This window comes from Leguminivora glycinivorella, chromosome 4, assembly GCF_023078275.1.
Source record: "Leguminivora glycinivorella isolate SPB_JAAS2020 chromosome 4, LegGlyc_1.1, whole genome shotgun sequence".
NCBI classification, from domain to species: Eukaryota; Metazoa; Arthropoda; class Insecta; order Lepidoptera; family Tortricidae; genus Leguminivora; species Leguminivora glycinivorella.
This window is the reverse complement of record NC_062974.1, coordinates 9,094,342-9,594,612: the sequence shown is the minus strand read 5'-3', so window position 1 is coordinate 9,594,612 and position 500,271 is coordinate 9,094,342. Positions and strand designations below refer to the sequence as shown.

Genomic DNA, 500,271 nt, shown 5'->3' with positions numbered 1-500,271 from the left:
TGCTTTAAAATTGATAAAAGTAGGTGAATCTAGTAATAAAGATGATTTACCACCCGTGGAACTACTGGAAGCAGTGATAAACGCATTTTTTGCGTTGTAGTTTCCTCGCTATAGTGAGGGGAAAAGTTTTGTGTTACACTCGGGTGCAAATGTATTTTACTTCTCGTGTGTTAAAAAACTCGCAAGTTCAGGATTCTATTCTCGAACCACTCGCTCCGCTCGTGGTTCAACTATAGAATCCTTCCACTTGCTCGTTTTTCAATTCCACACTCGGCGTTAAAATACAATTTTGCCCCCTTGTATAACAAATAACTATTAAAAGTGGTAATAATCTGACCAATAATTCCTATAAACTGTAAAGTATAATCTCAAGTATCTCTAAGCACATTAAAACTGTGATAAGTGTATTGAAAATTGTTCTCGTAATTTATAAAGCTTGTCTAAAAACCTTCCTGTTATTGTAAATTTAAGTATTTATTAAAACATTTGACTTAATAATTGTAAATAAAAAAAAATTAGATAATGTTCATAGTTTCCATAATTGATGCTTTGTTCATAGCTGTACTGACTACTTAATATATTATGTAGAGGAAATCGTAATAAAAATGTTTTCTTACTTTTCCACATTCAGCAATCATTCCCCAACCACAGATGAAGTAATGAAATTAAAATCGTGTTAGGTTCATATTTTATTGATGATGGATGGTGTGATACCCATTGTCCATAATTTAAATCCAGGGGTGAACATGGTATTGTTTCTGCATTTGCGCTGATTGATGACAGCCCTGCCGCGCTGACTGCACGGTTAATAATATACGAACCTCCATTTCCGGTTCCACACCCGGATCAAACTATCGTGATGGACCAGCCATGTTGAAATAGTTTATAATTTATAACTCTTTGATATAACGATATGGATATAGTACTAAACAATGAAAGACTTAATTATTGGTTTGCAATGTTTCAAGATCACGCAGACTAGGTAATTAATTAAGTCCTATGAATTGATAAAATCGCTTTTAAAGCTCGGCCACACAATACACATGCGCGTTTTGAGAGCGTAGGCGCCGTAAGTGCGTTTTCACATTATTCGATCTGATATCGGATGTCGGACCGATATCCCATACATTACAGGCACCATGTTGGATTTTTTCTCTTGAAATCCTTCCGACATCCGATATCGGATCGGATTGCGAGCGGAATGTGCGCAGATTGCGAGCGGATCGCCAGCGTTCCTCCGGCGCACCGCTATAAATGCGCTCCGCTAAAGCTACGCTATCAAAACGCTTTATGTGTGGCGGAGCGGAGGCTAGTAAGACTTACAAAATTTCACAGGGACCATTTAAGAATAGGGCAAAGTCAAATTAGGTATAGGAAGTACTACCGGCCTGATGGGTAGGGATAGGGACAGACAACGAATACTTACACTTGTAAGTTTTACTTGGTTTAACAATTTTAAGGATTTTGTTACGTCTTTTTGACAATAGGCATCTGGAAAATTATTAGAGTAGTAGGTAAGTATTATGTGAATTATAACAATCGCTGGAATTATGTCAGATCCCGAAATCAAACTACCGACTTATTTAGGTAGTTTCTTAAACTGTCCATGATTGGGTCCGTTACTGTATATAATTAGGATTTACAATTTTACATACTTCATACTAAGAATCATACCTCGATTTTTTAGCGCCAACTATTAAATACTATCATAACTAATTAAATACGGGGAAAATATGATTTTAGCGACTTCCAGGCTGCGTACAGCGCCATCTAGTTTTAAGCCTAAAAGGCCCTTACATTTCAGGGGTAGGTACGCTTTTTTATGCGCTTTGTCAGTCCAGCTGGTATTAAATGGTTCTTGGTACTTTGATCATTTCCATAAATTTTATATTTTTAATAAACTTAGCAGACAATAAGAATCAACTTTAAACCTCATGAAACTTCTGTTGTCTTTACCATGTTTACACGCACGGCATAACAATGTTACGCCATCTGACAGGCTGTTTGAGCAAGCCGTTAAAAAAGCCCCTCCCTCCAATTAGGGAGGCGCCGGTCCTGATTGGCCGTAATCCGGTTAGTATCGGAGACAAACTTCTGTTTGTAGTGTTTAGTTGCACCTGTTTTCAAATATCTGTGTTTTATTGTAGTTGGTAAGCAAAGTACCTACTTATTTCAAAATGATTGCATGTTGAGAGATTAATATTGTAGGTAATAAAATTGATGAATAGAATTTTAGTACCTAAATCAGTGGTGGGCAAACTTTCTTTCATTGGGGGCCAAAATATATTAAGGAATTTTTAAAGACGGGCCAGATTTACACCAAAAATGCATAATTTGTTTACTACAGTGCTGGCCATATCACACACTATTTTGAAGGACCGGTGGCGGGCCAGATATAATCCTTTCCGTATACACTTGCCCACACACTATTCAAATTATTCTCCCAACTGTTATGGTGGTAGCCGTGGTAGCACTTAGTCTTAGTCTTCTACTAATATCTAATAAAACTTAAATAATCTAAACATATTATTTATTGCACTAAGACTTAATATTTATTAATTACACTGAATTCCGTGTTCGAATCGGATCGAATAAACAGCGATGCGCTGGCAACATTCGGCAACGGTAATGGCGTCTGAAGACTGCTTGATAATAACAAGTGTTTTACCTATTCATAAATAATAGGAGTTCACGGGTCGTTAAATATGTAAATTAGTAAACTACACACTATTGATTACTGAAATGCATAATACAAACTGTAGCAACGGTCATTGAAGGTATTTCAATGACATTGATCAGGATAGCTTCCCTGAGGAAAAGTGTGGGTAAGTGAAAGGTGTCGTGCTATTTAATCTGGCTAAAGTTCTATCTGTGAAATAAATTAGCAATTTGGAGATCTATGTAAACTTTCGTGTGAAACGTGTAGTGTATACGTGTGTAATTGTGTGCGCGGAAATTTATGTTTGGTTATTTCTATTAGGTACCTAGTGAAATCTTTAAATAAGGTGGCAGATTATAACGCTCGGTGCTTCGGTGTATATCTCCATGTGTAAAATATGTGTTTATAAATAATAAAATAAGAAAACATAAATAATATGCCTTATATTTCATTACACCAAAAACAAAAGTCAACTCAAATAATGTTTATGGATAAAATTACTACCCACAACCGCTAAACCGGTTGTTGTCAATTTTAGTTCCATTAATGTCCGTTGGAATTTGTGTGAGACCGCCACTAGTTTAAACGTATAAAGGTTTTGTAAGTGTGTGTGTGATGGGAAGGGGGCATTTTTAGGGTTCCGTACCAAAAAGGTACAACAGGAACCCTTATGGTGCGACTCTGTCCGTCTGTCTGTCCGTCTGTCACATTCCTAAATATCTCGAGGACTACTAATGCTATCAACTTGAAATTTGGAATAGTTGTGAACGTTGTAAACCTCTACAAATAGAAAGTATAATTTTTTTAAATATATTAATTTTAATTGTAGAAAATGGCCAAAATGAAAGGGGGGCAAACTGTAAATTTCAAGTTACTAGGTCAAGTGGGGTATCGTTGGAAAGAGCTCAAATTGAACGTAAATAAGCTATTTTTTATAATTTTTTTGTTGTGGAAAAAAAGAATTTTGAAGAAAAATGTAAAAAAAATACCGTTCCCCCCACCTTATCTCCGAAGTTTACCAACGAAAAATTATGAAAATTTTAGTAAACATTGGTTTTATGCTATATATTACAGGAAAAATATAATCGTGTTTGTATTTTGAATACTTTTTTTTTAATTCACAAAAAACTTTTCAGATTTTTACTTTCAATTTACCCACCCTTGCGGATGTATATCGTACTTCAAATTAATACGAGGTGTTACGTAAACCATCTTCTGTCCAATAAAGTAAAAACTGTTTAAATCGGTTAACATTATAAAGAATTATCCCTGAAAAACCAGGTCGCGCAAATTAGTTAGCAAATTGACCGGGAGATGGCGCTATACACAATAATACTCATTAGTGCCTATACTTTTGTCTTCTAGTCAAGTCATTAGAGTTATATGAAAATATGAGATTATTTTTACTAGGTAGTTTGAAAGAAAGTTTGTACGGAACCCTCGGTGGGCGAGTCCGACTCGCACTTGGCCGGTTTTTTTTTGTATGGAGTTGGCGTTCTTCTCCTAGTAAGTATTATATTCTTTGGTGTGCCTCCTCATCTCCAAATCTCCTCATTACATTGGACTTCACAAAATCTCAGGAAAATACAACTCACAAATGTCTACATGACACATGTGACATTGACATTTCCATTTGAACTATTTTGTTGATATGTATTTGTATAGGTTCTAGGATGAAGGAGTGTTCATTCGATTTATTGAAATTTTATAAATTAACTTTATTATTAATATACATATTTTAGGTACAAAATGAAGTAGGTTATTGCAACAGTGATAAACCAATGATCTGAAGAAAAGTGTTAATGATTTATGTAGTGTTAGCTTGTGTTTGAAATGCACAATGTCTATGAATTATGTTTTCGGTTTCGCTCTATTTCTACTATTACTTGTAGCATTAAATATATACTTTTTCTATACTCTAATGCCGATAGGTAAAAAATCTCTAAGCTTTAACGTTCCCAGTATTAAACTAGATCAATCGCCTAGCGTATTTAAAGATATCTATGATTACCTCAACTATCTTCCTAATCAATATAGAAATCGTAACTCCAAGTTCTTTCCACTTCAAAAATATTTGCTGACTTCATTTAGTCCGTCAGATAATATTGAAAATTATTGGCCAACTCAAAAAGAGGTATGTAGTGTTATGTGTATGATTTTTATTGTAATAGAATCATCTGAATAAAGATTCCTTGAAACAGATATAAATTATATTATTTTAACCATATTTATTTATTTAAATAAAGACCAGAAAATTAAATTGATAAATAAGTTCTATACCTTTAGGTTGGTACTGGAAGTTCTCTTTACCCTCACAAGAATGGAGTCGCGGGACAAATGCTAAGTGCTATGAAGGCAGGACAGATAGTCATTGTTGACAATGCAGTCAAAGGAACTCAACTTAAGTTACTCCTGCTTTTGGAGGTAAGAACTAACAATGTTACAGATTTCACTTAAGATGGTTTATGGTCTGTGCGCACATTATTATGTAGTAATAGTGTGTAATGCCTTAATAAAACACAATTGTTTTTTATATGGAAAGTCTACCTTAAGTAACTTCATTAAACATTACACATAATATAACCTAACCACAAAATTAAAATTATGAAAAAAACCCAGACTGCAACAAAGTGGACCGATTTTCATGAAACATGGCTAAGAACACTCCCGACTAACTCAGCTTTCAGACAAAAAAAGCTAATTCTAAATCGGTTCATCCATTCGGGAGCTACGATGCCACAGACACACTAACACACACAGACAGACAGACACGTCAAACTTATAACACCCTGTCGTTTTTGCGTCGGGGGTTAAAAAGGCACCGTAAGACGATTCAACAATATAATTCCTGTACCACAACTATGGGTTATGTACTTTACGGATCTGTCTTGATTTTTTTTTATGAATATTCTGCCATAAAAACACGAAATGACTTATTGGAACTAAATTAAGTTAATTTTGGAAGTGGATCTAAACTATGGTAGTTTTACCGGACACATTTTTACTCCAAACCTTAATCACAGTTTTAGATTGTATTAAAACAATTTTTTTAGACACATCAGAAGCTGTACTTCAAACCAAAGCGATATGAGAGAGATCACATAATTCATGGCAGTATTGTGGCTGGGTTCGACAGGCACAACGCCGAAGTGTTTGCTTACTACCTCGCCATGACACTGAACTTCACTTGGATACCTCCCTCTGTGATCAGGAAACTTCATGTGGACAGAGAAATATTTTCCATCGCCACAATGGGATTGAGAAAAACAATGATAAAAAATGGTGATTCATAGAATATTTTGTTTTGCATAAACCTATTTTAATTTAACATATTCAGTGAAAAGTGCCACATTTTCAATACAAAATGAGACTGATGGACTAGTTTTCAGTGAATGTGCTATAATTATTACTGTAATTACTGTAATACAGAGCTCAACGAGGGTGCGGTGTGCTGATGACGGGAGGACTTACGGAACTAACTTGTTCCGTTTATTGTCCTTTGAGTCGTCGGCAACCCGAACCCTCCTTGGAACTTGTACACTCCTTTTTGCTGTGTACTTAACACAGCAAAAGGGAATGTACAAGTTTCTAATGGGGTGGCAACGCGCATGTGACACTGTTTGAGTTGCAGGCGTCCATAGGTTACGGTGACCGCTTTACATCAGGCGGGCCGTATACTTGTTTGCCACCGACGTAGTATAAAAAAAAAAAATTATTTTTTTAACCAACTTCAAAAAAAGGAAGAGGTTCTCAATTCGTGGGGATCTTTTTTTTTTAATTAAATTGTTTATTAATCAGTGTAGTACAAATTAATTTATACTCTTACCCCCTTATTCATAAACGTTCACTAAAGTTATCAAGCCGATAAAGTTCGTTTGTCCCTTTCTATCACACCAATACGTCGGAAAGGGACAAAAGAACTTTATCGGCTTGATAACTTTAGTGACGTTTATGAATAAGGGGGATAGAGAATAATTTAATTTGTATTTTTAGTAGACACACTACTATTTTAACTATAAACTGAAATAAATGTCATATACAAAATGTCAATGTTGTATAATTGCCTTTATACAACTTTTCTTTCTTAAGATGTGTTCCTTTAATTCGTTAAATAATTATCTTACCCGATTACGGGTTTGAAGCCAGTTTTTTTTTTATTAATATTACTTGTTGACAAATCTGAAATAGACACAGAGTAAAATGTACATTAAATATTGCTCTGCTAGTGCACTCAGCACTGCCAAATTTATATTCAATCAGTAATTAGATGTAGGTCAAAGTCAATGCAGAGTTAAATATTAGACTTGGCAAAAGGCCTATAATTCTTGTAGAATTCTCAGCATTGTGCAATGAATGATTATTTACTATTGTATAAGATTGTATTATTTTGTAACCTTTGTTGTTTTATCTACATATACAAATTTTCGAGCGAGACAATATTTTTTGTGTCTCACGGTAGATGTAGCTAGGGGCACCTCCCTAAGTTGCGTTCCGCGGAAATATTTGCTGACCTCCAGTGAAGTCTTGGTAGCTCAGTTGGCAGAGGGTAGGCTAGTGACCCAATGTCTCAAGTTCGTATTTAGCTAGGGACGTCAATTTAGAGAGAATTTAAAAAAATTAAATTTATTTCTAAGACTATTTCGTCATGTACCTAATTTTGTATTCCAGGCAATGGTGAATATTGTATCTATGGAAAATGCTTTTATTGTAAGATAAACGAGACTGTATGCCCTGACAATAACGGCGAGATTGAAGGAGCAGCAATTTTATACTTAGACAGACCATTTCAATTTCAAGTGTACAAGTCGCCATGGCGCCGCAACTATAGAGATTCTAAACTAATGGAATGGCAAAGAGAAAATGATTTTTGCAAGTAAGTAATTTTTGAATTAACATTACATTAGAAATCTAAATCTATATAAAATGAGTTGGCTCGTGAGGAAATCACAGTGCACATAAGTTCAAAAATATTTGGGGAAAATATGATTATGGCCACTTCCAGGCTGCAAAACAGCACCATCTAGTTTGAAGCTTAAAAACCCATACATTTCAGGGGTACGCTTTTTTGTATGGACTTTGTCAGTCCCGTATTAAGTATATCGTTCTTGGTGGTACAGTTTGGTCAGTTTGATCTGTGTAGATATACCTGAGACAGGTAAACGCACCATAATGCCTCATGGTGCTCCTATCCTGGGCTGTTATAAATGTCGCGATGGCTGTCCCTCTCACAAGTCTCACAGCGTGTTATATAACATTTATAACAGCCAGTGTAGAAGCACCACTAGGGAAGGCAATGTCTCCAGTCCACCAAACATTATGCTTCATGCAAGCGTGCGGCTTTTTTCTCTCGAAGCGGCTCGTTTTGTATGAGGATCAGATTCACCCTATTGAAATGTCACATGAATACACAATGGTAACAATATTTGAACACTATTAACTAGCCGGGCACTAATTTGAGACTTATCGAAATGATTAGTTTGAGAACCTTTGTCCTAACGAGCACGCGTGACAATCACAGAAAACCTTAGTGGTAGACAAAGACTATTTACCTTTACGTTTCTAAATGTTTAATTTTATGTTTCAGAAAAGTTATGGGAACTTTGAGCACAAAGAGAATTTTAGACTTAGTCGATATTTCAATATTCGACTTTCTGATCCAAAATGGAGATAGACACCGCTATGAAATGTACAAAGACAGAATTCTACTTCTGGACAACGGAAAAGGACTTGGAAATCCATCTGTCGACGAATTGGATATATTAGCTCCACTTTACCAATGCTGCATGTAAGTAGTAAGTTGTTGCAACAAATAAAAAACAGTGCGTGGAGTCCCTCGCGCGAAAGAAGTGAAACTTCCTAACATAACCTCAAAAACATTTTGTCAAGTGACCATCACGTTTTTGTGTTTACTGTTTAGTTACGTCCATCTTTTTACTGTTTTAAATATTTTACATTGCTGTTTGCTCAAATTATTGAAAAACAAACATTCCACCATTCTGTTCTGTCACTGGCTGAGTGAATAAGTGAATGAATTGAATGAGTGAGTTGCGTTGAGACAGAATGTTACGCGCTGACAGAATTTTACGCGCTGAGTGAGCGGGATTCCACGAAAAGTAACAATGACTGAGTGTTACGCGCTGTCAGTTGGAAGCCGCATTAGAAGTTTCACTTCAAAAATGTTGTTTAAGTCTGTCAGTAAGTAAATAAGAACAAAGATGAAAGAAAACTATATGCATCCTTTTCTTTAGGGTGCTAGAGAAAAGGATACCTCCTATAGTTTTCCTTGTTCTTATTTACTGGCAGACTTGTTTGACCAGACAGAGTATATAAGCTCTTAATCGTCACTTTTCTGTCCAAAGACTACTATTACTCATAGAGGCATTATTAGTGTTGTTTTATCAGATAACCATGTCTATGGTCCATGGACAACATCGTTACATCAGCTCCATGTCATCATGATATTGCATTACCTTCCGATGAACAGTCACGCTTCGTGATTGTTGAGCCATTTAGGGTTCCAGGTAAATTAGATATTCCACAGTGTAACGATCTACCCATTTTGTCGTAGCCAGAACCTTTAATTTCGCAACCAACCCGCCTGGTAGGCACTCGTGAACTTTGCTCAGATATGTGGTTAATAGATAACGTCCGCTTTCTGATGTAGTGCGTCATTTTTCGTCTATGAATGTGTTAATAGCACACATTCGCGGACTGTAATAGTTACATATTTGTACCTACACTTAGTTTACACCAAAAGTTGGCAAACATTTATACGTGACTTCGCTCGCGTTAAAAGTTAGCATATCACTCCCCATTTATACAGATATTTCGTCGCTCCGTTTTGCCGTGAAAGACGGACAAACAAACAGACACACACACTTTCCCATTTGCATTTGCATACGTATTTAACCCCTTCAATGCATTAATATCTGTTTCCTTTTCAGTCTAAGATTAACGACATGGAAATATCTAGAGCTGTTATCTGGTGGCAGCCTGACTGAAACAATCAAACTAATGTCCTCATTTCAAGACGAAAACTTGGCTACAGAGGACCACTTTAAAGCCGTGGAGCGCAGGCTTCTCAAAGTGTATGCTACTGTCCAGTATTGTATAGGAAGATATGGTAGTGCCAAAGTATTTAAAAGTCATTGGTAATACTAAAGATGATTTATAAAGGATTGAAAATCTCCACACTAAGCATCGTACCTATATTCGTTAGCGCCATCTATTAAATACTATCATAACTACACTGATGAGGGCAAAAAAAAATTCAAAATGTATATTGAAGTGATATCATGACATCAAAATGAAGAAATATGTCGTTTGTTCTCAAAGTAAATTAAAAAGACGCTGAAGTATTATTAAAAATATGATTTTTGCCACTTGCAGGCTGTGGAACAGCACCATCTAGTTTTATCCATGAATTGTGGGCCGTTTCAGAGGTACATGTTTGTATGAGATTGTCAGTCCCAGTATATATCGTCCTTGGTAATACTTAGGTAGTGATAAGGGTGCGCGCCCACGGGAGACAAAGTTGCTCGGCAACTTTCGTATTTGTACTTATATGAAAAGTTGCGTCGCTTCGTGAGCGCACTTTCATACTAGGCCATGGCCGCGACAAAAAAGTCGCTGCGAAAAGTTGCCCGTGTGCGCGCTCTCTAAGTGATAACTGATAAAGTACAAGATTAAGGACTGTACAGACGAAATTTTGTACATTGACCCGTCAGCTCTCACTGATATGTGTATGTGTAATGTGTTTATTACCCCTGGCGCAGCGTAATGGCTGAGAACCTTGGACATCAATTTGTGACATATTTGTTGTGATATATATTGTATACCTGTGAATCTATTTAATGCCATGCAATTAACTAAATAAATTACCCCTGTGCGAATGGGATACCGATATATTTAGTTATGCGCGTGCGATAGAGATAGGACCCTAACAACAACGCGGATATTTGACTGCATTTACAATGAATTATTTCATACTTAGCACGAAATAAAGCACCAGAAGATGGATATAAAATGTAGACAGCAATTATTTTTGTATACAATAGGCTAATTTCCTACTAGTCATATCAGCTTCTTTTTAAGAACTGTCAAAACGATTTGCTAGTATGGTAGGTATTACTATGAAATACTGAGGAGTGACGTCACGGTCAATTCATTTACTTTATATCTTTCTCTTTGATTTATTAAATAGAAATTATGTTTAAACATAACTACTGTCCATGTTTTTCTTCTAATTATGTGGTGCTTTATTTCGTGCACTGCATAAAATATTTTATTTTAAGTATAGGCAACTAGCCTAATTCTATTTTATAAATCGAAGAGTAGGTAACTCGACGCGTGCTACCGTGACATCATTGTATTATGTTATAGTGTGGCTGTGGTTATAGTAAATACAAATTCTATAGTAAAGTTACTTTACTTGCTAACATACGACCGCATCGTACGGCGACCTTGGAATTTTTCACGTAAATGAGAGCGAGAAAGAGTTATTTCTTTCCCTCTTACAGGACAGTATGCGGTGCGGGCGTATGTTAGCAGTGTTAACACTGTAACAAATAGTTCGAAAGAGATTAATAGTCAAAAACAGCATGGTTAATAAAAAGAGAAGAAATGGAACTTTTTTTTTTTGCTTAGTAACACTTGCTGTTCTCGACTTCGTACAAAAGTGGCTCAATTGTTGCCACATGCAAATTTACATAGACAGTGGCGCCCCTACTATTTTCTACTCTTTTTTGCCAAGGTGTACCATACGTAGTATCTTCTTAGTAGTTTGTGGGTGTACCCTAATGATTGCCTTTTTTAAATTTTTGAACCTTATTTCAACCAGGTAGAACCTAAGAACCTATCATGCGTACCTAACGCATTGCCATGAACCTTAGCAGAATGCACTAAAGTGGATATTTGGGCTACAACCAAATTTACGTATTTGGCAGTCAAAGGGTTGGATGTTGATTGTTAAAAATAGATTTGTAAGGAAACTCAAAGATAATGGATAAGAATAATTGTTTTTGATGTTTATGTGTGCAATAGTGTATGGAACACTTGAATGTTTTAGAATGAATATACTGATCTTATAATCTTAATCTTTTGGTTTAGTTTTTCAAAACTGTTAATTCCTGATTAGGTATTTAAATAATGGCTATCATTACTATTTTAGGTATGATGGTTGAAACCCAGCCACATGTCAATAAGATTTTTGGGACCCATGTATGAAAAACTATACTATATGATATTGACCAATTATTTGCTGTGGCCAAAAAAACTGGGTTAATCCTATCCCCTTCTAGGTTGAAAGGACATGTACAACAGTTGTACCAGGATCCTTTACACTCCCCCCCGAGGGTGCCCACCTTGCCGTGGCGGGGGGGCTTAGTAACCGTGGACTGGTCACCCACGGTGAAGCTAAGAGGTACCCAGGGCCGGCCTGTTTTGGGCACTGGCTGGCCCGAGGCGGTCGCTCTAAGCGGGCTTGTAAAGCCCACTTAAGACGCGTCTGGGAGGACTGCCGTGGGAGGGAAGATCCGGCAGTATGGGATGCCGCTCTGTGCCCTCCCACGGTAGCCGAGGTGGGATCGCAGGGGGAGAGGCGTGATGGTATAGCGGTGCGCCACTCTCCCTACCCCCTGCGACCTGGGCGGGGCCGCTCCACTGTAGCGGCATCGGTGGGGCCGCAAGGGAAGAGGAGTGCCGGTATTACGGTGCGCCGTTCTCCCTATCCTTTGCGGCCGGTGGTTAGCGGTGGAACCAAAGACCATTTCCACCGCTGGGCGCCTGAACAATTCCGGCGCCCATGGAACCTGCGGGTGATGGATCGGGAGTCCCATCACCCGCCTAAACGAGGTTCTGAGCTGGCAGGCCCTCCCGTGTTCCGAGGGCCTTCAGTGGAGTAAGCTGCCTAAGCAGCCTTCGAGAAGGGCCCGCAAGGGCAACGCTGACGGGGTATCGGAGGCCTACAACCGAGTGCCCGAAACCCCGTCCAAACAGCGAGCGGCGGAACGCCCCAGGGGGTTTAGTCCGTGCGAGTCGGACATACTGGCTTGGCTTCTCCCGGGCCAGTGGGATCCATAATGGATTCCCCTGGGTCATAAAAAAAAAAGGGGTCCTTTACACTGGTCCCACCGCGAGCTAGTAAGCTATGAGCTATCTATACTAATGTTATAAATGGGAAAGTGTGTGTCTCTTTTTGTTTGTCCGTCTTTCACGGCAAAACGGAGCGACGAATTGACGTGATTTTTTAAGTGGAGATAGTTGAAGGAATGGAAAGTGACATAGGCTACATTTTCTCTCTTTCTAATGCGAGCGAAGCTGCGGGCAAAAGCTAGTCGGCTATAAAAACGAACAAAAGATAATCACTCCCGTGTAAATAAAAGAGACACGGCGATGTTTATAGTTACTCGCCCAGCGGTGAGCTATCAAAATAGCTGTGTCTCTTTTATTTGCACGGGAGTGCTTGTCTTTTGTTCGTTTTTATAGCCGATAGCTCATAGCTTACTAGCTCGCGGTGGGACCAGTGCCTTAAGATGTTGATTATGAGATGATGGTCCCACAGTTCCACCCATGTTCCACCAAAATACAGGGTTAAAAAAATGGGTTGGGTTTTTAATGTCACTGGAAACGTCAAACCGCATCGCATCGTGATCGCATCGATGTAGTTAGCCCCTATTACGTCGGCCATCTGACAGTGACAGCTAGTGTTGGCTAGTATTCATATTGTCTTCTTCCGTGGGCATTACCTATATCAGTTAAATATAATCTGTATTATAACCCAATAAGACATTTTGACGTGATAACGTCTAATAACTCGTTACTACGGGCAGCATGCACGAAAAAGATGACGTCATTGTCCCGTTTCGCAATATAGTTTTTGCGCCATCTATTAGCGCGCGTTGGAACTAAGCGGCTGATCGATGCGCTCGGTATGGTTATAGCGTGTGGCCTAAGTAAAGCACCACAGCTGGGACAGATGGCGCGCCCGTGTGTTGTTCTCGTTAAGCTGAGTTTAGACCAGCAAGTTATTGCTGCAAGTTTTGAGACGCAACTATAGGTAAGAGTGAGTGGCAAATATCTGCATCTCTTTCTAGCATATACTTCTGTCTCAAAACTTGCAGCAGCGCCGCAGAGATGGGCAAATCGTAATCGATTCCGGATTACACGATTACTTGATTTTACTTTGTAATCCACTACTGGGTGTCAGATTACTTGTAATGTAATCAAGTGAAACGGTAAATTACCATTACATATAAAGGAATCACTAATCATCTATACAATAATTACTATTACCAATAATTCGGAATCATAGTCGATTCAAAATAACTGAAATTATTGACTTGATTACTTTCAGATTACAAATATGTAGTACCTCAGATTGCTCACTGTCACTTTGACACAAAAGTCATCATGGGTGTCGTAAAATAGGTTTTAGGGGGTGCTGATTCCAAAATTAATGACCAATTTGGAATCTGACATTGCTGACTGTCACTTTGACACAAAAGTCGTCATGGGTGTCGTAAAATAGGTTTTAGGGGGTGCTGATTCCAAAATGAATGACCAATGTGGAATCTGACATTGCTGAATGCTTAATGGTCTCACCGGAAGACCAGCGCTGGAAGTCGCCAGCAATATGCTGAGGTGAGGCCGTTTCGTGGCACTTTATTCTCCTATGTCATTCATAAATATTGTTTACTGTCTGTGTGTGTTTACGAATAAAACTTTTCTATTCTATTCTATTTATTCTAATTCCAAAATTAATGAACAATGTGGAATCTGACATTGCTGACTGTCACTTTGACACAAAAGTCGTCATGGGTGTCGTAAAATAGGTTTTAGGGGGTGCTGATTCCAAAATTAATGACCAATTTGGAATCTGACATTGCTGACTGTCACTTTGACACAAAAGTCGTCATGGGTGTCGTAAAATAGGTTTTAGGGGGTGCTGATTACAAAATTAATGACCAATGTGGAATCTGACATTGCTGACTGTCACTTTGACACAAAAGTCGTCATGGGTGTCGTAAAATAGGTTTTAGGGAGTGCTGATTCCAAAATTAATGAACAATGTGGAATCTGATATTGCTGACTGTCACTTTGACACAAAAGTCGTCATGGGTGTCGTAAAATAGGTTTTAGGGGGTGCTGATTCCAAAATTAATAACCAATTTGGAATCTGACATTGCTGACTGTCACTTTGACACAAAAGTCGTCACGGGTGTCGTAAAATGGGTTTTAGAGGGTGCTGATTCCAAAATTAATGAACAATGTGGAATCTGACATTGCTGACTGTCACTTTGACACAAAATTCATCATGGGTGTCGTAAAATAGGTTTTAGGGGGTGCTGATTCCAAAATTAATGACCAATGTGGAATCTGACATTGCTGACTGTCATTTTGACACAAAAGTCGGTATGGTTGTAGCGTGTGGCCTGAGTAAAGCACCACAGCTGCGAATATTAGGGTTCTAAGATTAGTAAATGGCACTAGCACTTTAATAAAATTAACGCGTGTCTCGCAAACGGTCTAGGATACAAAATGACGACTTTTATATAGGTATAAGTTAGGTTCGTTAGGTATCTTCAAACGGCCGAAGGCTCCTATTCTGTGCAGTTTCTGTAATAAGCGGGGCTCCGTCGATATCGCTTTCTGTCTCTGGCGCCTTAGTAATGCTACGGGAAAATTTTGCAACTTTGCACCACTCTAACTCCTAAATTAGTAGGTTTTAAAAAACTTTAATTTATAAAAGATGCTTATTTTAATGCATTCTTTCTAATAAGAACAAAACACTATGCTAGAAAGAGTGCAGAGGAAGTTCTGTAGGCACATTTACAAACGACTGTACGGATATTACCCATATATGTATCCATCTCTATTCGTAACAGGAATGGTTGGTCTTCAAACTCTAGAAACCAGACGGAAACTGCTGCATATTATGCATTACCGCCAACTGTTTCACCATAGAGTAGATGACGCATCCGTGCTTGAGAGAATGGGGCTGCAAGTGCCAAGAGCGAATGTGGTGGTTGGCATGCCGGGCGCGGTGCCGGCGCGGCGGCGGCGGCGCCTGTTCGCGGCGGCCGGCGCACCGCTCGAGCCCGAGCTGCTCTTAACCGCATCATGTTGGAGACAGACGATATTGACATATTTGCTGATAGTGTTGGTGTGTTTTACAGAAAACTCTTAAGGTTCATAGACTCTACACTCCTTAGGTGATTAATGTAATAACCATAGTTTAACTTTTAAGTGTGTTTGCTTTTATTTATGTCAATTTAACATGTACATAATTATATTACCACATAAGTGCTTTGGTGAAATACTGTTAACTTTTGTGTATTTTTAATAAATAAATAAATAAATAAAAAACGTGAAAAAAGTCCCAGAATCGGGCCCCTTTTGCTATACTCTGACCGCCCCTGTCTATACTACTGTAATGTTTGACGTTATCACGTTAAACTACCGTCCGTAAACCGACTTTACAGACAACCAATTTTTTTCAATTGGAGATTCTTTTGAACAAGAAAATAATTACGAGCACATGTCATAATAATCATAGTTTTTCATCAAAACAATGTGTGATAAATCGTGTTGATACTGATAAAGGAAGATTTTTCTGGTGAACAGAGTCGTTAATGCTGAAAATGATAGCTCAAGTTAAAGATCATTTTCTGTATTTTGCATACGGAAGCAATTTACTGAAAAAACGAATTCGTATCAACAACCCTACAGCAGAATTCCTGGGCATCGGCCGGCTTGATGTAAGTACTTGCTGATGAGAATGTATGCTAGTCCAGTTCAGATTCTTTTTAAATAAAACCATTGTACTCTTTAAGAATTAAGAATAAAATCATTCTTCAAGTAAACAAACCGTATCTAGTCAACTAACAAACAAACGCCCACAAAACCTTGGAGTAGTTTCACTCAGACTAGTGTTTTATAAGAACGTGTATGTGCGTATAGATAAAATCATAAATTCGTTTATTCATGTGCATATATCATTATGCGCCTAAAAATATGCTAATCCTCGGTCAGCATGTTACTTATTGTGTACCCCTTACCCAAAACTACTTTTTAATTTTACTTGATATTTGTAGTACCTGGGCAACCGAGTTTTGCTCGGAATTCGAAAACTCGAAAATTCGCGTTTTTTGGGACCTAAGACTAAGCTAGATCGATTTCTCACACCCGAAAACCCTCAGCAAAATTGTTAGAGCGGTTTCCGAGATCGCCTGTATATATAAATAAATAAATATACAAGAATTGCTCGGATAAAGGCATAAATATAAGATAAGATTTAAGGCCCATTTAGACGGTACGAGAACTCGCATACGAGTTTTATTACATTGCGGTATTTGAAGGTTGTGCAAAATTATATGTACCCTCAACAGCCCGTAATGTATCTAAAATCGCATGCGAGTTCGCACGCCGTCTAAATCAGGCCTTAAACTATCATCATAAAATCTAGTTATGATAGATGATGTATAAATAGTAATATTAAAAAACAAGAATCAAAAAGATTACAAATCCTACATACAGCCACCCAATTCTACAAAGAACTATATAGCGACAGCCAAGTAACAATAGAAAATCATCATAACAGTAGTAAAAATGATAAAGTTCCAAACTTCTTAATGAGAGAAGTAGAGCATGCAGTAATTACACAAAAAAATTACAAATCCCCGGGAGAAGATAACATTAGCAATGAAATTTTAAAAGCAGCCCTCAGCAACATATTAAAACCATTAACCGATTTTTTCAACGAAATCTTGAAAAAAGAAACCATACCAGAACAATGGAAAAAAAAACTACAATCACTCTCCTTCATAAAAAAGGAGATAAAGGTGAAATAAACAACTATAGACCAATTAGCTTAATGAGTAATCTTTACAAGATATTTTCAAAACTAATTTTGGGACGAATGACGAAAACCTTGGAAGAAAACCAACCAAGAGAGCAAGCGGGATTCCGTAAAAATTTGTCAACAATTGATCATATACTAGTAATTAAACAAATAACAGAAAAATGTCAGGAATACCGATTGAAATACTACATAGCATTTGTCGACTATAATAAGGCATTCGACTCTTTAAAACATACGGAAATATGGAAAACACTCAAAGAACAAGGAATTTCACAAAAATATATTAGAATAATACAAGAAATGTACTCTAACAATACAGCAAAAATTAAACTGGAACGTTTAGGTGAAGAATTTCCATTAAGAAAGGGTGTCCGCCAAGGTGACCCGTTATCCCCAAAAATATTTATTGCCGTTCTTGAGAGTATTTTTAGAAGAATGAACTGGGATAACTACGGACTCAATATTCTAGGAAGAAAACTAAATCACTTAAGGTTCGCGGACGATCTTATATTAGTATCAGATAACCCAACAGACCTGAAATGTATGCTAGAAGAATTAGACAGACAGAGCAAAATAGTTGGCCTATCTATGAACATGACAAAAACAAAACTAATGACGAACAGTAATAAGGAACAAATAGATGTTAACGGAAGGGTAATAGAATATGTCAGTGAATACGTATACCTAGGACAAATAATATCACCGGAAGACCAGATGGACAAAGAGCTTCAGAGGAGAACCACAAATGCCTGGAAAAAGTTTTGGTCATTGAAAGACGTCCTGAAAGCAAAAGAAATACCTACAGAACAAAGATTTAAAGTTTACAAAAGCTGTATTATACCAGTATTATCATATGCCTGTCAAACATGGGGACTTACCAAACAACAGGGACAAAAACTAAATGTTTGCCAGAACAACATGGAAAGATCAATTTTAGACATAAAGCTAAGAGATAGGGTGAAAATAAGTACCATAAGAGCAAAAGCCAAGACCAAAGCCCTAACAGAAGTGATTAAGCAACAGAAATGGAGATGGGCTGGCCACATAATGAGAGAGGGCAGAGACAAGTGGACTCGAGAGCTTGTAGAGTGGTGCCCTAGGTACAGCACAAGAAAAAGCGGGCCTCAAAAATGTAGATGGTCCAGGGACCTGAGAAGGACGGGTGGAAGGGCTTGGATGACTGTGGCAAGAGACAGGAACCAGTGGAGGACTTTGGAGGAGGCCTTCGTCAAAGGACGAGTTGGAGTTGCCGATGTAAATGAGTAAAAAAATTGTAGTTAAATGAAACTTCAATAATAAAGGCTATTTTTATTTTTATTTTATTTTATAATATTTCTTTGCAATATAGTAAGTTGTTTATTGATTCATTGTATTATTTATGTTACAAACAAAAATGAATGATACCATTTTTCAGGATCATATACTTGATTTTATGAAGTATTCGGATCACTGGCGAGGAACTTCAGCTACTATAGTACCTAAACCAGGTTCCACTATATGGGGGGCCATCTGGAGGTTGCATAACAATGATATGCCAGCATTAGACTGGTTAGTATCAGTTCATAGTTGGTATCTAACAACAAATTGTATCACCTTCCTTCCTGAAATTATGATTTATGTTTACATGTTCCAGGCAAGAAGGTGTAGAAACAAACTGGTATTTTCCTAAAACAGTGGAAATTACTACACCAGAAGGGCAAAAGGTGGAATGCCGTACTTATCAACAGACCATAAACCCGCCAGCCCGAGAGGAGACTGATGAAATACCAGAAGAGCGGAGACCATCTATGACCTACTTAAATGTTATCTTAAAAGGAGCAGCTGAATGTCAACTGCCTCCAGATTATATTGCAAACCTAAATAAGTTACCTCATAATGGACAAGAGGCCTCCCCCAGTATGATTGCAAAATTGGATTTATAATATTATGCATTTTAAATTTTATGACTTGATAATGAAATGAATATATTATATACAAATATTTTATTATACTGTTTGAGATGTTTTACTTCATAAAGTTGTAGAAAATAGCACTAGCTTGTTTGCATGAGAATTAGTGAGAACATGACATATGGAAAATAATGTGAGTAGTTACGTAATGTCTGGAGCCATACACAACACAATTCCATCTTGTTTAGTCCATTATTCCAAGAAATATCTTATGTTTTTGGTTGGATGGAAGATAACATTTACTACTTTCACTAGGTAAAGTAAATAAATGGTATGAAATAAAAAGCAGAATTAAACCTAAATATATCTTTATTTCAAATAATGTGTATTTTACACATGGAAGATATAAACGGTCAAAGTTAAGGGTCTCATGATTATTTAACAACAAAGTGAACGTGACAATGAATCAGATTCAATCCTCTCAAAATAAAAAATATGTTGGACATTTTTTTCCTATTTTTCAGTTACCATCAATGTGCAAAGAGACTTTCTTTTACATGAGAACCTTCCATTTGAGACTTGCACCTATTACTTTAGTGTAAAATAGCATTGAATGTGAACAAAATACTGGACTTAACAAATTACTCATACATAGTCAGAAAGATTCATTACACTGATTTATAAAAACACAAATGCTGTAGGAGTTGAAACAATCGTGTAGATTTCATCTACTTCACTCTAGATTTGTGTCGACGCATATAAAAAGTTGCCTCGAAATTTGAAAGTTTACTGCATTAAAGTTTATATTGATCTTATTCTTTCGGATTATAGCGAGTTTGATATACGTCGACACATTTGATTTAAATTAATTACCAACTAGTGCATTAGTACAATCTATATTTACTCCCACCGATGTATAACTGCGTTTCCGTGTTGGCGTTAATCTAAATGCACGCGACTTATTGTATACTTTTGTTTTACCTATATTAAAAATATTACGTGATTCAGTTAGTCACTTCTGGAAAGATACAACAGTCATTTGCAGACTAGTGACAAAATTTGTAAAAAAAGGCATTGATTTTTTAAGACTAGCGTGACAACTCTTGTATCTCCCCTCTTAATAAAATCATTAATGATTATAATATATTATCTAAGTAATGAAAATCTATTCTCCTACACGAGAAGACAATTTCTTAAAAATAAAAAAAAAGAACTTTAAGAAACTAAATTTTATAATTCTTGACATTAAAATGAGCATCGAATGTTTTCAAAGTAGGTTTTGGATTTATGGCAAACACAAACAAATCATATTAATCTACAAAATTCTTGCTTAATAAAAGTATAATTAGAAGCGCAACTGGGAAGGAAATACGTTGAGTGGGGATTTCTGATACTCAACTTCTAATGGTTTGTTATTAAATCAAATTACCATCTATATTCAACATTGCGTTTTTTTAAAGAAAATTATAGTTGGGAAATACATAGTAGGCAGTTGGATCATGTTTTTGGCTGAAACACTTTGTTTCAATTCTCGGACAAAAATATAATATCTATATGTATTTACTAGAAATCCCCAGTCAACGTAGCACCGGACAGGCGGATGTCGACGCACAACTATTATAATTATAATAATAACATTTTATGCGAGCGGTATTATAGATGAAATGAAATAATTCAATGCTCATTAAAGTTGTCGCTATACTTACCAATAATGTGAACCACAATGTTTGTACTCTGTTCACGGGTGCCATTACACTAAAACGGCAGTGGTCAGCTACTCAACTAACAGGCCATTTCAGACTAGCCGTTCATTTCTATTACAAAATCGAAGATATAAGGCTGTATTTTAGTGCTATTACTCGCACTTGATTTCAGTCAATCTAACACATGACTATCTGGTAAATTTAATCAGTGCTCAAAGCTTCATTAGCTTAAGTAGAGAGAAGGAACGTAACTTTATTTTTAAAGCACCAACAACATACCAAAAGCCTGTACTTTAACATTAAATTATTTACTCATAAAAACATGTCATTTGACATCATAATATTGATCGTTTTCAACAAAAAAAACCCTAAGGTCACACATTATTAATTCAAGCCAGTCAAGTTCTAGCAATCGTCCCGTGAACATTATTGAAATACTTTGGCCGTGGTCTAAGCTGTGCTCCCGTTTATACCGGTACGGGGGTGAGCCGTGGGTAAGGTGGCTGCTCAACGTTTAGCACTGGAAGCTCAAGTTAGGCCACGGCCACGTGTCGGGCTGCAAGGAATCCTATTGCGTAACTGGTGGGGAGGCACCTGGCGGCGTCGAGTCCTTACATGATGCGGCAGTTCTCGTCACCTTCGCGGATCTCGCCCAGCTGTTGACAAATTTACAATTTATTGATATCGTCTTAACTTAAAACACACTCGTATCTACCAATAATTCTTATGTAAAGCTTAAAATAATAAAAAAAAAATAATGCGTGTCCTCCGCAACCGTGTTATCCCCAACCAGAACAAAAATACAAAAAGTTTTGCATTTGCTGGGGCCGAACCTTAGAACTATGGCTAGCGTGGCCAAAATGTACCATGAATGCCACTGGATCACCGTGGTTTATACGAATGAGTGCAAATTTAAGTGTTATGTGCTGCCAATGTTCAATCAAGCAGATTGAATGAGTGAGTTGGCGTTGCGCACCGTAAGACTGACTGAGTATTACGCGCTGTCAGTTGGAAGTCGCATTAGAAATTTCACTTCAAAAAGTACTAGAGATATTAACAATATAATAGCACAGTATAATAAAGAGTACTATCCGCCCACCCCCTCTCGGTTACCTCACAGTTACCGCCTGTCAAAAACGCGAATAGTCGACCTGTCATATTTTACTCATACAGGCATATTACGCGTTCACCTACACGAGCTTAGACTGTGCTGAGAACGCGCCTCTTTCATATTATATTTGATTGCCAGTGTCCGAGATGTGATAATATTATTGGTTATGATGGTACCTGCTCGCGACGGGGGAACTTGTGTGCGAGTTCGCGGTGTCGCTGCGCGCTCGTGCTGACCTGTCTCCGTTGGCGCTCGGAAATGGCGACCTCCTGTAAATGAAAAATGTGTCACAAATGTGCTTTAAGGTTTAATGGTAGGGGAAAGTGGTTTACGGATGTTGGCATCAATGGGTGAAATGAATAAGTATATTCAATGTGTAGTGCAATAGGCAGAAATTAAAAAGTGACAACATCATACTGTTGTCCCGTTTTCTCTAAAGGGATGAAATTACATTGTTGCCATTTTTAATTTTACTCCTTTTGGTCAGACTGTACATCGCTATAGAAAATTTAAAGACAGCTGCCATATGACCGGTCTGGCTCAGTCGGTAGTGACCCTGCCTGCTGAGCCGCGGTCCTGGGTTCGAATCCCGGTAAGGGCATTTATTTGTGTGATGAGCACAGATATTTGTTCCTGAGTCATGTATGTTGTCATTGTATATAAGTATTTGTATATTATATATATCGTTGTCTGAGTACCTTCAACACAAGCCTTCTTGAGCTTACCGTGGGACTCAGTCAATCTGTGTAAGAATGTCCTGTAAGTAATATTTATAGGCTGACAGGAAGAAGTGGACAATGAATCATGATTCAGTTATATTTTACTTCACTGCAGTGGAACTTGGGAGTTGATCTGGTCCGCAGCCTTGCGGACTGTGGGAGTAACTAACCTCTTGGTCGTTGTTGAGCAGCGCGGTGGTGAAGTTGTCGGCGACGAACCACTTCTGTCCCTTCATGACGATGTCGCGCGGCGGGTCGTGCTCGGCGCCGGTGTCGGCCGACCACACGGTGGCCACGGCGCCCGGCTCAAGCTTCACCGTGCGGTGGAACTTGAAGATGGTCTCCTGGTCGCCGGCTTTGCGGACCACTTGGTAGCCGCTCAGGCTGTGCTCCTGTGGAGGTAAACGTTGGGTTACATTTTTGGACGAACGAAGACTGATGTGTAAAAAAAAATTTAACTAAAGAGGGAGAGGACACATTTTTTTAGAGTGATTATATCCGAACTAGGTTTGCAAAAAAACGGTTTTTTTTCTGGCTTGAAAAAAAAACCCGTGAAAAAAAAAACAGTTTTTTTTTTCTGGAGTATGTTTTTTTTTCTAATGTACGAAATCTCAAAATTTGCAAAGCAGTTAATACTTTTATACGGTTTTTTAGACTTAATAACTATTAAACGAATTTATGATTAACTTTAATTTCTGGTCTTATAAAAGTAACATTTACAAATTTGTAGTTGGTAGTTATCACTATTTTCTGTCGGCAACACCACCGCCTCTCCACGCTGCACGCCGCATCGGGGATTCCCCAATAAACGTTTGTATACTGAATGTTAATCGAATTAAAATGTACTATAAGTTATTGAAACACGTTACAATTCACGAAAAACCGTTATTGTCGTTATTGGTTTTTTAGGGTTCCGTAGCCAAAATGGCAAAAACGGAACCCTTATAGTTTCGTCATGTCCGTCTGTCCGTCTGTCCGTCTGTCCGTCTGTCACAGCCGATTTACTCGGAAACTATAAGTACTACAGTGATGAAATTTGATGGGAATATGTGTTGTATGAACCGCTACAAAATTATGACACTAAATAGTAAAAAAAAGAATTGGGGGTGGGGCCCCCCATACATGTAACTGAGGGATGAAAATTTTTTTTTCGATGTACATACCCGTGTGGGGTATCAATGGAAAGGTCTTTTAAAATGATATAAAGTTTTCTAAAAAACATTTTTCTTAAAGTGAACGGTTTTTGAGATATCAGCTCTCAAAGTCGTAAAAAGTATGTCCCCCCCCCTCTATTTTTATAACTACGGGGTATAAAATTCTAAAAAAAATAGAGGTGATGCATGCTAATTAACTCTTTCAACGATTTTTGGTTTGATCAAAGTATCTCTTATAGTTTTTGAGATAGGTTGATTTAACTGTAATTTTGGTTTGCTGCTACGGAACCCTTTGTGCGCGAGCCCGACTCGCACTTGGCCGGTTTTTTCTATTTGCAACCCTAATCCGAACATATTCTTTATTCAAAAGCGGTTGTGGCATTTTTGCTATTTTTGTAACGGAACATATTATGTTCAAAAATATTATACTCGGACAGATGGACCGAGAGAAACTAAAAGAATTCCTAATAGACCTATTTCACTGTTGAACGTTCGGGAGTCTGTCACTCACCTTCTTCCCCTTGTTGCGGATCTTGACGAACTTGCCATCGGGACAGGCCTCGGCGACCTCCAGGTCTCCCTTGGCGCTGGAGGTGACGCTGTAGTCGGAGAGGCTGCGCTCCTCGCTCTCGTCGAGCAGCGTGCGCTTGCGCGCGGCGCGCAGCGGCGTGGCGCGGCGGCCGGGCGTGCCGCGCCCGCTCACGCTGGCGCCCGACGCGGACGCGCGCGACTCGCTGCGTCCTGGCGACTGCGAGGTCAGGTTCAGCCTGGATAGTGAAAAAACCTTTTAGTTTAAGAACTTTCGAGATCCCGAGTGATTTAAGAAAAAACAAGGGTAGAAAATCTGAGATATCTGTCACATCTTTAATTACAGATTAAGTCAATTCAGATTTTATTCGGAAAACCAACAGCTTAACATCTAAGACTAAGTTAGCAAAAATGTGTATCTGAAAAGCCAATTGCAGGTTTCCACAAATAGGATGCGAAGGTAATTTACAGGCTAGCACAAAACAATCAGAAATTAATGAGACAGCATTGATTTAATACATATTAAACTTTTTAAAAAACGAGACCTATCTTAATCTTCTGCTGGCAGGGTAGCAAAGAAACTAGATACTAATAATGCGGGTTTCATTAGATGCAAATCCAATTGATCATTGTTATGACACAGCTCATTTGATCATCGACCTCGCTGCTCGGACAAAATATGAATTTTTACGATAGTTTTAAGCTATCATTAAACTTGAACACTTTGCACCAACCTGTCTTCTTCGCCTTCCAGCAGCGTCCTGTATGTGGCGATCTCGAGGTCGAGCGAGATCTTGATGTCCATGAGCGTGGCGTACTCGCGCAGCTGAGCGGCCATCTCGTCCCGCAGACGAGCCAGCTCCTGCTCAAGTGAAGCCAAGTCTTCGGCGTGGCGAGCGCGCTCCGACTCGAGTTGACGCTCCAGCTCGCGGCAGCGGTTCTACAAATATTTCGTAAATTAATACACAATGTTAAATAAAATGCACAAAAACTTCCATTGACATATTATTGGCATATTATGTAATAATTATGTAATGCTAGCCTAATAAAATTCACAAACATTTTTTATAAACAAACTATGGATATAAAGCTGAATATATCACAAGTCAATGTTCAAATTCTCAGTAATTTTAAATTACAATTTGTAATCACACCCGATCTATCTGGTGACTATCGCTGTTGCACCGGTTGCACATGATGTGTTATTTGAATTCGAGAGCAGACAGGCAATCATGGTCGCGCGATAAATGATATAACATTAGACCATCCCTTTCGCACTATTTGTAAGTGCGATAGGGACGGCCTGATGTTTTATCGTTTATCACGCGACCATGCTATCCATGCAGATGTGCATGCGAGCGAAGACGCAAATACGCGAACGGGTCACAATCATATAAAATTACATACATAGATGCTGTAAAAATGCCGCTTATGAGTTATAAATATGCATTGCAATATATATATATTGCAATGTATTTGATAAGACAATGTTGTCCTGGCAAATGCTTTAGTTCCTACGGAAAACTTTTATAAACAAAAATATACTTACGCTGAGCGCCGCGTTCTTGTTCTCCAGGTCGTTGAGCGTGGAGTTGAGCGAGTCGATGCGCGTGCGCATGGTGCGCAGCTCCTCCACGGCCACGGTGGCCGCGTTGCTGTTGCGGTTGGCCGCCGCGTGCAGGTTCTTCATCTGAATATAGAAATAACTTGTTAGATATTTATACATTATGTATTGAATATTAGTGCAAGTGTGATTGGAGGTACGTAGTGCTAAAGGATATGCTTGACTGCAATGTATGCAACGTCAAGGACAGGGCGAAGTGGAGGCGAAAGAAAGACACGGAAAGCTGACTCAACCACCATGTGGGATAAATAGCTTGCAATATACAGAGAGTGCGAGTGTGCTGGTCTTATATTTGCAGTCTAACGCTAATGATAGTTATGTGTTTTCTATCACTGATATATGCATCTCTCTGATATTAATCAGATAATAATTGTTGTGCGTAATAGTTGCGCGACTAGTCTTGTGATAGACATTGTAAAATTACTCGAATAGATAAAATAAAATTACAAGGATAAGGAAGAACACTAAGATTATATAAAAAAAAAAACTGACAATAGAGGTGACTAGTGAATTTATAACCGACTAGCTTTTGCCCGCGGCTTCGCTCGCGTTAGAAAGAGACAAAAAGTAGCCTATGTCACTCCCCATCCCTTCAACTATCTCCACCCATAAAATCACGTCAATTCGTCGCTCCGTTTTGCCGTGAAAGACGGACAAACAAACAGGCACACACTTTCCCATTTATAATATTAGTATGGAAGTATGGATAATGCATAATATACTATTAAATATTTAATACAAATCACACTCGGTTTACTATTGTTACTATGAGAGATGATCTTTGATGACACAATTTGGAAAAAATATTCTAGGATATAATCCTGACTTTCCAATGCGTTGGAGCTAAACCACGTCGTTAATTCGTCATAGGACATTAGTTGATTAATTGCATTGAGAATAATAGCGTATGATCAGGATTTTCATATATAAAACACACAAAAAATTACAAGAAAAGCTTTGAAAATATAGAATTATATTTATAGAATTAAGTACAAGTACATACCTTGTTCTCATACATGGCCTCGATGTCCTCGCGGTTGGCCTTGATGTTGGCCTCCTGCTGCTCACGCAGCTCTTGAAGGCTCTGCTGCAGCTTGGCCTCATACTGCTGAGCCAGGCGTCCATCTGCAGAAAAAAAGTTTAAACATTTTACACTAATATAGTTATTTATGTTTGTAATTACCTAAAATAAATAAATAATAAATAAATAAATTTGAACTCTAATGCGCGACTCCATACTTGATGTCGAGCTTAAGGGCCCATTTAGACGGTACGAGAACTCGCATACGAGTTTTATTACATTGCGGTATTTGATGGCTGTGCAAAATTGTATGTAACCTCAACAGCCCGCAAAGTAACTAAAATCGCATGCGAGTTCTCGCACCGTCTAAATCAGGCCTAAGGAATGGAGTCGCGAGCGAGAACGCAACTTATGCTAGTAGGTCAGGGAAGTTAAATGCTTGTAGGTAACACGTCAGAGGCTCTAGTGTAAATTTCATCCAAAATCTAGTCCACTTTTGGTAGGCCTTAGGTATTTTGTATACGATTAATGAACAACACGTCAAGCAAAACTAACGATCAGTGATCACGCTGAAATTTTAAAATATAATTTACACTCGGGACTCTGAATTCCCATTTAGTTTAATGCTTTTAAGTGAAAGAAAATAAAACACAAAAATCACTATGAACTTACATAGACCTATGAAGACCATTGTGAACTAATTTACACACAAAAACTCTTTAAAACAAAGATGTTTATGTACGTAAGGTTACTAGAGATGTACTCGCATTGAAGGACGAAAACAAATAAAATTAATTATTTATGACACTCCAATTTATACTTTGAAGTTGCAATCCACACTTATTACTTTATGATTTTGTCCTTATAAAGAGAAATTGTATCAATTACATATTTTAATGGCCAACACAAATGGGAAAAGGATTTTATGTAATTAATTAATGATTCCCATCTCATTAATTATTTGTGGCTAATTGTGTAATTTCTGTACAAGCTATGTGAGAATTTAATTGAACTAATAATACTACTACTACTACCACCAGTATTACTGACAGATTGGGTCTCCCTGTTGTTGGGTCCCCATTCCCCAAGAATACATAAATGAAAATGCGGGTCTCCTGCAGCTCCTGCTGGAAGACCTGGTCCTTGAAGGACAGCTCCTCGCGCAGACTGCACGGTGTCTGTATATCTCCAGAGTCAAGTACTCACCGATCTCGGAGATCTCGACCTGGCGGCGAGTGCGGGTTCCTGCAGCTCCTGCTGGAAGACCTGGTCCTTGAAGGACAGCTCCTCGCGGAGGCTCTGCACGGTGTTCTCCATGTCGATGCGGCACAGCATCTCCTCTTCCAGGGTCTTGCGGGTGTCCGCGTACACTTTGCGGAGTTTTTCCAGCTCTTTGGCGAGTTCCTATAAGAAAGTACACGGAAATTAGATAAAGTGTTAGCTAAAATCGCAGAAGGAATTTACAGGAGTTGGATAATGTTTGTAAAGTTTGAATTACTATTTAATTTACGCATGATACCCATAACTTATTCCACAGATGTCATATAAACCATAGATCAAGCAAACGTATCTACTTAGCGTGTCAAATGAACTCAGTGAAATCCACTGAGTTGTCCGTCTTTAATCGCAGCTTGCAGCTTTCGGGCGTCAAGTTTTGTAAGTTGAAGTCAACAAAAACATTAAAAATGCCTCGTTACATGATATTTAATTGCAACAACATAAAACTTATCAACACTCAAGGGCCTGAGACATATTTAAAATCACAGGCAAGTAACAACTTCAGTACAAAATCTGACACGCTCGGCCGCCATACAAATAAATGAACTCGTTTCTTCTATCTAAATCTAATTCTGTGACTTATTCACTTACATAGCTCAGCAAGTCATTATTAGATCGCGAGCTGAAAACCAGCTTGATATATTTTTTCTACTTTTCGTTTGAAATTCATTTAGCCTGTTTGTAATAATTAGTTCTTATGAATTTCGTCAAATATGCAAAGAGAGCATTAGCACATTAGAGGGAATACATAAACAAGCAATTTAACTGAAGATGAGCGCTAAGTGGTTAGTCATTCCCTTCGTACGGTCGGAACAACAACATGCCTACAATATCAAATACCTCCAGTCCTCCATGCGGTTTAAGATGTGTATGAAATATAGTTATTTGTTATACAAGGGGGCAAAGTTGTATTTTAACGCCGAGTGTAGAATCCTGAACTTGCGAGTTTTTTAACACACGAGAAGTAAAATACATTTGCACCCGAGTGTAACACAAAACTTTTCCCCTCACTATAGCGAGGAAACTACAACGCAAAAGAATGCGTTTATCACTGCTTCCAGTAGTTCCACAGGTAAATCATCTTTATTACTAGATTCACCTACTTTTATCTATTTTAAAGCAGTTAATTTGACTTTATTCAAGGTCAAATTACTTTACCCACTAGTGGATAAAATGCGTTTTTACCCGCTGGTATTAAAGGACAAAACACGTGTTTCCGAGCTAGTGAGGGGAAAATACATTTATTAAAAAGTACCTAATTATTGCACACCTACATTAGTATTACCTACTCCCAAGTAGGTAATATGTGTGGTTTATAATGCTTACCAAGAAAAATTTTTGGCCTTTTCTAAACATATTCGCAATTAAAATCTAAATAAGGTTGTGAAACTGAGTATGGGTTGTGTAAAAATGTTTGTAGACAGTTACAAACAGTGAACACCGCAAAATTAGCAAAGTAGACGGGGCTATTTCTACCTAAGTAGAAGATTGAAGAGGGGACTCTGATTGATTTGTTAGCAAATGGCCGGAACAAGTAACAAACGTCATTTGTAGTCGTTAAGAATATGATACTAATAGCAACATTTATTTTGCCATCGTGAATGTTTCTTATGTTTTACATTTAGGTTTATGTATGAAGTTAACACTCGTGGCAGAGGCAGAGCGGGATGACTTAGGGCCACTTGCACCAACGAAAATGGAGGGTTAACCCACCATTTTATATGGAATTTGACAGTTGACAGCCCACTTGGTTGGTGCAAGTGGGCCCTATATGTGTATCAGCGGGATTTTCGGGACCTGTCTCAACACAAGGAGGTTTGGAAAAGGGAGAAGGGACGCCTTTGCCTAGTAGGACACAGAATTACGCTAATAAAAAAATGTAATGACGTCAGAAGTACATACCCTGGCTTCATCTTGGGCCTTCTTCTTGTCAGCGAGGGCCGAGTTATATTTGTTGCTCTCCTCAGTAAAGCGGGTCTCGTAATGACGAGCCAAGTTCTCCGCCTGGGTGCAGTCTTTGGTCTTCTTGTCCAAGCTGCCAAAAGAAAAACGACATTGTTAATTTTAGAGACATGATTAGTTTTAGAACTTCGGTTTTAGTTACGGCTACAGCGCAGCGAGTTCCTACTTTGAATCTGGGGGCCGATTTTTGAGTCTCACTGTCACTAAAATACCGGTTGAAAACGGTGAATTGCCTACTATTTTCAGTGACAATTTTCTGAATTCGAACGCGGTGAGATCCAGCTCATCCAACAGGGGGTTGGATGAGCTGGATCACCAAAATGTCAGATGCAAAAAAACTAATCTTGTAATGACTAACCAATTATTACTTCTGTAACTTTGTAACAATTAAATTAGGTTAGCATGTCGTGTTTCAAACGAGAATGATTACTGAATAAAAACTGAAATGATGTCATAGATACAAATGTCAAGAAAACAATGTAAGGAAGGACAGTCTGATAAAGGTATTTCATGTTTAATCATATGAACAATAACTAAGATAATACCAAACAAATTGCCCGCTGCTCTTTGATACGCAATTAAGACATGAAAAATGTTAACAAGCTATTGCTGATAGTGATAAGTGATAGCGTTTTGGCGGCCAGCATCAAATTCAACGACGAAAAAGTTGTTATACTCGTATGTAGAAATGAGGTCATTTCCAGACTGCATTCCGATAGCGTCAACTTGACCCGAGTTCGAAGACGAGTCGTAGTCATACGGTACACGCAGGGTTGCGCAATTGTTACACGGAACGAACTCCAGTAAACACGCTATCCGGTTCCCTTACATTCACATAAACGTATAGCGTTATAGTGTGGGCGGACCAGTAGAACTCTGGTCTTAGCTTCAAAGTGATTGTAACCAGTTACTGGTCAAGTAGGAGCTGGCTGTGTCCGCTAACCGGTTAGCTAAGTGAATGCGGCAGCCATTCAATACTCGTTTGAGTCAAGTTTTCCCGCGCTTTGCGAATCAACGGCGACGTCGCGGGAGACGCGCACCGAACCTTGGCCGATTTTTATTCCGGGCGATATTAAAGCGTGATCACTGATCGTTAGCTTCCCTGTAGACAGATGTATCTATAATGCTGGACAAACACGCATATTTAGTTTCATAAATCAATTCCGATTTCTTTTCTGGTAACTTTAACATTTGAATCACCAAGACGAAAGTAACAGGAAATTAAAATTATCCCGAAGGAGAATCGGCGCAGATTGTAGAAAGCTATAAAAACCTCTAGAATACATTGAATCTATTCCAGGTTTTACAATAGATTTTATAGTAGACATTATTGTAGGCGTCTCAGGATTATCGCTATTATCATTAATCACATTACACTTCAATTATAAGCTAACAATGTGGTCCCTTGGGTGTTATAAATACAGGGAGGGTGGGGCTGGGGCCCTCTTTTGAACTTTATAAAAACGCAGGAAGTTTCGAATACCCAATAACAGTAAAGAAAAGGGGTCAATATAATTATGCATGCATTTAGTTTTACGTGCAGTCTTGTGAGTAAGCTACCGCGTTGTTTACTTCACGTGTATTTTGATATGATGTTCAAACGAACGCGTGAAAATATCGGCCTTATTGTGTACGCTAGAAGAATCTAATTATAACGACCATATTTGTAAACTATGATAATCTTAGATAATTTTAACTTTATGTAAACAGTGACGGAATTTGATAAATAAATAGCTAGATACGTACCTGTCGTGGTCATCTTTATATCATAACTGTCAAATCCCATGGTTGCTATTCAAGGTCAAATACCTAAGCTATGAGAGATATTTATAGAGCTTACGTCAGTGCTTCAAATTGTCCACGAAGAGGAGCTACGTTTTGATACCTATACCTAAGCGGCACGCGCGCGTGTTAAAAAGATATCGGATTCAATGAACTGTATACTGTATTGTATTTTTTATAGTTGTCCAATTAAACGGTAGATTATGCTTAGGTATAGACTTATCGATTAATGCAAATTTCGGGGATGTCTGTTGTTAGTTGTACATAAATATGTACACTTGTACGGTCAACCAATCGGAACCCTAGGCCACTGTAGAACTTGTAAGAAATCTCTTTCCGCTTGTCAATTTGACATGGTTGTAGAGTGGCCTAGGCACAGAATTATAATTAAACCAGAATGAGTAGTTAGGCCAAAAAGTGTGTCCACATGAGAGGTTAAAGTTGGGGCTGGTGTCCCTCTCGCACTTATTACCACTATCAAAATCATTTGAATGACGTCATCACTGTCATCATTTGGGGATACCAGTCAATATTCAAAGTTACTACCAAATCTACTAATACCCAATTAAAGGTTTTTAATAATTGCGCAATTTTTTGGTTTTATGGCTTCATAATAATGACTTACCAATTCGTTACAGGGTATTAATACCCTTGCCTCGATATAATACGAAAATAATTTAAGTAGTTTATAAACTTAGTTATCATACAGGTAAAAATACTACTACTATAGTAATTTTTTAACACTGGTCACACGTGCGAGAGGGACACCAGCCCCAACTTTGACCCTCTCATGTGGACACACTGTTGCTAGTCTGTCAAGAACGCCTTTATGCGCCGGTGATAAGGTTCAATTTAGTATGGCAAAAAAAGTGTGAGCTCAGTCCCTATTGTAGGTCGATGGGCCTAGGGCTCCAGTTGGTTGACTGTACTTGCTAATGTGAAGTGATCGTCAGATTGTAAATTTTCGAATATTGCACTTTCTAATACACCAGGAATCCAAATGTTTCTATAATAAATTACTTCTGGGTATGAATATATCATTTTAATGAATTTAGCGTTCCGATTATCCGTTGGTAATGAGCTAATTATAATAACATACATACAAAAAAAAAATAAAAAAAAAAATAAAAAAAAAACATTCAGTCGAATTGAGAACCTCCTCCTTTTTTGAAGTCGGTTAATAAAGTAGGTTTCTAATAGCAAATTTAATCAGAACATGTGTGCGACAATTCCATTTCTAAGCTAAAACAATGACGAGAAATTATCCCCCACAATGACTCTATTGATTCAATTGTGACAAAATTAGTTGGTTATAATATAACTCTATACCTAACTAGAACACATTCGACAAGTTTATTTAGAAGCAATTTTACAGTATTTTTGAATATCTGAGCTATTATTTAAAAACTAAGTGTTACTCCATTTATGCTTTCGTACATGACTTTGAGTTCGTTTCGTCATTCATTTTTAATTTTTGCCGATGTGACTATGGAACCCTAAAAATTGAATAAAATCAGTGGTGAGTGGAGTCTGAAGATTCATAAGACTGTAACAGAAACAAAAAATCTGCAATTACTTTTTAGGAAGCTATTTCGAAGGAGCATTGAAGAACTCATTCGCTTCTAAGATTTTTTTAGTCCATTATTCACATTATTGTCATTTATGTGAAGTGTACCTACAATTTTATAGGCCCAAGTCCACCATTAATACGGCGAGAAACAAGCGCGGATCCAGCTTCGTGCCCAGGGGGGGGGGGGGGGGGGTCACGTGGTAAAGGCCCAGGCCCCAGAGGGGGGGGTCACGTGGTCTATTTGTATGGCCAACCTAGGCTCCAGGGGGGGGGGTCATGACCCCCATGACACCCCCTGGATCCGCGCATGGCGAGAAAGCTTAGCTTAGAAAACCGAACAAGCTATCTATATTCTATACTAATCATTAACTTTTATTGCGATGCGGTAAATAACTGGTGCGATTAAACCTGAGAAAAGTTTCTATAAGAAAGCTTAATTTCACCTTGAGTAAATATTTGACTAGGTACCAACTTGAGCTTTCGGCTGCTCTATTAAAAGGAGGCAAACACTTCGATCCACAGAGCGTGAAGGACAAGGATCGATAGATGGTTCGTGCGACCTCAATGACATGAGAATGCGCTGCTACTTTATAATTGGGAGATTGGAGAGCTTATGCGGGTAAAAATAAGCCCTGTTGTGGGGCAAACGGGGCGATTAGACCTACGATTGGGGGCAATAAACATTAAATAAATGTTTTAATAAGGGAACCCAATATGTTTTCTAGACAGGAATACTGTTATTTTTTAATAATAGCGCGTTACGCCCGCCATCACCTATCCTTTTTAACCCCCGACGCAAAAACGACGGGGTGTTATAAGTTTGACGTGTCTGTCTGTGTGTCTGTTTGTCTGTCTGTCTGTGTGTGTGTGTCTGTCTGTGGCATCGTAGCTCCCGAACGGATGAACCGATTTAGATTTAGTTTTTTTTTTGTCTGAAAGCTGAGTTAGTCGGGAGTGTTCTTAGCCATGTTTCATGAAAATTGGTCCACTACGTCGCGGTCGGGGGTTTTTTCAAAATTTCAATTTTGTGGTTAGGTTATAAAGTTACTAAAGTCGAATAGGTATGATAATAATAAGGCCTCCGAGTTCGTAAAAACTATGAGTAATCGGAGTTCAGAGTTCTATTTACTGTCGCTAAGCGTTATGAACAAGTGTTTCTCTTTCGTCATTGCATAGGCCAAGTTCGCAAAATATAAATAATGATTACGTATACACCGTGCATTTAGATTCTTTTTATCGAGACATTCTCGGTATTTGTATGCATCACCTCACCGCTAAATACGCGTCTTACGTCACCGGTGGTGGGGGCGTGACGTCATCACGGTCAACAGTCGCCAAGGCCCGGTGACCACATGGAACATCGTGGAATTTAAAATTTAAAAAATTGGATTTTGGTAGCGTACGTCATTCTGCGTGTTTTATTTATTTAATTCTTAGGTTAGTTGGTGATACTTCCTGAATCCTGATAGTCGCTTTGCATAGTCTATAGTTACAGATTATTATAACCACATTTTTATTTATATTTAGTTAGAAGCTGACGAGGAATCTGACTAAGACAATTTTAGTATCTAAATGTTTTCATTTCTTATTATTTCCTTATTAAGAATTCCAAGGTAATTGAATAGTGTAGGAAATGATCTTGCATAACATTATGAATCAACAAACCTACTGAATAATTGGATATTGATGAGAATTAGTGAAACTGTTTTGGCTTCTTTTGGACTTGGCGGTTGTTTTCCAATCATGCAGAAAATATTTTCAAAATGATTCTCTCTATATGTACAAATATTATGTAACATAAAAATATAGTTAGCATGATTCTGAGAGAAGGCATCTGAAAAACATCCAGCTTGTTGAGAAAGGCGCGAAATTCAAATATGGAGTCATATACTTATTGTTTGACTATATTTTCAAAAAATGCTGCATATCTGACAAGGTTGGCATGCCAGAGTATAGGTAGGTGTGTCATTATAGTTATCCTAAGTAGCAATCCATGAATAAATGCACCTAACGGAGCTTTGTTTACGACACGATGACGCGACATAAACAATAGGCGATGACATGACTAATGCTTCGCAGGCACTTAGTATGCATTGCATTTATAGATAAGATAATGTGTGATAGAGATTTCTTGTTATTATTTATTTATCGTATGGCAACTTTACAATCTTACATGTAAATTACAACTTAAATTTAGCATTCCGTAAATAGTTGATGTGATAACTTACTTCAAATGCAAATAAAACATGGTCAGTTAAAATAATCTGTTTGTTAAAAAACTGTACTAACTAAGCTCAGTTGAAACCTATGGCTTTTAAATCCATCCTTGGTCACATTTCATTCAGTAATTTTAGTATGATTGTAGTATTTACTTAAATAAATGTTGCAGGGTGCCTTTTAATAGAATTATAAAGCATAGCAAGCAAATTAAAATAGAATTATAATCTTTTAATAGAATTTGCTAAAGCCTAGTAAAGCTATATACATAAATATCGACCACATCACAGGAACAAATAGGTTTCTGTGTTTATCACACAAATTAATACCCTTATCGGAATTGTTTCTCAGGACCATCACCTCACATAGGTTTTTTTTTTCAATTATGTTTGCTCTGTTTGTGTACATAAAATAAAAGGTCTACACGCGCGTCTCTCGAGTCTCGGCCTGTCACGGCATCCATCGATCTTTACGAAAATGGCGAACTGTGTCAAGGTCAGGCACAAAGTTAGCATTCACATGGCTAAAGTAGTTTTCCTCATGACTCTTTTAAGGAAAGAAGGATATTAATACTTATTTGGAGCTAGTGATGCTAGAATAAGGTAACTAAACATATTTTAAGCAACCAACTTTTGAATATTGCAGCTCTTAGTGGCTTCTTATAGACATGCTTTATAATAATTATAATCTTTTTGAACTTATGTAGCAAGTATGGTTACATATATGTACATTTTTAGACAAGCTGAAGTTTTTTTAGCTGACTATAGTCAGATTTAAACATAAGATATTTCAATGATTTTTACATGTATCTTCATGCAGAAAAGTCATTGAAGAGTATTGGATGGTAGGTAATTAGGTATAATATAAACTTTGGATACCAGAAACCAAAGCCTGAAAATAAAATTCTACAATACACAAGTTCCAAAAACTTTTAATAAACAGTCTTCTTGTGTGTGAATGTATGTATTGTAATTTATAGCAGAGAAATAAATAATATACATAGTGTAGTAAAGGACTTGTAATCAGAAGTGTCTTCACCCTGAGCATAATGACCACACACCATGTGCAGATGAAGCATAACAAGGAATTAAGGACCATTCTCTGCTTATTACACTTTTCTGATTTTCGGAACTGAAACCCGCCAGTTTAAAAGCAGTGCTTTATATTCAAATCCATATACCTAACTAAACCATTAGATGATTAGAGAAATGAATCCCCATAAAGTAAGTTTGTTTCTTTTAACCTAATTGGAATCCTTAAAAACAGTTTTGCCTTGACACACTTCTTTGGCAAACTAGGTCTCCGAAATATCTAACCACCTACATATTTCTTTTGGCTAGGAAACCATAATGATTTGTATACAAACAAATATTGCTGCAATCAACACTTCAACAAAATGCTTTATGTAATTAGTGAAGCAGATTTGTTTACAAATAAATCCATGTCAGCAGGTGAGTAACAGGTACAATAGTATGGACTTAATAGTAAGTGGCGTAATCATAGTGCATTTTACGATTCATATTAGGAGAGAACATACTGGCGCCGCAAATACGAAATAACATTGACGTTGGTGTATTATACTAAGGTCTAAGTCATAGAGCAACTTTTGCGAGGTTAGAGCAGTGTTAGTGCAATGTGCAGACTTCCGATAGCCCTGAAGGAAGAATAACTTAAGCGAATAGGAAGTAAGATTATTTTTTAGCGTAGCGATAGTTATATCGAGGTATGATGTCACGATGTCGTAAAACCGAGGCCGCGCGCTCGTCACAGCGCGCCCGCGCAGAAATGCCGCCGATGACGTAAACTTTAAGCTAACCTTAGACTCAGTCCCTCAACATAACCCTCACTTGAATAAAAATGATGCTATCACTTACATCCATTACCGCCCGCACCCAAAATAGCTATGTCAATGCTTACCGCTTCTTTAGGTCGTCGTTCTCTTCGTACAGGCGCTTCAAATCAATCTCTAACTTAGCTTTTTCTCTGGATGTATCGTCTAACAACTTTCTAGCATCTTGTAGTTCATGCTCGTACATCCCCTTGATGTTTGAAACTTCACGTGTGACCACCTCCTGTGTGGTTTGGATCTCTCGCCGTAAACCCGAATTTTCGCTTTCAAGCTGGCGGACCTTATCAATATAGGCCGCCAGACGATCGTTCAAGTTTTGTAGCGCATCTTTTTCTTGTAAGCGGGTGTGTCTTGTAGGACTTAGCGGGCTGCTGGGCCGGCCGGCAGAGCTAGAAGGGCGGCTTCCAACAGGAGTGCTCGATTGTTGTGGGCTCTGAACGGATGACACAACACTTATATTTGAGGAAGATGTCACAGTCTTTTTTGTTTTGGACGACATTGTCGAATAGTTTTTAAGTCACGACACTCAGTATTAGCACAAAAATACAATCCACGCGAGCTCGACTCGGAAAGGCAAGCGTAACTCCGAGAAACTCACAGCGAACCGACCAACCAAACCCAAGCTTTGCTGGTCACGTGACCGTTGAGTCATGACAATAGTTACCAGTGCAAAATTTATAAAGTCAATGTTCCGTTTGCGGGAAATTTATACTATTTCGATCAAAATTTCGATGGTAATTCAAGAACTTGCTTAATAATGCAGTGATCAAAAATACAAACTTTCATGAAACATATGTTCGTTTAATTTTTTGTACACGACTTTCCTAGAACAGTTTGTTTTCTTCCTAGTGGCAGTATTGTAATTAGCATCATTTACTTGGTTGTCATATGGAAATAGTACCACCTATCTGTCAAGTAAAGTAAAAAGTAAAGTAAAAAATCGTTTATTGTTGCACATAAACACAAAGTCATTTGTTACAAAAGATAGGTAAAATTTACATCCATTTGTGCATATCCTAATTATTGTTAACACAAGTTTCCAGGGGTCCCCGCACTAGGCTAGGCCTGTACCGCGGGAGACCTGTATTGCATTTAAAATATGTCAAATATTTTTATTATCTGTATTTCTCTTCGGGTACTGTTTGGTGTTTGCGTTTTGTAATTAACTCGTATTAAATGGTTTTAAACGCTAAATATGGCTGATATAAACAGTTTGTTTGATTGCTTTGACGAGCCAGCTCAAAATGCAGCCTCAATTCAATTGCCGAACGTTAAAAATGAAGAAGATATTTCGTAAGTACTGTGTAACCTCAAATCCTGTTTTCCTCACATGTTACAGTACAAAAACATACTGTTCTTGTGTTTATTAATCTATAACATTACTCGTAATATTTCCTTTTTCACATTTTAGGGAGACAACCGAAGAAAAGAGTGTAATCAATAATAAACGAGCTCATGAACAAGTTGAATATGCCGATACGTCAAAGAGGCTCAAAACAGACGAAGACGAGGCTGATTTAATATCAGATTTAAAGTAAGTAAAACTCCGTATAACATACTAAATCAAGTATACTAACTGTGCAACAATTATGTTGGTAAATATAACTACTTTACTTTTTTCAGCTTAGAGGCTCTCCACTCTCGTATAGTCATTCATACGCTAGAAACTCACGAAGGTTGCACACATGAAGTGGCAGTGCCACCAAATCAGGAGTTTGTGCCACTTGCACAACCCACTTCTGAGCCAGCTAAGCAGTACTCTTTCATACTGGACCCCTTCCAGAAAGAAGCTATTTTGTGTATAGATAATTTAGAATCAGTGCTTGTGTCTGCTCACACTTCTGCAGGAAAAACTGTTGTGGCTGAGTAAGTGAAATTCTTATTAGGATTAAATTACTTTAAATTGGTAAATTCAGCTTTCATATAAATCCCAAGTCATACTTGTTTCACAAGATTATTAATCATACAAATTAACTAATTTCAATTTATTGTAATCAAAAATTGCTTTCATGACACAGATCCAACTGTGTAGTCAATCTAGTCTTGCAGATTATGGTACATTTGCAGATATATTTTGAAGAATGCTACATATTATTTCAATTCTATAATATCCTCTTGGCGCCCAATGTACTTTTGAAGTACATTTGGTTTCAATGGAATTTTAACTTTCATGTAAACAAATAAAATTTAATTTATTTTGTTTGTAAATTTTTCGAACAAATGAGATTGCATTCAATATCAAGTATAATAAGAATCAAAATTCCCTAGCAACAATTTTGTATGGTGGGTGCTACGAGGTTATGTTAAGTTCCAGCCTTCCAGCTAACAAAATTTCTATTTGAAATTCAATGGATGTTAAGTTAAAATTCTTGCTCTGGGAGTGTTTGGTTAACACATTCACTGCCAAACTAAAAAAACCGGCCAAGAGCGTGTCGGACCACGCTCAGTGTAGGGTTCCGTAGTTTTCCGTATTTTTCTCAAAAACTACTGAACCTATGAAGTTCAAAAAAATTTTCCTAGAAAGTCTTTATAAAGTTTTACTTTTGTGATTTTTTTCATATTTTTTAACCATATGGTTCAAAAGTTAGAGGGGGGGGGACGCACTTTTTTTTCCTTTAGGAGCGATTATTTTCGAAAATATTAATATTATCAAAAAACGATCTTAGTAAACCCTTATTCATTTTTAAATACCTATCCAACAATATATCACACGTTGGGGTTGGAATGAAAAAAAATATCAGCCCCCACTTTACATGTAGGGGGGGTACCCTAATAAAACATTTTTTTCCATTTTTTATTTTTGCACTTTATCGGCGTGATTAATATACATATTGGTACCAAATTTCAGCTTTCTAGTGCTAACGGTTACTGAGATTATCCGCGGACGGACGGACGGACGGACGGACGGACGGACGGACGGACGGACAGACAGACAGACATGGCGAAACTATAAGGGTTCCTAGTGACTACGGAACCCTAAAAAGGCACACTACTCCAGAAACTAATAGTTATCTGTAACTGTTATCTTGTATAGCAACCACTTGTCTAGAGGGTTGTTTGGCATCTGAGCAAAGTCCATGAGCACCCACCAGGGGGGTTTCTGGCAGTTGAGACTAAGTCAATTCTATGTTTTATATTGAGTCAGTCAACTGATGACTATATTTTTTGTTCAGGTATGCCATAGCTCTATCACTAAAGAATAAGCAGAGGGTAATCTACACAACTCCCATTAAGGCCCTCTCCAATCAGAAATACCGGGAGTTCTCTGAAGAATTCCATGATGTGGGCTTAATTACTGGTGATGTTACTATCAACCCTTCAGCTTCTTGCTTGATTATGACTACTGAGGTAAGATAACATTACACACTATATCATCACTACTTTGAAAAAATCTAGTATCTCACGCTGCTCCTCAAAGTTAAAACGCAGTAAGTCTATATGCATTCCATACATACTTACTACAATTTTCTTTTCATTGACAGACGAAGATACAAGTTTTTTTCAAAGTAGTGGCGATATGTATAAAGGTCAGGTCTTTTACCAATCTTTACTGTATGCTCCATATCAATTAGTGCATAGAAAGTTTCTATTAGAAACACAATTTATATTATTGGTTTTCCTGACAAAAGTCAGGTAGGGAACAGTGGCTCAAGCCATATTTGTGTCTATAAGTCATCAACAGCATAGAACAAGATTACTCAATTCTCAAGAAGGAAATGAGAAAGCTAATATTAGACAACATGTAGCACTAGTGGCACTTATAAATTAATTATGTAAAAATCGCCGTCAATAGAAATTGTCAACAATGTAAACAAACTATTCTATAAAATATCAATATTCTAGCACAATTTTATTATTTTAAAGGTTGAGGATCATAATGTGATATGAATTGATTAAATAACACATGGATTTAGCCAGCCTGATGAGTTAGAATGGAAATTAAAGACATTTTGACTACAAGGTTTGTTTACATTGTTCACAAATTCTATTGATAGCGACTTTATATCCAGAATTATTTATAGTCTGTATTGAGAAATATTTATTTTGTTTTAGATTCTCAGAAACATGTTATACAGAGGATCAGAGATCATGCGTGAAGTTGGTTGGGTTGTATTTGATGAAATCCATTACATGAGAGACAAGGAAAGAGGTGTTGTGTGGGAAGGTAAGATATTATTTTGTTTAATTTTTATCAGATTTTAATAATGTTACAAACACTACTATTAAAGAGCAGGTGCATTGTGGCCAAGCCAGAAAAACAACTTTGATATAATTTAGGTGCTTTTAGTGGTGCCACTAAGCATGCTAATATGTCAATTTGCTTCCTCATTATGTTGAATTTGAATTAATTGTGCATGGTTTTTCTTAAAAACATAAAAGTATATGTTTGTTTTAGAAACACTAATATTGCTGCCGGACAATGTCCACTACGTATTCCTATCGGCCACAATTCCGAATGCGCGACAGTTCGCGGAGTGGGTCTGCCGCCTGCACTCGCAGCCGTGCCACGTGGTGTACACGGAGTACCGGCCCACGCCGCTTCAGCACTATATCTTCCCTGCGGGCGGGGACGGGATACACCTGGTGGTGGACGAGAAGGTTCTATTCTAGTTTATTCTATTTGTGACCTACCGCCTAATAAGGGTCGGCTCACACCGGAATGGCAGCAGCTGGCGCCGGCCGGCAGCGGCGAGCAGTGGGTGTTTAAGCTAGTTATGAAGTGATACTGGTCTTTTTCAATGTAGATAAAATTTAAAAATATTCACACTAAAAGTGCTCGGCGCGTCGCTGCCGGCCGCTGCCATTCCGGTGTGAGCCGACGCGATAGGATTGATTTCTACAAAGTTGCATTACTCGGCAACCTTCAAATCAAGAGTGAACAGGCATTTTCTGGGCGAGCTCACTCCGTCGTAGGCCACGTCTTTGCCTTTGGCTAGTCTGTGCAAGAGCAAGCCCATTTATAAAAAAAATATTTAGAATAAAATAGAAAGAAATATATCTAAGATGCAATTATGCGGAGTTCATAAGTTGTATTAACTCTGTGATTACGGTAAACTAGATGAAGATGATTTGATGATGAGCTGCTTTGTTTGAAAACTGTGTATTTCTGGAATGTTTATTGTTTGTTGAAACGTAATACTTTCTTAAAGACTGCTAACAAGTTCAAAAACCACTAGTTTCATTTAGCTTACTAATATTTCTAAATATAACAGGGTCAATTCAAAGAAGACAACTTCAACACAGCGATGACGGTCCTCGGAAACGCGGGCGACGCAGGCAAGGGCGACCAGAAGGGGCGGCGCGGCGGCCCGCGAGGCGGCCCCAACACTAACATATTCAATATAGTCAAGATGATCATGGAACGCAACTTCGCGCCGGTTATTGTGTTCAGTTTCAGCAAGAAAGATTGCGAGGCGTATGCCATGCAGATGGCCAAGTTGGATTTTAATACACGTAAGTTTTAATAGCTTAGAAACAAAAAAAAAATCAGTACTTTTTATTTTTACTCCACAATCTCCACATCTGTCAATAGCTGAACTTGCATGCTTGAATATTCTTCTTCTTCTTTATTAGGGGCTAAGTAAGGCTTCTTAGCGCCTTATGTGTCAGTGCGACCATTTCTGATCTATTGTGATCGCCACCTACTACAACTCTCGATCAAGCCGATCTCGATTCTTGAATATTAAATTTATTAACAAATTTTGAAGTTAACATTTTTTTTTTAATGTTATATCTAATCTATGACATATTTATCCATGAAAATGAATCTTCAGCAGTTAAATACTGTTGGCTGACACTATTAGTTCTCTTTAAATAATTACATTAATTATATTTCTTCTTATAGCAATTTCATTAGTTTATGTTTTTTTTCCTATTTTAAACAGTTGAAGAAAAGAAACTAGTAGACGAAGTGTTCAACAACGCGATGGACGTGTTATCCGAAGAGGACCGCAAACTGCCGCAAGTGGAAAACGTGATCCCACTTCTGAGACGCGGCATTGGCATCCATCATGGTGGACTTCTGCCCATACTTAAGGAGACTATTGAGATATTGTTCGGCTTGGGACTTATTAAGGTAAGCAAAAAGGAACAATCGAATCGGACTTTTATACTTTGTCAGATGATACATGCTATTATGAATAAAAAGAAACGTCAGTCGATTATACCGCGGTAGCAAAATCGTCAACTGGGGGCCGGTTTTTGAGTGTCGACCATTCGATTTCGTGAAATTCGTTCAATAATATTTCCACTACTAACGATTTAAATTCTACTAACAGAATCGAAAACGAGTGGTCATTACCACTAGTTTTAAAATTACTAGCCGTCCTTTTTCAAAAATAGCATTACGTCGTTTTCCACAGACTTTCGAACGGTGAATTAGTGCGTTCGATCCCCTGGTTGAATTAATATGTAAAAAAATACTTTGAAAAACCTTGTTTAGTAATTTTCTCGAAATTTCCAGTTTCCTGAGACTGATCTTGAACCAGTCCCGGAAAATTTAAAACCTTTCCCGGAACTGATTTTGTGTGCCCTTATTTGCAAAAGGCCATTGAGATATTTCAGCATGGAATCAACTTGTTTCAAGCTGAATTGTAAGATAATTATTCTGTATTAGGCAAGTATTAGATCCCACTTCTGATGCCGTACGTATGTTCAACAGGCGCTCTTTGCTACTGAAACCTTCGCCATGGGACTCAACATGCCCGCGAGAACTGTTGTCTTCACCTCATGCCAGAAATTTGACGGCAAAGAAATGAGATTCGTAAGTTTTATTATACAACCTCAATAGTTTAACAACCACATAACAAGATAATATGTAATTCATTATGCAAGTATGTATTTTAGTTAAAAGTACTACACAAAAATAATTGGTACTTTTATGCGTTGTATTCTGTGCGTTGCGTTGCTTCAATAAGATTACTTTGATATAATGAAGTATTCTTTGAGCAAGGACTAAGGACACACAGTCACACACTTTAAAAATGTTTTATGTCTATAAAAACCAGACATGGCTTTCCATCAGAGAAGAACCTAATGCACATGAAGCATAAATGTGTCGCTCAACTTCAAACTTGGGTAAATCCATTCTGCTTTAAGGTTGAATATATAAAAAATGTAATATGATCTTAAAGATAATCAACCTTATAGCAGAATGGATTAACCCAAGTTTGAAGTTGAGCTACAAACATATCTTTTAAGCATAGAACTCGATAAGATACAGCGGGGAAAATCTCGACTGGGGGGCAATTGTAACTAATCCATTATTACATTATGATGTTGAGTTCTACATGTATCCACTGAACACGCCTACCATATATAACCGGTGGACACTTTATTTAATAATGCAAACATTGTAAAACATGGAAAAAATAGACCAGTTACATTTGCCCCCCAGTCGAGATTTGCCCCGCTGTACCTTATTTAAAACATTTTAATTTTTTAGCTGACATCAGGCGAATACATTCAAATGTCCGGAAGAGCCGGTCGCCGAGGCTTGGACGACAAGGGTATCGTGATCCTCATGATCGACCAGAAGGTCACGCCTAGTGTGGTTAAGGACATGGTGCAGGGTAAAGCTGATCCTATCAACTCGGCTTTCCACCTCACCTATAATATGGTAAGCGAAGTTCATCCTCACTTTCTGGACACGTGGCAAACCAAGAACAAACGGGCCTCGCTCGTTTTTGCCCAGAACATGCAAGTTGTGGAATGGGCTACCTTCTGAGGTGTTCCCCTTGCGCTATAACATGGGGTTCTTCAACAAGCAGGTATTTAGGGTTCTCAAAGGTCGGCAACGCATAAGTGACCCCTGATGTTGCTTATGTCCATGGGCGTAGATGACTGCTTCCCATCAGGCGGCTCGTCTGCTCGTTTTCTGCCTATTTCATAGAAAAAAAGCAAATAATTCATCTTTTTGTATTTAGTAATATTTAATTTCGAGGTAAACTGTATCCAACCAACTGCGCCAGTTATGCCAGTCAAACAAGTTTGTCACTAGAAAAATTGCGTAATTCTAATTGTCTATGGGACGGTATAACATTTATACAGATGTAGTTCGAAAAGATTTTCCTTCGTATTTTTCCGGAAACGTTCGTATTTGTCATGCTAGTTCAGACAGTGTCAGTACGTCTTGTAATGAGACTGACTGAAATAGCATGACACGTTTTTATTTTCAGGTACTGAACTTGTTGAGAGTTGAGGAAATCAATCCGGAATACATGTTGGAGAGAAGTTTCTTCCAATTCCAAAACCAAGCTGCTATACCAGATTTAATTGACAGTAAGCAATATTTTATCATTTGCAATTAGATTATTGAATAGAATAGAATAGAAAAACGTTTATTGCAGAAACCATCATACAGCATCACATACATTTAAAAAAAAATTGTTCAATACATTTACTTTCATTTATGATGCTTACGATCATTTTATATGTTCTACAAATGCCTCAGAAAATCTCGTAATAAATTGCTAGATTAATAAGCCACCTAAAAACATCTTGAATTTTCAAACTTGGAAATGAATAAGCCAGTTAGTTACTCCCATCTCTTTCGTCAACAGAGGTAAAAATGAAACAGAAAGAGTACAACTCTGTCACTGTGGAGCAAGAACACTCCATAGCATCATATTGCAACATCAGATCGCAGTTGGACATGCTCGGCTCGCAGTTCCGGTCCGTCATCACGCGGCCAGAATATTTGAAGCCTTTTCTACAGCCTGGGAGACTTGTTAAGGTATGTACTATTACCCCATCTCTTTCTGCTAACAGAGTTTAAGTGAAACAGAAAGAGTACAACTCTGTCACTGTAGAGCAGGAACACTCGATAGCACCGTGCGATCGCAATTGAACATGCTTGAGTCTCAGTTCCGATCGGTCGTCACGCGGCTAGAATATTTATTTGAAGCCTTTTCTACAGCCTGGGAGACTAAGGTATGTATAGCACCATCTCTTTCTGCGAGCAAAGGTCAAAATGAAACAGAAAGAGTACAACACTTTTGGTGGAGCAGAATCACTGGATAGCAACTTACTGCAACATAGCGTCAGCGTGACGCGACCAGAAGCGCTTTGTCTGAAATATATTTGTTTTGCTTCTTAAGCAAAAATTGTTAGTACATGTAGAACTCAACATCACCACAGTATAATAAAGAGTACTATCGTACAGTATGGCCACTCCTGCTCCCCGCTGAAAGTGCCGCCCACCTCCTCTCGGTTACCTCACAGTTACCGCCTGTCAAAAACGCGAACAGTCGACCTGTCATATCTCACTCATACAAGCATGGTACGCGTTCACCTACACTGTTTACAATGTGTGCTGGGAACGCGCCTCTTTCATATATTTGATCGCCAGTGTCCGAGATGTAACATCACAGTGTAATAATGGAAAAAATAGATCAGTTACAATTGTCCCCCAGTCGAGATTTGCCCCGCTGACCCCGCTGTACCTTATACATGTTATCCTTCTCAGGTGAAAACCGAGAAATACGAGTACGACTGGGGCATCATAGTGAACTTCAGGCATAAAACGCAAGGCAAAGGCAAGAAGGGCAAGGGAGACGATAACCCGCTATCCTCAGAGGCAGTTATAGTTGTCGACATATTGCTTCACGTGAAAAAGTCGAGTGGCGATGACGCAGAGACTAATGTACCCTGTCCTCCCGGCGAGGTAAGCGTAACTTTCCAAAGAATTATCATTCTAGATAAGTTAATGGAGATTTTTTCTTTTTTTTCTGTTTTGAGATATTGTTCAGCTTAGAAACAAAATTGTTTCATGTTTGGAGCATAATACATATATGTGACATTATCTGAGTAAAGGGACCTTATTCTCGATGGCGCGTGGCGCTTATGTCCCGCGGCGTCGTATTTGTACACCAACATCGCTCATAACGCCATAAGCGCCATCGACAATAAGGTCCCTTTACCCAGATAATGTCACATATGAATAGAAACAAGACAGTTTCAATTTTTTTTTATCATGCAGAAACGTCTGCGAGCGATATTACAAATTTTTCCTTTAATTTAAAAATATGTAAGGCAGTTCCAAGACAATCATATATTATAAGTATTGTATATCGGATCCCACTTCTGAGGCCATATTTTGACACCTTTTTTCATCATGTAACTTTAACCATTTCTGATGATTGATTTATTGCAACTACTTTGCTACTTCTACGACCCAGATTTAAACAAAAACTATTATTTTTATTTGCATATTCCCAATACAGACAGGAGACATCGAAGTGGTCCCAGTACTTCACACACTCATTCACCAAATTAGTTCCCTCCGCGTATACTACCCAAAGGACCTACGGCCCGCTGACAGCCGGAAATCCGTACTGAAGACTATTGGAGAAGTGAAGAAACGGTTCCCCGAGGGCCCACCGCTGCTTAACCCTATTAAAGATATGAAGATTGATGATCCTGTGTTCAAAGAATGCGTGGAGAGAATCAAGCAGTTGGAAGAAAGGTAAGTTTTGTTGAAGGGTATACCGAAACCCCTAAGCGTATTTTCTTGTATTCGTATCCATTTGGTTTCATGCAAAGAGGATCGAGTATTATATTACTGTCGAAGTTAAATGTGTAATCAATCACAGTGCATAGACTGCCATCTCAATTTGGTCCATATTCTTAGCTTGATATGTGTTAAAATGTCAAATATTAATATTAGCGCCATGTAGCTGAGCGTAACCCAAAGGTGTAAAGCCATCTAGGCCTCTGTACATTTTTCTGTATGGTACTGAGGTACGTTTTATTCTTAAACTTTATCTGTCTATACGGAGTTATATATGTCTTTGGTATCATGTTACGGGTATAAGCTCCATACGGGTAAGTGTGTCATAATCATAAGGTGAAGTGTGTTTGGCCTTTGCGAGTTCTTTTTTTTTTTGTTTGTTTTTTTTTTTTTTTGCTACTTGCTACTCACGATTATTGGTAAACGCTCAATAAACAATGATCATTGTTTAAACATGCGAAATGTGATGGCCAGACATACTTCTCCTTATGAGTTTGACGACCGGTCTGGCGCAGTCGGTAGTGACTCTCTGCCTGCTACGCCGCGGTCCCGGGTTCGAATCCCGGTAAGGGCATTTATTAGTGTGATGAGCACAGATATTTGTTCCTGGGTCATGGATGTTTTCTATGTATATAAGTATAACTATATATATTATATATGGGTTAAATTGTGGCGTAGGCGAGAGGCTGGCAACCTGTCACTGCAAAGTCACAGTTTCGTTTTCTTTCAACCCCTTATTTGCCAAGAGTGGCACTGAAACTTTAGTAGTTTCATGTGGTTTGCCTACCCCTATATGGGATACGGGCGTGATTGTATGTATGTATGTATATTATATATACCGTTGTCTGAGTCACAGCCACAACACAAGCCTTCTTGAGCTTACCGTGGGCCTCAGTCAATCTGTGTAAGAATGTCCTATAATATTATTATTTATTTATTTATTATGAGTCTTACGATACACTTACCCGTATTGACTTTACATCAAGCTACAGCCTATGTTTAGTTCATGTTTGCTATAGGGAACTTAACTGTAGTAAAAATGAAATATTTTATACCATGTTACCATGCACGAAATAAAGCATCAGATAATTATATAAGAAAAACATGGACAGAAGTTATTTTTAAATTCAATTTCTATTTAATAAGTCAGGTAGAAATATATAATAGTTATTTGTTATACAAGGGGGCAAAGTTGTATTTTAACGCCGAGTGTGGAATTGAAAAACGAGCAAGTGAAAGGATTCTATAGTTGAACCACGAGCGAAGCGAGTGGTTCGAGAATAGAATCCTGAACTTACGAGTTTTTAAACACACGAGAAGTAAAATACATTTGCACCCGAGTGTAACACAAAACTTTTCCCCTCACTATAGCGAGGAAACTACAACGCAAAAAATGCGTTTATCACTGCTTCCAGTAGTTCCACAGGTGGTAAATCATCTTTATTACTAGATTCACCTACTTTTATCAATTTTAAAGCAGTTCATTTGACTTTATTCAAGGTCAAGTTACTTTACCCACTAGTGGATAAAATGCGTTTTTACCCGCTGGTATTAAAGGACAAAACACGTGTTTCCGAGCTAGTGAGGGGAAAAATAACTGAGTTGACCGTGACGTTACTCAATTCGATTTCATATAAATTCTATATTAGCAAGTCGTTTAAATTCGTTTTGACAGTTCTTAAAAAGAAACTGATTTGACTAGGAGGCAAGTAGCCTAATTGATATGCTTATGCCTCTGTCATATGTCTATTGTTTTCACCAAACAATCTCGGTGCCTAACTTGTTTTCTTGGGTGTAGCTTCCGGTATTACCACTTGAAATGTGGTCTGGTAAAAACAACAGAAGACGTCTACAAAAATCTAGTCCAATCCTTCATAAATTAAATCCTATAGGTACAGATGAATAATATTTTCTGATTCCTTCATATTTATCACACAGACTATACGCTCACCCCCTCCACGCGGACAAGAATCGCGCTGCGATGCAAGCGGCCCACGAACGCAAGCTAGAAATATACGACGAACTCACCCAGGCCAAGGCCGAGCTGCGGAAAGCCAAGAGCATTTTGCAAATGGACGAGCTGAAGAAGAGAAAACGAGTGCTGAGACGACTTGGGTATTGTACGGCGGCTGATGTTATCGAACTGAAAGGGAGGATCGCCTGTGAATTGAGCAGGTAAGTGAACATTTAGACGCTACAATGCAATGATGTGAGTGTGCACGGGAAAACGTCCCACTATGTCGATTGCTATAAAGCCGCTTCATCAGTTTATTCATGTAAAAATGAATCTCGCCTTAATGGTAATCGACAAAGTGGGTCGTTTTATTAAACATACTCACATATATTGGTTGGTCATGTGCGACTTGCATAGTAGACAAGCGACCACAACTCATGTGTTGAGAAGAAAATGAACTTTAACGACATTTTCATTAGACAGAAGTGACTTCCTTCATGTCATAAATATTTCTTTTACCACAGTCGCAGTTTATTAGCTCATGATCCCGAACGAGTTAAGTAGATTCACTTACTAAGCAGAATAAAATTCTAGATGTAATTTGTTTCTCGTGAAATGTGACTCACAACATTATTTTCCTTTCAGCGCGGACGAACTCCTGCTAACCGAACTGATCTTCAACGGCGTGTTCAACGCGCTGACCTCCTCACAGAGCGCCGCGCTCGTCAGCTGTTTCGTGTGCGACGAGAACAGCACGCAGTCCTCCGCCACCGGCGAGGAGATGCGCGGCGTGCTGCGACAGCTGCAGGTGACCTATACTTTCCTAGTCTATTCGACTGCGCGACGGACACCGCCTAACGGCTCAGCCACGACATTGGTCTAAGCGCGACAGCGGTGAGCGGCAGCCATACGTGCGAATGAAAAGTCCCATCGCTGTGTCTCACTCCAATGTATGGCCGCCGCTCACCGCTGTCGCGCTTAGACCAATGTCGTGGCCGAGCCGTAAGGGTTTCCTCAAACCTATCGACGCAGACATTTACCTATCCAATTCACCCAGATGTAGATAGATACACCAAATTTGAACGCCAGTCTATAGGCACAGGCACAATGTGGAGATCTGTAGAAGTTACATATTGTAAATAGTTTGACCATTTTTGTAAACCCACTATTGACAAATAAATCTATACATTAATTCACCCTTTTTCACTTTTTCCATAATTACGATAATAAACTCCTTCCTTACATTTTTTACCCCAACCTATGTAATTCCCAGGAATACGCCCGGAGGATAGCCAAGGTGTCGATCGAGGCTAAGATGGACCTGGACGAGGACAACTACGTGGGCAAATTCAAGTGCACGCTCATGGACGTCGTGCACTCCTGGTCTAAGGGCGCCAGCTTTCTGGAGATATGCAAGATGACTGATGTTTTTGAAGGTAACATACTTGTCAGCTCCCACACTGGCTGTTATAATTGTCAATGCCATCGAGCTGTCCCTGTCACACAATCTAAATATATAAAAGAAGAAACTGACTGACTGACTGACATATCAACGCACAGCTAAAACCGCTGGTCCTAGAGATTCAAAAGTTGGGATATAAGGTGTATAGGAACACTAAGAAATGATTTTTCAAAATTCTCTTCCCGGGGTGAAATGGGGGTCCAAAGTTTGTATGGGAAAACAAGATTAGAATAGTACGCGGGCGAAGCCGCAGGAAAATGCTAGTTTAATATAAAATGTATAACAGCCAGTGTGGGAGCACCATTAGAATCTTGGGAAAACCACCGCCTATATCGTATACCTTGTCGGAATGCTCGAATATGCCCCGCGATAAAGTAATGAGAGGATTGTTATTATTATTTATTTAAGGAGTACCAACAGCTATTTATACAGATAATACAACAAATATAAAAAATAAAGAGCCTATTACATTACAGGAACTCACAGGTAGTGTTGAAGATGGTTTAGAATAGTTTAAATGTAGAATTTTATGGAGCCCTTGCAAAGTCACGTTGGGTCGCTGGTTGTGGTTACATAACAAAATAGACAATAAACACGGTTTAGGCAACAAATAAGAGTAACATTGCGTTTTCCAGGTTCCATAATCAGGTGCATGAGGCGACTGGAAGAAGTACTCCGTCAACTCTGCCAAGCGGCCAAGAACATTGGCAATACAGATTTGGAGAACAAATTCAGTGAAGCCATAAAACTGCTCAAGAGAGACATTGTATTCGCCGCCAGCTTGTACATGTAACTGGCAACTCCACTAAATATAGACTTTCGTGACACATATTTAAATATACGGATGGACTCACGTTTAATACAATGTTTTGAGTCATTTTGAGACCCTTCATCAGGCGTGACGTGAGTGCTTGGGGCGGCTAGACTCCGTGAAACTTGTCGCCGGACTCGATGTTTTAACGTATATTTAAATACCTGCTAAATAATTATATCTGAATTCAATATGTATTTGTCTCATTTTTTAAACTTTCATAACCAGCCAAGCACATTGGCAATATGGACTTAGAGAACAAATACATCAAGTTACAGTGTTTGTTTATCAATAGTTTGTGGAAAGTTACTGCAAAATCCACTAAATATATCATTATTTAACACATGCTTGTTTAATTTTATACACCATTTTAAAAACCTTATTCTATGTAACCAAGACTACAAAACTAATGGAAAACTAAGTGAAGCCAAACTACTCAAGAGATACATTTATTTTATTTCCTGCCAGCTTGTAAACTTGTTTGCTAGTTGTGTAAAGCCTGACTAGAAATATATGACTATTTTCAGGAGGGCGCTATTATTCTGATGTATGGGGTGACAGTTTAGATTAGTATGAACAAAATAGTTCTAATGAAATTCCGCAACATGGCGCGTAGTCATATATATTTCTGGTCTGGCTTTATCTGGCAAGATTCTTTGCACCACACTATGATCATAGAAGTTGGAAACAAGTAGGTTTCTGCAAATAGGTCTTACCTATCAAAAACCGCTTTCAAAACAAAAAAAATACAAATTTCAGCAACTGTCAAACGTGTCAAGTTACATGATTGAGTTGTGATGTTGTTGTTTAGGTATGGAAACTTATTCCGTGGCGCGATTGCTGAAAACTGTGCAGATGTGTTTAAACGCCTTTAATGGTCATAATTCTGTCCATCTGTACGATAGAACTTGCCTTGGTTCAAAATCGAAATACTTGTTCAATAAGTGCCTAGAATTAGTGTCTTGGGTATGTCTATACGTTAGAACTTTTAAGTTTTTCTTTATACATACAGAGCCGCGTGTGAATTCTAAACTACACGGTGTGTGCAGAACTGCAAAAAGTATCATCATAAATACCTAATTTGAGGTAAGTGTATTTTTATGTACTTATAATTTAAAGATCTGCAGTACCCACTGGAGTTTTAATAGCGAAACTAAATATGATAATATGCTTTATTTTGTAATTTATTGATTAAGAATTTGAATTATGGCGCTTGAGACCATTTGAAGAATCACAGTGCTATTTTTCTGACAAAGAATTAAGTATCAGATATTTTTGGTCCAAACGAACCTAAATATCCCAATGGTTTTTCAATGCCTAATTGACCTGAATCTTAATACTATTTCTATTAAATCCAAATTGTAAAAAAGTAATACATTATAAAATGTTGTACATTTATAATTAAAATCTAAACACATATTTTTTTTTAAGTTTCGGTATTACAATAGAATAAACATGAGAATGAATATTATGAGTAATAAATTCATTTCATGTGTTCGTCTTTTTGCTAGCTAGTTCGTCATTTTACTTATTCGGTTTTTAATCACATTATTTTACGGTTATTTTGGTCACATTGTTATTATTAATTATTACTCATAGCACCCACTAATTCATTCACCCATTCAGTACCACACTTTGGACAGACGACGACAAAATAAATATTTTGAATAGAAAAATACACTTCGCTAATGACAGTCGGTCGGCTCAGTGAATAAAAACACAACTAACCTCTAAAATTGTCTAAAATTTTAATATTTGTATTTTGTAATGGATTTCACTGTGTTTTTCTTCATGATGTTTTAATCCTAATACTTTAAAAAAATACAGTAAGTTTCTTATATTAACTATGTTTAGTTATTTTCTTATATAAAGTAACACGAAATACATCGTTTCAGTTTTATGTTATTTTGTTTCACTATAGTTAAATTGTGTTTGGTTTATGAACTTTTTGACTTAGTATTATACTATTAAACTCAGGTAGGTAGTAGGTAATTATATCTCGTAGGAATCTGTAGCTTCCTACTTACAATGACCCAAAGAGAGTAATTATTGGTTAAGTATAATTACATTATATTTTCTTCGTTTACCGCGATAGTTACTCATGAAATAAAACTATGGAAACGATCAAACATAGTTTTATTTCATATAATTACATTATTTCCTTATCAATACTTAGGCAAAATAATAGTTGAAAGTAAATGAACTGACAATGACAGCAGCATTAATACTTTTCTTAAAAATATTATACACAAAAAAAATTTACTTACAACTCTTAACTTCTTATACAAATAATGTATAGTTCTTTACAACACTTATCAACGGCAAAGTGCCATGAACTCTTAACTAAGTACGAAAACCTAAGTAGTTGGGAGTTCATGGTAGGTACTTCACCGTCGTTATAACTCTAAATTTCTAATCCAAAAAATGTAGACTCTACAATTAGCATTCAAAAGTAGGTATCTGTAGCAGAGTAATTGCTTTTCATACAAAATATTTTTTTTTTCATTTTAGGTATTTCTTTTTGACGCGTAGTGTGATCCGCTACTTACCATGCTGACCATATTTGTTTGAAGATCTGCAATAATTATAGTAATTATTACTTGTCTGAGTAAAATATTCGGAAAAATCAAATACCTTAGTTTCTTATATTCAGTAACTAGGGCTTCACTTACTCACGCAATTGTAAACATGTTAGTACCGTGTCAAAGTTTAAATTGATTTTAAGATCCCTTGCGGATTTCATATAAGTTGCTGCCGTTAGGTATGAAGTAGCCCAAAAATGATAGTACTTGATAGTGTAGGTACTAGATATAGCTATGAATTTAAATTAGGTACTTTAGTTCCGAAATCAGCGCAATCTAAAAACGTAAGAGTTATTTTTGTTATTTCTTGAACCAGAAATGTCATTATTGTATAAAAATTGATTAAAAAGTCGAAATTTTGCGTGACGTAATATGTGGACCGCCTAGTGTTGTTAAAAGCCTAGTCTTGAAGACTTTTGAAGGTTCAAGCTTTGAAGAGTCAAGCGTTAAAGGTTTGAGCTCAAAAACGGTTCAGAACCTTAAAGACTCAACCTTTTTATGAGCTCTTAACTGTGTCTTTAATTAATAGACAGCTTAAGCGCCCGAACCTCGAAGGCCTGGCTCAAGCGTTAAGAGTTCAAACAACGAGCGTTATAGGTAGAAAGTATTATTGTTGACGGTGTCCGATGTGGTAGTTGTAGAGTTCCGTACACATGGTCTAAAAATACGACTCTACTACTAAAATTCCACTGTCCGTCCATCCGGTTGTATCTCAGGCTACTAAAAAGGACGAAATCCTCAGTGGGCGAGTCCGACTCGCACTTGTCCAGTTTTTTATTTCTTTCGACCTCAGGTTTGAATTTGTTAAAAGCTTTTAAGACTTAAATGCTACAAACCTTATAGCCTAGAAGCAAGCCTTCAAAGCTTAGGCGGCTTAAAGTTTGAATATTCGAGTTTTATAGTTTACGCCTTGAAGCTTAAATTCACAACACTATTAGGACCGCCCCTTAAACGACGCAATCGTTAACAATACTGGCGTAATTTTAGCTGGTTGTCACTAAAAAAAGCGCGAAATCCAAATTTACCATTACATTCGGAAACAGCTTGTTAGACTATAAATAAATAAGAAGTTGTTAATATCCCGTCGAATATTACACCACCTTTTAAGAGATCGTATACTCCACTACTAAAATTAAGTCGAAAGATACTGAAAGTTTCTTTCCTCACGAACAGATTTTTTATAAGTTTTTCGTATACTTAATTTGGCAAGAAGATTTAAAGTCTATTGCAGATAACAACTCGTAATATGTACATCTTAACAATCAAGTATCGGATTACTAATACAACCCCATTAAATGGCGACATATACACTTAGTATAGAAGTCCCCGCTTCAAGGGCCACCGGAACATTCAGTCGTGTCCATCGCGGCTTCAACACCTTGACCCAGGTGGGCAACAACGGCGCAATGGGTCACGGGGGAGGGGCGCGGGGTTATGTTTGGGCGGCGTAGTAGCGTAGTGACGTCACGACGCGCAGTATCGACCCCGGGCGCCGTCACAACACCCCCCCGGCCCTCAGAGGGGTACTACGCCTCAGGAACATTCACGGATGTTTCCAAGTAATGCTGCCGATCGACGTAGAAATGCTTGTAGGGCTGCATTTACGATTTAGTCATCAAGAATGTCTATCTTCAAAAGATGGTCACCAACAGTACTTTCATAGTTACACAGAGCAAACTTGGATGTAGAGACTGAACATATGACAAGTCATACAAGTAAGCTTGGTTCTTGACTTAAAATTGCGCGCGAAGATTCCGCTAATAGTACCTATCCACCATACCACCAATAATTGTTCAGACCATGTTCAGAGACGTCTTTTCTTTTCTAACGAGGGTAGAATAGGTACCTACTCGTACTGCTAGACGGATTCAATAGGGGACTAGGGGTATATTGATCATGCTATTCAAGCTAGACTTGTTTCCTAGGTCTTTATGATTTTTACGTTAATCATAAATCATAATCAACTACACTTATTTATTCTTTCTATTGTTTTGATTACCATAAGTTAAGCATATACACCATGTTTTATTTGTTTTCCGTTAAATTCGACACGTAGCTTGGTTCATTATCAGGAACCACCCTGTATATTACTTTTAGTTAAATTTGCCAAAAAAAAATGAATTTATTAGTGTGAGAGACCTTTCTTCTTCTTCTTCAGGTGCCATATCCTCTTCGGATGTCGGCTACCACAGTCCGGAACTCCTCTCTATTTGCAGTTTTTCTGCCTAGCACGGCAGCGTACATTAGGAATTGGTAAAGACTGTCACACACCTGTTCAGCAATTATCTTTATTTTTTTAATAACTCGAGAACCTTAAGAGTTAAAACGCTAGTTTCTTAGAGAAATTAATTGTATTTGATCTAAAGAACCTTCCCTTAAAGTTAACGGAAATCAATAAAAACACGGTGTATAGGTATGTAAATGAATATAAGGTCATAAAATACGTCACAATCTCAAAATCACATTAAGACACAGACAACAAGTTTTGAAACATATTTTTTACCACAATTTCGGAAACTGCTTTTAATTTGACTGATTTGTTCAATTTTACAATCATTTACCTCCTGACTTGACGTAATTGGGCCATTTTTTTCAAAGTTGGCCACCCCACTTTTTGGTGACATGGGTATTTTTTCTTCTGCCTTTCGATCCTGATAGGAGAAAAAAAATGTCCCGAGAATTCCATACATTTTTTAAACCTTCCATTCCGTTACCACTAGGGTATGCAAAAACCGGTTAACTTAAAAAACCGGTTAATAACCGAGACTTTTCCTTCAAAACCGGTTAACCGGTTAACCGGTTTTGAGGATTTTTAGTAAATGGCCGTACCTACTACGCAATAATTACCATTACCTTTAAGAATTCTGATGTTGCACGATGAAGATCATTTTTATCCAGTTTTTGGAAATTTGGTAAATGCGGAAATTGCTAAAAAAGGCTTGTGTGGTTTGAATGTGATTCGTCTGCTTTGCGTTTTCTAGGCATGTCGCGAAGGTCTACAGCTCCCAGAGCCCCTAGTAATACAAGCAATTGATGTAAGAAAACCAAGATCTCCATTTTACCTTTCTTTTAAAAAATATAGTTTGAAATATACGGTAGACTCCGGTTCGACGCTCAAGGGACCGCTGATATTATGTCGTACTAACCGGATGTCGTACAAAACGAATTTCATTTCTTTTAATTAAAAGTAATATCTACATCTCTATTACTAAAACATTTCAATCAATAGGTTTATTTACAGGGTATTATTATCCTAGTATTAATACCTTATTTTATTGTGACTTGTTTAGTTAGAAAAGTCCTTTTTAGCATGCGTGCTTGCTCATCATTTGTAAGTAAAGCTAGTTTATACGCAATCGAAAAATACAAATTGGGTTCTATTTAGCTTATAAGATTAGACCCGAGGCGAACAAATTGTTAAAATTTTAAAAGCAATACTCCAAAAAGTTACATGGCCACAATGTAATCTTGCTACTTGTTGTAGGCAAGACAGGGGGCCGTGCTCGGGTGGAAGTAGCTTTGTTTCCTCAATTTATTAGTAAAACTAAAAACTTTGTCGCTCGTCGTTGCAACTTGCAACCGGACTTGACGGACGGATTCTGTGTAAAATGTGTCGTAAAAAGCGGCTGGTCGTTAAAATCGGAGTCGTAATAAACGGATGTACTTTCATAATTCATACTATCACATACGAAAACCAAATAAATACCTGTGCTTATGTCGTTGTAAGAGGTTGGACGTTAGGTCTATGCGGAGTCGTAATATACCAACCGGACTCTACTGTATTGTATAAAATGTATAATTGAGTAGACTCGGGACTAATTTTTAAAATAAAATCATTACAGATAATAATGTGGTCAATGAAAAGTAATGAATAAATCTTTATTATTACAAAACATTAAATAATTACGTATTTTTGTCCAAATCTCCAAATTTTGAGAAATAAATACAGTTTCGGTTATTAACCGGTTAGAGACTATAAAAACCGGTTTTTAACAGGGGCCACAAAGTCTCGGTTAACCGGTTTTTCGGTTAACCGGTTAACCGGTTTGCACACCCTAGTTACCACCATACAAATGTATGAAAAAATGGTAACGGAATGGGAAAAAAATTTTGGGACACTTTTTCTCCTATTAGGATTGAAAGAGCTCGCGATTCTGAGTGGAAACCACGTAAAAAATTCCAAAACAAAAAAAAAAGTGGGGTGGACATTTCGACAACTTTGAAAAAATGGCCCAATTATAGTGAAGCTGATGGTTTACGCTAGATTAGATTCATACATATGCAAGGGGGTCTACTTTTCTCTGCAGCTGACTGTATTTGCATAAACTATGCGAATCATAAGGGGTCATATTGAGAGCTAAGTTTTATGAGGCACTGACTGACACTGTCTTATACTTTATATTTATTGGCCAGGCACTTAAAGTGGTTGACGGAGATGGAAAATTCCCAACGGCACAAGTCTTTAATGCGCTCAATAATATAAATGCAATTGGCTTGTTGCAATGATAAAATATGTTTGGACTTCTGTAGATTTAATATAAGCGCTACTTTACAATTAGCTTAACTCGATTAAAATGTTTCTAGAAGAACTAAAAGCTTATTACTGCACCGTCTTAGGTATATAACCTAAGAGATTTTATCTATCTTGGTACTTAGAGCATAATAATTCAAGCAGCCTGATGGTTAACCCAAACTACCTTTGGTCTAATAGCTGTTTTCCATATTTGCTCCATAGCAACGCAAAAATCTAACACGTATAGGCTGTTTGTTTTGTTTTCGAAGTCTCTTTGTATTTGTTAGCAAAGTGGTTCTCCCTTGTATATTTTGCGGGGCGGCGCCTTGACCCAAATTTCGACCCGCAGATCAGACAGTGTAGGCGAGCAAAAACGAGCTTTGTTGACTTAGTCAAGGACCAACTGTTGAGACAGATCATATTATAGATTATTTTGCCGGAAAACTCAGTGACATTAAATATATGCAGGAATTAGAATATTTACCTATACTACGATTCCTAGATAGCTTCGGTATGTCTTGAGGTTGAGATATGATGAAGTTGGAGGGTTGAATGGAGGTTAAGTAAAACTGGTCATTATGGTGTGTTGTATTGTCAATAATCAATACAGAAGAGAGACAAGTAAAACTAAACATACCTTATATAGTAAATTATTGCTTACATGCTATTTTATTCACATACGTGCGTCACATGTATGTTGCAGACAGCGCCGGCCCTTGCACTCGATTAGGGTAGAGCGAGTTTGAGTTTCGGCGCCCTTGGGACGAAGTTTCACTATGTAGGAAAATGAATCGCGAGCGTAGCGAGCGCGAAATTTTTTTTTTCATAGTAATGCCATGCCGAAAACGCTGGTGGCCTAGCGGTAAGAGCGTGCGACTTTCGATCCGGAGGTCGCGGGTTCGAACCCGGCTCGTACCAATGAGTTTTTCTGAACTTATTTGATATTTGCCAGTCACTTTTCGGTGAAGGAAAACATCGTGAGGAAACCGGACTAATTCCAATAAGGCCTAGTTACCCTTCGGGTTGGAAGGTCAGATGGCAGTCGCTTTCGTATAAAACTAGTGCCTACGCCAAATCTTGGGATTAGTTGCCAATGCGGACCCCAGGCTTCCATGAGTCGTGGCAAATGCCGGGATAACGTAAGGAGGATGATGATGCCGTAATTTGAAGATTAACGCAATACAGAATTTATGGATTTTATCATACAGAGTACGAAAGGGACAAATGGTTGAACAGGTTGAACTTTCGTAGTCGCTCCCTAGTATAGTTACGTGTGGCTGAACGTGGATATCATAATTATTCATAAAATAACAAACAAAATGGAGCACTATAGTGGCCAAGTCAGGAAAGCAGATTCGGAATTTGTCCAAACTAAAAAAGAAGAAAATTATGAATTATAAGCGCGAGCGAAGCGAGCGCGAATTTTTTTCCTATTGACCTGATTTATTAAGACAACCCGCCAGCGGGGAATCCGCGACCTTTCAAGCTTTCATCGTCTGCAGAGCTGCGGTCTTTGACATATTTTGGGGCATTTTGACTTCACAGGGCGCCTAATATGTTCGGGAACATACTTTTAGGCCTTATATTTCGCCATCACTATTATTTTTATAATACTAAGAGTTAATTAAGAGATTAACTGCGGTCTCAATCGTCACCGTCGGGATGCCCATTTCGGTATTTTGCCACTAAGTGATCTGAGTGCTTTGAAGTTCGCTCACCATCTGCTGTGACTCACAAAATTGCGCCTCTCTGAGACGTTTTGCGCCTTTGGCTTTATGCTATCTAACTCTGCTTTAGACTATCGGGTAGACTCATATTTTTAACCGTCGCCTCATATCTCAAGAAGGACGGTTATCAAGTCGTCTGTATGTTTTTTTTTTATTTTTTTATTTTTTATGTTTGTTCCTCGATATCTCCGTCGTTACTGGACCGATTTTGAAAAATTTTTTTTGATTGAATGTATATGCATACAGATTGGTCCCATTTTTCTCAGAACCCAGTTCTGATGATGGGATCCTGGAGAAATTGAGGGAACTCCTCGAATCTGAAAGGCATACATATGGTGATTTTTATGTTTTTAAAGGAACAGCATGCATTTAGGTACGGAACAGTGACATTTGGTGCAGTGGAACTGCTGATGATGGCCAGAACGGAACTCTTCAAATCTGAACGGCACGCTTATAGTGACTTTGGTATTTTTATACGAACAGCATGCACTTTCGTCCAGAACAGTGACATTTGGTGCAGTGGAATTTCTGATGATGGTCAGAACCGAACTCCTCAAATCTGAACGGCACGCTTATAGTGACTTTGATATTTTTATAAGAACAGCATGCACTTTCGTCCAGAACAGTGACATTTGGTGCAGTGGAACTGCTGATGATGGCCAGAACCAAACTCCTCAAATCTGAACGGCACGCTTATAGTGACTTTGCCATTTTTATAAGAACAGCATGCACTTTCGTCCAGAACAGTGACATTTGGTGCAGTGGAATTTCTGATGATGGTCAGAACCGAACTCCTCAAATCTGAACGGCACGCTTATAGTGACTTTGGTATTTTTATAAGAACAGCATGCACTTTCGTCCAGAACAGTGACATTTGGTGCAGTGGAACTGCTGATGATGGCCAGAACCAAACTCCTCAAACCTGAATGGCACACTCATAGTGACTTTGGTATTTTTGTAAGAAAAGCATGCATTTAAGTTCAGAACAGTGACATTTATTTAGTTATGCTTGTTAAGCATAAGTTTTGAAGTCAAAGTTTGTCAAGCTTCGAAATTATTTTAGTTATACGTATAATCATTTATGTTGCCATCTAAAAATTAAAGCATTAAAAGCAGTTTTAAAAAATACTTACACATTTCTACATAATCCAACATTCGCAAGTAGCTTTCACCAGAACCCGAAAGGCGACGGTTTTTTTTTTCTTAAAAATTATTGCATTTGGATAGCGACGTAACTTTGCCGTTCCCCGCACTACAATGTGGTTCGTCAAGGGCTAGAATCCTCCTTTTACGGCGCCCTAGCAACAGCGCCCTTATGAATGGCAATGTGGTGCAACTTTCCACTTAATCTGAATTACAAATCTAGATTTTCAATAGGTGGATTCATTTTCGACTCCTCTAGCCATTTTGTGATATGTGCGCCCCCACGCAACGTATATTTTTTTGTATGAATTTTCTACATTCTCGATTTTGGCGCCCCTTTACCATGTGGCGCCTAGAGCGGCCGCTCCACTCGCTCTACCCTTAATCCGGCCCTGGTTGCAGACAGTAACGTTAAGTTACTGTTAAAGTGTTAATTAGGGATATACTACAGTCTAAAGTTACCTGATGTCTAGAACGTTTTGTAAGATTTCTTCTAATATTTTATTTATGTCACACTTCTCATTACCTTTCTTTCCTCAAGTTAGATCGTAATATACATTTTGTATTAGGTACCCTTTTATCTCTAATGGTAGGCGTCATATAAATTCAAAGATAAGCTGAAGCTAAATCGTTTTACTTTTTCTTCAAGATCACGTAAAGCAAAGTGCCCTTGTAATAATGTAATGTAAGGAATCATAATAATGTTTCAGATATTTTGATAAGGGTTCTTTTTGCTAAATCGAAACTGGGAAGATTCTGGGAACTGGAGCGTAATGGCGGGAAATGGCGAGAAACGAAGCGAGCCGCCCTTGAAGCGCTTCAAAAAAATGCCGGTTTATGTAGTGGAGGAACACAACGATGCATTAAAGTTTGTTTATTCTGCCATCGGAGGGAAAAAATTACCATTGGAAGGAACGACGCTACTTCACTTTGACGCTCATCCTGACATGCTTATAGATCGTAAATTGAAGGGTGCCGAGGCTCGCGCTGGCCGAGAACTTTTGCCTTTGTTACAAATAGAGAACTGGATAGTTCCTGCAGCAGCGGCCGGACATATAGACCGTGTATTGTGGCTGCGGCCGCCTTGGGCTAAACAATTCAAAGATGGCTCTCGCGTCATAGAAGTCGGCGACCACCCGGTTAACGGCTCCCTGCGCGTTAATAGCAAAGAACCATATTACATGTCTGATGCCCTCTACTCTAATAAACTCGACAACAAACGAACCTTCACCTTAACCGTAGCAGAAGTCCCCGACCCGAACAATACTGAAGATGACACCCATATGCAAAAACTGGCTAAAGAACTAGCAATATCGCACCCTTATGTTCTCGATATCGATTTAGACTTCTTTAGTACGGGAAATCCCTTTTTATCCCTTTATGAAAATATACAGCTGTACGATCGCTTGGAGCCAATCTTCGGATTTAAACTTCCCGATAGCGACGATAACGAAACTGTAGAGAAATTTGTGGGTTTACGTGAAAGGCAATTGAACGAACTCGAAAAGTTATTCCAGCACCTTGAAGATCATAATAATTTGGAAAATTACGAAGGTGAAAAGACGGAGACTTTTCAGAAAGTAAGTGAATTATATTTGTTTTTGGGACTTACGTATTTTACGATTTGCCAATAGATCATACCTTCGGAATTATGAGTTGAGTAACAGAGTAACATTGTCGCAGCTTGAAATAATTATTGAAGTTCGAAGTAACAAAATAACAGAATTAGATACCTATTTTAAAAATAGAAATACAACGAGATAGTTACCTGTCTACAAAGCTCTGATCTGAATCCCACAGGAAACATGAAAATCAGCGAAAAATCACAAATAAGTATGTTACGTAGGTAATTGACCTATAATTTCGATGTACCTATTTATAAACTTGCCTATTTATATTTTTTACTCGCAGTCATGTAGGACGAGAGTTTAGCCATATTTACTTTACATTAGAAATCACGTGTAACACCCACAGCCTTGTTCATATATCTGCGTAGGTTTCAGATATCGCCTCGGCAGTGTTATCGGAATCTGAGCGGTTGGGCGAGTCACCGAACTGGTGGGCGGTGTACGCGGGCGGATGCACGCGCGACCAGGGCGGGTTACCGCATCATATTAGCACGGAGGAGGAGGTGCGACACAAAATGGATAAGATTATCAAGCCGTTGCTGAAATCTTTGCCGCCGCCTGTGTTGGTGACTGTCGCACGGTCCACTGATGACGGCTATTGCCCTCCGGACCAGGTAATTTAATATGACGATTCTCTTTTGTTTTACGAACAGCAGATCTGAGGAGCTGTGTGTGCTATGAGACTGGTATCTAATGCCTTACATTGGCACTGGAGGTGCTATTTAAAATGTATTACAGTTATGTATATTTTTTCTTTGTTGCAGGTTGATTACATCCAATCACTGGTACTCCATATGCTTAAAGAAATTTATGATACTGATGAACCGGAATATTATTATTTAAAAGTGAACACCGAAGATTAATAACCTGTTTACATGATATATGTACAATAAGTACTATTAATTATTCGTTAGTTTTGCTATCTAAATATTTATTTTTATGGTTACCAAATACAGCATAAACATTATCTACCCTTTGTATTATTTGACCTGATTTTGAATAGGCCCTTATTAGGAAAGGAACCTGTAAATTATTTTATGTCTTTTTGTACAGTACAGCGACCTAATCGCTACTACTGCTATATATTATGTTACATTTAGAATTTCATTAATATAAAATCTCATATTCACTAAAAGTAACTTAAGGGCCTATTTACTATCTTAATTCCTTATTCATAAACGTTCTCTAAAGTTATCGAGCCGATAAAGTTCGTTTGGCCCTTTCCGACGTATTGGTGTGATCGAAATACTGGGGACGCTATTGCTATGTCTTGTATGGGAACCCTGCATTTTATGATTAAGCACTGAGACTTTGCACAGTTGTTCATTGGGTGGCCCTGAGTAGATAAAGATCGGGAGGCATCGAGAGCCCCCCTTAATTTAGGAGGGAGGAGGGGGGGAAGGCTGGCGCCTCCGCGCTTCCTTTGAAACCATATTTCTCTAAAACTATACAAAATAGGGCATGCGATATATCATTTTCGGATAAATGAAGGACGAGGAATTCATTTTTGGAACAAAAAAATGTATTTTAGAACAAAAATACAAAATAAAATGGGAAAATCTGAAAACGAGAATTTTTTTTACACATATTATTGCACATTTTATGAAAACTGTAATGGTTTTTTTCTAAATAAAAAATATTATTTAATAGCTACATTTATCTAGTTTTAGAAAATGTATAATTTGTTATAGAAATATATTATAGGACGAGTGATAAAAAATAATTTACATCGCTCGATAGGGTGATTTGAATGCTCATTTCAATAAGTTTTGTCAACGATTTCATGTATAATCACTATTTTTAACACACGAAAGCCGTAATCATTGTAGTTTATGGCTATTTTAGTGATTAATAAAAAAAAATACAAAATTTTAAAAAAATATTAAAAATGTGATAATTTTTTTTAACATTATCAAATTTTGTTCTTTCTACACAATATATATCTAAAAGCAATAAATATGATTTTTCATTTCGAAGCACCTACTCTTTCTGATTATGTTTTTTATTTCCGCTACCCAAAGGTTGTCTGGTAGAGATCGCTCTTTAGCGATAAGACCGCCTGTTGTCTGCCTCTATTTATAATCATTTGTTTTGTCTCCGCTGTATCTTTTTTCTGTATCTCTTGCTGAGGTGTGCCAATAAAGAGTATTCTATCTATCTATCTATCTATGAATAAAAAGCCACATTTATGTAGTTTATAAGAATATATAGTTTGTTATATAAATATATTACGAAACGCGAGATAAAAAATAATGAAAGTGACGTGGCAGGACTGGCAGGGCGATCTTGATGTACGCTACGGGTCAGCTTGTATGATTCGATGAGGTGAGGTAAAGGTACTCAAAGCTCTCAAAAAGTGTAGTTATTTAGAGTAATTCAAATTAAACAACATAAGTACTCCTATATAGTCTGAATTTAACTATTTATATTACATGAAATGATCGATTGATATGATAGGTCAGATATATACATCTGATCCTAATACATCTTGTGAAATAGTAGTTATGTATATGATTTGCATAATTTATGGATAATTCTTACTTGACATATTTATTATTCCAGATCTGCGTCCTGTTCTTTGGTTAAAGAGTGCCGAAAATACCAAAAAAGACCGCCAAATTAACAGCATTTCACCAACAAAAGCTGCCTTGCACCATTTTTGTAAGGGTTATAGGCTTATAGGTATATCAAGGTGTCCATTTATGGGGTCAACTAAACCCAATTCAAAATTTGCCATTATATGCTACTTGTGGCTGGACGAAAGTCTGTAACAATTGGGATTTGGGAGCATACTTGCCCGCAACGTTGCCTGTTGCTGCAGAAACATGCCTCGAAATTGTCGGATGCAGGTGTAATAAAAAACAGTGCCGCGTAAGGTGCAACCGTAAAAAAAGACATTTTAAATTAAATGTTCGGAGCTGATGTGATTATGCAGTGGATGTTGTGATATATACATAATTAAATTCAGACTATTCATGTTGTTTTATTTGAATAACTCAAAATAGCTACACTTTTTGAGAGCCTTGAGTACTAGCCCCGATACATATGTTTTCGTCTAGTCAGACCATTTTTTGAGGTTCTCCTTTGTACAAAAGCAATGTCTTAGTTCAAAAATCATTAATTTTTAATGCTAATACGAATCTAGTTTATTTTTTATGGCACTATTTAAGGGTGCCCAAAGGAAGTAACTAAATTCTGCTAGTAAACTAAAAAATCTTCAAGCCTATGCATGCAGAACTGCTTTAGGAGAGGAGAACGTGATTAAGACATTTTTTTGCAATATAAGTCACATGCAATTTTATTTTACAATCAAAATAAACTATATTATATGACTTTTACAATTTTCTGTACTGGGTCGTGATATACCTACATGTGTAAACGTTATTAGAATAAGTATATTTCTGTATTACTAGACGAACTCCACTGCATAGCGGGTAGTACCTTTACCTCACCTCATCGAATAATGCAAGCTGACCCGTACATTAAAATTTTCATTTTCATTATTTTTTATCTCGCGTTTCGTAATATATTTATATAACAAACTATATATTTTTATAAACTGTATAAATGTGGCTTTTTATTCATTTTTATTGCTTTTAGATATATATTGTGTAGAAAGAACAAAATTTGATAATGTTAAAAAAAATTATCACATTTTTAATATTTTTTTAAAAATTTGTATTTTTTTTTTATTAATCACTAAAATAGCCATAAACTACAATGATTACGGCTTTCGTGTGTTAAAAATAGTGATTATACCTGAAATCGTTGACAAAACTTATTGAAATGAGCATTCAAATCACCCTATCGGGCGATGTAAATTATTTTTTATCACTCGTCCTATAATATATTTCTATAACAAATTATACATTTTCTAAAACTAGATAAATGTAGCTATTAAATAATATTTTTTATTTAGAAAAAACCATTACAGTTTTCATAAAATGTGCAATAATATGTGTAAAAAAAATTCTCGTTTTCAGATTTTCCCATTTAATTTGTATTTTTGTTCTAAAATACATTTTTTTTGTTCCAAAAATGAATTCTTCGTCCTTCATTTATCCGAAAATGATATATCGCATGCCCTATTTTGTATAGTTTTAGAGAAATATGGTTTCAAAGGAAGCGCGGAGGCGCCAGCCTTCCCCCCCTCCTCCCTCCTAAATTAAGGGGGGCTCTCGATGCCTCCCGATCTTTATCTACTCAGGGCCACCCAAGGAACAACCTGTGCCAAGTCTCAGTGCTTAATCATAAAATGCAGGGTGTTGTGCAATAGCGTCCCCAGTAAAAGGGGCAAATGAACTTTATCGGCTTGATAACTTTAGTGAATTATCTACGTTAGGTTATATTATGTGTATACAATACCATCTACCCTAAATACGAGAAGTGGTAAGGGGCCGTCCATAAATTACGTCATTCTAAATTAGGGGGGGGGGGGTTTGGTCTGCGGATGACGGTAAATGATAGATGGGGGGGGGGGGTTTCGAAATTGACGTCATTCTTATTTATTTATTTATAGTTTATTTTTCACGTACAAAAAGATTATTTCTAAAAAGAAATTTCTTCCAGCACACCTAGTAAGTGAGACTGCAAATGTGAGAGGCGGCTAAGGCGCATACAATACTAAAATAACTCATAATAAACATACATAAGTAATGCAACATAGATGTACACAAATACAGTAATAACTACAGATAAAATACTCTAACAATAATATTACATATAATACTAGCTGCCCGCCCCGGCTTCGCCCGTGGTACTTAAATGTATTATACATATAAACCTTCTTTAGGAATCAGTCTATCTATTTAAAAAAACCGCATCAAAATCCGTTGCGTAGTTTTAAAGATCTAAGCATACATAGGGACAGACAGCGAAAGCGACTTTGTTTTATACTATGTATTTATATTATATTATAAGTAGTTATATTATATCAATGATTATTGCCAAAGTAAAAATAATAAAAGATGATTCTATAACCAAGTGTTTTAATCATATAATACCCTATTTTTGTCAAATCTGCAATGTTTTATTTTGTCAAACTGGTAATGACGTCAATTTTGGGAGAAGGGGGGGGTCATTAAGATATGACGATAGGATGATTATAGGGGGGGGGGTCTAAAATCTGAAAAAATCGATGACGTAATTTATGGACAGCCCCTAAGTGGTAACGCCCTTACCCAATCCCGTCTGGCCCAACACTGAACAGTGAACACATATAGTAGAAGTTGACCCCTTATTTTAGAGTTAACAAGTATTTATTTCGGAGTTGGTGAACGCATTCGTCTGCTAGCTGGGCGGGCGCCGAGACAATCAGTTACCGCCCGCCCTCGGCCGGCGCCAAAAGTAACTCGATATATTGCAATGTAAAGCATATTCATAACGACTTTATACCCTCATTTACATGGCAAAAATGCTATAAAGCTGAGATTTCGGCACGATAAATGGGCCTTTGCAATAATGGGTGTAAAATATTTGGTTGGACATATTTTCGTTATTTGAGTCGTCAACTCATTTTAAAAGCTTGTTAGTTTTGTTACATAATTTAGTAATATGAAGAAAGTAAGGTACCTTCTTATAGAAAACTTATTAGGCTAGGATCTGTATTTTTATTGTTAGTAAAAATTACTTACACTGGTTTAAAAAGCTGCTATTGACGATATTATACATCTGTTGTACCAATAAGTAGGTACAGAACAGAACCCTACTTAACCTTACCTACTTCTGTTTTGTTTGAAAGATTTTCATTACCAATTAAGTAGGTACCATAAATTACGTCACTCCAGGGGTAAATTTTATTGTAATTAAAGTCTGTTGAAATAAGTAGGTATGTTCAAATTATATGTGTATTTACAAATTATAGAATCGTGCCTCATTTATCAATTATTACAATGTAAGTATGTGAAATTGCAACATAAAACTCGTTTGTAAAATCGCGCTAAGGCTGAGCCTGTACCTACCAAGGGTTTTTTTACGTTACTCGATCGAGTAATATTTGGTCCTAGCAAAAAAACATTTGGGCGCTTTGTTATCTTTCTCCATACAATGAATCTCATTTTTCGTGACGTTTACAATATTGATGAACGTATTATAAATCGTTAGAAACCCGTGCTACTGGCTCTCTTAATAACCACCGGACTGCTAAACGCGAGCAGTTAGTGGCGCGACACTTTCGACAGGTCACGTCAATTAGCGGGGCCACGGCTCACTGTCCGGGCCAAAAATATCTAAGCATGTTGCAATGAAGTCGGGTTAAGACGGTTGACGGTGATTTGTATTCTGTTTTAGGAAAGATACCAACATACTCGTACAACGTGCGTGACAGAGTGGCGCCGCGCTGTTTGTCACAAAACACGTCAACGTCATCTTATGGCCATGTCCATGTCCAACATTAATATAATACTAGCGGCGGCCGTTAGAACTAACATGACACCATAAAATTTATAATGGAAACGCTTGCAAATTGAGGGTAGCACACTAGTCATGCACGTGCCAATACCCATAATAGTCTTTCACGTAGAATGATCAAACAATTTAATAAAGCCTGTTCGGAAAGAGAAGAGTCACGGAAATCGTGGAATGTATAAGACCCCATACGTTTCACCACCTATCTTTCCAAACAGACTCTATAAGCGTGAAAGTTCGTCTATTTATTCGTACGTGTACCAAGTTTTGACTGTAAGTATGTAGGTATTATATAACCTGGCCCCGTAGCCGAATGGCATTTCTACAACGCGAAACGAAAACGAAACTCTGTCGCGCCAATACGCAAGATTTCGTTTCGTTTCGTGAGCGTTTGTGCCATTCGGCTACGTACCCTGGTAAGAAAGAAATAGAAACTAAGAGATTGTAATGCCCTTTCAAATAATTTGATCTAAGAGAACAGGACAACACTACAATTTGCCAGGCTGTATAATACTTGTAAATAGAGGTGGACAAACTCATAAACAAACATTGTAATAGGCGAATGACACTAATAACATGGTAATACGCTATAATAGGCTATCATATCACCATACAAGAGTGGAAAAACAGTATGATTAACAGTACAGCATTGGTGTGACCGGGCAAATAATTTAGCCCTTCGATTGGGGTCAATGAGGGTCAACTGTGTCCCGATCTGGGGACATTACATCATGCAAGGCCGGCTCGGCGTAGGTATCAATTAAATGCAATAACATTTTATTAACATTAGCCGCTTAAATATCAGTAGTTGGCAATCTCATGATATGCAAAATAGGCAGCCGACGAGGGTTAGATTTCAGACTATTACCACTTTGTTTTGCTCACGAAAATATACCATAGAGTCCATACATATATCCCACTCTCAATTGTAAAAGCTGCTATAGCCTCCTCAGTTCTCGTGTACAATTTTTGTGCATATTCCAAAATTTATTTTGAACGTATTTGAGTCACAAGTCACAAAAGGTTCCAAATTCAAAAACAAGATAAATGTGGTCCAGCCCCGCCAGGACTCAGGTCTGGGAATAGATATATGGCTTTATAAGGTACTATCATAGACCGAGAAAAACTTAGTAGGTACTTAATCCTGTACTACCTATTAGCTATTAGCTACCTATGGTACCTACCCATTTTTATAAAAAATCGTTTTGCCACCATATGTATTTCTTTTTCTAGTATACCGGGTGGCTATGTGCCTACCGGATGATGTGCCGACAACCTAAGTCTTGTGGTTTACTTTAATTGTAGTTTGTACGCAACTGACATAGGAACCAACCTTCCGGGGCAGTCCCATCTTGGTAATAATAATAACCAACAAAAATGTTACCTTATACCAAAAACACATTTTTATCACTGTTTCCTGGCCCGCGTTTACGGCGCTTCATGATTTATGTATTTGCCAAAATTGTAATTCAAAACATAGAGCACCAAGATTATAAAGCGTTTTATGAGCCCATTATAGACCTATTTATATTTAGGTACCTATATACATTTTATAAGTTTCACCACTTAGCAGTAAATTAAATGGTAATGAGAATAGTGAGTGATGCTACCGGTTGCTTAAAATATTACGTTCCTGGGTAATTAAATCTATTTTTATATAATCATAATCGCAACAATTTTCGTTTTCTGACTGGTGTGACCTCACTTCCGGTGTCCCACAGGGCGGCATACTGTCTCCGCTTCTATTTTCCGCTTTTATTAATATGATTGCGCCGCATATTGCATGCTCTCACCATCTTTACGCTGATGATTTGCAATTGTACACTCACAGTAGCATTGACGATTTGGATTGTGCCATAACGAAAATTAACGAGGACTTGCATCGCATCTGTGTTTGGTCTCGGAGTTTTGGTATTTCGATTAATCCGTCCAAATGCCAGGCCATTATATTAGGAAGCCCCCGTTTACTCTCTACGGCTGACCTTATTCACTTGTCTCCTATTGTGTATGAAAACATACCTGTACCACTGGCATCGCAAGTGAGGAACCTTGGGTTGATTTTTGACAGCGGCCTGACGTGGGAGCCGCAGGTTTCTGACATATGTCATCGGGTCACCAATACACTTAGAGCTTTATACTGGTTTAAAAATTTCCTTCCTATCTGCACTAAGGTTTTACTTGTTCAAGCTCTCGTATTACCTATTGTAGATTATGCTGATGTGTGTTACACGAATATCACAGAAGTGTCTCTAAACAGACTAGATCGGCTTCTTAATAACGGGATACGTTTTATTTTCGGACTTCGTAAATATGACCACATATCTGCATATCGCCGTCGACTGAACTGGCTTCCTGTCCGGGAACGGAGGTCCTTGCGAATTCTCTCCACATTATACTCTGTGTTATTTGACCCGTGTGCGCCAGACTATCTCAGATCTAGATTTAATTTCATAACCGCCCGAACAGGTTGCACTCTTCGCGAATCCCGTAGTCTCAAGCTTGCAGTTCCTTCTCACCGTACTGGATTTGTCTCTAACTCCTTTACCGTTCAGGCGATCCGGCTTTGGAATGATCTTCCGCTTGAGATCAGAAAGGCGCAAACTAAGCTCTCATTTAAGCGCATGTTGCGCAAGCATTTTTTTGACAAGCTCACTGGTTAATTTGTTTATCGTAGGCATAGTATTCTTTGCACTGGGTACATAAAATATGTAGTATATATATGTATATATATATATATATATATATATATATATATATATATATATATATATATATATATATATATATATGTAAGTTTATGTAATTTTATAGATATATATGTGTGTATAGTTTATTATTGACAATATGTATTATTTGCTACATTTATGTTTCATTTTCAGTTACCTTTTTTTTAAAGCCTGCACCCACTACTCTTTCTGTTTAGCCTGTTGGTTGACTGGTAGAGAATGTCATTAGGCATTAAGTCCGCCATTTGTACTTATTGTGCAATAAAGTTTAAATAAATAAAATAAATAAAACAATCGAACAAAGGGGTACTGCGGGTATTTATTAAATTACATCTTAGAGCGGTTTCGTACCTACTGCGTAAAGTCCGTCCGATCCGAATCCGATCCGAGACTTAAAGAATGACGGAAAGAAATCGGATTCGGATCGGCCGTAGTGCGCTCTTTGTGTAAAAATATGGTATTTCTAAGTACTGTAATTTATCTGAAGCTTTCATTTACTTTAAAAATTTGACATATTTTCTATAGATTTCCTATTTATACAGAGTGGGGCCTGTAACAAAGGCGAAGAATTGAACTCTAGGCTATTCTCCTTATACTGATCAACATTTGTTCGGCGACTTTTAAAAATAACTTGTATTTTGATTTTTATCACACTCGAAAGTTTTTTCTAAGAGGTAATGTATTGCGAATTCTGTTAAGTCTAAAGTGTGACAGACAACGTCAATGACAACAATAATGGCGTACATTGAAGCTAATATTTATTTTGTATGAAAAATTAAAAATTTAAAGACTTCATAATTTTTAAAAGTCACTGAACAAATGTTGATCAGTATAAGGAGAATAGTCTACAGTTCAATTCTTCGCCTTTGTTACAGGCCCCACTCTGTATAGGTACGTGTGCCTTAACACTTCATGCATTTTCACTCCCGCGCATTGAAAATAATAACTAACTAAACAACGTCGGTTTCTTGTTTATAATTTGTTATTGTTTATAGAACACGGACACGATTAATTACAATTTACAATCAACATGTCAAATTAAGTTAAGATTGGACGTGATTTGACTAACAGCAAATTATGCTTGGGTATCATGATTATATTCTAATCTAAAGAATATGTAACCTGGTCTGTCAATTCTGTGTCTAAAGGAATAGCAATAGGAGTAAGCACTGGACTTTAGCTCAATACAAAAAAAATTTTAAATAATTACCAAATCAAACTGGCATTCTATTTCACGAACCTGTCTTGTCTCTCTTGATTTTTTTGGACAGTAGATGATGGATAACTCGGGATCATAATATCTTCCGGCCTAGCGCCAGGGTCAGCTTTCCTGCTGTCTTCTACACTTTGCCCGGTCTTCGACATCCTTAGGCGTGAGAATGTTCTCTTGCATGTCCGCTCCCACGACGGCCAGCCAGCGCCTACCGGGGCCGCGTGACTTAGGGCCTTGGACAGTGAGATTAAGGCATCTGTTTCCGATGTAGTCCACAGGTCTGCGGCGTACAGGCTTGCAGCTTATCCGCTACGGAACTGGGGATCATAATATATTGAACTAAGTATAATTTATACTTGTACATGACGAGTTTCAAAGGTTTCAAGAAACTCATTGCTTTGAGCCTATGCCAACAAGACCAAGTTCAAAGTTAATTTGAATACTCACAAGTCTTGGAACCAACGAACGATATAGTAAAGGGAAATCAAGAATTAGTAGAAAATAAAAGAAGGCGCCACGTTAGTACATATATCACGTGCGTAACTATCACATTTCTGACTTAAAATGTTTAATCATGGCAATTTCATTTCTACTTTTTCATTGCACATTGTAGAAAGCCGCACGCTTTACCGCTCAGCTACCGGCGCTTATGTAATTATTCGGTATAATTATTATAAATAAAGTACAATAGTTATTTGTTATACAAGGGGGCGAAGTTGTATTTTAACGCCGAGTGTGGAATTGAAAAACGAGCAAGTGAAAGGACTTGCGAGTTTTTTAACACACGAGAAGTAAAATACATTTGCACCCGAGTGTAACACAAAACTTTTGACAAAACGTCCTACAGAAAGGACACTTCATACAAAACCGAAGTTGACTGTTTTTATTTTATAATGCATTATCCCTTGCTACTCATGGCAAGCAAGGGGTTGGAAAAAAAACCGGCCAAGTGCGAGTCGGGCTCGCGCACAAAGGGTTCCGTAGCAGCAAATATAATAAACCAATAACTTAACCAAAATTACAGTTAAATCAACCTATCTCAAAAACTATAAGAGATACTTTGATCAAACCAAAAATCGTTGAAAGAGTTAATTAGCATGCATCACCTCTATTTTTTTTAGAATTTTATACCCCGTAGTTATAAAAATAGAGGGGGGGGGGGGACATACTTTTTACGACTTTGAGAGCTGATATCTCAAAAACCGTTCACTTTAAGAAAAATGTTTTTTAGAAAACTTTATATCATTTTAAAAGACCTTTCCATTGATACCCCACACGGGTATGTACATCGAAAAAAAATTTTCATCCCTCAGTTACATGTATGGGGGGCCCCACCCCCAATTCTTTTTTTTTACTATTTAGTGTCATAATTTTGTAGCGGTTCATACAACACATATTCCCATCAAATTTCATCACTGTAGTACTTATAGTTTCCGAGTAAATCGGCTGTGACAGACGGACAGACGGACAGACGGACAGACGGACAGACGGACATGACGAAACTATAAGGGTTCCGTTTTTGCCATTTTGGCTACGGAACCCTAAAAAGTGAAATAGTTGTTAAAAACGGCAGTGACAGGTTGCCAGCCTCTCGCCTACGTCACAATTTAACGCATACTTAATCCCACAGTTGACTTCTACTCTACGACACCCACGGGAAGAAAAAGGGGTGGTGAAATTTTTAACCCGTTACGTGTGAAGGCACAAGCATTTGATGCCATGGGAAATAGTAATAGTGAATTCAGTATCATCACGTATATTCAAATAAAAACTATAAATAAATAGAAATACCATAATGTTCTCTGCTTGCCGTTGACGTCTGTCTTTCTACTATTTTCTCAACATTACTAGAGTTCGGGGAATATAGGTTGTACCTACTTAACTACTTACATACATGTTTAAAATCGATACTGAATGGGAAAACAATAAGTAATTATCAGTACTTAGAAAAAAAATGTATTAATAAATATAAACATCTAAAAAATATAGTTATGAGGACCGTAGTAGGTTAAATAAAAACACCCTAACACATCGCAGAACGTTTTATGTGCCACTTTATCTTAATGCTTGCTCTTTTATTATTATTTTTTAATAACTTGAGAAATAATGACCTCATTATTGTAGGTAATATTGCAAATATGTTGTGGAACGTCCAGGGAGGTTCCACCCACGGCTCGCCCACACTAGGCCACGGGGGGCAAGACAACGCCTTTGCAGTTCTTGATAACACTCATCCAAAAATATTAAACTTTGTAAATAACCGAGCTAATGCCAGATGGGCTTTCCTTTGAGAGTAAATGTTAAAGTCAAGCTTATAATAAAAGTATCGCCAACACCCATGGTATTTCAAGACTTTAAAGCTAGGATGCCGTTAAGATTATTAAAACGTCAAAAGGTACAAAGCATAAGACTTTTCCGACGTCTAAAGTCTAAAGTAAGTATAGTATCTAAAACGTAAAAGAATCGTGGTAGGGGATGTGGTTTAAGACTGTACAGTCTGGCAAAAAAATCGTTTCGTCTCGTTTTCTCACACAAGAAAGGGGTGACAAGACGATATTGCCACTGTTAATTCTTTTTTTCTAAGCTGACTAAAGTCTAAAGCTAATATTTTGACAAAAAAAAATCATTATCCTCCTTGCGTTATCCCGGCATTGGGCTCATGGGAGCCTGGCTTTCGTTTTGACAACTAAGTAATCACATAATTTGGCGTAGACACTAAGCAGTTTTTACGGAAGCGACTGCCGTCTGACCTTCCAACCCGAAGGGTAACTAGGCCTCCTGGAATTAGTCCGGTTTCCACACGATGTTTTCCTTCACCGAAAAGCGAAATACTTATATACTTTTGTTTATCGTAACTTGCATTCCTAAGTTAAGTCCCACCTCATAAAATTCTAATAAAAACTTGCTTTCATTGATAAAATATGCTTGCGTAAATGTTGTTTTTGAATGGCGCAGTTGATAAGGCGCTGTGGCGCGCATTTGGTGATATAAGTAGTAATAAGTACTCATGTTAGTTGTTACACAATGCACAACCGTAACTAATGTTAAATAGGTAGATTAGCGTTTACCTTATGTCACATTCAACAGTCATATCAAAACACCCTTGTAAAGAAAAAAAAAACAGTTAGGTACCTATTTATTGAAAAACACAAAAACAATGACTGTAGCGTTACACACGTTTGTGTAGTAAAATTAGTGTAGACTGTGACCATGACCAGATATTATTGAAACTAAGAGTTGTCAGTCGATCCTAATAATGCTGACACTTTCTAAGGCCAAAAAGAGGTGTATTTTTACTATTTTTAGAGTCCCGTACCTCAAAAAGGAAAAACGGAACCTTTATAGAATCACTCGTGCGACTGCCTGTCCGTCTGCCACAGTCAATTTTCTCCTAAACTACTGAACCGAATAACTTGAAATTTGGCACACATATAACCTGAGACCCAAAGACGGACATGTAATTTAAATATAAGAAAATAGGCAAAACGACCATCCCCCCTCCCTTATCTCCGAAACTACTAAGTGTAAAATTAAAAAAAAAATACACGAGGTGGTAGCCTTCAATCTATAGATTCGATTACAGGAAAACCTATTAGAAATCTACAGTCTAACTTTAGTCGGAATTAAAAGAAAAAAACTCAAATTACGAATTTCACTCACTGCCGCTGCAAGGAGTTACCAAACCTGTGTGAGCGCGTTTGAATATTAGTATTAAATTACATATAAAAATTCATTTTTGATCATTGAGGTATAATGTACTAGAGAGGACACGGCGAACAAAAAGTTTGCGCCACGAACATAAGTCCAGTGGACTTATGTTGCCTCAGTCAGTCTCTGCGCGTGGTGGGAGGAGGTTGTCTCTGACTGCACACAAATAAAATGAAAAAATGCCTTCCTGTGCTATAAGATACTGTTGAAGCCATACGAGAAAATCTAATAAAAGTGACGGTGTCACATTTCATCGGTTAGTAGACAAGCTATTTTGATCTAACTTAATTTAAGTAATTATTATAATGAAGGGACGGGCTCCTTAAACGCGATGCTATGGCCGCCATTTTGACAACTGGAATCATAGATGAATCGCGCAGACATGACATGTAGGTAATAAGGTATAATAATTGTGATCATATTCTGTTTTCAATATATAATATAAAAATATTTATTTCAATTTATAGTTTTGAATATTACACGGTTCTAATACGAATTTTAGTCGATAATATTATACAATAAGCATGATTTTGAATTATTTCTGAATTATAATTCTCATTATTGACGAAAAATAGTGACACCAAAACTGAAATAGTATTTAATGCAACCGGTGTTTAAGGGAGGTAAAACAAGGTGAATAGCGCGATTATTATTCTGAGTGACAGAAACTTACAAAACTAATTTTATTCAAAGGAAATTAAAATTTATGAAAAAAAAACAATTACTTATTTTTATTTCACTGAGTAGAAATTAAATATAACACTATGTATAATAGTGCTAAAAGTAAACTACTTAGTATTTCACACACAAAGTATAAAACAAAGGTCTACACTAAAAGTGTCGCGTCTAGGTGGTCAAGTCTTACTCTATGACACGGTTCGCTTCACGCGCATGCGCCTCGCGCTGCCGCCGCTGCCGGTTGGCGCACAGAATATGTTCGAGTTGTCATTTCTAGTACGTAGTACATAGTAGTTCAATGTTTTTGATGCATTATTTTTAGAAATTATTCAAAATATCGATTATTCGCAAAAATTACTTACGTGCCTTCAAAAAAGGAGGCGCTTAAGCCCTTCTTGTGGTGTATGGAACCCTTGCAACAGTTGCAACGCGAGTACAACTCGCACTTCGCCGGTTTTTTAATACATAGTATGTAAAGTATAATTTAGAGATTTTTTCACGACTTACTTTTTTGATAATATTAATATTTTCGGAAATAATCGCTCCTAAAGGAAAAAAAAGTGCGTCCCCCCCTCTAACTTTTGAACCATATGTTTAAAAATTATGAAAAAAATCACAAAAGTAGAACTTTATAAAGACTTTCCAGGAAAATTATTTTGAACTTGATAGGTTCAGTAGTTTTTGAGAAAAATACGCAAATCTACGGAACCCTACACTGAGCGTGGCCCGACACGCTCTTGGCCGGTTTTTATTTCCTCTGCATTTTTCTCTCAAATGTGATGAAAAAATTTGTGTGTAACTCAGGAGGTAAGGATATTAAATACTCGACACTCGTATTTAAAAACCCCCTTTTTTTAATACTACGTCAGTGGCAAACAAGCATACGGTCCGCCTGATGGAAAGCGGTCACCGTAACCTATGGACGCCCGAAACTCAAGGAGTGTCACATGCGCATTGCCAACCCATTAGAAACTTGTACACCCAAACACTACCTAGACAAAATTTAGATGCCTCATTTATAACTTTGCCAATATACTTATGTAGATCTGATGTATTCATTAAGATGACAATTAATTATATGTAGGTACTTTTAGACTCACCCAGATCCCACAGTCAAACTGTGTACCTAAACAGTTTTGGGGGACATATAGTATTTACATTTAAGTTTTTATGTAAGATGTTTTATTAAATAAAAAAATAAAAAAATTGCTGTGTTAAGGACCCAGCCCTTACCTCCCTTTGCACAATGTACCTACGTACTATTCTTTCAAGGTATATCTTTAAAAAAAAACGGCCATGTGCGTGTCGCATTCGTTCATCGCGTAGTACATAATAGGCTAGTTTTCTACTAGTCAAATCAGCTTCTTTTTAAGAACTGTCAAAACGATTTGCTAATATGGAATTATTATGAAATACTGAGGAGTGACGACACGGTCAATTCATTTACTTTATATCTTTCTCTTTGACTTATTAAATAGAAATTACGTTTAAACATAACTACTGTCCATATTTTTCTTCTAATTATGTGGTGCTTTATTTCGTGCATTACATAATATGTAGTACATTATGATACAAGTGCGTAAAAAAGGAAGCCCGAAACGGGTGGCGATAAATTAAAACACGACCGAAGGGAGTGTTTTAAATCGACACGAGTTACGAATTTCCTTTTCGCGTGTCTCGTTAGTCTCGTACGACGTTTTTCGGTAGGTACAGATGGCCATCTGAAGTTTCGACCTGACATATAATGAACCACTTCTCGCACTAGTGCGTAAAAAAACACCATCTGTACTGAAAAATATTTCGACCCTTCGGTCGTGTTTTAATTTATCGCCACTCGTTTCGAACTTCCTTTTTACGCACTTGTATTGTAACGTACTATTATTTTAAGTATCAGGAAACTAGCCTATTATGGTGCTACTGCTACTTATTTGTATCAGTACCAGAAGTGGTACTTCATGTTTATATGCCTACTTATGTCGAAACTTCAGAGGGCCATATGTACTGAAAAACGTTGAACAATACATGTGCGAATGCGAAGAGAAAGTTGGTATCTCGTTGTGTCGATTTAAAATACCCTTCTGTCGTGTTTTCATTTATCGTCACTCGTCGTTCCTAACTTCCTCTTTCTGGAGCTTAATGTACTTACTATGTATCTTACTTCGTTGACTCAGTGCCCCAAAATGAGACTTGGCCTCCGATACAAGACAGCGCCACTTTTCTCGGTCCTGCGCCACCTCTCGCGAATTCTTGACTTGGAGTTCGCACAGATCCGCCTCCACCATATCGCTCCAGCGATACCTAGGGCGTCCAGCAGGTCGCGTCCTCCTGCTTGGCGACCCAGGTATGCTCTTTTCACATTTCGATCCTCATCCATCCTATCGAGATTGAAATTACTATTAATTAATTTATTATTACATACATACATACATACAATCACGCCTGTATCCCATAAAGGGGTAGGCAGAGCACATGAAACTACTAAAGCTTCAGGGCCACTCTTGGCAAATAAGGGGTTAAAAGAAAACGAAACTGTGGCATTGCAGTGACAGGTTGCCAGCCTCTCGCCTACACCACAATTTAACCCATATCCCATAGTCGCCTTCTACGACACCCACGGGAAGAAAGGGGATGGTGAAATTCTTAACCCGTCACCACACAGGCAATTATTAATTTATTATTATTTAGAATGTATTATTTTATCATTTTGATTTTAAAAAGATTTTAGAATGTACTAGTACGCTACGTATAAGAAAGAACATGAACAAGTTATTCGTATAAAATTACGAAGCAAATTTCGTCCATGTAGTAAGCGACAATGTGGCACCATTTTAAAGAACTTCACCTTTAAGAAACTCAGCAGTTGGTTGTATGTTAATTTATAAAAATAACGGTTTTGTGTGCGTACGTGCGTTAGCGCACGTGGCTAGACAGGAACATTTCGGCCCTTCGATTTGCAGTACCCCGATCAAGAGTTTTTAACATTATAATATTTATAACCAACTAGCTTTTGCCCGCGGCTTCGCTCGCGTTAGAAAGAGACAAAAAGTAGCCTATCACTCGGCTACTTTTTGTCTCTTTCTAACCCATCTCTTTCTCTTTCCATCCCTTCAACTATCTCCACCTAAAAAATCACGCCAATTCGTCGCTCCGTTTTGCCATGAAAGACGGACAAACAAACAAACACACACACTTTCCCATTTATAATATTAAGTATGGATGTACAATTTAAATGGATCTAATGAGTAATGACAGTAAGTATTTTTCCTATTAGTTCTAATAGGTATCTAACAGTTAACATATAAAATACGAACATACGAACCTACGAAGAAAAATATGTCGCATTAGATCCATTTTGGATTTATAGCTTTTGCCCGCGGCTTCGTTCGCGTTAGAAAGAGACAAAAAGTAGCCTATGCCACTCGCCATCCCTTCAACTATCTCCACTTAAAAAATCACGTCAATTCGTCGCTCCGTTCAGCCGTGAAAGACGGACAAAGAAACAGACACACACACTTTCCCATTTATAATAGGATGGATCTATCGATTTATTGATATTACTAGTTATATGTAGCCCAAGCTTTCGTTCGCGTGGATACAGAATAGCCTAATTTGAAACCTCGAAGAAATGTTCCTCGTTCAATCTTTCATCCTTTTTAGGGTTCCGTATCAAAAAGGTACAACAGGAACCCTTATGGTGCGACTCTGTCCGTCTGTCTGTCCGTCTGTCACATTGTTAAATATCTCGAGAATTACTTATGCTATCGATATGAAATTTAGAATAATTATAAACATTGTGAACCTCTACAAGTTGAAAGATTTTTTTTTAATTAATTAATATAAATGATAGAAAATGGCCAAAATGAAAGGGAGGCAAACTGAAAATTTCAAGTAACTAGGTCAAGTGGGGTATCGTTAGAAAGAGCTCAAACTGTACATATCAAAACTATTTTTTATAATTTTTTGGTTTTGGAAAAAAAATGTTTTTTGAAGGAAAATGTAAGAAAAAATACCGTTCCCCCCCCCCCCTTATCTCCGAAGTTTACTAACATAAATTTATGAAATTTTCACCAAATATGGCTATTATAATGAACATTACAGGAAAAATAAAATCGTACACGTATCTTGAAAACTTTTTTTTTAATTTATAAAAAACCTTTCAGATTTACATTTTCAATTTCAACACCCTTGCGGGTGTTTATTGTACCTGTATTTTTTAACAAAATAACAATGAAATTATCTGCTTTCAAATAGAGGAAAAATGGTTAAAATCGATTCACGCAATAAACAATTATTCCATAAAAATCATCCTCCATACTAGCTCGCGCGCATTAGTTTACTCAATTTGCCGATAGATGTCGCTGTACGTTGAACGCTCATTTCCTACATCGCGTTCAGGAGCGTCCTTGCGACATGTCGTAAGTCGTAAACTATTGAAGTCGAATAGTCTTGATTTTATTTGGACGTTGTCTAACAATAAAATTGTATATTAAAATATTACTTGTTATGTGGGAAATTGAGTCTTGAGGGATTTAGTCAAATCTGTAGAGTTCTATGAATAACATTTTGATGATTCAACTATTGAAAGTTTGTACGGAACCCTCGGTGAGCGAGTCCGACTCGCACTTGACCGGTTTTTTTTCCTTAGAACTAAGCAATTGCAACTTTGTGTTTATTGAGTTGACTACTGATATCGTAGCCTGAAAATTAAATAGTCTATTCCAGACCCCAAGTTGTGAGTAGAAATTACTGTATACACCCCTAGCTACAAAACGCTTCGACGCATTTAGAATTTGGAATGGGAGAAAAGTTGTCAAACGTGTTGCCACTCATAAAGCGAACTGAATATGACATATTTATCTAACTCACAAATTATGTTGATGTGCACCGTGTTTTTTTATATTCGTTAAATTCGACACATTTTCGTCGCTAAGTACGATTTTTTTTATCGTTTTCATGACTGTGAGAAAACCTTATGAGCAAGGAGCTTATGAGTATCATAAAAGTTATTGCCAAATATCTGGCGGCTAATGTCAAAATAAATGTCGTGTCATACTCATGATACACTTGTTGAGTTATTTTGTCAAATGATTGGCTTTTAATAATTTAGTAACAAAAAGAGTTAAGAGTCTGGCTAATGAAAGAGAACCCAGTAGTTTTAAAAATGGCAACATATTTCTTGTCATCTGTCAGTGTGCCTGTCACTTGGACGAATTTCGGATGAATTTCGGTAAAAGTTAACAGCGTAATCTATAAAGAATAATGAATAAAACCATTAAAGTAGTAAAATAAGTGCCGAAAATAAATTAAAAATAATAAAAATATAAATTAAAAATTTATATTCATGTTATCAATGTGTAGCCTGCTCCAAATTTTTTGAAATTGCCACGTTTTTGCGGGTTCCACTTTCATAAGCCAGACTATGATACTATTGATACTGAAGAAAGAAGGAAGTGCTTAAAGACACGGAAATTTATAAAGAAACACGTTTGTACCTATACTCATAGCTGGGCATTAACTCGTTAATCCGTTAATCGTTAATTAACGAAGTTAACATTTCGGTTAACGGATTAACTTTTAAGTTAACTTTAAAAAATGTTAACGGATTCGTTAACTTCCGTTAAATTTCATCGAGTCCGTTAATCGTTAATCCAGCACCCCAAGCGGCTCGCTGCGTCGCGAATACCACGTCCTGACTGCTACTGTAAAAGCCCGTAGTACTCGTACGGCAAAACCTAGTATTTATCGGTAAAAGCAGATCCGTCGGTTATAAACAGTCTAAAGACCAATTGGCGACTTTGGATCACTTATTCGAGATCTTCTAAATCTTATTAGACGTGCTAGATCGATCACTAACCTGGGAATAGAGTGCAATCATTAGGCATGACAGACAAATCGCGCAACCGACGCATCGAGTCCGGCGGGCCTAAGATTACTCTACCAAGTTATCGTGACCCACAGCATCGAATTGTCGTCTCAAATCTCAATCTGAAGAACCGACGCACCACGATCGCGACCGCATGAATGACCCAATAATTACCAATCCGAAGTAAAACCTAGGATTTAGCCAACCAATGGCGGTAAAAGCCCGAAGAGACCGTAATTATTACATTTCGGTTTTTTACCGATTGGCGTCACAGGTTTTAATGGTTTTTGGTGGATACTAAGTAAATACAAATACATAATACCTACAGTGAAGTCCTATTTTTATGACGTGTTAACGAATTATCGATTAACTTTAACTTCCGTTAAATCTACCGACATGTATCGCTTTAACGATTAACGAAGTTAACTTTTTAAGTAACGGATTAACGATTAACGAAGTTAACTATTTGATTAACGGTGCCCAACTATGCCTATACTTTGCACTTTAGTTTAAATTTATGATATGTATTTCTAACAAAAACTATATGGGCGCCACTGTCTACGAAAGCAGTTTTGCAAGTGGCAACTATTAGGTAAAATTTTGAAACTTTTCAATGAGAACAGTGTTACTATAATAAAACAAATTAGTTCCATTTTTACTTTTCTTTGCCAAATTGCATTTGCAATGGTTGCTAAAAAAATTGACATCCAAATAATTTATTATATTTGTATTAAAAAAAAAGCAAACAAATGACATTTTGATAACTAAAAGTAAAATCCATAATCCTACAGACCAAATTGACAAGTAAGTGTGAACGAATGTTGCCACAGTTTGGCCAGTGTCGTTCTTATCGATATTAAAATTATTATTACATGGTAGATTTAAGGTGCACCCAGACGGGACAATGAAATTGGCAATTTGATCAGCTAATCAATATACCAATTTTTTCTGTGATTTCGACAGATCAAAAGGTCTGTAGACCGCTAATTAGAGATATTTTTTTTATTTCGAAGCAGCAATAATATTATTCGAAAATTATATAGATATTTATGATATACTTGCCATAGCGTGACAGATAATTTATTATTGTCGGACATGGTATTTTATTTTTTACCTACAGGCTCGGAAACCTTTTTATGTTTTAAAACTAGTGGGTAAAAATGCATGGTATTCATCCACTACCTCGAAGATACATAGAACAAACCAAAATGTGTACCTCTTATTTGAAACTAATATACTTATTCTTGATTTAAACTTGTCTGTTGTATGTACTTTACAACTTGTCGATATATTGTTATCGACATATACCCTTCCCTATTTTAATTTTGCTGTTCCTGGTATCATTTTACCTGTCAGTCATTTGTCAATTTAGTCCGTAGGATTATGAATTTTACTTTTAATTTTTTTCTTACTGGAAAATGATTACGATATTAGCAGTATATTTATGTAACTGTATGTGTGTATGTATGTCTACTGTGTTGTATGTTCTGCCGTGGCGTCTAAACGACTGGAAGGGTTCGGTGAATGAGACGTCAATAGAGCCTTGTACTATTTTGTGAGAGTGAGAGCTAAGAAAATCTGGTTTAAGTGGGTTTCAGGTTTTCCAAATTTTCATCATTTCAGGACCATTCATAAGTTTCATAACAGATATCTTGCCTTCTACTGAACTTGTACAGGATCATTTTTGTTCCAGATGGTCTGAGTCAGGGTCTAGAACAAGGTAGGTAAACAAACTGCATTTGGTCGGCTTGGCTGCATAAGATGAGGCGTGAGCTCGGCAGTTCGGGCCAGCAGAAACAAACGCGCCAGCCGCATTCCTCGACTGGGTCTGTCTGTGACTGGGTCGAGCGACTGCGGCGCCCCTCGCGGCGGCCCCGCGCCGCGCTCGCAGCCCCCCGCGCTCGACCCGCCTGTCTCCCCCGGGCCCCGGCTTGCTTCTTTCTACACTTCAGTCGTTCGCGCGCGCCTTTTGCGATAACTCATCTATATGTTCGCTTTTTATCGCGTGCTGTGTTTACAATACTGTGTTGTTATTACGAAGATTAACCAGGCAGTGATCAGTGTCAGTGACGGAGTGTGAAAAATTGTACACGGTTTAGTGAAAGGATTATTTGTGCACCGTTGGCGATCGGCGAGACGGCCACGGCAAGCGCCGAGCTCAGGTAGTATTCCGTTTCATATTAGTTTTCAATCTGATTACTTAAAGCTAGGCTAATCTCGTTCGTTGTGGTCCGCCGAGTGCAGAGCGTTGGTGGTAAACGGCGCAGGTGGAAAAACAGAACCACGTGATCGTGTGTATCCATCGACCGTCGCCCGCTCTCCACGTGGTAGGCTGGGTGTAAACAACTGCCCTTCTCCGCCGAGTTCGGTCGGCGGCAGCGGCACTCCGTGGCGTCCGTGCCCACCGCCGCGGCCCTGCAAGGTAGGCAAGGCCCATTTTGTATTATTTGCTACTGCTAGTACTGCTACGAATCATAACAACAACCGTGCAACAACCGCACCGATGCAGCGATCTCACTATCTATCTTTGCTACGTCGATAAACAATTCATGTTCATGGGAAAATTAAGTTTAATTGCTGTTTATAAATAATAGGTATTATGGGTAATTTACAAATAAAATTGCCCAAGTCAAAATAGAGGTCGTATCTACATCTCCTACGTTGTATGTTGTTTGCTTTTAAACAGATACCTATATTTTAAAATTCTTATAAATAAAAACATTCGATACAATAGGTGTTCCTATGCTACTTTTTTGGCCGTAGAAGATTTATTTATTCGACCTTCCAGTCTCCAGTAAACTAAGCGGACGACCTAGGTCACTTGTGTATTCATTTATTTGAATGAAATCCATTTTAAATGAAAGTAAAATTGAAACAGGAAATCCAGATACTAAGCTGATAGGTAAGTAGGTAGGTAGGTAGGTGGGTGAGAACGAAAACGTGATCAAATATATGCCTATTGCCTACTGCCTAGGTAGGTTTTATAGCGCCCAAGGCTTGTGTCGTAGTACGTAGTAGTAACAGTTTATGATTATGAAATGTATGAACGAAGCGTTGTTAAAATCATAAAAACGATACTACCTATTGTAGGGAATTTGCTTTAATCATAATCATGAACAGAAATGTTCTACGGATCAGGTCTTACTGTAGAGTGGAACACTCAAGGCTGCTATCAAAATACAATGTTTCTATCAACATGCAATAATAACATGAAACTAATCTCGCAACTTTATTACCTCTCCTGCCAATACAGCCTACATCTACACTATCATAGTGACAAGTGCCTGCTTATTACACTCTTAGGTAAAGAATAGGTACGTACCTAATTTTAATCAAAATCAAGAAAGGAGGCCAATAGTTTTGAAGATTGTGGGTTTTAGGTAGTCATATGGTATACTTTCCCATCACGGAAACCATAGAATATTCAGGACCTTTGGGAGGCGTGCGCGGAGCCAAAGCCAACACTTTTGGACACTTTAATGAAATGTAAGGGGTACACCTATATATTCTTATTATATTGCATATTCAGGCGTATTTTAGTCACCTTTTTTATTTATGTCACTGTTCTCATTAGTGAGTTTCATCATGCGAGGTCATATTTATTTACCCCAAAGTTTAACTCATCTCATCTGTGGCGAAAACATTTGGGATTGTCACGCAATGAAAATGCTGATACCTACAACTATTACTATCACACGGATCTGACGGATCTTAAATTGAGAATAAGAATTTATAGGTAGGCTCTTATTGCCCTATGGTCTCTAATTTAATATGTCAATAACAATAGGCAACAATCAAAGCTCAAAGCACATGCATTAACAAGCATTCGATATATCCACTTAGCTGCTAGTTTGTCATTCAGAATTCTTAAGATGAGTATCATCTTTGTGTGCTCACCCTATTAATATTGGTCCAAGAGCTGGCAGGATTTTGGAGTAGGTCCTTGAGGCAACCTGGAAAGGTGCTCAGATGCTTCTCTGATCATAGCCAACATCAGGTCTGCAAGTCTGGCAGCTGGGGAGCGGGGCTTTATCGAGCTATGAATTTTTAAAGATTTAATTTTTTGAGGCCCAAAAAAGGTGTTTGAGGCAACCTGGAATTATTAAAAAGTGAAAATAGAGTTCCTCAGAAGTCGCATAGTATTTATGCCAGATCATTTGGCCGGGTCCTTCACCGTGCCAGAACGGTACAAAGTGGTAAAAAAAAAAAAATTCCAAAAAAGGTTCTTGAGGCAGTCTGTCATTTTTACCAGTGAAAGATGAGGGTCTAAATAGCCATGGAAAAATAATGCCATGACATGAGGTGGGGTCCGTACCCTGCCATTCGATCTTGAAAGTCAATTTTTTAGTTTTTCGTAAATAACTCGTAAACGGTGGCCCACAGCAAAAAAATATGTTAAACAGAAAATATCTACATGAAATTTCCTACAAGAAAGGTTATGTACGTTTTTTCGATAGGATCAATATATAAATGGATAATTTAGTAAGAAAGTTTTTTTTAATCGATTACATGCTCCGTTTTTCGTCAATACCTCGTAAACGGTGGCCCACAGCAAAAAATTATGTTAAACAGAAAATATCTACATAAAATTTCCTATAAGAAAGGTTATATAACTTTTTTCGCTAGGATCAATTTTTTAGTTGGAAAGTATTTTTAAATAGATATTTGGGCCGTTTTTTGTTGATAACTCAAAAACGGTGGCTCACAGCCAAAAATAATGTTAGACAGAATTAATCTACATAATATTTCCTACAAGAAAGGTTCTATACGTTTTTTCGCTAGAATCAATATTTTAGTTGGAAAGTATTTTTAAATACATTTCATGGGCAGTTTTTTGTTAATAACTCGAATTCGGTGGCTCACAGCCAAAAATAATGTTAAACAGAATTAATCTACATAATATTTCCCACAAGAAAGGTTCTATAACATTTTTCGCTAGAATCAATATTTTAGTTGGAAAGTATTTTTAAATAGATTACATGGGCCGTTTTTTGTTAATAACTCGAAATCGGTGGCTCACAGCCAAAACTAATGTTACACAAAATTAATCTACATAATATTTCCTACAAGAAGGGTTCTATAACATTTTTCGCTAGAATCAATATTTTAGTTGGAAATTATTTTTAAATAGATTTCATGGGCCGTTTTTTGTTAATAACTCGAAATCGGTGGCTCACAGCCAAAACTAATGTTACACAGAATTAATCTTCATAATATTTCCTACAAGAAAGGTTCTATAATATTTTTCGCTAGGATCAATATTTTAGTTGGGAAGTATTTTTAAATAGATTTCATGGGCCGTTTTTTGTAAATACCTCGTAAACGGTGGCCTACAGCTAAATAAAATGTTCACGAGAAAAAAATCTACATAAGATTTCCTACAAGAAAGGTTCTATACGTTTTTTCGCTAGAATCAATATTTTAGTTGGAAAGTATTTTTAAATGGGCCGCTTTTTGTTGATAACTCGAAAACGGTAGCTCACAGCAAAAATAATGGTATACAGAAATAATCGTCATAATATTTTCCTACAAGAAAGGTTCTATAACATTTTTCGCTAGGATCAATATTTTAGTTGGAAAATATTTTTAAATAGATTTCATGGGCCGTTTTTTGTAAATACCTCGTAAACGGTGGCCCACAGCTAAATAAAATGTTCACGAGAATAAAATCTACATAAAATTTCCTATAAGAAAGGTTCTATACGTTTTTTCGCTAGGATCAATATTTTAGTTGGAAAGTATTTTGAAATAGATTACATGGGCCGCTTTTTATTAATAACATCAAAAACGGTGCCCCATTACCAGAAATAATATTAAACAGAAATAATCTATATAATATTTGCTACAAGAAACTTTATGTATGATTTTTTGTTAGGATCAATATTTTAGTAGGACAGTATTTTAAATAGATTACACGAGCCGTTTTTTGCAAATAACTCGAAAACGGTGGTCCACAGCTAAATCAATCTTCAACGGGAATAACAAACATAAAATTTGCTACAATAAAAGTTTTGTACGTTTTTTCGCTAGGATCTATCCTAAAATTGATAATGATAACGTTAAAAAATATTATTATATTTAAATAGATTTATTTATTTATTTACACAAAGAAAATTACACAGTATGACAGTATACAAAACTAAAGCACCGTGAATTTTAAATAAACATTACAACAAGTAACACAAAATTAAATATTAAATAAACAGCAAAATCAAAACATTACATACCATAACATAACTAATAAAAGTAATAAATAACAGATGAAGGTCTAGCATCCAATCCCACACAAAACCTCATGCATTCGTCACGTATAAACGCCCATCTGCTCGCAAGAATATCAACATTAGGTGCCACGTCTAAAAACTCATTCACTATTTGCAGTGCACGAACTAGCGGTTACTTGCGGCAAAACACGGTTCGAGCGGCCGGCACCGCCAGTAGGGGTTATATGCTTTTCGTGAATGTAGGCATCACGAAAAGCATATTTCGTCACAGAGGGAACAAATAGACGGACCAGCTGGGATACTAAAACCGGGCAATCTGACTCCCCCTTCAAAATACCACATGCAACAGACATCAGCACGACATTACGCCTAACTTCTAACGAGAAGAAACCCAACGTCCCCAAAAGGAATTTTGTTGGGTACAAGAATCGGTAATACCCGTACATTTTTAGGGTTCCGTAGTCAACTAGGAACCCTTATAGTTTCGCCATGTCTGTCTGTCCGTCCGTCCGTCCGCGGATAATCTCAGTAACCGTTAGCACTAGAAAGCTGAAATTTGGTACCAATATGTATATCAATCACGCCAACAAAGTGCAAAAATAAAAAATGGAAAAAAATGTTTTATTAGGGTACCCCCCCTACATGTAAACTGGGGGCTGATATTTTTTTTTTCATTCCAACCCCAACGTGTGATATATTGTTGGATAGGTATTGAAAAATGAATAAGGGTTTGCTAAGATTGTTTTTTGATAATAATAATATTTTCGGAAATAATCGCTCCGAAAGGAAAAAAAGTGCGTCCCCCCCCCCCTCTAACTTTTGAACCATATGTTTAAAAAATATGAAAAAAATCACAAAAGTAGAACTTTATAAATACTTTCTAGGAAAATTGTTTTGAATTTGATAGGTTCAGTAGTTTTTGAGAAAAATACGGAAAACTACGGAACCCTACACTGAGCGTGGCCCGACACGCTCTTGGCCGGTTTTTTTATAAAAGAAACGCAAAAATGTTTTTTTGGACCTTTTCGAGCAGCAGGATGTAGGGCGCTTCATGGGGATTCCAAACGGCTGAGGCTGTCTCAAGCTTACTTCTCATGAGGGCAGTATAAAGAAGCTTTATGTCCCTGGGATTGTCAAATTCTTTGGCGTTGCGGACAACAAACCCAAGCCTGCGGTAACAGTCTGCAGCAAGCATTGTCATGTGCTCATGAAAGTTAAGGTGGGAATCTAAAACAACCCCCAAGTCCCGTATCAATGTGACACGGGCGATGGGTTTCCACCCCAGGAGATACTGCCTACACAGGGGACTACGCGCTTTACAAAAAGTAATAACCGCACAGTTGTCAACATTGAACTGAAGTTTCAGAAGTTTGTTTACAAGACTCAATTCATAAACCCGATCAATATCACTTTGTAAAGATTGTAAGTCAGAATCTTCCTGGACCCTGTAAATTAGTTTCAGGTCGTCAGCATAGAGTAGGCATTGCGCATGCTTAGGCACCAAGGCCAGATCATTGACCATAACACCAAAGAGCAGAGGACCCAGAATAGAGCCCTGACTGACCCCGGAACGGGTGGGGTAAGCACTCGACACATAGCATCCGTGCTGCACATATTGCCGTCTATCACGTAGATAACTAGCAAAAAGGCAAAACAGTTTAGGCGAGAAACCAATGCTGCATAATTTGCTTAAGAGTACGTCGTTATCTACGCGATCAAAGGCTTTTTTTAAATCAAAGTACAGCACGTCCACCTGCATCCCTCTATCTAAGTAGCGCGAAACGGAATCAAACAAGGTTAAGAGGCCTTATTCCTAAAGAAGAGCGTTTTTTGCAAAATGTAACATTTTTCATTCAAAACTATAAAGAAACTATACTTAAGTGATTATTAAAAAAACTGATAATGTTCCTAAAAGAACATATCTTAAGCTAGTTAATCATAATATAATATTTTAAAATATGTCTTTTTATACTTAAAACAAATCAGTTTTTTCGGTAGACGTTTTCAAATTTCGTAGTGGGATCACTCGTTTAGAATCGTGATTGTGCTGTTAAATATGTTATTTGGGGTAATAAATGATCACAATCCTATTTGTTATATCCAGCACGGGAAGCATGGTCGCGCGATAGACGATAAAATATCAGGCCGTCCGGATATCGCACTTACAAATAGTGCGATAGGGACGGCCTGCTATTTTATCGTCTATCGCGCGACCATGCTCCCCGTGCTGTACGAGGTAATCATAGTTTGACATTTTAAGATTTATTTGAAATGGTGGATTTAATAAATAACCTTCCGTATCTTCCCCATTTTTTCGATAAAAAGAGGTTTACATTATGTATTTTTCCTGGGATTCCTGCATTTATTGTAACTCTTAAATAATATTATCCTAAACTAGAACTTCTTGTTGACATATAAGAAAAAAATTATACATATAGGACCTTTCTGTCGACAGACATTTTTTTAAAGCACCTAAAATTCGAATAAAATACACTGTGTTGATACGGGCCCGCTCAGTCTGCGCCGAGCGCTCGTAGGTCGTAGACAACGGACTTGCGTTCGATCGTCCGGCGCTCCTTGCTTTCGTAAGTAGCTAGATAGTTCCGAGAAATGCTGTATACTGCGACTTAACAAATCTTGATCCCGTGGGTGGCAAACAGGCATACGGTCTTATATATAGCTGCAACCCCACTGATTTCTAACCTCTCCCTATATCTGGAGAACGGCTAAACCGATTTCGACGGTCGAAGTGTCTTTGTATAGAGGGAGCGGGGAGACGTGTGGGAAAAATATGGAATCTGGTCTGCGACTCTTGGGTCAAAAAATGTTGGACGGCCTGGCTAAACGGGGGGAGATATTGGGGGGGTGCTCGACCAAATGTCATAGAGGACCCTAGGCAGTTTTTGAGGCCGCCATTTTTTTTTTTCAAAATAGCCGACTTGTTTTTTGTCGATTTTTCAAGTTTATCCTAGAGTGCTCCAATTTTAGTCATAGAATCTCTCTAGGGTCTAGATTAGAATGATATAAAAAAAATTTGAAAAATGCTACAAATGGGAAAAAAAATTCCACTTTTTTTGTATGGCAACTTTTAAACCGTAAGAGATAGCCGGGGGGTGCTCGATCAAATGTCATACAGGAGCCCGAGTAGAAAAAAGTTGCATCAAAAAAATTCAAAATGGCCGACTTTTTTTTCAAGTTGGTCCGAGCGCGCTGAAATTTTGCATGCGGAGAGGTATGGGCCCCTAGAATACAAATGTCAAAAAAAATTTTTCGAAAATCCAAGATGGCCGCCGTTATGGCAAAATAATTTTTTCAAGTATTTTCGCGAGCCCGAAGGGCGAGCTTCAGGGTGGGAGGCCGAAGGCCGACCCCGCGGAGGGCCGCAAGAACGGGGCTCACCTTTAGGCTCCCACCCGGGCCAAATCAAAGTAATTTCACTGCGGGCATAAAGTGCTCCCATACAATTTCCTTACAAAAGTGTCTTAAACAAGCGTAACCGGCGGGCCGAAGGCCCAACGGTAGAGCTTCGGAGCCGAGCGAAGGCCGAAGGCCGAGCTCCGCGTAGGGCCTAAGGCCCGGAGCGTCCCTGATGGACTCGCCGGCGGTCCGGGAAGTTGGAAATATACTTTCCAACTAAAATATTGATCCTAGCGAAAAATATTAAAGAACCTTTCTTGTAGGAAATATTATGAAGATTAATTCTGTGAAACATTAGTTTTGGCTGTGAGCCACCGATTTCGAGTTATTAACAAAAAACGGCCCATGAAATCTATTCAAAAATACTTTCCAACTAAAATATTGATTCTAGCGAAAAATGTTATAGAACCTTTCTTGTGGGAAATATTATGTAGATTAATTCTGTTTAACATTATTTTTGGCTGTGAGCCACCGAATTCGAGTTATTAACAAAAAACTGCCCATGAAATGTATTTAAAAATACTTTCCAACTAAAATATTGATTCTAGCGAAAAAACGTATAGAACCTTTCTTGTAGGAAATATTATGTAGATTAATTCTGTCTAACATTATTTTTGGCTGTGAGCCACCGTTTTTGAGTTATCAACAAAAAACGGCCCAAATATCTATTTAAAAATACTTTCCAACTAAAAAATTGATCCTAGCGAAAAAAGTTATATAACCTTTCTTATAGGAAATTTTATGTAGATATTTTCTGTTTAACATAATTTTTTGCTGTGGGCCACCGTTTACGAGGTATTGACGAAAAACGGAGCATGTAATCGATTAAAAAAAACTTTCGTACTAAATTATCCATTTATATATTGATCCTATCGAAAAAACGTACATAATCTTTCTTGTAGGAAATTTCATGTAGATATTTTCTGTTTAACATATTTTTTTGCTGTGGGCCACCGTTTACGAGTTATTTACGAAAAACTAAAAAATTGACTTTCAAGATCGAATGGCAGGGTACGGACCCCACCTCATGTCATGGCATTATTTTTCCATGGCTATTTAGACCCTCATCTTTCACTGGTAAAAATGACAGACTGCCTCAAGAACCTTTTTTGGAATTTTTTTTTTTACCACTTTGTACCGTTCTGGCACGGTGAAGGACCCGGCCAAATGATCTGGCATAAATACTATGCGACTTCTGAGGAACTCTATTTTCACTTTTTAATAATTCCAGGTTGCCTCAAACACCTTTTTTGGGCCTCAAAAAATTAAATCTTTAAAAATTCATAGCTCGATAAAGCCCCGCTCCCCAGCTGCCAGACTTGCAGACCTGATGTTGGCTATGATCAGAGAAGCATCTGAGCACCTTTCCAGGTTGCCTCAAGGACCTACTCCAAAATCCTGCCAGCTCTCCGTCTATATATTGTAGTTGATTTTTATATTTGTTTAATTTAACGATGTTTAAGTCAAGTCGTAAATAAACTTAATGCGCAGTAATAAACAGGTAGGTAAGTAAGTAGTACCTATTTTGTGCGTACTTTTATGTCATGGTCATGGTTTATGTAGGATTGTAGCATATTTCAAGCCAGGTGCACGGACTATTATTGTAGGCATGAATTTATTATGAAACATCGTGCTTGTTTAATAAAACCCGCAAGGTCATGGGTTTTGGGTACTTGGTGAGACCTATGGCTGAAACGACCTTTATTATAATGCTTTAGAATCTTTAAATGAACTGATTGTTCTGTTGTATTTATCTTCATCAAATCCTAATCTAATTTAAGGGATCAACTCTGACAAACAATCGACAACAATTGTTTTCTTTTTCACGAGCGCACGCTTTCGTTACTTAAAAAGCCACCGTTAAAAAATGGGACTTATAGAACCAATATTTCAGAGGAATGTATGAGTAGGTATCTAAAAATATGAAAGGACTTTCGAAACACGTTCCCAAAGAATGAAGCATTGAATTTTATGGAAATTCGTCAAAAACATCCCGGTCCCCAGATTTTTGTCGGTGGGAAACGTTGAGTCATTCCAGTAAAAAAAAAGGATTTATACCTGCAGCAGCAGGTAATAACACCCTTGATATTTGGATCTGAGGATCAGTCGGAGTCGGAGTCAAAATTTCGCTGCGAACCAACTATGTATGTATTATAGGAATACGGAGACTGATAAATTGCTCTATACATATTTTTCAATGTTTCTATGTTGTTACGGTGCTCTTACATGGGCAAACACAATTCCAAGCAATTTACATACCATTGCCGTGTTTGCTCCATAGTTAGTTGGTGCGTAATGCATATACTGCGTATTGAACAAACGCGGTAATGGTATGTAGATTGCTGGCAATTGTAATGCCCGTGTAACAGCAACGTTAGAGTAAAAAAAAACAATCTCAGATGATTCGTACTATAGACTATAGGCAAGGCATGTCATGTTTGAATATTTAACAAATTATATAATTTTATTAAACACAGATTTCCCAGACTCAGCACTGATAGAGTTGCTCTTAGGTCATTTTCTGGACAATAATCATAAGTGTTAACCGTAACAAATATTTGTAACACAAAGCCACAAAGCTGCTGAACATTCTGGCTTTTTAAATCGCAAAATGGGGTCGACGGCGACGTTTTTCAAATAACATTTAACTTTTGTCTAGGTATTATTTTTAAATTTAGCTAGGTAGGTACCCTTTCAAATTCATTTTGTAATACGAATGTAGAATACTTATATAATTATCGGACAAGTGTATTTAGAATAATATTTATATGTCTTCCTTTCACAATCGCACACTTGTACCCGCTGTTGCTTCTTTGATCCCGTATTAGATATTTAGATAGAAACATACCAATATTTGATATACCATGTTTGTTTTGTCAATCCAGTGTATTATATATTCGTGTTAGTTAAATGGTACTTGCCAATAAATCATACTAAGAAATTCGGCGTGAAAAATTACAGCGGCATTGAAAATAAAAATGTCGAGAGAACGATAAGCGAACGCGTGCAAGCATACACAGTACACTTACCTACGTACCTACATTAAAGTCTTATCTGGACAATATTCTGAAAATAACACACAATAATAGCTATACATAAATGCTTTGGATGACAACAATGATTATACAATTTTCATTGTAAGTGTATTTATGGTTTGTATGTTAGATATGTCTAATTTCTAAATGTCTGTAATATAGCTATATATTTTTCTCTCATTATTTTATTACATCAATAATTCAATTTGCCTATATAATATTTGAGAATAATAGGTAGTATAAGGACCAACTTCACTTACTTTTACCATTCCATTCCACTTTACAAAACGAATCCAGTAATAGATGAATACATTAGATAGTGCAATGATTTACAAACATTTGACTTGTTTGTTACTCTTGTTACCCTTGTTTCGGCATGTGCGCAATGTGTGCCCAATGTCACAGGATCCTACCTTGAATCACTTCGAAGGACAGTTAAGGAGGTCTTGCAGCCTCATACTCGAAGTTTAACTAGATGATGACTGGAAAAACAAATGCTATGTGATAATCAAACAGCATATATGTATCACAATTTTTATAAAACAAATATCAAATATGTATGTTATCTACGAATAGTGGTTTAGTGTATTAAACAAGGTCGGACTCGATAAAATTACAATATTCGTAATTGTAGACCGTAATAATATTATTTACACCAATTCTCCCAATCCCGAGTAGTCCCGGATGTTCTATATTTAATTTAGGGCATAACTAACCTACCCCAATAACCTTGAATGGAAAATATTTGATAAGGATAGCGGATGCCAATAGTAGATGTATACCTATAATAAAAAACCGGCCAAGAGCGTGTCGCGCCACGCTCAGTGTAGGGTTCCGTAGTTTTCCGTATTTTTCTCAAAAAGTACTGAACCTATCAAGTTCAAAACAATTTTCCTATAAAGTCTTTATAAAGTTCTACTTTTGTGATTTTTTCATATTTTTTAAACTTATGGTTCAAATGTTAGAGGGAGGGGACGCACTTTATTTTCTTTTAGGAGCGATTATTTCCGAGAATATTAATATTATCAAAAAACGATCTTAGTAAACCCTTATTCATTTTTAAATACCTATCCAACAATATATCACACGTTGGGGTTGGAATGAAAAAAAATATCAGCCCCCACTTTACATGTAGGGGGGGTACCCTAATAAAACATTTTTTTCCATTTTTTATTTTTGCACTTTGTTGGCGTGATTGATATACAATATCTGGGCGACCGAGCTTCGCTCGGTTCTATTTTAATATATCACGTCTTTAGATAAAAAAAAAACTCTTATAAATACAAAAACAAAAAAAAAGACAAAAAACAAAAACTTAATTTCTGACCGGGATTCGAAACCCTGACACCTACGATCTATCTGCGTACATTAGACCGACCTCGTGCGACTGAGCTAAGCGGAATCAATGCGCGCGCGGCGAAATTAAGGACCATATTTTACGTTTACAAATGCGAAAGAAAAACTCATGAAAACTCGCGTTTTCCGGGATCTAAGGCTACGCTAGATCGATTTTTCACCCCCGAAAACCCCCACAAAACAAATTTCAGCGAAATCGTTAGAGCGGTTTCCAAGATCGTCGGTATATATAAATAAATAAATAAATAAATACAAGAATTGCTCGTTTAATAGTATAAGATATTGGTACCAAATTTCAGCTTTTTAGTGCTAACGGTTACTGAGATTATCCGCGGACGGACGGACGGACGGACGGACGGACGGACGGACGGACGGACGGACGGACGGACGGACGGACAGACAGACAGAAACATGGCGAAACTATAAGGGTTCCTAGTTGACTACGGAACCCTAAAAATGATACCAATACCTAAATAATATATTATGTCGATGTTAACGATGTTTGCTCCATCGTCTTTTAGTATTACGTACCTATAGGCAAAATCTATAATAATAATTTAGAGAATTACGAGACGCTTCGAACACGATTGAGCCTCCATATTTAACTTGAACACAGGTAAAAAACGTGGGTTCTGGGACCCTTCTGTGTCGCGTCCTACTACGCGCAAAGGCGTCGTCCTAGTGCAGCTCGTGTATTGTCACCGACAGGCAGATGCGAGCTGAATTTTCGGGTCTACCAGTTCAACATGACCTCATGATCCGTAACCAATGCTTAATAGGAGAGCGCCCACATTCTGGTACGTCTGAATGATAAACTCGACATGCCATTACAATGACACCCCAGTGCAACGCGGGTGTAGGGGTGCAATGTTTTGGGAGCGAGGTAGGAGAAGGCAAGACGAAGCTAATCGCGCCGCCGCACTGTACTACGGTCTGATCGATCGTGGTACGCTGCGCTGCTCTATTATTTATTACCAAAATATGGCGGCGTGGTGCGGCGCGCGGTCGTTGAACCCCACGACAGTGCGCGTCGTAAACAACTCAGGGTGCGTAGCCGAATGGCACAAACGCTCACGAAACGAAACGCTAGTAGATATCTATCCCTATCGCTCTTGCGTATTGGCGCGACAGAGCCAGACTACGTTTCGTTTTCGTTTGGCGTCGGAGAAATGCCATTCGGCTACGGGGCCTGGTGTGTGCAGTGCCCATGCCTGCGGTTGCAGAAAAGGCGGGAAACGTTTTGCTACGATCCCGTATGTAGGGTAGTATTCTAGTAGTAGGCTTAATTAAGTAATCTGAAAATGTAATGAATGAGAAATGTTGGGTTCCTAATAAAATAATAATTTTACAAATGCATGCGTGTATCTAACTGCAGTTCTAGAAAACGCGGGAAATTGTTTAGACCTACTACGCTAGCAGTAACTCAGATTTCTTACCTATTTCAGTTTAAAGAGATGTAGTGGTAATTTATTTAGATTAGGTACTTAGAAATAAATAAATATTTATTTACTAAAAACAAATAAGAATTATGAACTCAGGACTGCTTTGTACAAAAAAAACACGACAGTCAAGTAATATCTCGGAGCCCGACATTTCTTTTTGGGTTATTTTGTGGAAAATCTGGAAACCTGTACCTGTGAATTCTTCCTGCAAGTGCTTGCTACTGTGATAACACATTAAAGTGCACCCAGACGGGACAATGAAATTGGCAGTTTGATCGGCTAATCAATATACCAACTTTTTCTGTGATTTCGACAGATCAAAAGGTCTGTAGACCGCTAATTAGAGATATTTTTTTTATTTCGAAGCAGCAATAATATTATTCGAAAATTATATAGATATTTATGATATACTTGCCATAGCGTGACAGATATATAATTTATTATCGTCGGACATGGTATTTTATTTTTTATCTACAGGCTCGGAAACCTTTTTATGTTTTAAAACTAGTGGGTAAAAATGCATGGTATCCATCCACTACCTCGAAGATACATAGAACAAACCAAAATGTGTACCTCTTATTTGAAACTCATATACTTATTCTTGATTTAAACTTGTCTGTTGTATGTACTTTACAACTTGTCGATATATTGTTATCGACATATACCCTTCCCTATTTTAATTTTGCTGTTCCTGGTATCATTTTACCTGTCAGTCATTTGTCAATTTAGTCCGTAGGATTATGAATTTTACTTTAGAATATAATTATGTACTTAATCTTATAGTCTAAGGTTTGCCGGAATAGCTGTAGTAAGAGAACGTGAATCATTCTGCGATCCTTTCATGATGCTCTACATATTTATACACGCTTCCTCTCAGGCTCTCAGTTTTACCAGCGATATACCTTTACTTGTGTAGTGTGTACTTCTTTGTGGCATTTACTTCGGTGTATACTCTTATTAAATACCCTACAGACTAGTCTACACCGTGGAGTATACTCGCTTAATATCTTCTCGCGCGTATCTGCTCCAAACATCAAGGATCCCCAAGGCCAAGGGTCGCTTTCCTGACAGTTATTTTAGTCACCGATACAATACGCCATATGCATTCCACGTGTAGCATCAGCCATTTTTTATTATTATTAGGGCGTTTACCTCCATTAGCTGTCGCCACCGTGAATAGTTAAATTATTTGCTATAACGCCTATCACTTTCAGAAAAAACAAAGTCGCTAATTCATACTCGTGAGTCAAGTTCTTCGATAACGGGTAATAAAAGTACTTAGTTGTTTTCACTCTAAAATTACTGAGCAGGAGTAGTTTGTAGTTGTTTACACTCTGCAAACTAGAGAGAGTACTAGCGTCCACTAAATAGGATGTTAAACTAGTATAACTTGCGGTGGCCAACCAAATCCTCGTCAAATCAAACCATTCATGAATTCATTCAATTGTTGTGAAGAGTCGTTTGGAAACAGGTCTAATGAGAAATCTAAATAATCGAAACACGCTTGATTACTGATCGAAAGCTATAATTTGAAACATTTTAAATATGAATCTATCGGGATTTCTGCCGACCAGGGTTCAGAAGCAAGCTGCTATTAAAATTTGTCAAAACAAAATTGTATTCATAGACGTACCGTCTTCCTAAAAACTATATCGTATAAATATTGTTTATAGTAGGTAGAAACCCTACAGATTTTCATTGTTTTTTTTTTTAAAACTGGAGTGAGTGTTTTGACAAATCATATGTTTATGTTATCAGGCGCGTCCCAAAAATCTCCGATGCAGTGATATCGTTTTCGTCAACGAGGCGCCATCAACGTGGCTGTGACGTAAGTAAGTCTACAAGCAAAAAAATCTGTTTCAATCGCAAAATATACATTTAGCCTTTAACAGTGTAGAGAGAGACACAATTCTGAATGAAGTCCTAGATCAAATTCCACTCCTTTATCCCTTTATCTACCAATGCTACGCCTTGCCGAGTAATCTCTTCTACTCGGGTAACCTCATCCAGTCACAAGTCGGCGCTCAACAAGGCGACCCCTTAGGACCTCTTTTATTCTGTTTGGCCATACACAAAATTATTTCCGCAGTAAGCGCGCCATTGAACGTATGGTACCTTGATGATGGTGTCATCGGGGGCAGCCCAGAAGTTGTAATTGAAAACTTAAAAACTCACATCACACACACACAAGGCGAACAATTCACATTTTGTAGAATTTATTTCTAATCCTATTGTTTTTAAGGCCGGTAATAGGGCCTTAAAAACAATAGGATTAGAAATAAATTCTACAAAATGTGAATTGTTCGCCTGTGGTAATGTAACTCCCGAAACACTCACCAATCTGGAAACAGTTCTGCCGGGATTGAGACAGATTGATAAATCCTCTTTCCAACTCTTAGGTGCTCCCATATTTTCCGAGGGTGTCAGCTCTGTATTACAAAGTAAAAGGCAGGCACTCGCGGGGGTACGTGAGCACCTGAATTACCTATCGAGACACGTCTCTCTCATTCTTCTGCGGAACTGTTTCTCAGTACCTCGCACTACCTACACCCTTCGAACATCCCCAACCTGGCTATATATACAAGACCTACAAGCCTACGACGACACTCTAAAACTCATCCTGGAATCAGTGCTGAACGTAAGCTTGAGCGGAGATCAGTAGCTTCAGGCAAGTTTACCCGTGCGTTACGGTGGTCTAGGTGTCCGTCGAGTCCAGGATATCGGCCTGGTGGCCTTTTTGGCCTCAGTATTCGGTTCAGCTAATCTCGTCTCACGTATACTAGCTATATATAGCACCGATACCTGTATACCATTCGCATCCGATGCTTTAGCCAAATGGGCCACATTATGCCCTTCCAACGACCGGCCGGAAAACCCGGCTGTTCAGAGGGGCCGGGACGATATCCTGTGCAGGCTCCGTCAAACTAACCTACAGGCTGGTGCCTCGGGATACGATCTAGCGCGACTCAAGGCGGTTTCCAAGCCTGAGTCGGGTGCGTGGCTGCATGCCTTGCCTTCTCCTCAACTGGGGACACTGCTGGACAACGATTCCCTAAGAATCGCAGTCGCCTTAAGGCTAGGTAGCAAGGTGTGCAATGTTCACCGATGCATTTGTGGGGCGTCAGTTGAGGAGAACGGCCACCACGGACTCAGCTGCCTACGTTGCGCCGGTCGTTTCCCCAGGCACCACTCGATAAACGAAATAATTCGTCGTGCGATGCTCTCGGTAAGTGTTCCGTGCCTCCTGGAACCGCCAGGTTTGTCTCGAACCGATGGCAAACGTCCCGACGGGCTGACGCTGGTTCCTTGGCAGAGAGGGCGGTGTCTTATATGGGATGCAACGTGTGTGAGTACATTTGCTGCATCCCATATCAGACACACAGTTAAGACGACAGGCTCAGCAGCAGAGACTGCCGTCAAAAACAAACGCCTGAAGTACTCTGCCTTGGAAGCCACTTATGACTTCGTGCCCTTCGCGGTTGAGACAGCCGGGCCCTGGGGAAGGGAGGCGCGTGAACTCTTCCGAGAGATCGGAAAGCGCCTCAGGGAGAAAACAAAAGATCCCCGTTCTGAGTCATGGCTTGTCCAACAGGTCTCCATCGCCATACAGCGGGGTAACGCTGCTAGCGTGATGGGGACCTTTGGACCCGGCATGGCCCAGAACGGGTTCCTTTAGGTATCCTTCCTACCTTTTTTAGGGTTCCGTAGTCAACTAGGAACCCTTATAGTTTCGCCATGTCTGTCTGTCCGTCCGTCCGTCCGTCCGTCCGTCCGTCCGTCCGTCCGTCCGCGGATAATCTCAGTAACCGTTAGCACTAGAAAGCTGAAATTTGGTACCAATATGTATATCAATCACTCCGACAAAGTGCAAAAATAAAAAATGGAAAAAAATGTTTTATTAGGGTACCCCCCCCTACATGTAAAGTGGGGGCTGATATTTTTTTTCATTCCAACCCCAACATGTGATATATTGTTGGATAGGTATTTAAAAATGAATAAGGGTTTACTAAGATCATTTTTTGATAATATTAATAGTTTCGGAAATAATCGCTCTTAAAGGAAAAAAATGCGTCCCCCCCTCTAACTTTTGAACCATATGTTTAAAAAATATGAAAAAAACCGGCCAAGTGCGAGTCGGGCTCGCGCACAAAGGGTTCCGTAGCAGCAAATATAATAAACTTATTATGTCAATTTATACACCTGCCAAAATTACAGTTAAATCAACCTATCTCAAAAACTATAAGAGATACTTTGATCAAACCAAAAATCGTTGAAAGAGTTAATTAGCATGCATCACCTCTTTCTGTTTTTTTAGAATTTTATACCCCGTAGTTATAAAAATAGAGGGGGGGACATACTTTTTACGACTTTGAGAGCTGATATCTCAAAAACCGTTCACTTTAAGAAAAATGTTTTTTAGAAAACTTTATATCATTTTAAAAGACCTTTCCATTGATACCCCACACGGGTATGTACATCGAAAAAAAATTTTCATCCCTCAGTTACATGTATGGGGGCCCCACCCCCAATTCTTTTTACTATTTAGTGTCATAATTTTGTAGCGGTTCATACAACACATATTCCCATCAAATTTCATCACTGTAGTACTTATAGTTTCCGAGTAAATCGGCTGTGACAGACGGACAGACGGACAGACGGACAGACGGACAGACGGACATGACGAAACTATAAGGGTTCCGTTTTTGCCATTTTGGCTACGGAACCCTAAAAATCACCAAAGTAGAACTTTGTAAAGACTTTCTAGGAAAATTGTTTTGAACTTGATAGGTTCAGTAGTTTTTGAGAAAAATACGAAAAACTACGGAACCCTACACTGAGCGTGGCCCGACACGCTCTTGGCCGGTTTTTTTATATATATGTAGTAATAATTGTTTTTTTTTTTTTATAATTGTACGCAAGTTTAATCATAACGAGTATTACTGCTATTATATTTTATGAATAAATGAATATGAATTACATTTAGATAGAATAGTACCCAACTAAGATTACATGATTGTAAATAGTTTTTTCAGTACAGATGGTGTTTTTTTTACGCACTAGTGCGAGAAGTGGTTCATTATATGCCAGGTCGAAACTTCGGAGGCTCATCTGTACTGAAAAACGTCGTACGATACACGTGCGAAAAGGAAATTCGTAACTCGTGTCGATTTAAAACACTCCCTTCGGTCGTGTTTTAATTTATCGCCACTCGTTTCGAACTTCCTTTTTTACGCACTTGTATCGTAATGTACTATTTCAGTACAGATGGTGTTTTTTTTACGCACTAGTGCGAGAAGTGGTTCATTACATATATGCCAGGTCGAAACTTCGGAGGGTCATCTGTACTGAAAAACGTCGTACGATACACGTGCGAAAAGGAAATTCGTAACTCGTGTCGACTTAAAACACTCCCTTCGGTCGTGTTTTAATTTATCGCCACTCGTTTCGAACTTCCTTTTTTACGCACTTGTATCGTAATGTTCTATTTTCCGTCGCTAGCTCGGAAACACGCGTTTTATCCTTCAATGCCAGCGGGAAAAACGCATTTTATTGAATATAGTCAAATTTTCTGTTTCTAAATTGATAAAGGTGGGTGAATCTAGTGATGAAGATGATTTTCTACCTGTGGAACTACTGGACGTAGTGATAAACGCGTTTTTTGCGTTGTACTTTCCTCGCTATAGTGAGGGGAAAAGTTTTGTGTTACACACGGGTGCAAATGTATTTTACTTCACGGGTGTTGAAAAACTCGCCAAGTGCAAGTTTCACTTGCTCGTTTTTCAATTCCGCACTCGGCATTAAAATAACCCTTGTGTAACAATAGTACATTTTGTTATAAGTGCGAGAAGAATGACATTCTCGCACGTGTGACGAACGACGTTTTTTAATACAGTTGAGAAAAAACACTACCACAACGAAATGAAACGATAAACAATCCGAACTCTCAATTTTCGCATTGACATTGACGCATTATTTGACAATTCAAAGGCGTATCTTTGAAGCTTTTAAACTTCCGTGCATATTTCGATTTTGTTATTCATCCAACACAATTTATTTCATTGGGTGCCATAAAACATAAACATTTACGATTTGGGAAGATTCTTTAATATGTATATACTTATATTTTAATTCAATCGACCCATTTATGCCTCGACGTATTGCAAATAACATTAAATAATTATGACAAATCGCGTATCATATTAAGGTTTTTGAACGTGCTTGCATTAAGTTAAAATATGGTACACGCCTCTACTTTGTCAGACGACGCGTTTCGTTCCATTCATGTTCTGTTTACACATTATGACCTATTTTTTCAAAATATAAATCAATTTATAAATTATGTTTAATATTACTACAAGTAAACAGTTACATAGGAAATATCAATGTTTTAAATATTAATCCCTTATTAGTATGTATACACCGTGTTTCACTTAACACTAAAAACCTGAAAACCGTTTGTTCAGAATCGAGAATAGAATCGATTAAGCTATATCTTGATGGGGGTAATATTTTTATTTAAATTAGTATGATTAGTTATTTTTTACGTGCCTATTCTATTGTATTCGTAATACAACATTGTGTATATCGCATTGCTAGAGGTTGTTTACCTTTTTCAGTATTTAGGGGTATTAATACTGGCTGGTTTGACGTTGTTTGTCAGTTTAATCTTAATGTTTATCATAAGTCATAACAAATTGAACTCGTACCTAATTACAACCTTGTCATTCTGAATATTGGGTTTAAATTTGCTTACTGCGATTACCTGCCCAATTTGAAGTTTACTGTGACAAAGCTTTAAAGTGTTCTACAATGACATCTTAGCTGTCTATTGGTAAACCTTATGTCGTTGCAGTAACGTACACAAATAAATAGTTTTATGGTTTATGATGGTAGTTAGCAATTATTTTATTGAGTGTAGTGTAGAGCTAAAAGTCAAGTAGAGCTGTACAGAAATCTAAAAATTCAATTTAAAAAAAAGTAACCGTCAGATTATATGATGAATACTCTAGATGAGTTTAAAAAAATAAAAATCTGTTGGGGTGTCTGAGGTTTTGAGTGATACCGGAAACACGTTGTATAGTTTTATTCTGTCTTAGTAAACTAGACTAATATTAAAACAGCTCGGTAAGTAGTCGTAAAATGGAACGCATACTTTTTACGCACTAGTGCACTAGTGCGTAAAATCCAACTTCTCGCACGCTAAACAGCCAAAAAACGGGCACTTTTTGAGTAACTGTATTAAAAATAACTATTTGCGAATTTTGCGATACTAGTGGGACAAAGTCGGATTTTCTCATTTGTTAAAGTCAAGCGGTGTAAAGTAATAACTATTGGATGTTTACGTAATCAATCAGGATTAGCTTCTAATAATTAGCCAACAATTAAATGGCTAACTTGTTATTTAATTGATATTTTCCTGTGAGTAGTGTCGTGGGAACTACTCCAGCTCCCACGCCAATTATGTACATGATAACTTCATGCACGTTGTCGGTTCTATCAATGAAAATCCCAGTTATCAATGAAACTACAACTCATTGTTGCAGACATAACTTCTTTGATTTTTATTAACTAGCGGTGTGGCTTTATTTCGAAGATGATAATAGGTTAATTTGATATTGGTATTCCTCTATAAAAAGAAAAATAACATTACTGTGATTGCGCTTTGTTTTTTCCGTTTACCTCTGCACAATCTGGTTTAAATTGTTGGTGGATTCTGTCCCATTGAACCCATTTGCTACTATTATGACGCAAGTTTAGTCATAGTGAAAATTTACATATCGATGTTAACATAGGTGTACCGCTAATACTGTTTTATTTAACCTACGTCACATGTTACTACGAGCTCATTACTAAGCCTACGTATTTAGAATAGTTTTACTGTTCAGTTCAAAGACGACGTAGTCTTGTCATTATATTGTTATTTAAACGCGCATAATATCGTATTAATTATTTACCCAGCTTCATGTTGTGCTCCTTTGGGACCAAAATAAACTTTATGTTTAGGCTCTGCATATTTGTTCCTGGAATTCTTTCAGACCGTTACGCAACGCCTTTACGACATCTGACTTTTATGTAACGCCTTTTATCGTGTCTGCCGCTTGAATTATTCTGAGAGTAACTTCTCAGGAGGCTTGACGTACCATCACAGATATTGTTTCAAACTCTTGTCAACAATCTTGGGCGGGCTTTTCCTCCTAAGCTATTACTGTTATGCTTATTTTGAGGCGTTAAGATAGTCGGTGACCAGGCCCCAATTTCATATAGGTGACAGGTGCGACAATTGTCACAAAATATTACATATGTAGAATTATTGGTTTCACCACGCTGACAGGTGCGACAATTGTAGAATACAATTGTCACGACTAACCATAGGGATAAATTGTATCAAATTATGAATAGTAGTTGACTCAAATGGCAATAAGTAAATTTATTTAATGGATATTTTTATGTGACTATAAATATAAATGCCTTTGTTAACTTCGATAAAACTTATTTAAAACTATTCATTACCTAAATCCTCTCCCACCATTATATAATTTTCTTCGGTAACATTATTTATGTGTATCAAGTAGGCATTGGTTATGTGTTAGTATTTTGTTTCAAAAACAATATTGCAGTATGGATATAATAAGAAAGATGACTATCTTAAAATTGATTTCCGACCGCAAATTCGTATTATTTGATAAATTTGATAACAAATTAATATCCGCAATGAAAGTTAATACTTAAATATAAAGGAATAGCTCAACGTTTGATTGACACGGGTGTATGGCAAAGAAATAGAAATATCTAAGATATATACCTAACTTGGCACTATACTAAGTATTTAATAAGTTTGAATTATTAAGATATATAAAATTTATTTCTTATAAACGTGAATAAAAGAAGTAGAAGTAAAAACATTGACCATTAGGTACTACAATAAAAATATACAAATAACAAATTAAAACTATTCTAAACTAATAGTTAAAATGCTTAACTAAACTAAAAATATTTGAATTTGGAATTCGGTGTACCTAAATACGAAGGTAACTCGTTCATTTAAAAAAACGCTCAAATTAATTTGAGGGTATTTGTATAATATTAATGATAACTATTTAGGTACATGGTATGTAGTATTTTTTATGATACATAAGTTTATTGCGAATTAGCAGTTGCATTTTCAAGTAGGTACTTACAGCATCAACCAGTACCGTCCAATGGGGGAACTTGGCATGATTGGCGTACTTAATTCGACGGATAACTCGGAAGTCCATCGGTACTAATATTTACTTATTGTTGCAGCTCGGGACATGTGGTCAGTGCGGTCAAGCGCCGGCGCGGCGTGATGCGCGGGCGCGAGCTAGCGGGCCGGGTGGCGTGCTTGCTGCTGCTGACATGCGCGGCACACGCCACGGCCACCGAAGTGGCGGCCCAAGAAGGTAACTAACTACACTTTACTACTACATTACCAAAACACAACATACTGATTTAAGGTAAGAGGGCTTCTGATGTATGAGCTCTAAAATTTTGGTGCCGTATTACACTTTAATAATCCCGCAGGCGCTCAAGTGCCGTCCTTCGTAACTCGTAACTAGAGATGGGTAGTGAGTAAATACTCAAGAGTAAATATCGAGTAAATACTCAGTATTTACTCAAAATACCCGTATTTACTCGTTTTTACTCAAATTGATGGGTATAAACTATTTCGCGTGCTGAAATGGAAATACAAATTAGAAATATTGGTGTATTCTGTTATCGACTACTAAGTTAAGTAATCAAATTTATATTAATTTTATTTTAAAGACGTGCTCTCCATACATGTAACTATTTTTCACAAAAATAAAATTCAGAAATTACCAGTGTGTTATACATCATCTGATAGGTCTTTAAAAATTAATTGAATGTTTCTAAAAAAGTTTTTTAATAATATGAACAGTTTTGGAATAAAACGATAATTAAGGCCGAAATAATGTTTATACCTTTATAACTTTCGAATTCGTTGTTGGAAAAATATCCAGAAACCGTCAAATTATTGGCCATATAATACAAAACACAAAACTAGTACTTTAAACGTCACCAGCTGAGCCATTTTTGAGTTTTCTTTAGAAAACCCTTAATTTAAGGTCGTAAGTGCCACATTAACAATCACTTCCGAACGTCATGCCGTTATCTAGAACATCAATTTCATTGAAGTCTCATACTTTTACTGTAAATACCTGCTTTCTTAAAACAAAACTGCTAACTAAACATTATCACTATTTTTTTCTCACAAAGATTACCTTTTTTTCGACAAACTAAGACTCCCATAAGCTTCTAATAATATAAATCTCATTTAAACATGTCCACACAGTTAAAATAAACACGACTAAGTACTTAAATCTCATTTTTTAAATTATTTTTAGGTAACAGTTTATACTCACCCAAATGAGTAAATACGAGTATTTACTCGGTGCTTTGAGTAAATTACGGGTAAATACTCAGTATTTACTCACCCCTACCCATCTCTACTCGTAACGATCTGTATTTACAATGCGCACGTATACGTCTTCACACATTCATCATCACGTAGGTACATCTTTAAGACGATACGGTAGGGGTCAATTCTCGATACAAACGCTCTCGACTATTTCCTCCCTGGTTTTTGAAGATCTTTATCTGTGTCGGACCGTTTTGATTTTTTTTGATATTCTGCTTTTTAAACATTCTAGAGCCAATTAAAAAATTCCAAAAACGGCCTTTTTCATTGTGGCGCAAAAAAGGTGTGATACTCAAGATTGGTAACAATTAAATTAACCAAAAAAGCTAAACGGTCCGACATAGATTATTTCATTGTTATTCAGATTCTCAAATTTCGTTCCGATTGATTAAGTTTTCGAAGGGAGATTTGAAAGATTTTTTTGAAATATCTTTTGACTGAGTTGTTTTTATCCGATAAATCTAGTTAACGCATTTTCGCTACCGCCACTCATGCGCGTTTTGAGAGCGTAGGCGGAACGTTAGCGGTGCGCCGGACGAAAATGGCGTTGCGCCCAGCAAACGCGGGCGGGAATTAAAGAGCGCGGACTGCGAGCGGAATGCGCGCGCATTGCGCTTCGCTGACGATGACGCCACGCTATCAAAACGCTTTATGTGTGGCGGAGGCTTTATGCGGCACTTGCAGTAGGTACAAATAGCAAGAAGCTTTAAACACCTACTAGAAAACAGCAAGAGCCTTTGGTACTGATATTTACAGGTTCACCTGCATTAAAATTAGTCTTTTATTTGGCGCTTTTAGCTCCTATTGAACTTTGAGATTGATTAAATCTGCTCTGTTCTTAAAAGGTAAAGCTATTTGCCGAATAAAAAATATGGTTGATATAAATCAATCGAAGTTATCCCAAGTAAAGCATATTTATTATAGTTTCGGTTCAGGGATATTGTTTATAAAAAGCATGATTATTATATTATATCCGTAGTTTCCATTGGGGTTGGGGTAAGAAAATTTTCTGCTATTTTACTGACCGAACAAGGTAATAACTTTGTTCAAGCTAATTGAAAACTATGAGGGAGGGATAGCATAAAGTATTTTTCTCAAACATGCAATGAAATATTGTCTTTACGTTCCTTAAAATGGGCTGGGAAGTATCGCTTTTTGAGCGCAATAACTCGAGAGGACTGTAAAGGGATTTCATATTATTTTTTAGGCCTAGGCCTGCAAAGTAACTTTTTTTTATAAAATATTGTCCTTTAGAGCATTTTTTTTTAATTTCATTGTATGTTTGAGAAAAGCACTATACATGCCTCGGCGTGAAAACGGATTCCCGGCCTCGTATCCCTATCCGGCCTCGCTCGCACGCTCGCTCGGCCGTATATACCCACTTGGCCGGAAATCCTCATTTTCCCGGCCTCTGATGTAATGTACTATTATTATTTCGAACTCCTAAGTACGAGTACTAATTAAGTTAATTAAATAGGTACATGGTTGTTTTGTTAGCATGTCTGCCGACACGAAACTTTGTGCGCTTCGTGCAAAGTGCGTGCTTCTATTCGTAGTCCACCTTGCGTGCCTATATACACGCTAAGTAAGGTTTATATTAAGTCTTTGACGACATTTTGCTTAATATTAATCATTAGTTTAGCTTACCATTAATTATTTAAAGCCATCTATCCAGAAAAAAAAACACCTGTGACCTGATAGCGCGAGTCTAAATTCTTAACATTACAACCGAAACTTACAAGCTCAACTAGGTAGTTTAGGATAACTTTTCAGATTTATGAACTGATTCAAGAATTGCCGTCGATTGTCTATTCAAACAATGATAAATTAGTTCAAATATCACGTCAACCATATTACTAGCTACCCAGGGCATCGTCCGGTGTACTGTACCATTAGAGATCGTGCCCCCGATTACAAGTAGTTTCAATAAATTTCCGGACCACTTTATGCTGGTTAATAGCTCCTAATCGACGGAAAATGTTCCATGAATAATGATAGGGCAGGAATTGTTCGGTTGAGCCTCGTGTAAACAACTCGCGGCCGTTACTTCGGAACGTTCGCAAAAACCGCGGCGGACGTTGAACCATGGCGGCCGTGGGGCCGCGCGGGCGGTTTTATTTTCATTTATGTATTTGCACGGTGCTATTGAGCCCGTGTTTGTATCGTAGCTATCCGTCAGATAACGATTAGTCGATGTGATGGCACAGTTAGGTGAATCAGTATTTTGACTTTGTAATTTGATCCAACGGGTACCCTTGAGACGGCGAATTTAACCATAAAGCTCTGAAGAGCGTTAGTTTAAAATAGCTCAATATTACCAACAAACATACTTTATTATTTTTAGTTGATAGTTGTCAAACTTGAATTTTTTTAATACCATAATTTAATATTTAATTGACGTGCCTGCATGTAAGTCAATGTAGTGCACAATAGTTGTACTGTGACATTGTTTTGAACGTTTTGCTGTGTTTGCTCGAGATGGTACCTACAGTCTGCGGCGACAGCGGCTAAGTATGTCCAGCAGGCCATCCCTATCGCACTATTTGTAAGTGCGATATTGACGGCCACTGTTTTATCATTTATCGCGCGACCATACTTGCCTGCCAGGTTAAAATACGTCTATAGGGTTCTTTTTGTTCTCACAGGTTTGAGAGGACCTATTTTAAGAATCGCATTATTCGTAGTCATACATAAACTAGTTACGCTAAACCGAACGCTTGGCAAGCGAAAAAGCGATGGCTAGCCACGAGGCTGACGAGGCTATTGGACCTCACGCTTTTTAGGCTGACTTTCTTTGTTGCCGTGGTAAAAAAACAGACTCGTGTAAGCTGATATCGATCATTTGAGGTCAAATAAATTGATAAGTTCATAAGCATGTCTATTCAAATCGTAGTTCTTCTTTCGGTATCCTGGCATTCTTCCACGGGTCATGACCAACTAATAGTAGTATTTGGTATAGAAACTAATTTTACGAAAGCGACTGCCATCTGACTCTCCAAAGGTATGCCCTTTTGGGATTAGCCGGTTTCTTCACGATGTTTCCTTCACCGAAACGGAACTGATAAATACCAATGTCATTCGTACCGTCCATATGTAAGGTCCGAAAACTTTTGATTTGAACTTGCGACCTCCGGATTGAAAGTCGCACGCCTTTAACGCTAGGCCACCAGCATAGTTATTGTGGCGTATATTTAAATAACGAACAAAATAGCAAACAGTATTGACGTTTCATAAAGAGTAACTGACTTCGTAGTTAGGAAATTACGAGTATCTAGCCCAGTGGTTCCCAAAGTGGTCCATACCGCCCCCCAGTGGGCGCTGAGGAGTTCCAGGGGGGCGGTAGAGGGCTCGAAAGCAATTGGGGGGCGTTCGTCCCTCACAGGGGGGCGGTCCCATATGTGAGGAAAAAAAACTTAAAATAGTAACTGTAAAGCCTATTGTTAAACACCATCTGGTAGTTTGTCTCGGCGCATTTGTATTATTATGCAATAAGCCGCGCCCGCCGTTAGCAAACATTACTACCTTAGGTTTGTTTTTGTTTTGTCTAATATCTTTTGTCGGGTCCTTATTCTCCTTATCGGCGCGAGAACTCGAAGCCATCTGGGTGACCGTTACACATGGACCGCGTAGTGCACAGCTTTATTTGCAATCAGTACCTAAATCCACGTCTTTCTAGTTGAGCTCATCGTTGGGGATCCTAGATTAATTTTACTGCGCATAAAGTTATTTATCGGGAGTGTTAATGGTGGTTATAGTAATAAGTTTAACTGTCCAGTTTTGCCACAAAGCGACTGAACATTTTGAATAATGTTTTTGTGATTACAAGTGAACTCGAATAACGACTTTTGTTGGTGTTAAATGTGAATACATAATTATATTGTTGGACTTGATTTGCTGCGACAATGTCGGAGGCTAAGAAAAAATGTCGCCAGTATAGTGTTGAATACCTATTTGAAATATGGCTTTATTTCATCTCCCACCAACCAAACTTTACCCATGTGCGTGATCTGCCAGAAAGTATTCTCAAATGAGGCAATGAAGCCCTCTCGGTTACAAGAGCATTTGACTAAAATGCATGCTGACAAAAAAGACAAAGATTTGTCGTATTTTCAAGGGCTAGAAAAAAAAATTCATACGCGGCCTACCATTTCGAACCTCTTCGCGTCGTCTTTAAAACAAGATGATGACGGACTGAGAGCTTCTTACAATATTTCGCTGTTAATTGCAAAAACAGGTAAACCACATACAATTGGCGAAGAATTGATTTTACCGGCAGTCAAAGAAGTTATAAATACTGTGATGCATAAACCAGGTGCAGATATTGGTGCCTACCTGCATCGCCTCTATCGGATGTTAATCTTCAATTACAGGGTGATCACTTGAATTTAATTAAAACCAAAAGTGTTATTGCTGCTTTTATGGGAAAAATCCTTCTGTTCAAGCGTAATTTAGGTAGAGGCGAATATATTGTCAGCATTTACAAATTCTTCATGCTGACTTCAATGAGCGGTTCTAAGATATTCTTGAAATGAACATACCGGATTGGCTTTTAAATCCATTCTCGCAGTTGAATACAGCAGAGTCACCTAACTTAGAAGAAGAACTAATTGAACTGACAACAAATGAAGAACTTAAAGTGAAATTTAAAATGGGATACCAGGAGTTCTGGCTCCAAAAATCAATACCTCAACTGTACCCTGGATTATGGGAAATAGCACAGAAGTTTCTAATCGCGTTTCCATCTTCGTATTTAGCTGAGCGAGGTTTTAGTGCCGTTCTCACATTGCTTACAAAAAAAAAGAAGCAAACTGCAAATTACTGAACGTGGTGACCTTCGGCTATTTTTAACGAAAATTCAACCAGATATAAATAAATTAACAAAATCGCATTCTTCACATTGAAATCTTGATTGTTCAATAAACTCAGTAGATAACTTCATATTTTCAATAAAGACAATAGTGCAAGAAATAAATAAATAGTTTTTAATCATGTATACTTGTTTTATTTTTAAGCGAAAATAAAAGCATCCTCAAAAAGTTGAATATAACTATGTATTTCGTTCTGCTTTAGTTTTGGGTTGTGTGTTGTTGTTGGGTGAGATTAATGTATGATTTTTGAAAGTAATGACTAAATACATCGTTTATTTCAGCTATTTTATGATAGGGGGGCGCTGAAATTTTGTTTAGATACCCAAGTGGGCGGTGGCCCAAAAAAGTTTGGGAACCTATGATCTAGCCCATTGTGACCCAAGAAACCTGAGATATCTAAGTACTATGTAGGAACTTCATTATGTATTATGTTACCGCTGTCCATTAGAGAACACGTAGTATTAAAGCACAAACGGTAATAATATAATATTCGTAGGTAACTCCTTGTAATGACTAATGAGGAAAGGGTTAGTGCGCTAGTTACATTAAATCGATAGTTTGCGTCAATTTTACTACATCTTAAATATATAAAAGAAGAAACTGACTGACTGAGCCGAAACCGCTGGTTCTCTCCAATTTTTAATTAGCCGGAATTATTGTAAACAAAAGTGTGACCAGTGCTATAAAAAATTTGCACCATTCGAGGTATTAAAATTGCCGATATTTTACAGGTTTAATAAAAATCTTTACATATTCCACTACACAAATAATGACTCTTTTTAAACGAAAATAAATTGAAACACTAAACGTTTTGGTATATTTATTGAAATTAAAAAGCCGTTTTTGTCGGGTAGTTTGTATATTGCACTGGTATTACAGTGGAAATGTACCTGGGCGACCAAGTAGCGAGCCGCTAAACATAATTTTTTAGCAACTTTTGAGACTAGGTGGCAGTGATTTTTAATTACTAATTAAAACCGTCTTCTTCAAATGCGATGGTGGTAATAAGGTGGTTATAAATTAAATTATTGGTTTTGTGAGTATCTGATATGACAGCCTGACAGGACATCGTCTATTTTGGACCGATTTCTATATTGACTTGCATGGGATCATAACATAATATAACAGTCATTGTGTTCGATCGCTTCACGATTTTTAAGTATGTAATAGAGTGATCGTTAATAACTGGTTAAAAGTAATTTGATTTTCTCTCGGCCCTTACTTTGAGAACCCCTGACTTGAGCTGCACGTGTTACTTTGACAGTGACAGCAGTTTGTTTACGTTTATTCCGTTCAATTCGTAATGGAACTATAGAGATTCCAAATTTGACACATATTCAAAATTCACCTCCTAAAGGGGTGAAATGGGGGTCCAGAGTTTGTGCGGGAAAACAAGATTAGATTTGTACGCGGGCGAAGCCGCGGGAAAAAGCTAGTTTTAATATAAAGCCTTCTTGTTGCACTAGTTTCAATCCTTATTGTCTAAACAACACTTATTTACCCACAACTGGGGGGCGATTTTTGAATCTCGGCCATTCGATTTCGTGCAATTCATTCAATAATATCTCCACTACTAGCGATTTAAATTCTACTAACAGAATCGAAAACGAGTAGTTAAAAATCACTAGTTTTAAAATTACTAGCCGTCCTTTTTCAAAAATAACATTAAGTCGTTTTCCACAGACTTTCGAACGCGAATTCGTGCGCTTAAATTCAAAAATCGATCCCCTGAACTAGGTACAGTCATCGGCATAAATAAGTGATGATTTCTGTAACTTATCGCTTTTAATCGTTTGTCAATTTCCTATGACATTTCAAACAAGACGTTAAAGTGACAAGGTATAGAAATCATCACATATTTATGCCAGTGACTGTACATGAGTACTTTAGAAAAATAATTGGTTACCATTTTTATTATACATAACCAACCTCTGACTGATTAAAGCGATAAACCTATAAGTATTGGTATGCAAGTAGAATTTAGGTATGCTTTGATAATAAAACTTTATATTTCTACGCCAGTTTGTTAGATGGATTAAAGGGAACGATAATAGCCAAGGCCGATACGAGTAATAGACGACGTCACGTCATTTTCCTATAGATATGGTCGTGCCAATGAATGCGTGTACGTTTCACATTTTTATTGCCACTCCATCATAACTTGTGAACACAACCAATGCAAGAAAAGAATTATGATTGTGATGTGACTAAATTGAGTTTGAATGATTTAGTACGATTCTCGATGATGGCTCTGGTAGGCCTAGCACATGATTGCCGCGAGAGTATGTCGCCGCGAGATAGATGACACGTCTTCTTCTAACTGTATTAACGACATAAGGATGGGTAGTCTATCTCGCGGCGACATACTCTCGCGCCAATCATGTGCTAACCCTGCTGACCTTTATTGACGGAATAAGTATCTAAAAGTTAGCAAATTCTGGCATTTTTTTGGTGAAACATTACCATTCTCAACAATCGATGCTGGTTGTCATGTGGAATTGGAATCATAAACAAGTTACAATATTTAAATTATCACTGTCGCGGAATTTAATCCGCTGCTGATTTTATCTGCGAGTGATAGGCGTAAACAATGCCTAAATTGAATTATTTTCGACATGTTTGTCCCGGCGTCTAAACTTTGTCAAACGGGTCATACCCGTCCGAGATGAGACAGGATATGTATCTGCTACTTCCTCTCTGCATAATACCTGTTGTTTACAATACATGTAGGTACGGCCACCAGCTGTCGGGGGCAATGACCCAGCCGAGACAACCCCTTTTAATTTACGACACTCCCTTCGATACAACATTGTTTAGTGCTCCGGTAGTCAAAATCAACATGCGCGTAGCGTAGTACGTCGTGTCGTGTATTCCATTTCATGACTTTTTTGATGTATTTATGGGGTTTTAAAAGGTAGTAAAACACGAATCATACATATTAATGGAGTTACAGTTATACTTGTTCATGTATGAAATCAAGTTAACCCTTTTAAAGGGGTCTTAGCGTTTTGGCTTATATTAAAGGAGTTTTAGTTTAACTGAATCGGATTATAACGGATGTTTTTCGTGTTTCACATAAATAACGCTGACGAGTGACGACGTTGAATATTAGCGTTATCTATAAAGCATTTCTTCGGCGGCCTCTTTGGTGAGGGCTATATATATTCAGTGGATTATAGTGCCGATGCTAAACGTTATGACATTTTTATTGACACTTCATCATAAATTGCTAACGCACCCACAACGAACCGGAAGTGCGTTATACGATATAGTGAGAAATAGGACTTTCTTGTCAAATGTTGAACTACACATTTGATAGGCTTATACGTTTTTACCTCCTGTTCAAGTATGTAATATTATTCTGTGTACTCCACTTTAATAATACTTGCATAAAGTAAAATGTTCAATATTCACGTAGTTGAAACACTTGAAACACTTCGTTTGATAAATAAAGTAGGAAAATTGGACCGGCAAAAAATCACGTCACACTGACGTTGAATGGAGATTGCCTCATAATTCTAAAAAGCGATAAGATAAGACAAGCAAACAAACACCGCTGATAACCGCTGGCGCCTGCTTGTTTACATTCAGTTTCGTTTTACGTTTGTTAACAGCTAAATTGCCTAATTTGTTTTTTATTTATTTGAACGCCGACAAGTAAAATTGAAATTGTAACCCCTAATACATTGAAATGGTCGAAGGACCACTGCTTACTTTCAAATATGTACTTAATAATAAAAACATCATATGCAAAAGTATTTCTTTTGCGTCGAGAGACGCGGTATAATAAGTAAATGAATAAATTAGATCACAGAAATAAAGTTGCCTACCTTAGTAAATTTAGCCACAATAATATAATAATACAAATTCTTTAAACAGGCGATTACAGGTATATATTATTGTTAATACAATAATACAAATTATATCGTCGAACATAGGTGTTATAGGTAAATTTTGTTTCAGAATTATTGATACTATCAATTATCATCATCATGCAATAAAACAAATATTTACAACATAATGAGATGTCAACAATAAAGTTATTAAATACATTGAATTGAATTAGAACTACCATAGTATACAATAATAATTTCTTAGAATTAATTAATAAACGACAATAATTAGTCAGGGTAATTTCAGTTAGAAATTCATGGCAAGAATGAAAGCCTTACTGACCAAAAATGCCACAATGACAATATATAGAAAACGTATATTAGGTACCTACCTACCTTTGCGTCGTCTATATTGCCTGTATGACCCATTTAGATAGGTTGTTTTTGTGTGCGCTCGGTACTTTTACTGATTCATTTCTTATTTTGGTTTGAGTTTAAAGAAAATCAAAGCTAATATTCGGTCGAAGCCCAAGCGTGAATTGTAATAGTTATTTTGGTGGATATCAACAATATGCTTATATGGACCGCCTAAACCCGGCCTACACACAAGCTAAATTAAACGTGTGGGCAGAGCGTGTGCGACTGTGCGTACTATCAACGATTATTCATACATATGGACATTCAGAACATTTTCACCTATAATTGAATAACATCCAACCCTATTGATGTTACGGGTGTCCATAGGCGGCAGTGATCGCTTATCATTAGGCTATACCTGTCTGCTCGTTTGCCTCCTTTCTGTCTAGCTATTCATAAGCGTCAAATGAACTCACTTTATACTATGTTGATGTAAACTCTTGACGAGTTCTCTAAGAAAACTTTTCCGCGTTTCTCATCGCTTGTCTGAATTCTGCAAATACTTAGGAACATCAGTCAGCAAGACAAAAGCTTTATGCGTAGCGCCTCGTGTAAATTTTCGTGTACTAGGGAGGTTAATGAAAGGTATAGACGCTACGGTATTCCCCGCCAGCACGGATCGTTTCTTGAGGGAAAAGCAGTGTTTTTAAGAGCGCTTTCAAAAAATCTGCTTGCTCGCATTTCGACGCCGGCGGCGCTGGCGTGCGCCTGTGTGCAGACGCACACTATAACCAGAAGCATAACGATTGTAGCCTGCGGTACAGACATAGCGTGCGATCCTCTTCGAACCAACCTTACGTGCGGCTAGAGCGAAAGGGATTTTTCGGTGAAGGAAAACATCGTGAGGAAACCGGACTTATTCCAATAAGGTCTAGTTTACCCTTTGGGTTGAAAGGTCAGATGGCAGTCGCTTTCGTAAAAACTAGTGCCTACGCCAAATCTTGGGATTAGTTGTCAAAGTGGACCGCAGGCTCCCATGAGCCGTGGCAAATGCCGGGATAACGCAAGGAAGATGATGATGTTTTCTAGGTACATATACAGAGTGGGGCCTGTAACAAAGGCGAAGAATTGAACTCTAGGCTATTCTCCTTAAGCCGTTTTCACACTATCCGATCCGATATCGGATGTCGGAAGCATTTCAATAGAAAAAATCCAAGATGGCGCCTGTAATGTATGGGATATCGGTCCGACATCCGATATCGGATCGGATAATGTGAAAACGCACTTATACTGATCAACATTTGTTCGGCGACTTTTAAAAATAACTTGTATTTTGATTTTTATCACCCTTGAAAGTTTTTTCTAAGAGGTAATGTATTGCGAATTCTGTTAAGTCTAAAGTGTGACAAACAACGTCAATGACAACAATAATGGCGTACATTGAAGCTAATATTTATTTTGTATGAAAAATTAAAAATTTAAAGACTTCATAATTTTTAAAAGTCACTGAATAAATGTTGATCAGTATAAGGAGAATAGCCTACAGTTCAATTCTTCGCCTTTGTTATAGGCCCCACTCTGTATATAATGGAACTAATATCGGTTTTCTTTAATTTTAAGTAGTTTTTTTTTATATTTAAAATGTAAGAGTTTTGAATGATTCACGGTTATTTTCATTAGACTTATATTCACGGTCTATATCCCGGTCAATATAAGTTTAATATTTAAAATGTGTTTTTAGGGTTTCGTAGTCAACTAGGAACCCTTATAGTTTCGCCATGTCTGTCTGTCTGTCCCTCCGTCCGTCCGTCCGTCCGCGGATAATCTCAGTGACCGTTAGAACTAGAGAGCTGAAATTTGGTACCAATATGTATATCAGTCACGCCGACAAAGTGCAAAAATAAAAAGCGGAAAAAATGTTTTATTAGGGTACCCCCCTACACGTAAAGTAGGGAGTGATTTTTTTTTTCATTTCAACCCTAACGTATGATTTATTGTTGGATAGGTATTTAAAAATGAATTACTGAAATCGTTTTTAGGGTTCCGTAGTCAACTAGGAACCCTTATAGTTTCGCCATGTCTGTCTGTCCGTCCGTCCGTCCGTCCGTCCGTCCGTCCGCGCATAATCTCAGTAACTGTAAGCACTAGAAAGCTGAAATTTGGTACCAAAAAAAATGTTTTATTAGGGTGCCCCCCCTACATGTAAAGTGGGGGCGGATATTTTTTTTCATTCCAACCCCAACGTGTGATATATTGTTAGATAGGTATTTAAAAATGAAGAAGGGTTTACTAAGATCGTTTTTTGATAATATCAATATTTTCGGAAATAATCGCTTCTAAAGGAAGGCGTAGCTTTATTTGACGTTCATATGCGCATTGTAATATGCCTACTTGAAAAATAAATATTTTATTTTCATTTTCATTTTTTTTTTCAAAAAAAGTGCGTCCCCCCCCCTCTAACTTTTGAACCCTATGTTCAAAAAATATGAAAAAAATCACAATAGTAGATCTTTATAAAAACTTTCTAGGAAAATTGTTTTGAACTTGATAGGTTTAGTAGTTTTTGAGAAAAATACGGAAAACTACGGAACCCTACACTGAGCGTGGCCCGACACGCTCTTGGCCGGTTTTTTTGATAATATTAATATTTTCGCGAATAATCGCTCCTAAAGATAAAAAAAGTGAGCCCCCCCCTCTAACTTTTTAACCATATATTAAAAAAATATTTAAAAATCACAAAAGTAGAACTTTATAAAACTTCTAGGAAAACTGTTTTGACCTTGATAGGTTCTATAGTTTTTGAAAAATATGGAAAACTACGGAAGAGCCGAGCGGCTATTTACCAACGCGGCTTTAAAAACCGGCCGAGAGCGTGTCGGGCCACGCTCAGTGTAGGCACTGAGCGTGACCCGACACGCTCTCGGCCGGTTTTTAAATATTATGTTGTTTTAATTGCATGGAGCACAGGAAGGTCCACATCTATGTATTGGTTTCTTGTAAGGAAATACAACTCTACGCTACGCCTACCTGCTTTAGTTGACTGTTGACACACTGAGACAGTGGATGCGCCAGAGTATAAAAGAGTGATTACCATCTCTTGTCAAAGATCTTGTTGAGACGAATCAAACGAACCCAAACACGAAGTGGTTTCAAGACCTGGTCGTGGAATACTCTTGACTACCTTCCAGCTTCATCATCAGATCCTGGGTACCATCTCTTGTCAAAGATCTTGTTGAGACGAATCAAACGAGCCCAAACACAGAAGAGTTTCAAGACCTGGTTGTTGAATACTCTTGACTACCTTCCGGCTTCACCATCAGATCCTGGGTACCATCTCTTGTCAAAGATCTTGTTGAGACGAACCAAACGAGCCCAAACACGGAGTCGTTTCAAGACCTGGTTGATGAATTCTCTTGACTACCTTCCAGCTTCATCATCAGATCCTGGGTACCATCTCTTGTCAAAGATCTTGTTGAGACGAACCAAACGAGCCCAAACACGAAATGGTTTCAAGACCTGGTTGATGAGAACTCATGACTACCTTCCGGCTTCATCATCAGATCCTGGGTACAATCACCTCTTGTCAAAGATCTTGTTGAGGCAAATCAAACGAGCCCAAACACGAAATGGTTTCAAGACCTGGTTGATGAGAACTCATGACTACCTTCCGGCTTCATCATCAGATCCTGGGTACCATCACCTCTTGTCAAAGATCTTGTTGAGGCGAATCAAACGAGCCCAAACACGAAATGGTTTCAAGACCTGGTTGATGAGAACTCATGACTACCATCTGACTTCATCATCAGATCCTGAGTACCATCTATTGTCAAAGATTTTGTTGAGACGAGTCAGTAACCTCAAATGATATTCAATAATAAATAATACTTACTAAAATATTAGTCAAGTTAATTAGTTAGTTACCAAAGTCGTCAACCCAAGGATCAAAGTTTTCGGTCGCAGTATACATGCAACAGTACAGCCAAACACGCACACAAGTGCGGTTTTGGACACGGCGGGTGCCGCACACAATGACAAAATAACTTCGCGATCGTCGAGCCGCGTGCGGAGCGGACTAACATACGTCCTGCCTCTACAAGCTCCGCCGCGGTACTGACATCGCAAGCGCGCGTAACCGGTAATAAGGAGGCATTTTTAAAAAATCGTCAAAAATATTAAATTGCAATTAATAGAAAACTTTTGCATAAAATCTGTTTGAGTAAGCGTTGCAGATTATTTTTATATTAAAACTACTTCAAAAACACGTAAGTTTTCGAAGAAATTGACACTTATTCTGAGGTGATTTCTGAAACAAATTGGATTCATCATATCCTCATTTACTCTATTCTAAAGCCTTATAACAAAGAAGTAGTCTCAGATGATTGTAGTATTAAACAGCGACCGTGTTACTTGGTTAATAAATTAATAAATAGCTACCAGCTGGCAAATCTAGTCGTGGAAGACGCATATCAAGAAGGAGATGTCGGGATGTTTTGTATGCTGTTGCGGGATTGGCAGGATCTTGCTTACCATAGGGAGGAAAGGGAGCGAATAGGCCCGTTGCTCATCAGTGGGACACACATAATTAAGCTAATAAATAAAAAAAAACAAATAGATTATTTGTAGATTGAAAATTTAAGAATTGTAGATTGCGTAGAACAAATAAGCATATAACTGAGTTTGTTCAGGGTTTTAGCTAGGAATATGAATTAGTCGTGGAGAGGCATAAATGAGATGGCGAAAAGGAAGCGAATAGGCCCGTTTCCCATCAGTGGGACACACAATAATTAAGTTGAATAAATAAAAAACAAATGTATGAAAAATATTTAATTATTTACCTAAATTAGATTGATATCCAACGAAATCTCAATCTTACGTAGCTACTAGTAGAAGAAATGAGCAAATAGTTGAATTTTTGAATTATTTCAGGCAAGAATATGAATCATAGGACTATATTTCTAAGTCAAATATATTGTAAAAAAATCAAGTAACTATATAAGAAAAAGTTTTATCGTAATCGTATCGAGTGAATGAATCCGTGCTCAGTGCTTGTACAAATATGTATTCATACATACTTATGTAAGTAAATATAATGCAAGCACTTGGACGGAAAACATGTAACTCATTGATCACTTGCAACATTGCAACATATCATTATATAAATATTCTACTACTAATTCATTAACATAGTAATTCCTTTGTACTTTTATACTACAGCCTTTTATATACTTATGTTAGTATTTTGTAGTATGATTAAAATTGTCATTTTATTTTCATAAAGTCAAACGCTACATAAATCATTGATACCTACAATCATTGCAATCTGCAAGATAATGTAAACTGTTGAGTGCTCAAAGAGATAACTCAAAATTTGAATCTAAAATATTCTGATACTCTTTTTTTTTTAATTATAAATGGGCTTACTCTTGGCCACAGACTAGCCAAAGGCAAAGACGTGTGTAAAACGTGATTTTACTCATTGCCAAAATACATATAGCGTGAATATAATACCGGACCGTGGCTATCGGTTCTACCTAACCGAACAAAATATCATTTAATCATGAATTCATGGAACAATTAATGGGATTACACAAAAAAAACCGGCCAAGAGCGTGTCGGGCCACGCTCAGTGTAGGGTTCCGTAGTTTTCCGTATTTTTCTTAAAAACTACTGAACCTATCAAGTTCAAAACAATTTTCCTAGAAAGTCTTTATAAAGTTCTACTTTTGTGATTTTTTTTCATATTTTTTAAACATATGGTTCAAAAGTTAGAGGGAGGGGAACGCACTTTTTTTTCCTTTAGGAGCGATTATTTCCGAAAATATTAATATTATCAAAAACGATCTTAGTAAACCCTTATTCATTTTTAAATACCTATCCAACAATATATCAAACGTTGAGGTTGGAATGAAAAAAAATATCAGCCCCCCTTTACATGTAGGGGGGTACCCTAATAAAACATTTTTTTCCATTTTTTATTTTTGCCCTTTGTTGGCGTGATTGATATACATCTTGGTGCCAAATTTCAGCTTTCTAGTGCTAACGGTTACTGAGATTATAGTTGACTACGGAACCCTAAAAATCATCACCATTTTTTTAATATGAAACAACGTAACTAAAAAAAGATGATTTTTAATAGCATATTGAAAAATTCGAATATTGCTTAGTATTATATCGTGAAAAACTGTACTAAATCTACTATTGATTCAATGTTTGTGATGCTTGGAAAAAATCCATCACCAAGTAAAGAAGGGTTAAATATAAACGACACGAAGTTTAATTCGAACACAACAGTTCACAATTGCGAGCAGCGGTGACGCACCGCCAGTTTTGGCGGCGCGGCGACGCGCCGCAAAAATTCTGCGTTGCGGTGCCGCGCCGCGAGTTTTTGCGGTGCGTCGACGCACCGCGAGTTCTTGCGTCGCGGTGCCGCGCCGCAGATTTCCTGCCGCAAAAACTGGCGGCGCGGCAACGCAACGCAGAATTTTTGCGGTGCGTCGCCGCAACGCGCCCATGTGGCCAGGCCCTAAGGCGGCGAGCGGGGCGGCTGGGCTGCGCGGGAAACGCGCGCGGGCGCTAGCCATGCCACGTACTTTTAGAAGCGGCGGCAGGGCCTAGGAGCGGCCAGAACGTTTTCATATTTAAAAACATGTTTTTTAGTGTCGAATATGACTCTAAAGTGCATAGAATGCTTTAATTAGTCAATTACGTCTTGTACAAGAGAATACGTGTGATGACTAAGTACATGGAATTTATTTTATGGCTAGCTAAATGATACTTAATATAAATAAACACAGAAAAAAATTAAGACTAAATACGAATAAATACTATACAAAAATATATTTGAAAACATTATTACATACTACATACGCGAAAGTACAATTCAATTTTCATTAAATAAAGGTTTCGGGTTCAAGACGCTCATAATAAAAACAAAATATTTTGTTTCGCGCGGAATCGCTAGCCCCATCTAGCCGCCTAGGCCGGTCGCGCCGCTGTAATGTCGTGCCACCGCCCGCGCGGCGCGCTACAGTTGTTTGAATCGCGCGCCGCCCCGCGCGCCGCTCCCGCGGGTAGGCCCGTAACGGCCCAGCCACGACATTGGTCTAAGCGCGGCAGCGGCGAGCGGCAGCCATACGTGCGAATGAAAAGTCCCATCGCTGTGTCTCGCTTCAATGTATGGCCGCCGCTCGCCGCTGTCGCGCTTAGACCAAAGTCGTGGCTGAGCCGTTAAAACCCGCGCGCGATTTCGAACAGCGGCAAGGTCGTGGCATGCCTCGCGCGCGCTGCGTTTTTGTTTTTGTGACTTACCGCTTGCCGCTGCCGCAAAACGCCTTAGACCATTGTCGTGGCTAGGCCGTAAGAGATAGAGCAAATAGACTTCAGATTTTGGTTGTCGGTGGCTCAATTTTTTTGTTTTCGTATATATACACCATTTTTTGGACCTATTAGGGCAATATTATGGTCAGTGCAGTTCTAAACAGTCGTAAGCGCCTCTTTTTTAGTAGGAACTTAAGTCATTTTGGCAAATGCTTAAAATTTTTAACAATTTCTAAACAAAAATGAATTTCTTTCTACCTGTCCATGGCGCTCACAAAATTTCAAAACATTTAGTAAGTACTTGCAGCGGCAGTGAGTGAAAAATCTCAATTTGAGTTTTTTCTCTTAAGTCCGACTTACGCTTGACTGTAGATTTCTAATAGGTTTTCCTGTAATCTACAGGTAGAGGGCTATCTCGTGTATTTTTTTGAAAATTTTACGCTAAGTAGTTTCGGAGATAAGGGGGGGGAATGGTCATTTTTTGCTTATTTTCTTAAATTACTTCTAAATTACCAAAATAAAAACTATAAAAAATATATTTGAGATGCTTATAAAATGCTCTTTCATTTGATATGTAACACAATGTAGTTCTAATAACTTTGATTTTTAGTTTTCAATTTTACCCCCTAAAAGTGCCCCCTATGATTAAATTTCGTTTAATTTCATTTAATTATATTACATGTCCGTCTTTGGGCCACAGGTTTACATACGTGTGCCAAATTTCAAGTAAATCGGTCTAGTAGTTTCGGAGAAATCGGCTGTGACAGAGGGACAGACAGACACGCGAGTGATCCTATAAGGGTTCCGTTTTTCCTCTTTGAGGTACGGAACCCTAAAAACACATGTTATTATAAGTAGGTTATTTATTATGCAATAAGCACTACAATAATATAAGAAAAATGAATTTTGCTTCACCTTCGTTCAGATATACGCATACTTACAAGTATTCACTATTTGTTTAATATATTTGCATAATTATGTCTGGGAGTGAAATATACTACTTTACACTGTTACAATGTGATGTTACAACTTTATATAGCAAACTGTTATACTTGTTCTTCAACAGAAGCTATTAATATTTATTGCATTTAAAACAATGCGTGGGGCGCATTGTTTTAAAAGTTAAATAATAAATTAGTATCTATTTAATAAATAAATTATATTATCTTTTAATTTACGTTAATCAAACAAATTTAACTATTGTTATTCATACTTAAAGTAACGGGACATAAGTTAATACGTTACGTCACACATCGAAACCTATTTATGATTTTTATGAACCACTCTCTCTCACTAACAAGATCAAAATTAATCGAGTTTAAAAGAGAACCTTTAATTCTAAATAAACGTCGTGGTCCCATTCGAGTCGTAGCATGTGCGGTGAACATGACCTACCGCACGTTTTATGATTCGCTCGCGGCACCGGATATGAAGATGGCAGTTTGGGCCGTGGTTTGGGCGATGTCAAAAATTAGATACATTTTCATTAGACTTATATTGACCGGGATATAGACCGTGATTACCTTTTTGATTTTTGTCGAGCTCCCGATATTTCGACGCAGTTGCATGCATCATGATCACGGAAAACATATTGGCTACGTGCACGACAATTACGCCTACTATCATGTGAATTTGAAGTGGAAAATGTCAAAAAATGACATGTAAACAAACACTATATTTTAACGATTTTTCGTTAATTTTAAATAAATCGAATAACAAGAGCTACTATTTCAAGTGTAATTTAGGTAGATAGATTATAAAGACAAGGATATAATACCAAAAATCAGTTTCCAAAGCATTACTCACGGTATAAGCTTCCAACCCCAGACTACAGAAAGAGTCAATAAATTGGTGCTGGCAGGGCATATAATGAATCTTGAAGAACATAGGAGTAATGGTACAAGTTCTTCGAGCTAGTGATATGGTATTCGCTAAACCTCCGTCCCGTTAATGCCATATATAAAACAAATCTAAACGTAAGTACCTAGTCATGTCCGCGACCGTAGAAATATCCGACACGGGCCTATTCCCAGGCTAGGCCTGAATCTTTAAGCATAATCTTTTACGGTAGGAAAAATACTAACAGCGTATTGAACAATATTAGGTAAAGAAAGCTTAAATATAATTTATTATCATGTTTTGTTTTGACATGTCACTTACGTTTTCTTTTCACCGTAGCTATCCATTTAGTTCTTTGATCCAATTTCCAGTGTGCTCTAAGAAACGCATAGAACGTGCAACGACTATTTATGCTATTATTTTTACAATTAACAACGAAATAACATTGATACCCCATATCAAACATTACACCACATTGTATTATATTTTATGAGTTTTGATAGATGACAACCACAATCAGTGTCGATTTTGACCACCGCAAGCACTGCGATCGCTTTGCTTACCCCCTCCATGCACTTCGCACGAAGCCAATACATAGATACATTTTGTCATCTGAACAAGTGACGACTGAATAAAACAAACGAGAAAGTATTTCACGTTATTGATACAACTAAAGTTGGCTAAAAAGAAACACGTAAAAACATAGTTCCATGCAAACCTGCATCTCGAAATAAATGTTGGTAAATGAAATTGCTTGCAAATTTAGCTAAATTTCAATTCTAGCTATCATACAGGCACATAAAATACAAAATAGTTACAGCAACCTTATTTATGCACAGTGCTGGCTGACCTGAATGACCGAGTTTCACTTTGTTTACTTTCATTTGGAGTACGCTCACGGATCATATTTGTACGGTTTTTATATCTCCTCATGAAGACTGGTATGTGTATGCACAGAGCCCCTTGTTTGCGACATGACACATATCCATAACCGTAAGAGAGACTCTTCATATCGTAATTACATAGAATACAAGACGCCTTTAAAGGAATACTATAAATAACGAAGTTCAATGATAAAGAAACCTCTCGGTCAGGTTGAATCAGCTATCAAAGGAATCTTAATTATCTACTTATAGGTAATGAAAACAGTCTAGCTCTTTGCAATGATTGTAAATAAACGGCTATATAATAGAATTCGCTCATTGCATGTTTGTTCTGATACAATCTAGTTCTCTTCTGGACAAAGGTAACTGTGCTGAGAAATACTTACCCGAGTATTTGTTGTTGTCATTTCTGACAGACGCGACACAACTGTGGAGTCGAATTTCAAAGAGTGCATGTACGCAGGCCCACCTCAACGATTGACTGCCGAAATATAAGCCTCGGTCATAAAGACAGTGCAAAGCATCGATTCTCCGCTTACTCGTAAACATATTACGTACGAACGTAACTGGAGTGCACTGACTGCGCACTGACCGTTTATTCCCATTTTGTCTGGCTAATCAAATGAAACTTGACCTCGTGGCCTAAAACAACGGAGTTGAAATCAGAGACTGGTATGCTTTTGCAGATTCGCCGGAGCTCTGTTAGCGAGCCCAATGGCACTCTGACTGACCTAGGTCGTGAGTCGCGACTCGATAACTAGGTGACCTCTTGTAGCTAGTTACACGGGTCATCTGTGCGGACCATGCAGTCTTTTGTTTATTTTTAGGTGCAACACTAGGTTTGTCAGTGTAGACTATGGAAATATATTGTTGGCAAAAAACAATCCTACATTATTTACGGAGATAGACGAAATATACTGGATTAGTGTATAGTTTTTGGAAATCTAACGAAATCCACAGAGCGCAAGCAGTTTTTTAGAGTCCACAACTGCAAGTATGGGTTATAAGTGTCAGCGCTAAAGTAAAGTCTCGTCTGCGTGCCGTACCGTCCGTACGATAAAGCGTGACCTACCGCAAGTACTTTCGAGTATTATTAATACTCTCCACATTTTACTGATATCAACTTATTACTTACTGCGCAAGTACAATTTGCGTTGCACTCTGCAAGTGTATTCGGACGATTTATTGACTTACTTATTGATTATTGGTTTAAAATTTGCTTATAAATTCTATAAATAAAATTAATCTGAGGTATATTATATTGAAGATACGGGGGCGTTAATCGGTGTTATTAATATATATTATTATTTGTCTATATATTATTATATATATATAATTTATTTGTCTTCATTTCTAGAACCTTGGACGCGAAACTCTGTTAAGTTGCAAAAACTAAAAGGTTTTAATTATTTTTCAATTCGAGCCTCGAATTTCGAGGAAACACCTTATCCTTTAATAATAATCTTTTAATAAATCGTTGTCTTTATTTTTAATTTGAATTACGTAATAACTTTCTATTTGAGATCGGATGAAAAATCTACGAGCACTAGTGCCTAAGCCGGCGAGGGTTTCGAATTCGGAGTCATTTGCGTAAAATTTTATTGTGAGACAAATCTCCGAAGTTTTCAGGACGTCGTTATTCCCGTGTTCCAGGAGAAAACTAGCTAAAGTTTATATCAACATCTTCAAACCGCACGAGAGTGGCTTCTTGTTTTAAGAGCTTCGATTCTTCTTAATCGTCATCCTACCGGCTGCGCCATATACCCTTGCTTCTTTCCAAAATGTATGTATTATGTTAATTATGTATCAGCATGATAGTTTATTATAGTGTACGTCATGTGTGTCACATAATAATGAACTGTCATGCTGATATTGATTATTATCTGCCTGCGATGAATACTCAGGTTACCTCCTACTCATTCCTATATATTGTAATACAAATAAAAAAAAGAAATCAAACTACCTCCATATATGTTGACTACCACGTTTTTGGCACTTAGTCCATAATAAATGTCTTGTCATGGTTAACATATTATTGTTTATTTTATTAGATATAATCATTAAATTAAAAATAACGAGGCAAAGAAAACGGAGCTCTTGCAGTGTCATCATTATACGTCTGTCTGTCTTTCGGTTTGATTTTATACTGTCTTATACTTATTAAGAATTATCTAATTATTAAAATATTTGTACTACTAATACTTAATAAAAGGTACTAGTATAGTTGACACAACATCCAACACAGTAAATTTAATACATAAAATTACATACATTTGGGCTAGCTCTCTTTATTGTAGGCCACGCCCTCGCCTCGGTTTGTCTGTAGCCATGAGTAACCCCAATTATAGTTTTAATAAATACATATTACCAAGTCTGGCTAAAGGGGGCCACAGATTACCAGTTCGTCGGTCGAAAATGGGCCTTTCAATTATTTGCCACTGTCAGAGCATTTCACATTATCCGACCCGTTACCGAATGTAGCAAGGATTTCAAACGTAATAGGATATCGGTCCTACATCCGATATGGGATCGGATAATGTGAAAAAGTACTCACCATTTGTAATCAATTGATAGCTTTATACTATTTCGCGAACTGTGAACCCCTTAACCCCTCAAACGCCTTGTTCCATATCTGTCACAGACATTTTAAACTGTAAGTAACAAATTGGGTTATTCATTCAGTAGCAAATTTTTGGCACAAGTTACAAGCGGATGTCTCTTTCCAACTTGTCATATTAGACATTGACTACCGCTTGTAAATAGTAACTTGTAGCTGTAGCTTCAAGAAATGGGTAAAATATGAATTGAAATAATATTTGTCACGGCCAAATGTAACACTTTTATAAACAAATATCACGAAGACAGTACTCGCAGACTATTGAACTCTCGTTATAGATAACTGGAGAGCTGCTCGAGGTCACAGGTCGGCTCTATAGCGGCCAAACATTTCGATAGCAGTCCACTTGCTTCGGCAACTGGCAATAGATGAAAACATGTTTTTTAGAATTGATTTAAAAACTAGAATCCAACCACGTGGCCAACTGTTATTCATATATTATGAGTATTATGACGGAAAGGCAAACACACTGAACCATCTGTTTATTCCAATATTTTAAGACAATTTGATTATATTATATTGTGCAACAAGGGAGGTAAGGGGATTTTGTCAACGAGTGTTAATAACTCGCGCAGCCGCAGGAGAGAATATGAGCTTCAAACTTCGTATAAAGACTATAAAGGTAAAATTAAAATGGAAAGAAACTAATTTCAGTGTTTTTGGATTTTTATCCTTTAAGAGTTAAAATGAGGCTGGCTGAAGTTTGTATGGGGAATAAGTTTTATTTGAAGCTACAGGCTTGAAACTTGGTAAAAAGGTACTTCAGAAGGGCAAAAACTAGTAGCTTGATAATTTTTTACAAAATTCTGAAATTAAACCACCAATAAACATATTACTATTTCATTAAGTACTGAGTTATATCGAACTTTAACAAGCTAATGCACGAATATGGTAAGTGCTACAAAAAAATGCATATAACCTTTTTTGTTTAAAATTTAACTAGCTTTTACCCGCGGCTTCGCCCGCGTAATAAAAGTATTCATTAAGATTTTCATTTGGATCCTTAGGTTTCTCTGGTATATTTATCTGCGATTATTTCGATTGCACATAATACTTTTGCTTGCAATGATTGTAGAAATATTACACATCGACCACAGCGTAGGTAATTCTATATACGCTGGGGAAACCTTTATAAACATCCCACATAGCCCGTATTTCGACACTATATGATCGGTGGGTAAAAAGTACTTTTTTCTATTATCCCTTATAATTTTTTACATTTTGCTTATACTTATCGCAAACGTAATCTTCAAGCAAGCAAACAACGATCGTCTTAGAGCACTTTGATTGTAAGAGACCGCCGACCGATTATCCGTATCCCTCTAACACAGACCTAGGTTTAATGGTCTGTGCCCTCTAACGATACCCATATTATCCGTATCCTTATCCGTATCCGTATCCGTATCCGTATCCCTATCTCTATCCCTATCGCTATCGCTAACGCTATGGCTATCGCTATCCCTATCGCTATCCCTATCGCTATCTCTATCCCTTAGGGATCATCCACATATTACGTCACACCAAATTTCAGGTTTTTGGACCCCTCCCCCCTCCTATGTCACGCTTTTTTGTATCCCTTTAACTGGGATTGTCACATTTAGTATGACCCCCCCCCCTTACACTGTGTCGTAATATATGGATGACGCCTTATCAAGATAACACTAAGTTCTCGCGCTTTGTACACATATTTAAAGTCACATACAGGTCGAATGCGATTAATTAACATTATTATTACCTTTTTTCCCAACGTTTCGGCCAGGTTGCACTGGCCGTGGTCGCGGAAGACTGACGTCCCAGCAAAATGTCACCGGAGATGTAAACAACACAAAACTACCCGATATTAATTTATATAAATGTTCGGGGTAGACAAATAAATATAATCTACCCGCATGTAATTATTTACGACATCACATTAGAAACCTCAAAAATAACAGTACTTCCACTATTTAATGGATGTTATTATACATATAAACCGTCCTCTTGAATCACTCTATCTATTAAAAAAAAACCGCATCAAAATCCGTTGCGTAGTTTCAAAGATTTAAGCATACAAAGGGACATTTCTTCATCTACGCGGAGCTCGGCCTTCGGCCTTCGCTGGGTTTCCAAGCTCAGCGTTGGGCCTCCGGCCCGCCGCTTCGCTTTTTAGACACTTTTATTATTGCTCTGTGTGGGAGCACTATCTGTCCGCAGCTCGGCCTGCGGCCTCGCGTACTTGGAAGCACCTCGGGGACGCTCCGGGCCTTCGGCCCTACCCGGAGCTCGGCCTTCGGCCTTCGCTGGGTTTCCAAGCTCAGCGTTTTAGACACTTTTATTATAGCTCTGTGTGGGAGCACTATCTGTCCGCAGCTCGGCCTGCGGCCTCGCGTACTTGGGAGCACCTAGGGGACGCTCCGGGCCTTCGGCCCTACGCGGAGCTCGGCCTTCGGCCTTCGAAGCTCAGCGTTGGGCCTCTGGCCCGCCGCTTCGCTTTTTAGACACTTTTATTATTGCTCTGTGTGGGAGCACTATCTGTCCGCAGCTCGGCCTACGGCCTCGCGTACTTGGGACCGCCACGGGGACGCTCCGGGCCTTCGGCCCTACGCGGAGCTCGGCCTTCGGCCTTCGCTGGGTTTCGAAGCTCAGCGTTGGGCCTCCGGCCCGCCGCTTCGCTTTTTAGACACTTTTATTATTGCTCTGTGTGGGAGCACTATCTGTCCGCAGCTCGGCCTGCGGCCTCGCGTACTTGGAAGCACCTCGGGGACGCTCCGGGCCTTCGGCCCTACCCGGAGCTCGGCCTTCGGCCTTCGCTGGGTTTCCAAGCTCAGCGTTTTAGACACTTTTATTATAGCTCTGTGTGGGAGCACTATCTGTCCGCAGCTCGGCCTGCGGCCTCGCGTACTTGTGAGCGCCACGGGGACGCTCCGGGCCTTCGGCCCTACGCGGAGCTCGGCCTTCGGCCTTCGCTGGGTTTCGAAGCTCAGCGTTGGGCCTCCGGCCCGCCGCTTCGCTTTTTAGACACTTTTATTATTGCTCTATGTGGGAGCACTATCTGTCCGCAGCTCGGCCTGCGGCCTCGCGTACTTGGGAGCGCCACAGGGACGCTCCGGGCCTTCGGCCCTACGCGGAGCTCGGCCTTCGGCCTTCGCTGGGTTTCGAAGCTCAGCGTTGGGCCTCCGGCCCGCCGCTTCGCTTTTTAGACACTTTTATTATTGCTCTGTGTGGGAGCACTATCTGTCCGCAACTCGGCCTGCGGCCTCGCGTACTTGTGAGCGCCACGGGGACGCTCCGGGCCTTCGGCCCTACGCGGAGCTCGGCCTTCGGCCTTCGCTGTGTTTCGAAGCTCAGCGTTGGGCCTCCGGCCCGCCGCTTCGCTTTTTAGACACTTTTATTATTGCTCTGTGTGGGAGCACTATCTGTCCGCAGCTCGGCCTGCGGCCTCGCGTACTTGTGAGCGCCACGGGGATGCTCCGGGCCTTCGGCCCTACGCGGAGCTCGGCCTTCGGCCTTCGCTGTGTTTCGAAGCTCAGCGTTGGGCCTCCGGCCCGCCGCTTCGCTTTTTAGACACTTTTATTATTGCTCTGTGTGGGAGCACTATCTGTCCGCAGCTCGGCCTGCGGCCTCGCGTACTTGTGAGCGCCACGGGGACGCTCCGGGCCTTCAGCCCTACGCGGAGCTCGGCCTTCGGCCTTCGCTGGGTTTCGAAGCTCAGCGTTGGGCCTCCGGCCCGCCGCTTCGCTTTTTAGACACTTATTATTGTTATACCAGAGTGGCTAGCCGAATGGCACAATCGCTCACGAAACGCTCACGAAACGAAGCGCTAGTAGATATCTATCTCTATCGCGCTTGCGTATTGGCGCGACAGAGCCAGCGGCGTATCGCTTTCGTTTGGCGTCGGAGAAATGCCATTCGGCTACGGGGCCTGGGAGCACTGTCTGTCCGCAGCTCGGCCTGCGGCCTTCGCTAGTTAGTTACGTCCCCTCCTCAGTAGCGGTGGTCCACACAACGTTTCACGTTATCCATCGCGGCTGTGTCCCTGACGCAGCCTACCTTAATTTTTGCCCATCGGCCCGCCGCTTCGCTTTTTAGACACTTTTATTATTGCTCTATGTGGGAGCACTATCTGTCCGCAGCTCGGCCTGCGGCCTCGCGTACTTGGGAGCGCCACAGGGACGCTCCGGGCCTTCGGCCCTACGCGGAGCTCGGCCTTCGGCCTTCGCTGGGTTTCGAAGCTCAGCGTTGGGCCTCCGGCCCGCCGCTTCGCTTTTTAGACACTTTTATTATTGCTCTGTGTGGGAGCACTATCTGTCCGCAACTCGGCCTGCGGCCTCGCGTACTTGTGAGCGCCACGGGGACGCTCCGGGCCTTCGGCCCTACGCGGAGCTCGGCCTTCGGCCTTCGCTGTGTTTCGAAGCTCAGCGTTGGGCCTCCGGCCCGCCGCTTCGCTTTTTAGACACTTTTATTATTGCTCTGTGTGGGAGCACTATCTGTCCGCAGCTCGGCCTGCGGCCTCGCGTACTTGTGAGCGCCACGGGGATGCTCCGGGCCTTCGGCCCTACGCGGAGCTCGGCCTTCGGCCTTCGCTGTGTTTCGAAGCTCAGCGTTGGGCCTCCGGCCCGCCGCTTCGCTTTTTAGACACTTTTATTATTGCTCTGTGTGGGAGCACTATCTGTCCGCAGCTCGGCCTGCGGCCTCGCGTACTTGTGAGCGCCACGGGGACGCTCCGGGCCTTCAGCCCTACGCGGAGCTCGGCCTTCGGCCTTCGCTGGGTTTCGAAGCTCAGCGTTGGGCCTCCGGCCCGCCGCTTCGCTTTTTAGACACTTATTATTGTTATACCAGAGTGGCTAGCCGAATGGCACAATCGCTCACGAAACGCTCACGAAACGAAGCGCTAGTAGATATCTATCTCTATCGCGCTTGCGTATTGGCGCGACAGAGCCAGCGGCGTATCGCTTTCGTTTGGCGTCGGAGAAATGCCATTCGGCTACGGGGCCTGGGAGCACTGTCTGTCCGCAGCTCGGCCTGCGGCCTTCGCTAGTTAGTTACGTCCCCTCCTCAGTAGCGGTGGTCCACACAACGTTTCACGTTATCCATCGCGGCTGTGTCCCTGACGCAGCCTACCTTAATTTTTGCCCATCGGAACTATTGTCTTCAACTACAAAATACCAGCGTGACCATAAAGAGAAGAGAGCGATATAAAATAGGAGTTTTTTTAGTCAAAATTTATTACGGAAATGGACCGGTGATAGACAAGACCATAAAACGGTAAAACAATAACCAAAAGGATAAAATATCTTCTACCTTGTTATCCGAAAAAAATATAAGACACCGTAAACCTTGAAGCCACACATGGCAGTAACGGGCACCAAGGCAGGCGTGGGAAAACTCATTGATTCAAGACATGGAATATTACATCCTTCTGAGTGGCTCGACATGGCCGACGACAAAAGCGTATTCATCAAAGCAATAGTAGCAATATATAAACCAGAAGAAAATCATACGACAGCGAGTCAGCGGGACTTCTAATCCTCAAGCAAACAACATCTCAAGAAGATATTGATCCTGCTGGATATCAAATATCAAATATCTTTATTTTGAATAAAATATGGTATACAAGGTGGACTTAATATAATTTAGGACATGCATATTTCACCAGCAGCTGGCATGCAAAAAACACAAACATAATATATACAACTCTAGTTTTCTAAGCGAAATTTTGTAGGTACATGTCAATTCTTATAATTCCCAAGCTAATAAATATTCAATATGTCATACTTAAACTAATTTCAAATTACAATTGTCCTAGTCTTTTAATTATATCTAAAGTAGTCAAAAAATTCATCAATTGAATAAAAACATTCCTGTACCAACCAGCTTTTAAGTTTACGCTTAAATACATTTAATGGCAAGACTTTTAAATCATCTTGAAGACAGTTATAAATTTTTATCGCCATACAATAAGCGCTCTTTCCATACAAGACTATCTTTTTAGCTGGTATGACGAGACGATTTGGATACCTCGTGTTAAACCTACAAATGTCCTTATAAGTAGTAAAGAGTTCGGGATGCATTCTGACAAACAAACAAATTTCATATAAATACATGCACGGCACGGTCAGAAGTTTCATACTTGTAAATACAAGAGATATTTTTTTTTTTTTTTTTTTTTTTATGAAAATAGGCAGCAAACGAGCAGACGAGCCGCCTGATGGTAAGCAGTCATCGCCGCCCATGGACATAAGCAACATCAGGGGAGCCACTTATGCGTTGCCGACCTTTGAGAACCCTAAATACCTGCTTCTTGAAGAACCCCATGTCATAGCGCAAGGGAAACACCTCAGAAGGTAGCTCATTCCACAACTTACACGTTCTGGGCAAAAACGAGCGGGAGGCCCGTTTGTTCTTGGTTTGCCACGTGTCGAGAAAGTGAGGATGAACTTTGTTTCTTTGGCGGGAGGTGCGGTGATAAAAGCGCGACGGTGGCACCAAGTCAAAGAGTTCATCAGAACATTCCCCGTTGTACAGACGGTAGAACAAGCACAGAGAGCCAAAATCTCTCCGAAGGCTAAGAGGATCTAAACCGGCTGTGAGATCGAGATCGCCAACAATACGAATTGCCCGACGTTGGATAGAGTCAAGTGGAAGAAGTTGGTATTTCGGTGCTCCAGACCAGAGATGAGAACAGTACTCCATATGCGGTCGAACCTGTGCTTTGTATAGCAAAAGCCGGTGACCCGATGTGAAGCACTGTTTCGCTCTGTTGAGCACCCCGAGCTTCTTAGAGGCCAGTTTGGCCTTGAGTTCCAAATGACCCCGAAACTGGACCTCCTTCGTAATGTCGACACCGAGTATCCCGATACTCTTAGAGATAGTAAGAGGAATGTTCTGGAATTTAGGCGCTATGTCGAATGGGGTTTTCTTTGCGGAAAACGCGCAAACTTGTGTCTTACTGGGGTTAAACTCAACGAGGTTACGTTACCCCACTCGGATACCTGCTGAAGAGAGGCCTCGATTTCAGACACAAGTTGCATTCTGCATTCCGAAACCTGCTCACGAGAGGCATTTGCACGACCTGTGTATTGGCTATCACCAGTGCTGTCATCCGCATAACAATGGATATTGCTAGCTAGTAGCATATCATTGATATGAAGGATAAATAGGGTCGGCGATAGGACAGATCCTTGGGGTACACCAGCGTTAATGGGCCGGAGGTCCGAGCATTGACCGTCGATGACAACTGAAATGCTCCGCCCAGATAGAAAGCTAGCGACCCACGTGCAAAGCCCTTCTGGGAGCCCGTACGAGGGAAGCTTGGAAAGAAGCGCCTTATGCCAAACTCTATCAAAAGCCTTAGCGATATCTAGGCTAACTGCCAGAGCTTCTCCCTTGCTCTCAATGGCGGTGGCCCAACGATGAGTCAAGTATACCAGAAGATCACCAGCGCCTCGGCCATGGCGGAAGCCGTATTGCCGGTCACTTATAAGCTGGTGGTCTTCAAGGTACGCTAAGAGCTGGCTGTTAACCACGCGCTCCATTACCTTGGAGAGAAGGGAGGTTATCGCAATGGGCCGATAGTTGGATGGGTTTGTGCGATCACCCTTCTTTGGGATTGGATGGACCCAAGCAGTTTTCCAGGATGACGGACATTTGCCTGAGCTGTAGGAAAGAGAGAAAAGGCGCGTTAAGACCGGAGTCAGCTCTGGAGCGCACGTTCTCAGCACAATAGCTGGTATACCGTCAGGCCCATTGGACTTATTGACATCGAGGGCAAGAAGTGCTCGCCTAACTACACCTTGAGTGAAGCGAACCTCGGGCATGGATGCCTCACACCGCGGGATGCTGGGTGGTGTGCTACCCCCGTCGTCAAGAGTAGAGTTTGACGCAAAAAGAGAACACATAAGATCCGCTTTCTCTTTTGTGGAATGTGCCAATGAGTCGTCAGGTTTGTGAAGAGAAGGTAGCGAGACCTTACAAAAGTTCCCCTGAACAGCTTTGGCGAGAGACCAGAAAATACGAGTCCCAGCGGGCTGACTAACCAGTCTCTCGCCAATTCTGCAGGTGTGTTGGAACTTAGCTGCAGCAATACGCTTCTTGCAGGACCTGGAAGCAGCGTTGTAACGCTTCTTCATTTCGGAGGTATTCGGATCGTTGACTCTACTTGCGTCTACCCAGGCCCGGTAGGCTTCGCACTTAGATTTACGGACTTCGGCGCAAGACCTACCGAACCAAGGCTGAGATCGACCACCGACACGAACTGAGGAGCTCGGAATGAAGCATTCCATGCCCTGTAAAATCGTGTCAGCTACGAGTTCAGCACAATCGTCAGGATCATCCGAAGAGAAGCAAAGTTGCTTCCAAGGGTATGATGCGTAAAACTCCCGCAACCCATCCCAGTCTGCTGTCCTATAATGCCACACACGTCTGGACCCAAGGGGTCGGCTTTGCCCAATCTGCTCCGCGGTTGCGGTACAGCGAACCAGGCAATGATCTGACGAACCCAAGGGTGCGAGGCGAGACACCTGTTCAGGATGCGATGATAACACTAAGTCCAATAAGGCGGGAGTATGGCCCTCGATGTCCGGAATTCTAGTAGGACCATCGACTAGTTGGGAAAGGTCGTATGCTGCAGCAAGGTCAAGAACAGCTCTCCCGGCATAGTCCGTGCGTGTAGATCCCAACCACTCAGTGTGGTGGGCGTTAAAATCGCCTAGAATTGTGAACTCTGCCGAGGGAAGCCGTTCGAGAACTTCGTTAAGCCCCTCCTGTACGCGCTCCAAGAGACGGTCGGTCTCGGAGTCTCCGCTGTGAGACCTGTATAGGCATACGTAGATATGGGTGTGGCCACCATAGTCTACACGCGCCCAAATTAGCGACAGGTCTCTGTCTTCAAGGTGGCCAAGACGGCGGCAGCAAATATCATCCCGGATAAACATACACACTCCGGCCTTAGACACGAACTTGTGTTCGAGGCTGTAGCCGGGATACGTGAGGTAAGAAATGTCAGCCGGGGTAGATATTTGCGTCTCCGTCAAGAATAACAAGGCCGGCCTGTCCATCTCAAGGTGGTGGTGGACGGAGTTCAAGTTGGAGTGGAGGCCCCTAATGTTGCAAACGTCCACTGAAAATGTGGAACGTGGAGCCGCTGTAAATCGTTTATTCTTTTTGTGTACAGGCATGATTATTGAGAAGCAGGTAATATAGAGAGATACTGATCAACATGGAATCGACAGCAACGAGGTCACAGGCGTGGCCAAATCTCGCCAAGATACAACAGGTGGAGTGGTTCCCTGGCACGGGGGACGGAAGGGCCCCCGGTCCGACCCCAAGTTGGGCGCTGCGTTCCACTCCGGGATCCCAATCCGGCACAGCGACCAACCCAAGGCTTTTGACACTGGCGGCAGGACAGCCTCCCCAGCTGGGACAAGTTGGGGTTCGGGTCCTCTACGAACCAGCGGGCGGCCAGCGGATAACCGTTTCACCGGGTCTCCCTGGCCCCCGTGCCAAAGAAACACGCCTGAAGCAGCAAAGCAAGGAACGGGCCCACGCAGACCAAGCGCTGTCGAGACTAAGTTGATCGGGGAAGGACCTGGTTTTCGCGCACTCAACCGGAACACATCAGCAAGGAAGGATGCTTTGCGGCCAACTACAACGCGAAGGTGGTCGCCAACCAGACGAGTCCAGAAAAGGGACTCTACCACCAGCAAAAAAATCAGTGATTTGAAATTACGTAGGGCCACTGATCAACCCCACTACCCGAAGGAATTGTTGACCATTTAGCACTACCCAGGGGACACGTGTAGGGTAACTAGAGTCAAGAAGCTCTGCTTCGCCTACGGACGCGGTCAATTTATCCCCCATATAGATATATTGCGAAGACGGAAACTAAAGCGACGAGTAGCATATCATCAACGCTCCCCAACTAGCAAAAGTCGCGCTTACAACGATCTCAAGACTACATTTTTTTGGTTTTATATTGATTCTATATCATCGTATAATCCTGGATTTGGGCACAATTATAAGCGTATTTATTTTAATATCGTTCTAATATCACTTTTATTGCATACTATTTGCTTTTACAGTAATCATGCCAAAACTAATTTAAGCCTCCTTAGGCTAATATCGCTTTCAGGTAAGTATTTTATAAGCCTGCATAGGCTTATTTTGGTCCAACGTTAGACTCTTATGAGCCTAAACAAGCTTATTTTGATTTTTGTACGACAACACGGTACGCTTGGTCTGTAGCGTGATAATATAAAAAAAAATGTTGTGACAAAATAAACACTAAAGGTACGAATTACCATTTAGTAATACTTATAAACTTATAATAGCGTGTTTATTATCCTTGGTGCTTCTTCATATTGGGCAGTAAGTATTTGGAAAATATTATTTATTGTAAAATGGACCCTTATTTACACTTCAAATTTCATGCGCCCACTCAAATAATAGTATTTTGTATCCTCGTTAATTATTTTATTTCTATATTTGCAGTAAAAAGACGCCATTGTTATAGTTGCATTTTCTCAGTGCGCTATTAGACTATTATAAGATCATTTACTTAATATTAGCATTCTTGAATACCAATGATACGGCCATGTTTAATTAATTTAGGGTTCCTTGCTTTACCTATATAAAACCTCATTTTCTTTATCTTGACCTGATTTTATATCACTTGACCCTATAAAAACAAATATACTTATTGTTTTTACTTTTTATTCAAATGGCAATGTTGGTGATGTGAAATGGTTGTATACTTACAATTGTGTTCCCAAAATCGATTTAAGGTCTAATCACTTTATATTGATCTCATCTATTGTTTATTTAAGTATGTTTATTCTATATCACGCTAATATCGAACTAAATTACTGCTATTGATCTCATAATAGCTTTAAATAAGGTCACAAAAAGATGCACTATTGTATTTTTATGTTATGCTGATATTAGTCTGAAGTTCTTACAAAAGCATTTATTAAGGCTATTATAACATCAAATGATCCAATATCGCTCTAATATCTTACTAAACTACTGCTATTGATCTTATAATAGTTTTGAATAAGATGAAAAAGGCATGTACTTATAGTGTTTTTATGTTATGCAGATATTAGCCTGACATTCTTACAAGAGCATTTATTAGGACCATTATAAAATCAAATAAACTTAGAGAAGGGGACTATAAGAACATTTACTCTCAAGAACAATGAATCTACGTAAATGTTATTGTAGGAGTAAGAGGCTTATAATAGTATTATAAAATGCGCTTATATACACATATGAGACTAAGTAATGAGACAGAGAGTTCTAGAGTGCGTACTAACTTGTCTAAGGCTAATATAAGAGCATAACATTTTCTAAAACAAATATTAGAGTGCTATAAGTCCACTACTCTTATACTTAAAGTGCGCAATCCAAGACTATTTTGCTAGTTGGGTCTCCTTCGACGACATTACCTACCCCTCCTACCTTCCAATATTGGCTCAAGGCTGCATAGCCGGTCGATTACTATCCCTACCCCATCCCTGAGCGTGTCACTCCCTACAAAATTACGTCCCCTGGTACGCCGGCTAGTCCGGAGCAGGCATGTCCTGGCTGGGTGTGGCGTCTCTTGTCTTGTCTTGTCTTGTCATTCGAACACAACTTGACCGAATCAAAAATAAATGTAAAACACACTGAAATAATTGCAAAACATAAATAAAATGCAGTTTTCATACCGTTTATTATAGCTTAATAGTATTTTTTTTTTTAGCTTAATAGTAAAATTTTAGTTGTGCACAACGTCTTTGCCTTTAGGCTAGTCTGTGGTCAAGAGTAAGCCCATTTATAATAATAAAAAAAAAAATCCTTGGCTGATTGAAGAATCCTTCGCCTGAAGTATTGTACGGATTGTATTCTTCAGTACACGGTACACGTAGACGCAATGAGACCATTAAACAGCAAATGTGATGAAAAATATCAATTCATGCGGGCAAGTATTGTGGAGTGGTGGTAAGTGGTGCATGTGAGTGAGCATAAACATGTTTCCATATCGTTTAGCAGATTTAGTGCGCGGTAAATCAAAACATATGAGAAAAACTTAGTCTGAACCTTTATTTTATGTAACCATAACATTGAAAATATATTACTTCATGAAAATAGCAATCTGTTCTCATTTCGGGAAGTCATGAAGTGTATGATGTTTATGTTATGAGACATTGACTTTGACAGAATTTAAATTCAAAGAAAAGGAATAACGGAAGAAAAGGAACAGGAACACTCATAATTCTTATAAATTTCAAAAAATGGAGAAAGTAAGTGCATATTTAGCATTTTATTGAGTAATACAATTACAATTACGTCAACCGATCTGACGTTTATGTTTTCCTCAGCTGCTCAGGCATAAATCTCGAAATCTGGGCAGTAGGCTCGAAAAAAATGTACAAGAACTATTTAGATACGAAAACATTGTTTTTTTAGTTTGGTTTTGTATTATTTCAAACATTTTCTTTGGGGTTCAATGGCATACATTAGAAATAAAAACATTGAATATAAAAAAAGCATAAAGAAGTTTCTTCAAAAAAAATAGTTATTTGTTATACAAGGGGGCAAAGAGTGGTTCGAGTATAGAATCCTGAACTCGCGAGTTTTTTAACACACGAGAAGTAAAATACATTTGCACCCGAGTGTGACACAAAACTTTTCCCCTTACTATAGCGAGGAAACTACAACGCAAAAAATGCGTTTATCACTGCTTCCAGTAGTTCCACAGGTGGTAAATCATCTTTATTACTAGATTCACCTACTTTTATCAATTTTAAAGCAGTTAATTTGACTTTAATTAAGGTCAAATTACTTTACCCACTAGTGGATAAAATACGTTTTTACCCGCTGGTATTAAAGGACAAAACACGTGTTTCCGAGCTAGTGAGAGGAAAAAATCTTTGCCTCTACCATACAGGTCAAATATCGGTGTAACCAATACATTACAACCATAACAAACTGAACACACCTGATTTCATATATTTAACGTGACTTTGAGTACATATACTTGCTTTATAGCTATATTGTTGTACATGTATGATAAGTGGTATGTTATGGTCTCATTTTTAACCCCCGGCGCAAAAACGACGGGGTGTTATAAGTTTGACGTGTCTGTCTGTCTGTCTGTGTGTGTGTCTGTCTGTGGCATCGTAGCTCCCGAACGGATGAACCGATTTAGATTTAGTTTTTTTGTTTGAAAGCTGAGTTAGTCGGGCGGGGGAGTGTTCTTAGCCACGTTTCGTGAAAATCGGTCCACTATGTCGGGGGTTTTTCAAAATTTTAATTTTGTGGTTATAACTGAACATAATTCATTCGTCTAACTGCCCTGGTGGCTGGCCGAATGGCACAATCGCTCACGAAACGAAGCGCTAGTAGATATCTATCTCTATCGCGCTTGCGTATTGGCGCGACAGAGCCAGCGGCGTATCGCTTTCGTTTGGCGTCGGAGAAATGCCATTCGGCTACGGGGCCTGGTTGTTTACAACTTTAATTTCTTACAAATAACCTGTGTACCATGCTTGTGTGAACTCGTAATTTAGGAAAAAGGAACCCACACAATCTTCGATTCTAACTAGTTGTTAGCTGATCCAACGCGTGCCAAACAAGATATTCGGAATCACTTTGTTATTTGATTGTCGCCTATGCAGTTTCAAGGTTGTTCGGCGCTGTCGTGTAAAATATTGGTTTTAAAATAGTTTTGTTTGCGCTCTGATAACCGACGATATCATTTCGGGTGATTTCGGCGCAGGCGACGCCGGGGCTCCCCCCACCCTTTCCGCCCCTCCCCCTGCTCTCCGCCCCTCGTCGAGCGCACATGACACCCGTGTGTGATTAATCACTTCATCGTCCCATTCACTTAGTATTACTACGTCGTAGTCTTTGAAACGTGGATTTTTTTGAGACAAATGTACATATGATTAATTATGGTATTTTATGTTTCTATAGTGCACATGTTGTTTACTGTATTTAAATTTGACAAGTAAATAATTTTAGTAACGGTTTTATGTATCATTATTATTAATGTTCGTGTTATGATTTATTGAGTAGGCACCTAAACATTAAACGTTGGTATACCTACCAGATATACCTACGGCCAACATGTAAAAATACCTCAAAACGTCTAATTATTAGAGATTAAATAGATATTTTGATGAAACATTCATTGAATCTCAACCCATTAAATTAAAACAAAATACAATTTAAAACAAAGATGATGTAAGTCCAATAAGTAGCTTAAATATGCTGGTTAAATATTTAAATAAAAATATGTACGTCCGTCGTAATCTAATACTTAACCCAAACGCAGCTAGCGACATTGATAAAATAACAAATAAACACTTGTAGGAAGGCGTCAAATATTTACAAACTCTTTATTAGCACATTTGGTTTTAATTCTTATGTTGTTAATGAAAACACATATGAGTAATTAATAAAAATATCACTTCCTAATAAATGCCTACCTTGCTCTTCAAAATTATACGAACCTCTAGATTCAAAACATGGCATTTGTATTACTAGTAATCTTAAAAAAGTTGCAATTGGCAAAACGTTGTTCGGGGCAGAATGAGTCGTCGTTTGTGAGTACATGCGAATGAAGGCAATACATTGGCAAGCACTGAAAATAAAAGCAAAGCAATGAAAATTTGTTGTGTGTGTGGATTGAGTGAGCACCTTCCGAAAATAAAAAAAAATATGCTGATCATTTAGTAAAAGTTCCAAAACAATTGTAAAACGAATCTCTGAATTTGTAAAAAGATAAATCAAAAGATACAGCCATTAACATGTGCTCACTCAGTTCTCACAAACTACCAACGAAAACAGTGAATATATTCATTTAACATATAATATTTATATACTAACATTTAGTAAAAAATAGGCCAACCTACCTCTATAAATATTAGATCACCTAGTGACGTATTTAATTTTTTACAAATAGTTTCTTATGCTCACTCAATCCTCACACTTTCGAAAAGCCGAATTTTGATGAAAAACATAAGATTTAGACCGCTATTATATGTGTATAGTTTAGTAAAAGTGAAATGGGAATTTGTAAAATACAAAACGAACCACTAACGTGTCAGGTTTTTTTATAATAAATTTTTGTAAGTGCTCACTCAGTCCACACGTTTTGAGAAAGTTAAAAATGTAAATATCTTACGATTTGTAGCACCTAAGACACTCGAAAGTACTTCAACATTTAGTAAAAATTTTTACTAAATATCCACCATCTAATATTTTATATTCGTTGTCTGGTTTAAAGATATTCAGACATAACTTTTCTCATACAAATGTATCAAGTAGGGTGACCACACTATGTCGGCTCCTGATTTTCCCCACCTTCCCATTGTCATATTGAGATTGGGGAGTTTCGTTCAATTTTGATAATAGTTTATATTAAACTAATACCATATTAATTCTCCATCTGCAAACTGTTTTTAGGTTATGTTCTTGGCCTAGTGATGATGTGTATTGTGTAATTTTTATCGACGTCAGGATAATAACCATATCGACATCTCTATCGCTCGTGCGTATTGGCGCGACAGAGCCAGACTAACTGGCACGGCGTTTCGTTTTCGTTTGGCGTCGGAGTAATGCCATTCGGCTACGCACGCTGTAAAGCTGCTAACACATGACCGTACGAGCACCGTACCGCACCAAGGTCATCCATATGGATGCTTGCTAGCTTGTAAATGGGAGCTAGAAATAGTTATTATTTTCTCGCTCCCACTTACAAATTTGGTACGCTCATCTGTTAGCACGATTAGATTACCAGGTTCTGGTTTCTTACTAGTGAAGTATTATATTCTTTGTTTCTTACCAATTATCATTCATGTCCTTTTTAATGCATGAATGTCGATATGGTTATTATCCTGACGTCGATAAAAATTACACAATACACATCATCACTAGGCCAAGAACATAACCTAAAAACAGTTTGCAGATGGAGAATTAATATGGTATTAGTTTAATATAAACTATTATCAAAATTGAACGAAACTCCCCAATCTCAATATGACAATGGGAAGGTGGGGAAAATCACGAGCCGACATAGTGTGGTCACCCTACTTGATACATTTGTATGAGAAAAGTTATGTCTGAATATCTTTAAAACCAGACAACGAATATAAAATATTAGATGGTGGATATTTAGTAAAAATTTTTACTAAATGTTGAAGTACTTTCGAGTGTCTTAGGTGCTACAAATCGTAAGATATTTAAATTTTTAACTTTCTCAAAACGTGTGGACTGAGTGAGCACTTACAAAAATTTATTATAAAAGAACCTGACACGTTAGTGGTTCGTTTTGTATTTTACAAATTCCCATTTCACTTTTACTAAACTATACACATATAATAGCGGTCTAAATCTTATGTTTTTCATCAAAATTCGGCTTTTCAAAAGTGTGAGGATTGAGTGAGCATAAGAACCTATTTGTAAAAAATTAAATACGTCACTAGGTGATCTAATATTTATAGAGGTAGGTTGGCCTATTTTTAACCGTCGCCTCATATCTCAAGAAGGACGGTTATCAAGTCGTCTGTATGTTTTTTTTTTTTTTTTATGTTTGTTCCTCGATATCTCCGTCGTTCCTGGACCGATTTTGAAAATTTTTTTTTGATTGAATGTATATGCATACAGATTGGTCCCATTTTTCTCAGAACCCAGTTCTGATGATGGGATCCTGGAGAAATCGAGGGAACTCCTCAAATCTGAAAGGCATACATATGGTGATTTTTGTGTTTTTAAAGGAACAGCATGCATTTAGGTACGGAACAGTGACATTTGGTGCAGTGGAACTGCTGATGATGGCCAGAACGGAACTCTTCAAATCTGAACGGCACGCTTATAGTGACTTTGGTATTTTTATACGAACAGCATGCACTTTCGTCCAGAACAGTGACATTTGGTGCAGTGGAATTTCTGATGATGGTCAGAACCGAACTCCTCAAATCTGAACGGCACGCTTATAGTGACTTTGGTATTTTTATAAGAACAGCATGCACTTTCGTCCAGAACAGTGACATTTGGTGCAGTGGAACTGCTGATGATGGCCAGAACCAAACTCCTCAAATCTGAACGGCACGCTTATAGTGACTTTGCCATTTTTATAAGAACAGCATGCACTTTCGTCCAGAACAGTGACATTTGGTGCAGTGGAATTTCTGATGATGGTCAGAACCGAACTCCTCAAATCTGAACGGCACGCTTATAGTGACTTTGGTATTTTTATAAGAACAGTATGCACTTTCGTCCAGAACAGTGACATTTGGTGCAGTGGAACTGCTGATGATGGCCAGAACCAAACTCCTCAAACCTGAACGGCACACTCATAGTGACTTTGGTATTTTTGTAAGAAAAGCATGCATTTAAGTTCAGAACAGTGACATTTATTTAGTTATGTTTGTTAAGCATATGTTTTGAAGTCAAAGTTTGTCAAGCTTCGATTTCTTATAATATAATCGGATTCATGAGGAATTGAGGAAACTCCTCAAACCTTAACGTTATACGTATATTCATTTGTGTTGCCATCTAATAATTAAAGCATTAAAAGCAGTTTTAAAAAATACTTACACATTTCTACATAAACCAACATTCGCAAGTAGCTTTCACCAGAACCCGAAAGGCGACGGTTTTTTTTTCTTAAAAATTATTTACTAAATGTTAGTATATAAATATTATATGTTAAATGAATACTTATATTCACTGTTTTCGTTGGTAGTTTGTGAGAACTGAGTGAGCACATGTTAATGGCTGTATCTTTTGATTTATCTTTTTACAAATTCAGAGATTCGTTTTACAATTGTTTTAGAACTTTTACAAAATGATCAGCATATTTTTTTTTTTTCGGAAGGTGCTCACTCAATCCACACACACAAATTTGTTGCTGTACTGACTCCAAAAGGTGCTCACTGTGCTCAGCGATTGCCGATTTCGTGATTCTTTATCGCACGTTCGAATATGAATATAGGCAATACAGCGGCACCTTTTTCTTCAAAATGAATAGAATAGAATATTATTTATTTGCTTAAATATGGTACATTAAGTTGGACAAAATATAAATCAGCAGTCGGTATCACATATTTAGCCAAGGGCGGCATTGTGTTAAATGTGTTTCTCAAACAGTTGAACTGGTTTGCAAAACATCAAGTTCAGAGCTGATACTTAAAGGGACGTTAGTTACAGCGTTATAAATGGTAGTTATAGTTGTTTAATTTATATGGGTTATTTTTTGTTATTAAATAAACTTTGCCAAATGAAGTTAAATGAATGAATAGTAAAACAAGTTTTCTAATTAAATATCAAAACAATATTTACCACATTTGAAGTTCCTATATGCCAACCACAATATTTCTGGACAATACTTAGTTCTTTAGTGAGAACATAAAAGCGACAGAATTATTAGTCGTTAGGCATAATATAAAACTGTAGGTGGTGATGGGACTCTTTAAACAGTACAAATATCATCACCAGTTACCTAACACAGATAATTTATAACTGGTTTCGTCTATATAAGTTTTAGTGACATAAATATTCTAACAATGGCATCACAATACATCTATGACTGCATACTATATGCTCTAAAAAATATAGAAACGTTTCAAAAATTAAACAGTGCTAGAAATAATCACAAAATAGTGATAATTAGGCCTCGTGTAAAGCGATTAAAGAAATCTTTTCTAGGACAATGTGTAGCATTTTACAATAAATTACCAAGGGAAACACTGGATTTACCACTACATTCACTTAAGAAATATGTAAAGTTAGGCCTGTTACGTAAAGCATACTAGACTGTTCAAGAATATATCAATGATAAAAATGCATGGCCTTCTAGGTATAACTAAAACTTAATGAATTAATAATGAATGATAATATTTATAATATATTAAAAGCAAATTTCATAGATTAATTGTTAAGTTATATTGTTTCTTTAATTTGTTATTTATTTTTTAATTTAATTATAATGTAATTTTGACGATTCGAAAGAGGTTGTAAAATCCTACTTGAATAAACGATATCTTATCTTATAAAAAACTCATCGAGTAAATTTCTCGTAACTTAGCCGTTCCCATTCTTAGTCGCGCGGTACTTTATAAAGGTGACTTTACATTTTTGATAATAAATTCTAAAATTACCGCGCGCCGTCTATTTTGGTGCACGGTACTGTTTACTTTCCTAATCACAGGCCGTGCAATAAATAGACGCAGTGCGGCTCGCGAGTAAATATATCTCGACCCACTTTCTAAACAACCACGAGAAATGGGTCTTGGGGTTGTTCAGCTCACCTGACCGGCCCTAGACTAAATTCTCGACTTCACGGCTATAACTGCTGATATATGATTCTAGTCAGATAAGCGGGCTTAAGCTCTTGAGATGTACGTATTTGTACGAGTATGTGACGATATCAGCTTTGGGAAACTCCCAGAAACAGTTGGAATTTAGTGTAGGTAGTTAAAATTAAAAATAAAGTTAAAAATAATAATTCGGACATAAGAAACGGAAAATTTTTTTCTTAAAGAATTAAAAATACAATGTTAACAAATAAAACATTAGAAATGCCATTTAAAAATTAACTTCGTTTTTTGAACATAATAATGTTAGTACCTTAACGAAATGACTGACTGATAGACGATAAATGCTAGACCTATTTATTTAATTTTAATAACGCATGTTAAATTACAAGTTTAAAACACTTAAAACAACACTTGTATAGGTTTACTCTACACGAGTAAATTGATATTGAGGTATTTACAATAACAAGTTATTGTGTTGCATTGCTAATGCTAATCCTGTTGTAATTCCTCAATTACACGGTAAGAGTAATATAGTTCGTAGACTTTCCAAGAAACCATTGTTATTTATTACTTATTTATGCAATGAAATTCAATTGTTATAAACGTAGAAGTTAACTTTTTAAATAGCAATCTAGAACCAATTACGAGTACAGGAATATATTTATGTAATTGTCTTGTTTTTATGATGCAATCAGTTTTTATTTTTATTTTAGAAAAACTCAAGTACTAATAGTAGATACTGATGTACTTTTATTTACATTTTGTTCGTGTTATCTCAAAATAAAAACTCGTGTCCTGTCGCGGATTTCGTAAAAAGATGCCGTTTTTATCCTCATACATTAGAATGTGATAAGAGTTTAGGGGAATATCGACCCGCTTGCACCCTAGTTGGGGAAGGAGATTTCTTAAGGATAAAAGAACTACAATGTGTCAGGGAAATCTTTACAAAACTACAGAGATTAATGGGTCCTACTGATGCAGCGTAACGCTAATGCTACGATAGTAACCTGTAATATTATAATATAAATCAAAGTCCCTCCCGCGTCTGTCTGTCCGTTCGCGATAAATTGAAAAATATTGAACGCATTTTGAAAAATTTTGATGGTTCACAAAACCTCAACAAATTGTTGGTGTAGGACTGTAGATAGGTAATTAAGTAAGCTAAGGTTTTCTGGAATATTTACGTTGCACAATCCGTTTGAGAATTAACACAATGTATGTTGAACATTGAGGTATAATATGTTGAATTTTTCTTTATTGTTAAAGTCAGCGATGGTGTAATCTATCTAATACACCATTTTCATCTCATAGAGTCTATGCAGAAATAGAAGGAAAAGATTCAATTTAGGGCCCCATACATTCTCCAACGCTTCTCAGTCTTCTCTTTCCGAACTGACTGTGATTTTACTAGAGCGGCTAGTTGTTTACGGGCTGTCAAGCCGGGAATATGCGTTGCAGCACGCTTTGGACCACGGAGCCGGAACCATGCCGCCTGCCAAATTATGCCTCGGATATAATTAGCGGTGCCATTAACAAATATCCTACACGTTTCATTTCTTCTGTTCCGATAGGACCAACAGAATTATTAGGATCAACACATTACCTAAAACAAGCTCAATTGGCGTTATTCGGCGATATCAATTGTTACTTTTACCTGACTGACCGATATCGTGCGATTACGGGGATAGAACTCAAAAAAACGCGTACCCTATCTTTTAAATTCCTTACCGGCGAACATTGTTCTTGAACGGAAAAAACAGTGTTCAAGAATAAACTTAAAACACATCTCTTGGATATCCCATAGGAATGGCGATGGCCATTACTTCCTACCGGATTGTCCAATAGATTATTCTGGTTAATATAGCGATATTTTTTGTTTCGTTATATTAGCGAGCTCTGACTCCACAGCCAAACTGTATAAATAGTTTTGTGGAGCAATACAGTGAAAACTGGATAAGTGGAACCTGGGTAAGTGGAAAACCTCTTTAAGTGGACAAAAGTTCTCGGTCCCGGTCCCTTAGCAACGAATTACCTCTATAAGTGGAATTTTGAGACCTCTATAAGCGGAATCCATTTTTTCGTAAATTTCTTATTTTTACCTCTGTAACTGGAAACAGCCGTCTCCGAAACCTCTATGAGTGGAATAACTTGGCGTAATAACATTTGTATTTTTAATAAACCCGCGCAAGGAGGGTATAGTTTGTTTCGTTAACACTATGTATTTTGTATGACATTACGTCCAGTTTGGTTATTTTAGCGGTAGTGTGGTGCCGTGCTGTTATCTAACGCAATGCCTAAGCGCGCAATCAAGTGTTTATCTCTTCGAGATAAATTAAAAATTATAAAAGACTATGAAAGTGGGAAGTCCCGTGCAGATATCAGTGTCCAGTATAGTGTGCCAAAATGACAGATTATTTTCATTAAAGTACAATCAGTACGTTGATTTATTTAACCATACTCTTGCGTAAATAAATGTTGTTGATTTGATTTTGTTTCAATTTAAGTTACTTCATAACATAGGAAAGATATTATTTTTGTGTACGAGTACTGTAGATTATTTACAGTAGGTACCTATTGGTTTTTGAAGTCAAGATTATATTCCTATTTTTTGTTAATTCATATCTACATAGTTACATGTTTGTATGTACATAACATGCATATTAAATAAAACTTGATTATTTAAAACTTGATCTTTTATTTGCGACCTCTATAAGCGAAATTACAAGCATCCACGACCTCTGTTAGCGAGAGCCTCTGTAAGTGAAAAAACGTTTTATTTGAACCTGGTTGAGTGGAAAACTGGATAAATGGAAAACCTGGATAAGCGGAACTAAACAGCCGGTCCCTTGCGATTCCACTTATCCAGTTTTCACTGTATATTTAAAATAATGTTCTTGTATCCACATGTATATTAATTGAATAAATAAAAATAATTAAATTAGTGGGCCTCTTTTCAGATGACAGCAGTTTCACTGACTGACAGAAATGTAAAAATTGTTCTAACCTGTCTGCGTAGAATGAACATAGCAAAATTTCTCTTTACAATTGTTTTAAAATCTTTTGCTTTTTATTTGTTTACTAGCTTTTACCCGCTGCTTCGCCCGCGTACTAAAAGTATTTTTATTCAAACGTATACAAAAATTAAGATTTTCATTTGGATCCGTAGGTTTCTCTGTAGGTACATTTGTCTGCGATTATTTCGATTACACATAATACTATTGTTTTTAAAGAAATGCTTGCAATGATTGTAGAAATGTTACCACATCGACCACAGCGTAGGTAGCAGGTATGAGTAGGTATGTATTCTATATACGCTGGGGAAACCTTTATAAACAACCCACATAGCCCGTATTTCGACACTAATGATCGGTGGGTAAAAAGTACTTTCTTGCATTATCCCTTACAACAACGATCCCTTCCCACTGAGCCGCCTGCTTTTTGCACTGCGTTTTACACTGCCTGCATATCTCTCTAACAATACCAATATTATCCCTATCCCTATCCCTGTCCCTGTCCCTGTCGCTGTCCCTGTCCCTGTCCCTATCCCTATCCTTATCCCTAACCTTATTCCTGTCCCGGCCCGTCCCGTCTCGTCCCGTAGCGACTACATTATATAAGGAACCTACGTGCCAAATTTGGAATCTCTAGGACCAGCGGTTTCGGCTGTGCGTTGATATGTTAGTCAGCCAGTCAGTCAGTCAGTCAGTTTCTTCTTTTATATATTTAGATTTAGAATGTCCGGGAAAGTTCTTATATTTTCTAGAATGTTCTAGAACGTTCCAAAACGTGTAAAACTTAATGTTGTTCATAAGAATGTTCTGGAATGTTCTAAAAATTTCTGAAATGATCTAGAAAAGTCCAGAATGTGTGTAAATGTTTCAATCGATATGGAATGTTCTAGAAAGTTCTGAAAACTTATGGAATAATGTAGAAATTTCATAAATATGTAAAACTTAATTCAGTTTAACACATTTTGGAACGTTCTAGAACATTCTAGAAAATATTAGAATTTTCCAGAGCATTCTATATCAACTGTATTCAGTTTTGCACATTTTGGAACGTTCTAGATCATTCTAGAAAATATCAGAACTTTCCAGAATATTCTATATCAATTACATTCAGTTTTGCACGTTTTGGAACGTTCTAGATCATTCTAGAAAATATTAGAACTTTCCAGAACATTCTATAGCAACTACATTCAGTTTTACACATTTTGGAACGTTTTAGAACATTCTAGAAAATATTAGAACTTTCCAGAACATTATATATCAACTACATTCAGTTTAACACATTTTGGAACGTTCTAGAATATTCTAGAAAATATTAGAATTTTCCAGAGCATTCTATATCAAATACATTCAGTTTTACACATTTTGGAACGTTTTAGATCATTCTAGAAAATATCAGAACTTTCCAGAACATTCTATATCAATTACATTCAGTTTTGCAGATTTTGGAACGTTCTAGATTATTCTAGAAAATATTAGAACTTTCCAGAAGTATCTAGAACTTTCTAGAACATTCCATATCGATTGAAACATTTACACACATTCTGGACTTTTCTAGATCATTTCAGAAATTTTTAGAACTTTCCAGAAGTACAGATATATAAGTACAGATGCACTTACCCACATTTTTTATATTGCGTGACACATTTAAAATTATATTGCGTGATACAGAAGTAGAGATGTACAGTACAGAAGAAGGACAGATATATATTTTTTTAACATTTTCGCCACCCACAGCCACCCACTTCCACCCACCGCGACCAAACTCCCTTACTTTCATCTAGAGACCAAGGGGTATTTACCACCCCAACAGGGGGTTGATTGGAATTGATAGTGATAGAGAAAACCCCGGACATACGTACATTAGCGTTAGCATTTTATATATGTATATAGATTTAAGTACGGAACCAACGATAGGATTATTTATTACAGGGGAACGCAGGTAATATAATCTTAGTACTACCAGACTATTTCTTTCCTATTATCACTTATCCACGTGGATAAAGCATCCGTCACGCTTTAGCAAGTATGTCAGTGTGAGAGTGACAGATGTCTTATCCACGTGAATAAGTGATAAAATTGGCCGCATGATACGCCGGCAGGCTACTAAATCTACGGCAACAATTTTTAATATGTTGTAAATGTTGTATTACACCATAGTCACTTAAGATAATTATTTCGGTATTGATTATTGTATTTTTACCACTTATTATTCTTTTGAGTGATACCTATCTGCTCGCTCTTACTTGGCACAGTATACCGTGCTAAAGAGTATAAGGATTTAAGTCGTGGAAAATCCGTCGGCGCAGGTGTATTTTGATTACACCGCGGGAAGCCGGGAAAACATCAGCAAGATTTGCTCCAATCAACACCGAAATATCACGTTTAACTGTTGCCCGGCTACGATGTGAAGGTCAAATAAACAAACACGCTTTCGCATCGCTATAGTTGATATGAAGTTACTCGTAGTAACTCATACTGAAAAAATAATAGTCGAGCCCAAACAAAATAGACAAAGACATGTAACATGTTATGTTTTGTATTGCAATGTACGCTTGTAAATATCCTATATTCATTTCGTACACAAATTCAAAAAGACCGGTACGCGACGCGACCAACGACCATCACACACGGGTGGGTCCTCTTCCCTTATTATTTTGCTAATGAAATGAGATTACAATCTCTCGTTTCAGTCGCGTCCTCATTTCGACGTGTAGTCACTTAGGTAAATTACAAATAGGGGTACTGGAGGTTTTAGTATGGTGTTTGAAACATTCTATGTATTGAAAATGTTAGTGCGGTGACCATCAGTTCTCGTAAAGGCTACGTGGTCCCACTGCCCCGATTTGTTGTCGCTGTAGAGAGCGGAATAAAACCAGACAATACTGAAGATATATTGGTACACCGAAGTGCGCCAGAATCTTAGATACGTCAATAAAATCGCATAGCCAATTCAAGCCGCGCAATGTGGCGAGGTCTTTGAGCTAGTACGGTATCGGGGGCCAGGCAGGTTGCAGCCTCTCAGGCTCCGAATCTGCCCTCCTAACCAACGCGGTGTCGACGACCGTTCGTCATCTCATTCCAATTAGCCACGATTTCGTAGGGGCCTCTATTGCTTGCAAAAACTGCTTGCACACGGACAATACGTGATGCTGTTGAGTGACAGGTAACTCGCTGGACAATTGGAAAACTTTGAATACTGTAAATTATCTGAACTTTAAGGGCTACTAATGAGCTTGATGAAAATTAATTCTCTTAGAAAATCTAATTTGATTTGTCTAATACGGGCAATGCGAGTGGTAAAATCGCCCCCTACCTGAGCGCATGCGCTGAGCTCGCTCCACTTTGTTTTTGCGTTCAATGTCAGTGTATCGGCTAATTTTATCGCGTCTCGCACACACTACGTAACGATCTTGTTTGATGAGGCCAAAACACGGTTTGTTTTGGTTTCCGACCGCCTAAAATAATTCTTGAGGTTAATGAATTAATCACATAATATATGTATGTATTAATTAACGATGTAAAACGGCTGGATGCGTACTGGGCCACCATCCGGGTATTTATATAATTATATGCCTATAAATTTATTACGTACATTTTGAAAAACCTTTCTTTTTACGAAAAAATATTATTGGCTATAAGATTGGCTTATCTTGCTGAGAACAATTTTCGTGGTTGTTTTGTACACCCAGTTAAAAAGTAAGAAAGACTCATTTTGTGACTTTCGAACTATTTTTTTTTAACTTAATAAACATGATGGTCGGTGAAATAACTTCGTTCGTTCGGTTTTTAAGGTTTCTCCATTTTGTCTATACGGAACCTTAAAAACCGAACGCACTTTAGAATAAAATTAGTCCACTGTGCAGTTTTTATTAATGACACAAAATATTATGCTCTGCATGCTCTCTCCGTTTTATCTTCGATTTATGGGATATAGACAAAGATGCCCAACGATCTATATCAAAGCACTGGGGCCTATTTATATGTTAATAAGATGTCAACCCGTGAGTTAAAATAATTTGCACCTAGCATAAGTGCAATCAGGGGGGTTACCATGACGTGCTAAAGCCGTTCAGTTTAGGTTGAGAGAGAGGGACGGAGCTATGTAACTGCTATAGCTGTGCCCCTTTCTCTCAACCTAAACTGAACGTCTTTAGCACGTCATGGTAACCCCCCTGATTGCACTTATTCTAGGTGCAAATTATTTTAACTCACGGGTTGACATCTTATTAACATATAAATAGGCTACTTGCCTAATTGTCAAATCAGCTTCTTTTTAAGAACTGTTAAAACGAATTTCAATGTCTTGCTAATATGGAATTTGGACTCATCTTTTTTGACCTCCTGTTACATAAAATACTATATATGATGCTTTATTTCGTGCATGGTATAAAATATTTTATTTTAAGTAAGGTCAAAGCCATAAAACACGTGTTGATTATTCTAATGATCCTCAAAATAAAAGCTACAGTCGTATTTCTTTTTAAAATATCAACACAAACTTATGAAAATGACCTAAAATAAATTCAAAAGTAGGTTGATAACACGAAGTCAACAAAGTTGAAAAGGAAATTGAAATATGTATTAACCATTTGTGTCACTTAACCGGTGTGCAGCCAAGTATCGATCCAGGAAAGCATGTCTGTAATGTATCCGGATGAGATGCGATCTCTTACTGCCAAGAAAATGTGCAGTTCGTTGACTTCCTAAGCCCGGACAGTGAAGAGTAAACATAGGCGATAACGACAGACGTAGTTATGTGAGATGCCGCTGATGCTCGGGACACTAATACCTAACTTAAAGACGACATAGATATTTATATTATGAAGTGCCCACATAAGTACGTCATCTTTGAAATTGTATCAAACAATAGAGCTGGCGTATGTCGTCATTGAGGTATTTGGTCATGTGAAATTATTTAGGACGTAAGCACGTGTAGTACGTACGTATAACATTCGGTTATTGGTCGAATACCAGTCAAGGATTGGAGTGTGGGAACCAGTGGGCCGGCGTGCGCGGCGCGGCATTCCAAGTACGGGCGAGTGGAAGATGTCGAGTAGCCAGTATAAGAGTGCTTTTCGATGTCTACGGATCTCGACGTCATGATATACAGGTTTCGGTGTGGGTTGGCTTGCCTTTACGTAAGCAATGCGAATACAGTGTGCACGCGGCGCGGGGCCGGGGTGAACGTGCGCCGGCGCTCGCGTCACGATACGACGAACAACGCTTTTCGTCGCTATTTCCGCAACAAGTGTTGTTTTGCGAGCAGAGGCCCGAGCGGGCGACCCGCCTTTCCACGCGACGTATGAATCGATGCCCGATCATTTGTATCCGTGAACACAATTGCTTCGTTGTTGCAACCATTAATAATAATTGGCCTAATTGTTGGTGACACTAGGCATTCTGTACAGAAAGGGAACTCTAATAGATGGTTATTTAAAGTAAATTTCTTGCATTATGTTTCCTATTAAGGTAATTTGCTGATAGTATACTACGTTATATCTTAAGAAAGTAGCAAGTATATATTTCAATCGGTTTCAATTGCAAGTGTACCATTGAGGTTATCTAGAAAAGTAATAGCGTCATCGTCATATATAAAATTTGTGACACGAATTAGGTACAGCGGAAGTTTACGAGGGATCTTAGACGTCACACGGTGCGCAAACATTACATTCTACGAGCACCTCGCCTCAGGAATCCAGTATAATGAGGAACTCAGTGCAGTGTACACAGAGTTGTTACTCACACTTAAGACGATACGATACAGGTCAATTCTCCATACAAACGCTCTTGACTATTTCCTCCCTGGTGGAGCAATGATTTTTTCAACACAGATTATTATTATTTTCATCTGTGTCGGACCGTTTTGATTTTTTTGCTATTTTTATTTTAAAAGACGCTAGAGCCAATCAAAAATTTCTAAAAACGGCCTTTTTCAATATGGCTCAAAAAAGGTGTGATACTCAAGATCTTTTAAAAATTTTTTCGCAATATCTTTTAACTGAGTAGTTCTTAATGGACATTTTTTTTCGATAAATCTAGTTAATAACACTAGTATATTTAACTGAAATTCCCAAATTGAAAGGGGGATTCCTTTCCATTTTAGCATTTTCGCTCCCTTAGCGTCTTAATACTAGTTTAGTGTGAGGCGATTGCTTAGTAAGCGACTACAATGAGGGCTTTGCACGCATTTGACGCGTCATCGTCATCTTTGCCATTTGAGATGCCCCAGCCCAAGAGATCAATAAAATACATCTCACGCGTTTTTTTGTCTTCTTTCCTTATGTGCGTAATGCCAGGAAATTAGAAGGAAACCAAAATATTACGAGACATGGTCCTCGCGCGGAGTCTTACCTTTTAGTACAAATTTTTATTTTTGTTTATAACATCTACCTTAATAGGTGAAGATTGATTAGTCTCTCTTGCACAAATACCCAATAGCATCCATGTGCATTTTTTATTGTATGTGCCCTTGATTAAAATGAATAAATCGAATATAAAACTACACTCTTCCATTACATGAACTTGGTACTTGTTCGATGCTTTTAAAAGTGGGAGAATAAATCAATTTGTTGTTTCAACATGTTCTACATTCGCGGGAACGGCTACAAGAATGTTTTCAAGATCCTGCTCACCAGCATCCGGCTATTCCGGCTTTATTTGGGTGACCTATAAAACAAAAATTGCTTTTTGTAGGCTACACCAATCAAGCCGAGATGATTGATTGATTGAAATTATGATTTCATTTGGAGTTTGCTTATGGTATTAATCCAATAGATATTCGTAATATTTATTACATTTGGTAAACACAAGATTTCTCACGGACATCATGTGATTAGTCTTGTTTACCTTATTATCAATGATGATGTAGCACTTTTATATCGGTATTTATTACTCCTGTAATCAAATACACGAGTCCGTGTATGAGTTTGCATGGAAAGTGTGAGCTGGCCTGACGAAGTCATATCTTTTGCAAATAAAATTTTTTGGATATTAATAAAAACGTACCTTTTTTGGCTAATCTGAGCCGACTTCACTTTTGAAAACAATCGTGAGATCTATAACTAATTCATAGAGCTAGGTACTAGTTTCTTAAACCCTTTATTACACCTTGGTGCCGTATTTGAAATGTAAGAAAAAAACACTGCGGCGCTAAACATTAATTTGGCATTCACGAGCATTACTAATCTCACGAACCGTAAAAAGTAAACGGTAAACATTAGAAATATAGAAATATAGAAATAATTTATTATGAATAACATAAGTGTACATTGGTTTTTCTTAAAGACTAAGAATTTTATAAGGGATGATTTATACAAATGCCTGAGCTAGGATAGTTCCTGTGTTTCAGGCAAATAACAAGGACTTAATTGGTAAATTATTATTAATTATTCACTATAATAAAGCTAATTATTTTAATTATAAATAAACAAAAAACATATTACAGCAGGTTCTCAACTAGGTAATTAATTAATTTACAACCATAAGCAAAATTTCTGTATCATCGTACCTACGTCATACAATAAACATAGCTACATAGGTGTATATGAGTAATACGTGTTTTTCTTGTGTTAAGTAATTTAGCTTGATACACATTTTTACTAAAGTATAACATGCTATTTCCTATATTAGCAGAATTTTAATAAACAGGGTCAAAGTCAAATTTACGTAAATCATTTTTAAGTTTGTTTATGCTTAATTAGTGACAAATTGCATGCATTACGTGACTTAAGTATGTTAAAATAAGGTTCTGTAGAATTATTTAAATTGCTAAAATTGTCAGTGGGTTCCGGCAGAGCCAGAAATTTGTTTGAGAGCCGCGACATCATATACTTTAGACTCTAACACAGAAAATTGTCTAGGTGGAGCAAGATCATATTATACATAAGAAGGATAATCTAATGGGAATAAAAAGTACTATGAAAATATGTTAAGAGGCGCTCCTAAGCGCCTTCATAGTCTACAGAATTTATGAATCTTTTCTCAGCCATTTGTCTCGCTGGGCAGTCGGGGTCGCCTGTTTGATGGTCGTTCGGTTTCTTGAAGTGCGAACAGGTTGCACACTTCGGAGGTTTGTCCTTTTTTGAACATTCTTTGAAAGTGTGACCCGCTTCCCCGCAATGTCCGCAGATGTTGCACTCCATTTTGCAGGTCTTTGCAGCATGATTGTAGAGCTGGCATTTGAAGCAACGTGTGACTAGGGTGAAATCTCTCACTGGGCACGACGACCAGTTCACAAAAATCCTGTCATTCTTAATTAGGGCCTTGCGGATCACTCCAGGAACCTCAATTATGTAATTACAGGACTCAGCATCCTTTTTCCCGGATTTGTGACTAAGTCTCGTAGCGGTCAAAAATTTCTCGAGCGTCCAGTCCTGTATCTTATCGTCCAAGTTTTGTTTATAAATGCACTTCAGGACATCATTTTCATGCATTTCCGCGGGAACTCCAATTATGACAATTCTGGGCTTGCGTTTTAGTGGCTCGTCAACAGTGAGTCCAGAGGTAGTGAACTGTGATGATTGCTTCAGTTTTACAATGTCCTCTTTAGAATCAGTGCTTATCACTACACCGCCGTTTCTTACTTTGCGTAACCCTCTCACGTGCAGTTTCATTTCGTCGGGCCGAATAATCTTTTGAACGAGGGATTTTGTCTCCTCGCTCGACTTCAATTTGTCCACAGGGTATATTGCGACTGAGCTGATATTAGACGGTTGGACATACCTCGTTCCAGATTTCTTCAGGGCATCGGCAAATGAAACTGGTCCAGGGGCTGGTCGGCTGGATTCCTCAATCGTCCTCTGTAGGTCTTGGATGCGTTGCACTAGGTCAGTTTTTTCCTGGTGAGCTTGATGCGACTGATAAGCTTGGATCGCATGGGATTTTAGCGATTGGTACTCAATAGCCATTTGTGAGGCGTAATGAGTCACGTTGCGACAAAGAGTGCTTATTCTGAGCTTCTGGTCAATGTTAAGTTTACCTTCTGCTGCTGTTTGGCTAATGTCTTGCAAGTTTAGATCTATCTTTTTAAACCAAGCTTTGATGTCACTTGTAGCAATGACCTTCGGGGGCTCTTCATCCTGCTCCATGTTGGCGGGCGCGGGTGCGGGCGCGGGCGGGACGGGCTGCGGCGTGGGCGTCGAGGGCGGGCTGCGGCGCGTTAGGCCACTCCGGTTAAAGGGACTATTCCCGTTTGACATTTCAAACACTTAGTTATCCTATGTCGACATTATACTACAGCCACGAAACGCGATAGCTGAGTAATGACCCAGATTACGCACGAAATGCAGAATTATGCACGCGAATAATTAAATATCTTAATTAACACGTCCGAACTCATTGACGTCTAGAGATGCATGAACATTAACGTTAGTGTATAAAAATCTATAAATTCCTGATTGGATTATGTTCGTTCTTTAGAAGCTTTCAGTACTTAATAATTTTATGATACGTTAACATCCGTACCTGAAAAGTAAAACGCTGTGCTCAATGTTTATTGTTTATCTGTCTCTCAGAAACAGCAATCTCAAGAACCGTAATATATAAACAGTAAACATGAATGTTTGACAGTATAAATTACTGATCCAATTCTTCGGCAAGTTCGATCTTTGAAAGCGCGTGATTCGTTTTTTTACAGTCCTATTCTTTTAGCTTACTTCACTTAAGTTATTTAGCTGTGTTATGGCTCATACGCACATTTAAGCAAGACCGTTTGAAATTTGGCCTGTTTTTTTATTTAAGACGAAATTTGAATGTGATCAAAATTATAATGCTAAACTAACGAGGTACTCCTACAACGGAATCATTTGTGTCAAATTTATGTTGAACCATGTAGGTACTCTTTACAAAAGTTATTCCTCTTACGTTATTTTGAATTATTTGAATATTTTATGAGACATAGTCGGCGAGTGGGAACCGGTTGATGGTTCGCGATGGTGGTAGGGGGGGAGGTATGCAATCCGGCGTGCATTCCGAACGCATTCCGCGGCCGGCCCGGCGGACGACAACGACCTAGTCGAGGCCTCTCGCGAATATGCGCTTCCAATTTCCATGCACTTGCGACCACGTTGGCGGTTTGTACGAGTATGGCGTAACTTGACGTTGCGCTAAGTACTACTTATGACTATAGTATCGAGTATTTGAGAATCATGATACGGCAGTTGTTGAATACACTTGTATCCCACATGTTCAAAGGCAAAGAATGTACGGTAAATTATTGGAAATTAAGATTACAATTGAGTTGTTATATTGAATTGTTGAGTATGTTAGGTATTTTTCGTATAATTTTATTTTACGTAATGAAACTGAAGACTTAGAAGTTTGTGGGCCGGTAGGTAAATTTTTGGTCTCTCTCGGTCAATAGAAGTCTAATCACTAAATAGTTTATTATTATATTGGCAATCAAAGGCTCCGCATACTTATATGTAGGACCTATCACCGGATACGTATTTTCATTGCATCAATCGTCTTAATAATGATGAATGTATCATCATCATTAAGACGATTATTATAACTTATAATAAGTAGCTACAACTGCGGAGTCCTGGCGTAGGTACGTCATGCACGTCAATTGACCAATTACCCAAACGTTCATTCAACTGCAACAACTCTCATTCAATTGCCGAATTAACCCCTCAATTCGCACGTTACCTTAATGCAACGCGTTACTTTACTTGCAGACGGGCAAATGGATGTTGGGTATCACGCGAATGTAATGCGCAATAAAGTGGTCTAGGAATGCCGCATGAGGGGGCACCGTCTCGAGGCGAGGAGGCCTCGCAACACCCCTCTCCGGGGGTCGACGACCGAAGGTTCGCGACCATGGGGATCCCTTTCTATCTTATAGAAATATGAATTGACTTAGGGCTGATCAACTGGGCCTCTAACCAAACGTAAAATCGTTTTACGCTCGTGGCGAACGATACGCTACTGGTTCTTTCGCGAGAGCGATAGAGAGAGATAACTAGGATCCGATAAGGAGCGTCAACGGTTGCAGTCTTGGCTAGAGGGTCCGGTAATGAGTCAGCGGTTCGATGTAAACAACGGCGGACGTCCTCCGAGGCCGCCGCGCAAATAAACGCGCCTCGAATGGGTGTAGCGCTCTCTGCCGCCTCCAGACCATGTGTTGAGCTGCTTAACGAATCGAGGACTCAGATTAACCATTACAGTTGCTTCCCATAACCATCCCTTATGTGAAGTAGTACCTACACAGAAAAAAATGGATATTTTGAGCCAATAATACCAATATTCTCTTCAATATTGTTTAAATACATATATCGATGTAAATATTCCCTATATTATATTCATCATGGGTTCCTTGATTCATTCTTAATCCCGTCATTGAAACAGAATCTACCAAAAAATTGGGCGGTTTCGAGTAGGTACATACCATATTTTAGAAATGAAAAAAAAAACAATCAATTTGCAAAACTCTTGACAATATCTTTGTTCAGACTTTCAGTTTCAGATTTGTACAACGAGTAGGGAACTAAACTAATATGTATGTAATGCAATGCAATGCACCCGTTCGATTCACTTACGCTTACTAGGTAAGTCGTTGGAATCGCTTCAACGGCCGCGCCGGCGCATCCGTCGACGTAAACAAACACGGCCCTACTCCCAATTATTCACACTGGCACTGCCAACAGCCCCTCTAGCACAACTTGCCTTGTCGCGTGCGAGTCCATACTTGAAGTCGCGCTTGATGTATGGACTCGCGCGCGACAAGGCAAGTTGTGCTAAGGGGTCTGGTTCGCGAACTGATATGTTAATCATAATTACGTTGTGTGGAATTCGTTAAGTTAATAAACGCTTCGTTTGTGGGAGTTACTTGCGAAACGACTTTTAATTAGCAATTTCGCGGAAATTTGTTTACCTACACGGTTTTCCTGGTAGATTTTTAATGTTAAAGTGGGCTTGAATAGTGACTTCTTTTGATTTCATGGTTGTAGAAAATGTTACTACTAGACTATGAGTCTCCTATGAGTCAAATCAAGTCACATTTGCATTTCTAGAATCAAGTAGTATTAACAGTAAAACGCACTGAGTCTTGAATTATTAATTTATTTCCACGTAAAATGTATGACAGCACTTAGACCGACGCTGCTACGATCCAGGGCGGCAGCCATCTTCTTTCTCGTCCACCCACTGCCGAGCTGTCAGCTCGGGGACGTTCCGAACTACGCTAACAGATCGGCCATTCGACCTTATCCTTTGCCCACAAAGGAAATCTCCCACGCGTGGGCCACTGAACTTCACCACCAGTCCACTACGCACTTCGCAGCTCAGCTCACCAGTGGCAGTTAGCCCACTAGTCCGCTAACTCTGCGAAACAACCAAATTCATGTGAATGCTTTGCCCGAATGCAAGCCATTGTTTCAAGAGGCTTTTCATCATCCTTCCAGAATACCAAACCCAGATCCGTTCAGGACACTAGTAAGTCTCTCACCAAATTATTGTTTTCGTGAGAATAGATACATTCTAGATTTCTATTCTATCAGTATAAGAAAATACACCCACAAGCCACTTCTACTGTTTCCATAGCTAAACGAGAAAACTTATAAGATATTTTCAATCAAGGCTCAACAGACCTTCAATTATCCAACGTCGAAAATTATATTTAAGAATTACTTGAAATTAATTCAGTCATAAAAATTATGATGCATGACTTGCATGACCTTCAGACCAGAAAAGTTATAGGTGCATATGCACCACGCTGTTATAACAAAAACATGGAACGGGCTCACGTCTGACGTCAGTGATGTAGAAGATGCGTGCTTCACGCAGGGTCAGCACAAGACACTCGCTCGGCTCGGTGGGCCTCGGCTGTACACCAAGCGCCTAGCTCCACGTCTACGGCAGCCTCCAATCCAAAGATGCGTGCTCCACGCAGGGTCAGCACAAGACACTCGCTCGGCTCGGTGGGCCTCGGCTGTACACCAAGCGCCTAACTCCACGTCTACGGCCGCCTCCAATCCGAAGCATAGATTTTAACCAGCCATTATAGTCTCTCCAATTCTGTAATTCATATTATTAATGTTACACGTGTTCCGTTTTATCACAACGAACAATATGATTTCAGAATAACCGTGCATTTCATAGCCCAACCTGAACTGTGAAACATTATTACAATTTACATATTATCAACGGGCTACAGAACATTACACAAACAGATCATAGTAGTCTGTTGTCTTGTCTCAATACCAATTTTGTATTGACCAAAGTTAAAGTAGTCATTGACCCTCAAACATAACTAGAGTACATCTAAACTTTACTCGTAATTAATGTTGTGTTCTGCCTTACCAGCACCATACGTGTTACCGACTATCCTCAATGTTCATCTCAGGCCCATGCCGCAAACTCCATCGAGTTCACAGTCACCGCCACCGCGCAATAGCAGCCGTATCTTGCGACTTCGTCACGAGTGCAGAGACTGCAGAGAATGACGTTATCCACTTCTCTCAGTCTGGCATACACAGTAGGTACAGAACTTCTCCGCCCAAAGCATCATGGGAGGTAACGCCACACATGGCGTCCTGAAAATAGACGTCACCGCAAGAAGCGTCGTGACTACAGACAAGTCATGATTGACGACCCGAAGGCGTCTTGGAAACAAGCATCACCGCAAAAAGCGTAGTGACTACAGACAATACCGCACGAGGCGTTCATGAAACAGGCGTCACCGCGAGAAGCGTAGTGACTACAGGCAACACCGCACACAAGCGTTAATAGAACAGGCTTCACCGCGAAAAGCGTAGTGACTACAGACAACACCGCACACAGGCGTTAATGGAACAGGCGTCACCGCGAGAAGCGTAGTGACTACAGGCAACACCACACACAGGCGTTAATGGAACAGGCGTCACTGCGAGAAGCGTAGTGACTACAGGTACAGGCAACACCACACACAGGCGTTAATGAAACAGGCGTCACCGCGAGAAGCCTAGTGACTACGGGCAACACCACACACAGGCGTTGATGAAACAGGCGTCACCGCGAGAAGCGTAGTGACTACAGGCAACACCGCACACAGGCGTTAATGGAACAGGCGTCACCGCGAGAAGCTTAGTGACTACAGGCAACACCACACACAGGCGTTAATGAAACAGGCGTCACCGCGAGAAGCGTAGTGACTACAGGCAACACCACACACAGGCGTTAATGAAACAGGCGTCACCGCGAGAAACCTAGTGACTACAGGCAACACCGCACACAGCCGTGTGAAAACACATATCACCGCTACAAGCGTCGTGACTACAGACATCACCGCACACAGGCGTGTGAAAACACATGTCACCGCTACAAGCGTCGTGACTACAGACAGACATCACCGCACGCAGGCGTGTGAAAACACATGTCACCGCAACAAGCGTCGTGACTACAGACATCACCGCCAGAGGCGTGTGAAAACACATGTCACCGCAACAAGCGTCGTGACTACAGACATCACCGCCAGAGGCGTGTGAAAACACATGTCACCGCAACAAGCGTCGTGACTACAGACATCACCGCCAGAGGCGTGTGAAAACACATGTCACCGCAACAAGCATCGTGACTACAGACATCACCGCCAGAGGCGTGTGAAAACACATGTCACCGCAACAAGCGTCGTGACTACAGCCATCTCCGCCCAGAGGCGTGTGAAAACACATGTCACCGCAACAAGCGTCGTGACTACAGACATCACCGCCAGAGGCGTGTGAAAACACATGTCACCGCAACAAGCGTCGTGACTACAGACATCACCGCCAGAGGCGTGTGAAAACACATGTCACCGCAACAAGCGTCGTGACTACAGGCATCACCGCCCAGAGGCGTGTGAAAACACATGTCACCGCAACAAGCGTCGTGACTACAGACATCACCGCCAGAGGCGTGTGAAAACACTTGTCACCGCAACAAGCGTCGTGACTACAGGCATCACCGCCCAGAGGCGTGTGAAAACAACTTACTTCATCCTCTTGGGAGTCTCACGCTGACAGCTTACTGTTCAGTACTTCTCATTGGCAACCGCGACCATGCCTTGTCGCGCATCAGCCATGTCAGCATTTCTCACTAGCAGCAATGCCAGCAATACTCCAAACCGAACACATACTTGCATATGTTTCCTCTGAAACCATACTAAAAGCAGTAAATTGTTCCACACAATGTAGCACCATTGGCTTTATGTTGTTTCATATAATACTACCGTGTTCCATTACACTGATATTTTACTCAGCTTTGAAAAGATTCCAAAATCCAGAACCTCAGACTTCAAATTATCCATGTTTACTCAGTTTCAGTTGGACATTAATTCCTTTAGGTACTCATACCAGATGTTATTCATAAAATCAAGCCACCAACAGTGTTAGAGCACTTAACAATACATAACTTACTCCAACATTTAATTGGGAAATAGAAATTATACAGTACGGCCTACAGTGGCAAATTATTACTTGTGCAGTTTAGCAGCTTGTGCAGCATAATTAAATCAATCATACCATACCATTGGTCCAGTAAAGGACCCAACACTTAGTTAACCTTTTGTATAAAGATCACCATGATTAATAATTTTGTCAAAATCAGACTACTGCACACTCACCTGATTAAATTGCAATGGGCAACAACCTTAAGTATCCGTCTCACCATTATTTCCCACTTGAAATACGTTTACAGTCTTTCAACAAGCATATTTATTTTTATCTTGTATGAACTTTACACAACAGCCTCACCAGCTAACACCATGCTTGCTTTAGTTTATGTGCCAATTTTCCATCACAAATACTATCTGTGAACACAATGTAAGAACACACACAGAGACAAATAATACTTTGATAACAGTAATCACCATACCATACTCATTTTGCATGAATAAAACTCTTATACGTTTTTTGTAAGTTGAACATGTGTTATAAACACTTGGCCATAATAATTATGATCAATTCATCCTCTGTTTCTATCTTGTGAAGCAAGCAGTAACTATTAGAGTCACATTTTGCATTGTTCAGGCCTTCATTCCACTTTCACAATGATCAAAGAACATAATGTAAACATACACTAATACAACAACTTTGATAACATTAAATCACCATACCATATCCATTGTGCATGAATAAACCCCTTTTGCTATTATTTTGTACTAGCCATTCATTGATCATGTGTTACAAACACTTGACCACAAGGTTATCAATGTAACCCTTAATCCATTCTTGTGAAACAAGCAGCAACAAGCAGTGACTACTACTGTCACATTTCACATTGCGCAGACCAATATTCTATCACATTTACTATCTGTGAACATAATGTAAAAACACACACAGAAAGACAAGTAGTACTTTGATAACAGTAAATCAGTATACTGTATTAATTGTGCAGGGATACACCCTCATCACTATTATTTTCTGCTGGTAAAACTGTCCACATGTGTTGCAAACACTTGACTACAAAATGCTTAGTAAATCCACACTACTGCTCTTGTGAACCAAGCAGCAATTATTAGTATCACATTTTGCATTTTGCAGGCCAACATTCCACCACAATTGCTATCTGTGAACATTTAAACACAGACATGCTCACAACACAAAACAATACTTTGATAACAATAAATACCCATACTTTACATGTGTACTTTGTTGATATTCTGCATAAATACTTCTTATAGGCACACCTCATCATACCTTTTGCTTTAAGACTAATTTGAGATGTGTTCACATTCCCACAACTGTTCAACAGGTAGCGGTCAGTTTTCTCATGATTCCTCTTGCGGAATCCACAATTCCACACTCATTGCTGAACTTATACTTGTATTTGTTAAACAGGTCAATATTACACCATAAGTAATATCTGTAAACATAATGTGAGCACACACACAGAGTACACAGACACACATCTCAAAACAATCAAACAGTAAGAAATAGTAACAATATTCAAAATCACACCAACAGACTTACTATACTTCCAGCAAAGTACAACATTTCCTTCATGCCAGTCAATAAATGACAATGTAATAAAATCACTCCTTTCACTAAGAGGAACTAAGCTGAATAATTAATCATCAATCAATTAAACTTAAATGGGATCATAATAAAATGACCATTGAATTTTTGTTGTAGTCTCGGGTAGTCACCACTACTGTTGTCATCGGCAACATTACTGTACCGCATTAGGTACTATCAAGTGCCAACCACTTTTATTTTTAACATCATACTTTTTTTTATCATTGAAAGTATTATTAAATGTAATTTTAAATGACTTAAATATCATGCTATAACTTCCTCCGCTGATAGGCGAGAAACTAACTTGTCTAATATGGCTCCGGTAAACTTTCAGCAATATTACACTCACATTCACATTACCTTACCTCAGTGGTTACTAAAACTTTACTGAACACATCATAATCATTATTCAATATTGAAATCAGTCTTCAATACACATCACAGTCATCAAGATAGTCTCATCTTCAAGATACCAATTTCATATATTGTACACTTACTAAGAATACTTATTCTTAGACTTGAAACCATAAACCCTTGCTCCTTGACTTGCAATAATTATTGTGTAGCACAATTTTATTATGATCACTTGTATAATTTCCCAACAGCACAAACTAAACCATGTGCAACCCATAATTAATGAAATATCACACTTTGCGCATTTTAGGTGAATGTTCACCGAGTTCACTGTACACATTTTATATTTATTATTTCTAAACATGTATAAAACATAATATCTTACAGTAGTACCTGCTTTGTTATCCATAAGCAGTTCACTTTGTTACCTTGTAAGCCAACATCAGGCTGGGACGGGATCTCAGTCATGTTGATTATTACATCCAGATATTTTGTTTCACATCATTTTGTCCCAAGGCATTCATATTTGTACCATCATCAAACACCGGTATGCCATGGAGTTGAAGTTATCATTTCTGTTCTGTAAATTAAGCTCAAAACCAGCACAGCCACTCTAAGACTAGAGTGGTATTATAATAAATACCAATGCATGTTGTGCATGCATTTATGTAATCATAATATATAAGTTTCATACCAGAAACACACCAAATGATATACACCAACTTCAAAATGTACATTCCTGTTAGTATTTATCTACTGGACTTCACACAATAAGGATCAAAGTCCATTATCATCTTACGCGTTAGGTTATTGGTGCGTAATTGTTTATTACAATTTCTTGACAGAAAACGTTCACGTATTTGAACAATTGAACATACCTGTATTCAGGGATGGTAATAGCCACATCCAACCAGTGTAACACATTCGTAATCGAGTGTTATTGCCTCGACTCATGCTCGTAACTTACCGCAGTCGCCAGGCGACAATTTTGTTGTACTTGCGTACTTTTTCGTTATGAAAATATCATACATTTATTGAATAACTTTTCAACAAACCATTTAAACACTTCGCGACTCAAAACTTAATGCATTTTACCATTATTTTACCAAAGTGCGTACGCGCCCATTTCGCGCGCAAATGACGCTTCTTCAAACAGTTCGATTATTAACTAATTTGACCGAAATACTACGTAGGCATGAAATTCAGAGATCGCACTTCTGAATTATTAACAGTAAAACGCACTGAGTCTTGAATTATTAATTTATTTCCACGTAAAATGTATGACAGCACTTAGACCGACGCTGCTACGATCCAGGGCGGCAGCCATCTTCTTTCTCGTCCACCCACTGCCGAGCTGTCAGCTCGGGGACGTTCCGAACTACGCTAACAGTAGTTAGGTATGAAACAAATAAATTCAACGTTATGTAAATTTTTCAGTCGTTTGCAATTCAGGACAATGCAACTACATCATGTCGAAATAATAACGAAAAATGTAATTTTTCCGTTTCCAACGACTCCATAAATTGGCACTGTTACGAGTGTTACGTGTTTCTGGCAATAAAACGCAAATTGTAATGCACCGAGAAGTGTAATTGTATGTATTGCCTGCCATACGGCGGTTATATTGATAGGCAATAAATGTAAGTGCCAAGAATGTCTACTACGAATGTCCGAAATTGTCTGGAACCAACGGATTAACCATTACTGGCTAGAACCATGCCATTGGAACGTGCTGTTGTTTTTGTGAGGGTGCCTTAAGTACGAGTAACACGTGAATTTTACATTAAGTACTACTTATTTTTTAGTGTGGTCGCATAAGAGAATTCTGAGGTATCTAATGGGATATTCAGCGGTGCACCAGCAGTAATATAGTATGTTTGTGATTTATAGGAATTATAGGTAGTCAATTAATTTAAATAAATTAGCTAATAGGATTGCTATAGCTGTACTTAATATGTTTGATATCGGAAATGGCTACTGAATTTTTTTTCTTAACTTATAAGTTACTGGCTTTTGCCCGCGGCTTCGCTCGCGTTAGAAAGAGACAAAAAGTAGCATACACTACCGTCAAAAAGTTTAAGACCAAACACGATATATGCAAATAATCAACATTTCATGAAGTTCCTATGAGAATATTACTTTGCAGTACCTACAATCGACAAAATAAAGCGTATAACAATTTTTAAAAAGGGATCATAATAAGAAATAAAAGCTAAACGTTTTTCTCATCGAAAAATCCTCCTCGACGCTTTTTCACTTCCGAGCAGATTCTTGGCATTCTTGCTATAAGTTTGTGTAGCGTTTCTTGGCTAATGGATTTCCACTCGTATTGCAGTATCTCCCATAGAGCTGTTGCAGATGTCGGACATTGTCTTCGGACTCTACGGTCGAGTTCATCCCATAAAAGTTCGATCGGGTTAAGGTCTGGGGATTGCGGTGGCCAAATCATATTTTTTAACACACCTTGGCGTTCTTTATTGACTGTGTAGCTTCTACAGATCTTTGCTGAGTGTTTGGGATCGTTGTCTTCTTGCAGAACAAATGGGTTGCCGATCAATATAATAAGATTACGTTGTTTTCTATTGATTACAAATTTAGTTTGATGATTTTTAGAAGGGTTTATAACAATGACACTGAACATTGTGTTTGGTCTTAAACTTTTTGACGGTAGTGTATGTCACTCTCCGTCCCTTCAAGTATCTCCACTTAAAAATCACGACAATCCGTCGCTCCGTTTTGCCGTGAAAGACGGACAAACAAACAGACAGACACACACACTTTCCCATTTATAATATTAGGTAGTATGGATATCAGCAGTCCTTTAAATCTGAATACAATATTTTATATTATGATTAGGTCGGATATTGTAATTCAATATTATAATCACAGTTAATCACCAATATATTGTTTTGACTTCTCATTAAACTTCTTGATAAGAATATTTCCTTTTTTCCTCTTTGATGAAACCGTGGTCCGTGGTGTTTTGGCATTAACCGCTAAAGCCCACCTACGCTACGTATCTTTTCCCAGAAACTTTTATTGCTTCATAAAACGCTGTTTTGTAAATATTTACCTGTTTCAATCCAGTTGTGCGGTTAAAAGTAAAAGTGAGTTTATAAAATTCCTGAGCTGACCAAGTGACCATTCTGAAAGTAAGCATATATCCTTAATACCTTCTATACGGAATTCTTAACCTTAAGCCGTCGCTTATGTATATAAGCACTTATGGTTATTGTGTTCGTGATAAATAGCGTTCCATATGGGATTTTCTGGCAATTGGTTACCAAGGCAGACGAGCGATCGATTTGCTCAAACCAATATATATCATCTTCGACTACTCAAGATCAGCAATAACTACACACGATTGGAGACACAGTTTTACTGGTTCTTCTCAGGCGAACCCTCGGTAAATATGTTATGTATGTGAATAGCAAACTTGGATTCAATAGAGTAGGTGTGTTTATTCAGAATAAATGGTCGGTATTTCGATGTCGGAGATAGAATTTGGTTGGATTAGGCTGCTATTACAGCGTCATATGGTATCTCGATTAAATACTATAGTGTCTGTGGCATTGACCTGTATATTACTTCGTAAGGACACAACATACGAGCACCAAAAATGGTGACAGCAGACTGGTGTTAGTAACACCGTTTACACGAATGGTAACATCAACCAATCTCGTTAAAGCCAAGCATTTAAAACGAGAATCTTCTTCTACTTAGCGTGACCCCGGCCTTTGCTAAGGTCCATTTCCCTACTCCCTTTCTTCCACTTAGCGCGGTCCTTTGTAAGCTCCTTTATGCCCATGTCCGCTTTTACGACGTCCACCTATCGCATTTTTGGTTTGCCGCGCATTAAACGAGAATGGTCAGTCAAAAGTATTAAACTAGCTTTTATTAGAATCATTATCCCTGTTTTTGAAATCTTTGAAATAAATAGTGTCTGTGGTGTTGATTCCCTAGGCAAGTCACGCGCGGGGTCGGCTCGCCGCGGCGTCGCACACTTTTATTACATTCCCCGAATAAATATCCTTAACGGAAAGCCTCCTTCCTTGCCTACATAACTGCGTGATACACATTTAACTACAATCACATGTAATGTACCTAATGCCTACATTATTATGCACTTATGAAGTTAAAATAAGGCCTAAAAAAACATGAATTTTCTTTTAAAAAATACGAAAAGTTTGGCACGTGAAAGGAATAAGCAAAATTAAACTACAAAATGCGAACGTTGAGCGGAGTTCGCGCAGACATCTAGTGGCTGTGCTCTCATGTCTGCCAGATCTGTCATAAGTTGCAGTCTCAGCGTTAAGTTATCGTACATCAGTATCATAACATAACACGTTCACTGTGTTTCTTCAATTAGATGCATAGCTAAATATGACTTGCACTCTTGCCTTGCAAGTTGTTTTTCATTGCACGAAAGTACCTACTCTACAATCTACAACCATAATTTCACATGCCTGCCGGTTGTTTACTATGCTATAGGTAACTTAAATTGTGATTTGCATGCAAGCTAATTGTATTGTTTCAACGCTGGTTTTTGTTTACCACTACATAATTGATCCTTATAACATGCTTTATTATTATTACACTAGTGATGTACTCATACATATTATGATATTTTATTACAAATACTAATAAAAGGTAGCTAAAATAAGATTTCCTTGATTTTATCTACTGAATTGGCATTGAATACCTAAGCCAGTCCCATTACTTGTGGTTTGTGCTATCATGCCATCAGGTGGTTGCCAGAAGGACGCTAGGTCAGTTGGCAGCCATGCTGCTGTTCTGTGTTCTAGAACCTCCCATATACTTTTATACATGATCAGTGGTTAGCTGTCGTTGCCTAAGGATTCCTTACGATGTATATTGGGGCTTAACAGCCGTTTGCTGGGGGCATGGTAGCGTACACCTGTATTTCCCATGTCCTCTAATACAGCACCGAGGTGGAAGACGGGGGGGTTGTTTAGTGAGTAAACTTGAGTAAAGGAGTCCCACATAATCACTCGGGTTCATCCCCGTACCCGAGTGGTATGCGTAAAAAATAGGATTCCTCCATGTAGTTGGTGCTCACGATTCGCTTATTTCTTTTCTCTTCTTTATTCTTGAGCCTGTCAGCTCTTAGAGTTAAGGTAACGGACCCAATCATGGACAGTCTAAGAAAAATTTTCGACTGTTTTTGATATTTCACTCATAAAATGTAAAAATTCTACCGCTAAGCGTGTTAAATCTTGAATGTCCTATCCTTCTTTTACATTTCAAGCGTATTGCAGAATGGATACTCCTATTAGTTTCTTCATACTTAACAAATTAAAACTAGGTGTTTTTTCTCCAATTATGGACGGCAGTTCTCCAGTAATGGATCCCCCATTATGGACAGTGAAATAAGTTTAAAATTTTACTTTTAAAGCCAACTGTTACTCAGTGAGTCAATTGTATATACCATAAATACAATTAGTTTGAGTTATTTTAACATAGCATTGTTTCTTGTAAATTTTGGTTTTGTAAATTGTTCCTTGTCCATTATAGGAGGTAGGCAGTTTTTCGACTCCAGTAATGGACACTCGCAAAATAACGCCATTTCTTTATATCTTTGGAGCAACAAACTAGTATGTTTTATACCTTATCTCATGGATAACGCAGTAATTAAAACGCATTCAAGTTAACGACGAGTATTATTTTTTTATTATTTTATACATGAACTCAACTCTCTTAGCAACATTACTAAAAATTCGTCTTGATATTTTTTTCAGTAAACTGATGAATTTTATCTTGTCGCCAAATCGTTCAGAAATAACCGAATTAATTGAAACTTCAAAATGAAACAGCTCTACAACTCTAGTTTATGGTACATAGCCGTCAGTTTTTGGAAACTAATTTTAGATACTTATTTTTAAGGATTTGTGTTTTTTTGTCCATAATGGCATCACCGTCCATTATGGGGTATTTCACCTTACTGCGACTTTATTTTCTTTCTAATCCAAGTAAATAGCGGCATAGCTCCTTTTCGTATCTAATTGCTGTTTCGTAAATAGGTACCGTGACGCTATCGCGACATATACGAAATTGGCTTCAAATGCAAGCAGCTTAGGGCTGTACCGCGCCCGCTCCACCCTGCAACCCCTGCGTGACCCGAATCTTGATCGGCCCCTCTTTATTATCAGATTACCATTACTAACACTGTCGTATTATATTTGAGTCCTATTCATTCTGATTTTCATGCTTTAAATTCGATTTCGTAAAATAGCTGTCGCTGAATGATGTATTCAGAGCAGGGATCTCGTTATACGGAATCACAATTAACAATTATACCGAAAACCTTGCAAAGCAATTGTTAATTTGTCCCATTATAAGGAGTCACACGCATTATACTGCACATGTCTATTACGTAATATAAACGAAGAATACACCCGTTTATGTTTTCAACTAACACGCTACGCTAATGCTATAAATACGTATACCTAAGTGATGTTTGTTCCCATTCCCAAGAAAATTCACAAACATATTCCGCACTCAGCGATTTTCCCCGGGAAAACGGACACATCGCTAATTATAAGCAAGTAAGCTTACTTGGTTTATAGTTCCAATATTTTCTGATCTAATCTAGTAATTATCTAAGCTATTTCCCAAATTAACTATTGACTCTTAATATAATCCGATATATTTGCAAATTATTCGACAATTTAGAATCTAAGTGTGATTCAACAACTAACTTGGAAGTGAAAAATATATCAATGAAAATTTAAATTATCTTCGGATGGCCTTTTGTTTTGCCGCCGCCACTATTATTAGTACACTTTTTGCTATCTTAGCACAATCTTAGTACAAGAGTGTATAGTGTATATAAATATGTATTATCCTTCACTCAAGAGCAGACGGATGCAATGCATATTAAAAGGTATGATTGGCTTAACTTTATCAGTACCGGTGATAAACTCCAATTATGGAAAAGTAATAGATGCGGTACTTATTCAGTTGCATAAAAATTCAAGAGCGTTATTACATAATTATATTCAAGTAGAGTTCTATATATACAATGAGTAATACAATTCACTTAACGCATTTGGATACGCCTTACTCGTACCTATTGCCTATTCTCTGTAGCTGACTGTACATATAAGTTATATGTACAACGAATGACGTATTTGCAATTTGTTACCAAATTAGAAGGTATTTATATCATAAATACCTGATTAAAAATGTATTTGTTTTTATTAATTAATTCAGTTATTTTTTGTATTTTGATAACATTAAATTTCAAAATTAACGAGTTAATTTTCTTTTCAGGTAAGCCACATCCATCTTCATGGTATAGCTGTAAAAGGATTACACATCATATCGTAAAGTATATTCTGCCTCTGCCAAATGAACTGATCACCACAGGCAAACATTATAGAAACATCTTAAAACATATTGTAGGTAAATAAGATTAACGAATTATTATGCCTATTAGTTTATATCCGGGAATGTTTAGGGAAAATAATATACTTAGTTTACATCTGTTAAGTCATTTCCGTCACTAGAAAAAAGCGGCAAATAAAATTGCAGACTCTTCCATCCCATATTGTCTATGCCATAGACAATTTGAGTTTTGCTTCCTTTTCTAGTGGCTAAGCAATTATAGCCGGCTATATTACAAAATATTTGTCTTTATTTTATAGTAGCATATCGCCATGGCTCTGCCCTTTCATACCAAGAGGTCGAGCGTAAACAATCACGTATGGTTGAAGATACCTATACACCAAGGCTGGAATATTCCACGCCCTTAGTGGATGCCATGCCGTTTGTTGGTTTATCATTTGTCGACTCTTGACCGTCTCTTACCGTTATCGACACATGTAATATTTGATGTCATACTTTAAATATTTTTTTAGAACTATGATAGATAATAGTTTTAATAGGTTTACTTTTCATATACCTATGGGTCTATGCCGTGCCCTCGATAATATTTATGCCAGTTCAGGAAAGAAACATATATTATTTGCTTACGACTTATGGACTTACTCTCATCTCACACTGTCTGTTAAGACGCTACAGGAGCGAAAATGCTAAAATGGAAAGGAGTCCCCATTCAGTTTGGGAATTTTACTTAAATATACTAGTGTTATTAACTAGATTTATCGAAAAAAAAATCCATTCAGAACAACTCAGTTAAAAGATATTGCGAAAAAATCTTTAAAATCGAGGTTCCGCTCTCGACTGTCTCTGTCTCCTTCTTCATAACTTAAATCAATCGTAACGAAATTTGAGAATCTGAATAACAATGATATTATCTGTGTCGGACCGTTTAGTTTTTTTGGCTAATTGTTACCAATTTTGAATAACACGCCTTTATTTGCGCCATAATCATCTGTTTAAAAATAAGAATATCAAAAAAATCAAAACGGTCCGACACTGATAAAAATATGTAATACATAATAATCTGTGTTGAAAAAAATAGTCTTCAAAAACCGGGGAGGAAATAGTCGAGAGCGTTTGTATGGGGAATTGACCCCTCCTGTATCGTCTTAATAGCTTAGACAGGATTGACCCTCCGCAAAGCCCACACTGCGCTAGTTTATATTTCCATCTCCATTTTAAAGAAACCGTCTATCAGCGAAACGTTCTCGCTTGACGAATTCCTTTGTGGTCGATCTTCCTGTTTGAATGATTAACGAAGCTCACCCGCGTGTTGACTGCACGTTCCCCTTAGATGCGCGAGCGCGAGCGACTAGCGTTTGTACTAAAACCAGTAAAATGTAACCTCAAAATGTATAAGAACTACAAGTAATCGGGGATCACTCTTATACTAGTTTCTATAGAGACAGCACTAGCGCGATTGTAACGGCACCCCGGAAACGGACGAGTCATCGTCCCCGGATCTGCGTTACTTTGTACTTTTATTTTTTATGTCGCTATCTGTTTATCCTGCCTACATATTTATCAACAATAACTAAAAATAATTTGAACATAGTAAATAGTCGTAATATGTTATGTAAATTATAAAACTAATGTTGAAGTAATGAAACTAATGAAATTAGCCCGCAACGGCCACAATACACTTACGCATATAGGTAATATAGATGCATATAAATCTGATCTACTCGTACAATGCAACTAAACTGTTCATGTACCTAGTATATCAATATAAACTATATAACACACGGACATTTGTAATTCCTAGCTGGCTGGGATTTTAGTTATGAAATTTGTGGATTTGTGGTCAAAACTCATTGCGTGTATATGTCACCGTAAAATTGTAAAAACCGTTATAACATTATAATCTAACGAAAAATAATCCGTTAAATTGTGAACGTTACGGTTCACCATAACTCGTCAGTTCATAATCTCACTAGTAAGATTATAAACCAACGGTTTTTTTTTCGAAAACTGAATATTAAATCACAAGAAATATACCAATTAAGCCGCCACATAACAAGCAAAGTAACTGATAATTTTGTTTTCACCACACCAATGGTAAAGGCTTACTTTGCTATTCGAAAACAGATAGCAAAATTGCATTTTATCCACAAGAGTGCAAAGTAATTTCATACAAATTTTAACTTGATGGCTTGAGCTAGCTGGTATAATTTACGTGTAAATGATGATTTTGAATCATAAATATTGATTAGATTGATAGATTTGATTTAGTTTGATGTTTTTATTCGTGTTGGCGTGGTGAAAAATTTTGTGTTTCACTCGGTGGCAAAGTTTGTTTAACCTTTGTGCCTTGGAACCCTCGCAACGCTCAAGATTCCACTTTTTGAACCACTCGCTACGCTCGCGGTTCAATATTGGAATCTTTCGCTTGCTCGGGTATCAATATTGGCACGTGCGGTTAAACAACAACTTTGCCCCCTTGTAAAACAAATAACTATTATTTGGCGAGTTCGACCATTTCCTTAATCGATAATAATATATCGAATTTGGATGATAAGTTTGATGAGGGTTTTGATTGACATCTGTGATTGCAGTGTCTATTTGTGTCAGTCACTCTATGGCCACAGAACGATCTACTATAAAACCGACCAATCAGAGCGCTAGTTTCGTTCCGACGCCGTGACAGTTTACAATTTGACGGTTTCGCTTCGTTAGATTATAATCTAACGCAAAAATAATCCGTCAAATTGTCAACTGTACGTTACGGTTCACAATATTTCGTTAGTTCATAATCTCGCTAGTGAAATTATAAACTAACGGTTTTTACAATTTTACGGTGACATATACATACATACCTACTTAGGTTAATAAAATAAAATTACCATCAGGGCTAGCATGTTTGATGCGATATTATCTCGCCGCGAAAGTTCATACATCTTTTCTAATTTTATTACGGACATAAAGACGTGTAGTCCTTCTCTCTGCGACCAAATCTCATACTAATCATGTGCTAGGCCAACTGAATATGATTAAATTTCGATATCTAAACGTTCTCAGGGTCGCCATTAATGGTGTCATCAACGCGCAGTGCTCAAAATTTATTATGCTTATTTATTGACGTCCGAAGTGTCAGACGATCTTCAAGCGAAATGTAAACACCGATGGGCGAGGCCGTTGGGTACGGTAGGATTTATTTGTCCTGTGATTTAGAGTAGAGGACGATCAATTCTCCTTATAAAGATTGTCCGCGTTTTCCTTCCAGCACGAGAAGCATGGTCGCGCGATAGAAGATAAAATAGCAGGCCGTCCCTATCGCACTATTTGTAAGTGCGATAGAGACGGCCTTCCTTTTCCCGTGCAGGATATTGTAATTGTGGATTTCTTTACACAGTTTGATGTATTTTAACCGAATCAAACGCAGGTGCTTAAATAACGGTGCCGCGTTTGTTCAATACGCGCCAACTAACTATGGAGCAAACGTTATGTGAATTGCTAGCAATTCATTTGCCCGTGTAACAGCACCTTAAAAGTATAAATGGTTAATATACAACAAATTGTGTAAAAAAAATACAATAATGTCAATATCCCAGGAGGAAAATCACGACAAGGTTTGTATGAAAGTCGCTGGCTCTCCTTTAGTCTTAAATGTCTTAATACAGCTTTGTTTATCTGGGCTGGTGAAAGGAGAAATATTTACATCCTTTGTTTCCATTACGACAAAATCAGATTGCAATTACAGCAGTGTGTTCCGATTGCTTTCAGAATTTAGGGTAGCTTTTAGTGAAACTAATAGCTGTAGATCGATACAATAAGCTGAAAATGGACGATTGGATGAACTCTCTTTACTACACATTTTTAACCGACTGCTGCGTAATATTATTGCAATTATTTTTATTTGGAATTTATTATGTAATTTTTGACGATCATGATGAGAAGATAAACATAATTTTGACATGTAGCAAATTTATAGTGTAATTTTTATCATGAAATAAAGAAATCTAATCTAATCTAATCTAATCTATATGGTTGGGTGGGGCAAACAAGCAATAGCAAGACGAAGAACAGGGCTGGTACCGACTACAAAAATAATTGATTTGGTTATAATTTGGATGTTTAGATTATTGCTATCCGATAAGAAATCTGAATTCAAAGGATTATTATTTTTTAATACAGTTGCTCAAAAAGTGCCCGTTTTTTGGCTGTTTAGCGTGCGAGAAGTTGTATTTTACGAACTAGTGCGTAAAAAGTATATACGTTCCATTTTACGACTACTTACCGAGCTGTTTTCATATTAGTCTAGTTTACTAAGACAGAATAATAGTTATTTGTTATACAAGGGGGCAAAGTTGTATTTTAACGCCGAGTGTGGAATTGAAAAACGAGCAAGCGAAAGGATTCTATAGTTGAACCACGAGCGAAGCGAGTGGTTCGAGAATAGAATCCTGAACTTGCGAGTTTTTTAACACACGAGAAGTAATAGTTATTTGTTATACAAGGGGGCAAAGTTGTATTTTAACGCCGAGTGTGGAATTGAAAAACGAGCAAGTGAAAGGATTCTATAGTTGAACCACGAGCGAAGCGAGTGGTTTGAGAATAGAATCCTGAACTTGCGAGTTTTTAACACACGAGAAGTAAAATACATTTGCACCCGAGTGTAACACAAAACTTTTCCCCTCACTATAGCGAGGAAACTACAACGCAAAAAATGCGTTTATCACTGCTTCCAGTAGTTCCACAGGTGGTAAATCATCTTTATTACTAGATTCACCTACTTTTATCAATTTTAAAGCAGTTAATTTGACTTTACTCAAGGTCAAATTACTTTACCCACTAGTGGATAAAATGCGTTTTTACCCGCTGGTATTAAAGGACAAAACACGTGTTTCCGAGCTAGTGAGGGGAAAAATACATTTGCACCCGTGTGTAACACAAAACTTTTCTCCTCACTATAGCAAGGAAACTACAACGCAAAAAATGCGTTTATCACTGCTTCCAGTAGTTGCACAGGTGGTAAATCATCTTCATTACTAGATTCACCTACTTTTATAAATTTTAAAGCACTTAATTTGACTTTATTCAAGGTCAAATTACTTTACCCACTAGTGGATAAAATGCGTTTTTACCCGCTGGTATTAAAGGACAAAACACGTGTTTCCGAGCTAGTGAGGGGAAAAACTATAAACATACTATTAAGTGATTAATATTTAAAACGTTAATATTTCATATGTAATTGTTTACTTTTAGTCATACTAAACATAATTTATAAAATGGTTTATACTTTGAAAAATCGGTCATAATGAGTCGTGTAAACAGAACATGTTTGGAACGAAACGCGTCTTCTACTGTCAAAGTAGAGGCGTCTACCATGTTTTAACTTAATGCACGTTCAAAAAACCTCAATATGTTACGCGATTTGTCATAATTATTTTACGTTATTTGCAATACGTCGGGGCATAAATGGATCGATTAAATTAAAATGTAGTTGTATATTAAACAATCGTCCCAAATCGTAAATGTTTATGTTTTTATGGCACCCAATGAAATAAATTATGTTAGATGAATAGCAAACTCGAAAATATGCACGCAAGTTTAAAAGCTTTAAAAATACGCCTTTGAATTGTCAAATAATCCGTCAATGTCCATGGGAAAATTGATAGTTCGGATTGTTTTATTTCGTTGTAAGTAAGTAGTAGTGTTTTTTCGCAACTGTATTAAAAGACGTCGTTCGTCACACGTGCGAGAATGTCATTCTTCACTCGTCCCGAGATTTACCACTCGCGTGCCGCTCGTGGCAAAATGTCTCGGGACTCGTGAAGTAATGACATACTTCTCGCACTTATAACATTGAGTAATTATTACTTCGTATAGAGGAGCTATAGCAAACAACGAACGTGTCACAGCCTGTAAGCTGAAGGCGGGGCGAGGGGGCGGGGTGTGAACCAATGGCCTGCTTCCGTAACGTCGCAAGCGCTACGATTTTACTCGGCGCTTACGACCTTTCGGTCGCGATGATGAGCCCTGCATAGAGTGCATAGATTAGAAGTCGTAGTATAGAAGTGACATGGGTTTACATGGGCATTTTTTTCATTTATGACTCAATTAGCGTGAGTTGTTAACAAAAAACATAAATCGCTGTTAGTTTTGTAATGATAATCAAGCTTGAAATCTGTATTTAAAACTAAACTTTTTTTCACGTTCTGAATTTAGATTATAGCTTAGTATAATTCACGATGTTTTTATTGAAATTCCATGCTTAATTATCGTTGCAAAACTGACAGAGATTTAACTTTTTTTTAACAACTCTGTGAGTCCCAATTTTTTTAAATGCCCACATTTTTTAAAGCTGCATACGGACAGAGCGTACATGTGTACACGTAGCCGCAACTGGATATTACTTATTTATGTGACATTTGCATAATGGTAGGCAATAAAACATGAATGTTGTTTTTGTTGTGTTAATAAGATAACATGAGTGTTTTAATGCCTAATTATGTATAGTCGCACACATAACTTTATCTACGTCCATGTATATATGGGCGCGGGTTTATCGTCCCATAGAAAATTTGAATTTCGCGCGTTTTTATACTCTCATAATTTGCTTGACCGTCTACCTACCCAAATTCATTCAGGCAGGTTAGGTACTGCACTTACATTTACATACTCACATGAATTTCGACACGCGTATTGAGAATCTGTTATAGACCGATATGTCGGAAAACTGTGCAATTTTGACAATAATAATCAAATAACCTTTTTTGCGTCGATAAATATATATAATTTAATGTATGATAGGAAACTTGAACTAACTTGCGATATTGTCACGTCTGCTTTTGTTGCATTTTTTACTCTTTGGTTTCAACGAAACATGGCCGCCGCAACATGGCGCTTCGGCATGAGTTTATATTGATACATTTTTTTTAAAGTAAGCGTGTTTAAACAAAAATGCAGTAAACCTACGTATGAAAAGTCACTCCTTGGCTTTTGTTAGATTTTCCTGAGCAGTTTGTACAGTACCTCACTACACATGAGGGCATTATTTAGACGAAATATTTTTCATTGCGATACGTCAATCTACCACAGCCGTTCGGCACAGACTAAGCGCGTTTGTGCTGATCAGCTCTAAGTGTTGTTACACAAAATCAAGTTGAGGTGCCCTCTCTAGTTAACATAATTACTCAAAGACTTATAACGAAATGTACTATTTTGCTTTTCAGTTTCTCTGTGTTTTGTAATGCGCTTATTTTTGAAGGCGGTTTTTTTTAAAGTTTTTCATGTTTAAATTCCTTGTTTCTGTGGGCTATCTGTTTGTAGTCGCTTTCTCTACAAATTGAGTTAACGCTAAGGTCGGCTACGAGACGAGGGTATTAGCGCTACGAATACTTTGTACTGAAGGCGTTAATCATCGAACTCACATATCCTGCCGACCTAGCTAAGGACACAATCGCCATCGCTGCGGCATCAAAACACCGCGTTTTTTTATGTCTATTACTGTTTCATATTAGTGCGACTGCGACATTGACAAGTTTTCGTTTCGATTGCTACTAAGCAATAGCAAGTTGTATGTTGTCTACGTCTACGCACTCTGGTTAACGTTGGCTATGCGTTTGCTTAACGTCGGAATAACTCAGGAGGGGCACGGCGGCGACAGAAGCGGCGCTCGCGCCATAAATACTGTTTACGGTCGTTTTATCGACAGTCAATTATCAAAATGGACACAACATAACAGAATCTTCGTAAACATGACGCGCGTGGTCCCGCCGAATCAGCTCGCTTCGGCTTTCTTGAGGTTTATTGGTTGTGACGGCAGGCAGGGAAGTATGGTCGTACCATTTGTAAGTGCGATAGAGACGGCCTGATGTTTTATCATTTATCGCGCGACCATCCTTGTCTGCCGGTGCCAGGTCTGCCTGTGGTGTAGTGGGACCTATTACCCACTACTACACTAGCTACACTACACTAGCTATACTAGGGTGTGTAATGATTGGTATAACTTTTTTTGGTATAGTAACATTTGATATAACAACATTTGGTATATATTTAAAGCATATAATCACTCATTTGACATAATTAACATTTGGTATAACCACAAAATATCTACCTTTATTTTGTATAATCATTATTTTGTATAACACTTATTTATAATAACCGTTATATGGTATAACTATCTATTGATATACGACTATTATAATATAACTAGCAAACAGTATAAAACATTTCAAGAATTAATTTTAATCTTTTTTCAAGGGATCACAGTTCTAACCTAACCTAACCTAACCTACTTTTCTGATAGCAGTACATATGTTTAAGGGTCACAGTTCTAACCTAACCTATTTTTCTGGTAGCAACGCGTTGTGTGTAGGGGTCACAGTTCTAACCTTATCTACTTTTCTGGTAAATGAAGGATCTAATTTATCGTACAATTTTTTTTATTCTAACTGTGCTCTAGAAATAATTAGTGTTATACAATTTATTTATTATCGGAAATGAGCATTATACGCAAAGTATGTTATAATAAATGTTATTCGAAAAAATGATCATTATATTAAGGTCAGTGCGGGCAAGACCGGCATAGTTTATTTGAAATAAAGTTTGAGTGGATAAAACTCTATAATTAATTTAGTCTGGCGTAATGCGCATGGTCCTATGGGATAGCAAATATTATATTTTACAAAGCTTTTACAGTATTTTGGTGAAGTAAGGTAGTTTTAAGTGATAAAAATCACTTTTTTTAAGGCTCGGCGGGTTGACCGTCCTCCCGCGATGAGCACAGAAAGACCGTCTAGTGCTTGTTGTCGCGTAATTTCATATGAGACTAGATTCCAAAATCATGATCATTGTTATTTAACGTAATAATGGGGCAGAATCTGCTAGATAACTATTAAAATAACGTTGAAATTTTGAACATATAAGCATTTTTCTATTTATAAGGCAAGACCGGCATATGTCCCGTAGATGTGGTTCATAACCTTTTCTTTTCAGGTCCAGATATTGCATAATACTGTTTTTCCAACGAACACCTGCGAATACAATTTAGTCACGATATTACAGGCTCATATAAATCCAACTACTTATCTGTTTTTGAAACTATGTTAATTAAGAAAACGTAATAGGATATTAAGATACGTGAATTAGTTTGGTAACATTTCTTAGCAATGCTTGGTTTTGCTATAGTCACTACAGTATGAATGAATGTGTAATTTTTTTTCATCACACTCGCACACTAAATGTTTTACACGCAGGCGGAGCGTGAGTTATAGAAAAATCGTTCTCCCAAGGGAGTTATGAAATTTCTAGTACCGTATTCAATTTTTTTTTCTTTTTACATATTTTTATGTTGCAAGTGTGATGAAAAACATTGTGTGTAACTCGGGGAGTATGAATATTACAAACTCGAGTCTTGGAGGAGCTGAGTGGTTCTTTTCTGTTCAAGGATTTTATGTTGCCAGTATAACATATTAATTTAATGAAAAGAGTTTTGACATTATATTTCATGATCGTTTATAAATTGTTGTAGATTAAGTCCGTACTACTGATTTGCAGTAGGTATATTCATTATTAATATTTTGGTAATTTCCTCATAGGTGACGTGAAAAATTGTATATATCACATGGTAGCAAAATTATTTCCACCTTGAGCGTTAATACTTGAATCCCTCACTACGCTCAGGATTCTAATTTTGAATCCCGAGCGTAGCGAGATTAGAGATTCCTTTACTTCGTTCAGGATTCAATAAACACCCTTTGCCCCATTTTGCTCCATTACGACTTCAAAAACTCAGTAGAGATTCAGATGTCATTAATACATAAATATTTACATAAATATTTGTATACTTAATACATAAATATTTGTTTCAGTTATTAAAAATAGCAAACAATATACAAGTCATGTCTATACATCTTCCGAAGAATGTATTGATAGAATCTTTTTTTGATGTACTTCCTAACGCCAGCGTATACGTATCGACGAGGAAGACGAAATGATTTTGCTTGAGAAGTGCACAGTTTGTGCCACTAGTCATAGTTTCAATATGACCCTCTGTGTCTCCAGGGTTCAGTTTCTGCCGTCTGACGAACAACCTTTATCAAATATGTTTTGTCAAGGGTGCGCAAATATTATGTTATCTGTAAAAATAAAGCTGTGTATAAATAATTGGATTCAAAATGCTTACTTTTATTTCTAAAATACATAACTCTCTTTTGAAATATTTGTCGCCGCATGTTGCACAATCTATACAAACACTACCAACTTAAATATGATGATGAGTAATGCAGTGTAAGTAGGCTTAGTTCTGTTCACCACATAGTGACCGGCCACACCAGAGCGTCGCGTGTCTCGGGGCGCGCAACGGGCGTCCGCGCCACGCCGCTTCAGTGTAATTCAAAAAACGCCTCCTCAGTACATTTTGTATAGGAAAGACGTAAGACGCGCCCCAGGTGGCGTGGCGGCGGCGGGGCGCGCGCCGCGCCGCTTGGCGGCGCGCCTTACGTCCTTCCTATACAAAATGTACTGAGGAGACGCTTTTTGAATTACACTCAGGTGGCGTGGCGCGGACGCCCTTTGCGCGCCCCGAGACACGCGACGCATAAGTGGGAACGCTGCCTTATAATTCTTCACAACTATGTCATTTTTATTTAATACTTTCGAATGATATTAGTAACACCATACGAATCATTACCAAAACTGTATTTCGAAGTTAAAATCAAAAACGGTAAAACTATCATAAGCAAAAAACGTACTTATATATTGATATTGTTTACACTCGACTTATTTCCAATAAAGCCTAAAAAAGGTTGGCAACTCCTTGTTTATCGTATGCCGGTCTTGCCTTTCTCTTTTATGCCGGACTTTCTGAGTAGGCACAATTTCTAAGTTACATATTTTAGAACATAAAACAAGAAATTGAACGCGTTTTGAGTAGATTAATAGTACTAGTCAGAAAGAACGGTTATTAAATGACTACGTTACATACATGATATACAAACATTCCGACTGCTTCTATTTTATTTTAATTTTTTTCGGAACCATGTTGAACTCGATGCTCGAGTTCGAAACACGAATCAAGTTTATTGTTAACTAGTGTTCGTCCTAGGGATATGTATTCAAGACCAATGGCTTAAGGATGAAAAACTGGTATACCTTCGGAGGTGTGAGAGGCGTAGATATATAAACATTAAAGTTATTGTCATTAGACGGTCTTTCCGGGTAGACGGTCTTCCCCACACTGACCTTAAATAAGAATTATACAATTTGTAAGTATATTGTTTGTTGTTATATGATTCAATAATTATATCAAATGATCGTTATAACGACTAAAAATATATCAAGAAAAGTTATATTGATCGATACGCACCCGCTATACTATACTAGCTTTTGCCCGCGGCTTCGCTCGCGTTAAATTCGAAAATTGCAGAATGCTCCATAGAAACTTCCACCCCCCATTTTATGGAAGTGGAGTCAATTCGTGGCTCCGTTTTGCCGTGAAAGACGGACAAACAAACAGACATACACACTTTTCCATTTATAATAATATGGATAGTACAGTCAACAACACAGCTGTGAATACAGACAAAGTGCCAACAATATGTATACACACCTTAAGGTAGGTCTCACTTTGTCTGTATTCATAGCCGTGTTGTTGACTGTACCTGCTGTCTATAAAGTCGATGATCCTGGGCTCAACTCCCGGTAAGGTAATTTATTGGAATCAAGGATGTTTTCTATGCACGCTGTCAAATTTTGTAAGCTGGCCATGAGACTCATGAGCAGGCTGTAGTCGTAAATTCGTTCAGGGGCTTAAAGTTGCAGTTACAGTAGTTCTTTTAAATGTTTGGTTCGCTATCGGATACACACATTTGCCAAAAAAAAAAAAAAAAAATGCAAGTGCCTTTTGTTACGAGCCATTTAATCCGACAATATAAACGTCTTTCGATTCTTTTGTTTTATGATAACGGCTTGTGTTTTTACATTGCAGATAATTGTTTTAAGTATATAATGTACTTAAAATTAAGACACTTATTTTTAACATCATACAGCCGGTTCTAAATCGCAAATACACTCAAACAAATTAAATTGTAAATTCGTTGAGGCAAGTAGGTACTAAGACTAATAAGATATAATTAAATGAAAATATCGGGCTCAATGAGCTCCTTACCTTCATACGATATAAAATATGAATGCCAGAGTCGTACATTTCAGTAATAAAATTACGTATTTAAATACAAAAACAATTTACGTAGCACATAAAACGTACGGACGACAATAAAAAACAGAAAAAAGAAATGTGAATTAATAACGACAACTCATAAGCGTGAGTTGTCGTTATTAATTCATATTTCTTAATTTAACAATGCATATTGCGATTGTATTTACAGGCTTTCAACAGCGGATGCATGTATAAAATTGGCTAGTATGCCACCGAATAAAAACTGACGATTTTTTCTGTTTTTTATTGTCGTCCGTACGTTTTATGTGCTACGTAAATTGTTTTTGTATTTAAATACGTAATTTTATTACTGAAATGTACCATAAATATGAAGTTAATATAAACCTACAATTTGCATTAGTTCTTTTCGTTTAGTATTTTTACCTTTACACATTACCTTGAAGTTACCTCTAATTTATATGTTCAAGAAGTAAAAATGAATTGATAATGCGTTTTCCGCACTTCGTGGACGTAATGTTCAAACTGCTCGCCTGAATTCATACAAATTCCTGAACATCCAGGTAGGTTGACTACCTTTTCGCGTGCTAATATCATGCCTAATTGAGTTTTATTCGCACAAAAATAAACTACTCTATCAAATCTTTTGTTAACAAATGTGAATGAACAGCGACAATGTCTTGCGCGGGCGCACCATGTGAAGCGGCCATTGATACTCGGATCCATTCAGACGCCGGAAACATAAATCAGTGTAGCGCACATCGGCCTTCAAGGCGGTTACGCGACTGGGATTACCACAGAGTGCGAATCCATCTCTCATTGTTGTTACTGCTTTGTAATTGTTTGATACCTTTGATAGACCAAGCCTGTCGCGTGCAAAGATTTCCAGTAGAAGTTCCCTTTAGTTCGTAGCGGCAACATAACATTTAACAAACGCAGGAATTACTGCAATGGTATGCTTACTTATCTTTTGAGCAAAACGTATACGTATACCTTTCCAAGTCTTTACGACCTTTGTCGTGTTGCAGAAATGCAAAACAGGTGACAATTTTATATATCATTGCATGACTCAGACATAGCATAAATAAAGAGGAGTTACATATAGCTTTAGTTTTAAATAAGTTTCACCGGATTTCCTGGTTCTTTCGCCTACGTGTCTGCGTAAGCGACGGAAATAAATATGGCAATATCGAGAAACTTTATCGCGAAACAATTCGGATGTAATACTTGCCCGTTCTGAATGTTCAGCTGAGCATGTTAACGTTTTGCGATGTACGTACAAATCTAGATTAGTGCGAGTATTGGAAATCTAAGCAGGTCTCATGTTAGTTGTAAGCGCTCAGTTGTTTTTTGCTATTAAATGCCGCGTTAACACTATGTATTTGCCGCACATACCCGCTTAAGAGAGAAAGACACTCTTACATACCCGCTTATTAAGAACCCAAAAGAAATTTTCAGTCAACAAAAAAGCGCACACACAAATTTTCCTGTTGCTTTGTAATTCGATTACATTTTATTTATAGTACATTACATCAGAGGCCGGGAAAATGAGGATTTCCGGCCAAGTGGGTATATAGCGGATAGGGATACGAGGCCGGGAATCCGTTTTCACGCCGAGGCATGTATAGTGCTTTTCTCAAACATATAATGAAATAAAAAAAAATGCTCTAAAGGACAATATTTTATAAAAAAAAAGTTACTTTGCAGGCCTAGGCCTAAAAAATAATATGAAATCCCTTTACAGTCCTCTCGAGTTGTTGCGCCCAAAAAGCGATACTTCCCAGCCCATCTTAAGGAACGTAAAGACAATATTTCATTGCATGTTTGAGAAAAAGTAGTTTTAGTATCCCTTCGTCCTTCATTCAAATCGTGATATCAAAGTTCGGGCTTCGAGTAGCAGCCAGCAAAAGTTTATAACAAGCGGCTTTACAAATAGGTGTGATTGTGACGCGAATGTCAATGAACAACGCCTTCACCAGTTCCAACTCAAACTCTTAACCTACTTACGAACTTCTTGTGAAAACGGCCATTTCCAGAAATTAGTTTCTATTATTTCTTATAATGATATACATACTACGTTATGTAGGGTAAAGTACTATTCAGTATTCCATGGTGCTTGTGTATTGGGTCGCAGCATAGCATCACGCTGCGATGGACAGTTATTCACGAAGACTTCTAGCGTATAGCTCCAGAAGAACCAGTTTAAATACGGCCTTCGATAATGCATAGTTTTTATAGTTCGGGAAATAAATAATTTGAAAGTTTACTGTACAGTAAACGTAAATAATAAATGTTCAAATTATATTTCCCGAACTATACTGATGGAAGCGAAGTGTTATTTACTAGACAAGGGGGGGATGGATGAGATGTTTATTGGAGATGAGATGTTTTGTGAACTTTGCCGCCGACGCGCACGCCACTCCGGCGCAGCTCTATTTCCGATCTGGTGACTCACTGCACTTTCACTGCAGTGCTGTCTAATAATCACGTTGCGGTATCAATGTCTTGTTTTGGCTGACTTTTATGGTTCGTGATTGGTTCGTAGGATATGGTAATTCAATTTCTATTTTTTCAATTAGCTGAGAAATTATTCATTTTATTCATTTAGGTATCTGAAAATTAGGAAAAATATTTCATCATCATCATCTTGTCCCGGCCGGTTTCGGCCTCAGCGACTGGGTTTGGTATGGCTATTGAGAGCGACGGTCATGAGCTCTCAGGTGGCTGACGTAGCCTATTTTCGCAGAGAATGTATGACCACACTCACTGCATGTCAACATCCCTCCGATGTAATTATAAAATATTGTAAAATATTTAAGCAAACGAGGTCATACCTACAAGGTAATAATAGTTATTTGTTATACAAGGGGGCAAAGTTGTATTTTAACGCCGAGTGTGGAATTGAAAAACGAGCAAGTGAAAGGATTCTATAGTTGAACCACGAGCGAAGCGAGTGGTTTGAGAATAGAATCCTGAACTTGCGAGTTTATTAACACACGAGAAGTAAAATACATTTGCACCCGAGTGTAACACAAAACTTTTCCCCTCACTGTAGCGAGGAAACTACAACGCAAAAAATGCGTTTATCACTGCTTCCAGTAGTTCCACAGGTGGTAAATCATCTTTATTACTGGATTCATCTGTTTTTATCAATTTTAAAGCAGTTAATTTGACTTTATTCAAGGTCAAATTACTTTACTCACTAGTGGGTAAAATGCGTTTTTACCCGCTGGTATTAAAGGACAAAACACGTGTTTCCGAGCTAGTGAGGGGAAAAATAATATGTTAAACGTATTTGTGATTCTCAATCCACAAAATGTAACGCAAATAGAAAATGAAAGGTATTCTCATTGATTACTTACACGAGGAGTGTTACTTTTTTGTGATATCTGAAAATATACGTAACAATATTTGAGTTTAGGTATTTCAGAAAGGTATTTAAAAGCTGTATAAAACTCAAATATTTATACCAGTTGTTGTGGATGTGGAGCTTATGAAGGAAAAACCTTCCACTGTCACTCAAGCGAAAACTCGTCGACATGTGTATTCTGTCGGTGCCCAAACATGAGTTCACTCACGGAGATTCAGAAGTCCAAACTGAAGGTTTGCCAACGCGCTATGGAGCGCAGCATTCTAGATGTCAAAAGGACCGATCGAGTCCGTAAGTGCGTTTTCACATTATCCGATCCGATATATATATTTTTTTAAATTATAAATGGGCTTAATCTTGGCCACAGACTAGCCGAAGGCAAAGACGTGGCCTACGATGGAGTGAGCTCGCCCAGTTCGCTTCGCCTGTTCACTCTTGATTTGAAGGTTGCCGGGTTATATGAGCTCGCTATATAGCCGCCGGCAAGGAATTCCACTCCTTGGCAGTGCGCATAAGAAAAGAAGAAGCAAAGCGCTTATATATCGGATGTCGGAAGGATTTTAAAGGCAAAAGTCAAAGATGGCGAAGGCAAAGTCAGAGATATAGAGAGTGATTGGATAATGTGAAAACGCACTAATACTGCTGCGCTCCAAAATTTGCATTCGCTTGATGTTGGCAAAAAAACCGTCAGGCTTAAATGGGACTGGGTCGGTCATGTCTATCACATGCATCCGGATAGGTGGGCTAACATAGCCGCCAAGTGGATGCGGACGAAGAAGCGTGGGCCGGGAAGGCCCAAGGATTCTTCTTGAGAACTGGCCGGAGCAAACGGAGGATCGGGAGTCATCATGGAGAGCCATGCAGGGAAGAGGCCAGGCAGTAGGACACTCAAATAGGCTAAGAAAAAAAAACCAGTTGTATGTTTTTAAACTGGGACTGAAAGTTTTTAACGAATACAAATTACAAGAATGATGTCGCATTCGTGGGCTAGGTAATATGTCTGAACGAAATACGAGTACTACTTAATATAATCGTTTCTGTTCGTCTTTAACACCACAGTGCGTCACGGATCAATTTATTATTTATTCCATTCCAAAACGATTCTAACAACATTCGTCTTTCCTTATTCATTATTTACTCGATCCATATACATGATTAATTCATCGTGTAAACCCAAACACGCCTTTTTCACGTCCGTTTGATAAGAACACTTGAGGAAAGGAATTGTTAAATCCATTCATGTACACACTCATATGGTACGGTATTGGGCCTGTAATTGAACAATTACGATTTACTGGCATAGTAGTAGTAGGTATAGGTACTCATTAAATACATAAACAAGGAAAAATGTTTACAAATACTTTGTTGTACACATAATTTTGTCGGCTTCTTTTATAGTTAACGTTTAATGTAGGATAGGACGAAGTTTTTAATGTGGCTTCTTTTCTTACTTAGTTTAAGGAGCATTTTTTTGTTGAAAATTCTTGTACGACTATATGGAGAATATGAAGATGCTCCTAGTATTTAACAATAACATGGTACCTCATTTTTTATCCCATAGACCAGTTTACGATGGTTAGTCCATCACTTTCTTCCAACAGCCTAGTATTGAGATTCCCTGGACTCTCAAATAGTTCTTGCACCTTGACCTGTGTTACCTCTTTGTGTGCGTTCTATGATACGGGCACGAGCAGAATACGCTCGGTTACGGGCATTTTCAGAATTTGGGACGCGCCAGTTAGCGAAAGTCGTTAACAAAAATTAACTCACTGTCAGTTTTGTGACGATAATTAAGCATGAAATTTCAATAAAAATATTGTTTTTGTGTTAATTACATTAACTTTAAACGATAATATACATTCAGAATGTGAAAATAGTAAATTTTTAGACAGATTTTATGCTTAAGAGGGGGTCGTACGAAATCCTCGAAAAGTGCATTCGGCGTTTAACAAATGCTGCTCACATTTCTAAATTAAATGAAATAAAATAAATGTAGTTATTATCTTAAAGAGTGTGTCTACAACTTTTGACTATTCACAATCTCCAATTATTAACGGTGTAATAACTAAACCCACACAAAGTTGACCTAAAATGAGAAAAACGTATGTCGCCGTTTAGTAAACTTTGTTAAAAAAATTCAATACTTTAGTTATAACATTAAGTGATTCTAAAAGCCAGATAAATGGACTAGAAGTTTTGAGGTTTTTTATATTTTTCCTCTCAAAGGCAACAAAGAAATTTTACCTTAAATTTAAACTATCGTAAAATTTCCATACATTCGCCATTGCTGTCAGAATTCTCCTTTCGATTAGACGCCCTGAGCGGCTCATCGGAGGCAGACGTGTCGCCGGTCGCTCCGCGTTGACGTTTAAATTTGACAAATATTCTGACAGAAAATAGTGTACGTACACGAAAAACCATACCAGTGTAAAACTGTGCTCAAAATAAATAGGGTAAATCAATAATGTCAGGTGGAGATCCAATCTCATTTAAAGTTTAAAGGTGCATGGCTTGTGCATAAAAAAAAAATATATATATCACATTATTAAAGAAAATAACGAACACAACCGAATGAGTATAAATGATTTCATTCTAGTTCGGTTAAATTGAAAAAAGTTTCATGTTTTCTTTTACTCATCGGAATACATTTTCATTACGCTGGTATTAACAGTACGTCATTTTAAAAATATATATGACAGCACCTACGTCAAATTTTGTCAACCAAACTTCACAGGTTGTATGTAAACAATTACAATTTAATTTATTCATACATATATTCAGATACTTATTAACTGATTCTTACTTAGAATAGAAAAAAGGGGAATGCGAGCGGGTATAGGTTTAGTGGTTCTAGTTCAAATTTAATTGTATATATAAAAAAATGTCTCAATTTCATTAAAGATTTACTCTGTGCATACCACGAACACGTAACCGTAAGTTGAAAACAATAATAATTATAAAGTACCTAAATATATTGTTGTTTAGAAAGTTAACGCTCGTTTTGAATGGTACTTCTCCACTCAACTAGACTAGACCAAATATTCATGGAACAGTCACCAGCATAATTATATGACTATGAACGGCCGTGCAAAAATATCTAATTTTCTATAAGGGACCATAAGTATATGACGACATATTCCCGGCAAAAATTTGTGATGCTCCGTGACCGGCAAAAACATCGTCTCTCTTTCTAGCGTCTCGCGAGCGTAGCGTCGGGCCAACTGTATGGAAAAAGACGCCGCGTCGGCGCGGCTTAGCCATACAGTTGGCCCGACGCTACGATTGCTAGACGGCAGATGTGGGGAGTGTCCTTATCCGCAGAAATATCTGTATGATCGGGTAGCTTAAAAATATTTGATTCCTTATAATTCTTATAAATAAAAATCTAAATTACACTCTCACTCGCATAAATATCTATCCACTGTTAAAGCAAATATATATCTTACGGGCTAGAAATCATTAATATGTAATAACAAACCCTACCTTAGTTGCCTTAGAGCGGTAAATTGTATGAGGTGATTTGACATCTCACGAAACACGTGAAGTATTGTCAGTGCATATGTCTGTCTCATCTGTTGATAAACTATGACAAGTAAACTTATTACAAATCTGGTATCAGAAGCCTTTTTACAAGCTTTTATTCAACTTGCCTTGTTAGTATGTATTTATCTTAGTTTGGGTCAAAACGTAGAAGCTATGACCCGCTTTCCGATTTGCGATTGAGCTGAAATTTTGCACACTTATGTAAATCACGTGACAATGCAATATTCTGGTATCATGGAGGTGATCTGATGATGGAGCAGAAAGGTGGTCAGAGGAACTCTGTTATGAAACGTCGTATCCCCATTGAGTAAGTGGTATTTAGAGACATCTCGGAGGGCAATAGATGATTTTTGAAAGAAAGGTACAGTCGGCTAAGGTAAAGCCTGTGCCAAAAATGATTTTTTTGCAAAAAAACTTATTATAAATTGGGAGGTGAATTTTTATATTATTTTATATAAGAAAAACCGGCCAAGAGCGCATCGGACCACGGTCAGTGTAGGGTTCCGTTCCGTACTTTCCGACATTTTACATATTGACAATTTAATAAATACCGTAATTTGGGGTGAATAGGGTTCCCGGGGTATATAATGCTATTATATTTAAATAATATATTTTATGATTTATGTGAGCGTGTGTGTGTGTGTGTGTGTGATTTATGTGTGTGTGTGTGTTTATGTTTTGTGAGCTTTAGTAGTTTCGTGTGTTCTGCCTACCCCTTTATGGGATACAGGCGTGATTGTATGTATGTATGTATGTATGTATGATTTATGTAAATAATATATTTACAGACATGAAAATGTCTGTCAAAGTAGGCATTCAAATTTATTGGATTTTTTACTCATTTTAACTTCATTTTTGTGTGAAATTTTGCTAAGAATTTGTTCATTATCCTTTTGAATGTAGTGTATACCTATATTTGTAAAGTTTATGTTTAACAGAAAATCATAAGATATATTTTCATTTTTATAATGGTTTTCATGAAGAAAGCGATGCAACTGTGTTGGGGAACTTTTACGGGATGAACAAATATCCGCGGCCTGAGGGGTGAATAGGATCAATAATGGGGGAAACGGGTCGTAAAGGGGGTGAATAGGTTTACGAAGGGGGTGATTAGGGTCGGAAGAGGGGTGAATTGGGATGTGTAGTCAATGGTTGTCAAATTGTATAAAAGATATATAACTTACCTAAAGTGATGTTTTTATGAATGACCTCTCTGTATATGGACGCAATTTATACGTCAATGTATTGCTTCGTAGTTAGACTAGATACAATAAATTAACATTTAGAAATGTTAATCACACTTCTGTCAACCACAAGTCAACGTTTCTACTTAAGTCCACAAAAATCACCCATGGTTGCTATAATATAAACGGATTACTTTAAAATAAAAATCATAAGTATGAAACTATACATCTAGGGAAGAAATAAAATTATTTTATTGAATAATTTTTGATTTGTTATTTTCAAGTTTATATAAATAATAAATTCTCAATTCGCTCAAAGGTTGGAAGAGATCCCTTATAGGTATAAGTTCGCCTTTGTACACCATAACTATACTGTATTTTTATGTCCTAACTTGTCTTATGTACAATAAAGTGTTCACATACATACATACATAAATTGAAATAGATATCATACACGAAAGAAAAAACGATAAGGCCCACTGGTGGCCGAGCCGGGAATCAAACCCGGGTCTTCAGCTTACGCAGCTAACGTCATTACCACTAGGCCACCCGCCCGCCGTGTGGTACCCGACGAAATTTCTCTAGTGTATGTTATCTCTGATAGGCACATTTTGACCACCTCGTATATGAATCTTTAAGGCCCTTTTGCACCAACCACTTAACTCAGGGTTAGTGGGCTGTCAACTGTCAAATTCCATGTAAAATGGTGGGTTAACCCTCAGGTTAACCCTCCATATTCGTTGGTGCAAGTGGCACTTAGAGGATTAGGGTATAGCGAGAGAGATGGCGGGTTCGATTCCCGGCTCAGCCACCAGGAGGCCTTGTCGTTCTTACTTTCGTGCGTGATATCTATTTCAATGCATAAGTATGAAAACGGTTATGACTTTATTTTTAAGTAAGTAATTTTTGCTGATAAACTTTTTTTTCGGCATTCAATTTTGTAAGGTATGCTCCCAGCCGAAGATCAGCGCTGATGAAGAGGCACCAAAGAAAACACGTCCGTTCCATACAAGATTTATTAGCAGAGAGCGAAAATATAACCTACCCACAATCAGTCGGCGCCTAATTACTACACTACCCACATTTGTCACAAATTTATTTCAAAAATACTTAAGTCATTATCAGTTTGCCGTTAATATTTGTGGGATATTAAATTGGACCAGGAGTGATATTTAAAAAAAACTATACATTTATAACCTTTTGAATTTTGGAATTCGGTTAAAAAATCCGGCCAAATGAGAATCTATTTTCGCACAATTGTAAAACTAAATTATCTTTACTAGTTACCTCCAAAATACTAAATGAAATGACATCTATTGCGACTTAAGTAGTTTGCATAAATTAGTTACCCAATTCACCTAGGATGGCGCTGTACTTTGGGCTACTTAGTACATCATTTTCTGAAGATTTTGGGTTCATGGGGTCGGAACGGGTATGAACTAACTTAATTTGTGAATAGGGCCAAAACCGACTTTTGAACGTCGATAGCAGTTTTTTTATATGTGCCATGATAATTTTTTACACAAAAAATCTTCCAGCGGTGTGAACTCCGGGTTGTCTTTGAAAATATATCGTTTTATTTAGTAATTTTCGCTCACCCTAACGTTGGGGTGAATGGGGTCGGGAAGGGGGTGAATAGGGAAAAGTGCTAGGGTTGACTTTTTTGGATTACGAACAAAACCTGACCTGTCACGAGCATATTATATTTATTTTATCAAAAAATAAGGAACTAATATGTTACGAGTAGTCGGTAATGTATTAATAAAATAAATTTATCGAAATCTAGACATATGATAACCCTAAACCAACCTTTATAGTTATATGGTGCTCTGACGCAGTGAACAAGTAAGTATGGTCGTGGGCAGTGCGGATAACGTGTCAAAATATAAGCATAGTTTGTTGTTATTTTTCATGTTTAAATAACTTCTAAACTAACGTAGTGGGTATTAAAGTAAAAGGTTCACAGTGAACATTAGCTTGCCAGACACGTGTTTAGCTATACCATTGTATTGAGTGTTGTATCATAAAGTCAAACTAGGCATTTATTACTAATTATTTACTATGTGGGGTGTCTTTGATCACTTGCATGGGGTAACATTGACCATAATGACACATAGTTGATTATTGTCTGATTATGTCACGGTACTTGTTGAGACTGATAATTTGATCTCTTCTTGTGATAAATATTGAAACAATTGCAAATAAAGTTGGTTTTTCGAAGATGGTAATTTTTATTTTTAATCAAAGTAACCCCAAAATAGCGTTAAAGAGTTGTAATATTTGACTCTGCGAACCGTTTTTTATCTTTTCTGGAGATAAAATACTTTTGTAAGGGATTACATTCGATTACCATTAAAAAAATACATAGGGTATCAAAGTAACCCCAATGTCAGTTTAAGTTTGATAACATCGTTTTTTTTTGCGTACATTATTTTGTTACCTTTCTATATTTTTAGCAGGAAAAGACTAAAAAAGTTGATGGTCCCATTTTTTCTTTCTTTGTTACGTTACATTGACCAATTATGGAATTTATACTTCTCTAACTTCTACATTTAATGGGTAAAAATACCCATTAAATGTAGAAGCTAGAGAAGTTTAAATTCCCAAATTAGTCAATGTAACCCCAGTTTACGGCAGACACCGTGAACCTTTTCTAATAATTCTCTTTTTATTTGAAAGAAAAATCGTTACGATACTAAAATATGCAATCTGAGATAAAAAAATGCTTTTCATATAGTTACAAACTTAGTTCAGAATTTTTTTCTGTAAAACTTTTATAAATTGTTCTACCTATCAAGTTCAAAATAATTTTCCTAGAAAGTCTTAATAAAGTTCTGCTTTTGAGATTTTTTCATATTTGAGAAAACAGCCCTTATTGCCTGAAATACGGCGACATTGATATTTGCTTTTTTGTATTTTGATGGTATTTTGACTGCACTGTTGTATTTTTTGCCATGCTAATTTGAACCTTATCTCTGAGCGATGTTTTTTAATTTTCAGTCACGTCACAGATGTTTATGACATAACATCTAGGTATTTAGCCATTTAAAAGAAACTACAAGTGGCTTTACAGACGTGGCGACTGCAACTGGTACAGGGCCTAAGCCATAATTTAAAATTATATTGTGATTTTATATGTATTTGTGTTTTATTTAATGCTAAGTATGAGTTTCAACATTTTCAACTCAAGAAACTGAAATTAAGAGAAGAGACTAGGAAATTGGGTAAGATCAAGAGTCTGATGCAGATAGCGATGGCGGTATTGGATATGATAAGATATGCGTCGATATTCCCTGTCTTCCTTTGGGTCTCTGACTTGACTGCTGCTAGCTGTACTCTATTCATTAGGTTTTTATTTTATACACATGCTTTATTTTTGTATAAACTAAATGATAAAAAAACGAAGCTAAAACGACCAAAAAGAATAAAGAAAATATCTGATAGTCTTTAATACAACCCGCATATACGTAATGCACAGCTCAGGCCTCTGAAGACCTGCAGGGCAATCATGGTCGCGCGATAAATGATAAAACATCGGACCGTCCCTATCGCACTTACAAATAAAGCGATAGGGCTGATGTTTTATCATTTAGCACGCGACCATAATTGTTTGCCTGGAGGTATCGGCCTTCACACACGTCTTTGAAAAATGTTTGCGGGGATAGGCAGGCTGACGATTTTTAATCTAAGTATAGAAAAGTAACGCAAAATGAAGTGCAAAGTAATTTGAAATACACCTAGGTAAACAATCAACTGAGTAAGGAACGTTATCTACATATTTAGGTAAATTAAAGTCACATGAGACATGGACAGAGAAGGAAAGCTAGATGACGCGTATTTTTTCTCTGTCTTCTTGTATGCTACCTTTTATACAGTTTTAATTTCTCAAAGGAGGTCAGTAGTTGACTACAAACTCAAAATAACACTCTTGAAAAAAATTAAGGGTCACTGACCTTTCACAGTAAATTGAGGTAGTGTGAGTGAAGGGTGTTTGTGTGTGTAATGGGGTAATTTGACAGATTCTGAAAATTCTCCCTGCTCTACCCCCTCTTAATTGTCGTCACAAAACTGACAGCGAGTTAATTTTTGTTAACAACTTTTGCTAATTGCGGGGACCCAAATTCTGAATATGGCCTTACATTTATTTCAATAAAGCGTCAAAAGGGACTCTACGCGTTGGCTTCGGCTCCGCAGACGTCTCCCAAAGCTCCGGAATATCCAATTGTTTCTGTAATGGGAAATATATACCTAATAACTATATACCTAAACATGTTTTCACATAAAACACGGTGGATTGAGTAAGTCTATAAAAAGTATTTAATTATGAGAAAATACGCAAACAATTACGATTTACGATATACTTTACTACGGTACAATGCCTACGCATTGTAAACATGGAAAATAATTTACAAACACGATGACACATGGAGTCGTTACGGCGCTTCACATAATGCCTGCCTAATATTCACTATCAAAACATTATGTCTCAACCATGAACTAATTACTAATATTATTTGACCCTGCGATCCATGTCACATATTAGGAGTCGAAGTTCAGGTTTATACTAGTCACTCTGAAGCGTTATTGAATCTTAGGTTTCATGCCATTATAAATACCTATCTCGTAAGCGATGGAAAACGACAAACAAAACAACACGTGTGAAAATGATAGCGTCCTAGAAAATGAAAACCAGAAAACAACTTTATCATATCTGCCTACCTTGCCGTATCTACAATTACAATAACAACTTGCTCAAATATTTGTACGTTTGTTTGTTTGGAGGTTTTAGGTGTCATCGAAAAATAAGACTTCTTTTTGTGACATTTACTAAAATGGAGTGAACGGAAAATGATTATGTAGGTACAAATTAAAAAAATAAATCATTGAAATATCTTAGTGCCTATTGTAGATTATGCGTTAGGGTCAGAGAATATGAAGATTTGGGTAATATAATAATATTACCTATTTTTTTTTATTTTGGCTCTACGTCGCCCGATCTTAAAATCACAGTATACATGTTTTCTCAGAGTTTACTTGAAGTTCCTATACTCACATATGAATTGTTCGTATCTTGCACCCTTAGGGAACATCCACACTCATAAGACGCATGTCTTGCGGCGCGCAACGGACGTCTCCGCCACGCCGCCTGAATGTAATTCAAAAAACGTCTCGTCAGTACATTTTGTATAGGAAATAGGAAGGACGTAAGACGCGCCCCCAGGCGGCGCAAGACATGCGTCTTATGAGTGTGGATGGTCCCTTACATTACAAACTTACGGCGTCACAGCATGAATTGGCCAACAGATTAGAAGAAGTTCCCGGGTTCCCGGGACAGAATCAGTCTGCCAGTTAATCTCAAAACGTAACAGTGGCGGATAAACTGACGGGCTGATGATCTGATACCGTCCGGTATCGGCCCCTTTTATTATGAATCCCACCTATATCGAAATGATATTCTGTTTAATGCTTATAATAATATCTAAAATTGTATATCCTCTGAAATTATTCAATGTTAATGAAATTTATAAACCACTGAACAAAACCTGACTAATTTTCTTCTTGCTCTAATTTCATTCTAACATGTAGGTAATAAAATAAACGTAGTAGTTAGTAGTAGGTATGAAACCTCACACGCTTTTACGATATAACACATATAACTTTAGTTACAAACGTTCCACGTAGCCATTCCCGTAATTCTCGAGTGCAAAACGCTCTGACGCGACGTGCATCGTCGCAGCGCGAGTGTTGTGCCCATCGCCAGCTTGTTCGCAGGTGGGTCGAACACTAAAGGAAACTATGCTATACACTGACAGTTGTTAGGACTTCAAGGTTACATTTACACTGGTAAATCTGAGCTTTGGAGTCAGTATGCAGCGGGAAAACACGGTCGGTGCATCGCACGCCGCGATGTGTGGCGGGCAGTGACGTAACCTGTTTACCCGCGCCGCGAGCCGCGCCCGACCTCAATGACTGTAATTTTACAAAATTATCGTAAAACGTAAACGATTCAAATTCCAGCAACCCCGTACTGCGAAACTTTACAATACGGAGGTACAACATGTTCAACGCTTTTCCGTAACTGCGCAGTAGCTTCACAAATAATTCAAGAGGATATTGCCGTGTTTGGATTGCTGTGTTTGTTTAATTTAAGATAATTAAAGGGCCTCAAGGGTGTAACATAATTCATGAGATTCTATTTCAATAACATTCTTATATGGCTGAAAAATAAACCTGAGAGGTCATAATATATCGAGTACTTCCTTGATAATCTGTTTACAATGCTTCAAGTACCTGTAACATAAATCACATTTATATAAACAAAAATACCTATTATCTGAACATTTATTGCAATTTACGGCACGGTTTTGTGCTTGACAGGAAAGTTGTTTGGGGTGGAGCGACTCGACTTTCGAAGCACGCTGAAGTGCATAGTATTGTTTCGCGGAGCGGTGCGGTTTGCCGCGGTCTCGTGGTAGGGGGAGGGGGGCAGGTTGTAGTACTAGTAGCGACGTAGTAAGCGCGTTCGATATAATTATTTTGTTAGTAAATGTAGGTAGACTAGGTAGATAGTGATTTACTTTAGTATTTTTTTTAAATGACCTTTATAAAAATTACATATCGGCCCTGTTACTTTACTATTTGAATGAGATGGTTTGTCGATATCATGAGTCGCTGCTTAGAATACAATACTTATGTAGAGGTAGGTAGTAATGAAAATCTGAAGAATATAAAAAATAAAATAGAAGAAAAAGGTTCAATAAAATAGAAATGCTTGCTCAATTATATGGTAATTCTAGATAACGACCAAACTATAATTAGTATTTCCAAACAAATTAATTATACGGTAGCTAGTTAAGCTAACAATACAACAAGCATTTGAAGATATTAATTATCTCACTCGATCAATTAAGTAGCACTCCGTAGGTACTCGAGATAAAACCGTACATGTGATGTTCATTGCAGCCACTGTTGTTATTGTGCGTGACGCCATGACGCAATGCTTGCGCGGTAATGTGAATGAATGATAGGTTGTAAACCGTGTACTCGTACCTACTTCAACTTGGATTCCGATGAATGGGACCACTGCAATGAATGGTGTGAACACTGTGAACTCATTGTAATTATTTTTAAATACTTATATGTGGACGGACACACATTATTTATCACGCCTGGCTGTTGTATCATGTGAATGTATAGTTTGAGGATGTATTAGAATTTCAGATTTTAACGTTAATTGAAGAAAGAAAAAATTTTACTTTTAACAGAGATGCCTTTTATATATTTATCTAGAGCTAATAAATGTTCATTTATTAAGATATTTCAATAATCAATCAATTCTATATCAATGTTAAGATACTTCATCTATCTTGCCGTTTCAATATATTCTGAATATGATGTACCTTCATACTCGTAGCTAGTAGTTTTGTTCCTACAACAGTAATTTTACATGCATTACTACCTTTACAAGTAGTAGTAGTAGTAGTAGTAGTGGTACAACTACACTCAAATATATGCACTACGTAGTAGTAAAGTTACTACAGCATGTGTACACACAAATAAATACACTCGTAGTTTGTAAACAGCTAGAGCTGCACGCCGCGCAATGTACTCCGAGCTAGCGGCGATAATCATCAATAGACATGGCTAGTCTGCACAGGAGTACAATAACATTCCAGTCTATAAATAACCATTGGGCCGAAGGTTCGCGGGGTGCGGTGCGGGCGCGGCTATGCGGCAGAGTTCATTTGCATTGCATCGTAGGCAATGCACCGAGTGGACCCCCCCTCCCCTCGCGCCCGCTTCAGTGCACTTGCTCTACCCGTACCCCTCTCCGCGTACTCTGTTTATCACAGAATTACTACGGATAGCAGCGGGAAAGAGATGCAACGCGCGTCATGTATTGCTGTCTCCGATTTCTACGGTGTTGATGCAGGATATCGCTTGCGTCTAGATCGCGTCTGTTTGATAAACTAAACTACTACACTATTACTAGTGTTTACTATTACATATCTATCTTGTCATCGTTATCCATTCATGATGCAGAATAGGTATAGGAAGTACTTAACGTGTTAGCTGATTAATTTTATTACTACATATTATTACTTTCCTACATATATATATATTGCATCTAATGGATGAATGAATAATTATTATATAATGATACATTACCTATAGTGAAACGTGACTCATAGTACCTATAATAAATTTAATAGTCTAACTCTAGTACCTACTTCAAAAATGTTATGACTACTGATAAGCCACGGTCCCGGGTTCAAATCCCAGTAAGGGCATTTATTTGGTGAGCACAGATATTTGTTCCTGAGTCATGGATGTTTTCTATGTATATAAGTATTTATATATTATATATAGTGTTGTTTTGAGTACTCACAACACAAGCCTTCTTAGCTTACTGCATGTGAGACTTAGTCAATCTGTGTAAGAATGTCCTATAATAATTATCTATTATTATTTACTGATCAGTAAAGAATCTGTAAAGTGAAATTTAGCTGAAATTATTAATTAACGTTAAAAACCTTACCTGTTACAATACATATTTTCCTTTATAACTGTAACTTGATCACGCTTCCTTGAAATTAGCTGCATGTACTCCGACCAATAGTTTAACCAGTGATACAACTGTTGGTGTCATTTCTAGCAACATACTTAAGGTTTATTATTCTGAAAACATCAAACGAATGACGCCTAGTTGTCCCATTTCTGATTAAAACAACTGAATGTTCGTTATTACTTTAAATTGTGGCCAACGAACAGTGAAAATAGTTTTATCGCGGTGTAAGTTCGTTAGCTAATTCCTAGATCGTGGTCCAACTCCAGCCGTTTGTTTGTTTACTTTGCAATCGCCATTTTGTGGGGCGGTGCGAGCGGTCCTTGCCATTAATAAAGCTTACAGAGTGCAGGCGACGCTGACAGGCCCATTCTAACTTAGGTTTAGGTACCTACAATCATATCATTAGGATATCTGAACGATATCATTCGGATATCGCTCAATTCGGTCGATGCTTGTCCGTCGCTGTATTAACGCACGATGACATCTTTCGAATATCGTTTGGATGTTGGTATCAATTTTAAAAAGGAGCCCACTTCCTGTAAGGCCTCCTTGCATTCGAATTCCATAAGATTGCGTTATTTGTTCGATCGGCTGAATCGATGAAACCTAATGGTCCCCAATATGACTAAAATCGTATGCCGCTCGCGCGCTGTCTAAACGAGCCTTAAAATTTACTGGTTGGTACTGGTAGCTTGCATTTGGTAGTCAAAGAGAACAAGAGTTCTGGGCATGCGCTCTGGACAACCTACTGCGTAGCGAAGAGGATCCGGAACTACGTAGTTATATGACCTTGCACCCATGTCTTCGTCTCGTTATGGATATTTATTGCGCACAACAACGCCTAATAACCCTGATGTGGGTAACGCGGTCCTAGTAATTTTCGTGCCTTACACGCTTTCACGGTTTTATTGGATGTTTACATGGCTTCGCGGGCTTGCTTTGATAGGTATCGACAAAAGTTTGTAGGTATATAAAGCGCTTTCTGAAAAGAGGTGTGCATACTTTGTATCGTAAGTACAGGCTTTTGAAATTATTTAGGTACGATATATTGATAAATTTAATGAATAAAGCTTTAACTCTCACATTTTTATATGTACCTACAAAACATAATATAGTCTCACAAGACTTATATTAAACATTTTTGATTTTATTGAGGTCCCGATATAAACAAGCCGTATAATCTACTTGCCCGCGGCTTCGCTCGCGTTAAATTCGAAAATTGCAGAATGCTCCATACAAACTTTCACCCCCCATTTTAGGGAAGTGGCGGGTTAGAAAGAGACAAAAAATAGCCTATGTCACTCTCCATCCCTTCAACTATCTCCACTTTAAAAAATCACGTCAATTCGTCGCGTCGCTCCGTTTTGCCGTGAAAGACGGACAAACAAAAAGACACACACACTTTCCCATTTATAATATTAGTATGGATATGGATTGGATCCGCACTAACTTCATTTGGAACTGGCAAATGCAATGGCAAGAACAATGGCATAAAATAATAAAATTGGGAACTTTACGTTATCAGAATCAGAATCAGAATATTTATTGGTAAAAACAGTTTTACATGTCAACATCTTAGAACAAGGTAGATATTATTAAATATTTATACATTATATAAGTAGTTATTATGTATCAGAAGGTACAGTGATTTTATTATTATTATTTTATATCTACTTATGTGGATCAATGAATTCCTGATATGTATTCGTCAATCGAGTAGTAAGCCATCTTTATTAAGAAAAGTTTTAATTTATTTTTGAATACTGTGTCACTGGCTGAGTTGACAACATCGACTGGAAGCGCGTTATAAATCCTAGGGCCTAGCACAGTAAGTGACTTACGAGCCTTTGAGAGTCTCCTCGTCGGAACAAGTAACAGGTGCTGGCCTCGCGTGCTCCTCCCGGGGGCGTGGTGATGCGCGCGGGTCGGGAACGCGCTGAGGTTGTGCCTCACGTGCGTTATGTAAAGTTGTTAGCGATTTTGTTAGCACAGTCTGCGTAAGTATTCATTTAAGCGCCTAAGATTTAAGTAATGATTATGGTTACTTGAAAATAGAACTTACTATCAAAATCGCTGCTTGGTCTGACTGTAGAGTCTAGTCTAGACGCTCATTCCTGAATCAGCCATTGGACAATCGAAAGAAAACAAACAACTTGAATCATTGAGAACTGTCACTTCTCCACATAATTGTTATCTAGCCGTGTTCCTATCTCACTCGTCACATTCCTCAATTAGGAGTGATTAATTTGTTATTGTTTTTGCGAAGGAGCCGTTTGGCTCTAATGGCCTCCCACCGGCGGCGGCGGGCTAATGGACGCTGCGGGCGAGGACCACATACTATGTGCTTATTGTACTTGACTCATTTAATTAAGACTTCGCGACACGCTGGAACACGTGCCGAAGGTTAAGGACATATGAATATAGGATTTGAACACGTTAAATATTAGCCTAGATACAATGGGGATTGGAATGATAGTTAAAATAGCAAACGGAACTTAATCGTGTAACTGGAAGACGAGCGCTGGAAGTTGTCAGCAATATGCTGAGGGGGAGGCCATTTTGTGGCACTTAATTGCTTTATGTATGTCTTAAATATACTAAGTTTTGACACTAATCTCCTACGTTTTGTCACGTCGTCAAGGACATCGTTGTCCCCTGTGGGACTATGTGAAACTTATTTATGTGCGATTAAGTCCCGTTTGTAATTTCAAGATGTGTAAAAATCATGATAGGATTATACATATCAATGTAAAAAGTAACGTTTCTTCAAAATAAACGTCATTTTTAGAACTGACATATCCGATCTATATCTAGACTAGAGCTAATATTTGACCTACATATCGTAAAGTTCGTGGCCCTAAGTGATTAATATTTACTTAGCTACAGTCCTACATAAGGTTAAGGTGTCATTTCATTGACTTGTCTACGCGACGTTTTATAAACAACTGTGGAAAAGTTTAGCTTGTTTTCCACATCGAAACATACTTATAGCTTGTCGAGTAAGCGGAGTACTTTCATTCCATGGATAAGTATTGAAAATGCGGATTAATATCCATTATGAGTGTAATGGCATTCGAATAAGGCGGAAAGAATACGCCGCCAAGGGAATAATAGGCCGCCATAAAGGTTACATTCCTTTCTCGGATACAGTATTACTGGGAGCCACAACATCGACAGCTTTATGATATGGTACGCTGAAGACTGTACATAGGTACTTTTGGAACAACTCGGGTTAAAATTAAAACAGACACGATGAAAATTTACAGGCGTAGGGTCTAATCCAAAAAGAAAGTTGTGTTTTATGTACAGTCAACCAATTGGAACCAATTAGAACTATGTCATAGTGACGTTATAAATCATATTGTAAGAAATCTCTTACTGCTTGTCATTTTGACATGGTTGTAAAGTGGCCTAGGGTTCCAATTGGTTGACTGTACTATCATTCCTGAGATTAAGTTGTTAGACTATAATTAGAAAGAACGACACGAGTACCTAATCGATTTGTTAGACTTATTAATTGAGTGATTGACTCGAACACGAGGCGCTTCGTTATATAGAAGGAATGCGATAAAATGCAACAGCTTCGTAAACAGAAACCTGTTTTAGAAGTAGAAAAACAACAAAACATTAACATCAGCAGTACCTAGTAACAAACAACGGTGTACCCGAAACCTACAACTGGCTTTGCACGTGCAGGGCGAGTATTTGTGGAGTTACAAGTATTTTTTGTGATTATGTAGACAGAATTTAATGTTTTTTTTTGTCTGCATGTTATTGTTTTACAAAAATAATAATTATCAAAATTACAAAGTAACTAAATTGTAGGTACTTATAGAATTTGGTGCTTGGCTTTTGAAACCTATGTCGAACAGCATATTGATTGCACAAATTGGCATACCTCTTTATAGTTTACCTATTATGTATTAAGAACTTCATCCGTCACCTATATTAGGTATACATAATTCATGTCTCGGAGCAAACCTGGCCAAGGTTGATATCAACAACTTCGAACTACGCCAGAACTCCGATCACAATTTTAAAGCTTATAGTGGCATATAAGTTTCCAATTCGCGCGGGACTATAATATCGGCCTGTCATTTATTCGTTAATTTTCCCTTTTGTACGCCTATGGGTGAAGTTATATCTATCAGCATCGAGCGGCATTTTATGTATGAGAATTCGCTCGTTAGTATGAAGACGCTAACGCATCGGAAAGCTGCATGCCGCATGTTCATATATCGTCGGGGAAATTGTAATCTGTATGTCTTAAGTACTCGTGATTATTAGAGAAAATAATATTGTGTGATCAGAGATGGGCATTCATGAATTAACTTTTTATTCGACTAATTCATCGATAAAAAAATTAGTCGACGATTAAATTAATCGACCTAACTTAAAATTGAAATTGATATAATCCGTGTCTTAATCGATTGATTTTACTATGAATTCTCGATTGAAAGATGACAGGTAGTCTATTTGTACGTAAAGTCAGGCTATGCTAACTCTGAAGCTCTGCACTTAGGGTTTAAATTAGTCATTATTTTTATAATCATTATCACCTAAAACATATAATAAGAAAAAGATAATGTTTTGATTTGATAACATTATTCGACAAAAATTCATTTATTCCAATAATCAATCGAAACCTGATTAATCGTTCTTTTCAATCAATTGAAATTAATTAATCGTCTAATTTTAATCGTTAGTTAATTACGTTTTGCCTAACTCTGTGTGAGGATAGTGATTATTTGAATCAGCTTACTAATGATATTTTTCTAAGCTATCTTACTAAAAGCTTCCTTTGTTTGTTCCAGTATGTCCATCAATGGACATCCGGAACAACCCGGAGTCCATGCAGAAGCTGAAGGGCTGCCGCATCATCGAGGGCCAGCTCAGCATCGTGCTGATGGAGCACGTCACCGCCAAGTACTACAACATGAGCTTCCCCGAACTCTACGAGGTCACCGGCTACATCCTCATTTATAGGTGAGACTTATTATAGTTTTCGTGCAGTTTTAAGACGATACGGTAGGGGTCAATTCTCCATACAAACGCTCTCGACTATTTCCTCCCTGGTTTTTGAGATCAATGATTTATTCAACACAGATTGTTATTATTTTTATCTGTGTCGGACCGTTTTGATTTTTTTGATATTCTGCTTTTTAAAGACTAGAGCCAATCAAAAATTTCCAAAAACGGCCTTTTTCATTGTGGCGCAAAAATAGGTGTGATATATTCATATTCATATTCATATTCTTTATTAGTATTAATCATACATTGTCATGGTTACATAAGTTCATAGTAGGTATATAAACAATATAAGTATGTCAGAGATGTACAACAATAAATATATAACTAGGTATTATTTTAAACAACAACAAAAAAAAAAAAAGTGAATTGATAATTAACTGATAATTTTATAATAATATATATTTGTTTTCACTACCACCCGTTCCAATACGTTAGGCAAATATCAAAATATAATAAGGAACTACCCCTCCATGAATTCCTTAATTGAATAGAATGCTTTTTCAGTTAGAAAATGCTTGATACTTAAAGTAATATTGGTAACAATTAACCAAAAAAGCTAAACGGTCCGACATAGATTATTTCATTGTTATGCAGATTCTCAGATTTCGTTCCGATTGATTAAGTTCTGAAGGAGGAGAGTTAGGAAGGAGGTCGAGAGCGGAACCTCGATTTTAAAGATTTTTTTGAAATATCTGTTGACTGAGTTGTTCTATAAATCTAGTTAATAACACTTGTATATTTAACTTAAATTCCCAAGTTGAAAGGGGGACTCCTTTCCATTTTAGCATTTTCGCTACCGTATCCTCTTAATCGCAAGTTTAGGCTGATTTTCTTGTTAACAATTGTGTCGCTTAACTTCAAACTTGGGTAAATCCATTCTGCTTTTAGGTTTATTACGTATTAAATATATAAAATCTGAAAAAAAAAAAAACTTTATTGCAGAATGGATTTACTCGAGTTTGAATTTAAGCGACACAATTGATATAAACATAAAATATTACCTACTTAATGTTAATACTAGACGTTTAAACATTCAAAACTTCAATAATCCATGGAATTATTTAATCAAAAATTTATGGCATATAGCAAAGCTGATGAACTTTCCGTTCTGCAAAAATTATAAAATATTATGGTGGATTTTCCAAGAAAAAAAAAAAACAAAAATGACTAATTTGGTTATAATAGTATATATTTGCTGTAATAATATTTGCAGCTTGGACTGAGCAGATGATTTAGTTCGATATTAAATCGCTAAATCTAAAAGTTTTGTTTGAACATTGTTTTTATATTAGTTAATATTAATATCGTTATCTGCGTATTTTGAGTTTTGGTATTGACCCGGGTACATTTTTCCTGACTTTAAAAAATGATGTCTCACTAGTGACACTTAGCAATCGGGACCTTTAGTCCTAGTCGTAGCATTAGCATTGTTTTGGTCTAGGCTACCGGTTTTTACCAACAGCAGAACATCTCAAAAAATGAGGCTTCTTGTCACACTGTGCCTTGTACTTACGGAATCAGAAAAAAAGAGCACCACCCCATATCATCCCGTGGCTGTCGTATAAGGCGACTATGGGATAACTGATGGCGGCAAATATAGCACATGAGTATACCTAGATATTTTCTAGCACAAACGAAGTGACACTAGTGACTTCCTTCAGATATTTAGTTCATCACAACTTACATTATAATATGTCATTACAAATTATAATTGTGTCATTAATTATTGCCGTGGCACTGGATCATGAGTAGTTTCATGTGCTCTGCCTACCCCATTTAGGGAATATAGGCTTGAATTTAGCTGTATATAACATTAATGTTTTATACAAATGTCACATGTCTGAAAATAAATGGACAATAATAGTAAATCGAACCATATTTTAATAGTTTACATAAGTTCTTACATTATTATTCAAGATTTTAGAGGTTATTATTGGGGTGATTATTAACCTTATGTAAGGCTATTTTATCTATAAAAGGATTGTCTATGTCTTTATTTTGTCAAGCACTTACAACTTTACTTGACGTTCGTGCCAGAAAAATTGAGCAAGGCTCGGGCTTGCCCGTATCCTTTACGGGGGGGTCCTTGCGCCAGACACCACAATAAAAATGTCTGCTGTTGCCAATAGGTATCTTTTTTTAACCCCCGACGCAAAAACGACGGGGTGTTATAAGTTTGACGTATCTGTCTGTGTGTGTGTCTGTCTGTGGCATCGTAGCTCCCGAACGGATGAACCGATTTAGATATAGTTTTTTTGTTTGAAAGCTGAGTTTTTGGTTATAATCGATCAATGTAGACAATGATTTACTTGCTGTATTTGACAGTGGTTGGTTATGTTATGTTTTTGAATGATGATTTTTTTTCAGAATGCAACACGTCGGCAACCTCGGCGACTTGTTCCCCAACCTGTCCGTGGTCCGCGGCCTGCAGCTGTACAAAGACTACTCAGTTGTAATCTTTGACAATGAGAACCTAGTGGTAATTATACATGTGTACTATACGGGCAGGAGGCTTGCCGATATCGTCAACGGTTCGTATTGCTTGGACAAGTATGATGGTTTCGACTGTTTTGTTTTTGATTTAGGTGAACTCAAAACGTGCTTAGTGAAAATTGAAATGATATTCGTTAATGGAAAGTAATTTCGGGAGTTCATAATTCAAAGAGATTTGTTTTGAATAATAATTTAAATGATAAAACTCTCGCGCTAACTTTCAACTTCAAACAACAAAAATTTATGCAATTTTGTTATTTTTACCAAATTAATATTAAACAATAGGTACATGACAAAGTTACATACATAACTAAATCAGCGTGTTCACGGTAAGCTCGATATCGATGCAAGTAGTTTATTAGATAAAAACTGTTTGAAAGTACAACTACCTATAAATTCTCTACAAATTCATATAAGTTGGTATTTCAAATGTTTAAAATCCACTAACGGGATCACAAATTCAATAGAAATCCGTCTATCGATATCGATACTGCTAAAAATAATAGAAAAAACGTCACACTATTTCCGTTACTTCGGGAAACCCACATTGCAACTCTTGTTGTTGCCCTTATCTATTTGTTTTCAAATAACGACTAAAATAAATTATCTCTTACTAGGAAGTTAGTGACCCTGTAGGCACCTAATTATACATTTTGAGGTATATATGCTGTTTTTACTTAAACTTTGTTAAATAATACATAGAAGTACAAATGGCGGACAGACCGGACAGTCAACCATTACGTACATTCTTGCAGTTTGGGTTGGTAAGAAAGTAATGAGCGAATCATAACCAATATTTCCAGCCACCTAGCGAGAGTCTCTTAAGATGTTGATCGAGACTCTTCGCTATGAGACCGTTCGCTGAAACGACTATCGGAACAATGATCGTTGAATCAACATCCCACATGGCGGTTATCTCGTGAGCCAAGTCTAGGTACTTACTGGACTTGTCCTTCTCGGCTTTCACAAGATTCTCATCATGGGGGATGGTGATGTCAACGAGCACGGCCCGGCGTTGCGGTCGATCTATTATCACAATGTCAGGCTTATTGGCTACAATAGTCCTGTCAGTGATAATAGATCGATTATTTAATTTATTATTTTAATCATTTATCAAAAATATAACGGCCTTAGTTATCTACTACTTGTCTCCATCGTTCTGGTAAAGAATGAATAGCATCGGCGAAGAAGTTCTTAGGTTTAGATTAAAAAAACTCAGCTATGTACTGTCGTAGATGGGCTTGATCATCGAACTTTTTTTCATTCAAGGCATTGCTTAGCGATCTGAACAATGCGTAATCCGTAGGTGCCAAGTCTGGAGAGTACGGTGGATGAAGTATCACTTTCCAACCTAGCTCCAATAGCTTTAGCCGAGTCACTTTTGCAATGTGTGGGCGAGTATTGTCGTGTAAGAAAAAAACTTTAGCATGCTGTGGACGATTCTGACAGATTTTTTGGTTTAAATTTTCAAGCTGATTACAGTATACTGATGCGGTAACAGTCATTCCACTTGGTAGGAGTTCCCAGTGAATAATACCATGAATATCCCACCAAACGGACAGCATAACTTTTTTCGGGTGAGGCTCTGTTTTTGGTGCCTCTATTCCTTTTTCGTTTGGAGCTAGCCACTGACGTTTGCGTGTGTGATTTATATATAAGACCCATTTTTCATCTCCAGTGATAAGATGGTCCAACCAGTTGAATGTGCGGCGAAAAGACAGAAGTTGTATGCAGTTATCGGCACGGCGGTTTAGTTGATCTCTATCAAGTTCGTGCGGTATTCAAACACTGTATTTGTAGTTTTTTCCCAACTCGTGTAAATGTGTTTCTATGGTAACATGAGAGCAGCCTAACTCGGTAGCAAGAGTACGACTCGTTAGCCTCGGATCTCCTTCAATTAAGGTTTTTAATTTGGCTACATCAATCTTCACCGGTCGACCAGACTTAGGTTGATCTGATAATGAAAAGTCGCCACTACGAAACCGCTGGAACCATCGTTTCGCCATGGCCTCAGACACAACTTCAGGAGCAACACGCTGACATATATTACGCACTGCTTCGGCGGCTGAATGGCCAGACTGAAATTCATATAGTAAGCAATGCCTTACATGCACTTTTAATTCGTCCATTTTCTTCCTTATATTAGCTCGGCGACAGCTAGTGAATGACTGACGAGAAACTGTGCGACTCGCCCTTTATATACTTTCGACCATAGAAGATTCTAGAACTCTCTCAAAAATTTTATGTGGAATTCAATCTATCGCTCATTACTTTCTTACCAATCCAATATTTATCGATATGTTATTGTAAAAGCCGACGAAGTATGGTAAAACCCAGAAAAAAATCGCCATGCTAAAACATAGGATTTACCCAATCAACGTCGGTAAAAGCCCAAAGATAACAGTAATTATATTAATAACATATTTAACATTTCGGGCTTTTACAACAAATATTCGATTAACATAATTATGTCTGATCATGTAGCGGTTCCACAGTTTAAGCGAAATTGGACCCTTATCGATAGCCCACAAAAACTGCCTTATTAGAACTTATGCCTTAAGGGCCCCTCACATCTAGCGTATGGCAAAGCCGTCTTTTTCCATACAGTTGGTCCGACGTTACGCTCGCGAGACGTTAGATGTGAGGGGTCCCTAAGATTCTCTATTTGTAACAATTATTTATAAAACTTGTCTTCCCTTATCGTCAGTTTCTTTCAACCTGGGCTTCTTTTGGGTTCTTCAAAAAAAGAAGTGTACAAGTTTCTAATGGGTCGGCAACGCGCATGTGACACCGCTTGAGTTGCAGGCGTCCATAGATTACAGTGACCGCTTTCCATCAGGTGGACCGTATACACCTGTTTGCCACCGACGTGGTGTAAAAAAACCTAAAATTTATAGAGTTTCACTGACATTTGACCACTTTTATGTGCTAGGTTTTGCCCGCGGCTTCGCTTGCGTTAGAAAAACACAAAAAGTAGCCTACGTCACTTTCCATCCCTTCAACTATCTCCACTTAAAAAATCACGTCAATACGAGTACGTCGCTCCGTTTTGCCGTGAAAGACGGAGAAACAAACAGACACAAACACTTTCCTAGTTATAATATTAAATAATATATAATATATGAGTATATACTTATAGAATGTATGTAGAACTTGTTTATAAAATAATTTATTTGGACAGTCCCTGGGTCTCCGGTCGCTGACTCACATCGAGCGAGGCGCTGTGCGCATTCAGCACAACGACCGGCTCTGCTATGTCAACACCATAGACTGGACCAAGATCATGGGCGAGCGAGCTGAGAACAACGTTATAAAGGTGAGCATTCGATATAATCATCATTTCCTTGACGATTGTTTACCTACTTAGGGTCAGTTGCATCAACCACATTTGACAGACACATCATCGTCATCAAAGAGGATCAAGTATTATAGAGACTTCCACGATTTTATATTCCACGAATCCGCACGAAGCGCTTTGCTTCTTCTTTTCTTATGCGCACTGCCAAGGAGTGGAATTCCTTGCCGGCGGCTATATTTCCGAGCTCATATAACCCGGCAACCTTCAAATCAAAAGTGAACAGGCATCTTCTGGGCGAGCTCACTCCATCGTAGGCCACGTCTTTGCCTTTGGCTAGTCTGTGGTCAAGAGTAAGCCCATTTATATATATATAAAAAAAAAAGAGTTACTATCAAAGTAAAGTATGTAATCACAGTGCATAGACTGCCATCTGTCGACACAAGCTTTAAACTTTTGAACCTCAGTTTTGACAATTTGGCCTATATGCTTTAGTTTGATATGTGTTAAAATGTCAAATATTAATATTAGCGCCATCTAGCCGAGCGTCCCCCAAAGGTGTGACGCCATCTAGGCCATCGTATGATCGTACCTTCTTCTATATGAGGTACGTTTTTTTCTTAGAATGCAGCTGTCTATATACGGAGTTACATATGTCTTTGATACAATTTAACGAACGCTTTAAAGATGACAGACGGTTTGATGCAACCGGCCCTTAATCATCCTCCTTGCGTTATCCCGGCATTTGCCACGGCTCATGGGAGCCTGGAGTCCGCTCTAACAACTAATCCCAAGATTTGGCGTAGGCGCTAGTTTTTACTAAAGCGACTGCCATCTGACCTTCCAACCCGAAGGGTAAACTAGCTTATTGGGATTAGTCCGGTTTCCTCACGATGTTTTCCTTCACTTCCTTCACCGAAAAGCGACTGGCGAAAATCAAATTATTGTTTACTTACTTAATATGCTCGCTTATCTGATGGTAAGGAACGAATCCTTGCTAACACCGGGTCACTGAATATCTACGGATCTAATTTGCGACTATATCGACTCACTTTGTACCAGATAGTTATTTCGACGGTTATCAGGACTACTTAATACTGCCCATTAGCTGGATTTCAAACAACACAGATCAGAGGGGTAATTTGAGAGAGAGGGACACAGCTATAGCAGTTACATAGCTCCGTCCAGACGGCTTTAGCACGTCATGTTTCAACACAAACAACACTGATTTCGCTAAAGCGCATACTCAGAATAATTTCAGTGTAGGAAATTCTAGTAGGTACATATTTCAGTATAGTAAATTCGAAAGTGGCGAGGAGGTCCAGGATTATACGCAGGCTACCTTCCTTTACTCAGCCAGATTTCTATACTTCGAACTTAACTTGCACTAACCAACAGCGCTTACGACCAAAATAAGAATAAGCGATGCAATTCCTCCCGCTGAAATTGCTTTTTGTTCCTTTCTCTTTAGGAATAGGTACCTAATTTATTTACTATTGAAATCAGTTATGAGCTTGTCAAACATAATTACAATCTTAAAAGCAAGCAGGAGTCGGTATGCGTAGGCTGTCTTATGTTTCAATAATACCTTAACAATTTATTACATGAACAAAACAAAGAGAGTTTAGAGAGGGATCCCGAGCGCCGTTCTTAGAAATGGATACCATTTTAAATCAGAATTTGCGCATTCCTTTGTAGGAAATATCTCGCCGATGACGAACTGTGTATTTGTATAAAACTAATTTCTCCGCCTTAAATTTACCCACACACTCACAAGGTTAGCGCTTGAAAGGTTTTTCGGGGGCAAGATACTACGCCTCAACAGGCTCTGACCTTTTAATGCATGACTGGGCTTTTTAATAAACGTCACATACCAAACAATCAACAATTTAACGCAAGCATTCCATCAAACGTTATCAGCGCTGTCATACAAACGAATTTTAAAGACAAACAATGACATGAGCGGATAGGTGAGCAATGCGTGATGTGGTCAATAATGGGTTAATGACAGCTAAGCCGGCACGTTGCTATATAAACGTGTTTCTACCGTGAGATTTTTTCCTCTATTGGCGTTGCAAAAAACATGTCCGTGAATTTTAGATCCCGCCGTCGGTCATTAAGTACTGTTATTAACGCATATGAATGTTTATGCCGACACCTTTTAATAGTAATTCACGTTTACCGTAATTAACTTAAATTAATTCGCTGTATTTTTTGTAGCGTGTCTGGCTTTGTTCGAGGTTAGGTTAGGTTCTTATTGTTCTTAATCTGTTTTGGCTCGTAAGTTGTTTGATTTGTCGAGTAAGGCTCGGGCGGCGGGAATTTTGACTCGTGTATGGCATTGACTGGTTTTAATCTGTAATTCGACCATATTTGGCCTGATCCGCTGTCAATAAGTCCATATCAACAGGCTTGGGTCGGTCGGTACGCGTTTATATTTATTCATAATACTTAAGCATTATCATTTTGATCTTTGATCGTAAATTGCTTACTTTAGATATATGTATGTTTTAATTCGGGTATAGTTAATGTAAACTGTACGTAACATAAATTGTATGTATTTATCTATATGTTGGATCGTGGGCGTATCATACCAGAACCGTTGTCAGGACCTGCCGTAGTTGTTTATGAAGGCTTTTCAATGAAATACCATGTCCAATTGTCCATGTCCATATCACAAATTTACTTCACGAAACCGATTACACATTAAATCACGTTAAAGATTACATTCCGCCTATTATTTCGAGCAAACCGCCGGATTAGACCGAAGAATCTCCAACAACGCCAGCACTCCTCAACCATTTCCCCTGCAGCTCGATTGGCAGCCTCCAATCATCTGTTCATCATCTGTTTTTCGATTCTGTTCTTTTAGACAATAGCGTCCTCTCTGACGTTTTGGCAGAACTCAGTCGAATACCAGCCAGGTTGTACAAAGTTGTAAAACCCTTGTTTGCTCTATTTGTCAAATATAGCGTCATAAAAGGTATCTTAAACCACATTTTGGTCATTCTCCGACATATATAAGTAAGTACCTATTGTTTCTATTGAATTTTCGAGGTTCCTGTTCACGGCACAACAATTCGCCTTCACGGGTCGAGGATACGCCTAGTACTTACAAGTTAACTTGAATAAGTATATAGATTATACCTATTCTATATGCTTACATTCCTTAGTAATATATAATAGTACTAAAGACCCTTTAGTTAGCACACTTGCCTTGTCGCGCGCGAGTCCATAAATCAAGCGCGACTTCAAGTAATTCAAGTATGGACTCGCGCGCGACAAGGCAAGTTGTGCTAGAGGGACAGGAATAGCTGCCGACAGGATTAGATGAGTAGGGAGTAAAGCCCATCGACTTTCAGGCTGGAGAAGTACTTATAAATTGTTTGCGTTGCAGGGAAACTACGACAGCCGACTGTGCGGGCTGTGCCCCGACGCACAGAGCCGGGACCGAGACCCTCGGCACTCCGGCTCCTGCCCCGCCGACGACAGTGGCCGGCTATTGTGTTGGAACGAAAAACATTGTCAGAAAGGTAAGCAGATATCATTTCAGCAGTTATACGCACATGTGACTCAGGGGTGCCTTTAGGGACATCCCCTGAGTCAAAGAGGATCGAATATTATAGAGAGTTACTGTCGAAGTAAAATGTGTAATCACAGTGCATAGACTGCCATCTCTTGACACAGGCTTAAAACTTTTGAACCTCAGTTTTGACAATTTGGACCATATTCTTAGCTTGATATGTTTTAAAATGTCAAATATTATTATTAGCGCCATCTAGCTGAGCGTACCCCAAAGGTGTAATGCCATCTAGGCCACCGTACCTTTTTCTGTATGGTACTGAGGTACGTTTTTTTCTTAGACTTTATCTGTCTATACGGAGTTATATATGTCTTTGTCTGAATGAAGGTGTCTATAGTCAGCTTAATGGAAGTTGGCGTTACTGCGCAGTTGAGCCAATGCTGCGTCAAGCATCAGCAACTTTTGACGGCAATGGTCAGGAGACGTTTGCGGTCCTAAACGACAATTTCTGAGCGGGAAAGTAGGAATTTCTGACTATTCTGGTCCTTATGATGATAGTCCTGGTGAAGAAAAGAACTCATTCTATTCATTTCGTATCCATGTTAGTCAGGGTTGGATAACAATTTATTTTGTAATGTGTTCACGTCTTCAAGCCATCTGCGCGTTTATTTTCGAAACTCTTGTACACCTTTTACAGTCCCATTTATTATCAAAGCATCCGCCTTAAACGTCTTTTGGTCCCATCCGCGTCGGTCAAGGGGTTAATTTGTAAACTGGTCCGGTAACAAATAAAGATAAAGGTTTATTAAGGCTCTCCCCCACGCGCGCTTTATTTATAGCATGTTTGCGAATCCGTGTATGGTCTCCCACGCTTGGTTGCATGGCCTAACAAACTGCACCACATAAATCTTGCACTTAAATTGCGCTGCAACGTTACATTACATGTAAAGCGACGGGTATTGGTATTCATGGGGTCGCCCGAGCGGGGTTAGCTTTTCAAGCTAAAATGAAGTTTATCTTGAATGAGATTTTCTGGATGCATTAACTCGTGAATGTGATTGTTGTGTAAGTAACAAGACTTTATTCGCAGTGGATTTAACACAAATGCAGTAGATTTTTATCATTGAACTTATGACCTGTGTGACACTTTAATTAAAAAAATACTGTTATCACACTAATATCCGTTAATTTTGATGCTGTCCTCAGCGTCTTTTTTCTTTGTTCCTTAATAGGTACATAAATCTTATTTTACTTATTTGATAGATACCTGATATTTCTAATTCCATTCATTAATAATTCTTATTATTAGTTTTTTCTTAAAATGCGAGACAAGTCAAGACAAGCAATATTTTTATGTTTGGTCTACTAAATGTAAATTGTAAACAAACAAATCACATTCTTTCACTCGGGTGATGAAATTCATCGTGTAGTGATCGTCACGCGATAAGAGCGTGCCGGGTGGCACAAATATTATTCATAAGATCACAAAAGTAGTTTTACAACGGTTTCAATACATAATAATTTTACTGAGGCCCTATAAGGTTTGTTTGTTTACATTAATTTACATAAGTATGTAAATCTACATACCAAGCGTTCCCAATCTGTTTTAATCCGCACCGCACTTGTCATTATAAAATGTTAGTACCTGTGCAATTCCCGTTAAGTTTGTACATTTGGATCACGTCTCCGATTTGATAAAAATTGGTAGGCTGATAGAGTCCATGATGCTGAGCAAGATCCACTAGGTTTCCCAAAATGCCCTATGTAGTTTGTATGAAACCATCCTTTTTTGTTACCAGATTTCTATACATTTTCGGTAACAAAAAAGGAAAGTTTCATACAATCAACCTAGGACATTTTGGGAAACCTAGTGGATCTTGCTCAGCATCATGGACTCTATCAGCCTACCAATTTTTATCCAAATCGGAGACGTGATCCAAATGTACAAACTAAACGGGAATTGCTGACCTACGATGCGCTAACCTAGCAGGGTTTTTAGATAGGTACCTAACATGCTTAGGAGGCTTGCCTCACAGCTCCCGTTTGTACTATCTATGGTGCCTATCGCACAGTTTTATAACCTCAGACTAATGATTGGTTGATTAAAATGGTTTCGTTTGCAGTGTGCCCCTCGAGTTGCGGCAACAGCTCTTGCCTCGACGACGGCAAGACGTGTTGCGACTCGCACTGCCTCGGCGGCTGCGACGGCCCCGGCCCCGACCAGTGCCGCGTGTGCAAGGACTACTCGCTTGGCTACGGGAAAAACCGCAAGTGTGTCAGGGACTGCCCCTCCAACATGTACAAGGTAAGACACATCCACAGATAACTTAGTGTAAGGCTGGATTGAACACTCATATTGAGCGTGCAGAAGGGCGGAGCGCAAGGCGTGCATTGAAGCTGATGCGTGTCCTGAGTCGTCGCTGAATACGGCGGATGTACGCTCACCCGCCCCGTTGCAAGCCCTGCCAATCGCTATAAATATAAATGCATCTATTACATCCTCATTACACCCTATCGAACATATGTAACTAAAATTTTTCGTGAAACTATGACAGATAGTAAATCCACCAAGGACAGAAACAGAAGGATTATGTACGGTCTATATACGGATCCTATACTATATTACGTCCGCGCTTTGAAATAATTCTACTTTTGTTTACAGCTGTACCGCCGTTGTGTAAGCGAGTTGGAGTGTCGCGCCATGAAGCCACTGAACGATGACGCCAGCAACCGACAAGAGATCAACATCCTGGCTTACAAAACGCTCAATGACTCGAAAGAGGGCGCCAAATGCGTCTACATCTGTCCGAGCGGATTCCAGGAGGTAAAGAGCCCCTTTTCAGCTGACAGCAGCATTTGATGTTGTTAGTGTCTTTGTTATTGCACTAATTGCTAATTTCATGCACGAGTGGGTATTAGTCTCTACTTTGTTTCCTGGGGATTTTCCGTAAATCAACAATTATCATGTTCATAATTCTAATTTAATTACACTGTGCTCATGCAAAAAACACAGTAAAGTTTGTGCATACGGATACTATACGGAGTCCACAGGTTCTCAGAATTTGTTTACACTCTCATCCGATATCAGTTTGCTAGAGTGTCCTCTACGCTACATCATATTCATGTTATGTATGTACTACGTTTGGTGGTCTCTGTGGAGTTCTGTCTAAAATAACCGTTTTTCACAGTCCGGTGACACTCGGCGTGCGGAGTGCGTGCGGTGCCCGGCGTCGGGCTGCAGCCGGCAGTGCAGCGGCGGCAACATCGACTCTGCTGCCGCGGCCGACCGGTTCAGAGGCTGCACCATCATCAACGGGGACCTCACCATCTCGCTACCGGCCACAGGTCAGAACGCCTTCCTTTACAAGGACATTTGGATGACAATTGCTGTTACAATAAAATATTTTTTGCTACAACTGCTGTGACTGGTAGCTGTTAGAAGTTAGTGACTTAAAATATATTCAATTATCATTATAAATCACGCGGCCCCGGTAGGCCTAAGAAGCGCTGGCCATACGTCGTGAGAGCGGACATGCAAGAGAGCAATCTCACGCCTAAGAATGTCGAAGACTGGGCGAAGTGGAGAAGACTGAGCAGGAAAGCGGACTCTGCGGCGCTAGGCCGGGAAAACGCTAGGCTGAAGAAGAAGAAGATCATTATCACACAACCTTAGTTCGCCTATTGTACATTGTGTTTCTTTGTTCAATAAAGATTAAATAAATAAATAAACCTTCAGAAAGCCGCGTACACTCAACGGGAAAACGGGCACCATCAGGCTTTCCACTTAGAAACGACCACTATTCCATTAAAATATGTTCCAGCTGCGATCACTCAGCCTGGCGATATGCTCCCCTTAGCTCCATTTAAGTTTGGAAAAATATGAAACACTTACTAAATTACTATTTTCCCACAGGAAACATCGTGCGAACGCTGGAGACGGCAATGAGCGACGTCCGCGAGATCCGAGGACGGCTCAAAATCTTCCAATCTATGCCGCTCGTGTCGCTCATGTTCCTCAACAAGATCGAACGCATCATAGCCAATCCTAAAGCTAACAGGTCAGTTGAAAATTAACTAATTGGGCGAAGTCTATTCTCTCAATATTTTTGCTTTTTATTAAACAAACTTATTATCCAAAATCAACAGCAGTAGTAGAAGGTGTAAAGCTAGAGGGTAAGATAAATTATTGATTAAATCTGTTTAGGGGTTTGAACCGGTATTGTGGATGCACATGCTGGTCGCGCATATTACAGCAATGCTGATTATTGCCCTTAGGCAGCCCAGTCTGGTACTCAGCGGCTACTCCAAAGTTCCGAAAACGTCTCACCCATTATCATTTGAACAGTCTCCCAATATTTGCCGTGATGTTCTTTAACAATATCGTCCATATTTCAGGAACTCTTAAGGGTCTCCCCAAACTTATCAACTCAGAGTCGGCTCTAGCCGACTAAAAATCGCTGGTTAGCATGATTTTTGACCGACGAAAACCGACTCCGTCTCGTTAGCTTGGGGAGACCCGAAGGGCTTAGTATACTAATGACTATTTATGTTTTCAGCACCGAAGCGCTAACGATATACAACAACCGTAACTTGGAACTGCTATGGGACTGGGAGAAGAGGAAAGCCGAGAACAAGACGCTGGAGATCAGGGGGAAGGTGGTCATCCAGTTCAACCCTAAGCTGTGCCCCAGCGAGATCAACATGCTCAATAACATCCCCTACAAAAATGAGCCGAATATCGAAAATGATAACGGAGATGAGGCGTTTTGTAAGTTTATCACTATTACATTTTTCCTTTAAAAGTAATTTTGTATTTCTATCCGTATTTGGGTTAGGCAAAAAAGTGAAACATAAAACCCAATCATATTATGTCAGCTTTGTTCTTTACACGATCGGAAAGAGATACATTACTGTGGTTCAGCATACCTGCCCCATAATTTTAATAAAATGGTCACAAAAAATTATGCACCTTGGTTATGGACTGATGGTCATAATCATATGGAATCACATTATATTCATCCATTGTTCGCAAAGACTTTAATGGATGCGACCACAGCCCAATATCAACCGTTCAAAGGTTCAAAGTATTAATAATTAATTCCATTACAGGTAACCAGGAAGTCCTTACGTTAGCGCCGACCCGGTTCGAAACCGATAGGGTTGTCCTCAGCTGGAATCCCTACTGCGTCCCTGACTCCCGCAAGCTTCTCGGTTACTCGCTTTACTACATCATGACTGAACAGAACGTCACGCTTTACGAGCAGCGCGACGCCTGTTCCGACACGTTAGTATTCTTTTGATATCCCACTTCTGATGTCTGACTATACCACTTCTGATGTCTGAACAATGACCTTGGATGGTGACTGGTGGATAGCTGATTTGAAATCGACTGAGTAGTCCTCATCTGAAACCTAAGTATTGCGTCCCTGACTTCTATTATTTTGGCTTGCTATCCCACTTCTGATATATGAATAATGATCTCAACCTGATCTTAGAAGTGAATTAGAGCATCCAGCCTGTTTCTTGGGAAAAAATGTGTTATATTCTACTAACATGCTTAGGGTTTCAACATGTCCATTTCTCGTTCTAATGTGCATTTATAAATATTTTTTATAGATGGAACGTGATCGATTTCGCTATCGAAGACAACCGCACGGCACCCCTGAGTGGCTGTAACCGACAGATGCTATTCAAAGTAGTGGCCAACCTTATCCCGGACACGCAGTATGCGGCCTATGTGAAGACATTCACCACGCGCATGGACAACACCAGGGGGGCGCAGAGCCCTATCATATACTTCAGAACTTTACCTGGACGTAAGTACTCCACGAAATCACCCGTCGCCTCTGAGCGGTTACGATTGGTAGGTGATGTTTAATGTAGAAGCTAACCTCAACCCAATAAGCAATATGTGGCCTACATGAATAGCTTAAACATATGCAAGGGTCTCGGAACCCTTTTACATTTTGCACGAATGTATATACAACACAGAGAACCTCCTATAGAGTGGCAGTCTTGTCATATTTGGTTCGCGATACGAGTCACCAGTGTTTGGGGTGCGAGGAGCGGGCGGGGAATGTGTTAAGCGCGCTGTGATTGGCCGTTTCAAGGACGGCGGGCAGTCGCGCCAGATGAAAAGGGACAGAAGTATGACTGTCCCTCTACTGACGCGTAAGTGGCCAATGTAAGTTGACCTATGCCGGCTCTGAATAAATTATAAATATGACTTATTTGTGGAATGTAATGCCGTCTGTTTTTAAATTTGAGCTTCTTGTTACCTTTCCACACCATTTCACACTACAGGTGAACATCTTTAAGGCATCAAAATACCCTTTTCCAATTTTTTAGTGCGAAAAACACGCGCTGCTTTCGGGTCTGTTACTTGGTCGATACTGATCGGGCACGGCGAGCGCCCGCGCTTATATCAGTGCAAATACTAGGAAGGCTGGCCACAGCGAGTCGTCTTGTAATAGATGTCTATAGGGGTTGGTCTGTGATATACAACTACAATAGGCTACTTGCCTCATAGTCAAATCAGCTTCTTTTTAAGACCTGTCAAAACGAATTTGAACGACTTGCTAATATGGAATTTATATGAAATCGAATTGAGTGACGTCACGGTTAACTCAGTTACTTTATATATTTCTACCTGACTTGTTAAATAGAAATTGAATTTAAAAATAACTTCTGTCCAGGTTTTTTCTTATAATTATCTGATGCTTTATTTCGTGCATGGTATAAAATATTTTAACTACAGTCAAGTTCCCTATTGCCTCTTGTTTTAAAGCTGTACTGTGTGATATACGTTACCATATGTTTTTTTGGGAACTGAAATATCACCGTCACACTATCACAACCGTATTTAGAGCATGATATTATTGCCGTAGACAGAATTCTTGGCTTCATTATCTTATATATAATTGTTATAGGTCCCAGCCCGCCCACAGTGACGGTACGCGAAGACTCACGCGCGCAGCACAACGTGACAGTGGAAGTGACGCCGCCCGTGCGGCCCAACGGCACAATCGTCGAGTACGTGGTCGAAGTGCAAGCCAACAACTACAACCTGCCCAAGATCATGGCCAGCAGCATCGACTACTGCAGCAACCGTGAGTAATGTGACACCATTCATTTCATCAGAATCATAAAAACTTATGTCAGTTAATGCTTCACAATCAACGTTAAAATAAAAATTATAGGACATTCTTACACCGATTGACCGAATCCCACGATTGAGCTTACCGTAGAGAAAACATCCATGACTCAGGAACAAATATTTGTGCTCCTCACAAAAATTCACTACTAGCTAGTCCAGTCCGGTCGTCGGTCGGTGATACTTAATATCATTAATCAAATTCTGTTTTATAAATACTGACATACCTAACGTATATTCATTATGCACCAACCAATGAAAAACGAATATCATAAAATAAATAAATAAATATTATAGGACATTCTTACACAGATTGACTGAGGCTCACGGTAAGCTCAAGAAGGCTTGTGTTGTGGGTACTCAGACAACGATATATATATCATCATCATTCCCTTGCCCTTTTCCCATTATTTGGGGTCGGCGCAGCAGATCATCTTCCTCCATTTCTCTCTATCAGCCGTCATTTCCATACTAATACCTTTCACTCTCATATCGTTGTTCACACATTCCATCCATCTTTTCTTAGGCCTTCCACTACCATTGTATCCATCCACTTTCATATTTACCACTCGTTTTATAACATTGCTTTCATCCCTCCGCATTACATGCCCATACCATGCTAATCTACTTCCTCTCAATTTCTCTGTCACTGGCGCTACTTTCAGGCTTCCTCTTATATACTCATTCCGAATCCTATCCAGTCTTGTCACACCACACATCCATCGCAACATTCTCATTTCATTCACATGCAGTCTTTTCTCATCATTCGTCTTGGTGGCCCAGCACTCACTACCATACAGGACGACAGGTCGAATAACTGATTTATAAACTGAGAGGCATTCGGGGATCGCAGGTTGTGCCTGTAACCTGTCGCCATTTCATCCATCCTGCGTTAATCCTGTGCTGAACTGCTCTGTCGATCTCGCCATCTCCCTGAATGAGGGAACCCAGGTACTTGAAATCCGAGCAGGTAGGCAATATTTCGCCATCTAGTGTCATGGCAACAGGGGCGGAAAGACCGCCGAAGTCACAGTAAAGATACTCTGTTTTGGATCTACTGATCTTCAAGCCAACATTTTCCAGCCTCTGTTGCCACTTCGCTAACCTGCCTTGTACCTCGAGTCCCTCTTCTCCGACAAGCACGATGTCGTCGGCAAAGAGCATGCACCAGGGTGCCTCTTCCTGCATGTCCGACGTCAGAGCGTCCATTATAAGCACGAAGAGGTATGGGCTCAATGCCGAGCCCTGGTGCAAACCCACAGTCACACCGATGCTGTCAGTAGTTCCAGCAGCGGATCGAACACGCGTACAAGACGATCTGTACATAGCACGGATTAGCTCTACATACTTCCCAGGCATACGATCGTAAGCCTTTTCCAGGTCGACAAAAACCATGTGCAGATTTTTATGCGCGCGCCTGTACTTTTCGCACAGTTGGCGTAAGGCGAAAATGGCATCTGTCGTACCTCGACCGGGCATAAATCCGAATTAATTTTGCGTTATTTCACACTCTTCTCTCATTCTTCTCTCAATTATCCTCTCCCAGACCTTCATGGTATGTGACATGAGCTTTATTCCTCGATAATTATTGCAATTTTGGACGTCTCCTTTGTTTTTAAATATTGGTACCAGCGTACTACTGCACCACTCGTCAGGTATGCGTTCCTCATGCAACAACTTACCGAAGAATACACTCAGCCATTTCCATCCATCCGCACTCAACAACTTCCATACTTCAACTGGTATTCCATCTGGGCCCACGGCTTTTCCATTCTTCATATTTCTTACAGCCATTTTCACTTCTTCCACACTAATCTCCCTAACAAGGCCCAGATTCAATGGTGGATTTTCAAGCACACCATTCCATTCATTTTCTTCATTCATCAACTTTTCAAAATATTTCTTCCATCGTGCTATGCTTTCATCATCAGTCAGAATCTTCCCAGAATCATCTTTTATACATTTAACATGCGAAATATCTCTTCCATTCCTTTCTCGAGCCCTTGCAATTTGGTAAAGTCGTTTCTGACCTTCAGGTCTTTCCAAAGACCGGTACAGATTGTCCTGCGCCTCCGCCCTACAAATTGCAACTGTCCTCTTGGCTCTTTTCTTACATTCTTTATACACCTCTTTCTTACTTTCTTTTAATGTTTCATTCTCATCCTCAACCATCTGCCATTCTTTAAACGCCTTTTTCTTTTCTCTTAACACTTCTTGAACACTTTTATTCCACCACCATACTTTTTTATCTATCATACGCTTCCCTTTTGTTTCCCCAAATACATTCTTTGCCACACTTCTAATATCGCCAGCCATTACTAACCAACATTCATTCGCACTCATTCCTTCCATTTCACCCATCTCTAACATTTTGGTCACTACTTGCTCCCTAAATTCACTAGCATACTCATTCTTTTGCAATAGATGCCACTTTATTTTGGGCGGGGGACAAACCTTGTTCTTGTTGGGGCGAACAGGAATACTAACGTCTGCTAGCAGAATTCGGTGCTGGGACACCAAATCTTCGCCTGGCAGCACTTTGCAGTTTTTGACACAGTTGCAATAATCTAAACATCCAAATTATAAACAAATCAATTATTTTTGTAGTCGGTACCAGACCTGTTCGTCGCCTTGCTATTTCCTGTTCCCACCCAACCATACGCAGGCTGGCCCCGACTCCAAAAATAATTGATTTGTTTATAATTTGGATGTTTAGATTATTGCAATCCGATAAGAAATCTGAATTTAAAGGTTTATTATTTTTGGCTTTTTAGTTTCTCCGTGTTTTGTAACACGCTTATTTTTGAAGGCGGTTTTATTTTTTGTTAAAAAGTTTATTTATTTGTTGATTTTTAGTGGTTCCTAGTGATATTATATGTATCAGTCCGAATACATGTACAGTAGTGAAAGAATTATCCTTTAACTCCTAACCATTGAGGAGTTGACCTTCCATCATCAGCTCAGCCACATAAAATTATTACCATCAGGCGTAAATACTGGTGTACCTTTGAAAAATACATACATACATACATACATACAATCACGCCTGTATCCCATAAAGGGGTAGGCAGAGCACGTGAAACTACTAAAGCTTCAGTGCCACTCTTGGCAAATAAGGGGTTGAAAGAAAACGAAACTGTGACATTGCAGTGACAGGTTGCCAGCCTCTCGCCTACGCCACAATTTAACTCATACTCATACTCCTTTGAAAAATACACTAAAAATATTACATGTGCCTATAACATTTGAAGAGTTCCCTCGATTTCTCCAAGATCCCATCATCAGACCCCGACTTGGTGCCAATGGGACCATCTCGGGGTTATACCCGTTCGATCAAAAAAAAAATTTTCGAAAATCGGTCCACGATTCTCGGAGATATACATACAAAAAGAGTCACATACATAAAAAAAAAAAAAATCAGTCGAATTGAGAACCTCCTCCTTTTTTGAAGTCGGTTAAAAAGAAGTGTCTAAGAGCAATATGCAACACCCACTACTTGGAACCGTGCAGACCTTTGTTCCAATCAACAAGAGTCCTGCCATTACCATGCATGTACAATTGTACATCAGGGAGTTGGCACTATTTGTTCATCAACATCCGAATATGTTTCCGACTCACGCTCAGGTTTTCCCAAGGTCAACACGGTATAGATCTCGGTTACACTTACCCCTTGCTACGACTCAAATATATAGGCAGAACGCGTACTGTATGGGGATACAAGTCTATAATAAGTTACCAAGTGGCTTCAAAACCTGTTCACCTAAACAATTTAAGAAATTACTAACAGATTGGCTATTAAATAAATGTTTTTACTCCATAAATGAGTTCTTTAATACTGACGAAAATGATAATGAGTAATAATTTAAAAAATTGTATGCTAGCTTTAGTCAAGAATAATTTATCCAGCCAAAATTATGTAATTAATTATTGTTTTAATGTACCTTAAGTATTGTGTATATATTGTATGTTTAGTTCAAATTTAATTGCATGAAATACTGGATTATTTTGTAATTTTTGCATGCTCAGTTGTGAGTAGAGTACACTGTACCACTGATCGTATGTTACCATCTATGCACCCACTGTATTCTGGCAAATAAATACTTTGTATCTTGTATCTTGTATCATAGAAAACCTCTATGACTCAGGAACAAATATCTGTGCTCATCACACAAAAAAATGTCCTTACCGGGATTCGAACCCGGGACCGCGGCGTAGCAGGCAGGGTCATTACCGACTGCGCCAGACCGGTCATTAAAATCATAATTCATAACACTGTCATTTACCCACATATGTCGTATCGACAAAAAAAATATGTTGGCGTTCGTAAATACCTAGACTAATATTACCTTTTGTCTTTCCAGCGAGTTTGCTATCCAACATCATAGCAGCTAAATCCGAAGTGCCGCAAAAGGACGAAACTTCCATGACTGGTGACGCGAAGAACGGCACATGTCAATGTCGGGAGGAGACCGAACGGTCCACCAAATTTGATTCCCGGGCGGAGCAAGAGCGCACCGATACCATCTCCTTCGAGAATGATCTGCAGAACTTGGTAAGCTAGCACTACATAACTCGACTAAACTACATAATATAGTCACAGTTTGTATAGGATGTAGGTATTAAGTCTCCGACAAATGCGGAGTGCCGCAAAAGGACGAAACCTCCATAACGGGCGACGCGAAAAACGGCACGAACCAATGTCGGGAGGAAACCGAACGGTCCACAAAATTTGATTCTCGGGCGGAGCAAGAGCGCGGATACCATCACCTTCGAGAATGATCTGCAGAACTTGGTATGCTGTTATAAAATAGTACTTTTTGCGTAGTTTGTATAGGGTGAAAATGAAAATGAAATATTTATTTTTCAAGTAGGCATATTACAATGCGCATATGAACGTCAAATAAAGCTACGCCGGCTCTAACCCTACGCCTCAGCCTCGAGAAGATTTCAGTCCCCCCTCAGTTGGGAGGGGGGTATCCACTATGGGACCGGCAAGAAACTCGGCGGGCAACTTCTTTTCAAAACATTACATCTTATAACTAACATGCATTAAATAACAAGATACAATTTAACCTGCAAAAGTATTCATCAAAGAATATGAACAGACTAGGTACTCTATGGAAATTAATTTCAATAAATTATATTATTGCTTAATAATACGTCGTTCTTCTTCAGAGAAAACATATCAAATTGTCACAGAAGAAAAAGATAATATGAATCTCAATGTCATTAAATATGTAATTTACCTACACAACATAAAATATAAAATATTTGATGTGCTTTCTTATCTGAACTGTGTCCTCTATACATAATACAATTATTTTAATTGCTATTCGTTTTTTGTAGTTTCTGGTTCGGGCCATGCATGTTTGTCTGTCAAATAGTCCTCGACTCTGTAATAAGCCTTTAACATCAATGATTTTTTTAAGTAGTTCTTAAGAGCTGGGAGGGTAATCTCAAAGCAGTGTCAGGTAACTTATTATAAAAATGAATGCATTGCCCAACAAATGACTTCTGTACTTTACGGACACGAAACTTCTTTATGGCAAGCTTATTTTTGTTTCTAGTGTTATAATTATGGATATCAGAATTCTTAGTGAAACAGTCTAAATTCTTAACAACATAAATTATACTATCATAAATGTATTGGGAAGCTACAGTTAAGATATTAATTTCTTTGAAGAGTTCTCTTACTGATTCACGTGTTCCTAAGTTGTAAATAGAACGAATGGCTCTCTTTTGTAATACAAAGATAGTCTGTATGTCAGCTGCTTTGCCCCAAACCAGAATACCGTATGACATTACACTGTGAAAATAACTATGATACACTAGGCGAGCTGTCTCAACATTAGTCAGTTGCCTGATTCTCCTAACGGCGTATGCGGCTGAACTTAATTTGCTTGCTAGTTTCCTTATATGAGGACTCCATTGTAGATTTTTGTCCAATGTTAAGCCAAGGAACAGTGTTGTATCTACCATCTCTAAGCATTCATCATTCAAAAGTATTTTTGTATCGATTGGTTTAACATTCGGCAGAGAGAATCGAATACATTTGGTTTTCTTAGAATTAAGAAGTAAATTGTTGACAGTAAACCACTGCAGTACATCAGCTAACGTGCTATTAATTACATTGTAATCCGTAGATTTTCGGTCAACATTAAAAAGCAGTGATGTATCATCAGCAAAAAGTACTATTTCACAAAAGTTTTTTACTATACATGGCAAATCATTTGTGTATTGTGTCTTCGACAAATCCGAAGTACCTCCAAGGAAGAACTCTTCATAATTTGCGACGCAAACGGCGCTTGACAATGTCGGGATAATAACTGTCACTTTCGAGAATGATTCATAGAATTTCCAAAGAATTGTAGAGTAGAATACTGTTGTCGACCATTAATATTATCAGGGGCAAACAAACAGTTCAGTTATATACTGAAATAAATTACTTGAATATTGAAGACGTCCAGGCAGGGAAGTATGGTCGCGCGATAAATGATAAAACATCTGGCCGTCCCTGTCGCACTATTTGTAAGTGCGATAGGGACGGTCAGATGTTTTATCATTTATCGCGCGACCATGCTTGTCTGCCAGGTCTATATTGAATACCTATTGAAGAGTTCCTTATGCGTAATTTGTTTATTCCTAGGTATACATCAAGCAAACGAAAACGACGAAATCCAAGCGAGAGACGCGGATCAGACGGTCGATTGATAGTACCGTCGTCAGCAGCATGCTAGTCATCGTGAAGCCCCCGGAAGGCGGACCCGACACCATCCTTAAATCAAATAACACGGATGTTGAAGGTAATTCTATTCTGCATCGTTCTTAGTTCAACCGTAAATACTAATGGACCAGCTACCTATCTCTTCAAAATGTTCACGCAAGTGGCCATTTTCTGCAATGGACAAAAATTGTTCCTTTTTCGCATGAAAACGAGGTAGTGGTATTCTTCCCCACGAACTGGCTTCTCTACGAAACTTCGCAGTTTGTTAAAGTTGCTTAATAGGCGCTTTAGTATGCTCACAGTCGCTAGCAATTTGTTCCTGTGTACTAATTCTCAGTAGAACCAGGAGCGGCTCACTCCGCGTTTCTTCCGTACATTTCGACGGCCGCGAGTTCGCGGCCCATAAAGTTTGACAACCTTCACGCTGCGCAATAGAACTCAATGTCGCATGCAGTCCGTTGACAGGTTGTTGAGAGTGAGCCTTCTGTACTTTTACTTTTATATATTCTGTGGTAGAACTGTTTACATTCTAGAAAAATATGCAACGTTTACATATATTTATGAATAATACCAGAACCTTTGAGTTCGGTGCGATAACGTGTTCTGATTTAAATATAAGTTTTTTTTCAAAAATGTCATGACTGTTGTGCCTTTCTTTCAACAGTCATCTACTGCTCTCAGAGAAGTTTTAAAAACCCTTTATCCGATGGGGATACTACGTTTCATAACAGAGTGCCTATGATCACCTTTCTGCTCCATCATCAGACCAGCTCCATGATACCATAATATTGCCACACCTCGGACACTGGCGATCAAATATGTGAAAGAGGCGCGTTTCTAGCACACAGTCTAAGCTCGTGTAGGTGAACGCGTATCATGCTTGTATGAGTGAAATATGACAGGTCGACTGTTCGCGTTGTTGACAGGCGGTAACTGTGAGGTAACCGAGAGGGGGTGGGCAACACTTTCAGCGGGGAGCGGGAGTGGCCATACTGTACGATAGTCCTCTTTATTATACTGTGATATTGCATTGTCACGGGATTTACATATGTGTGCAAAATTTCAGCTCAATCGGAAACCGGAAATTGAGTCAAATTTAGCTTCTACGTTTTGACCCAAACTAACATACTAACAAGGCAAGTTAAATAAAAGCTTGTAAAAAACTAGACTTAAATTATTGTTCACAGGCTTCCTAAGCACGCAACACTACTCACTGCCGGGCAATACGCGCGAGCTGACCATCGAAAACCTGCGCCACTTCTCGTGGTACACCGTCAGCCTGTGGGCATGTCGCGGGCGGCATCCCAACGAGACGCTCTCAGAGTTCAAGAAGACGCGGTGCTCTGATCGCGCTTTCTACACGTTCAGGACCACTGAGCTGAGTGAGTATGACATCTATCCTGTAGTATGTCATCCCAACGAGACGCTCGCAGAGTTCAAGAAGACGCGGTGCTCTGATCGCGCTTTCTATTCAGGACCACTGAGCTGAGTGAGTATGACATCTGTTCTGTAGTATGTCAACGAGACGACCGCGGTGCTCTGATCGCGCTTTCTACACGTTCAGGACCACTGAGCTGAGTGAGTATGACATCTGTTCTGTAGTATGTCATCCCAACGAGACGCTTGCAGAGTTCAAGAAGACGAGGTGCTCTGATCTCGCCTTTTAAATGTTTAGGACCACTGAGCTGAGTGAGTACGATCTGGAATGTCTCTAAATAGTTGAAAATATGCGGTTTTCTCGTGGTACCGAACCGCCAACAGCCTGTGGACCAATCGTAATCACCGTGAAGACATCGTTCAGTGGAAATTGACGTGAATACTAAGTACATAAAGATTAAAATTTACAAAATACACGTTACAGAAAAACATAAAATTATCAATATAATTTTGTATAAGTACGTTCAGAAATGTTTCTACCGCACATTTTGGGCCAGACGGATATACCTATTGACCGGGATATAGAGTGTTATTACCTTTTTGATTTTTGTCGAGCTCCCGATATTTCAACGCAGTTACATGTATCATGATCACGGGAAACCGTAATCACTATCTATATCCCGGTCAATGTAAGTCTAATGTGTCTAAATTTTACGCTGAGGCGGGACCATTTCGTGGTAAACATGACATATTTTAGTTTCTTATCTTATTTTTTTTTGTAATTATGAATTACTTATGTAAATAATTTATGTGTTTACCATGAATAAACTATTGAATCTGAATCTAAATAACCGTGAAACTTCTGACCCCTTTTATTCATAAACGTTCACTAATAGTAACAATCAAGAACGTCAATAAGGGGATTTGTTTGCACTTTTCTAACTTCTTCAAACCCTTGCAGGTTCCGTGGATATGGTCAGCAACGTGCGTGCGTACGAGCTGCCGTCTAACAAGACGCTCGCGGACGTGAACGTGACGTGGGACCCGCCTGTCAATCCCAACGGGTTCGTCGTGGCTTACTCCGTGTATCTGGTGCCTGTGGAGGACAACACGAAGGTAAGCCTTGCGGCTATTATTATTGCCCCGGAGCTGTAAGTTCACATTTTTGACACGTGACAGCGTCCACAAAACCTAAACTAAACACAAAATGAAATTTAAAATAAAATCCTGTAATAATATTTAAAAAAATCAAGTATTTAAAAACAATATTTCGCTTACTTTAAACACATGTTACATTTTTAATTTATCACGCAGGATTTACTTATTATGTCATTTATCGTTCATTTTTATTTTTAAACCAGTGCTGTAAGTGTAAGTTGATAGAAATCGTATATTTGTTTAAGTGCCTCCTTGTACATAGGGCCTAATCGATTCAACCAATTCGTAAATACGTTAGATTTGGAAAACGATACGTCTTTGCCACATCGCAACATACTTCAAAACAAATGTGTCAAAAATGTGAACTTGCAGCTCCGGGATAACAACTGTTTGATTAACAATGACGTCAATGGATAGCAGTAACGGACGCTTTACTCACACAGACGTGTCACCTACTTGAGACGAGAGCCATTCGTTTTTTTTTTTTTTTTTTTTTTACCTCTATGGCTACCGGTAAGCCCTGGGAGTTAACGAAATGCTCTTAGGTTCTGGTACAGCAATGGTACATCATTACACAAAATCAATTGATCAAATATTAAACGCCATATCTGTCTTAGTGCGTTTTCACATTATCCGATCCGATATCGGATGTAGGAAGAAATTTGAAGGCTAAATCCAAGATGGCGGCTTAAATATATGGGATATCGACCCTACATCCGATATCGGATCGGATAATGAGTAAACGCACTTTGAGTACCCACAGGTCCCACAACACAAGCCTTTCTTGAGCGTACCGTGGGACTCAGTCAATCTGTTTAAGAAGTCGTATAATATTTATTTATTTTATTTAAATTTATATTTTGTCACAGATGCAGTACGGCGTAAAGAACCAGCGTTGCGTCCCACAAACGGACTACGAGAACAACGGGCGCGGGATAGTGTTCCACTCCATGTCTGCCGGCAACTACAGCATCACGGTCACGCCCATCACCGTCAGCGGCGCCGGGAACGCCTCGCACCCCGTGTACTTGTTCATTGCGGTGAGTGTGTGAGAGATGAGATACTACCTGTCCCTCTCTAATGCTACGAGAACAACGGGGGATAGTGTTCCACTCTATGTCGGCCGGCAACTACAGCATCACGGTCACGCCCATCACCGTCAGCGGCGCCGGGAACGCCTCGCACCCCGTGTACTTGTTCATTGCGGTGAGTGTGTGAGAGATGAGATACTACCTGTCCCTCTCTAATGCTACGAGAACAACGGGGGATAGTGTTCCACTCTATGTCGGCCGGCAACTACAGCATCACGGTCACGCCCATCACCGTCAGCGGCGCCGGGAACGCCTCGCACCCCGTGTACTTGTTCATTGCGGTGAGTGTGTGAAAGATGAGATACTACCTGTCCCTCTCTAATGCTACGAGAACAACGGGGATAGTGTTCCACTCTCAAATCAAATCAAACATCATTAATTGCTAGTGGCCAAGGTCATCAGTGGCCGAACTAATACGGAAAGCTTTTACAATATTAACACCAAGGTGAAATGAAAACCTTCGCTCCACACGGTTAATTAGTGCATCATCTAGAATTCAAGACTAATAAAAATGTTGCCTCCACAGGAGCGTGCTGCGGAATCCGGCTACGAATGGATCTGGGGAGTGGTGGGCGGCATCCTCATAGTAGTGCTAGTGATGGCCTTCGTGGCGTGGTACGCCCGGCGGGGCCTACTCCTGCCCACGGAGGGCAACAAGCTGTTCGCGTCCGTCAACCCGGAGTACGTGTCGACCGTATACGTTCCCGACGAATGGGAAGTGCCGCGCGCCAACATCGAGCTGGTGCGCGAGCTGGGGCAAGGATCGTTCGGCATGGTGAGTGTTGTACTACTGACGCTAGAGGCCTCTGCTGTCTATAGAGAGCAGCAACCCGGAGTACGTGTCGACCGTGTACGTGCCCAACGAGTGGGAGGTGCCGCGCGCCAACATCGAGCTGGTGCGGGAGCTGGGGCAAGGATCGTTCGGCATGGTGAGTGTCGTACTACTGGCGCTAGAGGCCTCTGCTGTCTATAGAGAGCAGCAACCCGGAGTACGTGTCGACCGTGTACGTGCCCAACGAGTGGGAGGTGCCGCGCGCCAACATCGAGCTGGTGCGCGAGCTGGGGCAAGGATCGTTCGGCATGGTGAGGATTGCTCTTTAGAGTTATTGAAGGTCTTTAGAGTTATTGGTGGCCGCTAACAGATGTAAGAAGCGCTTGGCATCCGTTAGCTCGTTGGGTGGACGACATCCGAAAAATTGCGGGTCACAACTGGCTGAGACTAGCTCAGGACCGGGACAAGTGGCGTAGTAGAAGAGAGGCCTATGCTCAGCAGTGGGCGATAAAGGGCTGATATGATGATGATGATGATGATGATGATGAAGGTCTTTAGAGTTATTGAAGGACTACTTTCTATGGCTTGTGTGCTAACTACTACGGCTAGTTATCACGGTGAGAACGGAAAAACTGCAGACTTTTTCGCATAATGTTTGACAAATAATCATCTCATCGAAATCTATACTTAAATATCAAACTGTCCAGTGTTTTGTGATTGAGATTGCGTTTCATAATTTTATTCGATTTTATGTTTACCAGATTGCTAATCTATATTTTGTAATTTTAGGTATATGAAGGCATTGCGAAAGGCATTGAAAAAGGAAAACCGGAAACTCGATGCGCTGTGAAAACTGTCAATGAACACGCCACTGACAGGTAAATACACATTCTGATGTACATTTATTGATGTGGCAATTTTGTAACTCCACAGAGAATTCAAATGGTTATTTCTCAATGCGTGTCTCTTCTGGTATAATTTCTACTAATATTTTTACAGGGAGCGCATCGAGTTCTTAAACGAAGCTTCAGTTATGAAAGCATTCGATACGTTCCACGTGGTGCGACTGTTGGGAGTCGTGTCCCGCGGGCAGCCAACTCTTGTGGTGATGGAGCTGATGGAACACGGGGATTTGAAGACCTACCTGCGGTCACATCGGCCTGACTCCGACAACTCGCTACCCAAGAAGGAGTCAAGCGAACCTCCACCCACGCTGCAGAATATACTGCAGGTGAGTGAGAGAGTACCTACGTACTAACTTTTGTGGGCCATTAATGGCCTACAATGTATTAAGAGTGAAAAGGGTCTGATCACAGTTTCGGTGCACTACATTAAGGTAACAGACGGAAATGGTTTAAAAACGGCTTGCTGTTAAAGATGAGGACAGTCCTATGACAATACTGTCATAATTAATATTAATTTTAACATTCATTATGGCTTAGCAATACCAAGTAGTAAAACCATTCTTGTGCATATTATCGGACTGCCAATGCAGCAGAAATTGATAACTACCAAATCGTTTGCGTCAAGAGAAAAAATCTTCATCTCTTCTTAATCAGAGCACGATACGGAGTAGGCATGTCCTTAAACAGGCAGGCAAGTATGGTCGCGCGATAAATGATAAAACATCTGGCCGTCACTATCGCACTTTCAAATAGTGCAATCGCATTTATCGCGCGACCATAATTGCCTGCCAGGTCTCTATTTGTGACACCTTGTAGTTGTTGATTTCACGAAAACATGTTGGCTTACTTAACTTGGCTTTTTTTGTTCCAGATGGCTATAGAAATAGCCGACGGTATGGCCTACCTATCGGCCAAGAAGTTTGTGCACCGCGACCTCGCGGCGCGCAACTGTATGGTCGCCGGCGACCTCACGGTCAAAGTGGGGGACTTCGGCATGACCAGAGACATTTATGAGACTGATTATTATAGGAAAGGCTCCAAGGGCCTGTTACCCGTTAGGTGGATGAGCCCCGAGAGCTTAAAAGATGGGGTGAGTTAATATAACCTACACAATGTTTTAGTTTTTTTTGTATTTAAATTGTTTATGGCGTTTATTAATATAGTTTGATGACACCATAGTTATAAAAGTGTAAATTCAGTCATATTTGTGTTTCGTTTAGACTTTTAGTCTGACCACGCTAATTTATTTTAATTTATTTATTTATAACAAAAGTTACATGTAGTCTTGGTACTTAATAAGAATGCGTACAGACGTACATAATAAGCTCTATACTTGGCGTAAAACTGAGCGTGAAAATGTATTGTGGTCCGACTTTAGACCCACAACGTTGTTGCTTATGATTTAGGGCCAGTTGCATCAACCACATTTTGACAGACATCGTTACGCAGCAATACTTTTTCTACGAGTCATCATCTTCATCATCAATGGACGGAAATATCATCATTCATGCAAGTTTAAATTAATGTTAATAGTAACCAATTGTTTGTAACAACCGTCTCTGATTGGCCGATAACGCCACAAATAAAAAAAATGGATTTCAGATGCAGAAAAATTTGCCAGGTATCGCAAATTAGTATATAAATTGTATGATGTTCTATTTTTGAAATTATTACAGTTAACTTAAAGTCAACTATAATGAGATTAAGTACATATATTATTATAGTTGAGTCGGAACTGCCATAGAGTATCCAACACTGAAAAGTTAGCACTTATAGTTTAGTCTGTGGTGTCCTAATTGACAGATTACAATCGACGAGTAGAAAAATAATATTTCCCTTACTTTAAACATAATCTAAAACATGTTACATTTTTGCGGATCTTCGTTAGTAAGTATTTTACGATATTATAACGCAAGATTTACTTATTATAAACCATTTATCATTAATTTTTAATCAACCACATTTTGACAGACATCGTTACGCAGCAGATGTCTATGGAACTTCCCATCATACAATAAAATTTAACGAACTCTTTAACGGTGACTAAACGGTTTGATGCAACCGGCCCTTAAACTGAGTAAATGGACGTTTAATATGTAATTCATTTCTGTTTCAGGTGTTTTCAAGTAGTAGTGACATATGGAGTTTCGGAGTCGTCTTGTGGGAGATGGCAACGCTCGCTATGCAGCCATATCAGGTATTTGAAAGATAAATATAACTTTTTTTTTAGAGGTTCACTGCCCTATCATGGTACTCAGGAGGGCGCCAGCAATCTAATCTATTTTAATAGGAACAAAACAAATTTAAATTGGGTTTGTTTTGAAACCATATTCAATCATATCCTATAATTTGTCGTAATGAGGAGTCACACTGAAAGGTTAGGACAGATGACATTAAGACGACTTTTGCACGGATGAAGAAAAATACTGCTTTTTACTTTATTTGTAGGTTTTTGTTTAATAGCAATAAATAACACGGCAATAAATAATGGCATGGTCCGGTAAGACCATGCCAATGTCATTTCATACGTGAGAGTAAGAAGATATATTTTTCTCCCTCTCATATATGAATTAACGTTTACCGGTAATGTGTCCACACATTGCTATGTGACATTCCTTCGCAGTTGCACAGGCGCCGCCTGGCGGGATAAAATGTCAGTGGTGCCTCCTCATTGTTTCGTACGACGGATTCAGTAGAATAACGAATACGGATATTTGCAGGGTCTGTCAAACGAGCAAGTCCTCCGCTACGTGGTGGAGGGCGGCGTGATGGAGCGGCCGGAGCACTGCCCGGACCGGCTGTACGAGCTCATGCGCGCGTGCTGGGCGCACCGCCCGGCGCAGCGGCCCACCTTCCTGCAGCTGGTCAACGACCTCGCCTCCACCGCCGCGCCCTACTTCCGCCCGCGCTCCTTCTTCCACACCCCGCAGGGGCAGGAGCTCTTCGCGCTGCAGCGGACTGCTCAAGGTCAGTACACTAGTGTGGATTACAGCAGAGTAGGTATCTAGTATACTTGAGCGGACTGCTCAAGGTCAGTACTCATCTATGTATTATAGGGTCCGTGCAACGAGCAAGTACTACACGTGCCGGGCGCTTCCTTTTCAAATCATTTATCTGATGCCGAGAGATTGGCATCAAAATGAGAGAACTTCGTATGCACTTCGTCGTCACTTGTGTTAATGACATTGATTGTTCGGTACAGACGAGGAGCAGGAGCTGCCGGGCGTGAACGTGGGCGCCGTGGCGACGGGCTCGGGCTCCAACCTGTTCGGCGTGTCGGGGCGGCTGGCGTCGTGGGTGCGCGAGCTGTCGTCGCTGCGCTCGCACGCGTCGGACGACGCGGCCGCGGAGCCGCTGCAGCCGCAGCCGCCGCTGAAGCTGCAGCCCGGTGGTGGTGGTGGTGGTACCGGGCCCAACGGCGTGCTGCGCGACGAGCGCTACTCGCGCGACCCGGCCGCCACGGGCTGCTAGCGCCGCGAGCCCCGGCCCCAGAGGCCCATACCGAATCTACCTCCGGTCCGTCGGCCGAGCCGACCGACTTCGAATCCTAGCCGTAAGCGTAGTTAGCGAATTACTCGACGAGCCGCCGAACCCGCGAGCGTCGCTATATATTTTGTAAACGATCGTCGACCGTGCGTATTTCGAGCCGAGCTATCATTGTTGTCGCGCGTCGCCGCGCCGCCCGCGCGGACGCTCCCGATTTATTTTTATTTATAGTGTAAATTTATATATTTAAGGGAAAGTTCTTAAATCTTCTCTGCATTTATAACTGTAATTTATTGCATACGGAGTGTGCCGACTTGCAGAGGCGACGTTATCTAGAATTTAAATCTAGTTAATTATTTCGTTAAGGTTTCGTCACTGACGCGACGACGCGTCGACCCGCGTCTGACGACTCGTTTTCATATCAGGAAATTAATATTTTTGGCGATATTTAAGCCGGTCCGTCGACGGACGCGAATCCTATATAGTTTACCTCAATCGATAGTTGTATCGGTGTCATATTTGACATAGCCTATTAATGTTAAGTTTATCGAGTAAGATGTAATTTTTATATTATTGTGTAGGTGTAAGATCGTGTACGAGTTGTGTTATTAATTTCCTGATATCGAGCCCGGCCGCCGGCCGCCGAGCGCTGCGCGACCATAGCGACTCCACTATGTTGACGCTACATATAGGTAAGGAGTGTTTCTCCTTACTATGCATCATTATTTCTGCATCTTGTGCTTTATTTTTTTATAAGTGACATACATTTTCCCGCCCATACTGCTGTAATAGTTATGTTAATTGATAATTAATAAAATTTGTGCAAACAAATGGTCCTAATAATGTAATATTGTAATACTCATTATCTGATCCTTAGTTTTTCATTAAATTAAGGGTATCTATGGAATATGTAATGTTTTCAATCGGATTTACAGTAAAGACTTGAATTATTATTGAATTCTAAATTTAGCCTAATCATTGTTACTTATTATTTGTTAATAATATGTAATAGTTCAAATTATAGCCGTATGTATTGACATAAATAAATGTATCCATGTATAATTCTTTATAATTTCCAGGATCATAATTAATATATACACTTATGTAAATAATTACTATGAAAACAATGTGTTCTATATCAATTATACAATAAACATTACTGTAATTTATAGTCATCTTTAAATAGTGATTGTGTTATTATTGTTGCGTATGAAAATTTACATAATGTACAGTTAAATAAGTCGCATCGTGCAGCACTAATGTATCGTAAACAACTCGCTCTCTGCTCGAAACGTGCCAACTAGACGTGCTCTTTGCTGAGAGCCACAAGGTATAGTTTATATTATATCGCAGCTATATCATTAGCACGTTCCGAGCAGACTACTTTAATGGTAGTCGCGCGGTCATCCTCTGTCTGTCGCGTAGTAACTTAAGTTTATACGAAATCATAAATGCGACAGAACAGGGGACGGGCGCGTTAATCAATGTTTGTATCTGAATATAATGTGGACTTGCATAAATGTAATTTAAATAGCAATGCAAAACAATGCAAATATCTGTACTTGTAATAACATAACTTACGCAATATTGTTGTGTCATGTTTTTTAGGTATCAAGTATACAGTTCTGAAGTGAAACAACATAGTATTCCAATGTAGAACCCGGATTGTACTTAACGCCCGCGCGAGTGTTTTCACACGCGGCGTCGCGAGCGAGGCCTCGTGCGGGTCTCCGGCTATGTTCAACACGTTTTATACTTAACCAGTTCAAAAAGTTTCATTTATACATAATCGGTAATCACGCCACAAGTTAAAATATAAGGGCATCGGATGCAGCGCCTGTGAGGCGCTGTACTAGTGTTCTAAGTGTAAACGAGTGCCTTGATACATCCAGCCTTAGCGGAATGCAGGTTGGCTGACCGCGCGCCCGTGCGCCGTGCGGTCCGGACCGTGCCACAGAAATACGATCCAGTAAAGGTTGGGTGGGCATGGGGCATGTCTAACGAATGGCTAGCAGTAAATATTGTAATGGTTTTATACGATTCCGTTCGATGCACCGTGGCCTTCCGCGTCGCGCCGCGACGCGGCGGTGACGGCGAGCCTCCGTCTCCGTCGGGCTCAAGGCAAGTTGCATTCGCCGTAGTCTAATATAAGCTCACGAGAGTTTTGATTTCAAATTGTTTTCCAAAGTTGAAATCCAAATAATTCTTTAATTTTAGAAAGTGCATAGTGCCTTTTGCTCAATTTATGCAAATATTGTAGGTACCGATTAGCATAGTGATTTAAATGTAGAGCCATGTTTTCGTTCCACCTTTTATTGGCGAGCAGTGGCGCCGCGCCGGCGGCGGCGCGAACCGACGAGTGGCCCGCGCCGCTCCTCGCCTCGCGTGCGGACACGAGGCAAGGAGCGGCGCGCGAGCGCGCACAACGTTGCCTCACACCGCGTTCCCTGCGGCCTGTCTTATCACTTGCGCTCTTGTTTTCGACAGTATTTATTATATTGTGATTTTTCCACCTTTTTATCGTAGCTGCTGTATACATACCTCATTTTAGTAATTATATTATGCGCATAAATTATTGACTGATAATAAATATAATATTTCCAAATGATTGTGTTCCTTGTGTGATGTGTGTGTGTTTGTGTAATGGTGTAAGTGTCGGGGTAGCGTTGTGCTCTATGCTCAATTTAGATACAATTCACCAAACTTTTGAGGTAGTGTTGGATGTACGGGTCATTCCGCCGATACGGATTCACGACGAGCGCGTGTATATCCGCTCTTATAGACTGAAGTAGAATCGCGTATCTGCCAACACACCATTAACCGTTTTAACATCGTCAGTGGTTTAGATAATTTATGATGAATTTACCTATTTATAGTCACACACTAAAATATAAACTTTATTGCCGCTTTAATAGGTTCGTTTAGTTTAGTTAGTTTCTTTAGACGATAGGGGTTCGATATTTTATGAATGAAGATTGCAGCAGCTTGTTAACTCTAACGATTATTTTTAAATAGCCTAGTTGTACGCTTTTGGCAGCGCGGGTATCAGACGGACTGTCCTGTGCCGTAACGGTGGAATGACACTTATTATTAGACCTATTTAATTTAATGACAACCGAGTACCTATTAATAATAATTTTAATATTTATATTAATAAAAAAGTTGCAAAAATAATTGTTTTTTCATTGTACTAGAACCCTGCACTCACTACTACATAGTACGAGTAGTAGCAGAATTGGCTCCGCTGAACGGGCCCCGTAGCCGAATGGCATTTCTACGACGCGAAACGAAAACGAAACGCCGCGAAAGGTAGTCTGGCTCTGTCGTGCCAATACGCAAGAGCGATAGAGATAGATACGAGCGTTTCGTTTCGTGTGCGTTTGTGCATTCGGCTACGTACGCAGGTTGACGCGGCCATATATGCCTTGATCAGGTCCCGTAGCCAAATGGCATTTCTCCGACGCCGAAACGCCGCGAAAGGTAGTCTGGCGCTGTCGCGCCAATACGCAAGAGCAATATATATGATATCTACCTACGAGCGTTTCGTTTCATGAGCGTTTGTGCCATTCGGCTACGCACCCTGGAACCACTCGCTACGCTCGCGGTTCAATATTGGAATGTTTCGCTTGCTCGGGTATCAATATTGTCACGTGCGGCTACACCAACTTTGCCCCCTTGTAAAACAAATAACTATTGTATGAAGACACAATAACAGTGTCTTCATAAAAAAGGAAGTTCGAAACGAGTGGCGATAAATTAAAACACGACCGAAGGGAGTGTTTCAAATCGACACGAGTTACGAATTTCCTTTTCGCACGTGTATCGTACGACGTTTTTCAGTACAGATGGCCCTCCGAAGTTTCGACCTGACATATAATGAACAACTTCTCGCACTAGTGCGTAAAAAAAACACCATCTGTACTGAAATAATACATTAAATAATACTCCTGATCGTATTATTGTAGGTAAGTATTATTTTTTGGAACATCAAATAAAAATCAATTTAATATTTCATCTGTACCTATCAGAAGAAATAAAAATAATGTTATTAATTCGGTTGCCGCACTCAAACAGTTTCCAGCTTAGTCTTCGTCTTTAACTATCTCAGAAGTCCACTTGAAATCTTTTTTCCATTTATTAACCAGTTTCAATGGTTCCCTCAGTATGCGTCCCGGCACGACGCATTCGCAGGGCTTTTGGCGAGCGTAGCGCTCCAAGAGGCACCAGGTCCTGATGGCACCCTCTTCCCCGTTATGTTTCAAACTCTTCAAGTTCTTAATATAATAGTCTGGCAACCCATGCTCCTTAGCGCCATATATCATGATCTCCTTCAGAGCCCAAGAAGGCCACCGCTCGAGTGGGACCTCCTCGTTATCTGCTCGCGGCAGTGGATTTACTTTCTGAATGTAACAGCGACACGTAAAATCACCCATGTGAGTTGTATGGACTAGGAGGTTTCTTGGGAAGTATTTTTTCACTTCGACACCTTCTTGGCTGTAAAGGAAAATGTCTTCAAAATTGTTATCGACTACAAGTACCTATAGAGTAATAGTTATTTGTTATACAAGGGTGCAAAGTTGTATTTTAACGCTGAGTGTGGAATTGAAAAACGAGCAAGTGAAAGGATTCTATAGTTGAACCACGAGTGAAACGAGTGGTTCGAACATTTAATCCTGAACTTGGCGAGTTTTTCAACACACGAGAAGTGAAATACATTTGCACAATGCAAAGCACAACGCAAAAATCGCGTTTATCACTGCTTCCAGTAGTTCTACAAGTGGTAAAACATCTTCATCACTAGATTCACCCACTTCTATAAATTTTAAAGTAGAAAATTTGGCTATATTCAAGGTCAAATTACTTTATCCACTAGTGGATAAAATGCGTTTTTACCCGCTGGTATTAAAGGAAAAAACACGTGTTTCCGAGCTACTTAGTGAGGGGAAAAATATATGTATAGAGCCGTGCCGTAGCTGAATGGCATTTCTGCGACGCAAAACGCAAACGAAACGCCGCGAAAGGTAGTCTGGCTCTGTCGCGCCAATACGCAAGAGCTATAGAGATAGATATCTACGAGTGTTTCGTTTCGCGAGCGGTTATGCCATTCGGCTACGTACTCTGGGCTTTTACGTACTGATCGAGATTGGGCAGGTCGTCTTTGTGTAGTCTCCATATCACACCCCAAGTGTGAGCATTCGCCGTGGGCACCAGAGTTGCCGTTGGTCCTCCCCAAAAGGATGAGTATCTTATGAAATCCACGCGGTAGTTCTGTTCATTAAATCATTCTATGTTAGTCAGTCTTATTCAACAAATAAAACTAGGCTTACTCTGTCCCAACATGTAGGGATAGGGATTCAAGTGAACATTTGTGATAATTGAATAGCACGTTCATGTGTATTCTGTGAATGTAGCTTAAAAAGTGGGCTTACATCAACCCATCCTTTGGTGACAAATTCAGCCGAAGGGTTCAGCATGTGGATTCGAAATGACAGCATATTACTGCCGTACCCGAAGTACAAAAACGTGTCGGGTTTCTTTATTTCGGACTTGATCATTTTGAATAAAGTGATGCTTAATTATACTATGAATTTATTCTTATAAAGTAATAATAAAATATACTATTATACTTGTCATCCCGAGTATGACATTGTTGTTGTGACTTTCCGGTACGCACCTAAAGGCTGGTGTCCACAGTCAAAGATTCGGCGATGCAATTCAAATCGCAATGATTCGCCTTCTATACATTTATGTCCCTACAGTGACACTGCGAAAACAACTCGACGCTCCCATACGGACCTAGAAACATAAGGGTATCTTTTGTACCTTATTGGCACGGAACCCTAAAAAGTGAGTTATACTGTTCCCTTTATTGTACCTATACAAATCGAATAATTGCGATTCGAGTCAGTATGCCTTGTGGTCCCCAACCTTAAACTTAAAGGCAATAGTGTACCGACATTACACAACGGAAAAACCGGCCAAGAGCGTGTCGGGCCACGCTCAGTGTAGGGTTCCGTAGTTTTCCGTATTTTTCTCAAAAACTACTGAACCTATCAAGTTCAAAACAATTTTCCTAGAAAGTCTTTATATAGTTCTACTTTTGTGATTTTTTTCATATTTTTTAAATATATGGTTCAAAAGTTAGAGGGGGGGGACGCACTTTTTTTCCTTTAGGAGCGATTATTTCCGAAAATATTAATACTATCAAAAAACGATCTTAGTAAACCCTTAATTATTTTTAAATACCTATCCAACAATATATCACACGTTGGGGTTGGAATGAAAAAAAATATCAGCCCCCACTTTACATGTAGGGGGGGTATCCCAATAAAACATTTTTTTCTATTTTTTATTTTTGCACTTTGTTGGCGTGATTAATATACATATTGGTACCAAATTTCAGCTTTCTAGTGCTTACGGTTACTGAGATTAATCCGCGGACGGACGGACGGACGGACGGACGGACGGACGGACGGACGGACAGACAGACATGGCGAAACTATAAGGGTTCCTAGTTGACTACGGAACCCTAAAAAAGTACAAAAGGCAGAGAAAAGTATGGCATAATTATGCTCTATCCAAGCTACGAGTGCTACGTCGTAGCGCATAGACCTGACACCTAGTACTATGTAGCGAAAACTGTTCATCAACGCATGATACCTAATCATTTCCTTCCTAAGACCGTTTATTTTCACATTATCCGATCCGATATCGGATGTCGGAAGGATTTCAATAGAAAAAATCCAAGATGGCGCCTGTAATGTATGGGATATCGGTCCGACATCCGATATCGGATCGGATAATGTGAAAACGCACTAAGGCCGAAGCTCCTAACTTCCTAATTATATATGTACGAGGGCGCGCGTACAGATGTAGTGCGAAAAGGGTTTCCTTCGTATTTTTCCGGAAACATTCGTATTTGTCATGCTAGTTCAGTCAACGTCAGTACAGTCACCGGCATAAAGAAGTGATAACCCTTCTATAACCCTCGAATCTGCGCTTGAAAATGTGATAGGACTTTTGGCACGTATACGCAAGCGATCCTGTTATGATATTATGTAATGGTTTTGATATGAATGTCAATGAATAGGAAAACAAAAAGGTAAGTTTCAGTAAGACTCATGATCACAATGTTTATAAGAGAACTTTATTGTTTTAATTACCGTATATCTATAGCATGATCTGGCAAATAACAAAAGAAGAGTAAGTACTTCTCTAAAATCACACTAAAGAACCATGTTCACAGAGTGGTCGTGCCCAATAATAGAACTATACCAATCATACAATTTATTAAGTAAATACAAGGAATAATAAAAACAGTGACTTCAAAATTGTTGGCCGCGTACCTAATTCTAAAACAGACTTAAAATAATTCCTTGAAAGTAGGTAACTAGGTACTTATAATGAAAACATTATCATGAGGAAATTGTTAGAATATGAAAAATCGCTTTTCCTTTCCGAGCGAAACGTAGGTACACAACACCGATAATGAGATATGTAAAGTGGCAAAGTTTTTTTGAGATCACTGTTTCACTTGCAAGTAGGTAAACTTAACTTATTCAAAAAATCACATAGAATCATATGGTAAATCGCTTATACTATAGTTTTATTTGGTGCCTGAATTGATATGTTTGAGAAATAAACGCGAAATAATCACAATTCTGTCTAGCTATTTACGTTTTGCGTAACTAAACGAGGTATTCGTTTTGTGTCTATATATTCTCGTAAACTAAATCCCGCCAAGTGCCAGTAAAAAAACCCACTCCGCCCCGCTTTGGCGGGCTCAGCTATGCTATGTTAAGTATACGCTATATTATTATCGTTTAATACTTAGACGTTATTATAGTAAACACTCGAGACGCGTTCGACTGCTATGGAAGACTCGACGCTTGCTAGAAGCAATTCAATCACCAGTCGTTCGCCATTCGCCACTCACCCGTACAACAAACCTCTACTACGCCATTATATCGATTCCTTACTGTATTATTTATACAAAATGTACAATTTCTCAAAATCGCCTTCCAACAATTGTCTTTATACTCTGAATATGTGTAGGTATGTTACGATACGTGATATGACCGATCTAATCGATGATACATTTGTGTCGTTCTCAGGCATTTTGCTTCACATACCTATCTTAATATCTGTTCTCCATTCTCTTTACGGTATTTCGAAAATATTATGCTTAAACGCTTTAAGTAGATATTCTACTTAGCACGGAGAACATTCAATCGATTTGGAGAGAAAAGATGAAGGTAGGTAGGTAAAACAAATGTCTATGACCAGCATGTGATGAACAAGTAGTCGCTCACCATTGTCCTCAGGATTACCAACTTGCTCAGCCTTAACATCTGGGCATTATCAGTAGTACCAAGTCGCTTTTAATCATTTGATATGCATTGGTTTAAATTGTATTGCCATGTTGCAGCGACAAGGTATAACTATAATATCCAGTGTCCAGGATCTCCAAAAACGATTTATGTTTTATAAACTCCTGTAATAGGAGATACAAAACTATCGCCGACACTCAATATAATCTGTGGTTGGAAATAATAGGTAGACTGTGGTTTGGCACTTCCAGTGTGTTAACTATTTTATACATGTCTATGAATTTTGTACTATTTCAAACGTTTGGAATTATACATATAACGGACAATAGCAAGCTGCGTACTCGTGTACTAGATTATAAATAGGTACTATTTGATATGATATACAAAATGTCTATATTCGATAGGTAAGGTATATGGGATCTCAACTTTAATTCTAGTTAGCTTCACATTTATATCAAATACAAACAAGTGTAAGTATGAGCTTATCATGTTAATTACTGCCAAACGTTAACTTTTGTATGAAAGTAAAAAGAGTGGATTTTGAAAAATATTCTGGTCTCTCAGAATTCCGGAATAAAGGTGAAATGAAGTGACGATGTTATTATTGCTAAATGGATTATAAGTACAACTTAAAGTGGGTACGTGATAGTCGAATCGGAATGACGTAGTTTCATTAATTTAATTACAGAACGACTTAAATATTAGCAACACACGTTCTAAAATTGTAGTAGGCCATTTAAGTTAGTAAAATATTTACAATAAAAAATGGAACTGTTTACAGATTCCCCAATTACAGCATTATTTGAAGATTAGGCGAGAAAATCACTAACAACTAGACGTATGAAAGTGGCCATGTCGCTGTGTCGAGGAAGTAGGTACCTAACACCGGCTGCATTTTAAGGTATGTCTACTTGTCCAGCCAGCACCAGAAATAGACCGCTTCTTCTGCGGGATAAGTGACCACAATGATCTGAACACATTTTTGTTGATAAGATAATGAAAGCTTGTCTAAACTTTTTGGATGCCAGACTCCCTTAGCCATTTTTGATGCCGACTGGCTGTTAATGCGCTCACAAATACGAGTAGATACTTCAATGACTTGCGAAGCCTTAAAAGACAATTTTTACAAATTACAATCAAAAGCAAACCGGGTGCCACTTAGTATGTAATCATACAGATGTTTTTTTTTAATAACAGCAACAATTACACTAGTATGTCCTCGACACTTCGATTGACAGGCAACACGCACTGGCACACATAAATTCAGCAAAAGAACTGCCTACAAATAAAATATTTCTTATTTACATCAACCCTATGCAACTAGTCAATAAGTTTAGCGATATAAATATGTGAATGACAGATATCAAGAAATAAATCGAGTTTCGGATCAACATAGGTAAATTTTTCTAAAACAGTTTTAAACCATATCTTTATTTTACATTAATTTATCTTTCAATATCTATTAACATTAGCTATAATTTATAAGATCTCCAAGTTTGTGATAATCTTCGATTTAAATTTAACAAGACATTCGTTACCTACCTATTACTGCACGCGGCGGTGTTTGCCGCAATATGAAAACTGACAACTTAACCGAGAGGGAGAAATATTTTATTTATTATCGTTTCCTAAATCGAGTATCGTCCTGTCTCAAAACAAGGTCAAAAGTTCATTTGGTCGGACCAAAACTTCAGTCGGTAAAATAGATCAAAACTCGTGGTTCCGCGCGACGTAACCTAGGAGAGCTCAAGGGCGTCCGGGCCGCGGGGCCCGGTGCGCCCGGGAGCGCTCGCCAACTGTCCTTACACTGGAGCACTGAACAACTATACTTCGGTCTTCGAAGCCCTCGAACGAGTAGTGTGCGTTAGTAGGTTATAACAAAGAGGCTGGAACATTTAGCGGTGTGTCCGATGAGCTCGGCTCCGGGCTCGTTAGAAGAGGTGGAGTTAGCGAGGGCTGGCGGGCAGTCACGTGGCGCGCGCTAGCCACCGCAGCGCCGTCACCGTCGCCAGCAGCAGCGCCCAGGGCGCTCGTGTACTCGAGCCGCGACCGCATGAAAGGATTTCGATTTCCTGTATGTGCAAAAATATTGATGATTAAAAATAATTAATCTTACTTTAGGTATATGAAATGGAATTACAGGTCCTAATTACTAAACGGACAGTGTTTGTGCCGATTCTTAAGATAGATAGATATATAGATAATCATTTATTTGTTTGCTACAATATAAACCAAAATTACACAATTAAAACAAAAATAAACAATAATAAGTACTAACACTAGAAAAAAAAACAATAGCATACATTAGCATAAGGCTATGGACGCAGCGATTGGCATTTATGTATACAGCCATGCATAGACCTAGACCAAATGTTCGAACCCTGATTCACCGCTTGCGCCAGTCTGCGCCATTAAGATCAGTCGAGATATCGCTAGAAGCCGGTAAAGGTAGATAATACACAGAATATCGTACCTCTGGGTGATAGGAGACGCAGTGCCGTGGCCGGCGGCGCGTGGCGTGCGCGGGGTGGCGGCGGCACACGGTGCGCGGAGGTGCCTCGCGTGCGCGCACATCTAGCCGCTTGGCGCCGCAGGGGCATAGCGTGTCCACCACTAGCAGAATCAGGTTGCTGTGCGGGATCTTTTGGACGCTGAACGGTCTGTGGAAAATTAATTAAAACTATAATCCATACTAATATTACAAATGGGAAAGTGTGTGTGTCTGTTTGTTTGTCCGTCTTTCACGGCAAAACGGAGCGACGAATTGACGTGATTTTTTAAGTGGAAATAGTTGAAGGGATGGAGGGTGACATAGGCTACTTTTTGTCTCTTTCTAACACGAGCGAAGCCGCGGGCAAATGCTAGTTGTTTTCCGTTAAATTCGACACGTCGTTAGGTTCATTATCATCAGGAACCATCCTGTACATCACTTTTAGTTAAATTCGCAAAAAAATTTTTCATCGTTTTCATACATAGGTAATAAATGAATTTATTAGTGTGAGAGACCCTTAAGAATTACATTCAAGTGATTGACGGCACATGTCTAAACAAATAACATTAGGAATTAGTAAAGGCTGTCACACACATGTTCTGCAATTATCTTAATTTTTTAATAATTCGATAACCGTAAAAGTTAAGACGCTTGTTTCTTAGAAAAATTAATTGTATATGATGTAAAGAACTCGCCCTTAAGTTAACGGAATTCAATAAAAACAGGTTGTATGTGCGTGTCTTAGTGCATAGTGTTATTATGATAGAAAAAATTGAAATAAATTTCAGCATCAGGATCTAATGTGCAACAGATTTTAAGAGTCGAATGGACCTAAAAGATACCATCAGGATCTTATTCCTACCTCTCGCAGCCGGAGTTGTGACAGTTAGTCAGCTTCCCCTTCAACGGCTGCGCAGCATTAAGCCTCGTGGATTGCAGCGTGAACAGCTCGGCGCTGGTGTCGCAAGGGCGGACGGCCGCGGAGCGCGCGGCCTCGCGGGGCGGCTCGCGCGGCGCGCCGGCGCCGGGGGGCCGCTCCACCGGCTTCTCGGCGCCGTAGCCGTCGATGATGATCTCGTACTTGCCGCGGTCGCGCTCCTCCTCATCAGGGTCCTCGTCGCCGTCGTGTTCGTAGTCTTCGTAGTCTAAAATGGAACAGTCAATTTATTTAAATAATGTAAAACACTGTTTCCTTTGTAATTGCCGTTTAGTTGGAAATTCTTCAAATATTTCTACGCGGAGCGCAAACATGAACGTGGTGAAAAGTGCCTAAGGTAAAATCATCTAGAGCGGAACTGTTTTTATTCGACTTCAAAAACTAGCTTAAATACATGAAACTGAAGAACATTGTCATAAACTATAATTACTATTCTTCATACCGCTGTGGAATGTGTCTAAGTATATCTATGTTGTGGAAAGTGTCTAAGCTTGACAGATGTTTTCTAAATGATTTTCTCGACGCCACAAAAGAGCTTAATATACATGAAACTAAAGAAACAGGGCGGGCGTGTGTTCTAGTGGTAAAGACGTTAGCCGCGTAAGCTGAAGACCCGGGTTCGATTCCCGGCTCGGCCAACAGTGGGCCTTGCCGTTTTTTCTTTCGTGTATGATATCTATTTCAATTTATAATTTATATATAGTAGTGTGACTACTTGAAAAAAGAACAAATCAAAAATATTCAATAAAATAATTTGATTTGTTCCCTAGTTGTAAAGAAACATGTCAAATACTAAATAGGTACTTTGATACCCCTGTGGAAATTATTCCACTATTTTTATTTTACCTTCGTTAACCGATGTGTCAGCTACAAACAAAGAAGAAGCTGTAGTTTTTTATTCGAAGAAGTAAAGCAAAACTACAAAGAAACCACATAAGCCGATAGAATTAAATCTGAATACCTATTTTAAACCAAAGGTCGTAGACCAACTTACCTATATCATCGTCCGCATATGGGTGAGCGTGAGCTTTGGCAGACTGCCACAGAGGAAACCAGACTGCTAATAAACTTGTGAGGTATCCTCCAAGCCATGATAGCGGTTTGAATGGCTGCAATAACAAATGAAATTAGTTTAAATATTATAGAGCTGGTCAATAAAACAACATTGCCATAATTATACAAAAAGATAATTTGATGATGCCTGAAACCAATTAAGGAATTTCCTCTCTAAGCCATTACATTTTTGTCACTGAATTCATCAGTTTTTCGGTAATACTTCAAACGACCAGCCGTTTTACTTTACAACGAGCGTTTTACTTTAGGGGGAAATATGATAGGTGCAATAAATTACAAATGTGCCCAAGTTCTTATAATAAGTACCGTGAGCTTGTTTCCATCTCCACTGAAAGGATTCCTCGAATCCGGGCAGCGTCCTTGACGGTCGTGAACCGTGACCTTCTTATAGATCCGATCTTGCACGAGCGAGTCCATGATCGTGCCGTCCACTTGGCCGAAGAAGAGGCCGGTCTGCGCCGCGTCCTCGGACAGAATGATGAAGCCGTTGTCGTCGAGGATGTAGCAGTCCAGCGCGTCGCCAGCGCAGGTCTTTTTGCAGGTCGTGCCCGCTGTGCACTGGAAAGGCATAATAGCTCAATCAGAATTTTTGACGTTAATTTGTGGACGGGTACTGGGTTTTATTAGAAAATAGTCACAGGTGCTGTTTTTTATGGTCGAATTTACATATTTAAAATTAATGAAGGAGTTGCTGGAATGTCATGGGGCTTTGTGCATCATTAAATAGACGGCTTACGTAGCCAAGTATTGAGGAAGTAGTTGGTAAAAGACTTGAGCTGAAACTGCAGTCTTGCAATAGCAGTGGGGGCTTGGTACCAGGATTTTATCCGGTCAAAGTAAGGTCAAGTATCCGTTTGGCGCGACTGCAGTGCGGAAGCCTGGTGACCACACGTCATCACTAACAAGGCGATTGTTGCATTTACCTAGGTTAAAAATATGTTACGTACCTTGGATTTAAGCGTGCATTAGAAAATTCAGACCGAAAACAGCAGTGAGGGCACAATGACCAGATAATTCCACCAGCAAGACTTGTCTGATCACTGATCAGATATTTATCCTGGGTACTATAAGTAAGTACCGTAGTAGTAACGTTGAGGAAGTGTTTAGTGAGCGAGTCCAGTTGGAACTGCAGACCAACGACCGCGGCAGGAGCACGTTGGCCTCTCGACTCCACGAAGACTGCGTGCGTGGCCAACACCAGTGCCGGCGCGGTGGAGTCGGCGCAGTCACTGAACGGCACGGAGAAGACGAAAATTCTCCGTGATGGTAATTTAATTACTAACCGTGGAAGTAACATTGAGGAAGTGTGTAGCGAGCGAGTCCAACTGGAACTGCAAGCCGACAACGGCAGCAGGATCGCGGTGGCCACGTGACTCCACGAATACAGCGTGCGTGGCGAGCACCAGCGGCGTTGCAGCTGACTCGGTGTATTATATTATAAGTAAAGTACGAACCGTGGATGTAACGTTGAGGAAGTGTTTAGCAAGCGAGTCCAGATGGAACTGGAGACCAACGACCGCGGCAGGGGCACGGTGGCCTCTCGACTCCACGAATACAGCGTGCGTGGCTAGCACCAGAGGCGTCGCGGCGGATTCGGCGGCGTCTCGGAACGGCACGGAGAACACGAAGCTCTCCGGCTCGATGTTGTGGTGCTCGACGGCGCGTCGGTACCATTCCGAATCGAATGCACGCGCGTAGCGCTCGCTGAAGTGACTGAAATTTATTGAATTGGCATGTTATGTCAAGGGCTCGTAAATTAAAAACTAACTCGGATATCGTCAATGTTTTCCCGTGAACCGTGTTCCCGTCTTATTCACAAAAATGAGTTTCATTGGTAGTGAGAAGCTGAAACTGCACTAAGGATATATTCTGTGTCTATTAGAAATTCCCAGTGTGTAGAATGTAACATACGGTTCAGAGGTGTCGCCAGTCCTCGTGCTGTTGTTGTTGTCCGTCCACCGGAAGAGGCCGCTGCGCGTCGCGATGAACGACATCGACACCACGAACTTGTGGAACCGCCCTTGCCTGCAAAGACGATATAATTATGTGAGACACTGCTCCGATTTGGATTTTAGTACGGAATTCATCTTTCTCGACGCCTTAGTAAATGAGCACCATGTAAGAAATTATTTCCAAGGTCGGGGTTTAATTGTAAAAGACTTAGTTATAAATAAGTGACTCGATTTAGACAGCAAACAATAGATACAATGAATACTATTTATTTCAATCATATTCTTGACGACATTAGCATGTTACTTTAAGAATTTTATGGATTTATGAAACCAATATTTGTAAATTCTTAATTAACCGTGAGCTTAGGTATATAATAATTTGTAATTCAAAAAATATGCATAGCACCAGGGTTAGTACTTAGGTATATTAAACAGGGTATAGGCAGAACTACAAAATATGTCTCCAATAGCAATTACTTAATACCTTCAAAATGCCAATTACGAGTAGATCTAGATCTATCAACTAGCAATAATTCTGAGAAACGTCGTATCGTTTATATCATGTTACACGTCGCAGCGTTTTGTAAAGTTGCAACGAGTTGAGGTAGGTATATGATTTTGGTAAGGGGTAATAATGACGAAATAAGTAGTTTATAAATGCTACACGTGTGTGTGTGGATTGAGTGAGCACCTTCCGAAAATAAAAAAAAATATGCTGATCATTTAGTAAAAGTTCTAAAACAATTGTAAAACGAATCTCTGAATTTGTAAAAAGATAAATCAAAAGATACAGCCATTAACATGTGCTCACTCAGTTCTCACAAACTACCAACGAAAACAGTGAATATATTCATTTAACATATAATATTTATATACTAACATTTAGTAAAAAATAGGCCAACCTACCTCTATAAATATTAGATCACCTAGTGACGTATTAAATTTTTTACAAATAGTTTCTTATGCTCACTCAATCCACACACTTTTGAAAAGCCGAATTTTGATGAAAAACATAAGATTTAGACCGCTATTATATGTGTATAGTTTAGTAAAAGTGAAATGGGAATTTGTAAAATACAAAACGAACCACTAACGTGTCAGGTTTTTTTATAATAAATTTTTGTAAGTGCTCACTCAGTCCACACGTTTTGAGAAAGTTAAAAATGTAAATATCTTACGATTTGTAGCACCTAAGACACTCGAAAGTACTTCAACATTTAGTAAAAATTTTTACTAAATATCCACCATCTAATATTTTATATTCGTTGTCTGGTTTTAAAGATATTCAGACATAACTTTTCTCATACAAATGTATCAAGTAGGGTGACCACACTATGTCGGCTCCTGATTTTCCCCACCTTCCCATTGTCATATTGAGATTGGGGAGTTTCGTTCGTTCAATTCTGATAATATTAAACTAATACCATATTAATTCTCCATCTGCAAACTGTTTTTAGGTTATGTTCTTGGCCTAGTGATGATGTGTATTGTGTAATTTTTATCGACGTCAGGATATAATAACCATATCGACATGCAAGCATTAAAAAGGACATGAATAATAATTGGTAAGAAACAAAGAATATAATACTTCACTAGTAAGAAACCAGAACCTGGTAATCTAATCGCGCTAACAGATGAGCGTACCGGATTTGTAAGTGGGAGCGAGAAATAGTTATTCTTTTCTCGCTCCCACTTACAAATCCGGTAAACTATTATCAAAATTGAACGAAACTCCCCAATCTCAATATGACAATGGGAAGGTGGGGAAAATCAGGAGCCGACATAGTGTGGTCACCCTACTTGATACATTTGTATGAGAAAGTTATGTCTGAATATCTTTAAAACCAGACAACGAATATAAAATATTAGATGGTGGATATTTAGTAAAAATTTTTACTAAATGTTGAAGTACTTTCGAGTGTCTTAGGTGCTACAAATCGTAAGATATTTACATTTTTAACTTTCTCAAAACGTGTGGACTGAGTGAGCACTTACAAAAATTTATTATAAAAAAACCTGACACGTTAGTGGTTCGTTTTGTATTTTACAAATTCCCATTTCACTTTTACTAAACTATACACATATAATAGCGGTCTAAATCTTATGTTTTTCATCAAAATTCGGCTTTTCAAAAGTGTGTGGATTGAGTGAGCATAAGAAACTATTTGTAAAAAATTTAATACGTCACTAGGTGATCTAATATTTATAGAGGTAGGTTGGCCTATTTTTTACTAAATGTTAGTATATAAATATTAAATGTTAAATGAATATATTCACTGTTTTCGTTGGTAGTTTGTGAGAACTGAGTGAGCACATGTTAATGGCTGTATCTTTTGATTTATCTTTTTACAAATTCAGAGATTCGTTTAACAATTGTTTTAGAACTTTTACTAAATGATCAGCATATTTTTTTTTATTTTCGGAAGGTGCTCACTCAATCCACACACACACATGCTACACCTGGTGCTAAGCAGTTACAACAGCTGCAAGTTCCAAAAAATACACTTATAATCAACTTATCCATAATCCTCGGCAGCTAAATGTTTATTATTAGACAATTATTACCTGAATCCTTGTTAGCGTATACACGGCTACTTAGTCACTATAGGAATGGACATAAGATACGATATCAAATAGGTGTTGGCAAGTTTAAAGTAAGACAGTCACAAGTTATCGTTGAATTAAGCCTAGTTCTAAATAATTAATTATGTTATTTTTTTCAATTACGCATTGAATATCGTATCTCATTCTATAATAGTCAGTCACAGTGGGCACATCTTAAATTAGGTAACTATGTTAAAAATAAATAAAAAACCGTCCTTTTTAATAATGTCACTAATGTACTTGTGTATTTCACATGTAGGTTTACCCGTTACCTACGTATGAAATGTAAATGGACGATTTTTTATCGTACACTCAGTTAAAAAAAAAGAAAAAGGTACATCAAGCGTCAGAAAAGTAAAAGATTTTTAAGGGTGTTGTAGCAGTGGTACAGGAGCTCGTAGCGTAGCGTCTATTCTATACATTTGTAGCTAATTAAATACACACGAAAAACATATTTCAACCTCTATGATTTTCAGAGAATTCTCTTCAAATATTGTTAACTCGGCGACACGGTGCTAAAAACTTATGGTAGGTATCATGAAATGTAGTACGACCATTTTGACATGTAGCAGTATGTTACTCTAACATATCTACTGTCGTTATGATTATTCTTTGTTACTGTACCTTGTCAGTAGTGCCATTAAAGTTGCTATCGGGCTATTTGTGTGACAAACACATTACACATTAGTGATCAACATAAAATTAACATAAAGTGCGTGAAAGACTCGTAATAATTTATGCAATATTCTTTTGAAACATGCGAAGTGCTTAGATTGGGCTTTTGGCATTTCCGTTGCTTTGTTTGTATTTTCCTTTGTAAATTGAAAGTGGCTAAAAGTTGACCGTATCAAATTCAACTTCACGATATTACCTACATAGCGATAATTGTGACTTCTAAACATAAGATCGCGGCCCATAAATGCGTGTTTTGGACCTTTATACCTATGAAATAAAGATCTCTTATTATCTCTGCCTTTTGTTAGTTGCTACCTCGGACTCCTCGCGGGGTTTTAAATGGGGCTAATCGCATAAACCTAAGTTGAGGTGGAAAAAGTACCATAGGTAAAATAAGGTGTAGATTAGATTAATCATTTTTACCCACAATTTCAGTTTCTCCATGTAAGTAATTGAATTTGATACATTCAACAATTGTTAATAGCCAGACTAGTCATTATTTTGTGTTTATCGCTGAACAGCTTGAACCAAGTTATCATATTGAATGTGCCAATAGACATGCTGCATAAAAGTAGACTACTTACTGATTATGGTGGCTCGCGTGTCCAGTGTGTGCGTCCAACTCTTTTATTACCATTGCATCCCGAACGAGAGATTGCACTAAATTCTTGTCACCTGAAAATGAGAAAAATAAGTTTAGTTAATTACATAGGTTAAATGGGATTGGGCCGGCCACGGCGGCCACGTCTATCGCATGCATCCGGATAGGTTGGCTAATATAGCTACCAAGTGGATGCCGACGACGAAGCGTCGGCCAGGCTAGCCCAGGCAAAGATGGCGAGACGACCTTGACGACTTCCTAAACAACTGGCCGGAACTAACGGAGAATTGGGAATTATGGAGAGCCAGGCGAGAGGCAAATGCCCAGCAGTGGGACACTCCAATAGGGTAAGAAAAAAAAAATACTCGTACGCCTTTCTGAGCAACTGGCCGGAAGATACGGAGAATCGGGAGTTATGGAGAGCCAGGGGAGTTGCCTTTGCCACTCACTCCATATAATGTAAATAAAAAAAAGTACTCGTAAAGGAATCTCACAAGATTGATGCATCATTAGTAAAGTAGAACGCCAGGGTACGTAGTCGAATGTCACAAACGCTCACGAAACGCTCACGAAACGAAACGCTCGTAGAAACGAAACGCTCGTAGATATCTACGCCAAACGAAAGCGATATGGCTCTGTCGCGCCAGCAAATGAGATAGATATCCATTTGTTTCGTGAGCGTTTCGTGAGCGATTGTGCCATTCGGCTAGCCACCCTCCGCTCACAGATATATTATGCGACTTGTCGCGCGCCTTCGAGTTCGTTAGTCATCCTCGCATTATAGCCTAACTATGGCATCCCCAACAGCTTCATAAATGTAATCGACCGCTGTTTAAAGGGCCATAAACAGCTGACGTCCATCCGCGGTGCCAGGTCCGACTTTCTCGAGTTGGTAAACAATTCAGTACCGCTGATGGATTCCGCAATCGGAAATAATTTGCGAGGTTTTCTGGTGCTCGAACATTAATACACTAGTCACTCACAGTAGTAGGAGTCCCGGTCCTGTTTCTTATGCATGTTGTGAAGCGTGAGCGCGCGCGGGCGCAGGCTCATCCACTTCCAGCCGGGACGACCTGCGCGCGCTAAGAAGTGCAGTAACTGTTCCTCTGCGGTGTTGAATGTCTGGTCGGACGTTGAGGCGTATTCGCAGTATACCCTGGAAGTAACAAAATTCATTTCAATATCCACTGAATGCTATGACTTCTAACAACTCTGGATTCTAATACCAAATAACACTCTTTTTTTGGACTCTAGTGACAGTGGTTTTTCCACCACATGTACGAATCACAAATATCCGGTCCGAAGGACCATAAGTAATCGAATAATTTGTGCTTATTTGCAATGTGATATTATTTAGAACAAAGTAACAGACTTACTTACCATTCTGGGTGAATTTTCCAGTTGTCTCCTTTAAAGTATTCGGTAACTGAAAGCAAATGAAAGTTTTCATTAGCCACCACATTACTTCCTCGAATGCTGGAAACAGGGTTTATTTCCATGAACTGTATTCACATTTTTGTGCTTGAAGCCAGGGGCGGCTCACTCCGCGATCCTTTCGCCGCGCTACAAGTACATGCCGGCGGCCGCGAGTTCGCGGCCCATTCAGTGGCGACGACCTTCGCGCGGCGCAATAGAATTCAATGTCGTCTGCACGCGCGCGGTCCGTTTGTTAATGTAGGTAAGAATTTAGAATGGCGGCGTTTTGTAAACATCAAAGGAGTGAGCCTTCTGTACTTGTACTATTATATATTCTGTGTTGAAGCGTATAAATTCCGTATTCATCCAACTTCACTACAGTGAGAGAATTAGTGATGTGCAAGTTGCGGAAACTTTCCAGAAAAATCTTACATTTCTTGAAAAATTCACGAAACATTAACGCAAAATAAAGGGAATTTAAATTTATGAAATGGAAGGAACCGACGACGAGTTTTGACGTTTTGACGACCGGTCTGGCGCAGTCGGTAGTGACCCTACCTGCTGGGCCGCGGTCCCGGGTTCGAATCCCGGTAAGGGCATTTATTTGTGTGATGAGCACAGATATTTGTTCCTGAGTCATGGATGTTTTCTATGTATATTATAAGTGTTTATATTATATATATCGTTGTCTGAGTACCCACAACACAAGCCTTCTTGGGCTTACCGTGGGTCTCAGTCAATCTGTGTAAGAATGTCCTATATAATATTTATTTATACAATTGTCCATACAAAGTATGGAAAATTTCCGAAGTTTTCCTATGTGAACATTTCCGAATTTTGGAAACTTTCCGTCGGCACATCAGTAGAAAGAATACAACGTTACTTTTAAAGGACTGTTAAATAATCGTTACATTGTCGCCGCGGCTTGTGTCTATGTGTATCATCCCGTTGATAGCCGCCGCCCTGTAGCTCGATACTATAGTCACGTGGCAACAGTATTGCGAGCGAATAGACCAGTGGCCCGTTTCTCGAAAGGTACAAGCCTTGTATTACAAGTGTGTTTCCATGACAACCCATATGATTTGACAGTTCTCGCACTAGTAATACAAGGCTTGTACCTTTCGAGAAACGGCCCCCAGGTATAGTGTCCCTTCTACTGGAATGCCGAAGTATGTTGTAGTACTTGTACACTCACCGTTAACAGTGCTGTGGTCATCAGTACACATCGGTAACTCGTGGCATTTTGGTGGCACTTGACAATTGTTAACAAACTAGTGATGTGACAATTTTTTTCATGTACACCTACGAATCAGGAAAAATAAACTAATTAAAAGAAGGAATGTTAATCATATCATATATTTTTACATTCGTGATAAACAATTAATATTTGTTCTAAATGTTCACGTCAGCCTACAACCTCCACTGACGTAATGGTACAAAAGCTCTGAATGCTCTCTTAATGTAGTAGGGCTTGTATTTATCCGCCCAATTTTGTACCCGGATAATTCGAATATGTACTTGGAATTTAACTACCGTCCTTCCCTGATTTTTCTCACTTAATGGTCTCACCGGAAGACCAGCGCTGGAAGTCGCCAGCAATATGCTGAGGTTAGGCCATTTCGTGGCACTTTATTACTTTTCTATGTCAGTGTAAAATTGTTTATTATCTGTGTGCTTTCGAATAAAAAATATTCTATTCTATTCTATTCTACTATGCTCCATCCGAATGAAACGGATATTTCGATTTATTTTATTTTATTTAATAATGCCCCACAATGAACATACCTACTTAGGAAAAAAAACACTTAGAAAACTTGTCACATCACTATTCTGTAAAGTGCCAATCAAATACCACGAGTTACCGATGTGTAGTCATCACTCATCAGGCAGTATACTATACACCGAGCGAGTATGGAGTTCCTTTTAAAGGACTAGAAATTTAATAACCCTGTCGGCGACTGGCAAGCTACACTTACCATTTATTGGACTGTGCTTGACCTCCTGCTCAGCCTGTAACTCATACATGCCGTAGCCATCCGGCAGCACTATAGCAAGCGAGTATGGAGTTCCTTCTACAGGGCTGTAGAAGTAACGCTGGCGGCGCGTGGCTACGCGTCGCATGCTTCCATATTGAACTTTCACACCGATCTCGGTTTCACCTTCGCGTTGTTCAATCATGTCGTGTCGGAGCTGTAAATAATGTTTATAATTTAAATATTAATATGGATATGACTAGTGCAATTTTTTAAATACATGTCATGTGGTTTATAATAAGGTCTTACAATTCTGTTATTGTTACATCAAACACCGAAAATTTTGCTGAATAATTCGATTAAATTAATGTTATTTTTGCAAGAAACTACACTTCAAGAAAAGTATTTTATTCTAAATAAAGGAGTTTGTATACAGGAAGCGAGTTATTTTCATTTCTCTATTCCTTTAGTCGTAATAGAAGTTTTCACTGTGCAATGCGCAGAAGAAATATTAAAGAAGAATTTAAATAAATAAACTATTGGGTTGGTAAGAAAGTAATGAGCGAATCATAACCAATATTGTAATTTTTATTTAATTTATTATTTTAATCATTTATCAAAAATATAACGGCCTTCGTTATCTACTACTTGTCTCCATCGTTCTGGTAAAGAATGAATAGCATCGGCGAGGAAGTTCTTAGGTTTAGATTCAAAAAACTCAGCTATGTACTGTCGTAGATGGGCTTGATCATCGAACTTTTTTTCATTCAAGGCATTGCTTAGCGATCTGAACAATGCGTAATTCGTAGGTGCCAAGTCTGGAGAGTACGGTGGATGAGGTATCACTTTCCAACCTAGCTCCAATAGCTTTAGCCGAGTCACTTTTGCAATGTGTGGGCGATGTCATGTAAGAAAAAACTTTAGCATGCTGTGGACGATTCTGACAGATTTTTTGGTTTAAATTTTCAAGCTGATTACAGTATACTGATGCGGTAACAGTCATTCCACTTGGTAGGAGTTCCCAGTGAATAATACCATGAATATCCCACCAAACGGACAGCATAACTTTTTTCGGGTGAGGCTCTGTTTTTGGTGCCTCTATTCCTTTTTCGTTTGGAGCTAGCCACTGACGTTTGCGTGTGTGATTTATATATAAGACCCATTTTTCATCTCCAGTGATAAGATGGTCCAACCAGTTGAATGTGCGGCGAAAAGACAGAAGTTGTATGCAGATATCGGCATGGCGGTTTAGTTGATCTCTATCAAGTTCGTGCGGTATCCAAACACTGTATTTGTAGTTTTTTCCCAACTCGTGTAAATGTGTTTCTATGGTGACATGAGAGCAGCAACTCGGTAGCAAGAGTACGACTCGTTAGCCTCGGATCTCCTTCAATTAAGGTTTTTAATTTGGCTACATCAATCATCACCGGTCGACCAGACTTAGGTTGATCTGATAATGAAAAGTCGCCACTACGAAACCGCTGGAACCATCGTTTCACCGTGGCCTCAGACACACCTTCAGGAGCAACACGCTGACATATATTACGCACTGCTTCGGCGGCTGAATGGCCAGACTGAAATTCATATAGTAAGAAATGCCTTACATGCACTTTTAATTCGTCCATTTTCTTCCTTATATTAGCTCGGCGACAGCTAGTGAATGACTGACGAGAAACTGTGCGACTCGCCCTTTATATACTTTCGACCATAGAAGATTCTAGAACTCTCTCAAAAATTTTATGTGGAATTCAATCGATCGCTCATTACTTTCTTACCAACCCAATATTTAAAAATATAACAAACATTTTTTTATTTATTATAACAAAGACATATATATAACTCCGTATAGACAAATAAAGTCTAAGAAACAAACGTACCTCAAACCATCAAAGAGGATCGAGTATTATAGAGGGTTACTGTCGAAGTAAAATGTGTAATCACAGTGCATAGACTGCCATCTCTTGACACAGGCCTGAAACTTTTGAACCTCAGTTTTGACAATTTGGACCATATTCTTAGCTTGATATGTTTTAAAATGTCAAATATTAATATTAGCGCGCTCTAGCTGAGCGTACCCCAAAGGTGTAATGCTATCTAGGCCACCGTAACTTTTTCTGTATCTCTATTTATAATACTGTAAGTATCTTGCAAATTTGCGTATATACTTGACGAATACAAATTATAATAAGTTTAAATGATTACGACAGCATATTTTCGCATAAAAATATATATTGATAGACTTACATCGAGCAGTAGAGAAGTAAGGTTGACGCGTGAGTTCTCGTCTGCGTCCACGAGCAGCTCTACATCTGTTAGGTCCACGCTAGAGTAGAGCGGACGGAGCGTCTCAGTGTACTGGAAAATGCATTAATATTAGTAAGTATTATGATAGATAGAGTAAGGTAATAAATGCATACTAATATTATAAAAGGGAAAGTGTGTGTGTCTGTTTATTTGTCCGTCTTTAACGCCAAAACGGAGCGACGAATTGACGTGATTTTTCAAGTGGAGATAATTGAAGCGATGGAGAGTGACATAGGCTACTTTTTGTCTCTTTCTAACCTCAAATTTCCCTAAAATGGGGGGTGGAAGTTTGTATGGAGCATTCCACAATTTCGAATTTAACGCGAGCGAAGCTGCGGGTAAAAGCTAGTACTAAATATTATGGACAACAAATTTTCGATTAGCTATAGGCACTGGTCCCACCGCGAGCTGGTAGGCTATGAGCTATCGGCTATAAAAACGAACAAAAGATAATCACTCCCGTGTAAATAAAAGAGACACGGCGATATTGATAGCTCATCGCTGGGCGAGTAACTATAAACTTCGCTGCGTCTCTTTTTTTACACGGGAGTGCTTATCTTTTGTTCGTTTTTATAGCCGATAGCTCATAGCTTACTAGCTCTCGGTGGGACCAGTGTCATAAGGTACAGTTTGGCATTGCCTCTATGTCCAATGTACTGTATGCTACATAAATTGACTTGTATGGAGTGTATGGTAAAAAATCGTGTAGATCCCTAGGTACTTACTTCCTCATTGGTATACTGAAACAGAAATAAAACGATTAGGTCGTTTGAAATACATATCCTCATTTAATTTTATATAACACTGCATGGTTACTTGACTTACCAAAGGCCTGAGATCCGGATGATATAAAACATGCCCGTTGTTATCCACCATGAACGAGTAACCGTTTACTCCCAACTGAAAAAAAATGACACATTAGCATAATTAGGTACTATAATATATATAATTTGATCTTGCAAAGTGAAATTAAAATGCCGTTTACCTTATATGGTGGCACGAGCTTCTTTATTTGATCGACAGGTACATCTGTGCCCACCACACCGAGTAAATTAGCTTCTCGATGCTGAAAAACAAAGTATACATATTATTATGTTAATATTTGGTAAAACGGTTATTTACACAATATTTTACGAAAATAATCATTTGAAAACGTTTTAGAAAGTCTCACCGTGTGGTTTCTCCTGTCGAAGATCGGTACCGTTACCGACGTCATCAACTGGCCCATGCCATCATCGTCCAGGTTGCTACTCTGCAATTTAAAATTAAGCTTTAACACCTAATAATTAAATGCGAAACCCAAAAAAGTGCAACCTTAAAAATTATTTAAAACAGCTCTTCGCTTTGAAATTGGAATTTGTATATTTCAATCTTACTGACATAACCGTCTGCGGTAAAATATTATGCAACGGTGTTTTTCATATGCAGCTTACCCTTCCGCCGACGTAGACGGGGCTCCAATGCACAGGATGCATAGTCTGGTACATGACGAGTGGTCGAGCCAGCACCTCGATCATGTGCAGCACCTTCGGTCTGATTTCCGAATGCTCGTTTATTGACACGTAGAATCCTGCAAACACAAATATTATAGAATAAATTCTGGTTTACACTAGTTTAAATTTCTAACAAACTATCAATTCCCTATAACAAAAAAAATTAGGCAATTAACAGTTTTTTGTACTTATGTAGTTCCTTCCGTTTTGAAGAGCTTAATACACTCCAAAATTGCGAGTCGTTTTAAAATCGCTAGTGCAAGCAATATCCTACAAGTGTTATGTCAACATGGAGTTCTAAGCGTGTCTATTAATCTACTTATGTAGTTCCTTCCGTTTTGAAGAGCAATACGCTCCAAAATTGCGAGTCGTTTTAAAATCGCTAGTGCAAGCAATATCCTACAAGTGTTTTGTCAACATGGAGTTCTAAGCGTGTCTATTAATCTACTTATGTAGTTCCTTCCGTTTTGAAGAGCTTAATACGCTCCAAAATTGCGAGTCGTTTTAAAATCGCTAGTGCAAGCAATATCCTACAAGTGTTTTGTCAACATGGAGTTCTAAGCGTGTCTATTAATCTACTTATGTAGTTCCTTCCGTTTTGAAGAGCTTAATACGCTCCAAAATTGCGAGTCGTTTTAAAATCGCTAGTGCAAGCAATATCCTACAAGTGTCTGGACGCAGCATCTCTTCCCACCTCGTAGTTAAAGATGCGTACGGGCATAAAGAATTAAAGATATAAAGATGCGAAAGATGTAATTCACCAACGCCGCGATAGCTAGATTGTATGACAACCTAAGCCGGTGTATGCTCACCTTCGTTGGTGCAAGCCATGTTCTTCATACTGTGTCCAGACGCAGCATTTACCTCAACACCGTAACTGAAGATGTGCACGGGCATATGTGGCCAGTTCCAGGTTCGGAACACGTCCTTCACCCCAGCCACCTTGGATTGGTTACACAGTAGCCAAGCCACAGTTACTCACCTTTGTTAGTGCAAGCCATGTCCTTCATGTTGTGTCCGGACGCAGCATCTCCTCCCACGCCGTAGCTGAAGATGCGCACGGGCATATGTGGCCAGTTCCACGTTCGGAACACGCCCTTCACCCCCGCCGCGCCGCCGCCCGCGCCCACCACCGCGATTGCTTGGTTGCACTGGCAGCCTTGGCCCGTGCGGTTATACTGGAGGAAAATGTATTCTGTTAATAGGGTTATTGCGACAACTCAAAAGTACATTGCATAGAAGGTTACGCTTGATGTTAAACATCGCGAGTAAGTATATTCGTGTTACCTACTAAAAAGACTGAATATTTGAGAAACCCAACGATGGCCAAGTCGAATAGGAATACTAAAGTAAAGACAATATTTTACCTTTAACTAAACTACCGCCTATTACTACATATATGATAACTCTGAACAAAACAAAACGATCCAAAAAAAGTAAGTTTCGTTTGAAAGTTAGAGAACCCCAATATCTTTTGGTTAAGGAGGTAGTAAGCTTCTGAAACTACATCTTCGTAGTAAGTAGGTATAATTACCCTATGCAATATTTCGAAGCCACTAGTGAGCGCGCCAGTGAGATTGGCCGCACCGCCGGTCGCCTCGGCGGCCCACAGGGCGGTTTTCAGCTCCCTTATCGTTTCCGGCACAGCCTGTGGACAAAATTGTTTTAATTACCATTCAGATTCAGATTTGATTTATTCATAAACAATACAAGCATTGTGTTTGAAAATCATTATAACATAAATTTAAATTATATATTTGTACAGAGCCTTAATATAAGTAATTATACATTTGATAGTCAGGGGTGGGGAGATGATACTACAATGCGCAATAGATTAGTGAAATTTTATTGATTTGGAGTTTTATTTTAGATTCATCTCATGATCCAATTGACTAATAATATGATCTATGTATCACATAGGACCTAGAGTCTCACATAGGACCTAGAGTCTTCAACAAACTAATTACCAGCAGAAATAAAAAATGCAGGCAGTACCCACCAATTTTTAAAAAAGTTAGGAAGATGGCTCTTAGAATACTGCTTCTATGACATAAAAGAGTTCTTTGACTTACCAAATAACTTATATTAGAATTAAATAATAATTATATATAAAATCAAATTAACAAATCTACATGACATATCATATGTAAAATATCAATGAATGCATCTTTCAATTAAAATTCGAAATTATAATTAGAAAAATTGTTTAATTTCGGATTTAATTAAAAACACATAAAACCGGGCTTCGCGGCGCTACGACATTTTCGACTGAAATTGTACGCTTCTAATCTTACAGTTTCTTGGTAGCGAAAGTGTTAAATAATTTTATTGATGAACGTGTAATATTTATATATTTATAATATTATTAATAAAATGTCTATGTCTATGTCTATCTAACTTGCTAAGAAGTACGTAAGCTAGGCAGACGGCGAATTTGATCAGTTGATCACCAGTGTGGTCTTGGTAGGTATGATTATTAATTTCAGTTTATAATATACCTACTTAAATGAATCAAATTTCTTTTTTCATTCCGTAGTTAATAAAATTCCTGATTGTTTGTATTTTTTGACTGTAGAGCTTTTAAATATGGGCATCTACAGTTTAAGAATGGTTTAGTTAAGTTTTAAAATCCTAATTGTAATGGTACCAAGGATTTAACTACCTACAATATTATTTCTACTAGCTAGTATTAACTGTACGTACCTATTAAGCTATCAATTATAATACAATACAAGTACGTACTTATTTAACGATGATACATACTCGTACGTAAGTACCTTTCCTCACAGATACACCTACGTACAAGTAATGGCAATGAGTTTTGTACAAACATAATTGAACTTATGCGGATAACGCACGAGTACACAAGGCTTAATTTACCTTCATGACAGCCAAGGAATCGCACTTCGAACCAATATTTAACTGTGAAAGCAGTCTTGTTTCGTATCACATAGACTTCAACTTTAAACATAAGGTGTGTATGTTATAAGAGGTTGCGTAAGTTTGAAGAGATGGCACCGAGTCAATGTAAGTCACAGATCACCTCAACTACTAGACGGAGCATTCAACAATTCAAAGTCTTCACACATATTTATTATCTTCTCTCATGGTAATTTTGTATGGCAACGCAACCGCGTGATCTAGTTATGTCAACGCTTACAACCAGCTCACAAATGTGAGTGTATTTAGTAAGACGTCCCACTTAGTCGGTTACCATTAAGGCGAGATTACTTGTATCTTTATATGAATAAACTGACAAAGCGGCTTTAAAGCAATCGACATAGTGGGACGTTTTCCCGTGCACACTCACATTTGTTTAATTTTGAATAGGTATTTCTCTACACCCTATAAGACAAAGTCTCCCGCCGCGTCTGTCTGTGTATGTGTGTTCGCGATAAACTCAAAAATGACTGAACGGATTTTCATGCGGTTTTCACCTATAAATAGAGTAATTCTTAAGGAAGGTTGAAATAAATATAATTTGTTGAGATTTTTTTGAATTGGTTGAAATATGAACATATTTACTAATCGAGTCGGACAAAATCCGGCTGACTCAGAGCTTTAATCGGAAACGCTGCCTAAACCGTTTGAACTACCTAATTATATCAAAACAATGTATGACAAAATTGTATCTCTCTCACAAGTCTACAAAAAAATAAGCGACGGCATATTTCTATCTTTTACGGATAACTTACTATCACCATTTTTATGATAATCCCCGTGCGTAGCCGAAGCGGGCCGCTAGTATAAGAATATGAAATGAATATAAATATGTTTTACCGTTGAACCTGGACTGTTATACTATATGTAATGATATAAGATGGTACTCAATTGCGCTGCTCAAATCGTGGTATTTTACCAGTAAAATTATATATCTGGTGACTGCGCGTTCTTTGTATAAGCTTAATAAGATGCGGTGTCTGTCTAGTCTGTGATGTAAGTCGAGGATGTTTGCCTGAGGTTATTGCTGGTCGTATATTAGCGACACGAGAGGAGCGTTTGAAAGTACACTTGAATACTCGAACAAGTTAATTTTGTACGGTTTTCGTTCCAGGATTGGAAGTAGGATTTTTAAAAGATACGTGGATAAAGACGGTAAAAGTTGTTAAGTAAACGCATTGCTGATTTGCCTTCGCCGTGGGTAAGGGTGAAGTCACATCTATCAGCATCGAGCCGCATGTTATGTATGAGAAATCGCTCGTTAGCATGAACAGGCGTACGCATGCTTCCAGCTTTCCAATGCGTAAGCGTCTTCATACTTAACCCTTATTTTACGGAAAATATTTTTTAACATCGGTGGCAAACAAGATACGCGGCTCGCCTGATAGTTATCAGTGACCGTAGCGTACGAAGCCTGAAGTTCCACACGTGTTTTTCTATACGAATTTTCAATATAATTAATATAATTTCTACCTTCGCTTTTCTCGGTAGCATTTCCAATTAGCTCGTTGACGGGATGTTAATTTGTCTGAAATACTACGATGAGTGCTCGTTCGGCGCAGCCCAGTAGCTGTCGAGGCTTCCGGCGCAAATGACATGTGTGAGTAAACAAGGTTTTACTTGTTTAATTTTATTTGAGTTTTAGTAGGCAGCTTTGTTTTAACACTGGTATAGCAATAAAAGCGTGTCCCTTTTAATTTTTAATGCGGATTCAACCCCCGGCAGGTACGAATGAGATTTTCGGAACTTATTTTACGGAATGTTATTTGATATATTGTTAAGATGACTACACTAGGTAACTGTAATGGTAGGTGTATCGTTGTAGTAAATAAAAAAAAATGTCAATTACTTTTCGGTGCAGGAAAATATCGTTAGGAAATCAGATTAATCACAATAATCTGGGTTGGAAACTCAGGCTCGTGTCGTGGTAAAATGTCGGAATGACGCAAGAAATGAAAAACACTATAGACATAATAATAATCTTATGGCATTAATAGGTACTTACGCACTGAAAGATTTCTTACAATTATTAGTATAGCCAGAGCAACCCTTAGAAAATACTTTATTTGAAAATGACACAACTGTAAGGCTAAACGTGGCACGGTGGCACCACAAGTTACAAGTTGCCAGCGATAAGGTCACGGCGGTACCTCTACCTGTCAGAGCTACCGCGCTCTGTGGCAGAAAATTCGCCGGGTTTACTAGGCATAAGGATGGTAGCCTTGTCAGTTGTGAGAAATTTCCTTTCATGCAGTCTTGGCTTCGTTCTTCTGAGCTACTACGGAGCTTTGGCACATCATGACTTCCAATAAGACCCACATATACTTACTAATACAATATGTACGTGACACAGAATTCCTAGATAAATTAGGTATTACTTGAATTTCGACAACTTTAAATAGCCACAGAGACAGCATTTGAAAGGGACAATTTTGTAGGAAGTATCCTTTTAGAGTATGTAGCCAAATGCGCAAACGCTTACGATAATATCGCTATCTCTATCATTCTTCCATACTGGTGCGACAGAACCTGACGTCGTTTTGATCGGCCTCTAGCGTGATGATTGTCATCGTGTCGGCTACGCCGGCTGGCAGGGTTTGAGAGAGCGCCTGATGATGAGCGAGTTTGTGCTAGATATGTAAATAACAAAACATTTTTAAATTAAAAAATATATAAAAAACAAAAAAGCCGTAGAGTAATTGTTGGCCCGGCAGCTCATCAATAATGCGGGAGGCCCGGGCACGGTTACACGACTGATAAAGCAATTTCGTCAGAAGGGTGCCAATTGTTTGGCTATTTAGAATATCCTAGCTTTTGCCCGCGGCTTCGCTCACGTTAGAAAGAGACGATACGTAGCATATGTCGCTCTCCATCCCTTCAACTAACTCCAAAAAAAAAATCACGTCGATTCATCACTCCGTTTTGCCGTGAAAGACGGACAAACAAACAGACACACACACTTTCCCATTTATAATATTAGTATGGATTTTCCTATTTTCGTTTCCCCTATTCCTGTTTTGTTTTAAAAAGTGAATTTAATTTTACGCCATTTACTATTTTATCGATAGTGACTTTGTTTTACAATTTTCCCTTATGTAGCCTCGTAAATACTAGCATATGTGTACACATACGGTACAAATATTTTAAAATTTTGGACTCTTATGGAAATAAAAGAAATTTCCAAAATCAGCATCGCAAAAAATAGTCTGGATTGTACGGGGTTAAAATGTTTTCAATAAACGTGTTAAAAAAATAATAAAAGTACATACTTAATTGGCAGTCGTTGTCGTGAATGATTAATGAAATTAATTTGAATGAATTTAATTTTGAATTTGCTGCTGAAAGCGTATTGCAGCACCTCCAATAAATCCAACAACCATCACCTCAATTTAAAAAAAATGCTTTAAGCAGATACGTACGTTTGATTATTTCATTTTTACATGGTACAAATATGTCCTTTAACCGTTAAATGCATGTCCTTGATAAAGATTTATTCAAATTTAAATTTTGACATGCTGTCAATAGTCAAAAATACATGATGCGTATATACATCATTATGCATTTAAGGGTTAAATCAGTCGTTTTATGCTCCAAATACGTGCCATTTTTGAATCTATTGATTACAAGGATTTAACTAAATTAAAACCAATCTCCACAGGGAATGTTATCTTTAATTAAATCAAACCGAACCGTTTTTACTTGTATAGCCATTGTAACGTGAATAGGTTGAACCACAATACAAGGACGATCTGGCGCTATTAGGGCAATCGCGTATAGTCGACCACAAAATATTTATGGGTTTTCGGGCATTTGTAATAAATGTTACTTGATTTAAGGATAATCCCATCTAGTCACTTTATTTGGCGATTTCTGGTACTATCAATGTATCTTTATTAACAACGTAAAACATATAGAATAACAATAATAAAACACTTATGTTAAAACTTACAAATAGAAAATATGGCTCAGGTCCTTATAGTATCTTATTCATGTCTTAGATACTTAGTAGTCTTAGTACAAATCGCATTGGCAGGGGTTGTAGTGGTTCGTCTTTATTTCAATAAAAATTGTAGTTAGAAAATCCATTTATATCTTTATATGAAATAAGGCCGCTAAAGTTTAAAGTACTTTTGTGGCTGCGTGTACATAAAATTAGTAAGTAAATGCAGGTATTGCGTGCGGCGCCCGGCTTTAGCGATACGTATCTATCTAAGTAACATCGGTCTGCCTCCTTTTCCTTAAAAACTAAAATTACCCTGTATTTAACCCGAAAGGATTGAGGTTATGCAATCATAATTACGAGCGATAACCGTCTATAAATCATTGGATACATTAGAGTACAGCTATCTAAATATATATCTGTATAACACGAAAATATGCTTTCAAAGTTTGTCCGATTCTAGTAGTCATTCCAAATAGAATCGGGTGGCTTAAAATACTCGAAAAGAAGTTGTAAATAAAATAAATATAGATCTATTGATATTTTAAACATTTTTAGTAGTTAAAAAGGTGAAACTAGAAGCTGACCAGCGTGCGTAGCCGAATGCACAAACGCTCACAAAACACTCACGAATCGAAACGCTCGTAGATATTTATCTCTATCGCTCTTGCGTATTCACGCGACAGAGCCAGACTACTTTTTGCGGCGTTTCGTTTTCATTCGCGTCGTAGAAGTTCCATTCGGTTACGGGGCTAAAGGTTATTGAAACTTACGAGCTATGAATAATTCTCTTGAATTCACAAAGTGTACGAGTAACATTAGTATTAGTAGTAACTAGTAGGTTTCCTGGTTAAATGTAAATATCACACACGTACCTGAGCCAAAATCTTCGTATAGCAGGAGTGTATCTCGGACACGGTATCGCTATACCGGTACACGTTGACGAAGTCGTTCGGGCCCAGAGTATCCAGTAGCCCCGAGACGGTGGCCTTGGCCAGTCTCCAGTAGGAAGACCCCAAGTCATCCGAGTCATCCAAGAGGATGACCAGGTCTTTGGGAGACGTGGCCGCTTCCACGAACCAGTTGGAAGAGCGGAAGTCGTAGAAGTCGCGTGCGTGATGCGAGTAGCCGTCTTCAGGAGGCCAGGACATGGCTAGTAGGGAAGGAGATTATTATTTTACGGTATGATTAGACACATAGTTAGTTTTGTAATATCTGTGATAAGTGCTTAGTTTCCGAACGCACCTTTAAAAAAAGTTGTAAAACAATAACGTGTGACCACACCTTTTTTAATGTAAGCTAGATTAACAGAAAGTACGTACCCTAGAAAATAAAACCAAATATTTTTAATTTAATAAATACGTCGAATTCCTGACTTTTATTAAAATACTATATATACTATATGGCGCAGTCGGTAGGATACGAACCTACGCTCCCAACGGGAACCAGGAACTAAGTTGTAGACAATGACTTGGCGATTAAATCTTAGTATCCTGAATTTCAACTTTGATTATTGAAGAAGTAATCTTGACATTTAAAATACTTTACCACGCACAAAAATCTTTGTCTAAGCACAGTGTGCAAGACCATTGAGTATTCATACCTATAGCTAACTTTGTTTATATTATTTGTTGCTGCGCGTGTAAAAAAACAAACAACATTATTCATAACGTAAATAATTTATCAAACGGACGGACGGAAAAAAGACCTGATTTCAACTAAAGATAGCAAGTAATTTGAATTGGATTAGTAGTCACTAATTTGTCCTCATTATTCGTACCAAAATATGTATGAGAGGGTTAAAATAATGGCTTTTTAGCACTATCATATGTGCAGACTTGCAACAATTTACAGGATGAATTGATAAATATGTTCAATTGAGCAAAAATACGGAATTAACTCGGTAAACGCCAAAAAATGTCTGTTTCGCACATTTTGTATATCTGAATAGTTAAATACAGTCTTGTCTGTCTAATTTTCTGATGGAATAGTAAATAGAAGTGTAGGAATAGTTTGTTACCTGGATACCGCCTCATGAAGCCTGTGGATGAGGCATAGTACTGCCACGAGAGCGATGGGTCGATCTCGTAGTTGTTCACGAACAGCGGGTCGAGGTGCTCGGACCACGCGATCTGATTCTGCACATCGCCATCTGTTCATAAAACGCTGGTAAGTTTAAGATAGACCAACTAAAACGTAGGGAGAAAATAGTTTGCTAATGAATTTTTAATATAAGTAAGTGGTATCTTTGTATTCACATTTTAGTTACCATAAAGGTATAACAGATTCGATTGAATAACAATGTACGTAGAGCTGTCGACTCTGAATCTGATGCCGTATAGTACATTTAATGCATTTTTAACCGACTTCAAAAAAGGAGGAGGTTCTCAATTCGAAAAGCGAAGCTACATACCTAATAGTGAAAATTGTATTTCAAAGTATTAGGATTACATCATCATAAAAGTTAGTATTCAAGTATAAGCATTTTATCAAGCCAATATAGAAAGGCACGGTTATACTCAAGGTTATTGTGTCGCTATTAGCCATACGAGTATGTTAGAATTTTATTATTCGGTATCCTTCGTCAGACAGTGTCACAGCAGCTACACTTACGATAAACGTGAGGTCAACCGTGCTTTTATAAATAAAATAAATAAATAAATAAATATTATAGGACATTCTTACACAAGTCGTCAAAATGCTTTTAAAGTACCTATTTAAATGATGTCTCACAAAAGTTTAACCTCTATAACTGCATCAAGATATTTTTGTGAACTGCCCATAAAATGAAGGGTAACTGGCAAAGTTGGTTCATTGGGCAGCCGTGATTGCTTTCTCCTAGGTCAGCGGCCGGAAAAATTAATGGCTCGATTCGGTATCGGCTTACTATAAGCATGGCTTGTAAAAAGAATTTGCCGTGATCAAACACCGCTACACCATACAATGGAGGATAGAACATATAGGTACAATATATAATTCAAGGTTACTAATTTCTTTACTTTGTGAAGAAATTAAATTATTTTAAATATAATTTTACGGAATACAACTATTTAATGAGATTGATTTATGCAAAATTTACCCGCTTTTACGTCAATATGATGCTGTCAGCCACTTGTCAAAGTAAGAGGATTGAACTAAAGAGCTTGTTAAACAAATTCCGAAAAATTATGTGGTAATAAAAAAAAACTTTAAAATATCATAACTGACAGTTCAAGTCGTTACTAAACTAGAAGCTGGGTCCACACTTTATCCGTTGTCTTTCGTAAAATTATATTTTATTTACGGTGTTTTCTATTTTTAAGGACGCCAAGCCTTTTCAGAGGTATTAAGTGAACTCTTGTTAAAATAACTAGTGACATAAGTGATATCAGTTCTGTGATTTTTAAAATATGTGCGATATAGATTTTTGTTCGTAATGTGTTTTGTGTTTTGGTTGAGTTCTTGTGTAAAATAATATACCTAAGTACGAATTCTTCATTAGGATACCTTCAATCGTAAGTAGCATATATTGTGGAGCATACAGGTGGCAAAGAAACTGCAACCGGGTTTCTGTTGGCTATGTTCCTTATCACTCTAACTTTGGTAGTTAGTAGGTGAAATCATTAACAGCACTAAAGATTTTAGCCATTAAAAATGCCTACTTTTAACACCAACAAGTACAGGCATTCATGTGTTAGCTAAGTGTATCCTGATTTTATTTATATAGTGATTTACGATAATAAATTCAAGCAGAACAGTGAAAATCAGTTCTGTTTTCAGTTAGTGCCGCTTATCGGATATACGACGTGGCAACAGTCCCGTCCACTAATAGGTTGGAATATGTCAATTTGTCCATAAATTACCCGTCACCGCGACGGCCCCGCTACGTGTCAACACTGTAGGTAAATTACGTCCTGGCCTCTCATTACCAACCGTACCCAACCCGCCGTCTCAAACAAACCATCTAACGAATAACCTTCAAATTCGTAATCTCAACGCATAACTAGAAATGACATTAAACTGGTCTCAACGAAACGATACGCTAGGTGATTGGAATGTTAGTCGTGGGGAGGTGGTGGTGTATTCAATTTATATTAAAATTTTCTCTAATTTCCCGTAGCGTCGACGTGCTGTCTGATTAAAGGACTGTTTGGAATTTCATAAAACTCTTTCTGAAAAGGATTTCGCCGACGCCGCATAACTGAATATAATTTACTAGCCTTTGAAAATGTCCTTATGTTTATTTTATGGGACGGGAAATATAGGTACGATTTTATGAAACTACAGATGTAGTGCTAAAAGCTTTTCCTTCGTATTTTTCCGAAAACGTTCGTATTTGTCCTTCTAGTTCAGACAGTGTCAGTACGTTTTGTACTAAAACTAACCGAATTAGCATGACGCGTTCGTACGGAAACCCGTATAAATATCTTTTCGCACTACATTTGAAACCACTTGTTTGTATCACTTTTGTTGAACCTTTCATATTCATGGAAACTTAAAAAAATAAAATAAACATTGTACAATACAAATCTAGTAGCCAATAAACAAACATAATTTGAAAGCAACGCATTAGTAACACCGGTTAGTCTTTTGTTCCGTCCATCGATGACCTATTTGGCGAGCCGAGGGCTCGTAGTCAAAGGGTCACGTTCTTTGTCTCGGGGATTTCGCCCCTTGACCTTTCACGGTAGCGGCTTAAAGATAATACTAGTCAATATGTACTCGTACAAAGAAGCTCCACATGTCCATAAATATGAAATATACGTCAATCTTTCTAAACATTTTTTTGTCATAGCAACAGCTACCGGTAACTGTATTCAGCAATATATTTTTTATATTATTTGATCGAGTTAACAGTAAAACCCGCTTATCCGAGGCACGTGTATAGATTTTTTTCGAAGTTAACAAGCAAGAGCCTTTTTATCGAGAACAGATCCAAATAATATTGAGGAATAAAATAAAATTCTTCGTTACGCTGCTGGTAGTTTTTGAGTAGTTGCTATGTCAGGTTTTTGTGAGTCAATGCGTACCGGTATAGTAAGAAAAGGGCATAAAGTGTTGTATATGATTGGAAATGTTGTTTAAATAGTATCACGGTAATTCGCCTAGATTGGACATACAAAATTTCAAACGTTTCACCACTTGCTACCGCGGCGGGTGTCGCCACACATCTTTTGTGTACTTTCAACGTTGATGAGTTATGTCCTTGTTACTTACTCTCAACGTTGATGTAAGGCAGCTGGGCATTGGGCATGAGCGTCTGAGCGAGCACTAACGGCGTTGTCGTCCGTGCACGTTGAACCAACGCGGTCCAAGTAATAAATACTAAACTTACTCTCAACGTTGATGTAGGGCGGCATCAGCACCGCGCTGTAGCTCGCGTTGACGGCGATGTGGTCGAAGTGTCGGCTAGGTGCTAGGACTAGGCGGCGTGCACGTGCGGCCAGCGTGCCGTCGTCAGCGTGCACGTTTAGCCAGCGCGCGTCGTAGTACGCGCCCGGGCCGTCTGAGCCGCCCGACGACAGCGCTGCCGCCTCCGCCGAGTCCATTATACGCTGTGGACAAACAATAATTTAATTAGGTACTTACTGCTAAATTACAAAGTGGGAGTCTTTAAACAATCTTAACCAATATGGGACGATGTGAAATGAAAAAGTAAAAGACAATTATTGTCACGGTACAGAATAGCATGGTATAGTAATATAGGTTGATAGGATACGGAACATAATTACGAGTTTACTAGGGGAAAATGGCTTGAATTGCCTTTGATTTGTATTGTTAATACTTATGATGTTTAAAAACTGAAACAGAGGTCGGGGTAGAGTAGAGGTGAGCACGTGAGCCGCGTTAGCTGAAGACCCGGGTTCGATTCCCGAAAAATATTTGATGAAGTAATTTGATCTGTTTCTTAGTTTGAACCTTTTGACACGACTCGCAGTGCATATTGCTCACATTCCGTATCAATATCGAAACAATTGCAGGTTTTGAATTCTGAACCGCTTCTGTCGGTTCAGAAGTCATTGAACTGTAAATAATGAAAAAGTAGTACACAAAAGAGTACCAGGCATGGGACTAAGGACACCAAAAAACCTACGCGAACCCTTTTCCCTTTGAGTTTTGAACTTTACGAGTTATCCGGTCAGCCAGGTACGAGTAGGTACTTAAAGTTAATTAGGCATGATGAACACGGACATCAAAAAGTTACCATTTGAGCGGAATAACAGGAAAGTAAGGACTAGAATAAAAACGATGGTGGCTCATTTAATAGGATATATATTATTACCTAATAATACATATGAAGAGAGGAGGGCCTTATTACTTAGCAGTGTGCGGTAGAAGGCTGAACAAAAATGAGTAGGTACTTAAGATTGTACTTAAAATTAAACAATAATCTGAAAAGCTATTAGTCATCTAATATTTGTATGCTGATAAAAAAATACAAACAACTCTGGCCGTTTTATTAAATCTTAAATTTAAATACAAAATTAAAAATTAAGGCTTCTTGGTAATTGTAGAAGAGCGGGTTTCGCGTTGGTTGATGAAAAGTCCGGAGAAGAGTAGAGATTATTCTGTTTATTTAAAATATTAAAATGTTATATGAATGTTATGTTATGTTATCGAATGCACCCGGCCACGACGGTTCTCAAAAGTGCACTAATTTTAGGTAAATGAAAATTGGCTAACATAGAGTAAATTGCTGACTGGGCACACGTGCCGCACGAGGCCCGGAACGTGTTGAAGGTGCATTGCACCGAACATCTTGCGGGGGGCAAACGATGAGATGAGATGAGTAAGAGAATGATACAAGGTGATTAAACAATCAGCTTAATACTATTCACTAAACGATGTTTTTCTTAAAATTGGGGAGCTTCCCCGGTCTATGTGTGTTGATTCACTCATCTCGTGTTTAGGACTTGTAATCACTTTCACTCGCGCACTGTTTATTTCTCCTTCACTCACACTTTTTGCTCGATATTGCGCACTAACACTACACTTGTTATCGTTACGGATGTCACCGGTGCTGGTGTGACGTGTGTTGTACGGCGTGGAGGCTGCGCTCGCGCTCGTTCGGGGCGGCGGCGGCGGCGGCGGCAGGTTCACCTGGCGTCTCACGGAGATGTTGCTTGCTGCTGTTGGTTCCTCTGAGTTGCTTGTAAATTCTGGAGTTTTTTGAGGTCTCCATTGGCAACGTTTTTTCCGGCAAACTAACGCAATTGCCATAATTGTTATTATGATCCAAAGGCAATAAATGGCAGTGTAGTGGTGTATATTATGCATGGAATAGTCGTTCTCGTCTGGGAGTTTACTTTCCTTTAGCGCTTTTATTTTTTCTTCTATATTTTTATCTTCTTTTCTTTCCTTGAAGTTTAAGCTGCTGTTTTCGAATTTTTCGATAGTGATGTTTATTATATGGTTTATTGGGTCGATTTCTGGTGTAGGTATACTATACTTTAAATTTGCGTTGCTTTGCATGTTCATGTGCGTATGAATTGCAAAGTTATCTGTTTTTACAATGCAATTCTCCTCGATGTAAATAATGTTAGAGCGTGTCAATGTTTGTGCTGTAACTCGATCCGTACATATTGTTCGAAACTGACACCGGTCGCAACAGAAATATAAATAATGATTTGCTTTTGATAGACTAGTCCACTTGTTCTGGCACGCGGCTATGCTTGTTTTGCATTGTAAATTCTTATTTTCGTCCTTTATGCATAAATCTTGATCCATGTTCATTTTATATATAGGTACCTTAAGGGGGCACATGTACACAAACTGATCTCGTATGATACAAAGTTCGAGATCTTTTTCTTGTAGTGGAATGTATGCATCTTTCTGAAGGTTCATCGCTACGTATTTTTCTATGGGGACAACAGATATCATATTTCCGTCTGAACTATGCGGGACCGGAATAATGTTGTAAATATCATAACGGTCACGTGTTGTTAATGGGATGCGAATCTCAAATATCATGTATTGGTCAGTCATTCTTGCTTTCACTTTTAATACTTTGTAAATGTTTTGGAGGTTTGTTTGTGTGTTGTCAGTTGGTAGGGTAAGGTCGCTCGTAAGTTGACCAGATATAATGTTTAATTCTTTTTGTAGTTGTTCGGGGCTGATAATATGTATATTCATTTTATTGCTATAAATGTTAGTTAACGTGTCTAATAACATATCTTGGATTGTCCTAAGGTGGTTTAACAAGTTATTTGCTGCCATGGCGATCAATGTAAATTGAGATATGCTTTCTGCATCTGTAATTTCTTTCTCCATTGCAGTGTTGCTCTTTTCTAAAGAGACTAGATGCTGGTGTATTAATTTGTGTTGCTTTTGTATGGTATCTCTTGTTCTCTGGAGCATGTTATATTCGGCTTCAATGATTGATGTTTGATTTTTCCACATTGTGACGATGTGTTTTTCGTTCGCTTTAATACTAATTATGTCATTTTGATATTGTTGAGCAAATTTATCATCTAAGACTCCAAATAAAGTATTTGCTAGATTTCCGACACCGTTGAAAAATCCGCGTTTCTTTCTTGTTTGCTGTTTTAGTTGATGTCTTGATAATACTTTATTGTAATGTTGCAGTTCGTCGTGTGAATGACGTAATTGTAGAAGGATGACGTCACAGTGTGAAAGGCTTTTTACTTGTTTACAAATAGTTTCTAATTGTTCGTTGTATTTTCTGTATGCTGATACCCCTTCCCAGAAAGGGCTCATGTCGTAGTACGCGACTAATTTCCATTCGTCCCTAACTAGCTGCATTGTTCCTAGCCTATCGAAGTATAGGCCTTGCCCTTCGTTGACATGTGTCATTTTGACGCAATTTCCAGTTGTCAAAAATGTTAAGAAATAAAATAGCATCATCAATATTGTCGTCATGCAACCCCGTTTAGCTGGTTTTTTAGTTTTGTTTTGTGTCAGTTGTTTGGAGGGTTCTTTTTCTGATTTTGTCTTTTCCAAAGGCAAGAGAGAAAGTTTAACTACGGGTCTTTTCAGTATTCCTTTTTCTGTCTTAAGTGTTACTACTCGTACATAACCATCTTGACCTGCGTGTACGTCTATTACCCTTCCGAGCGCCCATTTTCCTGCTGGTAAATTATCTTCGTGTATGACCACTATGTCTCCTATTTCTATGTTTTTCTGAGGATTGCACCATTTCTGTCTTGCTGTAAGTAGGCTTAAGTACTCAGATTTCCGCCTTTTCCAAATGTCATTGAATATTTTTTGTGTCAAACTCCATTTTGTGCGTGCGTCCTCATATGTTTCCATTATTGTTACACCTGCTCTTCCTTGTAAGAAGTGGGCTGGGGTTAGTGTGTTTAAATCATCAATGTTTTCGGTGAGGGGACACAGTGGGCGGGAATTCAGGCAAGCTTCTAATTGGGCTAAAACTGTTGAGTACTGTTCGAAGGTAAGCTTTTGCTCACCCACTACACGTTTTAAATGGTGTTTCAAACTCCTCACTGCTCGTTCCCAGAGGCCACCAGCACTTGGCCAGGATGGGGCATTGAAATGCCACTCAATTTCCATCTCGGCAATGTCTGCTAAGAAGTTATCGTCGAACGTGTTTTGTATTTCCTTCCACTGTTGCTTTAATATGTTATTCGCGCCTATAAAATTGGTTCCTTGGTCTGAGTATAGGTGCTTTGGGGCTCCTTTCCTGGCGGCCATCCTTCTTAGAGCTGCCAGGAGTGCTGAGCTTGTTAGTTCTGTTACGAGCTCTAAATGTACTGCTTTTGTGACCATGCAGATAAAAACTGCAATGTAACCTTTCAGTGTTCGACTTCCTCGCGTGTTACTAGCTTTTATGTCAACAAACCCTGTGTAATCCACTCCAGTGTGAAAAAATGGTTTTGCTTCGTTGACACGGGCGGCGGGTAGATCACCCATGAGTTGATACTGTTTTTGCCCATCGATCTTTTGGCATTTGACGCATTTTCTAACTTGTTGTTTTACTCTATTGTTTCCGCCCATCACCCAGTACTCTTCTCTCAACTTGCTTGATGTAATCTTGGCGCCTCCGTGAAGTGTTATGATATGGGCATGTTCTATTAGTAATGTAGCAAGGCGTGATTCCTTTGGAATGATTTTTGGGTGTCTCATTTCGTAAGGTAAATGCGCTTCTTCGAGACGTCCTCCTACTCTAAGTATATGTTCGTTGTCCAGGAATGGATATAATGAGAAAAGTTTACTCCTTGTTTCTACTTTGTTATTCCTGCGTAAATGTTCAATATCTTCTTCTAATTCTTTGTTTTGCACGCTTTTAATTATAGCTCGTTTAGCTTTTCGCAACTCCTGTAATGTTAGATAGCTGGGTAAGCGGTTTCGCTTCAAAGTGAATGCTCTCAATATGTAGGCTACGATTCTTGTTACTTTTGTAATTGAACTATATTTGTTTAATAAATCATGAATAATATCTTGCTTGTTATTGTTTTGGCCCACATTTGATACATAGGATTTTTTCTCCTCTTCTGTTGTATGATATGTTGGTTTTTGACAACTTTCGTGTTCTGGCTGGAAATCAGCTAACCATGTTGGTCCTGACCACCATAAAGAGTTGTCTTTTAACTGAGATGCTGTTTGTCCTCTGCTGGCAGCATCCGCGGGGTTTTCTGACGATTTCACATAACGCCATTGTTCTTCTGTCATCACCTGTTTTATTTGTTCTACTCGATTGGCGACGAATGGTTTCCAGCGGCTTGGCTGTCCTTGTAACCATCCGAGGACGATCTTTGAATCGCACCAACCAAACGTTTCCACAGTATGCTGTTGTAGAGATATTTTTATTTTTGCCATTAGTTTTGATAGAAGATGCGCTCCACATAATTCAAGTTTCGGCAGTGTTAATTGTTTCTTCTGTGGAACGACCTTTGTTTTTGCTGCGACCAGAATTGGTTTTGTTTGATGTTCAGTTCGTGCATATACTACACACCCATATGCTTCTAGCGATGCGTCACAGTACCCATGTAGTTGGATTACGTCATTCTGTTTACATAGCAACCATCTGGGTATTTTGCAATCGTTAATTAAGTGAATTTCTTCCTGTATTTTGGACCATTCTAAGTGTATGTCATCTGGGATGGGCTGATCCCATTGAACTGTTTGTTTCCATACTTTTTGGAATAAAATTTTGAGTTTTATGCTGAGCGGGGCAAGCCAGCCAAGTGGATCAAAGAGTTTGGAGATGTCCGATAGAAGGGTTCTTTTTGTTGGTTTGTTTTTCTGCTTTTCAATTTTACATTGAAAAGTAAATACGTCTTCTGTTGGATTCCAACTTAAACCTAGTGTTTTGGATATGTCATCTTGTTTTAAGTTAATTGTTAGGTTTTGATTGTCTTGCTTGTTCTGTATATGTTCTAACACTTCTTCTCTGTTTGAGGACCATTTTCGTAAGTTAAATCCCGCTGTTCTTAACAAGTCGATAATGTCGTTTATCAGTTTTATTGCTTGCTCTATGGAATGTGAACCGTGTATAAGATCATCCATGTAGAACGATTCCTCTAAAACTTTGGACGCTTCTGGGTAGTTTTCCTGTTCGTCACGTGCTAGCCTTTTTAGTGTCATCATGGCTAAAAAGCTTGCACTTTTTGTTCCGTATGTAACTGTTGTAAGCTGAAATGATTGTAGTATCCCGTGCTCGTCTCTCCAGATGATTTTCTGAAGGTGTTGGTCATCTTCATGCACTAAGATTTGACGGAACATTTTTTCTAGGTCAGCGCAGAACACAAACTCGTACTGTCTCCATTTTAATAGCAATGTTTGTATGTCTTTTTGTAAATTTGGGCCCCTGTACATTAATTCGTTCAATGAGTATCCTGTTGATGTTTTGCTAGACCCATTGTACACCACTCTATACTTTGAAGTTAAGGATTCTGCGCGTTCCACAATGTGATGAGGCAAATAGCATTCCACTTTGTTGTTGTTTAAGGAAGGTTTCATATGTCCTAAGTCACTATACTCTTTCATGAAAGCTTTGTATGCTTCAGCTAATTTGTTCTGTTTTTGGAGCTTGTTTTCCATGTGTTTAAATTGGGCTATTGCTTTTGCCTTGGACTCTCCTAATTTTTCTTGAAAGTTAGGTTTCATAGGAATGCGTACTTCGTATCTTCCGTCTACTGTTCTCTTCGTGTGTTCTTCAAAGTGCTTTACGCATTCCAAGTCTTCCTGTGATAAGTTTCCCTCTTCTGTTATGTCCTCCACTTCCCAAAACTGTTGTATCTCTTCTAAGTTGTTAATAATTATATTACAACGGTAGGTTTCCAGTTCTTCTTCGTCATTTCCGCTTAAAAGCCACCCAAGTTGACTCTCCTGCGCCAGAGGTTGGTACTCATCCTCACCCTTTATTTTACCATCTAGAATAATCTGCGCATTAATCACTGATCCTAGAAGCAGATCTACTGGGCGACTAACGTTGAAGTCTGGATCGGCCAAGTTAAGATTCTGTATCATGGACCATGAAGGTCTCGAAAATGTTTCGCTTGGCAGACATTTCACAACTTTGTTCATGATAAAAACTTTTGCGTTAAATGTAAAGTAATTGTAAATCGACATACATTGTATTTTAAGTTTACCCTTACAGTCGTTCTCTTTCTCTCCCAATCCATATATAACTCCAGAACACTTATCTCGTTTTAAATTAAGTATCTGAGCGGCCCGTTCTGTTATAAGTGAAATTTGGCTTCCGGGGTCTACCAGGGCCCGAAATGTGTGATAGGTGCCATCTGCCGCTTGCACTTTCAATATGGCGGTAGCTAATAAAGTTTCACAGAATGTAGTCTGTGAAATGTTTGTTGAATAACCCATCTGCTTATTCGAAGTAATTGCATTTGTTGCATAAGTTGAGGTCGATGGCTGAACTGCTGATGTTGTATTTCTAGCACATGCCTCGTGCAATAATGTGTTATGTTGACCTGAACATTTCTGACATGTTTTATTTGAGTTGCAAGCATTTCCATTATGACTAAATAAGCAATTTATGCATAATGCCAGTTTATTGACCGTTTGGAATTTTTTTCCATTGGCATCTGCAAAAAATGTCGACAGCTGTAGATTCCATGTTGTAGTTTGCATAATGGACATTTGATACCTGAAACGTGCATAGCTTTCGCAATAGTTACATTTCCACTGTTATTTTTGTTAACTCCACTGTTACTGTTGTAATAAGGTCGATTATTGTATGATTGAATAGGTTTCTTAATGTTGTTAAATGTCGACTGTTGAGTGTTTCCTTTGTTGTTTAGAGACTCCTGTTTTCGGCGAGATGCTTCTAGACTCGTGAATCTTCCTTCTAAGAAATCAAAGAACTCCTGTAGTACTGGTAACTCCCTCGAGTTTTTTAATGATTCTATGTAGTCTTTGTGTGTCTCAGCGTCTAGCTTTTGAGTTAAAATGTAAACTACTAATGGGTCCCACGTAGCAATATCTACTCCTAGATTTTTAACGGCATGCAAGCATTCCATTGCTGTGTCATGCAGTTTCTTTATTTGGGCTAAAGACGGTTGTTGCATGTTGGGTAGCCCAAATAATATGTTCATGTGGGAATTGAATATCAATTTAGTATTATTGTATCGATTATTGAGAATCTCCCAACAAACTACGTAATTTTCCGAACTTATCTGAAGATGTTGAATTAGACGCTCTGCTTCTCCCTTAACTTTTGACTTCAAAAATTGCATTTTTTGAGCGTTTGATAAGGCCGAATTGTTATGAATTGCTTCACTGAATAAATCTTTGAAAGAGACCCAAGAATTGTAATTTCCGTAGAAGGTAGGGATGTCCAAAACTGGTGTTGATTTTATCTTATGTTTTACAGACCACACCTTTTTGTTAATATTTTTCTTCATCATGTTATAAGTATTTTCATGCATGTCAAACACACTTTCATACGCCGAATCACCTAGGGAACCCTCGCTTTCCATTTCCCAGTGTAAATTGTCGATAGCCGACCAACGAGCCTCCAATGTTTTGAGAGTATCCTCTAGCTCCCATTTCTCTGTTAATAGGTCAATCTGAATGTTATTCACGGTCCGCGCGAAGGCTTTTATGTTTGCCTGTTGTTTACGCATCATCTCGTCCATCTTACTTTCGGTTCCTCTCTGCTGTTTCCCAAATATGTTTCCTCCTACCTCGGCGACGGATCCTGGCGCATCGCCTTTAGCAGCCGTCTCTGCTTGTTCTCTGTTAACGGTTGTTAATGTGCTTGTACTTGAAGCGTTCAGGTCGGTCTTAGATTCAATGTTCTTCTCGGATAATTCTTGATACCCTGCTGTTAGCTTGGCGTGGAAAGTGGTATATGATTCCTTAGTACTCTCATAAATCCTGTTAGTAAAATACGAACTAGATTGACTCTCCACCATACCCAACTGTTCATGGTTAAACTGGAACTCACTCCATAATAAGTTTAATGTGTCTAAACGTGTTTTAAAATATTCAAGCTTCGTTTTCCTGTCCGAACTGTCTTTTCTAAAGTTAGCGTAAGATGCCTCAATTAGACGTTGAATCTCCGCTTGACGCTGAACGTAGGCCATGTTGATTGATGATTATAAGTAAAATAAGGAAAGATCTTACTTGAATATCTCCTAGCGCTGCTCTGTTACTGCCAATACCACTACTGTTGCTGTTGAAACTCTGCTACTCACTCCTTCAAACGCTGCAACCCTCACTCGTTGATTTTAAGTTCGTTCACCTCACACGATTATCAACCAAAGTATTAAACGCGCGAGATCCGGCTCGAAGGACCATGTAGAAGAGCGGGTTTCGCGTTGGTTGATGAAAAGTCCGGAGAAGAGTAGAGATTATTCTGTTTATTTAAAATATTAAAATGTTATATGAATGTTATGTTATGTTATCGAATGCACCCGGCCACGACGGTTCTCAAAAGTGCACTAATTTTAGGTAAATGAAAATTGGCTAACATAGAGTAAATTGCTGACTGGGCACACGTGCCGCACGAGGCCCGGAACGTGTTGAAGGTGCATTGCACCGAACAGTAATAAAATCTAATTTATGAAAATTAAATTAATATCTGTTTTTCATTAGGCGCCCACGAGATGAGGCACATTTTATGAGCATTAAGGTAGGTATTAAATGCTGCGTATAGGTATAACCTCCAAAATGATTCAATATTGGACAATACTTGAGAAAATTACAAGAGATTTAGTTACTCTTACTAAGGAATTTTCAACCGCAATCTTTTCCCCTTTTCAATTGGCGTTATTGCTTTTACCTTTCAGAAGTTGCCCGCAACTATATAAGGGTTGCAGTAGGGTTGAATCGACGGCAAATCGATGGGTTGACTAAACGGGAGGGTGGAATCACAAAGAGTGGACAGATAAAGGCGCAGACAATTGTCGGCAATTAGTCGACTCCATATCGATCGAAGCTCAGCGCATTAGTGACCGATGAAAAATGACAACCCGCGTCTTAATGGCTGCCGACTGCTCTTTGAACATTTAATCGCAATTCATGCTCCAGATACCTTTCTGTTTTCATGTTTGTGTCAGAAATGACTTTACAGATTACAGAGCAATATCGCCCCGATGATAGGCGCTCAAATAACGAGGGTAAGATCAAATTAGAATTGGCATGTTAAGAAAGCGGGAATTTATTACCATTTCTATTAACTGTTTACCCCGATTTATTTGAGGCGATGACTTTGGCAAATAATTGGTTGAACCTTGAAAGGAGCTCGCGAACAGATAAGCGAAGGTTGGCCAGGTCACGTAGCGCCGACATTTGGCAACCCTTTGATCAGAGGCTATTCGATAACGGACTCAGTAGGGCTGACTACAGCAGGTAAGCTTAAACTAGCCATATAAATAGTTGAAATTATTGGCATCCTTGAATGTCTGCACTAAATAATATAGGTGTATAAATAATAGGAAATTCTTATACATATTGACTAAGCCCCATGGCAAGCTCAAGAAGACTTGTGGTGGGTACTCCAACGATGCATATGTATAATATACAATAGGCTAGTTTCGTATACTTAAAATAAAATATTTTATGCAGTGCACGAAATAAAGCACCACGTAATTAGAAGAAAAATATGGACAGTAGTTATATTTAAACATAATTTCTATTTAATAAGTCAAAGAGAAAGATATAAAGTAAATGAATTGACCGTGACGTCACTCCTCAGTAATTCATAGTAATTCCATATTAGCAAATCGTTTTGACAGTTCTTAAAAAGAATCTGATTTGACTACTAGTAGGAAACTAGCCTATTACTGAATTACATCGAAAACAACCGGGATTCCAACCCAGGACCATCATTTAATAAGGTAGACCGGTCGTCAATGTTTATGAATGTCTGTTTGAAATGTATTCAAATATATACATATCTCATCAATTTTAGAGCTAGATACACTTGATTTACAAATCAAGATGGCCTGATTCACCAGTAAATGCAATTTAGCCGAAGCTACGATTTGCTGGATGGCGTCGTGCGAAGTGTTTGGCAAGTGGAGTGTTGTCTTGAGTGAAGTGCAGAGTGTCTGCGGCAGTAGCTACACGCTATACCTATTGCTTAGTTGTAGGTACTTGTCAAGCCTTTTGCTTAGAAACTAGCAGTGTAGCTTTGGAATGTACCTAGTAAGTTAATATTAAAAGTTGAAATTGAGAGACTACCTATAGTTTGTGTGTTGGCAAATTTTGAACTTTTTAAGTACAATGATGGATAGTCTTAGCATTCGGAATATCTGAATGATATTACTTATCTTAATAGATAATTCTTTGTTGAACAAGACGAGCTAAGGAATAAGTTACTGCAGTGCTGTGAAATTAAACACAACACCAGCGTCCAAACTGTAGGTACAATATTACAGAAGTCCAAATGACCAGGTTTAAATATTTATCATTAAATACTTTACTTACAAATCACAATTAATAAAAAATGGATGTGGATAAAATGCAATATTCTCATCACTTTTTAGAGAATAAATAGCTGATGCCTTTAGTCCCATTGTTCTGTAAAAATCTTTAAGATTCTTTTACCATATTTCATGGTCCATGTTGAATATTCCTCTGCGGGCCGAGTGTTTCTTCAAACGCGTGAATCCATATTTCCGAGACGTGTGGGGGAGCCAACAATAGTCTGCCTGACGTCTGGGGCGAGATGTAAGTGTTTTGTTCGGGAAATTCCCAACGTTTGCTACTTTTTATTCCCCTTCTCTTTAGCCTCGCGCGGACGTAAATGCAGGTAGTAATATTGCAATTTACAAAGTGATTGTCAGTCTTTGTTTTACTTTGCAACAATGTTTTATAGGGTCTTAGGCCTGATTTAGACGGCGTGCGAACTCGCATGCGATTTTAGTTACATTGCGGGCTGTTGAGGTTACATACAAGTTTGCACAGCCATCAAATACCGCAATGTAATAAAACTCGTATGCGAGTTCTCGTACCGTCTAAATGGGCCCTTACATTGATGAAGTAGTCATCTATCTATACATGTTGATCTTTTTACGACCACTCTGGTGCAGTCGGTAGTGACCCTGCCTGCTGCGCCGCGGTCCCGGGTTCGAATCCCGGTAAGGGCATTTATTTCTGTAATGAGAACAGATATTTGTTCCTGAGTCATGGATGTTTTCTATGTATATGTCGCAGTAAGATAGATAAAGCCGTTATATAGTTATAACCCTAGGAATATAATTATACGTCGTAACATAGTTAAACGAAAGCGATTAATTGCTATCTTACTAGGAATATAACTATAATACTAAACTAGTTTAGTCATATAGTTATATGACTGGATCCAGTTTAGTGAAATGATTGTAGGCAGGAGTGCGGCGGTGCGGCGGAGGTATATAGTTATAACCCTAGGGATATAATTATATGCCGTAACATAGCTAAACGAAAGCGATTCCTTACCATCTTACTAGGAATATAATTATAATATGTTACTAGTTTAGTTATATAATTATATCACTGGATTAAACTTAGTCTAGGGATATAATTATAATACGTCTCTAGTTAAGTAATATAGTTATACACCGTGTTTCACTTAACACTAAAAACCTGAAATCAGTTTGTTCAGAATCGAGAGTAGAATCGATTGAGCTATATCTTGATGGGGGTAATATTTTTTGTTTAATTTGTATTATTAGTTATTTTTACGTGCCCATTCTATTGTATTCGTAATGCGACATTGTGTATATCACATTGCTAGAGGTTGCTTACCTTTTTCAGTATTTAGGGGTATTAATACTGGCTGGTTACTTGGACGATACTTTTTCCGTTACGAGTTTGACGTTGTTTGTCAGTTTAATTTTAATGTTTATCATAAGTCATAACAAATTGAACTCGTACCTAATTACAACCTAGTCATTTTGAATGTTGGGTTTAAATTTGCTTACCGTGATTAAATTACCGGGATTTCCCGGGAAATCAAGAACCGGGAAATACCGGGAGCATGCCCTAACTGTTACGTTTTAACTAATATAGCTTGGATTCGTTTGTTTAGTAACCAAACCTTGTGTACTATGTTCGGATCGATACAAAATAAACTTTGTTCTAACGTCAGTGACGGTGTTGTTATTCCAAATCGTCTCGCTATACGTATTATAAAATTTATAAAACACTGATTTAAACTTTCACGATTTTTACACATATTTAAAATTGCAAACGAGACTTAATACATAGTAATACGCGATTAAGTCCCGTTTGCAATTTTAAATACCGTATTATAATTATATTCCTAGTAAGATGGTTCTGAATCGCTCCCTTATATCCCTAGGGTTATAACTATACCTCCGCCGCACCGCTGCACTCCTGCCTACAATCATTTCACTAAACTGAATCCAGTCATATAACTATATGACTAAACTAGTTTAGTATTATAGTTATATTCCTAGTAAGATAGCAATTAATCGCTTTCGTTTAACTATGTTACGACGTATAATTATATTCCTAGGGTTATAACTATATAACGGCTTTATCTATCTTACTGCGACATATACAAGACTACAAGTATTTGTATATTATATATATCGTTGTCTGAGTACCCACAACACAAGCCTTCTTGAGCTTACCGTGGGCCTCAGTCAATCTGTGTAAGAATGTCCTGTAATATTTATTAATTATTAATTGGTAGTATTGTATTGTATTGTTAGTACGGGCGATTGCGTCATATGTGGGAGGGGGGGGGGGGGGGGGTTTGGCCAGTCCTGCCATCCCAACTCCTCGAGAAATCCTACCAGATGTTGAGCAGGACCTCGGGGAGGTCTCTCGGAGATCCGAGATATTTTGCCCTGTATGGAGCCACCCCGCTGCACTCCAGCACCACGTGAGCAGCTGTTTCCTCTGTCTCCATGCACCCTCTGCACAGGTAGTTCAGTTTTGTCGTTAAATGTACATAGTACCTACGGGATTCTTCAAAATAGAAATGTACCTATAGACTTCTAAAGGTACTGTAACAACTACTTACTAGTTTACAAGCAGGCAGGCCGTTAACTTGTGTGCCTGTTAATTCATAGATGGTATAAACAGTAAACACCCAGCATCTTGTAAAAGACTTCTCAATCCAAAGGGCCCCGCGGACCTACTGGCTTCCCAGCGAAATCGCAGTAGCTCGCATGAGCCTAACGATCTCCAGCTGATTGCCTGCAGTAAGGCTCGCCCCTCGAGCTACGGCGTGCCACGAGGGTTGCCCCTGCCCCGCATGGAATACCTTAACGAACGACCTTGCCCACTTGCCAAAACGTTATCCACCTGTCTTCCGCTTACATTTTATAATTACGTGGAAGATTGCCAGGGTAGATTTATTCGTTTTTTGCTACTAAAGTAGTTTATACAATCATTCCTCAAGGCCTGGTGTTTTATTTAGTTTTATACACGGTGAAATAAAAATTACAGTTCAAACGTTGCCAAGTGACTTTTGCCCAATGCTAAAATCGCAAAAAAAAATTGGGCTGTTTCATACATTTCGTGGCACATGATGCCGCTCATTTCTATGGAACAGTAAGGTGCATTGGGGTAATTTCGAAAGTCGTCTAATTCCGAAAGTCACATCACCATTATCTCCATCATATCAAGATACCCCTTTCGAAATTACCCGGGCATTTCTGTACTTGGAAATTACAATACAAATATACAAAACAATACAAATACTCTTTATTGCACACCTCAATACAGGAAATAATATAGTAAGTATACACAACAACTTAAGAGGTAAAACAAGAAATCGCTAAAGAGCGATCTCTTCCAGACAACTTAGGTAGTGGAAAATAATAAATTACCCCAATGCACCCTAATATATTTTTCGTGATTTCAGCATTGGTCACATAATAAAAGTTGTTCATTATGATATGACCTTAAAAGTCACTATGTCAAGTTTGAACGGTCCTAGCTTTTTATATCACCCCGTATAGGAAACTACACACGCGGTACGGTATGCGGTATGTAGGCGTTCTTACTGCCAAGCTTGTGCGATGTTAGCATGGTCAGAGTTTAAACGAACTTCGATGAACTTCGAGAATGGCTGGTCCTTGAGAGATCTTGTATACACATCACGAACTACTAATTAATAGGATGAATAATTTCCATGGAAACATTTCAGCATAAAACTAAAATAAAATTAATAAAGCAACAAAATTGTATGATTTCACGTTAGTTATTTGAGCTATTCGGTATATTCTTAAAGTAACAATAATAAAGTTGTAAAGTGTTTTAGTATAAAAGCACTCTAAGAAGACGTAAGTACTTTGTACCTTATGTTCGAAAAGCAATATTACTTTGGAAGCACTTTAGTCATGCTCGCAATACCATTATGTAAACTGCCGCCTTATCTGTGCGAATGTCCTCGCTACGTTAATTTCAAACTTTCTGAGTAATTAGCAACACATTTTGCAGGCTCTCAGGATTCAGGCATTTATATTTAGGACAAGAATTCTTAAAGCGGTGAAATTTATAGCTGAGGAATGTAAAAGAATGATAAAAAAAAAATAGAAACAAAGCAGACTGATACAAAAATCCCCTTCTTCCGGTTATACTAGTAGGTATATTTGCCTCTCCAGTCTTTAATAAAAAAGCTCCGAGACACGTTTATAAATGAGGTGTTTTTAGTTGTAGACGAAATAGCCCCATTGGAAGAGCGGGGTTTACGCGCAAAGTCGAGGCGAAGTAATTAAAACTTGCACTCGGCGGCGCGGCGGGCGGGGAGCGCCCGACCTGCCTAATAAAGGGGTTTCTTCGATAACATTGCAGGTATCTGGCACGTGTATGAAAACTTGCGGAGCTCGTATGATACGCGTGCCAGATAACTTGTATTTATGTTTCAAACTAAACTTGGGATAGAGGCATTTAAATATGATATAAGTATATTATCTGATAACGCTCGTCCCGTAGACAAGTGGCCAATCGATCATGCTCCATAGCGTGTCGTATCTAATTATTTGTTTCTCTATTGCACTTTCATTTTTGGTACCTACAACAGAGACAGTTGCGTTTTGTTCGCTATAGAGCGTTAGCGATTGGCCACTGCATAAGGTAATTGCAGCATAAGCGTCAGTTCAATGATAATAGTCTAATTTAAAAAAAAAAACTACTTGACAGTTATTTCATTACGGTATAAGTTTTATTTCTCTATGTCACATTCAATACCATTGACCACCCATAGCAATAACGTAATATTAGAATATTTACAATTTCACCATCAGCTATTTTACTAGTTCCATTATGACCCAATCTCTCGACACCATTCGATCTCCATAAAGACGCGCGGTGAAAGACCGTTCTTGAACAATACCGTGTTCCGTAAATGCGACGCTGCTTTATTTTGTTTCTGCTACAGTTTCATTAAGTGCGAAATGTTAGCGTCGTTTTTTCTCAGGGACTCGCCCGCAGCGAGCAATCCCCACGATTTTTCAACTTTATTGTCGTGCTAAATTCTGTGCGCTTTGGGGGCTGCCATTTCCAATCTTGGGACTGTGACACCGCACGTTTTATAAGGTGTGAATGTTAATTCACATCAGTGCCAAGAAAAACGTAGGTAGGTATGTATGCATTTTGCGAAAAAAAAATAAAGAAATTCTCTGACATTATTACGAGTATGCCTGCTAACTTTGTCGTGTAGGTACTTAAACAATTATATTTACGTTATAAGGCACGGGAACCTTGCCCCAATAAGCACGCAAGCACGGAAAAATATAGGGTGCAAGGTGCGCGCAAATAAAATTTGGTCTTTATCACAAATAGAGGGAGTACGTGAGCAATGGAACCCCGCGTTTGCCGGAGGAATGCGACAAAAAACGAGATAAACTGCTCGGATAAACGCGGCGGCTTGCCGTGAATATGATTTCGACTAGGTGCCGCTCAATGTGTCCTCGGTTATAAGATAACTTGTTGTAAGACGTAGTTAGTTTACACGGCGTCCATTTTTGATGTTATTATGAAACTGTACTTTAATTACGCAAAATAGGCGCAAGACGTCGAGTTTAGGAAAATCGCTAGAAATGCAATACAATACCGTAATTCCTCGTTTTTGGAAGTGTTACCTATGTTGAAAATAGGCGACCCTGTTTGAAAATTATTGCTTTACTAGCTTCTGCCCGCGGCTTCGCTCGCATTAGAAAGAGACAATATCACTCTCCATGCCAATGTCACTCTCCATGCCTTAAACTATCTCCACTTGAAAAATCACAACAATTCGTCGCTCCGTTTTGCCGTTGAGGACGGACAAACAAACAGACACACACACTTTCCCATTTATAATATTAGTATGGATCTATGATATTCGTCTGCTTAGTATATAAGTCACTATGCCAATAGGCATAGTGATATTGAAATTAAAATTATTATTGAACATCTTGTAACCTTTGTTACCTTAGGTACTACTTAATGTTGAACATATAAAATCTTTGAATCTTTGATTGTTGTTGATACTACTGTTTTGATCAACGTCAGGTCAACGTCCACAAATAAGCGTTTATTGTCTCCAAGATAATTACTGATATCACTAAAACGCTGCTTCCTATTCAATATGGATTATGTAAGAAACTATAAGGGTTAAGAAAACCTTAAATATAAGTGATTTGAGTTCCATTAGGTTCCTACATAGAATACCCAAGTAAAAATGTTCAAAATTTATTTTCCAACATCCTAAAAATAGCGCCGTGCACTGCGCTCAGCACTTATGTCAAAAGTTAATAGGCTTTGTATAATATCCTTACTAAGTCCCCGGCCGCGAAGACCTCTACTACTTTGCTAGAGTGTGGAGTGCAAGTTCGCTCTTCAAAGAGTTATTTATGGAGTTTTCTTAAGTAGTACAGTCCCCATTTGGTGATTATTTGACCACTTCCTTGATTGGACAGTGCAATCCGTTTGATGATTTAAACTCGACTTTCCTGGACAGGAAAAACTTGATTTCTTTTTACAAATTTTGTTATAAAGAATATTACTTAAAGGATTTGGCTATTATTCTGAAGGAATTAGAATTAATAAGGCTAAGGTAAAATACCCCATAATGGACGGTGATGCCATTATGGACAAAAAAACACAAATCCTTAAAAATAAGTATCTAAAATTAGTTTCTAAAAACTGACGGCTATGTACCATAAACTAGAGTTGTAGAGCTGTTTCATTTTGAAGTTTCAATTAATTCGGTTATTTCTGAAGGATTTGGCGACAAGATAAAACTCACCAGTTTACTGAAAAAAATATCAAGACGAATTCTTAGTAATGTTGCTAAGAGAGTTGAGTTCATGTATAAAATAATAAAAAAATAATACTCGGTGTAAACTTGAATGCGTTTTACTTAGAGATAAGGTATAAAACATACTAGTTTGTTGCTCCAAAGATATAAAGAAATGGCGTTATTTTGCGAGTGTCCATTACTGGAACCAAAAAACTGCCTACCTCCTATGATGGACAAGGAACAATTTACAAAACCAAAATTTACAAGAAACAATCCTATGTTAAAATAACTCAAACTAATTGTATTTATGGTATATAAAATTTACTCATTGAGTATCAGTTGGCTTTAAAAGTAAAATTTTAAACTTATTTCACTGTCCATAATGGGGGATGCATTACTGGAGAACTGCCGTCCATAATTGGAGAAAAAACACCTAGTTTTAATTTGTTAACTATGACGAAACTAACAGGAGTATCTATTCTGCAATACGCTTGAAATGTAAAGGAAGGATAAGACATTCAAGATTTAACACGCTTAGCGGTAGAATTTTTACATTTATGAGTGAAATATCAAAAACAGGTGAATTTTTTTCTTAAACTGTCCATGATTGGGTCCGTTACCTTATTATGTAGTCGTATGATATCAACTATAATTACAAGACTCGTATATGATGATGAAACATTGATTAAGAAGCTGACAGGTCCCAATAATCTTGGTTTGATGTTGCTGAAACTGTTTTTTTAGAAAATCTGTTTGTTTTGGTTGGTGAAAAATAACATAAGTAGTTATAACTACTTCCTCAAGCCTCATTTCATGCTATAATTAAAATTTAATGAGGGGAATAGAAAATAAATAAATATATTGGTCTAAAAATGTATCATATCATAAGTCTTGAAAATGATTGCACGTAAAATACCAAAGAGTCACAAATATTCCTTGTTGTAGAAATGCTTCCGTAGTTTTCTTTTTTTTGCTCTGCCCCAGTAAATAAAAATAGTAGGTTTAGGTATCTTTACTCCGACTCAAATAGTCGGTGCGCGGGATTTAGATATTGTCTAAGCAAAACCACCAGTGCTGCGGTCACGAGACATGATGCGATGTGTCTCCGCCGAGTATCTAATGCTATTACACTGCTTGCCTCGCCGTCGTGCCCTCGAGGCGAGGCTGAATATTTTGATAATTACATTTGTGCATCAGTCGACTGTTTGAGATTGCGTTTAAAAACTATGGACTTGTAATAATTTTATTGTTATGTAATGTGTTTGAGTTATGCCTACTGACAGTTTCAGCAATTGTTTTAATGGTCAAGTTGAGATGCACGAAAACATAGTGTCATTAAATGAAAAACGTCTTTTTTGGGTACAACGGTTTAAAGTTTTGAAATTTTTGAATTGTCAAAAATTGCCATTTTTACAACAAACTTGTAATTTTTTGGCAGATCTTGTTAGTTTTGTGACTAAACCTGATAGATATAATAGTAAATTGTATTTTTTTTATTTTGTTTCTAAGATAATTAAGCTTAAACAAAATGGTAGTGACACTTTTCCATTTATTTTTGTTTAGGGACACATGACAACTTTATATCTTCGTTTTACTTTGTGGAAAAATGACACTATAGCCATTTTTTTATGAAATTTACCTTTTATTTCAATTAATAATTAGCAATCAAACCACCTTTTATGTATATACATTAAAATTTATTGAATTAAATGACATTCGGTCTCAAACCCTGTATCTATTTAGCATTACTGCACTTAAAAACTAGTGTAAACACTCCTGGCTTGCCCTCTTAAACAATAAAATATAACTAAAAAAATATTAGAAACAAAAATCGCTTTCAGTCTTGACATTTGCGTTAGTAATACAACATTTATTTTAATATCCATAAAATTCATGACATTTTATACAAAAAATTAAAATTGTCAGGAAAAAGAAACCAAAGTGCATTCAGGTTAAAATTTAAAAAAAATCAAACGCAATAAAATCAACAATTATCGAAAAAAATGACTTAAAATTAACCTTGAAACCCAGTGTTCCTCCCTCTGGCCCTTCCTGTAGCTTCCATGCGATCAGTTATGGACCTGATCAGTGTTACGATCAGTTTTTGAGGAATATTTTCCCATTCCTCAATAACTACGGCTTCCAGCTCTTTGAGGGTGGCTGGAGCAGGATCCCGTGACCAAACAAGCCGTTTTAACTCATCCCAGAGATGTTCGATGGGGTTCAGGTCGGGGCTCGTTGCTGCCACTCCATTACGGTGCATTCCGACCTCATGCATCAGGGAGTCCCGCACTATCAAGGCAGTATGGCAACGGGCGTAGACGTGCATGAATTGGAAATCAGGTCCAAAAAACTCAGCGTACGAGACCATACGTTCTTCTAAGATCTCCATAATGTAACTGCTTGCAGTTAAGGATCCGTTTTGCCGTCGATGGAAATGCCGCCCCAGAACATGCAAGAGCCGCTCCCGTAACTGACTGTTTCTTCGGTGAAGACTGGTGTAAACTGCTCTCCTTGACTCCTGTACACCCTTTTGCGTCTATAGTTGGTGTAAATGATCTCCTTCGTCTCGTTGGGGAACAAAACTTTCCTCTATTGCTGCAACGTCCAATCCTTAAGCCTTATAGCAATTCGATTGGGGTATTGGCTCTGGCTTCAATTGGTAGCCTCTGTCAGCTCTTCGGGGTAACATTTTCTTCTCCCTCAATCTTCTTCTGATCATGGAGACTCACTACAGTTCTTCGAGCTGTTCTAAGCAGTATCTGCAGCTCAGGAGCGATAAGAAAGCGGTTCCGCAAAGAGGCCGATACAATGTACCGGTCGTCTCTAGCGGTGGTGCAGCGTCTTCTCTCAGATTCTGGCCTCCTGATGTAGCTACTGGTCTCCAGAAACCGCAACAAGACTCGTCGCACCCGGAAACGGATTATGCTTAGGCGTTCAGCAACTTGCTACTGCCGTAGTCCGTTTAGGAGCAGTACCACCACTTGAGCTGCTTTTTCTGGTGTTTTACCCCTATTGCCTTCAAGGTTTTTTTTTCTGCAGGCGTTCGTCCTCGGTGACTTTTGGGGTGCAAAAGATCCACATGACACCTTTACAGCTCCTTCTAAAACCGTCTGGGGTAGCACACCTAGAGTCCCATTAAAATCGCATCAATACCTTTTTTTTAAACCACGGCAGATTGGCGATTATTGTTTTTAAGAAAGTTGTACACCTTTTCTCTTAAAGGGCTTTAATTGTACTTTGAAATGATACTAATATTGATAGATTACAGTCAATAAGATTAGAGATATTTTTACCTGAAACGATTTTGCGCGAGGTGCGATTTTTTTTTGACGACGTGGTATACCCTAACTTATGCGAAGTTTAGTCGGCCGCTTGAAATGTGCACGCTCGTGGCGATGTAGCAAATAGGTGATCTGTAGATGCTGGTTTGTTTATACTATTGATGATTGCTTTGAATTTTTGAGCCTTGAATATCGTTGAGCCATTTTTTACTGTAACAAACAAATATACTTATTTATGGCTAATAATTTAGTTATTTATATTAATGCACAAGAAATTTATCCACTAGCAATCATAGTTTTTATATTGTATCTTAAATTAGTAATTGTGTCTTGTAGATCACAAAAATAGCAATTTTACTTCGTAAAAAATAATTATACAAAAAATAACCTTAATTTTTATTAGCGCTGTTTATAGGTATTTTACAAAAAAATAGAGTAAAATGTCTTTTTCATAGAATTTCATCAAAATTGTGTAGGTTTATGTGCTAAACTTAAATGGAATAATGGTATTAAAAGTAATATGTCTAGAAGGTAATTAATCATTAACTGTTTTGTAATTTTAATTACCGCAAAGCATGACATAAAACTTAAAGTGACAATAATCAGTCAACGCGCTTAAAGCTACCATTACCAGTTAAAGTGGCTTTAAACTCATAACAGCGGTATTCCATTTCTTTGCAAGCGTAATTATGGTAATTCATACAATCAAAAATGACACTAAACAGATAATGACGATTCATTCATGCAAATTCTTTTTAGCGAGGTAAGACCATAACGTCATTTTAATTAAAAGTACAGTACAACTTTATTTTTAACCTGCATTAAGCCTAATAATTTAAAGCCAAACCGTCATTACGTGCACAGTGTCACTATACCTATCTCAACACGTTTAGAATTGTTAAAGTACTAGTGTCATTATAGCAAAAATGACACTCTTACTTTAAAATGAAACTCAATATTGAATAGTTATTACAAGTTCAAAGTGACACTTTAAGGATTGATACAATGTTCCATAAGAAAATTGTCATACTTACCATTCAATCTCGCGGAACACCGTCACTAAACACAAAATGACAACTTTCGTCTTAGAGTTCACTACATTTTGATCGGCGTCCAGGTCATTAATGCAAACATGACATTGTTCCCGTCCCCCACGCGTCTATTCCCACTATTCGCCATAGTGACATTAGCGCCCCCTGTCGCTTCTAAGCGAGCTAAATCGATAGGTGTCTTTGCATTGCGTTCGTTATGAACGCGCGACCTAGATGGCGTTGTTAACTAAAAACCTATGTTTTTTGGATAGTGTCACTATGTTTTTCAAGGAGCGATATGATGATGAAACATTGATTAAGAAGCTGACAGGTCCCAATAATCTTGGTTTGATGTTGCTGAAACTGTTTTTTTAGAAAATCTGTTTGTTTTGGTTGGTGAAAAATAACATAAGTAGTTATAACTACTTCCTCAAGCCTCATTTCATGCTATAATTAAAATTTAATGAGGGGAATAGAAAATAAATAAATATATTGGTCTAAAAATGTATCATATCATAAGTCTTGAAAATGATTGCACGTAAAATACCAAAGAGTCACAAATATTCCTTGTTGTAGAAATGCTTCCGTAGTTTTCTTTTTTTTGCTCTGCCCCAGTAAATAAAAATAGTAGGTTTAGGTATCTTTACTCCGACTCAAATAGTCGGTGCGCGGGATTTAGATATTGTCTAAGCAAAACCACCAGTGCTGCGGTCACGAGACATGATGCGATGTGTCTCCGCCGAGTATCTAATGCTATTACACTGCTTGCCTCGCCGTCGTGCCCTCGAGGCGAGGCTGAATATTTTGATAATTACATTTGTGCATCAGTCGACTGTTTGAGATTGCGTTTAAAAACTATGGACTTGTAATAATTTTATTGTTATGTAATGTGTTTGAGTTATGCCTACTGACAGTTTCAGCAATTGTTTTAATGGTCAAGTTGAGATGCACGAAACGCGTGGGCTTAGTTATGAATAATGGTGAGGTTTTTGGCAGGGAGGACAAGGGCGACAAACAAAGTTATTTTAAAACGAGACCTAAACAAGTGATTAATAAGCTTGATACTTGAAACCTCTGTTACTACCTTAAAACCTCTAAACCTCTGTGAAACCTCTTTTACAAAGAAATCAATTGTCTACTTACTTGTGTTGTTTATCGGTTCCATGGTAAGCGTAGCGAAAGTCATTAACGTTCCAAAAGAATCTAGGTCTAAAGTCATTTCAAGACATTAAACGTTCCACAGATTCCCTATTTCTAATCTGACCACATTCTTTACTCCGCCTTTTTTCTGTATCGCCCATTCGAATATCAATGTATTGTAATTCCAACAAGATACATAAGGGATAGTACCTTTATGCCAGAGGGTATTCTTTTATTCAGCGGTACAACCCAAGCGAGCTAATATTTGCATATTTTTTTCAGTTTATACGGCGAGGCGCAGAATTTTAATATTTTTTCAAACATTTTGCTATTTCATAAACCAAAAGACCCAAAACACAAAAACTGTAATATAATTGATAGATCTAGTAGTTGCAAACAAAAACTTTACTTCGAAAGAACTTTAATTCCAATTTTTCAAGTTTCCGCGGTGCTATTAACAAAAACTTTATTTTTCAAGTAGCCTTCCCGATATTACTACCGAGAATTTATCAAAGTACTGAGTAAATTACACACATGTGACATAATGTGTACACATGGCATTAGCTGAGTGGTTGAGGGCGCTGTGGCGTGCATTCTGCACTCCCGTCAGTAAGCCAGGCCCCGTAGCCGAAAGCATTTCTCCGACGCGAAACGAAAACGAAACGCCGCGAAAGGTAGTCTGGCTTTGTCGCGCCAATACGCAAGAGCTATTTACTAGCGTTTCGTTTCGTGAGAGTCTCGTGAGCGTTTGTGCCATTCGGCTACGCACCCAGGCCTGGCCCCGTAGCCGAATGGCATTTCTCCGACGCCAAACGAAAGCGATACGCCGCTGGCTCTGTCGCGCCAATACGCAAGCGCGATAGAGATAGATATCTACTAGCGCTTCGTTTCGTGAGCGTTTCGTGAGCGATTGTGCCATTCGGCTAGCCACCCTGCTAGCCGAATGGTATTTCTGCGCCGCCAGACGCCGACAGAAATGCAGTCTAGCTCTGTCGCTTCAATACGCAAGAGCGATAGAGATAGATAGCTACGAAAGAGATATTACATTCGGCTACGCACACTGGTGGTGTCATTGTTATTATTCGCCGAACACAGCCGATTCGTAGACTTAGGCGAACCAGTATTCGCGTGAACTTCTATTACGATCACTTTTTTATGAATCTGGCTGTCAAGTTACGTTGGATAGCTTTGGAACTCGAATCGCCCCCGCTTTAGGAAAACAAGTCTCTGTATTGACAACGATGAGCTTCACCAATGTGGCTGCGTCAGTGTTCCTGCGAACGATTTAGAGTCTGCTGTCTGTGCGGTGTGTAAAGTAAAATGAGAGGGATTTGTGTTTATAAAACGGCACATCGAATGTGAAAAACGCTATGATAAAATTATCTAGGTACTTGAAATAAGTAGGTGTTAGACTTTCCTTTAGATTTTTTTAATTCGTCAAGTACCAATTTAAACCGGAATTCATATTGTTTTTTACAAAAAAAAATACCTCTATAATAAAATCAGGCATAGCAACAAAGCACAAAACACTAAGGGCCTGTTTCAGAATCTCCAGTTAATGCTATCTGTCAGATAAAAACTAACAGGCTCTCTTTCTTCTTGCAGATGAAAGGAAGAGAAAGAGCGTTAGTACACACCTCTTATGCGTTCTACACTCGTACCTATGAATTTGTCTAGTTACGAAATTTGTACCATTAAATCCGTATTTCCTCCCTCACTAATAAACCTTAGTAGCGGCGGTCACTAAAATGCTATTATATGAGAGCAAAGGTCGTCGACCCCTGTTTCCGACCCTTGCCAGGCTTCCCTGCTGCTGATATAGATGTGGTGTATAAAACTCTCGACTAAAGTGAATAAAGTATGCATGCATGGTTGACTTTAGGAAAATCTTGTAGGTAATTAAAGGTTACGAACTAACTTTTTTACTTTTACCTATTCAACTTTTTCAGGCCTAAATAATATAAATTAGAACATAAGTTTTCTTGTCATAAAGCGCAAAAGCGCACTTCAAGGTGCGTATTTACTTTATACATTTTTGTTTCGACACACGGTTTATAACAACGAGTGCTCAAAAAAAGCGGAGCCCCCCCGATGTGCGACCTGCAGATTTTTCAAGAAGCCCCACAATCACAAAACAGGTGACCTTGAATGTCCTGCCAAGAAACAGGCTGAGCAGAGATACATAAATTCTATAGATTATGAAGGCGCCTGCTGAGCGCCACTCCTAAGATCGCTTCTTGACTTTAGACACAAGGTATACATACTAGGTTATATTTATATTTTATTTATTCTTTAGCTTCATTTATAACAGCAGCCTTACCACGATCTTTTTAAAAACGATTCAAACGCAGAGCAGTTCAGTTTAGGTGCCTAAACTGAGCGTCTCAATTTGCTACCATGACCTCCAATGTTCAGAGTCTAAACTGAACCGCGTACAAGTGAATGAAAGACCGATATTGTCTCTGATTCGCAACTGAATCGTTTTGACAAGAAAAGGATGACGCTATAGGAATCGTATAAATCTATCTCGTTTTCCCCTTGTGACGTTTGATCGTTCAAAAACTAGGAACGATTACTAATTTTTAATTTTATTTTATTCTTAAAACTGGAAAAAGAAACATTTAAAATATTTAAATGTAAAATTCACAATAATTACAATGATTTTTTGTAAAATATCGTGTCTTTTTGAACAAAACTATAAATAAATGATAAAAATATATATAATGACATTAATGACAGTTCGTTAAAGCTTATGTTTAGAACGTCGCGCCCTTGACTAGTAGGTAATTAATAATAAAGTTTTTATTTACGTATTTGAAGTGCTGTGCTCGGCTATAGAACTCGCAGTGTTTGGATGATATTTTAACAAATACGTAAGTCATTAGTATTTGTAGGTAGCTCACTCGTGTCTAAATTTAATGTATATCGCTAAGTTATGCTAAACCTAGTTGATTCCTTAGCCATCCTAGGCATAGTTTGTCGCAAGTGTTAACATGACTCTTTGCATATCGACTAAAAAAGGATCAGACTTTTTCTCGCTCTTTTTGATTTGCGTTTTTACGAAAGTTGCGAGATCATAGGGCACTCTAAAAATGTCAAAACGTGTAGTTAGTTGGAATAGTTGGTCCGTAAATATTACTAAACAAAATCATAAAACTTTATATTTTATTATCGAATCGGTAAGGATCGAAAAACCAAAATAATAAATTAATCAGGTGATGAAACTAGCTTTAGTTATATTTTCCATCTCCTACTCCTTATAAAAAACACAAAACTATTTAGTATCGCTAGTGTTACAACAAAGCGATTCAGAATAATGCGGTAAGTGAGTAACTTTTTATGAATCGCTAAATTTGACATTCCTGCGATTCAGTTTAAGCTCAAGTGGCATGTCATGGTACGAAATACACTTGAGATGAGTGAATGAAACGGCTGGGACGCTTATCGCTCGCTCGGTCGAAATTTGATCGCAATAACAATGTCGTGGTAGGAAATAGCGACGCAGTTCAGTTTAGGTCCTAAACTGAATCGCGTTAAGAGATCATGGTAAGGCCCCAGATCAATGAATACAACTATAATTAGCGATTTAGATACATTTTCAATATCACCTACCTATGTATTCTTACGCTGATGCGATAAAGTACAACTGTTGACTCATCAAAATGCTAATAAGCAATAAGTATTACATATGGCTTACCATCTTTTTTTGCTGTACTTTTAGAATTATGATAGTTTTAAGTAGGTAACCTACTCTATTTATAAATCTGTAATGTAATTTATTTATTTTTTAGTTGAATACCTATGCAATGCACATGATATTATCAAATAATTTCCCTGTTTTAGTTTGTAAGTTATTTTTTCTGCCTGAGATACAGGATCTCCCTAGTTCAGGCACGGACATGGTGAAGCCTTTTTTGTGTTAATATAGTTTATGCCCTGTTTATAACTGCTATTTTTGGTACATGAATAAATGATTTTTATTTTTATTTTATTTTATTTTATTTTATAAACAATGTTTCTCAAAAAAAATGGTAATTATTCATTACGAAACATTTTTTAGAAACCATGCTTGGAAACTAAAATGTTAATAGTGCATACGTACCTACCTATATTATATTGTATCTGCTGTGATAGTTTTAATTTATTGTTCCATTCATTCGATGCTTGATCGCTTCGCCACGTGCTACGCCGTAAACCGGTAGACCATAGTGCGTAGACATACTACCGATGTGATGAAAATTATTATGAATTATGTCTAGGTCTCATATTTATGCGTCATATTAAAATGGATGACTGTAACCGAATGGAAATCGTGTGTTATTTGTGTACTTTCTCGGAAACGTTCGTACGTATTTGTCGTGTTAGCTTGCTAGCTTGTTCTTCTTGTACTGAGTCTAACTGAAAGAGCATGACATGTTCGGCAGTTTCCGTGAAAATACGAAGGAAAAACAATTCGTACTACATATGTACCTACCTCGATTGGTTTTAGCTATTAAGGCAACTTAAAGACTATTAAATAAGACTTTGAGTTTAATAGTAGAACTTACTAATCGCCTAACATTTGAGAGAAGCTGAGTAACGTAAGACCGATCGTTTGCAGTTAGTATGCGGCTTAGACCACATTAAATTGCAAACTGTCGAATTAGGAATCCGCATAAACTTTGATCTAAGTGAGTAGTGGGTAAAATATTGTAATGAACCCATTGGAATAAAGTTCGAAGATCTTCGAAGTTAGGATAAGCCCATTCATAATAGTTTTGACTGAACATTCTCGTTATAATTATGCGCGACAGTTTTGATGACCGGTCTGGCCTAGCGCGTAGTACCCTGCCTGCTAAGCCGCGATCCTGGGTTCCAATCTCGGTAAGGACATTTTATCCATGTGATGAGCACAGTTGTGATTATTTACCCACAATACAAGGCCCTTCTTGGGCTTACCGTAGGACTCAGTCAATCTGTATAGTCAACATTTATTATTTTTTTATTACTGAAACGTTACAACGCGATTGGTTGATGTGTTCGCAACACGCACCCACACACAGTGGTGTTACTGACACAGTGCACCGCTTTGCTGGATTTTTGATGCCACGTCCTTATGAAGTAATAATATATAAGTCAATGAATACATCGGATGAGAGCCGCGGTCGGTCGAGCTCGGCGCTGCGCTGAGAGAATTTCAACTCACTGAATCGGCACTTTACTTAATGTAGTGTGAGTGTGTACAGTAATAGGTACTATTTCTATCAGTTATATGACGTATAGCGGATTTAAATGTAGTTTATGGGATTATTTTATCAAACGGAGAATTGTACACGAGTACAACCCGGGGTACAACCCATTGCGAGGTGATTACAATAAAATTAATCGAAATATCTTCCCATCACAAGTGTTCTTTGGACATATATTATGGCGCTATATGATGAAGTTACGCCCCGGTAAGATTACCTTCCTTGTCCCTCCCTTGACTGTGGGACAAATGTATCAGAATCAGAATTATATATGGTAGGCGTGTTCAGTAGATACATGTAGAATTCAACATCATAGTGTAATAATGGAAGAAATGGATAAGTTACATTTGCCCCCCAGTCGAGATTTGTCCCAATGTACCTTACCTTTACCTATTCTAATCGTATAATGGTGTTCCCACACTGGCTGTGAAATTTGAAATGTTACCTATATCATTTATAATTATAACAGCCAGTGTCAATTACATAAACTTATAATTCGGATCACTTTTCAGTATCAAATAAACATTGGATCCACTAAACGAACTTTTCAATTCAATACCTAAGATATTTTTATTTTATTCTACGCGATCGCACTAAGATCCGGCCGGATTATCTGCAATAAAATAAAAAAAAAATAAAAATAAAAATAAAATAAAATAAAATAAAATGCATTTATTTCAGACAAACAAGGTCCATATTTTGTTAGTATAACTTAACCTAAAACATAAAACTATGGTTAACTTAAAAATAATCTTAAATAACTAACTTAGGTACTAGAGATAAGTGGAGAGAGGACCAGTGCTTGATGAGGCCACTGTCCCATCTCTCAGCAACTACGCTCAGGAGGCTGTGGCGGCTATCGCGCACCCTGCGCAGCGTCGCGGCGCAGCGCTTACGCAGCGTCGCATGGAACCCGTCCACATGCGCGTCCGCGAACATGCCGGACGCGCTGCAATGCCGCGGCAGCCGCAACAACACCCTGAACGCGTCATTATATTGTACGCGCATGGCGTTAAACGTCCTTTGCGTGTACCGAGTCCACAGGCTGCAGGTGTACAGCGATGTACAGAAAGCTCGAAATAATGTGATTTTCACTTGCGTTGTACACCTGCTAAACCTGCGAGCTATCATGTTGGCCCTGACGGCCAACGCTCTCCTCTCCCTCTCAATGTCCGCGTCATCACGGAAATCGTCGCAATGTAAAAATCAGAGAGGCCCGCGGAAGTTCGGAGCACTCGGTTCGCAGACAATTGCATTTAACTTACAAATCGTTGATTGCATATTGCATGGAACTGAGCGCGAACCGGCTAAGATTACATTCACGATGTGCCCGCAGTGAGGCGTTGCTATTAAACTTTATACGAAGCCTCCCCCCCCCCTCGTTTCCCCGCTCCCCTCCTCACCCGCTGCACTTTATCATGACACCAACAAACTAGTTTTGCTATTTGTTGTTGCACTTTATACATATTTTGTAACTGTGCTATTTCCCTTTGCATTGTCTGCGGTGCAGAGCGGGTTTAGTTAATACTGAGGATTCATCCTATTTGCATGGCAGTAATTATGCAACCAAACACACAATTGTCGCGTGTGTAGGTAGTACTTATGTTTTTATCAGCTATATGGATAGGTACATTTTTCCCTTGAAAGTGAAACAATAACAAAAGATTTTTTTTTAATGTCTCCAGTGAGGCTTCAAATAAATATGGCACGTTTTAAAAAGAAAAAATCACCCCAACTCTTCAAAAGTAAAACCCCTTTCCGGTTAATACCAATACTCGAAAAGTTTATTTGAAGGACGAAATTCTCCTCCATAATGGGGGTTATTGATAAACCGCTCCGAAGGGTTTCGGGAGTGACATGCAATTTCTAAAATGGACGCGTATAAAACTCTCATTGAGTACAGTGCGTGTTACCTAAGCGTCCTATTACTGCAGGCGGTCCGGCGCGCCGCTGAATATTGAGTGAGTAGCCTGCGGGAGTCGCGAGCGCGCGGGCAGCGGAGCGACGAGCGGCGCGGGCGCGCGGGCGGGAGGGAGCCGGAGAGTGCCACCGTCTCAAGACTACGAATCAATAAAGTCCACTCGTATAAGTCCGGGCGGTGCAGCGCTGGATATGGGTCACGGTGCACTCAGCCCGTAGATGGTATTTAATAACCCCGAGCCCGACTACTAGCCCGACAGATATTACTCGATCCTTTGGAAATGTTCGATATTACTTCCGCCGCGTCAGAGATGTTTAATCTGTTGAAGGTGTTGACAGCGGACCGAGAGAGGATTTTAAATGCTCTTTAGAGTCGTCATAAAAACTGAGTGCACCCTCTTTAGGTCGGCTGCACTATTTGGTACTAAGGAAGCGCCAGTTAAGTTTACAGACGCGTCGTAAATGGCGACGGAGATGATTGTCATAGCAATTTCCGGCACCGATTGCGGTCCAATGGCGTGAATCATGTCGGGATTTCTTGTCACAAACAGCTGGTGTTTCGCAATTTGCTGATGGCGGTATTAAGGTCGGCAAGTGCAGTGGTCTGGTTGCGCCGCCCCCGCGCGGCATGCCTCCGGAATTTGGCGGTGCGCCTTGCACTTAGCTCGCTACGGAATTTAAGATCACATGTATACCGTAGCGTCTATAGCGCCGTAACATATTACAAGCGACGCAGATTGTTCTTGCGGCGGGGTGCCGCCAAAGGTTGCACTTACAGGTGTTTCTACATTACACTTAAATAGTTTAGTCGATTAAGCAATTTTGTTGGAACGTTAACGTCGATATCGATGTTTTTCATGTGACACATTTTACAAGGAATTTTTCAACTTCCACATAGGTATAATTAGACAGTCTGCTGAAGCGTCAAGTTCCCGCTTACATTTGAATAACACGGAGATTATGATGTTTGTTATTTAAAGTAAACCAAACTGCGCCCGGAGCATCAACTCAGCCCACACGTAAAATGAGAAATTGTGGGCATTTGCCACGTTCTTTTATTATGTACATCACTACTCACCCGACCTGAAGTAGTGATGTGCTTTTGTTAATATTTTCAAGCCGAGGTACACTCAAGGCTCAATGCTACCAATTTAACTGCTTTAGTAGGAACTAGCTTTTGCCCGCGTCTTCGCTCGCGTCAGGAAGAGACAAAATGTAGCCTATGTCACTTTCCATCGCTTCAACTACCTCCACTGAAAAAATCACGTCAATTCGTCGCTCCGTTTTGCCGTGAAAGACGGACAAAGAAACAGACACACACATTTTCCCATTTATAATATTAGTATGGATATCTCAGTCTTGGTACGACAGGTAAGTCCTCGAGAATCTCGAAACACACTAGGTACTTATTGTCTGTATCCCATTCACTCATCGTATTAAATAAGGAGGGGCAATGACTACCCATCTCGCAGACGATTATTCCGACATTCTCGAGCTACACAGAAAACGTGGTGGATGGCACTGTTTAGTTCTCTTTCGACAGTCTACTACGGAAAGCGCACATCACCTACTGAAATATCTCCACGAGGTATCTGAACTTATTGTGCAATATAAAACTTTATGTAGCTGTCAAATTGAATAACGCTATCACTGTATGTTTATTTATATAGGGACACATATGAAATAATGCATTCTTTGGTAACGGGCATATGCTCAGTTTTACGTGAAATAACTTTAATAACGCAATTTAAATAAGAACACTATCCATATTTACATTAATGTTCGTTTTATTACCTCAAACATACGATATTTGTTCGCGCGTAAAACAGTAAACTGTCGACGGTATTTCCGTTTACATTCTGGGTTTTTTTGTAACTGCCGTAGGTACAAAGTGTTTGAAAAATAGTAAAGTATTGAAAAATTTAATTTGGGACGCTTTTTTTCTCCAAGCAAGATCGACATAGCCTCGTGATTCTGTATAGGAAAAATATTAAATTTACCTAAAAAAATTAATTTTGTTCGCTATAATGCCCAAATATTAACAATCTAGTTCAAAAATGAATAGTACCTACATGTCTGCTAATGACCTAAGGCTTTTTCAATTCAAATGTACAGATCGTCAGACATCAGAATTAACAATGATGTCATACATACATCAGAATGATGTCATAATAGTCATCGGTGCTCCTCGCCCGCAACAATACAGCAACGAGCCAGCACGAGCACGACCGAAAAATGCACGATTTTTGAACGATTCCTTCAGATGTCATTATGATATTAATGTCACAGTATAATAAAGAGTACTATCGTACAGTATGACCACTCCCGCTCCCCGCTGAAAGTGCCGCCCACCCCCGCTCGGTTACCTCACAGTTACCGCATGTCAAAAACGCGAACAGTCGTCCTGTCGCGTTCACCTACACGAGCTTAGAATGTGTGCTAGGAACGCGCCTCTTTCATATACTCGATCACCAATGTCCGAGATGTGTTAATGTAAATTGGCCGGTAAATGTGCTCACAAGTTCATTTTCCACGAAACGGCAGGATAGATTCATGATTCCGTTAATTAACTGGCTTTGTGTCCAAAATACTTCTGGCCTAGAGACGCGCGACTCCTCGCGTTATTAATTAACCGTGAGTAATGCGAGCCGTGCTGCTGAATCATGTAATTGTCACCATTCACACTGATTTTATTTCATAAGTTGAATCAGACATGTAGGATTTAGTTTTTCGTTTAAAATGTGGTCTATAAGATATTGACTATCACAAAGAAATGGGAATTAAACACATACATATAATCGGTATGCATACAACCAAAATTAAAAAAAATATACGCCTACCCATCACAAAAATAAACAAAACTCTACCGAACAATGCTCTAGGTTTTTTGGCAAAGTCAAGACCATGACGGTTACCATGACAGCTATAGCAGTTACATAGCTCCGTCCCTCTCTCTCAACCTAAACTGAACGGCTTTAGTACGTCATGGTAACCCCCCTGCCGGCGTATCATGCTTCCAATTTTATCACTTGTCCACGTGGATAAGACAACTGTCACTCTCACACTGACATACTTGCCAAAGCGTGACGGATGCTTTATCCACGTGGATAAAAATGATAAAATTGGAATCATATACGCCGGCAGGTCAGATCCCCGTTACAGTGCACATGTATCGGAATTTTAAACAGAAGGGAAATTACAAAAGCGACTCTTACGACAGTATGAAATATAAAGTCCCGATCATTCTTTTGTTTGGATGAATACAGCATTAAGCAGTGTAAGGTAGGGAGAGAGGGTCAGAGGGTGGCCGTCCCACGGGCATTGTTTACATTATGCCTATTACATTATTATGATTTATCGCTCAATCGATGCCTCCACCGCGCAGCGGAGCCTTCGTAATTTCAGCTTCATTTTGCTAACGTTTATGTACGTAAAGGAATTTGAACTACGCTTCAACACGTTAAGGTATCGGCCTTTGATGTGAGACGCGCAGCAGAAATAGCGAGGAATAAAGTCGGTTTACTTTCGATGGCGGTTGTATTTTCGACTGTGTCGATACAAGCGTAAAATGCGTATTGTAAACCAGTAACGGTAGTGGATTTAGAAGCGATGGCGATAAACTTTTTGTTGGTTTCGAGATAAGATTTACGATATGACTGCATTAATCTTAATGTTTCTCGGTCCAATACGACTATATGAGTGCGAGAGAGAAATTTTCTTATGAATCTGTATAATGTCTATCGGTTCGAAATCTTGAAATATATTTTTATTGTGCTACTATTCTAGCAAGACATATCAGAACACCTTTCTAACGCCGTGGCTTGCGTGGGCGACGGTCGCGCGACGGCGATGCGACGCATACGAAATCAAACCTTATCGATATGGAAGTATGAGACGCGACGGCGACGGTCGCGCGACCGTCGCCCACGCAAGATACGGCGTGACACATACCTATGGGCATTTTCAGAATTTGGGCCCCCCAATTAGCGTAAATTGTTAGCAAAAATTAACTCGCTGTCAGGTTTGTGACGACAATTAAGAATAAAATATGTCTAAAATTTTACTTTTTTCACATTCTGATTGTTAAAAAAACAATATTTTTATTGAAATGTCATGCTTAATTGGACGGAGTTATGCAGAAACGTTCCAATCAATCTGAAATTGTCATTGAAATGAAAGACTAGTGTTTTTAATACAAGGTCTAAAACTTAATGACAATATCATGTGGATTGGAACGTTTCTGCGTAACTACGTCCAATTATCGTCACAAAACTGACAGTGAATTAATTTTTGTTAACAACTTACGCGAATGAAGGGGTCCCAAATTCTGAAAATGTCCCTATAAAAGCTTAAAATAATGCAGCCTTTGTATTTAATAGTTGATCGCGAGGCACATGCTAGTGGTTTGCAGCAAAATGTCGAGTTGCATTTTTGTCAGGGGAACTATGCACATAGTAAGCGAAACGTAAATATTTCGCCATGAGAAAATATGCAATTATGAATAACGGTAATACATCGTGGTTCACTATTCAAATTAAAATAAATGGAGTGTAACTTTAAATATTACTGTATGATATTTTAATTAACTCTTAATTAGTCTTTTATTCTTGTAGTACTTTAAGCGTTTAGATAATTTACTATGGCGTAGGAGAAATATAGAAAATGGAAATATTTGAACTGATTCCACAGACCTAGTCTAGTGTAGTGCTTGGCCACAAGCAAAGTAAAACTGTAACTCTGACGCCCAAATAAATCATTTTTATTAATTTATTATTTAATGTTGTGTAGGTACCCATATAACCATTTTCCGTCGTCGTTCCTACGCAAATCGGGATATTTTGCGTGCACACAGATGTTCGTGTCTCAATTCTTAGTTGCAGTATGGTCGTCGTTTAGACGAGGCTACCCAAATGGGTACGATTGGTAACAGGCACAATTGGTCACAGAACTGTACACTACCCGTGCACAAATTGTTACCGTTTGGCGACTGTTTTCCCAAAATCATTCGTTCATTTCATTCTTTTCAAATGGCAAACTGTCAGAGATGTCAGAATGAAAAATAAATAAAACTACATTAAAACGTAATGGCGTAAGAATTTGCAAAAGGTAAATAATAATTATTTGCATTTTTATTTTTATGTGGGTTAATTACCATGGGCAATTAAACTGCTCGAGTGATTTCATAAAATAAGCCTAAATTTATCAATATGCCGTCAATTCACTTCTGTTTAACGGGTTTAACCAGAAATAATATTATTTACTGCTCAGTGTTTGTGTATATAACTATAAAGATTGTTGAATTTTTAGTGCTCCGGTGCTGAAATAATAAAAGTAATGCTTAGAAAACTAATAAAGTTGTTAAAATATGGATTAAGGCTGGGGAATATGCCAGTAAAAAAACAGTCGAAAATTGGTCGCAAAATGGTCCTAGCGTACACGCGTGACCGAAAGCAGTGAATACGTTGTTGGATTTACAAAATGGCTTCTTCTGACAGTGACATTGACATTTTGTTACCGTAATGAGTGCGTACGGCGACTAACAAAGTGTAGTTAGAAACCGCCTGACAGTGATATTGACAGCCACAAATTCGTACACATTTTGTTACCGTCATGTGTGTATACAGCGACTAACGAAGGGAAGTAAGAAACAGTTCTGACAGTGACATTAACAGTCAAAATTTGTACACATTTTACTACCGTAATGCGTGCATACGTCGACTACATTTTGTTATTGTATCACGACGGCGCATTGTGTGAACGACATTACTACGCGTTATGTCACATTTGATATTTAGTGACTAATTTGAAGATTTTGCGACCGAAATGGTTGTATGGGTACATAAAGTGCTTACTTTAAAACAGATGTAATTATAAAACGATGATTTTGTAAACGTAGAGATAATATTCAAACGAACCAGAATAAATAATCTATCTAGCACATGTATTGATCACGCATTTACAAATATATCGATGTGTAATATTCAAAATGTGTTTTCTGATGAATTAAACCTATCTGACCACTTAAGCATTAATGTTACCGTTAAAATACTCAAACAAGGATTATCAAATAAGCATATTTTGAAGAGAAATTTTACGAATTCTAGTATATATAACTTTGTAAATAACCTTGAACTATATAACTGGAATCACATTTGTGATAAATGTATATGTCCTAGCAAAAAAATAGAACTAGTTATTAACGTATTAAAACATTACTTTAATATTTGTTTCCCGCTCAGGAAAACGTTGATAAAAAACAACAGTTGTGCTTGGGTTACTGACACGATTCGACAATTACGATTTAACATTCGTAAACTCAAACAAAATATATCACGCGACCCTCACGATAGCGAATCACGTTCAAAATTATTAAAAAACGAAACATTATATTGGAACTCTTTAAGAGACTCACGTAGTAACTACTTAAATAATCAAATAGAAAACTCAAATACTGATATGTGTCGCAGCATATGGCGTGTGATTGCATCCGAAACGTGTAAAAACCGAAATAACAAAAATAGTGCAATAAACGTTCTTATCTCTAAGTCAGCTGGCGATTCCAATGACGCGCGGGCCGCCGATGCCGCTCGCCGGCTAAACCGGTATTATATAAATGCTAACAAAAACAACGTTAAACCGTGCGCTCGTACTGCACTCGAGTATTTAGACAAGTACTTACCCTCACTAATACCTACTTTTAAATTTGAACCCTACTCCCTTAGCGACATCATGCAGGCATTGAAAAAGATCAAGAGGAAACAATCACAAGATATAAACGATATGTCCACCTATCTACTTGATTATCTACCACCAGTGGTTATATCTATCCTTCTTGTCTTATTCAATGAATGTATATATAACGGTACATACCCCGACGCTCTGAAATTAATTAAAATACAACCTATCTATAAAGGCAAAGGCGACATGGAACAGGAAAAAAGTTATCGGCCTATTTCCTTAATACCTATCATCTCGAAGGTATTCGAGAGTCTCATGTGTTCGTCGTTGATGAATTATTTCAACAGGAACAAATTACTTAACAAGCAACAGTATGCCTATCAGCCCGGGCGGTCAACAGCTGACGCGGCGCGTGACGTCATGGCGAGAACGCTGACGCACCTCGAGGCCGGGCGACAGGTCGCAGCGATATTCTGCGACTTGTCGCGCGCCTTCGAGATGATCGACCACACGCTGCTATTAGAAAAATTGACTCGGTATGGTGTTAAAGGACCTTTCCTAGACACTATAGGGTCATTCTTGAAAAATAGGAAGCAAAGTACGCATATCATAAATTCAAAGTGCGACCTGGAACAAATAGGCGATTCTTCTGTCCCTCAAGGCTCAACAATGGGTAATTGCTTGTTTTTAATTTTAGTTAACGACGTCTCGACTGCCTGTCAGGATATAGAATTCGTGACATTTGCGGATGACACGTGCCTACTGGTAAGTGCCGATAACTTTGAAACTTTAAAAGCGAAAGTAAATAACTCAATGTATCAAATATATCAGTGGTTCACCGCGAATGGAATGATGCTAAATCCTGAAAAAACCAACATAGTACATTTTCAGCTAAGACAGAATAATAGTCAGTTCGACATCATGCTCAATAACATCAAGGTACCTGAAGTTAACGCGGTAAAATACCTAGGATACACTATTGATTCTGGACTAACATGGTCCCCTCACATTGATTCCTTATGCGATAAATTATCGTCGGCATGCTACGCACTATCGAGACTCGCACCAAGTTTGTCGTTTCAAAATATTAAAAAAGCATACTATGGATATTTCCATTCGTTACTAATTCAAGGTGTTGACTTTTGGGCCACCGCGGCCGATCGGGACAGGGCCTTCATCATGCAGAAACGAGCCATTCGAATCATAATGAAAAAGACATACGACTATCCAGCTAAAGAACTTTTTAAGGATTCTAAAATTATAACACTCCCGAGTGTATATATCCTAAACGCCTGTAAATATGTGAGAGCAAACTTGAGCACATACACCACTCATTCCAGTACTCGTAGAAGTGATCTATTAATAGTTCCACGTTGCAGATACGCAAAGACCCGGAAGTCACTCGCTATCGTGGGTGCAAGATTGTATAACTCACTACCCGTGGAGATAAAACAAATAGAAAGCGACATTGTTTTTAACAATCGCCTTAAAACTTTATTATTAAACCTCGCTTGTTATACAATCGAAGAGTTTGTCGACTCGTGTAGGTACCTAAACCTAACACTTTAAATTAGATTAAATGTAAAAGTGACGAGTGCACGAAATAATAAAGCCATGTATTGTATAATAATACCTAAATAAAAATAATATGTAATTAATAACATTATACCAAACTGTATGTCGCTTGCTTACATAATACTAAGTTAATTTATAAATTGCTATGTATATTATTGACATGTAAAATATTGTGTTTTATGAATAAAGATCTGAATCTGAATCTGAATCTGATGCACTCAGGGAGGCTAGGCAGCATATTAAATAAGGGAACCTTTGCCGAGAGTAGCACTATCCAAAATAGGTTTGAACTCGGTGGTGAATTTGCATGGAATTTACGCTGAAATTGTGATATTGAGTGGCAATTTTGGCCTACATTTCTGTCTACATTTCGGCTTTACAGGACGTAAGTAATTGAACTAGCTAATATATAGTCAACATTTAATTTACGAATAATAAGACAATCTATTGTATGTATTACGAGTTTATACATTAGATATTTCAAATATAGGTGTACTTCCATACTAATATTATAAATGGGAAAGTGTGTGTCTGATTGTTTGTCCGTCTTTCACAGCAAAACGGAGCAACGAATTGAAGATAGTTGAAGACATGGAGAGTGACATAGGCTACTGTTTGTCTCTTTCTAACGCGAGCGAAGCCGCGGGCAAAAACTAGTATGTTATATATTTATGCGTATATATTCAATTTGAGAAAAGATGCATTTTTCTTCATGACTATAAAAAAACAATGTTGTAACGCGAACATTTACCAAAAACGTATAAACCCAGTGCAAACAAGTTTAGTTTAACCGGCCGCTACTAGATGGCGCCACCGGTACTGGTTTTCCGAGTGAACTTAGCAATTATTTAAGTGTTCCCGAAGACTTAAAATTCTAAAACCTAGTGCAACATGTATTAACGGGTGCCTAGAATTTTATAGTAATCAAGACAATACGTAACTCTTAGATAAAATTCGTCAAATTGTTAGTTTGGCCGTCCGTCAACAGATGGCGCCACGGGTATAAATATTGTGATATTGAACTTCGATGTTTAAATATTTAAATCATGGGACACGGTTCCCGTAACTTGTATATTTTACTGAAGTAACTAGTAAATGTAAAGATTGTAAATAAGTAGTCAAACATGTAAAAAACAAACAACAATGTTAGTACTAAGATCAACTTATCTGTTACACACAAAACTCAATAGATGTCGCTGTGCTGTGGCGCATCCCAAAGCTAGTTGACGCTATTAAGATTTTTCCTGGGATAACGACCTCATGTACTGAACAATGTTTTATTTGAGAAATAGTTAGGAGTCAATTCGTGCACACCTCATGTACCGTATCGGGACTTTGGTGGACCATTTGGCATATCTATCGTACGCTCCCTTAGCGCTCGACTGCTGTCCTCAAGGACGCTGTACGGCCTTTGATACCTAGTTTATGTACTTAGCATAGTGCCGACTGGAAATAAACGCCTAAGTCTGCTACACGCCGTCTTTCACTACGCTCTCGCGCACGCCCCACCCCTCTACGGATTTTCATCCCCTTACAATGTTGAATTCTTATTTCGAAATATGAACATGTGATAATGATTACAGTATAAATGAAAATGACTTTGATCCCTTGTCACACTCATGACAAGTGCTGTAAATAATGCTATGCTAAATGTGTCGCTTAACTTCAAACTCGGGTAAATCCATTCTGATATAAGGTTGGTAATTTTTCAGATTAGAGTGCATTGGGTAAACTTCGAAAGTCACATAAAAATCACCATTATTTCCATCTTATCAAGATTCCCCTTTCAAAATTACCCCAACGCACCCGGTATATATATTTTTATACATAATCAACCTGAAAGCAGAATGGATTTACCACGGTTTAAAGTTAAGCGACACAAATTTTAGTTGTATTAAATTTTATGAATGGATAAATCGCGTTCTGTTTCGCTTCGTGCCGCTGCAAATGCAACTGTTAATTAAACACCACCTGCGCTGTATAGTTTAGCGTTATTTTTACGTCGATCAGTGTGCGTGAATTTGCAGTGTACCTGTTCTAACCACTAATGTGTGATAGAGAGAGAGGACTTGATTGCTAATAATAAGGCGCCTTCAGTTTGAGCAGAGTAGCTGCAATTACAATGAATTACCCATAAGTGGGTAACATTTAAAGTAACACGCGCAGAACCGTTTGACTATTTACCAATAATAATAACCGGAGTAAATTGAAAAGTGAACACATGTGACACTCTAGTTATACATAAACAATGTAAACATTTCGATCAATTGAAAATTTCCGCCAGTCAGGATTACCTCCTGTGCCTTAGGTATATAGGTATTCATATTTAAGTAATTCACTACATTAAATGCAAATGTAATAATCTAAAGAAGCGTATACTTTAATGATTAGTGAACTTCCACGTGTGATCTAGTGGATGACCTGTATTAAAATGTTTTGATCGTTTTACTACTACTAGCAACTTTCTTTTTTTACAAAACCCATAAAAAACACATTATTGACGAAAAAGTAGGTGCTCACCCAACAATGCGTTAAATTGGGAGTGCAGATTCAGAATGCAAATATGGACATAGAACGAGTGCATTCAGCAAGAATCCCGCCGCGACGCTCAGATCCCTCTTTGAGTCGGTAAAGCGCTATGCAGGCACCTATGTCGACGGAGCTTAACATTTACATTATATACTGCTTCCAGTCCTTATGGTTTAAATTATCACCGCTTGTTTAAGTTACTTACAGACTAAAGTATCCTGTTGGTAATGTAGACATAACACAGGCTAGTAACATATTAGGTTTGTATTATAAATATAAATATAATATAAATATAAATATTATAGGACATTCTTACACAGATTGACTGAGGCCCACGGTAAGCTCAAGGCTTGTGTTGTGGGTACTCAGACAACGATATACATAGAAAACATCCATGACTCAGGAACAAATATCAGTGCTCATCACACAAATAAATGCCCTTACCGGGATTCGAACCCGGGACCGCGGCGTAGCAGGCAGGGTCACTACCGACTGCGCCAGACCGGTCGTATTATATAGCGATAAAATCTATTAAACGTATGTATTGGCTACTGATTGGTTGACTGAATCTTCAATAAATTTAAAATTTAAAGGGAAAAAAAATGTTGATAATAGAGAAGGCAGAATACAAGGGAAAGCGTAATTTCATAACAGCATTATTAAACTTTAAAATAACAATACTATTGTAAAGCATATATAAGATACATTATATAAGTAAAACAAGAATCTACTTACAAAAAAATATCTCGATAAGTAGGTAATGTAGGTATTACAATTGTACTTTTCTGCTGCTATACAGTTACCTAAATCCAAAAGCTAAAACATCAATCTTCCCGTGGTGGCGTGGTCCGACAGACGTCGCGGCACCAGAGCGCCGTAATGAACAGCCAATGAAAGATTCTGATCACCGATCGAATCCACTCCAATCGGGGAAACGGTTGCAAGCTATTGAATTGAGGTGCCTTGATGGAATCGCGTGCCGGGCACAAATCACAAAACATTCAGTCCCTTGGTTAATTGATTCCTGTAGGCCTTCATTAGAGAGGGCGGCGTGCGAATCGACAAAAACGGACTTTTACAGTAAGAACGCCAGAGTTCGGACAAAAACCGCAAATGACATTCGGGAGGCGCGGATCGAATAATTACACCGTCCCCATGGCTTACGAGCCAACTTGGCTTTCACACTCCAAACACCACTCCATCGTGAAACTTTGCGTCGACTTCGCCGAATTACTACACGGTTTACCAAAAAGTAAGTACAAGCTTTAACAAACTTCGTTGAAAGTAAAACATGTCTGGAAGTAAGCATACCCACGATGAAATCGAGATTTATTGCTTATTAGAACCGAATATTTTATTCGCTTGCATTATTATTTTTGAGACTCTTTAGATATTTCCATTCTAATATTTTGTAAATTTTATTTTCTACTTTCTGAGTTTCCTAAATAAACGTAGCTCATTAAATCCTTTCGTTTTGAATAAGTAACGATTACTGAAAGAAATATAAATTTACAATCATACCTTCTTATTTACTAACAAAGACGCCCGAGAAGATTCAAAAGCGACGGGTGGTCGGAACAGCGTTGTTCCCACGAAATTGTCAGCGCGTCGGTTCCGTTCCGAAGTTGAACGAAACAAACGCATCGGCAGCAGTACGAGTACGTTCGAAATTTAAAAGAATTCCAATATCGGCGAGTGTGTCGAGCGACGCTAAACTAGATAAGAGAATCGAGTATTCTAGAGAATTACTGTCTCTCTCCACACAGGGTTTTAACCCTGACATTAAGAACCTCAGTTTCGATAATTTGACCCATAAACAGAAAAAATATCTATAGACGGAAAGTTTTAAGGGCATCTTCAGAAATGGGGACCCAAAATTAGTGACAGTTGTTTAACAAAAAGTTAACTTGCTGTCAGTTTTGTGACGACAATCAAGCTTGAAATCTGAATAAAAATATTGTTTTTGTGTTAATTACATAAACTATAAGCAATAATCTACATTTAGAACGTGAAAAAAGTTGATTTTAAGACAGATTTTATGCTTAATTGTCGTCACAAAACTGAGAGGGAGTTAACTTTTTGTTTAAAACTCTCACTAATTTTGGGTTTCAATTTTTAGAAATGCCCTTAAGCAGGATCTAAATGACCTTATATCATGCTGTACACTCCCATAAAGTATACCATATCCTGAAAGAGACGAGAGATGCTCTACTCGATATTCAGTAGTCTTTTACAGAGCTATATGTTTTTTTTTTTTTTATATTACGTCGGTGGCAAACAAGTATACGGTCCGCCTGATGGAAAGCGGTCACCGTAACCTGTGGACGCCTGCAACTCAAAGAGTGTCACATGCGCGTTGCCACCCCATTAGAAACATCTCCCCTTTGCTGTGTTAAGTATAAGTACACAGCAAAAAGGAGTGTACAAGTTCATAGGAGGGTTTGGGTTGTCGACGACTCAAAGAACAATAGACGGAACAAATTAGTTCCGTAAGTCCTCCCGTCGTCAGCACCCCGCACCCTCGTTGAGCTCTGGCAGCCTTACTCACCGGCAGGAACACAACACTATGAGTAGGGTCTAGTGCTATTTGGCTGCGGTCTTCTGTAAGGCGGAGGTACTACCCCAGTCGGGCTCTGCTCTAGATTCGAGCGAGACGATATCCGCTGTGCTATGCCCTACCACACAAAGCGGAATATCATTCGCTATGCCCTACCTCCTACAAAAACAACGTTTGTATTTTCTTTGATAACGGTAAGTTCAGCACACATTCTCACAGAGCACAGTGAGATTAGCATCAAAAGGGTTATTACTAAACTCGTTACTGAACACGCAACTTTAATCTGGGCTCTAGGCTGGCCATTTTGGCGACATGATATCCGGTTAATCAATGTTGGTGATTGCATGAGGTCGCAATATAAACTTTTGAATCTGTATTCTGTTTGAATCGTAAATGTGATGGTAATGATAGAACTTGGTTTTTTGGAACCATAAAATGAAATCGTAGACTGAGGTTTTAGATACCCATTGAGTTTTGATAATAGAATAACTTAGGATTATACTTTGACTTTTATTTTTTGTTATTCGCTAAATTTTCTGTTCTTCTATGTATATATCTGTTTAATTACAACTTACTCCGATTATCCCATAAAACAATATTTTTACAACGAGATGAGGCCTTTTTGCAACTTTTCACTTGGTCGGAAGCATAGAAATATCAATAAAAATCCTTACATTGTATGCCCGCAGTGCCACTACCAGAGATAATCACACACCGCACAGGCACGCAACACACCAAGTACACATTTCAACCATATGGGCCTACAGTACAGGTGATATTAGCGACATCTATCAAAAGAATGTCACACTACTTCAACAATTGGTTGAAGGCAATTGTCAAGTCCGTCCTCAACAGCTAGTTTAATTCAAAGTTCGACAATAACTGGTAGTGCAGTTACAAACCAACTGCTGGATATGTTAATGTGGCGCCCGATGTCGCCGCAATATCTTAGCACTTCGTACTGTTCGTACTTCGCAACTGGGTCGTCAGGTCGTCACACTCCTATTGAGCCTTTTTTTGTTTTAGTTGAAATTTTGTGTACGATTTTGTATATATTTTTGAGTACGTTTAGATGCTTCTATAGGGATCATCCATAAATTACGTCACACTAAAAATCGTGATTTTTGACCCCTCCCCCCCTCCTTGTCACAGCTGGTCACATTTGTTAGACTCCCCCCTCCCTAGTGTGACGTCACATATTTAGCAAATTTACATATTGAAATTATTGAATGAAAACAGTGGTTAAAAATCAATCTTATTTCCATTTATGTACTTAAATTATTCTTCACCACACTTGATACTTCAAAAACGAATGACAAAATGATGATTTTGACTCTTAAATGTTTAAAAAAAATATATCAAACTAAATTGTTTAATGTTTTGCAGTTAATATTTTCCACGTGTTGGTGTGTGTGTGTGTGACAAATTTATTTAACCTACGCCTTGAAACCTCCGCAACGCTCAAGATTCCACATTCTGAATCGGTTGACAATACAATTAGTATCTTATATTTATAACCAGATACAAAGTCGAAAATAGGTGATCCTGATCTAGGCAACCTCATTTAGAACATTTTTAGCCATACATGGCTTAAACAAATTAAGTTTTTTTGTGACCTACGTAATCAAATTACTCAAATCACTTTTTTTATGTTATTCAATTTTTAAATCGCTGTAGTTTGATTTTCTTTAGACACAGATGTTTCAAATTTATTTTATGGTATACGATAGACATTTTACAATACGAAATAAAACCAAAACAACTATCTACAATAACAAGAGTATGCTTATCGATTTAGTCTCAAAATTTTGGAGTTTTCACCAAGAAGTTTAAAAAAAACGACAAATAAAATTTTGTCCAAGATATTTATAGCTAAAGAATGTTCTAAATGGCCTAGACTATCGCCTACTTTTGGCTTTTCGTCCGGTTACTGAACATCCTGTATCTGTGTATGTTTATGAAGTTTTCATAAAATAACAGTTTAAAGTTCGTGTTTTAACCCTTAGATTAGGATAGATTTTGAAATGTGATGTCACGAAATGTAGGACCCCTCCCACCCCCTTGTCACACATTGTCACACTTCGTCGACCCCCTCCCTACCCTTAACGTGTGACGTAAGTTATGGATGATCCCTAATGGGAAGTGTGATGATTATGCGGGCTAAGGTGGAGCACGCTTACCTATGAGATACCTATTTAATCTTGCTTTAAAGAGACCTGGATTGTATTTACAATTAAATAGACCAAAAACATAAAACTCTACTAGAATATTAAACTTTTGCATAACATCCAACATCCACATATCCAGTTATTAAATTCTGGGCACAGCAATTCCAATTATACCTTTCAAAAATAAACTATCCATTATTTATGGACTAGCGAGTGTATTTTACCAGCGTCTCTTTAAGCCGCGCAAATTAATTCGAGGCGGGGGGTTATTCCGGCATGCGCGTCCAGAAGGGCGGGATCCACACGGGATTAGCAACGTTGGCAAATTCTAAATGAACCGGCGGTGCTTTCCGCACTAATTCAATTTGGCGAGGAAAATATGCTCCAGTAAAAATGAGTCGCGATAACGTATGGACTGAATATTTAAAGAGGAGTATTAAGAATAATGTTGGAGACATAGCTACGCTTAAAGTCTTGTACCTACTTATGTTTAAACTAGCTTTTTTCCGCGGCTTCGCCTGCGTACTAAAAACTAATCTTGTTTTTCCATACAAACTTTGAACTCCCATTTCACCCCCTTATGAGGTGAATTTTGAAAATATCTTCCTTAGTGCTCCTCTTCACCTTATAAGGAACCTACGTGCCAAATTTGGAATCTATAGGACTAGCGGTTTCGGCTGTGCGTTGATATGTCGGTCAGTTTCTTCTTTTATATATTTAGATTACATTCGAAAACGGGACGTAACGTACCTAAACATCCAAATAAATCAATTTTGAAACGAAACGTAAAAAAAAGATTGAATTTTAACACTCACTAATCTAACTATTTTTCCTGTTGATCACGCTAAAACATTGTCCCGTACTTGTGGAATGCAATAAAACTGTATAATGTGGAATGTTACCTCATTGTGAGGAAAACGGATTATCAATAAAAGCTAGTTTACCCTCTGGGTTAGAAGGTCTGGCAGTCGTTTTCATAAAAACTAATGTCTATGTACATTCTATTCTCGGGATCAGCTGGCGAAGCCGAATGGCAATCGTCAAAGCCAGATGCCGACTGAAATGCAGTCTGGATTACGCAAGAGCGATAGAGATATATAGCTACGAAAGCGATTTTATCGTGAGCGTTTGTGCATCTGGTAACCAGTTGTCAACGCGAACCCTGGACAAGACACCGGGATAAGGGAGATGAAAGTATTTATGAGCCGTGGCAATATGCCGGGATAACAAAGATGGCGAGACACCGTGGTAGGGGCAGAAGATATGGAATATTTCCAAGTGACTTACCATAACGGCGTTAATCTTGAAGTCCATGTGGTTCTTGACCTCGGCGGCCAGCTCGCGCACTAGCAGCAGCCCGTCCTTGCGCGCCACCTCCACGTTGTACTCGTGGTATTTCTAAACAGATAAACGTTCATTTACTATAATTAAAAAAAGAAAACGAGCTCAACGAGGGTGCGGTGTGCTGATGACGGGAGGACTTACGGAACTAACTTGTTCCGTCTATTGTCCTTTGAGTCGTCGGCAACCCGAACCTTCCTTAGAACTTGTATACTCCTTTTTGCTGCAGTGTACTTAACACAGCAAAAGGGAATGTACAAGTTTCTAATGGGGTGGCATAGCGCATGTGACACTGTTTGAGTTGCAGGCGTCCATAGGTTACGGTGACCGCTTTACATCAGGCGGGCCGTATGCTTGTTTGCCACCGACGTAGTATAAAAGAAAAAAAACATACTATCTAGTAGTATGACAGTCAAAACTTAGGAAGATTCTAACTTGCACTACTGTCAGCCTAGCCGAAATGACAATCGTTGCCGCTAGACGCCGATCGAAATGCAGGCTTGGTCGTACCCCTACGGAAAGCGATAAAGTTAGCTACGATAACGATATTATCGTAAGCGTTTGTTCATTTGGCTGCGTACCCTGGACATAAGATAAATAGCGCTCATCACTCCGTGGCAAATACAACGCACTAATACAACAGAGCGATAGAAAGAGAAAACTACAAAACGATACGGAGTATCAACGATTATATCTATTCTTATTGGCTATATATATGGCCTGAAAGATGTCATTTTCTCGTGTTTGCCCGTAGCTGTATGGCGCGGACGAGATGCACAATGACGGATTGACATCTTTTGGATGTCGTTCTGCCGGCGTATCATGCTGCCAATTTTATCACTTATCCACGTGGATAAGACATCTGTCACTCTCACACTGACATACTTGCTAAAGCGTGACGGATGCTTTATCCACGTGGATAAGTGATAAAACTGGCAGCATGATACGCCGGCTGATTAAAGTAAGTACGGCATCCTTAAAATATCTACAGGCAGGAGCTTGGTTAGAAGATGCCACATTACCCGCTACGCTACGGGCTACGCCGCGCCGTAGCACTGTTTAGGCGTTACCTGCTGTGGGTAAAATGTAATTGCGATATATACTGGCCCCGTAGCCGAATGGCATTTCTCCGCTGGCCATACGCCGCTGGCTCTGTCGCGCCAATACGCAAGCGCGATAGAGATAGATATCTACTAGCGCTTCGTTTCGTGAGCGTTTCGTGAGCGATTGTGCCATTCGGCTAGCCACCCTGGTCTGGCCCCGTAGCCGAATGGCATTTCTCCGACGCCAAACGAAAGCGATACGCCGCTGGCTCTGTCGCGCCAATACGCAAGCGCGATAGAGATAGATATCTACTAGCGCTTCGTTTCGTGAGCGTTTCGTGAGCGTTTGTGCCATTCGGCTAGCCACCCTGGTGCCGTAGCCGAATGGCATTTCTCCGACGCGAAACGAAAACGAAACGCCGCGAAAGGTAGTCTGGCTCTGTCGCGCCAATACGCAGGAGCGATAGAGATAGATATCTACGAGTCTTTCGTCAGATATTTATTCATAAAAATGAAAATTTTGATGATGGGTATCCATATCGTATTTGGGTCTAATATTTCACATATATTAAAGTTCGAATCAGCCCGTACATTAAAAATATGGTTAAGACGATACGATACAGGTCAATTCTCGTGTCCGTCAGGATGGCGTGAGAGATGTCTGAATCGTCACAACATTTGCACCAAATAACTGTACCTAAACTGTACTAAACTGTACCTATAGCGAAGAAAACTGTACCTCAAGCAATTACGCATTAAATAGATAGTTACATAGACACGCCATTCTGACGTCAGGTTGGCGCGCATAGCCGTGTATCGCCCCAATGTGTGGGAACTATGTTCTGGATCATATATCAATAAACTGTACCTAAACTGTACTTCATAAAACTGCCAATAATAATATTTAAATCACACGTGATATCGGTCAAATCAACAACAAAAAATTTTACTGCTCATTTGTATGATTTGCCTATCAATTTGCAACAGGCGCTTGTTTTCTCGTAATACATGTAATTAATAAATGCACATAAATTATTCATTACTTCTGCCTTAGTGCGTTTTCACATTATCCGATCCGATATCGGATGTCGGAAGGATTTCAATAGAAAAAATACAAGATGGCGACTGTAATGTATGGGATAACGGTCCGACATCCGATATCGGATCGGATAATGTGAAAACGTACTAAGGCAGAAGTAATGAATAATTTATGTGCATTTATTACATGTATTACGGGAAAACAAGTGCCTGTTGCAAATTGGTAGGCAAAACATACAAATGAGCAATATAATTTTTTGTTGTTGATTTGACCGATATCACGTGTGATTTAAATATTATTATTGGCAGTTTTATGAAGTACAGTTTAGGTACAGTTTATTGATATATGATCCAGAACATAGTTCTCACACGTTGGGGCGATACACGGCTATGCGCGCCAACCTGACGTCAGAATGGCGTGTCTATGTAACTATCTATTTAATGCGTGATTGCTTGAGGTACAGTTTTCTTCGCTATAGGTACAGTTTAGTACAGTTTAGGTACAGTTATTTGGTGCAAATGTTGTGACGATTCAGACATCTCTCACGCCATCCTGACGGACACCAATTCTCCATACACCCGCCGTCGACTATTTCCTCCCTGGTTTTTGAAGATAGAGCAATGATTTTTTCAACACAGATTATTATTATTTTTATCTGTGTCGGAACGTTTCGATTGTTTTGGCTAGAGCCAATCAAAAATTTCTAAAAACGGCCTTTTTCAATATGGCTCAAAAAAAGGTGTGATACTCAAGATCGGTAACAATTAACCAAAAAATCTAAACGGTCCGACACAGATTATTTCATTGTTATTCAGATTCTCAAATTTCGTTCCGTTTAAATAAGTTTTGAAGGAGGAAACAGTCGAGAGCGGAACATCTATTTAAAAGATTTTTTCGCAATATCTTTCAACTGAGTTGTTCTTAATGGACATTTTTTTTCCATAAATCTGGTTAATAACACTAGTATATTTAACTGAAATTCCCAAATTGAAAGCGGGACTCCTTTCCATTTTAGCATTTTCGCTCCCGTAGCGTCTTAAAATTAGTAGTAGGTGGAGTGTGGGTGTGTTAGGTGATTTTGAAGGGATTTTGTTTCAGCAAAGTAATCATGGTCAATAAAATTATATTTGAGGGCCAATCATACCACCCCCGCAATCCACCTAACCCTAAAGGTACCTATTGTTAAAAGGCGTTCTTATATTTCAGTGTTTCTCAATTGTAAACCCGGTGTCGATCCAATCTATTTATTGATGTTTATGAAAGTCGAACCGGGTCGACAGATTTAGCTATAAACAAAAAGTCGCAGCGGATAATAATGTTCATTATCGCTCGCATCACAATAATATTTCAGAGCAAATAGACTAGGCCCTGTAATATCTGCGTAGAGCAGGCCCGCGTTATTTATGGCTTTCACGAGCACTGATAAACATTGGCAGGCATGTAGCGTTCGCATAATTCGCGAAAATGACAACAATCGTGTCGCATGGCGCTACATTACGCGCTGAGTTATTGGGCGGCGGCGCAGATGTAATAACGGTTAAGTTATGCCACTAATCAAAAATCTGTCTGATTCGTCATCTTCCCTCCGTTATCTTGGCATTTGCCGTGGCTTATGCAGTGAGAGAAAAACAACCAACAACAATTTTTTTGGTTAAAATAGCACCTACGTTCTCTTTGGTTCAAACAACAAGGTATATTTTGTTAAGTGTAACTAGTACATCCTACTAGTTACTTGTCATTTGAATCAATAATATATTTGAATCAACAAGTCGATTTTATAAAAGCAACATGACACATATTGTTTTAAACATATCTTTGGCTGATTCAATCAAATATCTTTTAACAAGTTTGTCCTTGTTGGTCGAACAAATTCGACTTGTACCATCAATATTGAGATTTATTCCGTTTACAAAATACAATACAAATATTCTTTATTGCTCGCCAATATATAACAAGATGACATTAAAATTTATTAATACTTTTGTTTCAAACGGATAAACCCGCAACAAGTCGAACTTGTCAAATTCCCAAAGTAAATTTCTCTTAGTGTTCCCAGCCTGGGGTCTGCTTTGACAACAAAAATCTGTCTGAGTGTATAGTTGAATCCTGCGGAAGACAATCACTGGCTTTTAATACTGACTGCAGCTAGCGCTTTTGTTGGTTTCCTAACATTTATTTTCTTATTGTAGGTAATATCAATATCTTTAAATATGATGTAAGTATAGTACAAGAAAGAAAGAAAACCAGATTTTACCAATAATCAATAAAAATATTTTTTGTTCTTTTTGTCTCGGTTTTTTCTAACGCACAAAGTTGTTACTGTTATTGCAACGAAATCCAGAAATTGCAACTTGCACCATTAAAGTCATGCGTGTCATTTATCGTTCGTATTGTTGCACTAAAGCAAAGCAAAATGCACGATAACAGCATAATATCAATTTCGATGTTATTCTAATGTGGTATCACGTTCAAATTGACCTATTAACTGATAATAGGTAACTTGACTGTAGTTAAAATAAAATATTTTATACCATGCACCAAATCAAGCAACATATAATTATAATAGCTTGGTCAACGAACGATTCTAGATGGAATGGCCGAAAGCAGAAAGTTTCACTACGGGATGTTGTTAGGGATAGTCAGGAGACATACATACTAAAAGTCCTCGGACTTTGGACGTGAGCTCGAAGAGGGGGGATGAAAAAGGTCCCATTTTTTTGGTTTTTTGCTCATATTTCAAAAACTATGCGTCATACGAAATTTTGGTTTACTACACTTTGAAAGCTTATAAAATTCTCTACAACTTTGATCTAGAAACTTTTTTTCTATTCTTAACCATTAGCTAGGTATGAGCTCCTAAAAACTGTTAATTTTTTAAAAATCGTCCCCCCCCCCCTTTTTACTTCATAAATTGCTCCATATCTTGAAAAATATTTATCTCAGACAAAAGTTTTCTTATAAAATCTTGTAGATCATTCAAATACCTTTCATAATATGTGTACATATGCTTCTGTGTCATGTACCGTTGAATAATTATACGACTTTAAAACAAAATGAAACAACAAATGTATGTGATAAACGTGTAAAATATGTATTTCATGAACATGATTGTATTACGATTTTACGATGCTGTATAAATGCATTCACACAACAGGTAACAATACAATTAGCTGTACATAAAGGCCTTCTCATACCCACATTTACCACTACTACCATCTGTGGTGCACCGGCAAAATATTAACTTCAGTATTTCTTCCGGAGCTGCTGGTACTTTGGTTTGCACAGGAATCAGTAAATTGCTTTCGTTCCGTGCCATCGCTCATGGGAGCCTGGGGTCCACTTTGACAACTAATCCCAAGATTTGGCGTAGGCACTAGTTTTACGAAAGCGACTGCCATCTGACTTTCCAACCCGAAGGTTAACTAGGACTTATTGGAATTAGTCCGGTTTCCTCACGATGTTTTCCTTCACCGAAAAGCGACTGGCAAATATCAAATGACATTTCGCACATAAGTTCAGAAAAAAGTCATTGGTACGAGCCGGGTTCGAACCCGCGACCTCCGGATCGAAAGTCAACGACACCCCCAGGATAGAGGAAGACACTGATGATATGATGATATTGTCTAAGATACGTACAGTTGTCACATCTGATCCAGACGACATGGAAGAAACAGTTTCAATTTGTTTGATTTATTTGGGACAACAAACACAGTAACACACAAGGTTATAATAGAGAATTGCAGTGTTGACAGTAGTAAGGTATGAGACCAACAACATTTCAAACAAACAAAGATGACCGATTAGTACCGTCCTGCCCAAAGAGGCAGCGAGAAATAAAACACGTGCAAGTTATATCGATACCTCCTAAGGATACTAAGGCAAGTGCAGTCATGATTTTACAGGAGAGCCGTTCAAAGGTACAAACATATTTGTTTACGTAATAACATAAAAATTCGGATTTGTTTTAACTAAATAAATGAGGTTATTCCTGCATTTCAAGTTTATAACAGTTTATGATATAAGAGTACTTGATCCAGTATGCGAGTATTTTAGCGCACATTTTAGCCAGTATTCGTCAAGTACGTATAAAAACCTTTTTTTTACGTTAAAATTTGATTTAAAGTAGAATAGTAGTAGAAAACTTTTAAGAGTTAGGACATAATTGTAACTTAAGCTGTTATTAGCAATTTTTACCTCCGAAACTAAGTTAGTTAGTTGTATCAGTATATATTCCACACTTTTTTACCTCCCTCGCTAATATACCAATGACTTTTTATTATTTATTTATTATTTGGAGAAGCTTACAATTCAGAATAAACAATATAACTCTAGTAACAAACAGCCAATTATTATATATTATATTATATTTTTTCTGAACTTATGTGCAAAATGTCATTTGATATTTGCCAGTCGCTTTTCGGTGAAGGAAAACATTGTGAGGAAACCGGACTAATTCCAATAAGTCCTAGTTAACCTTCGGGTTGGAAAGTCAGATGGCAGTCGCTTTCGTAAAACTAGTGCCTACGCCAAATCTTGGGATTAGTTGTCAAAGTGGACCCCAGGCTCCCTTGAGCGATGGCACGGAACGAAAGCAACTTACTGATTCCTGTGCAAACCAAAGTACCAGCAGCTCCGGAAGAAATACTGAAGTTAATATTTTGCCGGTGCACCACAGATGGTAGTAGTGGTAAATGTGGGTATGAGAAGGCCTTTATGTACAGCTAATTGTATTGTTACCTGTTGTGTGAATGCATTTATACAGCATCGTAAAATCGTAATACAATCATGTTCATGAAATACATATTTTACACGTTTATCACATACATTTGTTGTTTCATTTTGTTTTAAAGTCGTATAATTATTCAACGGTACATGACACAGAAGCATATGTACACATATTATGAAAGGTATTTGAATGATCTACAAGATTTTATAAGAAAACTTTTGTCTGAGATAAATATTTTGTGAAACTTTCTGCTTTCGGCCATTCCACCTAGACTCCCTTTTGAGCATTCATTGACTGATCTATAAGAAAAACATGGACAGAAGTTAATTTTAAATCTAATTTATATTCCGTTTTTGAATTTATGACCGAATGAAATAAAATTATATACCTACTATGCAATTAATATCATAAATTATCATAATATAATACGAATAAAATAGAATTATATGTCACTTTTTGTAAATAATAATTATAATCTTGAATTCCAATGAGAAAATGTACAATAAATTAAATTATACTTAAACTAGATAAATATTTTTGTAAATTGTATATAAATATGTGAATGTAAAACCTGACAATGTATAATCAAAACTGAATAAAGAATATGAATATGAATATGAATATTTAATAAGTCAGGTAGAAATATATAAGGTAACTGAGTTGACCGTGACGTCACTCGATTTTATATAAATTCCATCTTAGCAAGTCGTTCAAATTCGTTTTGATAGTTCTTAAAAAGAAGCTGATTTGACTAGGAGGCAAGTAGCCTATTCATATTAAATAAATATTATAGGACATTCTTTATGTAATCCGCGCAAATATGGCGCCGCGATGCGGCCGAGACCTGTCAAATTTAAAAACGGAACGAACACGTCCAGAATTTGGCGGTTGCTGCCAAATTATTGTTATTCGGCAGACGCCCGCTCCGTGCTTCGTTGTTATTGAATTCTGGATTGTGCTCGCTTTTGTTGTGATATTGAATCTAACGAGATATACTTAGCGATGATACTATATTCTGTCCCTTTTTTGGGGGTTTAAGGTTCCTACTTGTTACGGACACTTATATTGGTCATGGCTGAAGTAAATGGTTATTTCATTTAATTTTTACGCATGTAATTCAACTTATAGGACCCTATAATGAATGGTTTTAAATGTGTCTACCGTTTAAGTAAGTCTTGCCTGTAGTCGCTTTTTAGCTACATTATATTTTTCCTAACTTATCTGCTACGTTCTATAAATTTTTCCGATAACTTATCTGCCTACCTATTATATTCGTTCTATATAAGCACTTTTTCGATAGTGTTAAACCAAAGAGACGATATAAGCACTGATAGTGTTAAACCAAAGACCAGATTCAGATATGTGTTCATGTTCAATGTGTTTTAAAATACGATACGTAATTGTAGGACGGTAAGACTACGCCTTTCTTTCTTTCGAAAAAATATTATAAGGTAGTCGTTCACGACCAATCTGCAATAATCAGTAAACTTGGGCCGAAAGAAATTACCGGAGAATATGAAAATAAAATTATAGTAGGGCCCGGAAAACATTTGACGGCGAAACAGCTGCCGCTCACTCAATAAAGTTCGCTTTAAGGGCACTTTCGACCGCGGTTGAAAAATAGCGGCGCCAAGGCAAGCCGGGGCTGGATTCGACTTGACACAATTGTCGTTTCGTGTCGATTCTCGGTTGATGCATAGATATTGAAAAAATATAGAGGAAGTTTTAGCAGAATCTAAATAACGTTATGTAATTATTTACACTGTCATGAAGCATGTCATATATGTATATTAATGAATGAGACAGACAGTACTCTAGTCGATTTTACATCAATACCGTGGTACCGTTTTTTTCTCCGACAACACACTTTTATGAAAATTATAAGAAAGTTTGTTCATTTGTATATATATATCGTCGTGCCATTATGAAGTCACATACCCGTCATCTAGGGGTTTATACAGTATAGATTCCGTTCAAGATCAAACACTTTATCGGCAAATATTGATCTAATTACAAAGCTCAGAAATAACATCGATTCCAAAAATACAGCCCTAGGTGTCTTCATCGACTTAAAAAAGGCATTCGACACGATAAGCCATGAACTACTTTTAAAAAAATTGCACCATATTGGTATTAAAGATACAGCGCATTATATTTCCTCGATTTTGGGGCTTCATTGTTCGATATAACGATACCTGCTTGTTTTATTACGATAATAACATTGATAAAATAATTGAACACGCCCAACAAGACTTAAACAATTTAAACACGTGGTTCCAATACAATTTGTTAACAATTAACGTAGCAAAAACCAACTATATATTATTTCATGCAAAAAACAAATTGATAGGAACCCACCCACCCCTTTTAATTACAAAAGTGGACACTGAGAAATATCTTGGCCTTACTCTTGATAGTCAATTAACTTGGAAACCACATCTTGAAAAACTGCGATCTAAACTCTCATCTCTTATGGGTTCACTCCATGGAACTGTTCGTTGTTTTCCAAAAACAGTAAGATACATTATATACAACTCAATGGTAAAACCACACTTAGAATATTTATTAGAAATATGGGGCTCGGCAGGTAAAACTTTACGTAAAACAATACAAGTATGCCAAAACAAAATCATAAAAATACTATTTCACTACAATTACTTAACTCCTACTACAAAAATCTATAAAGAAACAAATTTAATGACTCTTACTCAATTATATCACTACAAGACATGCATACTCATTAGAAAAATACTAAAAAAGCATATTCATTAGCAAATTACATTCACGAAAAAATCACAATTACAAAAACGGCTAACTAGGCGCGCAAATAATATTTGTCTACGCTCACCTAGAACTAATTACGGTAAAAGAAATATTCTTTACGAAGGAGCAAAAATTTATAACAAGTTGCCAAATGACATTAAAGAAATAAATTCACAGTTATTATATAAAAAAGTTCTCAAAAATCACATACTTAATCGCTTTCAGGTTTAGTTTGCTAATTGCTATCTATAATTGCTATCGCGCACACAACACGTAATAAGTCCCACAACAAGATAGTTGTAACCGGTCGATAAGCGTTATGCGCACCGATCTACCTCCGACATAAAATACGCCTTACCCTCATTACCTACTGTTAAAATTATGATACGTAGATTTAAATTTACAAATGCTTTCTTAATAGATAAAAATGTTATTTTCATGTTAAGAAATTATTAGCACTTAGTTCTCTGCATGTTACTGTATAAGTTACTTTAAAATTTACTTTGTATTTCTCATGTCAAGTGAATTGTATTCTTTTTGAGAAATAAATGTCTTAAACCATATATGCTTTGACGTGATAAAATCGCAAGTTGAGGAACAGGGTACAATCACCTGTCAAAATTAGATATTTGCAATCCACAGTCAGGTGATAAGTGTGTCAACTAAACCGAACTATTAGAAACCGTGTAGACATAATGAAACAAAATTGACTTTTGTCACATTTTTTTTTATAATTTATACTTTACTCGTTTTACAGTTGATCGAATCAAGGCATGATATAATCAACATGCAATAAGAGTTCATTTTAAAATGATGCGACTTTGACAGTTAACGTGAGACGAATAAAGTCCCGGGGCTGAGCCCACTCCGGCATATTAGGTACATTGTTCTGAACGACACTTCAGGCCCGCCCTAGACCCGGGTTATCGATAGGCCACCCTATACTGGCTTGACCCTTATTGATAAAGATGTGATGTAAGTTGTATTTTGTAAGAAAACCTAGATGTGTTTTTTTGGAGTGAAATTTCTAATGCGACTTCCAACGGACAGCGTAACATGTTAAGCGTTAGTTCTTGAAAATAAGTATCGTAATTTCACCACTCTACGTAAGTCCCACGGTGGTTTAGTTGTAAGTGGCCGGCTTCGTGCCCTAGAGGTCGCAGGTTCGAATCTCACAAAATGAAACTTTTTGTATTTATTTTAATATTTTTTTCCCCTCACTAGCTCGGAAACACGTGTTTTGTCCTTTAATACCAGTGGGTAAAAACGATTTTTATCCACTAGTGGGTAAAGTAATTTGACCTTGAATAAAGTCAAATTAACTGCTTTAAAATTGATAAAAGTAGGTGAATCTAGTAATAAAGATGATTTACTACCTGTGGAACTACTGGAAGCAGTGATAAACGCATTTTTTGCGTTGTAGTTTCCTCGCTATAGTGAGGGGAAAAGTTTTGTGTTACACTCGGGTGCAAATGTATTTTACTTCTCGTGTGTTAAAAACTCGCAAGTTCAGGATTCTATTCTCGAACCACTCTCGCTTCGCTCGTGGTTCAACTATATAATCCTTTCACTTGCTCGTTTTCAATTACACACTCGGCGTTAAAATACAACTTTTCGCCCCTTGTATAACAAATAACTATACCATGCCAGCGCAGTATTGAAAAACAACACATTACGAAGTTTCACTTCTACCGCGCGAAGGACTCATCGCATTATTTTTATACATGACGTTAATAATATTATAATACAGTGAAACCTGGTTAAGTGGGACCTGGATAAGTGAGAAACCTCTTTAGCTGGGACCCAAGGTGCGGTCCCGACACTTTCGCACCGATTTACCTCTGTTAGTGAGACAAAACAGACCTCTATAACTGAGATTAGCCTTTTCGATTTTTTAGTCACATTTCCCTCTAATAGTGAGACAGAGTGTGTATTTTACCTCTGTTACTGAGACTATATTTAAAATGTATATTCACTTAATTGTTTGTTAAGAATTTTATAGAAATTTACCTCTGTATCTGAGATACAGTCAATCTATGACCTCTGTAACTTGGACTTTATCGAAAATCTATTTCCATATTTTTAATAATTCTTAGCCCATCTGTAAATTACGCGATTGATTCTTTGTGTTTAGGTGAGTTTAAGGGTGTTCTTGGTTATTTTAAGTAATTAAAACTGAAATTTCGATTTGTAACATAAAAATTATTAAAAAAATATAACTTTCATAATATAAAATTTCTATGACACAATGACATTAAAGTCTTATATATTATTTAAAGACAAGGCTTATTTACATTTTCGTTTAGCATGCAACTAATAATAACTATATAAAAACCCCTTATCACCTCTATAACTGACACATCCCCCTATTCTGGCCTCTATTAGTGATACCCTCTGTAAGTGAGACAAACTTTGTATTATACCTATCTAACTGAGACCCTGAATAAGTGGAATACCTCTTTAAGTGAGATAAATTTTGTCGTCCCTTGAAGTCTCACTTATCCAGGTTTCACTGTAGTTATTATATGTCGGTGAAATTCAGGGAAACTTTGATTGATAAATCATAGCAAATACACTTTAAATAGGTATTAAATTTCTATAAAGAAATCTAATTTTATTACATATTTTTTGGAGTAATTCGCTCAGTAGCAGCACAGTATAATAATGAGTACTATCGTACAGTATGGTCACTCCCGCTCCCCGCTGAAAGTGCCGCCCACCCCCTCTCGATTACCTCACAGTTACCGCCTGTCAAAAATGCGAACAGTCGACCTGTCATATCTCACTCATACAAGCATGGTACGCGTTCACCTACACGAGCCTAGACTGTGTGCTAGGAACGAGTCTCTTTCATATATATATATATTTTTTTTTATACCACGTCGGTGGCAAACAGGTATACGGCCCGCCTGATGGAAAGCGGTCACCGTAACCTATGGACGCCCGCAACTCAAGGGGTGTCACGTGCGCGTTGCCGACCCATTAGAAACTTGTACACTCCTTTTTTTTTTATTTGATCGCCAGTGTCCGAGGAGTGGTAGTAGCCGACTGCGTATTGCAGAGCGTTAACGACTGTACTCTTGGCTAAATGCCTGCGCCCTCAAACGGTTACTTAATAGAACCAAAGAATGTATACATTTTCCGTGATGTGTACTCTATCGAGTAACGTTTTTGAAAACATTAAAATCTCGTGGTAAAGTGCCTGATCGTTGCATAACCCGCGCCCGGGCGCCGGCCGCGGGGACACATCGGCCAACAACCAACCTAAATTCAATTAAGGCAGTTAATTTAATCCGCTTTGTACGTCAACACCACCCTCACAAGATTAAACCTGTTCACAAATATGCCCTTATTTAATTACTTGGCCAGTGTACGCAAGATTTCAAAATAGCCGAAAAATTATATTAGTAAGCTTAAGCAGCTTAAAGGTCTTCACCACACGATGCTTAAGCGTTAGGCCCTCAGCATACGGGTCGTATAAGTACCTTATTACATCCGTCAAACGAGAGCGGTACGAGTTCAAAATGTCCGCACACGACACGTCGTCTTAACATTATTTATTTATAAAGAGCCCATATTATTCCACTGCTAAGGCCTCCCTCAAATTCTTCCACTTATCTCTCCCTTGAATTCTCCCACCAGTCTTTGTCAAAACTTCAAGCTGATGAGCTTCTCTGGTAGGCTTGTGTCGTTCACGAACTGTGAACTGTTAGGAATAGAATCCCATCAATGACCGAAACGAACTGAATCTTTCCGTGCTCTGAGAATCGGTCTTTACTCATTTAGTTCAGTATAGGATCGGCGAACGCGAGCGGTTTGGATCAAGAACAAGTGTGTGACTGCGCCGACCGAGAGCGAGAGCTACTTAGCAGAGCAACAAAAAAAAGTCAAGTTTTCATATTAAACTTCGGTTACTTACAACCCTTCGGCCCGGAATGTTACTATCTGTTGACTATTCATATCATTTTGACACTATTTGGTCCCATTCGTTCTGATCTTTCCGACCGCAGTGGTCACTGATCTGTCTGAACTAAATGAGCAAAAGACCTTAAAGAGCGACCTAGTTCGTGGGAGCGATTGAACGAGATCGGAGCGCTCCGATCAACGAACGAAACGGCACAAGTCTATTCTCTGGCGAGGTCTACCGCGACGCCTTACTTCTTAGCATAGCCTACGAAATTCCTGCCGTCGTTACGACCGGCGTAAGCCTAAAACAGACGTAAAAACTTATGAAAGTTATGAGATTTCACTTATAAAACGATTACGCTTACGCCACGCTTTGGTGCGCTTACACGAATGTGTATTCTATCTTACGCTATGCTTACGCATCTTTTACGCTTACGCTCCATGTGCTGAGTGCCTAAGTTGGGTAAGTAGGTAGTTAAAATAGGAGTTGGAATAAACAAGGCCTGCGTTTGCGTATACGCGCCGTTTCTTGTCGTCGCCGGACAGGATTTGCCACTCCGGCCGCATTTGTGACCGCTCTCCGCACAAGAGAACTCCATTTACTCGCAAAAAATATGCACGGAAAAGGGTAGCTCGGACACCCGCCTCGGAAATGCGATGTCAAAGGATATTTGTATAAAACTTCTGGTTGGATACTGCTTGTATTATGGCCGCGCATGTACCAGTGTTTTGCATTTGCATAAAGAGATTCATATAAACAATACTGTGGCGATTTCGGTAGGTACCTACCTACTTGTAAGAGGAAAAGGATGGTGTGTCAACATTACTATACCGATAACAGGGTTTGAAGCTTTGATACTATGCTTCAAACAAAAGATTAACTAATGATATCTACTGTAGGTATAGGTAGGTACATTCTACGTTAAATACTTTTTTGACATCCAATGTATGTTATACTTAATACATTGTATTATAATTTAAGCATAAGCAATAAATAATGTAATTGAACGCCACATGATGAATGATGTCTCTTAGATTCAGCGAACCAAGATAAAACCGCAAAGATCGGTTTCCTTAAGCTTTTACCATCATTCGAAAGTCCATTCCCCGTCAACAGTCAAGTCGGCAACAGTTTGCACCTGCCGCGACGCATTACGGATGACTCGCTTTGATTCTCGATCGATAACCATCGCCCGTTTGAAGTGGAGCGAAGGGATACGGCCGCGACCTTTGATCCCGCCAGGTTGCGGTTCATCGAAACTTTCCCTTATTTATAATTATACTCGTACCTGTATCAGCTTATTTGTTCCTATTATTATTTTGATCGTTGTAATTCGAACCCCCCTTGATCAACGGTCTAAGTTAACGTTTGATTGACGGTTTATTAATTTCATAGCTTTGAAGGAGAATCTATATACCTTTTGATTCACTTTTTGCCTTTTTGTAAATCAAGATCGGAAAGTTGAGAACTGGGGCCCATTTCTCGAAGTTACAAGTTACAAGTGGTTGTCAATGTCTAATATGACAAGTTGGAAAGAGACTTCCGCTTGTAACTTGTAACTTTCAGTTTTGAGAAATGGGCCACTGGTCACAATTTTGGCGGTTTCTTAAAATAAATAAATAAATATTGTAGGATAATCTTACACAGATTGACTGAGTCCCACGGTAAGCTCAAGAAGGCTTGTGTTATGGGTACTTAGACAACGATATATATAATATACAAATACTTATATACATAGAAAACATCCATGACTCAGGAATAAATATCTGTGCTCATCACACAAATAAATGCCCTTACCAGGATTCGAACCCGGGACCGCGGCGTAGCAGGCAGGGTCACTACCGACTAGGCCAAACCAGTCGTCAACGGTTCTTGCGATTTGAAGTGTTGATATACTTATACGAATTAGCTACTCGGGGAGAGATAAGTACATACATAGGTATATTATACTATAGTAGAAAGGTGTCTGTTTAAATTAAACCTTACTAGGCCCCCAAAGACCAGTAACAACTGATAAGAAGCCCAAGAGGGATAAGTTAACTCACATTTTAAAAAACATAAAAAACATAAAACATATTTATTCAACTTTACAAATTCATATACAATATACACAGACTTTAATTACAGAACTTTGAATTTGAAAAGCAAACCCTTTGTGCCTTACCAATAGTTGGCGTGATTCCTACACTAGGCAATGCCTGTCCCGTAGGAAATCAAATTACAACCGAGTTACCAAAGTTTAACTAAATAGATGGGTCGGCTGCAGGTCTCGCTAAACTAAAAGTACCTACGCAAAGTGTCATCCTCGACAATTAAGAAATTCACTCCGGCGCCGCCAAAACGCCCAAGTTTTAATACCCAAGGCATTAATTAAAAATGTGTTACTAATGAAATTAAAGTATCCGGAGGAGCTGGCGGGCGACTCCTCGGAATTTCATATTGTTGGAGTCTGCAGGGATTGAGCGCGCTATGGACCGATTTAACTAATTTTACTATATCTAATCATGTTCTTATCGCGTCTTTAGTTTACATTAACAACTACGTATCAAAATTACGCACATTAAATTGATTTAGTATTAATTAGCAACACTGAACTACTCTTAAAATATTTATTTTGAACTTAAAGGTCATAGCTAAAATTACAATAACCTAACCACAAAATTAAAATTAAAAAAAAACCCCCGACCGCGACATTGTGGACCGATTTTCATGAAACATAGCTAAGAACACTCGCGACTAACTCGGCTTTAAAAAAAAAATTAAATCGATGTCGGTTCATCCGTTCGGGAGCTACGACGCCACAGACAGACACACACACAGACAGGCAGCCAGACACGTCAAACTTATAACACCCCGTCGTTTTTGCGTCGGGGGTTAAAAATTATGTTTTTGCGACAATTCCAAAAATTATGTGTGAGCTACAAAAAGGCTAAAAAGAGTAATTCTGAATTCTCGTAATTATTTAACAGACTGTACCAAAAATGTGGCAAAGAGAAGTCCGTTCTCAATATCTACTTGAAAAAAAAAAAAAAAAGATTAGAAATTAAAAAAAATTACCACTTAGGTAATGCTGTGACTTTCATTAAATTCAAGTAAGTTCGTTTGTAAGAAAATGGGACGACATTATAATTTTGCCACTTTAATTTTTTTTTCACTTTTTTGCTAGGTTGTAAATGCGCACTCAAATACAACTCAAATAATTTTCAATTGAAATACATTAACGAAGGTTCATTTGAGAAGTTAGATGGGAGGAGGCTGCGGTGTTTTGTGCGGCCGGATGCACCGCCCGCGCTGGTCGCGCCGAGTTTAACCTAATTCTCTTCTCTTCTGTGCTAGCACGAAGGCCGGAGCCTAGGACGCGTCTTTGTGCGCAACTAGGCCAAGGCGACGAGTAAGCTAGTACTCGCACATTATGTTTGCAACGAGCTACGACGTACGCATTCACTACCTACTACTGAACTGTTAAAACTCAGTCGTGTACAGTTTAAAGGGATCTGTTGGACCCCTTCAGTTAAAAGCAAGAAGTGATAGTGCCGCAGGACTCTTATAAACCTTTCGATCGCACGTAAGTAACATCTGTAGTACATCTAACCAATAGGTGAATATTACATTATATTATTGTCTAACTGAGTTTATTACGGACATTATTTTTCAGCTATCAACGGAAACGTTTCTTCTAGCAGAAATGTCACTTTAAACAGCAAGCATATTATATAAAAACCCTCCCTAACAAATCTCCATGGTAATCTAAAAATTATATATGTATGTAGTGCAATCGGTGCGGCACGTAAAAGTTACATACTACGCCCACACAAAACAAATAAAAAGTCTAATATCGAGGTGATAGAGTCAGTAGCGAGAATCAGAGGAAGTACATACCTACTAATAGATATTCAGAATCCTAAAAATATGATTTCAATTTCATATTGGGCCCCAAACGAAGACCGGATGGAAGCTGGAAATCCTTAGGAACAGTGAAATCGAAGACCTAGTGGTTGAACCTAACACCATAGGAGAGACTAAAGCACACAGACTACGTTGGTTGGGCCATCTCGAGTGGATGGATGGGGATCGAAATGTGAAAAGAGCATACCTGGGTAGCCAAGCAGGAGGACGACCTGCCGGACGCCCTAGATATCGCTGGAGCGACATGGTGCACAGATAGAAAATATCTCTTCAACCAAAGAAACCTATTTGAACCAAGAGATATCCAGTTTCCCATATCAGGAAGATTTTAATTACTTGATATAAAACATAAAATGTCTCGATGTTTATTACTTGCACTAACCATTTTATATCTTAACATGATTAGCAAAACAATCTTTTTTTAAAAACTTAATCATTTATTCCAAGAGCGTAAACGTTTTGTTCAGTGATAATTATTACTCAGAAGCAAATCAGCAAGTTCTTAAAAACAAGTATAATATTTCTTGGTTCTAAGTAATAAAATTGTTGTATTAAGAGTTATGACGGTTTTCGGTTAAGAGTTATGCATAATTAAAGTAAAAGTTAATGTTTCTTGGGGTGAAACAATTAGTTACTTACACCAAATATATACATTTTTCATTTTAAAAGTTCTGACGGTATTAGATGAAGATTTACATGTTTGAAGTTAGATTTAATGTTTCTTGGGGTGAAACAGTAAGTATCTTAAACCAAATATACTTACTTCTTGGATGTAATTTATCTTATTTCATTTAAAATATATAATTTCTTGAAATGAAATTTTATATTTCTTAGATTGAGTAAATAATGTTTGTAGCGGGGGTGCGCGGGGAGAGAAGGGAAAGCCGAAATGACGTGAGAGGTGTGTATTATGTTCAATAACCCGTACGTTACAAGCTTATAACTCAGAACGAAGACGAGTTCCCCAGCCAGTTAGAGAGAGAGAGAAACTGGAGCGGAAGCACGTTTAGGATAGTCCTCAATAATAGCGCGTAGTTCCCAGAGGGAAGCAGGGGGCTATTATGTCGGAATTTGTATTCCTATGATTCGATACATATCAAGTTCCAACCGGCGAGCCTAACCAAATCGGGAAAAATCTTAACACCGCGATGTACGAATTCTATGGGCTGGGGTCAGCGCCATCTAGCGGGTTTTTTGGTAACTAAACCGGTGTCGCCGCTCGGCGCGCGAACTAAATCTTGAAGCAAAACTTTATTATTTTTCGATCTAAACGTGTTGATTCTCAAATGGAACTTGTAGGCATTAAATCAAGAATTTGTGATATGAAGCCAAGAATGTAATAAATCTTGACCTAAGTCCGTGTTGATTTTTTATTTAAAACCTGCTCGAATTATGAATGAAGTCTTTAAGCATCAAACCAAGAATTATTATAATCAAGCCAAGATTGTTCTAAATCTTGAAGTAAAACCTTGATATTTTTTGATTTGAACTTGTTGATTCTCAAATGGAGCTTGTAGACATTAAATCAAGAATTTGTGACACAAAGCCAAGAACTTAATAAATCTTGACATAAATCTGTGTTTATTTTTGTTTTAAGTTATTCTGGAACTTTGAATGGAGTTGCAAAGCATCAAATCAAGAACTATTAAAATCAAGCCAAGATTGAACTAAATCTTGACGTAAAACCGTGTATTTTTTTATTTAAACTTTTATGTCTTGACTGTAGAACGTAAAAGTTAAATTAAGAAATTATGATTTCCTATTAAAAACGCAGAATTCTTGTAGTTAAATTGTGGTGAATCTTCTTTTAACAGGTTTTTATTTTTGCTTTGATAAAGGTTACTTGAACCAAAGACGTTTTTTAAGAACTAGCATATTCATACTAAAACGGTGTAATATTTTGTTGCAAATAAATACTTCTTTGATTCAAATCTGTCCTATTTGTACCAAATGTATATAAAGTTACGACTGAACAATTTTGATTCTTCTTTGAAAAAGGAATATCCCTTTAGGTTAAGACCATGTTATTAGATGAAGAATTATATTATTCCTTTTAAATAACAGTGTTTGAGAGTTTTCCGTCTTAAATTAAAATATCTTTTCTATCTGTGTGGAGTCGGATCTGTGCGAACTCCAAGTCAAGAATTGGCGAGAGGTAGCGCAGGACACCGAGAAAAGTGGCGTTGTCTTGTATCATAGGCCAAGTTTCATTTTGGGGCACTGAGCCAACGGAGTAAGTAGTAATAAGTAAGTAAGTATTTCATGCATCATGCGGATCTCTGTGCGCGTCGCACTAACGAGATCGAGATTGCAACTTAGCTGGTCAAAAATTCGATTATCGATGACTCTTGTCATTGTCATTCAACATTGTTAATAAACCGCTATGCACACTCGTGGCTATACAGTCTATACACTGACTGACTGTAGTGACAGGGCAAGTGTACAGCGTGCTAGAACTGTGGTGGCTACATGTCGCTATCAGCCGGCCTAGCCGAAATGACAATCGTTCATGCTATAGACGCCGACCGAAATGCTGACTGGATGTGTCTCGCCAATACGAAAGAGCTATACACGGTGCTCGTGAGCATTGCGAGAGATTTTAACAGCATATTCCTGATCTCATTTTAAGACTACATACAATCACGCCTGTATCCCATAAAGGGGTAGGCAGAACACATGAAACTACTAAAGCTTCAGTACCACTCTTGGCAAATAAGGGGTTGAAAGAAAACAAAACTGTGACATTGCAGTGACAGGTTGCCAGACAACGCCACAATTTAACCCGTATCCCATAGTCGCCTTCTACGACACCCACGGGAAGAAAGGGGGTGGTGAAATTCTTAACCTGTCACCACACAGGCTCATTTTAAGACTAATATGTCATATACAATACCTACTTTTCTGGATTTCGCCTAGTTTCAGCGTTATTACCAATTGAAAAAAAAATCTTACTCAGTACAAAAGGCTGTTTTAACTACGTTGATGGTATTATGGAGAAAAGTCTCACATTCTCATTGATAGATAGACAGCTACGGTAACACAGACCAACCCCTATAGACATCCATTACAAGACGACTCGCGGTCGCCAGCCTTCCTAGTATTTGCACTGATATAAGCGCGGGCGCTCGCCGTGCCCGATCAGTATCGACCAAGTAACAGACCCGAAAGCAGCGCATGTTTTTCGCACTAAAAAATTGGAAAAGGGTATTTTGATGCCTTAAAGATGTCCACCTGTAGTGTGAAATGGTGTGGAAAGGTAACAAGAAGCTCAAATTTAAAAACAGACGGCATTACATTCCACAAATAAGTCATATTTATAATTTATTCAGAGCCGGCATAGGTCAACTTACATTGGCCACTTACGCGTCAGTAGAGGGACAGTCATACTTCTGTCCCTTTTCATCTGGCGCGACTGCCCGCCGTCCTTGAAACGGCCAATCACAGCGCGCTTAACACATTCCCCGCCCGCTCCTCGCACCCCAAACAGTGGTGACTCGTATCGCGAACAAAATATACAAAATTGCTACTCTATAGGAGGTTCTCTGTGTACGGTAACGATATTATGGTAATCGTTTTAGCTGCATTTAGCTACGTACCTACCCAGGCATGATTCAGCCGTAATATTGAGAACATATTTGAGGTAGTTGAATGCGCCCCGCGGTATCGGTAGTGGGTAGTGGGCGGCGCGCTAATATTGAATAAGTTCCGATGTGAAAGTTTCTCCGCGAAACATTATATTACTTTAGGGCTCACGATCTCTCGCAGAATTTTGATTGTTTTCTAATATAAATAACGGAATATATCAAGAATATTTCTGTGATTGAAGTATTTTGCCTGGGACGGAGATTTATTTACTTTCTCTTTATTAAGGGGAGATATTATGACAATATTGGTAAAGTAATAAAATACGGAGCAACTTTAGACGTATATTTTCTGTCGCCCACTAATGACTTATCGGATTTAAACAACAGGAAAATTGGAGAGGTGTATAGAATAGTTATTTGTTTTAGAAAAAGTTGTTGTTTAACCACATTAAGGGAAAAAAAAGAAGAAGACCGAATGAGGCGAGATTACCCTACTAAAATTTATACCCTAGAAAGATTCCATTATTCAATGATTGTGTACTAAAACTGACATTTAGATACTCGTACATTTTTATTTTAACCATTATGATTATAATTCTAGTTGTATAACCAAAATAGTACTTCTAAAAGTATTTTGATGTGTACTTAACACAGCAAAAGGGAGTGTACTGTCGACTACTTTTTCACCTTATTGCATTGTAATAAGGTGAAAAAGTGTATACATCTCTTTGTAGTCGACTGTACAAGTTTCTAATGGGGTGGCAACGCGCATGTGACACTCTTTGAGTTGCAGGCGTCCATAGGTTACAGTGACCGCTTCCCATCAGGCGGACCGTATGCTTGTTTGCCACCGACGTAGTATAATTTTTTTTAAATAACGAGAAAGTACATATTCAAAGCAGCGGACATAGTCATTATTAAAAAGTATTTTGTAGGTACAGGAATAGTTTCTATTGCCATTTTAATTATAGCAGTTTTTGCGAATTCAGACGAGATTAAAAACTGCCGTTGCTTTATTAGAAACTTAGCTTTATGCGCCTCAGCTTGCTAACCGCGTATTAAAAGCCACTCGTGTCGAGCTGCAAAAAATAAACTGTGACTCGCACTTTTTGGCATTGGCTGCGAGGCATATTCCATTTTAAACTGCCTTGTCAAACTGACAGGCTGTCACTGCTAGGCTATCCACTTTATATTCTAACGCGTTATTGTATTTTTAATACATCAACTTGAACCTAGATAGTAGTAGATAGGAGTTTGATAAAAAAATGTTGTGTAAAAACCTCAAAAATCTGTATTTATGACCCTACTTATATTATCAGTAGCTCTAACACACAAATGTAATCAAATGGATCAGATAAATATATGTATAATGCTCCTTAACAAAAATGCTACAGTGCTTACTTGCTACAGTTGCTACGAGTACCACTGTCGTAGCTCAGTGCTACAAATATTCATCATCTAAAAGTCTACGTTCGCCATTTTGTTTAGTTGATCGCAATATTTAACACCAAAGCAACATGCTTTGCAACAATGCTTTGTGCAAAATTGTAATAAATTACATTACACCAATATTCAAATTACAGTTAAATTTCTACCTTACACCTGAACGTGACCTACTTATCGAACAAACGGCTCCGAGTGTTCCCATAAGATGGTAACCAAGAGCGATAAATCATAGAATAAATTACAGACATTTAAGAGATTGCAAGAGCAATCGAATTAGGATAATAACTCTGAATCCCCATGGGTTTCCGCGGCATCAACCCCTATTATTGTTTACGCGACGGGAGTTAAGTTAATAAAAGAGAATGACGGGAGGTTTGATGTGCCCAACTTTGTCACTACTAGTGATGGGCAACTCGAAAGTTTCTAGAGTGCCATATTATTTTAGAGACATAAAGTCTTCTGAGATTTTATCGCACAGTAAGATGACATAATCGAGATATGGAGTCGACATTAGCAATGATATTCATACTCGTATTTATTTATTTCTTTGATGTAATTTTAATTTTATAATCAAATTTAAGAACATCGGCGAGTTTATAAAAGATCCATTACATGTTGGTATTTCTCCATTTGTGAGTGTGCACGGGAAAACGTCCCACTATGTCGATTGCTATAAAGCCGCTTCATCAGTTTATTCATATAAAGATACAAGTGAATCTCGCCTTAATGGTAATCGACAAAGTGGGACGTTTTATTAAACATACTCACATTTATTCTTATTATTTATGTTGTTATGGCAAACGGATCATTATTTAAACGGTTCGAAATTTTCGTTTCATTTACCCCTACCCACATACTGACTGTCTGATCTAATTTTTTCAAGATTTAGTAGTGTTGGCGAATTCTCGACATAATGACATAATTTTTCCATGTAAGTAACTATTTTTACCTACAACTACATAAAACGAAATAATTCACATAAGAAATATCTGCAATATTTTACAACTAGCCCATCACTAGTCACTACGTCACTTTGTGGGCTCACATTAGTTGCGGCGCAAGGCGGAACTCGCGCCTTTATTGCCCCCTTTATGTGTTACTGAACTTTTACGTCTTGAAAATTTACCTTATAAATTTTACGTGACATTGATGATGATTTGATTTGGGGGGCGATTAATCGTCGGCTTTCGTTCAATTCATTATTGTAATCGTGTTCGGTGGCGAGCTGCGACAACTCGGCACGCAATGTTACATTCAAATGTAAAACCGAACATGACTGAACAAGGCTGCATTATACCTACTGTTGCTGGTCGTTAATGACACGTCTCACGTGTAAGTACGAGTAATAGATAGTGTTTAGTTAAAGTGAAATAACGCCGTGTCTTGCGTGGGCGACGGTCGCGCGACGGTCGCTGTCGCGTCTCATACTTCCATATCGATAAGGTTTGATTTCATATGCGTCGCATCGCCGTCGCCCACGCAAGCCACGGCGTAAATGGTTTGATATTTAGCGCGGACAAAATGTCTTATGGCCTATGGGTAAAGACCCGAAAATCTCAATGAAATAAAAATAAAACAAAAATACAATATTTATTTACCAACACAACTGAATGAAATTGTGATGAGTAAAATTACAAAAGTTTAGTAATTGCAGTAAAATGGATGAGACTCAGCGAGACCGGTAATTTTCAGCCCCCAACTAAAATACTGTTATCTATATATATATTTTGAGATAATGTCACTGTTGCGCAGCATACTAGGAATTCCCGGAACCGATCGGGTATTGGTATCGTATATGTGTTAAGGCAATCACGCTCAAGTGGGATTGGGCCGGACACTTTTGTCGTATGCACCCCGATCGGTGGGCCTATTTGGCTACCGAATACACCACACACCGCAGTTTAGCCGAGTAGTGAGCATAGTGGTCTTGACAATTTTTGCAGTGAGTTGCAAGAGCATGTACTATATTGGTGGAGGGAAAGTCCAGAAGTGGAGCAAATGTGCTATTAAAAATTCTAATTTTTTTTTGTACAAATTATATTTTTATTAAACCAAGTAACGTAGGTATTGAACTAACAGGCCTATGTTGGTTCAGGTTTTTTAAAAAGCAGCATTCCGCAGTTCACACTCTGAAAAAAGCTTGCTCGTGCATTTCCTAACACTTGACGAGCAGCCTTTCCCGACCGGCCCCGTGTTTGTGCGGTCCGGTCGGACGCGCCGGCACAACGGGCCGACCTACTTGCGCGGGCCGTGCGGCGCAGCGCGCTTTGTTCGCGGCAACGGCGAAAACAGACGCATTCCAATTTTAAAAGTACGATCTTGTCTGTTTTTAAGTTGCCTCGTAACGGTTGCTCGAATATATGTGCAAGTTTACCTAGACGCATTAAGACAACTGTCGAATCTAAATCATGCTTGTAAAATTGCAGTGCGTTTATTGCTGCCCATAGAGCACAAATAGTACGTATTGGTAAAATTACATGCGTTTAACCAAATCAGCGGGCGTAGCATACTAGTTCGATAAACTGTATCGCATCGGTGTGTCCCTATCGCACTTCCAAATAGTGCGAAAAGGACGTCGTGACGTTATCATTCGTTGACGTTATGTTATATTATCGCGCGACCATGCTTGCCTGCCAGGTAACTTTCAGACTAACCCTCAAGTTGTACTTATGTCCTTAGTCGTTACTGTATTACGACGTCGTCGACCTTTCTGTCCAGAGAACGCTGTATAGACTCGATCTGAGCTTGACCTTCACAATTGTGAAATTAAGACGCAAAGAATTTTCATTAAGTCTAGACTGGCTGGTATAAATACTTACGTTTTGTATCTGATTCATTTTTGTGAAGTGCCTTCCGAATTCCCATAAATCCACGCCGAATTTCAATGCCCAGTTTTTGACTCTGAAACAAGAAACGATCGTCGTTATAAAATGCGAAATGTGATACAATTCCGACATTCAGCTTCGCCGATAAAGGTGTTTTATTGCAAAAAGTCAACCCTCCTGAAGCTTTGAAATGCGATATCAATTATCCATATAACGGGCAGAAGGATGTGAGGTAGCGATACGGCCCCAAAGGAATCTTTTTAAACATTTCTCATAATTCTGTCACGGGGAAGTAAATGTGATTGGGGAAGCAGGTTAAGCATTTTTTCCGGTTCGGCGGGCACCCCTTATTTCATCTAAACGTTCTGAAGTACGCCTGACAAATATAAATGTATAGCCATCATTGTGATAGGATGAGTCCAGATTTAATTAACGTTTCAAATAATAGGTTGGGGTCGTGCGGTTCAAAATGTTTTTATTAATTTTCAGTGTTTTCTTCGATCATTTATGAATTTCATTATATTTTTATGCAACATATATTCAATATTAGGTACTACAGATGTTTTGCTTGGTTATTCATACCTACATAGATATTTTAACACGTGCTTCTTTTTCAATTGAGGCTTCTGAAATTGAGATAGTTACCCTTTGACTGAAAATATAATGTGATGAATTGTGTGTGTGTAACTTTTCTTCTTCCTTGCAATTATTTTAGGTATTAAGTATACCTTCAATATAATGCGACATCAACTGTGATTTTGTGATTATTTGGATTGAGTCTTCACTATGATTCTAGTTTCAATCCGTGTTTGTCAATAGTTCCTGAATAGTGAATATTTCACCTCGAGAGGTAGCCGAAGCACTTGAGAACGCGAATATTTGCACAAACAGATAAGCGCTGCTTGATGTTTGCTTTATTTAAAATACGGAGAACATTCATACATTTTCCTTCTTCTTTACCTACGTTACGTTTATCATTTTCTTTGAATTTATGAGTTTTATAACCTTAAATTGATCTGAAATTTAGATACCTACACGTACACAATAAAAGAAAATAATGAAACATCGTTTTAGTTTGAACTCATTTGTTATTTTTATCAACAGTGCAGCATCAATATAAAATAACCAAGAAATCATATTGGTGGATACCGATCTGGATTTATGAACATACTAGCTTTTACCCGCGGCTTCGCCCGCGTAATAAAAGTATTCATTAAGATTTTCATTTGGATCCGTAGGTTTCTCTGTAGGTATATTTATCTGCGATTATTTCGATTGCACATAATACTTTTGCTTGCAATGATTGTAGAAATATAACACATCGACCACAGCGTAGGTAATTCTATATACGCTGGGGAAACCTTTATAAACATCCCACATAGCCCGTATTTCGACACTATGATCGGTGGGTAAAAAGTACTTTTTTCTATTATCCCTTACAATTTTTTACATTTTGCTTATACTTATCGCAAACGTAATCTTCAAGCAAGCAAACAACGATCGTCTTAGAGCACATTGATTGTAAGAGACCGCCGACCGATTATCCGTATCCCTCTAACGATACCCATATTATCCGTATCCGTATCCCTATCCCTATCTCTATCTCTATCCCTATCCCTATCGCTATCGCTATCGCTAACGCTATCGCTATCGCTATCGCTATCGCTATCCCTATCGCTATCCCTATCGCTATCCCTATCCCTATCCCTATCCCTATCCCTATCCCTTATCAAGATAACACTTTAACACTTTCGCTACCAAGAACCCGACTGTCGGGCATACCGCTCGTAGAAGCGTAGCCGATTACATGGGTTTCCCCGTATGTAGCGAAAATGTCGTAGCGCCGCGTAGAGCCCGGTTTCGAAAGTGTTAAGTTCTCGCGCTTTGTACACATATTTAATGTCACATACAGGTCGAACGCGATTAATTAACATTATTTTTACCTTTTTTCCCAACGTTTCGGCCAGGTTGCACTGGCCGTGGTCGCGGAAGACTGACGTCCCAGCAAAATGTCACCGGAGATGTAAACAACACAAAACTACCCGATATTAATTTATATAAATGTTCGGGGTAGACAAATAAATATAATCTACCCGCTTTTAGTTAATGTTTATTTCCCACCGCACGACACACAAAAAAAAGGTAAAAATAATGTTAATTAATCGCGTTCGACCTTATCAAGATGTTTAATGATTTCTTATCAAGTGCTAAAATATAAAGTTTCATGGTTTTATCTTTTAAAATTAAGAAATCCCATACAAACTTTCAACCTCTTTTTCAACCCCTTCATCCCTTTTTTTCGAAATAAAAAGTAGCCTATGTTCTGTCTCAGGGTCTAAAGATTGTCTGTTCCAAATTTTATCAAAATCGGTTGCGTGGTTTAAGCGGGAAAGCGTAACAGACAGACAGAGTTACTTTCGCATTTATAATATTACTAGCTTTTACCCGCGGCTTCGCCCGCGTAATAAAAGTATTCATTAAGATTTTCATTTGGATCCGTAGGGACCGTAGGTTTCTCTGTAGGTATATTTATCTGCGATTATTTCGATTGCACATAATACTTTTGCTTGCAATGATTGTAGAAATATTACACATCGACCACAGCGTAGGTAATTCTATATACGCTGGGGAAACCTTTATAAACATCCCACATAGCCCGTATTTCGACACTATGATCGGTGGGTAAAAAGTACTTTTTTCTATTATCCCTTACAATTTTTTACATTTTGCTTATACTTATCGCAAACGTAATCTTCAAGCAAGCAAACAACGATCGTCTTAGAGCACATTGATTGTAAGAGACCGCCGACCGATTATCCGTATCCCTCTAACGATACCCATATTATCCGTATCCGTATCCGTATCCGTATCCGTATCCGTATCCGTATCCGTATCGCTATCGCTATCGCTATCGCTATCGCTATCGCTATCGCTATCGCTATCGCTATCGCTATCGCTATCGCTATCGCTATCGCTATCGCAATCGCTATCGCTATCGCTATCGCTATCGCTATCGCTATCGCTATCCCTATCGCTATCCCTATCGCTTTCCCTATCGCTATCCCTATCGCAATCCTTATCCCTATCCCTATCCCTATCCCTTATCAAGATGTTTAATGATATAACACTTTAAGTTCTCGCGCTTTGTACACATATTTAAAGTCACATACAGGTCGAACGCGATTAATTAACATCATTTTTACCTTTTTTCCCAACGTTTCGGCCAGGTTGCACTGGCCATGGTCGCGGAAGACTGACGTCCCAGCAAAATGTCACCGGAGATGTAAACAACACAAAACTACCCGATATTAATTAATATAAATGTTCGGGGTAGACAAATAAATATAATCTACCCGCTTTTAGTTAATGTTTATTTCCCACCATGTTTATTTTAAAGGTAAAAATAATGTTAATTAATCGCGTTCGACCTGTATGTGACTTTAAATATATGTTTAATGATTTCTTATCAAGTGCTAAAATATAAAGTTTCATGGTTTTATCATTTAAAATTAAGAAATCCCATACAATCTTTCAACCTCTTTTTCAACCCCTTCATCCCTTTTTTTCGAAATAAAAAGTAGCCTATGTTCTGTCTCAGGGTCTAAAGATTGTCTGTTCCAAATTTCATCAAAATCGGTTGCGTGGTTTAAGCGGGAAAGCGTAACAGACAGACAGACAGACAGACAGACAGACAGACAGACAGACAGACAGACAGACAGACAGACAGACAGAGTTACTTTCGCATTTATAATATTAGTATGGATATGGATATGGATGGATGGATGGATATGGATGGATGAAAAGGTTGCATGTTGTAACAACATTAATTAAAGCGTTAACTAATTCGAGTAATATGTGGATACCTACATAGTTATACTCGTATTATGTGGTTTTCCACAATAGAAGGGACCTTATTACAAAGAGAAATATGAACTTGAAGCATATGACCCGTGTTAAAAAATACAGTACTCTGAAAAAAAACCAGTTAGCTTCCCGAGACATATTAGTTAACGAATCAGTGTTTAATTAACAAGCTTTGTTTTCCATTCACTCCAGAACAAGGGACAAGACAATAAAATCCTGCACGCAACGACTAAATTGTCAAAAGTTCTTTAAGAATTCCTTATTTGAAATTTCAAGTGGTTCCACAATGTCCTCATTAGCAATCACGGAATGTTTCGCGGGCATTGTTCGTGAGAGTTCGGCCGTCGCCGGCAGGAGTTCGGAATTCGAAATAATTTAAAATGTTTCGGTTGGACGCCAGGTGCGCGCAAGCGGCTGCCGCTGAACCTAAATGGAAACGGTTTATAAGAACGGCTTCTAAGACGGTTATGGATGGATCGAGGCGAGACGATGTTCAGTTACCAGGGTGGCTAGCCGAATGGCACAATCGCTCACGAAACGCTCACGAAACGAAGCGCTAGTAGATATCTATCTCTATCGCGCTTGCGTATTGGCGCGACAGAGCCAGCGGCGTATCGCTTTCGTTTGGCGTCGGAGAAATGCCATTCGGCTACGGGGCCTGATGATTCTAAAATAGATAAAGATATTGCGCCGGAAAAGTTAACCGGACTCAAAGATGACCGACAGTTGATGCAGAAGGCAAATTTAATTATATTTCGATTCATGAGCTTTAATACAGCCCTAACCTTACGGTTTAGAAACGAATACCTATACCTACTCAATACAAAAGAAAATTTTACGTATATAATAGTATCTATGCTGTACATATAATAAAATAATAAATAAATAAAATAACTTTATTTAGCATTGTGTAGTACATATATGCTTACAGTTAATAGTAAACTTATAAATATCGTGATTTAACGGTTACATAAGTTATAATTATAACTTTATGGTAACTGGAATGAAACTTTGAGTAAGCGGCATCTGATCCCCGTACTAGTAAAAACTGTATCACGGTGGAACAGGATTCCCCTTGTCATTGTTTACATTATTCTTTAACTAATGTTAATTAATGTTATAGAAATACAAAGTACACTGATTTTACTGTTAAATTTGTGGGTAAATTAAAGTTAAATACAAAATAATAACAACTTAAAAGTAACGAAAGGCTCACGACGAGGCAGAAGGACGCATGTCACTAAGGAATAGTGATAACATACGACCCTCTGTCGCGGCGCGGCACGGCGGTGCAACTAACTAGTAAACAAGTAGTATATGCAAAGCTAGCCGATTAAACACGTTTAAAGATTAATTATAGTATTATCTTAATAATTATGATAAATTGCTATTGACTCATTCGATTAGTTAATTAAGAATATGTATGTAAGTTTGTTTCTTTCATAGTTTGTCTGTTTGTTTTATATATTCATGTGTGTGTGTGTGTGTGTGTGTGTGTGTGTGTGTGTGTGTGTGTGTGTGTGTGTGTGTGTGTGTGTGTGTGTGTGTGTGTGTGTGTGTGTGTGTGTGTGTGTGTGTGTGTGTGTGTGTGTGTGTGTGTGTGTGTGTGTGTGTGTGTGTGTGTGTGTGTGTGTGTGTGTGTGTGTGTGTGTGTGTGTGTGTGTGTGTGTGTGTGTGTGTGTGTGTGTGTGTGTGTGTGTGTGTGTGTGTGTGTGTGTGTGTGTGTGTGTGTGTGTGTGTGTGTGTGTGTGTGTGTGTGTGTGTGTGTGTGTGTGTGTGTGTGTGTGTGTGTGTGTGTGTGTGTGTGTGTGTGTGTGTGTGTGTGTGTGTGTGTGTGTGTGTGTGTGTGTGTGTGTGTGTGTGTGTGTGTGTGTGTGTGTGTGTGTGTGTGTGTGTGTGTGTGTGTGTGTGTGTGTGTGTGTGTGTGTGTGTGTGTGTGTGTGTGTGTGTGTGTGTGTGTGTGTGTGTGTGTGTGTGTGTGTGTGTGTGTGTGTGTGTGTGTGTGTGTGTGTGTGTGTGTGTGTGTGTGTGTGTGTGTGTGTGTGTGTGTGTGTGTGTGTGTGTGTGTGTGTGTGTGTGTGTGTGTGTGTGTGTGTGTGTGTGTGTGTGTGTGTGTGTGTGTGTGTGTGTGTGTGTGTGTGTGTGTGTGTGTGTGTGTGTGTGTGTGTGTGTGTGTGTGTGTGTGTGTGTGTGTGTGTGTGTGTGTGTGTGTGTGTGTGTGTGTGTGTGTGTGTGTGTGTGTGTGTGTGTGTGTGTGTGTGTGTGTGTGTGTGTGTGTGTGTGTGTGTGTGTGTGTGTGTGTGTGTGTGTGTGTGTGTGTGTGTGTGTGTGTGTGTGTGTGTGTGTGTGTGTGTGTGTGTGTGTGTGTGTGTGTGTGTGTGTGTGTGTGTGTGTGTGTGTGTGTGTGTGTGTGTGTGTGTGTGTGTGTGTGTGTGTGTGTGTGTGTGTGTGTGTGTGTGTGTGTGTGTGTGTGTGTGTGTGTGTGTGTGTGTGTGTGTGTGTGTGTGTGTGTGTGTGTGTGTGTGTGTGTGTGTGTGTGTGTGTGTGTGTGTGTGTGTGTGTGTGTGTGTGTGTGTGTGTGTGTGTGTGTGTGTGTGTGTGTGTGTGTGTGTGTGTGTGTGTGTGTGTGTGTGTGTGTGTGTGTGTGTGTGTGTGTGTGTGTGTGTGTGTGTGTGTGTGTGTGTGTGTGTGTGTGTGTGTGTGTGTGTGCTGGCCATTTTCACTTAGTAATTAGTTGCTCCGTGTTTTCATAATTCAGCGATTTCATGTATTTTTCCAACACTAATTTACATGAATGTGTTGTAAGTGGCCGTAAATTTATGTTTTTGTTTATTTTGTTGTAAATAGTTGGACCCAAAATAGTTATGAATCTCTTAGCAAACTTAGTTTTAGATTTAGGAATAGTGTATACAATGTCATTTCTTCTACGTGATGATGAGTAGTCTGGTTGATTTTTGTGTTGTTTCAGAAGCAAGTTTTAAATAGGTAAGTAACCATATGCAAAAGCATTTATGGTTACTTACCTATTCCATTTCTCTCATTGTAATATTTCCTGCAACTATTAAGCTATTATTGATCTCTGTTTGGCCCAAAGGTTTGCTGGTAGATAATGCCTTCTGGCATTAAGTTCGCCGTATGTACATTTTTTACTATGCAATAAAGTTTAAATAAATAATTATTGGTCTGGTTTATCCAAAATGCTATCCTTCATCAAACAAGCGATTTGTCGTCAAGATCCCTGCAATCTTGTGAAGTCGCACACATGGATGGGAAATTTTTGTGTTAAATATGACGTTTTGAACCACGCCGTATCTAATTTGACTAAACGTGACGTTGGAATAGAACTGCAATTCATTATTTTATATTAGTAGTAGATCATACCAATACCAATTGCCAGATCATACAAAACATACCGTTTCATTATCATTAGCGTGGGACTTACAGAGTAATATGAGTAATAAATTTACACGAGTAAGTATATACTTATACTTATAGCACACGTGTTATAGTATTCGTAACAACACATATCATGCCGCCCGCGTCCATATGATTACCGAGCACTTCAGGTAGTAATTTGTAATATCAAACGCCCTATCATTATAGAACAGTTGTCAAACAATGTAGTCTACAGTATCTAATTATAAGGAAATAGGAAACGTCGAACATTTCTAAACAAGTCTATGAATAAAAATGTAAAAATAAATGTTTCACAGTAAATGTTGTTTCGTTTTTCGGTGAAGGAAAATACCGTGAGGACACCGGACTAATTCCAATAAGGTCTAATAGTTACTGTAAGAGAGACGGCCTATTGGTGAAGGGCATCCATATATTTAAAACGCTCTTCTTCTTTTTTTAAATATCTTTTTATTTTACAGGAGTTAAATAACAAACAATCACTCTCAATCGCTGCTTCTATCTGAATGCCCCGTCAAGTGTTCGTTCTCCTTGACGTTTATCTATTATTCCAAATTCAAATCGGGGACTGCCAGTCAGCGAACATCAAAATGCTGTAAAAGGTTTCATTCAGTTGGAAGGTCAGATGGCAGTCGCTTTCGTAAAATTAGTGCCTACGCCAAATCTTGGGATTAGTTGTCAAAGCGGACCCCAGGCTCCCATGAGCCATGGAAAATGCCGGGATAACGCAAGGAGGATGATAATGAAATGTTTACGTTGTGTTTATGTTGTTGTTTGTTGTGTTAACTAGCCATAAAGGTAGCCTTATACCATTCAATATCAGCCGGGTCATATCAGCTTGTCTGTTAAACAATTGGTACATAGTAATGAATACTAAAGTAACCGGCGAACCAGGCATCTTGAGTCATAGATCTTAATCTATCTCGAAAAAGGGTGGTATTTGTATTTTAAAATCTGTTATTGATTTCATCTATCTCATGCTTATCCATCAACGGCAGTGCGATGCATAGGTAAATAGGTATAGAGAGTACGCAGATACACATCCTGTCGCAACCAACCTACACTATTACGGCTCAGCCACGACATTGGTCTACTTAAGCGCGACAGCGGTGAGCGGCGGCCATACATTGGAGTGAGACACAGCGATGGGACTTTTCATTCGCACGTATGGTTGCCGCTCACCGCTATCGCGCTTAGACCAATGTCGTGGCTGAGCCGTTAGTGCTACGCCGTAGCTCGTAGCGAGATTCCCTTTCTAACTACGTATGCGATTAAGCATATTTTTTTATTATAAATGGGCTTACTCTTGGCCACAAACTAGCCAAAGACAAAGAATAAGAAGTGGCCTACGATGGAGTGAGCTCGCCCAGAAGATGCCTGTTCACTGCTGGCGGCATAGAAAAATGGTCAATAGTCCAAGTTCCTTAGCGTCACGTAATCTCTCTCTGTCACACTTATATGGAAAAGCGATATAAAATGATAACTTAGGTAGGTACGGTACGGGTGGTCAACAATTGGCCACTTGACTATGGGTATATACCTATTGTTCCTTATTTTTTTAGTTTCATTATTTTTCCATTACAGTCTTATAAATAAAATAAATAAATATTGGGGACACCTTACACAGATCAACTTAGCCCCAAACTAAGCAAAGCTTGTACTATGAGTGCTAAGCGACGATATACCATATTTAAATAGATAAATACGTACGTCATATACATAGAAAACATCCATGACTCAGGAACAAATATCTGTGCTCATCACACTAATAAATGCCCTTACCGGGATTCGAACCCAGGACCGCGACTTAGCAGGCAGGGTCACTACCAACTGAGCCAGACCGATCGTCAAATATTATTAAATATGAATTATTTGAAAATTATGATATGCCATTTTGCCAAATCGTCTTAATGTAAGTAAGTATGTAAGCTTCCTTGGTGACGAACCTATTATCATGTTATTAGACACTGACATGTGTGTAGTGGCATAGTTTAGTTAGTATTTAAGACGACCTAAGTGTATCATAAGCGATAGACCTTACAAGTTTGAAAGATTCAAACGAATTATCGCCACGCGGGTCATGAATCAGTTGGTTCGATAGTATAACAAATACATGTGTTTATGGGCCCGATTGTAACGGACCACACAGTCCTCGGTTCAAATCATAGGAGATATTTATTAAAACACCCTTATTTAGGTATAATTATAGTAAACAATTTTAATAACTTATATTAGAAGTAAACGTCTAATAGTATGAAAAAATAATAATTATTCTCGGAATTCAAACGTACATAATTTACAAAGATCAACATTCCTAAAACTGTTGCCAAAAGCGTTATTATCGAGGAAAGCAGTAAATCGGGATAAAAATATTAAAGTTAGCGTAATTTACAAAATCAAACATTCTTTAAACTATTGCCGTAAGCGTTGTTATCGAGGAAAGCGGTCAGCCTTGACGAAAATAACAAAGATGGCGTCCCTCACTATTGACTTATTGAGAGGAATAGGAGAAAGGAAAACTTTGGACGAAAGATGCGTAACGCGTGCGCGGATAGGATATAAAAGGCAGAGCAAAATGGGAGGGTGGATCAGTCTTAGTTGTACGACGTTAGTAAGAGGAAGTCTGTTGGTGTGATCCTGATTGAAGCATTTAAATAATTAGAGTGAGAAGGAGTTTGAGTTTATATTGGTAAAGTATAGTGAAGGAGTGCAAGTAAGTAATAAAATTTAGTTATTTAATTGTGTGTTAAAATTGATTGTGGTACTTATTCATTTCATATAAACGGGATATTCATGAATGTTATATTTATGTGGTGATTATTTAAAGTTGTTCAAATTTCAATTTATTTATTGCATACAATTAACACTAATGACTAACGGTTACTTTGAAATATTATTAATTAAAATTAGGATCTGAGTATTTCTAATATGACTACTACATGTAACAAAATAGATACATAAAATATTATATATATTTACTTTATGTACATACACATTTTATTAGCTAGAATCTTTTTGGGTGATTAGGAGGATTTCCCCACTATTATCTCATCCTTAAGTAAGATAATTTTTGCTTTTTCAATGAAAGTAGGATTAATAACTTTTTTTTTATTATTGTTCATAACATGTAAATTTTATTAGAGTTAAAGAATAACTTGTGGGAATTAATACTAAATACTAGGGAGGCATAGGACATCTATGGATGTTAGGATCCTGACTCTATCTGGGGAAGTATTGAATCAAGTAAGATTTGTTCACAAAAGTGGAAATAGAGTTAATAATACTAACTTCGAGATTGGCAGACCTTGGAATCATCATTCCATTTTCATAATATGTTTAACGATAATGTTGTCTGGGAAATCAAACAATTCTAGCATTGACTAGTGTATCATGATGTCAAGCAATAGACCACTATACTTGGAACGTGGGAAATTGCACGCATATAGAATTTATACTTTGTGATCTTGGACAACTTTCGATGGCTAAGGCCGAACCAAACTATATATATGGGATGGCGTGTGAGTCTAGGGATTTGTCATTCAAAAGGCTAGTTCAAAGAAGTATTTGTCTTAGTATCAAAAGAAGGTCAATGAATAGGCCCAATAATGGATATCAAAATAGATATTCTGTTTCCCAGATAGACCAGGAATAAGGTTAGAGCAGCTTTCATCCTGACGGAAAAGAACTTGGTTGCAGAAACATCCCAAAACATATAAAATTATACCGGGATTAAAGGGTCCTTGACTAATTATTTGATATCTACTACTATGGTAGTACATTTTTAAGTAGTGCAAAGACACTTTACATCAATTTACTTTTGTTCTAAGGAACCCATTTGTTCAATGCTTGATAAAACGTAAATTGAACCGGCAACCTGGTTTGTCCATATGCTCGAGCGAGGTCTTTATAATAGGCTATATTATATTATACACCTATTATTCCTACGTATAAGGTACGTACGTACTCGTGGGTCGGAAGCAATTAACCCCATTTTAAATAATGTCTTGTATATATTTTTAATATATTTCCTGTATTTATATTCCTTACATATTTTATTTTATCTCACACACTCTTATCTCAACGCACTAAATTCTTTCACAAATGTCGTTCACGTTGCTTATTATACCTCAAGTGAATATATTACTGCCTTAGTTTTATCAAATTAAATTTAACCCTAATAGCAAGTTCCTAAAGGTAAAAAGAATCTGGATTACTACGCACAACTATGGGGTCCTACCACTTACTAGACGATCACAGTATTTGTTTAAAGGCCAATTTTTAATAGTGTATTGTTTTAATTAGGGCTAACAATTTGGACTTAAGTTAGGTAATAAAGGGTGTAATTAATTAAGGGGTAGCGGGGTGTTACACGATGCGAACATTAATGTAGGTACCTACATCAAATGCTTGATACGATATGGTTAGGATATGTAAAGGAAATGTAGAATAAAAGACATATATTCCATAAAACCACACTCACATCTTAAAAGCATTACCCGAATAGGGCAGTGTATGTTTATGTTGAAGTAATCGGTTTAGAGCGGGATCGCAGGCCCGTCCGTAAACCGATTTGCGTTCCACCTGGATTCCTACGGGTGCTCGAGTCTCAGATTAAAACTAAACTTTCAATTTTAATTTGAAAACTTAGTAGCTTGGGGATATTTGAATGTAAAAAGGAATGTACATATTTCTAAGGAGTCGGCAAGGCATATGTAATACCACTTTACGCGGCTTGCGTGGGCGACGGTCGCGCGATGGTCGCGCGACGGCGATGCGACGCATACGAAATCAAACCTTATCGATATGGAAGTATGAGACGCGACGGCGACGGTCGCGCAACCGTCGCCCACGCAAGACACGGCGTTAGTTGCAAAGCATTATTGAGTACGTCGATTGTTTACCAGAAGTATGGATGAATGCTTAATTGTTAGTCATGGACGTGGTGCCAAAAAAAGTGAAATATTTCTAATATATATATTTCCGAGCTCATATAACCCGGCAGCCTTCAAATCAAGGGTGAACAACTGAACAGGCATCTTCTGGGTGAGCTCACTCCATCGTAGGCCACGTCTTTGCCTTTGGCTAGTCTTTGGTCAAGAGTAAGCCCATTCATAATTTAAAAACAAATGGTGTGGTTTTTTACGGCGCAGTTCAATAATAAATTAATAATACACTAGTTCAGCCATTTTTTCAATAACTCAATAACAGTAAGACACTACTTTCCTAATTGTATGTGACGTAAAGATACAAGAAGATGTAATATATAGCTTTTGCTCGCGGCTTTGCTCGCGTTAAATTCGATGATTGCGGAATGCTCCATACAAACTTCCACCCCCCATTTTAGGGAAGAGGGTAATGTTAGTGCATCCGATATCGGATGTGGGAAGGTTTTCAAAGGAGTAAATCAAAGATGGCGGCGCAAATATATGGGGTATCGGTCCGACGTCCGATATCGGATCGAATAATGTGAAAACGCACTTAGAAAGAGACAAAAAGTAGCCTATGTCACTTTCCATTCCTTCAACTATCTGCACTTAAAAAATCACGCCCAGTCATCGCTCCGTTTTGCCGTGAAAGACGGACAAACAAACAGACACACACACACACTTACCCATTTATAATATTAGTATGGATTAACAACGTAATAACAATTGTCCCCACATATTATTTTATGGTTCTAACTGTTACCCATAAGCGATCGAGTTCCGTCTTGTTAAATAATAATGAGTACCTAATAATCGAGAAAGTTTTAGTAACTGGTATATTAGTACTTAGTAGCTAAACCTAATATCACTTACTTAATATGACCTTGAACCAATTTGTTACTGCAATTACTAGTGTGAATAAAAATGATTAATTCTCAATAATAATGTTTTCAACACTGTAGCTGTAGACTAATGTCAAAATATTCAGTTCCAATTTTTCTTTCTTCTTTCTTGTAACTTGTAAACATATCATATTATGCATAACTTAATTTCTTGTGTCTTTTCTGAGCAACCGAAATGTTATTATCTATAAGTGGAAACTGTATTGCTAATGCAATATCTTTACTGTGTTACTTTTATGTGTAATTTCCGCTATTTGTTTCTCTATTAAAATAAATAAATAAATATTGGGGACATCTTACACGGATCAACTTAGCCCCAAACTAAGCAAAGCTTGTACTATGGGTGCTAAGCGACGATATACATACTTAAATAGGTAAATACATTCTTATACACCGTGTTTCACTTAACACTAAAAACCTGAAAACAGTTTGTTCAGAATCGAGAGTGGAATCGATTGAGCTATATCTTGATGGGGGTAATATTTTTATTTAAATTAGTATTATTAGTTATTTTTTACGTTCCCATTCTATTGTACTCGTACTCGTAATACAACATTGTGTATATCGCATTGCTAGAGGTTGTTTACCTTTTTCAGTATTTAGGGGTATTAATACTGGCTGGTTACTTGGACGATTATTTTTTGTCAGAGTAATCTTAATGTTTATCATAAGTCATAACAAATTGAACTCGTACCTAATTACAACCTTGTCATTTTGAATATTGGGTTTAAATTTGCTTACTTCGCAGTAACAGTTACCTGTCCAATTTGAAGTTTACTGTGATAAAGCTTTAAAGTGTTTTACAGTGACATCTTAGCTGTCTATTGGTAAACCTTATGTCGTTGCAGTAACGTACACAAATAAATAGTCTTATGGTTCATGATGGTAGTTAGCAATTATTTTATTGAGTGTAGAGCTAAAAGTCAAGTAGAGCTGTACAGAAAATTAAAAATTCAATTAAAAAAAAAGTAACGATCAGATTAAAAGATGAATACTCTTGATGAGTTTAAAAAAATAAAAATCAGTTGGGGTGTCTGATGTTTTGAGTGATACCGGAAACACTTTGTATACAAAGAATACATCCATGACTCAGGAACAAATATCTGTACTCATCACACAAATAAATGCCCTTACCGGGATTCGAACCCAGAACCGCGGCTTACCGACCGACTGAGCCAGACTGGTCGTCAAAATAAATAAATAAATAAATCACTCAGCATTCGTCACTTAAGTTCCGCGAATGCCATGTATTGCCATCGAATGTAAACACGTACTGAGTGCAAGACAGTGTCAAAGCATTGTGCATGTGCATACGTCATTAAGTTGCCGGCTGCAGGGATGCACTGCTTTGCTACTATTGTGTAACACGTCACTCTTAAGTAGCATAAGATTCGAGGTTTTTGAAAATAGACTAAAATATGAACTCCTTGCCTAATCTAAAACTGCTCAAGCTAAAACATTTGTATTTAAAGTTAAGGTAAGTTTAGCTCATTTATTGCTTAAAAGCATGCAACTTGCTAGTCTTTCTTATCTAGATTTGTCTATTTAAAATGTTCAAGTAAGCATGGTTTGTTTTATGTTTGTGCCCCTTTACATGCAACACCACCTATAACTAAAGTAGCTGATTTAACCAAATATGTATATATTTCATAGCTATCCTAAACCACCAGGCTTCACTACCCAACGACGTGTCTGGTGCCTGCTAAACCTTTTTAGAACTGACGTAGGCAATTCCGCATACCATAGAAACAAATGGGGATGGTGCGAGTCGGCAGCATGCGAATGTGGCATACCAAAGCAGACAATCCGCCATATGGTGCTGGAATGCCCTAACACCAAATTCAATGGCAGCTTTGAAGAGCTCAAAACCTTAAATGGGAAAGCCGTGGACTATTTTAAGACTTCTAGGTTTAATTTTTAAATGTGTTATGCAGTGACATGTAGATATAAAATGCCATACGATAAATAATAGCTATCACGACGTTACACGTCAGCTGACTTCGACTATAGAGAGGCCTGTTAAAGTTAGTTCATTAAAGACAGCGGGGAGCGATGATATCTCGGTTGCAGCGAGTCGATAGCGGTTGTTTTATTAATCAGTGTCGGCGAGCTCGCAGACGGGGCGTCAGACGCGTTGCGCCCTTACGTAAGCCAGCCTCCGTAGTACGCGGACTACCCGCGCCCCCGGCGACCCCTTAAACACCCCCCCCTACCCCTCCGCTCCCCTCTCCCTCTCCAGCTAGATCAATACCGAAGCCGGCGCCTTTGACATGTGACCCGCGTGCCGCTCAGCAAATATTTACGTTGTGGAAACAGATCATAAGTTCTACAGTTCGACTCGACTGTTTGTGCGGCCCGCGTTCGCAAACGCGCGATAAAAACGAATTTAATTGACAATCATCGGTTTTATGACTCAATTTATTTTGCTATTGGTTTTAAGGAGCGTAGGCTGAACTGTCTTACCTGACTATACCTACAGCTGCATTAATTTTAGAAAAAATAATTCGATTTATAACTAAGAATTTTAATAAGACGGGGGGGGGGGGGTGGGTTCGGTTCAGAGGCAGTTTAATGTCGCGAAATAGGCGAGTAATGTCGTCATCTCGTCTCGTCTAACTCTAATAGGCGTCCGGGAGTCATTCATGTGTTTAAGTCTATTTATGAGACCTCCTGCTATTTTTGAGACCTCTTATAAACACGTCGCATGCTGAATCGCTTGTGGTCTGTCCTAACCAGTTTGAGCTACGCCAGACGTAATAAAGATAACAGTAGAAACACGTCTATAGACGTCTAGTGTCCTTCATCGTGTTAACACAATTAGTACCAGAAACCAGCAGGCGATAAGTGATAAAACATCAGGCCGTCCCTATCGCACTATTTGTAACTATTTGTAAGTGCTAAGTTATCGGTGCTAGTTGGCGGACTCTCTGTTCGTAGTTTCTTTCCTCTACAAAGCGGGATAATGGTGAAATTTGCTACGAGCGTAGCGCTACGAAAACGTTAACAATGATTACGTTATAAACTACGCTTTACAATTCAAATTTTTTATTGTTTTTTTCCGTAATCTTTTGAACTTATCGTTAGATATAATATTGCGTCAGCCTTTCGCCAAAATGAATCGTTTTCAAATAATATAACAAGGTCAAGGAAATTCTAAGGCGTTTTAATTATAAATCTGTTGTAAAAAGTAAATTTTATTGGAATAGCAATTGAACAAACGAAATTTTACTTTATTTGTTTTTTTGGGAAATTTGAATAATTGCAACTAATGTAGGTACCTACATGTTTATTCAAAAAGTTGTTTTGACTTTAGATTAACTTTAATAAAACTGAGGAAATGAGGAATACACATTAATAAATAAATAAAATAAATATTGGGGACACCGAGTCTGCGTCCATAGGTTGCGGTGACCGCTTTCCATCAGGCGGGCCGTATACCTGTTTGCCACCGACGTGGTATATATAAAAAAAAAACCTTACACAGCTCAACTTGAACATTGAATTCATTATTTAAATGAGAAGAGTTCATTATTTAAATGATTATTCTCTTGAAAATGATTTTCTTCGAGGAATATCCAACATCTGTGTGAAAACGCTCTTAGATTCGCACGTATTGACTTTACGATAGGTACCGTAAGAATAACATTGCTAATTCTTGAGATCTCTTATACAGTTTAGTTAGGTTGATATGAAGGAATCTCGCTCGCGATTGTTTGTGCGCAAGATGGCATAACCCAAAGTCAAAATAAGATTCATAACTTATCGAAGCGTTAAGATGCAGTCGGTTTAGTCGGTCCAGTAGATTATATACTCATTGATACTAGTTCGATAAGTCTAAATAATTGGTCATTATTAATAGTATTTTATGCAACTGGTGGTTAAAAGAGGTCAAAAAAGGTGAGTAGCGTGGGTAACAATTTGTGTCGAAGCCGAAAATTGTTAATAAAGACGCCACGAGCATTTTTTGAATCAGTTAAACACCGTTGCATACAATACTTTTTCTACGACCAAGCACTTACTTTGAAAGAAAATTATAAATTCAACAAATACCTACTTTCAGTCATCTTAATTATCTAGTGGACCGCCTACCATTTTGAATATGCAGTTTTAGTGCAAACATGAAAATAAAACTATCTATGGTATGGTTCTCTGAAGCCTGGCCACTAAGACGAATCAATAGAATAGAAGAATCAATAGACGAAATATTTCATACAATATTTTAATTTTCTACGATGAAGTGATTGGTTTGTTAAGTTGGTAGCAATGTATTTACAGAACTTTAACAGCTATATCGTGCTACTGCTACAAAATGTTTTCAGGGTATAGACTAGATAGACTTTTCCTGACATATTTTATGTAGGGTTTTAAAGTTCTCTGCACGACCTTGTAACTCACGAATAACAGTACGGGAGTAGAAAAAATTATTTACTCAACTTGATACAAATAAACAATAATTACCAACTTCTGTATTAACCAATAATTGAATCGTAAGTATATTCCGCCCATCACTCACTTCTTCAGCCTTGATAAATGAGAACCAGGGGCCGGCGCGACAGGGACGCCCGACGGCTTACCTCGAGGATCCGGCCAACTTACACGGAAAGGTCACTGACCTGCCGAACTCAAACCTTCTACATTCGGTACTTCGAACCTCTCATACGACCTTATTTGGACCAAATTTATAAGATGTCACAGCCTGAGTGCGTTTTCACATTATCCGATCCGATATCAGATGTAGGACCGATATCACATTCATTGAAGCCAACATCCGATATCGGATTAGATAATGTGAAAACGCACTGAGGTCACAACGGTAAGTAGAGCCTAACCACGTATTACACCACGTGGCTGTACCTACGATACCTGTCCAGTGTCGTAAGTGCCATTTTATTAAAAACTACATTTTGTCATACTGACAGATATCGTATCGCTGAGATAATATCTTATGAGCATGTTAAAATACTGCAGATGAAATGTTCAAATTAAAACTGACTAAGGCCCACTTGCACCAACCACTTAACTCAGGGTTAGTGGGCTGTCATTTGTCAAACTCCGTATAAAATGGTGGGTTAACCCTCAATTTTCGTTGGTGCAAGTGGCCCTAAGAGATTCGCATTTTTAATTTGGTTAAAATAAATTAAATTTAGCACCTAATTCAATTTCCAATATCTAATATTAAACACGAGGGCAAAGTTTGCGAACGGAGTGTTTTAAATTTGGGGCTTTTTATTACGACTATTATCAGCAGGACTGTAATGATACAGTAACATGAGTAGACTTTCGGTTTCTTCTCAATTTTGTTGTAAGTTATGGTTGTTTTGTATATACATTATGTGTTGAAACACTATGAAAACTGAAACCACCCCAAAAACAAGACGGATGTTCAATATTTTACTAGCTCGGAATAACATTCACGGCAAAAATTACATAAGCAAAAAAATTGGAACAGACTTTTCGTTAGGATCATAATAAAGAAGAATAAAAATTAATCCACCTTTAAATGCTCGCCAAGAAGCGCTAAAACCACATACGTACGTACTGAAATAAGTATTTTCATATTCTTCTTACCTACAAACTCTCTACCATTGACGATGTAATTTCCTGCATTATTTCAAAAGTGACTCATGTGTTCAACCGCATTTTCATTACATCATGATATAATAATATATTTCGTCGCCACTACATCGCTTAAATAGCTCAGGTTGTACTAGCGTAACGTAAGATGACGGACGGTCCAGGGTGGCTAGCCGAATGGCACAATCGCTCACGAAACGCTCACGAAACGAAGCGCTAGTAGATATCTATCTCTATCGCGCTTGCGTATTGGCGCGACAGAGCCAGCGGCGTATCGCTTTCGTTTAGCGTCGGAGAAAATATGCCATTCGGCTACGGGGCCTGATGTCGTGGGTTCGATCCCCGGCAGTCGAAATGAACTTTTTTTGGTTTTTATTTTTATTTTATTTTTCTTTTACCGCCTTTTTACCCCCTTTATTTAAAATATTGTTTTTTTTTTGTAGTATATAACATTTTATTTAATGCTGTGAGTAATTTAAGTACAGTCAAGATATTAAATTCCCTAGCCATTTTAAAATGTTATTCGACACATGTAATGCAATAAGGTCGAAAACTGTATTTCAGTATTAGTATTGATTGAAGGTAACCTAAGGTTCAATATCGTACAGCAAACTGTCATCATAAAGCTTGATTACGACGTTGCTTTGAAATATTCGCGAACTGTATTATTTTATGTTTTAGCATGATAAACTGAAAGATATTCACAGCCAAACCTGCCACTAAATAAAAAACACGTTTTAATATTTCTGATAACATTCTAATATTTTTTCCATACTGGGTAAATTGAACCTTATCACCGGCCTAGAAAGGCGTCCGTATCAGACTACGAAAAACGGTCCACACGAGAAAGCAAAGTTGGAGCTGGTGTCTCACTAGCACATGTGGCCAGTCTAGTTTAATTTATAAATCTCTTATGATGACAGTTTTCTGTACAATATTGAACCTTAGGTGATTGGGAAATAAAGTTCCTTGATTGTACCTTTACTTATTTTTTTAGTCTTCTTTTCTACATGAATCCGATAAAGGTTATTAAGGTCCCAATCAGATTGTGTACAGTCACAAGCTCTAATTAAGGACCCACGCAAGGTTGAATATCGTGTAGCAAACACTCATTTTAACGCTGTCAATGTCATAATGTTTACCATACATCAATACCATCAACAATCTTACGTTTCGTTCTTCACAATAAACTATTTCTTGACTGACACGCACTGACATGAAATATGTCGAAAAACGTAATGATAGTTTTTTCCAAAGAGGTTATTATTTAATGGGTCGATTATATATGACATTTTGAGGCCTAGCAGTAAGTACGTGCGACTTTCGTTCCGGAGGTCGCGGGCCCCGGCTCGCACCAATGAGTTTTTCGGAATTTATGTGCGAAATGTCATTTGATATTTGCCAGTCGCTTTTCGGTGAAGGAAAACATCGTGAAGAAATTGGACTAATTCCAATAAGATCTAGTTTACCCTTCGGGTTGGAAGGTCAGATGGCAGTCGCTTTCGAAAACACTAGTGCCTTCGCCAAATCTTGGGATTCGTTGTCAAAGCGGACCCCAGACTCCCATGAGCCGTGACAGATGCCGGGATAACGCAAAAAGGATGATGATTTTGTGTCTTAGATTGGCATTCAACATTATTCCACTAAAGTTTTGACCTTATTGCATTATGAATTATTAATGTTTTAAAAACATTTATATATATTTAATAATTATCGATAGATACATAAGTAAAATAAAAGTCAACCTTCAGTCAGTCAGTCAAGAATGAATATATTTATTATAATTATAGATCTATATACTATATAAATATATACATATAGTATACATGAAACATAATATTATGATGGATATCCACCAGTCCATTCTAATTTTTAATCTACCTAAAATATTGCTTATGTAGAAACAGCAATGTAAATTACGCTAATGTGTAATAATAGAAGAACAAAATAAAAAGCATGCGACACGGCTTATCACCTACTTTCTTCCCAGTTTCATTGGCGTGGTGGCACGTCATTTGGATTCCTAAATGTAAGACACTAAGGTCCAAACCAAACCACGCATAGAAAATGTAAATATATTATTAAGTAAAGATCAAACTTATTGGGTGGATTATCATGCTGTTAATATTGTTAAATAGGGACAATTAAAGTCAACCTCCTAATTTGCCCGGTCAAATATTTTGATTTTTTTATTTCCATATAAATATATTGGTGGTTTTTATATGCTAAATATCTGAAATATTATGTGCTATTCATTTCTGCTTAAAAATATCTGTTGTTATATTTGCTCTAGAGCACGTTAGAAAAAATTCAAAAATTCTATATCATTAAAAAAAGTCTTATTTCCCGTCATATATTTAGGTGGCTTCGGGTTGTAAACCTTAAAACTGATTTTTTTTTACATGTGTCCACCATTAAATTACTGTGAGGTATTTTGCTGAAAGAAAACGCTCATTATTTGGGCGTAGTTTTTTTTAATATTTTCCATTCCAAACTATTGGTGGATTCGAAAATATAGGTTTTTTAAATTGCGATTAAACGCTGTATATGAAAAAAAACTACTGTTGTAGAATTATTTTCAAAAATATCGCACCGTTCTTAGGCTATAAGTATTTAATAGGTGGCGCTAAAAAATCGAGGTACGATTCTTAGTATGAAGTATGTAAATCCTATATAAATAATCCTTGACAATAGTTCATAATTACTTAAAGTCGCGCTTTATGTATGGACTCGTGCGCGATAAGGCAAGTTGTGCTAAAGGGTCTGATGTAGCACGCTACGACCTAATGCTATAGTCTGTATTTTTAGGTGTTTTAATAAATGTAAACAAAAAAATAACGATACGCCATCTTGGGCAGTAGCACGGTAGCACCCAATACTTAGTAACTTATTAGTAATGTGTGCGTAATGCTTATACTTTATAAATCTACATCCAATATTAAGTTAATAGTATACACAGGTACATAACTGTAAATACTAATTAATATGAACTAATTTATTAGCAAAACGCTGAGTAAACTAAAAACTAGATTTTAAAAAGTAATTTGATCTCAAGTCGTAGGTTTTAATAGGAGGGGGCGATACTACCCACGTCACGGCTTTAGTTACCTACGTACAGTCACCGCCATCAGATATATCGCAACGCACAAAGTGCTCAAAAATATGGGCACACACTGGCTGTTATAAATGGTATATAACAAACACAGTGTGACAGGGACAGCGTAATGCCATCGGGCTGTCCCTGTGACAACTAGGGTTGCAAATAGAAGAAAAAGAATAGAGGTCATTTAGGTTAAGGGAACAATTAATAAAGTAATTTAATTTTAATACCTATACTAACCCTTTTTCTGCAAATAAACCATTGAAATTGAAATTGAAACTGAAATTGAAAAGTTTTTTTTTTTCAGAATTATGATAAAAAAAAACATGAAAAAAACGATCATTATTGTATTAGATGAATAAATAATACGACAATAACGGTTTTTTGTGATTTGTAAATATACATTTTAATTCGATAAACGTTCAGTGTACAAATGTTTATTGGGGAATCCCCGATGCGGCGTGGAGCGTGGAGAGGCGGTGGTATTGCCAACGGTAAACCCCAACTACAGATTCTGTAAATGTTAGTTTCATAAAACCAGAAATTAAAGTTGTCAAATTAAATTGATTTAATAGCATAAAGTCTAAAAAACCTTGTAAAAGTACTAACTGCATTGCAAATTTTGAGATTTTGTACTTAAGAAAAAAAGCGTAGGTACCTACTCCAAAAAAACTGTTTTTTTTTCATGTTTTTTTCTTTTTTCAAGCCATAAATAACCGTTTTTTTTTGCAACTCTAATCACAACGTGATAACATTTATAACAGCCAGAGTGGGAGCACCATAATGTCTATCATGGGGGCGTGTTTCGATATTTGTGAGCATTTTGCCCGCTCATATATATATGATGGCGTCTGTAGTGGGATGCGTGGGTATGAAACCAATCCAATGTAATTAACCTTTGACCGCTGACTATCATAATGTCATCGTGACAACGGTTTAAGATGAAAGGGCGGGGGGGGGGGGGGTCGGACAAACGTTGCCATCAAGTCCTAATTTCGCTCCCCGAAAACTAACATTATCGAAATATTTTCGGTGCAATCAGGTATATGTAAATGGACACAGCTATGCCCCGGCGAGACTTTTATGGATTTTTTTCAAGATAAGGTGTAAAGGCAATTTTCACCACACCAACTGGTAAAGGCTTTCTTTGCTATTCGAAAACAGATAACAAATTTGCATTTTATCCACAAGGGGCAAAGTAATTTCATACAAATTTTAATTCGATGTCTTAATCTGGCTGCTAGATTTTACCTATAAATGATTATTTTGAATCATAAATGTTGAATAAATTGATGGATTTGATTTAGTTTCATGTTTCATAGTCAGTATTTTGTTCGTGTTGGTGTGGTGAAAAATGTTTTGTTTCACTCGGTGGCAAAGTTTGTTTAACCTTTGTGCCTCGTGCGTGTTTGGTTGATACCCTCGCAACGCTCAAGATTCCACTTTTTGAATCACGCTCGCGGTTCAATATTGGAATCTTTCGCTTATCAATATTGGCACGTGCGGTTAAACAACTACTTTGCCCCCTTGTAAAACAAATAACTATTAAAACTTCATAATTTTTTTTCACATTATTGCATATCGAATTAGTCGAACGCATATTTTAACATATCACAATTTAATTTTCGGTCAACCCTTTTATTTCCAGAAGTGGCCTTGTAACTTGAACTGTTTTATGCGCTCTGCCTACCCTGTTTGGTAACACGTGCGTGAATTTATGTTATGTAAGTTGTGTTAGCTTTCTTAAGTTTACGTGGGACTCAGTCAATCTGTGTAAGAATGGTACTATAATATTTATTTGTGAGTGTGCACGGGAAACCGTCCCACTTTGTCGATTGCTGTAAAGCCGCTTTGTTAGTTTATTGATATAAATATACAAGTAAATCACGCCTTAATGGTAACTGATAAAGTGGGACATTTTACTAAACACACTCACATTTGACTTATATTGAAAATTTCAATCGTGAGGATGGCTTCAAACTATCTAATGTATGGAATCCAGTGATTTGTTTGTGTAAAAAACCGGTGAAGTCAGAATTGAACAAACGTAGTGACACTGTGAGTGTAGTGTGTTTGGACAGACCATCGAGTGTGAACGCGACCAGTGGTAACGCTGAAAGTGAACGCAGCCGACGCGCGCGAAGGAGGGTAGATCGCGCGCTGTCTATACAACTTTAACATCCACCCGCCTTCGTCAGTTTTCCGTGATCATGATGCATGCAACTGCGTCGAAATATCGGGAGCTCGACAAAAATCAAAAAGGTAATCACGGTCTATATCCCGGTCAATATAAGTCTAATGAAAATAACCGTGAATCATTCAAAACTCTTACACTCACATTTATTTATATTAACCATAATTATATTGTGTAACATTTTTTTCTATAATGTCATCAATCAAATCGATCGTCCTTTTCCTCTTAATTAAAAATGCGTTTTCCTTTGATTTCCGTTTCATCACAGTAAAAATAAATTTGAGCAGTGATCACAAGATTCACAAGCAGTGGGTTTTAATTGATGGGGGAAGAGAAGATATGCTCTCACGTCGTGGCTTTAGTTACTGTACATACATAAGTGGAATGCGTGGGCTCGTTATGAACTTATGAAACCAATCCAATGCCACAGCGATGCTCCTGCCCCTACGATTGACTTTTTGGTTTTTAATAAAGATATTGTGAAAGTTAATATAAAGTATTAGTCAAAACAGTTTATGGCACCGATTAATTATCAAAAAAAATCGAACGTATTACTCTAAAAAAAAGATTCATAATGTTCCTACTGGCCATCATATTTTTTTATTATAAATAATATCCATGAAAGAAAATCAGGACTATCTACTTATGCATAATTAATCGATCTTCCTACCATCTTAAGTGAAAATAATGTGAATAATGTGAATTAATAATGTAAGTAATTTATTATTTTATTGTGTACCTTTTAACTTCCTATTTCTGTGATAACCTGATATGACCTGTAAAATGTTTAATTTTTACCAATAAAGAAACTGAACTGAACTGAACTGAATACTTTTTCCTTGTAGAAAACAAATTTTTTGTTTCATCACAATGAAATAAACTACAAACAGTGGGTTTTATTTGGCGGGGGAGGCTAAATGCTTCCCACATTGTGACCTTAAGGTCAATTCACTTTTACTTGTCCAATCATATAAACAAACACTGCTGGAAAACATTATCTCACTTTTCTCTGGAATTACACATTAATCATCACTTAAAACGTTATTATATACTTAAAGAATCTCACAAAGTATTGAAATCAATCAAAAAACCACTGAAAAATATCATTTCTAAAAAGATTTGCATCAATAATTGCAATAACGAACGGATGACATCAAAAACCCCTGACATTACGAAGTCTAAGTTGTCTAAGAATCGTAATGTTGGGATGACAACTTATCATTATGAACGATCGATATTAACATTTGAGTTTGTATAGCTTGGAAAAAATGCGTTGATATTGACTACAATAATTTATCAGATTTTTTTACATACATTACGTTTTATTTCCTACCCTTTCTTTACAATAAATATTGAACTATCAGTATATTTTGATATTTGTTGTTGTAAATGTTAATCCTAGGTATTATAAAATGAATACTGAACTAGCCTTTTTCACAAGATTGTTGCAAATGTGACGAAAAAGAATTTAATTTTGGTTTTAACATAGATATTGTGTGACGTAAAATTGAAAATCCTCTGATGAGGTCAACAGCGAAATTATTGTCAGGGGGCCGATTTTTGAATCTCACGGCGTTCGAATTCAGAAAATTGTCACCGAAATTGCCTACTATTTTCAGTGACAATTTTCTGAATTCGAACGCCGTGAGATTCAAAAATCGGCCCCCAGTACATCATTTTATCGACACTTTCAATCACTAGTTATTGTCTTTGACCATATTTGACGTTTCGTTTGTTTACATTATTGGACAAGTAAGGATGAACTGACTTTAGAGCACGTGGGATCTATGAGACCGTTCGGTATGACCCCTGCACCCAATCATTAACCTTCTGAAACGAAGACTAAAATGGTTTTTCACTAAACCCACTAATTCTGATAGCATGAAGATTGTAATATAAACATTCAGTCATTATCCGGATATATTACCGAATGATATTAACTCGTTGGGATATAAAATATGTAAGTAACGAATAACATCTAAGACAGCGGTTCTCAAACTTATTTTACCATGGAACACTTTTGGAAAGCAAAATATCTGACGGAACCCTTAAATTAAATAAATAAAAAAATAGTTTATAGCAATCTTTATTTTAATAAGTCTTAATCATAATCAGAGATCGGACGGATTTGCGACATTTTCAGTGACTTACGTCATTTTAATGACTTTTAGTATGAGATGACGCACAAAAATCCGATCTCTGATCATAATAGTAAAAAATGTAATCACTAGATTCTAATTTGAGGTATTCAAAGGAACTGTTTTTTATCTTTGGTTTTATGGAATACAGTTGAAGTCGCATATCAGTCAACCAAAATTCACATGGAGCCCCCAGAGAGGTTTTGCGGAGCCCTAGGGCTCCGCGGAGCACAGTTTGAGTATGGCTGATCTAAGAGAAACTTTTTTAAAGTTATTTCTACACTTAAAATTAAAAAGTTGATTATCTTTCACTCGGTCTCAAGATTGTTTATAATTTAATTAGTGTCTAAACGATACAAAATCAAAAGAGAATTTAAAAACTGATAGAAATTCGAAACGAATTCAATGGTACTTACTTACTCCTCTCTTCTAATTATTTTGATTTGTTCCTGATTCGTCGTATTCCAGTTTTGTTCAATTCGATGAAACTAATTCTAGTAATAATAAGAGTATTTTAATATTCGCTAAAGTACAAAGTTCAACGAGATAAAATTACATCCACCATTTAGCATTTGTAAATTGTAAATAGCTTTGCGCTTCCCCAAAAAGTGAAGGCCAAATGTCGAGGTTCACGTGAATCTTGAATGGAATGGCTCCGTATGAAACAAAAATATGTATCACGTTTTAGTGGCCGAGTGTGGTCATGAACTTACTCGTATCTAGTTTTAGAACTCTGTACTGAAACTGAAAGTAAAACTTTAAACTTAAGGTCGGCAATAGACAGTCTTAAAATTCATACTCTTAAAAAAGACTTGTATGCAATCTGCCAGATCAATCTGAAAATTCATAATCTTAAAAACCGGCTAAGAGCGTGTCCGTGTCGGGCCACGCTCAGTGTAGGGTTCCGTAGTTTTCCGTGTTTTTCTCAAAAACTACTGAACCTATCGAGTTCAAAACAATTTTCCTAGAAAGTCTTTATAAAGTTCTACTTTTGTGATTTTTTTCATATTTTTAAACCTATGGTTCAAAAGTTAGAGGGGGGGGACGCACTTTTTTCCTTTAGGAGCGATTATTTCCGAAAATATAAATATTATCAAAAACGATCTTAGTAAACCCTTATTCATTTTTAAATACCTATCCAACAATATATCACACGTTGGGGTTGGAATGAAAAAAAATATCAGCCCCCACTTTACATGTAGGGGGGGGGGGTACTCTTATAAAACATTTTTTTCCATTTTTTATTTTTGCACTTTTTTGGCGTGATTGATATACATATTGGTACCAAATTTCAGCTTTCTAGTGCAAACGGGTACTGAGATTATCCGCGGACGGACGGACGGACGAACAGACAGACATGGCGAAACTATAAGGGTTCCTAGTTGACTACGGAACCCTAAAAAACAAGTGTGTGTGGACAGTCGCGAAATTGTATGGAACTCCGTGCACTCGATCTGATTTTTGTAAGATTATGATTTTTTTTAAGACTGTCTGTTGCCGGCCTAACTGTTGCTGGTCTTAAATGATGTAAGAATGTAATATAGGTGGGTGACATCTGGCAAATTATAATATAATGACCAGTTAAATTAACGTACAATTTTAGCAGCAACATACATATTGTTAAAATCTACTGACTATTAGTCTGTTACTACGTTAATTTATCATGCATGAAACTCAAAAGCAACGATGTCGAACATAGTTCCATCGGTTTTACGTTCCCCACACCATAATTAAAAATACTATGCGTTACAAATACAAACTCTGCAATTCAGTTCTCGTTTCAGGAATCCTTTTCTTGTTCGTTTGCGCTCGTTCGCTCGGTATCTCGCACCCTCTTCCGCGAATTATAGTAGTGCAATTCTCTTTTATCCGCCGCCTTTTATTTCGCGATTCCCGGCAAGTGTTTCGCGAGGCTCTCGGCAATGGGACTAATAAGGAACTTTTTCTCTCATGTCGGTTAGCCGAACAGAACAGTCATTTATCACGAATTGATCCATCCACGGAACCCTCAACTGTCACTTGTGAACTTTTTCGTTTAGCAAATCGCAGCGTTCAGACGCCGTCACGTCATTACCGAAATTCATCTTAGAAGGAGGGGGGTGAGGGAACCTGTAATTGGCTGTCGGTAAGCTGCTTAGCGGCGCGGACGGAGCCTAGCCTCACTATGGGGGCACGTCGATTGTTCGACGGCATCATAAAGGCGACAATTAATCGTGTCGGCACAACACGCCGCTAGTCACGGCATTGTTTCAATACTAGTGACAACGTAAACACACGTCAAACACATGTACACACCAAACATAAATAAAACACGGTGTTTAATAACTTGTCGTTCACAGCGGCGATAAAATTCACGTCACACGCGTCAATTTTTCCGAGTGTTACTCGTATTAAGGAAAATGCGTCTGGTTCGTGCTCCATGCAAACGAGACTTGGCACAAAATTGTAGCCTTAACCTAGTTTCTCTTTAAATGGATACATTGTTGAATTGAAGTTTAAAAAAAACTAAAACTAGATAGGTACTCTACAAAATATAGATAATGGTCCGGAAAACATTCCTTGCCGGCTCGTCGTATAATTCCAGTTCAATAAATGGGCTAACTCTTGACCACAGACTAGCCAAAGGCAAAGACGTGGCCTACGATGGAGTGAGCTCGCCCAGAAGATGCCTGTTCACTCTAAGTTTAATTTATTATCATTACTTATTAAAAATTATTAATAAAAAAGTATACTACTACCGTCCCGTAGAGCCTGGACCGAATAAGGTTGAGCTACTGAATATTACATTTTCTTTCCCTTATGAATTTAGAATCCCAGATTGAAAATCTAAGTGGTCATTGTATACCTACAAGCCATTCGAAGAAACTTACGCTGACATCAGAATTATGCTATTTAGTTATCGTTATCGAACTGGCAAAGGTTTTCAGAAAACGAAAAGAATTGTTATATCGCCCCTCTATCACTCTCATGTTAGTGTTATAGAGAAATATATTCCTATGTAAACATTGTCATTTGTCCGCAATTAAATGTCATTCTGAAAGCACTGTACAGTTGAGGTCATAAACATCTTTACAAACCAAGATACCAAATACTTGTATACGCGATCTCGCTGGCATTGTCTTAGAGACGTGTAGATATAGTATTTTTGGCATGTTGGCTTGTAAAGATGTTTGTGACCTCGACTGTACGTTAAAATACCTTTTTCTACTCCCGAACTGTTATTCGTCATTTACAGGGTCGTGCACAGATCTTTAAAACCCTACATAAAGGTCTATTCCCCAAAGCCAGCGTCCGCCGGCTTTCCGCGCATGCGCGCAGTATCGAAAAAACTGAAAACGCATTGTTTGGCTCTGTAACCATGGCAATGCCTTATAACGACACTGCGGGCGTGCGCGGGAAGGCTTTGGGCAGCCGAGCTGACAGTGCAAACCTTTGAGTCAAAATAGAGGAAACAGTGTGAATTTCACGAAAGTTATTCAAGAAAACTATTAAAAACTAGTGCATAGTCGTAGAAAAAGTATTGTATGCAACGGTGTTTAACTGAGTCAAAAAATACTCGTGGCGTCTCAATAACAATTTTCGGCTTCGCCTCAAATTGTTACCCAACGCCACTCGTCTTTTTTGACCTCCTTTAAACGCCTGTTGCATAAAATACTATTATAGGTGGGGAGCTAAATATGAAGTTACCTAAGTCAAACTTCTTGACCTATGGTAATCGGAAAATTAGATGATAGGAAATAAAAAAGGGTTAAAATAAATATTTTCCGATGACCCTGCTGTCATTCAATCAACATGGGCGGAGATTCCACACATATCTTACTCGATCGAGTACCTTAATTACAGAAATTTCCTAGTGGTCTCCCGAACGTACAAATCGATGTTTAATGAAAATTGGAGGTTATATAGGTGTAGGGGGCACTGAACTTTCCGTGTACATAATTGCGGCCCATTTTTGTCGCGTGTCACTATGAGGTTGCGATCGGGCCTTTTAGTAGCTTTGAAAGGCATCAATAGTGATTTCCATGGATGGAATAAATGTATATATATAGTTCCGTTTGTATAAACGGAACTATATATATATACATTTGTTTGGTGTCAGTAGTAAGTCGCCTTGTGTAGTGTCGTTGTATAAATAGTAGAATTAGAATAATCGTCACTTCAAGACAAATTAAATTAGAAACGCCAGGTGACATTTTTTATGAGTCAGTAAATATAAAAATTAGTAGAGTCAAATTAAAATTAAGTTTTGATATTTTAATATTTAGGCAACCATTTTGATATTATAAATGTCAAACTTCTGTGAATAATTTCATTTCAGCGTTTAACACGTGAAAAGTCTGCTCTATCAAAATCGCTACAGATTCGATACAAATTACTCGAGACAGATTCTGATTAAAAAAATTGCTTGATAGGTACATATACCTACTACCTTGTTTGATGGGGCCAAGAAGTCTAATGACTGCATCAATCAGTGTGTGTCTTATTTGCATCATATTTCTAATATATGCTTTGTTTGCTCATGGAGAGCATACCTATATTATAAGCATGTCTACACCTATTCCAGAACTAAAGTTCCCATGGCATGAGACTGGTATAAACTATAAAGTGACACCGATAATGGGGGACGGTGGCGTGACTTACGTAGTCTAAGGTTAATTATCTGTCATTAGCCTCGTAAACCAACAGCACGGCCGTAAGTATTACAACCGACATACATCTAAATAGACACCGCATGTACTACCGACCTTTGTAGGTTGCCAAAGTATTCTATTATCAAATCAAATCAAATCATTTATTCGTGATAAACAAGATACAACACATATAAAACAATACAAGCACATTCAAAAGTTAAAAGAAAAATTAATAATTAAATAAAAAAAAAACACATATTGATGTAATTGTTTACCACGAAATGGTCCCGCCTCAGCGTAATGCTAACCACAGGGTCAGCGCTGATCTTCCGGCGAGACCATTTGTGTGCCACGGACGCATAAAAATCACTCGCTATTAAAACAGCATAATTATCTCTCGATCAAAAGAATACTAGGCTAGAGGCATGATGGCTGGATATCTTGGACTCCTTTCATAGAATTGCCAGATTTAACACAAAGTTGAATGTAAAAAGAGTGGCTCTGAAAAAAAAAATAAAAAAATAGGAAACGATTCTCGTTAAATGTTAACAATACTAAACTTGTTTTGAAACGATACGCGACCGATACGCGCACCGATAGGGCGATAAGATTTAGTGCAATTACCTATAAATATTACAAAATTAATTCTAAAATTAATGAGTTAGAATCGGCCCAGAATAGTACATATAATAATATAAACTACAGAAAAGTCATTGACTATATTTTGATTCATTCTCCCCCGGATCCCCGATTGGATTGGTCCCGGGTTCGAATCCCGGTAAGGGCATTAATTCGTGTGATGAGCACAGATATTTGTTCCTGAGTCATGGATGTTTTCTATGTATATAAGTATTTGTATATTATATATAAAGTTGTCTGAGTACCTGCAACACAAACCTTCTTGAGCTTACCGTCGGACTCAGTCAATCTGTGTCGGAATGTCCTACAATATTAATTTGTCCTATAATATTTATTTATTAATAGTTTGTCGTCAATCTATGATACATGTCTGTGGTCTCCCCCACCGGTTGCTCCACTAAAGCACTAAATGATGCATCACGGTAACCTTACGGTAATCGACAGAGGCTTAATGGCGTGTTCACATTTATAATATTTGGACGATCAAACAAACTCGGGACGGGACTGAGGAATAATCGATATTCAGTTTTATTCGGCATCCATTTAACAAAAATTACTTATAGGTACTTACAACACTATCACTACTACATCTCATAAAATCTCTCTGATTTCACGACACATATATAGTGAATGAGCCACGGGCTCGTGAAATTACTGCCACTCTTGGTCTCACGAAAAAAAGTATAATTGAATGGATTTTTTTGAAAATAGGTACCTACGATAGCGGGACGAGAAAGGCGGGGCGGGTCTGCGATACTTGCGCCGATCAAGAACCTAAGATTTGACTTTGCCTAATCTAGGGAGCTTACTTGGTGAATCCTCGTGTCTCGCTCTGGCGTAATCTGGAGAATCTGGCCTTTGCTGATGGGTGCACCTCGTGGCCTGTTCAATGTTCGCCGACACTGTCACTTATCGATCTTGATCACAAAATCCGATGTTGTCCATACACTGACAACCCCGGGGCACAATATAACACACAATTAACATAAAAACAATTAAAAAAAGGCGGTTCTACGGCGACGATGCAATAATTTGCTTCCGAACGTAGGAGCTTCTAGCGAAAAACTGATTTTAATCATGGCCGCGGTTGTTTACGCCTCTTCGTTCGGCTCCTAGATGGCGCTGTCATACTCGGTCTTAACCAGCGGGTATCGCAGTGGCTCAAACATATAGGTACTAAGTATATAGTAGTCATGTACCTAGTTCTTATGTTATTTTGTTTTGGTATGAATACTCCAACTATTAATTTAACTATTACTACTAACTAAGCGGATCTAGATTTTTAAAGTTTACACCTAGTATGTACTATCAGCTGCAAAAGTTACGAATTTACCAATGAATTAATTCATAATAATTTCTCCATGCACTTTTGCAGCTGAGTATCTACATTCAATTATTCAGACCTGCGGGCGTAGCACACTAATGGGATAAACTTTATTGCATCGGTGCGTCTCTATCGAACTTACAAATAGTGCGAAAATGACGGCCTGACGATCGTTTATCACGCGACCGTGCTTGCCTGCCTGGTTGCGTGCACACGACGCCACACTTTGCAGCGACAGAAACGCAATTGCATCTATCGTACTGCCTAATACGGAAAAATGATAGAGAAGGGCACGTAGTACCACGTAGTACCTAACGTGCCTAAACGATTAACAACCTGTCTACGCGCTCTATTCTCGAGTATAAGAAAATAATTAGATATAAATACCTATATCGTTAAGCAATATACGGGTAAGTCTGTCATAAGGAGAAGTGTGTCTGGCCTCATGCGCGGATCCAGGGGGGGGTCATGGGGGTCATGACCCCCCCCTGGAGCCTAGGTTGGCCATACAAATAGACCACGTGACCCCCCCCTGGGGCCTGGGCCTTTACCACGTGACCCCCCCCTGGTCACGAAGCTGGATCCGCGCTTGTCTGGCCTTCACATTTGACCTGTTTATGTAAACCAATGATCACTGTTCATTGAGAGTTCATAAGTTTAATGGTAAACTTCGTGAGTAGCAAGTAGCAAAAGTATGAACTCGCAAAAACACCTGTGACAATGAGTAAAAGGCCAAATGTGCAGGGCAGACAAATTTCGCCTTATGACACACTTATCCGTATTGACCTTATTTACATGTAGAAATATGTAATTGTGTGTGCAGCAAATGAATCGTATATTTAATCATCCAGGGCCATGGTTTCGTTATTTATGTTATCTGAGACAGCCATAACATTCATTCTTTATTTATCTTTTCAGTTTTACATAAACAGATAATATATAATATATTTTATATTTAATTTATCGGCATACAGTTATTATCGTACTTTTATAACTTATTTACATTGATTGAACTAACCTATCATATAATGAAAACCGTGTGGATACATCGATTATACACATAAATAAATACATAGTTTTAGGTTCACGTAAATATATTTATAATCAAACGACTTATCAATGATAAAGTGGCAATGTTTTCAACAATAAGCCTCATATTTATTTATTTAATCTTTACTGAACAAAGAAACACAATGTACAATAGGCGAACTTAATGCCATAAGACATTCTCTACCAGTCAACCTTTAGGCAAGGCAGATAAGTTGATTTTTGTAACAGGCAAATCGGTAACTTATACTTAGTTGCTAAACAATGTTAGATTGGTTATGCCTCTGATCCACATGGAAGAGTGTGAGAGAGATAGCTATATTACGGAGAGTTAACAATTGGCATGCTGGATTTCATTTCATTTATTTATTCTGCGATCAACATAGGATCAATATTAATAGTTTGTGTAAATACCTCTACGAATGTGTGTACAGTCACGGATTTTAATTGTGGATCAATTTCTAGCTCATTTTATACTGGGTACGACATAGCTTAACTATGAAATAACAAAGTTATGGCTCAACAATTAAAGTCCGTGAGAGTACCTACGTACAACTATCGTCTTTGTATCGGTCTTTGAATAGTCCCAAGTGTCGATACAAACGGTCTGCAACCCTACTTCATCATGTACCTATGAACTGCATACCGACTGCAACGTCGACTTGCATTTCCCATGCAAATTGCAGTCCGTCTATTTCGCCCTTTAATGGTCAACTCACGCAGTTCAAAACCTTTAAATAAGGCACTTGACTGTACAACTAAATATGGTCCTACTTTCAGTAATCAGGCCCACTTGCACGAACCACTTAACTCAGGGTTAGTGGGCTGTCATCTGTCAAATTCCATATAAAATGGTGGGTTAACCCTCCATTTTCGTTGGTGCAAGTGGCCCTAAGGCTACTAAAATCTTTATGCTCGTAATAGGTAATCCCGTTGTATTCGTCGTATTCAGATATGGCTCTAGCCTCCTAAGACCCTGACTCATATTTGCGGGGGGAACTTTCTTCATATTGTTTTTCAAAATTTTTCTTTTAAAAAATTGTTTTTATACCTACTCTGAGCTCCACGCTTAGACTCCTCCTAAACCTAATAGAGGTTAAAATGGTAGATAATTTAGTAATAACTAACATTCAAGCTCGTAAATTGTAAATAATACCTACTACTTAAGATAGCCTACCCTACCATAACGTACCCCAATTAATTAAAGCTCTAGTATTTTCTATATACAAATCTTGGCAAGCAAATCAATCTTCGTGACCTCTAATTCAGATAAACCTGAGTATATATCTCTCCCGTCCATTTGAGTAGAGGGAGTTTGTATTATCCCTCAACATAGTGTTTTTTTACTTGTTAAATAATTTTGTGAAAGCTATCTCACTACAAATTCTCAAATAGTAGTCAGATATAACGTTTTACATTACAAGAAGATGTTTAAAACGCGACTAGAGTTTACAATAAGGAAGTTTTCTCCGAGGACAATTTTTGGCCTTTTTTATGCATATTTGAGAATCTGTCGTCAATTTCCCTTAGGTAAATAGTAAATCTAGTGTCTTACTCATTGTGGGGTATGTCCTCTAACTGGTTAGCAAGCGCGGCGACCGCTAGCAGAGGCATGAACAGCGCCAGAGGCGACATGCTGCCTCTCAGCGCCATCGCACTCCCCACATCACAGGCACCAGAACCACACAGCACTCCCGCTCACATCTAACACGATCGCACTACACTCCTGGTGTCTGAGCCGGTATGTTTGTGAGTCATCGAGTGTAGAATATCAGGTTAGGTCGGACCGAGACGGTGGTGCGGACGAGCCGCGGGTGGAGACAAACGTGCCGCGCGGGAAGCTCGCCGGCAGCGCGCCGCCGCGCCGCCGCGCCGCCGCCGCCGCCCCGCGTCCGCGCCCCGCAGCCGCAGTGGCGTTGCGCGCCGATCATACGCCCAATAACACAGCCTACTACTTATTACTGAGATTTATTTGTTCAGAGGGTTGATGGTCAGCGACCGGAGCGGTCCTCGGCGATGGTAATCAGCTTAATTGGTCCTGAAACACCTGTAAGTCGGGAGGAAGGTTAGCGGGGCATAGAGGTTCGTGGCGGCGGCAGGGTCGGGAGCAGTGTGGCCGCAGCAGCAGCGGCGGTGCTCGCCGGAACGCACATGCGTGGGCACGCCGCCAGGAAATCCTTTATTGATTCCCGCGCTCCCGTTTTCTAAGGAATGTCGCAGGCGGTGTTGCCGCCAAAACCCGCCCGTCATTATATTCTGCGCTAAGCTGATCTCAAGCTAATTTGTTTATCATTCATTTGAAAAGAATAACGTTTATCAGCGTTAATTTTTAAGAAAGAAAGCCATTTATGGTAAAGCGGGGCAATTTCAACGGTGGCTAAGTTGATCTGTGTAAGGTGTCCCCAATATTTTTTATTTAAATCAACCTAGGACATTTTGGGAAACCTAGTGGATCTTGCTCAGCATCATGAACTCTATCAGCCTACCAATTTTTATCAAAATCGGAGACGTGATCCAAATGTACAAACTTAACGGGAATCGTTCTCCTAGAAATTAACCGGCACGGCCGGGTAATTTTCATGGCCGGTGTTAATAGTGTTCCCGGTGGTGTTCCCAAATTACTTATCTGCCTAGGCAGCGCTTATTTTGGTCGATCCAATTACTTCACTCTTTTACAGTGACCTGTCGTTTTATAGAGGAGATGTTTCCATTCACGTGACACATGACTCGGTGAAATATTGAAAATTTCTGCTACATCGGGAAGTAAGTAAAATGTAATGGAAGATTTGACCCGTCCAAGTTAATAAAAAGCTTGTAAAAATAAGGGACTCGCATTTGGAGTCTTTTTAGGAAAAACTTAGGCTAGATGACTAGTTCTTATTAAAAGCAAACCTATTTTTTTACGAGGATAAGGGATCGAATGCTTTGGTCACCAGTAAGCTTACTGGCTTATATAAGCTATACTTTAGCTTAGTAAATTTTGCCAAGCGTGAATAAAAAGTACATTACGATACAAGTGCGTAAAAGAGGAAGTCCGAAACTAGTGGCGGTAAATTAAAACACGACCGAAGGGAGTGTTTTAAATCGACACGAGTTACGAATTTCCTTTTCGCACGTGTATCCTACGACGTTTTTCAGTACAGATGACCCTCCGAAGTTTCGACCTGACATATAAATAACCACTTACTCGCACTAGTGCGTAAAAAAAAAACACCATCTGGATTTAAAACTTTCCCTTCGGTCGTGTTTTATTTTTTTAATTTATCGCCCATTCGCCACTCGTTTTGAACTTCCTTTTTTTCGCACTTGTATCGTAATGTACTAATTTATGGCATGAGCGAACATTCTGAGGTCTGAAGCATTCAATAATATAAAATAGAATCTGAGCGCAGTGAGGCATGAATTTAACGTTCAAGGTGGAAATATTTTTTTCTACCTAATACCTACTTTTCATCACTTGGGCTGTCTCAATCGCCACCGGCACAAAGTCGTAAGCCGATTCCAACGCGGAGTACTTTGCGTGCTTAGCCTTTGCCGCGGACTCCGCTGCCGAGCCAGCACAACCTGTAGTCTGCCTCAAATGGGATGCAGCGTAAGTGCTGACACAAGTTGCATCCCATATAAGGCAGCGCCCCCTACGCCACGGGACCAAGGTCAGCCCGTCAGGCCTTTTACCATCGGTGCGACTCAACCCTGGCGGTTCCAAGACGCACAGTACATTAGCCGACACTAAGGCTCGGCGCACGATCTCATTAATAGAGTGATGCTTCAGGAATCGGCCAGCACACCTCTGACAACTCCGATGCCTTTAAAATTCAGTTGCGTTCATTTTTGCTTCAAAAATGTTACTATTCTATTGATGAATTCTTTTATTGTGACATTGGAAATTAATAATAATTCTTAATACATTGTAGATTACTTTTGTTTGTATTTGTTACGTAATGTCTTTGGCAATATCTGTCTATTAAATTGGTTTCTATCTTTATCTTTTCAATATTATTTTAACCTATTAATAACTTAATGTTAATTAGTAATTTTCTTGTGGACATTTATTTTACCTATATATATATATTTTTTTTTAATGCATCTTTTAATGAATTATTATTCTTTAAATTCTGTTATGTAATTGTATTTTTTTCTTCCTCCTCACTATTTTGACAAATGAATTATTGAATGTTATGTTTCTCTAAATATTATGTTTTGTTATTGCATGCATGTGAATATTATGTTTTGATCTTGTGTGCCTAGATTTAAGATTCAAACACAATGTAATATTGTTAATGAATAAATAACTGTGAACTGTGAACTAAGGCCTTGGTGCCCATCTTCCCCCACCAATATTCCACAACGGCACCGATGAACCTCGCACACCCTCGCCCCCAACCTGAGAGCCGTCGAGATTCTCAAAGAGTCATTGTCTAAGAGCGTTCCAAGCTGAGGCGAAGGCAGGGCGTGTAGTCACGCCCCAGATTCCGGTCGCTCCAGAGCTTTAAGATGTGCCAGGTCCGAACCCGATGCATCACCCAACAAGGAATCGTAGACGTGCTTGCTCCAAAAGTCGTCCCACTGCTTTTGAGTCGCTGGGTTGTCAGGATGCCTATCGCCTGGGACAGTTTCCGACCATTTGTCTAGTGCATCAGCAACCAACGGGACCGCGGAAGTGCCACCATTTAAGGGGAGAATGCGAGTGGCAAGATTCCCCGACCCGTGTGACGATGCAAGAAACGCGACTAGTCCTAATCACTCAATTGATCTATATAATTCTAATAAACATTTAGTCTAAAAATATTACCATATAATTATACCCACAGCATACATCTTTTCACATTAAACTAAACTATTTATGACAAAATGATTACCTTCTAAAATAGTACTTAAATAAAAAATGCTACGTTGTTTCATCCTAAAAGGGCAGAATAGCGGGTAAAAAAATCCCTTTTTTCCTCTTTGTAATAGTGGTATAAAAAAGAACATTTTCAAAGTATGTACATATAGTGCATTGCGATTTGCAGTTTTTATATCCTAACCACATCAATATGGTTTCAAAACCATGACAACTTGTTAAATCTGAATCGGGCCTGCGTTCAGGTATTATTGCAACGTAAGACTATGTCAATCATGTAGTTAATTAACTTCGTGTCACTCTGTTATTAGCTTGGGTTTCAAAATGTAGAAGATTTAAGCTGTGGTGTTAAAGGTTTACTTTAGTAGAGTAATATCTGTCGACTGCCTCCTATGACGTGCGATATTGAAAATATCGTTATTATCCATTATACTTATATTGCTTATAATGATGACAAAGGTATTACTTACCTATAGGTACATTTGCAATATGTTATACAGATCTTAATCGATGTCATGTTATTAGAGGTTAGATTTGACAAATTTTCTCGTCATTGTGGATACGATAAGAAACTTTACCGCGATCACTGTCACCTGTCACTCTTGAGTTGTAGACCTTTTACGACCTTGTAATGAGAATTTCAGTGACCCATGTGTGGGGGCACTGGGCAGGGAACGTATTAAAGTATTTGCATACTAGGGTATTGTAGGCAAATTAAGAAAATAGCAGGTTATAAGTTTAAAATATTTTATTTTCTCAATACAGTTGACAGTTTAACTTTCGTTTAAAATTATTGTCACGAGTGCTTCGTTCAAGTAAAAATATTTTTATTAAAATCTCATATCAATTACAGTAATATACGTCATCATAAAAAAACACTGGGGCAGTAGCTGCTGGCACATTAATGCTCGATAGGAATTAATTTAGACATTAAAAAAAGGCTATTCACCACTGAAGTGTTCTGCTGGTTGAATAAGTTGTCTTCATTTTCAAAGATTTAAGGTCCCTGAGACAACACTTCCTTGGCGACTAATTGCTAAATATAAGCTGTTCGTTGGGTCACATACCTATAAGAGCAAACACAACTCATTTACATTACAACCTATAGTTTTTCGACAATATGTCAGTTAAAATTGTATAAAAATAAACTATACAATGGTGCTACTCGTCGTAGGCACCTCGCTTACCTACTTGTAAACGTTCGCCTTGCAGACCATCATCTGGCCACGAATAACAAGTTATTTGAAAATAAAAATTACCAAAGTAGCGAGGAGCGTATCTGCCTCATATACAAATATTTGTGCGTGTATTTCAGCAGTCGTTTTTCGCTATCGTTAAAATAACTCATTATTCGCCGCCAATCATCGCCCGCCTATTCTAAAACTATATTTACAGAATATCATTATGTTATATGCGTATAAATTAATATAATCTAATAAGTACTTTGCACAAAATGTCACAACGTTATTGGTTAGTTCCCATATGAGGTCGGCGCCTTACCTTGTACTCTGAATACTGTGTTTTGATCGTTAAATGCAGTCTTCACAATTTTATATGAACGTTTACCTAAAGATCACAAATTACAGTTAGATATCTAGGTAATCTCATAAATAGCTTCTTAACCTAACGCTACGAGTAACTAAATAATTTGTACAATAAATCTGAGATTTCTTACAGACTTCACTGGTGAAAGAATAATCATAAACGTAAAATAAATAATATCATAAATTACATAATAATAATATTTGACCACAGTCTTTAGAGAAGGTATAAAATATAACAAGAAGCATTATGGAGACAAATGGAAATGTCTTTAAAATAGGAACACACAGAATTAAAATGATATTTGGTCTTTAAAGATTCAACCTCGAGTTCACACTGAATCACGCGTCACCGCTACAAACACTAGTGCTTTCGTGGAATGCCTTCGCCCGACAATAACACTGGGGCCATGGGGGGTTTCATTGGAAAATTGTTAGACGTCAATCTGAATGTTACAATTTCAAGTACACTTTAAAGAACACGAAAATATAAATTCTCACTTATATGGCAGTCTTATCGAGCAAACTCTTGAAAAATTACCTATTTTAACACCCCATGGTCCCAGTATTAAAATGGCTGCCTAAATACAAACCAGCACTTACAAAACAAATTATTGTAGCCTCCACTGTACCTAATTGTTATTTTCATGAACTGTTAACTTAAAATTACAATCTTCGTAATACTGCCTCAAGGCTTCGAATACAAACATCGCTACGCGCCTCAAGACGGCTTACGATCCACAGACACGATTGTGTAACTTTAGACAGAGATATCGTTTCCTACTTAACGATCAGATCCAAAGAAAACAAATGATATAGTCTTACTTCACAATTATGAAACTACACACTTGAGGGGTCAAGTTGCTTAGAATGTTCAATGCCTGGATGAGTCACTCTCGTGGCCGGAGTCTCGTCCGTTCTCGCGCGGGGAGGCGCGGTGCTCCCTTTCATCTCTGTACCGGTCCCGCCTGTCCCTCGACCGATCTCGGTCTCTCTCGCGTCTCTGTCGCGGTCCCGGTCCCGGTCTCGGTCCCTGTCGCGGTCTCTGTCTCGGTCTCGGTCCCGTTCGTCGTCGCGATCCCTGCGGCGGTCGCGGTCGTAATAGTGGTAGGAGCGGCGAGTTTTCGGTCACTTGGTGTGACCACTTCCACCTTTATGTTTGCTGTTGCTGTCACCTGTAAAAAAATATTTATCGTTAATATATGTTCTGAATAACTTGACATTGCTGATGTCATAAAACTAAAATATGCCACATCATCACCCCGAATTGCACGTCAGTCGAAGCTAACTGGCAAAACTACGCACTGTTACACACGAATATTAAGGACTGAAATATTCTACAAATTCATAACATCTATTTACGTTTCCTACCTTAGTTGTAATAGATCCAGAGTGCGATGTCTTGGTCGGCGTAGATCGTCCGCTATTGGAATCACTTCCATTATACGTCGTCGTTTCCACGACCACCTCAGGTTGCACCACGATGGACTGCATCGAAGACTGCGCGGACTGCCCTGAGCTGTGCCAGCTCGGTTCCTCGGTGATGGTGGTGAGTGAAGGCGCGCAGGAGCGAGGTGAGGGCTTGTTGCGAGATTTGTCCGAGTTGGACTTCCGACTCGCTATGGGTGAACATTTTGGGGACGGAGTCGATAGCCGCTCTGGGTGCTCTAGAGGTCGAACCTGAAAAAAATATATTTTATAAGCGACGGTGGCAATATTTTAAAAGTAACTGTTATTTATCAATGAAAAGTTTACCCTACGTCAGCCAGCAATGATTAAGTAAACTAAAGATTTAACTCGTCCCACATGATATCGTGGTAACGATAACAGGATATTATTATGAATTTTGCAAAATAACCAAGGAATCTTTAAATAACGCAACTATGGGAACAAAATCAAATTATTTTAACAAATATTCTGATTTGTGTTTTTTATGTAGTCACACTACTATATATAATTTTGTCATATATTAAAGAGAACCATCACCCCTAGGCCACCTCGCCACTCGCGTGGTGGCGAGGTGGCCTAGGGGTGATGGCGTTTGGCCCGGATTGCTAAATGACGCCGGTTCGAATCTTTAAATAAGTTTGCTATAATTCCAAGTGATAAATTTAACCAAACTTACCTCAGCAGCGGGTCCCAGAAGCGCCAACACGATGGGGAAGAACAGTAGTCCATTGATCAAGCCGAGTATAACTAGCGCCAGCAGCAGCCTCAGGAACAGCCTAGCCACGAAGCCGAACTCGCTGGTGGCCAGCATGGAGGCGGCCAGCGCGGCGGCCAGCGCGCCGTGCAGCACGGGCGCCAGCACCGCCTCCACCGCCAGCATCGCGCGCCGGCGGCGGCAGCCGATGGAGGTTACGAAGGCCTGGAGGAAAAAATTAAACGTCATAAATGTTGTTAAATGTGGGTTAAATTGTGGTGTAGGCGAGAGGCTGGCAACCTGTCACTGCAATGCCACAGTTTCGTTTTCTTTTAACCCCTTATTTGCCAAGAGTGGCCCTGAAGCTTTAGTAGTTTCATGTGCTCTGCCTACCCCTTTATGGGATGCAGGCGTGATAGTATGTATGTATGTATGTAAATGTTGTTGTATTCGTGACTGACGAGAACCTAAATGTAAATGTCCCGACATATCAAATCCAGCCTACGATCCAATTCATGAGTGACCGAAATTTCGTTTCAATAAGGATTTAAAGTCTGAAGATTGAGGTCGTAATAACACAAATGAGACACCGTCTAGCTAGAGATCAGTTTGTAGCGACATCGCTCAGTCCAATATTTGAAGTAACAATTTCAGCAAAATGTGTAAAGATATTCGAGTGGATACGTACCAAGCAAAGGTGCACGGTGAAGTGCACGCCCCTGCCGATGGCGAGCACGAGCAGCACGGCGGGCACGGCGGACAGCTTGACGCCGAGCGCGGCCATCGTGCCCACCAGCTGCAGCACCAGCAGCGCCAGGGACAACGTCACCAGGAATGCTGCCCACGCGTTCAGCAGGAGCACCATTACCGCCTGGGGAATTAACAAACTTTTAGAAAATTCATAAAAGGAATTGGTTTGAATTGACGACCGGTCGGCCTAGCGCATAGTGACCCTGCCTGCTACGCCGCGGTCCCGGGTTCGAATCCAGGTAAGGGCATTTATTTGTGTGATGAGCACAGATATTTGTTCCTGTTTTCTATTAACACTTTACGTCTGAGTACCCACAACACAAGCCTTCTTGAGCTTACCGTGGGACTCAGTCAATGTGTGTAAGAATGTCCTATAATATTTATTTATTTATTTGAATGATTTTTTACTGTTGAGTAATATTAAGAATAAACCATCAAATTCAATAAAGAAATAAACTATTTGATTGTATACTTACGATAAAAACTGCAGCCAAAGCGCACGCCAAAGCGAACATCAAAGACGTCCGCAGATATAAGTACTGCTCCCAGAACAGGAACGGGATCCCAGATGGAAAATTAGCCAGCCCCTTCGCTTCAAACTTCAGGCACAGCTCGCGCACCGACATTATCAGGTTCTTTATGTTCTCCGTGTCCGTAAGGCCGGACAGATAGAAAGGCAGCTGGGTGTAGATAAGCGGTGATGATTTTGGAATTTTCAAATCCGTGTCTTTAGGGAAGTGTGTCCATCTCTTTGGTTGAGGTTTCAGGTTGCCTTGGGAAGCGCCATAAGCCAGAGCGTCGTTAGTGGCCCACGCAGAGAGGTAGTTGTAGAAAGCCTTTGGATTAATTATGCCCTCTTTGTCGACTAGTCGGTGGCCGTTCTTCACGTCCTTGATGAGTGATTTGTCGATCGGATTGTCCACATGTCCGGTTTGTACTAGAAGTTTGTATGCGAGCATGCCCTCGTCACTTGCATTTTGATACAAAAACTCGGATGTTATACATCCGTTTGCAAAGTCTCTGTCGAATGCATCTTGAAGATCTAACAGCCAATCGCGGAACAGACTCAGCCAGAACTTTGTAAGTCCTCCGTTGTCGTTCTTTATGATGTTCGGTATCCGTACAAACTGATCGTGATATTCGTAAAGAAGTTTCTGGTTGGTGGGGTATTCGAAATCGCCTTGCGTGACTGCGTACATATTATAGAAGCCGAAGTACTTTTCTTGTCGTGACAGGAACTCGTGTTCATCTGTGTTTTCAGGTACAATATCGGTTAGGTCGAGACCGTCTTTAACCTTCGTCGCTCCCCAGACACTTGCTAAGATGACAGCGATCAACGCTAGCATTGACGTCACCTAAAAATTTTTACAAACATTGATCAATCAAGAAACTTAGAATAGATATTTTTTATGGGTTTAATTAAACTGAGAATAGATAAAGAGTACGAACCTTAACATCAGGCCGCATGATAAAGGGCGTGTAATGAGTCTTCGCCCACTTGGTGAGCGACAGGCTCAAACAACACGATTTCTTTGCCTCAGCGCCTCCATTGTCTGGGTCTAACGGCTGTCTGCTCGTATCTTTCACAGCATTCTAAAACAATAAGGAAAAGGGTTGATTTAAGCTTCAAAACTAGCGAACACAAAAATGTAAGGATTTTTTACTAAATCAAGGCATGGCTGGAATTTAGGTTCTCACCTTGTCAGTCTTTCCACTACGTGTATTGGATCTCCCACTGGTCCGTTTGACTCGAGTGGGGAGCGGGCTTTCTGGCATGATGCAGCACAACAAGTCGGAACGGGCAGCCGAGCGCCGGCGCAGGTCCAGAGAGATCATCGCCGGAAACACTAGCAACATCGATCCTAAGTTGAAGAGTAAGAGGATAGCAGCCTGTAATTAATGGAAAAATATTTGTCCTTAGTTAACGCGATTGGTTTAAAATCTCATGACACAACAGTGATGCAAAAATGCTGGTATTATATGCTTTGTATTACACCGTTCCATATTTTAAAATTCTCAGCTCTCAAGGGCAAGCAGTGTTTTGTTTAAGCGTACCTGAAGGCAGAAGGCACGCAGCGCTGGTATTGGCAGTAGTGCAGCAGCCAAGAACGCCATGGCATTGCAAAGCGACGCCAGTAGCACGCTCAGGCCACTCTTCTTGAGCACCAGGCCGGTTCTCTCTTCCCGTGGCACGTCTCCCGACTGTTCCACGTATGTGTGTGTGAGGAGAAACATATCTTGCACGCCGAGACCCAACGCTAGGAAAGGCACGATCTGTGTACTAGTTGCATTGAATGGGATGCCTGAAAATTATAAAATTACAAGTTATATAACTACATTTTGTGACTAAAATAAAGTTATAACTGTTAAGCGAAGTAAATGTGGCGAAAAAAATCAAAATAAATAAAACGATGATCACCTAATAGGGCACAGAAGCCTAATCCAGCGGCAACTGACATGGAAAGTAGGAGCACTCCAGCAATGCCTACTCCTGCTTGTGAACGGACGGGGTCCTGCCATTGCATCAACGTAACGGCAACATAAATTAACTGAAAATAATGGAAATCGAAATAAAACAAATGATGTTAAAAGAAACAAAAGAAGGTGATTCTGTAAATGCATGATAATATTGGTGGAAGTTGTGGGTAAGTAAATCAAAAAGCTCACCATGATCATGTATCCTACAACGATGTTCTTAAGGGATAGTTCGGAGAATTTTCCTAGGATGTCGTTCAAAGTTGACGTGGAGAACGGATGAAAGGTGTACCAAGGTGATACTGAAGCTGCCGTTTTTCTTACTTCCTGTAATGAAATGAGACAGATTATTACCTTGTTCTGATATTGCTAATTAAAATTGACGGGGTTAGTTCTGAGACTTACCGTAGCAAACTTCCGTTGCCAGGCGTCGAGTATGCTAGCGGCTTTCTCCTGGTTCCAGCCGACGTGGTGCACCTTGTGGCTCTCGGACCAGTACTCAAACATCTCGCGCTCGCCCATGAGCTGCACGACGGACTGCAGCGCGCGCGCGCTGCGCAGCGCCGAAGTGTTGTTGCGCGTCACGCCGCCCACGATCAGCTGCTCCGGCCAGTGCATGTACGCCGCCGCGAACCCGTAGCACCCGTTCGACAGCTCGGCCGCCACGTCTGGAATCTAAACAAACAGACCTTTACATTCTTGACAACCGAACGTATTCATTAACGAACACGAGTGTCACCTGCTCCGGACGACATAGTTACGAACAAAGGGTGTCGCAAGATTAACGAGGTTTCCTTGGAACTGTACGTTTGTGTGTATCGGGTGGCGAGCATTATTGATAGTGTCATTGTGACGGCGATAGCGGCGGCAAACGAGGCCCATTGAAGCGTGTACAATGCGCCCGTATAATGCGGGGTCCGGCTGCGCGGGCGCAGGGAACAATGCGCGCCCGATCTGCGCCGCGGCCCTTCGCCGAACGTGGGTGGCGGCAACCCGCGCCGTGCCGACCTCACAAAAACGGGCCTTACCCACTCGGCACATTCGACTGCGTTTCCAGTGCAGCCCGCGACCACTTGGAACGTACATTTATAAAATGTTGCACAACCAAACAAACGCCTCGATAAGTTTAAATTTTGCTTTAAGACATAATTCAGCGTTTCCAGTTTGCGGACGATAATGTCATTATGCAGCGTTCAGTGTGTAATTAGCATCGGAACATAACTTTCTCGGGTCGCGACTGCAGCGAGCAACGGCGGCGGCGCGCCGGCAGGTAGCCGCCATCTGCCGTCGGCGACCGCTTTCATCCCGTCTTATTACCGTTTCCAAAAATACTTTATTATTATGAAAAGTATTTAAGGTTTATGCGTTCGAAATCGATAAAGTTATTTTATTTGTCGTGATTCTACATGCTTTATTTATGTGCCAGTAAAACCGTCGTAAATTGAAGTCTTCATAAAAGGACCGGGAGTCGTCGTAATAGTTCCTAATGTGGGTCTCATGGTCTCACGGTGGCGTAACAAATCACTATGCATGGAGTTTGATCTCATTCATATTTAAACTTTACAAAAAAAGGGGATTTTAGAGTAATGAAAATGTCACATTCTTGTTACTAAACAGGTTGCTGGATAACCTTGACGCGAAATACAATGAATACTATGAAAAGTTATAGACCTTATAATTGAGGAGGATTAACCTTCAAGGTAGGTTCCTATTATTTGATGAAATAACACGGACATACAGAGTGAAAGTGATTTCTTATTTTCGAGACATTTAACAGTAACCAATGCTAATATTTACTTTATTATGGATCTAACGAGAACGATTTACTACTTCTGCATATTTCAGCCAGCGTAGCCGAATGGCAATGACAGTAATGCAAACTAGCTCTGTCGCGCGAATACGCATTTGCGATAGATATAGTTAGCTACGAAACAGATATTATCGTGAGCGTTTGTGCACTTGGCTACGCACACAGTTAAGCATTGCCGCGTCTCCTGTAAAGACAAGGTTGCATGTACGCCTTCAAATCAAGGGTGAACAGGCATCTTCTGGGCGAGCTCACTCCATCGTAGGCCACGTCTTTGCCTTTGGCTAGTCTGTGGTCAAGAATAAGTCCATTCATAATAAAAAAAGTAAAATGTTAGTGAAAGTATGTACCTGGCCGTTTTTGTTGGGCGCAGTGTCCGGGCAGTGCGTGTCGCTGGGGTCCAGGCACGGCTTCTTCATGTAGGCGGACGTGATACCAGCCCGCTTCATGTACGCCTCCATCGTGCTCAGCGGGAACTGGATCTTCAGCCCTTTTACTTCTTCTAACACCTCTTGCGGGTTTAGCTGCGTCCATTTTAATTTGTGTTGGAGGACACTGGAATAAAAATGTTTCTAAGAAATGGTACCATCAGCAACAGTGTTAGCTGTACATTTGTTTTGTAATCCTTATTACAAGGACATAAAGTCTACCGATGGTTAGTTAAGGGTGTTGCTGATTGTACCTTAGGCACTAGTCTTACCAAAAGAGAACGATCATCGCTCGGCGACGAAATATAAATCGCTCGCGCTATCAATGCGTCTCTTTTATTTACACAGGAGCGACTATATTTTGTTCGTTTCTATCGCCGATTACTCGCTACTGGTGGAACTAGTGCCTAAAATGTGTATAAGTTTTGCTTAGTAATAGATGAACAGTTAATAGAACCCGTTAGATAAACCGTACGACATCACAACAATACTATTAAGATGACAAAAATAACTTACGGTACAGAAATCGGATAATCCGGGCCCAGCAACTGGGATCCTTCCCAGAAACAATCGAGCGGCGTGATAATGGCGCACGGGATGATGTTCTCGAAGATCTTCTCTATGTGATACTCCTCGAAGTCGGGTATGCTCGGGCTGTAGCAGAGGTCTTTGAGCCTCCACTCAGTGTCGTACATGTGAACTGTTACCCTAGTTGCTGCCTTAACCACCTGTAAATGATAAAAAATAATCTGACGTTAACTTAGATATTTACACTATTTGAATTTCTAAAAAGTCACACACTGGGCCATATAAAAATGCCTTGATGAGAATTTACAAGAAACATAATATTTGCGATGCATTACGCAACGGGATTGCAGCATCAGGGGGCCAGCCGTAGAGCCTTCGGAACTTGACACCCTTCGGTCAAAACTCCACCTTGTTGAAGGTCGCTAAGCGTTCAAGTAGTTTAATACTTCTCAGGTAATATGTTTAATTATAATTACCTCTAGATGATCAAGGAGTGCTTTCGCGTGAAGTAGTGACGCATCCGGGTCCTTAGCAGTCTGAATGATGAGCTGATGCGTTGAAGAATCCGTTTCGCCCAAGGCCTTTGCGGTATACTTCAGTTCCGCTTCCAATCTGCCACCCTCTGAAGCAAAACAATTAAATTGTAAGAACATTATGCAAATAACTTAAAACACCTCTTAGACAGTGCCGACAAATTAACATGTAGAATGCACTACTGCATAAAAAGTATACCTTTAAATAAGATAATGAAAATGCAATCTAGTTTACATTGAAACATTTTTTCTTTATCGTAAAACGATACAAGTCTCGAATGCCGTGGCCCATTAATATAAATCGTCGTTTTAATGCGATAGTCGTTATAGGCACAGACAACTTAATTTAGCTGCTCGTGTGTTGTCACAACTTAATGTCGGCAAAGTAAGGAAATAATACGGACACCTATCTTTTTATTTGCATACGAGTTTGTCTTTGAGATATCTACACCGTTGTAAATAGGTTTTTTTTAAGTTCGTCATTATAGCGTGCCCGATGTTGCCATTTCTCACTGGATATCTGTGGTAGGATCGACAAAAAATGTGTCTAATTTTAGCTATCCCATCAGCACCCACGGCTTATTGGTGAGTGTCGACACATTTGTCAGGGGAGCGCGATAGTTAGCTGCGCTCGTGATTTATCTACACGTGGGGACTGCTATCGGCTCCACGCCTTCGCTCGCACCACATTACATGGCATCCTCGGCATTCAGTAAATTTCAACCCAGCTAGTGAAAATATTCACTGATGAACCTTAAAAGTTATAGATTTAATGAAATAAGGAACTATACTTGTTGTTGCTATATTTGGGCATTATGTACCGCATAACAATACAGTGTGATAATACTGATAATATTACAGCTTCGTTTCTTAGCCACCCACATAAGTATCACCTATCGAATAAAACGGCGCCTTCACTAACAATGTCGTATAATTTATTTGTTAGGACATTCCAAAGAAACAATGTTATACTAGGTACTTGTAGCAAAACAAACTCCTAAATAAACATAGGCGCGTAACGGAATTTGTTCTTAACAATCTTTCATTGTCAGATTTTTCTTCTGCGAAATACTTAACCATACAAGAAAAGACGCCTGGCACTTGCCAACCCTACAGTTAGGCTGGTAAAAGTACAGACGTCTTCGTAACAAGTCAATTCATTATCTTGAATTGAAGGCAGGTGCCTTTTAAAATACGCACAGCAGGTAAGCAAAATTGGGCATCGAAAAAAATGTAGGTGGTTTGGTAACGTCGATGTTTTTAGAGAGCCATGCAAAAAGAGTAAAAGTCAAACAAATATAGACCTTATTTTAAGCTTATAAGAATTTAGAACGTCGTACGTAGATGATTGCATTATCGGAACCAGAATGTGTCCCAATTAACACCCAGCCATTTATTTATAGGTCGGTTTGTCACATTTTCGCCTGAACTAAATTAGGTGTGAGAAAATAAGCGCAGTCGATAAAGACATTACGTAAATTAAATTTGAATTAGACTCCAATCCGATATTCATTATGTATGTAGAAACAAGTGTTAATATTAACTTACTAATATGTAATATGTAGTAAGATCAGTAAGTACCAACCACTACTTGCACTAAATTCATGATTCTTGACTTTCACTTGATTCACATCATTCATTATGTTATGTCTCTTGCTGTGAAGTGTAGGTACTATCCAACATTATGTTACCTATGCGTAGAATTTCATAGCGTATCTAACTACCTACTATTTTCACGATATCCACGTATTCTTTAGTCATCGCCGGTAGCGCGGTATAACTGTCTCAGGCAAGCAATAGAAGCAATGCTTGCATTCTCACAAATTCTGCGATCGTAGGCTGTTATTGGATGGAACAGAGTAAATAGTAAATGGCCCTGACGCCTTTAGGTAAGAACTAAATCACAGGGATATGCACCCTGAGTGACCCAAGTTTTAGATTGGCCAGTTTTCGGTGAGCGACCGGAATGATACCCCTGTGTAGTGTGTAGCGCCCTCGCTGCGCACACGGAACGCTTTTTATTTTGGTCGCTAATTTATAGGGTGATGCCACGAGCGTTCGGCCGATCGCAGCAGTCGACGGCTTAACGAGGACTGGTGATAACCATTTTTAGACTTCCTTCTTTATTTTGTGTCAACTTAAGTACGATATTTTTAACGACGCGCCGGGTGTCTGCCTATTTTACAAATTTACGACAGGTGACAACGTCGATTTATATTTAAGATACTCAAACCAAGAAGGACTTCATGATTGTGTGTATTCCATACGTTTACATTAATTGTATATACGTCGATCCTCTCATTATTGTAATCACCTGTTTCGTCACTAATATTACTTAAATTTGATACACATTTTTAATGATGAATTATAAGATTTATAAGGATGGTTCAATTTAATACTTAATTATTTTTTTTATATTGGGGGACACTTACACGGATCAACTTAGCCCCAAACTAAGCAAATCTTGTACTATGGGTGCTAAGCGACGATATACATACTTAAATAGATAAATACATACTTATATACATAGAAAACATCCATGACTCATGAACAAATATCTGTGCTCATCACACAAATAAATGCCCTTACCGGGATTCGAACCTGGGACCGCGGCTCAGCAGGCAGGGTCACTACCGACTGAGCCAGACCGGTCGTCAATTATTTTACAATTCTTACATATAACTACAAATCCTACAACTCTTACAAACGCTGTTAAGAATCAATCACATTAATAAAGCACATTGAACCCTAAATATCCTAAAAACCGTGTGCTAAACTATATACTCCTAAATCCACAGGTTATCGCTCCACAAGACTAAAACCCAAATTCATCATCTGTCATATTATTGTACGTCATGCTAAGTTCGGTCACAGTCGTTCGTAAAACACTTTGTATGGAAATTAGCTTAATAAGCATTACATTTTTAGAGTTTTGGCTTTTGGCCAAAAAGTTGATGAAGGCATCATGGTGTTCACGAGACTTTTTGCTTATTTGTGATTAAAACATTTGAGTGGACTTGTCCTATTGCTTTTTTAGGAATTCATTTTAAGGTCCATGATACTGAGAATCTTAGGACGCAGTTTTAGGATTATCCAATTTTAATAAAAATAATAAAACAGTGATGAACGTTCAAAATGTATTATCTTGCTCATATTTCCGCTGCTTGGTGCGGCCCATTTTATATTCTTTGTATTGGTGTTGGCAAAGTGCAGGCATGATTAAACCTGAGCTACCTACATACATACGAACTTCACTTTATTTACACTGCAGTTACAACGGATTGTTATCAATCTCTGTTATCCTTGACCCTGCCACGCAAAACCGTTGAACCAGGCCAACGTAACGTAATGGCTGTTCAAGTGCAAGGCAGGGGCGCTCAACCTGCGAGTTTCGTTCCTAAACATAGCTCACTGGCCGGATATTGAGGATTATCATAAAGCAAGTGGAATGGGATCGGCGCCCGCACAGGGCGGGCGCCTCTATTTTAACACCTACCGGAGTCGTGGGCGCAAATTACGACGCCAACGTAACTCTAGCTCGTTGGAAAGCGTGGAGATTGATTTAAGTATCGGATTGTCGACGCCATTAATATCGATCACGTTTCGACTTACATTAAATGGTTTACAGCAGGAAGATAGAACATGCTGTGTAGATATTTTATTATATTGAAATATCAACCGTTGCATAACTTGTATAACATGGGGTTCAGTATAGCGAGTCGCAACGATGTAAGATCATGCGAGGCACACACAGCCGGCTTTTACTGCCACTCGACTTTTCTGATTTTGTCAGGGCCAGTGCTCAATTCGTGAGACAAACATTAATATTGGCATAATACAGGAAAGGATGCATAAAGCACCATTAATGCCTGAGTTGCACAATGTGCAATTCACCGGATGATAAAACTGTTTAGATTGAGTACTCGGCTTGCGCGACCGGTGATAATGACGTTTTGTGATCGATCAGAGACGATAGTATCGCAATGAATGACGTCCGTCACAAAGAATAGCACGGCGCGGGGCGCGGGGGCTCCGTGCGCTCGCGCATGTTGCGCGGCCACCCGCGCGCCTGCGCCCGGCCGTGTGGTCCGGCCTTCCGCCCGCGCCCCGGCCCGGCCGGGCCCTCTATGCAAATTAGCCAGCGTAGACAACAGATGGATGGCGGAATAAACAAATCGCGTCCTTTGCGAGAGCGACGCCGGACCCGGACCGCGCCGATCCATAAAGATAGCCGCAGCTGCACTTCATCCCGTGCTCCTTGATTGCGATTGAGGGTCTGTTGCTTTGCTTCTATAACTCATTACAGCCCCTTTATAGCTATCACAAGTTTGTTATTATTATTATTAAAGTTAGTGATTCATGCAACTGACCCCTAAAAGTTTCTTACAGTGCAGAATGTAAACTTTAACCTAGGCTATCTCAAAGTGAAAGCTAAATAATGTCTCTCAAACTAAACTGTTCGGCACTAATCTACAACCAATTAAGGTCACGGTCGCCAAATCGGTAAAATAGACCAACAAAACATTCTTTAAGTCCTACGATTTTGTATCCTAAGAACTCTGAGATAAATTATGGGAAGGGGTGAAAACGTCAGAAAAACTAATATCATTATTGCAGTCTAGGAATAGCTTATTCAATTATGAGTTGTGCAAATGGTGTTGGAGCGCGTCCTCAATTATCTACCTGCTATAGAATACCGTAAGTCCCGTCACGTTCCGCACATAATACTCATTCTCCACGGTGGGTATGCCATCCCGAGCTTGACGCGCCCGCTGCGCTCTCGATTGAGCCATCACGCTGGCCCCGCTCTCGCTACACTACTAATTCCGAGTAGGGCAGGGGCGAAGCGTAAAAGGCGAATGTGGAACAGACCGCTGCACAGCACGACGTCTTCACACAAAAGCGGGCCGGACAATCGGATACCTCGTTTTTTGTGAGTCAATAGAAATGTTATACATTTTTTTTAGTTTTATCATTGGTCGTAATTTCACGTGGGTATATTTACGGGCGGCCGCGGGCCACCTAATTAAGTTGTTAGGCGACTCCGAACTCGAGGCCTTCGGCATTGTTTAACGGAGGCTTTGTTCCGCGATAAGGCCCTCAATATGTATTGTTCGAACGGTAGCAAAGACTTCATATAAATGATGTTTAAGATTTTATTTTATAGGCGAACGGTATTTATGAACGATCTTTTCTACGGCACCATATGTGAATTTTTTTGCCAGAGGCTAAATAATCCGATGATCACCAATTAATATTTTTTGAGAGAGTTCTAGAATCTTCTATGGTCGAAAGTATATAAAGGGCGAGTCGCACAGTTTCCGTCAGTCATTCACTAGCTGTCGCCGAGCTAATATAAGGAAGAAAATGGACGAATTAAAAGTGCATGTAAGGCATTGCTTACTATATGAATTTCAGTCTGGCCATTCAGCCGCCGAAGCAGTGCGTAATATATGTCAGCGTGTTGCTCCTGAAGTTGTGTCTGAGGCCACGGCGAAACGATGGTTCCAGCGGTTTCGTAGTGGCGACTTTTTATTATCAGATCAACCTAAGTCTGGTCGACCGGTGAAGATTGATGTAGCCAAATTAAAAACCTTAATTGAAGGAGATCCGAGGCTAACGAGTCGTACTCTTGCTACCGAGTTAGGCTGCTCTCATGTCACCATAGAAACACATTTACACGAGTTGGGAAAAAACTACAAATACAGTGTTTGGATACCGCACGAACTTGATAGAGATCAACTAAACCGCCGAGCCGATATCTGCATACAACTTCTGTCTTTTCGCCGCACATTCAACTGGTTGGACCATCTTATCACTGGAGATGAAAAATGGGTCTTATATATAAATCACACACGCAAACGTCAGTGGCTAGCTCCAAACGAAAAAGGAATAGAGGCACCAAAAACAGAGCCTCACCCGAAAAAAGTTATGCTGTCCGTTTGGTGGGATATTCATGGTATTATTCACTGGGAACTCCTACCAAGTGGAATGACTGTTACCGCATCAGTATACTGTAATCAGCTTGAAAGTTTAAACCAAAAAATCTGTCAGAATCGTCCACAGCATGCTAAAGTTTTTTTCTTACACGACAATGCTCGCCCACACATTGTAAAAGTGACTCGGCTAAAGCTATTGGAGCTAGGTTGGAAAGTGATACCTCATCCACCGTACTCTCCAGACTTGGCACCTACGGATTACGCATTGTTCAGATCGCTAAGCAATGCCTTGAATGAAAAAAAGTGCGATGATCAAGCCCAATAATTATGCATTCCATTCCAAAAGATTTGATACACATAATAAATAAATTTATTCTCGTTCACTATAAACCGATAATATCAAATGAAATAAGGTCATCGACTTTAGCTAGTGTTACCTTGATCTTAGTATGTGTTTCATTTAACATCTAATTATGGGGTATGGATTTCAACTTTGTTAATGTATGTAAGTACCATAAAACACTGTTAGACCACCCAGATACAAAGAATTTGGGCAATAAAAAGCATACCGGTTGTTTACTATCAGTCGCATTCAAGGACAGTCCACAGCTCTGAGTCAGACCTATTGAAAGTCAAAAGCGATTGTAAATAATACTATTGAAACAAAACTTTTATTTGTTACTTATGTTTATGACAATGAGGAGTTGTTTTCCTAATTATGTTTTTACTACAAAAGCCTCTTATCTGTTTGACTTTAATATTTTAAAAGCTTTTATTGCTGCAGGCAAAGGCAAGCCAATATCGAATCTGTTCAAGCTGTCAAACAGTTTTGTATCGAAGCATTTGAACCGTAGACGCTGCTACAGACGCTACATGTGCTACGGCGTAGCAGATGGCACAGAAAACATGACGGAGAAAAAATCTCGGCACTTTATTTACATAATGTATTTATATTTACAGTAAAAATAGCCACATCCCTAACAAGTTACATCGATTAAATTATTTTTGTTTCTAAAATTCATAACAAAAACGATAGAATATGGATAGAATAGGAAATACGCATCCTGTCAGAACGAACGGCTACTTCAAGAACCATAAAAGTAATGTAACTCGATAAAGTTCAAAATAAAATCGTCTATTACATATTACAAACATAATAAATCCACACCATTGATAGTATTGATGGGTATATTGGGTATCAACTTTTAAATGTTCAAGTAAGTATATTATTTTTTCAAGAGTAACAGTATGAAACATTTTTTTAAATTAATTACTCCTACCTAACCAATATTACCAAGTTAATCAATTATATCATTGCTGGTGTGCATGATCGTGACACTCGTGCCGTTAGTGACCTTCTTAAGTGAAAACTCATTGAGCACTGTAGCCTTCGCTTGGTATTCGCAGAGCAGAGCAATAGGTGGTAAATAATCAATCGTATTTGTGACTACCTATTTAAGCCAAGAATAATTGCGAATTGGCCATCAAGACTAGATACACATAAAAGTACTTACATATTTTGCAAATCCACGAACAGAGATCGAGAAAATCGTAAAATATGTATAACTAATTATTACCTCAGAATAGAAGACTAAATGCAAGTGTACACACTCGATTGCTATAAAGCCGCTTTGTCAGTTTATTCATATAAAGATACAATACAAGCAAATCTCGTCTGTATGGTAAGTGACAAAGTGGGACGTTTTACTAAACACAATCACAAATCTGAATAAGACTGGTAAATCAAACACATGATATATTTACTCTTCTTAATTCTCCTAATTAAAGTCACAGTCAACTGGTCAATTTGTCCGTAATTGAAGACACAAAGTGAAGTCAAAGTTGCTAAGTATCGTGTCATCAAATCTGCACGTACCGGCTCATTTGAATATAATGGATGCGCCGATAATTTTATTCATTCAATAATCGCCGCCAAAAGAATAATGAATGACAAGTTCTTTATACACGACGCAAACGTGACGAGCTGGCTTCCGCGGCGGTTTAATGCATTCTTCAGGTTAGCATGACATTAACCTTTTGATTATTAAAAAAAAAGTAACTACTAAAGCGTCGCGTCGCGTCACACAAACCATAGATATTTCCAATCGAATTTAACTACACCCTGGGAGCGTTAAACACATAAGTAGTCAACAATGTCAGTGACCTGTTTGTTAGGTCTAATTTTGTCAATAGCGATTTGTTAATAAGCTTAATACATATTTATAGGCCCATGTCAGTATTGACTATTGAGGTAACTTCTACAACGATTTTTTTTTTCACGGCATTTCAAGGTAAAAATCGTTAATATCAATATGTATTTATTACCTACTCACTCATAAAAGCACTTCTTAAAATTGTGGACATAATCTCGCTACAACACCACTTATCAGGCTTCTTGCGTTCAGAAAATGCGTCTAGTTTAATGTAATTGATATTAGCGATTTTCTAATTAAGTACCTATAAAGTTACCTCAAAGCACCTTTATTCTTTAACATTTGAATGAGTATCTAAGCGGCGGGCGCTGTTTTTGCCGCAGCAGCGGACGTTTAAATTGTAATTTGGATGTTGATGGACGCATCAATACTGGATGGTAATGGGTGCATTTATATTCGAGGGGCGCGGTATGCCGCGCACGTCGACGGAAGCGGCAAGCCGCCGCGGTTGGTATTCCTTCGATGCACATTGCGCCACTGCGCTTATCTTGATACTATGGTTTTTTGATCGTTTGTACTTTTGGGGAACAAAGTTGTGCAGGCAGGTGCGATGGTGTTTAATTGACGAGTGTATTGTCTCATTTAATTCGTTACATTCAATGCCTGTAAGATTTCGATAAGTAGGTATTTTAGGTAGGTGTTTTTTGTATTGTTGTTACCTACCACGTTGTATCTGTTCTGAATTATGTTTCTTTTCTTCTGTAGTGTGCAATAAAGTATTTTATTATTATCTCTTTATTCATTTTAAATCTCAGGCTAGGTTATTTTATAATCCATCCATACTATCCATACTATCCATACTAATATTATAAATGCGAAAGTAACTCTGTCTGTCTGTCTGTCTGTCTGTCTGTCTGTCTGTCTGTTACGCTTTCCCGCTTAAACCACGCAACCGATTTTGATGAAATTTGGAACAGACAATCTTTAGACCCTGAGACAGAACATAGGCTACTTTTTATTTCGAAAAAAAGGGATGAAGGGGTTGAAAAAGAGGTTGAAAGTTTGTATGGGATTTCTTAATTTTAAATGATAAAACCATGAAACTTTATATTTTAGCACTTGATAAGAAATCATAAAACATATATTTAAAGTCACATACAGGTCGAACGCGATTAATTAACATTATTTTTACCTTTAAAATAAACATGGTGGGAAATAAACATTAACTAAAAGCGGGTAGATTATATTTATTTGTCTACCCCGAACATTTATATAAATTAATATCGGGTAGTTTTGTGTTGTTTACATCTCCGGTGACATTTTGCTGGGACGTCAGTCTTCCGCGACCACGGCCAGTGCAACCTGGCCGAAACGTTGGGAAAAAAGGTAAAAATAATGTTAATTAATCGCGTTCGACCTGTATGTGACTTTAAATATGTGTACAAAGCGCGAGAACTTAAAGTGTTATATCATTAAACATCTTGATAAGGGATAGGGATAGGGATAGGGATAGCGATAGGGATAGCGATAGGGAATGCGATAGGGATAGCGATAGGGATAGCGATAGGGATAGCGATAGGGATAGCGATAGGGATAGCGATAGCGATAGCGATAGCGATAGCGATAGCGATAGCGATAGCGATACGGATACGGATACGGATACGGATACGGATAATATGGGTATCGTTAGAGGGATACGGATAATCGGTCGGCGGTCTCTTACAATCAATGTGCTCTAAGACGATCGTTGTTTGCTTGCTTGAAGATTACGTTTGCGATAAGTATAAGCAAAATGTAAAAAATTTTAAGGGATAATAGAAAAAAGTATTTTTTACCCACCGATCATAGTGTCGAAATACGGGCTATGTGGGATGTTTATAAAGGTTTCCCCAGCGTACGAGTATATAGAATTACCTACGCTGTGGTCGATGTGTAATATTTCTACAATCATTGCAAGCAAAAGTATTTAGGGTGCCGCCAGCAGCGGGGCAGGGCCCAAGCTGCCGGTGGTTAGGGCTGCAGAGAGAGGAACCGTCGGACTATCCGTGCCGTGTCCAAGATCACCGCCTTCTGCATCTGACCCTTGATCCAACCACCTAGCGAGAGTCTCTCTAGATGTTGGTCGAGACTCTTATTATTATTATTTTTTTTGATCCAAATAAGTATTTGGATCAAAGTAAGTATAAATAAGTATTTACAAAGAGGATCGAGTATTATAGAAATTTACTGTCAAAGGAAAATGTGTAATCACAGTGCATAGACTGCCATCTCTCGACACAAGCTTAAAACTTTTGAACCTCAGTTTTGACATTTTGGCCCATATTCTTAGCTTGATATGTTTTAAAATGTCAAATATTAATATTAGCGCCATCTAGCCGAGCGTACCCCAAAGGTGTAATGCCATCTAGGCTACCGTACCTTTTTCCGTATGGTACTGAGTTACGCTTTTTTCTTAGACGTTATCTGTCTATACGGAGTTATTATACTCGTCTTTGGTATTTATAAGTATTTGTATATTATATATATCGTTGTCTGGGTGGGTCCACAACACAAGCCTTCTTGAGCTTACCGTGAGGCTCAGTCAATCTGTGTAAGAATATTTATTTATTTTATTTATTTAAATTTACAGTTTACATTTACGACAATGCAACCCAAAGCCCCCAAAGGTAATCACATTATGTTATTCTTGCTATTTTTACTACGGCATATCATACCTACTTTTAGTAGTAATGTATCATTTAAGTCGCTGTTGGTTGACCTAAAACACTTAAATAAACAACTGACTGTTTCTTCAATAAATTGATCCTTTCCGAAATAATTTCTAAGAAGGAAACCCCGTTTTAACAACCTGTTAAAATTTGATACTATACACATGCAACTCGCATGACACAACATTACTCAATTCCTTAAACTAAAAGTTGATTCCTAAAAATATGAAACCTAAAACCGTACAAAGTGAGTAACGTGTGAAATATTTGTTCGTTTCGAATATTAGCTGTGCTGTGAATAAGTAAAAATGCGACTTCGAACTGACGGCGTTAAACGTTTAACGCCCAGTGTTGCCAACTCGAATTTTGAAATACCCCTTCCTATTTTCATTTCCACATTACGAGGTTTCACGGCGCGGAGGTACTCCACGCACTATTTTTTGTTAACCTCCGACACAAAAACGACGGGGTGTTGTAAGTTTGACGTGTCTGTCTGTAGGCGAGAGGCTGGCAACCTGTCACTGCAATGTGACAATTCGTTTTGTTTCAGCCCCTTATTTGCCAAAAGTGGCACTGAAACTTTAGTAGTTTCATGTGCTTTGCCTACCCCTGGGATAGAGGCGTGATTGTATGTATGTATGTGTCTGTCTGTCTGTGTGTGTCTGTCTGTGGCATTGTACCTCCCGAACGGATAAACCGATTTAGATTTAGTTTTTTTTGTTTGAAATTTGAATTAGTCGGGAGTGTTCTTACTGTTCTTAGCCATGTTTCATTAAAAACGGTCCACGTGTCGGGGTTTTTTTCAAAATTTTAATTTTGTGGTTAGGTTAGGTTATTAATTACCTTGAACCCAGAGCTGGTCGACTCTGGAGTGTATCTGCGCAGACTTGAGTCCGACGCAGAAGGTGGACAGGACTAGGATGGCGACGAAGAGGACCTTGCCCGCGTCGCCTTGCAGGAAGCAGCCGAGCACGAACAGCTGTTCTTGCAGCCAGGCGCGGATCCACAGTGACGTGCGCCCGCCTTCGATGTTACCCTGGAAGTTTAACTACCTTTAATATTCGCTTTTTATAAAAAAACTAGACTTGCTGCATTCCTAAAAACAGCTTAACCTTCCTCGAAATCATCTTAGTCTCAATTTTCCTCTCTGGATATGCGCATTAATGATTTTTAACCCCCGACGCAAAAACGACGGGGTGTTATACGTTTTACGTGTCTGTCTGTGTATGTATCTGTCTGTGGCACCGTAGCTCCCGAACGGATGAACCGATTTAAATTTAGTTTGTTTTGTTTGAAAGCTGAATGAGTCGGGAGTGTTCTTAGCCATGTTTGATGGAACTCGGTCCGCTATGCCGGGGGTTTTTAGGGTTCCGTAGTCAAGTAGGAACCCTTATAGTTTCGCCATGTCTGTCTGTCCGTCCGTCCGTGCGTCCGTCCGTCCGTCCGTCCGTCCGTCCGTCCGTCCGTCCGTCCGTCCGTCCGCGGATAATCTCAGCAACCGTTAGCACTAGAAAGCTGGAATTTGGTACGAATATGTATATCAATCACGCAAATAAAGTGCTAAAATAAAAAATGAGAAAAAATGTTTTATTAGGGTACCCCTCCTACATGTAAAGTGGGGGCTGGTATTTTTTTTACTCCAACCCCAACGTGTGATATATTGTTGGATAGGTATTTAAAAATGAATAAGGGTTTACTAAGATCGTTTTTTGATAATATTAACAGTTTCGGAAATAATCGCTCCTAAAGGAAAAAAAGTGCGTCCCCCCCCTCTAACTTTTGAACCATATGTTTAAAAAATATAAAAAAAATCACAAAAGTAGAACTTTATAAAGACTTTCTAGGAAAATTGTTTTGAACTTGATAGGTTTAGTAGTTTTTGAGAAAAATATGGAAAACTACGGAACCCTACACTGAGCGTGGCCCGACACGCTCTTGGCCGGTTTTTTTCATTTAAATTTTGCGATTATTTACAATGATTTTAGTTAGTTTTAGAATGCATACATATAATAATAACTTAAAACCTACAGTCATAGTTGTGATTGATTGTAAAACAAATTTTGTGAAAATATATTCAGTTTGATATCAAAAATGCTCAAGTAAATTTATACGGATATTCATGATTTGTCGAGTCCGTAGTAAGCTTACAATGTACTTAGTTACACTCAAATCAAAACGACTAGATAGACCCTGAATCAAAGTAGGTATAGGCTACTAGACTCATACCGAATTTGGCACAATAAATGATTGTCTTCTGTAGTATTTGACACAAAAAACCAATATTTATAGATTTTGGGTATTAAAAGATAGACATAGACATAGACATAGACATTTTATTAATAATATTATAAATATTACACGTTCATCAATAAAATTATTTAACAGCAATTAAATTAAGATTATTACAATTTCAGTCTAGTTATAATTTCGAATATTTAATTGAAAGATGCATTCATTGATTATATTACATATGATATGTCATTTAGATTTGTTAATTTGATTTTATACATAATTATTATTTTATTCTAATATAAGTTATTTGGTAGGTCAAAGAAATCTTTTATGTCATAGAAGGAGTATTCTAAGAGCCACCTTCTTAACTTTTTTAGAAATTGGTGGGTACTGCCTGCATTTTTTATTTCTGCTGGTAGTTTGTTGAAGACTCTAGGTCCTATGTGAGACATGATTTTAGACGACTTAGTCAGTTTGGTAGATGTATATGATGACTACGTAATATTTTCGATTAAAAATGTGTGTATTTTTTTTAATATTTTGGCCACCGAAAACGATGTCAGCGATGTAGTGACGTCATCGAATTCGAACTAACTTCATGTCAAAACCATCACTGACATAATGAACTTTATGCCTCATACTTAAAACTCTTAAAAGTCAAAAAATGTTGTTTTCGAATATAATGACCTGCATATAATCTACAGATTAACATGACTGCTGCTACAGATTAATGTTTTCAGCTGATTACCTAAAAGTAAACTTTAAAAATATTTTTGCTGTTTTTAGGTCATAATAAAACATGGTAATATTTTATTTCGGTTAATTGGTCAGTACTTGATCATATAAGACAGACTTTTAAAAAGGGTTCAGTAGCCTATTTATAACTATGCATTTAAGTATGTAATTATGGTTTATGTTGCTTACTAGTTAAAAAAAATATAACATTAAGTTTTTAGCAGAGAAAATATTCAATATATCTTTGGTTTTTAGTCAAAAAATACAGAGGAATCCACCTTTTAAGATTTGAAAATCTTTTACAATTCGTCACTACTTTGAAAAAATCTCGTATCTCACACTGCTCCTCAAAGTTAAAACGCAGTAAGTCTATATGCATTCCATACATACTTATTACATTTTTCTTTTCATTGACAGAAGGAAGAAGATACAAGTTTTTTTCAAAGTAGTGACGAATTGTTACATATAAGGTGGCTATGTATATAACCTAATTGCATGCATGCATACTTATACCTATAATGCGATGCTCCGTTTGTATGATGGGAAATTCTCCGACCTTGCTACGGACTCTTATCATTTATCAAATGATCGAAGCCAGTTTTATTTGAAGCGTCCATACTTATTGTTTTGCTGTTTATGTACCTACAGTCAACCAATTGGCCACTGTAGAACTATGTCATAGTGATGTTATAAATCATATTGTAAAAAATCTCTTATTGCTTGTCATTTTGACATGGCTGCAGAGTGACCTGGGGTTCCAATTCCAATTGGTTGACTGTACTGCAAATAATACGCGACACCGTTGTGACAGACACTGCACTCATGCACTGCCCTCTTATCTTGCGCGATATGTGGTGTCAAAATCAAGGTGAGCTCAATCTTAACATTTCGTGTATGTATTAAACTTCGTTAAAATACATTTTAATTGTGTCCGTGGCTGCATAATTTAATGTCTTTGATCAGAAATAAAGGAACCTAAATAACAGATATTTAAATAAAATATATCAACTATTATACCTTAATTAATTCTTAGTCTTTAAGAGCACTGTACAAAATATGTTTTTCTTAATAAATTATTTGTATTTGTGTTATCCAACCCATAAGTTAGAACTAAGGGAACGTAATACGCAGCCAGAGGTAGGCTGGTCCCTCAGTTCCTTCACGTCTATTTTATTATAAGTAGGTATGTATGTTATTTTTAGGTATAAATAATTGAATGAGCTATAATCGAAACAAAAACCAACTAAATATTCTAAAAACATCAGAAACAGTTATTCCATTTAAAAATGTTAACTGTCAATCTATGATCCATTGCCGAATGATCTTATGCGGTACGGAACCAATAATAAGTACCAAGATTTTTTTGGTGATTAAATTTTTAATGTTTCCTCAATAGAGGTATCATTGGCGGTAGATGTAATAACAAAACATAAAATTGGGAATAATTTCCAGATGATTGTGATTAATGAGGCGCTCCCGTGGCGCCTTGAAGGGCTCCAGCCGAATACAGAACGCATATTCCTGTTAGTATAGGCGTATTGAACGCTTCGACACACCCATTTTTTCTTGATCTCGATCTACGTAATAGCTATGCGTTACCAGAGAGTACCCTTATATTGGTGCGACTGAAATCAGTTAGTGATCGGAACAGCCCTGACCGCTTACTAATTACATAATAATAACTCAATCGGCGACGCCGGTGTTGAGCGGCGATTACGCCATCCGGCCTAATGGCCAACTCGGTATCATCAACGTTTAAGAAGAACATTTTAAGATTTAACGTTCTTCGTTGTACGTTTTGTACAACAGATCGAAATGATAATGGATTAGATACTATTGTAACTCTGTTTTATTTCATGGCAACTTTTCTTTTTAACCTACACCCACAAAATTTGTAGTCTTCCAACTTTTTGAATGGTTCTGAACGACTACACTCAAATTAAAAAAAATAACTATTCTGACAAACATTTCATAAAATTATGCATGCGAATTTCATAGCAAGTGTTTACGCTACAAAATTAGACTCAATTATCATGAATGAAGTGTCACGTCATAATGGCGGCGTTGTCATAACATGCGCGACCGCAAGGCCAAGGCGAGGAGCAGAGGGCAATGCACACTCGCGTGACTCGTACAGCCCTCGAGCTTTGCTCGTATTCCTTCTGTGCCAGTTCCGCAATCCCTACCATTATGTGGTATGAAGGCAAGTATTATATAGATACTACTTGTGAAATTGAAGTGCGCCCGAAGGCCACTCGGGTAACGGATTACCATTGAATCATATCTTACCCACATACAAACCGCGGGAACAGCGCCGCACCTCTCGCGAGAACGAAACGCGAACCCTGACAGCACCAATTACACCATCGTTAGCGACTTGAGCGAATTCCGAGGCGTTTATTTTCCATCGGCGCTATGCAAGGAATGGGGGACGAGTTCGCTGAACTGTAGTACGCACAGTTAATGAAGTCAACATCAACAAATACGGCAATAATATTTTAATAGAAGATAGGTACGGCGAGAGTCAGGACAGAACGGTCGATAGTGTGCGGGCGCAGTGAATGTCGAGCGCGCTGGGTGGGCGTGACGTCACGGCCGGAATGCGCCTGGGCCGGTGCCCCGCGCCCCGCGCCGCGCGGCCCACGTGGAACGTACGGCGCTGCACCAACACTGCGCAGACCCTTCATTCAGGTACCAAATACGGCAACCCTGATGTAAGTACGACGCGAAACGCTCGTAAGGCATCTACTACGCCAACAGTGCATAATTATTTATTTTGTGATAGTAATGTAGATAGTATGCGTATTCTCCTTCCGGAAGCTCATTGGCGCCAAATTGGAGCATTCTGGAGTATTAATCTTTGATATAGTTATATTTGTAGGTTCAATAATAATGCTTACGCAAGTGCAACTTAGTGGATAAGTTCCTAAAATCCACGGTATGCGCTACTTCCTGCAGATAAGGATTAAGCTCCATGAGCACGTAACTAGAACTAACTGATGACGATGACTTAATATCTAGCAGAGATATTCTAATATTAAAACCATCATAGAAAAGCAACTCAGCCCACGTGCTATTAAACTAGACTAAAAATAATTTTGTCATACTATAATTATAGACTATTGATTGAGTAAACAGAGTACTTTATCATCTCACAGGAAACCGTCAAAAGATAATTTAAGAAGCGGTTGCCCGGTGACACGCCAGCCGCTTTTAAGTCTAGCCTTTCTTATCAGAGGTCACCACTATTGTAATAATTAAGCATCGACTTCAAGAAACATAATTACTCTTAAAAGTGTCTATTATAGATTTCATAACAGATATACCCGTTAATGAGCAAACACTTTGTGCCTAATCAAAAGAAGACACCGAACGACAACATAAAACATAGGATAACATCCGATATATTCATGATTTTTAAAGCTACAACTATGTATTTTAAAATTCGAGTCGATGATTTTCTAATTGGTTGTTTGTTTTTTTACGCCTTGCAAGGTATGAAGCAATTATAAAATTCTTTGCGTTCATTTCATTCTTCAATGTTTGCGTTTACCTTACGAGCTGATATGTCCTTTTGCATTCACAGAATGTCCTTCCCCAGAATTAATCTTTGCGGCAGGCTTGGCTTCTCGTTTTTCTTATCAAGCATTTATATTTATTTATGTTCGGTTTAAATACAAAGTTTCCCAACGTAGAATGATTTATCAATCATTCACGTCATGTGGCATGTTCGTGTATTAGTTTAGCAAGTGGCTTGGAGCGGAGGTTGATTGGCGCGATCTTTGACATCCGCTGGCGTCAATCGAGACGGCCGACACGGCGGGCCCCGGCAGTGTTCCGGATCTGCATATAATGGGTCGTGAGTGTGGGCTCCATTATCCTATCAGAATGCACGAGGCATCGTGCGCTTAGTTGCCTCATAGTACTTACCCACCATGCCCTTAAAGGGCATCGAGAATACAAGTGAGTTCCAGTTTTCCAAGGTTCAAGCTATTATACAACCATTTCAAGAAACAAGCGGTGCATTGGATTAAACATTTAACTCTGGGCCGTACGCCTACTCATTAGGAGCTATCAATGGACTTGCCAATCGGTGATAATGTGAATCCCACCCAACTCACAAGAGTTACTCGAATGTATGTATACGCTCGTATTGGAATATATTAACTCTTTTTGTTTGCTATTGAAGGTTACTTGATTTATGTGTTCATAGACTGGTAGGTTGCAAAACTACATAGCAGCAGATTCTTAATGGTCATTTTACCAATAATTGTATTATGAAGAAGGCACATCCTAAATGTTAAACTGTGTAGATTATTTTTTAACAATTAAGTACGAGTATATACATACATACATACAATCACGCCTGTATCCCATAAAGGGGTAGGCAGAGCACATGAAACTATTAAAGCTTCAGTGCCACTCTTGGCAAATAAGGGGTTGAAAGAAAACGAAACTGTGAGTCTGACATTGCAGTGACAGGTTGCCAGCCTCTCGCCTACGCCACAATTTAACCCATATCCCACAGTCGCCTTCTACGACACCCACGGGAAGAATGGGGGTGGTAAAATTCCTAACCCGTCACCACACAGGTACGAGTATATGCAAAAAATATATCCACCAATGAATTTTATGTAAATTACAGCCAGTAAAAAAGGTTACATTAGTTAAAAATTTACATGTCGTACACGGAAAACAAGTCAATATTCTTGAGAAAGTTGCCTAGTAGTGGGCAGCGTAACCGGTTTGAGCAGCATATGATAGCGACCTTATCAGTAACGCACTAGGTTACTAGTGATTCTGGCTGTAAAATTAGGGAAATAAAAGACCACAGTGGAAGTAATTTGGCCAGGTGGTGTGAAGCTACTGGTCCGGAAGCGGAGATATGAGGGTAACAGTCGGCGTAGTGCAACGAAGTGTGTACGCAGTCCCATGTTGCATGGAGCCGGTGGCCTAAACGGCTCACGTGTCGTCATCTGATACCTGAATTGCTTGTGGCTAACCCACATGCCGCAAACCTGCTGTTTTTTATTGGACTCCATTACCTTATTAGTCGGATGATAAACGATACCAATTATCATCTGGCCTCTGCTAATTTCGGTCGGTGTAAATGTAGATTTTGTTAATCTTTATGATCTCCGAAACATTTTTACACTGATTGCCTTCATATTTAAGGCCCAAATTCTGTTACTATAAATGCAGTTTTTTAACATTTTGTGATAAGAGTGTACCATATGTATTTGTAAAAAATAATACATACATACATACATATAACCTACATATAATCACGCCTGTATCCCATAAAGGGGTAGGCAGGGCACATGAACTACTAAGTTTCAGTGCCACTCTTGGCAAAAAGGGGTTGAAAGAAATCCAAATTGTGACATTGCAGTGACAGGTTGCCAGCCTCTCGCCTACGCCACAATTTAACCCATATCCCACAGTCGACTTCTAAGACACCCACGGGAAGAAAGGGGGTGGTGAAATTCTTAACCCGTCACCACACGGGTACATTTATACATTAAAATAAAACAAAATAATACATTTTCAAAAACACATTGACATATGTGAATAATAAAGAATGTTGGAGTAGTCAATCTGCTCTAGCTAATTATTGTTTTAAATTGTAACTGACACGATTTTCAGGAAGCTTACGAATATTTTCAATCTTTTCCAGAACCCTTTAGTAACATCGAGAAAGGTCTGTTTCTCTGAATCTTATACAATCTCAAAAAGTCTCCGACGCAGCTGCTGACCGTCGCCGTGAATCGTTCAATGTTTGGACAAAGACAAAACATCTGTGGGAAAAACGAGTGGGAAAGAGATAGACTATAAATCGTATGGAAAGAAAAGCAACTACGACTTCCCAAAGAAAGAAAGGGATACACGATCGGAAACCACAAGATGTCTCAATTCCACGATGCAAGCCCTGTGCGGTCCGACCAGACAAGACTTTAAACTTTGTAGAATCTTGCGCAGCATTCTTTTTGTTTATTTTCGGTGAAGTATTTATTAGGAAGATATGTTTCGGGTGGTATCATTTTGTCAATAAGAAAATAATTACTTTCGCGAAACGTATTTTTAAAGACTGAGTTAACTGTATGGTAAAGTAATGTTGTAAGTTTATTTTAAGCTCACTTAATTATTTAATTAATTCACTCACTACTACATTAATTAACTCACTTAATTAATTGACGACCGGTGTGGCTCAGTCGGTAGTGACCCTGCCTGCTAAGCCGCGGTCCTGGGTTCGAATCCCGGTAAGGGCATTTATTTGTGTGATGAGCACAGATATTTGTTCCTGAGTCATGGATGTTTTCTATGTATATAAGTATGTATTTATCTATTGAAGTATGTATATCGTCGCTTAGCACCCATAGTACAAGCTATGCTTAGTTTGGGGCTAAGTTGATCTGTGTAAGGTGTCCCCAATATTTATTTATTATTTATTTATTATTATTTTAATAACATTTCTTTCGTCACTACGATTATATAACTATTAATTTAATTTAAGTATAATTTCCTGGCTGCAGCGATCATTAAGCTCGGAGCTAAATAAAATTTCTCTTCTAGTAGAGTGAGTATGGCATGGCATGCGCCGCGTTGATGTCTCTATCGGCGGCGCGGGCGCCGGTGCGCGTGCGGCCCCCTCCCGCGCCGCCCCTCGGCTGCGCCTTAATTGCTTCATCTTGCATACGATGCGCCTTAATTGCTTCATCTTGCATACGATCGACCAACTTCCACCTACATTATAGCTCACCACGAATTACAGCTGTTTTTGTTTTGTTTCCCTATTACAAAAGTGGGCTTTCGTTTGATTTTTTTTTTTAAGTTATTCGTGCTGGTTTTTTGGTTATTTATTTATTTGAGGTTCTTGAATTTGAATTGATTCTAAAAATTACTATTATTGGTTTTAGTTTAATGGGAAGGAATTATGTATAAGTACCTATTCCTACATATTATAAATCTTGATACATAATTATATTTTAAGTCTTAAGATGTGAAGTATAAAGGTAAATGAAAATTATTTTTGAGAATGATTTTGCAGAGGCTATAATACTAGGGGTGTGGACCACCGCGGGGCGTTTACTGCCTTCTAGGAAGGCGCTACCTTCCCCGAATCGTCCTGTTAGTCCTGTGGCGGTCCTGAGGCAACGGAGGGACAATTTGTGGGCATACCGTTTCCTGGTTATTACGGAATGGGTTCGCTTATTAAACAGTTACAACTATGGAGTAACTGGTTGTTCGTAGTTTAGAAAAGATGTTGTATATCATTGCAATTTTTTTGTGAAAATTTATGGTTACTTATTTTATTAAGTTTGAAAAAGTAAACATCGTTTTTAAGTTGTATTTAATTTTCATTTTAGCTACCTACCTACACTAAAGATACCCAAAATATTACGTTATTTGATGTTTACGTGTTTATTTATGTCTGCACTATTTTTAAAAACTGCGGTTCAAATGGTAAATGGAGTAACCACTAGACGGCGCCACGCTAGCGCTGCCGCGTTTCTTGACTTGACATTCGCAGAAAAACAATCACACGTGGTGCAATATAGGGGCAAGTTGCACCGTAATATTTATGTTGTTGACGGGTGTACCTTCTCAAGTTCCGAGAGAGCTAATGCAGCATCCACCCAGCTGGTGCGGATGTACAGGTCGGCGCTGTGGCGCGCCTCGGCCGCGGAGGGGCTCTCGCGAGTAGCAGGCACTATCCGAGGATTCGAAGGAGCCTCGGAATCGGGAGCCACCATGATCTCGGGGCCAGGCTTGTCACCAGTATCCTCATGAAGACGGCCGGAGTCCGTCTGGCGGCACGCGCTGTCATATCACTCGCCGCCACATAACCACACACTTGTACACCGTAATTCGTCACTTTTATCTAGCACTGTACGGTTCGAAACATGGAACGGCACCGAGTTTCGTTATAACAGTAACGCACGCAACACACACGTGTAGGCACTGGCGCGAGTCGAGCAACACTGACTATTTGTTGAGCCGCCATCATGATTCTGTAGGTTATGTTGCCGTTCTGGAGAACGAAAACGAACGAACGGAGGCGGAAACGCCCGAACCGCTCGCTTGGGGACCACACACGTAATAGCGCTATCTCGCTCACGCACTGAAGGGGTGGGAGGCTGGAAGAGAGGAGCAGAGGGTGGATGAAAAATAAACATTTCTGACTGTCGACGGATCATTAACTGAAAATGCTGCAATCAACAACGGGCCCCAGTTAGAGAAAGTAATTAAACATTTTAATTTGATGACTAAATTTGTAGCTGTCAAACACTTCGGATTATTTTTTTCATGCAGACTGAAGGACATGTGGAATGAAACAAGTGCTGCATGCACAGATGACAATACAAAGTAATGTTTACACGAAAACAAAAGTCATTACAAGTCCACAGTTAAATCACAAAAGAGAGGGCGTACGCTAGCCAAACATGCCTTCTGTATAATTCAAATTCAAATTCAAAATATCTTTATTCATGTAGGCCTAGTTACAAGCTCTTATGAATAGTTCATTACATATATATTATGATCTTAATCTAACCTAATTATCAGAGCAATTTATTGTTGTAAATTATTGTTCATAATAATATTGAGTCTATAATATACAATTTCATATAAAAATAATCGTTAAACAAAAAATATATAATTAGGTATATGTATATATAAAAATACATGTCTAGAATATTTCTAGGAAAAATCCAATGTCCAAAAAAATACAATATTAATTTCATCAACAATAATAATAATAAAAAACGTAAAAATAAGAAACCATTTCGAATAACAATTAATCCCACGTTGTTTTATCATTCATGTAGTCTTGTGTTGTATAATAAGCTTTGGAAATGAGTACACGCTTTACATGATTCTTAAATTTATTAATTGACAAGTCAGTAATATGATTCGGAAGTTTATTATAAAATCGAACACAATTACCCATGAATGATTTTTTAATTTTACAGAGCCGTGTGAAGGGCACCGCGAGTTTATGTTTATTTCTAGTATTTATATTATGTACATCACAGTTTTTCTTAAAATTACAAATGTTTTTATGTACATACATAATATTCTCATAAATATATTGACAATGCACTGTCATTATATTAATGTCCTTAAATTTATCTCTAAGTGAGTCTCTATGGTTCATTTTATATATTGCTCGAATAGCCCTCTTCTGCAGAATAAATATGGTATTTATCTCTGAAGCACTGCCCCAAAGTAAAATACCATATGACATAATGCTGTGAAAGTAACTAAAATAAACTAATCGAGCTGTTTTCACGTCTGTTAACTGACGGATCTTGCTCACTGCAAAAGCTGCAGAACTAAGTCTATTCGAGAGGTTAACAATATGGGGACCCCACTGAAGTTTAGAATCTAAAGTTATACCAAGAAAAACTGTACTATCTACCAGTTCTAATTCCTCATCCTTCACAACGACACTTGTTTGCTCATTCCTTACGTTACTATTAGTGACAAACTTAATACATTTAGTCTTTCTTTCATTTAATAATAAATTATTAGCATTGAACCAGTTCACTACTTTAGAGATAGCATTGTTTACATCACTGTGAGCTTGTTGCTGTCGTTTGAGTTTGAAAATAAGTGAGGTGTCGTCTGCAAACAATACTATATCATGGTGGGTCTTTACAAGGAATGGCAAGTCATTTATGTAGATAAGGAACAGGAAAGGCCCCAATATTGATCCCTGTGGTACACCCATAGAGACCAATGACCCAGTTGATCTCTGTCCATTGACATCTACCCTTTGTATTCTACCATTTAAGTAGGACTTGAGTAAATCTAGTGCTGATCCTCTGACTCCATAATAATGTAGTTTCCTGATCAATGTTTCATGACAAACACAGTCGAAGGCCTTAGATAAATCACAAAAGATACCTAAAGCATCTTGTGACTCCTCCCAGGCATCGAAAATATGCTTAATTAGCTCAACACCAGCATCGGTTGTCGAGCGACCCCGTGTGAAGCCAAATTGCTTATTATGCATTAAATTATTAACGTTAAAATGTCGTACTAATTGAGAAAGAACTAATTTTTCAAATATTTTACTGAAAGTTGGCAGCACAGATATTGGTCTAAAGTTAGTGGGGTCAGAGTGGCTGCCGGATTTAAATAAAGGAGTTATTTTGCTATGTTTCATTAGATCAGGAAACTCGCCGCAGTCAACACTGTTGTTGAATATAACTGCTAAGTCAGGCGCTACAATCTCAACTAAGGATTTTACGACATGGACGGAGACCCCCCAGAGGTCACTAGTTTTTTTGACATTAATTGATTTAAATGCCTTATGCCTTATACAGATAATAAAGGCGGATCAAACATTCGGACGCACCATATCATTTTGTTTACAGAGTTTTCTGAGTAAAAAGTCGGGCGAGCGCCCCCGGCGGGGCGCGGCGGCCTGGCCCTTTGAAGTAACCGACATAAAACGCCGCCGGCGGTGATTTAACTAATGAATTTATATAGCGGGCGTGCCGAGTGCGTGTCGTCCATCGGCTATCGTTCACCCCGGCCCCGGACACTTCTAGGCTCCAGGAACATCAACTTCCCCGCAGAAAACATCTTAAGTTCGCAAGAATCAGCAACGTAATTAAATGGTCCTTCGAGCCGGACATTTTTGTTTTGCTTAATGTCGGTTAGGTACAATCTTCTTAAAGGTTTTCTCAACAGCGATTTTCATTCATCTTTATTCAAGAAATAATCAAGATCTATACCCCCATTACATTCTAGACACGTATTATCGTCTATACTCCAATCATAAACCACCTAGTCCCCTTAGAAACACGATCAATTGAAATTAATCGAACTTTTTCCACTACGCGCCCCGCGTGCGGTATGAGACCACGTCAGTTTGACGAATGTGTCGACGGCGAGCAAAGTACCGCGGTACACCTCCTGAATCACAACCGTTTTGGCAACACGCGTGCTGAATAAATTCGACGAAACAATTAAAACGTATGCCAGATAGAGGTTGATTTTATCGTGCTTGCATTTGAATATTGGCACCCGACACGGCTGAGAATGAGTTTATTTTTCATCCTACCATTGAATGAATATCCTGCGTATACTGCTAGTTAGATATCTTGTCAATGAATTATGAAAACACTGGAGATGCAGTTTTTTTTCTACATTTTCTACATACCTACATAAAACAAGACAGAGAAGCCAAGTCAGACAATACTCAGAAGAAACCAAAGACCTTCACATTACTTTTTTCGATTTTCCTAATCAGAATCGGCCACCATCCTCTTTTAAACGGATACTCACAAATTCTGTTGCAATGGTTTTTTTCCTTACGATAAGAAGTTTTAGGTAATTGTCTTTTAAAAGATTATTTGCCAGTAAAAAGTAGTTAATCCAGCTTTTCTTTAGACTAAGAGTACTTACCACATAACTACTTTAATATAAAGCACTTAATACCCTACCCGCCCTCTAGACACCAGCTGCACTAGTCGTAATACTATTGCCGTCAATCGATTTAAAATAGGAGACAGAATGTCACGAAGATGCCACAGAGGCCGTCAATAAAGTCTGCTAAGGGTGCACTAAATTGAGTTTGAACAATCGGATTAAGATCTCGAACCACACCTGACGACATCTCGATTTCACGCGCTCCTTCCGAGAATTACTGATGGAGGTGTAAATGTCGCTATTGAAACTATTTCGCCTAAAGAAATGAATACAGCGGCAGATAGATCGATCCGTGATATTCTATACCAAACCAACATACGAAATAAAGAAAAGAAATATAATCATTTCGTAAGAATCGTAAGTTAGACCAGGTATTGTAATAGAAATTTTGGTCTCAATGGGTTCGTTTTAGTCGAACATTTTGACACTTCGGCCAAAACGCAGCAGGGTGCCCACAGTCATATTACATATATTCTAAGAAGCTTGCGTGAGGTATGCTCGGGCGCGGATGATTTGTTTGTAAACGTTAACATTTCAATTTAAAAGGGTTTTCAGAAATAATGGTTCCTTAATAATGTTATCGAATACTTAATGTTGTAAAAATCCAGGCTGAATTTAAATCTAAGAAACATTTGACTAGTTACGAGGTACCACGCATGTGTCGTTGCCGCAATATGTACTTACATACCCGTAGGTTCATTCAGTTGAAAGTTGAATAAGTAATCAATCATTCTCATAGTTAATACAAAGAAGGCGTGTAGCCTAATATTGAGCTGATTGCTTGTTGACAATTGCGGGTAAATGCATCTAAAAAAAGTTATGGTACCTACTTGTTATGTTATGTTCAAATTTCCAGAATTACCGAATACCTTTACCTACTATTTTGCACATTGCACAATTTTTAGTTCAAAGTAAGTACTTATATTTATTTTTGGAAACTCGACTCGATTTCAAAAACCAGGGAGTACTTAAATAGCAAATAGTCGAGAGCGTTTGTATGGAGAATTGACCTCTCATGTTGAGTCTTAAGAATTTACTGTCAAAGTGATCGATCAGCCTCATTATGCATAAAACCACACACCACATCATGACTAGGCAAATGACTCTGTTGTAAAGATGTAAATGTATAGTTTTAAAGCAAATTATGTGCTTAGCTACATTAATATACAAGCGGCGTATAGACGAACAAACACTGATCACCTCGAAAAGTCGAACGTGGGGACGTTGACGAATTTATGGTGACAACTGTAACGTGCCCGCTAGAATTAGCCAACGATTAGTAACAAATCATTTACATATTACTAGAATAGGTAACTAAATAATTAAAAAAAAAAACCGCCGCCTTTGGGGTTCTGGTGAAAGCTACTTGCGAATGTTGGATTATGTAGAAATGTGTAGATATTTTTTTAAACTGCTTTTAATACTTTTATTATTTGATGGCGACACAAATGAATATACGTACCTATACCGTTAAGGTTTGAGGAGTTTCCTCAATTCCTCATGAATCCGATTATAGGAAATCGAAGCTTGACAAAATTTGACTTGAAAACTCAATATTCTTAACAAACATAACTAAATAAATGTCACTGTTCTGAATTTAATTCCATGCTATTCTTATAAAAATACCAAAGTTACTACAAGTGTGCCGTTTAGATTTAAGGAGTTCCGTTCTGATCTTCATCAGCAGTTCCACTGCACCAAATGTCACTGTTCTGGACGTAAGTGCATGCTGTTCTTATAAAAATACCAAAGTCACTATAAGCGTGCCGTTCAGATTTGAAGAGTTCCGTTCTAACCATTATCAGCAGTTCCACTGCACCAAATGTCACTGTTCTGAACGTAAGTGCATGCTGTTCTTATAAAAATATGTACTAAAGTCACTATTTAAGCGTGCCGTTCAGATTTGAGGACTTCCGTTCTGACCATCATCAGCAGTTCCACTGCACCAAATGTCACTGTTCCGTACGTAAATGCATGCTGTTCCTTAAAAACACAAAAATCACTATATGTGTGCCTTTCAGATTTGAGGAGTTCCTCGATTTCTCCAGGATCCCATCATCAGAACTGGGTTCTGAGAAAAATGGGACCAATCTGTATGCATCTACATTCAATCAAAAAAAATTTTTCAAAATCGGTGCAGTAACGACGGAGATATCGTGGAACAAACATTAAAAAAAAAAAAATACAGACGAATTGAGAACCACCTTCCTTTGAGATAATTGAGGCGGCGGTTAAAAACAGCGAGGATCGCTTATCCTTAAATGTAGGTAGTCTAGATATATAATATACTAACTTTTGCCCGCGGCTTCGCTCGCTTTAGAAAGAGACAAAAAGTAGCCTATGTCACTCTCCATCTCTTCAACTATCTCCACCTAAAAAATCATATCGATTTGTCGTTCCCTTTTGCCGTGAAAGACGGACAAACAAACAGACACACACACTTTTCCATTTATAATATTAGTATGGATTTCTGCTTTGGTTTTGACAGTATCAGTATTTGATCAGTATACCGGTTAGGGTTCCCCTTGTTTTGGCATAATTTTACAATCCAGTATTCTTTTTGGCATAATCTATATTGGCATATATAAATATAACCTTTCACAAATCACATAATTTGTCTAGGCATATTTTTGTTTGTCCGAATATATTTCGTGCATTATTTGTGCATAATATTGTTGAGTCGAAATTTGATGTTGCAGTTCTAACCTAACCCAGCCGACATTCTTGACAAAATTTTGTATTTGTTGAGGTCGCAGCTAACCTAACCTAACCGACTCTCCTGATAGCATTTAGTATGGGTGGTTTTTCTGATTTTGCCCAAGATGCTGGCAGGATTTCCTCGCTGAATCGCAATACTTATACGTTGAGCGAGGAAGCTGCCAGTTCTTTTGTCCCCGTAGTCTCAGTCAGCCGCTTCGCCAAGTATTAGTATTCGTATTATTTTAGATTATGACAAATAAGTTTTCTGCCAAATTAACATTCGTCGAAAACCGATTATGCAAAGTCTATTATGCGAAAATCGTTTCAAACAATTAAAGGTATGCCAAGATGGAACCCCTCGTTTAGAGTTCATCCTGAGACGCAGGGTTTTAACACCGTCCCGCTACGAATAACATTTTAATTATTTATTTTTGATTGCATTCCAATGTTTTAACTTTTGATGCGTCAATATCCGCTAGTTAATTATCACTAACTATTTTTAGAGTTCCGATCCAAAGGGTGACATGACAAACTAAGTCTGTCTGTCTGTCACGCCGTCGCGTCTCATACTTCCATATCGATAAGGTTTGATTTCGTATGCGTCGCATCGCCGTCGCGCGACCATCGCGCGACCGTCGCCCACGCAAACCACGGCGTCAGCGGGCTGTAACTTATTTGGAGATTTATTAATTACGCTCCATGCCTCCCATTAAACCCCACGGTTCATATTTCATACCTAAAGTTTATTGTAGTTTACAATTCTTTGAACTTAATGAAATGAGCTGAAAGCGATCTGTCTTTTGTCTACGATGTTTTCAGGGGTCGCACTACACATTTGTCGACTTTTACTGGAAATGGTCGAAATTTTAATGTGAAGTTTCTTTTTGATGATGTTCGTTGAGCTAAAGCTAAACAATAATTTACAATGTCACTTCCAGGATTCTATAATCAGAGAGCCGAAGTGAACTCATTGACATGAGGTGCCGCACTGCAGCGCTGTCGCCGCGCGGTTTTATTGGCCCCGTAAAGTGTGCGCAAGAGTGGAATACAGAGAACATAGAATTTATCTACGGTGTGCGGTGTCGAGAGTGTCGAGATCGAGCCTCGTTGGAGTCGTAGACCGCACAGCGAGCTCATGCGGAAAAAGCACGGTCAAGAATTTCACCACCCCCACCATTGTTGTGGGTTAAATTGTAGCGTAGGCGAGAGGCTGGCAACCTGTCACTGCAATGACGCCAATGACACAATTTCGTTTTCTTAATTGCCAAGAGTGGCACTGAAACTCGAGTAGTTTCATGTGCTGTGCCTATCCTTTGTGAGATACAGGCGTAATTGTATGTAATGTAGGTAGCCTATGGTAACACATAAGAAATATATTTCACATATTAATGTTTAAATAACCGGGCCGGGATCAAACAGAGATGGAGGAACGATCTCGAGGCATTTTGCAGCAACTGGCCGGAGCAATTCGTGATGAGTGACGGATTCCTCTTGTCCAGTTCAGGACACAAAAATTGGCTGTGACTGACGGACAGACAGACGCAGTGATCCTATAAGGGTTCCGTATTTTCCTCTGAGGTACGGAACCCTAAAAATAGGTTAAAAATATTTTATAACCACTTTGGCAACCAAAAAGGCGCGAAAATGTATATTTTCTTTATTTACCTACAGACAACGTAACCATTCCTGTATACATATCTACAGAGTAGATAGTTAAAACCAAGGTTAAAACTAAGGTTGCAAGGAATCAGTGACGAGGCGTTCGTGATAATATGTGCCTACTAGTAGAAAGATGACCCCTCAAGATAGTTTTTGGGCCTTATAGGCTTATAGGTATCTATCTCAAGTATCTCAACTCTTAGATTGATTATATTCATGTTGGAACTCAAAAAAAATGCTGGCGAAAATTGTATCATTTCGACGCCATTTAAACAATAATCTATTCGTTTTGCAGGCGATGCGACAACCGGCAAAGAGTTTAGAACTTGGAGGTTCAAATGTTCCACACTCATAATTATTTTAGGCATGTTTTCCATTGTTTGGGTTAGGTATAATTTACTAAGTCGGGATTACCCAAACGCAAGCCAACAATACACATGCATTATTATTCAAACAGCTCAGCGAATACGTCAGATCATAAAAATGTGTTTACAAGTTGTATGAATGGTAAAAACAATAAAATATAGGTACGTTGACTTATATTTTGATTCGTGAGGACGTGGCGCCCGCATGCTACGTCCTCACGAACCAAAATGATACCACAGCGGTTTCAGTAACACCGTTGTGCTCGAATGTGAACCAACCATGCAGTCTTTGCGAATATTGCGATCAATCGCGTGGTGTGGATTCATCTACCGAGAGCTTTGTAGCGTTGAACAAAGAAAATGGGTATAAATTATTGTTGTCAAAATAAAATTTGTAGTCAAGTTGCATTTACTGCCATCTTTAAAACCTCCGTTTTGATTATTCGACCGAAATCCTTTATTCTATACGTGTGAAAATTATTAACAACATATTAGTGCCATTTAAATGGGCACTAAGGTGTGGCGCCATCTAACGAGCATATTTTTCTCTTAGGGTTCCAAAGGTACGGTTTTTTTTCTTAGAGTTTTTATCTATACCCATTGACTCTGGTTCCTCTCAGGCACACCCAACAAGATTAATTAGTTGAAATTGCTTTATCCTTACTTTTGAAATCCTTGTTTCGCAAGCGACGCTGCGCGGGCGCCGCGGCGTCAGTGCGTAAATCAATCGCTCGAGCATTTTAATTGCTCCTTCGGTTTCATCGTGGTTCGCACCTACACGACATCTTGATAACGAGATATCACGCCGTTAAGTGCACTGTTCATTACCGTTGTAAACATCGCGGCACTGATTCTGTCTATGATATTTAACAATTTACGATCTGCATGCCAATTGGATTACCTAGTTTATAGGTGTAATTTAGATAGGGAGATGACTTATGATATGGAAGAACTTTATTTACAATAATTTTATTATTAGACTTATATTGACCGGGATATAGACCGTGATTACCTTTTTGATTTTTGTCGAGCTCCCGATATTTCGACGCAGTTGCATGCATCATGATCACGGAAAACTGACGAAGGCGGGTGGATGTTAAAGTTGTATAGACAGCGCGCGATCTACCCTCCTTCGCGCGCGTCGGCTGCGTTCACTTTCAGCGTTACCACTGGTCGCGTTCACACTCGATGGTCTGTCCAAACACACTACACTCACAGTGTCACTACGTTTGTTCAATTCTGACTTCACCGGTTTTTTACACAAACAAATCACTGGATTCCATACATTAGATAGTTTGAAGCCATCCTCACGATTGAAATTTTTATATTTGTGAATCTCAATGGCTTCTCTTACCAATCTCGGTATGTAGTGGCGTTCCGTCGAAATTACCTTAGGACTATGCAACTCGATCCAATGATTTGCACCCGACTCAATGAGATGACATAGACATAGACATAGACATTTTATTAATAATATTATAAATATTACACGTTCATCAATAAAATTATTTAACAGCAATTAAATTAAGATTATTACAATTTCAGTCTAGTTATAATTTCGAATATTTAAAAAAACTAATTAAATTAATTAAAATTCTTAATTCTTAATTCTTAATTTGTAAAAACTATCTTCACCCCACACAGGAAAATTGCACAGTTCTTGCGGTCACCTAAGGACAATTTTCCTCTGGAAAAACCTGGTGTGTACAAAGTTGAGTGCAGTTGTGGCAGTTCTTACATAGGGCAGACCAAGCGCACTATTGCCTGCAGAATTAAAGAACACATTGCTGCAGTCAAAAAGAACGATACTCGCAAGTCTGCTATTGCTCAACATCTCATTGAGTCGGGTGCAAATCATTGGATCGAGTTGCATAGTCCTAAGGTAATTTCGACGGAACGCCACTACATACCGAGATTGGTAAGAGAAGCCATTGAGATTCACAAATATAAAAATTTCAATCGTGAGGATGGCTTCAAACTATCTAATGTATGGAATCCAGTGATTTGTTTGTGTAAAAAACCGGTGAAGTCAGAATTGAACAAACGTAGTGACACTGTGAGTGTAGTGCTAGTGTGTTTGGACAGACCATCGAGTGTGAACGCGACCAGTGGTAACGCTGAAAGTGAACGCAGCCGACGCGCGCGAAGGAGGGTAGATCGCGCGCTGTCTATACAACTTTAACATCCACCCGCCTTCGTCAGTTTTCCGTGATCATGATGCATGCAACTGCGTCGAAATATCGGGAGCTCGACAAAAATCAAAAAGGTAATCACGGTCTATATCCCGGTCAATATAAGTCTAATGAAAATAACCGTGAATCATTCAAAACTCTTAATTTTATTATTGTATTTACTTTTAAAGAGTCGAGTAAGTCGACCTAGCATTAGCATAATTACTTCAAAATAGCCTATATGATTATATTCTGGCACACCTGCGAATACTGTAAATATAAGTTAGCAACCTTAACGCATTTTTCAGTTCATTTAAACGGATTCATCTGAAACGATTCAAATTCTCTTTATTTGGTTATGTCCTTGTGTATGTAAAACTTAGTATGTTCATTGAGAAACTAAAAGCGTATAACCATCACATATCTAGCCGTTGCATGTGTGAGCTGCAATCAGTTCGGGCAGCGAGCCAAAATAAACGTTACCAAATTATTTACAATTTATCTCTAATAGCCCGCGTCGTGGGTGGCCGCCGCGAGCGCCCGCCTAATTGGATAAATTGCTGACTTAGACTTACGATAAACAGAATTAAACAAATTGTCGATCTTGCAACGTAATAATGTCCGTCAGATATACCGGAACCCCTGAGTTGGTCACAAAGATCTACACGCCTCGATTGCCAAGGCGTGTTGAGATTCTCTGAACACCCCGGGCGCTGAGATATATCTGATGAATGTGTAACAGCAACTAGTCTGCTGCCAATCGGCCCGTCACTCGTGCGGCTCCGGCTGAAATTAGTGCTTCGAGGAAGGAAATGCGAGCTCGTGATTCATGTGATTGCTGTTGTTACGAATAGGCTCACGCAATGCCTTCTTTTTATGTTTTTGAAACGTTTAGAGACGTTAGGTACGTCAAACTGACAAAGTTCTAGTTGACATCTACGTCTACCACGAAATGCCGTGGGTTTTCTACCGCCCGGCGAAATAGTGACTTGGTAAACGAGTAAATCTAAAGCTGGTGCTGGAAAATGTATCCAAACAGGAAACAAAACTGCTCATAGGACAGGTTACTAGCAGGTGGTAGCAACATAATAAAATAAACACTTATTCAGCTTGTTTTGACGGTCAAGCATTGTTATAGGACCATTGTCCAAAACGATAAGCCTTCTACGAAAGCTTTGTCACATAGAATTAAAACATCTAACTTAAATACTCGGTAAGTAACTGATACATGTTTAAGCTAAGGCTCAGTTTCATATTATTTATTATTTTGACACCGCGTGAAATTTGAAATGCCACCTGCACACAGTAACATTTTCGCTGAGTCCGATACCTGTGTCTACTCGATCTAGATTCCGAAAGACCAGATTGCAATAAGCCTGCTTAAGTAATTTTAAAATACACCGTGGGCCCGAATAAACCGAAACATTTAAACCACGCATTTTTGTAATAAAAACGAACAATAGTTATTTGTTATACAAGGGGGCAAAGTTGTATTTTAACGCCGAGTGTGGAATTGAAAAACGAGCAAGTGAAAGGATTCTATAGTTGAACCACGAGTGAAGCGAGTGGTTCAAGAATAGAATCCTGAACTTGCGAGTTTTTTAACACACGAGAAGTAAAATACATTTGCACCCGAGTGTAACACAAAACTTTTCCCCTCACTATAGCGAGGAAACTACAACGCAAAAAATGCGTTTATCACTGCTTCCAGTAGTTCCACAGGTGGTAAATCATCTTTATTGCTAGATTCACCTACTCTTATCCATTTTAAAGCAGTAAATTTGCCTCTATTCAAGGTCAAATTACTTTACCCACTAGTGGATAAAATGCGTTTTTACCCGCTGGTATTGAAGGACAAAACACGTGTTTCCGAGCTAGTGAGGGAAAAAAATATTATTATGACTTTTGTAATTTTTGGAGAAAAAAAAATGTTTTTTTTTAATTATTTTTGAATGTATTTTTACTTAAAAATACTGGCACTTAAAATGAGTTTTAAAGGAACAAAAAATATATGACTGTTGTAATTTTTGGAGAAAAAACATTGTTTTTTTTATGTATTTTTACATAAAAAGTAAATGTTATTCATACTGGCACTTAAAATGAGTTTTGAAGTTTTTTTTTAAACTCATTTTTGAAAGGTTTTACTTCTTACTTTTTGACATCTATCAATGAGGATAGTGAGACTACTCCCCATAATACATAGCATCAACGCCGTTAAAAAGGCCTTAGTACACAGTAACAATAACATTTTTTTTTTGTAACAACTCTGAAACTAGACGATATCCAGAAAAGTATATTCGAACATTATAGTATCTAAATGTGGTCAGGAATACACTGCTAAAATCCTTCGGATTGTTCGGGCCCACGGTCCACGGTGTACCTATAATAAAAACCGCTCTTGTCTAAGGGTGCCCTACTTGCACTGGTAAGGTAAAAGTAACAGACACCTGTGCTCAACAGTGTAGATGCAACTTTCAATCTAATGCCATTTGGATTAGGTACTTTATAAAACGACAGTTCTCCATCTGGCTGCGTATTCCCACATATCATGACAACCTGCAAATAAAATTACTTATATTTATCAAGACCGCACATTCATAGTCTACATCCTAATGAGACGCCTCTACTTCCATCTAGTGACGTTTATGTTTCATAAATTACGCAAATTGATGCCATCAATTTGTTTTGCTGGCAGACTGAATAGGTCTGATCACAAATGCAGTTGATTCCTTTAACAAGTATCAATGGGGAAGCGTTGTGAGTTGTGATCGTATAATGCCAGCTATAGTAGCTACATCTGCTCCGTGGGTGGTCTGACGTCTCTATGCGGCTGTTCGGGCTATGAGCACGCATCTTAATGTCCTTATAATTCACTACATCTGCCACTTTGCCCCACGCCGTAGGGTCGCCATCGTGGCGTCAAGAGGTCAGGATATTCCTGATAAGCGTAAAAGTGCGAGAAGGGTATTTTATGGTATTATGGTCTTTTAACATACGCAATAGATTCATCCCAGTTGTATAATAGTCGCTAACCTTATGATAAAGTTACACCCTAATATATTATGTATGTGATCCGAGGATTAGAGAGGTATTTTCTTATCTACAAAATTTTAAAAGTATCGTTATTTCTGATCTAAAAAAGTATCGTTATTTCTGATCTAATAATCTATAAGTCCTAAAATATTATGCTTATACACTATTCTATGGTAGCATTTGTAATTTCTCAAAAGATCAGTTTTAAAAAATAAATAAATTAAAGGCTGATTTAGAAGACCTGCGGACTAGTGTGCCATTAATATTGCGGACTGTTGAGGTTATATGTAATTCAGAACAATAATAAGAAAACCACAATGCAACGAAACTTACATACGAGTTCTCACACCGTGTAAATGCATCCTAGGCCTACATTTTAACTACCCTGCTCGGGGTAGGGAGGACCTGTACTTACCATTACCATACTTGTTGTAAAATTGGAAGTTTAAAATCCCATATCCGTAATCTCACGGCGTCATGGCAACCCTACGATATCCATAATGCAAGCTGATATTTACCCTTAATGATAGAGAAACAGTTTTTGTCGTGTACTTAATTAATAGTTAATGCTATCCATAACGTGGCCGGTGGATAAGGCGGATTATTTTAATCAGAGCTTGCGAGAACATGTCGCAGGATGGGAACCGGACGCGACGGACAGCGGATCAGTTAGAACATTCTAGGAAAATTCTCTTAAAGTCATAATTATATATATTAATTACAAACGTAGGTTGCGTCGGGCAAAAACCGATGGAAAATAACGAAACCAAGGTTCAGATAAAAATAAAAAGAATCAAAGATTGGAGACCTGATTTTCCTATTTACAATCTTTACCAGACTTCGGACAAATTTTTTCTTCCTGAGCCATTCCACATTTTCTTTTTCTTTTCATTTTCTTAAGATGCTTCCCTGTTGCGTGCTATGATTCCAAAATCGAAAGAAGCCCTTGTATCGAATTGGGAATTTTAGTTGATAAATACACCCGTTGCAATGAAATATCTATTGTCTATGAAGTAGCAAACATTAAAAAAAAAACAGAATTCAGAGCCCTTTGAATTTTCCTTTTAAATCATATTTAAATGATCAGATTTTCATTTTGAATTCTTGAAGTCTGTTAAAAAGAGGCTGTTAAAATCATTCAACATACTGTAATTAAGGTGTGACCATACATGCGGGACTCGCCGAGTGGTGAACCGATCATTTCATACACGTCTGTCATGTCCCTATCCCTAAAATGACAAACGAGGTACATCGACGAATTAACACCAAACAAAAGAGTAAAGCGTGTCACAGTCTACGCAAATACGGTAATTTATCCGTATCTGAACGCGCTACTTACTTTTTAAAATCAATATCTATAATGTATGATTCATCTCATCTATCTAGCCCATCAAGATTTTTTATATTTTATTTTATGTTTATTTCTATTTTATCTGATGTTGAGTGTATTCATTATGATATTTCTTGCTTTTACTGATTCATGTCAGTCATCGTGTACGCTAACAAATGAGATAAAAATCATTGCCACCGGCTTCCAAGTTGCCGGGCGAGCTACCCGGCCATTACCTAAAACCCGTGCTGTAACAAAGCTCTTATAAATAAAAACATAAACAACCATATGGAGCAATAAATTTGTTTATTGTACAATAAAAATAATGCACCAAGCGTGTTGGGTGGTCCACAGCACAAAAAGCAGGCAGGGCCCGTCTGTATTCGCCATCTACCGGAGAAAAGTTACAACAACGTTTCGAGTCCGTACAGCGATAAGTCCTTATAAGTCTGGAGCTTAGCATAGACGTGTCCTCGCCCGTGGGGCGTTCTGTCTGCGAAGCGATCAAAATCATCACAAAATATTTTTTTTAATTAAACCGTCGCGAGAATGGTTAATTTGTCTGTAGGAAAATAATTTCCGCTGCTCATTGCGTCGTATCCATCATCTGCGAGCCATTATAGACAGATTAATTGTAAGTTGATACGATAATAATACGGTACCTCCGCTACACATTGAAGTTGTCTGTAATCTCTGACATCGGGATGCTGAGTAACTGCGTAATTGATTGTTGCAATAAGAAATCGGGATCCATATTTAATTATTCACCAACTTTTACCAGATTATTATGTAGCAGCCAACGATTCGCAGATTTTTTTAGACTTATCAATTGGAAGGCATATATTTAATAATGCATTACAAATGTTCTTTATTGCTCATCAAAGATCCATGGAAGATCCAAGAACATAGAAATTAAGCACATAATGTTAAATACGAAATTTTATCTATTGTATTTTGTCCTCAAATCACGTCGGTCGTCCCAGCGGCCGCGGCGTCAAGTGCGGCTGACAGAGCTCGTCGGAACAATCGGGCCATTGTTTTGTTCCGACTACGTTTTCATTAAATAATACTTGTCGTTCCACTTAATGACTTAATTCCATCACAGCACAGAACAACGCTGACGAAAGCTAATGCACAAATACAAAAAAAATGTCATTGTGTAGTTTATTTAGCAACACCGATTTGTTGGCACAAGAGCTTCGCGAACAATCTTGTTGACCGCACTAAAAATGTGATTAAAACAAAATAAATTGTAACGGATAAATTACCTCAAAATATTGGTAGTCAAATCAGCTATAACCAATAGCTCGGATAATGAGTGGCATTTGTTTGACATTTTTGGACTAATGAACCTTATTTCCTGTTTACAGGTATGGTATAATACTTAGTAGTGTGACTAGCTACTTAAATAAAAATTACAAATAAAAAATATTTTCTATGATGAAGTCGGTTAAAAATAATTTAATTTCTTCTTAGAGTATCTTACTTGGTTTTGTATAGATTTAGTTTTGTATCAGTTTAATTTTGTCCGCAGAGCACATCAGCCGACCCAGCGGGCGCGGCGTCAAGAGCTCGTCGGAACAATCGGGCCATTGTTTTGTTCCGACCACGCATTAATTAAATAATACTTGTCGTTCCACTTAATGACTTAATTCAAGCTCGCTGCCAGAGCTTTCAGCCCGTTGAACTCTAATGTATGTATAATTTTACACAAAAAAAAGTGATAAACCAGGTCAAATTGACTAAAAATTGACTAAAAATATAGGGCAGTTATGTTAAAATAATACGACTAAAGATCTGCTGGGCAAAGATATTTTCATTTTTTTCTCTATCGTAAGTGTGTTTTTGCAGATTTAATAGTTAGTGTTTCAAGCTCAGCTTCTTGTTTGATTTGAATGGCAATTAATAAACTTTAACCGTTTCCTAAATGTATTGCTTTAGGTATTTCAATTTGCATATTCATGTACATTATTTAGTATATTCTCCTTCTTACCTTAATATTGATTTACAATATAGGAAACCGACATAAATAATAATTAAAAACCTCCAACAACTTTTGAAGCTGACCATACTTAATAATGTCTATAATTGTCCTCCAAACATGTTCGACGGTCTCATTATCTTTCTCCACTCCTCCTTCCGGGGTCTCGTTTCCTTAAAATTAACAAGTCTGTAAGACAAACAGAAGTCACCGTTAATTGGTCGAAAACCACAAAGGGAATATAATAGAACAACATTGCATATTACGAAAGACTTCCGAGAAGGCGCAAAAAGTTACAAAATCGCCGGAAACGCGTTCCTTCGTAATCGCACGTCTAAATTGTGTGCTAATGTCTCTATAGAGATCGTGTCATTTACGAAGGCGCGTGGCTTGGTTCATATTGCTATACTATCTTAAGGTTATACTTGTCAAATTTGAGACGTCATCGTGAATGAGACTATGTATAGATTGATGGTGCGATTCGGCACGGAGTTCCGCTTCTCGGTAGCCGCGGTGAGATGAAAGCGATGGGACTATGGGACAGCCACGCCTGGCGCCCGGCCACAGTATAAGGATATATCAGTAGTTAATCTCCGGCAGCGGCGGCGCGGTCGTTACTACTGCGCAAGGTCACGCAGGGTTGTACAACGTTACTATAATCGACTTCGTACAATGTAAGTTGTTGTAAATCTAATAGGTACTATTAACTGAAAGCATTTAACGCATTTTCTAATGTATTCAGTGAATACGATTTATTATATAACCATTTAATTGAACTACCTATTGTTATTATTTTTATTGATATTTGACACAATGAAATGTAATGTAACCACTGACATGTAATTTACTTTTACCAATAAAAAATATGAATATGAATATGAATAGTAGGTTTTAGTATAACAATACCACGTCATGACACCACATTAGTCAGTATTGAAGACACAAAAAATCATTATAAATATATTACTCTCATACGCGCAATAGTAGATTGTGTAACAATAATTGCAAAAGCGTTAATTTAAGTGTTCATTTTATATGTTTTCTCTAGAATACACCCAATCCATCACAATAAAAAAAAGATTCGTTTGAACTAGAAACGTAGGTACCTACTGTCCTACTCGTATTAGTAACTGTGTATGGCGCTATGCTAGTACCAACGCTCTTTCTACCTTTTTATCTAATAAAGATTCAAGTACGTATTTGTTTCTTAAATACTGACGAAATCATATTTACATAAAATGTTTGAATAGATGTTTGCACAATATTTAAGTAGGTACCAAACTTTCGAGCTAGATAGATCGCAGCATCTACCTAAATGTCGTTACAGATAAATCCTTATTGATTTTAATGTGTCATTCTAGCTTTAAATCTCACTTTTACGCCATTTACGTAAGCAATAATGTACCTAACACTGCAAATATATAACAACCACTTACTTTTCTGGGTGTCTAGGAATTCTAAAGAATGACATTTCCGCATTTTGAGAACTTTCCATACACCCATAAACACTACAGTAACGAAAATATGTCTTCGGTGCTGACGTCATTTTCTCCCGAACTCAACACGTCAACACAGCGCGCAAACGCGGCCCCGACTGTCCAGCCCAATAATCACCAGTTTCGCATGTTTTCGCCGCATGCGAGGGGAGGGAGGGGGACACACCGCGCGGCGTGAAGTTTGTAAGAAGAGTTATTACTGGTTTTATACTGTGGCCCGGCCCTTGACTCTGGTTTCTGTCTTAATTTCATCCAAAACGAATGCTGTAATTTCAATTTATTTACCTACCTGCTTAAACATAACTAAGTACATTATCTACATCCTTTTCGTAATTCAGCAGTTTCAAGTGTATATACCAGCCATTTTCCAAAGTTTTTATAACTATCTAGGTGATTCTTGCCATCAAATCGTTGCGTACGGAATAAAAGCTCTAATAGTACTTAAAACAGGGTTCATATAAAACTGTCAATGTAATACTAATACCGGTTTAATTTAGAATCAATCGTAATAAAACTGTCTTCATTTACGACGTCAAGTCAAATGAGAAATAACATTATTATCGTTCGGATTGTTTTTCTAATTAATGGAAATAAAATAAGTCATCACGTGAGAGTTATGGTTATGGTAAGTACATAAGGATGTGTAGCTACCATGAGTTTATAATGTAACTCGATATCAATAAACGTCATGGAAAGTGACATATATTGTATGGAGAAAGTGAACAGCGCCCCTAAACGGTTACTTATCAATCTCATCATCCACTTGCCCTTATCCCAGTCACTTGCATGCATCTCTATACCCGTCATCTCATCATTAACTTGCTTTCGTTTCATATCATCTGTCGCACAGTCCAATCTGTCCATCCACCTTTTCCTCGGTTTTCCTCTCCCGTTACTTCATAGAACCAACTCCAAACTTACTTACTAGAACCACCTAGAACCATGCCTAGAACCAAAAATTACACACATTTTTCGTGACATTTATGCGATCGAGAACCGTTTCTAAAACGTCAAAAGTGTCAAAATCTCATGGTAAAGTCTCTGATTCAACATTCGTTGGTGGTTTACGATCCACCGACTGGGTTCCTGTTAATGAGAACACGTTCTCGGAAAGCCTGGAAAGGAATCGGGGATAAAATATATCGGAATAATTAGTCGGGCTTGGTTTTGATGGGCCATATTTGTATCGACCGCAAGCGATTTGCCTAACTGGTATGGTAAATATTTTGACAAGGGGATATATCTTGAGTTCGGAAATTGTTGCGACATGTGTGTTACATAGCTACATAGGTATCTCCCTTCCGCTCTCGTCCCTTCTATTCGCATGGTCTCTTATTCTTTGCCGGTTTACCATGATTTTCTTTTTCTGGTACGAGTAGTTTATCATTACCTAGCACAAATTTTTTTGACGTAGAACGTCTGGCTTTCTTCTGTCCAGTATTATATTATCTGAAAAACAAAACTACGAAAACTCAATAAGACTTGTCTTTGGGCTACTTACGAGGAGCTCAACTAATTCAGAGGGCCTGAAGCCAAGATATCAATAGTTTGACTATTAGCGAACGAAATTTTTATCACTCTTCCTATTAGAGCAACAGAAATACTTACCTTAGGATACATTTGCTTAACCGCAAACGGTTTTCGAGAAGTTTCGCCATTTCGAGGACCCCTATATCATTCAAAGGACTACTGTTCCTATATTCATATTTCAAATACCTAATTGCAAACAAATTGATAATTCAGATAAGTACCAAGTTACAAATTAAGTGCCCCGAACAAAACTCAACTGTCCCACAATGACTTAATAGAGTTGTCTTCTGATAATGGTTATCAGCGATCAACATTGTGTGATCAGATGTGTCATTCATTGCCGATCAAAACTTCGGTGTTGTGGACTGCAATATTATGGAAAACTCACTTTTTTTAAACGTTCGTAATACATGACCGAGTAGTACTACGATGTGGCACGAGGGGCATGGTGAAATGGCGCCAAAGGTGATGTTGATAGCGATACATTATCCTCCATTCTAACATACTGGGCTATAAGTACCTTACCAAGTAACATATTAAGAACGGCTTGTAAAAGTCAACTGTTCCAAAATAATCTACAGAGTTCTTCCACCAATTCCACCATTAGTTTTCGAAGTTTTAGAATACGTTACTCACCAGCGTAAACTTCACAGAAGAACTTATTCCTATGTAATTTTTGGTTCTAGTAAATAACCGTTTGGGGCCCTGTTCCTTGTCTCCATTATACTTTTATATGTAACACGACAAAACGGTATAGGATGTAATGGTTATTATTATAACTTATTAGTCAGCAAAATTTTGCGATCAAGCTTACAAGAACCCCCAAACAAAAGTCAACTGGAACATTATGGAATGACCTATAGAGTTCTGATGATGGTTATTAGCGAGCAATATCATGCGATCAGCGGTGACATTAATTGCCAATCAAAATAATCGAGATGCGTAGGCGCAGGTCTGCATTTTTACTTTATTTTATTATTACGTTCGTAGCAGATGACTGACTGAACTGGCGTCACAGTGTTGCTAGTGATGTAAAATAGGTAAATATTATTTTGACAGCATTTGTGAGCATAAAATCTTACCCTCCATTTGATCTTATCTGAGTAGGTATATCTTACCAAGTAACATTATTAAGAACGCCCAACAAAAGTCAACTGTTCCACAACGACCTTTATATAATGACCTATAAGTGTATAGAGATTCTGATGATGATTATTAGCGAGCAACATTGTGCGATCAGCGGTGCCATTCATTGCCAATCAATATAATCGGGATGCGTTCGTAGCAGATGACCGGGTGAAATGGCGTCACACATAGTATTACTAGTTCGAACGCCCAACAAAGGCATCTGTTCCACAACGACCTTTAAAATCTCTCGCAATGCTCACGAGCACCATGTATAATGACCTATAGAGTTCTGATGATAGTTATTAGCGAGCAACATTGTGCGATCAGCGGTGCCATTCATTGGCGATCAAAGTGATCGAGCGGCGGCGGCGCGGGCGCGGGTTTGCAAAATTCGGCAGCGCCCGCGCACGCGCGCCCTCCAGGTGTTCTGCAACTGCGGTTTGCTTTTTACAATTTAGTTAAAATTTTGAATAAAAAAAATACACAAACTGACTAAGTTCCAATAGTTATTTGTTATACAAGGGGGCAAAGTTGTATTTTAACGCCGACGAGTGTGGAATTGAAAAACGAGCAAGTGAGTTTTAGTTGAACCACGAGCGAAGCGAGTCCTGAACTTGCGAGTTTTTTAACACACGAGAAGTAAAATACATTTGCACCCGAGTGTAACACAAAACTTTTCCCCTCACTATAGCGAGGAAACTACAACGCAAAAAAAATTCACGGGTGGTAAATCATCTTTATTACTAGATTCACCTACTTTTATCAATTTTAAAGCAGTTAATTTGACTTTATTCAAGGTCAAATTACTTTACCCACTAGTCGATAAAATGCGTTTTTATTTTACCCGCTGGTATTAAAGGACAAAACACGTGTTTCCGAGCTAGTGAAGGAAAAAGTAAATTATTGTGTCATGGATGAAGAGTTTGTCTTTACCTAAGATATGTAATGAGGAACTATCAAAACGAGACTCTCCACAATTTGCACCCAACGTGTGCTGGGTTTCTTTGGCCATCTGGGTGGCTAGCTGAGCAGGACCTCACGCAAGCCAGGTAGTCTATTGGCGTGACAGAGCCAAGCTCACAATCACGCACCAGATAGTCTAAGAGAAGCTCACAATGACGGAACGCATGGCAAGGAAGCGAAGAAGACAATCGACACACAGAATAACGTATATGAAGGCAACTCTTCTTGAAATTAAAAGTATAATTGAAGGGGGTAATAATCAAAATCTTATGTTATTTATTCGTGGGAAAGCTATATCTGGGGCTCCTTATATTAATGGAACTAGTCAATTACCAAATCCTCCAATTATGATAGGTATAACTATAAAAAAAATTATAATAAAAGCATGAGCAGTTACAATAGTATTATAAATTTGATCATCTCCAATTAATGATCCTGGAGGAGAAGGTGAAGAGTGTCCACATTCGTCACGTCCCTCAGCCATGAGGATACGACAATGAAGAAGAAGATGTGTAATAAATTAAAGATAAAAGAATTATAGAAGACACCCTCAACTCAATATTCACCATTTAAGTATCACATAGAACACCCTGTTTGAATGTAGTCAAATAATATTATGTTGTACCTAATTATACTATACTCTAAATTGTCAGGAGTAGCTATTACTTGAAGGTGCTAAGATCGCTAGGGAACTTCTCCGAATGTTCTCCCTACACGACAAATTTCTCAATCGGTTCTTATAATTTTCGAAATATTCATAATATGAGGTCATTTTATAGACTACCTAGTACCTACAGTAACTTCAAAACGTAGACAACTTACAGGCACCAGTAGACAGCCCGAAATCAAAAGTCGTTGACCACAGGGTATTTGTACTGAGTGTTTAATGGATGTCAATCAAGTAGTTACGAAAATATGTAACTTCCATTCCTCCTATTGATAGCCTTCCCCGGCTAACTTCTGGATATACAAAAATTTCCATCCATTTCCAGAGGGATCAATTTACCTTTATTAAGTCACAACCTACATAAATTTTGCAAGCATGCAAAAGCAATGTAACACATAGGCTAAAACTATCAAAAGATAAGAGTAGTATACTTTAGATAAGAGGACAGAAAAAATAAAATTCTGGGAGGGCTTAGCAGAACAGAAATAGTTAAGTTGTTTGAAGTGGTTGTTGGAATTGTGGAAACATTTTTATTTTAAATGTATTCTTAAAACACAACTGTAAATGCCACAGAGTGTTCATGAATGTACAACTATACTAACACTGAACTGAAGAAACATTGGGGTGTTTTATATGGCACAACCACATATTAGTCCAGTACTAAATTTAAAATAAAAGAACCAACACAGTTGGTCGTATGTTTATCAAAGCATAAGGAATCCACTTTTTAAAAGTAGTCTTAAACAGAGTACGTAAATTTATTATTTTTAAAATCTGGATTTAATCGCGTATGACTACATATTAAACTGACCTCCAACGTTTCAGGGACGGCGTTGTCCCCGTGGTCCCGTGGTCTTCTCGAGACCACGGGGATAACACCGTCCCTGAAACGTTGGAGGTCAGATTATTATTTAGTCATACGCGATTAAGTCCCAATCTTAAAAATAATTATGTGTAATTATCGTGAAAGTTTAAATCAGTACGTAAATTAGTGCACACTGGTATCATGGTACTACAAAGAAAGCGGGCGCTGCTGCAGACTTCTGAGACCCTCAAAAGACGATAATACGGAGATCTCAACGCCAATTACAACTTTTTTGCTTTTGGTGTCGAGACCCAGGTGCGTGGGGTCTGAGCGCCCAGATTTTTTATATGGATTTGGCCAAACGGTTAACTGATATCACGGGGGAGAAAAGAGCTGGCTGGCAGCTTCCTCGCTCAACGAATAAGCATTGCAATTCATCAAGGGAAGGTTGCCAGCATTCGGCAGCGGCCTTCATTAGAATTAGTATTTTATTTTTTTGATTAGTATATATTTTTATGTATCATTGTTTATTCTTAATAAAAGTAGCTTAGTATAAAACTAAAATGATTTCAGAATTGGCTTAAAAATTAAATTGCTTTTGCAGAGTAATATAACTTCATCAAGGTTAAGTAGAGCAAGTGATTTATTGCATTATAAATTAACTAGCTTTTACCCGCGGCTTCGCCCGCGTAATAAAAGTATTCTTATTGAAACGTTTACAAAAAATAAGATTTTCATTTGGATCCGTAGGTTTCTTTGTAGGTACATCTGTCCGCGATTATTTCGATTAAGGTAAAGCGGGGCAATTCTCGACTGGGGGGCCATTGTAACTGATCTATTTGCTGTACGGTCCGGTTTTGGCTGACTGTACCTTACACATATTACTATTGTTTTTAAAGAAATTCTTGCAATGATTGTAGAATTGTTACACAGCGACCACAGCGTAGGTAGTAGGTACGAATATGTATGTAAATGAATGAAAATGAAAATGAAAATGAAAATGAAATATGTATTTTACCTATATAAATATTTATAGTGGGGAAACTTCATACGACCCACATAGCCAGTATCGAGATAAGCGACGAGACGCTATGGTCGGTAGGGTAAAAAGTACTTTCTTGCATTATCGCTTACAATTTTTTCCATTTTGCTTATACTTATTGCAAACGTAAACATATAAAAGGCAAGCAAAACAACGATCTTCTTACAGCACATTGAATGTAATAGTTATTACGGATGCAGGATACTCGCCGATGCCTACTTACTAATCCCTTCCCACTGAGCCACCTGCATTTTACACTGCCTAGATATCGATTGCCGACCGATTATTCCGACCAAAATCCCTATTCTTATACCCGTCCCTATCTCTATCTTTATCCCCGTCCCCGTCCCCGTCCCGTCCCTGTCCCCGTCCCTCCCCTATCCCTATCCCCGTCCCCTATTTTTATCCCTATTTCTATCCCTATCCCTATCCCTATCCCTATCCCTATCCCTATCCCTATCCCTATCCCTATCCCTATCCCTATCCCTATCCCTATCCCTATCCCTATCCCTATCCCTATCCCTATCCCTATCCCTATTTCTATCCCTATCCCTATCCCTATCCCTATTTCTATCCCTATCCCTATCCCTATCCCTATCCCTATCCCTATCCCTATCCCTATCCCTATCCCTATCCCTATCCCTATCCCTATCCCTATCCCTATCCCTATCCCTATCCCTATCCCTATCCCTATCCCTATCCCTATCCCTATCCCTATCCCTATCCCTATCCCTATCCCTATCCCTATCCCTATCCCTATCCCTATCCCTATCCCTATCCCTATCCCTATCCCTATCCCTATCCCTATCCCTATCCCTATCCCTATCCCTATCCCTATCCCTATCCTATCCCTATCCCTATCCCTATCCCTATCCCTATCCCTATCCCTATCCCTATCCTATCCCTATCCCTATCCCTATCCCTATCCCTATCCCTATCCCTATCCCTATCCCTATCCCTATCCCTATCCCTATCCCTATCCCTATCCCTATCCCTATCCCTATCCCTATCCCTATCCCTATCCCTATCCCTATCCCTATCCCTATCCCTATCCCTATCCTATCCCTATCCCTATCCTATCCCTATCCCTATCCCTATCCCTATCCCTATCCTATCCCTATCCCTATCCCTATCCCTATCCCTATCCCTATCCCTATCCCTATCCCTATCCCTATCCCTATCCCTATCCCTATCCCTATCCCTATCCCTATCCCTATCCCTATCCCTATCCCTATCCCTATCCCTATCCCTATCCCTATCCCTATCCCTATCCCTATCCCTATCCCTATCCCTATCCCTATCCCTATCCCTATCCCTATCCCTATCCCTATCCCTATCCCTATCCCTATCCCTATCCCTATCCCTATCCCTATCCCTATCCCTATCCCTATCCCTATCCCTATCCCTATCCCTATCCCTATCCCTATCCCTATCCCTATCCCTATCCCTATCCCTATCCCTATCCCTATCCCTATCCCTATCCCTATCCCTATCCCTATCCCTATCCCTATCCCTATCCCTATCCCTATCCCTATCCCTATCCCTATCCCTATCCCTATCCCTATCCCTATCCCTATCCCTATCCCAATCCCTATCCCTATCCCTAACCCTATCCCGTTCCTGTCCCTGTCCCTGTCCCTGTCCCTGTCCCTGTCCCTGACCCTGTCCCTGTCTCTGTCCCTGTCCCTGTCCCTGTCCCTGTCCCTGTCCCTGTCCCTGTCCCTGTCCCTGTCCCTGTCCCTGTCCCTGGCCCTGTCCCTGTCCTTGCCCCTGTCATTATCATGCTAGGAGGTGAACTTTGAAAAATCCTTTCTTAGTGCTCCTCTAAGGAACTTCCGTGTCAATTTGAAATCTCTTGAACCAGAAGTAAAGATAAAAACTAAAACTATACTTATGGCTATTTTGGATATTTTAACCCCATTGCACAACAACAGGGGAGAAAATTTGTTTTCCACCTCATTAGATTTTAAAATCGTTGTATTTATCGTGATCAGCGACCCGATAAACCACAAAAACGATACCCATATTGTGTTTTTGACTTTACCCCCTTTGCACCCCTTTAGGGGTCAAATTTTCTAAAAACCTGAAACATGTATTTAGTCATATGTCTTTAGGAATCCTCCTGTGAAGTTTCGAATAAAATAGTCAAACTAATCTTGTTTCCCCATACAAACTTTGAACCCCCATTTCACCCTTTTAAGAGGAGAATTTAAAAAAAATCCTTTCTTAGTGCTCCTCTACGCCATATAAGGAACCTATGTGCCAAATTTGAAATCTCTAGGACCAGCGGTTTCGGCTGTGTGTTGATATGTCAGTCAGTCAGTCAATATCTTCTTTTATATATTTTTTTGATATTTAAACCCCATTGCACCACAACAGGGTAGAAGGTATTTCACTTCCGCCTCGTTAGATTTTAAAAACGTTGTATTTATCGTGATCAGCGACCCGATAAACCATAAATACGATATCCATATTGATTTTTTGACTTTATCACCCCCTTTTCACCCTTTTAGGGGTTAAATTTTCAAAAAACCTGAAACACGTATTCAGTCATATGTCTTAAGGAATCTTCCTGTGAAGTTTCGAATAAAATAGTCAAACTAATCTTGTTTCCCCATACAAATTTTGAACCCCCATTTGACCCCCTTAGGAGGTGAATTTTGGAAAATCCTTTCTTAGTGCTCCTCTACACTATATAAGGAACCTACGTGCCAAATTTGAAATCTCTAGGACCAGCGGTTTCGGCTGTGCGTTGATATGTCAGTCAGTCAGTCAGTCAGTCAGTCAGTCAGTCAGTCAGCTTCTTCTTTGTTCCTGTCCCTGTCCCTGTCCCTGTCCCTGTCCCTGTCCCTGACCCTGTCCCTGTCTCTGTCCCTGTCCCTGTCCCTGTCCCTGTCCCTGTCCCTGTCCCTGTCCCTGTCCCTGTCCCTGTCCCTGTCCCTGGCCCTGTCCCTGTCCTTGCCCCTGTCATTATCATGCTAGGAGGTAAACTTTGAAAAATCCTTTCTTAGTGCTCCTCTAAGGAACTTCCGTGTCAATTTGAAATCTCTTGAACCAGAAGTAAAGATAAAAACTAAAACTATACTTATGGCTATTTTGGATATTTTAACCCCATTGCACAACAACAGGGGAGAAAATTTGTTTTCCACCTCATTAGATTTTAAAATCGTTGTATTTATCGTGATCAGCGACCCGATAAACCACAAAAACGATACCCATATTGTGTTTTTGACTTTACCCCCTTTGCACCCCTTTAGGGGTCAAATTTTCAAAAAACCTGAAACATGTATTTAGTCATATGTCTTTAGGAATCCTCCTGTGAAGTTTCGAATAAAATAGTCAAACTAATCTTGTTTCCCCATACAAATTTTGAACCCCCATTTGACCCCCTTAGGAGGTGAATTTTGGAAAATCCTTTCTTAGTGCTCCTCTACACTATATAAGGAACCTACGTGCCAAATTTGAAATCTCTAGGACCAGCGGTTTCGGCTGTGCGTTGATATGTCAGTCAGTCAGTCAGTCAGTCAGTCAGTCAGTCAGTCAGTCAGTCAGTCAGTCAGCTTCTTCTTTTATATATTTAGATTTGTAAATTTATAGTAGGTACATATAAATATAAATCCCAATGTAATAAATTTAATGTTTTATTTACAATACTCAGTTTTACTGCATTGCGTACCTACTTATCGCGGTCCATTAACATTTAAACATGAATGATGCATCTCGGACCCTGGCCTACGACTCCGTTCTCTTTCTGACCTTTTGCCCACACATTAATCCCTCCAAATGCGCGATTATCCAACTTTATCACGAATGCCACACACGTGGGTTTGGTTTGGTGATTTTAAAGTTGCTAACCCTTATGAATCACCTGTCACTTTACGTTACCGATAGGGCAATGCAGTCAACCTAGATATCTTGAGCGCGTATCAATGAAGGAGCATAGTATTGTGTTCTTTTCGTTTGGTAATTCTTAAGGTTTTACGAAATCTATATAATAATTTCACATCGAATGCAAGCACATTTTAATATGAGACAGTGTGGTTTGAATCGTTTGACTCATCGTATAATCAGATCGTCTGTCGGAGATGTCAATCCTGTGTCATATCGATGAGCAGTCGACAGCGGGCGGCGGCGGCGGCAGGCGGCATGCAGCGGTAGCTAGTTCGCCACGAGGCCCGATTGCGATAGTGGTGAAGCCGCGGGCCGCGAATGCGGCGCCCCTGCCACGTGGGTGGGCGACGCGTGTGGCCGCGCGCTGGGTGGGCCACTACCGCTCGCACGCACGCACACAGCCACGCGCACAAACACAACCGCGCCACGCGCAAATAAACACAATAATCAACTAACGATACTTTACTCCGTCACCGGATAGAGCAATCGCTCGGGGAGATTATTGCAGGAATCGCGGCAAGTGACACGCGCGAGTCGCTCGCGCAGCGCCGCCCGCGCCTGCCAGAGCGTTCCCATCACCTACCAAGCGCAGACAAGTCCAGTGCTCAGACCATCCGACGTAACAATAGCCCCGAGATCCTTAACAACTAGGCGTGGACAGAGATCATACTTATACTGGTTCGCCAGACGTGTCGCTTATGCTCTCGAACATCCCTGCACGTAGCCCATATTGCCCTCCGCTAGCTCACTAGCTTGCTCAATGACGGTCATTTACTAATCCGATTACATACACTACTTTGTGTCCAAGCGACAACCAGTTTTTATAGACCGTTAATCCAAATATCCAATCTTAAGCGAATACTGCTAAGTAGGTACTGTATAGGCCTTATAAATTATAAAAATGGTTACAAATTCTATGAATATTCATTAGGTAGATATTTATTATTTTGAACTATACCTAATGGGCCTTCAGTGCCAGTAATAATTACCTACCATTATTAGTTCTTTTTTTTAATTTTATTGCATTCCTCTGAAAAGAAATAGCAATCTAGAGGTATTAACATTAAAATTAAGTATTATAAAATAATTATGTATGATTTTTTCGTTTCGCGTCGGAGAAATGCCATTCGGCTACGCACACAGATGTGACTTTTGACATACTATCAGTGGAGGCCAACAATTGTCCTCCACTGATGTCAAATAGCTAATAAATTCATAACATATTTTCAGTAACGGCCCTATTATTTTATTTTCGAACTCGCCTTTCCTGCCTATCCTGGCCCCGTAGCCGAATGGCATTTCTCCGACGCCAAACGAAAACGAAACGTAGTCCGGCTCTGTCGCGCCAATACGCAAGAGCGATAGGGATAGATATCTACTAGCGTTTCGTTTCGTGAGCGTTTGTGCCATTCGGCTACGCACCCTGGTGTGACCCTGATAAAGTATTGTCGGTAATGTCAGTTCAGCACTCATCACTGTAGGTGAAGGGAGATCCAAAGGTTTTAAATTAAAATTATAGTCGTAAGTTGTTTAATTACAATAATAATTAAACTACATAAGCCTTATATTTAAATGAGCACCAAAAAAAGTTTTGGTACCCCAAACTTGCAAACCAAAAAAAGTAATTGAGCACCAAAATAATGTTTCTTAAAATTATATAACTGCCACCAGTTTTAGTAAACCGTTCACATTAAATTGTAAACTAGCACCAAAAATAGTAAATGTGAGCACCAAATTTAAGCACCAAATTAATGCGCTTTTGTAACCTAAATAAATAATTGATTACCAAAAAAATATACAAATAGGTATATTTCCGAATATAATGACACCAAATTTAGTAGCCCCTCCCGCTAAACCCATGTACACCGTACCTCATGCACAGCGCGTTTAGACCAGTCTCATTAGACAGCGAAGCGATCCACACACAGACGAACTGCTACCTAAAAGTCTGTTAGGTTAGGTTAGAACTGCGACCCACACAAAAAAGTGGGTTAGGCTAGGTTAGAACTGCGACCCGCACACAAACGAAGTGCTACCAAAATGTGGGTTAGGTTAGGTTAGAATTGCGACCCACACTCAAACGAACTGCTACCAAAAAGTGGGATTAGGTTAGTTTAGAACTGCGACCCACACACAAACGTACTGCTACCAAAAAGTGGTTAGGTTAGGTTAGAACTGCGACACACACACAAACGAACTGCTACCAAAAAGTGGTTAGGTTAGGTTAGAACTGCGACCCACACACAAACGAACTGCTACCAAAAAGTGGGCTAGGTTAGGTTAGAACTGCGACCCACACACAAACGAACTGCTGCCAAAAAGTGGTTAGGTTAGGTTAGAACTGCAACCCACACACAAACGAACTGCTACCAAAAAGTGGTTAGGTTAGGTTAGGTTAGAACTGCGACACACACACAAACGAACTGCTACCAAAAAGTGGTTAGGTTAGGTTAGAACTGCGACTCACACACAAACGAACTGCTACCAAAAAGTGGTAGGTTAAGTTAGAACTACGACCCACACACAAACGAACTGCTATCAAAAACCACTTTTTGACTGCGACCCACAGCACTTAGACAATATTTAGGCCTACAGTATCCGAGTATCATTTTGTATTAAAATGCGGCGGCAATATTGGTGCTCATTAGGCAAGGTATCAAATGTCGGTAAAAGTATGATAGTCTGCTCTATTGGTTTTTAAATATTTAAACATAACTAATAAAAGTATTTTCACTTGGAACCCCACCTGCGAACTTGTCCTGAACACCACAAGTGTTGCTGCAGGTTTCCTCGAAATGCAACTTTAACATATAATATTTTAAAATACGCAAGAAATATAAGCTCTTAAAAGTTTAATGTTTCCTTTCAAGGTACGTGATCAAATCACTACATCATCTTTCGGCGGTGTCAGGGGCTGCTATTTCAATTGCTTATGAAGTACAGTCGAGTCAAATTCTTGAAACAAATCGGTATTAAGAGCACTCGCCGCGATGAAGTTCAGTTATTCTGTTTTACCTATATTACCTATAATATATCTCAAGAGCACAGTAGAAGCTACCCTACACTAGTGTCATTCTGCCGGCCTAGCCGAAATGACAATCGTTGATCACCGATCTAAACGCAGTCTGGCCCTGTCGCGTTAATACGGAAAAGCGATAGAGATATCTGGCTACGATAACGATATTATCGTAAACGTTTGTGCATTTGGTTACGTACCCTGAGCGTCGGCATCTAAGTCAATACTATGGCTGCTGCTCGACGCAACTCACTCAACATTACCGCAAGTTTCGTTGCGCTCGCGCAGCGACTCCATTTTCTATAATCCTGGGCCCCTGCCAAGAGGGAATGGAGTTGGACGCCTAGTCGTCGATGCTCAAAAGACGCTAGTGCGGGATGGCACTTAGATTAAGTAGTTGTTTTCAACGTCCGACTCACCAGCCAAATTGAATACGGAACAAACTCTGCGGCGGTCATTACTGCGAATTTTGACTTTTTATGACTCCATTGTTCGAAACGGCATGTTTTATTATACGGTAGCCTCCCGGGAGTCGCGAAAAACGTAAATACAGGCATTTATACTGGTGTTTGACTTCGTGCCCGTGCCCGTATTACCTCTTTCGTCAAGCTCCTCATACCTATGTACATAAAATTACATTTTGTTGACCACTGTATCTACACGCGAAACGCTAACAGCCGCACATACATATGTACTTACATATGTACTACCATATCTTTACTACGAGTAAATTAAACTAACTGCCGAAATTAGGTGCAATCAAACGTGTTATTGATGTCTTCTTTACAATTTTAGACTACACCACAGTTTATACATATAATTAAGGTTGTGTGTATATTGTATATAAAAACATATTTACACACCTAGCATATATGCACATACAGCAGGTCCATTAAACTATTAATTAACGATTGCAGTCTATTAGAATGCCAAAGACAACCCCAACCTCTCTAATGATAGACCACCTGCACCACTATTACAAAACTAATAATTCAGAGCTCAAAAAACGGACGCACATTAAAACAATTAAGTTGACCGCTTTACCATAAAAGACTCAACATGACCAACCTGAGAGCAATTAAGGAGTCTAATAGCAGGATAGTGGCTAGTGACGTACGTGAGTTGGAGTCACCATTTATATGGCCAACTTATAAATGCAGTTGACTTGCATATATAAGCTCATATTAAGAGGATACGGTAGCGAAAATGCTAAAATGGAAAGGAGCCCCCTTTCAACTTGGGAATTTTTGTTAAATATACAAGTGTTATTAACTAGATTTACCGAAAAAAAATTGTCCATTAAGAACAACTCAGTCAAATGATATTTCAAAAAAATCTTTAAAATCGAGGTCCCGCTCTCGACTCTTTCCTCCTTCAAAACTTAATCAATAACAATGAAATAATCTATGTCGGACCGTTTAGCTTTTTTGGTTATTTGTTACCAATCTTGACTCTTGATTATTTGTTACCAATTTTTTTGCGCCACAATGAAAAAGGCCGTTTTTGGAAATTTTTGATTGGCTCTAGAGTCTTTAAAAAGCAGAATATCAAAAAAATCAAAACGGTCCGACACAGATAAAAATAATAACAATCTGTGTTGAAATCAAATCATTGCTCTATCTTCAAAAACCAGGGAGGAAATAGTCGAGAGCGTTTGTATGGAGAATTGACCCCTACCGTATCGTCTTAATAAAAGTTACGAATAAGTTGGTCGACGAAGTATTCAGCGGTGATCCTATAGACTAAAGATTTGAAAGTAAAAAGTTTTTTTCAGTGAGATTACCCGTAGCTACGCGTAGTTACCTACTTATTTGAAACATTAACTACTTCGGTCACAAAATACGAATAAATGCATAAATTGTACGATTTTTCGCAATCTACTTACTAAAAAATTACTCTATTCAATTCCCCTGAAAATTGAGCGCTGAAATTATTTTACGGTATTATATTTTTTACCCTTGATGTGTTTAGTAAGGTATTTGACTAACGAAATAAAAGCTTATGCATACCTACATCTAAATAAACTGTGACAAATCCAACAATAAAAGTGGGGATAGAATTGGATGATCGAGCCAAGATACTGAGCTAAAAAGTACAATGCTGAAAATTTTTCGTCAACTTTTAGTGACATGGTTCAGGGTGACGGTCTGACGAACCCAATCATGGACAGTTTAAGATTTTTTTTGGCTATTTTTGATATTTTACTGATATATGTAAAAATTCTATCGCTAAGCGTGTTCAATCTTGAATGTCCTATCCTTCTTTTACATTTTAAGCATATTGCAGAATTGGTATTGCTATTGGTTTCTTCATAGTTAACAAATTAAAACGTGGTGTTTTTTCTCCAGTCATGGACAGCAGTTCTCCAGTAATGGATCCCCCATTATGGACAGTGAAATAAGTTTTAAAATTTACTTTTAAAGCCAACACTCACAACTTTTATACTCAATGAGTAATTTTTATATACCCCAAATAAAACTAGTTTGCGTTATGTTAACATAGAAGTAGTTCTTGTAAATGTTGGTTTCGTAAATTGTTCCTTGTCCATCATAGGAGGTATGCAGTTTTCCGATTCCAGTTATGGACACTCGCAAAATAACACTATTTCTTTATATCTTTTTGGAGTAACAAACTAGACAAACTAGTATGTTTTATACCTTATCTCATGGTTAATGCAGTAAGTAAAACTCATTCAACTTTACACCGCGTATTATAATATTGGGTTGGTAAGAAAGTAATGAGCGATCGATTGAATTCCACATAAAATTTTTGAGAGAGTTCTAGAATCTTCTATGGTCGAAAGTATATAAAGGGCGAGTCGCACAGTTTCTCGTCAGTCATTCACTAGCTGTCGCCGAGCTAATATAAGGAAGAAAATGGACGAATTAAAAGTGCATGTAAGGCATTGCTTACTATATGAATTTCAGTCTGGCCATTCAGCCGCCGAAGCAGTGCGTAATATATGTCAGCGTGTTGCTCCTGAAGTTGTGTCTGAGGCCACGGCGAAACGATGGTTCCAGCGGTTTCGTAGTGGCGACTTTTCATTATCAGATCAACCTAAGTCTGGTCGACCGGTGAAGATTGATGTAGCCAAATTAAAAACCTTAATTGAAGGAGATCCGAGGCTAACGAGTCGTACTCTTGCTACCGAGTTAGGCTGCTCTCATGTCACCATAGAAACACATTTACACGAGTTGGGAAAAAACTACAAATACAGTGTTTGGATACCGCACGAACTTGATAGAGATCAACTAAACCGCCGTGCCAATATCTGCATACAACTTCTGTCTTTTCGCCGCACATTCAACTGGTTGGACCATCTTATCACTGGAGATGAAAAATGGGTCTTATATATAAATCACACACGCAAACGTCAGTGGCTAGCTCCGAACGAAAAAGGAATAGAGGCACCAAAAACAGAGCCTCACCCGAAAAAAGTTATTATGTCCGTTTGGTGGGATATTCATGGTATTATTCACTGGGAACTCCTACCAAGTGAAATGACTGTTACCGCATCAGTATACTGTAATCAGCTTGAAAATTTAAACCAAAAAATCTGTCAGAATCGTCCACAGCATGCTAAAGTTTTTTTCTTACACGACAATGCTCGCCCACACATTGCAAAAGTAACTCGGCTAAAGCTATTGGAGCTAGGTTGGAAAGTGATACCTCATCCACCGTACTCTCCAGACTTGGCACCTACGGATTACGCATTGTTCAGATCGCTAAGCAATGCCTTGAATGAAAAAAAGTTCGATGATCAAGCCCATCTACGACAGTACATAGCTGAGTTTTTTGAATCTAAACCTAAGAACTTCTTCGCCGATGCTATTCATTCTTTACCAGAACGATGGAGACAAGTAGTAGATAACGAAGGCCGTTATATTTTTGATAAATGATTAAAATAATAAATTAAATAAAAATTACAATATTGGTTATGATTCGCTCATTACTTTCTTACCAACCCAATATTTATTATTTTATTTTATGCATGAACTCACTTCTCTAGTTCTCTTAGCAACGTCACTAAGAATTCGTCCTGATATTTTTTTCAGTAAACTGATGATTTTTATCTGGCCGCCAAATCCTTCAGAAATAACCGAATTCAATGAAACTTGTAACTAAACCTCCGCTCACCTTACTTATTTACTTACTTACTTGACTAATCAACAGTATAGTTAACCCCCCTTTAAATATACCCCGTATATTTAGCCTTGTCATCGTCTAGTGCGAATATATAGAACCCTTCGATGAGAACCGCGATAATCCAGATCCTTTAATGAGTAACGACTATATTATGAACTCTAGTTAAATTTTAGTTTATAAATATAGATAACCAATTATTAGAATATACTATAAATTGAAACGTTACAGAAAATAGGGAGTTATAATAAGAATAATGATGTAATGTAAATATTTTGGATTTTTGAACTAATTTATTGCAGCACTTGTGATATGAATATTTAAAATATTTTTGTAATCATCCGCTACGCCTTATTAGTGGTCCCGGCTTGGGCAAGGGCTTGCGATACGGTATGGGACCCCTGACCTGATCAAACCACTTTATCAGGATCCTAAGCAAGCAAGCCTGAAGGGCTATCTATCTACGAACTAACCCCTTTCTGTTTTGTTTCTTTTTCCCTAGCTAAACCCCCCTTATCCCCAATACTGCTAATAGACCATAACTTCTCGATCTTTCTAATGTTTCAACGAAACACCGAGTAGTCGCTAACTTTTATGAGAACTAAGTAAGTCTACTAACTTTTCTAAGCTTTTGACTTTCCATCAGTGGACGGCGCTCGCATGCCACTGGACCCTATAACAAACAAATCCTTTTATTCCAAAGACAGTTTGTTTCCCTAGCCAATTTGATAGAATTTACCTTGAATAACCAGTTAGCAACACTTAGCGTTCCGCAGCTACATCGAAAGATCAGAAATTGCTACCACAATTATTAATTACACTCAGATAAATTAAGTATCAAGAGATTTTATGAATTACCAGTTTTACCACATATTTTAAGATAGTAAACACCACATTTAAAGTCCATTTAGTCCATATAAATACACGCCTATCAAATATACTTCAAGACCAATCGTAAAACAACCCTAATTTCATAGAAATAGTGTGTGACGTTACCCTAATCCTATCTATTTCCCTACTCTAGCATATCTGAAACACCGACCTTCACTTACCATAGATCTTGAGTTCAGAATATGCACAAGTGTATCCCTACTAGAACTGTACAGTTCAGCCAGCGAAGCTGAGATAGGCAACCTATAGGCTTGTGTTCTGATCCCCCCCTCTGCGTCCGCAGACTAGGTAGCAGAGAGTAGACCGCCCTATCTGTGTATATATCCAGTATTCTAGGACACACTAACACCAGTCACCTGAGGAGACCCAGCTGCGATCAAAACTTTGTCGTTTAGGTATGGATCAATCACAACCGAAATCCCCAGCAACCAGCACCATCGTGACCCAGAGCACCGAGTAAATAAATATATATAATACAAGACCTAGCCTCAATTACTGCTGACTTCAGTGAGCAAGGATTACTCCTAATGTCTTTCTTCAATCGCGAAAGTCCTCACTTCCATCTAGCAGCTGGACCTTGAGACCAGGGAGGAATGTTCGCCTTTTGTAAGTATAAAAAAGACGCCAAGCCTCCTCAGACTTGGAACAAAAGACTCCTAATCGCTCCTTTTTGGCACCGTTAGGTAAGAAGCGCTTAGTCGGGCAAACTGTCTGCCCAAGCAATGACCTGGCTTAGTAAAATAGCAAAATATCCCCACAGAAAACTAAATTCAATTTTACTAACACAACTCTTTGTAAAATCACATAAATAAACCGACAAGTGAAATTTCCTTTAACTACTATGATCTGGGCTTAACTTTACAAGAATCACTTCCTATAAAATCAAACACAGATGCTTTCCCAAATCTCAGCCATACATCGACCCAGTCTTTGTATTGCTTAATGACACTTAGGAAATCACAGCGTAGAAACTTCACTATACACGTTAAACTACAAATAACTCTACACTTAATTAAAATGTAACACTATACTATAAATAGAACACTAAAATAACCCCCAACTGACAGTAAAGCAATTCCACTACAAGCCTAAGTTCAATTGTACAAAGATATTGTCTTCGCACAATCAAACAGAGACACAATTTCAAAGTTTACAATCACTTAGAATAATTTCCAAGTAAATACAAACAGAGAAACAATAGCAGAATAACTTCACTCACCAGTATAATACACGATAGCCAGGGACACTGTTAGTCTCGTTGATATTTGAAGAATGCCCTTCGACGGTTCGCCCCGGCCCTTTTATAGATAAAAATGAGCGACAAAAGAGCGACAAAAGAGCGACCAAAGAGCGACAAAAGAGCGACAAAACAGCGACAAAAGAGCTACAAAAGGGCGACTGGCGACAAAAGAGCGACAAAACGGCTACAAAAGAGCGACAAAACGGCTACAAAAGAGCGACAAAAAGGCGACAAATCGGCTACAAAAGAGCGACAAAAGGGCGACAAAACGGCTACAAAAGAGCGACAAAAGGGCGACAAAACGGCTACAAAAGAGCGACAAAAGAGCGACAAAAGGGCGACTGGCGACAAATAACAATGGATAGCCGCTAAATTACACTTATAAGAAAAAGGTCGTAACTGTTTTGTTTACTAAGTCGTACGCCTTAGGCATTAATGTCCAAGACATCTCAGCACGTACGTTTTTGCTTCTCAATAGTAACATCTGCATGCCTGCACGTGTTTTAGAGTGAGATGGAGATATCTTTTGTTGATTTAGGAATCAACGTACGTTACGTACTAGGGTACGTAATGAAACATTTTATATTGTGGTAAATATAAATATGCAAATATTACTTTATCAAAGGTTTTTAACCAGTTTTGTAAATCAAATTTGAGGCAAAATATCATATTTGTTTCTAAATGCTACATTAAATATTGCATTCTAAATATTTTTCAGACAGTATGTTTCAAAATTAAACATTGTCAACTTTCCTGACCTGTATTTGAAACCAAGATGCAATATTGGAACGCCTCTCAATTGACAACTGTCAGTGTCAGTATTCCGTCCATGTGAACGTAGCTTGTTGATAAATAAACTTCTCCAACCTGTTTTGCATCAAATAATAGTGAATTTTATGTGAGATAATATGATAACACATGCGGACAAGTACCACAGTGAATTAATTAAAGTATCCAGTGAAATAACGTTTAATAAATGCTTTCCAAGGATCGAGCAAAGAAGTCTCAAGTTGCCTTGACAACGTAAGTATTATTTAAGAAAAAAAAAACAAGAACAAGACCACGAATCAAATGCTTGTTCTGTCACAAACTTCAAAATTAAGTAGCTCTATGACTCTTGTTTATGCCGTCAGTTTTTAGAAACTAATTATAGATACTCATTTTTAAGGATTTGTGTTTTTTTGTCCATAATGGCATCACCGTCCATTATAGAGTATTTTACATTAATCCAAACTTCTTCGTCATACTTGAATTTGGCCAGAACGTACAACACCATACTTACAAGTTACAAGCAACTTCAATCGCGGAAGCGAACAGCTTGGCGGCTCCTGTTCCTTGCTTATACCTAACGTAAATATCAAATTAGCTCTTGCACAACGGGGTTGCACATCGTGGGTTTCCCTCCCCGTCCCGTAATCATAACTAAAAGTGAAATTACATAAGGTAACGGACCCAATCATGGACAGTTTAAGATAAATTTTCGCCTCTTTTTGATATTTCACTCATAAATGTAAAAATTCTACCGGTAAGCGTGTTAAATCTTGAATGTCCTATCCTTATTTTACATTTCAAGCGTATTGCAGAATGGATACTCCTATTGGTTTCTTCATAGTTAACAAATTAAAAATAGGTGTTTTTTCTCTAATTATGGACGGCAGTTCTCCAGTAATGGATCCCCCATTATGGACAGTGAAATAAGTTTAAAATTTTACTTTTAAAGCCAACTGATACTCAATGAGTCAATATTATATACCATAAATACAATTAGTTTGAGTTATTTTAACATAGGATTGTTTCTTGTAAATTTTGGTTTTGTAAATTGTTCCTTGTCCATCATAGGAGGTAGGCAGTTTTTCGGTTCCAGTAATGGACACTCGCAAAATAACGCCATTTCTTTATATCGTTGGAGCAACAAACTAGTATGTTTTATACCTTATCTCATGCCTAATGCAGTAAGTAAAACGCATTCAAGTTTACACCGAGTATTATTTTTTTATTATTTTATACATGAACTCAACTCTCTTAGCAACATTACTAAGGATTCGTCTTGATATTTTTTTCAGTACACTGATGAATTTTATCTTGTCGCCAAATCCTTCAGAAATAACCGAATTAATTGAAACTTCAAAATGAAACAGCTCTATAACTCTAGTTTATGGTACATAGCCGTCAGTTTTTAAAAACTAATTTTAGATACTTATTTTTAAGGATTTGTGTTTTTTTGTCCATAATGGCATCACCGTCCATTATGGGGTATTTCACCTTACATAAACTTAGGCCATCCGAAATACAGAAACTAAATTGCGATATTGCAGTGGAAGTTGCTACTGTTGCTACCCCATCACTCACGAGAAAAGCTTTTTTTATGCAACAGGAGACAAAAGACCAGACAGGTCGCCTGATGGTAAGCAATCACTGCCGCCTATGGACACCCAAAACACCAGAAGGGTGGAGCTGCGTTGCTGTTGCTCTTTTCTTGAAGGTCCAAATCGTATCCGTCCGAGAATACCGCAGGTTCATTCATTCCACTTTCCACAGTTTAGGTGTGCGAGCCTCCCACCTCTTTTAACTCTCTCTGTTTCTGTGTTTTTTTTTCTGTCTTGTATTTTTCATCTTAGAAAAAATCGTTATATTATCGTGAATTTCCTAGGCCGTCACCCTAATGAAATTTAGTGCCTATTTATTTCAACCTTGAAAGAGTATATACAGTAATAAGCTTCTAGAGAAGCTTGGCGGCTCCTTTAGCTCGTTCAGGAGCCTTAAATATCAAATTAGCACTTGCACACCAGGGTTGCACAAGCTCATCGTGGGTGGCCCTCCCCGTAATCAATTTGTTCGGCCTTCAGGCTCCGGGCACCCCGGCGATAGACACGCCTTTCGTCATGCATCCTGTCTGCACATATATCTATTAATACTTTTCTAAGACTCGTGTGAACGTTTGGATAGTTTGTATCATTTCAATTGTCAGTGAAAGAGACTTCTTTGTTGGTTACCTTACATAAAATATGTGTCATTTTACATCAAAACGTCCCAATTTGTCGCAAGCCGTAAGAACGTTTGGACCGCTTACTCGTATAAAGATAAAGGCAAATATCGTCCTTGTGGTAACCATCAAAAATTGGGGCGAAAAAACTTCTACACACATATTAACTAGGTATAGTTCAAATCAAGTTTAGCAAACACATTCATGATACTGTATTTTGTAAGTACAAAATACAAAGTGAAAATAACACACTTCTTCTCTCCCGTCATCGCAGCACATTAAAATAAGAATGAAGCTCTTTATTTACATGTTCACAGCCTTAAAAATTTGTTTTAAGAGCCTCTAAAAATGATAGTTTATACTTATTTATTTGCTTTGTAACTTCCAAGTCAAAGTTTAAGACTGCTTGTCCAGAAAGCGTAACATTGTAGTACATATTAAAACGTAATGAGAAGCTCAAGACCACCCAAGTGGCCGCCGAGGTTTACTTATATGGTCATAGTAAAAGATTTCAAAAGTCAGGAAAAGGCAGTTCATTAAATGTTCCCAATGTGGTGATGGGCTTAAGAATTTCATGGATGTCGTAGAAATCGTCTGTGGGATTTGGGTTCAATTGTGGTGATGGGCTAGCAACCTGTTTTTTTTTTCAACCCCTTGTGTGCTAAGTGCAGCAATGAAGTAGCAGTTTCATGTGCGCTGCCTAGTGCCTACTCCATTTGAGAATACAGGCGTGAGTTTAATCTCGACTGAATATTTTTGTTTCATTCGCCTTAGTTTCAGAACGCTACGCCGCAATTGGTTGATGAGTTCGCAAGTTTCGCATTAGGCGCATAGTTGCCGTTTATTGGCAGTCGCTTCGCTCGCATTCGTGTCAGAAACACCGCTGTTGGTGCCCCGTGCCCCGTGCCCCGTCCTTACAAAGTAATATATAAGTCAATAGTTATCGGAGTTTTGCGAAAACAATGCCATTCTCGGTGTAGGATGACTCAATTAGTAGGACAGAAGATAGCGTTCACAATAGGCTGTAAATATCTGTGGGTTCAGCCACTGGTTGTTGAGACATTCCATACTAAATATTTATGTTTATATTTTAAGTAGACACTTACCATTTAGATACCAATAAGCATCTTTCATTTGCGATTGTGGAAAGCTTGCACGCAAGCTTACCTACAGTCTAATGACAATCCATAATTATTATGTGTTATTATATCGAATGAGTATAACAATCGCGTTTTAGTTTAAAGTTGCAACTGTTATAATTTTATAAATTAACCCTAAGGCACTGGTCCCACCGCGAGCTAGTAAGCTATGAGCTATCGGCTATAAAAACGAACAAAAGATAAGCACTCTCGTACAAATAAAAGAGACACGGCGATTTTGATAGCTCACCGCTGGGCGAGTAACTATAAACATCGCCGTGTCTCTTTTATTTGCACGAGAGCGCTTATCTTTTGTTCGTTTTTATAGCCGATAGCTCATAGCTTACTAGCTCGCGGTGGGACCAGTGCCTAAGGTGGGATTTGCATTTTTTATAGGATCTCCTTATTTCTTATATAATTTTAACATTCTTAATATTGTAGTTTCGGCTCTGCGTTGGCGTGTGACCAATGTGTGAAGTGTGTCGTGTGTCAGCAAGTCAGTCAGGAAATCAGGACACATGCATCTTTGAGTTTTTTTCATGTTACATCGTTCATAGATGAATCATCCAAGCGAATAGCTTGAAAAGCTGTCCAAATAAACTTACTACTTATTTACATCGCTGGCTCAGCGACCCGAAGCGGATCTTGACCGTCAACAATAAACTTCGCCATTCGCTCCTTTCCTGTGCGATGCCATTCAGTCACTTGTAGGGCACACAGTGTGCGTAGCCGAATGCACAAACGCTCACGAAACGCTAACGATGGTATCTCTTTTCAGCTATCTATCGCTATCGCTCTTGCGCATTGGCGAGACAGAGCCAAACTACATTTCTGCGGCGTTTCGGTGGCGTTTCGCGTCGCAGAAATGTCATTCGGCTACGGGGCCAGGTTTTTCTGGACCTCGTCGATCCATCGGTACCTTGGCCTTCCGACCGGCCGTCCAGATACTTAAACAAAATAACTAAAATAAGTTTGCTGCCCAGTAGCATAACTTGTCCGATAGGCATGGCGCTGTCTCACGGACCAAACAGTGACTTTGTAGAAACTGAAAGTAAACACGGAACAATCAATCATTAATGGATAATTGTGACCACACCGCCGCTTACAGAAAAACTGAAAGTTTATTAATGAAAGGGCAGGATGTCGTGCCGTTCCCAGCTACCTTTTTGGATTTTTTCTCGTTTCTGTCGACGGTGGCTGTACAAACTTTGCCTCGAGCGCGACATCGATAATTCACTCTTCAATCTTCATTTTTATCTGATACACTGTTTCCATTGTAGATTTTATCTGTTTTGCACTTTATGATTTAAGAACACGAGTTCAATACCTAAGGTACAGCAGGGCAAATCTCGACTAGGGGGCAAATGTAACTGGCCCATTTTTTCCATGTTTTACAATGTTTGCATTATTAAATAGAGTGTCCACCGGTTATTATATGGTAGGCGTGTTCAGTGGATACATGTAGAACTCAACATCATAGTATAGTAATGGAAAAAATGGATTAGTTACAATTGCCCCCAGTAGAGATTTACCCCGCTGTACTTACGTATTTAATTCGATGCAACCAAGTTGTCATATGAATATGAATTAGATGGACAGTGGTGATGGCCGATGGTTGAGTAACACGAGAGTTTTTCTATGCTTCACCTACAAAACGCACTGGATAGCATGGAAAACGCGTCAGATGGTGGTGATGAACGTGGTCAGTGGTTAGGACGTGCATCCTGACGGTAGTACAGGTACACATACTATGACGACAGCTCATCTGTACCAATTAAAGTCAAGCTATGACATACGTTACCCTGTGCTATGGATAGAGATCCGATGGTCGGTGGTGTTACGCCGTGCCTTGCGTGGGCGACGGTCGCGCGACCGTCGCCGTCGCGTCTCTTACTTCCTTATCGATAAGGTTTGATTTCGTATGCGTCTCATCGCCCACGCAAACCACGGCGTTAGGGAGGGGCTGCTTCCTGACAATTACCCGACATCTCGCCTATTTACATTACCAACTACAGTCAAGCTCAAGTCTACACAAAAAACAGTACACATACACATACACAAAGTACACATTAACCATTATCCATTAGTCGAGATATTTAAGGAGTTAAAGGACACGTTATCCTGTGCTATAGACACAAGCCCGATGGCCGGTGGTGATGGGCGTGCTTCCTGACAGTATTACCCGACAGGTCGCCTATTTACATTACCAACTACAGTCAAGCTCAAGCCCAGTTACTAAAGGACACATTATCCATTAGTCGAGATATTTAAGGAGTTAAAGGACTCACGTTATCCTGTGCTATGGACACGGACCCGATGGCCGGTGGTCATGGGCGTGCTTCTTGACAGTATTACCCGACAGCTCGCCCATTTACATTACCAACTACAGTCAAGCTCAAGCCCAGTTACTAAAGGACACATTATCCATTAGTCGAGATATTTAAGGAGTTAAAGCACACACGTTATCCTGTGCTATGGACACGGACCCGATGGCCGGTGGTGATGGGCGTGCTTCTTGACAGTATTACCCGACAGCTCGCCTATTTACATTACCAACTACAGTCAAGCTCAAGCCCAGTTATTAAAGGACACATTATCCATTAGTTGAGATATTTAAGGGGTTAAAGGACTCACGTTATCCTGTGCTATGGACACAAGCCCGATGACCGGTGGTGATGGGCATGCTTCCTGACAGTATTACCCGACAGCTCGCCTATTTACATTAATCCGTCCCGGTGCCGTCGCGCTACCCCGTGAGAATCGGACTATCCGTTCCGGCACTAATTATTTACAGAAATTTACTTTTAAATCTTGAGAAGAACCGAATATGTGTTTATTTAACATCAGAAAATAGATATAATTTTTTATAGGTCCAGTTATAATTACTGTCTTTAAAACTACTGATTTTAGCTTATTAGGATCTACAATATTGGTACTATAAATAAATGCGTTTTGACGAACATACGGAATAGTGCCTTGATTGTCTGGTTTACATAATTTGGTGGTTAGTAGCTATAATTGAATTATTGTTATTTCCATTTTCCAATGCTTTTTCAGGCAAAAATACACCAATATCGCATATGTGAACAAAATCAACACGGAAGTCCTGAATCGTCGCGTGGGAACCAACCTAAAATGCAAACGATGTTTTTCTTTGTAACACCTTATTCGTTTGTGTCAATATTGCGATTGTATACTATCCCTGAGCCAGCTTTATGTTAAAAATAACTAGAATAAGTTGAATACCGAAGCAGACTCTAATTGCTCTATCAGCGCCTGCTTGAGTAGGCACTATACGCGCAGACATTTCTCATTTAATCGCTCGCTGCATTTTGATCGAGTCATAGCCTAGGCAATGAACTTGTACTTACAACTTAACTACTTACTTACATCTTGTAACCACTGTAGAATATCTAGACTACTGTGGCCATCTGGGTGGAATAAGTGCGCATGCACCGAACGCACCGAAATCGATCGCTAACGTGCAGCTTAGAGCTTTTCGGCTTGATTTAGGGTACATCAAATATTAGCTCTAGATTTGATATGTATCGAATATATCAGTGTCAAAGATGATATTTCATCAAACAAAAAGGTCGCTTTTAACATTGACAATATTGACATATCCGATCGTTAGCATATGAAATACTGAGATTATTCACTAGTGTCACCACTGTGGATATCTTCTACACTTCCGTAGTTTGTATGATTTACTGAGTAGGTCTACATACCCGACGTCGAAAGAAATATCGAGTTAGCCATCGAACCAAAACAGAAATTTAAAGCTATTTCTAAGGCAAATATTTCCAATTCCAAAAAAGGTGACACGGGACTTAGTCAACTCATTTGTAAAATGAACATTCTTAGACAAACAGCGTTTGTAAACAACCGGCAACTACTAAGCGCTCGCAAAACAAATTCGCATTTTTTCTCGTTATTTGGCATCGACAGCGAGAAGCAGGGCCTGTGCCAACACGGCCTGAAAAAAATGTTAGCACAAGGAGTGTGGGTGTGTGCTCGTCCTGTTAGCACACTCTTGTTACACGCAAACAACCGCTGCTCCTGGCGACCGATTTGCATGGCGTGGTGACCATAATGCAGGCTTCTTAATAGGATTGGTCCATTATGACGTCTGACTGTTTCAGTGACTGTGACTTTGGTAGTTTCATTTTATAAGAGGACTCTTATTACCCGGTGCAAACAACCGGTGCTCCTGTCGATTTGAATCGCGTGATGACCAAGCCGTAGGCTTAGATACTGGTCCTTTATGACGTCTCACTCTTTCAGACCAATCTGCATCGCGTGGTGGACATGCAAAGGGTTTCTTCGAATCGGGATTTTTCTTCACTTCATTCGCGATTATTGTCGCATCGAGATTAGGTGACCGCCGGTTCATGAAGTGGAAACCATAGGAACCTTTTTAATTTGCTCACCTCGTTGTTCAAAGTGCTGCTTCATAAAACTGCTTACTCGATATGTTACACCACTCTCATCAGATGTAATACTTTTGTGGACGTGTAAGTATATACGAAGAGAAATATGTAATATATGTTCTCGGGTAAGAATAACGGCCATGGCCAATATTTAACCCCTTGATGAGTATGTATCAATTAACAAAGTCGAGCCACAAACATTTCAAGCGCTGTCACTCTGATAACGCGTTCTCAACATTCCAGGTAAGTTTATTGAAAAAACTTAAGCAAGATTGAAAGAACGACGCGAGCCTAAAAAAGTATTTATTTTATTTGAAATCTCGAGTACCTGCAGTGTTTGGGCGCAGTATCGTTGTTCACCTACCGTGGTCGCATTGTTGTATGAGTAAGCTGTGTACTCAGGATCTCGCACAGTAGCTGTTTGCGCTACCTGTGCTACGCCCTACCTGCGCCGGCGCGCCCGCTTATCATTCCATAAAATACAAAATCCAAAGGCAAATGCACCAAAAACGGATTAAGAAATCAAACAAACCGAGAGCAATAAAAACTCTCCAAATCCTTCTCAAGGATAATTAGAATTTTAACAATCTACGATTTTAATTAATCCCACGTTTACTTGACCGCAGGTTTATGTCGGAAAGGAAAGAAACAAATCATAAATCTTATTCCTGAGACCAGTTTAAAGCGAAAAAAGTAACACATGTCCGGGCCGTGTTTTAGAGAGGACTAATTTCCTTTAGGGATATATTTTTTTCTCTTTGGGAAATAACAAGATCGAGATACCACCCACGACGATATATGGAAACAACGCGCTAGGCTTCACCCGAGCTGATTATTTCTGCGGGGATTAAGGGCAACACGGCAGAAAGCTCAATTGTGTGCAAATCAGTAACTAATATGTGTCTACAATTTTTGCCACATAAGTCTATTTAGCATGTTGATTATTGTTGGTTGTTAGGATTATTTAAATTTTATTACGGACTCAGTAGGCAGAGGCAATGTCAGTGTGAGAGCACGGATGCCATATCACATTTACATTCGAAATTTCAGGCCAGACGAATAGTACGGTCAACCGGGGTGGCTTTAAAACACAGAGGCGACTTTGAAAATTTCGTTTTAAAGTCATACTGTAAGTAAATTCGCAATTTTCTATGGTAGATTTATAAGAATATTTATTAATCTAACTAGTTACATGAACAGTTTCAGTAAATGATAAATAATATTAATTTTAAAGCCATTCAAATACCATCAAAGTAACCCCAAATTTTCCTAAAGCCACCCCGGTTGACGGTAACGTAAAAGTGTGTCTAGTGCCTACAGCTTACGTACCTACGATTGTCTCGATTAATTTTTTTTTTTATAAATTAGAAAAGAACGCAAAATTCAGGACGCTTAAACAATAAAAATAATACAAAAACACGTTTCCACTCACCTTGGTGTCAAGGTACCTTTTGGATACTTTGACGCTGGTCTTCCGTGGTAACCTTTCCGTTATATATAAACAGAGTTGCAGAAAACAGGTTGATCATAGCATAAAAATATACCTATCAATATCGATTTACCGTTGCATCCGGATCGGTCCAGTCCAGTAGTCCAGTGAATCTTATTATCGAGTTAGGAACTCCGAGTTTATCCTTTACCGCTATGGATATGGATAGGAATTCCTTGCACCACTTGACGTTATTAAGGAGAACTTTCATCCCGTCAATATATTTATTTAGTAATACATACATACCTGGTTTTATACGAGGTTTTGACGTTTTAGAATGGTTTCCTCCATAGCGTTAAACGTCACGTATGTATCTAAATATATGTTCCATTTCTATTTCGAGTAACGTCGTAGTCTCAACCGATTGCCCTTACTTCTTATTTATCCCATTTAAGTGAAACCCATCCGCTATCCCATTAATAATTTACTAAGTAACTGCAGCCGTAAATGTCCTGTCTCCGTACTGGCGTCGTTAACGCCTTGTCTGGCCCGCATTATTCATCTGCAGCTTTCATTTAACTGTCACTTGAAAGCAACGTTCAGATAGTGTCCCGCTTGCATTATCCGCCATAGTTGCTTGTTGCTTCTATTGTGGGCTTATGTGCAACGCGAATATGCGTGCTCCTTAGTGTAGATCTTGACTGACGTTATTTTGAACTATATACGATATGGCAGTCCTACATTGAAACTAAACTATATGAAATAGAAGTTATAGATAGAGTTACTGTAAAAAATAATGGAGGACGCTACCTTCTACAGTAACTATCACATTTTGACGTAAAATGACTATAATTTTGTAGGGTTGTATAATTTTGTAAATATTACTTTCCATTTTGTTTAAATCCTACAACTTTGCGTCGCACTGCTGATTTTTATAAAAAAATATGTGATTTGATTAGGGCCCTGCGGCATTTCTGAACGTTCTGCGATCATATTTATTGAGACATTCTTCGTATCCGGACCTTGCTTGAGGCCATTTCTCAAAATTTTGGCACCGACAGGTGAAAGATTTGTGTTTTTTTAAATGTCGCATTTTTAAATTTTTTTTTGTAGGTATCGTTTGAATGCGTCTCAAACATTTCAAAAATGTCAAAGGCACCGATATCAATTAATTATTTTAGAAGTTATGATTGATTAAAATTCAGGTGAACGACATCATGATCAGGTGAAGGATAAATATACACAGGTTATCGACAACAGCAGCAGGTTAACGACAAATTGGTACAAATTTGTATGACACATTTGACAAGTTAACGACAAGCGTCGCTAACCTGCGTCCGTAGTCGATCACCTGTAGTTAGGTGGTCATTCACCTGATATGGACGTCATTCACCTGCCCATCAGAATTATAATAGTTTCCCAAATCTCAAGGAAGGGGTTCTCAATTCGTCAGTATTTTATTATTATTATTTTTTATGTTTGTTACTCGATATCTCCGTCGTTACTGGACCGATTTTGAATATTTTGTTTTTATTGAATGTATATTTTATATTTATAAAAATTAATATTTATTATGCACGTCAAAAAAAACACCATAACTATATATATATATCGACTATTCAGGCCCACATGTATAATACAGATTGGTCCCATTTTTATCAGAACCCAGTTCTGATGGGCTTCTGAAAAGGGAAATCTCCTCAAATCTTAAAGGCTATACTATATAGGCTATATAGGCTATATAATGATTTTTATTTTTTTATACATTTTAATTTTTTTTATTTCACCATTTTTACAGATTATCACGAAAATTGAGGATATATATTGAAAACAAAATTACGTTAGTATTAAAGAAGAATATAATTTTTTTTGTATAAAAAAATTGATTAGTTAAAATAATCAAATAAAAATTGGCCGAACCCTCAAATTGCCGAGGGTGCTGCTTAATTGGTGTATTTAAAGCTACAAGTGACATACCTCATATTGAAGGCAATATAAGGGCCATTAATATTTTATACCCGACCTTTAAATAAAATTGTAATATAATAGCTACTCTGAAGTATAATGAAGTGACTTCACTTCAAGCAAGCACTTGCTTACTGACATGGTATTTAGACTATAATTAAGATTTCATTTTTTAAAGGGGGCAAAAACAAATGAAAAAATTAAAATATGTAAATAAATCACAGAAGAGTTACTTTTAATTATAAAAATATAAGGATACTCATATTCTAGATTATGTTTTAATACCCATTATCATTACTTATTGATCCGATTGATCGCCCCTCGTAATGGTTCATCTGGCTTAATGACAAGTGATCGACGTGTCGGTTTCCTGTCACTGAGTCGTTCACCTGGCTTTATCGCACAGGTGAAGGACACACACCGCAAAAAAGCAACAATCTTTTGAGAAATGCAGCCTAAACCGATATAACAGTAATACTTTTCTCATTTAACGCACAAAACAAATATTGAAGGTGTAAAAAAGTATTATTACGATTGGTAAATTTATCATTATTGTCGTCACCCTGTCCAAAAATGTCGTTCACTTGCCTATTTTAGCCAGGTGAACGATGCACAGGTGACCGACAAAATGCCAGTTATTTCGCCAAAACTCAAAAAGTATTTGCCGAACGAACTAAATATTTAGATGCCTAAAACTGAGCTACAAAATACGAAACATATGTGACAGTTAATGCAGTATCTCAAACAATAACGAAATTATGATTGACAGAATAACGACTACTTACCCGTTACAAACTCCCGTTCGAGGTAATTAAAATTTTCTATTTTCAAATCAAGGCGTAGTGAGCACGTGCCGTTGCTTGCAGGTGATGGCCGATACTGGCGGCTGCGATTCATGCGGGGTGGGGTGGCAGAGGTGGAGTAGGGATCGCACAGTGCTTGCGAGTTTGTCTCGACAGGTCAACGACAAAAACGGCCGTGGACAAACTTTAAAGCCAAATAACTTGGAACATAAGTGTAATATTATTATCAGATAGTCTAGTTTTAAAAGTTAAGGATATATGCAAATAAAATACAGCAATAAAGGTAAGTAAAGTTAATAATTTGTGTACTTTTAACAACTCGAAACATGAGTACTCCGCGTTGGGACACGGAAGGTGAACGACAAAACTTAGTTACAATTATTATTTATTTCATTAATATAAAATTAATCGATTTCAAAGCATCAGGCCTCTATGTAAAAACTGTCTTTTAATATGTATTGATAATTTATTTATGAAGATATTGTATACTAAAAAAAAAGTTCTAACATAAACGTACTGACAGGTGGGGGTGGCAAAATTTTGAGAAATGACCTTGACCAAATCGAATTATGATCAATAAAATATTTTACAAATGTTAAGATATTTACAGCTTGTAATAAATCGTCGAGATATTATTGCCGAATATTGGAATTTTCAAGAGATTCCAGCGGTGCGGCCGCGACGACGGTCTCCTTGTATAGGACGAGACAAACATAAAGCTGGATAGAAGACGCTTGTGTCTGCCATAACATGATCATCTAAAAACCAACCGTTAAAACCAAGGGCCGCGTAGCCACTCGTCAGCCGTTACAAAATGTATGGTCAAATGTTGTACCTGATACATTCTGTCAGGAAAGTGATTGATCTGACTTATTAACATCAGTTGCCCTTAAAAGCACACATAGGTACCTACAATTTAAAAGGAAAGTAGGTATTACTTATGTATTATTTACGTTAAATTATCACGCAACCATTTATTTACTCTAACTAAACCGACGGAACCGTTCATTTTTACCGAGCACCATTTCGTAACATGTTGAAGTCCTTCGCCATGAACCCTCCTATCTTTCCAAAGCAACGCAGGGAGGCTGCGTACAGCACTCTTTTAGAACACACGGCAGCAATAGCAGGTGCATAGGAGACGCACACTACCCTTTTTTCCTATGGAGTATTGGTAGTCTACTCAGAACATATGTCTTTGGTCAACCGCGACATGCAATTCTCTTTGACCAGACATCTTGAAATATGAGGGTCGCCCCCCAACGCACCGCGAAAAATAAAAATCTGAACACTTTAAGTATTATCATCTCCACTTCGTTTACAAACACAAGATTTATAATCAGAGCGTATAACTATAATGACTCTACGTATCTCATTTTAATATATAAAGTTAAATTAAGTTCTTTAGTGCGTCGCCGCATAAAAGAATGAAGTGCCTTCGAATTATAAACGCCTCAAACTAATTTACGACGACACAATTTTTATTGCTCATTGTACTATGAAACCTTAATCAGGGTTTTACACAATCTGTATAAAGTTAATAAAGAATATCGGATTCATTTTCATTATACTCGTAGTTTTGTTGAATCGCTGTATAACAAATAATAAACAGATAGACAGCCGCTTTATATTTAGGAGTGTATATCGTCTTGGGTGGTCTGTCGTGGGTCGCTGGCGTCGGCAGACAGAATAAGGCCGAGATTTGTATGATATCGCTCGGTCCGATGGAATTGAAATAGATAGCGAGTACGGATTTATCTCGCGCGGCTTGTCGCGGGATCTAGTGCAGCGGCGCGCCTAGATACGTCACCTCGTAGCATTATCAACGTCACGCGGGCCTGCCCGGTGCCCGCCGGTGCCCGCCGGCCGAGCCGCCCGTCGCCGCCAAACCTAGAGTTGCCACATGTACTCAAAGACCGTAGATCTACGAATTAGAGCTTATACGACTGCCTAAGTTGACGTTTTTGATTGCAACGCGTTGCGATATAAATTTGGCCCAGAGCGCGCGTGATGATGAAGACATTAAGAGGTCCTATTTGAACTTCGCAAAATGAGCTTAGTTATAAATGTTCGAAGACCATTATTGGTCGTTTTTAGGAGCTTCATACATAGTGCAGAACATTTTCAGTACTATGCACTATACATATTATTCGATCGATGAAATCATCCCGCGGTTCAATCAACTTGCGGTTTGATATTCAACGTCACTATTTCTATAAGCAAGTTTTAGTAGGAACTTCCCAGACATTAACATTCCATCGACTTTACTTATTACCGATCAACAAATTTTGATACTGGCAAGACTACGCCGCCAGTCCGAGCGATCATTGGTCCCGTTTGACAAGCCAAACACCGAAGGATGTGACGGAGCAAGGCGAAAGTGACATGACTAGAAATTAATCTCTACTCTACCGTGTAATGACTTGGTACATACTTTTGTACACCTTTTAATTGTTTTTGTTAACGCATTTAACAAGAGGATTTTATCGTGTTCAACAAATTCCCGCCTACTTTGTCGTCCCACTCAAAATTCTTGGGTAAATTTTGTGTATAAATAAAACATTAACAAAACGCTACAGCATTTCATTGTAACCGTATACAGAAACAAGTCATTAAAAGCAATCGTTTAAGCAGCAAATATCCGCAATTTATTCAACGTTTAATGTTTGTTTTTACTGCGTTTACAATTTCAGGTGCAAAATTTAGAGATAAAATATTATCAGTGTCATACTCGTACTCGTAAAATCTGCTGCTTGGGCATTTGCTAAACATAAAGATAAGCTAATGAATAAAGGCACTACTCCGATTTGAGTAAGACATAGAACTTACTTTGTGGTACACACCTAACCAATTACCTCCCCTAACTGTTCGCGCGCCATAACGCCATTTTACGATCATTGAAATCGTCTTAAGCGGCAATATTTCCAAGTACCTAAACCTAATCATTACAAGCTTCCTCATGCGTCGTCTGACCTAACAGATTCCTATAATTACAGGCCGTAGAGGGTTTACGAGCTCCTAGGCAGAGGCTTTACGGTGGGCCGCGCGGTCACCTTCCGAGAACCGGGATTGTCCCGACAATGTTCGCGACCACCGGCGTTGCCGATTGTTATGCTGTCAGCCAAATTATAGACGGCACTTGACACCTTAATTCAACGCACGTCATCTTCACAATGCGATATTTAAGTCGTTGCATTTAACATTGTTAATTACTGGACTGGCTTTAAAATGGCGTAATCTTCTTAAGTTGAGTCTCAAGTGTATTGAGTAGGTACTTCACTTTTACTTAATACTGTGGATGTACTAGAAATTGCGCCTGTTGGTAAAAATGTAATGCAAGTTAAAGATTTCACACACACTTCGTTGGTTACAAGAATGACGAACCATATTGGGTCGCTTTTATAAGCTATAATACCTACCTATTGTCTAAAATTGCTTATTGAGTATGTCTCTATAAGATTTTACGACGTATACTTAAAATATATATTCTTTAAAGTAGGTAGGTAGTTACATTTATTATAGTAACTTGATAATGATAGTGGTTATCGGCTATCAATAATTACCAGGGACCTTCAATATAATTATTTTCAAAATTTCATGACTTTTTTAATAACGCACTATCATAGCAAATTGCTTCTTGTATTTATAAACTTCGCATTGACTACGTTGCTCTGTAATAAGCAACAATATGTTAGACCACCGGTTTAACAAACACACAGCTCACGGACAATACAGATATCGCATTATGAAAAGTTTACAAAAAAAGCTTAACACCCATAGTACAAGCGTTGCTTACTTAGTTTGGGGCTATGTTGATCTGTGTAAGGTGTCCCATCAAAAAAATCAGAACGGTCCGACACAGATAAAAATATTGGGTTGGTAAACTCGATGACATATATTACGCACTGCTTCGGCGGCTGAATGGCCAGACTGAAATTCATATAGTAAGCAATGCCTTACATGCACTTTTAATTCGTCCATTTTCTTCCTTATATTAGCTCGGCGACAGCTAGTGAATGACTGACGAGAAACACTCGATGGTTCTGGTCGACCCCCTCCTGGGGGGAAGATCTTGGCCTTTCCATCTTTTCTAAGATTTTTGGCGGTTTGTTCTTGCCGCCCGTAACTACGGGCGCTTCATTTGTTGCCATCTAGGCTTGGCTTCAGCGATGGGCCGCCGGCGAAGCCGGCGGGCCATCTGTGGCTGACTGGCGGTGGCCTGTCAGCAGTGTTGCGGGGGGGCGGCGAGTGCTCCTTCTCGGCGTCCTCCCTGGCGTGCTACCGGGTCCGGTGGGCGTGCGTGGTTCGTTGGCGGGCGACGAGTCTCCAATCTCGGCGCCCAGGCCCGTCTTCTCCTTGGAGTCGGCGGGGGCGGGTGCGGGTGTCCTTTGGGCTGCTGCGTGGGTCGTTGTTTTGAGGCGACGAATCTCCAACTTCGTCGCCCCGGTTTGTCGGCTCCGCGGGCCGACAGTCGACGACTGGTGTTGTCTGGTGGGCGTGCGTGGAGCGGCGCGGTGCTCTGCCGGCGGGAAGTCAGGCGCGGTGGTGTTTTTGTTGCGGCGACTCGGGGTGGGTAGTTGAGAAAGCAGGTTCCTCTTCTACCCTCCCCTTTGTCTTTGCAAGGCTGCCGTGTACCACCGCTCTTTTTGGTACGCTTTTGGCGTGCTGCTGTATTTTTTGTACGGCAGCCTTGCATCCGGGGTTCGTGGGGTCGCGGCCGTTGGTCCGGGGCCCGCGCTGGGGCCTTGGTGATTGGCGCGACGATGTGCTGGTCGGCGGGCGCGGCCCCCGGGTTGGGGGCCACGGGGCTGGCCGGAGCTGCGGTGGGGCCCTTGGAAGGGTCCTCGGTCGGCTGCGGCGCGGCGTGGCGTGTGGTCGGTGTGGCCGCGGGTCCGGGGTCCGCTGTCGCGGGCGCGGCGGGCGCGCGGTCGGTGTCTGTGGGGTCTGTGGTGGCCACAGCCTCCGGGTTGGGGGCCGTGGGGCTGGCCGGTGCGTCGGCGGGGCCCTTGGAGGGGCCTGCGGTCTGCTGCGGCGTGGGGTTGTCTGGCGGTCGCGGCCGAAAGCTGGGGTAGCGTACGGGTGCGACGCGCGGTGGTGGGCCGACGCTTTGGAGGACCTCCAAAAACGTGGGCTGGTTGGCTAGGGCGGGTGTGCGCGCGATGCGCGGGGGGGGGCCAATGCTCTGGAGGATCTCCTCAAGCGTCGGCGGCTGCTTGGTTGGGGCTGGTGGTTTTCCCAGCAGTTCCAGCGCTTTGGCGAAGCTGGACTCGGGGTTGGCCTCCGCTCTGCGAAGGGCTGCGTGGTCTTCTGGCCGGAGCTCCACGTCCTCGCCGCGGAAGTGTCCCTTGAGCCTAAGCATCATATCCCTTGCCTGAGTCGACACTGGCGACCTGGGCGGGGACCCGGCTTTACCCGAGCCGTCGGCCAGGATACGATCACGATCCTGGTGACTGCATGGGGGCGGCCGGAAAGGGACTTCCCGCGGGGTCGTAGAGACGTCCGGGGTCGGTGTGACGGTGGGCCGCGGCGCTGTGTGGCCGGCGGCGGGTTCGTGGCTCGGTGGTTTTCTTGCGGGTACGCCGAGAAACTCGCGTTTCGGACTACCCACCCTAACCAGCGGGTCGGGGGGGGGTCGTCGGGTTCGGCGTACCTGCTGCGGGTAGATGACCCATCGCGGTTTTCGAAGTACCCACCCTGCCCGAGGGGGCGGGGGGGCACCTCGGCGCGCGTCGGGTCATTCGTGCGCAGTCGGGCTTCAGATGTGGGCGGTGACACAGTCGCGACGCTTCATCGCCTCTCAGCGCCTAGCATCTAGACCTCTATCCGGTTGCCCAGATTAAGGTCCAGAGCCGGGGCGGTCGGCGACGGCTTCAGCGGTCTGCGGGCTGTCCCCTCCGGCGCGAGCCGGGGTCAATCCGGCGAAGATTTTCGAAGAAAATCGCGCAGGATCGTCAGGAGCAGGAGAAGGAGTGGTGGCTGTCCGAGCGACTCGCCCTTTAGAAGTTCTAGAACTCTCTCAAAAATTTTGTGGCAATCGTCGCTCATTATAACAATCTGTGTTGAAAAAAATCATTGCTCTATCTTCAAAAACCAGGGAGGAAATAGTCGAGAGCGTTTGTATGGAGAATTGACCCCTACCGTATCGTCTTAACACAGTTATCACGCACACACATGACGACAACTGTATGCTCATATGGTCAATGAGCTACCAACTGCGACACGTCTGCCGGCGGCTTGTCCGCTCTCTATTGATAATAGGCTACTTGACCCTTTTTTAAAGTCGGTCTTATATGATTAAGAACTGTCCAATAAACCGAAATAAAATATTACCATATTTCATTATAATTTAAAAACAGCAAAAAATATTTTTAAAATATATTTTTACGTAACCAGGCGAAAACAACACAGTCACGTTAATCTATAGATTATCTTTGCATCAGGTCATTCTATTCGAAAACAATATTTTCTGACTTTTTAAGTGTGAAGGCATAAAGTTCAATATGTCAGTGATTGTTTTGACATGCAGTAAGGTTTGAATTCGATGACGTCACTACATCGCTGACAGCGTTTTCGGTGGCCAAAATAAATAAAAGATTACACACATTTTTAATCGAAAATATGTCAGTCATTATACATTTTTAATACCCAAAATCTATAAATATTGCTGTTTTATGTCAAATACTATAGAAGACAATAATTTATTGTGCCCGATTCGATATGAGTCTAGTAGCCTATATTATTATAGTACCTACTACGAGGTTTGAACGCACCATCTAAGATGAGGTGGTCTGTGAGTTTAACAAACCACAGCTTGATTGCAGTTTACTGGCCCACTCTAATGGCGCCACACTCGTTGCAGATTGCGATTTATTTCTTGACAGAAGTCTGTTAGTTGCTTAGTATTTAGGTTGATAAGGTCAGTGCGGGCAAGACCGGCATAGTTTATTTGAATTAAAGTTTGAGTGGATAACACTCTATAATTAATGTAGTCTGGCGTTATGCGCATGGTCCTATGGGATAGCAAATATTATATTTTACAAAGCTTTTACAACATTTTGGTGAATTAAGGTACTTTTAAGTGATAAAAATCACATTTTTTAAGGCTCGGCGGGTTGACCGTCCTCCCGCGATGTGTACAGAAAGACCGTCTAGTGCTTGTTGTCGCGTAATTTCATATGAGACTAGGTTCCAAAATCATGATCATTGTTATTTTACGTAATAACAGAGCAGAATGTGCTAGATAATTAATAAAATAACGTTGAAATTTTGAACATATAAGCATTTTTCTATTTATAAGGCAAGACGCCATATGTCCCGTAGATGGGGTTCATAACCTTTTCTTTTCAGGTCCAGATATTGCATAATACTGTTTTTCCACCGAACACCTGCGATTCCAATTTAGTCACGATAATTGACCCATGACACCCTGACCCATGACCCGTTGACCCATGACAACTTTTATGTCAAAGTGACAGTCAGCAATGTCAGATTTCCAATTGGTCATTAATTTTGAAGTCAGCACCCCCAAAACCCTATTTGACGACACTCATGACGACTTTTGTGTCAAGTGACAGGCAGCAATGTCAGATTCCAGATTGGTTATTAATTTTGAAATCAGCACCCCCGAGAACCTATTTAACCACACCCATGACCACTTTTATGTCAAAGTGACAGTCAGCAATGTCAGATTCCAAAGTGGTGTTCAATTTTGAAATCAGCACCCCCGGAAATCTATTGATGACTCCCATGACAACTTTTATGTCAAAGTGATAGTCAGCAATGTCAGATTTCCAATTGGTCATTAATTTTGAAGTCAGCACCCCCAAAAACCTATTTGACGACACCCATGACGACTTTTGTGTCAAGTGACAGTCAGCAATGTCAGATTTCTAATTGGTCATTAATTTTGAAGTCAGCACCCCCACAAACCTATTTGACCACACCTATGACCACTTTTATGTCAAAGTGACAGTCAGCAATGTCAATTTGCGGTCGGGTAGCCGTAAAATACTCGGTCAAAACCGTTTTATACGGTCCCTGTTGGGTAATGCTGAGCATAAAAATAATGACCAACTCGAAACCCTATTCTCTTTGGAAATATTTGTCGTCGCATGTTGCACAATCTACATACGAGTAATTATACTTAAACAAAAATAATAAAAAACGGGTAGAACTTACGATAATTCTACCAACTTAAATACGATGATGAATAATGCAGTGTAAAATCGCTGTCAGTAGATATTGCCAACAATGTAAACAAACCATTATACAAAATATCAATATTTTAGCACAATTTTATTATTTCAAAGGTTGAGGATCACAATTTGATATGAATTGATTAAATAACACATGGATTTAGCCAGTATCTGATGAGTTAGAATGAAAATTAAAGACATTTTGACTACAAGGTTTGTTTACATTGTTCACAAATTCTATTGACGGCGACTTTAGGCTTACTTCTCTTCACCTCTTATCATTTTTCACAACTCACATATTTATTTATTTTTTTACTTAATACTTTCGAATGATTTTTGTAACACCATACGAATCATTATCAAAACTGTATTTCGAAGTTAAAATCAAAAATGGTACAACTATCATAAGCCAAATACAGTGGAAACTGGATAAGTGGAACCTGGGTAAGTGGAAAACCTCTTTAAGTGGACCTAAGTTCTCGGTCCCAGTCCCTTAGCAACGAATTACCTCTATAAGTGGAATTTTGGGACCTCTATAAGCGGAATCCATTTTTTCGTAAATTTCTTATTTTTACCTATGCAACTGGAAGTAGTCGTCTCCGAAACCTCTATGAGTGGAAAAGCTTGGCGTTATAAAATTTGTATTTTAATAAGCCGCCACAAGGAGGGTAGTTTGTTTCGTTAACATTATGGTTTGTGTTTTAACTATATATTTTGTATGAAATTACACATCGTTCAGTTTGGTTTTAGCTGCGGTACGGTGCCGTGCTGTTAGATAAGCAATGCCTAAGCACACAACCAAGTGTTTATGTCTTCGGGATAAATTAAAAAAACCGGCCAAGTGCGAGTCGGGCTCGCGCACAAAGGGTTCCGTAGCAGCAAATATAATAAACCAATAACTTAACCAAAATTACAGTTAAATCAACCTATCTCAAAAACTATAAGAGATACTTTGATCAAACCAAAAATCGTTGAAAGAGTTAATTAGCATGCATCACCTCTATTTTTTTTAGAATTTTATACCCCGTAGTTATAAAAATAGAGGGGGGGGGACATACTTTTTACGACTTTGAGAGCTGATATCTCAAAAACCGTTCACTTTAAGAAAAATGTTTTTAGAAAACTTTATATCATTTTAAAAGACCTTTCCATTGATACCCCACACGGGTATGTACATCGAAAAAAAAATTTTCATCCCTCAGTTACATGTATGGGGGCCCCACCCCCAATTCTTTTTTTTACTATTTAGTGTCATAATTTTGTAGCGGTTCATACAACACATATTCCCATCAAATTTCATCACTGTAGTACTTATAGTTTCCGAGTAAATCGGCTGTGACAGACGGACAGACGGACAGACGGACAGACGGACAGACGGACATGACGAAACTATAAGGGTTCCGTTTTTGCCATTTTGGCTACGGAACCCTAAAAATCGTATTTTTTCATTAAAGTACAATCGGTATATTGATTAATTTAACCATACTGGTTTCTCTTGCATAAATAAATATTAGGAGTGATTTTGTTTAAATATAAGTTACTTCATAACAAAGGAAAGATATTATTTTTGTGAAATAGTACTGTGGATTATTTACAGTATTGCGTTTTGAAGTTAGGATTACATACCTATTTTTTGTAAATTTATATCTACATGCATATTAAATAAAAGATACATAATTATTTGACCACATGCTCACGCACCTCTATAAGCGAAATTACTAGCATCGACAACCTCTATTAGCGAGAGCCTCTGTAAGTGAGAAAACGACCTTAGTTGACAAAGTAACCGGTGTACCTCGTAAGTCGATGCGGTGTAGAAATTTTCTCGTTGAATTATGAAGCTGTGAGTAAGTATTAGGTACTTATGTTGTGTGAAAACGCCTGATTTGGTTGCAGCAAGAAGTTGCATGTATGTTCGTTAAATAGGGAATAACGTCAGGTGAACCTATTTCTGGACCACGATATTATCTTTTCCTGCCGTTCCTCATGAATGGTGAATCAAAGAGATAGGTAGAATGATTACTAACAAAATGAGTGAACATCAAACCATGACAAGCAGAAAGTCTAAAGCTCGAAATTGGCCCTACTTAGGTTATGACATCAATAGGTATTGTTTTCAATTCATCCGACAAGAAAAAACAAAAAACACACTTCTCAGGTCTTTAAACTTTGGTAAATCATACATTGTAGGACTAACAAGTTCAGTGAAACCAGACATTGGCAGCACATTCTTATTCAGCCGTCGGCGTCTCACGCTGGTGAAGATTACAAAAGTGAAGGATAAAGCAATTCATATTATAGTCTCGATTGAACCGTCCCATTTGATGCGCCTTGGGAGCATTCCATGAAAGAATCCCGTACAAACGCAAATTTTCTGCAAATTGGCTGGTGTTAAAGCCTGGCGTCCACTAAGGCGGAATCGAGCCGCATTGAATCGAGTCCTCGTACATTTTAATGCGATTCGACGCGTCGCCAATGGACGCAGTCTCATAAGAAATGCAGAAAGCGACGATCCTAAAAGGGGATCTTTTCTAAGGCAATGTGCAGAAATAAGAACAACACACGAAATGTAATGCGTTTGGACGGCGGAGGATAACCTATGGAATGGTCCCTTGATGAAACGCGATAACGCGATTGGTTGATAAGTTCGCATCACACGCGCGATTGGTCGCATCGACTGCACGCTTGGCTCGCATTCAGCACACCGGGGTTGCTGACATCACTGTGTGTTAGCTACATTTCTGGTGCCCGTATGCCGCGTCCTTAAGAAATATTGTATGAGTCAATGCACGCCAGTGACTTTCCATGTAACATTGCAGTTTGGGACAATGTTGCAAATGAATCGAGCTCCGAATTGGCAGGACAATCGGCACGGAGCGTGGCCGCGCGTGCTGCGCGTGAGTGGACTGCTAAGGCGATGTTGCCAGTGTGAGAGCAATGAATACGCGAAATAAAAAAAATAAACGTTATTATTGAACAGATTGAACTACGACCACACGACAATTTCACTAACCTAAACATATGATTGTTCATAAGTACATAAACATAATACGAGTATGAGCATACATACAATCACGCCCGCATCCCATTAAGGGGTAGGCAGAGCACATGAAACTACGCAAAGTATCAGTGCCAGTCTTGCCAATTAAGGGGTTGAAAGTAAACGAAATTGCGACATTGCATCAGTGACAGCCTCCCTACGCCATAATTTAACCCACTGTTTTTCTAAGTGTGGGTTCACTCGAAAGCCATCTCACCTGTGTGATAAAGTAGGTTTTGATGAAGTACATCCATATCTTCGCATACTATTCGAAAATAGACGAATCTGCAAATCTTTAGCTTTGATCGAATTTACAACTTTTATTACATCTTTCAGCACTTATACTCTAGGTAATATTAGAACGAGGTATGGGGGTCGCGAAAAAATTTGAGAGGTCATAATGGGCCGTGGCACCATAGAGTTTGAAAAACTTAACCCATGCCGCACAGTCGACTTCTGCGACACCCACGGATGGAGCGGGGGACTTTCTTATATAAGGTACAGTGTAGTGATACGCTGAGATTTGAAGTCGATAACTAGTAAGTAGGTAGGTATAGGTACGCAAAACTAAGACATCAAATAAAAATGAGAAGCGGATTTATTTTTCTTCTTGATTTTTGTCTTTTGAAATAAATATATTGTTATTGTTATTTGCAAAAGGAAACGGTGAAAATGCGAAAACCGGTATATCTGGCAATACAGCTTAACTTAATGCGTGTTCGACAAAGGTTAACACACCGGGGCAATTGACTTAGCAACAAGAATTATGTAACAAATTCTGGGGAAATAATATAGCAGTGACGATATGACATATAGGGTTTAGGTAGGTAAGTAAGTAATTAATGACCAGCCCTTGGGTGAAGAGTACTTAAATTTATACGCACTGCCAAAAAAGTAATTACGTTAGCTACGTTAAGTTAAAATAATAATACCAATTATTCCTGTTGAGGTAGTTATATCTAGCTTAATATAAGATAAAGATAATTTATTTTTCAAGTAGGCTTATATAACATTACAATATGCTTATGAACGTCAAATAATTAAAGCTACGCCGGCTCTAACCCTACGCCTCAGTATCCAGAAGATTTTAGCCCCCCCTCAGTTGGAGAAGGGTATCCCCTATGAAGGAGGGTGCCCATCTGTTATTTTTGACATATTTTAATTATATTAGGAAGGGACAAGTGCAACATTACAAAATTAACTTTTATTAGCCATCTACCTACTCGTACTACTTGTCAAATTCTCTTTGTGACGTAAGTAGGTACTTGTTAAAGCAATTCAAAGCACTAACCATTAAATGAAATCTTTACGACGGCTAGCTAGACTTAAGTTCACCGTGCTGTGAATATTGATGACAAGATTAAACGAACTTACCTGAAGTGAAGTTCAATCTTGATTATATGAAGTATTTTGTCCTGGATATAATAACATTGTAGTTATCCCGCGCCAGCGCTACAAACCTCGCGAATCGTTTATAGATGCCAAAAAGAAAAGAATTGACACGAACTGTCACCCTGACGTTTCATATAGTTTAGAGTAATCACGCACTAAATGGGAAGTGACCATGGACTCATGGTTACTCGAGGAGGGTGGGACTATCCCCTATCCAGGACAAAATACTTCATATAATCAAGATTGAACTTCACTTCAGGTAAGTTCGTTTAATCTTGTCATTATATTTGTATTTTGTCCTGGATATAATAACATTGTAGATGTTTAGAGGTAATGAAATAATTTACAAAACAAATTATCTCAGAAATCCACTCAAAAAGCCCTACAATCTTGTATTCCGGACAGGAATTATGGTTGTATATAATATATATACATATATCATGGATCAAATTGTATCGAAAGTAAACTAAAAAGCAATAGCATTACTTGCTATGTGAAATATTTCAGGTAGAATTGACTCGAGGAAAACAGAGTCTGCAGGGTCTATCCTGCTATTGTAATAGGTCCTTACTAGGAGCAACCTGTGTGTGCAACCCATCTACTGAGTTAAATATCTTAACCTGTATAACAAATATTGATATCTAATATAATAGATTGGTAAATTCCAGTTATCTGAAGCATCCCATGCGTTACCAAACCTTTTATTCACTGTTAAGCAGTGTCTTCATGACTTTTACCTTAGGTGTTTAATGTGAGACATGATAATTGTAATTTGTAATATGAAAATACATAATAGAGATAAATTAATACCTAATCATTTAGTATTAAGTAGTCTATAAAACATACATAAAAAGAAAACACGGGCATTGTGTGCTTGTTACCCTTGTCAATTATTTAATATGTTCGACATAAATGATATATATGAAGTCATAGTTATACCTTGTGAATTTATATTCCATACAAACATAGCCTCTGGGTATCAACCATTGACCTAAGAATATGAAAGGTTTAATTATTACTCTTTATATATATATATAATCTTCAGAGGATATCACTGTCCTCGATAAACTTATTTTACCCTACCTACCTACCTATACCTACTAGCCATATATATGAATTAATAAATAAATATTATAGGACATATAATAATAATTCGAGACTATAAGTTTCAAAGTCTTGATTAAATTGTCAATAAGTAGACTGACCTTGTATCTGCTGTATGCAGGTACTAATCGTCGATTGTATATAATATTAATATTCTAAGATGGGAACAAAAATATTTTCCCAGTCCTGGTGCATCCTGAGGCATGTTTGGAGCTGAAAGTCCATTACCTAAACCTCTATTTAAAACCTTTGTCGCTATACGGTGACTTGAGTATTTAGACCAGATAGCCTCTGTTTGGTTTTAAAAAGCATTATTTAAAAGTCGTTAATTAATCACTTAACCAAGCAAAATAGTCCCTTACTTACAAACTATACCAAGTAGTTAGTCCGTTACTTCCCAATTAATCCATTAACTTGCTAGCTTGCTACCCTAGCTAAACCTAATTCCATTGTGTTGTATTTTAATAATTTATGTAATGTTTATATATATAGGTATATTTAAAAATATGACGTTTTAGGTATTAATCACTATTTTACTTATTTGTTCTAGTATTTCTCACAAAAAAGAAATTTATAACACAATACTAAACGAGATGGTAATCACTAGCAGGACAGCATTATATATAGACCATATAATGTAATTATTTAGGGGCTGTGATAACTTTAACCACACTCTTATGTTGATGTTTTATGCTTATGTCTGCAGTAAGATTAATAAAGATCATAATTAGACAACGAAATGTGCATAAGCTCCTTGAGATTAGCAAATCCTATACAGATATTGTGGAAAACAGTAAATGACAATTCTCATTAAATTTAATAATTACAACTGTATACGATCCCTTCTGTTTCCAATATATTGTCATGTCTGTAAATATGTTCTACTTGAACAGACTAATAAGCTTAGGTTGGACCTTTAATCGATGACTAATAGAAAAGTATCTTAAGTAGATAAACAAAAAGATCCCTTATGGATCCTATTAGGTCTAAAATTCAATTATTATTGAGATATAATAATAAGATAATTAAATTGATTGAAGTAATCAATAAATGAAAGTAGTATATAATAATATATTTCTCATTATGACAAAAACATTTATAGGTATTAACAAAATCAAATCCTCTTTCCTGGTCTACTATAGATAATTGGGTGGTCACTGGTCACCCACCCAAGAATTGATCTCGCCCGACAATGCTATTTTGGTGATTGAACGAGAACTGTGATAATCCACGTGCAGTGGGAGTTATCTTATCATCATATCTACTTTATCCCCCAACCGTTTAAAGTCGGTATGGTATGGAGTAGTTTCTAAAATAAATTTTGAAGTACATACCAGTTACAGTGCTATTTATTCAAAGACCTCAGGATAGTTAAGACTCTAATAATTAAAATCTAATGATTTCTGCTATATTTGGAAAACAAGTCTGTGTTTGAACCAAGATCTCAATATATATACCTATTTCATACCAACTCAATAGAGTTGACTTAGCTAAATCTTTCTAATTATCAACCTACATACTTTACTTGATCCATTGACCCATTTCTAACTTTATATGACAGCTGAATACAAAATAGTCACTATTGGCATGAGCTTGTGCTGAATCGCACCCTATGATAGCTAAAAACATTGTGATAGGGCTCTAAACCATTGTGGGGTAGATTGTACCCTTGCCATATGAAGACATACAAGTCTAACATTTAAATGAGAGTTTGAAGCCTTGGGATTGCTAGGTATTTATAATAATTAAATATAATTTTGTATTAATATGAACATCTCACTTAATCAATTTTTGTATGCTTATTGCAATGACTGATTGTGGTTGATCCCAATTCCAGTGTACCTTCTTTACCTATCCTTTTATATTTAAAACAACATATTGAATAATAATTCAAAATTTGAAAACAATAATAAAGATTTAATCTTTTTTTTTTTTTTTTTTGAAGTAAAAATAAATAAATCAGTAACATTACATTAACTTCACCAAAGCCAGTTGAGCTATAAGATCATAAAATTCCAATGGTCAACTGAGCCATCCATTCTAACAATTTTTATCAAAAATTGACGTTTAAATATGAATCATGATACATATACTTATGTTAAAGTTAAAATATATGGAGCGAGCAGCTCCTAAGCATATTATGAGGTTAAGTTATGATTGTGACATTTATACTCTTTATGAGGGTGCCAAAAAATGATTTTGCAGCACTTAGAGAATTTATTTTACCTTATGACATAACACTAACAGTGTATGTCCTCATATAAATATAGGTATATCAATTTGTCAAATTGTACAAAGGGATAAATATGAATATTCATCATTGTAATATGATATGAACTAGAACAGAATTTTCCAGAAATTACCTTTTTACGGTAGTATTTTATTGTATTAATCAGAACGAAATTTTGGTTGTAGAGGAGTTATAAAAATTACCTATACTTATAGTAAATATTTTTCTGACTTAACTGAGCCCAATCTATACATAGATTATAGATGTTCAACATAGACCTTACTGCAGAGACCATTTTAATTGCAACTAGAATACTGTTTTATATGTAAACAGTAAGTATATGAGTATGTACTTAATTAGAATACAATAATGTTTAATGTAGCATGCTTGCCTGAGGACAAAATCTTGATCAGATTGTGCTCTAGTCTAGACATCTACAGATCTAGTACATGTTCTACCTGTATATGTAAAAAATTTTTGCAATGAAACATCACTGGCTATAAGAAATTCCTTAGGTATAACTATACCATAACTGTCAGTCATCCCACGGATGAGGAGCATTTCTTGTTCCTTATTATTAGATTTCATTATTGAAAAGTTGGCACACTTGGTTGCCGAACGGGAAAGGCTACATTGCTAAAATATTTATCCCGTGAATGAGAGTTTACATTTGCTAGCCCCACGGGCTAACAGGAACATTCTTAACTACTCATCGGTAGACTTTATGCCCTTGTAATAAGGATTACAAATGATCAGTTAACAGTCGCCAATAGTACTCTTGCAGCATTGTTGAATATTTGGTAGGCACAGCAGTAGCATGTCTAACACATTCAGTAGCCTCACAGGCATTAGCCTCACAGGCATTAGCATGTCTTAACACATTCATCCCACGGATGATAATTTATTATAGAATATTTAGCATATCTGTTTGCCCCACGGGCTAAAGTTACAATAAGAATTTTATTGGGATCCAAATATCTTCATTCCACGAATGAAGCACAATCCGCACGCGAATTGTGATGTCAGATGCGTATACAGAACTCCTTTATTATATTTGTCCAACGACAATTGACGATGTATAAACGATTCGCGAGGTTTGTAGCGCTGGCGCGGGATAACTACAATGTTATTATATCCAGGACAAAATACAAATATAATTACTAGGTTTTAACGATTTTCACATGACAATTACCTACATCAGACTTCATCGCTTGTTATTCGTGTAACGATTACCTATATTAAGTCAAAAGTGCGTCTGTAGATGGACTATACATATAATGCCGAAATTTTAAGTAATCTATAAGCGTTCAGAAATAAATCTAGACATCGTATGTAACATCCTATCATAATGTAGGTACGCTCCGTGCCCAATATGATTTATTCGATCTGAGTATGGTACTTAAATGTCGGCTTATACTTAGAAGAAACTAGTATACATACATTGTCAGAAAGACATTTATTTATGACTACCAAGAATCCTGGACCCGCTGAAGTGCGAACTAATGTGTAACTAATTTTAGGTGCCATAACATCCAGCGCATTCATAAACATAGTCTGCATTAATATTATTAATAGTTATATGGAGGGGTCATTTGATTCACATTACGGTCGGATAAGCCGTCGTTTAATCTTCCATTACTATTGAACGTAGCAAAACCCATTCAAAAGAGCATATGAACATTGGAATTTATTTCTGTCTATATGACATTTTTAATAAAGGATTGAGAACTAGCTCGGTGGCCGGTGACTCACGGCTGTCAGCCCCATACTTCATCTCGACAAACTCTTTCAATCGTAGGGCAACCCAAAAGCCACTAAAGAAGACTTATGTGTTTCATCACACGGTTCCACGACTCGCCAGGACCGGAAGATGGTTCTTTATCCGGCATTTTTAAGGCAACAGTCCAACAGTCGATTTGCGTAGGCTTTTTTATAAGTACTTTTGAAATTTGATATTTATTGTCGGGTCGGAGGTTTGTGGGGCCACAATTGATCAATCAGTTTTCATTGGTGATTAACTGTAATTTATGAGACGTTGAGTAATTGTCAATGGTTACAAAAGTACCCGGTAATGATTATTGTGCCGTATAAAATGACGATGGTTTGAATGATGTCAAAGAATCGGCTTCAGTTTAAACCTGATGAATTGACACTAAAATAAATATATTTTACAAAAAAACTTCTAAAGTAATAAATTATATAAGGATGCGGCTACTCCTTCTGGAAAGACTGTTAAAAAGTAGCTCTATAGCTCTAACCTCTAAGCTAAGGTTTTACTTCAGGTATGTATAATCCATGATGATTCTGCGCGGCTCAACTGTTTACTTGGCTTGAGGACTTAGGTCTTTATTTTAAGTACCCCACTCTTTTTTAGCTCGTCATCGTAAAGTACCTAACCTTAAGTAGGTTGGTTATTATTCATGGCAGTACCAGGTCGGTAATGTTATGTACTAAATATGTGGGTAGGGCACATTAAAAGCGCATAAACGGCGTGCTACCGCGGGTGGTGGCCGCCGCGGCTGTCCCGCGAACCTCATTCATCAGCGCTGATTGATTGCAACTGTCCGACCGCTAATGGCGGCGACTGGCCCCATACTCCCTCCCGATGAATGCACCTAAGCCAATATTAATGCCTGTTCTGTTATTGATCACCGCAACCTCCAAGTTCACGGTTACGTATTAGACGCACAATTTATTAAACATTGTATGGCCGAGGTAAATGAGCCGCGCTAGGGGCTCGTTAACGTGTGTATTGGCAATAAATCTTTAATTGAATCCGTATCGGCTCTTCAATCTTCATGAATGATCGCGTTCATTACAAGCTAGCTTCTCTGGCCGTGTTTATAAATAGAAAATTTCCTTACAGAATCCTGACCGAAATAAATGCGTGCCTTTCAGATTGTACTGGTCATTAAGAGTTTGATTGCATAACGAAATCTGTTTTATGACTCAGTAGTCTGGGCTATTACAGGCTCAAATGTAACCGGTAGTTTTAGTGCCTATTTTGTACGAGGTAATTTAACTATACTGCGGCAGTTTAAACATATTTATTTAGTAAAAGCTGTAATGTAGATACACTTATATTTAACTGGTTGGCTTTAGTTATAAGTGTACAATTTCCTATTTAGAATTTTGTCCTTTGAACTTGTTTATAGTACGCGACAAGTAGGTATATAACATAGTATTCGACAGTGAAACGGAAAAACGACTGAATTTGTTTTATGGAAGGTTCTAATTAGATTGAAACGGAGTAACTTGCCTTACCTACAGGAATTTACACTGGGCCCGAGGAATACAAAATGGCTATCTACTCTTTCAGATTTAGAACCTAAATAGAGCTAGTACCTAAGCTAGTGTGACGGTGTGAGGGCTTTCTTTTGAAAATAGGTACTACGCAAAACACGTTGTACTAATAATGTATCGACTTCATGATAGGTATCTGGCCAAATATTTTATAGACATAGACATAGAATGAATGGCTTTATTTAATATCACAATGTTACAATGTTAAAATTAAAATAATTAATTTTAAAGTGGAGGTTATAAAGAAACATTGTTTTTGCCGTAATTAATCTTCTTCAACGATGGATGAAGACTTCAAGTTAAAAAAGGTTTTTTCTTGCGTACTCCAGTAATAAATGGAACGTCAAAACATAGGTATGATAAATAAATACTTTTAAACAAGATATTTCTTGAGGCCGCCATACGTTATATTTAAATGAATTTAAGCATATCATCGTCATGTGGATCAACCTAGAAGGAATCAACAGTAATCAACACTTGACTAGGCTAAAAGGTTGATTCACTACCCATCCTTCCAGTTTTTGAACCCACCATCAGGTGATGTGTGGCCAGCGAGCATAAGTATGATGATTATGATGAACGGAATTATTCGTGTACCTAATAAAGTACCTAAATGTCACAAATTAAGTATAACACGGTTAGATTGCCACTATGATGTCATCATTAAGTTTTGAACCTCTGTGCCACTTGAACGTAACATAATATGTATTGAGCAGCTAACAATGTCAGTGATCCCCGACAATTGTTTCGGTCACCTTCGACCGGTCGTAACTCACGCTATCAAGTATGTACACTTGTACAGCACGTACCGCCGCTGTCGGTTGACCCACTGGCAGCAATTCGAACTTACACTTGATATCTATAACTTCTATAAGACATGTAAAGGATGTCACACAGCCATCGCGCGTCTTGCTCGCACCAACACAAGTACTGGCAAACACAAGTGAAACGGACATCCGAGCCACATGCTTTAGATGTTTTAAAGAAATCTGTGCAAGTTAGAATCGGCCTACTAGGTACTCCATACTAATCCCATTAGATTGATCCCGTGATAAACTTCCGTAATATATTCCTCACCGATACGAAGATTAAATTTACTATTCATGAAATGCTGTCGTTTTAAGTTTCACTTTGCATACTCAACGGTCTTATGTAAAAATATAAGTGTTAAAGTGTTAAACCCTAATATTAATTTAATAATAAGATTGCTCGCTAGATGTCGCTGTCACTTCAGAGGGATACGACGAAGTCGTGAACAAATATCAGTGAAGCAGCGCGCAGTGGCGCCATCTGGTGGTGCCAGGCTGAGTCACAGGCGGTGCGGCAGAGGCGCATACGTCAGGAGAGGGCAACGAGGAAGGAGCTCCTACGTCACAAGTGTTGTTTATGTTCAGTTGAGTGATGCAAAGTGAAAACCGTGAGTACTCTTAGATTGTTATGCAAAATCGAACTTTAACTGATTGAAGAATAAAACTTAGAAAAGAAGAAGATTTCAACTCTAGTGGAATTTGGGACTTTAACTATTTCTTGGTAACATAGTTTGAACTTAGAAAATTTACTAACTTTAGTATAAGGACTTAGAATAGTTACAGTAAAAACGGAGGTACGGGGAATCCATGCCCGATTTTCTACAGAGTTCTAAACACTTGTAAAAATTTTAAGAAATTTTATTGGACTTAGAATATTTTGTGGTTTTGTTAACACTTGTATTTTTTTTTCTAAAGTGTACCTAATTGAATTTAAAATTATTGAGTAATTAGGAAAACAAAAACACTTGTAAATTTATGTAATGAAATTGTTCTTATAAAATTTATTATTATTATTGGACTCTGTTGTTAGGTATACTATATCAAAGGTGTTTCATTAAGCGAATTGCTATTGGAAAGTGAAAGTGTTTTCGTATACTATGGAATCATTAATTTCCTATCAGGAGGAAATCTCAGACCGTATTACTAAGGCAAAAGTTAACTTTAAAAAGTCACCAAAAGAACGGGTTACTCAAATCTATGTCGAGGGAAGATTAGAATTGTTAGAGCAGTTGTGGTCAGAATTTAGAGTTGGGCATAAAGAGCTATCGCAAACAGTAGACAAAACTTTGTTAAAATCTCAAGGCTACATTCAAAATGATGTCTATTACACAACAGAGGAAATGTACATGGAATATAAATGTGAGTTAAAAGCAATTTTGGCTAAATTACAGCCAGCAAACATAAATAAGTCTATTGAACTTGGTGTTGTGAATAGTGAACAAAGCCATGTTCGGCTACCAAAGATAAGTATACCAAGCTTCTCAGGCAAGTACACTGAGTGGATAACGTTTAGAGATCTGTTTGTATCATTAATTCACAACAATAAAGCACTAGATAATGTCCAAAAGTTGCATTATCTCAAAGGGTACTTGACTGGAGAGGCTGAACAAATAATTAGGTATACACCTGTTACGGAGGCAAATTACACTGCGTGCTGGAAGCTGTTGGAAGAGCGGTATAGTAACAAAAAGTACTTGTCCTATAGCATTTTGAAACGTTTATTAAATCAACGGTCCGTTAATTCGGAGTCAGCTAGCTATTTAAAAGAACTTTTGGATACGTCTTCCGATTGCTTGAGCGCGTTGACTAATTTGGGAATTGATGTATCTACCTGGGATATTATTGTTATATTTTTACTATCGTCAAAATTAGACCCAGAATCTCGTAAACAGTGGGAATTAAGTGTCACGTCGAATGTAAATCCAAATGATTTACCCACGTTCAAACAGTTCAAAGATTTTTTGGCTAGTAGGTACCGAGCCTTAGAGTTTCTGGAGCCTGGCAACAAAGGAAAACCCATGTATACTAGGCCTTCAACTTCGAACGCTACTAGTTCAAAAACGTTTTATGCCAATGATTCTGCTAATGTAGTTTGTGAATATTGTAGTGAGAATCATAAATTATGTTTCTGTAAAAAATTTGCTGCGGAAGATTACGAAAAGAGACATGACTTTGTAGCTAGCAATCGTATTTGCTATAATTGTTTGGGGGCCAATCATTCTGTACGGTTCTGCCAAAAAACCATGAATTGTCGCATTTGTAATAAACGGCATCATTCACTTCTTCATCCGAAGGGGGTTTCAACTTCAACTGCTCATGTAAGGAATTTAGATCAAGCAGTTGCTGCATCCTCCGAGGAAATAGCTGGGTTAGAGGGTGAGTCTGATGGGTCACCAAACGATAGTCCATCGCAATCATCACAAGTATCCCTGTTCACTAAAGGAAAGGTTAAGTGCCAAGTCCTTTTAACTACTGCTTTGGTGAAAGCAGAGTCAAAAAATGGCCAATTTCAAATTTTGAGAGCTTTTATAGATCAAGGGTCTGAATCCTCATTTATCACCGAGGCTACAGTACAAGGATTAGGCCTAAAAAAGATTCCTGTCAAGTCCACAATAACGATGTTAGAGGAAGCGTCGGTAACAGCAAATTATATGGTAACATTAAAATTAAAATCATTGATAAATCCGGATGTCGATGTGCAGTTGATGGCATACGTGTTACCAAGAATCACCACGAATCTCCCCACACGCAAGGTTGACGTGTCGGAATGGCCACATTTAGAACACTTGGTTTTGGCTGACCCTGGTTACGGCACACCAAGTAAAGTAGATATATTATTAGGGGCAGTGGTATATGCCCAGATACTGCAGGAGGGGGTAAAGAAGGGGCCTGTTGGTACTCCGATAGCGCAATGTACTAGTTTCGGATGGATTTTATCTGGAGGTTCAGCGGATAACAACGAAAGAAAAGTTGTATTCCATGCACATGTGGATACAGATAACGAAATAATAAAACGATTTTGGGAGATGGAATCAGAACCTTTATTG

At 38.5% G+C, this 500,271-nt stretch overlaps 10 protein-coding genes across 14 annotated transcripts; 5 read left to right on the top strand and 5 right to left on the bottom strand.

The window, feature by feature from the left end:
- Positions 1 to 4,343: 4,343 nt before the first annotated feature.
- LOC125225467 (glycosaminoglycan xylosylkinase homolog) lies at positions 4,344 to 10,805 on the top strand. The gene is made up of 6 exons (XM_048129207.1): positions 4,344 to 4,793; positions 4,946 to 5,083; positions 5,713 to 5,941; positions 7,328 to 7,532; positions 8,244 to 8,444; positions 9,604 to 10,805. Exons 1-6 carry the CDS (start codon positions 4,500 to 4,502, stop codon positions 9,812 to 9,814), a joined length of 1,278 nt encoding a protein of 425 aa, XP_047985164.1. The 5' UTR covers positions 4,344 to 4,499; the 3' UTR covers positions 9,815 to 10,805.
- A 5,353-nt stretch (positions 10,806 to 16,158) lies between these two features.
- On the top strand, positions 16,159 to 19,514 carry LOC125225290 (gamma-glutamylcyclotransferase-like). The gene is made up of 3 exons (XM_048128925.1): positions 16,159 to 16,416; positions 18,934 to 19,067; positions 19,153 to 19,514. Exons 1-3 carry the CDS (start codon positions 16,291 to 16,293, stop codon positions 19,439 to 19,441), a joined length of 549 nt encoding a protein of 182 aa, XP_047984882.1. The 5' UTR covers positions 16,159 to 16,290; the 3' UTR covers positions 19,442 to 19,514.
- A 245-nt stretch (positions 19,515 to 19,759) lies between these two features.
- Positions 19,760 to 38,545, bottom strand: LOC125225289 (lamin-C-like). The gene is given in 11 exon segments (XM_048128924.1): positions 19,760 to 21,767; positions 22,399 to 22,491; positions 23,112 to 23,333; positions 24,607 to 24,862; positions 25,358 to 25,563; positions 26,173 to 26,313; positions 27,251 to 27,372; positions 28,475 to 28,510; positions 28,513 to 28,672; positions 30,449 to 30,581; positions 37,995 to 38,545. Coding segments are annotated over 11 exon segments (1,845 nt in total). The 5' UTR covers positions 38,426 to 38,545; the 3' UTR covers positions 19,760 to 21,722.
- A 519-nt stretch (positions 38,546 to 39,064) lies between these two features.
- On the top strand, positions 39,065 to 53,006 carry LOC125225697 (exosome RNA helicase MTR4). The gene is made up of 18 exons (XM_048129527.1): positions 39,065 to 39,219; positions 39,338 to 39,460; positions 39,550 to 39,792; positions 41,100 to 41,274; positions 41,980 to 42,091; positions 42,323 to 42,525; positions 43,140 to 43,380; positions 43,812 to 44,002; positions 44,588 to 44,689; positions 45,371 to 45,544; positions 46,104 to 46,206; positions 46,488 to 46,660; positions 47,393 to 47,590; positions 48,150 to 48,391; positions 50,375 to 50,611; positions 51,036 to 51,198; positions 51,664 to 51,826; positions 52,488 to 53,006. Exons 1-18 carry the CDS (start codon positions 39,122 to 39,124, stop codon positions 52,643 to 52,645), a joined length of 3,099 nt encoding a protein of 1,032 aa, XP_047985484.1. The 5' UTR covers positions 39,065 to 39,121; the 3' UTR covers positions 52,646 to 53,006.
- Positions 53,007 to 53,484: 478 nt separating this feature from the next.
- Positions 53,485 to 65,223, top strand: LOC125225476 (UPF0489 protein C5orf22 homolog). 2 transcript variants are annotated; one of them, XM_048129219.1, is made up of 4 exons: positions 53,485 to 53,749; positions 63,339 to 64,208; positions 64,625 to 64,870; positions 65,021 to 65,223. In XM_048129219.1, the coding sequence occupies exons 2-4, from the start codon at positions 63,402 to 63,404 to the stop codon at positions 65,117 to 65,119; spliced, it is 1,152 nt and encodes a 383-aa protein (XP_047985176.1). In that variant the 5' UTR covers positions 53,485 to 53,749; positions 63,339 to 63,401; the 3' UTR covers positions 65,120 to 65,223. The 2 variants fall into 2 exon arrangements, with proteins under 2 accessions (XP_047985176.1, XP_047985177.1); XM_048129220.1 differs by lacking the exon at positions 53,485 to 53,749 and adding an exon at positions 54,356 to 54,489.
- Positions 65,224 to 86,655: 21,432 nt separating this feature from the next.
- On the top strand, positions 86,656 to 248,488 carry LOC125225703 (insulin-like receptor). The gene is made up of 26 exons (XM_048129533.1): positions 86,656 to 87,011; positions 109,609 to 109,745; positions 213,121 to 213,292; positions 215,705 to 215,816; positions 219,012 to 219,146; positions 222,523 to 222,658; positions 224,772 to 224,953; positions 225,311 to 225,472; positions 225,837 to 225,993; positions 226,562 to 226,706; positions 227,205 to 227,416; positions 227,758 to 227,932; positions 228,265 to 228,464; positions 229,578 to 229,757; positions 234,163 to 234,353; positions 236,448 to 236,604; positions 237,713 to 237,907; positions 238,864 to 239,018; positions 239,930 to 240,100; positions 240,678 to 240,926; positions 241,713 to 241,801; positions 241,923 to 242,154; positions 242,700 to 242,918; positions 243,945 to 244,025; positions 244,549 to 244,795; positions 245,031 to 248,488. The coding sequence occupies exons 2-26, from the start codon at positions 109,652 to 109,654 to the stop codon at positions 245,297 to 245,299; spliced, it is 4,317 nt and encodes a 1,438-aa protein (XP_047985490.1). The 5' UTR covers positions 86,656 to 87,011; positions 109,609 to 109,651; the 3' UTR covers positions 245,300 to 248,488.
- An 813-nt stretch (positions 248,489 to 249,301) lies between these two features.
- Positions 249,302 to 250,851, bottom strand: LOC125225080 (gamma-glutamylcyclotransferase-like). Its single transcript, XM_048128606.1, has 3 exons — positions 250,744 to 250,851; positions 250,449 to 250,582; positions 249,302 to 249,808 (listed from the first exon to the last, which is right to left on the bottom strand). The coding sequence occupies exons 1-3, from the start codon at positions 250,807 to 250,809 to the stop codon at positions 249,397 to 249,399; spliced, it is 612 nt and encodes a 203-aa protein (XP_047984563.1). The 5' UTR covers positions 250,810 to 250,851; the 3' UTR covers positions 249,302 to 249,396.
- Positions 250,852 to 252,439: 1,588 nt separating this feature from the next.
- LOC125225038 (voltage-dependent calcium channel subunit alpha-2/delta-3) lies at positions 252,440 to 391,957 on the bottom strand. Of its 4 annotated transcripts, XM_048128526.1 has the most exons (27): positions 391,650 to 391,957; positions 356,337 to 356,418; positions 331,050 to 331,160; positions 283,359 to 283,578; positions 280,065 to 280,196; positions 278,920 to 279,197; positions 272,699 to 272,812; positions 272,147 to 272,342; positions 271,105 to 271,241; positions 270,843 to 270,923; positions 270,657 to 270,737; positions 270,497 to 270,571; positions 270,397 to 270,411; positions 269,612 to 269,722; positions 267,371 to 267,584; positions 265,359 to 265,404; positions 264,962 to 265,134; positions 263,962 to 264,052; positions 263,327 to 263,359; positions 260,058 to 260,171; positions 259,601 to 259,859; positions 258,453 to 258,704; positions 258,067 to 258,181; positions 257,919 to 257,939; positions 256,998 to 257,280; positions 256,118 to 256,304; positions 252,440 to 255,716 (listed from the first exon to the last, which is right to left on the bottom strand). In XM_048128526.1, exons 1-27 carry the CDS (start codon positions 391,745 to 391,747, stop codon positions 255,612 to 255,614), a joined length of 3,624 nt encoding a protein of 1,207 aa, XP_047984483.1. In that variant the 5' UTR covers positions 391,748 to 391,957; the 3' UTR covers positions 252,440 to 255,611. The 4 variants fall into 4 exon arrangements, with proteins under 4 accessions (XP_047984483.1, XP_047984484.1, XP_047984485.1 ...); XM_048128527.1 differs by lacking the exon at positions 257,919 to 257,939 and having other exon boundaries at positions 391,650 to 391,956; XM_048128528.1 differs by lacking the exon at positions 263,327 to 263,359 and having other exon boundaries at positions 391,650 to 391,956.
- Positions 391,958 to 395,670: 3,713 nt separating this feature from the next.
- LOC125225415 (protein patched) lies at positions 395,671 to 426,905 on the bottom strand. Its single transcript, XM_048129122.1, is given in 18 exon segments — positions 395,671 to 397,481; positions 397,484 to 397,605; positions 397,608 to 397,653; positions 397,850 to 398,158; positions 398,604 to 398,846; positions 399,310 to 399,492; positions 399,848 to 400,726; positions 400,821 to 400,964; positions 401,070 to 401,261; positions 401,427 to 401,674; positions 401,791 to 401,920; positions 402,039 to 402,173; positions 402,252 to 402,521; positions 404,004 to 404,208; positions 404,598 to 404,809; positions 405,086 to 405,231; positions 416,786 to 416,978; positions 426,511 to 426,905. Coding segments are annotated over 18 exon segments (3,939 nt in total). The 5' UTR covers positions 426,664 to 426,905; the 3' UTR covers positions 395,671 to 397,352.
- A 54,468-nt stretch (positions 426,906 to 481,373) lies between these two features.
- On the bottom strand, positions 481,374 to 482,510 carry LOC125225188 (proline-rich receptor-like protein kinase PERK2). Its single transcript, XM_048128774.1, has one exon. The coding sequence runs from the start codon at positions 482,508 to 482,510 to the stop codon at positions 481,374 to 481,376; it is 1,137 nt and encodes a 378-aa protein (XP_047984731.1).
- Positions 482,511 to 500,271: the final 17,761 nt, after the last annotated feature.

Coding starts and splice junctions, on each gene's coding strand:
- LOC125225290 (XM_048128925.1), top strand. CDS start 16,291: ATGCTGAAAATGATAGCTCAAGTTAAAGATCATTTTCTGTATTTTGCA. Junction 16,417..18,933: donor TGGGCATCGGCCGGCTTGAT/GTAAGTACTTGC, acceptor ACCATTTTTCAG/GATCATATACTTGATTTTAT. Junction 19,068..19,152: donor GATATGCCAGCATTAGACTG/GTTAGTATCAGT, acceptor TACATGTTCCAG/GCAAGAAGGTGTAGAAACAA.
- LOC125225080 (XM_048128606.1), bottom strand. CDS start 250,809: ATGCTGTCATTTCGAATCCACATGCTGAACCCTTCGGCTGAATTTGTC. Junction 250,583..250,743: donor TCACCAAAGGATGGGTTGAT/GTAAGCCCACTT, acceptor TTTAATGAACAG/AACTACCGCGTGGATTTCAT. Junction 249,809..250,448: donor GACCTGCCCAATCTCGATCA/GTACGTAAAAGC, acceptor TTTCCTTTACAG/CCAAGAAGGTGTCGAAGTGA.
- LOC125225697 (XM_048129527.1), top strand. CDS start 39,122: ATGGCTGATATAAACAGTTTGTTTGATTGCTTTGACGAGCCAGCTCAA. Junction 39,220..39,337: donor AAAAATGAAGAAGATATTTC/GTAAGTACTGTG, acceptor TTCACATTTTAG/GGAGACAACCGAAGAAAAGA. Junction 45,545..46,103: donor TCCACCTCACCTATAATATG/GTAAGCGAAGTT, acceptor TTTTATTTTCAG/GTACTGAACTTGTTGAGAGT.
- LOC125225467 (XM_048129207.1), top strand. CDS start 4,500: ATGTCTATGAATTATGTTTTCGGTTTCGCTCTATTTCTACTATTACTT. Junction 4,794..4,945: donor ATTGGCCAACTCAAAAAGAG/GTATGTAGTGTT, acceptor CTATACCTTTAG/GTTGGTACTGGAAGTTCTCT. Junction 7,533..8,243: donor AGAGAAAATGATTTTTGCAA/GTAAGTAATTTT, acceptor TTTATGTTTCAG/AAAAGTTATGGGAACTTTGA.
- LOC125225703 (XM_048129533.1), top strand. CDS start 109,652: ATGCGCGGGCGCGAGCTAGCGGGCCGGGTGGCGTGCTTGCTGCTGCTG. Junction 222,659..224,771: donor CGAAAAACATTGTCAGAAAG/GTAAGCAGATAT, acceptor TTTCGTTTGCAG/TGTGCCCCTCGAGTTGCGGC. Junction 241,802..241,922: donor AATGAACACGCCACTGACAG/GTAAATACACAT, acceptor ATATTTTTACAG/GGAGCGCATCGAGTTCTTAA.
- LOC125225476 (XM_048129219.1), top strand. CDS start 63,402: ATGGCGGGAAATGGCGAGAAACGAAGCGAGCCGCCCTTGAAGCGCTTC. Junction 64,209..64,624: donor AGACGGAGACTTTTCAGAAA/GTAAGTGAATTA, acceptor ATATCTGCGTAG/GTTTCAGATATCGCCTCGGC. Junction 64,871..65,020: donor GCTATTGCCCTCCGGACCAG/GTAATTTAATAT, acceptor TCTTTGTTGCAG/GTTGATTACATCCAATCACT.
- LOC125225188 (XM_048128774.1), bottom strand. CDS start 482,510: ATGCTTAGGCTCAAGGGACACTTCCGCGGCGAGGACGTGGAGCTCCGG.
- LOC125225038 (XM_048128526.1), bottom strand. CDS start 391,747: ATGGCGCTGAGAGGCAGCATGTCGCCTCTGGCGCTGTTCATGCCTCTG. Junction 270,738..270,842: donor TCGACAGGAGAAACCACACG/GTGAGACTTTCT, acceptor TTTGTTTTTCAG/CATCGAGAAGCTAATTTACT. Junction 264,053..264,961: donor GGACCGGGACTCCTACTACT/GTGAGTGACTAG, acceptor TCTCATTTTCAG/GTGACAAGAATTTAGTGCAA.